General features: G+C 43.4%; 2 protein-coding genes across 4 annotated transcripts; one reads left to right on the top strand and one right to left on the bottom strand.

Moving 5' to 3' along the window:
* Nucleotides 1–93,724: 93,724 nt before the first annotated feature.
* Nucleotides 93,725–263,985, top strand: ST6GAL2 (ST6 beta-galactoside alpha-2,6-sialyltransferase 2). Of its 2 annotated transcripts, XM_073664806.1 has the most exons (8): nt 93,725–94,024; nt 138,770–138,916; nt 148,418–148,498; nt 197,471–198,383; nt 228,870–228,967; nt 234,916–235,017; nt 237,674–237,848; nt 261,431–263,985. In XM_073664806.1, the coding sequence occupies exons 4-8, from the start codon at nt 197,531–197,533 to the stop codon at nt 261,691–261,693; spliced, it is 1,491 nt and encodes a 496-aa protein (XP_073520907.1). In that variant the 5' UTR covers nt 93,725–94,024; nt 138,770–138,916; nt 148,418–148,498; nt 197,471–197,530; the 3' UTR covers nt 261,694–263,985. The 2 variants fall into 2 exon arrangements, with proteins under 2 accessions (XP_073520907.1, XP_073520906.1); XM_073664805.1 differs by lacking the exon at nt 138,770–138,916.
* Nucleotides 242,614–563,414, bottom strand: LOC141211277 (pinopsin-like). Of its 2 annotated transcripts, XM_073664808.1 has the most exons (6): nt 563,008–563,414; nt 425,120–425,181; nt 393,474–393,942; nt 290,244–290,569; nt 267,382–267,615; nt 242,614–248,577 (listed from the first exon to the last, which is right to left on the bottom strand). In XM_073664808.1, the coding sequence occupies exons 3-6, from the start codon at nt 393,838–393,840 to the stop codon at nt 248,332–248,334; spliced, it is 1,173 nt and encodes a 390-aa protein (XP_073520909.1). In that variant the 5' UTR covers nt 393,841–393,942; nt 425,120–425,181; nt 563,008–563,414; the 3' UTR covers nt 242,614–248,331. The 2 variants fall into 2 exon arrangements, with proteins under 2 accessions (XP_073520909.1, XP_073520910.1); XM_073664809.1 differs by lacking the exon at nt 425,120–425,181.
* Nucleotides 563,415–576,716: the final 13,302 nt, after the last annotated feature.

The raw sequence follows: 576,716 nt of genomic DNA, 5'->3' as shown, positions 1-576,716 counted from the left end.
TGATGGTAAGTAGAGTTTAATTTAGAACAATAAAGAATTGTGTGTTTATTTCACTTAAAGGACTTTATTCTGGGTGTTTGTGTTTTTTTTTTTAACTTTCACTATGGGGTTAGTAATGGGGGTGTCTTATAGACGCCTCTCCATTACTAACCTGGGCTTGATGTCAGCTGGCATTATAAGCTGACATCAACCCCAACCCTATTACCCCACTGCCACCGCTACAGGGCAGTGGGAAGAGCGAGGCTAAGTGCCAGAATTGGCGCATCCTATGGATGTGCCATTTCTGGGGCGGCTGACGGCTGGTGTTTGTAGCCTGGGAGGGGCCCAATATTCATGGCACCCTTCCTGGGCTATTAATATCAGCCCCCAGCTGTCTGCCTAGCCTTTGCTAGCTATTAAATTAGGGGGGACCCCACGTCATTTTTTTTGGGTCCCCCATTTTAATAGCTAGTAAAGGCTAGGTATTCAGCTGGGGGCTCATATTAGTAGCCTGGGAAGCTCCGTGGGTATTACCCCCTTCCCAGGCTTCAAACATCTGCCCCAGCCGTCTGCTTAACCTCCACTAGAGACTAAAATTAAGGGGAACCAGACGCCAATTTTTTTTTTAATAAATCCTTTATTTTAACACTAAATGACAAGTACAGTAATCAACACTGTCACTGTACTTCATATATATGTGACTGACATGTTTCTATCTATGTAATCTATGTATGATTCTCTATTCCTTCTATTCTAAATTGTCGGGTACAGATGCTGAATTGCCGGCGGCTTTTTTAAAGAGACGGTGCATGAAAACACTATTATATTTTTAAATAAATCCTTTACACTAAATGACAAGTACAGTAAGCAACACTGTCACTGTACTTCATATATATGTGACTGACATGTTTCTATCTATCTAATCTATGTGTGAAGCTCTATTCTGTCTGTTATAAATTGTCGGGTACCGCAGCTGAATTGCCGGCCGGCTTTTTTAAAGAGACAGTGCATGAAAACACAATTATTTTTTTAAATAAATCCTTTACACTAAATGACAAGTACAGTAAGCAACACTGTCACTGTACTTCATATATATGTGACTGACATGTTTCTATCTATCTAATCTATGTGTGATGCTTTATTCTTTCTGTTGTAAATTGTCGGGTACCGGTGTATGCCGCTGATGAATTGCCGGCTTTTCGCGTAATACATTCTACATTATTCTTAGTTGTTTTATTCATGTAGAATTAACCTACAAGTAAAGAAAGGGTTTATTTTCATTCCGATATTTGTGTCCCATTGACTTGCATTGGTTTCCGGTATCGGAATCGGCGATATCCGATACTTTTTGGGTATCGGTCCGATCCAATCCGATACGATATTTCCTGATATCGGAAGGTATCGCTCAACACTATCCTTAACATATTTCACAGGAAAGCACTTTCACTTTCGTTTTTGAACGTTTTATTGTGAGCCTGTAAAAGTGGCTTAATACCTCTGACCACGTTGTTGACAGCAGTGACCTGGGGGTCAGAAATGCTTCCTGGGGCGATCCCCATGCTGTCCCCATGTCATTTGAGCACTGTCACTATCGTTTTGGGCACTTGTTAGGCTTTTAAAAGACTGCCGGGGGAGCCGCCGCAAAAATGCTCGAGTCTCCCATAGACTAACATTGGGCTCGTTGCTCGGGTCGAGCACCCGAGTATCACGGCGAGCTCGGCCCGAGCTTCGAGCACCCGAGCATTTTAGTGCTCGCTCAACACTAATTATTACAGAAAATTCATTAAGAATTTTTCTATAATTGTTAAGCCACTGACCGATCTCAGGAAAGGTGCGAATACTGTCCAGTGGACTACTGAGGCCATTGAAGCTTTTGCGTATCTCAAGGAGAGGTTCAGTTCTGCCCCTATCCTTATGCAGCCTGATGAGACCAAGCCTTTTTTGGTCGAGGTTGATGCTTCTTCAGTGGGGGTCGGTGCGGTTTTGTCTCAGGAGAACAAGGATGGAGAACATCCCTGTGCTTTTTTTTTTTAAAAAAATTTCAGAAACCTAACTTAATTACGATGTTGGTGATCGGGAATTGCTGGCTATTAAACTCGCGTTTGAACATTGGCGGCATTTCTTGGAAGGTGCTAAATTTCCGGTTCAGGTTTTCACTGATCATAAAAATTTGATTTATCTGGATGCTGCAAAGCGCTTGAATGCCCATCAGGCTAGGTGGGCACTTTTTTTTTCTCGGTTTAATTTTTCTGTTACTTACATCCCTGGTACCAAGAATGTTAAAGCCGATGCTTTATCTCGCAGTTTTTCTCCCATGGTTGGTACCGAGGAGGAGGAGAGCAGGAAGGAGTTGTGGTAGCAGCATTGGACTCCATTTTGGAAGATGGGATTCTGAAAGCCCAGGAGGATGCCCCATCTAACACTCCCCATGGGAGGTTGTTTGTGCCTAGAACCTTTAGGAAAGATTTGTTTGTGGAATATCATGAGTCTCGGTTAGCAGGTCATCCAAGAATTTCTGAGACTAAGAGACATATAAGTCGCAGTTTTTGGTGGCCTGGGTGGCAGAAGGAAGTCATCAAGTGGGTGCGTCAATGTACGGTGTGTGCTAGGTCAAAGGCTTTGCATACCCCTGCTTCGGGGTTGCTTTGCCCTCTGGAGGTTCCTAGTGCACCTTGGACGCATCTGGCAATGGATTTTATTACTGACCTTCCTGTGTCCGAGGGTTTCACTGTCATCTGGGTGGTCGTGGACCGTTTTAGCAAGATCTGTTATTTGGTTCCTTTCATTAAACTACCCTGCGCTAAGACACTCGCTAAGGCGTTTGTTAAGGAAATTGTCAGACTACATGGCGTTCCCACCGACATTGTTTCGGATAGGGGACCTCAGTTTGTGGCTCGCTTTTGGCGTGCTTTTTGTGACAGGTTGGGAGTCCATTTGTCATTTTCATCTGGGTATCATCCTGAGTCTAATGGACAGACAGAAAGAAAGAATCAGGATGTTGAACAGTTTTTGCGTTGTTTTGTGGCAGACAATCAAGAGGGGTGGTCTGAGTTTCTGCCACTCGCTGAATTTGCTCTTAGCAACCATACATCCTCTTCTGCTGGGTGTTCACCTTTTTTTTGGGGGGAGACATCCGTCGTTTGGTTCGTTCTCCAAATTGGTGTCGGCTGTGCCGGAGGAGGAGAATTTTTCCGGTGATTTGGAGAGAGTTTGGACTGATGTACGTTGTAACCTTCAAGAGGCTAACAAAAAGTCCAAGATGTATTTTAAAAGGAAACGTAAAGACATTTTGTTTACGGTGGGTGACATGGTTTGGTTGTCTTCAAAGAATCTGTGGTTGAGGATTCCCTCTAAAAAATTGGGTCCGAAGTTTGTGGGGCCATTTAAGGTGCTTCAGGTGGTTAATCAGTCTGCTGTTAGGTTAGAGGTCCCCACCTCCTGGAAGATTAATCCTGTTTTTCATGTTTCCTTGTTGAAAAAGGCTGATGTATCCGATAGGGATGCTACTGTCAGAGTTCCTCCGATGGTGGAGGACGGCGAATATGAAATTTCTCGTATCCTGAATTCCAGAAGACATAGAGGGAGATTGCAGTATCTCGTCGCTTGGAAAGGTTTCGGTCCCGAGGATAACTCCTGGGTAGGGGCGGATGATGTCTCTGCTCCTAGACTTGTCAGAGCGTTCCACAGGAGGTTTCCTGATAGGCCTGGGCCTGGATGATCCGGAGGATCCACATAGAAGAGGGGGTACTGTTAGAACTCTCCTGTTAGTTTTTTTCTATTTTGTGGTCACGTGACCTGCTGCCTATTTAACCCAGCTCTGCCCTTTTGGCTTTGCTGGACTTCAGTGATATTTGACTCTCTATCTAGCCAGGTGCTTTTTTACCTATCTCTATAGTTTGCTTGGTCCTTGGACCTCTTAGTACTTTTTGTCTGTTTGTCTTTTTGCTCCGCTACAACATCTGCTAGGTTGTGTCCAATTTTGTCCCAGTCCTTAGTTCTTTTAGGGACCCCTCCCTTTATTCTATAGGTCTGCGTTCAGACTAGCTGAGGATGAAGGCGGGTCTGTTCATAAGGAACAGGTCGCCCGCTGCAACGTAGGGAATCAGCTCAGTCTTATTGTAGATCCCCTTTCTTTCCTTAGTTCTTGTAGCAGATTATAACACTTATGTGCGGAGGCTGACCAGAATACCAACGGGCATGTTGTAGCTGGGATTCAACTACTGCCCTCTGCTGCTCACAAAGCCTTGCCAACATATGTAACATTGAGTTCCAACGCATGGTGACATCGCACACAAGTCGATATTAGCTGGAAGTTGCAAACGCTGCTGCAGCACTGCCAGGGCGGTGGCAGCTGTAGCTGACTTGTGGAAATGGACACATTTCCTGTGCCTGAGCATGCTGGTGGTTGTTAGGCTGGTAGTTGTGCTGCCCCTGCTGATGTTGGCATGGCAGATGTTGCAAATGGACACTTTTGGGTTAACTGGACTGTCTTTAAAAAATCCCCAGACTCAGGAACACCTAACCCTTGGCCAGGCAACTTCCCCCGTCTTGGTGCTCAGGGGAGCAGTTGTCCTCCTTGTGTCTCTGGGCACCCTACTGCCTTTTCCTGCCTGTTGTGGTGCTGCGAATCCCTCTCCCTCTGTGCTGCTGTCCTCGCTCTGCATGTCACTTTCCCAGGTGACTTCATTGTCCACCACCTCGTCTTCCACTTCCACACCCTGGTCCTCCTCCTGACTTGCTGACTTAACAACATCACTTGTTGGCAATTGTGTCTAATCATCATCCACCTCTTGCTACAGTAATTGCAGTTTCCCACTGTTGCCTTCTTGTGACCGTGGCTGCTCAAATATTTGGGCATCGCTACCTGCGATCTCCTCATGTCCCGCTTGAAACAGTCAGGGCGAGAGGCCAGAATCTATAAATGAAAATGTGAACAGCTCTTCGGAGTGTCCAAGCGTGGGATCACTTGTCTCTGGGCACTTTGGATGGTGGGAGGAAGGAGGATCAGGGTGAGGATTATGTAGTCCAGAAACACGACTACTGAGACTGGACCGTGTAGAAGACTGGGTGGTGCTGGCAAACTGACTGGAAGCATTATCTGCTATCCAACCAACAACCTTTTCACACTGGTCTGGCTTCAAGAGTGGTATTCCACGCCCCCCCTAAAAAGTCAGACAGGTAGCTAGGTCGACATTATGTGTGTGTTTGTTGTGCTCCCGCAGCAAGCACAGTTTCACCTTACCCACGGCCTCGGCCCTTGCGCTCACCATCAGCATCACGTCCACTTCCCCGTCTCTTACCATGTGCTTTGCCCATTTTAAATTGCGTATGATATATCCTTGTTGAAAAACTTTACAGGATTAGTATAGCAGGAAAATCTGCGCACATAAGAAGGACTTGTTACACTGCTTGCGCTATATAGCGATGCTATTGCAACCAACCAAGTCTGGCTGTAACGCACAACTAGAGTAGTATAAATGGCGTATAATACTTTCCTGCTGAGAAAACTTTGCAGGATTTGTATCGCAGGAAATTTAGCATATGTCAGATGGACTTGTTTCACTGCTTGTGCTATATAACGATACTATTGCAACCAACCAAGTCTGGCTGTATGCTTTAAGCGCACAACTTGAGCAGTATAATAACATTTCCCTGCTCAGAACAATTTGCAGGATTAAGAGCAAAAAGAATATTAGTAGCAGTGAGAAGGGCTTCTGATATGAGTTGCAGAAGAAAGGACGTGAAATTAACCCTCTCTTGTCCTACACGATCCCTTTGACACAATCTCTCCCTAAGTGCTGCTAATAGCACTATTAATATTGAGCTGCTGTTGCAGTTGAAAGAAATAAGTGTTGTCTAATTGCTGCCTATACACAGCTAAAATTCTGTCCCTAGTTCAGCAGCACCTGTTCCTGCCTGTTTCCATTGGTACACTGTGCCGAGCATAGCGTCCCAGGTGTTATATAGACATGATGACGCCATGCGACCAGCCAATCCCAGTAATGCCACTATCAACATGGTACGGCATTACAGTGACTGGCAGGCAATCCCTGCATGGTTATTGGCTGTCTAACAAGAGCTAAACATGCAGGACGGGGACTCGAGCTTGCGCAAGAGCATTCAAAAATACTCACAGAGAAACGAGCATCTTGAGCACACTGCTGCTTGAGCGAGTCACGAGCATGCTCCCTCATCACTAGTGCTTAGCTCTAGGTGTAATCCTTCTTTGATTATGTTAATATTATAATTGGAAAGCATTACAGTTATGTTTATTGCATATTGTAGGGATTTTTTTTCTATTTTACTATTTTAAAGGGCAGAGATAAGTGGATATTGTGAAATTCAAATTCGTTGAATTTTACAAACGGATGTGATTCATGGCGAATAAATTTGCGCAAATCTCATTGCTGGAAAGCTTGCAATTGCACGGAAAATACATGTGGGAGAGAAAGAACCCAGCTGACCATAAGACCTTAAACTCCACAGAAGAGAGAGGACTCCGCTGACCATAAGCACTTACATTCTGCAGGAGAGAGAGAACCCAGCTAACAATAAGAGCTTACACTCTACAGAAAAGAAAGAGAATCCCGTTAACCATAAGAGTTTACACTCTACAGGAGAGAGAGAGAGAGGACCCCGCTGACCATACGAGATTACACTCTACAGGAGAGAGAGGACACCACTAACCATAATAACTTACACTTTACAGGACAGAGAGAGACAGAGGACCCCGCTGAGAATAAGAACTTACACTCTAGAGGAGAGAAAGAACCCTGCTGCCCATAAGAGCTTACACTATACAGGAGAGAGAGAATCATACTGACCATAAGAGCTTAAGTTCTACAGAAAAGAGAGAATCCCGCTGACCATAAGATCTTACAAAATACAAAAAAGAGACAGAACTCCACTGACCATAAGAACTTATATGCTACAGGAGAGAAAGAGAGAAGCGGATCTCGCTGAGCATAATAACTTACATTCTACAGGAGAGAAAGAACCCTGCTGAACATAAGAGCTTACACTATACAGAAAAGAGAGAGAGGACCCCACTGACCATAAGAACTTACACTCTACAGGAGAGAAAGAGAGAGAAAGAACTTTGCTAACCATAAGAGCTTACATTATACAGGAGAGGAAAAGAACCCTGCTAACCATAAGAGCTTACATTCTAAAGAGAAGAGAGAGAGGACCCCGCTGACAACAAGAAATGACACTCTTCAGGAGAGAGAGAGGATCCCACTGACCATAGTACTGCACTTAAATACTGCGAAGGAGAGAACCCTGCTGACTATAAGAGCTAAGAATCTACAGGAGAGAAAGGATCCCACTGACCATAAGAACTTACACTAGATAGGAGAGAGATAGGACCCCACTGACCATAACAGCTTACACTCTACAGGAGGGAGAGAGAGGACCACAGTGACCAGAAGAACTTAGCTTACAGGAGATGGAGAGAGGACGCGGCAGATCACAAGAGCTTACACTCTACAGAAGAGAGAAACTTACTTGATGACTCTGGAGATGGAAAACGACTCTACCGTACAATCTGTGCTCCACAGGGAACTGCTGATCTGTGATGGCCCAGGTACTGATACCACTGTACAAGTTACAGTATGATAATCTGTAAGATGTAATAGCTGCAGGGCATTATGGGGAAGCCGGCGTGGCAATACAAAATGACATTTGCTTGCTCTCTGATGCTTCAGCAGTGTGGGAAATAGTGCTGAGCAATTGTTGGAAGATAGTTGCTAACTACATGCCAAGCTACATACAGTAATTAATGGCTACTGAAGGATATAAACGCTTCATTTCTGACAAAAAGTATTCACCTCCCTTTTCTTAGTTTATTGTGTAACTGCATGTAATCAAAGTGGATATAATCAGACTTTATAACATTTATCAACAGAGATGATATGTACTTTACATATCTCAGCACAGAAGCACCAATGAGAGCTGTTACAGGAGTATGAGATGGAGAGAGGTTTGTAGGAGTCATGTGCTCCTCATCCAGACAGAGAGAGAAAAAATGCAGTGTCTGGCACAAAAAGCAGATGGAAAGGTTATGGGACAAGTCTATTAAGTGGAAGAAAGGGTTAACATCTGTTTCGCTAGGGGTCAATTGCACTTCTTGCGAATATATGCCTCTAAGTCCCTAAACTTAGTTAATGTATTCTGGCAGCTGCCAGGCTAAAAGTAAAAGCACTGTCTGGGTGACTACCTAAAGAAATGGCTGTTTTTGTGGAAAATAAGCTCCATTGTGTAAAACACAGAGAGACACAGGGCAGAGATAAGGGAGAACACTGAGCAGTAAAATGCAAGACTACAATGTGTTTAACAGCCTTTTAAAGTCTAGACTCTACAATATCTGTGGTCGATGTTGATGGATAACTCAGCGTTATTTTATAGTCTCGCTAACTGCATATAATAACTGGAGATCTGGCCGTGTACATTACATCTGCAGTAGTTTATTGTGTCTCATAGTGAATTATTGGCAACAAAGCCATACTTATGGCATAGCTAGAATTTCATCATTCAATACTGATTTTTCCAATAAATTGCATCTGATCGATAGGAAAGAAGATAGATATGAAGACACATTACCAATAGCTATTAAAAGGACCTTTCACCAAATTTTTCCCAATGAACTGGACACACAATGTAATAGTGGCTGCGGTCAGAAGAAAAAATTTCTTTCTTATTTCACCTCTCTGTTGTGGAGATACTAGCAATCAAAGTATTTGGCCCTCAATGAGTTAATCTTCGTTAAGTCCAAGTAGGTGTTATCAGACAGTTTTCACTGGAGGCGTGTTCTTCTTTCTCTATGTATGATGTTATCCAATCATAAGCAGGCGGTAACACTCAAAGGAAAGAAGAATACACCTCTGCTGTATTGACCATCCCATGAGAAATACACCTCTGCTGTATTGACCATCCCATGAGAAATACACCTCTGCTGTATTGAACGTCCCCCGAAGAATACACCTCTGCTGTATTGACCCTTCCCCCAAAGAATATACCTGTGCTGTATTGACCCTCCCCCCACACTGTCAGTCCAGAGATGTATCAGGAATAACAATTATGTCTGCTTTGCTCATATAACTTGTAATCGCTCTGCAGTGAGATCAGGCTATCATTACATCTCACACAGGAGTAATCTGCCTGTTCTGCGCTATTCCTGTGTGAGATATAATGACACCCTGCTCAGATATCATTGCAGGGCGAATATTAGTTGAGCACAGCAGACATAAGTATAATACTGACACTTTGAGCTCTCGTATTAAGACCACCAGTGTGTGTGTGGCAGTTCAGAAGAGCTAACAGTGCTGTGAAAGTGGGAGAGTTTGTAATGTGACACAGCTAAACTAAGCTGCACTGCCCCTCCTCCCACACTGACTCATGCAGGAGGTTAGATCAGTAGACCAGAGCTGTATCCTTACATCTCACAAACTTAGAACCTGCTCTAAGCTATGGTGGAGGCATGTACTTTCATTTGAGTGTTGCCGCCTGCTTCTTATTGATCGGCACCATACAGGAGGAAGAAGTAAACTCTCTGATAACACCCTCTTGGACTTAACGAAAATTAACTAATTAAAGGCCAAATAATATCTCAGCAATGGAGATGTGAATTAAAAAAAATAATAAAAAGATGTTTTATTCCGCTCTGCAGCCACTACTACATCATGTGTCTGTGGCGCCCCTGAGGGTTTAGTCGCCACAGGGGTACTGCACCTCAGATAGAGGTGTGGTATCTCCTCTTCCAGGTAAGGATGGAGCATCACTCAGGACCCCACTTCACACTCAACACTACACCACTCCTGTCCTGTAGGGGGCCTAAATGCACCAGGGTGCTGCCCCGGCCCGGGATAGAGGAGATGGGGGGGAACCAAAGATAGGGGGAACCAAGTAGTGGGTGAGGGTGGAAGAAACACTTACAGGAAGCACTTATAGAATCATATATAATATACGGCCATCTTTAGTTCAAGGTCTTTGATTGTGGGTCTTCTGTCAGGGTCCAGCAAGAGTCTGTAGCTGGCTGAAGATTCGCTGTCCTCGCTCTCTGGCCTTGAGACGAGGAGCGGGTCAGAGTTAACCAGTGTCTCTGCCCGGTCAGGGTCCTGTTCAAAGAAGGTCTCGGAGGGGAGCAGAGGAGATAGGCTCCACAGGCAAAAGGATCCCAGGGGGATACGGACGGAGCGAAGTCGCCACCTGTATTCTTCACTCTGGCCTAGCCAGAGGGACTCCTGGTGCAAAAGGGGTAACCGGCCCCCGATATCTGACTTTGTCACTTCACGTCTCAGTCAGAAAAGCCCGGAGGCTTAGTGGATCCCAGGGGGATACGGACGGAGCGGAGTCACCACCTGTATCTCTCAAACTGCGTTTACCCAGTGGGACCCGGCCTTACACCACGTTCATTCTACACACAGTCAGGAGAAGATTCTGTGGGAGAACTTACTATGGAGAGGAACACACCAGCGGGGTCTCGACAGGTGCTCCTGATCTACCTGAGAAGTGCTGAACCCCCTTCCTGGTGGCAACAGTACACCGTGAGTAGCAGAGAGAAGCTTTGCGGCTGAAAATTCATCTAAAGTGAGTAAAGACCCGGATGACTTCATTCACCACCTCCGCTTGTTTATTCCTGCGCGGCACTGCACCCACCATACCTCCACACAGTCCAGCCATACACTGCCCTGAGGCCTTCTCCACCTGTGGGGAGTAGTACCAACCGAGCTGCCAGAACACCAGCCTCACAGGACTGTTGCAGCGCTGGTGGCCTTCACCAGAAACCACAGGTGGCGTAGTCGAACAACCACTCATCCAAAAGCCCATTTTTCAGGTGACAGCCCTGGGCACGGAACGGGTCAAGGCCACGACTGCATCCCCGCAACACCTACACTGACCCGGATCCGAGTAACCCCACCGCTCAGGGAGGGCGAGTCATGTCCAGTTCAGCATGAAAAATTTGATGAACTGTCCTCCTTAACTCACTAGTAACTATTGCCTGTTGAGGATTCCTTTATTCCTTTACCTTACATCATTATATGGTGACTTTTGCCACATTCAAGACCCATCAGTTTTGATACGTTGAGAGGTAGCTGGAGTTCCAGAGCAAATGTGAGAAAATGTCTCATGGTGAATTTCTGATGACTGTATTTTATATATTTAATATTGCAGAAACATATTTTCCTCTACACAAGAAAATGGAAGATAAAATATGTATGTATTTAATGCCTTCCCGACATTCTCCGTACATGTACTGCTCTGCAGGAGCTGCGTTCCCGCAAAGCGCAGTATATACAATATATGGTGCAGTGATTGCGCGGGCTCACACAGAGTGCCGCCGCGATTACATGTGGGTATCAGCTCTATGTGAGAGCTGACACCCTGCAGCAAAGAGCACAATCGGTGCTATCTGTCAATAGTGACAGTGACATCGTGGGGCACTGCAGAGGGAGTGGGCTCCCTCTGTGATTCCATCAACACAAAGTGATGGATCGCGTTGCGTTGATGGTTTCCATGGTGACCCCCGATCCTAAGATGGCTGTGGGGTCATTTCAGGGTCCTGCAGGAAGGTGGCCACTCAGCGCCTGCTCAGTGAGCAGGAGGTGAGATGCCTCCTTTCTGCCAGTCAGACACTGCTCTGATGCATCAGACCTGCGTTCTTACAGTTTAAAAATGATGTTCCATCCTGGGACAAAGTAAAAAAGCAACAAAAACAGTTAATAAAAATGATAAAAAAAAATCAAAAATAAAGAAAAAAAAAAGAAAAAATATTAATCCAATAAATATATTTATCTGTGTAAAAAAAAAAAAAAAGTACACATATTTCGTATTGCTGCGTCCATAATGACCCAACCTACAAAACTGTTCCACTAGTTAACACCTTCAGTGAATACTGTAAAAAAAATAAATGAAAAACAAGGCAAAAACAATGCTTTATCATCATACCGCCGAACAAAAAGTAGAATAAAACGCGATCACAAAGTCGCCTGTAAATAAATATGGTACCACTGAAAACATCATCTTCTCCCACAAAAAACAAGGTACCACATAGCTCTGTCAGTGAAAAAATAAAAAAAGTTATAGGTTTCAGAATAAAGCGATGCCAAAAAAATTATTTTTTCTATAAGGCTATGTGCCCACGATGTAGAAATGCTCAGGATTTTTCGGCAGCCACCGACTACGTGGACACTTCCACACTCCGGACAATACCACGACACTTCAAGCGATGTCATGGCTGTGATAGTTGCAACCCTAGACTGCATACCTGGGGCCTCGCAGGCCCGCCCTGTTAATTGTTTTCTATTTTCTGCAAGATTACTTTAGTTCGAATTTTGAAACTCTAGGTATTCCTCAGGTATATAGTTGTTTGTCATTTCCAGTTGTTCATTTATTTTTATGTTACAGGCATTTTCGGTATAACAACTCTTTTTTGAAAATACCCATTTTTATGGTCATGCGTTCTAGGGTTAAAGATTAGAGGGATTGATTCACTTAAGTACGGAATTCGTGGAGGAAAACTTAGTCAGCTTTTAGCTCAACTAGAGTCACGATGGATTTGGAATTTAGGTACGGTACATCCAAATGGATTGAACGAGAACCTCAGTTTTGTCACTTTTCTCTGATCGATCTCTGCCTGCAACATACATCTATATTGTTTTTAAATTGTTTTTACTTTTGATTTTATTTTTCACAGTGTGTATCCATCTATATTTGTTGCTAAATCTTCTTGGGATGGATGTGGCCTAGTTACATCTCTTCTGATGCCCTTTATTTCCGACCATGGGTGGAGAGGAAAATTCACTTGATCCGGGAATGACAAGTGCCTTACTGTGCATCGATTGGTTTCCTGACCTGTTGATACTGTGATTTTTTTGTACCCATTGTATGAGAGCTTATCCATTGCAGTCTGCTCATGTGTCTCATGCAGCACGGGGGGTGTCTACGTCGGGTCATGTACAGACTCCTCCGGGGTTTTGTCGTGCCCGGCGTGGACACCTCCTGTCCATGAGATTTCGTCTATATTGGTGGGTGCGTGCCCGTTCCCCTATATGGACACTTACATTCCTGTGGGATGTAGTGCATGTCTATATATACATTTCGGACCCCAAAATTATTGCTTCACATGTATGGATAATTTAGGTGTGAGGACCGTAGTGGTCGTGATTTATGTCATTTTTATTATATGTGAGCTATTGTCTGTATACTGATATATTAACTATCTATATTTATATGAATGAAGACATTATAAAGTATGTACATGTTGTCTTTGGGTTGGTTAATGTATGAAACTTTTCTACTAATTATAACATATCTGATATATTGCGTTCTATATGATAATGTATTATTATCTAGATTTAGATGTATTGCTAAACTGACCTTCAGATAGCTTTGTATGAATTGTGGTAAAGGTGACATGCAACATTGGGGGTATTCCGTTTATGTGGTTATGTACTGCATTCTTTGAGCACTGGGATAGTGTTTGGGGCCGACTGGTCCTGTACGCGTGCGCTTCGCTTGCTGGCACAGCGCCCCGTGGTTTTTCGGCGTCTACCTGCAAGGACCTGTGGAGTCACATGGGCCCATGTGACTTCCGCGTGATCCGCCGCATGACGCCAACATCACGGGTCGACCCGGCAACCGCGACGCTACATGCGTCACTCATGGTCCCCCCATCTTCACCCATTGGCTGGGCTATTATTTAAAGAGACACACCTCCTGAGATGGTTTATGCCCCCTGAAGAAGGCAGCACCGAAACGCGCGTTGGGGTAAACACGTGGCCCTTCTGTGAGCTCCCACACCATATGGTCCTGTGTCCAGGTATGAATTAATTGTCCATACATACAGTATAGACCAAAAGTTTGGACACACCTTCTCATTTAAAGATTTTTCTGTATGTTCATGAGTATGAAAATTGTACATTCACACTGAAGGCATCAAAACTATGAATTAACACATGTAGAATTATATACTTAACAAAAAAGTGTGAAACAACTGAAAATATGTCTTATATTCTAGGTTCTTCAAAGTAGCCACCTTTTGCTTTGATGACTGCTTTGAACACTCTTGGTATTCTCTTGATGAGCTTCAAGAGGTAGTCACCGGAAATGGTTTTCACTTCACAGGTGTGCCCTGTCAGGTTTAATAAGTGGGATTTCTTGCCTTATAAATGGGGTTGGGACCATCAGTTGTGTTGTGCAGAAGTCTGGTGGATACACAGCTGATAGTCCTACTGAATAGACTGTTAGAATTTGTATTATGGCAAGAAAAAAGCAGCTAAGTAAAGAAAAATGAGTGGCCATCATTACTTTAAGAAATGAAGGTCAGTCAGTGCGAAAAATTGGGAAAACTTTGAAAGTGTCCCCAAGTGCAGCAAAAACCATCAAGCGCTACAAAGAAACTGGCTCACATGAGGACCGCCCCAGGAAAGGAAGACCAAGAGTCACATCTGCTTCTGAGGATGAGTTTATCCGAGTCACCAGCCTCAGAAATCACAGGTTAACAGCAGCTCAGATTAGAGACCAGGTCAATGCCACACAGAGTTCTATCAGCAGACACATCTCTTCAACAACTGTTAAGAGGAGACTTTGTGCAGCAGGCCTTCATGGTAAAATAGCTGCTAGGAAACCACTGCTAAGGACAGGCAACAAGCAGAAGAGACTTGTTTGGGCTAAAGAACACAAGGAATGGACATTAGACCAGTGGAAATCTGTGCTTTGATCTGATGAGTCCAAATTTGAGATCTTTGGTTCCAACCACCGTTTCTTTGTGCGACGCAGAAAAGGTGAACGGATGGACTCTACATGCCTGGTTCCCACCGTGAAGCATGGAGTAGTAGGTGTGATGGTGTGGGGGTGCTTTGCTGGTGACACTGTTGGGGATTTATTCAAAATTGAAGGCATACTGAACCAGCATGGCTGCCACAGCATCTTGCAGCGGCATGCTATTCCATCCGGTTTGCGTTTAGTTGGACCATCATTTATTTTTCAACAGGACAATGACCCCAAACACACCTTCAGGCTGTGTAAGGGCTATTTGACCAAGAAAGCGAGTGATGGGCTGCTACGCCAGATGACCTTGCCTCCACAGTCACCAGACCTGAACCCAATCGAGATGGTTTGGGGTGAGCTGGACCGCAGAGTGAAGGCAAAAGGGCCAACAAGTGCTAAGCATCTCTGGGAACTCCTTCAAGATTGTTGGAAGACCATTTCCGGTAACTTCCTCTTGAAGCTCATCAAGAGAATGCCAAGAGTGTGCAAAGCAGTCATCAAAGCAAAAGGTGGCTACTTTGAAGAACCTAGAATATAAGACATATTTTCAGTTGTTTCACACTTTTTTGTTAAGTATATAATTCCACATGTGTTAATTCATAGTTTTGATGCCTTCAGTGTGAATGTACAATTTTCATAGTCATGAAAATACAGAAAAATCTTTAAATGAGAAGGTATGTCCAAACGTTTGGTCTGTACTGTATATCTCTTGTGGATAGTTTGATGCTTACCTATCTGGTGACTATTCAATGAACTGTTTATCATAGACCAGTATTATTATTTTCCTGGACACCTTTTACTTCTTTATATGTATATTTATTTGGACTTTAGTATGGCTAGGTGGGTCACCTAATGACAGTGCACATGGCCACTGAGCTATTGTGATTCTCACAGAATGGACCCCGTCGGTCCTACATTACGATGGATTTTTTATAGTGTATGTATTTGCACCATTTTTGTCAAGCATGTGTATTGCATTTTGCATTTTATATTCATACAATAAAATTTGTTTTTTACATTGAGAAACATTCTTTTGGGTGATCTTGATCGCTTTGTTCTTCTATGAGTCTATATGGGTGGCAATTTACCCTTACTAGCATCCTCAGGTGTGAGTTATTTTGTCTTATTTAACATTTAATATGCACCAGTTGAGAATTATAAGTATATACAGTGATGCGTAATCCATGCGGTCTAATGCAAGTCAATGGTGGCGAAAACGCAGCACTTGCGCAAAATAATTGGTAGTGCTGCGTTTTTTTCCGCAATGATAATCCGCAGCGGAAATTTCCGCAGCATGTGCACAGCACATGTGGATTATCATTGGGGAACATGGCAGGCCTTCTACCATGCGTTTTTTAAGCGTTTCTGCAGCGTTTTTGCCACTGCGGAAAAGCTTAAAAAATGCATCGTGGGCACACAGCCTTATATAGATTTTATTGTGTAAAAGAGGCAAAACATAAAAAAACAATATAAATGTAGTATCGCTGTAAATGAACTGACCAGAAGAATAAAGCTGCCTTATCAATTTTACCACACGCAGAACGGCATAAAAAAATCCCAAAAAAAACAATTCCTGAATTGCTGGTTTTTGTTCATTCTGCCTCCCAAAAAATGGAATAGAAAGAGATGAAAAAATGTCACATGTCACATGGTACCAATAAAAACATCAACTTGTCCCCAAAAAAAATAAGCCATCACATGACTCTGTCAGCAGAAATATGGAAAAATTATAGCTCTCAAAATATGGCGATGCAAAAACTTGTTTTTACAATAAAAAGCGTCTTTTAGTGTGTGACAGCTTCCAATCATAAAAACCCGATATATATCTGGCATCGCTCTAATCGCTCCAACCCGAAGAATAAAGTCATCTAATAAATTTATACTGCACGAGGAACAGAGTAAAAAATAAATAAACCAATTCTTCACCTCCTGTTGATTGGTTCTTTCTGCCTTCCAAAAATCGCAGTAAGGCTCTGCTCACATTTATTCTGCGCTGAGTGCTTACATTGGGGTTTCCATGTAAATCTGTGAAATACGTGATTCAGACAGAACCCCTGGGGGAAGACTCCCTATAATGAGGCAGATGGAGACACTGTGGACGCCGTCTGGCCTATGATCCGGAGGTGTCCGTCTTTTTATTAGGCGTGCATAAAAGTGCCGTAAGCCACAGTTTTGTGCACTTCTGAAAAGGAGGACACTGCTGAGCAGAGGCCAGATGAAGTCCAGAGTAACTCTGCTGCCTCATTATAGTGAATGGATCCCTTTGGGATTTCATCTGAATCATGTCACTAAGAGATTTAGATGAAAACCCTGATATAAGTGCAATATGAGCACCAGTGTGTGTCTAAACTACATTTAGCGTCCACATGTTTGGCATTCCTGTAGCGATGAGAGCCTGCCTAATTTACGGGTGCATGTCTCCAGAAGAATGTACTGGTCACTACAACGTACAGGTAGCTACAGCGTACTGATCACTACAATGGCAGTTTGCAATCTTCACTTAGCAACATCCACTGCTGCTTGTTTCTGGAAAACATCCATGGAGTGAAAATTGTCACTACACAGATAAATTCACAAAGGAGTATAATTTCCAAAATGGGATCACTTGAGGGGGATTCTGCTCTTCTAGCATGTAGGGGCTCTGTATATGGAGTCTGCATACTATCCTAGGAAAATCTGCGCTCTGTCCCTCCCGAGTCTCGCCGTGTGGCTAAGCAGTACTGTACAGCCACATATGGAGTATTTCTACATTCAGGAGAAATTGTGGGACAAATTTTGGTGCCATTTCTACCCATTTCCCAGTGTGAAAATCTGGGGCCAAAACAACATTTTTGTGGTAAAAATGTAATTATTTTTTCTTTACTGCTCAATGGTATAAAATTCTGTGACATACCTGTGGTGTCAATATGATCACTGCACCCCTAGATGAATTCATTGAGAGGTGTAGTTTGTAAAATGGGGTCACTAATAGGGGATTCAGCTGATCAGGCACCTCAGGGGCTCTGCCAATGTGATATTGTACCCTCAAAGCATTCCAGCAAAATCTGAACTCCAATATGGCGGTTCTTCCCTTCTGAGCTTTGCACAAAAGTAGTTTTCGACCACATATGGGGTATCTGCGCACTCAGGAGATATTGCACAACAAATTTTGGGGTCCATTTTCTCCTATTACCCTTGTGAAAATGCAAAATTTTGCGCCAAAAAAACCATTCTTGCGGGAAAAATGTGTGTTTTCTATTTTCACGGCTCAGTATTATAAACTTCTGTGAAGCAAAGTGCTCACCACACATCTACATAAGTTCCCTTTAGTTTTCCAAAATGGTGTCACTTGTAGGGGGTTTCAGCTTTTTAGGCACATCAGCGGCCCTTCAAACGCGACATGACATCCTTTAATTATTCCAGCAAATTTTACGTTCAATAAGTCAAATGGCACTCATTACCTTCCAAGCCCTGCCATGCACCCAAAAAGTGGTTTTCCCCCACAAATTGGGTATCAGTGTGTTCAGGAGAAGTTGCACAACAAATTTTGGGTCCATAAAATTTTTGTGAAAAAAAAGTTACGTTTATTTTTTCCTTCCACATTCCATTAATTCCTGTGAAACATTTGAAGGGTTAATAAACTTCTTGAATGTGGTTTTGAGCTCCTTGAGGGGTGAAGTTTTTAGAATGGAGTCACTTTTGAGTATTTTCTGTCATGCAGACCCCTCAAAGTCACTTTAAATGTAATGTGATGCCTAAAAAAAATGGTTTTGTAAATTTTGTTTAAAAATTACAAATCGCTGGTCAACTTTTAACCCTTATAACTTCCTAACAAAAAAAATATGTTTCCAAAATTGTGCAGATGTAAAGTAGACATGTGGGAAATGTTATTTATGAACTGTTTTGTGCGACATGATTCTCTGATTTAAGGGCATAAAGATTAAAAGTTTGAAAATTGCTAAATTTTCACAATTTTCGCCAAATTCACGATTTTTTTACAAATAAACGTAAGTCATATCAAAGAAATTTTACCACTGTCATGAAGTACAATATGTCATGAAAAAAGAGTCTCATAATCACCAGTATCCGTTGAAGTGCTCCAGAGTTATTACCTCATAAAATGACACTGGTCAGAATTCAAAAAATTTGCCTGGTGAAAACAGGCTTCGAGGTGAAGTGGTTAAGCATGTACTGTTTTAAAAGATGGAAATCATTTTGTAAAATACATTTTTTATTTCAATATTATTATTTATTATCATAGCGCCATTTATTCCATGGCGCTTTACACTTGAAAAGGGGTACACATAATAAAAAACAAGTACAATCATCAGGAACAATACCAGTCACAGACTGGTACAGGAGGAGAGAGGACCCTGTCCGTGAGGGCGCACAAACAATCTACAAGGGATGGGTGAGGATACAATAGATCAGGGTAGAGCTGGTCATGCAGCAGTATGGTGGAGCAAGGGTTACTGCAGGTTGTAGGCTTGTCAGAAGAGGTAAGTCTTTAGGTTCCTTTTGAAGGTTTACATGGGAGGCGAGAGTCTGATATGTTGGGGTAGAGAATTCCAGAGTAGGGGGAATGGATGGGAGAAATCTATTATGTGATTGTGGGAAGTAGATATGTGCTACTACTAGATGTATTTTATGAAATAAAGGAAGAATAAAATTCATTTATGCCTTTAAAGGGAACCTGTCATGTCAAAAAACGCTATTAATCTAGAGAGATGGAGTTAATGTGCAGCTTAACCGGTTCCCGACCGCCCACTGTACATAAACGTCGGCGCTTGCTGGGCTCTGTGCAGCGCCGACGTTTAAAAACGGTGGGTGGTCCCGCAGCGCTCAGGACCCCCAGGGTCCTGCTAGCACTGCGGTACCGGTTCAGAGCGATAGCTCTGACATGTGGCATCATGGGGACCTGATTGGATCAGGTCCCCATGATGTTAACCTGTTCCTATCTTCTAGATGCCGCGATCCATAGCGATCGCGGCATTTAAAAGATAGTGACAGCCGGTGGTTGGCGATCGGGACCCCCCACATACCTTACCAGCGGCGGGGATCGAGGTGCTGTGACCTCTGACATCATCGAGACCTGATTGGCTCAGGTCTCGATGATGTCAGTATCACACCAGCCAATCAGAGAGATCACCAGGGAAGTTTGTTTTAGCAACAAACTTTCCCGGGCGATCTGCCTGATAAATACATTGTTTCTCCTCCGATCTCAGTGAGAGAGCAGAGGAGAAACACTGTGACAAGAGCTGTCAGCCTTGCCACTGTGAAAGTGAAAAATAAAAAAATAAAGTAAGGTTAGGGTTAGTCAGTCTGTCAGATCAGTCAGTCCTGTCAGATCAGTCAGTCCTGTCAGTCAGTCAGTCCTGTCAGATCAGTCAGTCCTGTCAGATCAGTCAGATCAGTCAGTCCAGTCAGTCAGTCCTGTCAGATCAGTCAGTCCTGTCAGTCAGTCAGTCCTGTCAGATCAGTCAGTCCGGTCAGTCCTGTCAGATCAGTCAGTCCTGTCAGATCAGTCAGTCCTGTCAGATCAGTCAGTCCGGTCAGTCCAGTCCGGTCAGTCCAGTCCGGTCAGTCCAGTCTGGTCCCGTCCTTTCAGTCCGGTCCGTTCAGTCCAGTCAAAAAATATAAAAGTAAAATGGCCCGTCAGACTTATACCGCAGAGGAGGTGTATGCCCTGTTATGTTCTGACACTGATGACAGTGCAATCTCAGATGGAGATATGGATTTTGAGGGCTTTAGTAGCGGCGACACTGAGAGCTCAGAAATGAGCAGTGATTCTGGTCCATCCTCAAGCCCAAGGACCAGTACAGCAATAGGGGCAAATAGCGCTACTGGAGAAACGTCTCCAAATCAGGGAACACTGCCCAGTACAAGCGCTGTCCCTGCTACCAGTGAATTGGCGCACGCCAGTGTACAAGGGGATTTGCCACATGATCTAGCATTTCCCAGATGGGAGGCTTCGGATTCGGCTGCTCCATTCAGCCCTGATTTCAACGCCATTCCTGGTATAAATGTGGAGGTGGAAGATTTTGGACCAATTCATTTTTTTAATTTGTTTTTTACAGACAGCTTGCTAGAGCATATTGTCGTGCAAACAAATTTATATGCATCCCAATTCATAAGCCTGAATCCCCGATGTTACTATGCTAGGGCAAATTTAAGGACACCAACTAATGTCCCGGAAATAAAAAATTTTTTAGGACTTACATTTGCCATGGGGCTTGTTAAAAAACCGAGCATTCGATCCTACTGGTCCAACCACCCTGTTCAAGCCACCCCTATGTTTTCAGTCGTTCTGCCTAGAACCCGTTATGAAATGCTCATGCGGTTTTGGCATTTTAACGACAATAGTCAATGCCTGCCAAGAAATGCCCCAGAACATGACAGGTTATATAAAATTAGACCCATCATTGAAAATTTGTCAGAAAAATTCTTAAGCCTCTACACCCCAACACTAAATATTTCTATAGATGAGTCCCTTGTAAAATTCAAAGGAAGACTGCACCTCAAGCAATTGATCCCATCTAAAAGGGCAAGGTTTGGAATAAAGATCTATAAAATGTGCGAAAGTTCAACCGGATACACATCCGCTTTTCGCATATATGAGGGGAAAGATAGCAAACTAAACCCACCAGGATGCTCTACTTATCTGGGGACATCTGGAAAAATTGTTTGGGAGCTCATAAGTCCATTTTTTCAAAAAGGCTACAATCTATATGTGGACAATTATTACACCAGCATACCCCTATTTAAAAGTCTGGTTGAACACAACATCGGGGCTTGTGGGACCATCCGTAAAAACCGTCAGGGGTTTCCACAACCATTGGTCAACCAAAAGTTTCAAAAGGGGCAGTCAGGGGCTGTACGCAACGGAGAGCTGCTTGCCCTGAAATATAGGGATAAGAGGGATATTTTTGTCCTCAGCTCGATCCACACAGATGCCACAAGGGCCACTGTAGAACTAGAATCCAATACTCCGAAGCAAAAACCTGTGTCAGTCATTGACTACAACAAACACATGGGGGGTGTGGACCTTGCAGACCAGGCTCTACAGCCATACCAGGTATCAAGAAAGTCCTATACCTGCTATAAAAAGTTGGTTATTTATTAGTTTCAGGTGGCCACATACAATTCTTTTGTGTTGTACAAAAAAGCAGGAAATTCAGATCCTTTTCTTGATTATCAAGAAAAGGTAATTGAAAATCTTGTCTTTCAAAGTGTTAGCCCCGCTCATCCATTAGAATCTGAGGATGTGAAAAGACTCACTGAGCGACATTTTATTGCACTTATTCCAGCAACGGAAACAAGAAGGAACCCCCAGAAAAGATGCCCACAATGCCCATCTTTGCCAGTCTTATGCGTCACTGACTGCTTTAAAATCTTCCACACAGAACCACGTTTTTAAACTGTAAAAATGTATCCCAATTTGTCATTCAAACATTTGGTTCATTTAGTGAATGACACATTCGAGTAGAGCTCACTCATTTCCAGGGGGGGGTTCTCCAGAATCTAAACCTTCCATTGCTTGCTTGTTTCTGGAAATCATCCATTGAGTTAAAATGGTCACTAAACCCATAGATGAATTCCCAGAGGGGTGTCATTTCCAAAATGGGGTCACTTCAGGGGGGATTCTTTAGTTCTGGTACTTAGCGCCTCTGAAAAGTGCCAGAACAGCAGAATCCCCCCTGAAGTGACCCCATTTTGGAAATGACACCTCTCTGGGAATTCATCTATGGGCTTAGTGACCATTTACCTATCTACTTATTTTCCCACCGCTAGATTAATTTATACAGAGGAGTAGATTGTAAAATTCGGTCACTTGTTGGGGGTTTCCTCTGTTTAGGCACCTCAGGGGCTCTCCAAATGCAACATGGCGTCCGCTATCGATTCCAGTCAAATTTCCATTCCAAAAGTCAAATAGCGCTCCTTACCTTCCAAGCCATGCCGTGCGCCCAAACAGTGGCTTTGCACCACATATGGGGTATCAGCGTGCTCAGGAGAAATTGCACAACACATTTTGTGGTCCATTTTTTCTGGCTGCCCTTGTGAAAATTAAAAATTTGAGGTTAAAGTAGCAGTTTTGTGAAAAAAAGTTAAATGTTCATTGTTTTCTTCCACATTCCAAAAATTCCTGTGAAGCACCTGAAGGGTTAATAAACTTCTTGAATGTGGTTTTGAGCACCTTGAGGGGTGCAGTTTTTAGAATGGTATCACTTTTGGGTATTTTCTGTCATAAAGGCCCCTCAAAGTCACTAATAAGATGTGGTCCCTAAAAAAATGTTTTTGTAAATTTTGTTGTAAAAATGAGAAATCGCTGGTCAACTTTTAACCCTTATAGCTTCCTAACAAAAGAAAATTTTGGTTCTAAATTGTGCTGATGTGAAGTAGACATGTGGGAAATGTTATTTATTAACTATTTTGTGTGACATATCTCTCTGATTTAAGGGCATGAAAATTCAAAGTTTGAAAATTGCAAAATTTTCAAAATTTTTGCCAAATTTCCTATTTTTTCACAAATAAACGCAAGTGATATCGAAGAAATTTTACCACTATCATGAAGTACAGTATGTCACGAAAAAACTCTCAGAATCAGGGGGATCCGTTGAAGCGTTCCAGAGTAATTACCTCATAAAGTGACAGTGGTCAGAATTGAAAAAATTGGCCCGTCACGAAGGCAAAAACAGGCTCTGGTGCGAAATGGTTAATAGCATTCTAAAGTGTGCGACCACACAGTACATAGTGAGTGGCAGCTGTACTGATGCACTGCAAAAATGGCTGTCAATCAGTGACAGGGTGCGATTGCAGCCCCCGCTCGCTATGTACTGAGCAGTGACTGAAGCAGTGCCGGCCGTGCAAGTTGGTGTCTGCCAGAAGGAATAACCAAGCAGCCTGTCTACAGCTGTACAATGCGATTAACCTAGCATTTGACATTATAGGTTCCCTTTAATTTTAAGAGAACATATGGTATGAATTTCAATGGGTCAGTTCTTTAGGTGAATGTGACTGTCTGAGTTAGGACATGTTCACATTAGCATTGGAGATTATGTCCCATATTTTATCATACTTGATAGAAAAAAATGATGCAGCCTGTGGAATAATTATTTTCTGGTAAAATAACAGTGATGGATCCCATCATAAGTAAATGGGGTTCCTTGGCTGCCGTTAGTGACTGTCTTGTAACAAATGTAAAATGATTATCAGACTTTGCAAATATGCCAGCAAACACCCAATTCGCAGGGTGATTGGATCGTTTATGCCAGAATGAAAATCATTGGCAGCATATCACCCCTTGTAAACAAGAGATGTGCTGCAGATGGCATTATGCTATATGAGAATATTCTGTTCTCATCAGTATAAACTGGCCAATAGATGAATGCCAGTGGACTTGTATGTTGACAATCAGCATTGCTCCCAACTGTCCTAGATTCAGCAGGACTATCCCGCCACTTCAGAGCTTAGTTCCAGCTTCTGATACCCCTATCCGACGTCTTAATTGCTCTGTCGCTCCTCCTCCTCGGGGGGGGGTTTGCTTCTCTCGGCTCAATGCATAAATTAAATTATAATATTCATTGCTTCTTCTCCTGTGATCAGTGTTCCCAGGACTCAAACTTGCATCTCAATGTTGGCAGGCAGCTGCTTTATCTATAAACCACAGCTCATATTGTGAAACATATCTTGACCTGTATTGCAGGCAGTGAACCCAGAAACAGATTATGTATGTGTGGCGCCCCTGCGGGTTCAGTCGCCACAGAGGTACTGCATCTCACCCAGAGGTGTGGTATCCCACTCTCAGGTAAGGATGGAGTACTGCCCGGGACCCACACATTTGCATCCATTACACTCCACTTCAGAGGGAAGGGCGAGATTGCTCCTAAAGGAGAGCACAGTCCCTGGTCCCTGCTGGAGGGTGGAACCATGTAGTGGGTGTGGGTGGAGGAAGTAGTTTAGGGGAGCACTTCAGAAGGAGTATAAAAAGGGAACCATCTTGTAGGAGTTAGGTCAGTCTGAGGAGAGAGTGAGAGAGAGAGTTGGGAGCAGGAGCTCTGGAGGAGAGGAGGAAGGAGCGGGCCTAGATTGAGAGGCCCAGGAGAACTGGCAAGAGAAGGAAGGGAGCGGAAGGAAGGCTCCAAGGGGAACAGAGGGGATCCCAGGGGCACGGGAAGTGCGGATGCCACCCGTGCGCCCGAATCTGCAGGAACGTGGAGGGATCAGGCCGCAAAGGGGAGCGGCCCCTAACTAGTGGAGAACTACAAGGTCCAGCTAGAAACCAGAGGCTTCTGTACTTTCAGGGTGCAGCTGCACACAACCGCAACTACATCGCTAAAAAGGTAGCCACATAGGATTCAGGGGACAGCAGGTTGCCTGCCAAAATCCGAGGTTACCGTTATGGGACACTGGTTGCGAGGCGCAGGGCAGGAGGGTGAGAGCCAGTGCAGGAAGACGACCGAGGAGGACACACAGAATGGGGTCCCGTTAAGTACTCCTGAAATACCTGAGGGATTGCTGAACTCCTTCCTTGGTGAACGCAGGACGATGTGGGAGGTTACCCTGGTACTGGTAGCCTGGAGTTCAACAACTGTGAGTAAACCTTGAAGACTACACCCCACTGTGTCCTGGAATTATTATCTGCACTACACTGCACAGCAACATCTACCTCATTAATCATCACTGCACCGCCCTGGAGCTTAGTGCTACCTGTGGAGAGCTGAACCAACTCTGCTGCATCACCATCAGCTCCAGAGGATCTGCACCGCAGCGGCGGCTCCATATAGCCGCATACCACAGGTGGCGTCACGAACATTAAACTATAAAAACTATAAACCCCTTTTATTGACCGCCCTGGGTCAAGGACCGGGTCACTGCCATTGTGATATCCCTTGGACCGATTGGTCCGCCACCGAGTACCCCACGGCCCAGGGGGCGCGTCATTTTTGGCGTCACAAACAGGATATGAACCGACCCATTGTAACTGGGTACTGTGCACCTAGAGACTGTGTTGTATACTGAATGTGGTGCTTGTAACTCGTCCCCTGGGCCGTGGGGCACCCGGAACCGGGCTTCAGTGCAATGATGGGGGTAGTTGTGGTAACCCGATCCCGTGGCTCAGGATGGTTAGACCAAATGCTGTGGCAGTCTATTTGTAGGGTTTTGAATGTCCGACTACGCCACCCATGGATTGCGGTCAGGGAGGACCGCCACTGCAAGGCAGACCGCTGAGGCTGATGTAGATATGCAGCACAGGGATAGGATAACTCCCCAAGGGAAGAGTGTAGCCTCAGGGCAGTGTAATAGGATGCTGGGGGTGATGGTGCAGGCGCAGCATAAATCACACAGAGTCTAATGATGCAGTCCAGGGTTTTTACTCACTGTTGTTATCCATGTCACTTCTGTCAGCAATGACTGACCAAGCCGTGCTGCGTCCACCAGGTGAGGGGCTCGGTCAACCCTCAGGCAATTCAGGAGTATGGCACAGGACCCCCTTCTATCCTTTCTCTGGCCTCTCGTGCCCCACCAGTGACCAAACTTCTGTCCAGCTGCCGCGGATCTTTGCGGGCAAACGTTGGCCCCCGTTTCCCGCTATCCTATATGGTGCCTTCCTAGCAGGTTTGGCGGGGGGGCGCACCAATAGATGATCACGACCTCCGGTCTTTGGCTGAGGGATAATTTACCTCCACCAACTTGGGAATCCGGTACCCTTCCATGACCTGACCCTTCACCCGATATAACGCGGGTTTGCAACGGTTGCTGTCCGTTCTGTTCTCTCTCAGGGTCCCTTCTGCCTTCTTGTTTCTGGAGCCTTTCTACTCCTCTGTCTCTCCTCTTTCCTTCCTTCTCCTTCTTCTCTTCTCTTCCCTGGCTCCGGCCTCCTCCCCAGGTCTGCCTCGTGGAGCTGAGCTCAGGCTGAGCCACAGCTCCCTGTCAGCCCTCTCTGGCTGAGCTACTTCTGTGAACTAACTGAACACCCTCCTAAGATGGCCCCCACCTTTTATCTGCTTCTGTGTCTGAGCCCAGGTGACCTGCACCCAATGAGCTCCTTCCTATGCTCCAGAAACCATCCCCTTCTGCTCCTACATCACAGGGTTCTTTCCCCCCTCCCCACTCCAGCCAGGGACATGGTCAGTTGTGCCTGCAATAAATGGGAGCACCGTCGAGCTGTCCCCCGGAAATGGGGTGAGTGTGTGTATGCAGCTACTAAGCCCTGGTCCATACTCCATCCTTACCTGGGAGTGGGATATCACACATCTGGTTGAGGTGCAATACCCCTGTAGCAACCGTACCCTCGGGGTGCTACATTCTCCCCTGGTAAACCACAGCACGTCCTCGGGCTGGAACAAAGCAAAAACATTTGATTTACAAGACATGCAAAAAATATTTTATTTTTTTTTATTTTTATTTTTTTTCAAAACCTTTCACATTAGAAAACAGCCGACATTATTCAACTTCCCTTTATGGGAAACACTTTCTCTTTACTAGACATTTTACTGTATTTTTAATATTACCCGAACTCTTTTGTCATATATATAAAACATTTTAGTAAATTCTCTTCTTCACTGGCCACTGTGCAACTTGCGACCAGGTGTCCATTTTTCTATTAAGTGCAAAACTTCAGCAAACTTTCAGACATGAGGGACTCTTTGTCCAGAGGTAGATGTTGCAGTATTTTTATAAAACCAATAGGGGGCGCTTTAAGAAGCGCAACTATTTACAAGGATTGGCCGCTCCCAGTCCTCGGCCGGTTGGGAAAGGGGAATGGCTGCTCTCAGTCCTCAGCCAGGTGTCTTGGGGGGGTAATTTTTGAACGGGCAACAGTCCCAACGGGGGCAACAAAAACAGTTCCTTGTGCACATTTGCTCATTAGTAACGGTATCCTCCTGATGCTCCTCCTTCCTCCTCGCACTGATCTTCAGACCCGTCCGGGTCCTCTTGGTACTCGGGTTCTGGTTCAGGGTGCTGTTCCTCTCTTATCCTCTGGACATGAAGGGCATACCATCCCTTTAGGCCTCGGTGTCGGGTGTAGGACACCAAGTCTCCTGGAAACAGATCCCGTTCCAGGTGGCCTTCTGGCAGGTGGCTCTCCACATCTCTCCGGGTAACGAACACATCTGTGTCCATGGTCGGGTCTCGGATGAAACCCCATCCCTGCTCCTGCTGGAACTTGACTATGGTCCCGATGATTCTGGGACCTTGTGCAGCCTGGGGGTCTCGCCGGACGCGCATCTTCTGCTCCGCGCTCCGGGCCTGCAGCTGTTCCTGCCTCTGTTGCCGTGTCCGCCTTTCTCGCTCAAACTGCGCCACCTGGCGGTGACAGAACTCTCGCCTGCGGGCTGCGGCCGCCCGCGTCTCCTGCGAGAACCCCATGAGGTCCTCACCTGTCGGGTCCCATTCATATTGGACCTCCTCGATCGGGAGCTGGGGAACTTCAACAGGCCGTGGGTCAGGTGGGAGTGGAAGCAGAGGAGCCCCAGCCTCCGCGGGCAGGCTTTTCCGCAGATTGGGGTGCACCCATCCCTCTGGTACTGGAACGGGCTCTCCATCCGGACCGGACAGTTGTGCATACAGGTCCGCGCCCAGGGGTGGTGGTTTCGAGACCGGGGGCGCACGCGATTGGGAGGCGCCTGGGGTGGTCAGGCCTTGCGACCTGGCCTGGAGCGGGCCGCTTCCTACCGCGCCCGGGGTCAGAGGGCACGACGGGGGGCGTGGCTCAGCGGCGGTCTTCTGGGCTTGCGGCCCAGGTGTTTGAGGCGGGAGCGTGGAAGCTGCAGCGGCTCCCGGGACTTCTGGCTCCGCGGCGGGATCCAGGGGTAAGGCTACGGTGTCAGGACCCAGGACAGGGGAGTCTGCCTTAATTGCCTCCTCTGCAGAGTCGTCCTCGGCCTCCGGTCTCCTCTCTCCGTCCTCGGGGGCAGGCACGCTGCCGGGTGCTGGCAGTGTCGCTTGCTGCCGGGTCGCGACCCGCCGGGCCATCTCCTCTTTCCACCTGGCGATGACGTCCCTCTGCGCTCGGACCATGCTCCGGTCCAGCTCCTCCAGCGCAGTCCGCAGGAACTCAGGGTCTTCTGCGGGTAGCTGAGCCATCAGCTCCGTGAGGCTGTACGGGGCCGCCTCGGCCAGCACCAAGCCGCTTGCCAGGGTGCTGGAGTTGATGCTCCTCTCCATCTCCGGGTGTGGTCTAGCGAAACTGATCCAAACCACACCCTGCCCCGCAGTTTTCTTCTCTTTCCGCCCCTGTTGGGGGTGGTCCTGGGGCAATCTGCTGACAATCACTCTCAGGGGCAGCCCCCCCACCTTGATGGACATCTCTACAGCCGCACTCATGGCTGTTGGGGGCGGGCTCCTTCTTTGGTGCCATTCTGGGACCTGGCCCACGATGGGAGGTGGCTTCCTGTTGTCTTTTGGCGCGCACATCATGGCATCCGTTCTTCTGGGGCGGGAGCCATTTTTAATACAGTGAAACAGTCTCTTTTCAGGCACGCAATACCCGTTTGTGGCGGGTTGGTCACAATCCTGCCGACTACACCAAAGCTGACTTGCCCCCTGGGCCGTGGGACACCCGGAACCGGGCTTCAGTGCAATGATGGGGGTAGTTGTGGCAACCCGATCCCGTGGCTCAGGGTGGTCAGACCAAATGCTGTGGCAGTCTATTTGTAGGGTTTTGAATGTCCGACTACGCCACCCGTGGATTGCGGTCAGGGAGGACCGCCGCTGCAAGGCAGACCGCTGAGGCTGATGTAGATATGCAGCACAGGGATAGGATAACTCCCTAAGGGAAGAGTGTAGCCTCAGGGCAGTGTAATAGGATGCTGGGGGTGATGGTGCAGGCGCAGCATAAATCACACAGAGTCTAATGATGCAGTCCAGGGTTTTTACTCACTGTTGTTATCCATGTCACTTCTGTCAGCAATGACTGACCAAGCCGTGCTGCGTCCACCAGGTGAGGGGCTCGGTCAACCCTCAGGCAATTCAGGAGTATGGCACAGGACCCCCTTCTATCCTTTCTCTGGCCTCTCATGCCCCACCAGTGACCAAACTTCTGTCCAGCTGCCGCGGATCTTTGCGGGCAAACGTTGGCCCCCGTTTCCCGCTATCCTATATGGTGCCTTCCTAGCAGGTTTGGCGGGGGGTCGCACCAATAGATGATCACGACCTCCGGTCTTTGGCTGAGGGATAATTTACCTCCACCAACTTGGGAATCCGGTACCCTTCCACGACCTGACCCTTCACCCGATATAACGCGGGTTTGCAACGGTTGCTGTCCGTTCTGCTCTCTCTCAGGGTCCCTTCGGCCTTCTTGTTTCTGGAGCCTTTCTACTCCTCTGTCTCTCCTCTTTCCTTCCTTCTCCTTCTTCTCTACTCCTCCCTGGCTCCGGCCTCCTCCCCAGGCCTGCCTTGTGGAGCTGAGCTCAGGCTGAGCCACAGCTCCCTGTCAGCCCTCTCTGGCTGAGCTACTTCTGTGAACTAACTGAACACCCTCCTAAGATGGCCCCCACCTTTTATCTGCTTCTGTGTCTGAGCCCAGGTGACCTGCACCCAATGAGCTCCTTCCTATGCTCCAGAAACCGTCCCCTTCTGCTCCTACATCACAGGGTTCTCTCCCCCCTCCCCACTCCAGCCAGGGACATGGTCAGTTGTGCCTGCAATAAATGGGAGCACCGTCGAGCTGACCCCCGGAAATGGGGTGAGTGTGTGTATGCAGCTACTGGGCCCTGGTCCATACTCCATCCTTACCTGGGAGTGGGATATCACACCTCTGGTTGAGGTGCAATACCCCTGTAGTAACCGAACCCTCGGGGCGCTACACCCGCCCCAAAAGAACTGGCGCCATTATGTGCGTTATCAAGGACGACAAGAAACCTCCCATCATGATATTTATTGATATTTTTTCTCTATTAAACCCATAAAAAATAAAGTAAAAATGTAACGCTTAGGCGTTGTTCCCATATAGCATGAATCCTGAATTTTTCAACTGCTTTCTGTTCTGCAGCTGCTCTCACCGCACAATGCAATAACAATCTTCTCTGATTATTGCATGTTTGTTGCGTTTCTTTTATGCATGTTCCCCATATTTAATGTGTTTTTGGTGCAGATGTGAATCCACATTTTAAATGCTTTTTTAATACTACAGAAAACCTTTGATTCTGTGTTTAAAAATGCAACGGCATTTTTTTTGATTCATGCATTTTTTTCAAAAGAAGTCTATAGAGAAAGAAAGCAGCAAAACCACAGATTTCAGCAGCGTCTTTAGACGCACCGAGGGCGGAGATTTCATAAAATCATATCCAATTTGCTTGAATATTTCGACGGTGTTCACATGTAAAATAAATGCTGCTTTTTCCCTGCTACTTTTTTTAAACAGAAATTCTGCTGTTTAACTGTTCGAGCAAAGTGGATGTGATTTCATGAAAACTGTGCCCACTGTGCATCTAAATGCGCTGCTGAACTATGCGGTTTTATTGCTTTTTTTTCTAGAGGCTTTTATGTGGAGTTTAAAAAAAACGCATGTAAAAAACTGCAGATACTTTTTTAAGTGCAGAATCAAAGCTTTTCTGTACTATAAAAGGCACATAAAAACGCGGCTTCACCTGTGCGCCAGAAACGCATCAAATAGGGGGGGGGGAGGCATAAAAATTGCAGCAGAAATGCTATAATCAGAGAAGATTGATATTCTGTAGTTTGGTGCTGACAGCTGCAGAAAACAAAAAACACAGTATTTATGCTATGTGTGAACACGTCCTTACAGACACCAAAAAGCCAGATGTCATATAGTGAAGCTACATACAGATGAGAAAGTTCTGGCTTCTACAACTGTGAATAAATGAACAAAAAATAAATCCAGAGGTCCTAATTAGAGATGAGCAGGATGCACAGATGAGGTCGCGCCGGCCCTGGCTAACCAAAGGCCGCGTCGAGGATGTCAGACAACATGGAAAGGAGTCTGCTGCTCACTGAGCAGCAGCTCACTGGGGTAGATGTGGGGGAGGGTGGTAGTCGGGAGCTGCAGGACAGTGAGGCTGTTAGTTGGGTGACAGAAGGGGGGGGTAGAGGGAAGAGTGCCAGGGAGGCTAGTCCTGATCTGGCACACCCCAATAAGTTTGCAAAGTTGGCAGATGAGGGGATTGACTGTACAGGGGTAGCACTGCTGCAGCAAGGCATGTCCCCTGAAAGCCGGAGGAGTGTCAGCTCCAGTAAAGAGGGAAATAGGAGAGTAGGGCAGGCTAGGCAGGTGCTGGTATTGGGGAACTCAATTATTAGGGGAACAGATAGGGCAATCAGTCACAAAGACAGGGATCGTCGAACAGTGTGCTGCCTACCTGGCGCTCGAGTCCGGCACATCGCTGATCGGGTTGACAGATTACTGGGAGGGGCTGGAGAGGACCCAGCGGTCATGGTGCACATTGGCACAAATGACAAAGTTAAAGGTAGGTGGAAGGTCCTCAAAGATGATTTCAGGGAATTAGGCTGCAAGCTGAAAGCAAGGACCTCCAAGGTGGTATTCTCTGAAATACTACCGGTACCACGTACCACGCCAGAGAGGCAACAGGAGATTAGGGAGATAAATAAGTGGCTCAAGAACTGGTGTAGGAAGGAGGGATTTGGGTTCCAGGAAAACTGGGCCGACTTCTCAGTTGGCTACAGACTCTACGCTAGGGACCGGCTGCACCTTAATGGGGAGGGTGCAGCTGTGCTGGGGGAGAAAATGGCTAGAAGGTTGAAGGAATGTTTAAACTAGGGATTGGGGGGGATGGTATTCATTTTATAGGTGGGGAAGATAGTGCAGATAGTGACCTGGGCACAAATAAAGAAATTGGGGATGGGGTTAGAACAGTCAATAAAGTAAGAAGGAATAGAGGTACAGAGAGATACATAAAATGCATGTACACTAATGCCAGAAGCCTCACCAACAAAATGGAGGAATTAGAATTAATTTTGCTGGAAAATAATTATGACATGGTAGGGATATCTGAGACGTGGCTGGACAAGAGCCATGACTGGGCAGTTAATTTACAGGGCTATAGTCTGTTCAGAAATGACCATACAAACAAGCGAGGGGGGGTGTTTATATGTAAAATCATCCTTAAAACCTGTCTTGCGGGAGGATATATGTGAATCTAATGAAAATGTAGAGTCCCTGTGGGTGGAGATAAGGGGAGGGGGAAAAAATAATAAATTACTGATAGGGGTTTGTTATAAGTCTCCAAAAATAATGGAAGTAGCGGAGAATATCCTCGTAAAGCAAATAGATGAAGCAGCGACTCAAGGAGAAGTCATTATTATGGGAGACTTCAACTACCCTGAAATACATTAGGGGACAGAAACATGTAGTTCAAGCAAAGGTAATAGGTTTTTGACAACTATGAGGGACAATTACCTTTCACAACTGGTTCAGGACCCAACAAGAAGGGGGGCACTGCTAGACCTAATATTAACCAATAGGCCAGACCGCATATCAAATATACGAGTTGGGGGTCACTTGGGTAATAGTGATCACAAAATAATACGTTTTCATGTAACCTTTAATAAGATGTGTAGTAGAGGGGTTACAAGGACACTAAACTTCAGGAAGGCTAATTTCCAACGGTTGAGAGATGATCTTAGTGCAATAAACTGGAACGATATCCTGAGACATAAACCTACACAAAGCAAATACGAGACATTTATTGACATCCTGAATAGTACCTGTGCACAATATATACCCTTTGGGAATAAACATGCTAGAAATAGGAGGAAACCACTATGGCTAAATAGAGCTATAAGGGGTGCAATAAGTGACAAAAAGAAAGCATTTAGAGAACTAAAGCAAGTAGGTAGTGATGAGGCATTAAATAAATATAGAAAATTAAATAAATTATGTAAAAAACAAATCAAGGCAGCAAAGATTGAGGCAGAGAGAATCATTGCCAGAGAAAGTAAAAATAACCCCAAAATATTCTTTAACTACATAAATAGTAAAAAACTAAAAAATTATAGTGTTGGCCCCCTTAAAAATAGTCTGGGTGAAATGGTGGATGAGGATGAGGAAAAAGCCAATATGCTAAATTATTTTTTTTCAACCGTATTTACACAAGAAAATCGCATGACAGAAAACATGATTAGTGATGACAAAAATTCTCCATTAAATGTAATTTGCTTAACCCAGCAGGAAGTACGGCGGCGTCTAAAAATCACTAAAGTTGACAAATCCCCAGGCCTGGATGGGATACACCCGCGAGTACTGCAGGAATTAAGTAACATCATAGATAGACCATTATTTTTAATCTTTAACCCCTTTACCCCCGAGGGTGGTTTGCACGTTAATGACCAGGCCAATTTTTACAATTCTGACCACTGTCACTTTATGAGATAATTACTCTGGAACGCTTCAACGGATCCCCATGATTCTGAGAAAGTTTTTTCGTGACATATTGTACTTCATGAATGTGGTAAAATTTCTTCGATATCACTTGCGTTTATTTGTGAAAAAAACGGAAATTTAGTGAAAATTTTGAAAATTTAGCAATTTTTAAAATTTGAATTTTTATGCCCTTAAATCAGAGAGATATGTCACACAAAAGAGTTAATAAATAACATTTCCCACATGTCTACTTTACATCAGCACAATTTTGGAACCCAAATTTTTTTTTGTTAGGAAGCTATAAGGGTTAAAAGTTGACCAGCGATTTCTCATTTTTCCAACAAAATTTACAAAACCATTTTTTTAGGGACCACATCACATTTGAAGTCACTTTGAGAGGTCTTTATGACAGAAAATACCCAAAAGTGACACCATTCTAAAAATTGCACCCCTCAAGGTGCTCAAAACCACATTCAAGAACTTTATTAACCCTTCAGGTGCTTCACAGGAATTTTTGGAATGTGGAAGAAAAAAATTAACATTTAACTTTTTTCACAAAAATGTTACTTTAGACCCAATTTTTTTTTATTTTCACAGGTGTAACAGGAAAAAATGGACCCTAAAATTTGTTGTGCAATTTCCCCTGGGCATGCAGATACCCCATATGTGGGGAAAAAACACTGTTTGGGCGCACGGCAGGGCTCGGAAGGGAAGGAGCGCCATTTGACTTTTTGATTGTAAAATTTGCTTGAATAATTAGCAGACGCCATGTTGCGTTTGGAGAGCCCCTGATGTGCCTAAACAGTGGAAACCCCCACAAGTGACCCCATTTTGGAAACTAGACCCCCCAAGGCACCTATCTAGATGCATAGTGAGAACTTGGAACCCCTAGGTGCTTCACAAATTGATTCATAAAAATGTGAAAGTATTTTTTTTTCCACTTTTTCATTTTTACGAATCAACTTGTGAAGCACCTGAGGGTTCCAAGTGCTCACTATGCATCTAGATAGGTACCTTGGTACCTATCTAGATGCTTCGCGGGCAAAAAAACCTCGCGGGGATTGGAAACTAGACCCCCCCAAGGCACCTATCTAGATGCATAGTGAGCACTTGGAACCCTCAGGTGCTTCACAAATTGATTCGTAAAAATGAAAAAGTGGAAAAAAAAAAACTTTTTCATTTTTCCGAATCAATTTGTGAAGCACCTAGGGGTTCCAAGTTCTCACTATGCATCTAGATGGGTGCCTTGGGGGGTCTAGCTTCCAAAATGGGGTCACTTGTGGGGGAGCTCCACTGTTTAGGCACATCAGGGGCTCTCCAAATGCAACATGGTGTCCGCTAACAATTTGAGCCGATTTTCCATTCAATTTGTTAGCGGACACCATGTTGCGTTTGGAGAGCCCCTGATGTGCCTAAACAGTGGAGCTCCCCCACAAGTGACCCCATTTTGGAAACTATACCCCTCAAGGATTTTATTTAGGGGTATAGTGAAGATTTTGAACCCAGAGGTACGAAACAGAATTTGATAACATTAGGTCATCATATCGAATAAGTTGTCATTACTCTTGAGCGCAAGTGCTCGCTACTTGAGTTTGCATCGGGTACTCGGGTATGCACCATGTATCACGGGTGCTCAAATGAAATGCTCGAGTCCCCGCCCGCATGTTTCACGGTTATTAGACACCCCAAAAAAACCATGCGGGGATCGCACATGCATAGCAGGCAATCCCCGCGAGGTTTTTTTGCCCGCGAAGCATATGGGGCGGAGACTTGAGCACCCGCGATACTCAGTGCATACCCGAGCACCCGTTGCAAACTCAAGTAGTGAGCACTTGCGTTCAACACTAGTTGCCATATCGTCATCTTTTTTTTTACTTTTGAAAAAAAAACAACCCCAACCCTAACATTAGCACAACCCCAACCCCAGCCCTAGCGTTTATTTTTTACGCCGTTCCTCGTGCGGTATAAGTGATGAGATTACTTTATTCTTCGGGTCAGTGCGATTACAGCGATACCAGAATCATATCGGGTTTTTATGATTGACAGCTGTCACACACTAAAAGACATATTTTGTAAAATCTAGTTTTTGCATCGCCATATTTTGGCCGACAGAGTCATGTGATGGCTTGTTTTTTGCGGGATGAGTTGACGTTTTTATTGGTGCCATTTTCAGGCATGTGACATTTTTTGATCGCTTTCTATTCCAGCTTTTGGGAGGCAGAATAAACAAAAACCAACAATTCAGGAATTGTTTTTTTTGTTTTTTTTAGTCTGCTCCGGGTGTGGTAAAATTGATAAGGTAGCTTTATTCTTCGGGTCAGTACGTTTACAGCGGTACCACATTTATATAGTTTTTTATGTTTTGGCGCTTTTACACAATAAAAGCTATTTTATAGAAAAAAATATTTTTTTGCATCGCTTTATTCTGAGTGCTGTAACTTTTTGATTTTTCGGATGATGTTGCTGTATGGTGACTTGTTTTTTGTGGGACGAGATGACGTTTTCAGCAGTACCATTTTTATTTATATTCGTCTTTTTGATCGCGTGTTATTCCATTTTTTGTTTGGCGGTATGATGATAAAGCATTGTTTTTTGCTTTGTTTTTAATTTATTTTTTTTTCCGTGTTCACTGAAGGGGTTAACTAGTGGAATAGTTTTATAGGCAAGGTCGTTACAGACGCGGCGATACCAAATATGTGCACTTTCATTGTTTCTTTTTGTTTTTTTTCATAATAATATTTATTGATGGGTACATTATATTTTTATTTTTAGTGGATTATTTTTTTAATTTGTTTTTTATATTTTTACAACTTTTTTTTTATTTTTATTTTCACTTTCTGGGAGTTTTTACACTTTTTTACTTTGTCCCACTGTGGGACTTTCACTTTTTTTATTCTGATCGCCTGCACAGCATAGGGATGGAGCACCATCCCTGTGCCATGCAGGCAGTCAGTGCTGGACAGGGAGAAGATAGTTTGGAGATGCACTGCGCATGTCCAAACAATCTTACTGCTGTCTGGTGACCCGGATGTTGTCATGACGACATCGGGTCGTCATGGCAACACCCGGGAAGCCGCGGCAGACAGCGCTGGAAGCCGGAAGAGGAGATGAGTATACTGATCACCTCCCCTTGCCTCCGCAATGCTGTGATCGACTTCGATCGCAGCATTGCGGGGGTTAATGTGCTGAGAGCGGTCCGGGACCGCTCTCTGCACATAGTACCGAGTGTCAGCTGTGACAATCAGCTGACACCCGGCGGCAATCGCGCCCGCACAGCCTGTGTGCGCGCGCGATCGCGATGACGTACTAATACGGGTCAGGCTCTTAAAGCCCAGGGCACAGATAAATGGCAAATGAGCTTTAATGGGGATAAATGTAAGGTAATGCACTTGGGCAGAGGAAATAAAATGTATAATTATATGCTTAATTGTAAAACACTGGGCAAAACTGTAACTGAAAAAGACCTGGGTGTATTGGTGGATGACAAGTTCACGTTTAGTGGCCAGTGTCAGGCAGCTGCTGCAAAGGCAAATAAAATAATGGGATGCATTAAAAGAGGCATAGATGCTCATGAGGAGAACATATTTTTACCTCTATACAAGTCATTAGAGCGACCACACTTAGAATACTGTGTACAGTTCTGGTCTCCGGTGTATAAGAAAGACATAGCTGAACTAGAGCGGGTGCAGAGAAGAGCGACCAAGGTTATTAGAGGACTGGGGGGTCTGCAATACCAAGACAGGTTATTACACTTGGGGTTATTTACTGTGGAAAAAAGAAGGCTTAGGGGTGATCTTATTACTATGTGCAAGTATATGAGAGGACAGTACAAAGACCTTTCTACTGATCTTTTTACTCTGAGACCTGAGACGGAGACAAGGGGGCATCTTCTACATCTGGAGGAAAGAAGGTTTAATCATAATCACAGACGGGGATTCTTTACTGTAAGAGCAGTGAGACTATGGAACTCTCTGCCGCATGATGTTGTAATGAGTGATTCACTGTTAAAATTTAAGAAGGGCATGGATGCCTTTCTTGAAAAGTATAATATTACAGGTTATAAATACTAGATTCCTTGATAGGGCATTGATCCAGGGAACTAGTCTGATTGTCGTATGGAGTCTGGAAGGAATTTTTTTTCCCCAATGTGGAGCTTAGTGTTTGCCACATGGGTTTTTTTTGCCTTCCTCTTGATCAACATGTTAGGCTATGGGTTGAACTAGATGGACTTAGTCTTCCTTCAACCTTAAAAACTATGTTACTATGTAGAAGGCAAGAGATTTGCGGCCTCCTGTCTAGCCACCAGGTAGCTGGACCGGAGTCCCGTGAATCGATCTGCTCATATATAGTCACAACAGTCCCAGATAAAGTGGACAGACCCAGATTTGGGACTGCGCCCTGTAGTCTTGGGCGTCTTCTGAATGTCCCGCACTGCCACCGCTCCTCTGACAACTCCTCCTGCCAGGGTAGAAAGAAATGGAAAATGGTCGTGGATTGGGGTGTGGCCAGGGGCGTGACCAAAATTGGCACAACGCAATACACGAGCTGCATAATTTGTCCCACTTTCTAATCTTAAAAAGTTGTGAGGTGTGCAATTAGTGCTCGTTAATAAGCAGTAACTGGTCAATCTGTTAACATTTAGGCAGATGAAAAGCATTTAAAATTGTTGAAATAATGCTTAGTATTGCATATATTGCATCAACTACTATTTACTAATGTTTAATAGTGTATGAGCTTCGTGTTATATTGCCAATAATACACTGAGGCTGTATGCGTTTTTTAAGCATTTCCGCAGTGGCAATTCCGCCTCAGAAACGCTTAAAAAAACGCATGGTAGAAGGTTTGCAATGTTCCCGAATGATAATCTGCATGTGTTGTGCACATGCTGCGGAAATTTCCGCTGCGGATTATCATTGCGGAAAAATTTGCAGCACTACCAATTATTTTGCGGAACCGCGGCGTTTTGCCGCCATTGACTTGCATTGAATCACTTAATATCCCCATGACTACATGCACACATGCGGATATTAAGCGATTCAATGTGCGGATGGTACCCGGGTCTGGAGAAGAGAAGACTCTCCTCCAGACCCGGGTACCATAGTACCTGTAAAAAAAAAGAATTTAAAATAAAAAAAACATTATACTTACCTTCTGATGGCGCCAGTTCTTGTATCCCGCACGTCTTGGCTCCCAGGCGGCTCGCGATGGAGTAAAAGGACCTTCCATTACGTCATTTAGTCATGTGACAGGTCACGCGACCGCTGACGTCGGCGGTCGCGTGACATGTCACATGACTAAATTACGTCATGGAAGGTCCTTTTACACCACCGCGAGACACTGGGGAGACCGGACGCATCGGAGAAGGAGACCGGTGGCCATCGGAAGGTGAGTATAATGTTTTTTTTATATTTTTTACCATTTTTATTCTTTTTTTTAACTACTATTGGTCACACTATATAAAATCCATGCCAGCTGCATGGATTTATATAGTGTGACCAAGTTGTCAAGCACTTTTCCAAGTGATGCTAAAATCGCTTGGAAAGCGCTTGACAACCCGCATGCGAAATTGCATGTGCAAAACGATTGAGAAACACTTGTCCTTGGCTGAAAAAACGCATGTAAAATCCGTATGCATTTTTTCTGCCAGGGAGATGCAGAAATGCTCAGGAAAAATCCAGAACATTTCTGCATCGTGGTCACATAGCCTTAAAATAAAAAAAAAAACAGGAAGTTCCTACTCACTGTGAGTGTAGCTGCAGCACAGTTTTACTTTCATTTTGCAAACTGACAGACAAGTTGCTAAGATTCTAAGCTACAAGAACTACCAGTTGTAAATTGTGTTAACTTTGTTCATCAATAAATATGTATTCACTGTTGAATGGCTGGACAGTACAGAGATTAATCCTCTGCCAACAATAATCCATGCAAACTAATTGTGATGGAGTCCATCAGGCTGCTGTCTATTTGATATGAAGAATAGAGCCACATTCATCGCTATTTCTAAGAGAATTGTGATAGAAGTGTCATCGAAGCAAACAGAAAATTACCTCACGAAATACCTATTTTATAGAATAGCAGTACACGACATGTACAGCTGGGTGTAGTTCGGTATTTGTGCTATATTCATCAACAGCAAGCACAGTGTTTGGAAATACACTAGGATTACACATTGGCATAATGCCAGTCTTAGTAATGTGACCAGTGATTACTGTGCAGCTGACTTGTGGCATATCATAGTGTTATACGCCGCTAGGTTCGGATAGGGCGAGACTGGTTTCATGAATTCTTTGCAATCCTGGGGGAACCGACAATAGGCTGCAGCTAGTGATGAGCGAGCACAAAAATACTCGGGTACTCGTTGCTCGGGTCGAGCAAATTGGAATACTCGGGTGCTCGACCCGAGCAACGAGCCCAATGTAAGTCTATGGGAAACTCGAGCATTTTTCAGGCGGCTCCCCCCGGCGGTCTGCAGAGGGCCTAAAAATTGCCCAAATCGATGGGAACAGTGCTGAAATGACATAGGAACAGCATGGGGAAGACCCCTGGATGCCTCTCTGACTCCCAGATCACTGCTGTCAGCAACGTGGTCAGCAACGGACTCACAATAAAACATACAAAAACTAAACCAAAATGGATTTTCCTGGGAAATATGTTAAGGAACATCCTTTCCAGGGTAATGACTTGTATATAAGGCAAAATAAATAACCAAAAACAAAAATACTCCACAACTTGGGCTATGTCCACACGTAGCGTTTTTGATACTTTTTTGCATTTTTGAATTGCTTTCAAGTTTCAACCAAGACAAATTCATTCACGAGGAAATGTCATTTTAACATTTAACAACCTTATCTGGCCATGTGGTGTGTGACACATCATCAGACACATGCATACAGTGCTGCAAAGACATGGGAACAGCATGGGGAAGACCTCTGGAAGCATCTCTGACTCCCAAGTCACTGCCTAAAAGTGTGCCCATCATAAGTGATCCTTGGCGCATGCAAAGATGCCTCCCGCCATGCACCTGTCATTGCAGACTTGCAACAATCACCGTCCACGTCCTCGTCCCACTGCAGCGTTCAGTTGTCCCTACCCCATTCCTTGGAATGCAAGCGCAAGTATGCAGCCAGCCACCCACCCACAGGCTGCAATACTATACTGCCAAATTTTTGACAGCTGCTTACACTTGAAATGTGGCCTTTAGGCTCGTGCAGGTGGAAGCTTTTCACAACCTCATGCCGGCGGCGGCCGGGTGTCCATACTCGGTCCCCAGCCGCCACTATATTTCCCGGTATCGCCTCCGCCTTACACAAGCACGGGTCCCACAACATTACCCGTGCCCTCCCCAGTGCACTTACTGGGAAGGACTGCCTAACCACAAACACGTGGACAGGTGAATGTGGCCAGGGATTCTTAGGACCTTTTTTTGCTAAGAGTTGTATTTAGATCGGTGAAAGGACTGGCATAGAGGGAAACCGTATCTACCCTGCGTGTAATTTCTCACAGGAAGTCCGGTAATTGAGCTTGTTGCAGAAGCAATGGCAGCCCGTTCAACATCAACTCGCACTTGTCGGTGGTGCTTTGACACACACATATCGTTCTTTGCGCATTTAATTTCTTGAATACTGAGTTGGACAATGGCCTGATCTGTAATGCGTTTTGAGAACTAACATGCATAAGCATGGCCAATCCACATTAAAAAAGCAGCCATAGAGTGTCCGTGAACCTTCCCCCACACTTTTCTTAGCCAGGGCTGCGTTTCGGCAGGGTTGGACGGCTCACCAGAGAACCGGAGACTCCTCTGGCGGGCCCTGGCTTCTCCTTCAGGAGAGTTCATAGTGCCGAGGTGAGGCCATGATGATGATAGAGGCCACCATCTGCTTAGTTTTCTGTTACTTGGAATGCAAGTGCAAGTATGCAGCCAGCCACCCACCCACAGGCCGCAACACTAAACTGCCAGATTTCTGGGCAGCTCTTTGCACTTGAAATATGGCCTTTTAAGCTCGTGGAGGCGGAAGCTTTTCACAACCTCATGCCGGCGGCGGCCGGGTGTCCATACTCGGTCCCCAGCCGCCACTATATTTCCCGGTATCGCCTCTGCCTTCCACAAGCACGGGTCCAACAGCATTACCCGTGCCTTAACCACAAACACGTGGACAGGTGAATGTGGCTAGGGACCGTACGGAGCTAGTCCACAACTTGTTTTGCTGAGAGTTATATTTAGCTCCGTGAAAGGACTGGCATAGAGGTAAACCGTATCTACCCTGCGTGTCATTTCTCCCAGGAAGTCCTCTAAAGCTGCTTGCACTTGAAATGTGGCCTGAACATTACTGCTGGTACTTTTCTGTGGGAATTTGCTTGCCTCCTACCAGCCTGGAATATTTCCAGCAAACTATGGTACGACGCCATGGTATTAACACTGACGCCAGTACCAGTAGCGAAGCCATCCCCAATTTCCTTCTCAGGAATTTTATTTGGTAGACTGAGTGGCTGCCCAAATACATTTTCTCACAAAGGAGCTGAAGATAGAGTGGCAGTAGGTGCAAGTTTCTCCAGCCTGTTAGATATTAGAGGGTGAACGGCAGCACATTGGATCAGTGGTTAGCACTGAAGCCTTGCAGTGCTGGGATCCTGGGTTCAAATCCCAGCAAGGACAACATCTGCAAGGACTTTGTATGTTCTCCCCGTGTTTGCGTGTGTTTCCTCCTCAGTAAAAAAGCAGCCATAGAGTGTCCAGGAACCTTCCCACACACTTTTCTTAGCCAGGACTACTTCTCGGCAGGGTTGGACGGTCCCACCAGAGAATCCTCTGGTGTGCCTTGGCTTCTACCTCAGGAGAGTTCATGATAGCGCTAACTTTGCAGCTGCTATGGGGCTCTTGAGCGGGTAAGAAAGGTTAGCCCTCAGAATCAAATCCTCTGGTGGGCACAATGTTTTTCAATCTGAAACAGCTTCTCAGTGGGAGTTGTATTTCACCACAGCCATATTCTTTAGCTCGGTGAAAGGACTGGCATAGAGGGAAACCGTATCTACCCGGTCTGTCATTTCTCCATCACCAGGTTCTGCCCATTGTCACACACGACCATGCTTGGCTGTATGTTCAGCGGTGAGAGCCACAGATCAAGCTGCTGTGTTACAGCTTTCAACAACTCTGCAGCGCTGGGTGGTTTATCAATTAAGCATTAAGCATGTTATCTTCAGCACAGCCTGTTGCTACTTGGCCAAGGCAGTGCTGCAGTGCTGTCAGCTTGTGACTGATGTGGTCATTTCGGAGATGGAGGAGGAGGTGCATGAGCTGAACAATGTGATTACATTGAGGTTAAATTGGTGACGCTGTTTTTTATACTAAAGACAGATCCTATTGTTTTGTTTTTTTTACTTTATTTTTAAGACAAATGCATTCACCGGGAAATGTCATTTTAACATTTTACAAAAAAAAAACACTAAGAATTTAAAGACACACAGAGCAGGGCCACAGTAACAAGGTGCGACATGTTCTCATTAGAAAGGAGAGTGTCTGCTATACAGTTATAGGATATGCAGTGAGTCCAACGACTGACCAATTTTAGGAAAAACACCACTAAGAATTTAAAGACACATAGAGCTGGGCCACAGTAACAAGGTACGACATGTTCCCATTAGAAAGGAGAGGGTCTGCTATACAGTTATAGGGTATGCAGTGAGTCCAACGGCTGACCAATTTTAGGAAAAACACCACTAAGAATTTAAAGACACATAGAGCAGGGCCACAGTAACAAGGTACGACATGTTCCCATTAGAAAGGAGAGGGTCTGCTATACAGTTATAGGGTATGCAGTGAATCCAACGGCTGACCAATTTTAGGAAAAACCCCACTAAGAATTTAGAGACACACAGAGCAGGGCCACAGTAACAAGGTGCGACATGTTCTCATTAGAAAGGAGAGTGTCTGCTATACAATTATAGGATATGCAGTGAGTCCAACGGCTGACCAATTTTAGGAAAAACACCACTAAGAATTTAAAGACACATAGAGCTGGGCCACAGTAACAAGGTACGACATGTTCCCATTAGAAAGGAGAGGGTCTGCTATACAGTTATAGGGTATGCAGTGAGTCCAACGGCTGACCAATTTTAGGAAAAACACCACTAAGAATTTAAAGACACATAGAGCAGGGCCACAGTAACAAGGTACGACATGTTCCCATTAGAAAGGAGAGGGTCTGCTATACAGTTATAGGGTATGCAGTGAGTCCAACGGCTGACCAATTTTAAGAAAAACCCCACTAAGAATTTAAAGACACACGGAGCAGGGCCACAGTAACAAGGTACGACATGTTCCCATTAGAAAGGAGAGTGTCTGGTATACAGTTATAGGGTATGCAGTAAGTCCAACGGCTGACCAATTTTAGGAAAAACACCACTAAGAATTTAAAGACACATAGAGCTGGGCCACAGTAACAAGGTACGACATGTTCCCATTAGAAAGGAGAGGGTTTGCTATACAGTTATAGGGTATGCAGTGAGTCCAACGGCTGACCAATTTTAGGAAAAACACCACTAAGAATTTAAAGACACATGGAGCAGGGTCACAGTAACAAGGTACGACATGTTCCCATTAGAAAGGAGAGGGTCTGCTATACAGTTATAGGGTATGCAGTGAGTCCAACGGCTGACCAATTTTAAGGAAAAACACCACTAAGAATTTAAAGACACATAGAGCAGGGCCACAGTAACAAGGTACGACATGTTCCCATTAGAAAGGAGAGTGTCTGGTATACAGTTATAGGGTATGCAGTGAGTCCAACGGCTGACGAATTTTAGGAAAAACACCACTAAGAATTTAAAGACACATAGAGCAGGGCCACAGTAACAAGGTACGACATGTTCCCATTAGAAAGGAGAGGGTCTGCTATACAGTTATAGGATATGCAGTGAGTCCAACGGCTGACCAATTTTAAGAAAAACCCCACTAAGAATTTAAAGACACACGGAGCAGGGCCACAGTAACAAGGTACGACATGTTCCCATTAGAAAGGAGAGTGTCTGGTATACAGTTATAGGGTATGCAGTAAGTCCAACGGCTGACCAATTTTAGGAAAAACACCACTAAGAATTTAAAGACACATAGAGCTGGGCCACAGTAACAAGGTACGACATGTTCCCATTAGAAAGGAGAGGGTTTGCTATACAGTTATAGGGTATGCAGTGAGTCCAACGGCTGACCAATTTTAGGAAAAACACCACTAAGAATTTAAAGACACATGGAGCAGGGCCACAGTAACAAGGTACGACATGTTCCCATTAGAAAGGAGAGGGTCTGCTATACAGTTATAGGGTATGCAGTGAGTCCAACGGCTGACCAATTTTAAGGAAAAACACCACTAAGAATTTAAAGACACATAGAGCAGGGCCACAGTAACAAGGTACGACATGTTCCCATTAGAAAGGAGAGGGTCTGCTATACAGTTATAGGGTATGCAGCGAGTCCAACGGCTGACCAATTTTAAGAAAAACCCCACTAAGAATTTAAAGACACACGGAGCAGGGCCACAGTAACAAGGTACGACATGTTCCCATTAGAAAGGAGAGTGTCTGGTATACAGTTATAGGGTATGCAGTAAGTCCAACGGCTGACCAATTTTAGGAAAAACACCACTAAGAATTTAAAGACACATAGAGCTGGGCCACAGTAACAAGGTACGACATGTTCCCATTAGAAAGGAGAGGGTTTGCTATACAGTTATAGGGTATGCAGTGAGTCCAACGGCTGACCAATTTTAGGAAAAACACCACTAAGAATTTAAAGACACATGGAGCAGGGCCACAGTAACAAGGTACGACATGTTCCCATTAGAAAGGAGAGGGTCTGCTATACAGTTATAGGGTATGCAGTGAGTCCAACGGCTGACCAATTTTAAGGAAAAACACCACTAAGAATTTAAAGACACATAGAGCAGGGCCACAGTAACAAGGTACGACATGTTCCCATTAGAAAGGAGAGGGTCTGCTATACAGTTATAGGGTATGCAGTGAGTCCAACGGCTGACCAATTTTAGGAAAAACACCACTAAGAATTTAAAGACACATAGAGCAGGGCCACAGTAACAAGGTACGACATGTTCCCATTAGAAAGGAGAGGGTCTGCTATACAGTTATAGGGTATGCAGTGAGTCCAACGGCTGACCAATTTTAGGAAAAACACCACTAAGAATTTAAAGACACATAGAGCAGGGCCACAGTAACAAGGTACGACATGTTCCCTTTAGAAAGGAGAGGGTCTGCTATACAGTTACAGGGTATGCAGTGAGTCCAGCGGCTGACCAATTTAAGGAAAAACACCACTAAGAATTTAAAGACACATGGAGCAGGGCCACAGTAACAAGGTACGACATGTTCCCATTAAAAAGGAGAGGGTCTGCTGTACAGTTATAGGGTATGCAGTGAGTCCAACGGCTGACCAATTTTAGGAAAAACCCCACTAAGAATTTAAAGACACACGGAGCAAGGCCACAGTAACAAGGTACGACATGTTCCGATTAGAAAGGAGAGGGTCTGCTATACAGTTATAGGGTATGCAGTGAGTCCAACGGCTGACCAATTTTAGGAAAAACCCCACTAAGAATTTAAAGACACACAGAGCAGGGCCACAGTAACGACAAATTCCCATTAGAAAGGAGAGAGTCTCCCATAGTGTTGGCCTATGCAGTGAATGCAAGGGTTGCCAAAAATTTGGAGGCACTTCAATGCCCCTTGGAAGAGACGTGGAGGAGGGCCTCATAAAAAAATGTTCCCATTAGAAAGGAGTGGGCCTACTATACTTGTAATGCCCATGCACTAAGTGTATGGGCTGACAAACATTTACCCCTGGGGGGTATACATGAACATACTGTATAAATAAATTTTTTTACGGGCATCATAAACACCCTTTAAAAAAATGTTGTGGGTGTTATATCACGGACCACGGTCACCCTGGTGATATGGTGGTGGAGGATGAGAAGAGGGAGGAGGACAAGAGCAAATAGACAAAATCAGGAATCGTATACCCATGTGTGGGTGTGAAAAGGAGCATGGGAATACACCTCCCAAGAAAAGACACTGGATTTGACTTTATGTTACGCTGCTATCATTCGGTGGTGTTGAGAAGTCTGGCCCAATCCAGCCCTTGTTCATTTTTATAAGAGTCAGTCTGTCAGCATTTTCAGTTGACAGGCGGATGTGCTTATCAGTTATAATTCCACCAGTGGCACTAAAAACCCGCTCTGATAAAACGCTGGCGGCAGGGCAGGCCAGGACCTCCAAGGCATAGAGAGCCAGTTCATTCCACGTATCCAGCTTGGATACCCAATAATTATAAGGCACAGAGGAATCACAGAGGACGTTGGTACGGTCGGCAAGGTACTCCCTCAGCATCCTCCCAAACTTTGTACTCCTTGTGAGAGTACCCCGCGCCTCAGGGCCTGTGCGATGGGAGGGTCTGAGAAAACACTCCCAGAACTTTGACAGTGTTCCCCTGCCTCTGCTGGATTGTAGTTGTGTCTCTCTTGCCTGTACTCCTTGGTTGTCCAACAAAGTGTGCCCTCTGCCGCCAGCGTTTTCAGATGGGAATTTTTTTAATAGTTCCGCAACAAGGGCCTTCTGGTACTGCCCCATTTTTGTAGACCTGTCCGCCTCAGGAATAAGAGATATAAAGTTCTCATTGTAGTGTGGGTCTAGAAGTGTCACCAACCAGTAATGACTTTCACCCAAAATTTTGAGAACGTGAGGGTCATGGGAAAGGCAGCGTAACATAAACTCAGCCATACGTGCCAGACTACTAACAGGCAAGACTTCCGTGTCCTCACCAAGAGGATGACTGACCATGCTCTCCTCCTCCTCCTCCTCTCTGTCGTCTGGCCATCCACGCTCAACAGATGGTATGACAGCTGTGCAGGTAGTACCGTCTATAGTGCTTGAGACTAGCTCCTGTCCTTCCTCCTCCTCCTCTTCCTCATTGTCACCCAATTCACGTTGGGATGAGATGAGGCTTGGCTGTGTGTAATCGCCCTGTATGGTTCCTTGCTCCATCTCATCGCGCTCCGCCTGCAATGCATCCTCTTTGATTGTGAGCAGAGAGCGTTTCAGAAGATAGAGAAGCGGGATGGTACACTAATTATGGCGTCATCGCCGCTCACCATCTTGGTGGAGTCCTCAAAGTTTTGGAGGATGGTACATATGTCTGACATCCATGTCCACTCTTGAGGTCTTATGTGTGGAGTCTGAACTGAATACCGACAGCCTTGTTGATGCTGGTACTCAGCAACTGCCCTCTTCTGCTCACAAATCCTTCCCAACATCTGCAGTTTAGAGTTCCAACACGCGGGGACATCACACACCAGTCTGTGAGCCGGAAGCTGCAAACGCTGCTGAAACACTGCAAGGGTGGCGGAAGCTGTAGCTGAGTTTCTAAAATGGGCACACAGGCGGCGTACTTTAACAAGCAGATCCGGCAGCTCCGGGTAGGATTTGAGAAACCGCTGAACCACAAGGTTAAGCACATGGGCCAGGCATGGTACGTGTGTGAGCTCGCCTCGCCTCAGAGCCGCCACCAAGTTCCGGCTGTTATGTTCTGCTACCAAAGCTAAGGAAAGAGAGGAGATCTGTCCCTACTATAGGACTCAGCTGAATCCCTACGATGTAACAGGGAACCTGATCCTGCGATCAGACCTGCTAAAGTCCTAATCTAGTCTGTACGGAGACCTATAGATGTGGGGAGGGAATCCCTACAAGTACTAAGGACTGGGAGGAATATGGGACACCTCCTAACAGAAATAGTAGCAGACAGACGAACAAACAAAATAGATAGAACATAGAGGTCCGTAGACCAAGCAAACTAACACAGCTAGATACAGAGCACAGGCTAGCTAGAAAGTAGATATACAATGAAGTCCAGCAAAGCCAGAAGGGCGGAGCAGGATTAAATAGGCCAACAAGGTCATGTGACCAGCAAAGGAAAAAAAACCTAACAGCAAGGTTCTAACAGTACCCCCCCTTCTAAGAGGATCCTCCGGATCCCCTAGGACCAGGCTTATCAGGAAATCTCCTGTGAAACGCTCTGATAAGTCTGGACGCGGAAACATCATCTGACCTCACCCAAGAGTTATCCTCGGGACCGAAACCTTTCCAGGCCACAAGATACTGCAAACTACCTCTATACCGTCTAGAGTCAAGGATGCGAGAAATTTCATATTCCCCGTCCTCCACCACCGGAGGAACAGAGGCAGAGGCGTCACCATCCGACACAACAGCTTTTTTTAACAGAGAGACATGAAAGACCGGATTAATTCTCCAGGAGGTAGGAACCTCCAACCTAACAGCAGATTGGTTGACAACCTGAAGCACCTTAAAGGGCCCTACAAACTTGGGACCCAATTTCTTAGAAGGAATCCTCAACCGCAGATTCCTAGAGGACAACCAAACCATGTCACCAACAGCGAACAAAACCTCCTGTCGTTTCCTATCAAAGTAGTCTTTAGATTTTCTGTTGGCCTCCTGAAGATTACCACGCACATCCGTCCAAACTCTTTCCAAATCACCGGAAAAATTCTCCTCCTCAGGCACGGCAGATCCCAACTTGGAGAACGACCCAAACGACGGATGTCTCCCAGAACAACAAAAAAAAGGCGAACAACCAGCAGAAGAAGATGTATGATTGTTCAGAGCAAATTCGGCAAGTGGCAGAAACTCAGACCACCCCTCTTGATTGTCTGCCACAAAACAACGCAAGAACTGCTCAACATCCTGGTTTTTCCTTTCTGTCTGGCCATTAGATTCAGGATGATATCCGGACGAAAACGACAAATGAATTCCCAACCTGTCACAAAAGGCACGCCAAAAACGAGCCACGAACTGAGGACCCCTATCAGAAACAATGTCAGTAGGAACGCCATGAAGTCTGACAATTTCCTTGACAAAGGCCTTAGCGAGAGTTTTAGCGCAGGGCAGTTTGACGAAGGGAACCAAGTGACACATCTTGCTAAAACGGTCCACGACCACCCAGATGACAGTAAAACCCTCAGAGGGGGGAAGGTCAGTTATAAAGTCCATAGCCAAATGTGTCCAAGGAGCACTGGGGACCTCCAAAGGACAAAGTAACCCCGCAGCAGGAGTATGTGAGGACTTAGATCTAGCACATATAGTACATTGGCGCACCCACTTAATGACTTCCTTCTGCCATCCAGGCCACCAAAAACTGCGACCCACCAGTCTCTTGGTCTCAGAGATTCCGGGATGACCTGCCAACCGAGATTCGTGACACTCAACAAACAAATCTCTCCTAAAGGTCCCAGGCACAAACAACCTCCCATGAGGAGTGTTAGATGGGGCATTCTCCTGAGCTTTAAGAATCTCATCTTCCAAAACGGAGTCTAAAGCAGCTATCACAACACCTTCTTGTAAAATGTTTTCCTCTTTCTCAGCACCGACTATGGGAGAAAAACTGCGAGACAAGGCATCCGCCTTAACATTCTTAGTACCAGGGATGTAAGTAACGGAGAAATTAAACCGCGAGAAAAACAGTGCCCACCTAGCCTGACGGGCATTCAGGCGCTTGGCAGCATCAAGATATATCAGATTTTTATGATCCGTAAGAACCTGAACGGGAAATTCCGCACCTTCCAAGAAGTGGCGCCAGTGTTCAAATGCGAGTTTAATAGCCAATAATTCCCGATTACCAATATCGTAATTCAATTCAGTCTCCGAAAATTTTTTTGAAAAAAAGGCACAGGGATGTAATCCATCCCCGTTATCCTGAGACAATACTGCGCCAACCCCCACAGAGGAAGCATCAACCTCAACCAAAAACGGCCTAGTAACATCAGGCTGCATAAGGATGGGAGCAGAGGTGAACCTCTCCTTGAGATACACAAAAGCTTCAATGGCCTCAGAAGACCACTGAACCGCATCAGCACCTTTCCTGGTGAGATCAGTCAGAGGTTTGACAATACTAGAAAAAATTTTTATGAATTTTCTATAGTAATTGGCGAAACCCAAAAACCTCTGTATCGATTTCAAACCAATAGGCCTAGGCCATTCCTGCACAGCCTGAACCTTAACCGGATCCATCTCAAAACCTTTGCTGGAGATAATGTAGCCCAAAAAACTAATTCTCTGTACAGCGAACTCACATTTCTCCAGCTTAGCAAAAAGCGAATTGTCCATTAATAACTGTAATACCTCACGCACGCTCCGCCAATGAGACTCCAGATCTGGCGAATAAATCAAAATGTCATCCAAATACACAACCACATTTTTACCGATCAAAGGTCTAAGGATGTCATTAATCAGATTCTGAAAAAATGCAGGAGCATTAGTAAGACCAAAAGGCATAACCAGATTCTCAAAATGACCCACAGGAGTGTTAAAAGCAGTCTTCCATTCATCACCCTCCTTCATGCGCAACAGATTGTATGCCCCCTTAAGGTCAATTTTAGAGAACCACTTGGCCCCCAATAACTGGTTAAACAGATCAGGAATCAATGGCAGTGGGTAAGGATTGCGTACCGTAATTTTGTTAATCTCACGAAAATCCAGACAAGGACGTAAACCGCCGTCCTTTTTTTTTACAAAAAAAAATCCAACCGCCACAGGAGACTTAGAGGGCCTAATGTGACCGGCAGCCAAACTTGTCTGTATGTATTCCTCCAAAGCCTTCCTCTCAGGAATAGTAAGGTTAAATAAACGACTTTTAGGAAGAATCGCTCCAGGGACAAATTCAATAGAACAATCATAGTCTCTATGGGGAGGCAAAACCTGCGATTCTTTCTCAGAAAAAACTCTCCAAAAATCCTGAATAGGAACAGGCAATTCTCCCCTATCCAAAGCTGCAATACGCCCGTTACAACACTTGTCATAACATTTATGGCTCCAGGATTTAATTTCACTGGTAGACCAATCCAGTACAGGATTGTGAAATTTTAACCAGGGCAAACCCAATATTACTGGAGAAGGCAAGTTATTCAACACTACCAAATCCAATTTCTCATGGTGAACACCATTAATAGTGAAAGGAAATTCACTGACCTTGAGAGTAATATTCTTCAAAGGGGAGCCATCCACAGAAACCACAGCAATGGGGGATGATAAAGGTTCAGGTTTTAAATTGAGTTTTTCCACGAATCCCCCATCAATTACATTCAGTGTAGACCCGCAATCAACAAACACCCGAAATTCCATTAATTTTTCCTGAGCAATCGTGGAAGCAGCTAAAAATATACCCTTGGAATTTAAACAGGCAATACGGGCGTGACTGACCATTTTTTTTTCTTTCTTCATACGAAGCTCACAGCCTTTAATCAAATGACCAGATTTTCCGCAATAGAAACACAAGCCTTCCGAAAAACGACGGTCTTTTTCTTGAGAGCGAGGTGCCACCGATCCAATCTCCATCGGTTCACCACTGTTAGTACACACATTATCATAACCAGAAACTGACATAGCAGAGGATTTGCTCTCATTAACCCTAGCACGCAGTCTTCTATCCACCCGTATAGCTAATTGCATAGCCTGTTGCAAATCCTCAGGTGTAGGATAAGCAATTAGCAGGTCTTTAACCCTTTCACTGAGCCCAGCAAGAAATAGACTTTTCAGAGCAGAATCGTTCCACCCTGTTTGAGTGGACCAACGACGAAAATGAGTACAATATTTTTCCACATTACCTGATCCTTGTTTTAAACGTCTCAACTCAGTCTCAGCTGATGCCACACGGTCAGGATCATCATATAATAATCCTAAAGCAGAAAAAAAACTATCCACTGATCTGAAGCATGTATCACTAGGTTGCAAAGAAAAGGCCCACTCCTGAGGCTCTTTGCGCAAAAGTGACATTATGAACCCTACGCGCTGGGATTCATCCCCAGAGGACTTGGGTCTCAAACGAAAATACAATAAGCAAGCATTTTTAAATGAAAAAAATTCTCGATGTTCACCAAAAAATAAATCCGGCAAACATACCTTAGGCTCCAAGAAATATGCTCCAGGACAGTTACTCACGTGCTGACGGAGCTCAGCCACTTCCAGAGAGAGTCCCTGCAGGTGTTTAGCCAAATCCTGAACCGACACCATGATGGAACAAAAAAAAAAAAAATCTTTCCTTAGAGAATTTGCAGGCTGGACTTACTGTTATGTTCTGCTACTAAAGCTAAGGAAAGAGAGGAGATCTGTCCCTACTATAGGACTCAGCTGAATCCCTACGATGTAACAGGGAACCTGATCCTGCGATCAGACCTGCTAAAGTCCTAATCTAGTCTGTACGGAGACCTATAGATGTGGGGAGGGAATCCCTACAAGTACTAAGGACTGGGAGGAATATGGGACACCTCCTAACAGAAATAGTAGCAGACAGACGAACAAACAAAATAGATAGAACATAGAGGTCCGTAGACCAAGCAAACTAACAGAGATAGATACAGAGCACAGGCTAGCTAGAAAGTAGATATACAATGAAGTCCAGCAAAGCCAGAAGGGCGGAGCAGGATTAAATAGGCCAACAAGGTCATGTGACCAGCAAAGGAAAAAAAACCTAACAGCAAGGTTCTAACACTGGCCATTGTCACACACGACCATGCCTGGCTGTAGGTTTGGCGGTGTAAGCCACAGATCTGCCTGCTCTTTCAGAGCTGTCCACAACTCTTCAGCATTGTGAGGTTTTTCACCTAAGCATATTAGTGTTAGAACTCTCCTGTTAGTTTTTTTTTAGTTTGCTGGTCACATGACCATTTTTGCCTATTTAATCCGGCTCCGCCCTCCTGGCCTTGCTGGACTTCATTGTATTTACTACTCTTGAGCTAGCTTGGTGCTCTGTTGCCGTTCTCTGTTAGTTTTGCTAGGTCTTCTGACCTCTATGCTTTTTGTTGTGTGTTTGTCTTTGACTGCTACTATTTCTGCTAGGAGGTGTCCAACTTATCCCAGTCCCTAGTTCTTGTAGGGATCCCTCCCTCACATCTATAGGTCTTCGTACAGACTAGCCGAGGACTTTAGCGGGTCTGATCGCAGGATCAGGTTCCCCGTTACATCGTAGGGATCTAGTTTAGTTCTATTGTAGGGACAGATCTCCTGTCTTTCCTTAGTCCCTGTAGCAGATCATAACAGTAAGTCCAGCCCTAAAAGAAAAAAAAAAATTTTCTCTAAGGAAAGACCTCCAGTTTTCCATCATGGTCTCGGTTCAAGATTTGGCTCAACGCCTGCAGGGACTCTCTCTGGAGGTGGCCAAGCTCCAACAACACGTGAGTAGCTGTTCTGGAGCACATTTTGTGGAACCTAAGGTACGTCTGCCTGATTTATTTTTTGGCGAACAACAAGATTTTTTTTCTTTTAAAAATGCTTGTTTATTGTATTTTCGTTTGAGACCCGGATCCTCTGGTGATGAATCACAGCGCATAGGGTTCATAATGTCACTTTTGCGCAAAGATCCTCAGGGATGGGCCTTCTCTCTCCAACCTAGTGATCCGTGCTTTAGATCAGTGGATAGTTTTTTTTCTGCTTTGGGTTTGTTGTACGATGATCCTGATCGTGTCTCATCTGCTGAGTCTGAATTGAGGCAGGGATCAGGTAATGTGGAAAAATATTGTTCTCACTTCCGTCGTTGGTCTGCCCAGGTGGGGTGGTACGATTCAGCTTTGAAAAGCTTGTTTCTTGCAGGGCTAGGTGAAAGGGTTAAGGATTTACTGATTGCTTATCCCACACCTGGAAACTTGCAGGAGGCAATGCAATTAGCTATACGGGTGGACAGGAGACTGCGTGCAAGGATTAATGAGAGCAAATCCTCTGCTATGTCAGCTCCGAGTCCTGAGAGGGTCTGTGCTGACAATGGAGAGCCGATGGAGATTGGGGCGATGGCACCCCGCTCTCAGGAAAAAGACCGCAGGCTTTCTGAAGGCTTGTGCTTCTATTGCGGAAATTCTGGTCATTTTATTAAGAACTGTGTGCTTCGTATGAAGAAAGAAAAAAAAATGGTCAGTCATGCACGTATTGCCTGTTTAAATTCTAAGGGAGTATTCCTATCTGCTACTACCGCTGCTCAGGATGATTTAATTGAATTTCGGGTATTTGTGGATTGTGGTTCTACTCTGAATGTGATTGATGGGGGATTCTTGGAAAAACTTAGATTAGAACCTAAAACTTTGTCATCCCCTATTGCTGTGGTTTCTGTTGATGGCTCTCCCTTGAAGAGTGTTACTCATAAGGTCTGTGAATTTCCCCTCACTATTAATGGTATTCATCAAGAGAATTTGGATTTGGTGGTATTGGATAATTTGCCTTCTCCAGTAATATTGGGGTTACCCTGGTTAAAATTGCACAATCCTGTACTGGATTGGTCTACCAATGAAATTAAGTCCTGGAGCCCTAAGTGTTATGACAAGTGTTGTAACGGACGTATTGCTGCGGTGGAAAAAGGGGAATTACCTGTACCTATTCAGGATTTTTGGAGAGTTTTTTCTGAGGAGGAGTCACAAATTTTGCCTCCCCATAGAGACTATGATTGTACCATTGAATTTGTCCCTGGAGCAACTCTTCCTAAAATTCGTTTATTTAATCTTACTATTCCTGAGAGAAAGGCTTTGGAGGAATACATACAGACAAGCTTGGCCGCCGGTCACATTAGGCCTTCCAAGTCTCCTGTGGCTGTTGGATTTTTTTTTGTAAAAAAAAAAGATGGCGGTTTACGTCCTTGTCTGGACTTTCGTGAGATTAATAAAATTACTGTACGTAATCCTTACCCACTGCCATTGATTCCTGATTTATTTAACCAGTTAGTGGGGGCCAAGTGGTTCTCTAAAATTGATCTCCGGGGGGCATACAATTTGTTGCGCATGAAGGAGGGTGATGAATGGAAGACTGCTTTTAACACTCCTGTGGGTCATTTTGAGAATCTGGTGATGCCTTTTGGTCTTACCAATGCTCCAGCATTTTTTCAGAATCTTATTAATGACATCCTTAGACCTTTAATCGGCAAAAATGTGGTTGTGTATTTGGATGACATTCTGATTTATTCGCCTGATCTGGAGTCTCATTGGCGAAGCGTACGTGAGGTATTACAGTTATTAATGGACAATTCGCTTTTTGCTAAGCTGGAGAAATGTGAGTTCGCTGTACAGAGAATTAGTTTTTTGGGCTACATTATCTCCAGTGAAGGTTTTGTGATGGACCCGGTTAAAGTTCAAGCTGTGCAGGAATGGCCTAGGCCTATTGGTTTGAAATCGATACAGAGGTTTTTGGGTTTCGCCAATTATTACAGAAAATTCCTAAAAAAATTTTCTATTATTGTCAAACCGCTGACCGATCTCACCAGGAAAGGTGCTGATGCGGTTCAGTGGACTTCTGAGGCCATTGAAGCTTTTGTGTTTCTAAAGGAGAGGTTCACCTCTGCTCCCATCCTTATGCAGCCTGATGTGACTAAGCCGTTTTTGGTTGAGGTTGATGCTTCTTCGGTGGGGGTCGGTGCGGTGTTGTCTCAGGAAAACAAGGATGGAGTACATCCCTGTGCCTTTTTTTCAAAAAAATTTTCTGAGACTGAACTTAATTACGATATTGGTAATCGGGAATTGCTGGCGATTAAACTCGCATTTGAACACTGGCGTCACCTCTTGGAAGGTGCTGAATTTCCCATTCAGGTTTTCACTGATCATAAAAATCTGATCTATCTTGATGCTGCCAAGCGCTTGAATGCCCGTCAGGCTAGGTGGGCACTTTTTTTCTCGCGGTTTAATTTTTCTGTTACTTACATCCCAGGTACCAAGAATGTTAAAGCGGATGCTTTGTCTCGCAGCTTTTCTCCCATGGTCGGTGTTGAGGAGGAAGAGGAGAGCATTTTACAAGAAGGTGTTGTGATTGCTGCTTTGGACTCCGTTTTGGAGGATGAGATTCTTAAAGCTCAGGAGAATGCCCCATCTAACACTCCCCATGGGAGGTTGTTTGTGCCTAGGACCTTTAGGAGAGATTTGTTTGTTGAGTGTCATGAGTCTCGGTTGGCAGGTCATCCAGGAATTTCTGAGACCAAGAGACTTGTGGGTCGCAGTTTTTGGTGGCCTGGATGGCAGAAGGAAGTCATTAAGTGGGTGCGCCAATGTACTGTGTGTGCTAGATCCAAGTCTTCGCATGCTCCTGCTGCGGGGTTGCTTTGCCCTCTGGAGGTTCCTAGTGCACCTTGGACACATCTGGCTATGGACTTTATTACTGACCTTCCCCCCTCTGAAGGTTTCACGGTCATCTGGGTGGTCGTGGACCGTTTTAGCAAGATGTGTCACTTGGTTCCCTTCATCAAACTGCCTTGCGCTAAGACACTCGCTAAGGCCTTTGTCAAGGAAATTGTCAGACTACATGGTGTTTCAACTGACATTATTTCTGATAGGGGACCTCAGTTCGTGGCTCGTTTTTGGCGTGCCTTTTGTGACAGGTTGGGAGTTCATTTGTCGTTTTCATCCGGATATCATCCTGAGTCTAATGGCCAGACAGAAAGGAAGAACCAGGATGTTGAGCAGTTCTTGCGTTGTTTTGTGGCAGACAATCAAGAGGGGTGGTCTGAGTTTCTGCCACTTGCTGAATTTGCTCTTAACAACCATACATCCTCTTCTGCTGGGTGTTCGCCTTTTTTTTGTTGTTCTGGGAGACATCCGTCTTTTGGGTCATTCTCCAAATTGGTTTCGGCTGTGCCTGAGGAGGAGAGTTTTTCCGGTGATTTGGAGAGAGTTTGGACGGATGTGCGTGGTAATCTTCAGGAGGCTAACAAAAAATCTAAGAGGTACTTTGATAGGAAACGGCAAGAGGTTTTGTTTGCTGTTGGTGACATGGTTTGGTTGTCCTCTAAGAATCTGCGATTGAGGATTCCTTCTAAAAAATTGGGTCCCAAGTTCGTAGGGCCCTTTAAGGTGCTTCAAATAGTTAACCAATCTGCTGTTAGGTTGGAGGTTCCTACGTCCTGGAAGATTAACCCGGTGTTTCATGTTTCTCTGTTGAAAAAAGCTGATGTGTCGGATGGTGACGCCTCTGCCACTGTTCCTCCGGTGGTGGAGGACGGGGAATATGAAATTTCCCGCATTCTAAATTCTAGACGGTATAGAGGGAGTTTGCAGTATCTCGTCGCTTGGAAGGGTTTCAGACCTGAGGATAACTCATGGGTGAGGGCGGATGATGTTTCTCCTTCCAGACTTGTCAGAGCTTTTCACAGGAGGTTTCCTGGTAAGCCTGGGCCTAGGGGATCCAGAGGATCCTCTTAGAAGAGGGGGTACTGTTAGAACTCTCCTGTTAGGTTTTTTTTTGTTTGCTGGTCACATGACCATTTTTGCCTATTTAATCCGGCTCCGCCCTCCTGGCCTTGCTGGACTTCATTGTATTTACTACTCTTGAGCTAGCTTGGTGCTCTGTTGCCGTTCTCTGTTAGTTTTGCTAGGTCTTCTGACCTCTATGCTTTTTGTTGTGTGTTTGTCTTTGACTGCTACTATTTCTGCTAGGAGGTGTCCAACTTATCCCAGTCCCTAGTTCTTGTAGGGATCCCTCCCTCACATCTATAGGTCTTCGTACAGACTAGCCGAGGACTTTAGCGGGTCTGATCGCAGGATCAGGTTCCCCGTTACATCGTAGGGATCTAGTTTAGTTCTATTGTAGGGACAGATCTCCTGTCTTTCCTTAGTCCCTGTAGCAGATCATAACAATTAGCTTTAGCACAGCCTGTTGCCGCTTGGCCGAAGCAGTGCTGCAGTGCTTCCATCTTGTGACTGATGTGGTCATTTCGGAGATGGAGGCTGAAGAGGAAGAGGAGGCTGAGGAGGATGAGGTGCAGGAGCTGTAGATTGTGGGGGCAACCCTGATTGACCTAGGGCCCGCAATCCTTGGCGTCGGGAGGACGTGTTCCGTCCCAAGGTCCAACTGGGTGCCGGCTTCCACTATGTTAACCCAGTGTGCCGTCAACGAGATGTACCGTCCCTGCCCACAAGCACTTGTCCACGTGTCCGTGGTTAGGTGGACTTTACCGGTAACTGCGTTGTTGAGAGCACGGCTAATGTTTTGGGACACGTGCTTGTGTAATGGAGGGACCGAGAGACGGCCACCGCCATCAGGTTGCGGAATGCTTCTGTCTCCACGAGCCTAAAAGGCAAATTTTCAAGCGCAAGCAGTGGGGAAATGTGAGAATTTAGTAGTGTGGCCTTTGGAGAGTTGGCTGCATATTTGCTCTTGCGTTCCAAGGACTGGGGTATTGACAACTGAACGCTGCACTGGGACAAGGACATGGACGTGCTTCCTGATGCTGCTACTTGAGAGTGTGCAACGACAGGTGCAGGGCAGGAGGCGTCTTCGCATGCACCATGGACAGGTGATTGGCTTGCATGCACAACAGTGGAAGAAGCAATGGTGCCACCCACAGACACTAATCCTGGACAATGGGGTTCGACCCACAAAGTCGGGTGCTTTGCTGCCATGTGCCTGATCATGCTGGTGGTGGTCAGGCTGGTCGTTTTGCCACCCCTGCTGAAGCTGGCCTGGCAGGTGGTGCAAATGGCCTTTTTGGGGTTATTGGCAGAGTCTTTAAAAAACAACCAGACTCGGGAAGACCTAACAGTTGTACTGGCAACTTCCTTCATGTTGGTGTTACTGGGGACGGTTGCCTGCCTTCTGTCTGCGGCCACCACACTGCTTCTTCCTGCCGGTTGGGGTACTCTGCCTCCCTCCCCCTGTGTGCTGCTGTCCTCGCTCTGCATGTCCTCCTGCCAGGTCGGGTCAGTTACTATATCATCCACCATCTCGTCTTCCACTTCTGCACCCTGGTCCTCCTCCTGACTTTCTGGCAATTGTGTCTCATCATAGTCCACCTCTTGTGACACTTTCCAACCGTCGCCTTCGTGTGACTGTGGCTGCTCAAATATTTGGGCATCGCTACACGCAATCTCCTCTTGCCCCGCTTCAAGTGGACCGGGCGAGAGGTCCTAATCTATAAATGGAAAAGTGAACAGCTCTTCAGAGTATCCAAGTGTGGGATCAGTTGTCTCTGGGTACTCGGCATGGTGGGAGGAAGGAGGATCAGGGTGAGGAATATGCGGTCCAGACTCACGGCTACTGAGACTTGACGGTGTGGAAGACAGGATGGTGGTGGTGGTGGCTAAGTGACTGGAAGTATTATCCAACCAACAACCTTTTGACACTGCTCTGGGTTCAATAGTGGTGTGCTGCGGTACCCTAGAAATTGGGACAGGAAGGTCAGGCGAGAAGATGTGGGTGTTTGTTGTGGCACAATTTCGGCTTGCCCACGGCCTTGTCCTCGGCTTCTGCATGCACCATTACCATCATGTCCAGTTCCCTGTCCCTTGCCACGTGCCTTGCCCATTTTAAATGGAGTACAGTATCTTCCAAGCTCACTACAAATGACTGAGTTTGGAGCGAACTTATATGTGATACGTGTGAAAGAGAAAACAGAGTTTTAAATACTTTGCCTGTAGGTAAGTAGTTTGAACAGCAAACTGCGGTGAATTGCTTCAATGACACACTAAAGGAAATTTTTAATAGAGGCCAGAAATGGCAGTATTTTCTGACAACATATATGTGATCCGTTTGACGGAGAAAACAGAGTTTTAAATACCTGACCTGTAGGTAAGTAGTTTGAACAGCAAACTGCGGTGAATTGCTTGAATGACACACTAAAGGAAATTTTTAATGGAGGCCAGAAATGGCAGTATTTTCTGACAACGTATATGTGATCCGTGTGACGGACAAAACAGAGTTTTAAATACCTGGCCTGTAGGTAAGTAGTTTGAACAGCAAACTGCGGTGAATTGCTTCAATGACACACTAAAGGAAATTTTTAATGGATGCCAGAAATGGCAGTATTTTCTCACAACGTATATCTGATCCGTTTGACGGAGAAAACAGAGTTTTAAATACATGGCCTGTAGGTAAGTAGTTTGAACAGCAAACTGCAGTGAATTGCTTCAATGACACACTAAAGGAAATTTTTAATGGAGGCCAGAAATGGCAGTATTTTCTGACAACATATATGTGATCTGTTTGACAGAGAAAACACAGTTTTAAATAGCTGGATTTCTAGCACTCTAATATGGAAAGGACCTGGCTGTATTCTGCAGTGCCAACAAGCAAATGGCACAGAAAAAATGGTGTTCTTTGGTTTGCTTTTTAAGCAAATAATGAGGATTAAGATCCAAAGAAAAGTGTTCGTGGCCCCTGAGACCTAGGCCTTTGTATAGAAATATCTAACAGCAGCAGAAGGCAGAATTGGAATGGAGCCTCTTGTGCTATATGCACTCCAGTCTGCTATATACACTGCCTGCCTATACACCCTGCCTGCCTGATATGTCTGCAAATGGATTAGTCCTCAGAAGGACTGTTTGTTAAGATGGATATGTGTAATGTACGGTTTTTCTCCCTACACTACCTAATATGCAAGCAAATCTGTCCCTGACGCAGCAGCACCTCTCCCAAAACAAGCAAATGGCGCAGAAAAATCGGTGTTCTCTGGATTGCTTTTTAATCAAATAATGAGGATAAAGATCCAAAGAAAAGTATTCCTGGCCCCTGAGACCTGGGCCTTTGTATAGAAATATCTAACAGCAGCAGAAGGCAGAATTGGAATGGAGCCTCTTGTGCTGTATGCACTGCAGTCTGCTATATACACAGCCTGCCTATACACCCTGCCTGCCTGATATCTCTGCAGATGGATTAGTCCTCAGAAGGACTGTTTGTTAAGATGGATATGTGTAATGTACGTTTTTTCTCCCTACACTACCTAATACATGATCAAATCTCTCCCTGACACAGCAGCTGCTCTCCCTACACTGTCTGATCCGGAGTGACTGTGACGAGCATGGTGGCGCCAGGTCTGATATAGACCTGATGACGCTGTGCGGCCAGCCAATCACTGTAATGCCCACAACCAACATGGCTACAGCATTACAGTGCATGGCAGGCAATCCTTGCATGTCCATTGGCTCTCTAAAGAGCGCCAAACATGCAGGGAGGGGACCCAAGTTCCTGCCCGAGCAACCTGGAAATACTCGGCTAGCGCCGAGCATCTCAAGCAGTGAGATGCTTGGGCAAGCACCAAGCAGTAGCGAGCATGCTCGCTCATCACTAGCTGCAGCTTCTCTCAGGCACACAATAGATTCAATTGCTGACCAGACACATCTGACAAGAGTCTTCTTGAACAGTTTAACAGTGGAATTTAATCTGAAGCACGGTCAGTGCAATTCAGGGATATTATAGCAACAATCTTCATTACAGTACAGTCTGAGTTTCTCTAGCAACCGGCTCCTGTGTCCCACAGTGCTTTTACCAGGAGTCCATCTAGCTGGCACTGAAAAAAGCACCTTTCACCGATTAGGCTGATGAGGCTATCTTTACTGACCGAGGAATCCTCCTCCCAGGAGTACATTGTTTGACCTCCATACTGGGCATTAAGTAACTGATGCCCCTGTCTCTCTTGCAGCTGTTGTAGACAGGAACACACTTGGGGATAGTACTGACGCAGCCATTTTACCTCATGCGCCATTCTGGGGTTTGATGAGATTTGGATTTGCTTTTGGGTCCTCCTCCGTGTCGCGTTTACCAGTCGCCCCGCACTGGTAACCTCCTGTCTTTTAAGCTAAGCGACCATGACCATTGGGATTCCTTGGCATAATGTCCTTCCTCACCGCATCTTAGACAGTGGACACACACCGTACTCTGATTTGTTGAACGGCACGCTTCACAAGCCGGATATCTTCTGTTTTGGAACCCACTCCTGGATCTGAAGGATACAAGTTCTGGCCTGGAACGAATCAACTTTTTCACCTCAATCAACTCGGCTCGCAGTTCTCCTATTACTTCCTCCCAGTCAGCGCTGGCGGTCCTCTCTTTTGTTGGTAATTTAAGGTTCCCTCTCGGAGGTGGCACTGGAGGGTCTCCATGATGATCTTTGGACTGGCCACCAGGGGTCACCAACTTCAGCTGACTCATTTTGCTGATTTTAGAAGCAGAGCCTTTCTTTAACTTCTGTTCGCACTCTGACTCCAAACTAGCAGCCTCATTCATTTTTTCAATTAGGACTTTGTCCAGAATGCCAGGATTTTCTAGGTACTGTTTCAGCTGCAACTTGATGTCTTTGCTGCTTAACCCCGTTCCCAATGATCTCAAGAACTTCTTCTGGACTAGTACAGCATCAAACTTCTCCTCAGCTTCTACATCTCTGGATGCAAACAACAGTCTGTCCTTCAGTTCAATTGCTCTGGACAAGAAACTTTGGGGTGATTCATTATTTTCCTGTGAGATGTTAATGAGTCTGTGGAACAATTCTGAAGTACTCTCTTCTTTATAGTGCCCTTTTAAAATCATCTTCAAATGTTGCAAGATCAATTGACTCTTCGGTTCTAGCATACTACAAAGGTTCCGTCCTGGATTGATTGTTTCACCACCCCCTCGACGATCTCATCTGGCTGGTAGCCATTCTGTAAGTCTGCATCGATTTGGTGCAACAAGTTCATATAAGACAGTTTCTTTTTCTGTTCACACTCTCCAATCTGTCCCAGGATCTTGAATTCTTTCCTTATGGTGATTTGTGGTGTTAGAGTGGACCGTCTTCCTGATTTATCTAACCCGAGCAGGGTAAAGGTCCTGTCTGAGTTTGTCACCCGTTCAGAGATTTTGGTCGATTCCTCCAGGGCTTTGAATTGTTCTTTCAATTCATGTAGTTCTGTCTGCGGAAGGAGATTCCCGCTTTTGGTAATTGTTGCCACCCCTCCATCCTCCAACTTCAACCTCGTTAGAAACTGTTAGCTCCTAGAGGAACGTCCCCATAACGTCTTCAGTTTCTTTCTCCCCTAGCTCATCCATTTTTGCATTAATGGCAGCTAACAGTTGCCTACGGTTGTGTGCTTTAGAAATCTGTTCTTCTGACATCTTTATATGTTCTGCTACTGTTCTCAATTCTTCACAGGTTAACTGAAGAAGCAGCTCACTAATTTTGTCCACTTGTATTTCCACATCTATTGCTGCTAGTGAGTTTTCTTTAGGGCTGGTCCCCTTTAACTGGTGTAGCAGAGTTGAATTGAGGTGCTGTGCTGCTGTGTTTTTCCAGACACTTTTCCTCTTCTCCCTCTGCACGCTAATTCCCGCTCAGGTTTACCCGTACGGGCCACGAATGTTACACGCACGCCGCTAGGTTCAGATAAGTCGAGACGGGTTTCATGAATTCGTTGGAATCCTGGGGGAACCGTTACTCAGCTCGACCATAGGCTGCAGCTTCTCCCAGGCACACGATAGATTCAATTGCTGACCAGACACATCTGACAAGAGTCTTTTTCAACAGTTTAACAGTGGAATTTAATCTGAAGCATGGCCAGTGAAATTCAGGGATATTATAGCAACAATCTTCATTACAGTACAGTCTGAGTTTCTTGAGCAACCGGCTCCAGTAACAATACAGTAGTTTCTTCACATAGCACAGTATTAAAGTCTCTTCAGTAGCATAATCTCTCAGCAGCACACTTCTATGCACACATAACCACAGACTTTTCCTTCACAATGACACCATAGTACATGACATTCTTTATCCTGCATTGAAAAAGAGGGGGGGGGGATTGATGAGGGAGATGATCCCTGTGACACAATTCCTTCCAGTCCTTATCTTCCTGCCCAATAATACTCTGCACTGTTAGTTCAGGGAGTTTATCTGACCTGTGTTCTGTTTCTCTCATGATCTGAATCCTGTTCAGTTGTCTTCTGTCAGAAGAACACACCACATTTCTCTTCGGCTTCAGCCAGACTACAACAACAAGTTCCCCACAATCCCCCTGGGGCTCTGCTAAAACACTCACTGTCTCCTGTGACTGTGTTATCCCGTCTAGTTGCTGGATGCTTCTGAAGCACACTTCCTGTGTCCTGTGCTTGTGTTATTTGTAACAGTTGCTGGATGCTTTGGAAGCAACAGCACTACTTCTGCATGTCACAATAGCTTTATGGCATAATATAGGGGATGAGATGCCCACCCTTTGTATAGGTATATTACACAGCGGCTGCATACTGGGGATCACACAGTGTATATTATATACTGTAGAGGATGAGATGCCCATCCTATGTAATAATTAACTGCAATAAATTACTTCCTATAACCATCAACAAGCTTTTACACCTCTCAACTGGAATTTTAGACCACTCTTTTATTGCAAACTGCTCCAGGTCTCTCATATTTGACTTCTCGTAAAAAAGCAATTTTAAGATTTCTCCACAGGTGTTCAATGGGATTTAGAGCCAGAGTCATTGATGGCCACTTCAGAACTCTCCAGCGCTTTGTTTCCATCCATTTCTGATGCTTCTTGAAGTATGTTTGGGGTCATTGTCCTGCTGAAAGACCCATGACCTAGGATACAAACCCAGCTTTTTCACACTGGGCACTACATTGTGACCCAAAATCCCTTGACAATCTTCAGGTTTCATGATGCCTTGCACACAGTCAAGGCACCCAGTGCCAGAGGCAGCAAAACAACACCAAGCATTGTTGAACCTCCACCATATTTGACTGTAGGTACTGTGTTCTTTTCTTTTGTAGGCCTTATTCCGTTTTCGGTAAACAGTAGAATAATGTGCTTTACCAAAAAGCTCTATCTTGCTCTCATCTGTCCACAAGACACTTTCCCAGAAGGATTTTGGCTTAATCAAGTACATTTTGGCAAACTGAAGTCTTGCTTTTTTATGTCTCTGTATCAGCAGTGAGGTCCTCCTGGGTCTCCTACCATAGCGTTTCAGTTCATTCAAATGTCGATGGTTAGTTTAATCTGACACTGATGCAACCCGAGCCTGCAAGACAGCTTGAATTTCTTTGGAACTTGATTGGGGTGGCTTATCCTCCATCCGGGCTATACAGCGTTGCAACCATTCATCAATTTTTGTGGGCCTTCCACATCCAGGGAGATTAGCTCCTGTGCCATGGGTTTTAAACTTCTTGATTATGTTGTGCATCATGGATAAAATAACATCAAGATAAGGGATGAGCGCAAACGTGCATGGTGATACTCGGATATCTCTTGAGTATCTGGTGCTCAGATGTGCTTGTTACTGGCAAGTATTGGGCGGTGCTCAATTTAAAAGTCGAATCTCTGCCTTGCATGTTTGGCACCTGTTACACAGCCAACAAGCATGTGGGGATTGCCTGCGAGTCACAGTAATGCCACAGCCATCTTGGTAGTGGCATTACTGTGATTGGCTCGCTGTATGACATCATCAGGGGATATAAAAGGAAAGGTGTCGCCAGGCTCAGCACACTGACGTCATTGCACAGCTCTGTGACAGTCCGTATTGGAGGGAGAGAGTGCTTGTCCGGGCATGTATGTGCACAGTCCTATAGTGTTAATACTGGAGCTGTTGCTGAACCATCATACTAAGAGCCATTGTCAGGGCTAATTCTTTGCTTTGCTGTTTGTGTCACATACATTCTGCATTTAGTCTAGGGAGGGAGAGAGAGTCGCAGGAGCAGGGAAAGTGGCAGAATACAGTCTGTAGGCAGGGATTAGGGCTGTGCAGACCATAGTCAAATACATAGCTGCAGATTTTTTTGGGGGGTGAAACAATTTAATATATTTTGATCCATTGAGTTTTACGTGCTTTGTGGTACTTTTGTGTGTTATACACTGCTCAAAAAAATAAAGGGAACACTCAAATAACACATCCTAGATCTGAATGAATGAAATATTCTGATTGAAAACTTTGTTCTGTACAAAGTTGAATGTGCTGACAACAAAATCACACAAAAATCATCAATGCAAATCAAATTTATTAACCAATGGAGGCCTGGATTTGGAGTCACCCCCAAAATTAAAGTGGAAAAACACACTACAGGCTGATCCAACTTTGATGTAATGTCCTTAAAACAAGTCAAAATGAGGCTCAGTATTGTGTGTGGCTTCCACGTGCCTGTATGACCTCCCTACAACGCATGGTCATGCTCCTGATGAGGTTGCGGATGGTCTCCTGTGGGATCTCCTCCCAGGCCTGGACTAAAGCATCCGCCAACTCCTGGACAGTCTGTGGTGCAACGTGATGCTGGTGGATGGAGCGAGACATGATGTCCCAGATGTGCTCAATCAGATTCAGGTCTGGTGAACGGGCAGGCCAGTCCATAGCTTCAATGCCTTCATCTTGCAGGAACTGCTGACACACTCCAGCCACATGAGGTCTGGCATTGTCAGCCGCACCTGCATATGGTCTCACAAGGGGTCTGAGCATCTCATCTCGGTACCTAATGGCAGTCAGGCTACCTCTGGTGAGCACATGGAGGGCTGTGCGGCCCTCCAAAGAAATGCCACCCCACACCATTACTGACCCACTGCCAAACCGGTCATGCTGAAGGATGTTTCAGGCAGCAGATCACTCTCCACGGCATCTCCAGACTCTGTCACGTCTGTCACATGTTCTCAGTGTGAACCTGCTTTCATCTGTGAAGAGCACAGGGTGCCAGTGGCGACTTTGCCAATCCTGGTGTTCTGTGGCAAATGCAAAGCGTCCTGCACGGTGTTGGGCTGTGAGCACAACCCCCATCTGTGGAAGTCGGGCCCTCATACCACCCTCATGGAGTCCGTTTCTAACCATTTGTGCAGACACATGCACATTTGTGGCCTGCTGGAGGTAATTTTGCAGGGCTCTGCCTGTGCTCCTCCTGTTCCTCCTTGCACAAAGGTGGAGGTAGCGGTCCTGCTGTAGGGTTGTTGCCCTCCTACGGCCCCCTCCACGTCTCCTGGTGTACGGGCCTGTCTCCTGGTAATGCCTCCAGCCTCTGGACACTATGCTGACAGACACAGAAAACCTTCTTCCCACAGGTCGCATTGATGTGCCATCCTGGATGAGCTGCACTACCTGAGCAACTTCTGTGGGTTGTAGAGTCTGTCTCATGCTACCACGAGTGTGAAAGCACAACCAACATTCAAAAGTGACCAAAACATCAGCCAGAAAGCATTGGTACTGAGATGTGGTCTGTGGTCCTCACCTGCAGAACCACTCCTTTATTGAGGGTGTCTTGATAATTGCCAATAATTTCCATCTATTGTCTATTCCATTTGCATAACAGCATGTGAAATTGATTGTCAATCAGTGTTGCTTCCTAAGTGGACAGTTTGATTTCACAGAAGTTTGATTTACTTGGAGTTATATTCTGTTGTTTAAGTGTTCCCTTTATTTTTTTGAGCAGTGTATAACACTCCAAAAAAGTGTCAACATTTTTTGCTGGATTTCATTTCTTACCCATACACTATTCCGTGGTTTGGGGTACATATCTTTGATCTACAAAACTGAAAAAAGCATAAAAAATTTGGCAGGCTTAAATTTGTCAGCCATATAGTATTACGTGGTCTGGGTTATCTTTCTGTGATATATAACACTCCAAAAAAGCGGTTAAAAATTTTGCTGGGTTAAATTTCTCACCCATACAGTATTATATGCTTTGTGTGTACATGTCTGTGACATATAACACTCCAAAAAAGCACTGAAACATTTTACTGGATTGAATTTGATTGTCAGCCATACACTTTTGCATTTTTTCTGTTACATTACGGTGGTATTAAACTCCCAAAAACCTCTTTGACTGCTGGAGGTGACCAATTTTTTAAAATTAAAAATAAACTTAGTTTCAAGAGACCTAGCAATTACAAAATGCGTAAGGCGTGTGGTAAAGGACAGAGAAGTGGAAGTGCTGATGATGGTGCACGCAGATGCCGAGGACGTGGGGCAGATGCGATTACGCCTGTGCTGGAGCACAAGAAACACCCCCATCCATGACATATAGGTTCCTGTCCCACTTTGTATGGAGCCACGGTACACCACTTCTGAAGCCAGAGCAGTGCGAACAGGCGGTCGGTTGGATAGCAGATAATGCCTCAAGCAGGCTTGGCACCACTCAGTCTTTCACAAGGTCCAGTCTCACCAGCCTACAGTCTGGATCACTTAATCATCACCCTGATCCTCCTTCCTCACACCATGTTTAGTCCTAGGAGACTAGTGATTCCACACTAGGACACTCTGAGGAGCTCTTTACAACATAATTTCTTGACTGTGACCTCTCAATCTGCATGCTCCAAGAGGGACAGGAGGACATGCTGTTTAGTGATGCACAAAACTTAGAGCAGCCATGACCACAAGAAGATGACGGTGGAGAAAGGCAAATTTTGGCTAAAGAGGAAGATGATGATAAGACACAGTTGCCGCTAAGTCTTGTTATTAAGTCACGAAGTCAGGATCAGGAGGACCAGGGTGCATGGGGGGAAGACGAGGTGGTGGATGACGAATTCACCGACCCAACCTGGGAAGCTGGCATGCAGAGCGAGGTCAGCATCACAGATGGGGCGAGATCCAGAGGGAGAAGGCAGGAAACTGTTCTGTAGAGCACCGACACTTGTGAATTTCTTCGTCAAAGAGTTAAGTATTCCTCAGTCTGGGGCTTTTTTAAAGAGAGTTCTGAGACTAACAAAATGGCCATTTGCAACCCCATGCCAAGAACAGCAGGGGCCTGACCACTAAAAGCCTAATCACTACTAGCATGATCAGGCACATGTCATCTAAGAACCCGACTCGGTGGGCCGAACGCCTGGGTCCACACTCTGTGCTAGCGCTGTGTCCCTTGTGTTAGGTGCTTCCCAATCCCCTGCCCATGACACTGGCGCAGGTGCCTCTCACCCTGTTCCTGTCATTGCACATACTGAGGCACCATAATCAAGCACTTAAAAACTCTTGTCCCAGCACTGCGTTCAGCAGTCCCTACCCCAGGTTTTGGAATGAAAATATAAGTTCGCAGCCACCCACTCACATGCCCAATCGCTAAACGGGCACATTTCCAGGCTGCTTGCCATGGAAATGTTGCCATTAAGGCTGGTTGACTTGGAAGATTTCCTTCGACTCATAGCGACAGCTGTCCCTTGTTATTCGGTCCTCAGCAGCCACTTCTTCTCTCGATGTGGTGTCCCCGCATTGTACTAGCACATGTCCAGGAACATCACTCATGCTCTTACCAACACACTTACTGGCATTGTCCATTTAACGACCGACATGTGGACTAGCGCTTATGGCCAGAGACGCTACATTTTCCTGACGGCACACTGGGTGAACATTGTGGAGGCTGTGGCCGAGTCACACCATGGCAAGGCGCATGTGCTCTCGACTCTGTGGATTGCTGGCCCTACTTTAATCACGGTTTTCTCCACCTCCTACACCCGTTCCTGCACCCCCTCCTGCTCTTCCTCATCCTACATCTCTGATGTTCTATCTCAGAGCATGTCGTCCACATCAGCCAGAAGCTGTAAGCTGTGCATCACTGCCTCAGCGAAGCGGTAATAGGCTCTCCTGAAGCTAATTTTTCTAAGAGACAAACCGCACACTGGGGAAAACTTACTTAAAGGAATAACAGACCAAACAGATCTGTAGTTTTTGCCGCTGAAACTCCAACCAGGCGTGGTCGTGTGTGATAATGGGCATAACCTGGTGGCAGAAGTGAAGCTTGGCAAGCTCACACAAGTACCATGCTTGGCACATGTGCTCAACTCGGTAGTTCATCGGTTTCTGAAAACATACTCAGATTTGCCAGAGTTTCTGGTCAAGGTAAGCCACGTGAGCGCCCATTTCCACAAGTCGGCTACAGCCGCCGCTCTGGAACTGCTGCAGCTGTGCATGCAAGTGCCAGCTCACCGACTGGTGTGCGATGTGCCCACGTGCTGTAAGTCCACACTGCATATGCTGGCAAGGCTTTGTGAGCAGCAGAGGTCAGTTGTTGAGTACCAGCTCCAACACGGAGGTCATCCTCGGCACATAACAACTGAAGAGTGAGTATGGATATCTGACATTTGTGCAGTTCTCCAACACTTTGATGACTTCACAAAGATGGTGAGCGGTGAGGACGCCATAATCAGAGCAACAATCCCACTTCTGTGCCTAAGCAACCCCTTAGTGACAGAGCCAATTTTGACCTTAATGACCAGGCAATATTTTTGAAATGTGACCAGTCTCACTTTATGTGATAATAACTCTGGAATACTTCAACGGATCCCAGTGATTCTGAGAATGTTTTTTCATGACATATTGTACTTCACGATAGTGGCAAAAAATGTTCAATATGAAAATTTTGGAAATTTTGCAATTTTCAAACTTTTAATTCTTATGCCCTTAAACCAGAGTGTTAAGTCACACAAAATAGTTAATAAATAACATTTCCCACATGTATACTTTACATCTGCATAATTTTTTAAACTTAATTTTTTTTGTTAGAAAGTTAGAAGGGTTAAAAGTTGATCAGCAATTTCTCATTTTTCCAACAAATTGACAAAACCATTTTTTTAGGGACCACATCACATTTGAAGTGACTTTGGGGGGGCTATAAGACAGAAAATACCTAAAAGTGACACCTTTCTAAAAACTGAACCCCTCCAAGTTCTCAAAACCACATTTAACAAGTTTATTAATCCTTCAGGTGCTTCAAAGGAACTAAAGCAATGTGGAAGGAAAAAATGAACATTTTACTTTTTTTCAGAAAAATTTTACTTTAGCCCCAATTTTTTTTATTATCACAAGGGTAACAGGATAAAATGAACACCAAAATATGTTGTGCAATTTCTCCTGAGTATGCCAATACCCCATATGTGGGGAAAACTATTGTTTGTGCACACGGCAGGGCTCGGAAGGAAAGGAGCACCATTTGACTTTTTAAACGCAAAAATGGATGGAATCGAGAGTGGACGCAATGTTTCATTTGGAGAGCCCCTGATGTGCCTAGATAGTGGAAAGCCCCCCACAAGTAACCTCATTTTGGAAACTAGATCCTTCAAGGAATGTATCTAGATGTGTGGTGAGAACCTTGAAGCCACAGGTGCAGGTGCTTCACAGAAGTTTATAGCGTAGAACAGTGAAAATAAATAAATTTTCCCCACAAAAATGATCTTTTAACACCAATTTTTTTCTCAAGATTAACAGGAGAAAATGGACCCCAAAATTTGTTGTCCAATTTCTCATTAGTACGCCGATACTCCATGTGCAGGGGAAAACTATTGTTTGGGCACATGGCAGGGCTCGGAAAGGAAGGAGTGACGTTTTCAAATGCAGACTTTGAAAGAATGGTATGCGGGCGTCATGTCGCGTTTGAAGAGCCCCTGATGTTCCTAAACAGTGGAAACACCCCACACGTGAACCCATTTTGGAAACTTCACCCCTCAAGGATTTATCCAAGGGTATAGTGAGCATTTTGAACCCAAAGGTACTACACATAATTTGATAACAATAGGTCATCATATGGAAAAAAAATCATATTTTTCATGAAAATGTTGTTTTAGCCCCAAATTTTTAATTTTCACAATAGATAATAGGTGAAAATGGACCTGATAATTTGTTATGCAATTTCTCCCGAACGCGATGATACCTCATATGTGGTCAAAAACTTCTGTTTGGGCACATGGCAGGGCAAGAAAATGAGAGAGCGCTATTTGTCTGGAATAAATTGTGAATGCCATGTCGCATTTGGAGAGCCTCTGACATGTGAAAGCAGCAGAAACCCCCACAAGTGACCCCATTTTGGAAACTAGACCACTCAAGGAATTCATCTAGGGGTGTACAGAGCATTTTTAACCTACAGGCGATTCACAAAACGTTATAACATTTAGATGTGAGAACAAAAAAAATTTTTTTTCCACTAAAATACTGTCTTAGCACCAAATTTATAATTTACACGAGGGGTGATGGGAGAAATTGGATCCTACAATTTTTATGCAATTTCTCCCGAATGTGGCAGTACCCTATATGTGATTGTACACTACTTTTTGAGCACATGGCAGGGTGCTCATGGGAAGGAGCGCTACTTGGCTTTTAGAATGCAGATTTTGCTTGAATAGTTACTGGGTTCCATTAGCTGAGCCCATGAGGTCCCAGAACAGCAGAAACCCCCCACGTGATCCCATTTTGGAAACTTCACTGCCTAAGGAATAGTGTTGAGCCACCCCCGTAGTGTTCGAGTTCGGTTCGTCGAACACCCGTATGTTCGCCGAACTGTTCGTTGAACTGTTCGTCGAACACCTTCGAACACCGTTAAAACCAATGGCAGGCAAACAAAAACACATAGAAACATATAGAAAACACCTTCAAAGGTGTCCAAAAGCTGACAAACTGCTCAGAAGACACAACTAACACATGGAAAAGTGACAAGTGCATATACTCATGCGAAAAGAAAAGAGGTGGAGGAGTAAAAGGAGGGGGAGACACAAACTAAAACCAAAAAAGTGTGAAACCGACACGGCCAGTCCGTTCCTGCCCGTGCGACCTCCGTGTCGCCGGCTTTGTGCCAGAGCTGCGGTGGACCCTGACGGCCAGCCCCCCTCTCCCAATACTGGTGCCTGTCCGCTGGTGGGTCGAGCGAGCCCCCCTGTGGTGGAGGCAGGTCTAAGCTTTTTAATTTAAATTGTCTCTCTAATTTGAATGAATACACTTTAAATCCTTTTACAAGGATCTATTGGAGGGCAAGTCTCATGCCAGCAGCCGCGTAATTCCAGCTCCAGTAGCGTCCACTAAAGGTGCTGCAGTTAAAAAGCTTTCATAAGGATCGAGCTCGGTGGTCCACCGCAAGGCGTCCTACCGCCAGTCCCAGACTATATGCCTTGGGGTGCCTCCTGAAGCTCTTCACTGAGTATCCCGGGGTCCCGAAGCATTTCCTTTGAAAAAATGAAGTGTCCAAACTACAGGTGGTGTAGCTTGCTTAACAGCTGGGATAATCCGCTGACTAGCAGACACTGCTACTAGGCACAAAGTATTTCCTGGGCTAGATGCAGTTAAATATTTCTAATTAGATACTCTCGTTGGATGCTAAGAAAGCATTCCATAGAGTCTCCTGGCACGCCATATATTATTCTCTTAAAAAGCTTGGGGTAGGGGACTAGGGGACCCTTTTATAGCCAAAATCACGGGCCTGTATCGCAATACGTCACCTAGGCTGAAGATAAATGGAACTGTAGCACCCCGAGGGCTCGGTTGCTACAGAGGTATTGCACCTCACCCAGAGGTGTGATATCTCACTCTCAGGTAAGGATGGAGAGTGGATCAGGACCCCGACACCTGCATGCACTACACCACATTGCCGTGGGGCAGGACGGCCAATATGCCCCTGAGATGGGCACGACAGTCCCTGTCCCTTGCTGGAGTGGGGGGAGGGAACACCGAGGAAGGGGAACTCTGTAGTGCAGGAGCAGGGAGGAAGCAGTTCCTGGGTGCATTGAGAAGGGAGTATAAAAGGTGGGCACCCTATTAGTTCAGTGCAGAGAAGTCTGAGCAGAAGTGACAGGGAGCAGGGGCTCTGCATGAGCTCTGCTCTGGAGGCGGGCCTAGTAACAGAGGCCCAGGCCTGGAAGAGGGAGAAGGAAGGAAGAGGAGCGGAGAAGGCTCCAGGAACGAGGAACGAAGGGATCCCAGGGGTGCGGACGGGCGAGTCGCCACCGCACGCCAGAATCCACTTGCGTGGAGGGGTCAGGCCAAAGGGGGAGACCGGTCCCCGAATCTAGTGGAGGCGGGAAACGACCCTCAGCTAGAAACCGGAGGCTGTGACATTTTATGTGGCGCAGCCCCTCGCTACATCCGCTAGGAAGGCACCACATAGGGTCAGGGAAACTGGCGCCAAGTTTACCAAGAGGAGGCCAGAGGCAGCCAGACAGAAGCATTGGTAAGAAAGGCCAGACAAAGGACACACAAAGGGGGTCCTGTGAAGCGCTCCAAAGTTATCTGGGAGTTGTCTGAGCCCCTCACCTGGTGAGCACAGTACGACGTGGGCAGCCGTTACCTGCAGAAGTGGTCTGGATAATAAGAACTGTGAGAAAAGGCCCTGGACTGCATCACTGACTCCGTGTCGTTACTGCTGCTGCCCTGCACCATCACCCCCATCCTCCGCATACACTGCCCTGAGGCTATACTCCTCCCGTGGGGAGTTATACTACGCTCTGCTGCACCCACAACACCAGCCTCAGCGGTCTGCCCTGCAGCGGCGGTTCACTCTGACCGCAATCCACGGGTGGCGTAGTCGGACATTTAAACATCAAAACCACATAAATAGTTCCGCCACTGGTTTGACCGCCCTGAGCCACGGAACCGGGTCGCCGCCACGGAGACTACAACCACTAGCATCCACCAAAAAGGGTCCGGCTCCGGTTGTCCCAAGGCCCAGGGGGCGCGTCAGAACATTTTCATCACCTTTCATAATCACCAATGGGACAAGGCAGGGATGTCCTCTGTCCCCTCTCTTATACATCCTAGTGACGGAGTACCTGCTCTCATCAATTCGCCATAACCCCAATATTAGGTGGATTGAGGTGGGAGGCACCGAGTACAAGTGCTCTGCATTTGCTGATGATGTCCTAGTATATATCACTCAATCACATATATCCATCCCTGCTGTTATGGCTGAAATAGATCACTTTGTTACATGGTCAAATTTTAAAATCAATGCAGCGAAGTCTGAGGCCCTCGATGTCTCCCTCCCCAAATCCATACATGATTCCATCCAGTCCAACTTTCCCTTTGCCTGGCCCTCACAGGGTATCAAATACTTAGGAATTCCTATTCATAGAGACCTCTCCCGTCTATGTTATCTTAATTTTGGGCCCTTTATTGAACAACTCCATACAGACCACGGTTGGCAAGTTAGAACTGTAAGATTCACTACGTGAACCACTGGTGTTTTGTGGAAAAGCACATGTACACTGTGTTCCAAATTATTATGCTAAAAGTGTTTAGGAGTGATAAGGGAAGAATTTGTTTGTTTGTCAGTTAAACTCATTGATGGTGATGTGTGTCAGGGCTCTTTATATCACTGTAAGCAATTGCAGACACCTGTGCTAATTAGTTTGGCAGGTGTGTCCAATGAAAGGCAAGACTACTTAAGAAGGCTGTCCCACATTATTAAGCAGCCTACATTTTCTGCCAAAATGGGAAAGAAAAAGGATGTGTCGGCTGCTGAGAAGCAACAAATTGTGGAGTGGTTAGGTCAAGGCATGACTACAATCAACATTGCCAAGACACTTCATCCTGATCATCACACAATCAAGAAGTATGTATCTGATTCACAGTACACACGTGTGCATGCTGATAAGGTAAAATTGAGGACTCTTTCCTACAGGCAATTACTTCAGGTTAAAAGAGCAGCGGCAAAAAAGCCTTGTCATAGCAGCAGACAAGTTTTTGAAGCTGCTGGTGCCTCCAACGTCCCCCGAACAACAAGATGCAGAGTCCTTCAGAGGTTTGCAGCTGTGCGTAAGTCATCCTGTCGACCTCCTCTATCCACTGCACACAAGCAGAAACGGCTCCAGTGGGCCAAACAATACATGAAGACTGACTTCAAAACTGTTTTGTTCACCGATGAGTGCCGTGCAACGCTCGATGATCCAGATGGATGGAGTGGAGGATGGCTGGTTGATGGACACCCCACGCAAACACGGCTACAGCGCCAACAAGGGGGAGGTGGAGTAATGTTTTGGGCTGGAATCATGGGGAGAGAGATTGTCGGCCCATTTAGGATCCCTGAAGGGGTAAAGATGAACTCCATAATGTATGTGGAGTTTCTCAAACAGCACTTCCTGTCATGGTTCAAGAAGAAGAACCGTGTATTCCACAGCAAGATCATTTTCATGCATGATAATGCACCGTCTCATGCTGCACATAACACATCTGCATCTCTGGCTGATATGGGCATAAAAGGGGACAAACTTATGGTGTGACCCCCATGCTCCCCTGACCTCAACCCCATTCAGAACCTCTGGAGCATCATCAAAAGGAGTGTCTATGATGGCGGGAGGCAGTTCACATCTAAGCAACAGCTCTGGGAGGGTATTCTGTCCTCATGCAAAACAATTGAAGCAGAAACCATCCAAAACCTGACAAATTCAATGGACGAGACAGTTCAGAAGCTCCTTTCGAACAAGGGGTCCTATGTGCAAATGTAACATCACCTAGAATAAAGTTTTGAGTTGAAAACTGTTTGATTTCAGTTTCTAATAACTAGCTAATGCTTATAATTTCAAAATTTTTTTGTTCTTTATTAAAATGAAAAGGTTGATCGAAGAGTGTGGGGGATCTAAGAGTGTGGCAACCCAGTAGTCAGGATTACTTCGAATTCTGACAATTTGAGGGTCATGTTGCAGGTAGTGCAGCAAGAAGGCACTCATGTGTCTTGCGCATCTAGGAGATCCAAAATTATTTTCCGGGCTAGATGCAGCTAAAAATTATTATTAAATTGAAAGCTGGTGGAGCTTAGTATTGATGGCCTAATAGAATCAGTACTGCACACTGCTACAAAGCCCAAATTATTTTCCAGCCAAGATACAGATAAACATGATTAGTAATTTTAAAGCTTAAAACGGTTGGTGAGGTGATTTTAACAAATCATCAAGCTTTTACTCTCCCAAGGATGACACAGGGGTAGAAAAGTAGTTTCGAATCCATGATTTGTTCATCTTTATGAGCGTGAGTCTGTCTACATTATCAGTGGAGAGCCGCGTGCGCTTATCTGTCAGCACACCACCAGCAGCGCTGAACACACGTTCAGACAGAACGCTGGCTGCGGGGCATGACAAGATCTCCAAGGCGTAAGTGGCGAGCTCCGGCCATTTATCCAGATTGGAAGCCCAAAAAGAGCAAGGGTCTAGTGACACAGTCATGGCTTCAATGTTTACTTGGAGATACTCCTGTACCATCGTCTCTAGGCGTTGACTATGTGTCAGACTTCTTGTCTCCTGTGGCCTTGCAAAGGATGGGCTAAAAAAGTGGTGAAATGATTCCGCAAAATTGATGTTACCAGCAGATACTGTGTTTCTGTTACAGTTTGAGTGCTGAACACTCGACGGTCCCACGGTTGGCAAGTTGGAACTGTGAGATTCACTACGTGCACCACTGGTGTTTTGTGGAAAAGCACATGTAAGATTCTGCAACAGTCTCTGCTGATACTCCTGCATGCGTGCATCCCTTTCTATGGCAGGAATAATTTCTGCAAATTTACTTTTGTACCGGGGATCTAACAGTGTGGCAACCCAGTAGTCAGGATTATTTCTAATTCTCACAATTCGTTGCAGGTAGTGCAGCAAGGAGGCACTCATGTGTCTTGCGCATCCAGGAGCACCAAGTCCCTGTTGTGTTGGTGGCGAGGTAACAATCATGCTTCCTTCCTCTGTCCCCCCCCCCCAACCTCGCACAACAGAAATGTGATCAAGGTCTCCCTCATCTGATGAGTCTTCCATCAGTTCGTCCTGCACTTCTTCCTGGGCTCCTGCACCTTCCTCACTAGTTTGGCTGCTACCATGCGCCCTGGTAAAACCATCTCCCCCACCCTCACATGCCTGCCGCCTTGGTGCTGCCGACCGTCTGGACCTTGCAGATGTTAGCCCTTCCGCATACAACTTGTCCTCCTCTACTTCCTCCACCTCCTCTTGTGCCACCACCTGACTCCGAATTCTGCTTAACATGTGCTCCAGCATGTAAATCACCGGAATAGTCATGCTGATAATGGCATCTAAACTAAACATCTTCGTCGCCATTTCAAAACTGTGCAGAAGGGTGCATAGGTCCCTGATCTGAGACCACTCTTCCAGCGTGATTTGCCCCACCTCTGGATCTCGTTGGCCCAGGCTATACGTCAGAACGTATTGCACCAGTGCTTGTCGGTGCTGCCACAGTCGCTGCAACATGTGCAGAGTTGAATTCCACCGGGTAGGCACATCGCATTTTAGCCGGTGAAGTGGCAGGCCCAACGACTTCTGTAGAGATGTAAGTCGCTGAGCTGCGGGATGCGAACGGCGGAAGTGAGCACACAGCGACCGTGCCCTCAGCAGAAGGCCATCTAGTCCGGGATAGTGGGCTAAAAATTGCTGGACAACCAGGTTCAACACGTGAGCCACACAAGGCACGTGTGTGACATTGCCCCGGCGAAGGGCCGCACCCAGGTTTGCAGCATTATCGCACACGGCCTTCCCTGGTTTCAGGTCCAGTGGAGACAACCATTCATGAAACTGGTTCTCCAGAGCTGACGACAACTCCTCAGCTGTGTGACTCACATTTCCCAGACATTTCAAAGTAAAAACCGCCTGATGACGTTGAGCCCTGCTGCCAGCATAGTAAGGAGGTGTGCAGGATCCCTTCTGCGCAGTTAGAAAGCTTGTGGCATGACCAGACAGGCTTTGGGTGCAGGTGGAGGATCGAGAGGAGGTTGAGGAGGCAGAAGCAGTGGAGGAACTTTGAGATAAAGAGGATTGACGCACAACACGTGGGGACGGCAAGACTTGGACAGCAGCCCCTTGTCCTGCTGTCACCATAGTTACCCAGTGCCCAGTCAGCGACATGTAACGCCCCTGTCCATGCCTACTCGTCCAAGTGTCTGTGGTGAAATGCACCCTGTCACACACAGAGTTTCTTAAAGAAGCGGTGATGTTGTGTGCGACATGCTGGTGGAGCGCAGGCACACCTTTCTTTGAGAAGTAGTGCCAACTGGGCATCTGGTACTGGGGCACTGCGACGGACATAAGGTCTCGAAAATCCTCTGTGTCCACCAGGCGGAAAGGCAGCATTTCTGTAGCCAAGAGCTTGCAGATGGTGAAATTCAACCTCTTAGCTTTCTCATGGCTAGGAGGAAATGGTCTTTTACTTGTCCACTTGTCCACAAACTGCCGGTCTGTGAGGAAGATGCAGGCGGACATGTTAGGTTGCCTTGATCCAAAGGTGGTGCTATCGATGTCGGACAACGCTGAACACCAGCTGGTGTTACCACCTCCAAAGAAAATGATGACCTGCCAATCACGCTGGCTGTTGCGGGTAAAGAGGTGGCAGGTCTGCGTCCCAAAACAGGTGTGACTGCTGTCCCCCCAGTCAAAGAGGATGAACAGGCCGCGGATGCACAAGATGTGGCAGACGGTGGGTGGCCCGGCCGGCTAGGCCGCATTGTAGTACAGTGTGCTTCCCACTGCAACTTATGCTTCATGTCCATGTGCCGGTTCATGCATGAAGTACTCAAACTATGTATTTTTTGGCCTCTACTTAGCTTTTGCTGACAAATGTTACAGATAACATGAGTTGGGTCATCTTTATCGATCTGAAAAAATGCCCAGGCTATGCAAGGCTTAGCACCCATGCGACCTGAAGAGCCACCACGACTTGTGGTCAGAGGCAGAGTTGTGTTTGAGGATGCAGTTGTTGACGTGCTTCCAGTACTACGTCTCTGTCCAGGAAGGCGCAACCTGACCTCGTCGTCACTAGCATCCTTCTCCACCTCCTCTGCTGACCTCATCTCTTGGCTGACTGTGGGTTGACAGTAAGTGGGATCTCCAACCTCATCATTATCACCCTGTGCGTTATCACAACCGTCGTCCTCAGAGCCAACCTGTTCCTGCCCTGACAAAAAACTAAAGTTGTCGCTGCAATCAGGTATTTGAGTCTCATCATCGTCTTCCTCATTGTCTCCACCAACAGGAGTTACAGTTTGGGAAAGAGGGTCTACATTATGGTCAGAACCTTCTGCGTCTGGTCCTGGATCCGACTCATAAAGATTCTGGGCATCAGTGCAGATCATTTCCTCATCTGGATTCACAGAATCTCTGTAGCCGACCTCTGATTCCCAGGCTATAGTATGAGTAAACAGCTCTGCAGACTCAACCATCTGTTCTACCCCATACTCAGACGGGCAGCTGGAGACTTGGGAGCTGTGAGGAAGCAAGTGCGATTGGGGTGACACCTCTGAGGACTGGAGTATTTGTGATGTTGAAGTTGAGGTGGAGGAGAGCCCCCTTAAAGGAGCACTTGATATCCGTTGAAGCACCTGCTGTTTTTGTGCCTCATCTGGAATTTGTAGCGATTGGCGTGGCCGTAAGAAAGGGATCTTATCACATTGTCCGCTAAAAGAAGTAGACATTTTAGTTTGGTTGGAAGATGGTCTTTCTTCTGCAGATGTTACTGTTGCTTTAACACCTACCCCACGGACACAACCTCTTTTCCCCTTCCCAACACGCCTATTCCCCTTTCCACCAGCAGCTGGCCTTTTTCCACTCATTTTGGTGGTTAACTAATTCACAACTCTGGAGTTGTTTGCACAAAAAAACAATGGATGGGAACCGAGCAGAGCTGAGTGGCCAAACTGTGGTATTAGGCCAAAAGAATTGGCTGGGTTAGATGCAGATAAAAATTATATTGAATTTGCAACCTGATGGAGGTCAGTATAGATGGACTAATAGAACAAGTCCCACACACTGCTAGAAGCCAAGATATTTTTTCAGAGCTAGATGCAGAAAAAAATTATATTGAATTTGCAACCTGATGGAGGTCAGTATAGATGGACTAATAGAACAAGTCCCACACACTGCTACAAGCTGAAATATTTTTTCAGAGCTAGATGCAGAAAAAAATTATATTGAATTTGCAACCTGATAGAGGTCAGTATAGATGGACTAATAGAACAAGTCCCACACACTGCTACAAGCTGAAATATTTTTTCAGAGCTACATGCAGAAAAAATTATATTGAAGTTGCAACCTGATGGAGGTTAGTATAGATGGACTAATAGAACAAGTCCCACACACTGCTAGAAGCCTAAATATTTTTTCAGAGCTAGATGCAGAAAACAATTATATTGAATTTGGAACCTGATGGAGGTCAGTATAGATGGACTAACAGAACAGTCCCACACACTGCTACAAGCTGAAATATTTTTTCAGAGCTCGATGCAGAAAAAAATTATATCGAATTTGCAACCTGGTGGAGGTTAGTATAGATGGACTAATAGAACAAGTCCCACACACTGCTACAAGCAGAAATATTTTTTCAGAGCTACATGCAGAAAAAAATTATATTGAATTTGCAACCTGATGGAGGTCAGCATAGATGGACTAATAGAACAAGTTCCACACACTGCTACAAGCTGAAATATTTTTTCAGAGCTAGATGCAGAAAAAAATGATATTGAATTTGCAACCTGATGGAGGTTAGTATAGATGGACTAATAGAACAAGTCCCACACACTGCTAGAAGCCGAAATATATTTTCAGAGCTAGATGCAGAAATAAATTATATTGAATTTGCAACCTGATGGAGGTCAGGATAGATGGACTAATAGAACAAGTCCCACACACTGCTACAAGATGTCATATTTTTCAGAGCTAGATGCAGAAAAAAATTATATTGAATTTGCAACCTGATGGAGGTTAGTATAGATGGACTAATAGAACAAGTCCCACATACTGCTAGAAGCCTAAATATTTTTTCAGAGCTAGATGCAGAAAAAAATTATATTGAATTTGCAACCTGATGGAGGTTAGTATAGATGGACTAATAGAACAAGTCCCACACACTGCTAGAAGCCTAAAAATTTTTTCAGAGCTCGATGCAGAAAAAAATTATATTGAATTTGCAACCTGGTGGAGGTTAGTATAGATGGACTAATAGAATGATGCTATGACCAAAAGGTTTTACTTCACTAGGTGCAGTAAAAAAATTGGTATTCTATACACAGGTGGTGTAGCGTGCAACACAGATAGGCTACTCCACTGACTAACACACTCTGCAATAGGCCAAAAAGGATTTGCTTTGCTAGATTTAGCCAAATGCTGTGAAAAAAACTTGCACAGCACTGGCACAGACCTGCCTGGCAAAAAGTGATAGGAACTGATGTAACCTAGCCCTGAAAAGGACTGCAATTACAATTAGTCTTTACTCCCAACCTATCTATTTAAGAGCACAGACCTGCCTGATAAAAGTCTTATGAAATGATGTAACCTAGTCCTTAAAAGGACTGCAATCACAACTATTCCCTACTCCCAAGCTATCTGTAGATTTGTGCGAAAATTGGCTTGAAATTAACAAAGTATAGCGCACACAGCAACAGCAGTGCCGTCTAACACGCAGCTGCAGCAGTGAGAAAATGGTGGCGACGGGGAAAATGACTGGGTCTTATAGGGCAAGGACATGTGACATACACTGCCAATGACACATGCCCTTGCTTGTGTGAAAAAAAGCACTTCGCTCCGTGTGTGCGCTGCTGATAGGCTGACAGATTGCACCTCTCCACTGTAAATGCGGGAAAGAGAAAAAAAAATGGAGATCTTCATTATTTCTGCAGAGATCCATCCCCTGCCCCTCCCCCCGCCCCGCTGTACACTCAAACTGCGTATTAACATTTATTTTCAGCATTACTGAGAAAAAATCCAGTTATGATTTTGGTGCACGAACAGTTATCGAACATAACCTCGAACAGCCGAATTTTTTTCAAATCGTTCGTGTTCGCCGAACGGCTCGAACACCGCCCAAAACAGCTCGAATTTGAGATTGGCAAACAGTTCGAGTCGAACACCGCTCATCTCTACTAAGGAATTCATCTAGAGGTGTAGTGAGTATTTTGAACCCTCACAGAATTTTATAACATTGAGACATGGAAATATGACATTTTAGTGGTAAAAATTTAAATATTGAATTTGCTGTAAAGCTTTCAGGTACATGTAGCACCCTGAGGATTCGGCTGCTACAGGGGTATTGCACCTCAACCCAGAGGTGTGATATTCCACTCCCGGGTAAGGATGGAGTGTGGAACTGAGCTCGGTAGGCTGCATGCACTACACACATCCCATTTCCGAGGAGCAGACCGACGGTACTCCCACTTAGAAATGTGCAGGTACGACCGAGTCTGTTCCTGGCTGGAGTGGGAGGGGGGTGGTACATCCCAAGTAGTGTAGGGGCAGATAGGGGGAGCAGCCTGGGTAAAGATAGGAGCTCATTGGGTGCTGGTCACCTGAGCTCACACATAGAGGGTGTATATAAGGTGGGCACCATCAAAGAACAGGGTCAGTCAGTCTTTGCAGGCAGGTCAGTCTGTCAGAGTAAGAAGCAGAGGAGCAGAGCAGCCCCAGAGAGAGAGAGGAGAAAGCAAGAGAGACCCAGAGGGGGAAAGAGAAGAGAGGACTCTGAGACCCCAAATCCAATCCACGGGTGAAGAGTCGGCATCAGGGTACCGGAACCCAAGCTGGTGGGGGCAAAAACACACCCCAGCCAGAGACCGGAGGCTGTGGGCAGCGTCTGCCACGGCCACCCACCACATCCACCCCGAAGGCATACCACGTGGAGGGTCAGGGAACCCAAGGCCAAGGGTCTCCCAACAGAAGGCCCGAGGGAGCTGGACCTGGGTGGATCACTAGTGGGGACGGCCAGAGAAAGGACAGAAGGAGAGCTCAGGGTCACGCTCCGGACTCGCTTGGGGGTTGGCTGGATCCAGGACCTGGTGGATGCAGCACGGCTCGGGAGGTCACTTGAAGCTGGAGTGACCGGAACATCAGCAGTGAGTAAATACCCTTAACTGCATAACCCGACTCTGTCTTCCTTTAACATCTATGCTGCACCACCACAACCCCCATCCTCTGCACCTGACCCCCTGAGGCTATACCCCACCCGTTGGGGGTTATACCATCAAAAGCTGCACCTACACCATCAGCCTCAGCGGACCCTGCTGCAGCGGCGGCCATAGTGACCGCAATACAACGGGTGGCGTAGTCGACATTAAGAACTTATTAACATCTGTAGGACTGCCACATACAACTGAGTTTGACACCCTGGGCACGGACCGGGTCACAGCCACTCGGAAGACTACAACTCCCATCTGATCCGGCTCCGGATATTCCCCCTAAAGAATATGGCCCAGGGGGCGCGTCATACACAAGGGTTAATAGATGAAACTGGACTCCATAATTTATTGTGCAATTTCTCCAAAATGTGGTGATGTCCCATATGTCCCATATATTGTACGCTGCTTGTGCTTCTGATGATACGCTTTACCATAAACTGTTAAGTGCTCTCTCCCCACTACAGTAGTGTCAAACATGTGGCCACTTACTGTGGTTTACTCACAGTGGAGCTCAGAAGGAGGGGGCTTTTGTATTTGGGAGCACAAAATTCACTGGAATTTATTTGAGGGGTTGAGAGCCAGGTCCAGAGTCTTTGTTCTACCAGTAACGTGGGAACCCTCTATAGTTTCAGTGACAGATGACAGACCTGAGTGGGGGCTTGTTTTGTGCGGGATAAATTAGGGGTTTTAATGGTAACATTTTGGGGTACATCTCAAAAATGAGATTCAAACGAAACTCCTGACGGAACCACCCACCATAATGAGGGATATGGAGACACTTCGTACTCTGTTTGGCATCTGCTCTGGTGGTGTCCGTCTTTTTAGGCATGCACAGATCTGTGGTTGCCCAAAAAAGACACCTAAATGATGGGACAGCGTCGGAACATACATCAGTCCAAAGTAACTCAATTGTCCTCATAAGTGAGTGGTTCCATCTGGGGTTTTATTTGAATTGCGGTTTTGGAGAATTTACACAGAAACCCTGATGCAAGCGCTCAGCGGAGAGCGCAGGATAAATGTGAGCCAAGCCTTGTTCTGATTTTTGGGAGGCAAAATGAACAAATATTTTTATTTTTGCGCAGTTCACCGTGCGGTATAAGTGATGAGGCAGATTTATTCTTCGGGTCGCTGTGATACCAGATTTATATGTTTTTTGGGGGTTTTGCTGCTATAACAAAGTAAAAATGTTTTTTTTTTAGAAAAAGTAGTTTTCTTCATCATCATATTCTGAGAGCTGTAACTTTTTTATTTTTTGGCGAACAGAGCTGTATGAGGGCTTATTTTTTGCGGGATGAGTTGCAGATGTTTTTTGGTACCATTTTGGGGCACATAATTTTTTTTATCGCTCCATCGTATTTTATTTTATTCGTTCACCGTATGGTAAAAGTGATAAGACTGATTTGTTCGTCAGGTCGGTATGATTACAGCGATAACAGATTTATATTGTTTTTTATGCTTTGCTATTTTTACAGATAGCAATATTTTACCAAAATTTATTTGTTTTTGCTTCGCCATATTCTGAGAGCTGTAACTTTTTTATTTTGATGCAAAATGAAACATATTACGACTTGTTTTTGTGAGACTGTTTGGCGTTTTCATTTTTACATTTTTCTTACATATGACTTTTAGATTGTTTTTATTCACTTTTTTGTGAGTCGGTATGATGAAAAAGCGACATTTTTGGCATTTTTTTTTTTCATTGCATTTGCCATACGGAATAAACAACATGCCAATTTTATAGAAAGGGTTATTCCAGACCCAGCAATACCAATGCCAATTTTTTTGTTTGTTTTATGACAAACTCTGTGTTTTGAGTGGCGAAATGGCTGTTCGTGATTTTTGTGCGCTTTATTTTGTGTTTTTTTTACTTTTTTACACATTTTATTTTACTTTTTTCACTTTTTTACACTTTTTCACTCAGGGAAATGTATAATTTTCACTTTGATTTCTGGTCTCATACACTGCAGTACCATAAGACTGTCAGTAAGTCACTGACTCAGCCTGTGAGACCCAGCTTATAGCTGGATCTCACAGGCCACCATACCCTGGGGTCATCACTTGACCTTAAGGTACCATGGTAACCTTCAGGACCCGTGATTTTTAAAAGATTAATCGGCCCAACCATCTGGGGCCGATACTGCAGGGTGTCAGCTGCCATGTACAGCTGACACAAGCAGGAATTGCTGCCTCCGGGTGACGCTATTCCTTTATTCCTGATCGCCGTTTTAAAACAGCGATCAGGAATAAGGCCCCTTAATCACTGCAGTTTTAATGCGTATCAGCGGTGGTTAAGGGGTTAAACAGTCACTGCTGACAATTAAGCATGAAGTTTTGCATGCAGACCAGGTGGAAAAGTAGGAATACATGAGACAGAGAGATACTACTCAGCCCAGCTCCATCTCATCTGCTCAGCGCAGATATATGTAACAATGATGAGGTGGAGGCTGAGGAAGAGGAGGAGGAACAGGATCTGGTGGCTAGCATGACAGAGGCTAGTACCCACACAACCTTCGTCCCATCTCTCCTACGTGGATGACGTGAGGAAAGGAATGAAGATGAAGAGAGGGATGAGCAGTTGGAGAGTTTTGAGTGTAGGGAGCTTGGCACATATGGCCGACTTTATGTACAGATGCCTTTCCCGTGACCCTCGAATTACATTTGTCTTGGACAAAAAAGAGTATTCTTGAGGGAAAAGTTTTAAAAGATGGTCAAGCAAAAACCTGGCCAACCAAACCAGCGTACTTCCTAATTCCTCTGTGACCTTCAGCTATTGGGTCTTAGAGCTGGAGACCTGGCATGAGCTGTCCCTCTATACCTTGGAGGTATTGAGCGGCTGTGGTGCTAGTGTCTTGTCTGAGCGGATTTTTAGTGCCACACGGGGGTCATAACAGACAGACGCTTTCGATTGTCAATAGGAAGTGCTGACAGGTTCACTCAGATAACAATGAACAAAATATGGCTTAGACCCGACTTTTCCACAACGACCAGATGATAGCAGCACATAAAATGTTTTAATGTTCTATATTTGAATGAGGCCCACCCAGTTGTTGCCTTCTAGAGTCTATGGATGACCCTACTTATAATTTTTTCCTGGCTTTGCACTGTGTGCAGAGCTTTTATGAGTGTAGGAGTACCACAACTACACTTTGTTCACAATATTTGAATGAGGCAGTTGGTACTTTCAAGGGTGTATGGATGACCCTGCTTGTAATTATTGGAAGGATTTGCATTTAGTGCATAGCCTTTATGAGTCTAGGAGTACCAATACATGAAAACTTGGACAGAATGTGTATGAGGCCCTCCTTTATGTCTAATACAGTATCTGAGTTCCTAATTTTTGGCAGTTCTTGCTTCCTTCACAAACCACACTGAAATTTCCTATTTTTTATTAAAAATAAATAAATTTTGGTTTACTTAAATTATAATTTTTTTTAAATCTTTTTTAAATTGTGCCTTATATACAAGTCATTATACAGGAAAAAATGTTTCTTAACATTTTTTTCCTGTAAAATTCAATTTCTCGTCGATTTATAATGTTTTATTGTTAGTCCTTAAAGTGGAATAAAAGTGTTACACCATTGTTCTCACCAGCGATCAGCAAGTCAGAGATGCTTCCAGGCAGGGCCGGCTCTAGGTGTTTGTGGGCCCTGGGCAAAAGAGTCTCAGTGGGCCCCTTTAACACATACATGATTCATGATGCACAGATACCGCAGAGAAATATATATATATATATATATATATATATATATATAGTGAAATACCAAAGATTTGACTTCTTACATTACATGAGGGATATCTATTGTAAATTCTACAATAGCTCAGAAACCAGCAAATCCTCGCAGCGCACAGTGCAGACCGGACAATATAGTCCTCCATACAGTATTATGGGCACCACTAAGTCTTCCATGCAGTATTATGGGCCCATATATTGCTCCATACAGAATAATGGACCCCATAAAATGCTCCATGCAGAATACTGGTCCCCATATAACGCTCCATGCAGAATACTGGCCCCCATATAATGCTCCATACAGAATACTGGCCCCCATATAACACTCCATACAGAAAACTGACCACCTTATAACACTAAATGCAGAATACTGGCCCCCATATAACGCTCCATACAAAATACTGGCCCCCATATAATGCTCCATGTAGGCTGTGCCCCCAAATATTGCTCCATGCAGTCTGTGCCCCAATATAATGCCCCATGCAGGCTGTGCCCCCACATAATGCCCCATGCAGGCTGTGCCCCCAGATAATGCCCCATGCCCCCATATAATGCCCCATGCAGGTGCCCCATGCCTCCTGGGCGCCCATATAATGCCCCATGCAGGTGCCCCTTGCCTCCATGCATAAAAAAATAAATAAAAAAAAAAAAACTCACCTCACCTGCTGCCACTGCTCTGCTCCGGGCTCCTCAGCCGCGCCGCTGTCTTCCCGCTCTGCGCTGTGACTGATCAGGAGAGGGCACACTGCAAAGGCATTATCGTGCCCTCTGACCTGAGACGTCACAGTGCAGCAGCTGCGGAAGACACCGGACCTGCTGCGGAGGCACAGGGAGAGGTAAGTATTGTGCCGGGGCCCTGAGCAAGCGGGGGTGCGGGGGTGGAGTGGGCGCTGGCACCGCTCTCCTCCGCTCACGGGGCCCCATAGTGCGCCGGGGTGCCTGACGGCGAGTGGGCCCCCCCACCTGCTCAGGGCTCCGGCACTTACCCGGGTGTGCCGGGTGCTGGCGCCGGGCCTGCTTCCAGGGGTCTTCCCCATGCTGTTCTCCTTCCATTCAGCACTTTTCCCATCCATTTGAATATTTTTTTAAATAATAGGGTCTGCCACAAAAATGCTTGGATTTACCATTGACTCCCATTATACTCGTTACTCGAAACGAGCACACAAGCATTAGGAATTGCTCGATTCGAATAATGAGCATCTGAGCATTTTAGTGTTCGCTCATCTCTAATCAAGATCTCTGGAGATGGACTTGCTTTTTTCTTGCCATAATACAAATTCTAACAGTCTATTCAGTAGGACTATCAGCTGTGTATCCACCCGACTTCTGCACAACACAACTGATGGTCCCTACCCCATTTATAAGGCAAGAAGTTCCACTTATTAAACCTGACAGGGCACACCTGTGAAGTAAAAACCATTTCCGGTGACTACCTCTTGAAGCTCATCAAGAGAATGCCAAGAATGTGCAAAGCAGTCATCAAAGCAAAAGGTGGCTACTTTGAAGAACCTAGAATATAAGACATATTTTCAGTTGTTTCACACTTTTTTGTTAAGTATATAATTCCACATGTGTTAATTCATAGTTTTGATGCCTTCAGTGTGAATGTACAATTTTCAAAGTCATGAAAATACAGAAAAATCTTTAAATGAGAAGGTGTGGCCAAACGTTTGGTCTGTACTGTATATCCCACAGCAGCTGTATACACGGCAGCACACAGTGTATATAGTCTAGGGGATGAGATATCCACCCTTTGTATACATATCAACAAAAAACAGGAGAACAAAAAATGAGTAATTAGGCAAAATAAGTAGAGTTTTATTAATAGATAAATTCAAGACATGAAAGTATACAAAATCCTTAGAATGGGGGAATAAAGTGCAAGGTGCCAGAGAAAAGGGAATGGGGGGGGGGAATTACTGGGAGGGCAAGAACAATCACAATAGTTTAAATATATGTATACATGACCAAGGGTAGATATGCATCAATAAAATCGACAGGAAAGAGTAACTGGGACAATAAAAGAGGCTCACCCCCATGAAACAGCAAAAGCCTCCTAGTCAATACTAGATAGAGAATGTACATACATCACAGATCCTGTTCAATGGCAGGGGATGAGGTCTCAGGTTAAATACAATTATGACTGCAAAAAACATGTCAGTAAATAGAGGGTGGACTGCAGTAATGTCCCAGAGGGATTCCCAGACTCATGAGCCATAACACTCACCCGTGAGGTCAGTAGAGAAGAGCCCACAGTTCCCAGACACCCCCAGGACGGCACATGTGGAGGAGAACGCGCCCCGACGCGCATTTCGCCGATCTTTCTCAAGAGGCGCATTATTACTGCGCCACCAGGACCTGTAATTATGTGACCCGGATCGTTCACGTGATCCAAGGGTCAGGGGAGCTGATTGGGGGATGTCGGCGCGTGTGCCCGGAGCCACGCCCCCCGTCGCGTGCACCCTAGCCATCAAGTCACCGGCGCGCAGAAGCGCGTCGGGGACATAAAGACAGCCGGGCATGAGCGCAGGTGGGCAAGGGACCTCCGCACACGCGCACTACTACCGTAGCTACAAGAATACCCCATAAGGAGAACAGAGTAGCAATGTTCACAACACGTCAGTGAAGGTGGGGAAAAGTATGTCTGGAAAATCTGACCATGGCTGTGCGATCCAATTGGATAGCAGGGACACACCACAGAAAGTGTGTCAATCACTCAGCCCCACCATCAGAAAGAAATACACACTTTCCATATATAAAATACATACAATAAATGCAAAGCAGAAAATGTATAATGTGAAAAAATATATAAATTAAATCTGTCACAAAGGTGACAAAACTGTCTCCAGGGGCAAATCTCGTCCATATTGAGTATCAGATGTCACTCATGAGAGTTGGTCCAAAGAGGTGGCGCACATTGCTTGTGTAGAATAGTAGTGACTAAATCTAAACTGTGAAAAAAGGAGAAAAGAAATCAGGAATTAAAACCAAAAAAATAATTTTAAAAACAAGCTTAAAACCATCAGTGCCAATTAGAGGGACAATACAGGAGGAGAAAGCTAAGGGAGAGCATCAAAACACAGGGAGAGCCATCATAAAAAGGCAGAGAACCCCAAGTATTCATTTAGGCCACTCGGGGCCAGGGTATCCAAAATGGTTATCCACCTGGCCTCTTTCTGCGCAAGACAGAGTTTAGAATTGCCCCCCCGGGAGCCCAAATGCACAACGTCAATACCACGCACCATAAGGCTGCGTGGATCGCAGTCATGGACTGCCTTAAAGTGTCGCGGCAGCGTTCTGAGCTCCCGGGGATCCGTCACAGACATGCTCCCATACTAGAATCCTCAACTCTCTAGTGGTAAGTCCCACGTAAATCTTTTGACAACCACATGTGGCGTAATACACCACATGGGTTGTACTACAGGAGATGTATTTAGAGATTCGAAAAAGTACGGGAGCCGTCAGATGACGTAAACGATGAACAGCATATCACACAGCAGCTGTATACAGGGGAGCACACAGTGTACAGTATATAGTGTAGGGGATGAGATGCCCACCCTCTGTATACATATATATCACACAGCAGCTGTATACAGGGCAGCACACAGTGTATATAGTGTAGGGGATGAGATGCCCACCCTCTGTATACATATATCACACAGCGGCTGTATACAGCTGTATACAGGGGAGCACACAGTGTAGATAGTGTAGGGGATGAGATGCCCACCCTCTGTATACATATATATCACACAGCAGCTATATACAGCGGTATACAGGGCAGCACACAGTGTATATAGTGTAGGGGATGAGATGCCCACCCTCTGTATACATATATATCACACAGCAGCTGTATACAGGGGAGCACACAGTATATATAGTGTAGGGGATGAGATGCCCACCCTCTGTATACATATATATCACACAGCAACTGTATACAGGGGAGCACACAGTGTATATAGTGTAGGAGATGAGATGCCCACCCTCTGTATACATATATATCACACAGCAGCTATATACAGCGGTATACAGGGCAGCACACAGTGTATATAGTGTAGGGGATGAGATGCCCACCCTCTGTATACATATATATCACACAGCGGCTGTATACAGCTGTATACAGGGGAGCACACAGTGTAGATAGTGTAGGGGATGAGATGCCCACCCTCTGTATACATATATATCACACAGCAGCTGTATACAGGGGAGCACACAGTGTATATAGTGTAGGGGATGAGATGCCCACCCTCTGTATACATATATATCACACAGCAGCTATATACAGCAGTATACAGGGCAGCACACAGTGTATATAGTGTAGGGGATGAGATGCCCACCCTCTGTATACATATATATCACACAGCGGCTGTATACAGCTGTATACAGGGGAGCACACAGTGTAGATAGTGTAGGGGATGAGATGCCCACCCTCTGTATACATATATATCACACAGCAGCTATATACAGCGGTATACAGGGCAGCACACAGTGTATATAGTGTAGGGGATGAGATGCCCACCCTCTGTATACATATATATCACACAGCAGCTGTATACAGGGGAGCACACAGTATATATAGTGTAGGGGATGAGATGCCCACCCTCTGTATACATATATATCACACAGCAGCTGTATACAGGGGAGCACACAGTGTATATAGTGTAGGGGATGAGATGCCCACCCTCTGTATACATATATATCACACAGCAGCTATATACAGCGGTATACAGGGCAGCACACAGTGTATATAGTGTAGGGGATGAGATGCCCACCCTCTGTATACATATATATCACACAGCGGCTGTATACAGCTGTATACAGGGGAGCACACAGTGTAGATAGTGTAGGGGATGAGATGCCCACCCTCTGTATACATATATATCACACAGCAGCTATATACAGCGGTATACAGGGCAGCACACAGTGTATATAGTGTAGGGGATGAGATGCCCACCCTCTGTATACATATATATCACACAGCAGCTGTATACAGGGGAGCACACAGTATATATAGTGTAGGGGATGAGATGCCCACCCTCTGTATACATATATATCACACAGCAGCTGTATACAGGGGAGCACACAGTGTATATAGTGTAGGGGATGAGATGCCCACCCTCTGTATACATATATATCACACAGCAGCTATATACAGCGGTATACAGGGCAGCACACAGTGTATATAGTGTAGGGGATGAGATGCCCACCCTCTGTATACATATATATCACACAGCGGCTGTATACAGCTGTATACAGGGGAGCACACAGTGTAGATAGTGTAGGGGATGAGATGCCCACCCTCTGTATACATATATATCACACAGCAGCTATATACAGCGGTATACAGGGCAGCACACAGTGTATATAGTGTAGGGGATGAGATGCCCACCCTCTGTATACATATATATCACACAGCAGCTGTATACAGGGGAGCACACAGTATATATAGTGTAGGGGATGAGATGCCCACCCTCTGTATACATATATATCACACAGCAGCTGTATACAGCTGTATACAGGGGAGCACACAGTGTATATAGTGAGCAGCATCTCCTCATAGCTCTACCCTACTGACATCTCCTGTGAAGACTGGGGAGTGGGGGCGGGGCTCTGGGAGGAGTGCGGCTCCTGCAGCCGGGGCTATGGCTTCACACACAGCGGGGACATAGCTGTTCCCCCATCTCCCTGCCATCTCCTCACAAGCAGCCGGGCTCCACATGTGCTCATACTGACTGAGGGCACGAACATCACCAGCCACCAACATGTCAGGGCCACCACAGCGGCAAGTGCGGTGCTCAGTCCCCAGCCGGGCGCAGCAGCCGGGGCTCCGTGTCACTCTGTGGAGCTGAAGTGGACCAGGAGATCCCAGTGCCTGCAGGTAAAGGGGCATGTGCTGGCTCTGTACCCACCATAGCCTTTGTTCTACCAGCCTGCGAGTCCACAGACAAAGAGTCCAATGCTCCATAGTCAGTGTATGTGCTCTGTACGCAATGTATAGCCTGTGTGGAGCCCACAGATACAATGTGCAGACACCCACCCAGAGACTCACACATAATGCACAGATATGCGCCCAAGTAAATGCACATACCACCATATATAGCATACATAGATATACATACACCTGGATATAAACCGGCAGCTCATAGATGTATACACATAAATGTATATTATATATACATGTATGAACCTGTGTACTGTACACCTCATCTCTGTACACATCTACAGACATATATAAACCTATGTACTATACGGCATTGCATGTACATAGGTTTATATATATATATTTATATACATACACACACACCTATGTACTAAACAGCATTGTGTGTACGCACATATATACGTACAGTATATACACCTATGTACTATGCCATCCATATATTTTCACATATATATAAACCTATATACTATGCCGCTCATGTTTGTACAATACGCACATATATACATATACACACATGTAAGCATATGTACTATGGATTTCATGTATGTATACACATTGATGTACACACATACACACATGCTCATATGTACACATGCACACACATCAGTAGTTAGGCAGCAATTTCTTGGATAATACATTGGGCTCATTGATAAAAATATCTCCACGATGACTTCCGAAAAAAATACAGAAATTTTGTTTGTGTTGTGAGATCTATGTATCTAAATGTCTCACAGTGTGTGCCATATACATCTCACATGAGAATACTTAGAATACATTCCTACTGAAAATACTTATTGTTTCCAACCTACATGATGGACAAGTGCAGGGAATATTGCGGAATGTTTTTTTTTTCGTATTTTACACATCTTCTAAAGTTTTTTTTAAGTGTCAGAGCAAAATTAAAAAATATATGTAGCATTATCTATTTATCTATCTATCTATCTATCTATCTATCTATCTATCTATCTATCATCTATCTATGCATCCACCCATACACTTCTTGTATGTGCTCTATTCTGGATGGTGACATGTCCAACCAGGGATCATACAGTCACTTTGTATAGATGTCTATGATGCCACCGTGATGCTCAGAGGGCTTATTGTGTATGTATGCACACATATTCACCCGTATATCCATTCACAGTATACAGATAGCAGTAGTGTGCTGTGAATTAGCAGTTTCATGAGATGTGTTACTGTGTGCAGCCAGGGCAGTGTGCACAGGACAAGACGGCTGGGATATTCAGGGATTCCTAGAAGGAGGGCTGCTGGTGAACACGCTGAACGCATGGAGCTTTCCTCTCTGCCGTGCTCTCTGTCTGTGCCATGATGCTGGTCATGGTGGTCACAACATCCTTTTATTTCTTCTTATGTTTTAGAGCCAAATGTAACACAGCTGAGTTTGTCTTTTTGATGGCTCATGATAATTTACGTTTTTCAGCTTGTATCGAAAACCGCTGATCATAGACTGGACATGCTTTCCAATAGACTCAATAGTTGTTTGAAACTAAGAAGTGCCATATTTATTACGATGGCACGTACTACATGATGTATGATCTACATGCTACATGATATGTCTGATGTCACTCAGCTTACTACACAAGAATGCCACAGATTTTGTTCCTCTAAAATGATGCAAATACAGTGCTGATCACCATTATTGTCACTCCTTTATTTTGATATTGAAATTTATTCTGATCATTGGACATTCTTTCCAATAGAGTCAATAGTTGTTTGAAACTAAGATGTACCATATTTATTACGATGCTGATCACCATTATTATCACCCCTTTATTTTTTCATAGACTGTACGATATCTTCAGAAATAAATGGAAATATACCAAAGTTACATCTTCAGGATTTTTTAATTATTGGTTCAAAGTAATACAACAATAAAACATTGTTTTTCAACTTCCATGTTGCAATTTCAAAGAAAAAACAGCATGTGCAGCACTTGGTTGCACACCCTTTGGCACGGCTGACAGACTCCAAACGTTCCTTGTAGCCATCTATAAGCTTCTTGCATTTCTCACCTGGAATTTTCTCCCACTTTTCCTTTGTAGTTTGTTCAAGCTATTGAATGTTTGCAGGGTTATTTTTCCCAATGTCAGATTTCAGCTCACCCCAAAGATTTTCAATGAGATTGAGGTCAGGACTCATTGCTGGACATTTTAAAACAGTCCATTTTTTTTATCAACCATTCCTGTGTACTTTTGGATATGTGCTTTGGGTCATTGTCTTGCTGGAGGACCCATGATCTTCAACTCAAACAAAGTTTTCTTACACTAGGTAGGACATTTTGCTCTAAAATCTCTTGATAATTTACTGATTTCATGATTCCTTTGATTCTGCCAATGCCTCCAGTACCAGACGCTGCAAAGCAACCCCACAGCATTATTGATTCTCCACCATGCTTAACTGTTGGTAAGATGTCCTTTTCCTTATACGCTTCATTGCGTAGTATATAAACAAACTGTTGCTTTGCATTGCCGAAAAGCTCTATTTTTGTTTCATCTGTCCACAGAACATTTTCCCAGAAGGATTGTGATTTGTCAAGGTACTCTTTGGCAAAGATCAGTTGTTTCTTTTTATGTCTTTTCTTCAGCAATGGTTTCTTCCTTGGCCTTCGCCCATAAAGCTCTGCTTGGTTTATTGTGTGGTGCATGATACTTGTTGAAACCATGACCCCAGACTGTTCCAGGTTGGCCTTCAGGTGTTTGGATGTTTGACGTGGTGTTTTTTCCACCATTCTCACCAACCTTCGAAGACATCTCTTGTCAATTTTCCTCTTTCCCCCACGTCCAGGGAGGTTCTTGACGGTTCCAAGCTTGGAAAACTTCTTAATAACATTTCACACTGTTGAAACTGGGATACCAAGGTCTTTGGAGGTGGCCTTATACCCTTTGGAAGTCTTAAGTTTGCTAATAATAGCAGTTCTGATGTCCTCAACAGCTCCTTTGTCTTCATTATTGTGACAAAGGAACAGGGCCTACCATGTGGCTTTTTAAAACACTGAAGTCATCATTCATTGGCTAATTCATGTCACATGGGCACCGACAATTAATCACAGGTGAATCTCTTTTGTGATTTACCACAGGTGAGTGAAAGGCTATGTGCCCACGATGCAGAAATGCTCAGGATATTTTCCTGAGCGTTTCTGCATCTCCCTGGCAGAAAAAAACGCATGCGGATTGTACATGCGTTTTCCTGCCAGGGACATGTGGAAATTAAGCGTTCTTCACTTGAATTTCCACATGCGGGTTGTCAAGCGCTTTCCAAGCGATTTTAGCATCACTTGGAAAGTGCTTAACAACTCGGTCACACTATATAAATACAAGCAAACAGCATGGATTTATATAGTGTGACCCGAGAGAATGTCAAAAAATAAAAAATAAACCTATACTTACCTTCCGATGGCCCCCGCAGTCTTGCTGCTCTCCTGTGCTGGCTGCCGGCAGATCGCGGTACGCTGTACTGAAGGACCTGCCGTCACATGACTGTGACGTCACCGCAGGTCCTTCAGTCCTGCGCGATCTGTAGGCAAGCACAGGGAAGGAGTCCGGGGGCCGTCGGAAGGTGAATATAATCTTCATTTTTTATTTTATTCTTTTTTTTACAGCTTTTAGGGTACCTGGGTCTGGAGGAGAGTCTCCTGTCCTCCACACCCAGGTACCATCCGCACATTAGAACGTGCCAATTACGCAAGTACAGATGCAGTCTTGCGGAATTGGCGCGTTCCAATGAAAGTCAATGGCGGCGAAAACGCAGCACTTCCGCAAAATAATTGGTAGTGCTGTGGTTTTTTCCGCAATGATAATCCGCAGCCGAAATTTCCGCAGCATGTGCACAGCACATGCGGATTATCATTGGGGAACATGGCAGGCCTTCTACCATGCGTTTTTTAAGCATTTCTGCAGCGTTTTTGTCGCTGCGGAAACGCTTAAAAAAACGCATCGAGGGCACACAGCCAAAATGTGTTTCCATACTAAATTAATGTAAAGGGTGCCAATACCAGTGACACAGCAAACTTTAGGTTTTTCTATTTTTCCCTCCGATTGTTTTTTGTTTTCAATTATTGTTTATCGTTTTCTCTTTTGTATTTAACACCAGTGCTCTATGCAAAGAAACTGTTTCACTTAATTTTTTTCATGAGATATTCCACATTATGTACTTAAACTTCATGGGTGCCAAAAACGATCAGCAGGACTGTATGTAGTAAATGTGCAGAAACCATTGCCCACTGTTTAGTTCCTTTCATGTTCAATCTTAATAATGTCAGACATCTTTCATATAAAGATGCACGTCATATTGAAAAGCTGATACCCCATTTTTCAGGTTAACTTTGATAGAGGAAAATGTCAAACAACAAACCCATGTCTGCTATATGACAAGTGATGAATGCTAATAAACATTTTCTTATAAAACTATAGAGTGTTGATTTCACCTCTTTGAAGTATACCTGCAGTTAAAAAAATGTTTAACATGTCATAGAGAAAAGTTAGAGAATCGGTGGAGGTCCGGGTGCTAAGGCCACTATTGATTGCCAAAACAAAGAGGCAGAAGGGTTCAGCTGGGCGTTGCTCTCCAGCGAGACTATAGACGGACTCCATAGACTTTCTATTCAGAGCTTGACTGAGTGATTCTGCTCCATTATTTTCACAATCGTTGGAGGTCTTTGCACCCGAACTCTCTTGGTCAAAACTTCTAACACTTCTAAAGTTTTCTAAAAAGGTATTTGTATACCAAATATTTGCTACTTCATCTGTGCGCGAAATGATATTGAGGTAGAGACCCTGATTCCAGCAATGTATCACTTACTGGGCTGCTTTATGCAGTTTTATTAAAATGACTGTTATATCTGCTGCAGATCTAGCAGTTCTCTGAATGCTGAGCTCTATATAACCCCACCCACATCACTGGTTGACAGCCTACTCTGTGCACAGGTAGAAAGCTTCCAATCAGTGGTGGGGTCAGAGTTATACAGAGCTCATGAATATGCCTGACTACCTGGCAGCTGGTTTACTAGTCCTCTAGTGATAATATCCTTCTTATAAAACAGCGATTTTATAAAAACTAAAGTAACACATCGCTGGAATCAGGGTCTCTGTCTCTACATTATGCTGCTCACAAATTAGATGGCAATAACCTGGTGACAGATTCTTTTAAAGTGTAATAATTAAAGTGTTGTATTAACATAAAAAGTGGAGAATACCGATATTTTTTTTTATTCTAGTTGACATTTCCAGGTGAGGTTGGAAAGTTTTTATTATGGTCAAACAAGTAGATAATAAAAAACCCATCTGCTTTAAAAGTTCCCCCTAAGATAAGCTAGCAGTGAGTGATTCCTCTACTGGAAACCTCATGATCAGACACTCGTGAAGCTTAATATGCTGCAGGGGAATTATGTATTGTACAGTGCCCAATAAAGCAAGTAGGACATTCCTGTGAAGAGGGGATCTACTTTGATTGACCTAAATGGCAAATTAAAAGATGCAGCGCTAAAACTGCTGCATAAGGCCCTGATTTTCTATATGCCACAACTTAGGATATTCCTAAATTAGACAATGAAATATGCACGGAAGGAGCCAAAAATGTGTAAACTCTAAGACCTTCACTTATCTCCAGAAAACTACACCAATATCCTTAGACCCATATCATAAGGCCCAAAAAAGCATATCAGGAACCAACACTTAAAGACATGAAGATTTTTTTTTTTTCAAAGGGCTAAAATGCATCTTTATTATAAACATATTAAAACATATAAGTAAATACAACATGTATTTATGTATGTAAATACGAAATACACAGGAAAGGTGGTATTCCTGAATAAAAAATATTGTAATCTACTGCACCGTTATGTCCATACAAGGTATCTCATATATCACAAGTGAAATGTAAAAAACAATATATAAAGTACAGGTAATACACCATGTAGTTTTAGATGCATATCTTGATCTTGTTCAATGAGCCCAAGTAATAGGTCAAATCATACCACAGAAAATAGATTATACAAGTGGTATGTTAATATAACCACCTGTAATGATAGGCTGATATGCTATTATGTCCATGTAATAATGAAAAACAAAGTCTTTAGTAGACCATTAAAATTATACCTTATAACAGTATTGAACCAAGGTATGACAGATGTACACATCAAAACAATACATGAATACACATAGAGGATAGAAATATAAAGGTAATGTTACCAATAGTGCAGAGAGCTAGGAACCCACCACACCCAACACGCGTTTCACTTAGGAAAGCTTCGTCCAGGGGCCAAACTTTAGATGTTTCGGTCTGTGCGATAGACCTTCATCAGTAAATGGATTGCTCAGGAAAGAATTGATCCTGAGGAACAGTGCAATGGCAAGCAAGCGGTATCCATCGCAGCAAAGAGGTAGAAGGCGGAGACTGAATGGAGCGTGTGCAGTGCATGTGCACGGCCCTCTCCATTCACTGCAATGGCAGTATGCGTGATCGGCTGTTTCCATAACTTTCACAGCAGTGAATGAAGAGAGCCACACATGCGATGATCATCTCACCAGACAGGTTGGGGATTAGGAGATTCTTGTTTTCCACTTAAGTGTGGGTCCGGAGGTGACATTCAAACACCTAAGGTGGGACTCACCTTTTAAAAGGGTTTTCCGGTCTGAAATGAAACTTGTGCAGTCTAAGTTCTTTAGATACAGTATATGTAAGGTTTTATAGTTTTACATGTAAACATTGAACTATATTATCCTTACAATATTATCCTTACTTATGTGGCAAGCTTTACCTTTGATGTGTATTGTTAAATCTATGGTAAACGCGGAGAGGGATTGTATGACCCATCCATCACTTTCTTGGCACGCATCTCTAACTACATATTAATCTGTAACCACTAGAATTTTGCTGCTGGAAATATTTAGTTATCCTTTCTAGCAGTCTAGCATTGAAAAGCTTAATATGCTACTTACAGCAATGCCTACACATGAGTAATATGATACTATCTACAACATGTGAAGGTTCTGCTGTTACTGTAAGATTAGAATTGGTTTTCAGACAATAATTTATTTTAGTTTAATTTAATAAATGATTCATAAGACTTTATTTCCTGTATATGTAATATAAAGACAAATTTACATGAGCACAATACAAATCTGTTGCCTGAATCTGAAAAACTTGTGCCTGTGGGTCCATATCAGGGACATGCCTGGGATCCCATGTATTGGGTCTGTGCATGTGGCAATGCCAGGAGAATTGGCCCTTATCAGTCTCTGAGCTACAGGAGCGACCAAAAGTTTTGCATTGTTTTAAAAAAGTGTGATTACTTCTGTCTGGTTCTTGTGATGCCATTTTCCTGTTGATGAATTGAAAGTGCATGAAGTTGTCATCATGCAAGACCTTAATTTTAACCAAAATGCTTTTGAATATAGGTATGGCCATTTAATTAAAGAAAACTGACTGCCAAAAGTTTTGCATACACTATTTATTGATCACAACATAGAGAGTAATTCATTGTTTACAATGCCATAACTTAGTATTTAGTAGCATAACTTCTTGCTTTACTTACTGCACCACACCGACGGGGCATTGAAGCCACTAAGGTATTCTAGACATCTTGAGGGATCTTGCTCCACTCCAATTGCAAATCTGCAAACAATTCATCTTTATTGCCATGGGTACGGGCCTCAACTCATTGCCTTTTTGATTAAATTGGATGTGTGCTTAGGATCATTGTCTTGCTGGAATTTCATTCACCTGCCTACTTTGCTTTTACCATATGGCAGCATTACACTCTTCAGTATATCCTTGTACATTGTAGCATTCATATTTCCATCAATTCTTTGCAGGGGGCCAATGTCAGATGCAGAAAAGCAGCCCCAAACCATGACATTGCCACCACCATGTTTCACTGTAGGTGTTTGGTACCTTACATCATTACGTTTTACAATTGGGCAGTATATATAGTGCTTGCCATCACTACCAAACAGATTGAACTTGGATTTATCCGACCACAACACCTTAGACCAATCTGTCTCTTTCCATTGGCTGTGTTCTTTGGCAAACTCAAGTCGGACCTTCTGGTTCTTTGCAGAGATGAAAGGTTCTTGACTGGAACTCATGCATTCAACCCTACTGCTCTTAGCCGTCGCACCACAGTTTGGTGACTCACTTTGACCCCATATACTTCGCTAATTTCGTGTGAAATCTGTACAGCACTTTTATGGACATCAGATACTGACTTTTTCTTAATAATGTGATCAACTCTGGAGGAAGTTTTCTGTGGTCGTCCACTTCTAGGTTTGTCAGCTGTTCCATAACCTTCTTTTTCTTTCTTTAATATATGTGACACTTGACTCTGAGAACAGTTGAATTCCATAGCTATATTAGTATTAAAAATAATAGCAGTGTGTTCAAAAACATGAGTTAAGCACAAAATCTTTATAGTAGTTTTTATTTCCATGCATTGGGAACATTGCACACTGTTTTCTAATTCAAAACATGAAGAGAAATGTATATAATTTTTAACTACTTTACAGAAAATAACAAAAAATAAACATTGGGCTGTTTTAAAAAATAGCAGTGTCTGCATTTGTCTTTACAAACTCACAATATGTACTCTTTTTTGGGGGGATTTAGCAAACCTGTGAATCACTAACCTAATATTGTATACCCACAGTTGTTTAGAATTGCTTCACATCTATGTTTGCTTATACTCAACCAACTTCTGTCACCTGTCAACTGTTATTCCAGCCCGGGATGCTTTGACTACATCCCACAATTTTTTGGAACTTGTTGGCTTTACCTCAGAAACGACATTTTTGATGTCACCCCACAAGTGTTCTATCGGACTAAGGTCCGGGGTTTTGGCTGGCCACTCCATAACCTCAATTTTGTTGGAGTGGAACCAAGATTTGCTCATTTACTGGTATGTTTAGGGTCTATGTCTTGTTGAAACACCCATTTCAAGGGCATATTCTCTTCAGCGTAAGGCAACATGACCTCTTCAAGTATTTTAATATATGCAAACTGATCCGTGGTCCCTGGTATGCGGTAAATAGCTCCGGCACCATATTAAGAGAAACATGCTCTGCGGCCCTTGGACCCAAATAGAAAAATTTTACTTTCATCAGTCCACAAAATGTTTCTCCATTTCTCTTTAGGCCAGTTGATGTGTTCTTTTGCAAATTGTTTCCGCTTCAGTGCATGATCCTTTTTTTAACAGTGGGACTTTGCGGGGACTTCTTGCTAAGAAATTAGCTTCCCTTCACAGAGGCGTCTCCTAACTGTCACAGAACTCACAGGTAACTTGAGACTGTCTTTTATCATCCTGGAGCTGATCATTGGCTGAGCCTTTGCCATTCTGGCTATTCTTCGATTCATTTGAATGGTAGTCTTTCGTTTTCTTTCACATCTCTGGTTTTGCTTTCCATTTTAAAGCATTGTGGATCATTTTAGCTGAATAGCCTATCATTGTCTACATTTCTTTATAAGTTTTACCCTCTCCAATCAACTTTTCAATCAAAGCACGCTGTTCTTCTGAACAATGTCTTGAACGACCCATATTTATCAGGCTTTCAAGGAGAAACGCATGCACAACATGTGCTGGCTTCATCCTTAAATATGCCTTAAATGCCTTGTGCTAGACTTACTATGTGTTTTATTGCATGGGTTATTGAAAAGGAGAAATGTCTTCATATAAAAGAGACGTGGCTTAAAATGCAATATTGTGAGTCAAAATTGTGTTAATCCAGTGTAGGGGTTCACTCTCTCTAGTAGGTATTAGGCCTTAGGTAGAGTTCACACAGGCAATTTAATTTTGGTCCAAATAAGTGCCGTTTTTTTTCTAGCCTTGCCCAGGCGCTAACTAAACAGAACAGACACTGGCTACTCGTACATGGTTGAGCTAGCCCCAGCTCGGTCAAACAAAACAACTATTGTCCATAGCAACCACTGATACTTGCAGTTCTCTACACATGGCTTGTGTATTTAATCATGACCACATACAGTGGGGAAAAAAAAGTATTTAGTCAGCCACCAATTGTGCAAGTTCTCCCACTTTAAAAGATGAGAGAGGCCTGTAATTGACATCATAGGTAGACCTCAACTATGACAGACAAAATGAGAAAACAAATCCTGAAAATCACGTTGTCTGATTTGGAAAGAATTTTTTTTCAAATGTTGGTAGAAAATTAGTATTTGGTCAATTACAAAAGTTCATCTTAATGCTTTGTTATATCTTTTCTTGGCAATGACAGAGGTCAAACATTTTCTGTAAGTCTTCACAAGGTTAACACACACTGTTGCTGGTAGGTTGGCCCATTCCTCCATGCAGATCTCCTCTAGAGCAGTGATGTGTTGGGTCTGTCGCTGGGCAACACGGACTTTCAACTCCCTCCAAAGGTTTTCTATAGGGCTTAGATTTGGAGACTGGCTAGGCCACTCCAGGACCTTGAAATGCTTCTTACGAAGCCACTCCTTCGTTGCTCTGGCGGTGTGCTTGGGATCATTGTCATGCTGAAAGACCCAGCCACTTTTCATCTTCAATGCCCTTGCTGATGGAAGGAGGTTTGCACTCAAAATCTCATGATACATGGCCTCATTCATTCTTTCATGTACATGGATCAGTTGTCCTGGTCCCCTGGCAGAGAAAAAGCCCCAAAGCATGATGTTGCCACCCCCATGCTTCACAGTAGGTATGGTGTTCTTTGGAAAAAAATCACCATTCTTTCTTATCTAAACACGACGAGTTGTATTTCTACCAAACAGTTCTACTTTGGTTTCACCTGACCATATGACATTCTCCCAATACTCTTCTGGAACATCCAAATGCTCTCTAGCAAACATCACTTCAGACGGGCCTGGACATGTAATGGCTAAAGAAGGGGGACACGTCTGGCACTTCAGGATCTGAGTCCCTGGCGGCGTAGTGTGTTACTGATGGTAGCCTGTGTAACGTTGGTCCTAGCTCTTTGCAGGTCATTCACTAGGTTCCCCCGTGTGGTTCTGGGATCTTTGCTCTCCGTTCTTGAGATCATTTTGACCACACGGGGTGAGATCTTTTGTGGAGCCCCAGATCTAGGGAAATTATCAGTGGTCTTGTATGTCTTCCATTTTCTAATTATTGCTCCCACAGTTGATTTCTTCACACCAAGCTGCTTGCTTATTGCAGATTCAGTCTTCCCAGCCTGGAGCAGGGCTACAATTTTGTTTCTGGTGTCCTTTGACAGCTCTTTGGTCTTCACCATAGTGGAGTTTGGAGTGTGACTGTTTGAGGTTGCGGACAGGTGTCTTTTATACTGCTAACAAGTTCAAATAGTTACCAGTACTACAAGTAATGAGTGGAGGACAGAGGAGCCTCTTAAAGAGAAGTTACAGGTCTGAGAGAGCCAGAAATCTTGCTTGTTTGTAATTGACCAAATACTTATTTTCCACTAAAATCTGAAAAAAAATTCTTTCCATATCAGACAATGTGATTTTCAGGATTTGTTTTCTCATTTTGTCTCTCATAGTTGAGGTCTACCTATGATGTCAATTAGAGGCCTCTCTCATCTTTTTAAGTGGGAGAACTTGCACAATTGGTGGCTGACTAAATACTTTTTTTCCCCACTGTATGTCAGTGCCTGGTGACCACTTTGCTCCCTCTATGTGAAGTCTGTCGGTGTTTGTAAATTCAAATGGATAATCTGCTCAACTTCCTACTTGTCTGAATTTAACGTTAGAGTTTCTTGTAGAAGTAATGTTGATATTGGTTGTATTATGGTAGTAAATATATGTATCCTTAATATGTCGCAATATTATTATACACCATAAGCATAGGGCATTTTATGCCTGTCATTACATCTTCTACTTGCTCTGATAGAAATACTCTCACTAATATATGTGAGACTTGTCTAGGCAGAACAAATGGTGTCACGTCCTTTATGTCACACATTGCATGTGTAGACCTGAAGGATTTTAGCTATAGCTTGTTAATTATATTGATGGCCATATATTTCTATTGTCTTGTCCTACAATATTTCACATAGACCCAAAAAAGAAAAAACTGAACACATTGGTCATAGAATACTATCAAGACAGTATATTACTTAAAAAAAAACAACTTTATTCATAGTCCATGGTTTATGGTGACACTGTAAACCAAAAGTGCACACACGAATTTAAAAACAAAATAAAATAAATCCATCATACATCAGTGTAAAATGTAAATAACAATAATCAATAAAAACCAGGCCACACCAGAATGCATAAACGTTGTGCTACTACTCAATTTAATACTGAGGACACATGGATGGCTAGGTGTATGTACATATACAGTACAGACCAAAAGTTTGGACACACCTTCTCATTTAAAGATTTTTCTGTATTTTCATGACTTTGAAAATTGTACATTCACACTGAAGACATCAAAACTATGAATTAACACATGTGGAATTATATACTTAACAAAAAAGTGTGAAACAACTGAAAATTTGTCTTATATTCTAGGTTCTTCAAAGTAGCCACCTTTGGCTTTGATGACTGCTTTGCACACTCTTGGCATTCTCTTGATGAGCTTCAAGAGGTAGTCACTGGAAATGATCGTCCAACAATCTTGAAGGAGTTCCCAGAGATGCTTAGCACTTGTTGACCCTTTTGCCTTCACTCTGCGGTCCAGCTCACCCCAAACCATCTCGATTGGGTTCAGGTCTGGTGACTGTGGAGGCCAGGTCATCTGGCGTAGAACCTAATCACTCTCATCTTTGGTCAAATAGCCCTTACACAGCCTGGAGGTGTGTTGGGGTCATTGTCCTGTTGAAAAATAAATGATGGTCCAACTAAACGCAAACCGGATGGAATAGCATGCCGCTGCAAGATGCTGTGGTAGCCATCCTGGTTCAGTATGTCTTCAATTTTGAATAAATCCCAAACAGTGTCACCAATGTGATAACATGATTTGCAGGAGTCGGTGTCATCGCTAGCTCTCTGTAAAACTCGCAGATGTACTCGACTTTTTGTCCTAAATGTCATTGCACCTCTGAAGTCGGTTGTATGCTTCTTAGCTTCAGAGGTGCATGTCTGTAAGCAAAGAAGAAGCTTGATTTTCGGTTCTTCCAAGGACATCAGCCATATTTTTCACTTCCAGACATGCGAAGTGCACCTCTGAAGCCAGGAAGCATACAAAGGGCTTCAGAGGCATTATGATGTATATGAAAGAAAGTTCTGCGCATGCGCAAGTTTTGCAGACAGCTGGCGATGACACCGGCTCTTGGAAATCATGTTATGTCGCCCAGGGGCGTGATAACATGCTGAGTGGGACAGCTAGTCTGGGGAAACAATGGCCCCATCCACTACTCAGAACATAATTTTACCTCTATACAAGTCATTAGTGCGACCACACTTAGAATACTGTGTACAGTTTTGGTCTCCAGTGTATAAGAAAGACATAGCTGAACTAGAGAGGGTGCAGAGAAGAGCGACCAAGGTTATTAGAGGACTGGGGGTCTGCAATACCAAAACAGGTTATTACACTTGGGGTTATTTACTGTGGAAAAAAGAAGGCTTAGGGGTGATCTTATTACTATGTACAAGTATATGAGGGGACAGTACAAAGACCTTTCTACTGATCTTTTTACTCTGAGGCCAGAGACGGGGACAAGGGGGCATCTTCTACGTCTGGAGGAAAGAAGGTTTAATCATAATCACAGACTGGGATTCTTTACTGTAAGAGAAGTGAGACTATGGAACTCTCTGCCGCATGATGTTGTAATGAGTGATTCACTTCTAACATTTAAGAAGGGCATGGATGCCTTTCTTGAAAAGCATAATATTACAGGTTATATATACTAGATTCCTTGATAGGGCGTTGATCCAGGGAACTAGTCTGATTGTCGTATGGAGTCGGGATGGAATTTTTTTCCCCAATGTGGAGCTTAGTGTTTGCCACATGGTTTTTTTTTTGCCTTCCTCTGGATCAACATGTTAGGCTATGGGTTGAACTAGATGGACTTAGTCTTCCTTCAACCTTAAAACTATGTTACTATTTACATATTGAAAATCGACTTTAGAAATACTTTTCCTAAAGATATGTTAATGTGTCAAACAGTATGAAGGGACTGTATTTATAAAGGAATATACAAATGCTGGTGATTTCGGGGGGCATAGGGGACCTGTTATGTTACCTTGAAAATCCCACTAACAATGCTGGTACTGTATTACGCTCCAGACTCACAGCTGCAAATCTGCAGCAGCAAATCCACAAAATGTGCTTGTGGCTTTAGGCTTTTGTGCGTTGTGATATTTCACTGAGTTACAACAGTTTGCTGGTTTATCTGCATCCTTATGGAAAACCACAGGTGACATACTGCATCTGTGCAGGGTGCTCTCAAGGCTCTTCATTCATTATTTTTTACTGCTGTTGAGATGTCAATGAAATTACAGTAGATTCCTATTGAACTTTATAACATTACGGTTAGCACAGCTCTTGGCAAGGTTAAGTTCATGTGACATTTATGGAAAGTCCTGTTAGTTCTATCTGCTAAAATTAATGTAAATGTCTCTGGAGACTCAGGAGATAACATAGTCCTCATAAGGAAAGCTGTTTGTCCGGATTTCCTGTCAATTGAGTAATCAGTGAGACACGATAGTTCGACCGGCTCCTTGCCTTACATGGCTGATAGTAGACCTACAACAAATGGAGATAAGATACACTAGTCTCCTGTTTGGACAAAATAGATATTTTTTTATTTTATTTTTACATGACGATTTTGCTTAGTAATACAACGATGATCCATTCCTGAACACAAACTGGAGGCTTGTAAGGTCATGATTTTTGATTGTGGTATTTTGAGTGACAAACAAAATGTGAGCGAAATTCTAAAACTTTAAGTTAATGAACAACCACTTTAAATCCAAAACTGATTCAAGGATAGATTCCTGTAGTTTTTGTGGCTGTTTTTGATGCAGTTTTGGCTACAAAAGGCATAAAAGTTACAGTGGCTTGCGAAAGTATTCACCCCCTAGGCATTTTTCATGTTTTGCTACCTCACAACCTTTTGCGGCAATTATAGCTGGTCTCTTTGGATAAGTATCTATGAGCTTTCCACATCTTGTCACTGGGATTTTTGCCCATTCCTAAAGGCAAAACAGCTCCAGCTCCTTCAAGTTAGATGGTTTTCTCAGGTGAACAGCAATCTTCAAGTCTGACAACAGATTCTCAAGTGGATTAAGGTCTGGGCTTTGAATAGGCCACGGCAAAACATTTACACGTTTCCCCTTAAACCACTCGAGTGTTGCTTTACCAGTATGCTTTGGGTCATTGTATTGTTGGAAGGTGAACCTCCATCCCAGTCTTAAATCACTGACAGACTGAAGCAGGTTTTGCTCAAGAATATCTCTGTATTTTGCACCAATCATCTTCTTCTCAACCTGATCCATTTTCCCTGTCTCTGCTGCCAAAATACATGCCCACAGCATGATGCTGCCACCACAATGTTTCACTGCATGGATGGTGTTCTTGGAGTGATAAGCTGTGTTTGTTTGGCGAAAAACATAAGGTTTCCTTGGTGGCCAAAAAGTTCAATTTTATTCTCATCTAACCACAACACCTTCTTCCATACATTTGGGAAGTCTCCCACATGTCTTTTGGCAAACTCAAAATAAGCCTTATAATTTTTGTGTGTAAGTAAAGGCTTTTTTATTCCCACTCTTTCATAAAGGCCTCCTATCAAGAATAACACAAGCCGGGAAGGTCACGCAGAACCACCCGCCGTGATCTTTGGGTTGAACGGCTCTCTGCTGCCCCCTATCGTCCGGACAATTACACGATTGGTCGACAATTGGAGAAGGCCGCAGGCTGTCACCACTAATAGGCTGGTTATGGAACAACTAACAGTGAGCATATGGTATATACACCTCCGATTCCAGCATGGAATATATGTATATACCTCTGATATACGGTCACTGCGAATTCCACGATAACCCAAGGAAGATCATTATCTGCCACCACCAGTCGTGTTTTAATCAGGCTGACTGGAGGTCTGGTAGGTAGAGTATACAGCTTCGAGGCGCAGTTTACATAACAAAAGGAACAGAACTATTAAATTTTATATTTAAACAAAAGTCAGTGTTTATAAAAAATATGCAATAGATTTTTACAAAAGGGACAAAACAATACAGTATATTAAGTTACATAAAATAAAAGGGATTAACAAAAGAACTTACTTTGCCGCTCTCAGAGACAATTCAGAGAAGGAAAGCGTTTCGCTTGGCGACATTAAGTGAACTGGATTCTTGCATATACGGTGTGTATCTCTATAGTAACCAAGATCATAATTCGGCTTGGTCTTTTATCAACCCCTGAGTTCCACCCACAAAACGAGCCTTACAGTTTTTGTGTATTAGTAAAGGCTTTTTTTCTGCCCACTCTTCCATAAAGGCCACCTCTGTGGAGTGTACGGCTTATTGTGGTCATATGGACAGATATTCCAGTCTCTACTTGGGAACTCTGTAGCTCCTTCAGGGTTACCTTTGGTCTCTGTGCTGCGTCCCTGATTAATGCCTTCCTTGCCCGGGCTGAGAGTTTTGGTGGGCGGCCCTCTCTTGGTGGGTTTGTTATGGTACCATGTCCTTTCCATTTGATGATAATGGATTTGATGGTGCTCCGGGGGATCATCAGAGATTGTGATATTTTTTTATAACCCAACCCTGACTTGGACTTCTCAACAACTTTGTCCTTGACTTGTTTGCAGATCTCCTCGGTCTTCATGGTGTTGTTTGGTTAGTGGTGCCTCTTTCTTAATGGTGTTGCAGCCTCTGTGGCCTTTCAGAAAAGGTGTTTATATACTGACAGACCATGTGACACTTAGATTGCACACAGGTGGACTTCCTTCCACTAAGTATGTGACTTATGAAGGTAATTGCTTGCACCAGAAATTTTTAGGGTGCAAAAGGGGTGAATACATAGGCACATGCCTATTTTTAGTTATTTGATCCAATAAATTTAATTTATGCCTATATTTTCCATATTCACCAACTTAGACTATTTAGTGATGATGCATCACACACAAATCAGATTACAAAAATATTTAAACACAGGTTGTAATGTAACAAAATAGGTAAAAAGCCAAAGGGGGTGAATACTTTTGCAAGCCACTGTATAAGTCATTCCTTTATACTTTTTCTTCTTTTTGGATCCACTCCTCCCTTGGCTAAAAGGGGTAAAAACTGACAATTTATAGTACTGATGTCCTCTTTTTCCGGGTCTCGGAAAATGGTGACACAAGCAAAGTTTTTTTTTTTCACAACTTTCCGAATTTTTTTCACCACTTAAATAAAAAAAAAAGTATACATATTGTTTGGTATCTGCGTACTCGTACTGACTTGGAGAATCATATTGCCAAGTCAGTTTTACCATATAGTGAACATGGTAGATGAAAAATCCAAAAAACAATTGTGGAATTGTACTTTTTTTTTTTGCAATTTCAACACACTTGGAATTTGTTCCCCGCTTTCCAGTGCATCACATGATAAAATTAATGATGTAATTCAAATTAAATCTCGTTCCGCAAAAAAACATATAGCTATGAGATTAATTGTAAAGTGCTGCGGAATATGTTGACGCTATATAAATAAAAATTATTATTATTATTATTATGGGAAAGAAAAAATAAAAAGTTATGATTCTTGGAAGAAGGGGAGGAGAAAACAAAAACAAAAAAATTGGAAAATCGCCCATGGATGAAGGGGTTAAAAGTCTTGGATAACCCTTTTAACAATAAAAAATATGCCATGGATAACCCTTTTAACAATAAAAAATATGCCATAAATGTTATCTCAAATGATAGGCTCCCTTTAACCCCTTAAGTACCAAAACTAATTTGGCCTTAATGTCCGCACATTTTTTTTTTGCTGTATAATAAATGTATTCAGTAATGACAGTAAGTACAACAGAGCACATTTGTGTGTGAAACCTTTGCCCACCCACAGTTGTTCCCCTAAACATATTTAAAAAAAGGCGAAAATCCTTCAGAGTCAAACCTACATCTAATTAGACAAAGTTCTTTCACACTAAACTTTTGTTTCTTAACTATACCATATAACCTATTGCAAGCCTGAAGAGTTTTTGTTGATCTTAGAGGTAAAGTATTTCTATATTCCTGTTATTACTTAAAGGGGTTATCTTTCACACACATCCCCTTTGCTCCTGTTACGATGCTGCCCCAGTCCCCATTCTGAGCCTATTACTCCCCCTTTAACAATTGTAACAATCTGTTCTTCAGCCTTACAGTGCAGATGTAAGCTTAGGCAATCTGGAAGCAGTTATTGTCCAAATACTGACTTGTGATCACACTTTATACATCTGTTGCTTCTACTTATGAAATAGGGATTACTGCTTTGTAGACACTTTTTCATGATTAGCGTCAGCAGTCACACATGGCATTCATTTTGATGGTGCCCTTGCATCTGTGAAGGCTAGAAATAGATGGTCAGTTGTGACGTGATATGCAAGGTAAATGTTTAAGTTCTGTAATGTGCTAGAAACAAACATTGTCAATTCTTAGAATCTGATCCTGGATCTTCGTTTGCTGTAAACTGGAAAGCAATCTGTTACTCCCCGATATATAGAGGATTATTACTATATTATTTACTAGGATTATTGACAACAAACCTCTGCCCCTTCGTCTCGGCTTTAACACTAATATTTCCAGCCCTGATGAAACTATAACAGAACATGCTTGTAATGTATTTGATACTCCATTAGCGTCCTATTTCTGGACGAGTGCTCCTTTAAATCGTTTTGAAAGTTATAGGAAGTGAAGCAACGTATGAGTAAAGGTGAAATCATTATAATGTGTCACTATCGACAGTGAAACCCAAGCGGGAGGCATCATTCATTTCATAGCTGCTGACTCTACTTTAGAACAGCAATAAAAACTTACAGCGCGTGTAAGTGGAAAATAGCAGCGCATTGTTTTATGAACTTTATTTGTAATGCATCCTTTTATTCCGTCTTTATAATAGTGACCATTCTCATAGTAGAGAATGAGTATCAAGAACACTGCAATGGCTTTTCTGTTTTTCTCCCAGATAAAATATTTTGCTTTCATTCCTAAATACATAATGATTCATTGCTTACTGTATTATATGCAGATGTTATATTATTACCAGTCCTATGTAACATACTATACTTTCGCTAGAGTGTAATTACTGTGGTTTTCGTACCTGCTTATTGTACTTAATGGAATGGTAGAATCAATAGAGCTTCCTCGGTATCATAGGACATGCCTGCGTTGTAGATCAAAGCGGGGAGGCATGCCATGGTGAGTCATAATGATTGTACATAGAGAAATAGAGTAAGTGTTTATACCATCCGCTTCCTCAAATTGAATCATTACCTCGAAATGTATCTGAGATGCTATGTAGCAAAGCAAACCCTATTTAAATATTACATAATGGATCTAGGAAATCTGTATATTCATAAAGAAATGTAGATATTTCTTATTTTCAAGCTGACAATCAATTCTGCTGTAAAGAAAAAGACATACAGTACTGTCACCTGGCTTTAGCACAGCAAATAACCATTGTGTATTTTTGAGGCGTTACCATTGAAAAGACTTGGGTACCTCTAACAGTGTCTTCAGTGTCACCTCATAGGTCACTTTCCAGGATGTTCATCCTGGAATTACTGCTGCTGGTGTCCCTCTGCCTCATAAAGGCTGTTTATTTTCAATTGTGGACTTTAAGCTGTAGAAGTCAGATCAAAAAAGGAATAATAGTATCTATATTATTTTATTCAAGTGTATAAGGAACTGCTGACACTGAATTAGTGAAGATGGAATCTATAATTATATTGTAAACTCAGAGCAATAATGCAAACCTATCAAGAATTGAATTCAAAAGCACTTAAATGAGAAAATGCATTTTTTATTAGATCAACAACATGATTAAAATTAAAAATATGGAATTTTAAAAGCAGAACCTTAATGGGCAAAGAGACACGGCAGAGAAGATGAGTACAGGCAATATAGTACAATATGTGATATACGGAGAGAGCAAAAAATTTACAGGAATGGTACATAAATGCACAATGATGTAATTGCAAAATGTGATATAAGTACATGCATATTCATAATGTATCAAATGGTATAGTAGGTGAGCAATTGTCAGTGTAATATATATCATACATTACTTTTATCGAGACTTATGGATCAGGCTATAAGGCGCAAAGTGCATAACTATAGTATTGATCCAGTGCTATCCAGTGCTATCAGAAGAAGATGCCTAGTGCCATATAAAATTAACATGGTTTTAAATAATATAGATCATTATTTAAAGAGTAAAAATGAACCCATACCAGAATATGCCTGTTTCGCTGCAATTGTATCAGCCACAACGCGCGTTTCGGCGCTGCCTTCTTCAGGGGTTGGCTGTAGAAGTCAGATCCTACAAAGTTAGAAGCAGCACATTTCTAGGTGCATTGGAAATGTTTGACTGTGTTCCTATTTAAATCAGTGGATATACATGAACTCAGTTACTTTCAGTGGGCAAAGTCACACAGTTCTGATAGCTGTGCTGGACATGTACTTAATTAAAAGAGGTGGACCAAAACTAACATATATTTTAAACCTATTTAATGTATTCTAATCTCTTTTGTAATATACTTTAATTAAAAATTCCGTATCGTTCTCTCACTACACTAACTGCTTTATTTTTTTACTTACTTCCTGTTGGATGATGCTTCATTTGAGAACCAACAGTGCATGGTGGGATACTCAAACAAACTGTCATCTGGGGGTAGAGACTGCAATCATTGCCGGAGCCTTAGCTCCCACCCTGAAACAAAGCGTCATCAGTAATGTCCATTTCAGGTGCTGAGCTAGTCCTTGCTCTACTGAGCATATGTCAGTTGTCAATTCCGACAGATGCTCAGTAGATTCTTGTCACTGTGCACTATTCTTCTCAGTACACAGTGACAATGCACTCCCTCACTGGCTGTAATGGGAAGTGACAAGCCGACAAGACAGCGCACTTGTAAGAAGATTACCCAGTATTCAAGAAAAGCAGAGACCAGTCTCGCCACCCCAAGTGACGTTACTTGCAGGAGTGGGTCTGGTCCCTGCTTTTCCTGCACGGCTGGTAATCTCCTTGCAATACACATTCAATTGTCAAATTAACATAACCATATGTGATCAAAGGCAGTTGTTACCGATGTTATATCCATATGGACAGACATCTGTCTGAGATGGTTTAGTGAATCCTGCATTGAGCAGGGGGTTGGACACAATGACCCTGGAGGTCCTTCCAACTCTAACATTCTATGATTCTATTATAGCCGAGTGGTACGCTGACCACTATCCCAATGCCTGTTTCGCATGTATAGCTTCCTCAGGGAACTACAAAGCTGCAGCAATGTCTATCTCTCTGACGCGCCCCTGGGCCTGCTGTGTCGTGCGGCATCGCGCGCACGGGGGCTTACCCGGAGCCGGATCAGATGGGGGTAGTAGTCTCGTGGCGGTGACCCGGTCCGTGCCCAGGGAGTCAAGCTGAGCGGCAGTCTTTAGCAGTAGATGTTAGAATGTTCGACTACGCCACCCGTTGAATGCGGCTATGAAGCCGCCGCTGCAGGGCAGACCGCTGAGGCCGGTGGTAAGGTTGTGCAGCGTAGCTGGTAGAACCCCCAACGGGAGGGGTATGACCTCAGGGCAGCAGATGTGGAAGATAGTGGTAGTGATGGTGCAGCAAGGAAGCTCAGAGACGTGTGGTGCAGTTTCAAGGCTTTTACTCACAGGTGTTGCTCCGGTCACTTCGGCCAGCAGTGACCACCCGAGCCGTGCTGCGTCCACCAGGTGCGCGACTCGGCCAACTCCCAGGCAGTTCCAGAGCGTGGTCCTGAGCTCCCCTCTCTTCCTTCCTACAGGCCGTCCTCACCAGGGACCCACCTATGTCCGGCTCCCTCGGGTCTTTTGGTGGCGAAACCTTTCCCGGCTTCCCTGACCCTATGCGTGGTCTGCCTTCCTGGTGGATATGGTGAGGGGTCGCGCCAAAGCTTGTCCACGACCTCCGGTTCCTGGCTAAGGATGATTAGCCTCTGCCAGTTTGGGATCCGGTACCCTTTTCTGCCAACCCTTCACCCGTTAACTTGTTCTCTTGTGGGATCTCAGGGTTCCCTCTATTCTTGCGTCTCTGGGCCTTTCTTGGTGTTCCTTTTCTCTTCCTCTCTCTCTGCGCTTCAGGCCTGGCCCTGGAGCTGGGCCCAGCCGGAGCCACAGCTCCCTGTCAGCCCTCTCTGGCTGAACTCTCTCTCAGCTTCTCCTCAGACTCAACTCCCTGTCTCAAGATGGTGCCCACCTCTTATACTCCCTCTGACACCCGAGCCCAGGTGACTAGCACCCAATGGGCTCCTACCAATGCCCAGAGTCCCTCCCCTGACTGCTCCTACACTACTGGGATGTTCCTCCCCCACTCCCACTCCAGCCAGGGACAGACGCTGTCGTACCTGCACATCTACCTAGTGGGAGTACCGTTGTTCTGTCCCCCGGAAATGGGATGAGTGTAGTGCATGCAGCTAACTGAGCTCAGTCCCACACTCCATCCTTACCCGGGAGTGGAATACCACACCTCTGGTTTGAGGTGCAATACCCCTGTAGCAGCCGAGTCCTCGGGGTGCTACATTCCCCCCCGGTAAACCACAGCACGTCCTCGGGCTGTAAAAGAATAAAATAAAACATACAAAATTTTTAAAGTACACACTAACATATAAAACATTATATAAAAAAACATTATCAGAAAATATAACGTTACAGATAACTTTTTAGATTACTATGTTAGCAGCATAAACTTTTGATATAAAACTTTTCCATATAAAGCATTCTTGTTCCTCCGGCCACGGTGCAACTTATGACCGGGTAAAGTGCAACAGTCACTAGAGAAAAACGGTTCTTTATAAAACCAGAAGGGGGCGCTTTAGGAAGCGCAACTATTTACAGGGTATGGCCGCTCTCAGTCCTCGGCCAGTGGGGATAGGGGAATGGCTGCTCACAGTCCTCAGCCTGGTAATGGATAGGGGCACACAGGAAACAGTCCCTTTAAACAGTTCCACACTAGTCCCAACGGGGACCATACTCTGATTAGCAGCATGTCAAGTACCCTTACGGGTAACTATTTACAGTACTTTATTTGGGCTACTTCCCTTCAGTAGCGGTGTCCTCTCCTTGTCTCCTCCTGAGGGTAGTCTTCAGACCCGTCCGGGTCCTCTTGATCTTCCTCCCACTGTAACTCCTCCTCAGTCAACCGGTGCACGTGAAGGGCGTATGGTCCTTTGGCACACTGGTGCCGGGTGAAGGTAACCTCATCACCCGGGTAGAGGTCACGTCCGCGGTGTCCCTCCGGCAGGTGAGATTCGACATCCCTGCGGGTGCCAAAGACGTCGCCGGGGGTTCTGTGATCCCGGATAAAGCCCCAGCCGTGCTCCATCTGAAACTTTATTACAGTCCCGGTGGCGCGGGGACCGTGGGCTGCACGACGATTTCGTCGGGTCCGGCTTTTCTGCTCCGCGCTTTGGACCTGCAGCCGCTCCTCGCGGACCCGCCTCTCTTGCCGTTCCCTCTGAAAGACCTCCAGCTGTTGACGACAGCACTCCTCACGTTGGGCTGCGGCCGCCCGGGTCTCTTGGGTGAACCCCATAAGGTTTTCACCGGTGGGGTCCCACGCAAATTGGGCCTCTTCCAACAGGAGCGGGACAATGTTGGCGGGCGCCGGAGCCGGGATCAGAGGCTCACACAGGGGCCATTCCTTCCGGAGTCGGGGGTTGGCGTACTCCGGTGGCCACACGAAGGGCTGCCCATCCGGGCAAGTGTGCTGCATGAATAGGTCTTCACCCAGGGGCAGCACTGTGGAGGTTGAGGGCGCGGTGGGGGCAGCAGCGCCCGGATTCACCAGGCCTTGCGACCAGGCCGGTGGCACTCTGAAGGTGAAGGGTACTGTGGAGACGGCGGCGCCCGGGGGTACTCGGCCTTGCGACCAGGACGGTGACGCTGTGGAGGTAGAGGGCGCTGTGGAGACTGCGGCGCCCGTGGGTACTCGGCCCTGCGACCAGGCCGGGGGCACTTCCTCTTTTGCCGCGCTCAGGGTCAAGGGGCGTGGCGTAACAGAGGGCACGACCGCGGCTCCTGCCGCTTGAGGCCTAGTTGGAAGCAGCGGCGGTGCGGCAACGGGCGCGGTAAGTGGAACTTCGGGCTCTGCGACGGGGAGCTGGGGCAGGCTTGCGGCTACGGGGCACGGGGTGATGACGTCCCCATTACCTGCTTCCATCTCTGCGGCTCCCTCCGCGGCGTCGTCTCCGGCCTCCGTTCCTCCTGCACCATCCTCAGGGGCAGACACGCTCCACGTTGCGGGTGGCATCCTCTGCTGGCGGGTTCCAGCCTGCTGGACCATCTCTCTTCTCCACTCGGCCAGCGCTTCTTGCTGTACCCGGGCCATCTTCCGGGCCAAGGCCTCCAGCGCGGTCTGTGCACGCTCCCGATTTCTGGGGAGCTGTGCCAGGATCTCCACCAGGCCTTCTGGGGTGGCAGCCTGCAACATGTTCCGGACCACAGGGTCGGTGCTGATCGACTCTCCCTCCATCTCCGGGTGCGATCTGTCCAGACTCCTCCAGGCCGCACCCATCTTCTCTGTTTTGTTCTGTATCCGCCCCCATTGAGGGTGGTCCCGTGGCAACTTAGTGATTGTCAGTTCCAGGGGCAGCCCTCTCACGCTGATGGACATTTCTATCATTGCAGTCTCTGCTGGTGGGGGCGGTTTCCGCTTTTGGCGCCATTCCTGGACCTGGCCCACGATGGGAGGTGGCCTCTTGCCACCCTCTGGCACGCCCACAATGGCGTCCGCTCTGCCAGGGCGGGAAACTGTCCAAGATGGCGGGAATCGTCTCCCTATGGCGGGAAACTCCGTGGATGGCGGGAAAAGGCTGCAGATGGCGGGCAAACGGCGGGAAACGACCTGAGATGGCGTCCGATGGCGGGAACCCTCTGGAGTTGGCGGGAGACTTCTTTTTGAGGTATATATGAACTTTTCTTCAGGCACGCAGTACCCGGTGGTTGCGGGCACGTAATCCTGCCGACTACGCCAAAGTCTACGCGCCCCTGGGCCTGCTGTGTCGTGCGGCATCGCGCGCACGGGGGCTTACCCGGAGCCGGATCAGATGGGGGTAGTAGTCTCGTGGCGGTGACCCGGTCCGTGCCCAGGGAGTCAAGCTGAGCGGCAGTCTTTAGCAGTAGATGTTAGAATGTTCGACTACGCCACCCGTTGAATGCGGCTATGAAGCCGCCGCTGCAGGGCAGACCGCTGAGGCCGGTGGTAAGGTTGTGCAGCGTAGCTGGTAGAACCCCCAACGGGAGGGGTATGACCTCAGGGCAGCAGATGTGGAAGATAGTGGTAGTGATGGTGCAGCAAGGAAGCTCAGAGACGTGTGGTGCAGTTTCAAGGCTTTTACTCACAGGTGTTGCTCCGGTCACTTCGGCCAGCAGTGACCACCCGAGCCGTGCTGCGTCCACCACGTGCGGGAGTCGGCCAACTCCCAGGCAGTTCCAGAGCGTGGTCCTGAGCTCCCCTCTCTTCCTTCCTACAGGCCGTCCTCACCAGGGACCCACCTATGTCCCGCTCCCTCGGGTCTTTTGGTGGCGAAACCTTTCCCGGCTTCCCTGACCCTATGCGTGGTCTGCCTTCTTGGTGGATATGGTGAGGGGTCGCGCCAAAGCTTGTCCACGACCTCCGGTTCCTGGCTAAGGATGATTAGCCTCTGCCAGTTTGGGATCCGGTACCCTTTTCTGCCAACCCTTCACCCGTTAACTTGTTCTCTTGTGGGATCTCAGGGTTCCCTCTATTCTTGCGTCTCTGGGCCTTTCTTGGTGTTCCTTTTCTCTTCCTCTCTCTCTGCGCTTCAGGCCTGGCCCTGGAGCTGGGCCCAGCCGGAGCCACAGCTCCCTGTCAGCCCTCTCTGGCTGAACTCTCCCTCAGCTTCTCCTCAGACTCAACTCCCTGTCTCAAGATGGTGCCCACCTCTTATACTCCCTCTGACACCCGAGCCCAGGTGACTAGCACCCAATGGGCTCCTACCAATGCCCAGAGTCCCTCCCCTGACTGCTCCTACACTACTGGGATGTTCTTCCCCCCCTCCCACTTCAGCCAGGGACAGACGCTGTCGTACCTGCACATCTACCTAGTGGGAGTACCGTTGTTCTGTCCCCCGGAAATGGGATGAGTGTAGTGCATGCAGCTAACTGAGCTCAGTCCCACACTCCATCCTTACCCGGGAGTGGAATACCACACCTCTGGTTTGAGGTGCAATACCCCTGTAGCAGCCGAGTCCTCGGGGTGCTACATCTCTACCTCTCCCTCTCTCTAACCCTGCTCCTCCCTCCTTTTTGCCCTCTGTACCAGAAATAATGTGATCTCTGAGTGATCTGGCAGTCCGGCTTGTTTTAAGATGGATTTTAGTGAATATTGAGATCAGGAGTCACAAGGAAGAAGTAGAGGCTCTGAAGTGGGGAAAAAAAGAAGATTTCGCTGACATTCACTTGTACTATGAAGTATGCAAAGTTTGAGGGTGTGAGGAATTTCTTTGATATATTTTACAATCCGATAATAGGAATCATTCCTGTGCTAAATCAGACTCCCATGCACAGTAATCACAATGTCCTGTTGTTCAGCACAAGTTCTTAACATGTCAGATTAATGCTTTTCCCGTCTTAGACCCACTCTGATCATGAAAATGACAGAAGCGGCAGCACTGATTTAGCATTGCGCCCCCTTTTATTTTTTCCATACAAAGTGGCAGTTCCAGCCACAACGCCACTCAGGGATCTGCAGCACACCTCCATTTACTTGAATGGGGCCACACTGCCATTTTCCAGCACTGGAGTTAGTTGGGGCACTGCTGTTTAAAGTAAAAATAATGAGAGCTCTTTAGTTCTACATTAATACTGCATCGCCTTCATTTTTAGTATCAGTGGGTTTGCCAAAGGTAGCCAATCTTAAAATAATGGATATCCTAACAATATATGTGATATTCACTTTGTAGTGGTAATATCCCTTTAACTTCAGTTCTGATGATTATCATTAATTGAATTTTCAATAAATTATCATAAATCAAAGTTTAATAGGGTCATGCGTACCACCTCATGGAAAATATAGTGGTTCACATTGAACAAGGCGGGCATCAGTGCAGTGCACAATGCAGTTCCATGCATCGTGTTATGGGCTTAAATGTGCACGGGGCATGGCGTACATTTTATTTTTATTTATTTTGCTCCCTTATATAGCGCCATTAATTCCACAGCACTTTACAGACATTATGGGCACTGTCCCCATTGGGGCTCACAATCTACATTCCCTATCTGTATGTCTTTGGAGTGTGGGAAGAAACCGGAGAACCTGGAGGAAACCCACACAAACACGAGGAGAACATACAAACTCCTTGCAGATGTTGTCCTTGGTGGGATTTGAACCCAGGACCCCAGCGCTGCAAGGCTGCCGTGTTAACCACTGAGCATGAGGCTTTAGTTTATGTACGTAGTATATTTTTTTGTAATTCACATCTTTTCAAGAATAATGACACTAAGAGTTGAAATCTCAGAACACTGACACGAGCATGTTTGGATCTCAGCTTAGAAAGGCTTAGTGCCATGAATTTCACAATAAGGATTTATGCATATGTAAGGTGCCCCAGCGAGGTAGTCGTGGGCGAGCTGTAGCCCCCTCTCGCTCTGGCACCCTACAGACAATTCGTGTCCTCCCTCTAAAGTGTGGCTGTGTATGTGGTGCTCTCCACTTACTTCAAACCATCCGATCGCGGCTGTCTCCAGGCATTTCTCTTCTGGGAACAAGGCAGCAATAAATTCAGAGGACACGAGGTTCTTAACCAGAACTTGGACTTTACTTGGGGAAGAGGAATATGTACAGTATTTACAGGCTGATATAATGGATAAGGCCCGACAGGTTATTATCTCTCTCACAGGCGCTGGCAACATCTTCAGCCCTGGTTCCCTCTTTGAGTGAAGCATCTCTGTGACTCTGTCTCTAGCCCCAGAGACTCTTCTGCAATACCAACAGTGATCTGGATCCGATCTCTCCCCCACGTCTTAGCCTGGAGTCCTATTTATCTTCCTCTGCTTCCTGCAGACGAGAAGTGCCCCGGGTCCTCAACACTTCCTTTGAGTTTCTCCGGCCGGCTAACAGGACTCTTGCTCTTACGTAGGGAGACTTTCACACTAGTGATCCCACTGTCTGCGGGTATGGAGCTTCTGTCTACCCTAGCAGCCACCATATATTCAAGCTGCCCGCACGGTTCACTGTCCTATCTCTTACTGAACGTCTCCTCCTGCTTCTGGAAACTAAACAGGGATTTTCTTACGGTGCCCACCCTCTGTGAGCTGTCATCACTCCGTATTAACCCATTACTGTCTGTAACACTGCTAGCAGACTCAACCTGACATCTGCACCCAGGACAGTGGCATCTTGTGGCTGTTTACAGGTACTGCAGCCCCCAAGGAATTATGCCAGGAACAAGCTCTATATCACTCAAGACTTGATCAGGGCACTAAGTTCCCCCTTTACTCAGCTGACTGGACCACTGAAGCTAACCCCTTAGCTTGGCCTACCTACAGTTCAGAGAGGTCTGACTACAGGAACACTTCTTTTAACTATCTCTGTGCCAAGGGAAGGCTACGCCCTTCCCCACTATTACACATATGAGCACTTTTCATGCTTTTCAGTCTTTGTCATGACTAATCTGTACTACGCACTTACTATTTCCAGTGATGCACTATGTTAGATGCCAATTCAGGCACCATTAGAGCAGTAAAAATGTAATATCTACAGTATGTCCATGTCATAATGTGTCTCACACCAAGAATCCCTATGACCATAAAATGAACAGGGCTGCAGGCCAAATACATTTCTATGAGTCACACAATTCCAAGGTGAATATTCTTAATAAGGTATAGTATAGAATGCATTATTCAGAAATTTGTAAAAAAATATATATTTACTGGGACCCATAGCATTTTTATTTTACTGTTACTCGAGTTACTTGAGGATGTGTTTTTTGCATGGTGAGCTGATGTTTTCAGTGAAAGCAATTTGTGGTACATGTGACATTTTTTATGGAAATGTGGTGACCGAAAAAACGCATTTCGAGCGTTTCATTTTGTTTCTCTTTTCAGCATTCATGGTTTAGGTTAATTCATTGTGTATTTTGGTAGATCGGGCTTTATGTGGCAATAACACATATGATTTTTTTTTATTTTTTTATATCTTTATTTTTGACAAAGGAAAAGAGAGTGATTCCTATCTTTATATTTGATACAATTTTTATATTTTTGAAAACCTCTTTTATATATATATATATAAATAAATATATATATATATATATATATATATATATATATATATATATATATATATACAGTATATATATATATTTTTTTTAGTCCCCCCTAGGGGACTTTAACCTTTGATTCTTTAACCACAGTATTGCAGCATATAGTGTAAATCATGGTCTCCAATGAAGCCCAGCCTGTGGCTGGGTTACACAAAAGTGCCAGGATGGCAGCCATGATGACCTTGAGCAGTCTCCCGGCTGCCATGGTAACCCATCTGCACCCCACGATCACATTCCATTTAAATGCCTTTGCCTTTTCTATATACTGTAATTAAATAGTATTGCATTATCTAAAGAAAATTTCATTCTTCTATGAAGCCTACCCATGGTTGGGGTTCACAGAGGTTGCAACGTGGAACTTCAACCAGCCCTGGGCTTCCATGACAATACATGCTATCGCATGGGCCAATGGGAGTCTGTGATCAAGTCATTTAAATGCAGCTCATGGTGATTGCCAGCGTCATTTAAATGGTTAAACAACAGCAATCGGAGCCAGCATGCTGCAGTTACAAGCAGATGCTGGCTTTTGAGCCCTCTCCATCCATGAAGTCCTGATGTAAAATATACTATTTCGTCCCATGTACTTTTTCTTTGCTGATTTTTCTGTAAATACATCTAAACTGATAATACATGAAATATTTGTGCAGTCTGTGGTATTGTTTTATTTTGCTTGGTGTCATTTTATAGTTGTATTAATTGTATTATTATGTCATTGCTTGGGTCACCGTGTGTGGTAAGGGCTCAGGAGCTGAGATCCCTCCACAAGCGCCTGATGCTAGCTATGTTATATAGCTGGCATGCGTCTCTAACACCAGGGGCCAAAGCTGAGCTCCGATCATTGCTGTTAACCATTTAGATGCCAGTGTCAATCTGCCATTTAAATGGAGTGGTGAGCCCCCGCCAATTTCAATGGCATCTTCAACCCCTACTCAACGTAATGACAGGGCACTGATGGGTTTACCCGCCTGCCAAAGGATCCTGTCGCTCTCATTTTGGTACCTCTGTGAAGCTCATCCACATATATATTTTAAAAAGTTTTTGAAATGTAAAAAAAATCTAACATTTCAAATTATCCCCACCCCACCCCTTCTCCCCAATGTAAAAATGAAGAAATTTAAAAAAAAAATAGCATATTTGGTATCCATACAAGTTGGGTCAATCAAAATATAAAATTAATTAGCCTATCTAATAAACGCCTTAAAAGAAAATAATCAAAAGCCAGAATTGTGATTTTTCGGGGACCACACCTCCATAAAAAATGCAATTATAACTGAAAAAATATCAGAATTACACCAAATTGGTGTCAATACATAAGTCATCTCAATTCATATAGTAGAACGTAGGGTTGGCACTATCTATCCAATTCATCAGCTGGAGTCCCAAATCACCAGGACTAAGTGGTTTTATACATCGATGGTGCTCAACATACAAAAATAGCCCAGCAATGCATTCCACAGAGAATAAATATATGGCACTCACTATATAGTGTCAAAATTATTTATATAAGCAGGTTGCTTATGACCGTTTCGTGTGCGACATGCTTCCTCAAGGCCTTGAGAAAAAGTGTTGTGTGTGAAACGACCATAAGAATCATGTTTTCAGGTCATTATTAACATACTTTGAATACTGTAAATACAAAACCCAAAAAGCAATGGAAGAATTGCTTTTTGTCACCACTTTTAATTTTTTTCTCCATTTTTCAGTTAATTGTATAGTAAGATGGACGGTATCCTTCAAAATTACAACTCATCCCACCAATAAACCCTCATACAGCTATGTTGACAGAAAAGTATATGAGTCATGGTTCTTGGTAGAAGGGGAGGGAAAAACGCAAATGTAAAAATGAAAATAACTGCGAATGCAAGGAGTTAAACTTCTGAGGATCTAGAAAGCTCTTTCTAAAATATCTTAGAAGTTCACAGAGAAGAATTTCCAATTACTAATGGTTTTGACTGCAGCTTTTTTTCTGATTTTCCTTCACTTACCATCGGGAGAATGTCAATTAATGTTTCACTAATGCAACTTGTGGGAATATTTTATTGAGCACAGTGGTATGTATCTATCAATACTGTCTAATTTTTAGACAGTGGAGACTTTTACTAGAAAGTCTTTATACTGTTTAGTCTACGTTTACATTTAGTCTTTTTGCCACAAATTTGTACCAAAATTTTGGTCTTGTTCTTAATGCACAGTGTTGCCTTTACGCCACATCCATTCTATTAAACCACACCTCTTTTGTGCAAAACCACTCCTTTTTATTGGAAAAGGTACAAAAAGCATCTGAACGCATAATAAATGTGGTAATAGACAGTTTTTTGTATCACCATTTTGACCCATAATAAATATCCCCAGAGTATCATGATGAGTGGTAGTTGTTTTCTCTTTTTGGGTACTCGTCAGACAATATTTTTCATTTATTTTTTTCTCTTTATTGGACAACATATAAAAATTATGGACAGCTGACATTTTTTACACACACATCTGAAAACCATAATGAAGAATAAAAATGATATATGGTAGGTTTGTGACTCAGATACTAATATGAACACAAAGAAATAATTTACGTGAAGTTTAAAAATGTTGATAATTAACAATAAAATAATCTGTGGAAACAGCTTCAAAAAATTCATGGACACTTCAATTTTTTTTTAAGACATTGGAAAAAAAGCACAATTGTAAACAACTGACTGGTTGGTAACCCTGGTACTAACATATTCTTCATAAGCAATAACTTCAAATTAATTAATAACTTAAAGACATAAGAATGTAATATATGAAAGTAGCTGTATATTTCTAGAAACAAAATTAATTAGGGACAAACCAGAGACATCTCTCTGTTACACCTTGAAAGCACTACAAGAAATAAATATTGAAGGGGTTGGTGCAGGGATTTCATATCTATTGGATAGGTCATCAATATAAGATTGAGACCTGGCACATCCACCGATCCACAGGTATCAGCTCTGATCTCAGCTGTATGTAAATGGTGTACTAAGAAGACATTCATTTGAATAGGAGCTGATCTGCAGTACCCAGGAATAGCCACTACATACTGTAAACAGGGCTGTAAACTGTTTAAGTCTTGCCACCACTGTAGCTCATAATATCTGAACGGTTTGGGTGCTGGGTATTTGACCCTCACTGATCTGATGTTGATGACCTTTTAATAGATCATCAATATATCAGTCCTGGAAAACAGATAAGAATAATAAAAAGAAAGAATTGGAGTGCTTGACTTACATGGGGTAACAGGTATCCAAGCAAAGAGCTGTTGCAGAAAAGTCACTTTATTACATCAAGAAAGAATATATAGAAGCGGAGACACATACACTTTACATACAAAGGGAAATATTAATAATTTTTAATAATTTTTATTTTTAACACATTGCAAGTTGAAAACATAATCAGTCACAATTTACACAGGTAAAATAGGTAATACATGTTTATAGTAATATATTGTAGTATAGCTGGCGCGCACATGGCAGTGACTGAAGGGTAATCTATCCATTGACAGGTAGACTATGTTTCGGATATATGTTTTTTATAAGTATATTATGTGAAGTAGTTATCAATTATGTACCTGTCATGGTGGTGATATCTAATGTGATTATATTTACCATGCTCTAGATACTTCCCCTTTGGAGTTTCAATGAAGTTTTTCTACTTTAACTACTGAGTGACTATTTCCACTGTGCGCGCTATTTTAAATACACTCTGTGTTTTCTGTGTATCTTTATCCACTTATTTTGTTATCATGTAATAAAATCTAGATATTCTGATACAATATTGTGCTGGATCATTCATTTTTTGAGCCTTGTGACTCTTCCCTGATGATAGTATAGCATATATAGTATAGTAGATATGTGGTTATTGCCTGTGACAAGTTAAGCAACTTTCAGATAAAGTGTAGCAAGTTTGAAGATTGCAGTAAAAAGCTGAAACAAAAGTCAGGACTTAAAGAAGCACTCCCACTAAGTTTTTTATACATTAAATGTGTGTGTACATGCATGTTATGTAGTGTAAGTGTGTAAACTTTCAGCCAACATTTTGTGAAAGCCCGGAGCCAATGCCTTTCAATGCGATGGACTCTGGGAAAATGGCTACCGGAGGCATCACATGTGGAGATTGAGATCTCGGCACCGAGACCTCGTCTCCCCATCCTAGGGCCCGCAGCATTTCCTACCTCCGCCAGCTTCCTGCAGTAGCGACCCTGCCACCTGGAGCCCCGCTCCACCGCTGCTGCCTCCCCCCAGATAAGCTACCGTAAAAGCAGATTATAAGACTACCACCATTTTATTAAAACACTTTTTTTCCTATTTTCCTCCCCAAAATTTGGGGTGCGTCTTAAAATTCAGTGCGTTTTATAATCCGCAAAATACGGTATGTAGCTTTGTGCTATTGAGTCATCAGTATACATGAACTGTTGGCTAACCTCGTCTTCTCACCCCTGGACAATATAGGGAGAAAATTGTTGAACTGTTCATTATTCTAAGCATACAGAGGTCTAAGTTGCCTGGGATGTCCCAAGGAAAAAAAAATAAACTTTTTATGATTAGGCACTCTTCAAATAGAGTGTATGTTATGTACTCTTTTCTATAAAGTAAAAAAAAAATATACCAATAAATTTCAGTATGACAGCTGAGAGAAATATACTCTTGGCACCTGTAGGGCAATTACAACCCTATCTGTCTCACATTTACAGTTCGCTAGAAGCTTTTACACCATATACAACAAATATGGGGCTCTAGTATGGTGTTAACAGATTGTTATATCTTAATGTATCCCTCCAATATAATCAATTAAGCTATTAATGCAATGTGCTACATTACACTGGTTATAAGATATTATTATGACAGCTAGGGAAATGGGAATAAGCTTTACCAGCAATGCAGTTCCTGATACTCCACATGATCTGGAACGTTGCACTGTCTGAAAAAGTCAATGGATCAGTGGCTTGGTGGGGTTCATGGCAGTTCCCCACCCTTTGTTGATCAGCCAATGATGACATATCCTTGTAATATACCATTATTTTTCTTTATAAACCCCTTTCACATAAATAGCATATTAGCCAAAAAGCTTTTTCTAAGTTTTCTTACAACTGTATTGGTCCTGTGTTATAAAATCCATAAATAATAATTTGCTTAAGAATTTAGTAAATCTAAATTCCCCGCACCTTTTAGTTATGCTTACTGTGGCATGCAGCACTAAACCAATAGTACTACATTATTTTTTGCTCAATGAAACCCCAGTACAACATGCATGCAACATGTACTCAACCTCTTCTTTTTACATGTCCAATCTGGAAAAATTCAAAATCATTCTTTTTTATTATTGGGAATGTCTTTTTGATTTATTTTTGTTGCAATGGTTTTTGCACCTTATGTTTAGGTCTTGTTTTGTTTTACTTGATATTATTATTTTTTTGTAATAAATTACCAGTATTTATATGGAGATATATTAATTTCACTTCAGCATTGTATATATCTCCTATGTATATTTAAATTTATTTGTTGTTTTGTCTGTATTATTCTGCTCTGTTCAGCCTTGCATTCCTTTGTTTGCCTGTGGCTTAAATGCAGGCGAGAGCTTACAGAGCGAGGACAGTCACGATTGGAAACATGATGGGGTTTATTTCAGGTGACCGGTTGGAGATGCACTGGTAATTGCTATTATAATAAAAATGCACAGCATGGTGTCTACATTGTACTAATTGTTACCAGTAGGTCAGCTTTTTGTAGCCAATGACTTTGTTAGCTGCCATATTTTTTTGTATTTGACAGTAGTAGGTTTCCTTGTATGAACAGTTGAAATTAAACATAGTTGATAAGGTTGGAAAAAGATACAGGTCCAACCTGTAATACTATTGTGATCATCCGTAGGAATGTAAAAATCCTATGAGGCAAATGTCAGTTGCCCCATGTTAGGGAAAAATTCCTTCCTGGCTCGAAATATATCTAAAAGTAAATCGTTGGATCAATGTCTAATCTCCAGAACTCTAGTATCTATCACCTGTAATATTATATTATTCAAAAAACGCATCCAAGTCCTTCTAACCCTTGTTTAGTGAATCAATCATCACAACATCATGTGACAGAGAATGCATAACTGTGATGATTGTGAAACCGTCTTTACTCTAGAAATAATGGGCGACCCATTGTCATTGTTGTAGGCCTAGGTGTCAAATGATCATTAAAAAGATTTGGGTGCTATTGTTAGAACCCTCCTGTTTGTTTTTTCCATCTTGTGTTTTGCGGTCACGTGACCATCTGCTTTTATATTCCAGCTCCGCCCTTTTGGCTGTGCTAGACTCCAGTGTTTGACTGTTTCTCTAGCCAGGTGCTTCTGTGCCTTTCTGTCAGTTCGTTTGGTCCTTCTGGGACCTCTAGTACTTTTTTGTCTGTTTGTCTTTTTGTGTTCTGCAACAACTTCTCTGTTTAGGAGGTGTCCCATTTTTGTCCCAGTCCTTAGTTCTTTTAGGGACCCATCCCCTTATGCTATAGGTCTTCATTCAGACTAGCCGAGGACTAAGGTGGGTCTGTTCGCGAGGAACAGGCAGCCCGCTACATCGTAGGGATTCAGCTTAGTTTTACTGTAGGGACAGTTTTCCCTTATCTTTCCTTAGTACATGTTGCAGATCATAACAGCTATCCATGCATATTTTTGAATATTACAATTATATGGTCCAGAAGACCTTGGTCACTCTCTTTTGCACCCACTCTAGTTCAGCCATGTCCTTTTTATAAACAGGTATCTAAACTATACTCCTGAATTCCAGGTGTGGCATGAATACTGATTTGTATGGGAGCAACACTATGTTATTGTCATGAGTATCTACTTTCACATTTACTGTTCATCAATATACTGTAGTCCTTTCTAAGTTGCAGTTTTTCCCAGTGTTTTACTATTTAGTGCAAAATACTACATTTAATTTTATAGTTTATAGTACATTACAATGTATCCTCATTAACCTTCAGTTTCTATTTTTCCGTCAAGCCTCTAGTTTCCACAATTTCCTGTTGTAATATTCATTCCGTGTTAATTGTTAGCTCCGTATCAATTTCAGATATTTAAAGTATACTTTATATGACTTCTAAAAGCTGAATATTACATATTTTAAAAGAAGAGAGTCCAATACTGACCCCTGTGGCACCCCACTGGTTACTGTGACCCACTCGGAGTATGTTCCATTAATAACCACCCTCTGTTTCCTATTGCAGAGCCAATTGTTAACCCATTTATACATATTTCCTCTTAATTCCATAATTCTCATTATATAAACCAGCATCTTAAATTTCACAGAATAAAAGCACTTTTAAAATACAGCTCATTGCCTTGCCATAAAGCCAAGTTTAGTTTGACTCATGGATTCACGGTTTTTGTAGTAATATTTAATATAATAAATATTTGCCCTAATAGATTAATTTATAACCTTATCAATTAGAAGAAGCTACATTACCTAGAGCAAATCTTCAGTTTATGCCACCACATCCTCGTCTGTACCTTTAATATTTAGTATAGCTATGCAGAGTATCAGTATTAACCGCTTCCCGACTGCCCACTGTAGATAAACGTCTGCGCTGCCTGGGCTCTGTGCAGCGCCGACGTTTAAAAACGGTGGGTGGTCTCGCAGCGCTCAGGACCCCCATGGTCCTGCAAGCACTGCGATTCCGGTGCAGAGCATTAGCTCTGACAGGGAACATCATCGGGACCTGATTGGATCAGGTCCCAGTGATGTTAACCCTTTGCTATGTTCTATATGCCGCGATCTATAGTGATCGCGGCATATAGAAGATGGTGGAGAAGGGGTCGTCTTACTTACCTCTCCGACGACCCCTGATAGCTTCCAGGACCTGGGGTTGCTATGGCAGCTGGAGGTCACATGACCGCCTCCAGATCTGCCATATATGGTGTCCTGCCCGGCTCAGCCTGCAGCTGAAGCCAGGCAGGAGACTGACTGTGAAACAGTCAGCGAAGATCTCATGTAATGTAATACATGTCTATTACATTACATGAGATCAGTGATCAGAAAAATAAAAATTAATGTCCCATACAGGGACTAAGTAAAAATGTAAAAAAAAGTAAAAAAAAAAGTTTGTAAACTGTTAAAAAAAAAATCACAAAATAAATAAAAATAAATAAATAAAATATTAAACCAATAAATCCGCATATTTTTACAAAACCCAAAAAAGTACACATATTTGATATCGCCGCGTCCGAAACAACTCGAGCTATAAAACTGTCACACTAATTAACTCCTTCTGTGCACACCGTAATAAAAATAAATAAAAAACGGAGCAAAAAAATATGCTTTTTCATCATATCGCCAAACAAAAAGTGGAAAAAAATGCGATCAAAAAACAAAATAGAAATAAAAATGGTACCGCTGAAAACGTCATCTTGTTCCGCAAAAAATAAGCCGCCAAACAGCTCCATCAGCCGAAAAATAAAAAACTTATAGCGCTCAGAATAAAGCAATGCAAAAAAAATATTTTTTTCTATAAAATTGTTTTATTGTGTAAAAGCACCAAAACATAAAAAAAAATACAGTAAATGTAGTATCGCTGTAAACGTACTGACCCGAAGAATAACGCTGCCTGATCACTTTTACCACACGCAGAACGGCATAAAAAAAACCTCAAAAAACAATTCCTGAATTGTTTGTTTTTGTTACTTTTACCTCCCAAAAAACGTAATAGAAAGCGATCAAAAATGTCACGTACCCAAAAATGGTACCAATAAAAATGTCAACTCGTCCCGCAAAAAACAAGTCGTCACATGACTCTGTCGGCCGAAATATGGAAAAATTATAGATCTCAAAATATGGTGATGCAAAAACTAGATTTTGCAAAAAAAGCGTCTTTTAGTGTGTGACAGCTGTCAGTCATAAAAACCCGATATAAATCTGGTATCTCTGTAATCGCACCGACCCGAAGAATAAAGTAATCTAATCAGTTATATCACACTAGGAACGGCGTAAAAAATAAATAAAACCAATTCTTCACCTGCTACTGAGTTGTTTATTATGTCTCCCAAAGATCGCAGTAAGGCTCTGCTCACATTTATCCTGCGCTCTGCGCTAAGCGCTTACACCAGAGTTTCCGTGTAAATCTCTGAAATATGTGATTCAGCCGGAACCCATGACGGAAGATTCCCTGTAATGAGGCAGATATAGGCCACTGTGGATGCCGTCTGGCCTGTGATCCCACGGTGTCATTTGTTTTAGGCGTGCATAAAAGTGCGGTTGGCCACAGTTTTGTGCACTTCTGAAAAAAAGGACACCGCTAAACAGAGGCCAGACGGAGTCCAGAGTAACTCTGCTGCCTCATTACAGTAAATGGATCCGGCAGGGGTTTCATCTGAATTACATCACTTGGAAATTTAGATGGAAACCCCGATGTAAGTGCTCAGCCTAGAGCGCCGGATAAATGTTACGTAAAATGTTCCCAATAAAAGCTTCAACTCAGTCCTCAAAAAAAGCTAGTCCCCACTCAGGTCCGTCATCTGTTAAAAATATAAAGGACTTCCAAGTTACTGGTAAGCAGAAAGGCTCTGGAAAAGCGAAATGGTCCTTGCCCCCCAAAAGAAATTCAGAAAATTTTGTGCTCCCAAATCCAAATGCCTATTCTACAATAATTTGTCTCCAATTGTCAAATAGCACTCCGTCCCCCCCAGATCTCGCCGTATGGCTGAGCGGTACGATACTGCCACATATGGGGTATTGCCACTTTTAGAAGAAATTGTGTGACACATTTCAGCACCTTTTTTTTACCCATTGCCCTGTGTGAAAATGTAAAATCTGAGGGTAAAACATTTTTTTGTGGTAAAAATATAATTATGCTTTTTTCACTGCCCAATGGTATAAATTTAAAAATTAAAAATACTCACTACTTCCCTAGATGAATTCCTTGAGAGGTGCAGTTTACAAAATGGGGTCACTTGTGGGGGTTCCTGCTGTTTCGGCATGTCAGCGACTCTTCAAATGTGACATGGTGTCTGCTGCCTATCCCAGCCAACATAGCGCTCCTTTCTCTTCCGAACCCTGCCGTACACCAAAGCAGTGGTTTTCCCCCACATATGGGGTATCGGCGTACTCAGGAGAAATTGCACAACAAATTTCATGGTGCAATTTATCCTGTTACCCTTATGATAATACAAAATTAGGGAATGAAAAACATTTTTTGTGGGAAAAATGTGAAAATTGTATTTTTACGGCTCAATATTATAAACTTCTGTGAAGCAGCTGGGGGTGCAAGGTGCTCACCACACATCTAGATAAGTTACCTAAGGGGTCTAGTTTCCAAAATGGTGTCACTTGTGGGGGGTTTCCACTGTTTAGGCACATCAGGGGCTCCCCAAATGCAACATGGCGTCCGCTAATTATTCAAACAAATTTTACATTCAAAAAGTCAAATGGCGCGCCTTCCCTTTCAAACGCTGCCGTGCGCCCAAACAGTGGTTTGCCTCCACATATGGGGTATCAGCGTGTTCAGGAGACATTGCACAACAAACTTCATGGTGCAATATTTCCTATTACCCTTATGATAATGCAAAATTAAGGGATGAAAAACATTTTTTGTGGGAAAAATGTGAAAATTGTATTTTTACAGCTCAATATTATAAACTTCTGTGAAGCACCTTGGGGTTCAAGGTGCTCACCACACATCTAGATAAGTTCCCTACGGGGTCTAGTTTCCAAAATGGTGTCACTTGTGGGGGGTTTCCACTGTTTAGGCACATCAGGGGCTCCCCAAATGCAACATGGTGTCCGCTAATTATTCAAACAAATTTTACATTCAAAAAGTCAAATGGCGCTCCTTCCCTTTCAAACCCTACCGTGCGCCCAAACAGTGGTTTGCCTCCACATATGGGGTATCAGCGTGTTCAGGAGACATTGCACAACAAACTTCATGGTGCAATTTTTCCTATTACCCTTATGATAATGCAAAATTAAGGGATGAAAAACATTTTTGTGGGAAAAATGTGAAAATTGTATTTTTACAGCTCAATATTATAAACTTCTGTGAAGCACCTGGGGGTTCAAGGTGCTCACCACACATCTAGATAAGTTCCCTAAGGGGTTTAGTTTCCAAAATGGTGTCAGTTGTGGGGGGTTTCCACTGTTTAGGCACATCAGGAGCTCTCCAAACGCAACATGACGTCTGCTAATTATTCAGACAAATTTTACATTCAAAAAGTCTAATGGCGCGCCTTCCCTTCCGAACCCTGCAGTGCGCCCAAACAGTGGTTTTCCCTCACATATGGGGTATCAGCACGCTCAAGAGAAATTGCACAAAAAAATTTGGGGTCCATTTTTTCCTGTTACCCCTGTGAAAATAAAAAAAATTGGGTCTAAAGTAACATTTTTGTGAAAAAAGTTAAATGTTAATTTTTTTCTTCCACATTCCAAAAATTCCTGTGAAGCACCTGAAGGGTTAATAAAGTTCTTGAATGTGGTTTTGAGCACCTTGGGGGGTGCATTTTTTAGAATGGTGTCACTTTTGGGTATTTTCTGTCATAAAGACCCCTCAAAGTGACTTCAAATGTGATGTGGTCCCTAAAAAAATGTTTTTGTAAATTTTGTTGGAAAAATGAGAAATCGCTGGTCAACTTTTAACCCTTATAGCTCCCTAACAAAAAAAAATTTTGGTTCCAAAATTGTGCTGATGTAAAGTAGACATGTGGGAAATGTTATTTCTGAACTATTTTGTGTGACATATCTCTCTGATTTAAGGGCATGAAAATTCAAAGTTTGAAAATTACAAAATTTTCAAAATTTTCGCCAAATTTCTGATTTTTTCACAAATAAACGCAAGTTATATCGAAGCAATTTTACCACTATCATGAAGTACAATATGTCATGAAAAAACAATCTCAGAATCAGGGGAATACGTTGAAGCGTTCCAGAGTAATTACTTCATAAAGTGACAGTGGTCAGAATTGAAAAAAGTGGCCCGGTCACGAAGGCAAAAACAGGCTCTGGTGCGAAGTGGTTAAAGGCTTAGTAAGAGAACCGCCCGGCTATTTTCAAGAGGTAATACCATACTGTACAGACCTCACAGGAGTAAAATTGCCTTGTCAATTGTATGCAGCTTTATGCAATCATAAAGATGTTCAGGATTATTTTTGCACAGGAATCCAAAGCTCTAGTTTTGTCACTACCCATATTATTATTCATTTTGCGGTAATGAAAGGTGTTATAACTGATGAAACAACTCAAATTCCCACCGTGGCATCTTCCAGCTGTTGCTGCAGTAGCAGTGGATCTTTTGGCTATCACACGTTGCTTATTCTTCACTTGCAGCTGTTGCTTGTCCTTGATTATGTACACACAACATCAGCGATGAGTGATTAAACAAGTCCCATGTGCTCGTCTCCATATATTTGTTGCATGTACAAATTGTCATTCTATAGGTACCATTTGTTGGTAATAATCACAGCAATGTTACCATCTCGTACACATGACAACCCATTAATCCATAAATGTGACATATTCACTAGTTATTGACGTTAATAACCGAGACATGGAAATTGATTCTAAATTTTAGTAATCTGTCACAGTGTAACAGAAAATACTACTCAATAAATATATCATTACATAGCATAAATATTTTCTTAGAAATATCTAATCTCTTATTGACACTGACTTGCCAAACTATTATTACAGATTGATTATTTGCATGACTGAATGATAGATTAAGCCCAGGTTTAGTTATGGCTACCAGACTCCAGAATCTGAGCTTTCACAATTGTTGATAACAAGAGGACAAATAATTGCGTATTAGGGGTAAATTCTATGAATTGACAGTAAACAACATCTAAAAGTCCAGGATTTTAAGAAGTCTCTTGAGATCAAGTATAATAATGAGCTTCTGCCTCATGGGGTTTATGCCTTCCTCTGGATCAACATATTAAGTTCCAGAGGTATTTGAAAGTTTTGGAACCCTTCAGAATATTCGAGATTTTGCCATGAATTTGACCTAAAACTAAATCAGATTTTCACACAAGTCCTAATAGGCCCAAACCATAATATAGCACCATCAGGTTTCACAGATATCATGATGTGCTGTAATGAAGATTTTTTTCTTTCTCCAAACATAAAACTTATCATTTGAATAAAAAACTACTAGTCTCATCTGTCCACATTACATTGTTTCAAAGGCCTTCTGGCTTGTCCAGGTGATTTTAGCAAACTGTAGATGGGCAGCAATGTTCTTTTTAGAGAGCAGTGGCCCACTGCTTGTCAACGCATTCATTGAAAACACCAGGTCTTATTTCACCTTTAAATTATCTGCTAATCCTTACTGCTCTGCCGCTCACTGATCTGATGTTGGATCAATTCCCTCATTTATAAATGACAAAGGGTATTATTTTTGACATTTACTTTATTTGGTTCTCTTTATCTACTTTTAGGACTTCTACTAACAGCTGTCGTAGTTTTAGGTCAAATTCTGACTGATTCACAAATCTTCAAGTATAATTGTATGAATTGAACTCAATGGACTTGTGTCTTCTTTCAACCTTAAAGCTATGAAACTATAGTATGATAGCCTTCTCAAAGTGTACTGACAGTTTGTCCAGAAAAGACAATTCTAGAATGCTCTAGTTATCTAGCTAACGCTTTAATAATAAGTGAGTGGCTCTAAAACATAATGCCTGCTCTCTTAAAGTTACCCTTCACCACGGACACAGTTTGCTAAATGTAGGGACAGCATACTTATTGCCCTCATTCTGATCCCTGTTGCTGATGAAATTGAATGTTGGTCCATTTCAGTCCACAGCAGGACTGTCATCAGTGCTGGTAGATAACATGGCAATTGATGGGTAGAGGAGGTGTGTTCCAGGCTCTCTATACAACTACAGCAGTTATTTTAGGCAAAGAGGAAGTGGGCCCAGAACTTAGAAACAGTGGCAGCAGGGATGCAAAGGCGTGAACCAGGTGCAGTGACTATACATTAGGCATATTTTTTTATCTAGGGTACCGGGTCGTTTTAAGGTAAATTTTAATAGCTTTTTTACTTGTGGTAGCTTGTTTCAGTTGTGACCGCTCATAGCATTACTTTTTGTCACCACTGGCTGTAGGACATTTTTACACTTGCTCTTTGGTATATTGGGAGTGTTTTTTTTCAAAAGTGACTTTTCTGTTTGCTGGTCTCCACCAATGCTGGTACTGGTATAACACTTTGGCAATAGCTGATATGTTCAGTATACTCAGTCTCCTATCTCATAAACCTTGAATATTTATCAAATTATAAAGAGCTTTGCAGTATGTTAGTGCTGTTTAAAAAATATGTAGCATTGAGATAGATATCATGTTGCATCCATTCAAATTTGAACATATCCATTGGTCCTGCCTGTACATCACACGATGACCAGATGCTATTACGTGGAGAGCAGTTTTTCATGCATTAGACATTACTCATGAAAATAGGCAAATAATATTCGGACAGGATGGATCCGCCAGAGGTAGAACTGCTCTTTGTAGCAGCAGCACACCCAGATTAGAGGGATTTTATAACCTGAGCTTGAGGCTGTATCACTAAGTCTGGATTCACTTGCGGTGTTTAATTACATTATTGGTGTTTAAGTGGTGTTTTTTCACCTGTTTATGTTGTCAAAAACACATGAAAGAACCATGTGTGCAGGAAGCCTGAGTAAGGTTCTTCACAGCTAGGTGAGAAATGGATAATGGTGTTGGCTGCCACCATAAACATTTCCTTAGACTGAAAACAGATACCAGTTTCTAGAAGACACTTTCAGAAGCACAGTCAAAAGGCAGCATTTAAGAAGATGACAAGCCCCAAAGCTCCATCACATGGGTTCATTTTTATTTCATTGCTTGGTTGGGCAGAAAAGTTTTGGATCTTTTTGATTGATGATCTTTCCCTCTTCCTCACCTGTTTGAAATTTAATTAAGAACTTGTAGGCCTTCCTGGTTTGTAGGCCTTCCTGGTGTGTGAGATTTATAGCGTCTGAGAGTGCATGGGGTCTGCTTTAGCTAAAATTGGTTTTGATCAAATCAAGAAATTCACAGGTTCTGTAGACTCTATCAAAATAGGATGAGAGGTGGCATTATTTTGAACAGATTATTCTAAAAAGACCATCTAGATCTGTTTCTTAATTGTTCTAAATCTGACTTAAAGAGAACCTGTCAGTACAATTTTTTTAATGAAAATAAAGCCATGGCTGTAATTGTGCTATAATATATATTAAAATGATACCTTTGGTGAAGAAATCTGTTTTTGTTCATTTTCTTTACTCACCATTTGAAGTTTTCTGCTAATTAGATTTCGATGCACAGGGACTGGACTGTACACTGGGTCATCTCCTCCGTCTGTGATTCCCCTATCTCCAGTCTTAAATGACAGGTCACTGCTGAGATTTCAAACACACAAGAGAAGAATTAGCTGGGTAGAACGGCAAAATGAGCAATTGTAAGTACACAGTGCCATATAATATGATGACTGCAGTATATTAAGAGGGTAAAAATTTTGATGGGAGTGCTTCTTTAAAGGGGTTGTCTGGTCCAAAATGATAAGTCTGCAGTCATACTGTATGTCAGAAACCGGCGAATCCCCGCAATGCACAGTGCTTGCACTGGGGGGATTCATAAGTCTGCAGTCACACAGAGTGACTGCGGACTTATTGATTTATACCAGACAACCCCATATGACTTTTCAATATTCAAAATAAAATATATTCAAGCGTTCAAAATGGCAAATACTCAAATTAATTCCTCTTAATAGGCAGCCAGAAAAGAGTAATGTTTTCATGATTACTATTTTGTTTTGGACAGATAAACTATATCTACTGCTATCTGATGCCAAATGGTTAGAAGCAAAAAGCAAATGAAAATCATGTATTCATCACTTTTGATCAGTAATGAATGCAGTCTATGAATTATTCTTTAAAAATATCTATTTTATGGAAGTAGAAGAAAGTCAGTTGTTTGGATACAACATAAAATAAAGTAGAATATGTACAGGCTACTGAATGAGCCAGTTTCAGACAGTTGTAATAAAGCATTATACAGACATATGCCAAGAACAGAATCTAATCCAGTCAAAGTAAAGGGAATTTTTAATAAGGTTTCGGTGCTTTGTTCTGAATGAATCTGATTCTGTCCTCAGCACAAAATGTATGGAACTATATTGTGGTTGTCAGTAGGCAGCGTTATAGAGAAAAATAATGAGGGTAACCAGTTTTATGTTCAGGATAGGACACTACTTTATAAAAGCACATTTATCTTTGTCTTTTCTATATTACATTTTTAATAGATAGGATCAAAATTAGCATTTGTTCTTCTTAGGCTTTTTACTGGTTATTTATTGAAAACTAGATAACTCACATGTTTTCTTGAGTAATCAAATCGCAATATACGTGGTCAGCTAAAAGCACCTCTGCACTGCAGATCGAAAACGTCGTCAAAAAAGAACAAGCAATAACATTTCTCACACTTTTGTTCTGTTCAAATAGCCTGTTCTGCAAAAGGATGCAGAATGCCGAGTTACAAGATGGGCAGTGTATTACTTGTGTGAAAGGGCTTATCTAGACAGCTCCTCTACAATCACCATCTTATCTTACACATTTCCAATGCCGATGAGATGTTAAACAAAGCATAAACATTTCTTCTTATTGTGGTAAAATTATTCTACAATTCAAAATTGAGTTTCTTTGTAAATTACTTTACTTGTGTTACTAATCATGAGCAACAGCCTCTATTATATAGTTCTTCAGTGCTGACATTTCCCCATATATTTAAACTATAACATATTATTTAATAATTAATGCATATCAGATAAGCTTTAGTGATATAATAAATGTTATGTTTTTAATCATAAGTATAAAAAGTGCTAATATATTTGTTTACAACACAGAAGTACAGAAATTACATCCATACATTTATGTAAGCACGGCGTGCTTCCTGTGGAAACATAGGGCCCAATTTATCAAGACCGGCATTGTTCAATTCACTTTGCTGAAAATCGAATTTCTCAGCAAAATCCTCTCGATTTGGTGAATTTGAATCTTGGCAGATTCGATCATCCCTATAAATAAGGTTTTATATGTAAAGCTGCATGTACTGGTCACCAGCCAGAACCTGTGTGTGTTCAGATGCTACTGAGTGCTTGGAGTATGTGGGAAACAAATGAAAGAAAGGACAAGATTGTAAGGAAAAGTGTAGTAAAGAAGAACTGAAAATAAGTTACATGTGTTTTTAGTACATGCTCAAAATTGTGGACACTGGGAATTAACCGAATTGTCTGGATAGGAAATTCTAGAGAGCTAGTGTAGCACAAAAAAAATCTTGGAGACGAGATTGGGAAGTTAGGATTATGGAGGATGTTAGTCTTACATCATTAGCAGAATGGAGATCATGTAGGGTGGTATACAGAGATGAAGGAGGAGTGTAGAGTGGGGCAGCACTGTAGTGAGCTTTGTGTGCAAGAGTAATCACTTTATATTGTATTCTATAGCAGATGGGCAACCATGTCAAGTAACTGAGAGGACGGAAACATCAGTGTAGTGGCTGCTCAGAAATATGAATTTGGCTGTTGCATTCAAGATAGATTTGAGAGATTAGTGAAAAGAAGAACAATTAGTAGTGAGTTGCAGTAGTCAAGATGGGAATTAATCAGACCGAATATTTGCAGTTTCTGTGGTAAGAAAATAGCTGATTTTAGGGATGTTTTTGAGGAGTGAGTTATTAGATATAGAGGGTAGCAAACATTTGAGTGGAATGTTGCCTTAGAGTTTTGGAAGTGCCACACATGAAAATGAAAATGTCTAGTTTAGGTAGGTTAGTAGAGGGAGTAAATACAAGAAGTTCAGTTTCAGAAAGATTCAGTTTCTTGAGGAACTTGTATTTGAAAGGGGAAGAAGATGCATGCATGCCATATAAGTCTCTTCATTCTGACATGCCCAGCTTGGCTTTTCACTCTTCATAATGAGAAACGTTGCCCTTAGATCCCAGTCTTAAGCCCCTCACCAGCCATATCAGATCTCATACTTTGCACTGATGAGGGGCAATACCCCAAAATACCGTGTCTGCAAATTGAGATTCTGGTTTGGCTTTTATCCTAAGTCATATGTGAAGGCTCATTAAAGGGTCGATATTGACTTGTAGGATTGCTACTTCCAGTAGGTGGCACTAAAGTTCAAGTCCCCTTCCTCTTTGAAGAGGCAATTTGCATGTTTAATTTCCCAGAGGAGCTTGCATGGCGTATAAGTCTCCTCACTCTGACATGCCAAGCCTGACTTGTCACTCTCCACAAGGAGAAACGATACCCCTTAGATCCCAAAAGGGAAGAAGATAAGAAGAAGAGCCAGCAAATAATAGGACTTTGAAAGAGCTGTCAGAGAAATAGGTTGAGAACCAATAGAAAGCAGTATCCTTACAGGGGCTGTTGGATTTTTTTACTTAAATGCATGTAATTGGGGCTAAAAAATATTTTTTGCAATTGGGTTTCATTAAACATGTTGTACCCATTTGCCTCCTATGACCTCTGTGTTACACTGTCCATTGATGGCTGCAGAATGATGTAACATAATGTGGCTGGCCACATTATCTTTATTTTATCAGATGTGTTGAGGACATGAGTTTATGGCACTTACTATTATAGAGGTATGCCGGATCCTCCAACTGCTCTTATTAGTGCAGCTTTCCTCACAGACTGCTCAGCTCTCCAGTCCATACAATGGCTGCTGGTGGAGGAGCAGTGACCAGACATGTCCATCAGTCTTGTCCAATTGAAAACCTCACATGAGAAAAAGGCTTTGCTGTTGGAGGAGACTGACGGACAGTTCTGGTTACCTGCTCCTCCACCAGCAGCCATTATATGGACTGGAGAGCTGTTTGCCATTGCTGACCATTCTTTATTTCGTAATCACCAAAGCGAAACATACATTTGCTATTCCATTCTGACATTTATTGCTGGACAGTCGTTTTTATTAACAAATTTATTTACAAATGTTAAATGCTGTTTTCATGAAACTCTGCTTCTTTTCTTACTGCGTGTGAGTAATAAACAGTCATCCACTTTAACATTTACTGGAGCCAGAGCATTTCTGCTTCACACTTTCTGACCTAAATAGTCAGGAGGGATTATATGGCAAGCATTTCTCTGTACTTTTAGAAATTTGTGCTTGAAGCTCAGTAGAGTCTGCTGGAGCCCTGGCTGAAAGGCTGTCTAAGTGAAGGGGGACACACAGACATAGATTTAAAAATCAATGAACCATGGGACTAGAATGCATACAAACCCACTCTCATTAATCTTGTCTCATGGAGCGCAGTATTTCAGTTCATTGTTAGAGATGGGGGTTGATGGTTTGATTGCTGATGTGTTAGATTTGGAACTAATGCAGACCAAGAACACTTTGATGCTGGACTCATTAATTCTTCTAGAAGGGATTTGTGTGGTTTTCTCTTAGAATGTCTGTCAATTAAAATCTGCAACCACAAAATTCCAGAAAATACCATTCTAGCTAAATTAAAGAAATGCATGAAGTCTTTCAGCATAATGAACCATCCATTGGCACCTTTGTTTATTCCTTACAAGGTAACTGTATCCATAAAATAATAAATTTTTTTAGGACTCTGATTTTGTCACTTGTGTACTTTTAGATGTTCATAACCAACACAACTTAACCCCCCCCCCCACACACACACACACACACACACACACTCCCAAGAGTTTTTGGATAAATGATGGTTCATCAGAGTCGTTCGGCTGACAGCTATCTCTCTTGACTCCTCTATACACAGGAGGGCTTGGCTTTTGTGATCTCTATGAGAGAGTCATTGCCAGACAGCTCTAGAAATGGTTTATTTAATCAAAATCAAAAAGATCAGTGGCCCAATAATGGTGTTGTTGAAGTGTTTGAAGATCTACACCAACATAAATTGCTCACCAACAATCTATGACCTCACCCTGTATTAGAAGAGTAACAGGAATACTTAAAATTCATGATGAGGTCCTAAGCCATAATGTATCATTTTTCACAACTTCCTCTAACAATGATTCAATGATCAGATGAGTTTCCTTGCCAAAACTCTAGTGAGTCAGACAATTTCAGGAAGCATCGATGCGAGTAGTCAGAGATTTTTTTTGGTAAAGTTTAATGATGGTATACAGAACTTATTCATTAAAAATGTTTTATAACTGCTTTTGTAAGAGAGCTATTGATAAACATTTTATTATTGCTGTGATCATGTGTGATTGGTGCTCTGCATTTCTTCTACAAAATACTGCCTTCTAATTGGAAGCAATCCACCAATATTTATAACACAAAAGCATCATCCTCTTCGGTGTTCCAAGTTTATGCAAATAATCCAAATTTCTTGAATCAATTGCTGATTGGACATTTCTTCACCATCAAACAAACTCACTTGATTTTAATATTAAAAGCTCAAACCCAGCTGCAGAAAAATAAGCAAGGAAAGTAGATAAAGATTCATAGGAAACTGAATGTTCAAAATCTGCCTTTCTCACGATACATTCTTATCATGATGACTGTCATCCCTGTTCTTAGTGTAAACTTGAAAACAAGACAAACAACAGCCAATACAATTACTCTAGAGGTTGTAATAACCTTTTTTACTATTTTGCTACATTTGGACAATTTATAGAGAAAAGACTGAAATATTTAACATACGACTGAATAGAAGTGGGCAAGAAAACTGAAAAACATATTTTTATTCTGAGTGAATTATTATTTTTTAATTATGTTAACACATCATGAAAAATTATTCATTTCATAAATAGTTTTGCTGCATGATATTATCGTACTTTACTGTACAAATCTCACTGAAAAAAGGATAAAACTTAACTTTTAATATATACAAATATAAACAACCCCACAATTGATATAAGCAGCTGCATAAAGAATGCACCTTCAGAGTCCTGCATTTTTGAATGTGGGGGATGCAAATCAGGGGAAGTGGGTAACAGATCATGATCATATGCTAGTGAGATCTGTACATAAGTAATGGTCACCAGTCTTAACCAATGAATGATAGGCGAGCGTGATACATGAAATATACAAGGAAGTCTGAACCTTAACAATAACATCAGTCCTCTACCATAAGCAATAGGGTTCGAGTTGTTAGTGTCACATCATATATGGTGAATGAAGAGATCTGTGTGTCCATTATTAGTAGTGACTGAACACCTATACTGCTGAGTCATGGAAGTGTCACTGTGTAATAATGTATTAGCTATAATAGGACATATAGAAATCTATGGAATATAGTATTGGCACATTGACGAAGAAACACGGAATACCAATACAGCAATGTACTAGAATACTAAATGAGTACCAGTATATAAAAAGGGCCGATTAGATGTAAACTCACCTTTAGGGCTGTCTGGATACATTAAGAGGACCAAATTTATTAGAGGATTATAGGAAACACAAGTATATATCATACAGGGTTATCCTCTGTATGCCTATATAACTATTGTTAGGATGAGAGTGAATAAGAGTCCCTAACAGTAGATACTGCACACACAGTCTCCATTTTTAAGAAATTCTTATTTTAAGTTTTATTATTACAGTCACAGAGTTAATAACTTTAATTAGAATCTCAAATTAACGACAGTTATAATGGATGTTTTCTGATGACGACAAAATGCTTAGAGACCTTATATTATCGAGAGACTATATATCATACTAACTTTGCACCATCCAGTGAGGTGTATGGTTTCTTTTTGCTCATTCTGTGAGCTAAATATCATAGGTAGGCTGAGGATAATGTTTATTGTGTACGTGTTAGCCATCTCCTCCTCGACCTATAGGATTTGAAGTACTTTAGTGCACTCATCATTGTACAGTACAGACCAAAAGTTTGGACACACCTTCTCATTTAAAGATTTTTCTGTATTTTCATGACTATGAAAATTGTACATTCACACTGAAGGCATCAAAACTATGAATTAACACATGTGGAATTATATACTTAACAAAAAAGTGTGAAACAACTGAAAATATGTCTTATATTCTAGGTTCTTCAAAGTAGCCACCTTTTGCTTTGATGACTGCTTTGCACACTCTTGGCATTCTCTTGATGAGCTTCAAGAGGTAGTCACCGGAAATGGTCTTCCAACAATCTTGAAGGAGTTCCCAGAGATGCTTAGCACTTGTTGGCCCTTTTGCCTTCACTCTGCGGTCCAGCTCACCCCAAACCATCTCGATTGGGTTCAGGTCTGGTGACTGTGGAGGCCAGGTCATCTGGCGTAGCACCCCATCACTCTCCTTCTTGGTCAAATAGCCCTTACACAGCCTGGAGGTGTGTTTGGGGTCATTGTCCTGTTGAAAAATAAATGATGGTCCAACTAAACGCAAACCGGATGGAATAGCATGCCGCTGCAAGATGCTGTGGTAGCCATCCTGGTTCAGTATGCCTTCAATTTTGAATAAATCCCCAACAGTGTCACCAGCAAAGCACCCCCACACCATCAAACCTCCTCCTCCATGCTTCACGGTGGGAACCAGGCATGTAGAGTACATCCGTTCACCTTTTCTGCATCGCACAAAGACATGGTGGTTGGAACCAAAGATCTCAAATTTGGACTCATCAGACCAAAGCTCAGATTTCCACTGGTCTAATGTTCATTCCTTGTGTTCTTTAGCCCAAACAAGTCTCTTCTGCTTGTTGCCCTTAGCAGTGGTTTCCTAGCTGCTATTTTACCATGAAGGCCTGCTGTACAAAGTCTCCTCTTAAGAGTTGTTGTAGAGATGTGTCTGCTGCTAGAACTCTGTGTGGCATTGACCTGGTCTCTAATCTGAGCTGCTGTTAACCTGAGATTTCTGAGGCTGGTGACTCGGATAAACTTATCCTCAGAAGCAGAGGTGACTCTTGGTCTTCCTTTCCTGGGGCGGTCCTCATGTGAGCCAGTTTCTTTGTAGCGCATGATGGTTTTTGCAACTGCACTTGGGAACACTTTCAAAGTTTGCCCAATTTTTCGGACTGACTGACCTTCATTTCTTAAAGTAATGATGGCCACTCGTTTTTCTTTACTTAGCTGCTTTTTACTTGCCATAATACAAATTCTAACAGTCTATTCAGTAGGACTATCAGCTGTGTATCCACCTGACTTCTGCACAACACAACTGATGGTCCCAACCCCATTTATAAGGCAAGAAATCCACTTATTAAACCTGACAGGGCACACCTGTGAAGTGAAAACCATTTCCGGTGACTACCTCTTGAAGCTCATCAAGAGAATGCCAAGAGTGTGCAAAGCAGTCATCAAAGCAAAAGGTGGCTACTTTGAAGAACCTAGAATATAAGACATCTTTTCAGTTGTTTCACACTTTTTTGTTAAGTATATAATTCCACAAGTGTTAATTCATAGTTTTGATGCCTTCAGTGTGAATGTACAATTTTCATAGTCATGAAAATACAGAAAAATCTTTAAATGAGAAGGTGTGTCCAAACTTTTGGTCTGTACTGTATATCAACTTTAGGTTTGTTTGTATTTATTTATATATTAAAAGTTAAGTTTTATCTGTTGTTCAGTGAGATTTCTAATGCCAGGGGATTTTTTTCAGTAATATCTGGATATTTAATATCAGTGATATTTATTATCAGTGTACTTTACTGTACATTTAAGTAACATATTTGTGACATACATACATATCAATCTCACATGTCATTTTAAAATCATGAGCACTGCTTCAAAGATATCCTTTTTAGCCACAAGGACAAGGATTATTTAATTATATTTGTTAAGGCTTTTGTATTTTTTAAATGGTAACTATACTTTCAAGTAATTTTTCAGTATAGCCTGATGTGAGAAATAACTATATGTGGTCAATAAATGACTTGTAACTAATAAATTAAAGCTTGACTCTGTAACGCTATAGCATGCAAACATGGAATACATGAAATGGATTTGCATTGCTGCTCTAGAAAATAGGTTAAAATGAAGATACTTAGCGCATAAATTGGCCAATTCATGCTTGCCCAACAGCCAACGACAAGGTTGTTTTCTACTGACGGCTTTTGAAGTTATTTCCTGGCTACTCAGCCTGTCTGCAGGGATTATCATTTTTTGGATGAATTGTTGTGGCTCTGAAAAGTAGGACTTCACTTCTATAGTGGACTATGGCAACACTAGCAGGGTAAAAGACTGCCCTATTTCATTGTTGTAAAAGTAGCATTATGTGAGAGTGTACTGTATATGTGGATTATATACAGTCCCAAACATATAATTTTTTGCTGTTTTTATCTAATTAAGCTAACTTAGATTAATTAATTACACATTCACATATTTTTTACTACTATTTTTCCATTCTATTCATACTTAATGGACCTTTATTGTATGCTGCCATAATGGCTTGTTTACTTCATTATTATGATGGTACGTACTTTTCTTTTGGCACTGATATAGAAGATCTTCACTCACCCCTATAAGCTATTCTGTAGCTTTCAGTCCAAATGTAAGATCATAAAACACATAAGGACACATTGATATGGTTTATTGTGCTATTTGGGATGGTTTTATGCAAGATCATTTCTGAAACATTTAAAAAGACAAGCTAACACTTAAGTTATAGCCTCTTCCAAGGGAAAATAAACCTACCCTTTTCCCATAAACACCAAGCCAATACGGACGTTTTTATGGAGTGGAACAAAATAAATACCTTGTTCGCACATAATTATCAGGACGCCACTACACAATACATAATAAAGTGTGTACACCAACAAAATGAGTCTCCTGTGAACACTACATAACTGCCGATTTGAGGTGCAAGGAGTTTTCAGTCTTCTTTTAATCTTTATTGCTAAAGTTAAAATGCATTTAGTTATGGGTCTATATAGAATATTGACATCCAAAAGAGTTTGGTAAACTAAACAATAAGCCATGCATACATTTCATCATGTGATATCTATATAAATATAGATAATAATATTTTATTTTCTCTCTTAGGAATACTTTATGAACGGAAGACAAAGGAAACTCCAAAGTTAAAGGAGGAGGAAGGGGATAAACTGATATAACGGAACACAAGTAAGCCATTTTCCTATGTTTGTTATTTTGTTAAAATAAAAATGACATGAACAGAGTGAAGAACATAACAGGGTTAGGACAGCTATTACTGTTAGAGCAAATTAAGTTGTATACATGACAGTGCCTTCTCTGCTGTTTAGGTATTTTTTGTTATCTTTTTATTTTACAAACTCACAGATTTACCGATAAACTTATTCTAAACCATATAAGAAATGTATATTTAGGTATGCTATTCTATGCTCTGCTTTTTCAAACATTAAAGGATGTCAAACAACTCCTTCCATTTCTTTGGCTAATTATATGGACATGGTAATTTAGGCTTTTACTCAGTTTGATGCTTTGGGTGATGTTTCATATGTACTAGTGTAGGTTTCATTTAACCTAGGAAATTAAAGCACTAGGAAAGAGGTTCAGCTTATCAAATGTCATTGAATTTTAGCACGCGGAATAAAAATCGAGCTCTTCTAATTTCTTTTTTAACATCCTTAGAAGATTTTTTTAAACTCAGAGGCAATTCAATCTTATCCTGAGTAATGGTCCAGACAGTATTCCCTTGGATTCATTGACATATGTTGATGTATTTTGTAACATCCCTGGCGGCGTGCTTGCATGGCTTACCATCTCCCACCATGCAAGACCGCAATCTTACCTTTCAGGCCAGGCTGCACAATTTTGCTCCAGTACCTGCTGTTTGTATGTCTCTTGTCTGTTGGCTTAGGGCATCGGCGCTGTTGCTTTCTGATTCTTAAAGCTACAGTGTGCGCAGTCCTAATGCGTCCCCAGCCTATTGCTGTGAGTCACTGGATACTTAAACCCCCTCCACCCAGTGGGAGGTGCCTGAGCAACACTTTCTTACAGTCTGTTCTGTGCAATTGTGAGCTGCCAGGTCCTGTCCTGACTCTAGTCTGTCCGCCACCCTGGGGGCTGAGTACCCAGGGCCTCTACCTGTACCTGTGACTTCTAGTCTGTTTCCGCCACCCTGGGGGCCGAGTACCCAGGGCCGCTACCTGCTACCTGTATCTCTGACTTCTAGTCTGTTTCCGCCACCCTGGGGGCTGAGTTCCCAGGCTCGTTCCTGTATCTTGTTCCCGGTTCAGTTCCTGTCTGAACAGTGTCCTAGCCGGTTACCTCTTTGTCTCTATGTCCGAACCTTCCCTTTTCCTGCAGCGTCTGAACCTGCACCTAACTCCAACTCGTTGTCTCTGTACTTCTGTTTGAGAGTTTTGTGTCCACTCGCTACTTCATTGTAAGTACCTTGTGTGTATCTGGTTCTGCTTGTCCCCTTTCTCTTCCTCCGTATCTACCTCCTGTGTTCTAACCATCTTCCTGTATTTTCCAGTCTGTTCCATGTGAACAGAGCCCTGTCCTGTCTGCCTGCACCTTCTGCTCTGTTCTGCTCTGCTTGTTCACCGCACCCGCGGTTCCGCTCTGCTTGTTCACCGCACCTGCGGTTCCGCTCTGCTTGTTCACCGCACCTGTGGTTCCGCTCCGCTCTGCTTGTTCACCGCTCCGGCGGTTTTGCTCCGCTCTGCTTATTCACCGCTCTGGCGGTTTTGCTCCGCTCTGCTTGTTCAACGCGCCTGCGGTTCTGCTCTGCTTGTTCACCGCGCCTGCGGTTTTGCTCCGCTCTGCTTGTTCACCGCACCGGCGGTTTTGCTCCGCTCTGCTTGTTCACCGCGACTGCGGTTTTGCTCCGCTCTGCTTGTTCACCGCACCGGCGGTTTTGCTCCGCTCTGCTTGTTCACCGCACCTGCGGTTTTGCTCCGCTCTGCTTGTTCGCCGCACCTGCGGTTTTGCTCCGCTCAGCTTGTTCAGCTCACCTGCGGTTTTGCTCCGCTCTGCTTGTTCACTGCACCTGCAGTTTTGCTCTGCTCTGCTTGTTCACTGCACCTGTGGTTTTGCTCCGCTCTACTTGTTCTCCGCACCTGCAGTTTTGCTCCACCATGCTTGCTCACCGCACCGCGGTTTTGCTCCACTCTGCTTGTCCACCACATCTGCAGTTTCGCCCTGCTCTGTTTGCTCACCGCTCCGGCGGTTCTGCTCTGCTTGTTCACCGCATCTGCGGTTTCGCTCTGCTCTGCTGTCCACCGCACCTGCAGCTCCGTTCCTGTGTCCCAGTCTGAACTGGTCCCTATCCTACCTGTGTTCATACCTGCCAGTACCCGCCTGTCTGCATACCAGCCGTGCCTGCCAGTGCCCACCTGTCTGCATGCCAGCCGAGCCTGCCAGTCCCCTCCTGTCTGCATACCAGCCGTGCCTGCCAATACCCACCTGTCTTCATACCAGCCGTGCCAGCCAGTACCCACTTGTCTGTATACCAGCCTAACCTGCCTGTTCCTGCATTCCCTGGTGTGGGTCAACAGCTGTGACCGGGGTCTGACCTGGAGTAGCACCTGGTCCCTCTACTCGGTTCCTCCCTGGTTCACGGAGTCGACTGAGCCGCCGTGTGACCTTGGTCGGACCGAGTTGATACTTAGTTACGCCCCTCCAGGCATTCCTCGGTTCATGGTACAGTGGGATCACTAATCACGCTCACGCCAGTCAGTCCGGGCGCGAGCGTAACATATATGAGCGTAAAAGGATTTAAATATTTTTTTACATCACTTTCCTGTAAAGGATTTTTCCAAGGCTTAATATTAAATTACCCAGACAAATACCTGCATTACACCAGTGTGATGAGAACGATGTATCACTCCTACGCTGTACAGTTACAACTGTTAGCTGTTATGTTTACAATGTCCTTGATCATGAGGAAGGTGAGAGATCAGCCTAAAAGTACATGGGGGAACTGGTTAATAATCTCCAGGCGGCTGGGACCACAGTCACCAAGAAAACCATTGGCAACACATTACGCCTTAAAGGTTTAAAATCCTGCAGTACCCTCAAGGTCCCCCTGCTCAAGAAGGCTCATGTGCAAGCCCGTCTGAAGTTTGCCAATGAACACCTGGATGATTCTGTGAGTTATTGGGAGAAGGTGCTGTGGTCAGAGGAAACAAAAATTGAGCTCTTTGGCATTAACTCAAGTCGCCATGTTTGGAGGAAGAAAAAAGATGAGTACAACCCTAAGAACATCGTCCCAACCGTGAAGCATGGTGGAGGAAACATTATGTTTTGGGGGTGCTTTTCTGCAAAGGGGACATAACGACTGCACCGTACTGAAGGGAAGATGGATGGGGTCATGTATCGCGAGATTTTGGCCAACAACCTCCTTCCCTCAGTAAGAGCATTGAAGATGGGTCGTGGCTGGGTCTTCCAGCAAGACAGTGACCCAAAACATACAGCCAATGCAACAAAAGAGTGGCTCAAAAAGAAGCACAGTAAGGTAATGGAGTGGCCTAGCCAGTCTCCAGACCTTAATCCCATAGAAAACTTATGGAGGAAGTTGAAGCTCTGAGTTTCCAAGCAACAGCCTCAAAATCTGAATGATTCAGAGATGATCTCCAAAGAGGAGTGGACCAAAATTATTCCTGACATGTGCGCAACCCTCATCATCAACTACAAAAAAAGTCTGACTGCTGTGCTTACCAACAAGGGATTTGCTACCAAGTATTAAGTGTTGTTTGCCAGAGGGATCAAATACTTATTTCTCACTGCAAAATGCAAAAAAAATTATCTACTTTATACAATGTGATTTTCTTGATATTTTTTTTGGATATTCTCTCTCTCAATGTTAAAATGTACCTACCCTTAAAATTATAGACTGTTCATGTCTTTGTCAGTGGGCAACCTTACAAAAACAGCAAGGGATCAAATACTTATTTCCCCCACTGTAGTAACTGAAAAAAGACAGATATGGTAACCACTGAGCCAGTCTAAGATTTTATTTAGTGGCTGCCTTACATTGTTAAAACTGTGATTAAAGCATGATGCTTAAGCTGTTCGTAACCACTAGGCTATGTTCACATGTCCAGTAATCATCCGTTAGAACGGAACCAGCAGCAATCCTCTACTGGCAAAAAAAAGTTGTGCAGAAACAACTTGTCAGTCTTAAAAAAGCTGATTTCAGCCGGATCCAGTTTTCAACATTGAACTGTAAGGAAACCGGATCCGTTAAATAGCCATCCGTTTTATTATATTTTAAACTGATCCAGTAAGCAAAAAACTGATCCTTTTCAAATGACAGAAAAACTGATGGCTTGACCTGTTTTCATTAGACTTCAATGTTAAAAAAATCAGCTTTTTAAGGCCTCCTTCACTTGTCCTTATAAAACAGGTGCATGTAAAACTGGTACTGGTGTCATCAGGCATTTCCATCAGTGTTTTCCATCAGTGTGTCATCTGTGTGTCTGTTCTTACCATCAGTGTGTTATCAGTGTTTTTCATGGATGGCTAAAGAAATAAGCAAATTACCAAGCTTCTCTTATACTTTGCAATGTTAAACATGGACAGCACATATACACTGATGCCATGTAAATATACAGTACAGACCAAAAGTTTGGACACACCTTCTCATTTAAAGATTTTTCTGTATTTCCATGACTATGAAAATTGTACATTCACACTGAAGGCATCAAAACTATGAATTAACACATGTGGAATTATATACTTAACAAAAAAGTGTGAAACAACTGAAAATATGGCTTATATGGTTCTTCAAAGTAGCCACCTTTTGCTTTGATGACTGCTTTGCACACTCTTGGCATTCTCTTATAATAAAAATAAAAATGACAAAATGTTTGAAAACAACCGTCATGTCTCATGTGACAGCGACACCTGACACCACAAGAAAATGTGTTTTTCTCCAGGACAAAATTCCTTCCATGCATCAGCCACTATCATTTCCTTTTGGTAATGAAAGAGGATTGCTGTACGTAACAGTAGTGGGAGAAGAACAGGGGATATTTATATACTTTTGTGTATACATATATACTGTGTATGTTCAATTCATTCCGCCATTCACTTTTTTTTGTTCTGCTTTTCTTACATCCTGTAATTTAGCTAAGCGTGTAGTCTATTTCAGCGTGTATAACATATATAATTTATAACCTTCCCTCAGAACTTGTCGAGGCTTTTCTCTAAATATGTTTGTTCTGTTACTTTTCTGACTTTCATGAATGAAAACAGTTCTAATTAATGGTTATATTGCAGCATGTGATTTTTATGTCGTTTTATTAAATTGTTACAGTTTTAGGGTACGTTTTTCAGATTTCTCCTGTGGATTCGCCACTGATTTAACCCTTTGCATTGCAAAGGGTACAATTCACAATAAAAGTCTGCAGTATTTCTAAAAAATAAAATGTCAGATTGTGTATTTGAAAACCTGCCTTTCCATACAGATTTTTTTTCTGCGGACGTCTAGTAATTCCACCACGTCTGACTAAGGCTTTACACTCTACAAGGTTGAAATTAATCTAAAAAAATAGGGCTTTGATGCTATTTTGAACGAGAGTAAACTTGTATTTTTTGGGTGGAATTCAGTACATTCTTTTGACAGTATGGATCTTATTTCTTCGTGTTTTTTTTTTCTTACGTTACTTCAATTTCGCAAATTTCTCTTAACTACTTGAATGACCTTCAATGAAAAATACAAGCTGCAAAATGTGTTTCGCAAAGACAAGCAGATAGGTGCACCATGCTGTTATTCAGCTGTTATCCACACAATTATCAAAATGGGATGGCTGTGTAGCACTTAAAGGGGTTATCCAGCCAGACAAATTTATTTTAAAAATAGTTCAGAATGGTTCAAAATAAAGAAACCAGACTCCTCTTACCGATCCAAACACTTCCTGTGATGTCCTCACACAAGACATATGACCTTAGTGATTGCTGAGGCTAGTGATTGACTGCAGCCGTCTCAAGTCTGTCTGATCCACAGGTATATCACATATCACAGATTTCATAAAAAAATAGATCCAATACTTTTTTTTAAATCAACACATGTGGAGAAAGGAAATTTCGGATTTAGAAAATGTAATACTTGTTTTTTTTTATCCAAAGTATTTTGTGCCATGAGTCTAATAATTTAGGAATTGTGTTCCATGGTAGAAATGTACATAACAGGTTGTATTGATATTAATAATACAGAAAGATTAGGTTATGGCATATGAGATCTGTTGTAAGAAGTTTGATAAAGGGGCTTTTGAGGCTTAAAGGGGACCTTTTGGTTATGAAAAACTTGAAGAGTGACATTCTAAGGCTATGTTCACACATGTTGTGTTTTTCAGAGTTTTTTGCTGCAGATTTTTATGCAAATTTTCAGCTGCGTTTTGCAGTACCAGCAAAGTCTATGAGAAACCAGAATTCTCTGTTCACACATCATGGTTTTTTTGTTGTTGCGTATTTTGTGCCTTGCATGGTTTTTGGAAAATAGAGCGTGTCATTTCTTTTAGCGTTTTTTCAGCTTTTTTTTTAGCGTTTTTCACCGATAGGACGTAATGGGTGGTGAAAAAAATGCTGAAAAAAACGCATAAAAAACGCAGCAAAATTTGTATCGTTTTTTCAGCGTTTTTGATGGTAAAGTAGAATGGGGTTCTTCTTTGTACAGAACTTTATGTAAATGCATAAATAGAGACAGAAGGACAGTGAAACAAACTCTGAAAAAACGCAGCAAAAACGCAGCAAAAAAACGCAGCAAAACCTGCATTTTTGCCGCAGCTAATTTCCTGCCAGAGATTAGGTTTTGCTGCAGATTTGTGACACTGGAAATCCCAACATGTGTGAACATAGCCTAAAACTTCCCTCAAACATGTCATTAACAAATTAGATGATTCCTCTCAGTTTTACACAAATGATTTAGACTGACCATACACATAACATGGCTGTCGGTTGAATAATGCTGCGGCTGATTGATCGTTCGACAGCCATCTATGCTGACACTTCCATACAAAGGGCCGATCATTTGGCCGAGTGCTTGTGTGTTTTTCTATGAGAAAGCTGCCAGATAACACGTCAGCCAGTGGTTTATCTCAGGGAGAACAAGGCAATTGGCAGTCTGAAATCACATGTGCATGATTGACATCTCCCCTCACCATCAGCGGGCCGGCGCTCCCATACACATTAGACTGTCATCCAAACCCATCAATATCGGCGGGATTAGTCTGATATGTATGGGGGCACTTACTAGCACTTTAACCAGAGTCCAAAATCTGATCAGATTCTTTTCTTTGGAAGATACCAATTGTGTTTGTAGTGGGGGAGTGATGGCTGATTCAGTACAGCATCTTAGTAGCTCAAGAGGAACCTTGTGCCCAGGATTTGGTCAGCTTTGCCATTGACTTGTGGTCTACAGGATATACTGGAAGAATTGATTTAGCAATTTTCTTCATACATTCTGCACAAGAGAATCACAAACATAGTGAATTAATTCACCAGTGCTTTCCAATAGGCAGCAAATGAGCAAAACGCAAATCGGGGGAAAATTTTCTTCAAATCCAAGCAGGAGCTGGAACTTTAGAACATACACAATATTAGTTGTCATACATGTAATAAAATGCCCCTGTGTATAATGCAGCCAGCTAATAGAGGAGGATACAGTTGCTTCTAAAAGGTTGTTTTGCGTAAGCAGCTTCTTGTTGAGTGGAGGATATTTTTGCTGCAAAGCTACTGTACACTATATGCACAGTCAGCCACAACTCACTGAGAAGGCAGTGACAGAATTTTCCTTGGTTGTTGCAGTTTTTTTGCCTCTTCCTTCTGCCTCTGATGCTCCATAATACACAGGAAGCATTTTTACTCCACATCTTATATAATTTCATCCAGAATAAAGTAATTAGTAGCCCAGATATCTCTTCACATGCTGCACACTCACAGTGTCCTCCTGGCGCAGTGATATCTCCCAGGTCAGAAGCAGGAGTTCTTACACAGTTGTGAAAATAGTGAGACTGTGGAGAGCCCCACTTCAGAGACTACAGTCTCCCTTTCATGAAGGGCCAGAGTTTTCATCACTAAATTTTAAAGCATTTTTTAATGTTTTATTAATTATATATATATTTCAGTAGGGTTTTATATTTTTGTGTCCTTTTACTTCATTAAAGTACCTCTCTCATCAAAGTTTTTATCCTTTTAATATATTGCAGTCATCATATTATATAGCACTGTGTACTTACAATTGCTCATTTTGCCTTTCTACCCAGATAATCCTTCTCTTTTCTCTGCTCTATGTAGAAGCATGTAGTCTCTTTTCCCTGCAGAAATTCATTCCCTTCATCAACTCTGGACCCAGCTGCACCCTTCTCTCCCCTGTCAGGGACTTTTGCAGTGATGACTCATGCAGGGAAATTGACTTCCTGTTTCTACATAGAGGTTAGGACTCAGCCAGTCAGTTTTTAATCAGGTGAGGTCATAGCCCTAATGGAAAAGAGAAGAATTAACTGGGTAGAAAGGCAAAATGAGCAATTGTAAGTACACAATGATATATAATATGATGACTACAATATATTAAGAGGATAAAAACTTTAATGGGAGGAGGAGTGCTTCTTTAAGTTTTCCAGGAGATGATTGGTCCTCTTCAAACATTTGACTTAGAATCACCCATCAATTACTGGCTGTGGTACAACACATGAAACTATGATCAGCAGAATAAAGAGGCTGTTTCTTCATATGGGGCTCTTCGTGTTACTTATGTTTTGTCCTATACAACTAAATGGGACTTGGCACCGCATTCTACATGTGAATCAGCCTGTGCCTGGCATTGCAATTGAAGTAATATGTATTCATCCTGTTGATACACTCTGGAGCTGGTCAGTCACCATTCAAATACTGATGTTCTCTCCTAATTATCCACCATCAATGAGTATACATGTGTTCTTAAAAGGGAGAGGAGAATAAGCAGCTGCCCAAACCTCTGGTGATGTGTTATACCCCCACTTTCTACTTGGCAATATTGAAAAATAATACTCTACAAAAATCTATTTAACAATGAGCGGTTTCAAGAACTCAGACATATTTGTGGCTGTGCATTTAAGCTTTTAGTAGCAGTAATCAGAAGGCTCAGCATAGTGTTCTGACAAAGCTTAATAACTGATGTGTTGCCCATTTATAAATAACTTTTACAAACAATCAATAGCTATTGAGGTTTACCTGACATTACAATTTCATGGCATCTTGTAGAAACTCCACTGTTTGTTTTTATTCAACCACTTTATGAATAATAAAAGAGGCAGCAAACATTCCACATGTCTCATACATTACGTTATCGGACAGCTTTGGCAGCTGCAGCGCTCCCTAATTGACCACAGTTTTGTAATTTTGCTGGCCATACTTTGATTCGAATACATTTCCAGAAACATTGGCAGCATTATAGCAGATGGCTGGAGATATGTCCTTTTATGAACTGCATTTATGCTTTTCTGTAAATTGGTATATGATTATTTTAAAACACCCCCCAATCCAGTCTTTTCAGATTTCTGCAGGGCATATATTAAAGATGGGCATTTTAGAAACAGCAATGTCTGACCTACTTTTTGTAGTAAAGCAAATGCAGTAAAAACATTTGGAATGTAAATTTGTTACATTTGTTTGCACAAATTATTTATCACCCTATACCTCTGAATATTGTCCTTTTTATCAGTCATCAGGTTTTCAGGTTGGAGAGTTGATTTGATGACATAGACCATATTGATATCTTAGATGGAAGTCACTTGTTCAGAACCACTTTTTTAGCAGAGGTGATACAAGGAGAACATCTTAACGGCCCTGGTAGCAGGGAAAAGTAACTGCGTAATTCCTAACTATGCAGAACTTGGTGAGGCCAAGATCACCAGAGCAGTGCCCACTCTACCTAATAGACTGAAACCCCCACTGTGACATCCATATGTTCTAATAAGGTATAACAGTATGGAATAAGGCTACACTTACTCTTGAGGCAATATTTTAAAGCAGAACTGTTACCAAATTTCACAATATAAACTGTTTACATTATTCAGTTGATGATCCCAGTGAACTTACTTTGAAAACCCAAGTCACAGTGACTGTATGATTCTGATATTAATACATTTCCAAAAAAATAAGAATTGTATTAGTCCAAAGAAAGAGGGAGACATTTCATGGGTCCAAGTGTATTCAGTCTCCGCCCAACCAGCATGACTGACAGCTACAGCTTGTACTGAGCAGTGTAAGATTTCAGCAGCACCAGTGAGGTGAGACACTGAGGAGCTGTCAGTTAGGCAAAGTTGGAGGAGATTGAGGTTAAGCTTTTAAAATGGATTATATAGCCATTCTGACATGGATTTTCAAATTACGGTATGTATACTTGTCTCATCAGGTCTAAGTGATCTGTTTAAAGAAGCCCTTTTTTGTGCAGTTTTTATTTACTACATCTGTGTATATGTAGTGTAGTGTGTATGTGTTAGTATACTCACCGATTGCCGCCGTCTTCTTCGGTTTCCATCACCGTTCTGCTCCTCTTCTTAGTGCTGTCACCACTCTGGTCTCACTGCGCTCTGCCTGACCTGGAAGTGGCTTTTACAGTGTAAGCCTATGAAGCGTCAGACCGAGGTTCCATAGGCTTTCATTGTAAATGAGACTTCCAACCTAGAGCATAGATTAAACCGGATAGGCAGATAAGGAGCGCTGGATGCCGGAGAAGATGTAGGTCGGTGAGTATATTAACAAATGCATACTACACCACATGGTATTGTGAAATCTAGTGACAGATCACTTGAAGATAATGGGACACATTTACTTGTGTTTTATGTGCCAGTCCTAACCAGTAGAGTGCAGGTTAAATGTGTGAAACTTATAAAGAGACACACGTGTGCTACAAATGGAAATCTACTCCAGTTATGAGCTGGCATAGATTTACACTATAATTTATGCAATTAATTTTTCCTGTGTAAATTATAGAGAATTTGTCTGGTTATAGATGTGCTCACACCTCCTACTAACCACCGTGATTTTTTTTAAAGAATAGTGAAGAGACTGCTGGAAATGGGCAAAAAGTCATAATTTTTTGCTCAAACCGAGCTTGCATAAAAATATCAGACTTTTTAATGCCACATTTATGGTAGACAACCTTTTATAAATGTATAATATATAATGTAAAAATCTATATATTTTTTAAATACGGTACCTAAATTGTCCTATTCTCGCCTTCTTGTCGACTTTCCACTACATGATCCATTTTTTAATTGTCTTGATTGATTTACTATATATAATTAAAAGGGTGAATATATTTTTACTCTACTTGTGCATTGCTGGTTCACATTTTTTGTACAACTTTGTTAGTTTACCAGCAAATACTGTGCAATCCTCTTCGAGAAGTTTTTTTTTTTTTATCCCACTAAGTTTTTAAGTTAAACTAATATCACAAATACGATATTTGATTTCCTAAACTGACATATACTAAAGGTAATAGTGACTCCGCTTTCCTCTGATCTTGGATAACACATCCCTTTGTTATCCTGAAGTACATTGCTCTATTCAGCTGTTCTCGATGACTGTGTACATCTCAGATTCCTGGCATATTAGTCATGACCCTGTAAGATCAGAATTACCAATACCACATAATATAAGAAAAGCTTAATAAATAATAGTGTAGCTGGACTATACAGGAACGAGCCACGTAGTCCATTGTATCAGTGGCTCGCTGGAACTCTGCCCAAGCGATTTCATATCTCTAACAAGAAATCCCACATAACACATACAAACTTTTTGGAATAAGTGTTTATCCCTCTTAAGTGTCATTGTCTAGCTTGGAAAACACATCATATCTTATTATTTTATGCACTTTATTATTTTTCTAAAGTAGTCATACATTGAGCCACACATCATCACTGGAAACCTCAATGTGCTTTGAAATCGCAGCAGTGTTGGCTCCTTTCCAGTTGTCTGTAAATTGAGTCTTTTCTATAAAAACCGAATGCTGACAGCAAAGTCAGAAATATTCCTTTGTAGAGCTCACCATTGACCTGTTCACCTTTATCATCCACTTCTCCAACCATACATTCCTACGTTCTGCTTTGATGTTCTAAGAATACGTGAGTTTTGTGTTCTCCATTATTCAGATTGTCTGGGGGAAATATCTACTTATACAAGCATTTGGTAACTCTTCTGGAGAGTTTACCTCTAGCACTAAATTCATTTCTTATGGCACTGATCGATAACACTACTGAACGTGTTGAGTTTCAGATTTTAAACAACCCTATGGCCAAACGTTAATCCTTTTTATAATTCACACTTCATAACTTTTTATGTAAGGATAGGAAATGGATATGAGTATTGAAGGAAAGTAGTCAATATCTACTGTCACGTGGTACTAAAGTGCTAACCATATTGTGGTACCAGCTGAATGTAGGTCAGATATTTCCCCAGGGCATGTAGGGGATGGAAATGACCCTCAGCACCTCTATGTATAAACTGCTGCAGGAGAAAATACAGCTTTAGCTCTTAACCTGTTGCTTAGCTATAGCGCATGGTAATGTAAAAAAAAAGTATGCTAATGTCCTCAGAGAGTTACATTTCACTCAGCTACAAGAACAGATTATAAAGAACCGAGATCCTTCCGCTATTCTTCTCAATCCGTTTGTGCCCGGTGCTACACGTTGGGCACATTGAGGTGAAGGGGCACTTTCACTACGTGCGGTATAACTAACTGGACTCGACAGTCTATGACATGCAGGTCAGTGAGATCCGCAGAGATGGCAGTGAAAGGGTTCATGCAAACAATCATCTGCTTTCTCCCTTTGTGTTTGTCATTGTGTTTGAAGGTGTAATTATGTGCTAGAAAAGGCTTTCTCTCCTTTCTGTCTGAATATGAATGACAATGAATTCCCCTTGGCCAGTTCAGACATCAGTAGGTCTCTCCAAATTCTGACAGCTTTGTTCAGATGTTCAAACGATACATTGGAATTATCTTAAAGGAAGGAGAATGCAGTGGACTGCCTGCTGTCAGATACAACAGCCCCCAAACCCGCTGCCTCCAAGAACCTTTCAGTGAAATGATCTGAGTGAATACAGCTCTTTGTGCTTATCATTTGTGTGCTGCTTACCACTCGCAGCCAGCATCTAGGTACCTGCGTGCCGCATTTATATCTTGTATCCCTCCCTAACGCTGAAGAAGGGGGTGACAAAAAAAATTGCAATAAATGTAGATATACTTTGTAGTTGGGCAGGGAAAAGTGCCACATTTAGGATTATAAAGAAAGTTTAGTCATGTTCACTCATCCATGAAATGTGGATTGTGCTCGGATCTGAGTACCCAACCTGACCACTGGTTCTTCTCATCTGGACTAACTACTTCATATATGCCTATGAGGCAGCTAGTTCAGGTCAGCAGACCTGGCTGTTGGTCCAGGTATTCAGATCCGTGCACAGTCAGTGTTTCACGGACATGTGAAATCTGCCTAAATGTAGCCATTAGTCAGTTGATCTGAGCAGATAGCAATCATTTTAGATACGCTCTCGTAATGGGAACTTTATTTTTGCCCCACATCTGATTACTGTATGGAGCCTGGTATAATGCCAGATTTACACAGCAGTATTACAACGTCATCCTATCTATAGTATTATGGCTGCCTCACATGATGACCTTCCACAGACTGTAATTTTGACCTCAAAAGGCCACAGAAAGGATGTGGTTTCTTAGAATATATATTGTGAGAGCAAGCTCTGTAAGGAGTAGCCACCAGCACGGTGGCTCGGTGGTTAGCACTGTTGATTTGGTGACCTGGGTTCAAATCCTACCAAGGGCAACATCTGCAAGGAGTTTGTATGTTCTCTCCATGTTTGTGTGGGTATGCTCTAGGTTCTCCGGTTTACCCCCACACTCTAAAAACATACTAATAGGGAATGTAGGTTGTGAGTCCCAACAGGGACAGTCTGTAAAGTGATGGTGTTATACAAGTAAATATAATCTCTAGTGGCTACAGAATTGTGGCTATCTGCTGCCAATATAGATTTCTTGTGAATTTTCAGTAAATATTGTAACAGTGTCTTACTTGCCAGAAGTCACAAGTTGCGTGGGTACACTTAACTATATTGCCACAGAATAATTTTTCATTGCCAATTTTGTGATATTCCTTGGTCAATTGGGAGCCGGATTAAACATACCAAATGATGTGTTGTCACGTACAACATAATGCATGTGCATAGGGTTAATGTAATGTATTAGATAATGAAATGCATTTAGGATTTTAACTTTTTTTTTTTAATTATATGTAGACTTTAAAATAGTGTTACATTTGGAGAAACCCATTACCGTTGGTTTATTTTCTTCAGCTTTACCTTTTATTTTTGTAAGAATTCCAGCTCAAATAGGTCAGTGATCAGATAAAAACGTCAAGCAAGAGTTGCATTGCCACCAAGCATTGCCTTTGTCCTACATTTAAGTGCTTCCTTTATCATATTTAGCGCCTTTATACCCTTCATAGTTCCTTATTTGTTCTTTCAACAATTGTTTGACCTTCTTTTCATCCATTCAACACTCTCCCTTTTGACATTTGACATTTCCTTTTGTATTTCAGCAACCAGCCATCCTATTCTTTATTTCCTGTTTAGGATCAGTGTCTTCTTCAGGATCAGTATCTACTCCTTTACTCCTTGTTCTTACAGCTTGCTGAACTTTGCTTTTTCTTTCCTGTAATACTTAGTTTATATTTTCTCAGCAATTCATTTATGATTCATACAGTCGCAAAAAAAAAAAAAAAAAAGAAATTAACTCTTTGGAATTTCCATGATTTTAGTATTGAATACTAGTGCTGCGTAATCGGATCTTTATCTAAGTCACACTAACTAAACTAACCTTGCACAGACAGTTGACATGTACATATCATATTAAGTACCAATTCCTAGTTCAGAGAGAAAAAGTAAGTGAACCCTAGAATTGAATAACCTTTAGATTATTTACCCTTTAGCTATAGTCACTTACACCAAATGTTTCCAGTAGCTGCAAATAAGATTTGCCCAACATTAAGGACCATTCCTTCATGCAAATGTGAATCAAGGGAATCTGTCAACAGTTTTTTCTCTCCTAATGTGAGAGCAGCATAATGTAGCGACAGAGACCCTGATTCCAGCAGTATGTCACTTACTAGGCTTCTTACTGTAGGTGTTCTAAAATCACTGTTTTATCAGCAGGAGATTATCACTAAAAACTACTTGGCCTGCATTTTCATTGTCAAAAAAGTGTTGTCATACGACCAATTTGTTGTCGGCTGGTTAGCAGCTAGTTTCCATCTATTCTTGCAACTAGTGTATTTCTTTCTCAGTTTGTCTGCGGGAGGTTGCACACTCTTCAAGCAATGCTAATATCAAATTCCTTTAGTTAAAGGTAAACTTAGACTGTGTGATAGCACTAGTTCGGTGTGATATATTGTTTAATACATCATCAACTGTGCATTGATTGCAAAAAGCTTTCATGTTCATTTTAAGCTAGGAAATAAGAACATTTATCTGAATATTTTATAGCCACTTTTAGACACCAACATTGTTGCAGCCACAAATGTTGCCTCCATAAATTTTAAGGCTATCGCTGTGATTGTTCTTTCCTGTCATTGACAGACAGTTCATGTCCTTGCACTTGGCATTAAAAGTGAAAAACAGACCTTGCTTGCTAAATTGCAAAGCAGAAGTATTACTCTGCCAGAAAGAGCCATAGTTAAGAAGAACAATTGCACACTTTGGCATGACCTGTTGCTTTAAAAAAAGCAGTCCAGCTATTTTTTTCCGTCTATGCACCCTCCATCTGATTGTCACACTCTGCATTTCTTATATACATGTGTACTGTATACTTACAACCATGACGTTCTGCTTCCCTTTATTCGCTTCAGCCTCCATCTAGATTCCCAGATTTCACCCTGCATTTCAGTTTTCTGTGTTCTGCTATCAAGCCCATGATGCATCAGTACAGAATAACATGAAGAGGTAGAGCCAGTACCATCTCTACCTGCTGTGGTGTGATTATCTTTCTCTCTATATTCTCCTTAAGAGATATTATGTGGCTATAGAGGCTAAACCGTGACCTTCTTCTTCATAACTATGCGACAGATGCTGTGCAGTTATCATCAATAACTGTGATAAGAGTTTCTGTTCCCCCTTGTGGAGCACTTCATGGTACAATCCATGCAATTTCATCATGCAGAGAATTATACAAGCCTAATTTAACCACTGTATTTTTTTTTACTATTAAACAAGACTTATTTCTGCTCCACTCACTCATCCACATTGAGAAGTGAATGGGGCCAATAAAAGTTACATTTATAGATACTTCCTGGGACATATGCATGGTCAGCTGATATCATTAGTCATGATGTCATCGAATCTGCTCACCACCAGATATGTAAGTAAGCAGTGCTGGAATAAGCCGTTAAAGGGAGCCTGTCAGGGTCCCAAATGCTGTAAAACTGCCACCCGTTGATTTTGCACAAATAGGCAAATTTATATAGTACAGGAATAATAATATTGCAGGAATAAGGTTGTATGACCTAATAGTGGCGGTTTAACAATGCTTGGAGACCCTGACAAGTTTCCTTTAAGACATATGGACCACCCCTTCCAATGAGAGAGTTACTGCAGAGATCAATTCTTAATCTGAAGGACCTGTCTCAGCTTTTCAAAACCAAAACATAATAATTTATGTAACAGATGGTAAAAAGAAGGAAATGGTACTTAAAAAAAAGTTGCTTTATTTAGTCATATGTGAAAGACTTCTGAAGTTTAATCATGAACAGCTTGCAACAATCTCTAATGAAGTAATGTTAATTGATAAACTGGTAGGGTAATAGCAAGCTACACATGATAGCAATTCTAAGGATCATTAATGATGTCTGCTTTAAAATGATTGTTGTTAGTAAAAAACTATTAAAAAGACAGGGGAGCTCAATGGCTATGATAGTTGTGAGGTCACAGGACAAGAGCTAGTCTTTATGAGACAACCATGTTGAACTCCTTCCTGCAGTGGCCAAAATGATGGCTTGTTTTATTTTTACAATGAGTTAAATTTTTAATGCCACTATTTAATTTCCCATGTAATTTAATGGAAATAAAAAAAAATCTTTTTGGGCGTTGAATGGAAAAAAAAACAGCAATTCTGTCATTGTACTTGGGTGTTCTTTTATTGCATCTAATATGTAGTAAAATTGTTTTCATGTAGTGTTCTTTTTCTGCAGCCAAAACCTTCACTTTTGTTAAAATAAAAACGCTGTGTTTTTGCTGCGTATTTTTGGTGCATATTACATGTATGGTTTGTCTTCAGTACAAGCTAATAAAGTTAGTTCTTAGTAACAAAAAAAACTGTAAAAAGACAGCACAAATGCTATGCTTTTTTACAGCGTTTTTGCAGTTGTTGTTACCTTTTAACTGCAAAAATGCTGAAAGAAGTGACATGTTGCACATTTTCAAAAACCCTGCAGTGCACAAATTCAGTCAGGAAAAAAAAGCTGCGTGTGCCTGAGATTTCTGAAATTGCATGGCTTTTGCTAGTACTGTAAAATGCAGCTTCTATTCTGCTGAAAAAAAAATGCAGCAAAAAATGCTGCAAAAACACCATGTGTGAACATAACCTTAAACCTAATTCTGACATTCAGTACAATTAGGGAGATACCAAATGTATACGGTGAAGGAAATAAGTATTTGATCCCTTGCTGTTTTTGTAAGTTTGCCCACTGACGAAGACATGAACAGTCTATAATTTTAAGAGTAGGTTAATTTTAACATTTAGAGATAGAATATCCCAAAAAAATCAAGAAAATCACATTGTATAAATTAGATAAATTTATTTGCATTTTGATCCCCTACAAACAATTATGAGTTCTGACTCCTACAGACCAGTTAGACGCTCCTAATCAACTCGTTATCTGCATTAAAGACAGCCTTCTTACATAGTCACCTGTATAAAAGACTCCTGTCCACAGACTCAATTAATCAGTCAGCCTCTAACCTCTACAACATGGGCAAGACCAAAGAGCTTTCTAAGGATATCAGGGACAAGATCATAGACCTGCACAAAGCTGGAATGGGCTACAAAACCATGAGTAAGACGCTGGGTGAGAAGGAGACAACTGTTGGTGCAATAGTAAGAAAATGGAAGAAATACAAAATGACTGTTAATCAACATCGATCTGGGGCACCATGCAAAATCTCACCTCGTGGGGTATCCTTGATCATGAGGAAGGTGAGAGATCAGCCAAAAGCTACATGGGGGGAACTTGTTAATGATCTCCAGGCAGCCGGGACCACAGTCACCAAGAAAACCATTGGTAACACATTATTCATTAAAGATTTAAAATCCTGCAGTGCCCGCAAGGTCCCCCTGCTCAAGAAGGCTCACGTGCAAGCCCGTCTGAAGTTTGCCAATGAACACCTGGATGATCCTGTGAGTTATTGTGAGATCCTGTGGGAGAAGGTGCTGTGGTCAGATGAGACAAAAATTGAGCTCTTTGGCATTAACTCAACTCGCTGTGTTTGGAGGAAGAGAAAAGCTGCCTATGACCCAAAGAACACCAACCCCACTGTCAAGCATGGAGGTGGAAACATTATGTTTTGGGGGTGTTTCTCTGCTAAGGCACAGGACTACTTCACTGCATCAATGGAAGAATGGATGGAGCCATGTACTGTAAAATCCTGAGTGACTACCTCCTTCCCTCCGCCAGAACATTAAAAATGGGTCGTGGCTGGGTCTTCCAGCAAGACAATGACCCAAAACATACAGCCAAGGCAACAAAGGAGTGGCTCAAAAAGAAACACATTAATGTCATGGAGTGGCCTAGCCAGTCTCCAGACCTTAATCCCATAGAAAACTTATGGAGGGAGTTGAAGCTCCGAGTTGCCAAGCGACATCCTCAAAATCTTAATGATTTAGAGATGATCTGCAAAGAGGAGTGGACCAAAATTCCTCCTGACATGTGTGCAAACCTCATAATCAACTACAAAAAACGTCTGACTGCTGTGCTTGCCAACAAGGGTTTTGCCACCAAGTATTAAGTGTTGTTTGCCAGAGGAATCAAATACTTATTTCTCACTGCAAAATGCAAAAAAAATGTATCTAATTTATACAATGTGATTTTCTTGATATTTTTTTGGATAGTCTCTCAATGTTAAAATTAACCTACCCTTAAAATTATAGACTGTTCATGTCTTTGTCAGTGGGCAAACTTACAAAAACAGCAAGGGATCAAATACTTATTTCCTTCACTGTATATTATTTTAATGTTTTATTATGTTTACAAAATAAGAAAAATGTGGTTTATGTGAACATATTCTGAGACTCATAACTTTGTTTTTTTTCTTCAGCAGTAGAGCTGATGGCTGTTTTTTTTTGTAGGCGAAGTGACTGAAAAGCAGCAAATCTGGCCTTTTATTTATATATGGCTTTTACAGTGTGGGATAAAAAAAATGTGATATTTTTAAAGTTCAGATGTTACAGACATGGTACATCTGGTATCTGTAAAAGGGACTCTGTCCTCATGTTGCAAAGGGGTTTGAAGAGGACACAGAGGGGAGATTTCTACCCCGTGACTAACTGGTTAAATGACCCAATTGTTATTGACCATGAAATCCAAGGGTATAATCTCCAGAGATCAGAGCAATCCCTGTTTTTGCACTTGGGGATCAGCTGTTTAACCCAGCTGACACCTATTGCATTTGGAACAGCCTCAGTGCTTAAGCTTACTCCATTCACTCCTTACTACATGTGGTTTATCTGTACATCACAGATTGCTATTGGTTTAATAAGCTGCAGGTTAAACCGGGGTTGTGGATAGGCTTTCCTGAATGCTGAGCTCTGTCTACCCTCACCCACACTACTGATAAATACTGTGCATAGGCAAAAAGATGCCCTTCATTGGTGTTGGCAAGAATATACCGAACTCATGAATATGGATGACTACCTGGCAGCACGTTTACTAGTTCTATAGTGATAATCTCCTGCTAATAAAACATTGATTTTATTGACATTACAGCAAGCAGCCCAGTAAGTACACATCGCTGGATTCAGGGTCTCTGTCTCTACATTATGCTGCTCTCAAATTGGGTGTCAAAAACCCGGTGACAGATTCCATCTAAGGGAGGAGAAGAAGTCCTAATGGAAAGAATTCATATTCAATGTGCTAATTCAGATGTCTATAAGAGGCTGGAGATTTATTGTTGAAGCCAGCTGGTTCTGTTATATGCAGTTGCACTGTAATCAGTAAGTTAATAAATAGGGAATCTCAATATTTTTTTCCAGAGTACTGAAGAAGACTGATAAAATATTGGTTGCATCGGTTAGGTGATAAAAATAAAACATCATCACATACAAATCCCATGATGCCCCATTGCTGTCATGGGACCTCTGCAGGTAATCACAGACCTTAGCATTCAAGTGACCACAAACTATGGGACGACGTGGCTTCCTTACCCAGCAGGGAACATTAAGGCTATGTTCGCACCGTCAGTATTTGGTCAGTATTTTACATCAGTGTGTGTAAGCCAAAACCAGGAGTCAGAGGAAAAATATAATAGAAACACGTCACCACTTCTGTATTTATCACCCACTCCTGGTTTTGGCTTACACACACTGATGTAAAATACTGACCAAATACTGAAGGTGGCCTAAAGTATCCTGAGCTGGAGCAATGTGAGTTACAGCTGGTAATTCTAGCTTCTGCCATTATTTTATCTCATGCGCTCATGGAATATCGGTGAATCAATAAGATACATTGTTACAAAGGTGTACATAGGCCTTAGTATATGTCCTCATATTTCAAACAATTCCGTTTTAATGTTTTGTGCAATGTAATGTTAAGGAAACATTTTTTGGATTAAGAACCTATCCATTCTTGATCCTTCTAAAAAATATGAGCATATGGAATCTATAAGCATGACAGCCGTAACCCTACAGCACATAATGGAAACATGTGGGGATGTGATAAATTACCAAAACACAGCACCAGGAATCTCATCTCTGTGTGATCAAAGAGGCACCTGGCCGGTCAGTGGAATGCTTCTGGAACACGTATTTTGGCATTTTCGTCTCACTTACATCACATTCACACCACATAAATCAGCTGAGATTTTATCAGAACTACAAGCTTCTGTCACCTGCTTTCTGGTAGGACATAAATGAAACCTCTTTATGGAGATAAAGGTAGCAAATTTACTTTTCAAGAAGCAGCAGCTTACACATTATCCAACTTCACAAAGCTGTATCTGAGCTACAGAGCGCCTTCTTATCTTATAGTCTATGGGAGTACATGACAATTATGATATTTGCCAGACTTTTAGGCTGTGTTCACATTTGCTTTTGCTATTTTCATATTTCTGTTAAAATATGTGAACAGAAATAATAAAAGTGCCTGATCCCGTCCCAGACACCAGTGCTCCCAGACAGATCCTATTGACTATAATTGCAGCCAACTGGTTTACATCATTGTGTCCAGTATTTTACTGTACAATATAGAGCTATAAACAAGATTTGCATAAGAAAAAAATTGTACATGTTGTTCTGGGTATAACACATGGAGACTACATCTAAAATAAACATTTTTATTTGTCTGCCAGAAATATTTATTTTAGCTGCTGTTCCTGCTGACCAGTGGGGGTAGCACTGATGGGAAATAAATTTCTCCATCTTCTCCATTCTGTCAGTCCGTGCAAATCGGACTGCACTCAGATGTCACCCGAGTGCAGTCCAATGTTTTACACGGACTCATTGACTTGCATGGCCTAGTACGATCTGATAATCGGTTACAACTCGGGCATGCTGCTATTGTGTTTCCTTGGACCGACGAAAAAATTGGACATGTGCATATACCCATAGACTAACATTGGTCTGAGTGCAATACATTGTTTTGTCGATGACTGCCTGAGCCGTTCCATTGTTCCATTTAGTCCCTTCCTGGGCAGCCAGTTTTCATTTTGGCACTTTCTTTTTTTCCCCTTTTCACCATAATTTTTTTTTTCAAAGCCATATAAGTTTTTTTTGTAGAACAAGTCTTAGTTTTGAATGACGCCATTCATTTTACTATACAATGTACTGGAAAAAGGAAAAATAAAATCCAAGTGCGGTGAAATGATGAAAGAAATTCAATTCTGCCATTGTTTCTATGGGTTTTATTTTTATGGCATTTATTGTGCAGTAAAAATGACTTGGCAACATGATTTTCCAGTCAGTACTATTTACAGTGTTACCAAACTTGCATAGCTGTTTTCATTTAAGTGATAGGAAAAAACAATTAAAAAAAAAATTGGTTTGGGTCGCCATTTTTAATGCCTGTAACTTTTTATTTTTCAATTGATGGAGCTGTATAAGGGCCTCTTTTTGACCATTTTGAAGTACAAACAATCTTTTTGGTCTCACTGTATTGCAATTTTTGGGCGGTGCGTCAACTGAAAAATGGCAATTCTGGCAATTGATTTGTTTTTTGCTTTATAGCAGTTACCATGTATGTTAAATAATTTTATATTTTAGTAGGTTGGACTTTTGTGGACAAAGAAACAAAATATGTTTATTTTTTAAAAATGTTAATGTATTTGTAAAATGGTAAAAGTTGAGTAATTCAGTTTATGTTTTTTTTATTTTTTAATATTTAAAAAAATATATTTTAAGTGTAACCATCATTTTAGTTTTTATTTTATAAATCAATAAGAACCATGAAAATAATAATCTTTGTAATATACCTTGTCAGAGAAATGTGCATTTTTGTCTCCACGAAGGCTGATCATTCATTATCAAAATTCTCAATTCACGGGTAAAATCTGTATTCAATGAAGACAGATTGTTACATTACTGAGATAGGAGATGGCAGTCGGTGCTGATAAGACTCATTATAGAGGTGGTGAGGGGGAGGAAGACCTAGAGACAGAGCTCCTCCCTCCTCCAGTCTACATAGAATCTTATCAGTAATAACTGCCATCTCCTATCCAAGCAATGAAACAATCTGTCTTCACCGAATACACATACAGGTGCATCTCACAAAATTAGAATATCATCAAAAAGTTAATTTATTTCAGTTTTTCAATACAAAAAGTGAAACTCATATATTATATAGAGTCATTACAAACAGAGTGATCTATTTCAAGTGTTTATTTCTGTTAATGTTTATGATTATGGCTTACAGCCAATAAAAACACAAAAGTCATTATCTCAGTATATTAAAATAATTAACAAAAAATACCTGCAAAGGCTTCCTAAGCTTTAAAAAAGGGCCCTTAGTCTGTTTCAGTAGGCTCCTCAATCATGGGGAACACTGCTGACTTGACAGATGTCCAGAAGGCAGTCATTGACACACTCCACAAGGTCCCAGAGTTCCAATTTTCATTTCATTTGGAAATCAAGGTCCCAGAGTCTGGAGGAAGAGTGGAGAGGCCACAATCCAAGCTGCTTGAGGTCTAGTGTGAAGTTTCCACAATCAGTGTTGGTTTGGGAGCCATGTCATCTGCTGGTGTAGGTCCACTGTGTTTTATCAAGACCAAAGTCAGCGCAGCCATCTACCAGGAAATTTTAGAGCATTTCATGCTTCCCTCTGCGGACAAGGTTTTTGGAGATGGAAATTTCATTCTCCAGCAGGACTTGGCACCTGTCCACACTGCCCAAAGTACCAATACCTGGTTTAAAAACAACAGTATCACTGTGCTTGATTGGCCAGCAAACTCGCCTGACCTTAACCCCATAGAGAATCTATGGAGTATTGGCAAGAGGAAGATGAGAGATACCAGACCCAACAATGCAGACGAGCTGAAGGCTGTTATCAAAGCAACCTGGGCTTCCATAACACCTCAGCAGTGCCACAGGCTGATCGCCTCCATGCCACGCCGCATTGATGCAGTAAATGATGCAAAAGGAGCCCGACCAAGTATTGAGTGCATTTACTGAACATACATTTCAGTAGGCCAACATTTTGGATTTTAAAAACCTTTTTCAAGCTGTTATTATAAAATATTCTAATTTACTGAGATAATGACTTTTTGTGTTTTCATTGGCTGTAAGCCATAATCATCAACATTAACAGAAATAAACACTTGAAATAGATCACTGTTTATAATGACTCTATATAATATGAGTTTCACTTTTTGTATTGAAGAACTGAAATAAATTAACTTTTTGATGATATTCTAATTTTGTGAGATTCACCTGTATTATCCGAGAATTGAGAATTTTGAGAATGAATGATTAATCCTGGCCGAGAAAAAGCAGTTTTCTCTGATAAGATATATTACAAAGTTGCTTATTTTTGTGTCTACTACTAATTTATAAAATTAAAATGATGGATACTCTTTATAAGGGTTGTGAACCTGTGATCTCCTGATCGCTTGTTCTATATACTGCAATATCATTGTATAGCAGCATATAGCATATATTACAGCCTCCTATATAGCTGAGCTTCTCAGGAGTAGCAATATGGCAGCCTTGGGTGCCTTTAACAGGGTGCCCAAGCAGCATCCTGCAAGTTAAATTTTGCTGTCGGAGATTGACAGCAACATTTTAGGAGTTAAAGAGCAGTGATCAGAGCAAGCTACATTTAGTGCCAGATATTGGCTGTATAGCACAGCTGGCATCTGCTACATATGGTGCAGGCAGAGGTCCTGAGCCAACGCCATACACCTGTTGGGAAAGGGTTAAACTGTGAACGTGGGAGTTTTGTGTCTGGAACGTATGTGTCCACCCTTACATTTTCTTGAATTTGTTTAGGGATTCCAATTTCTCACAAAATAATTTTAACACAAAAGCCTCAAATCACAACGGCTGGGCAGTCACACATGTACACATAGAGCATAAACATGAAAGCATCAGCAAAATAAGGTTTTTTTTTTTTAAGCTGGTGATATTGAGTTAATAAATGTATATTGGGCCGTCAGCAAAATAAGTGTGTGCCACCCCCCCAAAAAAAAAATCATAATTGTTTTTGCCTCTGACTATTTTTTTATTTTAGATTTTTTTTTAAGTCTGTACAATAGAGTCTGAACAGTATTGCGCTAATGTGGGTACACAGAGGCTTAATGGGAAAAGTTGCTGCTTTTTCTCAGATCCAGTAAGTAGGAAATTTATATTCTAGAAATATTGTCTTGGCTGTGGGACAATGTCTACGAATACTATATATAATTTTGCATAAATTCCCTCAACCTTGACATGTACATGGGAAGCATTATTTCCGGATATGAATTTTCAGAGAAATATGTGCTTTGCAGCTGCTTAACAGATGTTGCCCATATAAACCCCTTACCTATTTCCTGCTGAAGATAAAGATTACAGCGTTTATGGGTCTGCTAAATGCTATTTAATTACTGAAAGCAGATAAGCAAAGTCACTGGAAACCGGTGACAATATAGTCATGATTCCAAAATAGAATGTGTGACAAAAAGGGGAATTTAAAAAGATATTTTATTACTAGTAATTTCCTTTTAAATATATGATTAAAGTCCTGACATTCACACTTGACATTATGTCCAAGATTTATTATGAAGAGGTCCAGCTATTTTTATTTACCTCAGTTATGACGGATTAAATTCCAGAAGTCAATTGATTGTGTCTGTACCAGCTATAAAGAGAATATTATCAGAAGGTATCACACATAAAGGTTGGAGAGACTATATTGGTGCAGTTAAAGCAGGGCATTTTATGTAGTCTCAGATTGGATTTTCTTCAGATATAGTGATGCGAAATTTCCTGAGTTTTGATTAAAATCCCGATCTTACCAAATGAAAGGGTAGAAAATGTGTATATGTCTCCAGTTGTGCAGTTCTAGGCTATCAGGTAGGTTTTATACGGTTGAATATAAAATGCCATTCATGGCTGTGACATAAATATTCTAACCACAGAGCATGGAACAGTTCTTCACACGTACTGAAAACTCATTCCTCAAAAACTGTGCAAAGTCTCTTGAGGACCCATGAAAATGAATATAAATTTGTATCAAGACTTGCATTACGGAAGTTTATTCTATCTTTGGAAAATTATCCATTGACACACTACACAGAGAGAAGAAATAAGTGTCTCCAGCTATAGGCTGACATCAAGGTCTTGGTAGTATATACCTTATTTTTCGGACTATAAGACGCACTGGACCATAAGACGCACCTAGGTTTTAGAGAAGGAAAATAGAAAAAACAAATTTAAGCAAAAAATGTGGTCATGATGCCCTGTTAAGGGGGAGGGGGTCTGCTGCTGACACTGTTATAGGGGTAATGTCCCCCAATTCTGTTAATATCCGCCATCCTGGTATATATAGCCCCCTCCTTCCTGTTATACATGGCCCTCATCCCCATCCTGATATGCATGGATCCCCAATCCACCATCCTGTTATGCATGGCACCCCAATTCCCCATCCTGGTATGCATGGCCCCCCTCATCCCTCTTCCTGGTATGTATGGCACCCTTCATCCTGGTATGTATGCCCCCCTCACACCCATCCTGGTATGTATGGCACCTTCGTCCCTCTTCCTGGTATGTATGGCACCTTCATTCCTCTTCTTGGTATGTATGGCACTCTTCATCCCTGTATGTATGGCCCCCCTAATCCTGGTATGTATGGCACGCTTCATCCCTGTATGTATGGCCCCCCTCATCTTGGTATGTATGGCACCCTTCATCCCTGTATGTATGGCCCCCCTCATCCTTGTATGTATGACTCCCCTCATCCCTCTATGTATGGCCCCTCTCTTTCCTCTTCCTGGTATGTATGGCCCTCCTCATCCTGGTATGCTTGGCACCCCCTGATCCCCGTCGTGCTGCATAGAAAAAAAATAAGCAATTATACTCACCTCCTCTCTCCTCCAGCGCTGTGTCCCACTCTGTGCCGGAATAGTCACTGCTCCTAACGCCGGGACTGCGTGCGTCGGGAGCAGTGACCATTCATTCTTCCTAATGTGGCTCCTGCTACGCTCGGCGGTCAGTGTGCCCGCTATTAAAGTCCATGAATATTCACCACACCCATGGGCATGGGGAGCAGTGAATATTCATTTTCCTTAGTAGCGGGCATGGTGTAGTCTGCAGCAAGCGGCTGCTGCCTCTGGTGCCATGCTACTCCACTGCTGTCACTTCCCCCACATCACCCACAGCCACAGTATTTATTTATATCGGACTATAAGACGCACCCCCCACTTTCCTCCAAAATTTTGGAGTAAAAAAATGTGTCTTATAGTCCGAAAAATACGGTATCTGCAGAGGTACTGCTTATGCGGATTCCAGCACAAAGAGGCAAGCAATTTGAAAGCCAAAATATGTGTTTTTGGGGATAATCACTACTCACGTCAGCATTAACTGGTCAGCTTCAGGAGAGGGCTAGGTTTTATAATTGGAGACCATTTTACTTCTAGAGGAGTCACATGTTTACACATATATACTGAATTGTTAAAGGGGTTGTCCAGGACTTTTATATTGATGGCCTATCCTTAGGCCATCAATATCTGATCAATAGAGGTGCAACAGCCTGTACCCCTCACTGATCAGCTGTTCCTAGTGCCGGCAGTGGCGGGATGTATTTAACAGAATAGTGTTTAACAGGGAGAAATGCAAGATTCTACACCTGGGCAAGAAAAACAAAAATTACATCTACAGAATGGGAGGAATAGAACTAAGCAACAGCACGTGTGAAAAAAACTTGGGTATACTAATAGATCACAGACTTCACATGAGTCAACAGTGTGATGCAGTAGCAAAAAAGGCAAACACCATTCTGGAATGTATTAAGAGAAGTATAGAGTCTAGATCACGTGAAGTAATTATCCCCCTCTACTCCTCCTTGGTCAGACCTCATCTGGAATACTGTGTCCAGTTCTGGGCACCACATTTTAAAAAAGACAAAGAAAAACTGGAGCAAGTTCAGAGAAGAGCTATTAGGATGGTGAGCGGACTAGAAACTATGTTAAAGGATCTGGGAATGTTTAGCTCGCATAAAATAAAGATGAGACTTAATAGCTGTCTACAAATAACTGAAGGGATGTCACAGTATAGAGGGATTATCTTTATTCTCATTTGCACATGGAAACACGAGAAGCAATGTAATGAAACTGAAAGGGAGAAGATACAGATTAGATATTAAAAATAAATTTTTGACAGGGAGGGTGATCAATGAGTGGAACAGGCTGCCTCGCGAGGTGATGAGTTCTCCTTCAATGGAAGTCTTCAAACAGAGGCTGGACAGACATCTGTCTGAGATGGTTTAGTGAACCCTGCATTGAGCAGGGGGTTGGACACAATGACCCAGGAGGTCCCTTCCAGCTCTAACATTCTATGATTCTGTGTGCTGAACTGTAAGATACAGCTCCGTGAATTGCATAGTGGTCACGGCTGGGTACTGCAACTCCGACCCCTATGTATGAAGATTGCATGCTTGCAGTTACCTGACCACCTGCACCCAGCGCGCTGTAAGGATTCACAAGTCTGTAGTCATGTAGAGTGACTTCTGACTTGTAGCCTAAGGTCGGACAACCCTTTTCACTATTGACAACTAATTGAACAATTTATGTGAACTGTAAATGGGTTTGCATTGGCAGAATTACTCCTTTTTGACTATTTAATTTGCATGAGTCATGGTATGTTGAAATGCGTCAAATTCATAATCATATTTAGCAAAGTTAATGACTAATAATATTTAATTTTCTCAGGAAATCACTGACACCCAAAAATGTCAATGTGATTTAATGATCTTGATTGTGCGTCGGTGGGTATGGTTAGCAGCATTTGACCTAGCTCTTGGAAATGTTATGAACATAGGACAATGCAATCACTTACTATCATGATGTCATGTTTTGGCTCCTTGGGACTTTTCTCTAGCCAATGTTAATAGGAGGAGCTTCAGTTTAACCTACTGCTGGTGAACTATGGACACCCTGCATGCCACTCACCGCCATCCTCCAATCATATTTCTGCTTTAGAATTTGTAGTGGAATAAGAAAGATGAAACCTGATTGGTTGCCACTTAACTGTCTACTCTACTTTTATGTATGCGGCCATTTGTTTTTATATTATTTTACTCTACTTTTATGTATGCGGCTATTTGTTTTTATATTATTTTAGTGTCCTTCAACACACAGGCCATTTAGATGTCTATGATGCCATAAATGTTAAAGCAAAATGCATTACAGTCAATCTGTAGTGAACGGTGGCTGCCCTCATCTTCCAAGTAATAGCCACTTTTAAACACAACACTTCATTTAAATGTCAGAGGAAATCTTTTAGCTTTCTGCTAATCAAAACATCCATACAATATAATCCATTTTAGCATCCATCAGAAAAAAAATCTTTCAGGTGGCAGTTATGGGAAAAAGCTTTGTTTGACAGTATGTTGGCAGTCACACTCGCCCATCCTCTTAGGATTTGTCGACTGTCCAGAGCTAATTGAGATGTATAAATTTCACTCCTGGGCCTGGAGGTCACCAGTCTAGATCCAGGGATGTGCAGATCATACGTGACAGTTGACAGTTTAGTCTACTTACACTGTGCCAGCTCTTTTAATAAGGTTTTCAAGTCTATAATCATTGCCTGAGCATGCCTCTGTGTCTACTCCTCATCTTCACTTTCTTTGGATGGTGTTGATTTAGTAACCCTAGATGGCTGTGAAGTAAAACAAAACAGCTTGAAAGTTCCAGATGCTGAGCACTCGAGTAAAGCCACATAAAACAGTGTTAATATATATATTGTGTGTATTTAGTCTATATAGTGTAGTTATATGGTTATTCAGGTTATGACCATGAATCTATCTGGTTTAATAATTAGCAACATTGAAAGTGCTAACATACTATAATACACCAGTACAAACAATTAGAGCGGCATAAAAATTGACAATGACATTTACAGCACAATAGTATGGTCCTATCCCACCTTCCACCTAAAGTATGTAGCGGGATTTGGCTAATACTGGCATACAGTTGTGTAAAAACATGCACAGGATATTAAAGAGGTTGTCCAGGCTTGAGGCTAACATCGGCAGTAGTTTTATATGTCTACAGTCTTGTGAATCCTCACAGTATGCATGGTGTGCACTGTCAGGATTCTCCGGGAGAGGGTAGTCATGTAACTGTAAGTATTTGATTAGCACACTTCCGGATACTATCCAAAAAGACGTTTCTGGTCTAGCTCAGTTCATTTGTATTCAGCGAGGTCACGCACATCTATTCGGCACGTAATGCGGTCACACGCCTCCCCACTCCCAGAGTCGGCACCGGAGAATCTTTGCAGTGCGCACTGTGCGCATCATGAGGACTCACAAGTCGGCAGTCACATAGAGTGACTGCACATTTGAGTCCCAAGCCATTAATTAATTAATTTAATTAAATTAATTAAAACGATGTAATAGTATAGCCAAAACAGGATTTTGGACATCAGACTTGATGAAGTGTTGAGTAAGATGCGCCAAATTGATTAAGAATAATGTGATCCTTAATGAATTTGGCTCATCTTTCAACTTCCGTTCTCCACCGCCAGAAGTGTATTCTAGTCAGGAGCTGGAGTGGCATAAATTATGATGAACACTTTTCAGAACATTGGAGGAGCTTGCCGTGACTGCCCGTGAAGACTTTAAAACTCACAACATTTTTACACAACTTCATGCAGTTTTATGGTAGGAAAAAACTGCTTGATTAATCCAGGTCTTTGTGTGCTGCAGAAGATTCAAGATAAAGCTCAGATCTTCTTTTGACTTTATTTTGAGCTATGTTGGGTGTTCCGGACCACAATTTTCATTAGTAGGCCACGTTCACATGTTCAGTACTTGGTCTGTATTTTACATCAGTATTTATAAGCCAAAACCAGGAGTGTAACAATCAGAGGAAAAGCATAATAGAAAACTCGTGCACCATATCTGCATTGTCAACCACTCCTTGTTTTGGCTTACAAATACTGATGTAAAATACTGACCAAACACGGAACGTCTGAACGTGGCCTTAGGCCAAGTTCAGATGGCCATACTAAAACATGAGTCAGCACTAGTCTGGTCCGTAAATCAGCTCAAAGTAGTGCATGCCGTGATTTTAGCCTTGCAAGACCGTTGTTCCATGTGGAAAAACCGGCTATGTGACACATTGGCTATAAGGGATGAGTGTACTCTCTGTGCGGTCCATGGCACATACAGACAGCATACATCCATATTGTTATGTTCTGCTACCAAAGCTAAGGAAAGAGAGGAGATCTGTCCCTACTATGAGACTCAGCTGAATCCCTACGATGTAACAGGGAACCTGATCCTGCGATCAGACCTGCTAAAGTCCTAATCTAGTCTGTACGAAGACCTGTAGATGTGGGGAGGGAATCCCTACAAGTACTAAGGACTGGGAGGAATATGGGACACCTCCTAACAGAAATAGTAGCAGACAGACGAACAAACAAAATAGATAGAACATAGAGGTCCGTAGACCAAGCAAACTAACAGAGTTAGATACAGAGCACAGGCTAGCTAGAAAGTAGATATACAATGAAGTCCAGCAAAGCCAGAAGGGCGGAGCAGGATTAAATAGGCCAACAAGGTCATGTGACCAGCAAAGGAAAAAAAACCTAACAGCAAGGTTCTAACAGTACCCCCCCTTCTAAGAGGATCCTCCGGATCCCCTAGGACCAGGCTTATCAGGAAATCTCCTGTGAAACGCTCTGATAAGTCTGGACGCGGAAACATCATCTGACCTCACCCAAGAGTTATCCTCGGGTCCGAAACCTTTCCAGGCCACAAGATACTGCAAACTACCTCTGTACCGTCTAGAGTCAAGGATGCGAGAAATTTCATATTCCCCGTCCTCCACCACCGGAGGAACAGAGGCAGAGGCGTCACTATCCGACACAACAGCTTTTTTTAACAGAGAGACATGAAAGACCGGATTAATTCTCCAGGAGGTAGGAACCTCCAACCTAACAGCAGACTGGTTGACAACCTGAAGCACCTTAAAGGGCCCTACAAACTTGGGACCCAATTTCTTAGAAGGAATCCTCAACCGCAGATTCCTAGAGGACAACCAAACCATGTCACCAACAGCGAACAAAACCTCCTGTCGTTTCCTATCAAAGTAGTCTTTAGATTTTCTGTTGGCCTCCTGAAGATTACCACGCACATCCGTCCAAACTCTTTCCAAATCACCGGAAAAATTCTCCTCCTCAGGCACGGCAGATCCCAACTTGGAGAACGACCCAAACGACGGATGTCTCCCAGAACAACAAAAAAAAGGCGAACAACCAGCAGAAGAAGATGTATGATTGTTCAGAGCAAATTCGGCAAGTGGCAGAAACTCAGACCACCCCTCTTGATTGTCTGCCACAAAACAACGCAAGAACTGCTCAACATCCTGGTTTTTCCTTTCTGTCTGGCCATTAGATTCAGGATGATATCCGGACGAAAACGACAAATGAATTCCCAACCTGTCACAAAAGGCACGCCAAAAACGAGCCACGAACTGAGGACCCCTATCAGAAACAATGTCAGTAGGAACGCCATGAAGTCTGACAATTTCCTTGACAAAGGCCTTAGCGAGAGTTTTAGCGCAGGGCAGTTTGACGAAGGGAACCAAGTGACACATCTTGCTAAAACGGTCCACGACCACCCAGATGACAGTAAAACCCTCAGAGGGGGGAAGGTCAGTTATAAAGTCCATAGCCAAATGTGTCCAAGGAGCACTGGGGACCTCCAAAGGACAAAGCAACCCCGCAGCAGGAGTATGTGAGGACTTAGATCTAGCACATATAGTACATTGGCGCACCCACTTAATGACTTCCTTCTGCCATCCAGGCCACCAAAAACTGCGACCCACCAGTCTCTTGGTCTCAGAGATTCCGGGATGACCTGCCAACCGAGATTCGTGACACTCAACAAACAAATCTCTCCTAAAGGTCTCAGGCACAAACAACCTCCCATGAGGAGTGTTAGATGGGGCATTCTCCTGAGCTTTAAGAATCTCATCTTCCAAAACGGAGTCTAAAGCAGCTATCACAACACCTTCTTGTAAAATGTTTTCCTCTTTCTCAGCACCGACTATGGGAGAAAAACTGCGAGACAAGGCATCCGCCTTAACATTCTTAGTACCAGGGATGTAAGTAACGGAGAAATTAAACCGCGAGAAAAACAGTGCCCACCTAGCCTGACGGGCATTCAGGCGCTTGGCAGCATCAAGATATATCAGATTTTTATGATCCGTAAGAACCTGAACGGGAAATTCCGCACCTTCCAAGAAGTGGCGCCAGTGTTCAAATGCGAGTTTAATAGCCAATAATTCCCGATTACCAATATCGTAATTCAATTCAGTCTCCGAAAATTTTTTTGAAAAAAAGGCACAGGGATGTAATCCATCCCCGTTATCCTGAGACAATACTGCGCCAACCCCCACAGAGGAAGCATCAACCTCAACCAAAAACGGCCTAGTAACATCAGGCTGCATAAGGATGGGAGCAGAGGTGAACCTCTCCTTGAGATACACAAAAGCTTCAATGGCCTCAGAAGACCACTGAACTGCATCAGCACCTTTCCTGGTGAGATCAGTCAGAGGTTTGACAATACTAGAAAAATTTTTTATGAACTTTCTATAGTAATTGGCGAAACCCAAAAACCTCTGTATCGATTTCAAACCAATAGGCCTAGGCCATTCCTGCACAGCCTGAACCTTAACCGGATCCATCTCAAAACCTTTGCTGGAGATAATGTAGCCCAAAAAACTAATTCTCTGTACAGCGAACTCACATTTCTCCAGCTTAGCAAAAAGCGAATTGTCCATTAATAACTGTAATACCTCACGCACGCTCTGCCAATGAGACTCCAGATCTGGCGAATAAATCAAAATGTCATCCAAATACACAACCACATTTTTACCGATCAAAGGTCTAAGGATGTCATTAATCAGATTCTGAAAAAATGCAGGAGCATTAGTAAGACCAAAAGGCATAACCAGATTCTCAAAATGACCCACAGGAGTGTTAAAAGCAGTCTTCCATTCATCACCCTCCTTCATGCGCAACAGATTGTATGCCCCCTTAAGGTCAATTTTAGAGAACCACTTGGCCCCCAATAACTGGTTAAACAGATCAGGAATCAATGGCAGTGGGTAAGGATTGCGTACCGTAATTTTGTTAATCTCACGAAAATCCAGACAAGGACGTAAACTGCCGTCCTTTTTTTTTACAAAAAAAAATCCAACCGCCACAGGAGACTTAGAGGGCCTAATGTGACCGGCGGCCAAACTTGTCTGTATGTATTCCTCCAAAGCCTTCCTCTCAGGAATAGTAAGGTTAAATAAACGACTTTTAGGAAGAGTCGCTCCAGGGACAAATTCAATAGAACAATCATAGTCTCTATGGGGAGGCAAAACCTGCGATTCCTTCTCAGAAAAAACTCTCCAAAAATCCTGAATAGGAACAGGCAATTCTCCCCTATCCAAAGCTGCAATACGCCCGTTACAACACTTGTCATAACATTTATGGCTCCAGGATTTAATTTCACTGGTAGACCAATCCAGTACAGGATTGTGAAATTTTAACCAGGGCAAACCCAATATTACTGGAGAAGGCAAGTTATTCAACACTACCAAATCCAATTTCTCATGGTGAACACCATTAATAGTGAGAGGAAATTCACTGACCTTGAGAGTAATATTCTTCAAAGGGGAGCCATCCACAGAAACCACAGCAATGGGGGATGACAAAGGTTCAGGTTTTAAATTGAGTTTTTCCACGAATCCCCCATCAATTACATTCAGTGTAGACCCGCAATCAACAAACACCCGAAATTCCATTAATTTTTCCTGAGCAATCGTGGAAGCAGCTAAAAATATACCCTTGGAATTTAAACAGGCAATACGGGCGTGACTGACCATTTTTTTTTCTTTCTTCATACGAAGCTCACAGCCTTTAATCAAATGACCAGATTTTCCGCAATAGAAACACAAGCCCTGCGAAAAACGACGGTCTTTTTCTTGAGAGCGAGGTGCCACCGATCCAATCTCCATCGGTTCACCACTGTTAGTACACACATTATCATAACCAGAAACTGACATAGCAGAGGATTTGCTCTCATTAACCCTAGCACGCAGTCTTCTATCCACCCGTATAGCTAATTGCATAGCCTGTTGCAAATCTTCAGGTGTAGGATAAGCAATTAGCAGGTCTTTAACCCTTTCACTGAGCCCAGCAAGAAATAGACTTTTCAGAGCAGAATCGTTCCACCCTGTTTGAGTGGACCAACGACGAAAATGTGTACAATATTTTTCCACATTACCCAATCCTTGTTTTAGACGTCTCAACTCAGTCTCAGCTGATGCGACACGGTCAGGATCATCATATAATAGTCCCAAAGCAGAAAAAAAACTATCCACTGATCTGAAGCATGAATCACTAGGTTGCAAAGAAAAGGCCCACTCCTGAGGCTCTTTGCGCAAAAGTGACATTATGAACCCTACGCGCTGGGATTCATCCCCAGAGGACTTAGGTCTCAAACGAAAATACAATAAGCAAGCATTTTTAAATGAAAAAAATTCTCGGTGTTCACCAAAAAACAAATCCGGCAAACATACCTTAGGCTCCAAGAAATGTGCTCCAGGACAGTTACTCACGTGCTGACGGAGCTCGGCCACCTCCAGAGAGAGTCCCTGCAGGCGATGAGCCAAATCCTGAACCGACACCATGATGGAACAGAAAAAATCTTTCCTTAGAGAATTTGCTGGCTGGACTTACTGTTATGTTCTGCTACCAAAGCTAAGGAAAGAGAGGAGATCTGTCCCTACTATGAGACTCAGCTGAATCCCTACGATGTAACAGGGAACCTGATCCTGCGATCAGACCTGCTAAAGTCCTAATCTAGTCTGTACGAAGACCTATAGATGTGGGGAGGGAATCCCTACAAGTACTAAGGACTGGGAGGAATATGGGACACCTCCTAACAGAAATAGTAGCAGACAGACGAACAAACAAAATAGATAGAACATAGAGGTCCGTAGACCAAGCAAACTAACAGAGTTAGATACAGAGCACAGGCTAGCTAGAAAGTAGATATACAATGAAGTCCAGCAAAGCCAGAAGGGCGGAGCAGGATTAAATAGGCCAACAAGGTCATGTGACCAGCAAAGGAAAAAAAACCTAACAGCAAGGTTCTAACACATATAATACGCTCATCTGAATGAGCTCTTAAAGGGATTTTTCTCTGTTTCTAATGAAGAAAAATTATTAATGAATAATATTAAATTGTTAAGTCACATTATAATTTGTATAACGCTTTTGGCAGTAAAGGCAGTTTCATATGACTCCACTCCACAGTATTCCCTGCTTTCTACCCCAATGTCAAATTATAATACATTAGGCCTCTGATTAGTTTTTTTTTTCATATATACACACGTGGTCAAAATTGTTGGGTCTTGCAACAGGATAATGACCCAAAACACACAGCTAAAAAGCCAAGAATGGCTAAGAGGAAAACATTGGACTATTCTGAAGTGGCCTTGTATGAGTCTTGACCTAAATCCTATTGAGCATCTTTGGAAAGAGCTGAAACATGCTGTCTGGAAAAGGCAACCTTCAAACACGAGACAACTGGAGCAGTTTGCTCATGAGGAATGGGCCAAAATACCTGTCGAGAGGTGCAGAAGCCTCATTGACAGTTACAGGAATCGTTTGATTGCAGTGATTGCCTCAAAAGGTTGTTCAACAAAATATTAAGTTAAGGGTGCCATCATTTCTGTCCAGGCCTATTTCATGAGTTAATTTTTAAAAAATTCTGTGGAAGCGGGGTTGAAAAGCAATGTCTGACTTATTTTCATAGATTTTTAATTTATTATTACTTTTGTCAGATTCAAGTTATTTCTGTGACCATTGTGGGTTTTTCTTTCACTAAACGACGGGTAACAACAATTTTGACCACACATATATATATATATATATATATATATATATATATATTATGTTTCTGTGAGGCCCATAGAAGTGAATAGAGCGGCATCCAATCACACAGGAGATTTTGGGACCCCTATTCACTGAATCAGTGGGGATTTCAACAGTAAGATCTTAGCGATTATTCTTCTTATAACCTATCTTGTGGTGATAAATGCATTTAGCCAGAAAACACTTTTAATCATAATTTGTAAGTTTTTTTTTCCTCCGATAATTCTCCTTTAATATAATGAATGAAATTATTGAATTTTTATTTGCAGACCTATTTTTTCTTTTCTTCTACACCGCCTGCTGTCCGTATATCTACAATACTTTTTTTATGTGACCTTTACAATATGAAACTACCAGAGTTGTTTCCAACCTCATTTTGGTGTTAACATCGTGTAACAAATTAGAGGTAAAAAGCTTTTACTCCAGAAAGCATTTCTGCCCGATGTGAGCTTGGAGAAAAATAAAAGCACAATGGCATGGGTGGTAAGAGAAAGGGTCAAGTAACACTACAGCTGTTTGCCTGGAGTTCAGCAGCTGTAATATATTTTCATCATCAGGTTTTATATGGCGGGAAGCGATCCAATAAATGTAGAGAAATCAGCAGGTGGCAAGGGTTATCTAGGGGCTACACTAATAGACGAAAGAGCAAAGAAAAATAAATGGCTCTGTTCACGTACTGAACGGCTGGATTGTGTAAATATCCCAAAATAACACTTTTACTTATGAGATTCCACAATACAGTTGAATATGTGCCAAAATCTATCATCATCATTTTACTATAAACCTCCCCCTAGGACCACCAGCTCATTTGCACAACCATCAATGCCAGGGAGATAATAATAACAACCAAACACTGACTTATTCATCTTATCTTCTTGACATTATTGGTTTGTATGAACAAATGACACTTTAAAGTAGACTAGTCAAATATTAATGGCTTGTACTTCTGCATATTATGTTTATATTAACCAGTTTAGAGTATGCCTCCTGGGAACCCCATCCAATAAGTCATTCTTTTCTACTTCTACAAGACACGTAAAGCTTTATCCTTGTTAAGAGAATTATCTATTGCTTACATTAAGTTTTTATGTTAAACATAGTTTGAAAAAAAATATTGGCAATTTTAGTGATGGGGATTTTTTGTAATTTTCTCATTATTTAAATTTTACCATGAAATCTAAAAAATTAGTTTTCACACTAATTGAGGCTGTGACCCTTCTTGTAGAAATCACTTCTCAGTAATTATCTCATTATCATTATTTACAGGATTACAATGGAAGGTATCACCAATGTGGATTCACCATTCACAATATTCATTCTCAATAGGTGATGGTCACTGCTCACATCCTCCCTTTCCATACACAATGACCTCCGCACAGATCACTGGGCATGCCTAGGACACTCTCCTCTTGACTCTGGGGTTGCCAACTTTATTTTTTATTTTTTCTGGACAGCTTATTAAAAAACCACGGACAGACAATATGTTTTACAGACACATTGGAAAACCATAATAAATCATTATGATTACAAATGATATATATTTACAGCCCATACCGTGATTCTGATATGTAGACATCAGCCTGACTCACCGTAAACTGTAAAATGATGATAATTACAGTAAAAATAATCGGCATAAGCTTCTTCAACTTCAAAAAAATCACTGCCAATTTTTTTTTACGGACAGAAAAAAAAAGTGCCTTTTTAAAATCTACATTCTGAAAGTAAAAAATAGAATATGTATCAAAATCCGCTTTCAATTAGTAAAAACAATTTTAGTGATACTTTAGCCCCTTTCTGACGTGGAGCATAATAGTACGCCCCACATCAAAATCCCCTGTTTGATGCGGGCTCCGGCGCTGAGCCCGCACATTTCCAGGCACATGTTAGCTGATCTATACAGCTGACATGTGCCCACAACAGGTGGAATCGCAATCCACCCCCGGCTGTTAACCAGTTAAATGCCGCTGTCAATATCTGACAGAGGCACTTAACTCGCGCTTCCGGGAAGCGCGTCATTGGCCCTGCTCATCGGCGACCCCGTCACATGATCGCCCAGCGGTCGGTGCTCATAACAAGTGAGCAATTCTGCTACACACAGGCGATATGATCATCGCCTGTGTGTAGCAGAGGAGATCAGACAACGGCAGCTTCTAGTCTCCTATGTGGACTATTGAAGCATGCAGAAAGTGTAAAAAAAATGTTTTTAAAAATATTAAAAAAAATTAAAAAATATAAGTTTAAATGTCCCCCCTTTAACCCCATTGAAAATAAAACAATAAAAAAACAAACACACATACACATATTTGGTATCGATGCGTTCAGAATCGTCTGATCTATCAATATAAAAAAATAATTAATCTGATCAATAAATGACGTAACTAAAAATTCAAAACCCCAGAATTAGGTTTTTTGGTCACCACAACATTGAAATAAAATGCAATAACGGGCGAGCAAAACATCAGATCTACCCCAAAATGGTATCAATAAAAATGTCAGCCTGGCGCGCAAAAAATAACCAATCACCTGGCCCCAGATCCCGAAAAATGGAGGCGCTACGGGTCTCGGAAAATGTCGCCATTTTTTTTTTTTTAGCAAACTTTGGATTTTTTTTTTACCATTTAAATAAAAAAGAACCTATACATGTTTGGTATCTACGAACTCGTAATGACCTGGAGAATCATAATGGCAGGTCAGTTTTAACATTTAGTGAACGTGGTAAAAAAAACAACTAAAAACAACTGTGAGAATTGCACTTTTTTTGCAGTTTCACCGCACTTGGAATTTTTTTCCCATTTTCCAGTACACGATATAGTAAAACCATGGATGTCGATCAAAAGTACAACTTGTCCCGCAAAAAATAAGCTCTCATACGGCCATATTGACAAAAAATAAAAAAGTTATCGCTCTGGGATGAAGGGGAGCAAAAAAACAAAACCGCAAAAATGGAAAATGGTCATGAAGGGGTTATAGGATATCCCCAACTTCTTACATAGGTATGTTTAGTTAAAGTTTGCAAATTTTCCAATATACTTTATGGTTTTAAATTAGACATGTTTTATTGTTTACTTCTCATTGCAAAGAGGATTGGCTATCGGTGCTATCTGTGATTGGTGGCCAAACATGCTCAGTGCTTACATGCTCCTTCTGAGCTTGTAAGCAATGCACTAAGACTGGCTAGAAATGCTGGAGCATGTAGTTAGTTTCTAATCCCCACCAGCTCTCTGCAGCCCAACCGTGCTTCCTACGTTGTAGAGGCATGGCTGCACATACAGTGGGGAAAAAAAGTATTCAGTCAATCACTAATTGTGCAAGTTCTCCCACTTAAAAAGATGAGCGAGGCCTGTAATTTACATCATAGGTAGGCCTCAACTATGAGAGACAAAATGAGAAAACAAATCCTGAAAATCACATTGTCTGATTTGGAAAGAATTTTTTTTTTCAAATTTTGGTAGAAAATAAGTATTTGGTAAATTACAAAAGTTCATCTCAATACTTTGTTATATGTCCTTTGTTGGCAATGACAGAGGTCAAATGTTTTCTGTAAGTCTTCACAAGGTTGGCACACACTGTTGCTGGTCTGTTGGCTCATTCCTCCTTGCAGATCTCCTCTAGAGCAGTGATGTTTTGGGGCTGTAGCTGGGCAACACGGACTTTCAACTGCCTCTAAAGGTTTTCTATAGGGTTTAGATCTGGAGACTGGCTATGCCACTCCAGGACCTTGAAATTCTTCTTACGAAGCCACTCCTTTGTTGCCCTGGCGGTGTGCTTGGGATCATTGTCATGCTGATGTAGCACCCTGAGGATTCGGCTGCTACAGGAGTATTGCACCTCAACCCAGAGGTGTGATATTCCACTCCCGGGCAAGGATGGAGAGTGGAACTGAGCTCGGTAGGCTGCATGCACTACACACATCCCATTTCCGAGGAGCAGACCGACGGTACTCCCACTTAGAAATGTGCAGGTACGACCGAGTCTGTTCCTGGCTGGAGTGGGAGGGGGGTGGTACATCCCATGTAGTGTAGGGGCAGATAGGGGGAGCAGCCTGGGTAAAGACAGGAGCTCATTGGGTGCTGGTCACCTGAGCTCACACATAGAGGGTGTATATAAGGTGGGCACCAACTAAGATCAGGGTCAGATGCAGAGAACAGGTCAGATGCAGAGAGTCAGTCTGCTGCAGAGAACAAGTCAGGAGCAGAGGAGAGAAGAAAGACAAAGACCCAGAGTGAGAGAGGAGAAAAGAGAGAGACCCAGAGCACAGAAGAGAAGGACTCTGAGATCCCAACTAAAAGCACCGGGTGAAGAGTCGGCATCAGGGTACCGGAACCCAAGCTGGTGGGGGTAAAAACATTCCCCAGCCAGAGACCGGAGACCGTGGGCAGCGTTTGCCACGGTCACCCATCACATCCACCCCGAAGGCACACCACATGAAGGGTCAGGGAACCCAGGGCCAAGGGTGTCCCAACAGAAGGCCCGAGGGAGCTGGACCTAGGTGGATCACTGGTGGGGACGGCCAGAGAACGGGACAGAAAGAGAGCTCAGGGCCACGCTCCGGACTTGTTTGGGGGTTGGCTGGATCCAGGACCTGGTGGACGCAGCACGGCTCGGGTGGTCACTCGCAGCTGGAGTGACCAGTACAACATCTGCAGTAAGTAAACACCCTTAACTGCACAACCCGACTCTGTCTTCACTGCCGTCTGCACTACACCACCACAACCCCCATCCTCTGCACCTGTCCCCTCTGAGGCTATACCCCTCCCGTTGGGGGTTATCCCACCAAGCTGCGCATCCACCATCAGCCTCAGCGGAACCTGCTGCAGCGGCGGCCACAGTGACCGCATCACAACGGGTGGCGTAGTCGACACAAAAGAACTCTTAATAACATCTGTAGGACTGCCACATCACACTGAGCTTGACGCCCTGGGCACGGGCCGGGTCACAGCCGCTCGGAGACTACAACCCCCCCATCTGATCCGGTGCCGGGTATTCCCCTCAAAAAGGAATATGTCCCAGGGGGCGCGTCAACTTTGGCGTAGTCGGCAGGATTACGTGCCCGCAACACCCGGGTACTGCGTGCCTGAAGAAAAGTGCAAGTTTACCTCAGAAAGAAGTCTCCCGCCGGTTCCGGAGGGTCCACGCCATCGGACCCCATCACAGGTCGTTTCCCGCCGATTGTCCGCCATTTCCAGCTTGTTCCCGCCATCTGCAGAGTTTCCCGCCACTGGGCGACGCTTCCCGCCAAATCCGCAGATTTCCCGCCTTGGAAGAGCAGCGGACGCCATTATGGGCGTGCCAAAGGAGGGCAGGAGGCCACCTCCCATCGTGGGCCAGGACAGAAAATGGCGCCAAAAGTGGAAACCGCCCCCACCAACAGAGACTGTGATGCTGGAGGTGTCTGTCAGCGTGAAAGAACTGCCCCTGGAGCTGACAGTCACCGAGTTGCCCCGGGACCGCCCTCTAAGTGGGAGGAGACGAAAGAAAAGAACGAAGATGGGTGCCGCCTGGAGCAGTCTGGAGCGAGCGCACCCGGAGGCAAGAGGTCTAACGAAGAGTAACAGAGAAGCTCACCCGGAGATGTCCAGAGAGCAGAGCAGCACCGGCCCGCTGGCCAGGAGCCTGCTGGAAGAAGAGCAGAGCAGCACCGACCCGTTGGTCAGGAGCCTGCTGGACACCACGACCCCACTAGGCCTAGTGGAGGTCCTTGCACAGCTCCCCCGAGACCGGGAGTGTGCACAGACTGCCCTGGAGGGCCTCGCACGGAGGATGGCCCGGGTACAGCGCGAGATATTGGCAGAGTGGAGCCGGGAGATGGCCCAGCAAACCAAGACCCGGAGCACGCCAGCCGAGATGAGGAAGGAGACCGCCTCTGAGGATGGCGCGGGAGGACCCAAGGCCGGAGACGGCGCCGAGGAGGGAGCCGAACGCATGGAGGCAGGTAAAGGGGACGTCTATACCCCAAGCCGTGACACCGCTTACCTGCCCCAGCTCCCTGTCGCAGAGCCCGAAAGTCCCCCTGCTGTGCCCGAAAACGCCATGTCACCGACGCAGACTAGGCCCCAACCGGAAGCCGCCGCCGCGACCCCTGTGACGTCACACGCCTCAACCCCGAGCGTGACCAAGCAGGAAGTACCACCAGCCTGGTCGCAGGGCCTAGAATTCCCGGGCGTCGCATCACCAACAGCGCCCCCTACCTCCGCGGAGCCTCCGGCCTGGTCGCAAGGCCAGGTAGCCCAGGGCGCCGCCGTATTAACGGTGCCCTTCACCTTCCAGGTGCCCCAGGCCTGGCCGCAAGGCCTGGGCAACCCGGGCGCCACCACCACCGCGCCCGCACCCGTAAAACCAAGGGTGCCGCGTCTGGGAGAGGACTTGTTTGCCCAGCACACGTGGCCGGACGGGCAGCCTTTCATCTGGCCCCAGAAGTATTACGAACTGGAGCACCCGAGGAGGGTTGGGGCCATGTGTGCACCCCTGATTCCGGCTCCGAAGCCCATAATAAGGATCTCGCCCCCGCTAGCGGAAGCGCAGTTTGAGTGGGACCCCACCGGAGAAGATCTAATGGGGTTCACTCAGGAAACCAGGGCAGCTGCAGCAGAGCGCGCTGAGTGTTGCCGACAGCAGCTCGAAGAGTTCGCGAGGGAGCGGAGAGAGAGGCGGGTCCGGGAACAACAGGCCCAAATAAGGAGCGCCGAGCAAAAGAGCCGGACCAGGAGGGACCCCCGTGCAGCGCACAGTCCCCGTACCACCGGGACTGTAATAAAGTTCAACCAGCAGCATGGGTGGGGCTTCATTAGAGACAACAACACCCCCGGCGACGTCTTTGTCACGCGCAGAGACGTGGAGTCCCATCTGCCGGAGGGGCACAGAGGTCGTGACCTCTACATCGGAGACGAGGTCACCTTCACCCGGCACAAGTGTGCCAAAGGACCCTACGCCCTCCACGTACACCGCCTGACGGAGGAGGAGTTGCAGTGCGGGGAGGAGGAGCAAGAGGACCCGGACGGGTCTGAAGTTACAACCAGTTATAAGCAAAGAGCAGGAGGAAGACGCCGTTGAGTGCGGCAGAGAAGTGATGTAAATAGTTACCCGACCGGGTACCAAAGAAACTGTTGATACATATATATAGTCCCCGTTGGGACCAGCTGAGTGAACTGTTTACCCGTTAACCCCTTAATCCCGCAGGCTGAGGACTGTGAGCAGCCATTCCCTTCCCTTTACCTGGCCGAGGACTGAGAGCGGCCAACTTCCCCTGTATATAGTTGCGCTTCCTAAAGCGCCCCCTACCGGTTTTATAGGAAAACCAGTTTTTCTAAGAGACTGTCGCACTTTTCCCGGACACACGTTGCACAGTGTCCGGAGGAGGAACCTGAAACAAGAAACGACTACGAGAATGTTTATATGAAAAGTTTTATTTATATAATGTTTTATATGTTTTATTATGTTTATATGAAAAAAAAAAAAAATTTTTGTATGTTTTGGTGTTTTTGTCTTTACAGCCCGAGGACGTGCTGTGATTTACCAGGGGGGAATGTAGCACCCTGAGGATTCGGCTGCTACAGGAGTATTGCACCTCAACCCAGAGGTGTGATATTCCACTCCCGGGCAAGGATGGAGAGTGGAACTGAGCTCGGTAGGCTGCATGCACTACACACATCCCATTTCCGAGGAGCAGACCGACGGTACTCCCACTTAGAAATGTGCAGGTACGACCGAGTCTGTTCCTGGCTGGAGTGGGAGGGGGGTGGTACATCCCATGTAGTGTAGGGGCAGATAGGGGGAGCAGCCTGGGTAAAGACAGGAGCTCATTGGGTGCTGGTCACCTGAGCTCACACATAGAGGGTGTATATAAGGTGGGCACCAACTAAGATCAGGGTCAGATGCAGAGAACAGGTCAGATGCAGAGAGTCAGTCTGCTGCAGAGAACAAGTCAGGAGCAGAGGAGAGAAGAAAGACAAAGACCCAGAGTGAGAGAGGAGAAAAGAGAGAGACCCAGAGCACAGAAGAGAAGGACTCTGAGATCCCAACTAAAAGCACCGGGTGAAGAGTCGGCATCAGGGTACCGGAACCCAAGCTGGTGGGGGTAAAAACATTCCCCAGCCAGAGACCGGAGACCGTGGGCAGCGTTTGCCACGGTCACCCATCACATCCACCCCGAAGGCACACCACATGAAGGGTCAGGGAACCCAGGGCCAAGGGTGTCCCAACAGAAGGCCCGAGGGAGCTGGACCTAGGTGGATCACTGGTGGGGACGGCCAGAGAACGGGACAGAAAGAGAGCTCAGGGCCACGCTCCGGACTTGTTTGGGGGTTGGCTGGATCCAGGACCTGGTGGACGCAGCACGGCTCGGGTGGTCACTCGCAGCTGGAGTGACCAGTACAACATCTGCAGTAAGTAAACACCCTTAACTGCACAACCCGACTCTGTCTTCACTGCCGTCTGCACTACACCACCACAACCCCCATCCTCTGCACCTGTCCCCTCTGAGGCTATACCCCTCCCGTTGGGGGTTATCCCACCAAGCTGCGCATCCACCATCAGCCTCAGCGGAACCTGCTGCAGCGGCGGCCACAGTGACCGCATCACAACGGGTGGCGTAGTCGACACAAAAGAACTCTTAATAACATCTGTAGGACTGCCACATCACACTGAGCTTGACGCCCTGGGCACGGGCCGGGTCACAGCCGCTCGGAGACTACAACCCCCCCATCTGATCCGGTGCCGGGTATTCCCCTCAAAAAGGAATATGTCCCAGGGGGCGCGTCACTGACATACCCAGCCACGTTTTATCTTCAATGCCCTTGCCGATGGAAGGAGGTTTGCACTCAAGATCTCACGATACATGGCCCCATTCATTGTTTCATGTACACGGATCAGTCGTCCTGGTCCCTTGGCAGAGAAACAGCCCCAAAGCATGATGTTGCCACCCCCATGCTTCACAGTAGGTATGGTGTTCTTTGGATGCAACTCAGCATTCTTTCTCCTCCAAACACGACGAGTTGTGTTTCTACCAAACAGTTCTACTTTGGTTTCATCTGACTATATGACATTCTCCCAATACTCTTCTGGTTACTCCAAATGCTCTCTAGCAAATTTCAGACAGGCCCGGACATGTACAGTGGGTACGAAAAGTATTCAGACCCCTTTAAATTTTTCACTCTTTGTTTCATTGCAGCCATTTGATCAATTCTAAAAAGTTCATTTTTTTTCTCATTAAAGTAAACTCTGCACCACATCTTGACTGAAAAATAACAGAAATGTAGAAATGTTTGCAAATTTATTAAAAAAGAAAAACTGAAATATCACATGGTCATAAGTATTCAGACCCTTTGCTCAGTATTGAGTAGAAGCACCCTTTTGAGCTAGTACAGCCATGAGTCTTCTTGGGAATGATGCAAGAAGTTTTTCACACCTGGATTTGGGGATCCTCTGCCATTCTTCCTTGCAGATCCTCTCCAGTTCCGTCAGGTTGGATGGTGAACGTTGGTGGACAGCCATTTTCAGGTCTCTCCAGAGATTCTCAATTGGGTTTAGGTCAGGGCTCTGGCTGGGCCAGTCAAGAATGGTCACAGAGTTGTTCTGAAGCCACTCCTTTGTTATTTTAGCTGTGTGCTTAGGGTCATTGTCTTGTTGGAAGGTGAACCTTCGGCTAAGTCGGAGGTCTAGAGCTTCTGGAAGAGGTTTTTATCCAGGATATCTCTACTTGGCCGCATTCATGTTTCCTTCAATTGCAACAAGTCGTCCTGTCCCTGCAGCTGAAAAACACCCCCATAGCATGATGCTGCCACCACGTTTCACTGTTGGGATTGTATTGGGCAGGTGATGAGCATTGCTTGGTTTTCTAAACACATACTGCTTAGAATTATCACCAAAAAGTTGTATCTTCATCTCATCAGACCAGAGAATCTTATTTCTCATAGTCTGGGAGTCCTTCATGTGTTTTTGAGTAAACTCTATGCGAGCTTTCATATGTCTTGCACTGAGCAGAGGCTTCCGTCGGTCCACTCTGCCATAAAGGCCCGACTGGTGGAGGGCTGCATCTCTGGAGCTCAGCCACAGTGATCTTGGGGTTCTTCTTTACCTCTCTCACCAAGGCTCTTCTTCCACGATTACTCCGTTTGGCTGGATGGCCAGGTCTAGGAAGACTTCTGGTGGTCCCAAACTTCTTCCATTTAAGGATTATGGAGTCCACTGTGCTCTTAGGAACCTTGAGTAATGCAGAAATTCTTTTATAACCTTGGCCAGATCTGTACCTTGCCACAATCCTGTCTCTGAGCTCCTTGGCCAGTTCCTTTGAGCTCACGATTCTCATTTGGTCTGACATGCATTGTGAGCTGTGAGGTCTTATGTAGACAAGTGTGTACCTTTCCAAATCAAGTCCTATCAGTTTAATTAAACACAGCTGGACTCCAATGAAGGAGTAGAACCATCTCAAGGAGGATCACAAGGAAATGGACAGCATGTGACTTAAATATGAGTGTCTGAGCAAAGGGTCTGAATACTTCTGACCATGTGATATTTCAGTTTTTCTTTTTTAATAAATTTGCAAAAATTTCTACATTTCTGTTTTTTTTCAGTCAAGATGGGGTGCAGGGTGGGGTACTTTAATGAGAAAAAAATAACTTTTTAGAATTTACCAAATGGCTGCAATGAAACAAAGAGTGACAAATTTAAAGGGGTCTGAATACTTTCCGTACCCACTGTAATGGCTTAAGCAGGGGGACACGTCTGGCACTGCAGGATCTAAGTCCCTGGCGGCATAGTGTGTTACTGATGGTAGCCTGTGTAACATTGGTCCCAGCTCTCTGCAGGTCATTCACTAGGTCCCCCCATGTGGTTCTGGGATTTTTGCTTGCTGTTCTTGAGATCATTTTGACCCCACGGGGTGAGATCTTGTGTGGAGACCCTGATCGAGGGAGATTATCAGTGGTCAGGGCTACAATTTTGTTTCTGGTGTCCTTCGAGTTTGGAGTGTGACTGTTTGTGGTTGCGGACAGGTGTCTTTTATACTGATAACAAAGTCAAACAGGTGCCAGTACTACAGGTAATGAGTGGAGGACAGACGAGTCTCTTAAAGAAGAAGTTACAGGTCTGTGAGAGCCAGAAATCTTGCTTGTTTGTAATTGACCAAATACTTATTTTCCACCAAAATTTAAAAAAAAATTCTTTCCAAATCAGACAATGTGATTTTCAGGATTTGTTTTCTCATTTTGTCTCTCATAGTTGAGGTCTACCTATGATGTCAATTACAGGCCTCTCTCATCTTTTTAAGTGGGAGAACTTGCACAATTGGTGGCTGACTAAATACTTTTTTCCCCACTGTATAGCAGCATGGCATAGGCCAGCACAGCGCCAGTGCTGTTGGCCTGAACTTTCATTCAAGCTGATGCTTGAGAAATCACGAAAAACATTTAAGTACTTAGAAAATGAATGTTAAGAAGTAAAAGGCAGTGAATGGTTAAGCAGCATTCATAAATCCCATAATTAGTAGCTTCATAAATAAAGTATACATTTTCTTCCACATGACCTAGTTCAGAATTTTCAATATCACTTGCTATAAAATATATACATACTGTGCATCCTTTTTATTTTATATTCATAGTAAAGAGCTGTTCCTTTTCCAAGATTACTAATAGAAATGCAAAACAAGGAGATACAGTGATAGTGGATATTGCCTTATAAAACCATGTCATCAGATGTCATTCGACCACAGTCCGATGTTTCCTACACATTTATTGACTTTCATGGCTTAGTGTGATCTGAATATCAGATCGAACCAGGACATGCAGCAATTATTTTCCTTGGACAGTTTCTGTCCGAGTTAAAAATTGAACATGTGCACGGCCCCACAGCATAACTGGTCTAGGTGCGATTCTATGTTTTGTCTGATCGCACTAGGACTGAAAACACGCTCGTCTGTACTTGCCCTTAGGCTGAACAATCTCCTATCTGTCTCCATTAATAGAAATAAAAATCCTTATATAAATCAAATGTATCCATACAATCTAATGCTAATTAATAGATATAGAATTTCATAGAAGGAACGAATACAGAATCTTTTTTATGTTCATTTAGTGACTTGGCTACCTTCACTGTTTAGTAGGATATCTGAAAGCTTTACATTAATTAATATGGTTGTCTTCCTCTGAATCATGTCAAAGTCTGCTAGTCCCTTCTTGCACAGTACTTTAATGCACTGAACACCTGTCACACCAGTGATTATTGTATTATATCTTTCAAGGTGGCATTTATCTTTCTGCATCTATTCTGAATACATTGCTTTATTTTCACAGGTCACAGATTGGGTTTCAAGTTCAAGTGCACAGAACTGAGAAGCCAAAGTAGTCCAAGCCATGAAACCTAACCTAAAACAATGGAAACAACTCATGCTATTTGGAATCTGTGCTTGGGGCTTATTGTTTCTGGTGATCTTCATCTACTTTACAGACAGCAACTCAGTGGAACCAGTGCCAAGTACATTCTCTTACTTAGAGGATAAAAAACTCCTGCCTATACAAGGAAAGCAGAGGGCAATCATGGGGGCTCTTTTGGACCCTTCACTATCCTATGCCATTGATGATAACAGTCTTGTAAATGAAGACATTTTGAACTCATTTAAATCCGGCCCAGGTAGTCTTAAAACTATAGCCGATGTAGAAAATTACTTTGAAAGTGAAGATGAGTTTATCATGTCAAGGAAGAAGAAGAAAGCCCTTGTCCATAGAGACTACAACATGTCTCCAAGATATCATCAAAACTCACGTTCTAGGCACAGAAAAGTCCGAAGGAATGTACGGCGCACAAGACAGCATATGGCCGAGGAGTCGGATGAGTGGAATGGCTTTTCTTCAACCATGTCCAAATCATTTCTTCAAAAGCTGTGGAAAGGCAATGTTTCATCCAAAATGCTGACACCTCGCTTACAGAAAGCTAGGAGAGAGTATCTAAGAGCAAACAAACTTGGAGTGAGCTTCTCAGGAAAGCAGAACTCAAGAAAATTGAGTGCCGCGGAACTACTCTGCATTCTGAAAAAGAGAGCTCATGTAAGAACGTTGGATGGTAAAGAGCCCCCATTCTCAAACTTGGGATGGGAAAAATACTTTCCCCAAATACCACTAAACAAACTGTATCCACAAGGATTCTCTACTTGTGCTGTTGTTTCCTCTGCCGGAGCTATACTGAACTCTTCACTTGGAGCTGAAATTGGTAAGTTCTTGTGTTGTTGCTGATGAATACAATAATGTAAAGATAAATTTACTACTGAAAATAAAAACATACAGAGAGGCGCCCTTGTGTAGTGGTCTAATGGGGATTTTTTTGGGGGGAAGGGAGGTAGTGAAAACACTCACCTTTCGTGGTTGTGCACCTCTGCGTATAGTCAAACACCACACAATTCAGTGGCGTTCAGGCCTGACGGGTCCTGTGGGGGTGACGTCACGGCAGGTCCATTCACTCTCTGTGCTCCACCGCTGTGAGCTGCAGCTGCTGCTGCTCCCAGAGGGATACAATTGATGAACGTGGCAAATTTGTGGCTCCTAAGTGTGGCGCATGAATCCAGCAACCAGGCACAGTGATGCTTCTTTATTTGACAAATGTGGCACTCACAACATGTTTCAGCGGGTCACCGCCTGCCTCAGGTGATAGCCACAATATGGTGTAGACATTTCTTATGAGGATTATACCATTAAAAAGCAATTGAAACAATTAGTAACCATTAGATAACAGGTGACAAATTAACTATCAATTGTCCATGAGAAAATGGCTGAACATACATTCCTTATAATGGATGCTATACCACTTGGCTGATAATAGAGACAATAGCACATTTAAAAATTTGTATAATTTGGTTAAAAAGAGGTATAATTTACCTATTAATAATTGGATGTATTTATAACATAAAAAAATCCCTGTATACCACCTTAAAATTACTCTAAAAATCTTAAAATTACTTATTTTAGCTTTTTAGATTTTTAAATTTACTACTGAGACAGATTTGAAGTATAACATGGTGTATCTGGTTACTGACATAACTATTTTCTAATTTTCATAAACTACTCATCATATTTTTACACTATAGCAGTAAATGGCTGTATGCTTTCTGTAATTGCTAGGTTGTTAATAGTAACAAAATAACTAATCTTTCTGTAGTCTTATCCTGTTACACTACTTTTCATTTGATCTCTACAGGATAGACATGGAAGAGACTATAATAATAATAAGGCTATGTGCCCACGTTGCAGAAATTAAGCATATTTTTTACTCTTCTCCCTGGCGGGAAAATCGCATGCGGATTTTACATGCGGTTTTCAAGCCAGGTAGAAGCGTATGTGAGGCGTCTTTGCAGCGTCTTTGCATGCATTTCCGCATGCGGGTTATCAAGCACTTCTCCAAGTGATTCAAGCATCACTTGGAAAAGTGCTTGACAACTTGTTCACACTATATAAATCCATGCAACCGGCATGGATTTATATAGTGTGACCAAGTAATAGTTAAAAAAAAAGAATCAGAATGGTATAAAATAAAAAAATAAAGTTTATACTCACCTACCGATACATTCTGTGCCCCGTCCGGAGTCTTGAGCAGCTCACGCTGTTGTGTGCAGGACCTTCGGTGACGTCATTGAGTTATGTGATGGGTCACATGACTCAATGACGTGGCAGGTCCTTCACACACCTCGCGACGGCGGGAAAACACCGGGAAGACATCAGAAGATAAGTATAAACTTTATTTTATTCTTTTTTTTACAGGTTCTTTGGTACCCAGGTCTGGACGAGAGTCTCCTCTCCTCCAGACTTGGGTACCATCCGCATGCGGAAACGCAAAATTAATGAACATGCTGCGGATTTTTGACCGCAGCATACATGCTGCGGAAAAACCCGCACATGGGCATTGACATTGCGGAATGCCATTGGGGACCATGGGGTGCGGATATACATGCGTTTTACAAGCGTTTACGCTGCGGAAATTCCGCAGCATATACGCTTGTAATACGCAACGTGGGCACGCAGCCTAATAGTTTTTATTTTTATAGCGTCAACATATTCCGCAGCACTTTACAAATTTTAGGGGGGGCATATACAGACAATACAGAATAAGCATATCTCATATCGAAAGGAGTGAGGGCCCTGCTCGCAAGCTTACAGTCTATGAGGAAATGGGGGAGACACAAAAGGTAAAAAGTACATATATTGTATAATGCAGCCTTGATATACTAAATAGGATAAGTAATAATACATGGACTGGTCGCCAGCCAGTATGTGTACAGTCCTGACAGAGGCTATTAAGTGCATGGTTGGTATGAACCTGAATTTGAAGAAGATTTTAATATGGGGGAAAACTGGGACGGACAGAGTGTGTTTAGGCGATACGCCAGTCTAAAGAAATGTGTTTTTAGGATTCGCTTGAAACTGTGGGTATTGGGAATTAATCGAACTGTCCTGGGTAGTGCATTCCAAAGAATTGGCGCAGCACGCGAGAAATCTTGGAGACGGGAGTGGGAAGTTCGGATTATGGAGGATTTTAGTTTTAAGTCATTTGCATAACGGAGGGCACATGTAGGGTGGTAGACTGAGACAAGAGAGGAGATGTAAGGGGGTACTGAAGCATGGAGCGCTTTGTGGGTAAGCATGATAAGTTTAAACTCTATATTGGATGGGAAACCAATGCAATGACTGGCACAGGGAAGAGGCATCGGTGTAGCGGTTGGCGAGGAATATGATCCTGGCTGCTGCGTTAAGGACGGATTGGAGAGGGGAGAGTTTAGTAAGAGGGAGACCGATTAGTAGAGCGTTGCAATAGTCAAGACGAGAATGAATAAGAGCTACAGTAAGAGTTTTTGCCGAGTCAAAGGTGAGAAAAGTCCTGATTCTTGAGATGTTTTTGAGGTGTAGATGACATGAACGAGCAAGTGATTTGATGTGAGGAGTGAACGAAAGATCTGAATCAAAAATGACTCCAAGACAGCGGGCTTGTTGCTAGGGAGTAATGCTTGAGCCACAAACGGAAATGGCAATATTGGGCACAGGTAGGTTAGTGGAGGGAGGAAAGAAGAGTAGTTCAGTTTTTGACAGATTCAGTTTTAGGTAGAGGGAGGACATAATGTTAGACACAGCAGAAAGACAATCACTGGTCTTTTGTAGTAATGCAGGGGTGATGTCCGGAGCCGAGGTGTATAATTGGGTGTCATCAGCATAGAGATGGTACTGAAAAGCGAATCTACTGATTGTTTGTCCAATAGGAGCGGTGTATAAGGAGAAAAGAAGGGGGCCTAGGACTGAACCTTGAGGAACCCCGACAGTAAGGGGAAGTAGGGAGGAGGAGGAGCCGGCAAAAGACACAGAGAAGGAGCGGTCAGAGAGATAGGAGGTGAACCAAGTGAGAACAGTGTCCTTGAGGCCAATAGTGCGGAGCATAGTGAGGAGGAGCTGGTGATCCACAGTGTCGAATGCTGCAGAGAGATCCAGGAGAATCAGCAGGGAGTAGTGACCATTAGATTTAGCTGTTAGTAAATCATTAGAGACTTTAGTGAGGGCAGTTTCAGTAGAATGTAAAGAGCGAAAACCAGATTGTAAAGGGTCAAGAAGAGAGTTGTCTGAGAGATAGCGGGTGAGACGGGAGTGGACCAGGCGTTCCAGGAGTTTAGAGATAAAGGGAAGATTGGAAACAGGTCTGTAGTTGGCCGTGCAGTTCTGGTCAAGGGATGTTTTTTTAAGTAATGGTTGTATGCTGGCGTGTTTAAAAGAAGAGGGAAAGATACCAGATGAGAGAGAAAGGTTGAAAATTTTAGTTAGGTGAGTGGTGACAGCTGGAGCAAGGGACTGAAGGAGATGTGAGGGAATAGGGTCACTGGTGCAGGTGGTAGGGCGAGAAGATGCAAGGAGCCTGATCACTTCATCTTCCGTGACTGGTTCGAAGTCAGAAAGTGAGCAAGATACAATGTGGCGGGGGAGAGCATGCATAACATTTGGGGATTGGGAGAAAATTTCCTGTCGGATATGGTCAATTTTTTCTTTGACGTAATTGGCCAGATCGTCAGCGCTGAGGTCGGTGGTTGGGGCCTGTGTTGTTTGATTGAGGAGAGAATGAAACGTGTCAAAGAGTCGTTTAGGATTATTGGAAAGTGAGATGATGAGGTTGTTAAAGTAGGTTTGTTTGGAAAGATGAAGGGCAGAGTTATATGTTTTCAGCATAAATTTATAATAGAGGAAATCTTCGGGCAGATTTGATTTTCTCCACATCCGTTCAGCGCACCTGGAATACCTCTGGAGAAAACGTGTTTGAGGCGTGTGCCAGGGTTGTCGCCGTCTATGCTGAATTGTTCTTTGTGTAGAAGGTGCAGCTTCATCCAGGGCGCATAGCATTATTTTGTTATAATGCTTTAATGCAGAGTCGGGACATGAGAGGGAGGAGATTGGGGCCAATGATGATTGCAACCTTTTTATAAATTTCTGGGTGTTAACGGTGGGAGTGTCTTGAGTAGAGTCACAGTTCTTGACAGAGAATGAAAGAAGATTATGGTCAGAGAGTGGAAGGGGAGAGTTCGTAAAGTCATGTACTGAGCAAAGCCGGGAGAAGATCAGGTCCAATGTGTTCCCATCTTCATGTGTAGGAGAATTAGCAAGCTGTGAAAGGCCGAAGGAGGAGGCTAGTGATAAAAGATGCGTGGCAGATGGGGAAAGAGAATCGCCAATTGGGATGTTAAAATCTCCCATGATTATCGTGGGGATGTCGCAGGATAGAAAATTTGGAAACCAGGCAGCAAAGTGACTATGTCTCCGATTCATCAAAGCTTTTACTCCAGAAAACTTGCGTAAAAAGTTTGAAAAGTCTCAACATTTTTGCGCAACGCAAGGCTTTTGGTGTTTCTACGCCATGTTTGGCAGACAGCTGTGGGCTGATATTAATAGGCTAGGATATTGGCCCCCTCAAGTAGACTTAAGAACATAAGTTCTCAGCCACCCCAGAAATGGTGCTTAGCCTCTGCTTTTCTCACTTACCTGGTGCAGTGACAAGTAGGGTAACAGTATTGAGGTTGATGTCAGCTTTGTATTTTCAGTTGACATCATGCCCAGGGGTTAGTAATGGAGAGGCATCTATAAGACGCTCCCATTACTAACTCTATAGTCATATTGTAAAAAAGTCCCATCCGATCTGATCTTAGAAAAAAATCGCAGATGAGCATTGAATCATTGACTAACATTAGTCAGCGTGCAATCTGATTTTTTTATCGGATTGCACTCGTCCTTTTTTAACGCAGTTGAGTATATGCACTAATGGTTAAAATTGCAAAATACTTGTAAAAACAAACAACTTTGCAATTTACTTCCTATTAAAAATTGTCTCCATTCTCAATAATGGACCAATTTTTAATTCAAATGTTTAGTGCGTATTGTCTAAGTTACTAGCTATCTCAGTGTTGCTTGTCATATAGGCAAGGAGCAAGTGTTTGCAAGCTGTTTGATATACAGTTTGCAAGTGCTGTTCTGAAGATGGCTGGATCTGGCCATCTTCAGCGTCCCAGGGCTACAGTACTTCCATGCTGCAGACACAAAACTGTCTCTGCTAGAAGCATCAAAGAGCACATGGTTCAGACCAACATCACGATCTTGCCACTAATCTGAACTGTCGTTCTTCAGGAGCACACCGCCTCCAGCAAGCGGGAAGCAGAGGAGTGGTGCGCTCAAGAAGATGAGAAGACTTATTTAGGGCTTATTCACATGTCTGCATTTGGTCAGGATATTGCATCAGTGTTTGTATGCCAAAGCCAGGAGTGAAGCTTACAGAGAAAAACTATAACTGAAAGACTGACACCTGTTCTTTGTTTTGGAGACACATCTGGTTTTGGCATAAAAATACTGATCAAAAATACTGATGTGTGAATAGAGCCTCAAGCAAATAAAGAACACACAGGCATACTGTATATATGAAAATTGATGCATTCACATAGCTGATTTTTTTCCTGTGGATTATTTGCAGTGGATTTCCAGTATGAACAGCAGGTTGGTTCACATCTGGATTAGCCTCGATCGATTATTCCAAATTATTCAAAATTCATTAAAAAAAAACAACACTCTGTGAATGTTTACACATACATCACAGTGATGTGCGAAAGTTGTTCAGTGATTTTCAAAAACTGCAATAATGTGCGGCGGTTTCACCACAATTACTGCAAAAGCTGCAACGTGGTCACATTGTGTAAATATGGATAAATCCTAACTTTAGCTTCATATTTATGTGTTACATGATGCAGCAAACTTTATAATGACTTGTTTAGTGGGATTTTATGTTTCAAATGACGTGTTAAAGTTTGCAATATCATGGCATGTAACACGTTAGCTTTGTTTATCTGGAACTCTCAAAAGGGACACTTAAAATTCTGTAATTAGACATTATTAAACATATATGACAACATGAGTTTCCTAAGGCCAAATTCTTACATGAAACACGGACCATGTTGGAATCCCAGGTTTTGGCCCAACTCGCGTGTCTCCTGATCTGAGCCACATGCTTGATATATAAGGCAGTAAGCTCACGTCAGGAGACCCACCGGTCAGGCTGGGTATTGGAATACTTAGTGTGACTATTTTGTTGTCTTGTACAGTTTTTACACTTCTGATGATCATTAAATACCTAGTTCAGACATGAAAAGTATTGGCTTTCTGTAGCCAAGTCTCCTAATTACTTGTTCAGTTAGCTGCTCAATATAAACACACTCTGAAGGACTGCAAAAACTGTAAATATGAAATTAAATAGTATTTAATGCTTTGTTCTATTGAGGATAGGAAAACTTTCTAAAAATGAATAGCATTTTCTTGACCTATTTATTACAAAATGAGACATAGCCGCTATGGGGAAATTGCTTACACAGCTTTAGCAAGTCCCTATCATGAAATTAGCTTCTGCAAAAAATAGCTTTAGGGATTGCTCTCCATGGAAATGCTTTTCTGTGTGTTATATGTCAAATAAAATAGTATGCTTTCTTTATTCAGTTTTTTTTCTATTACCTCTTCTTGAGTGTCTTTATTTCCTATATTACAGAATGAGTATAAAAGGTTTTAAGATGCCAGTTTTGTCCTTTTGCGTCTGAGTGATTCATTCCAGCTCATTTTCTGTACTTTGAAAGCTGCCTGTAAAATGGGAAAATAAACCACATCATAAAAGAAATGCACATTGCAAAACACAGAATTCCAATTCACCATAGTATGATGACTCTTGGTAGCTCTCAGGACTATTATACAAGCCATTTTCACTGTTTATACATACATTTTAATTGGGCGATGTACTCGTGACCCCCATGGTTTCCATTTTTAGTGGAGAAATTCTATGTTTCACATAGAAAATCCTAAGAAATCCTGTTGCATATCATTGACTTATAATAGGATCCGTTAGGTTTCTACTATAGATTTTTTTTTTTACTGCAAGAATAGCTCTGCAGACTGTGTACAGTGGTGTGAAAAAGTGTTTGCCCCCTTCCTGATTTCTTATTCTTTTGCCTATTTGTTACACTTAAATGTTTCAGATCACAAAAAAATTAAATATTAGACAAGGATAACACAAGTAAACACAAAATGCAGTTTTTAAATGAAGGTCTTTATTATTAAGGGAAAAAGAAATCCAAACCTACAGGGCCCTGTGTGAAAAAGTGATTGCCCCCTAAACCTAATAACTAGTTGGGCCAACCTTAGCAACAACAACTGCAATCAAACATTTGCAATAACTTGCAATGAGTCTTTTACAATGCTCTGGAGGAATTTTGGCCCACTCATCTTTGCAAAATTGTTGTAATTCAGCCACATTGGAGGGTCTCCAAGCATGAACCAACTTTTTAAGGTCATGCCACGGCATCTCAATCAGATTAAGTTCAGGACTTAGACTAGACCATTTCAAAGTCTTAATTTAGTTTTTCTTAAGCCATTAAGAGGTGGACTTGCTGGTGCTGGTTGTGTTTTGGATCATTGTCCTGCTGCATAACCCAAGTGCGCTTCAGCTTGAGGTCATTAATAGATGGCCGGACATTCTCCTTTAGGATTTTTTGGCAGACTGCAGAATTCATGGTTACATTTACCACAGCAAGTCTTCCAGGTCCTGAAGCAGCAAAACAGCCAAAGACCATCACACTACCACCACCATATTTTACTGTTGTTATGATATTCCTTTTCTCAAATGCTGTGTTACTTCTATGCCAGATGTAATGTGTTACGCTCACGCCCGGACTGACTGGCGTGAGCGTGGTTAGTGGTCCCACTGGGCCACGAACCGAGGATTACCTGGAGGGGCATGACTAGGGGCATCGCCAGATCCGACCACGAACACACGGCAGCTTAATCGACTCCGTGGTCTGAGGAGGGACGTGGGAGGTGGCCCAAGTGCTGCTCCAGGTCAGACTCCAGTCACAGCTGTTGATCCACACTGGGGAATGCAGGAACGGGCAGGCACGGCTGGTATGCAGACAGGTGGGTACTGGCAGGCACGGCTGGTATGCAGACAAGCGGGTACTGGCAGGCACGGCTGGTATGCAAACAGGCAGATACTGGCAGGTAGGAACACAGGCTGGATAGGGACCAGTACAGAATGGGATACAGGAACAGAGTCGCAGGTGCGGTGGACAAGCAGAGCAGAACCGCAGGCACGGAGGACAAGCTGAGCAGAGCAGAGCGAAACCGCAGGTGTGGAGGACAAGCAGAGCAGAGTGAAACCGCAGGTGCGGTGGACAAGCAGAGCAGAGCGAAACCTCAAGTGCGGTGGACAAGCAGAGTAGAGCGAAACCGCAGGTGCGGTGGACAAGCAGAGCAGAGAAAAACCGCAGGTGCGGTGGACAAGCAGAGCAGAGCGAAACCGCAGGTGCGGTGGACAAGCAGAGCAGAGCGAAACCGCAGGTGCGGTGGACAAACAGAGCAGAGCGAAACCGCAGGTGTGGTGGACAAGCAGAGCAGAGCGAAACCGCAGGTGCGGTGGACAAGCAGAGCAGAGCGAAACCGCAGGTGCGGTGAACAAGCAGAGCAGAGCGAAACCGCTGGTGCGGTGGACAAGCAGAGCAAAGCGAAGCCGCAGGTGCGGTGGACAAGCAGAGCAAAGCGAAACCGCAGGTGCGGTGGACAAGCGAGTTGGAGTTAGGTGCAGGTTCAGACACTGCAGGAAAAGGGAAGGTTCGGACATGGAGACCAACAGGTAACGGGCTAGGACACAGTTCAGACAGGAACTGAGCCAGGAACAAGATACAGGAACGAGCCTGGGAACTCAGCCCCCAGGGTGGCGGAGACAGACTAGAAGTCACAGATACAGGTAACGGGCCTGGGTATACAGCCCCCAGGGTGACGGAAACAGACAAGATACAGGACAGGACCTGGTAACTCAGTTGCACAGAACACACTGAAAGAAAGCGTTGCTCAGGCACCTCCTACTGGGTGGAGGGGGTTTAAGTATCCTGTGACTCACAGCAAAAGGCTGGAGATGCAGTAGGAGTGCGCACACTGTAACTTTAAGAATCAGGCAGTAACTGCGCCGCCGCCCTAAGCAATCAGACAAGAAACATGCACACAGCAAGTACTGGAGCAAAGTGTGCAGCTTGGACTGAAAGGTAAGTTGGCGGTCTTGCATGGTGGGAGATGGTAAGCCATGCCAACACATCGCCAGGGATGTGACAGTACCCCCCCTTTACGCGGCCCCTCTTATTCAAGCCTGCAAGGATTTTCTGCAGAGAATTTGGAGGCCGATCCTTCTCTTCAAGAAGATTACCTCTTCTGTCCACTAGAGGGAACGAGACTGGTCTCACCATCTTGGTGACTAGGATGCTTCCTCCCATCGAGCTATCCTCAGCATCAGATGAAGTGGGCGAAGTACCAGGAACAGGACACAGGAAAGTCTCTCTCCATTTGTTATTATCGGGTAGCACCCCAAAGGATTCACGAGACAACTGGAAATCCTCCACCTTGTTGGAGGGATGCAGAGACTCGGGGGTTACCACCGCCTTGACGTACACTTTTGCCAAGCTTACTGGATGAAGTGGGTGAAGTACCAGGTACAGGGTGTAGGAAAGTCTCTCTCCATTTGTTATCAGGTCGAACCCCGGAGGATTCAGAAGACAACTGGAGGTCCTCCGCCTGGTTGGAGGGGTGCAGAGACTTGGAGGTAGCCACCGCCTTCATGGACTTATTGCCAGATTTATTAAAGATGGAGGATCTTTGCTTCGGGACCATCTTCAGTCTGGTTTCTGAGATGACACTTCTGCGAGGCGGGGCGGTACCTGAAGCCAGATCATTGATACAATCGTTGAGACTGTGTGGGGACATTGCCTCCGCTTCCCTTCCTTCGGAGACTTCAGCGCACAGCCAGTCAGCGACTAGCAGATGTGGTGAAGAAGAAGAAGACATTGCTGACTGTCCTGAAGATGTGGGGACTGGACACCCCTTGTACCTCAGCAGTCCCCCAGGAAACACCATGCAGGATCTCCAGACCAGAGCGGGCACTAGATCTCTCGGCTCTGGACGACCTGTGGGTAAACCAGACAGCACCTGGAATGTGAACTTCTTCATGTGTAATGCTCCAATCTGGAGCTTAATTTGTACAGACATATTTTGACTGTTTCTGAGTAGGGCTCATCCTTCCGCTGACAATGCCTAAACCAGATTCTGGAGTTGTCGGACGGGAATCAGACACCGACTCATCAAGGCTTTATGCCCGAAACTTCCAGTTAATCCGAGGCCTTCACTTGCCACGGAGACAGTCATGGTCATCTGTGGAGAGGAAACACTAATGCCAAGGGCAGCCTCTCCTACAGGCCTAATGTCTTGGGATTCTCCAACCTTCACTGGACAAAGACCGTCAGGGTGTCCCAAACAACCGCAGCGGGACCGCAATCAGATTTTGTGACTGAGTTCCGGCCTCTGCTTTGCCTGACGAACATGTTCAACCTTCATGGATTCTGTGCGGATAGCTGCCTCTACAGGCTGGGGAACAGGAGGTCTTTGGGAGTATAGAACCTGACATGACGGTTTACCTCTACGCCTTACACGTCTGGACTGCCTCTTGAGGTTGGGAAGAGAAGTATTCTGCGGAGCATTGTCATCCTGTGTGGATTCTGTGTGGGCAGCAGCCTCTTCAGGCTGGGGAACTGGTGGGCTACCTACACGCATCACCCATCGGGACTGCTCCAGGATATTGGGGAGGGAAGCTTTAGCAGAAGCTTCAGGGTTAGGGTCATTGAAGACCATTAGAAAGGCCACCAGGAAGGGCTGCAGGTCAGAGACGATAGGATCCCATGCTTCCCATAGGGAGGTGATCCAATTCAAGGCATCACCCTCTAGGTATGACATCAGAAATGCTACTTTATCCCGATCAGTGGGAAAATAGTGAGCATAGAATTTGAAATGCAGCATGCATTGCTCCACAAACGCACGGCTTTGTTTTGGATCCCCATAGTACCGTGGTGGATCCGCAGGAACAAGTGCTGATAGCTCCATTTGGGCTGGTGCGTAAATCGCCTGGACCTCAGCTTGAGAAAAAAATTTTCCTTGGTGCATTTATTCGCCAGACAAGGATTCAAATGTCTCCGAGAGTGAAGGGCCGTGGGGCTCAACGGGGACCATGACCTGAGCAAACTGTTATGCTCACGCCCGGACTGACTGGCATGAGCATGGTTAGTGGTCCCACTGGGCCACGAACCGAGGAGTGCCTGGAGGGGCGTGACTAGGGGCCTCGCCAGATCCGACCACGAACACACAGTGGCTTAATCGACTCCGTGGTCTGAGGAGGGACGTGGGAGGTGGCCCAGGTGCTACTCCAGGTCAGACCCCGGTAACAGCTATTGACCCACACCGGGGAATGCAAGAACGGGCAGGCACGGCTGGTATGAAGACAGGTGAGTACTGGCAGGCACGGCTGGTATGCAGACAGGCGGGTACTGGCAGGTAGGAACACAGGCTGGATAGGGACCAGTACAGAATGGGATACAGGAACAGAGCCGCAGTTGCGGTGGAAAAGCAAGGCAGAGCAAAACCGCAGGTGTGGAGGACAAGCAGAGTGAAACCGCAGGTGCGGTGGACATGCAGAGCAGAGCGAAACTGCAGGTGCGGTGGACAAGCAGAACAGAGCAAAACCGCAGGTGCGGTGGACAAGCAGAGCAGAGCGAAACCGCAGGTGCGGTGGACAAGCAGAGCAGAGCGAAACCGCAGGTGCGATGGACAAGCAGAGCAGAGCGAAACCACAGGTGCGGTGGACAAGCAGAGCAGAATGAAGCCGCAGGTGCGGTGGACAAGCAGAGCAGAGAGAAACCGCAGGTGCGGTGGACAAGCAGAGCAGAGCGAAACCGCAGCTTCGGTGGACAAGCAGAGCAAAGCGAAACCGCTGGTGCGGTGGACAAGCAGAGCAGAGCGAAACCGCAGGTGCGGTGGACAAGCGAGGCAGAACACAGCAGAGCGAAACCGCAGAGCAGAAGGTGCAGGCAGACAGGACAGGGCTCTATTCACTGGACCAGACTGGGAAACCCAGGAAAATAGCTAGAACACAGGAGGTAGATACGGAGGCAGGCAAACGGGACAAGCAGAACCAGATACACACAAGGTACTTGCAATTAAGTAGCGAGTGGACACAAAACTCACAAACAGAAGTACAGAGACAACGAGTTGGAGTTAGGTGCAGGTTCAGACACTGCAGGAAAAGGGAAGGTCCGGACATGGAGACAAACAGGTAACGGGCTAAGACACAGTTCAGACAGGAACTGAACCAGGAACAAGATACAGGAACGAACCTGGGAACTCAGCCCCCAGGGTGGCGGAGACAGACTAGAAGTCACAGATACAGGTAACGGGCCTGGGTATACAGCCCCCAGGGTGGCGGAAACAGACAAGATACAGGACAGGAACTGGCAACTCAGTTGCACAGAACACACTGAAAGAAAGCGTTGCTCAGGCACCTCCTACTGGGTGGAGGAGATTTAAGTATCCAGTGACTCACAGCAATAGGCGGGGGACGCAGTAGGAGTGCGCACACTGTAACTTTAAGAATCAGGCAGTAACCGCGCCACCGCCCTAAGCAATCAGACAAGAGACATGCACACAGCAAGTACTGGAGCAAAGTGTGCAGCCTGGACTGATAGGTAAGTTGGCGGTCTTGCATGGTGGGAGATGGTAAGCCATGCCAGCACTCCGCCAGGGATTTTACATAATGGGACATACACCTTTTAAAAAGTTAAACTTTTGTCTCATCAGTCTACAGAGTATTCTCCCAAAAGTCTTGGCGATCATCAAGATGTTTCCTGGCAAAACTGAGACAAGCCTTTATATTTTTGCTCAGCAGTGGTTTTCGTCTTGGAACTCTGCCATGCAAGTCATTTTTGCCTAGTCTCTTTCTTATGGTGAAGTCATGAACACTGACCTTAACTCAGACAAGCGGGGCCTGCAGTTTTTTGGATGTTGTTGTGGGCCTCTTGGATGAGTCGTCGCTGCGCTCTTGAGGTAATGTTGGTTGGCCGGCCACTCCTGGGAAGGTTTACCACTGTTCCTTGTTTTTGCCATTTGTGGCTCGCTGGAGTCCCAAAGTTTTATAACCTTTTCCAGACTGATAGATCTCAATTACTTTCTTTCTCATTTGTTCCTGAATTTCTTTGGATCGCACCATGATGTCTAGCTTTTGAGGATATTTTGGTCTACATCACTTGGTCAGGCAGGTCCTATTAAAGTGATTTATTGATTGGGAACGGGTGTGGCAGTAATCAGACCTGTGTGTGGCTAGGGAAATTGAACTCAGCTTTCCAAAGATGTGATAAACCACAGTTAATTTATGTTTTAGGAGGGGGGCAATCACTTTTTCACACAGGGACCTGTAGGTTTGGATTTCTTTTTCCCTCAATAATAAAAACCTTCATCTAAAAACTGCATTATGTGTTTACTTTTGTTATCTTTGTCTAATATTTAAATTTGTTTTGTGATCTGAAACATTTAAGTGTGACAAGCATACAAAAGAATATGAAATCAGGAAGAGGGCAAACACTTTTTCACACTACTGCATGCTATTCTTGATATCAAATACTGTAATCACCCAACTGATATCAGCACCAAAATTAACAGATCCTACATGTGGAACCTTTGTGATGAAATCTGTTATTTTTTTACTTCCTAGAAGTATTTGTGTTATTGTGTATTTGAGATTATAGGGGTTGTCCATGCTTGAGATAAAAGTCTTCAGTTACGTTGTGTAACTTTGTTCTCAATATATCTACAGCTGTTCTGTGAAGGCCTCAGAGGTTTGTTTGAGAACATTAGAGATCAAACTGCATCATGAAAACCGAGGAACACACTAGACAAGTCAGGGATAAAATTGTGGAGAAGAGTAAAGCAGGGATAGATTATAAAATAAATAACCTAAGCCTTGGACTTCTCGTGGAGCACTGTTCAATCCATCATCCAAAAATCGAAAAAGTATGGCACAACTGCAAATCTACCAAGACACAGCCGTCCACCTGAACTAACATTTAAGCAAGGAGAGCACTAATTAGAGAAGCAGCCAAGAGTCCCATGGTCATTCTGGAGAAACTGCAGAGACGCACAGCTCAGATGGGAGAATCTGTCCACAGCACTTCATACACTTGTAATAGTGGGGAAGGGCGTAGCCTTTCCTTGGTACTGAGATAGTTAAAGGGAGTGTTCCTGAAGTCAGACCTCTCTGAACTGTTGGTAGACCAAGCTAAGGGGTTAGCTTTACTGGTCCAGTCAGTAGAGTAAAGGGGGAACTTAGTGCCCGGATCAAGCCTTGAGTGATATAGAGCTTGTTCCTGGCATAATTCGTTGTGGGCTGCAGTACCTGTAAGCGGCCACAAGATGCCACTGTTCTGAGTGCAGATGTCAGGTTGAGTCTGCTAGCAGGGTTGCAGGCAGTGATGAGTTAATGCTGTGTGATGACAGCTCACAGGGGGTGGGCACATTGGCAAAAAGCCTCGGTTTTAGTGTCCAGAGGTCATTAAGAGACAGTACGGGGAATCGTGCGGGCAGCCTGACTATAGTGGCTGCTAGGGTAGACGGGAGCTCTACACCCTCAGACAGTGGGATCACTACTGTGCAAGTCTCCTCACGCAAGAGCAAGAGTCCTGTTAGCTGGTCGGAGAAACTCATCAGAGATAGTGAGGACCCGAGGCACTTCTAGTCTGCAGGAAGCAGAAGAAGATAAATAGGACTCCAGGCTAGGACGTGGGGGAGACATTTGATCCAGGTCACTGTTAATGTTACAGTAGAGTCTCGTGGACTAGAGATAGAGTCACAGAGATGCTTCACTTAAAGAGGGAACCAGGGCTGAAGATGTTGCCAGTGCCTGTGAGAGAGATGATAGCCTGTCGGGCCTTATCCATTATATCTGCCTGTAAATACTGTAAATATTCCTCTTCCTCAAGTAAAGTTCAAGTTCTGGTTAAGAACCTCGTGTCCTCTGAATTTATTGCTGCCCTGGTCCCAGAAGAGAAATGCCTGGAGACAGCCGCGATCGGATGGCTTGAAGTAAGTGAAGAGCATCACATACACAGCCACACTTCAGAGGGAGGACACGTATTGTCTGTAGGGTGCCATAGCGAGTGGGGACTACTGCTCGCCCACGACTACCTCGCTGGGGCACCTTACACACTCCACAAATCTGACCTTTATGGAAGAGTGGCAAGAAGAAAGACATTTTTGAAAGCAAGCCATAAGAAGTGCCGTTTGCAAAACCCATGTAGGGGACACGGCTAACATGTGGAAGAAGGTGCTCTGCTCATCTGCTTCCTTATTGTCGGTACAAGTGGCTGACTTTGCTACAATGTTTTACTGACTACATTTAATTTTGTAAAAACTTTTTACTTTCCATACTGGGCATATTCCATAGGACCCAGAGAAGACTGTGCTATTGTGCATCTTCAGCTGCACAGTTTTTGTATCATCAGGCACTTTTTAAATGTTCTGTCCAACCATTAGAGATATCTTTCTAGCACTGTATGACCCCTTGCCTGACAATTATAATTGAGACTTTTTTTAGAGAATGTCGCTAAAGCGTGCATCCTATAGTCTGAAACGTACTACATGTTTTCTTTTTATACAAGAGAGAAAGGTTGCAATGATCTGATATATCATATTACCTCTGGTATGAAAGTTAGAGGTGCACTGAAGAAAAGCATACAGGCGTATTTACTTGCTGCTCTTATACAGTTAGGTCCATATATATTTGGACAGAGACAACATTTTTCTAATTTTGGTTCTAGACATTACCACAATGAATTTAAAAAAAAAACAATTCAGATGCAGTTGAAGTTCAGACTTTCAGCTTTCATTTGAGGGTATCCACATTAAAATTGGATGAAGGGTTTAGGAGTTTCAGCTCCTTAACATGTGCCACCCTGTTTTTAAAGGGACCAAAAGTAATTGGACAGATTAAATAATTGTAAATAAAATGTTCATTTCTAGTACTTGGTTGAAAACCCTTTGTTGGCAATGACTGCCTGAAGTCTTGAACTCATGAACATCACCAGACGCTGTGTTTCCTCCTTTTTGATGCTCTGCCAGGCCTTCACTGCGGTGGTTTTCAGTTGCTGTTTGTTTGTGGGCCTTTCTGTCTGAAGTTTAGTCTTTAACAAGTGAAATGCATGCTCAATTGGGTTGAGATCAGGTGACTGACTTGGCCATTTAAGAATATTCCACTTCTTTGCTTTAATAAACTCCTGGGTTGCTTTGGCTTTATGTTTTGGGTCATTTCCATCTGTAGTATGAAACGACGACCAATCAGTTTGGCTGCATTTGGCTGGATCTGAGCACACAGTATGGCTCTGAATACATCAGAATTCATTTGGCTGCTTCTGTCCTGTGTCACATCATCAATAAACACTAGTGACCCAGTGCCACTGGCAGCCATGCATGCCCAAGCCATCACACTGCCTCCGCCGTGTTTTACAGATGATGTGGTATGCTTTGGATCATGAGCTGCACCACGCTTCACCATACTTTCCTCTTTCCATCATTCTTGTAGAGGTTGATCTTGGTTTCATCTGTCCAAAGAATGTTCTTCCAGAACTGTGCTGGTTTTTTTAGATGTTTTTTAGCAAAGTCCAGTCTAGGCTTTTTATTCTTGATACTTATGAGTGGCTTGCACCGTGCAGTGAACCCTCTGTATTTACTTTCATGCAGTCTTCTCTTTATGGTAGATTTGGATATTGATACGCCTACCTCCTGGAGAGTGTTGTTCACTTGGTTGGCTGTTGTGAAGGGGTTTCTCTTCACAATGGAGATTATTCTGCGATCATCCACCACTGGGCGCCCAGGTCTTTTTGCATTGATGAGTTCACCAGTGCTTTCTTTCTTTCTCAGGATGTACCAAACTGTAGATTTTGCCACTCCTAATATTGTAGCAATTTTTTGGATGGGTTTTTTCTGTTTTTGCAGCTTAAGGATGGCTTGTTTCACCAGCATGGAGAGCTCCTTTGACCGCATGTTTACTTCACAGCAAAACCTTCCAAATGCAAGCACCACACCTCAAATCAACTCCAGGCCTTTTATCTGCTTAATTGAGAATGACATAACAATTGTCCACACCTGTCCATGAAATAGCCTTGGAGTCAATTGTCCAATTACTTTTGGTCCCTTTAAAAACAGGGTGGCACATGTTAAGGAGCTGAAACTTCTAAACCCTTCATCCAATTTTAATGTGGATACCCTCAAATGAAAGCTGAAAGTCTGAACTTCAACTGCATCTGAATTGGTTTTTTTTTTAATTCATTGTGGTAATGTCTAGAACCAAAATTAGAAAAATGTTGTCTCTGTCCAAATATATATGGACCTATCTGTACATTGATTTATAGAGTCCTATAAAAGACAGTATGTTTAAAGTCCCCAAAATGTTATAAAACTATAAAAAATAACATGTCTCTATCAAAGTGATCTCATCCTTAATATTTCTGATACTCTGATCTCTATTGTTTTCTATGAATTATCCCATGGTTTATGTAGCATGAAAATACTGATGTACTACTTGAGATTGTACATTTTAGTAAGTCGGACAAGATCAATAGGTTTCACAGTAGCTGAAGACTTGCGGAAACTCCAGAAGTATGTAAAAATTATTTTATACAATGTATGTAAACTTTGTAATCCAACAATTGCCGTGCTGGAACCATTAGCAGGCTAGCCGAGTTTCACCAAGAAGCGCTCCCTCCCTTGAATGTATCCAGCATTCAGTATGCAGAGTGACAGCTGTGTTATGGGCCTGTCGTGAAAGCTTGGCAGCATCTACTTTTCTGTATTAGCACATCACTTAAAGACACTGTCATTTAGACTGAACAAAACCTCAGTCAGGGCAGTGATTTCTTTTTCTCTTTCAATTGTCTCATCATTTGTTTTTGGGAACACCTAAAATCCTTCACTAGGTGAGCAGCGTGTAATCATCCCATCACTGCTGCTTGCTAGATGCGCTCCTCTTTCCTTTCTATTTTTCTTCTGCTTGACACAAATGAGGCCCCTTTTTAAAAGTCAGTGATAGATTAGAAGTGCCATCATTAACAGACAAGTGCATGGGCTTCAAAGAACAAGTTAAGGCTCAGAGCTGCGGATACGCTGTGCAATTCTTCATGGATGCATTTGAATACTTGCACTTGTCTCTCTTCATTCAATGTAGAGCTATTAAACCAAGGCCGATAGACTCATTAATTCACGCATCAATATTTATCAACATAGACAGAAGAAAACACTGTTAACTGCCCATTACCTTACATCTCTATATACACGACAGTAGCAATTCATGCAGAAGACCATAAAGATGTTGCTGACTCCACACTTGTAATCTTTGCTAAGTACTGGGTTGGTTTATTTTCCAATATGACAAAATTACAAGTAGTAGGTATAAAATGTATTTGTAATCTCCAAGGTGATAGCAACTTCTTTACAATGGAACATGAAAGTCAAATTTCATTAACCCCAGTTAACAGTATTATTATACAAGGATGATGTACACAGTGATGTCACAGCCCAGAGATTCTAAATACAGTATCATTATACAAGGATAATGCACACAGTGATGTCATAGCCCAGAGATTCTAAATACAGTATCATTATACAAGGATAATGCACACAGTGATGTCATAGCCCAGAGATTCTAAATACAGTATAATTATACAAGGATAATGCACACAGTGATGTCACAGCCCAGAGATTCTAAATACAGTATCATTATACAAGAATAATGCACACAGTGATGTCATAGCCCAGAGATTCTAAATACAGTATCATTATACAAGGATAATGCACACAGTGATGTCACAACCCAGAGATTCTAAATACAGTATCATTATACAAGGATAATGCACACAGTGATGTCATAGCCCAGAGATTCTAAATACAGTATCATTATACAAGGATAATGCACACAGTGATGTCATAGCCCAGAGATTCTAAATACAGTATCATTATATAAGGATAATGCACACAGTGATGTCATAGCCTAGAGATTCTAAATACAGTATAATTATACAAGGATAATGCACACAGTGATGTCACAGGCCAGATATTCTAAATACAGTATCATTGTACCAGGATAATGTACACGGTGATGTCACAGCCCAGAGATTCTAAATACAGTATCATTATACAAGGATAATGCACACAGTGATGTCATAGCCCTGAGATTCTAAATACAGTACCATTGTACAAGGATAATGTACACAGTGATGTCATAGCCCAGAGATTCTAAATACAGTATCATTGTACAAGGATAATGTACACAGTGATGTCATAGCCCATAGATTCTAAATACAGTATCATTGTACAAGGATAATGTACATAGTGATGTCATAGCCCAGAGATTCTAAATACAGTATCATTATACAAAGATAATGTACACAGTGATGTCATAGCCCAGAGATTCTAAATACAGTATCATTATACAAGGATAATGTACACAGTGATGTCATAGCCCAGAGATTCTAAATACAGTATCATTATACAAGGATAATGTACACAGAGATGTCATAGCCCAGAGATTCTGCACATAGTATCATTGTTACACGCACGCCGCTAGGTTCAGATAGGGGCGAGACGGGTTTCATGAATTCGTTGGAATCCTGGAGGAACCGTTACCCAGGGCGTCCATAGGCTGCAGTTTCTCTCAAGCACCCGATAGATTCAATTGCTGACTAGACACATCTGACAAGAGTCTTCATAAACAGTTGAACAGTGGAGTTTAATCATGTACGGCCAGTACCATTTAACTCTTTGAACTAACAGGCTTCACCACAGTACAGTCTATTAAAGCAGGCACAGTAATGTCAGTCTCTTCAGTAGCATAATTCAGAATAGATTAGATCTCTTTGCAGCACACTTCTATGCATACACAACCACAGGTTTTTCCTTCACAAGGACTCAATAGTGCACAGCATTCTTTATCCTGCATGGAGATGGAGGGGGGAGGGTTTGATGAGGGAGATGATCCCTGTGTGAAAATGATTCCTTCCAGTCCTTATCTTTTGTGCCCGATAATACTCTGCACTGTTAGTTCAGGGAGTTTATTTGACCCATGTTTAGCTTCCCTCCTGACCTGAATTCTGTTCACTTGCCTTATGTGAGATACAGATCACACACCACCTTTCTCTTAGGCTCCAGCCAGACTAATAAACAAGTTTCCCACAATCCCCCTGGGGCTCTGCTAAACACTCTCTGTCTCCTGTGACTGTGTTAACCCCTCTAGTTGCTGGATGCTTCTGAAGCACAACACTGCCTGTCTCTTGTGACTGTGTTAACTCTTATAGTTGCTGGATGCTTTTGAAGCAACAGCACTACTTCTGCATGTCACATCATTATACAAGAATAATGCACACAGTGGTGTCACAGCCTAAAGATTCTAAACACAGTATCTTTTGTACAAGGATAATGCACACAGTGATGTCACAGCCCATAGATTCTAAACATAGTATCTTTTGTACAAGGATAATGAACACAGTGATGTCACAGCCCAGAGATTCTAAATTCAGTATCATTAAACAAGGATAATGCACACAGTGATGTCAAAGCACAGAAATTCCAAAGTCATCATCTTTATTCAAGGATAAGGTACATAGTGATTTTACAGCACAAAGATTTCACAGCAGAGATTCTAAACACATCATGTCACACCATGTCTACATACAGCATCATTCTACAAGAATAATGTACACAGTGATGTCATAGCACAGAAATTCCAAACACAGCATCATTATACAAAAATAATGCACACAGTTATGTCACAGAACAGAGATTCTAATCACAGCATCATTATACAAAAATAATACACACAGTGATGTCACAGAACAGAGATTCTAATCACAGCATCATTATACAAAAATAATACACACAGTGATGTCACAGAACAGAGATTCTAATCACAGTATCATTATACAAAAATAATACACAGTGATGTCACAGAACAGAGATTCTAATCACAGCATCATTATACAAAAATAATGCACACAGTAATGTCACAGAACAGAGATTCTAATCACAACATCATTATTCAAAAATAATGCACACAGTAATGTCACAACAGAGATTCTAATTACAGCATCATTACACAAAAATAATGCACAAAGTAATGTCACAGAACAGAGATTCTAATCACAGCATTGTAATATAAAAATAATGCACACACTAATGCCAGCACAGAGATTCTAATTAGTGTTGAGCGGATCTGTGTGACAGCATGGCAAATTAGGGATGTTCGTGGGCAGAGCCGATTTTTTGTCGCGAAGAAGCCGGAACCCCGAACACGAATTTGAAATGCCGAACAAATTCGCTCAACACTAATTCCAATCACAGCATCATTATGCAAAAATAATGCACAGAGTAATGTCACAGCACAGAGATTCTAAATACCATGCTACTACTCAAGGATAATGCTGATAGTGATATCACATCACAAAGATTCTGAACAGCGTCATTGTGCAAGGATAATGCACATAGTGATGTCACAGCACAGGGTTATAAAACTATAATAAGATAATCCATTAATGTCTAATAGATGCCGGTTCTGCTATTTGGTCCTGTATCTATGTCTAGAATTAAGCCCTGATGCATGCTCTCTTAGAATGTAGAGCTGACTATCCCGGTTTATTCCTACAGGTTCTCTGAGCGAGCAGCACAGTTATTACCCATATTTTTATTTGCCTTTATGTAAGACATTGGGGTATATAAAGGATGAAGTCTATCTCACTACACTCATAGAATATTACCTCTCCTGCCCAACATTGTACGCTGCAACATGAGGATGGACTTGGAAAGTCTTAAAAGGTGTATTAGTTAAAAATAAACATGACCACTGCAGGAATGGAGAAAACTGCAGGTACAGGATGCAATGAATGTCTCATCTGCTCAAAGCAAAACAAAGGAACAAATCCCCAAGATTCCTGTAATAAGCAGTGGCAGGAAAAGTGTTTGCACTGATTCCCATCGACGTGCTTGGATTTGATAATCTTTTGTATTTATCTCTTATTTGTGTTAGATGTGGCAGTGGGTTAGCAGACCTAATCCATCCATGCCTTGCCTGCGCTTGTTAGTAGTGTCAGGTTATCCGTGTCATCAATATTTTAGCTGAAGCTATATTGTTCAGAGGAAAATACCTAGATGTTAAATGGAAGTATGCAAGTAGCGGGATAAGCTGCAATTGTTTATTCTATAACACCTTCAAGGTAATTGTGCCAGAAAATGTGGACATACAGATTTGTACATGCGGCTAGAAGTAATAAACTGCAACAAGTATAGTCAGACTTTTTTTGGGATAAAACTGAAAAACTGTGTTTGATCCAAACTATTTCCATTAGGCTGGATTCCCTCGGACCATGCATTAAGCACAATCTCCTACACCAAACAGAACAGCATCATGTAAGCCTAAGTGGCTGTGAGTTCGGGTCAGCAGACCCATGGCTGGTCCATGCATCATGGTCCATACTCAGACCGTGACACATGGATGTCCAACGTCTTTCTGTTACCATTAGCAGAACATGGTATATATAATGTGGAGGTACAGTACAGACCAAAAGTTTGGACACACCTTCTCATTTAAAGATTTTTCTGTATTTTCATGACTATGAAAATTGTACATTCACACTGAAGGCATAAAAACTATGAATTAACACATGTGGAATTATATACTTAACAAAAAAGTGTGAAACAACTGAAAATATGTCTTATATTCTAGGTTCTTCAAAGTAGCCACCTCTTGCTTTGATGACTGCTTTGCGCACTCTTGGCATTCTCTTGATGAGCTTCAAGAGGTAGCCACCGGAAATGGTTTTCACTACACAGGTGTGCCCTGTCAGGTTTAATAAGTGGGATTTCTTGCCTTATAACTGGGGTTGGGACCATCAGTTGTGTTGTGCAGAAGTCTGGTGGATACACAGCTGATAGTCCTACTGAATAGACTGTTAGAATTTGTATTATGGCAAGAAAAAAGCAGCTAAGTAAAGAAAAACGAGTGGCCATCATTGCTTTAAGAAATGAAGGTCAGTCAGTGTGAAAAATTGGGAAAACTTTGAAAGTGTCCCCAAGTGCAGTTGCAAAAACCATCAAGCGCTACAAAGAAACTGGCTCACATGAGGACCGGCCCAGGAAAGGAAGACCAAGAGTCACCTCTGCTTCTGAGGATAAGTTTATCCGAGTCACCAGCCTCAGAAATCGCAGGTTAACAGCAGCTCAGATTAGAGACCAGGTCAATGCCACACAGAGTTCTAGCCGCAGACACATCTCTTCAACATCTGTTAAGAGGAGACTTTGTGTAGCAGGCCTTCATGGTAAAATAGCTGCTAGGAAACCACTGCTAAGGACAGGCAACAAGCAGAAGAGACTTGTTTGGGCTAAAGAACACAAGGAATAGACATTAGACCAGTGGAAATCTGTGCTTTGGTCTGATGAGTCCAAATTTGAGATATTTGGTTCCAAACACCGTGTCTTTGTGCGACGCAGAAAAGGTGAACGGATGGACTCTACATGCCTGGTTCCCACCGTGAAGCATGGGGGAGGAGGTGTGATGGTGTGGGGGTGCTTTGCTGGTGAGACTGTTGGGGATTTATTCAAAATTGAAGGCATACTGAACCAGCATGGCTACCACAGCATCTTGCAGCGGCATGCTATTCCATCCGGTTTGCGTTTAGTTGGACCATCATTTATTTTTCAACAGGACAATGACCCCAAACACACTTCCAGGCTGTGTAAGGGCTATTTGACCAAGAAGGAGAGTGATGGGGTGCTATGCCAGATTTCCTGGCCTCCACAGTCACCAGACCTGAACCCAATCGAGATGGTTTGGGGTGAGCTGGACCGCAGAGTGAAGGCAAAAGGGCCAACAAGTGCTAAGCATCTCTGGGAACTCCTTCAAGATTGTTGGAAGACCATTTCCAGTGACTACCTCTTGAAGCTCATCAAGAGAATGCCAAGAGTGGGCAAAGCAGTCATCAAAGCAAAAGGTGGCTACTTTGAAGAACCTAGAATATAAGACATATTTTCAGTTGTTCCACACTTTTTTGTTAAGTATATAATTCCACATGTGTTAATTCATAGTTTTGATGCCTTCAGTGTGAATGTACAATTTTCATAGTCATGAAAATACAGAAAAATCTTTAAATGAGAAGGTGTGTCCAAACTTTTGGTCTGTACTGTATATATACACCAAGTCTAAGTAATTTTCAATTAGTTACCAGTCGGTAAAAGGGAAACACGATAGTAGAGGCGTCATGACGTTCCACAGGAAATGACGCAGGTACAGTTGAAACCAGAAGTTTACGTACACTATATAAAAAGAGACATGCATGTTTTTCTCAATATCTGACGTGAAATCAGAATAAACCTTTCCCTTTTTAGGTCAATTAGGATTACCATCATTTTTAATATTTGCGAAATGCCAGAATAATGAGAGAGAGAGAATGTTTTAAGACATTTTTATTACTTACTGCAAAGTCAAGTTTACATTCACTAAGATTACTATGCCTTTAAACAATTCTGGACTGCCGATATGATGATATCATGTGTTTGGAAGCTTCTGATAGTTTTTTTGGCAACATCTCAGTTAATTAAAGACACAACTGTGGATGTACTTAAATGCACACTCAAAACACACTGCTTCTTTGTGTAGCATCATGGGAAAGTCTAAATAAATCAGCCAAGATATCAGGAAGAAAATTGTGGACTTGCACAATCTGGCTCATCCTTGGGTACAATTGCAAGATACGTGAAGGCGCCTAATTCATCTGTACAAACAATTATATGCAAGTACAAACAAGATGAGAATGTCCAGCCATCATACCGCTCAGGAAGGAGACAGGTTCTGTGTCCCAGAGGTGGACGTGCTTTGGTCCAACATGTGCATATCAACCCAAGGACAAAAGCAAAAGATCTTGTGAAGATGATGGCGGAAGCTGGTAAGATTGTGTCAATAACCACAGTGAAACGAGTACTGTATCATCATGAGTTTAAAGGCCACTATGTCAGGAAGAAGCCATTACTCCAAAAGAAACATAAAATAGCAAGATTAATGTTTGAAAATGCACACAGGAACAAAGACCTTAATTTTTGGAGACATGTCCTGTGGTCTGATGATACTAAAATTTAACTTTTTTGGCATAATGACCATCGTTAAGTTTGGAGGAAAAAGGGATAAGCTTGGAAGCCTAAGAGCACCATCCTAACTGTGAAACACAGGGATGGCAGCATCATGTTGTGGGGTTGTTCTGCTGCTGGAGGGACTGGTGCACTTCACAAAATAGATGGCATCATGAGAAAAGAAGATTATGGGGCAATACTGAAGCAACATCTCAAGATGTCATCCAGGAAGTTAAAGCTTTGATGGAAATGAGTCTTCCAAATGGACAAGGACCCGAAGCATACTCCCAAAATGGTAACAAAGTGGCTTAAGGATAACTAAGTCAGTGTTTTGGAGTTACATCATAAAGCCCTGATCTCAATCCTATTGAAAATTTATGGGCAAAGCTGAAAAGGCAAGTGCGAGCAAGGCGACCTACAAACCTGGATCAGTTACACCAGTTTTGTCAGGAGGAATGGGCCCAAATTCTGACCAACTATTGTGAGAAGCTTGTGGAAGGATATCCCAAACGTTTGACCCAAGTCATTCAGTTTAAGGGCTATGGTACCAAATACTAATGGAATGTATGTAAACTTTTGACTTTGCAGTAAGTAATAAAAATGCCTTAAAACATTCTCTCTCTCATTATTCTGGCATTTGGCAAATATTCACAATTATGGTAATCCTAATTGGCCTAAAACTAGAAAGGTTTATTCTGATTTCATGTCAGACATTGAGAAAAACATGCATATGTGTCTTTTTATATAGTGTATGTAAACTTTTGGTTTCAAGTGTAAGTGACGTATTATGGTCACATGGGATCATATGTATAGCAATTGGTAACGGCGAGGCTTGAATCTACAGCATGCTTGTTAAGATCAATATATATGCAACACAGATAGAAGGTATGCAGAAAATAGCGGGCTCATAGCAACAGAATAGTTATGTAAAACTAGAGGGAAATTCTTGCTTAGTTGTTTATCTATTTATTTATTAAAGGAGGAGCTTCCCAAACTAGGGAAACTAATTAAAAATAATAATAATGAACCCTAGCATGATGAAAAATAGTTGAATATATGTTTGTATCGATAATCAGACCCTACAATTTAGACGACAATATATATGGCATTAGACCAACACAATGTGTAAAACCATGGTGTAAAAATATATCAAATCTATGACTACCATAGAGTGTAGTTAATAGAAACCAGTTGGTGTTTATGAACAATTCCTTGTGTTTTTTCTCCTTCCCATAAAAATCAAGGTCCAGTAGTAGTTAAACTAGAAATATACACAAAAATAAGAGTACAAATATCAAATATCTTCCAAGACTGAGCCAGTGATGTAAAGTGAAGCCCTTCTCTTTATCCTTCCTCTCCATGGCTATGTTTGAGATATGTTGCTGTACACGACGCCGTAACTCTTACATAAACTGTATTCAGTCTTCTAGTAGAACTTCTGCAGTGACTGTAGGTGAGTTGGTCTTTTAGATTCTTGGATCTCATGGCCATCAACTTAGGAGTGGTGGAAATAAAAGGAGACAGTTTGGATTCGCTGAGGAGAATACCCCAGCTTTTTTTCAGGATATGATATCGCCCCATTGATTGTAAAATGCGGTTATTCGATTTATAGTCTGCAGTGGCTGTCGTGTTCGGGGTTCAAGGATCTTCCGGCTGTCATTATGATATGAATTTTGATACATCTGTGATACATCTTTGCGCAGATAGCCCCTGGCCAGGAATCTCTCTGAAAGATCTAATGCATGAGCATGAAAATCCGTAGTAGAGCTGCAATTTCTCCTCAGCCGCAAAACTTGTCCCTTGGGTATACAATTTCTCAGATGTGCAGGATGAAAACTTGTACTGTGTAACAAGTTGTTAGTGGCCTTGCAGAATAGGGACGCAGTTATGCACATATTAGACAAGGAAGACTTCAAGATCAGAAAATCCACAGTCCAAAGAAATAGGATGTCATCGATGTAACGAAACCATTTTAACACTTGGGTTTGAAAGACTGGCAAGTTGTATATACATGGGCCTCCTCTCAACAGCCCATATAGATATTTGCATAGGCCGGGGTACACTTTGCTCCCATGGCCATGCCAGATGCCTGCCTTTGTCATGATCAATGCTCATGTACAAGGACTCAACGACTCAAGATCCAAAGTGTCGAGCATAGCATTCGTGGACACACGGATATTTTCCAATTTTTGGATCAGGTCAGAAGAATCTTTCAAATATGAAGCTGGAGGCTGTTGAAGGGACTTGTGTACCTTGGGTAACATGTAAAACGTAGGCACTCTGGGTGAGGGGTGGTGAGAAAATCAAATTCCTTGTTTTCTTACGATTTCAAGTTGCAGTGCAGTAGTGAGGAGCTTATACATTCTTGCCTGTGTCTCCTTCATTTTGCTCTTACAGGTCAAGCAAATCTTGGAAAACCTGCCTCTTATCAGAAAGCGTATCAATCACTGATGGCTCTTGTTTTGTCTTGTGTTCCTCTTGTGCGTGGGAGACTAATCCCTGAAATGTCTGTTCCTTTTCTTGATGTAGGTGGTGCTTTCGTCTACCCCTCCTATTGCGCCTTCCTAGTTGCTTATTCCGGATGATAAAAAATCACTTATTGAGAGTTCACAGGTTGGAGGAGATGGATCCGATTTACCATGGTTAGGGCCTAATCTTCTCCTATTACCATTTCTTTTGCTCCATATAACATCTTTTTCAAACTGGTCTATGGTGGTTTTAAGACCTTTTTTGAAAGGCATGAAATATATAATATTATCTAAACTGTAGGATCTGATTATTGATACATACATATATTTAACATTTTTTCATCATGCTAGGGTTCCTTATTATTATTATTAGTATTATTTAGTTTCCCTAATTTGTGAGGCTCCTCCTTTAATAAATAAAAAGATAAATAACTAAGCAAGAATTCCCCTCTACGCGTTAGTTTTATATAACTATTCTGTTGCTGGTATGAACCGGCTATTTTATGCATACCTTCTATTTGTCTTGCATCTATATTTTGATTATTTTAACAAGCATGTTGTAGATTCAACCTTCGCTATTACCAACTGTGCTAGTGCATAGTGATCATTTTGTGCTACAACATAGTCGCCTATTATCTGGGATACTTGTGTACTGGCTTCCGATCCACATCATGACCAAGCGCGCATGCCTTGTAGTTACTCTGTGCTCCATTTTCATCATATTGCGTCATGACCGAGTTCCACCTTTTGATTGGTCCACACTATACATGTGATCCCACGTGACCATAATATGTCACTTACCTGCGCCATTTCCTGGAAAGCCATGACACCGCTACCATAGGGTTTCCCTTTTACCGGCTTGTAACTAATTGATAATTACTTAGGCTTGGTATATATATCGTCAACTATCATTCTACCATTCATACTATTGCCTTTGAGGAAGCTACACGAGGATGTAGCGATACGCGTGGGGTTCCTTTCCCTTTCTAACTCTACGAATGATACAGGTTCTGTACTAGCTCACACTGTATGATGGATCATTAAGTCCACATATTGGTTTCATTTTTGCTTATAGAGCTTATTATTTCCCTAGGCAGGATATTCACTTTCATCTTGATTATGGCTTAGGTTAATTAGGTTATGTATTTTTACTGACTACCATGTTTACTTCTTTGATATTAGTTTTTATGGCACCTGGGTATGTTGACACTCAATTCAATTTGATGACTTATTGTGATTATTTGCATGAGTATTCAATATGCACTTGCACTTTATTCTTATATAATGTGTACTATGCACTTTATATGTGGATGTTTTTCTGCACACTTCCTTAGGTTAGCCTGTATGACTTTCTAATTTTCTGTATCCCCTGGTATTTCATACTCTGCTGTATTGTTCTTTTTGACATCGTGAGCTTTTCCACCAATGAAGCTATTCATCTTTGCCTCATAATTTTATACCTGTTTCCTATTGTTAGTTAGGGTATACAGCAGCTTTGTTAAGAGTCGTGTGGTTTGGCCTTCGGGCTTTTTTTAGTTGTTTTTAATTTGTTTTTGTTGTCTGCATATATACTATGTGTTAATAAAAATACATTTTCTAATTTTGAGAGATCACCATTTTTGCATATCTTTTCTCTGCTTCCACTTGTGTCTTATATATGCTTTGGGTTGATCTCCTATTTTTGTATTGTGGTGCTCGCCTTTTTGTTGTTTGAGTCTTTGATGTTCTCCTGTTACATTCGTATTATGGCGCCCCTGGTGTTCTCCATTACGTTCTTATTATGGCGCCCCCTGATGTTCACCTGTTACATTTTATTATAGCGCCCCCTGGTGTTCTCCTGTTACATTCTTGTTATGGCACCCCCTGGTGTTCTCCCGTTACATTCTTATTATGGCACCCCTGGTGTCCTCCCATTACATTTGTTTTATTGCGCCCCCTGGTGTTCTCCTGTTACATTTTTATTATAGCGCCCCCTGGTGTTCTCCTGTTACATTTGTTTTATGGCGCCCCTTGGTGTTCTCTTACATTCTTATTCTGGTGCACCCTTGGTGTACTTCTCCTTTCACATTCTTATTATGGCGCCCCCTGTTGTTCTCCTGTTACATTTGTTTTATGGCGCCCCTTGGTGTTCTCTTACATTCTTATTCTGGCGCACCCTTGGTGTACTTCTCCTTTCACATTCTTATTATGGCGCCCCCTGTTGTTCTCCTGTTACATTCGTTTTATGGCGCCCCCTGGTGTTCTCCCGTTACATTCTTATTTTGACGCCCCCTGGTGTTCTCCTGTTACATTCTTATTTTGACGCCCCCTGGTGTTCTCCTGTTACATTCGTTTTATGACGCCCCCTGGTGTTCTACTGTTATATTCGTTTTATGGCGCCTCCTCATGTTTTTTTATTGCCTTTCAGAATGTCAACCTAACATGTTGATTGCTGGTGAGATTTTCTTGGTTGGTGTGCGAAAAAGCAAGAATCTGTCTGCTGCTTGTGCACAAGAGGATCACCGGCACATGCGTCACCGGCAATATAACATACGTTTATATGGCACAACTTTCGCATTGTTTTTTGCACACGTCTCATTGTGTAGTGATTTGTACTTTACCCCATTAATCTTTTGTCCCAGCTATATGCATAAAAGTATAATAATAACCCTTTTTACATTGCACAGATGCCCATGATGCCGTGTTGCGATTTAATTCTGCACCGACACACAAATATGAAAAAGACGTTGGAAACAAAACCACCGTGCGGATCATAAATTCTCAGGTAAGACATGGAGTACTGCAGTCTGACTGGTGCTTCACACTGACGCATCGTCTGCAGTAGCTCATATTCATGACACCCGGGGTTTGTTTTGTTTACTGCGGTTTAAAAGATTTACCAAGCAAATGCACTGGTGTAATCCATTCCTGAAAAGCACTATGAGCTGTTTTATCTTTAAGCTACAGTGACACCTAGTGGGGAAAAAGAGGAAACACACTATGGGTTATTGCTTGTTTTACTGTGTTTTTATAAATGTCAAGTCTGACATCTAGTACTGTTATTTATGCTTATTGTTTATGCATTTATAACAACTGCAAATATATTACATTTACTGACTGATTATAACTCTCTGGGAGCAGATTCTGTAGAACGGGTTTATTCACAAATGCATCTCAGCCATTCATAAGGATAATGCCTATATGGGAATCTATATGTGTATCATTTGTAAAAGGTTAGCATCCCCATGTGACCCCAGGATCCAGGGCTAGTGCTCAGGGAGCATGTGGCAAAACTGTTGTAGAAATGCCTGGCTATATCTGAATGGGATGGTTTCTGCAGCTTGTGCATGGATTTCTACAAACCCCATTCAGATCTACAGTGGTGGCCAAAAAGTATTGGCACCCCTGCAATTCTGTCAGATAATACTCAGTTTCTTCCTGAAAATGATTGCAATCACAAATTCTTTGGTATTATTATCTTCATTTAATTTGCTTGCAAGGAAAAAACACAAAAGAGAATGAAGCAAAAATCAAATCATTGATCATTTCACACAAAACTCCAAAAATGGGCCAGACAAAAGTATTGGCACCCTCAGCCTAATACTTGGTTGCACAACCTTTAGCCAAAATAACTGCGAACAACCACTTCCGGTAACCATCAATGAGTTTCTTACAATGCTCTGCTGGAATTGTAGACCATTCTTCTTTGGCAAACTGCTCCAGGTCCCTGATATTTGAAGGGTGCCTTCTCCAAACTGCCATTTTGAGATCTCTCCACAGGTGTTCTATGGGATTCAGGTCTGGACTCATTGCTGGCCACCTTAGAAGTCTCCAGTGCTTTCTCTCAAACCATTTTATAGTGCTTTTGGAAGTGTGTTTTGGGTCATTGTCCTGCTGGAAGACCCATGACCTCTGAGGGAGACCCAGCTTTCTCACACTGGGCCCTACATTATGCTGCAAAATTTGTTGGTAGTCTTCAGACTTCATAATGCCATGCACACTGTCAAGCAGTCCAGTGCCAGAGGCAGCAAAGCAACCCCAAAACATCAGGAAACCTCTGCCATGTTTGACTGTAGGGACCGTGTTCTTTTGTTTGAATGCCTCTTTTTTTTCCTGTACACTCTATGTTGATGCTTTTTCCCAAAAAGCTCTACTTTTCTCTCATCTGACCAGAGAACATTCTTCCAAAATGTTTTAGGCTTTCTCAGGTAAGTTTTGGCAAACTCCAGCCTGGCTTTTTTATGTCTCGGGGTAAGAAGTGGGGTCTTCCTGGGTATCCTACCATACAGTCCCTTTTCATTCAGACGCCGACGGATAGTACGGGTTGACATTGTTGTACCCTCAGACTGCAGGGCAGCTTGAACTTGTTTGGATGTTGGTCGAGGTTCTTTATCCACCATCCGCACAATCTTGCGTTGAAATCTCTAGTCAATTTTTCTTTTCCGTCCACATCTAGGGAGGTTAGCCACAGTGCCATGGGCTTTAAACTTCTTGATGACACTGCGCACGGAAGACACAGGAACATTCAGGTCTTTGGAGATGGACTTGTAGCCTTGAGATTGCTCATGCTTCCTCACAATTTGGTTTCTCAAGTCCTCAGACAGTTCTTTGGTCTTCTTTCTTTTCTCCATGCTCAATGTGGTACACACAAGGACACAGGACAGAGGTTGAGTCAACTTTAATCCATGTTAACTGGCTGCAAGTGTGATTTAGTTATTGCCAACACCTGTTAGGTGCCACAGGTAAGTTACAGGTGCTGTTAATTACACGAATTAGAGAAGCATCACATGATTTTTCCAACAGTGCCAATACTTTTGTCCACCCCCTTTTTTAGGTTTGGTGTGGAATTGTATCCAATTTGGCTTTAGGACAATTCTTTTTGTGTTTTTTCATTGAAGACAAATTAAATGAAGATAATAATACCAAAGAATTTGTGATTGCAATCATTTTCAGGAAGAAACTGAGTATTATCTGACAGAATTGCAGGGCTGCCAATACTTTTGGCCACCACTGTATGCAGTTATTTCTGCAGCATATTTTCTGTATGTGAACTTACCCTAACAGTACTCGGTGTTGGAGTGATGCTACTACAATCTAGAGCATGTATTGCATTCATACACATGTTCTTTATGTAGCGTAATCTACAGAAGTCCTTGGAACCACTATCATGGATTCCCTAATCTATTATTCTCTTCCAGCGTTACATACTAGTGAGGACAACATTGACCTACAGCTCTTAACATACATATGGATGAATTATAATGTAAGGATTTATAGAATCCCATGGTAAAGCAAGTTACAATCTTTTTAGTTTGATGTCCTCTATAATAGAGAGTATTTTATGGAATTATGAAGTACATTGATGGGTTAGTGCAAATCTCAAAAAAATTATAATTTGAGAGTCCTCAGTATTTTATCCCTTTTAATGGCTAACTGAAGAGATGGTAACAAATAGCAGCTTTCCAGACTACTCAGGTCTATTCATCAGGCTCAGTGTAAGGCTATGTGCATGCGTAGCGTTTTTGATGCCTTTTCATGGCAGTTTTTCCGCTGCGAAAACGCTTGTTAGTAGGTCTGCCAGCTATAGCAATGGTAATCCTGATGTGCACATGATGCGTAAATTTCCGCTCAGAATTACCATTTCAGTAAAAACCTCAGCATGACCATTGTGAGGGCGTTTCCGCTGCAAATTCGAGCCCATTGACTTGAATTGAACTGCAGCAAAACCGCAGGTATAATATTTATACCTGCGGATTTGTTGCATTTCAATTAAAAACAACGAGCATAGCCAGAACAATAAACAGAATTTAAAAAAAAATTCCAAAGTCAAATTAGAAAATAGCAAAAGGCAATGGTACTTACCAGCCAAGTTTCAAGAAAAATGCACACCAGGACGCAGCCGGCCTCCTTTTGTTAGAAGGAGGTAACACAGGTGCAGAATGCTGATAAACAATCACTCTCATCCCCTCCCACTGGAGGAGCGACTACCTAGCACTAAAACTGCACACAGATGAAACTTGCAGTAGGGTGCAATTCACACACTCGCGGCACCGTGCCTAGTCAGCATCCTATTACACGCCCCTACTATTCGATTAGGCGGGATGCCTGGCACCCTATCCGTGCATCGACGTGGTGCAAAAGCCCCAACTAACAAGGTCACCATTAATGGGTCTGGCTGCGCCCTAGCAGATAAAAAAAGTGCAAAAATATCATATGAGGTATTAGTTAATATTTTGGCCAAAATATGTAAGCTCGCAACCCACCGTCAAGGGTCCTCATGATTTTGCGAGTCCCTACTCTATCATTAAAAACAACCAGCATAGCCAGAACAATAAACAGAATTTTTTTAAAAATTCCAAAGTCAAATTAGAAAATAGCAAAAGGCAATGGTACTTACCAGCCAAGTTTCAAGAAAAATGCACACCAGGATGCAGCCGGCCCACTTTTGTTAGAAGGAGGTAACACAGGTGCAGAATGCTGATGGACAATCACTCTCACCCACTCTCACTGGAGGAGCGACTGCCTAGCACTAAAACTGCACACAGATGAAACTTGAAAAAACGGCGACCACTTTACTACACGGTTAGTAATAGGGGCGTCTATAAGACACCCTCCATTACTAACCTGGGCTTCACATCAGCCGCCAATACAAGGCTGACGTGAACCCCAACCCCACTCGCCACCGCTACAGGGCAGTGGGAAGAGCGGAGGCTAAGCGCTAGATTTGGCGCATCTTATGGATGCGCCATTTCTGGGACTGCAGAGGGGTGATATTAATAGCTGCGGAGGGGGCCTGGATCCATGGCCCCTCCCCTGGCTATTATGAGCCCGCAGCTGTCTGTTTAGCCTTTTCTGGTTAGATTTTATAAGGGGACCCCACGTCAATTTTTTTCTGGGGTCCCCCGGTAATCTAGCCAGTAAAGGCTAAACAAACTGCTGCGGGCTGATATTAATAGCCAGGGAACATTGTTGGCTAATGGCCCCATTCCCGGCTACTAATATCAGCCCCCAGCGGTCGGCTTTCCCTCTGCTGGTTATAAAAATGATGTGGGAGCCCACACCATTTTTTTTAGATTTTAGTCTCTGTGCCCATGATCCGGATGTAGCAGTGCTTTGGACGCATATTTTTTGCTGTGTTCAAAATGTTGCATTCTATTGAACGCAGGTAAATCCACACATGTTCACTGAACGATGCGTATTTACCCCATTCTGTACTTTCTAGTGGTCAATTTCTGTTGTAGAGACTAGCTACTCCGCAAGAGAATTTGACATACTGCGGTTCTGAAAGACGTGCCGCATGTCAGTGTCTACTTGTGATTCGCAGCCTCTGATGCACGCATAGTGGACATGGGATTTCTAGAGATCCCATCCACGATGCTGTAACATCTGGACGCTGCAGGTTTGATGCTGTATAAACACGCAGAGTCAAACCTGCAGCGGATCCTGATCGTGGCTATGTACCCAAACTCACCCACAGCATGTCAATTTCTGTAGCGGACACGCCAGTCTCCTCTGCAGATTTTGACTGATTGAAGTGTCATTGTATGCGGTGGATTCACATGGACCGACAACGAAAGTGTGGCATTAGAAAACCGCGTTTTGGACAGAGCAAAAATACGCTGCGTCCAAAGTGCTGCTGAGTGCTGATCGGGGGACGTAGCGGCTAACCAAACAGCTGTGAGCTGTGCCATTTTTGCAAATGGCACCTTCCTAGGCTAAAAAATAGCAGCGCACAGCTGCATCATAAATTATATGAATGGAAATGCTAATGAGATTGGGCGAATGGGATTAGCTGACACCTAGCTCTTTTGTTTAGTGATGACAAGGTGTCAATCAGACCCTTTCATGCCAAACCTAATTAAAGTAAAGTAAAGAGTTAAATAAACACACAGACACAGAGCAAACACTTTATTTGAAATACAACAGACACATTCTTTAATCATTTAAATTAACCAATATACTCACCCCAGTTCTGACGGTAATCCAAGGGTTTAAGCAATGTCCCACCAAATAACTTTATTTAGCTCCAAAAAGCATTCATTGATATACAAAAACTAGGGTTGAGCGAGTATGTTCTGTCTGAGTATGCTCTGTCCGAGTATGCTCGGGCCGAGCTCCGAGTATTTATAGCTGCTCGGTGATAAGGTTAAATCGCTCCCTCCCGTGTGCATGATTTGCGACTGTTTGACTGCTTTATTACATGTGAGGAATGTGTAAGAAATAGACATTCCTCACATGTAGTCAAACTGTCAAACAGTTGCAAATCATGGGGAGCGATTCAAACATATCACCGAGCAGCTATAAATACTCGGAGCTCGGCCCGAGCATACTCGGCGAAAGGGTTAATAGAACATACTCGCTCAACACTAACAAAAACGCTTAAAAAACGCACTTTTTTTCCGCAGCGTTTTTCCTGCCAAGGAGATGCAGAAACACTCTGGAAATCTCTGCTTCAAATCCTGATCGTGCGCACATAGCCTATCACAAAATTTGAAGAGTCACATATTCTACACAACGGGACAAAGGAATAGTGCAGTAATAAGACAAGTGACATGAAGCAGAACTATCAGTGTGGGAAGGGGAGAAACAGTTGTGGCTGCAAATATTGTAGCAGATTAGAAAATTTGTCAAACAGCAGGATTATATAGAAGTAATTTATGAAATCTCATTTTGCCTTCTAGTCTGTTAATGCTGCCTTTATTATAGTTTTTAAAGAATTTGTTTTGATTGCAGATTCTCACTAATCCAAGCCACCACTTTGCAGAGAGTTCTTTGTACAAAGATGTCACTTTAGTTGCATGGGATCCATCACCATATTATGCTGACCTGCATATGGTAAGATGATTTTTTCTTAGAAATCATCATAAGTGAAAAGTCATAGAACTTCATGTATTTAAAGGTAACTTTCAAAACTTCACTATAACAATTTAAAGTTATAATCTAGTATTACATTTCAACAGTAATAACTGCTGGCACTGCTAGCACACTCAATTCTTAATGATGTATTTCACCCTTTCAGACTTTCATTGTCAGACTCGTTGGTTCTCAACTTGTAAATATGCGTAATCAACTGTGTCCAACTGTGTACAGCAAGACAAAAGTAGAAAGCAGCACTCACCACTGGTCATGGCCGAGTGAATTGTGACTACATGTGAAACAGCTGTTTCCTCGTGTCTCCATGTTCCATCTTATCATCATGCATGTAGAATAAATAATATTGGACTTGTCAGTTATGAGTGCCACTTTCTTCTATCGTCTTGTTGGAGAGAGATAACCTGTATTACATTCATGTCCTTGATGTCCCATACTGTTTTTTATACTGTATTCCCACAAAATCAACTTTTTTTGCCATTGCTCAGCATATGCAAATTATCGTTGACTAATCCAATGGTCATTCCTTCTGCGGAAAAGTCTGTCCTTACTGGGCATGACTGACATTCTACACATTGCCCCTGTCATCTCTCAGGTGATCAAAGTCTTGTTCATGAACACACCTTCTGGGCATGCACAGTGCAGCCGGGAAACTTTCTTTAACTTTATTGGCATATCGCACATGCCCTATATCGCACATGCCCCAAATCCTACCCAGCCAGCAGACACAGATATTTTCATCTCCTGAGAGATGACATGGACAGTATAGATAATGTCACGGGGCATTAAGAATACAGAATATGAAGTACAAGATTTCTGCATATGTCGAGTGACAGCAATAAAAGTTGGTTTTGCGGACATATGAGTATGGCACAACAAAGACGTAATTATAATACAGGGTTATGACTCTAAATAGTTATGGAGTTGTTGTGGGAAGTTTGGGGACCTGACAGCTTCCCTCTAGGTGTCCAATTTGTTATAAGGCCGTTAGGGAGGATGCAGCAACTGACCCATTTTCTTTTTTTTATTTTATCTACCTTTCCCTTTTTTTCCCTGGTCAATGAAAACTTAAAAACTAATAAAAGTAAAGAACAAATGTATATATATTTTGTAAATTATTATTTATCAGCCATTTATGTGAAATTACTTCCAAAGATATTGAATGAACTTTACAACGTTCTATTTAGGATGGCCCGTGAACTTTGATCGGTGGTACATGATTTCTTACTGCAGCAATTCTCTGATTGAAAACCTAAATGAGACCTGTGTTTTACTTAGATGAGTTTGGAACTAAAAGCCGAGAAAAAGTGAAAAAAATTTTTTTTAAAGTAATAATTCTGAGAATAGATCTTCTGCAGAAGGACAGATACCCTGATAATTTTCTTTTACTTTATTTACTAGGCTACCAAGTGGTGAAGGATCTCTCTGTGTTTATAAGGGTCTATTCAGACTATGTTTGATGCATAGACTGATTATATATTTTAGTTTGAGAGCAAAAAGGATACTTTTTTTTTTACCATATACATTAGGTCTCTGTTCACATGTCCATTTATCCTTCATATTTATTGCTTCCATTTAAAACAGTTAAATGCAAAAGACATATGAAATTGGGGTCTGTTACATTCCTGTTTCAAACAGAAGCAGAGGGACCCCATTGATTTTTATGAGATCCATTTGGTCTCCGTATATTGTTTCATTTTAGAAGGTTACAAAAACAGAAACCCGACTGACCACATATAAATTGGGAAGGCCCCTCTGCTACCAACAGAAACAGGAATGGCGCGCATTCTAATTTTGTTTGTTTGTTTCTTTTGACAGACAAAAATAAAAGATAAATGGCCATGTGAACAGAGCCTAAAGCCCCCGTCTCACATAGCGAGATTGCTAGCGAGATCGCTGCTGTGTCACGGTTTTGGTGACGCAACAGCGACCTCACCAGCGATGTCGCTATGTGTGACACTTTGCAGCGATCAGGCCCCTGCTGTGAGGTCGCTGATCGCTGCAAAGTGTCCTGGACCATTTTTTGGTCGTTGCTCTCCCGCTGGTCAGCACACATCGCGGGAGCAGCGATCAGGCTGGTAACCATGATAAACATCGGGTTACTAGGGGCACACGCGCACCTAGTAACCCGCTGTTTATCATGGTTACCACTCTGCTACGGTGAGCGGGAGGTTACTGCTCACTTTAGCAGGCTCGTAACCATGATAAACATCGGGTTACTAAGTCTGCGTGTGCCCCTAGTAACCCGATGTATACCATGGTTACCAGCCTGCTCCTGCTTCAGCAGGCTGGCAACCAGGAGCAGTACATCGTGGAAAGATTCTTTCCACGATATCGCTGCTCCCCTGATCGTTGGTGAGCCTGCCTGTTTGACAGCTCACCAGCGACCACATAGCGACGCAGCAACGATCCCTGACAGGTCGTATCATTGTCGGGATCGTTGCAGCGTCGCTAAGTGTGACGGGGCCTTAACAGAGAAGAGTGGGATTTTGTTATCTGATGTTACTTCTGTTTGCAAACAGGTCAAATTATATGAAAATCCAACTTTGCAATGATATTTAAGCAGATTTTTTATTACCACAAGAGGCGTTTCATATTTTCGTCTGTTTTTTGTCCCCAGTGGTATCATAAACCAGACTACAATCTTTTCCCACCATATGAACAACATCGGAAGAAAAATCCAAACCAGCCCTTTTATATTCTTCACCCAAAGTTCACGTGGGAACTGTGGAAAATAATTCAAGAGAACAGCAATGAGAAGATCCAGCCCAATCCACCTTCTTCAGGATTCATCGGTAGGTTTTCTTAGCATATTGATTTCACCATACTAACACCATTACAAGTTATGGCGTATGGAGATGGGTTTCAGGGATTTATTCTGATACCGGTTATAACTGAAGTCAGCAAGAATTTTTTAACCTTCTGGATCTACAGTGAGGGCTAATAGGTTGAGCTGGATGGACATATTTCTTCTTACAGCCTTACAAACCATGTTACTATGATTAATTACTCCATCTTCTGTACTTGAGTAATGTCGTAGTGCAGCTTTTAACTGTAACTTCAACTACAATGCCTAATGGCCCCAATTGACAGAAAGGTAATTATACCAAACAGAATTAAGGTCTTCCACCACAAGTAAGTGCTGAATCTTTTTTGTAAGTAGGAAGAGTAAACTTTGTATGGGAATCCATTAACGCTAAGCAATGTTACTGTGCCCAAGGGTATATTAAGAATGCAATGAGTTCTGCACGACAAGGTATAGAGTTTCGTTTTACACGCTGAAAGGAAAAAGAACAACAAAGCAGTAAAAAGTATGACTGCTTGTTTCCTTTCCAAATGTAGTTGTACTCATAGATGGCTCCCTTTGCTCAGACGTCCATTTTTGTAGGCAGTATTTTTCTTTGCAAAGTAGCCTTACTGATGTGAAGCACTTACTGAAATCGTTATCATGAGATATACAGTACTCAGTTGTACGTGACTCCAGATTTATGTAAAGCTTTGAGAGTCTCTGCCAAATAAGGTGGAAGGATTCATTTGATGGTATAAGTGCCATGTGTGCGATCAAAGGCCTAAGCTGCAATTGTTAAAAAATAGGAGTAGACTTGCACTGTTTAGGCAAAAGGTAGAATACGCCACTTTTTGCAGGTAAGCCACGCATTTTATACATGCCTACATGTTTGTAAAGTTACAAGGTTCATTTTTCTGGAAACAATCATGGCCATTATGCAACTTTTGACTTACGCAGATGTACACAGGGCACTGTGGGAGGAATTCATCAAAACTTTTATGCCAGAAAACTAGCGTAAAACACTTTGAGAAGCTGCTACATATTTGTGCAACCTGGAGTTGTGCAAAAAATGGGTGACTATTAACGGGTTTATGTCAGTTTGAAGCAGTTCCGCCAAAATGTGAGGAAGCAGATTCGGGCATGGTTAAAGCGCCCCTGTCAGCAGGATTGTGCTCCGTAAACTACATACACTGTCAGGTGGTCGACATTGCACTGATTAAAATGATTCCTTGGTTGATGAAATCCGTCCTGTGGTTCTTGTGCAATCTTTACTTTCAGTTTGGAGATAATGATATGCTTGTGCTCTGGGGCGGCCTGTGGGGGGCGCTTTATCTGGTGCTCTGCTTATATATTCATCAGTATGCTCTTATGTCAGCTCACTGTGCCTTCACTGACCTGCCTCCTATTTTACATATTGCATCTTGTAGTGCTGGGCTAGGTTAAATAGGCAGGTCAGTGAAGGATCAGTGAGCTGTCATAAGAGTATACAGATGAATATGTAAGCAGAACACCAGATAGAGCGCCCCCCCCACAGGCCACCCCGAAGCACGGGCATATCATTATCTCCAAACTGAAAGTAAAGATTACACAACAACTGCAGCACAGATTTCATCAACCAAGGTATCATTTTAATCAGTGTAACGGTGCCCACCTGACAGTGTATGTAGATTACTGTAAGTGTAAACTTTCAGCAGGTATATGCAGCCCTAACCACTAGCAGCATGAAACAGTGAAATCACTTACATTTGTTAAAATATGTTTTGCCAGGTTCCAAGAATTAGGCTGTGAGCAGTTTTCCTCCGGCTTCTCCTTTCCCAGCTAAGATTTGTCGATTGGTCTCAAACTCTGCACAAACAGGGACACGTCTGCCTGCTCACGGCACATTTTTAAAATGATGTTTGCTCCGAAAAGCCTGAGCAGCACTTCTCATTAAGACATAATTGAGTGTAGCTGGTAGTCCGTCACTATTTCATGTTGCCCTAGCCACTCTGACAGGCTCCCTTTAAGCTCCGAATCCATTAGTTTGTATTCAGGTCAGATTTCAACAATCTTAGGTGCCTGGTAAAATGTACGCCATCGTAACCATTGAATGCGGAGAGCTGCAAATTGTCTACTTGTGGAGATGTGTACTTGTCTCTACTGAAGGTGTGATAACTAGAGTTACATCAGTTCCTCAAATTTAAGAAATGTTTGAAATGATAAAATCTGTAACAAGCTGCTAGACTGTGACTCTACCCGAGGCAGCTCGGAAGGGGAGAAGAGTGGAAGCCATACTGTAAACAGGAGAACAGTGCCTGTAAGCCTTACCCAACTACAGGTTACAGCGGTTAAATGTGATGACCCCAGTTAGTAAGTGTAGCATTCTAATAGATCCACCTGCTGAGGTGAATGTCCGAACTCCGATACATTACTCTGTTGTACCTGAATTTGTATGGATAGTAGTATAGAAATTCTAAGAATAAACAGTTCATATATAATCATATTCCTGGTAAAGAGAAAACAGAGAACAGTAATTTGCTACGTTTTTATTATTACAGTCAATTTTTTATTTGGTTATACTGGGTTCAAATCCCACCGAGGACAACATCTGCAAGGAGTTTGTATGTTCTCACCGTGTTTGCGTGGGTTTCCTCCGGGTTCTCCAGTTTCCTCCCCCACTCCAAAGACATACTGATAGGGAATGAAGATTGTGAGCCCCAATAGGGACAGTGATGATAATGTATGTAAAGCGCTGCGGAATATGTTGGCAGTATATAAAAACAAATATTGTTATTAAAGGTAAAAACCAACTATGCATGTGTCACTTATCATACCCGACATCCACACTGTACACATCCCTAACACAAGGTCTCACGCAACTGTCATTACTCCATATTGTGATCATCATTTTACAAATATTCTTACGAAAACTCTTTCTATGGCAAGTAATATAATACAGTAGTATTTATAAATGCATTAATTATTTTCTCTGGATTGAAAAGAGTGTATGCCTAGGTGAAGATTTACGTAGAATAATTAATAGTATTTTCATCCTGCACAACTTCATGCCGGCCTTTGTTACATAAGTCAAGGTAACATTTTTTTTTAATGTGCAGTTGTTACAGAAGAGCCACAGTAATCTGGAATGTTCCTTATTAGTGTATAATAGTAACTGAAGTTGCTGACAACCTGAGATCCACATTCAAGGGGCCACACTTGGATACATCTACACTACAAAATGGGATTTATCCCCACCAAACCCCCTCTGCACTTTATTTAGAGGTTATATAGTTTATACCAAGATGATCTTGCTCCATGTCCTAAGTGTATCTTATCACAAATAATCTAGTGTAAGTACACTAATGAGCACTAATGAATAGAAAAGAGGCTATATACGGTACTTTAAAGAGTGTCCTTCCAGTAATTTGCATAAAAATGGTAGCACTTGTAGTAGAATAAAATAGAGATTTATTTCAAGGATTTTACTCCAAGGTGAATAATTCAATTTTATTTTTTTTTGTACATTTTTGAATGTTGCCGCTTTTTTGCACATGCATTCATTTTATTCATTTTGTAGAAGAGTCCTTAAATGTGTATACAGTGTACACAAGAAGCTGCCAATCATAGGGTGTGGGCGGGTTATGCACAGATCAGCATTCTGACCACTGCTACATCTACAGCAGAGAAAGCACCAAGCAGACCAGTAAGTGACACATCCCTGGAATCAGGCTCTCTGTCCCTACATCATGCTGTAAAGAAATGCAAGAGCGCAATAGGTTCTTATCCAGGTTAAAAGTATGATGAATAAAGATAAAACCGCTCACCTTGTAAGGTTGTGTAAGACATATCACTTAAAGAGCCTAAAGACCAGATGCAGCAGCTTCCATAAAATATCAATAACGGTAACCAGATTGGAAGTGTTCCTGCGCTCTCTGGAATTATAACACGAGTTATAGTAGATAAAATTGCAGGTTTAATGTCGACGCATTTCAGAGTCTACCGACTCCTTCCTCAGGACAACCATACAAAAATAGGCTATTAATTTTGACGCATTTCGGAGTCCACCAACTCCTTCCTCAGAACAACAATACAAAAATAGGCTATTAATGTTGACGCATTTCGGAGTCCACCAACTCCTTCCTCAGAACAACAATACAAAAATAGGCTATTAATGTTGACGCATTTCGGAGTCCACCAACTCCTTCCTCAGAACAACAATACAAAAATAGGCTATTAATGTTGACGCATTTCGGAGTCCACCGACTCCTTCCGCAGGACAACCATACAAAAATAGACTATTTTTTTATGGTTGTCCTGAGTAAGGAGTTGATAGACTCTGAAACACGTCAACATTAAACCTGCAATTTTATCTACTATAACTCGTGCCATAATTGCAGAGAGCGCATTAACACTTCCAATCCGGTTACCGTTATACCTACATCATGCTGCACTCATATTACATAGCAAAAACCTGCTGACAGATTCCCTTTTAGCCTTTATGAAAGTATAAGAAAAGCATTTTTATCTTAAAACTACATATATTTATGATTGAAGTATAAGAATTACTCCAAATGTTCTGTCATGTTATTAAATCATTCATCAATTATTCTTCTATTAATACAAGCTAATGGGGAAAATCTCCTAAGTTCCCACAATGAGTTTTTGAAACCATGTATTTTTTCTGAGAAAAAAATGCTGCGTTTTACAGTTCCAGCAAAGTGGATTACATTTATAAAAATCTCATGTCACTGCGCTTTTTTATGCTGCTTAAACTGAGCTGTGGTGCATGTTTGAAATCCACAACATGTCATTTTATCCTGCACACGACTGTATCAATAACTTTTTTTCAAAGCTAAATAGCAGGAAGTATCAAAATCAAAGTAGCTTTATATAAAACATGACATGACAAAAACTGCAGTGTGAAATGAACATGTTACAAAATGCACTCAAAAACGCAATGAACAACATGCAAGTAACCTAACTTACATAATAGATGTAGAAATGCTGCAGAAAATCTGCAACATCAAAAACTCACCAAATATTCATCGTGGGAACATAGCCTTACACACTGGAAGTCTGATGCTGCTTATAATAAGAGCTTCTCTGCCTGTAAAAACACTTCCTACCCCTGTGCTCTGATTGTACAAAGGATCATAAGGCCTCATATTAAAGGGGTTGTCTGGCCTAAGGCTACAAATTTGCAGTCACTCTATGTGATTGCAGACTTGTGAATCCTCTTCGGCGCTGGGAGCAGTGGGCACGTGACTGTAAGTATTCCATTTGCACGTATGCGGTCACGCAGTTGGTAGGTTAGTGAGTGGCTGCCTCCATCAGTATTTTGCACATGTGCTGCCCCCGCCTTTATCATGGAGGCTTGCTGCATCCTGCAGTGCATTGGTAATCTGACCTGGTGTTGGTAAGACATTGTCTTTTACTGTGATGTTTTATGAAATTATGTCCAATGTTCACCATTTACAATGTAAATTACAAAGCCCTTTGGACCTCTAATAATTGATAACAAAAGCTTTCTATCAGAGTCATTGCAGCACACCTTCAGTTCTTGAGGTCCCCAAGTGATTTCCAACTTAGTTTAGATACACCATACCTATGTTGCAGCCACGTTGCAGTCCAATTGTCACATGTGTATCATTTCAAGCACATAGCCATTTAGTCTGCCTTTACAAACATTTGTGAAATAATGTGTCATTCTCAAGAGCAGTCTGAATTGGAGTGTGGTTCTGTAATAGGGTGGCATTGCTACAGCCACCTAAAGTTGTGGAGCTAGATCACTTAGTGTTGAGGCGCATAGTGGGCAAAAGTTACCAATGCTCTGCTGACTCAATTACTGCAAAATTCTTAATCTCTTTTAGCAGTAACATCAGCACAAAAACTGCACCAGGAGCTTCATAGCATGGGTTTCCATGGCTAGGCAACTGCATGCAAGCCTTACATTACCAAGCACAATGTCAATCACCAGATGGAGTGATATAAAGCATGCCCACACTGGACTATGAAGTGACAAATCACTGTTCTCTATCTGGTAGTCTGATGGACGATTCTCTGCTTGGTGACTGTCAGGAGAACATTACCTTACTGACTGCATTGTGTCAACTGTAAAATTTGGTGGAGGATGGGTGATGCTAGGGGGTAATATTTCAGGGATTGGCCTCGGCCCCTTTGTTCTAGTTAAGCTAAATCTTAATGCATCAGTGTAAAATGACATTTTGTACACTTCCAACTCGTGGAAACTGTTTGGAGAAGACCCTTTTCTTTTCCGGCATGACTATGCCCTAGTTGACAAAGCAGGGTTCATAAACGCATGGTTGGGTGAGTTTGCTGTAAAAGAACCCTTGAGCTATGACCTCAAACCCTTCCCTTCTAACACCTCTGTGATGAAGTAGAACAGAGATTTCAATCCAGTCCCCCTAGTCCAACATCAGTGTCTGACCTCACAAATGGGTGAATTGACAAAAATTCCTGCAGACACCAAAATCTTGTAGAAAGTCATCCCAGAAGAGTGGAAGCTGTTTCAGCTGCTTAGGGAAATCAATGGCTTATCAATGCATATGGATTTAAAATGTGAAGTGATAAAAAAAATTCTTTAGGTATGATATGAAAGTTTCCCACTACTTTTTTGAATGTAGTTTATATCTAAAGATTGTGCATATTAAGCAAAAGAAGAAAAATACACATTTCCACTACACAAAGGTTTCAAATTTTTTGCTTAGGTGTTCACATTCTGGCATTTTACAGTAAAGTCCATAAAAATTCACATATATAACACTGTTTAAATTACATCTATGGTGTACATGAGAATGTAACCGTTTTTAGATTTGCCATTGTGAATTGCATATCATATTCATGCCATTTACAATACTATTCATTCCACATTACACATCACAGTCAACAAGTAAAATGCTCCAATTTGTGCTGTAACATTCCGTAGAAGGACATGAAAAAATAATCGTACATGGCCTATTTGTCTACTGTGCATGAAATGAACCAAGCTGCCATATGTTACCTGCTGATAGAGCTCCCGCTATCCTCTCTGCACAATCTTCCTCTCTGCAGTATTTTAGAGCTATTTCCAGGCTATCTCCTGCAGATCAGCAGTGCAGTAAATGAGACGATGCTTGGCTCCTATGCCATCTGTTTACAGATTGCTCTTTTACCTTCTAGTTTGTTGTTCCCATACTTTTATATAGCCCATATTTAAAGGAGCTTAGAGTAAAATCATTTAGAAAAACATCAAATAATATGTAAAATATATAAAATCACATGCACCATTACAATTATTATGTGAATGCCCTTCGTCTGCATACAGAGATGGGTATCTCATGTTCTTTAGGCTTAGGACTAATCTACAGCTTGGTAACAGTAAGGGAACAAACAGCGGACATTAGTGGGAACAGGACAACTACAACTAACTAACAACTACAAATAACTCTCTGTTATCTATAAAATATTCACCATAAAAAATAGTCACTCAAACAGCAAAAAATGGTTGAGCAAAAAAGCAACTGCTTTAAAGTATTATGCTAAAATGTATTTACGGTAAATGAAACATACATAATCTTTATAGTAACGTGTGTGTGGTGATACACGGCTTCTGTTTAGAGCTTATTCACTCTACTCTATAGTGGCCGTATTTTCTGGTCCGTGTTATGGTTGGAGTTCGCAGCTTGACTGAGGGTCTCAGGAAGCCCACAGTTGAACAAGATAATCCAGGTGTAACTTTGATCATAAAATACCGCCATGTAAACAAGCCCTTAATGAGCCTTTCAAACCAAGAAAAATATCTACCTGGAGATAGAAGGCTCTCAGCTGTGTATTATGTCAATTATTTTAATATTTATGGTGGTCTTATGTAGTGGTACATACAGTATCTTGGGTGACAGCTACTAATGGCAGTTATTAGAAAGGCAATCCTAACAATACAGTTTTTTAATTCAGAGTCTATGGAAATATTTGCCAACCCACAGCAAATTTTCTGCCTTGTTGCCTAAATTGGTACAGGTAACCTGTGACAGAATTTTCTTGCAAATCATTGTTTGATGCCCGAGGACAAATTCAGATGTCCATTTTCTTCTCATATGTGAAAAAAACAGCTTTTCATTAGTGTTTTGGATGAGACTTTCATCCGTTTTTGGTCAGTGTGTCAGTTATTACTATGAATGTAAGGACGTCCGATTTTCACTTACGAGTGCTATCTATAGTACTCACAGATCGGACTCGAACCTGTCATAGTCTGTAGGGCCATTCACATTTCCTCATGAAAATCTTGGAGACATGTACGATTTTGAGCCGACCTGAGTAAATGGATCTCTGAAAACATCAGACCACACTCGGATAACATCTGAGTGCGACCCGGTTTTCACCGACTGTCAGAATGGAGACGGTGCAGAATTTTTTTTTTATTTCTCCACGTACAAGAAAATCGGATGACATTCGGACCACATTGTGATCAGAATCGATCAGAATCATCGGTCCGTTTTTTCATACATGGAAATATCGAAGGTGTGAGGCTTTACATTAGTTTTTTTTGTATACAACAAAAATACTGATGGAGGTTTCTCTTACCAGAGTCCAAGTTTCTCAGAGACCCATAGACTTGAACGTGCAGTTTTGATCCGTGGCTCAGATTAAGGCCACGGCCCCACTATCAGTATTTGGTCAGTATTCTGTCAGTATTTTTTCTCAGGAGTGGGAGCCAAAACCAGGCTCCGTGTCAGTATGTACAACACAGACGTATCACTAAGGCTTTATTCACGTGTCAGCTTTTTGGTAAGTCAGTGTTTCATCAGTATTTGTAAACCAAAATCAGGAACAGAAACTACAGACAAAATGTATAGATTAAAGATTCACTCCTGTTCTGTGTATTGGAGCGTTTTTTTTCTTTGGCTTACAAATACTGATGAAATACTGACGTGTGAGCACTGCATTATATTGTGGACCATATGAAAGTGGAGGAAAAAATACAGTTGACTTATTAGATACACACCAGCATCAACATCCAACACCATTAGAAAACAATCCACATTTAATCATAACAGAATGTTTTGGCTACTAAAACTTAGGTCATAAATATAGATGTTTTATTAGATTAAAGGGAGTCTGTCAGCACAAAATGACTGTTCAAACCAAGCACCTCTTAGGGGACATAGCCCTATTAAGAATCCTAAGTTTTTTGCCCACACCGGTTTCTGCAGTAACCAGAAATTGTTCTTTATTCAGATATGTTAGATATGTGACGCCGAGAAGTTCAGTGCACCTTCAGTCTTCATCCTTCTCTGGCTCCTGTAATCAAGGAAAAGGGGGTGAAGATCGATGCAAAACAAGTAGGTGGGAAGGTTCACTGATGCGCCTGGCCATGACAAGAGTGCACCAAGCACCTCATTATCATATTTGAATAAAGAATGATTTCTGGCAAATAGAGCAGCGGTTTTGACAATAAGGGTCTAATTTTTATTTGGGCTATGTGCCATACATGGTGCTGTGCCTGATTTGTACAGTCATTTTGTATTACAGACTTCCCTTTCATGGAACCTGTTATCAAAGTTGGGAAGTAGAGCTCATAAATAGGTTGGTAGTTGCCCCCATGTTGAAATTAACGTTATTACTGGGAGTGAAAAATTGAAGTCCTAAAACCGCCTTACATCACTCTCAATAGTCATCTGGGCGGTGCCACAGCAGGGACTTAGTCATGGTCTTCTTGCTGTTGGCTCACCTAGTCTTTCTTGGTTGATGTCCTATCAGGTGTGTGAAGTCAGCTCTAGCTCTGTTGAGCAAAATGTCAATTAAGAGGGAGTAGATGCTAACAACAGGGAGGCCATAACTATTCGATGATGCTGCAGCACCACCCAAATGACAATTAACAACGGCATGAACCATTTCTAATACTTCTAATATCTGTGATTACTAGAATGGAGAAGTTGGACATATGTGCAGTACTGTACATCTACAAAATAAGTCCTATTTATGAGTACGACTACATCATGGCTGTCTTTTAATGCCCAAACTTTGATGACAGGTCCCCTAACATTTGAGACAAAAACCCTTCTTAGAAAGGTCTTAAATCATTACCCAAGAACAACAGTGTTAATCATGCAACATCACATTTGCTTAGATGCTTTTTATGACATGAGAAATAAATCTATAGATTATACACACAAGTCTTTGTACCTAAACCTTACAAAGTACACCTGTCTTGCATAATAAAGTCTCATTGTCTTGATGATATGCAAATGTTTTCATGAAAGGACTTGATCAATGGGTATCAAACTCTTTCATCTGCCTCAGATTCTGTCAGTTATTTGTGTATATATCATACTCATGGTTTTATATACCAGCCTACATGCTATACATACCGTATAACTCATGGCAATATTATCCCTAATGGGTATTGACATGCTTTCAGTTCCCTCATAGCAAATCTTACATGACCTTCATTTCTTTGGTTCATATGAAATTGACTTCATTGATAAACATATTAAGAAATACTTAAAAGGAATTCACATAAAAGAATTGTCTTCATTTTGCTTTGAGATGCGTTGGTTGAAGTCACATGTTTCTTTCTCTTGACTTGATATGCATGGATTGTTCTCGGCGCTTCCGGGGATGATTGTTTCCTTAGGGGCAACACTGCTGTTGTGTCTTTGGTTGAGCTGAATAATAGTTAGGTTTGATTGGCATAAGGATTTCCCATCAATCGGCGATGACGGGTGACAGTTAAAGAGTAACAGGAAGCATTTGTAAAACTAGAAGGAGAAGAATAGAATAATGTTAACATACATAGCCACATTCAGATTAGGGGACATTGAGCCCACCAAGGGCTAGATTCCATGTACCCACCTTTCATGTATACAAACCAATGCATTTTCATTAAAAGGTTTTTTTGGACCAGGACTAATTTTCGTCAAGCACTGTATCTTACGGTATTGCCTGCTTGCGGGTTCTATCGGTCATCATGTGATTATGCAATTTGCATACTTGTGGCCACATGCGAGCTAGCTTCTCTTCCTGCATCTCTGAATGTTAAAGGGGTTGTCTGGTCTAAATTGATAAGTCTGCAGTCACTCTGTGGGACTGCAGACTTATGAATCCCCCCAGTCACGCACTGTGCACTGCAAGGATTTGACGGCTTCTGAACCGGGAACGGTTGTAATGTGTACGATATGCATACTTCCGGCCAGAGCACGTCCAGTGGGCGTTGCCTCGCTCCATACACTTGTATGGAGCGAGGCTACATCAACTAGATGGCTACCCTCTGGATGGCTATATAGTTAGATAGATCTAATGTGATAGTGGAAGTTTAGGGACATGAAATTAAAGTGAATCTGTCAGTAGGATCAATCCTCCAAAGCCATCTATATGGCATGCACATCATAGAAAGTTTAATAAAATTAACACTCGATATCTGCGATCCAATATTTCATTCCAGAATTATCCACATTTTTCTTAATATGAAAATTGTTACGCTCGCGCCCGGACTGACTGGCGTGAGCGTGGTTAGTGATCCCACTGGACCATGAACCGAGGAGTGCCTGGAGGGGCGTAACTAAGTATCAACCCGGTCCGACCAAGGTCGCACGGCGGCTCAGTCGACTCCGTGAACCAGGGAGGAACCGAGCAGAGGGACCAGGTGCTACTCCAGGTCAGACCCCGGTCACAGCTGTTGACCCACACTGGGGAATGCAGGAACAGGCAGGTTAGACTGGCATATAGACAGGTGGGTACTGGCAGGCACGGCTGGTATGCACACAGGCGGGTACTAGCAGGCACTCCTGGTAGGCAGACAGGTGAATACTGGCAGGCACGGCTGGTATGCAGACAGGCGGGTACTAGCAGGCACGGCTGGTATGCAGACAGGCGGGTACTAGCAGGCACGGCTGGTATGCAGACAGGCGGGTGCTGGCGGGCACGGCTGGTATGCAGACTGGCAGGTATGAACGCAGGCTGGATAGGGAGCAGTACAGACTGGGATACAGGAACAGGGCCGGGGGTGCGGTGGACTAGCAGAGCAGAACCGCAGGCGCGGAGGACAAGAGGGATAGAGCAGCGTGAAACTGCAGGTGCGGTGGACAAGCAGAGCAGAGCGAAACCGCAGACGCGGTGAACAAGCAGAGTAGAGTGAAACCGCAGATGCGGTGAACAAGCAGTGCAGAGCGAAACCGCAGATGCGGTGAACAAGCAGAGCAGAGTAAAACCGCAGATGCGGTGAACAAGCAGAGCGAAACCGCAGGTGCGGTGAACAAGCAGAGCGAAACCGCAGGTGCGGTGAACAAGCAGAGCAGAGCGAAACCGCAGGTGCGGTGAACAAGCAGAGCAGAGCAAAACCGCAGGTGTGGTGAACAAGCAGAGCAGAGCGAAACCGCAGGTGCGGTGAACAAGCAGAGCAGAACAGAGCAGAAGGTGTAGGCAGACAGGACAGGGCTCTGTTCACATGGAACAGACTGGAAAACACAGGAAGATAGTTAGAACACAGGAGGTAGATACGGAGGCAGGGAAACAGGACAAGCAGAACCAGATACACACAAAGTACTGACAATGAAGTAGCGAGTGAACACAAAACTCACAAACAGAAGTACAGAGACAACGAGTTGGAGTTAGGTGCAGGTTCAGACACTGCAGGAAAAGGGAAGGTTCGGACATAGAGACAAACAGGTAACGGGCTAGGACACAGTTCAGACAGGAACTGAACCAGGAACAAGTTACAGGAACTAGCCTGGGAACTCAGCCCCCAGGGTGGCGGAAACAGACTAGAAGTCACAGATACAGGCCCGGGTATACAGCCTCCAGGGTGGCGGAACAGACTAGAAGTCAAAGATACAGGTAACAGGTCTGGGTATACAGCCCCCAGGGTGGCGTAAACAGACTAGATACAGGACAGGACCTGGCAACTCAGTTGCAAGGAATACACTGAAGGAAAGTGTTGCTCAGGTACCCCCTACTGGGTGGAGGGGGTTTAAGTATCCAGTGACTCACAGCAATAGGCTGGGGAGGCATTAGGAGTGTGCACACAGTAACTATAAGAATCAGGCAGTAGCCGTGCCGCCGCCCTAAGCAATCAGACAAGAGGCACAGCAGGTACTGGAGCAAAGTGTGCAGCCTGGATTGATAGGTAAGATGGCGGTCTTGCATGGTGGGAGGTGGTAAGCCATGCCAGCACGCCGCCAGGGATGTTACAAAAATGAGCTGGTAAGATCTATGGGCCGGACATAGTTCTCCCTTGCTTATACTTATTTTACATGAAAGGCGGCGTCACCAGTGTGAGACATGTAATGACTAACAGTCTACTCTCTTACTCTACATATTTCACACTGGTAACTCCCCCTTTTAATTAAAATAAGCTCTGGAGGCAGATCCTCAGAGAGATCTGTGTCCGGCCCATAGATGTTAACAGCTAATTTACATATTACAAAAACCAAGAATTTCTCTTGAATAAGACATTGGATTGCAGATATCGACATAACATTTTATTCAACTTTCTATGATATACATGCCCATATAGAGGGCTTAGGAAGGTTGAACATATTGATAGATTCCCTTAAGTGTGGGGTTACTTTCAATTCATATTTTCCCAATTAGTAAACGGACAAATATAGAAAAAATCTAATATACACATTCACATATTCACATTTGCACCTGGGGCATAATCAGAAATCATGGGGCCCTATATCAAAAGTCCTAATTGCCTCCAAAAACCATCCTAAAAGGAAAAAAAAATGTTTTGCAGAGTAGGTGAGGGCATGGTGCATCGATACAGTCACAAAAGGTCATACCTCCCACATTTTATATAAGGGACACGTTGCGGAACGTATGCAGTAATTGTGCCCCTACTGAAGCTACGTAATGTTTTCACATACTACGATACCACTCTCATTGCTCCCTGTGAGTATGATGCCCTCAAAAATGTCCCTCCCACATACAGAATGATGCCGTCACAGTGAATTTTCCCACACAAGCATAGTTTGATGACCCCAGAGTCACCGGAGCAAAGATGGATGCCTCAACAACACAGTATGATGTCCCCATAGCCATCTCTACACAGTATATTGGCTCCCAGTCTGCTATACACAGTTTGAGGTCCCCACAGTCACTATACACAGCATGAGGCCACCACAACACCCTGTATACAGTATGATAGTCCTACAGCCCCTTATCTACAGTATGATGGCCCCCACAGCCCCTTATACACATGAGGTCCTTACAGCTCACTATACACATTATGGTGGCCCATAGCTCACGTATTCACAGTATGATGGACACACATCCTCTTATACACAATGTTCTGGCCCTCTATACACATTTTGAGGCCCTCAACAGCTCCCTATACACAGTATAATGATCTCTTAGCACCCTCTATAAACAGTGTGTACCCCTTTTGTACACAGTATGATGGCCCCCACAACTACCTATACAAAGTAATATAGCGGCACAGCTCAATATATACAGAATGAGGCCTCTGTACCCCCCTATACAAATTACGAGGCCCAGACAGCTGCCTATTCACAGTATGATGGCCTCTTAGCTCCTCTAAATACAGTATCTTGGACCCTGGCTCCCTATATTAATTATGGGGCACCCACAGCTCCCTAATTACAGTATGATGCCCTCTCAGCCCCCTATATAGCGTATAATGGCCTTCATATATATAGTATAGGGCACACAAAGCTCCATATAAGCTACATGAGGCCGTCACAGCTCCCCTGTATACGGTATGATAGGCCCCGCAGCTTCACTTTATGCAGTATGGCATCCCTACAGCTCCCCTACTTACAGCATGAGGCTCCCACAGCTCCCCTATAAACTATATGAGGACTCCACAGCCTCTATAAGTAATGCCTTACAAAATAATAAAAAAGCTACCCATCAAGCCGCGATCCCATGCTGTTCCGGTCTCTGTAGCATGTGGTCTGAGGCTCATCTGCTCCTAGTTACAGACACAATGGTTAAATGGCAGAGGAAGAAGTCATTATCTCTTTCTTCCACCATTGCAGATACCCTTGAAAAGCAAAATCTGGGTGGAGGAGCCCAATGCCATTCAGGACCATAGCAGATGTAAAGTGTTCTGCTATGGATGTCACTGAAGGAGAGGCTAGGGCCCACCAGAAGATCTTCTGTTCCTACGGTGGGCCAGTCCAACTCTCTATCTATCTATCTATCTATCTATCTATCTATCTATCTATCTATCTATCTATCTATCTATCTATCTATCTATCATTAATGCACATGACTAAATATATTGATGCACTGGTACTACAATCTTTAACATAACTTAGTCATATCATCCATACTGTCAGCATTATACTATTATATTGCAACTGACTTAGCATTACTAATGCTTTGAGCAGGTTGTTTCCTTCAATTTATGATTTTTCCTGGGAAAGCCATTGTCAGCCAACATTAACCATATAACTTTGTTATAATCGTTCATTAATTTTTCTAGTTTTCTTTTTTACAATGGAGAGAACAATTTATTTTTGATACATGGTAGCTGTCAACAAGCAGGATAGCTGTTGTTTATGGATCTTTATGTTCATAACAATATCACAAATACATCATGTCTTTGTCTGGTATGCATTTGGTAATCACGATATTCTGATATTCATATGTACATAAGTTAAACTTCCCTCAATGTTTGTATTAATTATCACATCTTAAATGAAAATGTAAGTGTTAATGAGATGGACTCTACTGTGTAGTCAAGAGACAATGACATTGAGCCAAAAAGGGAGTTGAAGGGGTTGTCGAGGAAGTTATTTGATTTTGAAAATGCTAGCGCTCGGTTATAAAAAGCCATATTTATCTTAAAAACTCCCAATTCTCATTTTACATCACTGTTGGATATCCTTTCAGGCTCCTTCCAGTCACAGGGATGTGTCACTGGTTACAGTAGTAAACCACTACAAATAGTGACTGGCTGCAGCAGTCATTTTCCCTGTTACTGGACATCATTATTTCAGTTGGAAGTGGTCCCTGACCTGATGGGTATTAGGGCAGTGGGAAAACTTCCACATCTAGGGATCTTATTTATGGGTTAAAGGGAACCTGTCATGTAAAATAAAGTTATTAGCCTGCAGATATAGGGTTAATCTGCAAGTGAATAGCGTTCTGACATTATCCAGCGCCCGAACTGAGAGCCCCACTGCAAGGAGGAAATGAACTTAATTCCACCAGGCAGGCTCACTCTTTCAGTCACAGAACTGGCGCCGGCATGGTTTCAGTCACTACTCTATGCATAGAGAGCGGTGGCTGTAACCATGCCCCTGGCATTGACTGACAGCCAGCGCTAATGCTGAGCCTCCTGTCAGTGGGCTCATGAAACACTGATGGTAGAAAGTGACACAGTGACCAATCACTGATGAAACTCAGATCCAAAACCATTCTGAATAACGATCCGTGTTTTTACGTACAAGAAAAATCACAAACATTTGAATGAGGCCTTAGGCTATGTGCCCACGTTGCGGAACTGACGCATATTTTTTACGCTTCTCCCTGGCGGGAAAATCGCATGCGGACTTTACATGCGGTTTTCCCGCCAGGTAGAAGCGTTTGAGAGGCGTATTTGCATGCATTTCCGCATGCGGGTTATCAAGCACTTCTCCAAGTGATTTAAGCATCACTTGGAAAAGTGCTTGACAACTTGTTCACACTATATAAATCCATGCAACCGGCATGGATTTATATAGTGTGACCAAGTAATAGTTAAAAAAAAAGAATCAGAATGGTAAAAAATAAAAAAATAAAGTTTATACTCACCTTCTGATGCATTCTCTGCCCCGTCCGGAGTCTTGAGCTGCTCACGCTGTTGTGTGCAGGACCTGCGGTAACGTCATTGAGTCATGTGATGGGTCACATGACTCAATGACGTGGCAGGTCCTTGACACAACAGCGCGACGGAGGGAAAACATCAGAAGATAAGTATAAACTTTATTTTATTCTTTTTTTTACAGGTTCTTTGGTACCCAGGTCTGGATGAGAGTCTCCTCTCCTCCAGACTTGGGTACCAACCGCACATTGATTCCGCATGCGGAAACGCAAAATTAATGAACATGCTGCGGATTTTTGACCGCAGCATATACGCTGCGGAAAAATCCGCAGCATGGGCATTGACATTGCGGAATGCCATTGGGGACCATGGGGTGCGGATATACATGCGTTTTACAAGCGTTTACGCTGCGGAAATTCCGCAGCATATACGCTTGTAATATGCAACGTGGGCACGCAGCCTTAAGGTGTTTATGAGCCAATTAGAGGCATAAAGTAAAGACACCTAATTTGTACTAAATTCCATCAAATGTAGCTAATCTGAATATTCTTACACTGCACATAATGAAAGCTACAAAGACATAATACAGTCATTAAGCTCTAAGATTCCACAATAGTTTTCTATTAAAGAGAATCTGTCAGCACAAAATGACTGGCAGGTATGCATCATGGCGTGGCCAAACATTTAAATACACCTTCACACCTGCTTGTTTTCCCTATATCTTCACATGCCGTCCTCCCCACCTTTTCTTCTTCTGATTGACAGCACTGGCTTCATAGAGCCAGAGAAAGGCAGATATAGATTGAAAACAAGCATGTGGAAACAAGCAATTAAATGGTTGGCTCCTCCATGATGCAACGAAAGCCTGTACTTGGTTTAAATAGTCATTCTATGCTGACAGAGTCCCTTTCAATTGTGTCCTTTATGCTAAGTTAACACACGTCTATTAAAAAATCGTTAGTAATAATGCCACCCCCACCAGAATGCCCCTTCAGTACTAATGCTCCCCCCAAGAGTACCTTCTGTGATGATAATGCCCACCACAGTATCCCTTTTTAGGTAATGCCCCACAGAGTGCCCATTTCAGTCATAATGCGTCTATAGTGCCCCTCAAGTCATAATACCCCCCAGAGTGCCCACTTCAGTAATAAGCACCCCAGAATTAACAGTCAAGTACCTATGCTCCCCCCAAGTGCCCCCAACAAAAATAATAAAGTAAAATTGATACTCACCTGATCTGAGGATCTTATCCACATCCAGTTCTCTTCTGCCCTACACTCCAGAGTGGGCCAGCAATGTCATTGTGCTGGCTGTGCCTGCAGTAGCCTGTAGCATTCATGACAGACAGGGAGAACGTTGTTTCCTGCTTTACCACAGAATCAAACTATATAAGCATCATACTGATGCCGATACAGTTCAAGGTGGCATTTCCTAGAGATCCAAGGTACTGAGCAAGAAGTCTCCTATTCCCCAGATCTAGTGCTATTGATGCCTCTTGTTACAAGGCATCTATAAATTGAAGCAACTTGCATATGCTATTGATTAAAAATATCCTGTTTTATTCACATAGGTAGACTGCAGACTAATGTCTGTCCATGGATCCAAGCAACAAACACACCATGGGCCCGATTCAGTATTGCATTTGACTATTTTTGTGCTTTGTTTAGTTGTGCTTGTTTTTAACCCCTTCACACCAAGCCTGTTTTCACCTTCCTGACTGGGCCAAATTTTACAATTTTGACCAGTGTCAATTTACAGTTAGGTGCATATATATTTGGACAGAGACAACATTTTTCTAATTTTGGCTCTAGACATTGCCACAATGAATTTTAAACAAAACAATTCAGATGCAGTTGAAGTTCAGACTTTCAGCTTTCATTTGAGGGTATCCACATTAAAATTGGATGAAGGGTTTAGGAGTTTCAGCTCCTTAACATGTGCCACCCTGTTTTTAAAGGGACCTAAAGTAATTGGACAATTGACTCCAAGGCTATTTCATGGACAGGTGTGGGCAATCCCTTCGTTATGTCATTCTCAATTAAGCAGATAAAAGGCCTGGAGTTGATTTGAGGTGTGGTGCTTGCATTTGGAAGGTTTTGCTGTGAAGTAAACATGCGGTCAAAGGAGCTATCCATGCAGGTGAAACAAGCCATCCTTAAGCTGCAAAAACAGAAAAAACCCATCCGAGAAATTGCTACAATATTAGGAGTGGCAAAATCTACAGTCTGGTACATCCTGAGAAAGAAAGAAAGCACTGGTGAACTCATCAATGCAAAAAGACCTGGGCGCCCACGGAAGACAATAGTAGTGGATGATTGCCGAATAATCTCCATGGTGAAGAGAAATCCCTTCACAACAGCCAACCAAGTGAACAACACTCTCTAGGAGGTAGGCGTATCAATATCCAAATTTACCATAAAGAGAAGACTGCATGAAAGTAAATACAGAGGGTTCACTGCACGGTGCAAGCCACTCATAAGCATCAAGAATAAAAAGGCTAGACTGGACTTTGCTAAAAAACATCTAAAAAAGCCAGCACAGTTCTGGAAGAACATTCTTTGGACAGATGAAACCAAGATCAACCTCTACCAGAATGATGGAAAGGGAAAAGTATGGCGAAGGCGTGGTACAGCTCATGATCCAAAGCATACCACATCATCTGTAAAACACGGCGGAGGCAGTGTGATGGCTTGGGCATGCATGGCTGCCAGTGGCACTGGGTCACTAGTGTTTATTGATGATGTGACACAGGACAGAAGCAGCCGAATGAATTCTGATGTATTCAGAGCCATACTGTGTGCTCAGATCCAGCCAAATGCAGCCAAACTGATTGGTCGTCGTTTCATACTACAGATGGACAATGACCCAAAACATAAAGCCAAAGCAACCCAGGAGTCTATTAAAGCAACGAAATGGAATATTCTTGAATGGCCAAGTCAGTCACCTGATCTCAACCCAATTAACCTTGCATTTCACTTGTTAAAGACTAAACTTCAGACAGAAAGGCCCACAAACAAACAGCGACTGAAAACCACCGCAGTGAAGGCCTGGCAGAGCATCAAAAAGGAGGAAACACAGCGTCTGGTGATGTCCATGAGTTCAAGACTTCAGGCAGTCATTGCCAACAAAGGGTTTTCAACCAAGTACTAGAAATGAACATTTTATTTACAATTATTTAATCTGTCCAATTACTTTTGGTCCCTTTAAAAACAGGGTGGCACATGTTAAGGAGCTGAAACTCCTAAACCCTTCATCCAATTTTAATGTGGATACCCTCAAATGAAAGCTGAAAGTCTGAACTTCAACTGCATCTGAATTGTTTTGTTTAAAATTCATTGTGGTAATGTCTAGAACCAAAATTAGAAAAATGTTGTCTCTGTCCAAATATATATGGACCTAACTGTATGTGGTAATAATTCTGGAACACTTCAACGAATCCCACTGATTCTGAGATTGTTTTTTTCACAACACTTTGTACTTTATGATAGTGGTAAATTTAAGCCAATATATTTTTGTATTTATTTGTGAAAATATCAGAATTTTGGTGAACATTTCGCAATTTTCAAACTTTTCATTTTTAAGCCCTTAAACCAGATAGTTTTATCACACAAAATAGTTAATAAATAACATTTACCAGATGTCTAATTTGCATCAGCATCATTTTTAAAACATTTTTTTTGTTTGGAAGTTTGAAGGGTGAAAAGTTGATCAGCAATTTCTCAATTTTCCAATAAAATTAACAAAACCAATTTTTCTAGGGACCACATCACATTTGAAGTGACTTTTAGGAGCCTATATGGCAGAAAATACCCCAAATGACACTGTTTTAAAAACTGCACCCCTCAAAGTGCTCAAAATTACATTCAATATGTTTATTAACTCTTCAAATGCTTCACAGGAAATAAAGCAACTTGTAAAGAAAAAATTAAAATTTTACTTTTTCCCTCAAAAATGTTGATTTTTGCCCAAAATTTTTCAGTTTCAGAAGAGTAACAGGACAAAATGGACAGTACAATTTGTTGTGCAATCTCTCCTGAGTACGCCGATATTCCATATGTAGTAGAAAACTACTGTTTGGGCACATGGCAGGGCTTAGAAGAGAAGGAGCGCCAACATCTGACATCTGGAGCTCAATTTTGGCTGGAATAGATTGCGGATGCCTTGTCACATTTGAAGAGCCCCTGGATTGCCATAACAGCAGAAACCCCCACAAGTGACCCAATTTTAAAAACTACACCTCTTGAGGAATTCATCTAGGGGTGTAATAAGCATTTTTAACCTTCAGGCGATTCACAGAATTGTATAACATTGGGCTGAGTAAATAAAAAATTACAATTTTTTCCACTAACATGTTGCTTTGGCCCCAAGTTTTTAATTTTCAAAAAGGATAATAGGAGAAAATGAACTGTACAATTTGTTACACAATTTTTCCTGGGTTTGTCAGTGCAAAGCTCAGAAGGGAAGAAGCGCCATGTTGGAGTTCAGATTTTGTTGGAATGGTTTGACGGTGCCATGTCACATTGGTGGAGCCCTTGAGGTGCCAGTACAGAAGAACCCCCATAAGTGACCCCATTTTACAAACTACAACCCACAAGGAATTAATTTAAAGGTGCAGTGAGCATTTTGACACCACATGTGCTTCACAGAATTTTATACCATTGGGTAGTGAAGAAAAAATAATTAAATTTTTACTACAAAAATTAGGTTTTAGCCCCAGATTTTACATTTTCACATGGGGAAATGGGTAAAAATGGCACCAAAATTTGTCAATTTTTGCTGAATGTGGAAATACCCCATATGTGTCTGTACAGTACTGCTTAGCCACACGGCAAGATTCTGGAGGGACAGAGCGCTATTTTCCTCCTGCAGCACATATTTTCCTAGAATAGTTTGCGGACTCCATCTACAGAGCCCTTAAGTACTAGAAGAGCACAATCCCCCCTCAAGAGACTCCATGTTGGAAATTACACCCCTCTGGGAATTTATCTACAGGGTATGTGATGATTTGAGTCAATGGGTGTTTTGCAGAATGAAGCAGCAGTGGATGTTGCTGAGGGAAAATTGCAAATCTGCCAGTGTAGTGCCCGTACATTGTAATGCCCAGTACATTGTAGTGTCCAGTAACATTGTAGTGCCCATACATTATACCCAGCTCAATAAAACATGCACCCCGTAAATTAAGCGGGTTCTGATTGCTACAGAAATGCCAAACATGTGGATGCTAAATGTGGTTTAGGCACACTGTGGGGCTCAGAAGGGAGGGGGGCATTGGGATTTTGGAGAGCAGAATTCACTGAATTTCTTTTGAGGGGAGCCATTTCACTTTTCCAGAGCCTTCATGCTACCAGTAACGTGGTCGGGGACTTGCTTTTTTTTGTGAATTGAGTTGAAGCTTTTATTGGGAACATTTTACATAACATTTTGGATCACATTTATCCTGCGCTCTATTCTGAGCACTTACATCGGGGTTTCCATCTAAATCTCTGAATGACGTGATTCAGATGAAACCCCCGAGGGATCCATTCACTATAATTAGGGAGCAGATTTACTCTGGATTTTGTCTGATCTCTGACCTTCTTTTCAGAAATGCCCAAAACTGTGGCTGACCGTACTTTTATGCACACTTAAAAAGACCGACACCGCAGGATCATAGGCCAGACGGCATCCACAGTGTTTCCATCTGCCATATTTGAGGGTTTGTTTTTTGCAGGACGAGGAGACGTTTTATAAGTACCATTGTTGGGCACATAACATTTTTTGATCACTTTCTATTCTGATTTTTGGGGAGGCAGAATAAACAAAAAACAGCAATTCAGGAATTGTTTTTTGAGATTTTTTTTAAATTTTACATTTTTAATTATAAGCCCTATAGCGTCCTGGCAGTGGTTTATAACCAAAGCTTTGATAATAGGTTGCTGTTTTGTAAAAATCATTTACTATTTTAAGTATTCCCATTTACTGTTATGTCAATTAAAGGTAATTTTGCTATTTAATCTGAGAGCATAAGGTAGGGGCAGAGAGTCTAAGTTGAGGGATGTGTCACTTTCTTAGCAGATTGCTGTAGTTTCAATACTGAGTCAGTGTTTTATCAGCAGGAGATTATCACTGCAGGACTAGGTGTTGCATGCAAGGATTTACAGATAATCTATGTAACCCCGCCCCACCACTGAGTAGCATTTTACTCACAATGTACAGTGTACACAGGAAGCTGCCAATCAGTGATGTGGGTTGGATTATACACAGATCAGCATTGAGAACTGCTACATCTACAGCAGAGAAAACAAGGATTCTATCAAAACTGCACCAATCAGTCCGTTAAGTGATAAATAGCAGAAATCTGGCTCTCTGCCCCTACATCATGCTGCTCTCAGATTAAATGGCAAAAACTGCTGACAGAGTCCCTTTAAATGTATTATAAAAATATGATCAATGGGAGTCTTACCACTGGGACCTAAGTGATCCCAAGAATAATGGTCACCATTCTCTATATACTTTTTTATTATTTTCTATTGAGGCAAATGAGAGAGACTTAGACCTTCATTCTTGGGATAGATGGAGACCCCAACAACCAATACCACTATGATTGTTTAATAAATTATTTAATAAATAATCATAAATAATGACCACACTCTGGTTCTGTAAAATATGCAAGAGGCTGACCAGAAGATTCTTTTTTTTCCAATTTGATAAACACATTTGCTTCAAACATTTATCTAGATCTTACACTTGTGTAATAGGCTGAATGAAACTTGATGGAAAATAAGATGAAAGTTCACATATTTCCTTCTCTATTAAACCGATGTTTCTGATATGCTTTTTTCTGTGCTTGTATTTGTTAGGTATTCTCATTATGATGTCCCTGTGTGAGAAAGTGGACGTATATGAATATATCCCTTCATACCGACAGACCGATCTGTGCCACTACCATGAGCAATATTATGACGCCGCATGTACATTGGGTGCATACCATCCGCTCCTCTATGAGAAAATGCTCATACAAAGGATTAACCAAGGGACAGAAGACAATCTTCTCCGAAAAGGAAAAGTCACTCTGCCAGGCTTCAGTACACTGCATTGTCCCATAAATGAACACATTACATAAGAATGCATTGATTGCCTTTGGAAATGATGTGCAATAATTTGCTACTGTTGTTAGATCAACAATACTTGAAAGAGATATTGCTTAGACCATTGAAGGGAATTGGTCTTTAAAGTTATTGGTTGGTGGGCTTAGGAATCTGTCTAGCCAATGAGTATTTATTACTACTTCTTCAGAGCAAGATGAACTCGGCTATGAACGGTGAAAGTGGTAATTGTGTGCTAGTTAGAAGGGGAAATCAATATTCTAATGTGGACCTGATGGAGCTGCTCCCCTCGATCCATAATGTGCCATATTGTTACTATGTAATTAAGGAACTGTAAGCTTTCATGTGGATTTATAAATACATCCACACATTTTCCCGAATGTGTGACCTTGATGTGCTAGAGCCGAGATATTGATTAAACCGTCTGCGTGGCTATTCAAAGCAGTAGATATATTTCATGTAACTAAAGAAGGTTGGATGGACACATGCTCATTACAAATGATGTACTGTATGGTTACCATTACGAAATCCATTCCAACATGTTGTCCCAGACAGGAATATTACATTAAGTGTTAATAAGGTATTTGTCTCTTGGGCCATCTATATAAATAGGGCATATAGGAGGCAGAAAATGCTTGTTTAGAAAGGTAGATGTGAGCCAGTAATTGGATGGAAGACTCTTGATACTGTTTATCATGGTTTTGGTAATCAGAAAATACCACTAAAATATGTAACCATAGTGTTTATAAAAAGATAGGCTCATGGAATGCCAATGAGATGTGTCCATACACAAAGAGACGACTTTTTAGTCCACTCCTCCTTCCGTTACATTGTTATTTTGCACATGAACCAATTAGAAATGTGATTTGTTTTTTTTCTCTTTGCTTATTTGTACACTGTTAGACATCCGTATTAGTGTTGAGCGAGCGTGCTCGTTTAATCCTTTAAATGAGCATGCTCGGGTGCTCGCCGAGTGTTTTCGGCGTGCTCGGCATCTACGGTTGAGCTGCCCCGGCTGCATGTATCGCGGCTGTTAGAAAGCAGTGACACATCCTGGGATTGCTTGTTTGTTAGGCAATCCCTGCATGTGTCGCAGCTGTCTAACAGCCGTGACAGATGCAGCTGCGGCGGCTCAAACATAGATTCTGAGCACACCGAAAATACTCGGCAAGCACCCGAGCATGCTCATTTAAAGGGTTAAACGAGCACACTCGCTCAACACTAATCTGTATTAAAGTGTCTGTCTTGTTCTGCTGCTAAAACTCATGCTCACGATTCTGAACTAACACTGTTAAATCAACTGTAGGTTGCCGGGAACTAGGGCCAAACGCATAGTAAATAGCAAGACTGTTGCTTTGCAAAGATCGCATGTTAGAGTATAGTGTGATAGATAGGAAGAAGTATAGTATGTGTAATGGGAGACTTCAGTATTTAGGAGACTCCTCTTTACTGTATTTATGTTCAAACGATTTAGAAGATTTAAAGGGTGAGGGGTAGTAATGACAAATATGATCTAGGGAATTGTTAAGAAGTAGTTCAGTGTAAGTTACTACTTGATCCAAGTGACCACATGGGCACAGCTTTATACAGAGGTATTAATATATGTGGCACTTATTTGGTGCTAAGATATTGTACAGTAGAATTAAATTCTAAGTATTACATCTGCCTAACCCGCAAAATGCGGCAGCAGTACACTGTGCACCCACAAAATGTATACTATTATTCGTCGCCAGTCCTCAGGTTGCACTTTACCTGGGATTTGCCAAGCACTAATATAGGTTAACTATGTGAATGGTTGTGAAGTGGGTGATTCCTTGCACTTATACTTTAAGTATCGGTCCACAAGTGAGCGATTCATTGAGCATATGACAAGTATCCATTATGGAAAGTTGACATGTAACATTAAGAACACCATGAGAAGACCATACATGCTCCACTGAAGCAGGATCACAGTCTAGATTTGGATTATTTTCTTGTACAGTAATCTTGCTGGTGAATTTGCTCAGTTGGAGATCTAGCTCTCCAGAGATTGTCGATACACGTGGGTGGCTGGTCGGGAATTGCTGTTTTTCTGTACTTCTTTTCACATGATGTAATGGATTATTACAAAATCCTCATCAAATAAATTTATTGTATTCTTTCAGCCTGAGTTGCAGGATCACTCATAAATTTTACCTGATCTTTTTGTATTCTTAGTGTTTTCAATTAGGAATCAGACTAATTTTTATAGCTTTGATGGTCTTTTAGTAAAGTTTTTTTTTTTTTACTCTCTGGCTTAACGTCCATCTGATAAAATGTAAAATGTTTTCAAGGAACATAATTTTTGAACAATGTTTGTACACATTTGAACACTTTTTCTATTTTGGTTTTGTACATTTTTATGTATGCACAATGTATAGAATATTTCTTGTAAATAAACAGTTTGATTCTTTTTTATTGAGCTCTGAGTTGGGTCAATTTATCGTTGCATGTCTGCCTAAAAATAATTCATATTTACTTTAAAAACATTGTCCTCCAAGATTAGCTGGTTATCACCTATCCGCAAGATATATGATAACTCGCTGATTGCTGCTGGTTCTCATGCTGAGACCTCCACCGACCCGGAGAACAAGATCTCAAGTTCTCCGAAGTGCTCCATTTTAATGGAATGGTGATTGGATATGTGTTCCACCACTACATTCATTGCCTGCAGGAGTGCCCAAGAAACAGGATGTCAATGGACCATGGAGGATTTGCTGGTAGGAACCTCAACTACAAGGCAACCCTTCAAAGTTTTTCTCTGCCAAGTGTTATTTTTTCATTGTTGACTGGCAGTATCTCTGTGCAGAAGAAAGACCAGACCAAAGGAACTTTGACACTTTGTTCTCAAGATAGTAGCAATTTTAGTGATATGCTATAAAATGATATGACGGGAATATTGTTTTCATCAATCCTTCATTTTCTCTAGTGTTTACCTGAACACTAGAGCATAAAAAACAAATTCAATATGCAATATATTGTTGTGACCATTTGAGGCTTATAAATGGAAAACAATTTAATACAATCTGTATATTAAGCACAGTACATGAATCAGAATTTTAGGAGCAATTGGAACCAGATCATATTGTACAGTGTAAAATATAAAGCCAAAACAAAATGGGTTTTTATGGAACATTCACTGGGAGAATGCAGCATTCTTCGACAGAGGATTTAAACTTGAAGGAGAAGAACTCGAAGAAGGGATGATTTAAATTTGAAGATAAATCAGGACACTTCTGGGTTTCAGTAACACCCTGTAGACTCTTGGCAGCTCATTTGCACATGGCATGTGAGTTATTAAAACCTTTTTTCTTTTTATTTCTTGCAGTATGATCTGTTACATACTGCATGGACAGATAATAACAGCCTACTGGTAATATATTATGGATTTGTACTACTTGCCATGGAAAGAAAAGGATGCCTGGGTTGGACAATATACAGAAGACATACATTGGGACGTAGGAACCTGCTTGTATTTAGGATATGCTGTAAAAAAAAATAAACTCCTCAAAAATGAAATTGCAACATCAAGAAGGAAAAAAACTTAAAATTATGGAAGTCACGGGATAGATAGACATGTTAATAATATGCAAATGTTCAAAAAATGGAAACAACATTTTAAAAACATCAATATATTTAGTATCAAGTATGAACATCTCATACCTATACTCATACTATACATGAGGTTATTAATGGTTGTCTGATATATGTTCTGCACGCTGAATGCACTTGTGGCCACAAATCAAGATTTGCTTCTGATGGCTCACTTTGCAATTACCAACCAATGATGTCCCAGATGTGCTTAATGGGAGACAAGTCTGGAGATGCTACAGACGATGGCAACACAATTAGGCCATGCAGGCTGCGCACAGTAGCAGAAGCAACATGCGGCCTCATGTTGTCATGTTGAACTTTTTTTCCTGTCAAAAGGTGTTCTGAAAAGCAGTTCCTGGGAGACTTTGGTGAAATGGCAGTACCACTGGTTCCACGACCAAATCAATGTAACATCAAGCCAAAAGTGTATCTGGAATGAAGACTAGAAGGGTCAGGCTATTGTACATTATGCCATGTCACATCATATTCCCAGGAGTAGGACTGGTGTGATGTTTCCTTGGAAGACCTCTTCATGGCGTTGTCAATGTGGTCTCGTTTAATTTGAAAAATGATACATACTTATCCATTCTGTACTGCAAATGAAATTAGACATCACATACTAAGGCTAAAGTATCAAAAAATGTCTACACAAATCATCAATGGTATTTGCACGACATTGAATATCATGAAAAGGCATTCAGAAGGGAACGTTTACGTAAAAGTGTCCAACATGCTAATATCAGGCCGCATGTTGCTGGTGCTACTGTGAGCAGCCAGCGTGGCCTAAATGTGCTACCATGGCCTGCTGCGTCTCTGCACTTGTCTCCCATTGAGCATATCTGTGATAGCACTGGTCGGCAATTGCAAAGGAAGCTGCCAGCAATGGATCTTGATGATTTGCGTGCCCAAGTGAAGTCAGCATGGCAGAACATTCAGACAACCATTAATAACCTCATTGATAGCATGCCAAGGTGTGTAAGTGCTTGGTGATTGGCATATCAGTGCTTGGCGCCTATACTCAATACAAAATAAATTGATATGTTTTCAAAATTTTGTTTACAATTTTAAATCATATGCATATCATTAACATGTCCATCGATCATGTGATTTTCATAATTCCACAACTTTTCTTTGTGGTATTGCAATCAGCTATAAATTGTTCCGATACAACAATAATACTAATAATTCAGCAATCAAATCACCTTCTTAACTACATAGTGAAAAAAATTAAAATTAAGAAAAAAAAGTTTATAAAATAAAAAGTAAAAAAATAAAAATATAAAAGTAAAAAATGCTTAAATACAAAAATATTCTTACACCAATTTCTGCCTCCATTAAAAACTTTGAGCCTTTTTTTAGTGGTGTAAATCAAGGTGAGTAAATTGTAGAAATTCACGTTTTTTTTTACTCTCAAGCATCTAAGGCTGCGGTCCACATTGCGAATCACAACAGTTTGCATTTTAGAAAATCGTTGGAGTAGCAAAAAATCACAGCATGGCCGCAAGGGATGAACACAGCCTAATAAAACAGTAAGAAACTGGCTCGGGTTCAGTCACTTCTCTGGGTATAGTGAGTGGTAGCTGTAACTGTGCCCCAGCTCTGACTGACAGCAGCTCGGCATTAGTGACTGATCCCACATAGGCGCCACTCCAATGACTAAACCGGAACGCTGCCGGTAGGAATAAAGTTGATTTCCTCCCGCCAACGGGGTCTAAGTGCCGACACCAGGCAGATTCACAACGCTATCAACCTACAGATTAACTCCATATCTGCAGGTGTTTTTTCAGATGACAGGTTGCCTTTAAAAGGGGGAAATCCATGATGAAAATCTGCAGCATTTCTGCATCATAATGAGCATCGTGCTGATTTAAAAATTTAAAACTATATCCACATGTAATGTATTGTAATTTGTTGGAGAGTTCAGAATCTTTACTACAAACCTGCAGCAAATACACCGCATTTGAACATGGCCTTATAATGCGACTTTACTTATGGTTCCTTCCCAGTTTATTATACTATGGCTAAATAATTCTGGGAGAAAACTTACAATTCAAAATAAAGAACATTGAAACATACATGAGGTGACATCTTACCTGCTTGTTCATAAATATGTAGATCAGTGGATTACATACAGTACTGCTTTTGGCCAAAATTGAAGGTATTACACTTGCAACCGGAGTGACAATTCCAGGCCTTCCAAATGTTGCAAGCAAAGAAACCACTCCATAAGGCAGCCAGCAAATAAGGTAGCAGATGACAGTGGTGATCACCATGAACAAGACATGGTACTCTCTCTTTCTAGCTGTACTTTTTCTTACTTTTCCAACCTAGTTAAACATAAAATATCATTAATAATGTACCTTACCTTTGTTGCATGTTAATGTCCATGTTTCTTTTAAAGAGCATTTTCCTCAAATATCAAAAAAACCTACAGTAAATATAAGCCCTCAAATTGTCTTTGCTTCTCCAGTCAAGGAGAAAGGGAATCTGTCAGCAGGTTTTTGTTATGTTATCTGAGTGCAGCACAATGTAGGGTCAAAGAGCCAGATTCCAAGGATGTGTCACTTACTGGGCTGCTGGGCGCAGTTGTTTCATAATCCTTGTTATAGGTGAAGCAGTGACCAGAAAACTGATCTGTTCATATCTCCGCTCACATCCCTGATTGGCAGCTTCTTGTGTACACTGTGCATTGATTGCTAGCTGTCAATCAGTGGTGGGGGCGGGGTTACACAGATTAGCTGGTCTGGCATGCATGTGAGACCTAGTTCTGTAGTTATAATTAATTATAACTGATAAAATTGCATTGAAACTGCAGCACAAAGCCTAGTAAGTGACACATCCCTGTAATCAGGCTCTCTTGCCCTATATTATGATGCTCTCAGATTAAATAGCAAAAACCTGATGACAGATTCCCTTTAAAGGCTATCAAGACATCCCCTATCCATTAACTATATTATGGCACATGCAAAGGAGGAAAGCTGTTGCTAATTTATTAAAGACTATCCTGCATTTTGAAAAAAAAGGTTGCAACATTAGGTTCCTATGACAGTAACCGCAATCTACTGGGGTATCCAGATGTTGGACCACCAGTGACCAGTTCTTTGTCAAAATCTGACGAACCAGTCAGAAACTCAAAAATAAAACATGAGTACTTAAAGGCATTACCTGCGATCTTCCTACTTAGTTGTGTGATATATTAATTCCTTTGTTACATAGAAAAAGATCCAACCAGGAGGCACTCATTATAGGACTCCCGCTCCCACAAATTTGCTTAAAGGGGTTGTCCGGTCAATAGTGATAAGTCTGTAGTCACTCTCCCCCCAGCACATACACTGTGCGCTGCAGGGATTCGCCAGTTTGAGACGCGGTAGCGGAGGGTATGTATGCGTTATACATATCCCCGGCCAATGGGCGTGGCCTCGCTCTCCATACACTTGTATTGAGCGAGGCTGCACCTTCTGACTGTCCATGTCACTAGATGGGGTGTGGCCTCGCTCCATACAAGTGAATGGAGAGAGGCAGCACTGAATGGCCGGGGGTATGTATAACGTATACATAGCCTCCAGTCACGGGTCTCATACCGGTGAATCCCCACAGCGCACAGTGCCTGTGCTCGTGGGATTCATAAGTCTGCAGTCGCACAGAATGACTGCAGACTTATCATTTTTGTCCGGACAGCCCCTTTAAGCTGGTCCACAGGACACAGGTGCCATATCCTGCCGGTCCGTGTATTGGGCATTCTCCGCATATTTAGCGGCAGTGTATCAGCCATGATAAATGTGGCACTTGACTCGAGCACGCCAGCTCCTCTATCCAAACCCGAGCACGTTCGGATAACTCCATATCCGAGCATGCTCACTCATCGCTACTGACTACACTTAAGCTACAGTGTCTACAGAAGTCTAAGGTAGCCTGACACACATCTCTGTCTCCTCAGTGGTTCAGCCTGCTGCTTTCTCCCTCCCGTGGTTCTGCCTTCTCTGGCTGCTGTGAATAAGTCCAAGTAAACCATATGGTGAAAAGTATTTGGACACACCTTTTAACCCCTTCACCACCTTGCGATTTTCCGTTTTTGCGCTTCCGTTTTTCCTCCCCTTTTTCTCAGAGCCACAACTTCTTTATATTTTCTGTCTATATAGCCATATGAGGGCTTGTTTCTTGAGGGACAAGTTGTACTTTTGAATGAAACCATTGATTCAACCACATAGTGTACTGGAAAGCGGGAGAAAAATTCCAAGTGAAATTGCAAACAAAGTGCAATTCCTCAATTGTTTTTTGTTTTTTTCGTTTACCGTGTTCACTAAATGCTAAAAATGTATTTTTAGTGAACAAGTTATGAAGAACAAAGGTTGATATTACAGAATAAGGTCACAGAAACCACAATAACAATGAATACCTAGAAATAATCAATAACCAACAATAATTAATAAAGGCTGAAATGTCCATAGAAATATAAGAGGTTAGATCAGCATCAAGTTATATAATCAATAAAATAAGTTTTATTTTGGGAGAGAACCAGAAAATAGGGGAAAACATGTCTTTATGGAGCCAGACCTCCAACATAGATTTGATTCTCTTAAACCCAAGTGATTCAAAAGTTCAGTAGTTCTGCAGTTCTGTCCCAACAGGACTTTGTAGGAATTTTCTTGCAAAAGTATGCATCTGGAGTAGTGATGAGCAAACGTGCTCGTCTAAACCTTTAAACGAGAACGCTCGGGTGCTTGCCGAGTATTTGCACCTGAGCGTGCTCATTTAAAGGGTTAAACGAGCACGTTCGCTCATTTCTAATCTGGAGAAATCGTGCGAGTTAGATAGAATGAACTTTACATCCATGTCAGATAAGAAAATGTTCAATCCTATTTGAAGTTGTAGGTGAAATTAAGTTATTCTAAATGTTTTAAATCCCCCTGGAACCAGGGAGAGGAAAATGCAATGTACTTTATGTGAGATAAATAGGCAGAATAAATAACCTGAATAGGATATTAATGTTATTTTCTATACATCAAACCTTTATGATAAGACCAGACTAGACATTATGGAGCTAATGCTTTAGTTAAGATGCAGAAAATTCTAAGCTAACTGAGTAGTGGAATAATAAATATGAGGAGCAGGAGTTTACTAAAGAGGATCAGAGTTGCCAGTAGTTAAAACAAGAGAAAGAGCTAGTGACAGTACATCTTGCAGAACTGAGTAACCTAAGTGGCAGAAGATTGTAGAACAGGGGTGGAGAACTTTAGGCCGCGGGCAGTTTACGGCCCTCGATGACCTTTTATCCAGGGCAGATTCCTGGGGATCACAGTGCTTGGGCCGGCAGCTGTATTGCCAGTGTCAGAACATACTTTGCGGGCGGAGTTAGTGCGCAATTTGTACGGCCCCCGGAGGATGGTATAAATATCCAAATGGCCCTTGGCAGAAAAAAGATTCCCCACCCCTGCTGTAGAGGGTAGAATAAAACAAAAAGAGAAAACGATAACTGAAGTGGAAGATGGTGGAGAGGCACTAGGAAAGGTATCAGAGGCACAAAGTTTGCAGAATGAATGTGACTAATTAGATACCGGCCTGGTGAGGAAGTCTATGGAATAAAGTCTTGGCCTTGTCTCATGGGAATATCAGACAAAGTGACTGCTGTAGCCTGATTGTAGGTGCTAACATGGAGAGACATGAGGCAAAACTACAGCACTGGTCGAAAGTTTAGGAATGCCTGTTCATTCAATGGTTTTCCTTGCACTTATTAGAATGTGCTTATTGTAAAGCCAGAACAAAGGCAGCAAAACCACACAAGAACACATATAGAAACATGGAGCAAAGAAACATGTATGAAATAAACCAAAATATGTGTTAAACTTTGGATTCTTCGAAGTATCTCCTTTTTTACTTTGTTGACTGCTTTACACACCATTGTTATTCACTCAAGCAGCTTTATCAAGTAGACACCTGGAATGGCTTCTAATTAACACATATGCCTCATCAAATAGTGGCATACCGCCAATGGCAGCAGGCCACGCAGCCACCGTGGTACCCGTGAGCTGGGTGGCTCAGTGCCAGCGCCGGCACAGGGTTTCCTACACCCGTCATCGCAAGTTCAACTGTATTGGCATCCTGGATGCCGATACAGTTAAAGGCAATGATGAAAGAAAGAGGGTCAGCTGACGCTATCCCCCACCCCATCATTCTTCCTCTGTGTCTGGTGTCTCAGCGCATCAGATGCGATGACACCACTACATGGTGACTGCAGCGATGAGATGTGCGGTACTTCAGAATGCTCGCTGCAGAGACTGGAGCAGCAGGGGAATGAGGAGGAGAGGTGAGTATTGTATTTTTTTAAAATGAGTGAGAACATTGTGGTGGCCAGAATACTGTATGGAGAACTATGGGGAGTGCATTATGCTATATGGAGGACTATGGTGTGTGTATTATGCTATGTGGAGGACTAAGGGATGCATTATGCTATATGGAGGACTATGGGATGCATTATATTATATGCAGACCTATGGGATGCATAATACTATATGAAGGTCTATGGGGGATACGTTATATTATATGGAGGACTATGGGGAGTGCATTACAATATATGGAGGACTATGGGAAGTGCATTACACTATATGGAGGGCTATGGGAGTGCATAATACTATATGGAGGACTATGAATGGAATTATACTATGGTAGTGCATTATACTATATGGAGGACTGTGGGGAGGGCATTATACTATATTGGGGACTATGGGGTGCATTAGGATATATGGAGGACTATGGGGGTGCATTATACTATATAGAGCACTATGGGGTACATTATACTATATGGATGACTATGGAGTGCATTATACTATATAGGGGTCTATGGGGAGTACATTATACTATATAGAGGACTATGGGGAATGCATTAAACTATATGTAGGACTATGGGGTGCATTATACAACATGGAGGACTATGGGGCACATTACACTATATGGAGGACTATGGGGAGTGCATTATAACATATGGAGGACTTTGCGGAATGCATTATAGTATATGGAGGACTATGGGAAGTGCATTATACTATATGGAAGACAAATGGTGAGTGCAGTATACTATGTGGAGGGCTATGGTGAGCGCATTATGCTATGGAGGACTATGGGGGTGCGGTATACTATATGGATGACTAGGGGTAGTGCATTATACTATATGAAGGACTATGGGCTGCATTTTCCCATGGAGGGTGCATTATACTATATGGAGGACTATGGGGTATACAGTATACTATATAGAGGACTATTGGGAGTGCAGTATACTATATAGAGGGCTATGGGGTGCATTATACTATATCAAAGGCTATGTGAAAGCTATTACAATATTTGGAGGGCTATGTGGGAGCCATTATACTGTATGCAAGCAATTATACAGTGTGAAGGTTTGTGTGGGGTCCATCATACTGTTTGGAAAGCTGTGTGAGGGCCACTATACAGTATGGAGAGGTGTGGGACCATTATACTGTATGCATGCCCATTTTACTGCATAGAGGGCTGTGTGGGGGTTACAGTTGGGGGATCATACTGTGTTGGTGTCACCATATTTTTACAGGGGAGTTGAGGGGTTTTATACTTTGAGGAATCTAAAGTTTAACAAAATTCTGGTTTGCTTCACACGTGTTTCTTTACTCATTGTTTCCACATGTGATACTTTGTGGTTTTGCTGCCTTAAGTCTGAATTTAAAATACGCATGTTCCAATAAGAAAAAGGAAACCCATTGCATGAACAGGTGTGTTCAAACTTTGACTGGTACTGTATATGGTGTACTGCCATGTATGAAGCTGAAACCTTTGTTGATGACAGATGTTGGAATTACAAAGCATTGTGTCTGCCTTCCAATATGGCTGTTAACATTTGAAAGTTACAGTAAAAAGAAAGCTGTCTTTTAAACATTATGGCCTCTCCTGCCAGTGGCATAACGATCTAGGTCACAGAGGGTGCAACCGCGACTGGGTCCGTGCTTTAGGGGGGCCCGCTGGCACCAGCTCCATTTTTCAGCTTATTGTATGCCCAAGGACGTACATTCAGCTGAAGTGCATTGTGGTGCAGAGACCCTCCAGCTCCCTATACTGCAATAAACGCCGCCGGTCAATCAGAGGATGGCACCTGACGTCACAGGCATGGCAGTAATGTCATGCGCTGCTCATGGCTGGCACACCAAAGTCAGCTGCAAGCTATAGAAGAGGAAGCCGCACGTTGTGGGAGCGGAGGAAATAAGAAGAATAGTTTATTTTTTTATATATTTAAAAAGAGCTGCAGAACAGACATTATACCATGAGGGGGCCCAGGATGGGAAACATTATATCAGGATAGCAGTCATTATACCAGAAAGGGGCCCAGGTTAACCGACATTATACCAGGAAGGGGCACAGGGTGGAGGACATTGTTACAGGATGGGGGACATTATACCAAAAAGTAGCCCATGATGGGGGACATTATACTAGGATTAGGGACATTGTTACAGGAAGGGGCCAAGATGTAGGACATTATTACAGTAAGGGGCCCAGCAAGGTGACATTATACTGGGAAGAGGCCCAGGGTGGGCAACATTATTACTGAAAGGGGCTTAGGAAAGGGGACATTATACCAGGAAGGAGTCCATGTTGGAGTACATTATATCAGGAAGGGGCCCAGGATGGAGGACATTATAACAAGAATAGGCCCAGGACAGTGGACATTATAACAGGAAGGGGCGTAAAATGAGGGACATTATACCAGGAAGGGGTACAGAATGGGGGACATTATTACAAAAAAAGGCAGGCCAGGATGAGGAACATTATTACAAAAAGGGGCCATAACTGGGGGCATTATTACAAGAAAGGGCCAGGATGGGGGGCAATACTACAGGAAGGTACCAGGATGGGGACATTGTCACATGGAGGGTAAACACGTATGTCTTTGTAGGATCTAGAACACTACAAGGTCCTATTTATCTGACCAACATGCAGGTGGGGGCCCAGGTCCAAATTTTGCACAGGGACTCATAGGACTATAGCTATGCCACTGTCTCCTGCTTCTACATATGTAATCTTTACTAAGCACCACACCAGATCATCACCACCAGTAAACATAAAGGGAGAGTATAGACAGGTGCCCTTCATTTCCATCTGGAATTTTATAGTCAGTTCTCAGCCACTGAAAACTTTACAATTGCAAACTACGCCTTTTCATCCAACATCAATTTCTGACTTCATAAATGCTTTTCTAGATGAATAGGAACAATTTCCCAAAGACACACTGCAAAAATCACATAGAGGGCCTTTCTAGAGGAGTGGAAGCTGTTTTAGCTGAAAAGGTGGTGAACAACTCCTTATTAACACAAATGGATTTAGAATTACAAGTCATAAAAGCACCTGTAGGTATCGCTATTCTCTTTTCTGTATAATGTACGTCACAGGCTCAGAATGAAGTCAGCGTAGCCGATATCTAATACAGTAAAAGGTGAATAATTAAAAAATACAGATTATTTAATCCGTAGTGTGAAAAAGGTGACTAGGTAATTTCCGCATATATGGATGAGAACGTAAATCAGTTTTGTTTTTTTCTCCATTAAATCCACAAAAAGTTACCATGTGTTTGGCAAACTGGTTCTTGAAAAAAATTACAGCTCATTTCGCAAAAAAAAAACCTTAAAAACTAACACTTACCTAAAAATAAAAAGTTCTGGCTGTTACAAGTATGAATGAATTAATGAACAAAAAAATGGTCTAGTCGTCTAAACAAGCGTATCACAAAAATATTACTGTGTATATGCATGTATCGTACAGTATATACAAATCCTATATATGATTCTCTGCATGTGTGTACTATGTATATGCCTAATGTGCAAATGCTTGTGTATTATGTATTAGCATGTGCATATTTTATTATATTGCTCCTAATGTGAATATACATGTAAATGTGAGTGTGTTTACAAGGGTGGGGTGTGACAGACGGGGAAGGTAAAGACATAAGTCCTGCACAATGTCCCTTCATTGTCATTGCCCATCTCTGAAAACAAAGTTCTCATGAATGTTTTCAGGATAGGGCATTGATATGATGCCCACCATACAACTGACAGGCTATGAAATTGCAAACGAGAACAGACCGCATTCTCAATGTTATACACTAGATGGCGCAGCCTGATTGTAGATGAAAGGAAAAATAGCAGAATAAAGAATAGGAACTGGATTCTTATAAATTATTTTGTTATTAATTTTGTTGATTCCCATAAGATATTTTGAACTATTCAGAGATGTACAGTTATTACATATATCTCCTTACATCTCCTGTTTGGCCCCTGGAATGAAGAATCCACCCAAAAGATGTTCTACTTGATATTCACTATTAATTAAACTTTGATCACTGAAACCTTTTTAAATCCTTAAAATAACTTTTTATTCATGCCTAATATGATGCATTTATTAGAAATCATTTAGGAAAAACATCAAATAAAATCACAGTAATTATTTGTGCCTGTATATCTTACATTTAGGCTCCGGAAGTCAGAGATTTGTGGAATATTGTTTTCAAACTTACAACGCAAGATTTTCTATTGAGTAAATGATTGATCTGGTCTATGTAAGTAATTGATGTATTTTACAGGATTCTGAGAAAATTATTCTGCTGGTTATATCAGTGTCACAATAAGCTAGTACTAGTGCCACAAGGTGGCAGTATAGCAATAGCAAATGCTGACATCAGCTTGTATTAGTGCCACCTACTGTAATGCTTTAAAAAATAGAAGTGTTAATAGTTTATTTTCATCAATTAACAAACTGAAAAGTGAATAAACAAAAGATAAATCTAAATCAAATCATTATCTGGTGTGACCACCCTTTGTCTTCAAAACAGCATCATTACTTCTAGGTACACCTGCACACAGTTTTTGAAGGAAAGGAAGTTTGAGCCAAACATCTTTGAGAACTAAGCACCTTCTCTGGATGTAGGCTTTCGCAAATCATTCATGTAATCCCAGTACAGACTCGATGATGTTGAGATCAGGGCTCTGTGAGGCCATATCATCACTTCTCGGACTCCTTGTTCTTCTTTACATTGAAGATAGTTCTTAACCCCTTCATCACCTTGGGTTTTCCGCTTTTTTTGTTTTCGTTTTTTGCTCCCCTTCTTCCAAGAGCCACAACTTTTTTATTTTTCCGTCAATATGGCATTGTGAGGGCTTGTTTTTTGTGGGACGAGTTGTACTTTTGAACGACACAATTTATTCTACCATATAGCGTCGTGGAAAATGGGAAAAAAATTCCAAGTGCGGTGAAATTGCAAAAAAAGTGCAATTGTTTTTTTTTTACCATGTTCGCTAAATGCTAAAACTGACGTGCCATTATGCTTCTCCAAGTTATTACGAGTTTGTAGATACCAAACATGTATAGGTTCTTTTTCATATATGTGGTGAAAAAAAAAACCAAAGCTTGTAAAAAAAAAATGGCGCCATTTTCCGAGACCCATAGCGTCTCCATTTTTCAGGATCTGGGGCTGGGTGAGGACTTATTATTTGAGCGCCAAGCTGACGTTTTTATTGATGCCATTTTGGGATAGATACGTTGTTTTGATTGCCCGTTATTGCATTTTATTGCAATGTTGTGGCAACCAAAAAAAACGGAAATCTGGCATTTAGATTTTTTTTCTAGTTACGCTGCTTACCGATCAGATTAATTCTTTTTATATATTAATAGATCGGGTGATTCTGAACTCGTCAATACCAAATATGTGTATTTTTTTATTGTTTTATTTTGAATGGAGCAAAAGGAGGATGATTTGAAATTTAATATTTTTAATTTTCTTATATTTGTAAAAACTTTTTTTTTTACTGTTCACATGTTTCAATAGTCTCCATGGGAGATGTGAAGCTGCGATCATCCAATTGCTTGTGTTACACATAGCAGGGCTGAACAAAAATGCTCATCTGCTATGAGCATTGACCGCTGGGTGGCTCTCACATCTGTTCAGCATTGGCAACCACAGGGGTCTCCTGCAGACCCCGGATTGTCATACCAACCCATCGGCAGCCCACGATCATGTGACGGGCACACTGATGGGCGAAGCAAATGATGCGCTTTCAGGACGATCATGTTAAATGCCACTGTCAGAGATTGACAGTGGCATTTAACATGTTAACAGCCGTGGGTGGATCGTGATTCCACCCATGACTCTTAGGGGCACATGTCAACTGATGAAATCAGCTGTCATGTGGCTTAAAAGGTGCGGGCTCTGGCGACCTATGACATACCTATATGTCATAGGTCATAAAGGGGTTAATGACATGATGGCTATATTTGAAGAAAATCAGACACCTCCATGATACAGGTGCTTATCACTAAATTAGCATATCATCAAAAAGTTTATTTATTTCAGTTCTTCAATGCAACAAGTGAAACTCATATATTATATAAAGTCATTACAAACAGAGTGATCTATTTCAAGTGTTTATTTCTGTTAATGTTGATGATTATGGCTTACAGCCAATGAAAACACAAAAGTCATTACCTCAGAAAATTAGAATAATTAATAAAAAACACCTGCAAAGGCTTCCGAAGTATTTAAAAAGGTCCCTTAGTCTGTTTCAGTAGGCTCTACAATCATGGGGAAGACTGCTGCCTTGACAGATGTCCAGAAGACAGTAATTAACACACTCCACAACGAGGGTAAGCCATAAAAGGTCATTGCTAAAGAAGCTGGCTGTTCACAGAGTGCTGTATCCAAGCATATTAATGGAAAGTTGAGTGGAAGGAAAAAGTGTGGTAGAAAAACGTCCACAAGCAACCAGGATAACCGCAGCCTTGAAAGGATTGTTAAGAAAAGGTCATTCAAAAATTTGGGGGAGATTCACAAGGAGTGGACTGCTGCTGGAGTCATTGCTTCAAGAGCCACCACACACGTATCCAGGTATCCAGGAATCCAGGACATGGGCTACAAGTGTCGCATTCCTTGTGTCAAGCCACTCATGACCAATAGATAGCGCCAGAAGCGTCTTACCTGGGCCAAGGAAAAAAAGACCTGGACTGTTGCTCAGTGGTCCAAGGTGTTGTTTTCAGATGAAAGTAAATTTTGCATTTCATTTGGAAATCAAGGTCCCAGAGTCTGGAGGAAGAGTGGAGAGGCACAGAATTTAAGCTGCTTGAGGTCTATTGTGAAGTTTCCACAATCAGTGATGGTTTGGAGAGCCATGTCATCTGCTGGTATAGGTCCACTGTGTTTTATCAAGACCAAAGTCAGCGCAGCCATCTACCAGGAAATTTTGGAGCCCTTCATGCTTCCCTCTGCCGACAAGCTTTTTGGAGATGGAAATTTCATTCTCCAGCAGGACTTGGCACCTCTCCACACTGCCCAAAGTACTAATACCTGATTTAAAAACAACAGTATCACTGTGCTTGATTGGCCAGCAAACTCGCCTGACCTTAACCTCATAAAGAATCTATGGGGTATTGTCAAGAGGAAGATGAGAGACACCAGACCCAACAATGCAGACGAGCTGAAGGCTGCTATCAAAGCAACCTGGGCTTCCATAACACCTCAGCAGTGCCACAGGCTGATCACCTCCATGCCACGCCACATTGATGCAGTAATTGATGCAAAAGGAGCCCCGACCAAGTATTGAGTGCATTTACTGAACATACATTTCAGTAGGCCAACATTTTGGATTTTAAAAACATTTTTCAAGCTGTTGTTATAAAATATTCTAATTTACTGAGATAATGACTTTTGTGTTTTCATTGGCTGTAAGCCATAATCAACAACATTAACAGAAATAAACACTTGAAATAAATCACTCTGTTTGTAATGACTCTATATAATATATGAGTTTCACTTTTTGTATTGAAGAACTGAAATAAATTAACTTTTTGATGATATTCTAATTTTGTGAGAAGCTCCTGTACCTGTATTTCTCAACATTGATGACACCAAGAATGAGCAATGCTGAGGACCGTAGACGCAGTATTCAACTAAGGAAATTTAGTGCAACAGATGAGACATATTGAGGCCGATTCCTCATTTACGTTGTCACTAGTGTTGAGCATTCCGATACTGAAATATCAGGTATCGACCGATATTCGCGGTATCGGAGTTCCGATACTGAGTTCTGATACTTTTAGAATATCGAATACCGGAATCGGAAGTTCCCATAATGCCTGGACTCTGTAGTGTCTCTGAAGGATGACAAGCTGGATGGCAGTGCTCAGCTTACTGTACTTGTCATTTAGTGTTAAAGGATTTATTAAAAAAATAATAGTGTTTTCATGCACCGTCTCTTTAAAAAAACCGGCAATTCATCAGCACACTGTAATACTGAGTATGTAAATATGAAATATGAATAGCATAACTGCTGTAAAAAATAAAAATAAATGAAAAATGTTTTGAAAATTTTTTAGCGCATGTAAATATGAAGTATGAAATATGAATAGCATTGCTGCTGTAGAAATAAATGAGAAATCTTAGCGCATAAATTGGCCAATACATGTGTACCTGACAGCCGCGGTAAGGCGTTTCTCGATGTCAGGACCTAACAATGTGAATACCTCTCTAAGAGACCTCTTTGTTACTAGATTTAGCATTGACTGAGCACTCCACCCTCATTAGAGAGGTATTCACATTGTTAGGTCCTGACATCGAGAAACGCCTTACCGCAGCTCTCAGGTACACATGAATTGGCCTATTTATGCGCTAAGATTTCTCATTTATTTCTACAGCAGCAATGCTATTCATATTTCATACTTCATATTTACATGCGCTAAAAAATTTTTAAAAAATGTTTCATTTATTTTTATTTTTTACAGCAGTTATGCTATTCATATTTCATATTTACATACTCAGTATTACAGTGTGCTACGTTATTTATTCATTGTATATGGAGGTAGCTCCTCTTAGTAGGCACCTGTTCACACCTATTTCTTGAAGTGGAAGTGCCGTCATTTTCTTTGTTACTAGATTTAGCATTGACAGAGCACTCCACCCCCACCCCCATGCCGCAGGTGGTTTTAAATGCATCAGGATCTGACTTTCCCACACATAAGCAGACGGAGGTCTCTTAGAGAGGTATTCACATTGTTAGGTCCTGACATCGAGAAACGCCTTACCGCGGCTGTCAGGTACACATGAATTGGCCAATTTATGCGCTAAGATTTCTCATTTATTTCTACAGCAGCAATGCTATTCATATTTCATACTTCATATTTACATGTGCTAAAAAAATTTCAAAAAATTTTTCATTTATTTTTATTTTTTACAGCAGTTATGCTATTCATATTTCATATTTACATACTCAGTATTACAGTGTGCTACGTTATTTATTCATGGCAATTCATCAGCGGCATACACCGGTACCCGACAATTTAGAATAGAAAGAATAGAGCATCACACATAGATTAGATAGATAGAAACATGTCAGTCACATATATAATAAGTACAGTGACAGTGTTGATTACTGTATTTGTCATTTAGTGTTAAAGTAAAGGATTTATTAAAAAAGAAATTGGCGTGGGGTTCCCCGTAATTTTAGTCTCTAGCAGAGGTTAAGCAGACGGCTGGGGCAGATGTTTGAAGCCTGGGAAGGGGGTAATACCCACGGAGCTTCCCAGGCTACTAATATCAGCCCCCAGCTGAATACCTAGCCTTTACTAGCTATTAAAATGGGGGACCCCAAAAAAAACCACATGGGGTCCCCCCTATTTTAATAGCTAGCAAAGGCTAGGCCGACAGCTGGGGGCTGATATTAATAGCCCAGGAAAGGTGCCATGAATATTGGCCCCCTCCCTGGCTAGAAACACCAGCCGTCAGCCGCCCCAGAAATGGCGCATCCATAGGATTCTGGCACTTAGCCTCGCTCTTCCCACTGCCCTGTAGCGGTGGCAGTGGGGTAATAGGGCTGGGGTTGATATCAGCTTATAATGCCACCTGACATCAAGCCCAGGTTAGTAATGGAGAGGTGTCTATAAGACACCCCCATTACTAACCCCATAGTCAAAGTTAAAAAAAAACATAAACACCCAGAATAAAGTGCTTTAATTGAAATAAACACACAATTCTTTAATGTTCGAAATTAAACCATACTTACCATCACGCCCATTCCAGCTGAAGCCAACGATCTCCTGCAATAAAAGTAAAATAATAAAGCAACCTCATCCTTAACTTTTCATGGTTCCCAGGACAGCTCCAGCTCTGCTACATTCACATGACAGGCTGGATCGCAGCCGAAAGCTGCCATCCAGCTTGCCATGCCGCAGACACTGGGAAGCACAGGCTTGCTTGCGCTCCTCAGTGTCTGGCTGTGACGGCATCCAGATGAGCCGAGGTCATGTCCAATGAACTCAGCTCACCTCATGCACGTCACTGACAGCGTGGTAAAATTCTCCTGCGCTTGCAGTGAGCGTGAGAGAATTCTCCTGCTGAAGCGCTGAGCGCAGGAGAATTTTCCCACGCTGTCAGTGACGTGCATGAGGTGAGCTCATGTCCAATGAACTCAGCTCACCTCATGCACGTCACTGACAGCGTGGGAGAATTCTCCTGCACTCAGCGCTTGAGCAGGAGAATTCTCCCACACTGGGATGGCATTGAGATGACAGGCTGGATCGCAGCTGAACGCTGCCATCCAGCTTGTCATCCTTCAGAGACACTGTAGAGCGCAAGCATGCCTGCGCTTCTCAGTGCCTGCGGCATGGCAAGCTGGAGCCGTCATGGGAACCATGGGAAGGTAAGGATGATGTTGATTTATTATTTTACTTTTATTGCAGAAGACATTGGCTTCAGCTGGAATGGGCGTGATGGTAAGTATGGTTTAATTTAGAACAATAAAGAATTGTGTGTTTATTTCAATTAAAGGACTTTATTCTGGGTGTTTGTGGGTTTTTTTAACTTTGACTATGGGGTTAGTAATGGGGGTGTCTTGTCTTATAGACGCCTCTCCATTACTAACCTGGGCTGGCATTATAAGCTGACATCAACCCCAGCCCTATTACCCCACTGCCACCGCTACAGGGCAGTGGGAAGAGCGAGGCTAAGTGCCAGAATTGGCGCATCCTATGGATGCGCCATTTCTGGGGCAGCTGACGGCTGGTGTTTCTAGCCAGGGAGGGGGACAATATTCATGGCACCCTTCCTGGGCTATTAATATCAGCCCCCAGCTGTCTACCTAGCCTTTGCTATTAAAATAGGGGTGACTCCACTTCATTTTTTTTTGGGTCCCCCATTTTAATAGCTAGTAAAGGCTAGGTATTCAGCTGGGGGCTGATATTAGTAGCCTTGGAAGCTCCGAGGGTATTACCCCCTTCCCAGGCTTCAAACATCTGCCCCAGCCGTCTGCTTAACCTCCGCTAGAGACTAAAATTACGGGGAACCCCACGCCAATTTTTTTTTAATAAATCCATTATTTTAACACTAAATGAAAAGTACAGTAATCAACACTATCACTGTGCTTCGTATATATGTGACTGACATGTTTCTATGTATCTAATCTATGTGTGATGCTCTATTCTTTCTATTCTAAATTGTCGGGTACCGACGCTGAATTGCCGGCGGGCTTTTTTAAAGAGACGGTGCATGAAAACACTATTATTTTTTTTAATAAATCCTTTAACACTAGATGACAAGTACAGTAAACAACACTGTCACTATACTTCTTATATATGTGACTGACATGTTTCTATCTATCTAATCGATGTGTGATGCTCTATTTTTTCTGTTCTAAATTGTCGGGTACCGGTGTATGCCGCTGCTGAATTGCTGGCTTTTCATGTAATACATTCTACATTATTCTTAGTTGTTTTCCTTCATGTAGAATTAACCTACAAGGAAAGAGAGGGTTTATTTTCATTCCGATATTTGTGTTCCATTGACTTGCATTGGTTTCCGGTATCGGAATCGGCGATATCCGATATTTTTTGGGTATCGGTCCGATCCAATCCGATCCGATATTTCTGATATCGGAAGGTATCGCTCAACACTAGTTGTCACTTTTTTTTTTTTGGTTATTTTGGTATTCACTGATGTTTTTTGCGCCAAATTCATCAAAATGGGGACCTCAGTTCATGAATTTTGCTCAAAGTCTAAAAAGGTATTGTTTTCTGTATATAACCGTGCAAAAAGTTGCTGGTTTCACAAAATGTTGCAAAAATTGCTCAAAAATCGGTAACGTACCTAATCACTTCAGGAATTACCTAATCACCTTAGAAAGGACTGAAGTACATTTGTGACAAGTCATGCAAATTTTTGAAAAGTCACAAATAATAAATCAAGCGAAAACATATGTAAACCCAAAACCCCACTCACAATGGCAAACTAAAAAAAACAGACAAGCAAACATATATAAAATATACTTCAACTTCAAAAAAACAAAAACATGTGCAAATGGAAAGATGAAATTGATCAAATAAAATATGGAGCAAAAACAACTCAGTAAAAAACGTGTGCAAAAGCAATAATGAATGGGGTCCATGATTATCACTTCTCTTCGAAATGGAAGATGTCCACCACTACCATCAGCTCAGAACTGGCAGCAACCAGTGGGACCCAAACATGCTTATCTACTGTTCAGAGAAATCTGGCCAGAACGGAATTGTGGCCAAAAATCATATTTTATAATTAGAAAGAAGGCCAAGCAATTCAGCTTTTCATGAAAACATAGGTTATTTGGACTGTTGAGTCAAAATCGAAAATATTTGACTATAACAGAAGTAGGTTTGTTCACCGAATGGTTAGAGAGTGGAACAGTGAAACGTGGTGAAGGCTCCTTTCAAGTTTGCAGCTGCATTTCAGCAAATGGAGTTAGGAATATGATCAAGATGAAGGTGTACTCAATGCTGAGAAATTCAGGCAGATACTTACCCATCATGCAATATCATCAGGGAGGTACCTGATTGGCTCCAAATTTATTCTGCAGCAGGACAACGACCCAAAAGATGCAGACAATGTCATTAAGAACTACCTTCAGTTCAAAGATGAACAAGTAGTCCTGGAAGTGATGATATGGCCAACACAGAAACCTGATTTCAGCATCATCGAGTCTGCCTAGGATTCCATGAAGATACAGAATGATTTTCACAAGCCTACATCCACAGAAGATATGTGGTTAGTTCTCCAAGTGAAACAATCACTTGCTGAGTGAGATATTCTGTATCGAATACATGCACTTATACGCCTTGGCACGCTATCAGTGAAGTTAATAACGGTTGTCTGAGGACTGTCCTGTCACTGTAAATGCACTTCGGCACGTAAATCATCGAGATTCCCTGCTGACAGCTCCTCTTGAAATTGCCTACCAACGAATTCTCAGATGTGCTCAACGGGAGACAAGTCTGGAGATGCTGCAGGCCATGGTGGCAAATTTAGACCACTCTGGCTGCTCTCAGTAGCAGCCGAGCAATATGTGGCCTGACATTGTCAAGTTAAATGATTTTTCCTGTCAAATACCATATACATCCACTACCAAAAAAATTAGCACAATCAGGTGCTCTATTTCAGGGATTGGCTCCACTAGGATCGGTGCTTATAGGGGACATTAACCCCTTAAATGTCACTTGCCTTAAATACATAATTTTTTTACCTAGTGTAAATGCCACAGTTCTCTTGAATCTGGCATTATTTTCGGTTCATGCCCCTTTACATTCCACTTTTCAATTGGAGTTTTTCTGAGAACCACGCCCAGTTGGATAAAAAGACAGCATTTAAATACATTGACAAGAGGGCCATATCTTGGGAACAGAAAGGGCCAGGAACAAAAAAAACTGTTGCCGATTCAGGAGAACAGTGGCTTTTTACAGCACTGTATGACAGCACGTGAGGAATCTCAGCACTATGGAGCACCATCATGGTCTCTGTATAAAGAAGAATAAAGAGACATTCATATAAATCGCACCTTACAGCCACATACACATACTGTATAATGTCAGTAGAGTAAATATGATTATTCATTTTGTTTGCTTATAGCTGCCTCTTTGTTTTATAAAACATATCTGGAATGTAATATCTAAGAGTTAAGAAATCAGTTATTTTAAGGTGAATAGTACCAATGTTCTAATGATGTGACTGTCTGCGAGTACACCCCATTACTGGTGTTCCATAAATACTACATGCTGAGTAGCTAGAAGAGCTTCCTTGTGCCTGGTGTCAGGTGCTACATCACATCAGTTGTACACACTAGTTCTGGGTGTGTCCGTTATTTCACGGTCTTACAATTTATTGAACCCTGAGACACTAGACACTTTTGAACGGGTTCCACTAGAGCTGATTTATTTCATATTTTAGGAGAGTTGGACTTTCTCATGAATAATTATTTATGCTCTATGGCTAAGTGTAAATCACAAAATGGAAATGCATCTTAAACAGGAATAGGAGTTCCTGCTGGTATAGAATCATCACATACTGTATAAATGTAGCCTGCTGGGCATAACGGCCATGTGCTAGTGTTATGATCCTGATTTGTATTAATATATCGACACTTGCTGTGACTGAGATGAAAATCAGCTATATCAGTCAGATAAAAGTATTTGCAAAGTCATAATTTGCAAGAATAAATGTCTTATGAGTCAAATATTCTGCAGTTCACTTTTTTTATACTTAAAGGGAATCTGTCAGTAAGATTTCACACCCTGAAACTATTTATATGTGCATGTAGCTCTTTAAAGACTAGTTCAGCAATATGGCCAGCGTGTTCCTCTATTACTGAGAAATCAGCGTTTCAATTGTGTAGGAAAGCAGGAGATAAGGTCCTTGTTAGAAGTTATGTGTCACAGAGGTGGCTAGCCTTGGTGATATAAGATGAAGGCTCCAGCCATAGTAGGTTTCTGAAAGGGTTTTTATTGAGACCGGATTATGGGTCCGAGCTTTAGGAGCGACCAGAAGAGCTTAGGTGGGTATGGTCATTCCCATACCTCCAGTCCAAGCTTTGCAGGTATTATTTAATGCAGCTGAGCTCTCTCAGAGTTCTCTGTGTGTTGGAAGAGAAAAAGACCTGTTAGTGCTGGTCAGTTTCTGACAGAATCTCAGAAAGCTAGACGTTCATCTGAACGGGTGAGCCCGTACTGCTGTATGAACTGTTTTCTTTCTTTTGTTTACCATAGTGCCAGAAAAAGGCTGTTTTGTTTTGAGTCATCTGGAAGTTAATGACAGTAATAAATCTTGCCTTGTTGGACCAGAGCCATTGCCTGTGTGTGTACGCTACCGGCTGCCAAAGAGCATGAATTCTTACAGTTGATTTATCTAAGGGGTAGGTAACATTTTTCCTTCCGGAGAGCGACATGTTAAGCATGTTACGGTGAGGAGACTTTTAAAGCCACAATGTTCCTCTGGGAAATATGCAAATTGTCTCTTCAGAGAGGAAGAGGACCAGAACTCTAGTGCCACCTACAGGAAGTAGCAATCCTAAAAGTCAATAGTGACCCTTTAACGAGCCTTATCACATGACTTAGGATATAAGCCAGAACCATTGAGTTTCTGGTTCTGGCTTATATCCTAAGTCATGTGATAATGTTCGTTAAAGGGTCACTATTAACTTTTAGGATTACTAGTTCCTGTAGGGGGCACTACAGTTCTGGTCCTCTTCCTTTCTGAAGAGACAATTTACAGTTGATTTACAAATGCGGTTGGAGAGCCATTTGTAGATCTGAAGTGTCTGTCACTCCACCGATATTCTCTGCCCTACTCCACCTTCTCATGCCTAACAGCTCCTTTGCCTGAAGTCACACAGCATAGAGGCTGTCATTCAAGCAGGGGGAGGCAGGGCTGTATGGGGAATAGAGCTGGAGTGACAGAGGCGTCAGATCTACATCCTCATTTGCATATCAATGCAAATGCTAATTTCTCAGAAACAGAAGAATGGACTGGAAATGTAAAGGTATTGACAGGCTTGTCTTTGAAAGAGCTACATGCACATATAATTAGTGTGTAAGATTAAATCCTGTTGCCAAACTCCCTTTAATTGTAAAACTGATAATTTATCTATGTATACAAAACGTATTTATTTATTATGCTTTGCTTATATAGTGTGATCATATTCTGCAGCTCCCCAAAATAAATACTTGGTTTTGTCAGGTTCTTTACTAATGGACCATAAGTACATCAATTTTTCATCAACAATAAGATATCATATTGGTACAATAATATTTCAATTAGTAGCGATCAGTAGTCTCTGCTTTTTCCATTTTCTAGCTGGAAAGTTATGTGACCACTGCAGCTAATCTCTACAGGCAATGGTAGCCAGCCTGTCAATGCTATTACCACGTGGTTTACTGCAAAGGTCAGGTGTCTGTTTGGCCAGAAAAGTATGTTCTGAGTTGTGCTTGATTACATGTGGCCCCTCTGGCAGGAAGACAAAGCACAAAAAATGTGTAAGTCTATGGTGTTACAATGTACACACGTGGTCAAAATTGTTGGTACCCATCATTTAATGAAAGAAAAACCCACAATGGTCACAGAAATAACTTGAATCTGGCAAAAGTAATAATAAATTAAAAATCTATGAAAATGAACAAATGAAAGTCAGACATTGCTTTTCATAGTAACATAGTAACATAGTTTTTAAGGTTGAAGGAAGACTAAGTCCATCTAGTTCAACCCATAGCCTAACTTGTTGATCCAGAGGAAGGCAAAAAAAAAACATGTGGCAAACACTAAGCTCCACATTGGGGAAAAAAATTCCTTCCCGACTCCATACGACAATCAGACTAGTTACCTGGATCAATGCCCTATCAAGGAATCTAGTATTTATAACCTGTAATATTATACTTTTCAAGAAAGGCATCCATGCCCTTCTTAAATTTTAACAGTGAATCACTCATTACAACTTCATGTGGCAGAGAGTTCCATAGTCTCACTGCTCTTACAGTAAAGAATCCCCGTCTGTGATTATGATGAAACCTTCTTTCCTCCAGACGTAGAAGATGCCCCCTTGTCCCCGTCTCAGGCCTCAGAGTAAAAAGATCAGTAGACAGGTCTTTGTACTGTCCCCTCATATACTTGTACATAGTAATAAGATCACCCCTAAGCCTTCTTTTTTCCACAGTAAATAACCCCAAGTGTAATAACCTGTCTTGGTATTGCAGACCCCCCAGTCCTCTAATAACCTCGGTCGCTCTTCTCTGCACCCACTCTAGTTCAGCTATGTCTGTCTTTCTGCTTCCACAGAATTAAAAAAAAAATTAAACTCATGAAATAGGCCTGGACAGAAATGATGAAATGATGGTACTCTTAACTTAATATTTTGTTGAACAACCTTTTGAGGCAATCACTGCAATCAAACGATTCCTGTAACTGTCAATGAGACTTCTGCACCTCTCGACAGGTATTTTGGCCCACTCCTCATGAGCAAACTGCTCCAGTTGTCTCGTGTTTGAAGGTTGCCTTTTCTAGACAGCATGTTTCAGCTCTTTCCAAAGATGCTCAATAGGATTTAGGTCAGGGCTCATACAAGGCCACTTAAGAATAGTCCAATGTTTTCCTCTTAGCCATTCTTGGGTGTTTTTAGCTGTGTGTTTTGGGTCATTATCCTGTTGCAAGACCCATGACCTGTGACTGAGACCAAGCTTTCTGACACTGGGCAGCAAATTTCTCTCTATAATCCCTTGATAGTCTTGAGATTTCATTGTACCCTGCACAGATTTAAGACATCCTGTGCTAGATGCAGCAAATAAGCCCCAGAACATAACAGAGCCTCCTCCATGTTTCACAGAAGGGGCAGTGTTCTTTTCTTGATATGCTTAATTTTTCCATCTATGAACATAGAACTGATGTGCCTTGCCAAAAACTTCCATTTTAGTTTGCCAAATTCCAGTCTGGCTTTTTTATGATTTTTTTTCAACAATGGTGTTCTCCTTGGTCGTCTCCCATGAGGTCCACTTTGGATCAAACAACAACGGATGGTGCGATCTGACACTGATGTTCCTTGAGCTTGAAGTTCACCTTTAATGTCTTTAGAAGTTATCCTGGGCTCTTTTGTTACCATTCGTATTATCCGTCTCTTTGATTTGTCATCAATTTTCCTCCTGCGGCCACGTCCAGGGAGGTTGGCTATAGTCCCATGGATCTTAAATTTCTCAATAATATGTGCAACTGTAGTCACAGGAACATCAAGCTGCTTGGAGATGGTCTTATAAACTTTACCTTTAACATGCTTGTCTATAATTTTCTTACTAATCTCCCGAGACAACTCTTTCCTTTGCTTTCTCTGGTCCATGTTGAGTGTGGTACACACCATGTCACCAAACAGCACAGTGAGTATCTGTAGCCCTATATACAGGCCCACTGACTGATTACAAGATTGTAGACACCTGTGATGCTAATTAGTGGACACAACTTGATTTAACATGTCCCTTTTGACACATTATTTTCAGGGGTACTATCATTTCTGTCCAGGCCTATTTCATGAGTTTAATTTTTTTTTAAATTCTGTGGAAGCAGGGTTGAAAAGCAATGTCTGACTTTCATTTGTTCATTTTCATAGATTTTTAATTTATTATTACTTTTGTCAGATTCAAGTTATTTATGTGACCATTGTGGATTTTTCTTTCATTAAACGAGGGGTACCAACGATTTTGACCATGTGTGTAAGTCTATGGGGTTGCATCTAATGGATGCCTACATACAGTGGGTCAAAAAAGTATTTAGTCAGCCACTAATTGTGCAAGTTCTCCCACTTAAAAAAATGAGAGAGGCCTGTAATTGACATCATAGGTAGACCTCAACTATGAGAGACAAAATGAGAAAACAAATCCTGAAAATCACATTGTCTGATTTGGAAAGAAAGTTTTTTCAAATTTTGGAGGAAAATAAGTATTCGGTCAATTACAAACAAGTACGATTTCTGGCTCTCACAGACCTGTAACTTCTCTTTAAGAGGCTCCTCTGTCCTCCACTCATTACCTGCAGTACTGGCACCTGTTTGAACTTTTTATCAGTATAAAAGACACCCAAAACAAACCCAACTGGAATATAACAAACACTTGAAGGCCATAGCATGATTCTTACCTGTTTTACAGCATAAAGTAACCTTCCATAACAATACACCATAACAAGAACTGGTAACACCAAGCAAAAGATAAAAAGACAGATGATGTAAGAAATGGATTCCGTAGTTTCAGAAGTCCAGCGCACTGAACAGCTGGTGCCGGCCCCTTCCTTCCCATAGCTGCTCCATCCAAGTAGAGGTGGCACCGTCCATATCAGCGAGTAAATCCAGGAGCTAGCTACAGCAAGCAGGGCTTTTGTAAATTTTGGACCTCCTTTGTTGTATAAAGTCAGAGTGGTGTAACGTTCGTATGACAGTATGGCCAGAGAGATGAGAGACACAATACCTGCAAATAGTACAACATTTATTAGACATCATGTAACTACAAGCAAATAATATTCTTTAATAGAAACAGATTACATTCCAGTCTATGGCTATTGCCTAGTATTATTTATTGGGTGTAAGAAGCTCTCTGGGAGCAACAATACAGTATCATACCCCATCAGATAGTACACCCACATATTGTAACAAACGCTCAGCTGTGTAAGTAAGGGTTTGTTCAAATGTCGCGTTTTTGCTGTGTTTTTCCACTTTTTTTCACCCCACATGGTTTTGCCGTGAAAAATGCAAGATTTTACTGTTTCAGCAAAGTGATTGAGATTTCTAAAATGTCATACTGCTTATATTTCCTTGCAAATATGAAGCAGTTTCACACCTGCAGAATGTCAATTCTTTCAACGTTTCTGCAACATTTTTCATCCACTCTAATGAATGAGAAAAAAAAGGCATGCAAAAACGCAGCATTTTTCCCGCCAAGAGTTACGTTTTTGATGCAGACACGTCTTCAGAAAAAAATTAACGTGTGCTCATACCCAGGACTAAATTTTTTTCTTCACTGGCAACAAACACAATTAGAAAATGGTAAGGAATTGATACAACTGTTAGAAAGACGCTTGGCTCTGCGTTACACAATGATAAAGCGTTATTTACCAGGGTTGAATTCACATTTTCTAAACTGGACAGGAAAATGGTCACATGATTGTAATGATTGTAACTGGTAGTTATTTGCAGAAAAGCATTTTTGCTCACTAAGCAATGGGCAATTTATCATACTCCACTGGCTAATGGAAACACGTGCTTCTTTGCTGCCGTCTCCTTTCTATAATCTTTGTTTTGATTGCCCACATCTTTTGTATGCCAACATTGGATGTCCTATCAAGAGGTTCTCACCAACCATTGAAATAAGGGATTTAGAAACCTAAACTGCACCCCTTATCTCCCTTCTACCCGTAGTGGGGACATAGTATTCATCAATACTGTGCGTCTGCTCCATTTTCTAAAACTGTTTTTCACCAGGATTGATCGAAATAAAAACCACAGTAGCAGCATTTCTCATGTGAATTACTAGTTGCAATAATGTTACATATTTACCAGCTGAATATGGCAATGCTGTATTATTATAGACAAAAAAACCTCTTTTTACATTAGCAGTAAAGGGGTTGTCCACTACTCGGCAACCCCTTCCCAGTTTCTCTCTATAAAATAACAGTTATACTCACCTCCGACGTTGGCACCTTTCCAGCGATGACGCCTCTGGGTCTGCCAGGGCTCATTTGACCTTGTTATGTCACGTGAGACCTACAGCCAATCAGTGGCCACTTTACTCTCACTTCCGGTACCTGACATTCAGAGGAAGTCAGAGAGCAGCAGCAGCTCTTGCTTCGGGTGTCACTGAAAGTAAAGTGACCGCTTTTTGACTGCAGGTCTCGCGGGACATAATAAAGTCACGCAAACCCCAGAAGAGCCAGTGTAGTCATTGCTAGAATGGCGCTGGCATCAGAGGTGAGTATAGACTGTTGTTATTTTATAAGGGGGGGATATAGCAATTGTGAAGGTGTTGTCTGAGTGGTGGACAAATCCATCAAGTCTTCCAATTGTAGTGGATCATTTATTGGAAAACCTCATGGATCCTATTGACCTTAAAAGGAATCTGTCCTAAGCCATTTAAATGGGCATGCAGGTCATAGAAAGGTGATTAAACTGATACCTTGATATCTGAGTGTGAGACATGTAACGACTGACAGCCTGATCACACTGCAGAGCTGTGTGAGATTACTTAGTGACTGGAGTTGAGCAGACATAAGTGGGGATACTAACACTGTTTCAGCATTATCTCACAGCAGTCAGACTGGGGGGGGGGGGACTATGCTGCATGTGGCCCACACATAGGCTATTCACAGTCACTGCATTTGGGGTATTATTTCCACTTGTCATTTACTTTCTGGTAAATATTTCAACCTATCAGACCTCGTCAAAACCTGGTCATAGGTTTACTTGATCGAGATATGGCGGACATCTGGAAGTATTGCTTGAACTTGCTGCAGAGAAAATGACTCCAAGCTTGCAGCAGAAGGTTCATTTGTAACCAATCCTCATTCTCCATGATTCCTCTGATCACAGATGCCAAGAAGTTCAAGAGTACTGCACCAGGACAGTAACCCATCACCTTGACAATGACTCAGACTCAGCATCCTTGGCATACCAACTATTTTATAGCACTCAAAGAAAGTAATGTTACTTAAAAAGTCTTTCGTTTGAATGATGCAACACCATTAAGCTCTGAAGTAGTGACTTCCACTTTAAGTCTGTCTTGGTACTTATGACACATATCCAGTTAAAAACTATTGCATAGGGGAGAGCCACTGGCTCCCTGCTCTGCACTAACTATACAAGTCGCCTATAAAAGTGTCACTACTTTTCCCAGCCTGTGCTGGGAGAAGGGAATGGTCACTTGGCCATGAGGCATGGTTGTTTTTTTAAATACTGTTTGACAAGGACCACTGTGGGAGCACTATTATTAACATAATCTATATTATATTAATCTATAGGGCCACAAAGGGATACAATATTAATGTATACAATTAAAGGGGGACAATATTAATGTACAGGTCAAGAAAGGGGGACTATTTTTGTCTATAGGGGGACAAAGGGGTACAATAATAATGCATGGTCCCACAAAGGGGGTCGGTATTAATGCAAGTAGCCAGACTGGGACATGCTATTAATATGGGGGCACAATTGAGGATGTTATTAATGTATGGGGCCACAAAGGAGGGCAATGTATAATTTATAGGGCAACAAAAGGAAGAACATAATGTATTGGGCCCCAAACAGGGGGGCATTATTAATATATTAACTTATTAATGAATGAGGCACAATGGTTGACTTGACATTATCAATGTATGTGGGTAGAATGTAGAAACATTATTAATGTATAGGTCCTCAATGGGGGAAACATTATTAATGCTTCGAGCCCAGAATGTTACTAATTCATGTGGTCTCAATGGGAAGCATTATTACTGTATGATAGCACAAAGAGGAATTTGACTATTTTACGGAGGGCAACAAAGGTTTACACAAGCATTATTTCTGTATGAGAAACAAAGAGGGGGAAATTTATACTGTGTGTGGTGGCAAAATTGAGAACGTCGCTACTGTAATGTACTTTATTTTTGGGATACTGTTCTTGTGGATAGAACAAAAAATAGGTACTGTTACTCAATAGGGCACCAAGGCAGTACAATAGGACTATGGTGTTTGTGTAGAAGTGGGTGAACAAGTGAGGAGGGTGCTCTAAATGTGATCAGTCATAGATGTACAGTACAGACCAAAAGTTTGGACACACCTTCTCATATAAAGATTTTTCTATATTTTCATGACTATGAAAATTGTACATTTACACTGAAGGCATCAAAACTATTAATTAACACATGTGGAATTATATACTTAACAAAAAAGTGTGAAACAACTGAAAATATGTCTTATATTCTAGGTTCTTCAAAGTAGCCACCTTTTGCTTTGATGACTGCCTTGCACATTCTTGGCATTCTCTTGATGAGCTTCAAGAGGTAGTCACCGGTAATGGTCTTCCAACAATCTTGGAGGAGTTCCCAGTGATGCTTAGCACTTGTTGGCCCTTTTGCCTTCACTCTGCGGTCCAGCTCACCCCAAACCATCTCGATTGGGTTCAGGTCTGGTGACTGTGGAGGCAAGGTCATCTGGCGTAGCACCCCATCACTCTCCATCTTGGTCAAATATCCCTTACACAGCCTGGAGGTGTGTTTGGGGTCATTGTCCTGTTGAAAAATAAAAGATGGTCCAACTAAACACAAACCGGATGGAATAGCATGCCGCTGCAAGATGCTGTGGTGGCCATGCTGGTTCAGTATGCCTTCAATTTTGAATAAATCCCCAACAGTGTCACCAGCAAAGCACCCCCACACCTTCACACCTCCTTCTCCATGCTTCATGGTGGGAACCAGGCATGTAGAGTCCATCCGTTCACCTTTTAATGCGTCGCACAAAGACACGGTGGTTGGAACCAAAGATCTCAAATTTGGACTCATCAGACCAAAACACAGATTTCCACTGGTCTAATGTCCATTCCTTGTGTTCTTTAGCCCAAACTTGTCTCTTCTGCTTGTTGCCTGTCCTTAGCAGTGGTTTCCTAGCGGCTATTTTACCATGAAGGCCTGCTGCGCAAAGTCTCCTCTTAACAGTTGTTGTAGAGATGTGTCTGCTGCTAGAACTCTGTTTGGCATTGACCTGGTCTCTAATCTGAGCTGCTGTTAACCTGCAATTTCTGAGGCTGGTGACTCGGATAAACTTATCCTCAGAAGCATAGGTGACTCTTGGTCTTCCTTTCCTGGGGCGGTCCTCATGTGAGACAGTTTCTTTGCAGCGCTTGATGGTTTTTGCAACTGCACTTGGGGACACTTTCAAAGTTTGCCCAATTTTTCGGACTGACTGACCTTCATTTCTTAAAGTAATGATGGCCACTCGTTTTTCTTTACTTAGCTGCTTTTTTTTTGCCATAATACAAATTCTAACAGTCTATTCAGTAGGACTATCAGCTGTGTATCCACCCGACTTCTGCACAACACAACTGATGGTCCCAACCCCATTTATAAGGCAAGAAATCCCACTTATTAAACCTGACAGGGCACACCTGTGAAGTGAAAACCATTTCCGGTGACTACCTCTTGAAGCTCATCAAGAGAATGCCAAGAGTGTGCAAAGCAGTCATCATAGCAAAGGGTGGCTACTGTGAAGAACCTAGAATATAAGACATATTTTCAGTTGTTTCACACCTTTTTGTTAAGTATATAATTCCACGTGTGCTAATTCACAGTTTTGATGCCTTCAGTGTGAATGTACAATTTTCAAAGTCATGAAAATACAGAAAAATCTTTAAATGAGAAGGTGTGTCCAAACTTTTGGTCTGTGCTGTATGTGTGTTACAATTTGCAGAGTTGAGTCATGGAGTCACGCCTGGAAGAAATCATAGCAATCTGCATCGGATGGAGAAGAAAGGAGAAATGAATTACTTCACCTTGAGATGTTGCTGATGAGTCGCTGGATTTATCTGTACTGTACACAAATATACGGTCTACAGGGCACAGTGTATAACTGGTATCTACCACTATATGTTCACTGTACGGGGTAATATTGATTTTAGTACAGGGGTTTTATCAATGATCAGTATAGTGGTTATATTCAGTCACAACTCTATGTGCAGATAATATGTGATAATGGTGTAGCGGCATAATTTTGCCCTTGTATTGGAAATATTGCTTTTAGTATAGTAGATTTTGCATAGTAAGACTTTTATTTAGAAATTTTAGGCTAGGTTCACACTAATATGTGGTCACCGCTGAGCACTATATCAGTGTTTCTGCAGAAATTCCCGTAAAACCGGATTCCCACGAGAACCCCAACAGAGCACTGATGGAGCCATTCACTTCAATGGAGTCATTTTGGACACTGTCTGGCCTCCATCTTGGCAATATCCATCTTCTCAACAATAATGTGATCTGCCATTTTTTTGTGTGTTTTTGAACATGTCTGAAAAAGACGAATACTGCAAGGACAGAGGTTGGACATCAGTGTCTGACCCCAAAAATGCTCCTCCGGATGAATGGACACAAATTTCAAGAGACACTTCAAAATTTTGTATGAATCCTTCCCAGAGTAGTAAAAGCTGTTATAGCTGCAAAGGGAGGACCAACTCCTTATTACTGCCTATGGGTTTATTATGGGATGCCATAAGAGCTCCTATAGCTGTAATCTGAAGGTGTCCCAATGGTTTTGTCTATATAGTGTGCGTCGATTTATGTATTTATCTGTTTACATCTTCTTGTACTGTGCTCTTTATTTTCTCTGGAGTGGCACAGGTTTAGATATTTTGTACTTCTGCCCACTCTCTATACTAAGAACTGAAGGTCGAGGTAAAATTTTCTTTCAAAAGACATACATTGCACATTTCATTGTATAAAGAAGCTGTGGGGGAGTGTTATCCTCATCTTGTTTTGTGCTAACCATGTTTCTCCTTTGTTGCAGTTACTAATTGTTCACATTCTACAAGTAGATCCTGAATCTGTCTGCGTACACAGCTTTATTTATTGCCATATATTTTAACCATAACTATCCCCTCCTGAACATTGGAATAGTTCCTGTAAAGCATAACATTTATTTTGGCAAATAATCATGCCTATTTCTGTTCCTGTAATTCCTTAAGGCAGATTGTTTTCCACGACATCTGACAAATAATTTACTTGGCTAATATACGATGCTTACATTGTAGCTACTCAGAAGCAAAAAACGTTTACAGCCCTAGGCAGGGTCGTATGCAAAATTCTAGCCAGGAGATTTTCAGCAAGTATTTAGCAATACAGCTACACATTTAGTGTATTAGTTAATGTCAAGTAGAGGTTTCCTTAGGCTTTATCTTACAAAGTCCTTGTGAAGAATGCTAAGAGACTAAGATGAAGTGAAATGAAAAATAATCCTAGCAATTTACCATATAATCCTTGACTTCATTCATGCTGTTTTAGTGCGATAATTGAAATTGCAATGAAAAAAAACTATTTCTATGGAAGCATTGCATTTGTCTACTCACTTTTCTCCCTCTCCTTTGATTAAAGCATGTAAAAAGTAGTTTTGAGGAAGGGGGGCAGGGTTTGGTGCAGCAGGAACCACACATTTGTGCCCTATTAAGGACATTGCAGCAAGACTAAGCCCTGATCACTTTTTTTAGTCCAACTGCTTCTGATGTTGCTGCCAGTTTTCTACATTAGTGTTCATCATATACATCATACATGTCAAACTTAGCCCGCAGAGTGGTTATATTTGGCCCACAACACCAGAACTGCTACACTTATGTGGGGGGTCATTATTCTGCATGGAGGACTATGTGGGGCCCATTATTCTGTATGGAGGACTATGTGGGGCTCATTATTCTGTATGGAGGACTATGTGGTGCCCATTATTCATATATGGAGGACTATGTGGGGCCCATTATTCTGTATAGAGGACTATGTGGGCCCATTATATTGTATGGAGGACTATGTGGGGCCCATTATTCTGTATGGAGGACTATGTGGGGTCCATTCTTCTGTATGGAGGACTATGTGGGGCCATTATACTGTATAGAGGACTATGTGGGCCCATTATATTGTATGGAGGACTATGTGGGGCCCATTATTCTGTATGGAGGACTATGTGGGGTCCGTTCTTCTGTATAGAGGACTATGTGGGGCCCATTATTCTGTATGGAGGAGTATGTGGGACCCATTATTCTGTATGGAGGACTAGTGGGGCCCCTTATTCTATATGGAGGTGTATGTGGGGCCCATTATTCTGTATGGAGGACTATGTGGTGCCCATTATTCTGTATGGAGGATTATGTGGGGCCCATTATACTGTATGGAGGACTATGTGGCGCCTATTATTCTGTATGGCGGCCTATGTGATGCCCATTATTCTGTATGGAGGACTATGTGAGGCCCATTATTCTGTATGGAGGACTACGGGGGCCCATTATTCTGTATGGATGACTATGTGAGGCCCATTATTTTGTATGGAGGACTATGTGGGGCTCGTTATTCTGTATGGAAGATTTTGTGAGGCCCATTATTCTGTATAGAGGACTATGTGGGGCCCATTATTCTGCATGGAGGACTATGTGGGGCCCATTATTCTGTATGGAGGACTTTGTGAGGCCCATTATTCTGTATAGAGGACTATGTGGGGCCCATTATTCTGTATGGAGGACTATGTGGGGCCCATTATTCTGTATAGAGGACTATGTGGGCCCATTATATTGTATGGAGGTCTATGTGGGGCCCATTATTCTGTATGGAGGACTATGTGGGGTCCATTCTTCTGTATGGAGGACTATGTGGGGCCCATTATTCTGTATAGAGGACTATGTGGGCCCATTATATTGTATGGAGGACTATGTGGGGCCCATTATTCTGTATGGAGGACTATGTGGGGTCCATTCTTCTGTATGGAGGACTATGTGGTGCCCATTTTCTGTATGGAGGAGTATGTGGGACCCATTATTCTGTATGGAGGACTAGTGGGGCCCCTTATTCTATATGGAGGAGTAAGTGGGGCCCATTATTCTGTATGGAGGACTATGTGGTGCCCATTATTCTGTATGGAGGATTATGTGGGGCCCATTATACTGTATGGAGGACTATGTGGCGCCTATTATTCTGTATGGCGGCCTATGTGATGCCCATTATTCTGTATGGAGGACTATGTGAGGCCCATTATTCTGTATGGAGGACTACGGGGGCCCATTATTCTGTATGGATGACTATGTGAGGCCCATTATTTTGTATGGAGGACTATGTGGGGCTCATTATTCTGTATGGAAGACTTTGTGAGGCCCATTATACTGTTTGGAGGACTATGTGGAACCCATTATTTTGTATGGAGGACTATGTGGGGCCTATTACACAGTATACTTGTTGGTCCGCAACTTTGTCCATGTTTTTCATTTTGGCCCTCTGTGTATTTAAGTTTGACATCTCTGCTCTAAACTTATTGATGAAACACATGTACTTTTTTGTAAAGGGGTTAACTGTGGCCCCTTTTTCACAATTAACTTTTTTACAAACCACAATTGTGAGTTAAAAGAGGTAGTAAAGTATACCTGTCATTTCTGGTGACATTTCAGAATAAGCTGTTACAAGTGTCTATATGAGGAATCACAATATTTCTGCCCATTAATGTGTTCATTTTTACCAGTTTCCCCTCTACATGCTATAATTTCTTGTTGTCTCTGAGCTAGTGAGTGAAAACTAACTGTTAAGATGTCTCCCAAACACCATACACAAAGATGTTAAGGATTGCTTTACTGTGTCCATGTAGGATATGTTCAGAAGCAGCATGGGTGACGTAATGGAGTAGAACTGAGCAGTGGAGCTGTGAATCCAACACTGGAGGTGAAATAAAATACATGCAGCAGCACCCTCTGTGTATGCATGTGCCTCTCTCTTACTCTGCTCTCCTCCTTCACCTTAGACTTCAAAAGACAATTATAATATGATCCCTCAGTGATCTGGCAATGTGTATTGTCTTGAGCAAAACAAATTGAAACAGTTTTTTTAGAGTAAAAGATGAATTCACAAGACTGAGGGGAGTAGAATTAGCATATTTCTCTGATAATATATACTAGAAAGTTGCCAATATATACTTGTACTATTGGTTGATGCAAAGTTTGTAGAAATGTTGGTGACCTTTTAAGAGCGTGCAATAGCATTATATAGATTCACTAATTTAAGGAGGTTTGTCTGATGATATTACAAACCCATTTTCCAATCCACAAATGGCCTGGGGGAACTATAAGCATTGAATTCTCCAGGCAAGTGATAAGAAGCGTTGATTATTATAGTAGGACTTATCTGCCTGAGACGTCTAAAATCAGCAACAAACAGAAAAGCTTTTAGGGCTCTGAGCTACCCTAGGGTGATTTGTAAAAAACAAAGAAAGATATCCCTATTATTGTGTACAGTGTCTAGTATTTTGTTCAAAGTGTTAAGACGTTATTGTTGAGTAAGTTGGTTCATTTGTTTCATAATTTTATGCTTTCAAAATTGTGGCATGAGTGCTACCTATTTATAAAATTACTAATGGCATTTTATTAAAGACCATGCAGCTTTAGATGTCTGAGGAAGATTAGATTTTACAAGATATTCCCAGACTGAGATTAAAAGCAAAGAGAATGGAGCAGTTTTAATGTAAATGTAATCTTTTGATTTTATTTCATTATGTGTCTACCCTTGTGCATTCTATCTACAAAGACACTAATGGGCTAACGTCTGTATGATCATTTATCTACTGCGTCTCCTGAGATATCAACATTGTTCCTACATTCAAAAGGAAGAATATAGTATATTGTAGGAGCTTTCAGAAAAGTGATTACAAACTTTACAAAGGAGGCCACCGACTGCTTGGTGCCCCTGTGCAAGAAATGGGTCTGCTCTAGGGTTGAGCGAGTATGTTCTGTCCGAGTATGCTCGGGCCGAGCTCCGAGTATTTACAGCTGCTCGGTGATAAGGTTAAATCGCTCCCGTGTGCATGATTTGCAACTGTCTGACAGCTTTATTACATGTGAGGAATGTGTAAGAAATAGACATTCCTCCCATGTAATAAAACTGTCAAACAGTTGGAAATCATGCACACAGGAGCGATTTAACCTTATTACTCGGAGTTCGGCCCGAGCATACTTGGCAAAAGGGTTAATAGAACATACTGGCTCAACACTAGTCTGCTCCCTTCTCCCTTTTATGGCAACAAATAAAGATACAAAAATAAACTACACAGAGTTAATTCATACTTTATATGTATCTAGATGTCAGTCATACAGCTTTTAACATATCCTACAAACATTACGTGCACATGCCACTCACTCACCAAACACATGCCAAATAAAAGACCGCCACACACTAGACACATGCCACAAAGACGCCAGTCACACACTTGACATATGACACATACATGATGGTCACAAAACTAGACACATGCCATATACACATCAATCATACTACACGTGTCACATAAAAGTGTCACATGTGTCACATACAAGCCAGTCACAGGCAAGACACATAGCACATACTTACAAGTCACATGTAAAAAAAAACTGGACATGCCAGTCACACACTAGAACCATGGCACATGCATGCCAGTCACTTACTGAACATCTGCCATATACATGCTGATCACAAACTAGACACATGCCACACTACATATGTAAATTACCAAGGTGTCAGCAACCCTTTTTTTTACAATTCATTATAGTTCCAGACCCCTGAGGAAGCCTGTATAGGTGAAGCTTGTTGGAGTGGCTATATGTGTGTTTTTTCATCCGCTTTAGTGATACCTATGTGCTAAAATTTATATATATCCAGTTACTGTAAGTTAGATTCATGGACTGCAGCCATGATCTAGATAGGATACTATAGACCTAGTATTGTGTTGAGTATTACTAGTAGAGATGAGCGTTGTTCTACTCGAACTGTTCGCCAATCTCAAATTCGAGCTGTTTTGGGCGGTGTTCGAGCCGGTCGGCGAACACGAACAATTTGAGAAAAATTCGGCTGTTCGAGGTTATGTTCGATAACTGTTCGTGCACCAAAATCATAACTGGATTTTTTCTCAGTAATGATGAAAATTAATGTTAATACGCAGTTTGAGTGTACAGCGGGGCGGGGGGAGGGGCAGGGGATGGATCTCTGCAGGAACAATGAAGATCTCCATTTTTTTTTCTCTTTCCCGCATTTGCAGTGGGGAGGTGCAATCTGTCAGCCTATCAGCAGCGCACACACGGAGCGAAGTGCTTTTTTTCACACAAGCAAGGGCATGTGTGATTGGCAGTGTATGTCACATGTCCTTGCCCTATAAGACCAAGCCATTTTCCCCGTCGCCACCATTTTCTCACTGCTGCAGCTGCGTGTTAGACGGCACCGCTGTTGCTGTGTGCGCTATACCTTGTTAATTTCAAGCCAATTTTCGCACAAATATACAGATAGCTTGGGAGTAGGGAATAGTTGTGATTGCAGTCCTTTTAAGGACTAGGTTACAGCATTTCCTACGACTTTTATCAGGCAGGTCTGTGCTCTTAAATAGATAGATTGTGGGAGTAAAGACTAATTGTAATTGGAGTCCTTTTCAGGACTAGGTTACATCAGTTCCTATCAGTTTTTGCCAGGCAGGTCTGTGCCAGTGCTGTGCAAGTTTTTTTCACAGCATTTGGCTGAATCTAGCAAAGCTAATCCTTTTTGGCCTATTGCAGAGTGTGTTAGTCAGTGGAGTAGCCTATCTGTGTTGCAAGATATACCACCTGTGTATAGAATACCAATTTTTTTACTGCACCTAGTGAAGTAAAATCTTTTGGGCATAGCATCATTCTATTAGTCCATCTATACTGACCTCCATCAGGTTGCAAACTGAATATAATTTTTTTCTGCATCTAGCTCTGAAAAAATATTTGGGCTTCTAGCGGTGTGTGGGACTTGTTCTATTAGTCCATCTATACTGACCTCCATCAGGTTGCAAATTAAAAATAATTTTTTTCTGCATCTAGCTCTGAAAAAATATTTGGGCTTCTAGCAGTGTGTGGGACTTGGTCTATTAGTCCATCTATACTGACCTCCATCAGGTTGCAAATTAAAAATAATTTTTTTCTGCATCTAGCTCTGAAAAAATATTTGGGCTTCTAGCAGTGTGTGGGACTTGGTCTATTAGTCCATCTATACTGACCTCCATCAGGTTGCAAATTAAAAATAATTTTTTTCTGCATCTAGCTCTGAAAAAATATTTGGGCTTCTAGCAGTGTGTGTGACTTGGTCTATTAGTCCATCTATACTGACCTCCATCAGGTTGCAAATTAAAAATAATTTTTTTCTTCATTTATCTCTGAAAAAATATTTGGGCTTCTAGCAGCGTGTGGGACTTGTTCTATTAGTCCATCTATACTGACCTCCATCAGGTTGCAAATTAAAAATAATTTTTTTCTGCATGTAGCTCTGAAAAAATATTTGGGCTTCTAGCAGTGTGTGGGACTTGGTCTATTAGTCCATCTATACTGACCTCCATCAGGTTGCAAATTAAAAATAATTTTTTTCTGCATCTAGCTCTGAAAAAATATTTGGGCTTCTAGCAGTGTGTGGGACTTGGTCTATTAGTCCATCTATACTGACCTCCATCAGGTTGCAAATTGAATAAAAAAAATTTCTGCATCTAGCTCTGAAAAAATATTTGGGCTTCTAGCAGTGTGTGGGACTTGGTCTATTAGTCCATCTATACTGACCTCCATCAGGTTGCAAATTGAATAAAAAAATTTTCTGCATCTAGCTCTGAAAAAATATTTGGGCTTCTAGCGGTGTGTGGGACTTGGTCTATTAGTCCATCTATACTGACCTCCATCAGGTTGCAAATTAAAAATAATTTTTTTCTGCATCTAGCTCTGAAAAAATATTTGGGCTTCTAGCAGTGTGTGGGACTTGGTCTATTAGTCCATCTATACTGACCTCCATCAGGTTGCAAATTAAAAATAATTTTTTTCTGCATCTAGCTCTGAAAAAATATTTGGGCTTCTAGCAGTGTGTGGGACTTGGTCTATTAGTCCATCTATACTGACCTCCATCAGGTTGCAAATTAAAAATAATTTTTTTCTTCATTTATCTCTGAAAAAATATTTGGGCTTCTAGCAGCGTGTGGGACTTGTTCTATTAGTCCATCTATACTGACCTCCATCAGGTTGCAAATTAAAAATAATTTTTTTCTGCATCTAGCTCTGAAAAAATATTTGGGCTTCTAGCGGTGTGTGGGACTTGGTCTATTAGTCCATCTATACTGACCTCCATCAGGTTGCAAATTAAAAATAATTTTTTTCTGCATCTAGCTCTGAAAAAATATTTGGGCTTCTAGCGGTGTGTGGGACTTGGTCTATTAGTCCATCTATACTGACCTCCATCAGGTTGCAAATTAAAAATAATTTTTTTCTGCATCTAGCTCTGAAAAAATATTTGGGCTTCTAGCAGTGTGTGTGACTTGGTCTATTAGTCCATCTATACTGACCTCCATCAGGTTGCAAATTAAAAATAATTTTTTTCTTCATTTATCTCTGAAAAAATATTTGGGCTTCTAGCAGCGTGTGGGACTTGTTCTATTAGTCCATCTATACTGACCTCCATCAGGTTGCAAATTAAAAATAATTTTTTTCTGCATGTAGCTCTGAAAAAATATTTGGGCTTCTAGCAGTGTGTGGGACTTGGTCTATTAGTCCATCTATACTGACCTCCATCAGGTTGCAAATTAAAAATAATTTTTTTCTGCATCTAGCTCTGAAAAAATATTTGGGCTTCTAGCAGTGTGTGGGACTTGGTCTATTAGTCCATCTATACTGACCTCCATCAGGTTGCAAATTGAATAAAAAAATTTTCTGCATCTAGCTCTGAAAAAATATTTGGGCTTCTAGCAGTGTGTGGGACTTGGTCTATTAGTCCATCTATACTGACCTCCATCAGGTTGCAAATTGAATAAAAAAATTTTCTGCATCTAGCTCTGAAAAAATATTTGGGCTTCTAGCGGTGTGTGGGACTTGGTCTATTAGTCCATCTATACTGACCTCCATCAGGTTGCAAATTAAAAATAATTTTTTTCTGCATCTAGCTCTGAAAAAATATTTGGGCTTCTAGCAGTGTGTGGGACTTGGTCTATTAGTCCATCTATACTGACCTCCATCAGGTTGCAAATTAAAAATAATTTTTTTCTGCATCTAGCTCTGAAAAAATATTTGGGCTTCTAGCAGTGTGTGGGACTTGGTCTATTAGTCCATCTATACAGACCTCCATCAGGTTGCAAATTAAAAATAATTTTTTTCTTCATTTATCTCTGAAAAAATATTTGGGCTTCTAGCAGCATGTGGGACTTGTTCTATTAGTCCATCTATACTGACCTCCATCAGGTTGCAAATTAAAAATAATTTTTTTCTGCATCTAGCTCTGAAAAAATATTTGGGCTTCTAGCGGTGTGTGGGACTTGGTCTATTAGTCCATCTATACTGACCTCCATCAGGTTGCAAATTAAAAATAATTTTTTTCTGCATCTAGCTCTGAAAAAATATTTGGGCTTCTAGCGGTGTGTGGGACTTGGTCTATTAGTCCATCTATACTGACCTCCATCAGGTTGCAAATTAAAAATAATTTTTTTCTGCATCTAGCTCTGAAAAAATATTTGGGCTTCTAGCAGTGTGTGGGACTTGGTCTATTAGTCCATCTATACTGACCTCCATCAGGTTGCAAATTAAAAATAATTTTTTTCTTCATTTATCTCTGAAAAAATATTTGGGCTTCTAGCAGCGTGTGGGACTTGTTCTATTAGTCCATCTATACTGACCTCCATCAGGTTGCAAATTAAAAATAATTTTTTTCTGCATCTAGCCCAGCCAATAGTTTTGGCCTAATACCACAGTTTGGCCACTCAGCTCTGCTCGGTTACCATCCATTGTTTTTTTGTGCAAACAACTCCAGAGTTGTGAATTAGTTAACCACCAAAATGAGTGGAAAAAGGCCTGCTGCTGGTGGAAAGGGGAATAGGCGTGTTGGGAAGGGGAAAAAAGGTTGTGTCCGTGGGGTAGGTGCAGAAGAAAGACCATCTTCCAGCCAAACTAAAATGTCTACTTCTTTTAGCGGACAATGTGATAAGATCCCTTTCTTACGGCCACGCCAATCGCTACAAATTCCAGATGAGGCACAAAAACAGCAGGTGCTTCAACGGATATCAAGTGCTCCTTTAAGTGGGCTCTCCTCCACATCAACTTCAACATCACAAATACTCCAGTCCTCAAAGGTGTCACCCAAATCGCACTTGCTTCCTCACAGCTCCCAAATCTCCAGCTGCCCGTCTGAGTATGAGGTAGAACAGATGGTTGAGTCTGCAGAGCTGTTTACTCATACTATAGCCTGGGAATCAGAGGTCGACTCCAGCGCTTCTGTGAATCCAGACGAGGAAATGATCTGCACTGATGCCCAGAATCTTTATGAGTCGGATCCAGGACCAGACGCAGAAGGTTCTGACCATAATGTAGACCCTCATTCCCAAACTGTAACTCCTGTTGGTGGAGACAATGAGGAAGACGATGATAAGACTCAAATACCTGATTGGAGCGACAACTTTAGTTTTTTGTCAGGGCAGGAACAGGTTGGCTCTGAGGACGACGGGTGTGATAACGCACAGGGTGATGATGATGAGGTCGGAGATCCCACTTACTGTCAACCCACAGTCACCAAGAGATGAGGTCAGCAGAGGAGGTGTAGGAAGATGCTAGTGACGACGAGGTCAGGTTGCGCCTTCCTGGACAGAGACGTAGTACTGGAAGCACGTCAACAACTGCATCCTCAAACACAACTCTGCCTCTCACCACAAGTCGTGGTGGCTCTTCAGGTCGCATGGGTGCTAAGCCTTGCATAGCCTGGGCATTTTTTCAGATCGATAAAGATGACCCAACTCGTGTTATCTGTAACATTTGTCAGCAAAAGCTAAGTAGAGGCCAAAAAATACATAGTTTGAGTACTTCATGCATGAACCGGCACATGGACATGAAGCATAAGTTGCAGTGGGAAGCTCAGTGTGCTACAATGCGGCCTAGCCGGCCGGGCCAATCACCGTCTGCCATATCTTGTGCATCCGCGGCCTCTTCATCCTCTGTGACTGGGGGGACAGCAGTCACACCTGTTTTGGGGCGCAGACCTGCCACCTCTTTACCCGCAACAGCCAGCGTGATTGGCAGGTCATCATTTTCTTTGGAGGTGGTAACACCAGCTGGTGTTGAGCGCTGTCCGACATCGATAGCACCACCTTTGGATCAAGGCAACCTAACATGTCCGCCTGCATCTTCCTCACAGACCGGCAGTTTGCCGGGGACACCCTTATCAACCCCGTCTAAGCACAATAGCCAGCCCTCGGTCCCTCAGATGTGGACAAGTAAAAGACCATTTCCTCCTAGCCATGAGAAAGCTAAGAGGTTGAATTTCACCATCTGCAAGCTCTTGGCTACAGAAATGCTGCCTTTCCGCCTGGTGGACACAGAGGATTTTCGAGACCTTATGTCCGTCGCAGTGCCCCAGTACCAGATGCCCAGTCGGCACTACTTCTCAAAGAAAGGTGTGCCTGCGCTCCACCAGCATGTCGCACACAACATCACCGCTTCTTTGAGAAACTCTGTGTGTGACAGGGTGCATTTCACCACAGACACTTGGACGAGTAGGCATGGACAGGGGCGTTACATGTCGCTGACTGGGCACTGGGTAACTATGGTGACAGCAGGACAAGGGGCTGCTGTCCAAGTCTTGCCGTCCCCACGAGTTGTGCGTCAATCCTCTTTATGTCAAAGTTCCTCCACTGCTTCTGCCTCCTCAACCTCCTCTCGGTCTTCCACCTGCACCCAAAGCCTGTCTGGTCATGCCACAAGCTTTCTAACTGCGCAGAAGAGATCCTGCACACCTCCTTACTATGCTGGCAGTAGGGCTCAACGTCATCAGGCGGTTTTTACATTGAAATATCTGGGAAATGTGAGTCACACAGCTGAGGAGTTGTGGTCAGCTCTGGAGAACCAATTTCATGAATGGTTGTCTCCACTGGACCTGAAACCAGGGAAGGCCGTGTGCGACAATGCTGCAAACCTGGGTGCGGCCCTTCGTCGGGGCAATGTCACACACGTGCCTTGTATGGCTCACGTGTTGAACCTGGTTGTCCAGCAATTTTTAGCCCACTATCCCAGACTAGATGGCCTTCTGCAGAGGGCACGGTCGCTGTGTGCTCACTTCCGCCGTTCGCATCCCGCAGCTCAGCGACTTACATCTCTACAGAAGTTGTTGGGCCTGCCACTTCACCGGCTAAAATGCGATGTGCCTACCCGGTGGAATTCAACTCTGCACATGTTGCAGCGACTGTGGCAGCACCGACAAGCCCTGGTGCAATACGTTCTGACGTATAGCCTGGGCCAACGAGATTCAGAGGTGGGGCAAATCACGCTGGAGGAGTGGTCTCAGATCAGGAACCTATGCACCCTTCTGCACAGTTTTGAAATGGCGACGAAGATGTTTAGTGCTGACGATGCCATTATCAGCATGACTATTCCGGTGATTTACATGCTGGAGCACATGTTAAACAGAATTCGGAGTCAGGTGGTGGCACAAGAGGAGGTGGAGGAAGTAGAGGAGGAGGAGTTGTATGCGGAAGGGCTAACATCTGCAAGGTCCAGACGGTCGGCAGCACCAAGGCGGCAGGCATGTGAGGGTGGGGGAGATGGTTTTACCAGGGCGCATGGTAGCAGCCAAACTAGTGAGGAAGGTGCAGGAGCCCAGGAAGAAGTGGAGGACGAACTGATGGAAGACTCATCAGATGAGGGAGACCTTGATCACATTTCTGTTGTGCGAGGTTGGGGGGAGAGGACAGAGGAAGGAAGCATGATTGTTACCTCGCCACCAACACAACAGGGACTTGGTGCTCCTGGATGCGCAACACACATGAGTGCCTTCTTGCTGCACTACCTGCAACATGACCCTCGAATTGTGAGAATTAGAAATAATCCTGACTACTGGGTTGCCACACTGTTAGATCCCCGGTACAAAAGTAAATTTGCAGAAATTATTCCTGCCATAGAAAGGGATGCACGCATGCAGGAGTATCAGCAGAGACTGTTGCAGAATCTTACATGTGCTTTTCCACAAAATACCAGTGGTGCACGTAGTGAATCTCACAGTTCCAACTTGCCAACCGTGGGACCGTCAAGTGTTCAGCACTCAAACCGTAACAGAACCACAGTATCTGCTGGTAACATCAATTTTGCGGAATCATTTCACCACTTTTTTAGCCCATCCTTTGCAAGGCCACAGGAGACAAGAAGTCTGACACATAGTCAACGCCTAGAGACGATGGTACAGGAGTATCTCCAAGTAAACATTGAAGCCACGACTGTGTCACTGGACCCTTGCTCTTTTTGGGCTTCCAATCTGGATAAATGGCCGGAGCTAGCCACTTACGCCTTGGAGATCTTGTCATGCCCCGCAGCCAGCGTTCTGTCTGAACGTGTGTTCAGCGCTGCTGGTGGTGTGCTGACAGATAAGCGCACGCGGCTCTCCACTGATAATGTAGACAGACTCACGTTCATAAAGATGAACAAATCATGGATCCGAAACGACTTTTCTACCCCTGTGTCATCCTGGGGAGAGTAAAAGCTTGATGATTGGTTAAAATCACCCTACCAACCGTTTTAAGCTTTCAAATTACTAATCATGTTTATCTGTATCTTGACTGGAAAATAATTTGGGCTTTGTAGCAGTGTGCAGCACTGATCCTATTAGGCCATCTATAATAAGCTTCACCAGATTTAAAATTAAAAATAATTTTTAGCTGCATCTAGCCCGGAAAATAATTTTGGGGCTCCGAGATGCGCAAGACACATAAGTGCCTTCTTGCTGCACTACCTGCAGCATGACCCTCATATTGTCAGAATTCGAAGTAATCATGACTACTGGGTTGCCACACTCTTAGATCCCCCAAACTTTTCGATCAACCTTTTCATTTTAATAAAGACCAAAAAAATGGTCATTTTTGAAATTATAAGCATTAGCAGGTTGTTAGAAACTGAAATCAAACAGTTTTCAACTCAAAACTTTATTCTAGGTGATGTTACATTTTCACATAGGACCCCTTGTTCGAAAGGAGCTTCTGAACTCTCTCGTCCATTGAATTTGTCAGGTTTTGGATGGTTTCTGCTTCAATTGTTTTGCATGAGGACAGAATACCCTCCCAGAGCTGTTGCTTAGATGTGAACTGCCTCCCGCCATCATAGACACTCCTTTTAATGATGCTCCAAAGGTTCTGAATGGGGTAGAGGTCAGGGGAGCATGGGGGTCACACCATAAGTTTGTCCCCTTTTATGCCCATATCAGCCAGAGATGCAGATGTTTTATGTGCAGCATGAGATGATGCATTATCATGCAGAAAAATGATCTTGCTGTGAAATACACGGTTCTTCTTCTTGAACCATGGCAGGAAGTGCTGTTTGAGAAAATCCACATACATTATGGAGTTCATCTTTAGCGCCTTCAGGGATCCTAAAGGGGCCGACAATCTCTCTCCCCATGATTCCAGCCCAAAACATTACTCCACCTCCTCCTTGTTGGCGCTGTAGCCGTGTTTGCGTGGGGTGTCCATCAACCAGCCATCCTCCACTCCATTCATCTGGACCATCGAGCGCTGCACGGCACTCATCCGTGAACAAAACAGTTTTGAAATCAGTCTTCATGTAATGTTTGGCCCACTGGAGCCGTTTCTGCTTGTGTGAAGTGGATAGAGGAGGTCGACAGGATGGCATATGCACAGCTGCAAACCTCTGAAGGACCCTGCATCTTGTTGTTCGGGGGACGTTGGAGGCACAAGCAGCTTCAAAAACTTGTCTGCTGCTATGACAAGGCTTTTTTGCCGCTGCTGTTTCAACCTGACGTAATTGCCTGTAGGAAAGAGTCCTCAATTTGCCCTTATCAGCACGCACACGTGTGTACTGTGAATCAGCTACATACTTCTTGATTGCCAAGACACTTCATCCTGATCATCGCACAATGTTGATTGTAGTCATGCCTTGACCTAAACACTCCACAATTTGTTGCTTCTCAGCAGCCGACACATCCTTTTTCTTTCCCATTTTGGCAGAAAATGTAGGCTGCTTAATAATGTGAGAGAGCCTTCTTAAGTAGTCTTGCCTTTCATTGGACACACCTGCCAAACTAATTAGCACAGGTGTCTGCAATTGCTTACAGTGATATAAAGAGCCCTGACACACATCACCATCAATGAGTTTAACTGACAAACAAACAAATTCTTCCCTTATCACTCCTAAACACTTTTTGCATAATAATTTGGAACGCGGTGTACATGTGCTTTTCCACAAAACACCAGTGGTTCACGTAGTGAATCTTACAGTTCTAACTTGCCAACCGTGGTCTGTATGGAATTGTTCAATAAAGGGCCCAAAATTAAGATAACATAGATGGGAGAGGTCTCTATGAATAGGAATTCCTAAGTATTTGATACCCTGTGAGGGCCAGGCAAAGGGAAAGTTGGACTGGATGGAATCCTATATGGATTTAGGGAGGGAGACATCGAGGGCCTCAGACTTCGCTGCATTGATTTTAGAATTTTACCATGTAACAAAGTGATCTATTTCAGCCATAACAGCAGGGATGGATATATGTGATTGAGTGATATATACTAGGACATCATCAGCAAATAGAGAGCACTTGTACTCGGTGCCTCCCACCTCAATCCACCTAATATTGGGGTTATGGCGAATTGATGAGAGCAGGTGCTCCGTCACTAGGATGTATAAGAGAGGGGACAGAGGACATCCCTGCCTTGTCCCATTGGTGATTGTGAAAGGTGATGAAAATGTTCTGACGCACCCCCTGGGCCTTGGGACACCCGGAGCCGGACACTTTTTGGTGGATGCTGGTGGTTGTAGTCTTCGTGGCGGCGATCCGGTTCCGTGGCTCAGGGCGGTCAAACCAGTGGCGGAACTATTTATGTGGTTTTGATGTTTAAATGTCCGACTACGCCACCCGTGGATTGCGGTCAGAGTGAACCGCCGCTACAGGGCAGACCGCTAAGGCTGGTGTTGTGGGTGCAGCAGAGCGTAGCATAACTCCCCACGGGAGGAGTATAGCCTCAGGGCAGTGTATGCGGAGGATGGGGGTGATGGTGCAGGGCAGCAGCAGTAACGACACGGAGTCAGTGATGCAGTTCAGGGCCTTTACTCACAGTTCTTATTATCCAGACCACGTCTGCAGGTAACGGCTGCCCACGTCGTACTGTGCTCACCAGGTGAGGGGCTCAGACAACTCCCAGATAACTTTGGAGCGCTTCACAGGACCCCCTTTGTGTGTCCTTTGTCTGGCCTTTCTTACCAACACTTCTGTCCGGCTGCCTCGGGCCTCCTCTTGGTAAACTTGGCGCCAGTTTCCCTGACCCTATGTGGTGCCTTCCTAGCGGGTGGAGCAAGGGGCTGCGCCACATAAAATGTCAGAGCCTCCGGTTTCTAGCTGAGGGTCGTTTCCTGCCTCCACTAGTTCGGGGATCGGTCTCCCCCTTTGGCCTGACCCCTCCACGCAGGTGGATTCGGGCGTGCGGTGGCGACTCGCCCGTCCGCACCCCTGGGATCCCTTCATTCCTCGTTCCTGGAGCCTTCTCCGCTCCTCTTCCTTCCTTCTCCCTCTTGCAGGCCTGGGCCTCTGTTACTAGGCCCGCCTCCGGAGCAGAGCTCATGCAGAGCCCCTGCTCCCTGCCACTTCTGCTCAGACTTCTCTGCACTGAACTAAGATGGTGCCCACCTTTTATACTCCCTTCTCAATGCACCCAGGAACTGCTTCCTCCCTGCTCCTGCACTGCAGGGTTCCCCTTCCTCAGTGTTCCCTCCCCCCACTCCAGCCAGGGACAGGGACTGTCGTGCCCATCTCAGGGGCATATTGGTCGCCCTGCCCCACGGCAATGTGGTGTGATGCATGCAGGTGTCGGGTCCTGATCCACACTCCATCCTTATCTGAGAGTGAGATATCACACCTCTGGGTGAGGTGCAATACGTCTGTAGCAACCGAGCCCTCGGTGCTACAGTTCCATTTATCTTCAGCCTAGGTGACGTATTGTGATACAGGGCCGTGATTTTGGCTATAAAAGGGTCCCCTAGACCCCTACCCCAAGCTTTTTAAGAGAATCATATATGGCGTGCCAGGAGACTCTATGGAATGCTTTCTCAGCATCCAACGAGAGTATCTACTTACAAATTTTTAACTGCATCTAGCCCAGGAAATACTTTGTGCCTAGTAGCAGTGTCTGCTAGTCAGCGGATTATCCCGGCTGTTAAGCAAGCTACACCACCTGTAGTTTGGACACTTAATTTTTTCAAAGGAAATGCTTCGGGACCACGGGATACTTAGTGAAGAGCATCAGGAGGCACCCCAAGGCATAGGGGCTGGGACTGGCACTAGGATGCCTTGCGGTGGACAGCCGAGCTCGATCCTTATAAAAGCTTTTTAACTGCAGCAGCTTTAGTGGACGCTACTGGAGCTGGAATTACGCGGCTGCTGGCATGAGACTTGCCCTCCAATAGATCCTTGTAAATGGATTTAAAGTGTATTCATTCAAATTAGAGGGACAATTTAAATTAAAAAGCTTAGAGCTGCCTCCACCACAGGGGGGCTCTCTCGACCCACCAGCGGACAGGCACCAGTATTGGGAGAGGGGGGCTGGCCGTCAGGGTTCACCGCGGCTCTGGCACAAACCCGGCGACACGGAGGTGGCACGGGCAGGAGCGGACTGGCCGTCTCGGCTTCTCACTTTTTGGATTTTAGAAGGGCATGACATGCCTATATCTGTGTCTCCCCCTCCTTTTACTCCTCCACCTCTTTTCTTTTCGCATGACTATATGTACTTGTCACTTTTCCATGTGTTAGTTGTGTCTTCTGAGCAGTTTGTCAGCTTTTGGACACCTTTGAAGGTGTTTTCTATGTGTTTCTATGTGTTTTTGTTTGCCTGCCATTGGTTTTAACGGTGTTCGAAGGTGTTCGACGAACAGTTCGACGAACAGTTCGGCGAACACACGGGTGTTCGACGAACCGAACCGAACTCGAACACTACGGGGGTGGCTCAACACTAATTACTAGCTGATTCGAGAAGGCGTCCAATGTTAGGAATCCTGTTAAACATTGGAATAATACAGGTTCACTTTAGTCATTTTAAATATAGACCACATTTTAATTAAAATTAATAAAAGTCATGTTTTATTGCATCCCTTAAATAGGGTTTATTTACCCTTTGGGTAATTTGTTGATAGAACACTACATATGTGTCACATACATACCAGTCTCACACTAGACATATGGCACATACTATACTGTACATGCCAGTCACACACTGGACACCTGCCACATACATGCCATACAGGTACATAGAGATACATTGTACATACAGTAGCAGTGTATTTCAATGTATCTGTATTCTACAGGTGAAGAAAAAGTCAGATTTTTTTTGTTCCTATAAAACTACTAAAAATATTGAAAAACAAGTACAAAAAATGTCATTTTCTTTTTTTCTGAGTCTCCCCAGAACTTGAACCCACAACCTCCATCATTGAAGGCAGGAGCTAAAGCTATTGAGCCACAGGCTCCAGTGATATCACAGGCAGATTATACTAATACATAGAGATATATTGTTCATAAAAGTGTATTTCTATGTCTCTGTATTCTAAAGGGAAAATAAAAGAAAGATTTTTTTCTTTCAATAAAATTACTTAAAAATAATGAAATACAATTACAATCATTTCATTTTCAATGTGCTTTTTTAAAAAAAATATCCCAAATCAGCAAATAACATGAACATATTTGGTGTCCCTGTAATTGTAACTACGTGTATAACATAGTGATCAGATTATTTACAAGTATCGGTAAATGGCTTAAAGAAATAGCAAGACTGATTTTTTTTCTCTATTAAACCTGTAAAAAAAGGAAAAGTTATAAAAATGTAATGCTGAGGCCATGTTCACACGTGACATAAATGCCGCATTTTTTCTGCAGGTGTCCGCACCTCATGGTACAATAACAATTTTCTCTGGTTATTGCATGCTTTCTGCGTTTCTTTTATGCATTTGCCCCCATATATGATGCGTTTTGGGTGCAGATGTGAATCCGTGTTTTTAATGCTTTTTTAATAGTACAGAAAAGCTTTGATTCTGTACTTAAAAAATGCACCAAAACCGCACATTTCAGCAGCGTCTTTAGATGCACAGATGGCGCAGTTTTCATGAAATCTCATCCACTTTGCTTGGACATTTAAGCCATGTTCACATGTAGCGTAAATGCTGCTTATTTTCTGCTGCTTTTTTTGCACAGAAATTCTGCTGTGTTTAACTGTCCAAGCAATGTGGATGTGATTTCATGAAAACTGCGCCCCTTATGCGTCTAAAGAAGAGGTTGAACTGTGCGGTTTTGGTGTTTTTTTTTCTCTTGTCTTCTATGTGGAGCCTAAAACATTGCATGTAAAAAACTGCAGTTACTATTTTAAGTGCAGAATCAAAGCTTTTCTGTACTATAAAAAACACATTAAAATGTGGCTTCACATCTGCACCAAAAATGCATCAAATAAGGGGGAAAAGGCACAAAAAATGCAATAACCAGAAAAGATTGTTATTACAAAGTTTGGGGCGGACACTTGAGGAAAACACTGGAAGGTAAGAGGTTCGCAGGCCTCCCGTCCAGCCACCAGGTACTGACCTGGACCAGAGTCCCATGAATCGATCCCCTCATCTCTAGTCCAAACTGTCCCGAATACAGTAGGACAGTGCCAGATTTGGGTCTACGCCCTGCAGTCTCAGGCATCTTCTGAATGACCCTCACTACCACCGCCCCTCTGACGTTTCCTCCTGCCAGGGTAGAAAGAAATGGTGAATGGGCGTGGATTAGGGTGTGTGTCCATAATTTGCATAATTGCATAATGTGTCCCTCTTTCTGTTCTTCAAAAGTTGGGAGCTAAGTCTTTGAGTGGATAGCCGGTCAGATAGGCTCAACACATGCACAAAACACTGCTTGTTTATCTGTGCATGGCAGCGATTATAAACATCTGAATTACATAATGGTCTTTTAATGCTGTCTCCATCTCTTTTCAATTTTTTATCTATGTATCATACTGGGTGGGATTTGTGTAAGTCTTGGTACTAGGTGATGACAGAATAGGCAGGAGGAGCATGACCACAACATTCTCATACATAAGTTCACTCTGGTTTTACAACTATGGTGCAAGACGTATAAACACATCTTCAAACTTCGCCTCAGACAAAATGTCTTCCACCATACCACTGGAAAAAAAGTAGTTTGAAAAAAAACATTTAAGGATATAAATTTACTTTGTAAATAATTACAGTTTATTTATTTCATCTAAAGGCTTTTCATTACAGCGTTATTCCCATTTCCTGTATTTATTGTCTATGCAGCTGCTTTCCTTAAAAAATGGAAGGTTCTTTTTTCGGTCAACATTATATTAAAAACATTTATGCTTGTTTTTGTGGTCTTCAGTCAAGCAGAGCTGCGATAAATCCACAGTGCCGCTGACTTCTTCTGGTGTGCTCTCATGCTGTATGCCACTGTATATAGCTGCTGCCTAGGTGTCATACCTGCCTCAGAGTCATACCTGCCTATGAGTCATACCTGCCTCAAAGTTATACCTGCCTAGGAATCATACCTGCCTAGGAGTCATACCTGCCTGGGAGTCATACCGTACAATTGAGTTTTCAAGAGGTAGAAAGGCAGGGACTTATTGAGCATGCACCCTGCATGTGCACTTTCAGCAGCCGGGCAAAAATAGAGAACAGCCCAGGAGACAACATTGATGTCATTATCCATTAGAGGCAGTAAATATACACAATGGGGATCACCTGGTGCATAATCCTCAAATTCATTTTTTAAATATAAATGTGTATCTTAAATTTATTTACACTCTCCTCAACATTGAAATTGCCACACCAAGAAGGAGAAGTTATGGAATTATGGAAATCACAGGATAGGTAGATACTTGAATGCTATGCCACTTATGAAAAAATGGAAATACATTTTTCAAAACATCTTGATTTACCCAGTATCAAGTGTGAGCACCACGTGCACAAATACAGTGGGGAAAAAAGTATTTAGTCAGCCACCAATTGTGCAAGTTCTGCCACTTAAAAAGATGAGGCCTGTAATTGACATCATAGGTAGACCTCAACTATGAGAGACAAAATGAGAAAACAAATCCTATAAATCACAGTCTGATTTTGAAATTTTTTTTTTTTCAAATTTTGGTGGAAAATAAGCATTTGGTCAATTACAAAAGTTCATCTCAATACTTTGTTATATATCCTTTGTTGGCAATGACAGAGGTCAAACGTTTTCTGTAAGTCTTCACAAGGTTGACACACACTGTTGCTGGTATGTTGGCCCATTCCTCCATGCAGATCTCCTCTAGAGCAGTGATGTTTTGGGGCTGTCGCTGGGCAACACGGACTTTCAACTGCCTCCAAAGCTTTTCTAAAGGGTTTAGATCTGGAGACTGGCTAGGCCACTCCAGAACCTTGAAATGCTTCTTATGAAGCCACTGCTTCGTTGCGCTGGCGGTGTGCTTGGGATCATTGTCATGCTGAAAGACCCAGCCACGTTTCATCTTCAATGCCCTCGCTGATGGAAGAAGGTTTGCACTCAAAATCTCACGATACATGGCCCCATTCATTCTTTCATGTACACGAATCAGTCATCCTTGTCCCTTGGCAGAGAAACAGCCCCAAAGAATGGTTTTGCCACCCCCATGCTTCACAGTAGGTAAGATGTTCTTTGGATGCAACTCAGCATTCTTTCTCCTCCAAACACGACGAGTTGTGTTTCTACCAAACAGTTCTACTTTGGTTTCAACTGACCATATGACATTCTCCCAATACTCTTCTGGATCATCCAAATACGCTCTAGCAAACTTCAGACGGGCCCGGACATGTAATGGCTTAAGCAAGGGGACACGTCTGGCACTGCAGGATTTGAGTCCCTGGCGGCGTAGTGTGTTACTGATGGTAGCCTTTGTAATGTTGGTCCCAGCTCTCTGCAGGTCATTCACTAAGTCCCCCCGTGTGGTTCTGGGATTTTCGCTCACCGTTCTTGAGAACGGTGGTGAGATCTTGTGTGGAGCCCCAGATCGAGGGAGATTATCAGTGGTCTTGTATGTCTTCCATTTTCTAATTATTGCTCCCACAGTTGATTTCTTCACACCAAGCTGCTTGCTTATTGCAGATTCAGTCATCCAAGCCTGGTGCAGGGCTACAATTTTGTTTCTGGTGTCCTTCGACAGCTCTTTGGTCTTCACTATGGTGGAGTTTGGAGTGTGACTGTTTGAGGTCGCGGACAGGTGTCTTTTATACTGACAACAAGTTCAAACAGATGCCAGTACTACTGGTAATGAGTAGAGGATAGAGGAGCCTCTTAAAGAAGAAGTTACAGGTCTGTGAGAGCCAGAAATCTTGCTTGTTTGTAGGTGACCAAATACTTATTTTCCACCAAATCAGACAATGTGATTTTCAGGATTTGTTTTCTCATTTTGTCTCTCATAGTTGAGGTCTACCTATGATGTAAATTACAGGCCTCTCTCATCTTTTTAAGTGGGAGAACTTGCACAATTGGTGGCTGACTAAATACTTTCAATGAGGTTATTAATGGCTAAACAATGTTTCTGCCAAGCAACAATGTACTTGGGCAGCAAATCATTAAGATCCACCGCTGGCAGCTTGCCTATCAATTCTATCAAATCTGTGAATTCCATAATTCCACAAATTTTTACTTCTTTGTGGGTGTCGCAATTTCAATGTTGAGGAGTTTATATTCTTCAAAATAAAAACTGCCATAGCTGAGATAGGTTTTTAATGGTTCTACAACTACTTACAAATACATCTTTAGCCACTAAAAGGTCATTAAAATTATTAATAATTACATTTGCATTAATACATTTTTTTCATTTTGTACTAAGAAAATTACACAAACAAAATGCCAAAAGAAAAGATAATAAAAACACCCCATTAATAACTTATAAGGGCAGCGTGGTCACAAAAAAGGTCAAGCATAAGCATAATACAATATACAAAGCTCACAATGAATTCATAAATAAATAAGTGAATATAGAATCACAGGAACTGGACAGCAGATAAAGAACTATAATCACATTATAAATTTCTGGCTGTATCACACGCATGAAATTAACTAATCACCAGAAAAATCCGTATAACAAATATATTACAAATCTTGTTATAAATGAATATCAGAACACAAGATATAAATATGCAAAAAATGCTAAATATATATTATTGAAATTAAGGCTAGTTTGCTTGACATCTTTCAAAAATCAGCTACGTCTGCAAAAAAAAAGGATGATTGACTGCCACATGTCTGGTACATTGGGAGCAATTTGCAAATGCACATAGATCAGTGGTAAATGAGATCCAGCTATTGCCGAAGGTCCGACATTCGTGTCCATTATCCAGAGCCTGGTTGTGGGATTCAGAGTTACCGTAACCTCCATACTAGCTTTTGACATCTTTAGTTAAGTCCCTGCATCTGCACGGTGTATATACTATATTCCCATCAATGAAGTAATCATGAGATATGATACCATCAAATGCCATAATGAGGGACCAAGTGACACACACTTCCCAGTACCCCTATTAAAGGGAATATGTCAGTATAATTAACCCCCTAAGCCATCTGTATGAGCATGTAGGTCACAGAAAGCTGAATAAAATGATACCTTGATATCTTGTGATCTGATGTCTTATTCCTGAGAAATCCACGTTTTTCTTATATGTAAATGACCTCTTCCAGGCTACAGGGAGGATGTTGCCTTTATGATAACCCCGCTTCCAGAGCGTATTTTAAATAAAAGGGGGCGTTACCAGTGTGAGACATATCGCTAACACAGAACAGGAGAACTGAAATGTATCTTCTAGCAAACACATTTGCTGCAACTCTCACAGCTCTGCCGTATTGTACTTGCTGCCTGTGAGCTGGAAGCTGATGCTGATGTGTCAGGTATAATCACACACAGCTCTGCAGTGAGATCAGGAGAGCAGAGAGCGGCCATTACACATCACACTGGTAGTTCCTCCTTCATAAAATAAGCTCTGGAGGCAGAGTTATCTTTCAGGCAACGTCCTCCCCGGAGCCTCGAAGAGGTAATTTACATAAAGTGCTAAAAGATGATTTCTCAACACGGCATCTGATATGAGACATGCAGGGATGACATTTTCAGTAGTTTATAACCTGTGCACCCATATTAATAGTTTAGATAGATCAAATGTGGTGACAGATTCCCTTTAATGGTTCTATACCTTTAAAGAATAGTTGTGGGAAATGCAAGTGATTGCTGTTCAGTCATATTCAATCCATCATCCAATGATCAAATATTTTCTATATGTGAATATCATATAACAACTTTTTTTTTATTTAATACCTTGTTTGTTGTTACTTGTTTATTAGCTTTAGCTTTTACTGACAGAACCTGGGGCACTAAAGGAAGTCAGACACACTTTTGTATCATACAAGGTCAGTGCTTTCATTAAGAAGAAATGAAGACCATAAAAGCAAACAAGAAACAAAAGGTTGTCATGACATGGGATTCTTGAAGCTGTCTTCAGAATAGGAAGACGCAATAGGAAGGAAAATACTTCATAATTCATTGATACTGCTGACTTGAGTTATTAACTTTCGTTGAAGACACAATATTTCACATGTTTCAAAAAATTGAAATACATATGGTGGAATGATATAAGATATCTGGGAAATCAGAAACAATAAAAGTGTGAAAATAGGAATAAGAAGTCATATTTCACCTGAAAATTATGTTATCCCACTAACTTATCATATGAGTTCAGAATGAGACAGCTAAGGCATCAGAGGATTTCACTGCCAAAAACACGCTTTAGCCATTGAAATCGAGATAACGTAGATCAGGGTTCCCCAATCTGTGGCTTGCGTGCCCTTGCTGTGTGGCTCACAGCTGTCTGCTTTAATTGTGCATTAGTGTCAGACAGCAATGAGCTGGAAGAAGAGCAGCAGCCATGAAGAGGTTAAGGCTGCCTCCGCCTCCTTGCTGGTGACATCATCCCCCTCAGCGTGCAGCTGGCTCCACCTCCTGATTTACGCTGTGCACTCGCAGCGGAGCGGAGCCCCCAGCCCCATTAAATTGAAGGTGTATGTCCATGTTCTGTAAAGTTTGAAAAGCACATAATATAACAAAGTCTTCAGGTTCTTGCCACACCAGTGTCGGCTTCTGCTGTTCCTGAAGTCCTGGTGCAGTGACTAGAGCAACAACGTCACATCAGCTCGAGACTTCACATCTCTAGCCAATCACTGAGCTCAGTGCTCCTGCTCAGTATGACAGCATGCCATGCTGAACTTGTTGACTGGCTAGAGCAGTGACACGTGCTGTTGACGTGACATCACCAATCTAGTCCCAATACCAGGACAGCAACAGCGTCGGAAGCCAGCACTGGACCCTGGTGAGGCAAATAACTGATCAGTTTATGTTATGTACTTTACACAATTTGAGGACCACATTACTGAAAGTGAACAATCCCTTTACAAATAGGAGAATTAAGAATTTGTGATCTGACATGTATACTATTATCTGTACATCACTTCTGTGTGCAAAATTATATAATTATATGTTCATCAGATTGAAAGCTGTTCCAGAAAATGAAGTATTTCTCCCAGAAAATTATTACAATTACACAAGTTTTGTTATACATTATGTTATGCCTTTTTTTCAGTTTTTTTGTGTTGTTCCAATACACACAAAGGAAATAAACACGTGTGTAACAAAACATGTGTAAATTCAATAATTTTCTGGGAGAAATACTTCATTTTCTGAAACAATTTCAAGGGTGCTAACACTTTCGGCCATGACTGTATGCTCCATACCTCTCAACCATCCATGATCCAGCAGGACTGTCCTGAAATTATGGATCTGTCTCGCTAGAAGTAAGGGCTATGTCCAGACTTTAGCTGCATCTGCCTTCTCAGGAAACAGATACTGCTGAATATAACAGAGGCGCAGTGATCCATCAGATCCATCCACCATTCAGCCTATGCAGAGACTGGAGATCCTGCCAGGACTCTGTGGTGCTTTTAGCTCAATATGCTGAGTATGAATGTTTTATTGTTGTTTGTTGTCACATAACATTCTCACATGACCTAAAGGTCCTGGCAGGTTATTCAGTCTCTGCATAGACTGAATAGTGGCCAAAAGATCCAATAGGTAGGCAGTGGAAATGAGGAGCAGGACACATGCAAGGTATGTGTATGTGTTGATGTAGCAGAGCTGTGTGGTGTACACTATGGGGACATCATACTGTGTGGGGGGCACTGTGAGGGCAATGAAAGGGGTACTATACTATGTGGGAATACTATTATGGAATAATATTATGGAATGTGAGAACAGGTCGTAATTTGTAGTATACAGGAAGAAAAATATTTTCCACCACCAGGAGCAAAACAGTAACAATGCAGTGACATGACAAGAATCTGCATAACTAATCATGCAAAATAGTTGCACGTCAAATTTTTGTATGTGATGGCCAAGATGATTGTCTATAAAATGATGGTAGTCTCATGTTCGAAGCAGTAGTGGATGGTGAGATATGGAGCCTGAAAGTCAAAAGTTCAAAACATTGTTACCCTTTTGCTGGCCCGCGATTGCTTCAGATCCTCTTCTTGGCGAATAACTGCAGCATAGGCCCGAAGCAGTAAGATGCAGGCACTGTAGCCATCTTACTCAGTGAGCGCTCATAAGCCTTAGTGTCACGGTTCCAACCCTCAGTGTGTCTGGGATGCAGTTACTGACAGCTCAGCAATCCAATCTGGCACAGGGGCATTCTGAAGCTGTCAGTACTTTGATTGACAGCTCGGCCATCCAATCTGGTACAGGGGCATGCTGAAGCTGTCAGTGTGTTGATTGACAGCTCGGCTGTTCAATCTGGGACTGGGAGGCGCTGGCTATTTCCAGGTGTTCATTATTCCAGGTTACTGCCAGGCTACTTAACTGGGCTGTTTCTCCCAGACCTCTTCCAAACGTACATTCAGCTTAGGTGAGGATTGCTTCCCTGTGCCTAGTGTTCTGTGTATTGATCTTCTGTTGCCTGACCTTGGACCTTGTTCTAACCATCCGTCTGTTTAACCCCTTCTGCTCTGATCCTCTCTCCTCCTGGTATTCTGACCTACGGAACGTTGTCTCTTCCCTCTGTTTATGTCGTACCCTCCTGGCTTTGACTTTGGACTCCTTGACTATCCTGTCTTACGGCTTGGCCGTGAAAAGTGACTCAGCATCACACTTAGCTTCTTACTAGTATGACTTATTTCCAGCATGGCCTGCCGCTACCTGACTGGGTCTTCCTCCCACACAGTGGGGCATGTTTATCAATGCTTTCTAATTCTTAGACAGTGTAAACTTAGACTATACAGTGTTAAAAGGCCCATGATTTATAACAGTGTCTAATTCAGTTTGATACATTTGTGTAATTTTAATACTGTCTAATCTAAGTTTTACACCACCTATTAGTTAGTTTACTTTGTGCTAGGAAGTTTCACAAATTTTGGTACATTTTTTGGTGCAGCTAAACCACACCACTTTCTATCAACCCACATTCTTTTCAGCAAGGCCACATCCACTTGTCTTGGTAGGTACAGAAAATGTGATAAACCCATAAAATATATTTGATGAATTCTACTACATTTTTTGGTAAAAATTAGGCCAGAATTCTGGCACATTTAGCTTGCTAAATCTGTCAAATGTCTTCCTAAAAGCCTGAAGTACTGGAGTGAGTGAGACCTTTGCTCCTTTGTCCCTCACTAATTTATAAAGATTCCCTATGGCCTACATCTGCTGCCCTGCCCAAGTGTTAGCAGATGAGACTTTTTGTCCTCACATAGACTCTGTTTATTATTAAGTCATTATCAGCACTTTTATTTTTAAAGTATTCATGCTGCACACAAGTTTCTAGTTCCGAATTTACAATACTGTTTAAGTTAAATAGGGCAGATAGAACTTACTACAGAGAAAAATGTTAGCTGATTATTTACTGATAAGCTTCATTGTTCTTGGTGCTTATTGAACCTCATGTTCTAGAGACTCCAAACAATGCTTGCTGAGTAGTGTTGAGCGATACCTTCCGATATCAGGAAATATCGTATCAGATTGGATCGAACCGATACTCAAAAAGTATCGGATATCGCCGATTCCGATACCGGAAACCAATGCAAGTCAATGGGACAGAAATATCGGAATGAAAATAAACCCTTTCTTTCCTTGTAGGTTAATTCTACATGAAGTAAAACAACTAAGAATAATGTAGAATGTATTATGCGAAAAGCCGGCAATTCATCAGCGCATACACCGGTACCCGACAATTTACAACAGAAAGAATAGAGCTTCACACATAGATTAGATAGCTAGAAACATGTCAGTCACATATATATGAAGTACAGTGACAGTGTTGCTTACTGTACTTGTCATTTAGTGTAAAGGATTTATTTAAAAAAATAATAGTGTTTTCATGCACCGTCTCTTTAAAAAAGCCGGCCGGCAATTCAGCATCTGTACCCGACAATTTAGAATAGAAGGAATAGAGAATCATACATAGATTAGATAGATAGAAACATGTCAGTCACATATATATGAAGTACAGTGACAGTGTTGCTTACTGTACTTGTCATTTAGTGTTAAAATAAATGATTTATTTAAAAAAAAATTGGCGTGGGGTTCCCCTTAATTTTAGTCTCTAGCGGAGGTTAAGCAGACAGCTGGGGCAGATGTTTGAAGCCTGGGAAGGGGGTAATACCCACGGAGCTTCCCAGGCTGCTAATATCAGCCCCCAGCGGAATACTTAGCCTTTACTAGCTATTAAAATGGGGGACCCCCCCAAAAAAATGACGTGGGGTTCCCCCTAATTTAATAGCTAGCAAAGGCTAGGCAGACAGCTGGAGGCTGATATTAATTGCCCAGGAAGGGTGCCATGAATATTGGCCCCCTTCCAGGCTAGAAACACCAGCCGTCAGCCGCCCCAGAAATGGCGCATCCACAGGATGCGCCAATTCTGGCACTTAGCCTCGCTCTTCCCACTGCCCTGTAGCGGTGGCAGTGGGGTAATAGGGTTGGGGTTGATGTCAGCTTATAATACCAGCTGACATCAAGCCCAGGTTAGTAATGGAGAGGCGTCTATAAGACACCCCCATTACTAACCCCATAGTCAAAGTTAAAAAAAAAAACACAAACACCCAGAATAAAGTCCTTTAATTGAAATAAAGACACAATTCTTTATTGTTCTAAATTAAACCATACTTACCGTCACGCCCATTCCAGCTGAAGCCAATGATCTCCTGCAATAAAAGAAAAATAATAAAGCAACCTCATCCTTACCTTTCCATGGTTCCCACGACAGCTTCAGCTCTGCTACATCGAGATGACAGGCTGGACCGCAGGAGAAAGCTGCCATCCAGCCTGTCATCCCGCAGACACTGAGAAGCGCAGGCATGCTTGCGCTCCTCAGTGTCTCTCTGTGACGGCATCCAGATGAGCCGACAATGAACTCGGCTCACCTCATGCACGTCACTGACAGCGTGGGAGAATTCTCCTGCACTCAGCGCTTCAGCGTGAGAATTTTCCCACGCTGTCAGTGACGTGCATAAGGTGAGGTCATGTCCAATGAACTCAGCTCACCTCATGCACGTCACTGACAGCGTGGGAGAATTCTCACGCTGAAGAGCTGAGTGCAGGAGAATTTTCCCACGCTGTCAGTGACGTGCATGAGGTGAGCCGAGTTCATTGGACATGACTAGTGTTGAGCCACCCCCGTAGTGTTCGAGTTCGGTTCGGTTCGTCGAACACCCGTGTGTTCGCCGAACTGTTCGTCGAACTGTTCGTCGAACACCTTCGAACACCATTAAAACCAATGGCAGGCAAACAAAAACACATAGAAACACATAGAAAACACCTTCAAAGGTGTCCAAAAGCTGACAAACTGCTCAGAAGACACAACTAACACATGGAAAAGTGACAAGTACATATAGTCATGCGAAAAGAAAAGAGGTGGAGGAGTAAAAGGAGGGGGAGACACAGATATAGGCATGTCATGCCCTTCTAAAATCCAAAAAGTGAGAAGCCGACACGTTCAGTCCGCTCCTGCCCGTGGCACCTCCGTGTCGCCGGGTTTGTGCCAGAGCCGCGGTGAACCCTGACGGCCAGCCCCCCTCTCCCAATACTGGTGCCTGTCCGCTGGTGGGTCGAGCGAGCCCCCCTGTGGTGGAGGCAGCTCTAAGCTTTTTAATTTAAATTGTCTCTCTAATTTGAATAAATACACTTTAAATCCATTTACAAGGATCTATTGGAGGGCAAGTCTCATGCCAGCAGCCGCGTAATTCCAGCTCCAGTAGCGCCCACTAAAGCTGCTGCAGTTAAAAAGCTTTTATAAGGATCGAGCTCGGCTGTCCACCGCAAGGCATCCTACTGCCAGTCCGAGCCCCTATGCCTTGGGGTGCCTCCTGATGCTCTTCACTGAGTATCCCATGGTCCCGAAGCATTTCCTTTGAAAAAATGAAGTGTCCAAACTACAGGTGGTGTAGCTTGCTTAACAGCCGGGATAATCCGCTGACTAGCAGACCCTGCTACTAGGCACAAAGTATTTCCTGGGCTAGATGCAGTTAAAAATTTGTAATTAGATACTCTCGTTGGATGCTGAGAAAGCATTCCATAGAGTCTCCTGGCACGCCATATATGATTCTCTTAAAAAGCTTGGGGTAGGGGTCTAGGGGACCCTTTTATAGCCAAAATCACGGCCCTGTATCGCAATACGTCACCTAGGCTGAAGATAAATGGAACTGTAGCACCCTGAGGGCTCGGTTGCTACAGAGGTATTGCACCTCACCCAGAGGTGTGATATCTCACTCTCAGGTAAGGATGTAGTGTGGATCAGGACCCGACACCTGCATGCATTACACCACATTGCCGTGGGGCAGGGCGACCAATATGCCCCTGAGATGGGCACGACAGTCCCTGTCCCTGGCTGGAGTGGGGGGAGGGAACACTGAGGAAGGGGAACCCTGTAGTGCAGGAGCAGGGAGGAAGCAGTTCCTGGGTGCATTGAGAAGGGAGTATAAAAGGTGGGCACCATCTTAGTTCAGTGCAGAGAAGTCTGAGCAGAAGTGGCAGGGAGCAGGGGCTCTGCATGAGCTCTGCTCCGGAGGCGGGCCTAGTAACAGAGGCCCAGGCCTGGAAGAGGGAGAAGGAAGGAAGAGGAGCGGAGAAGGCTCCAGGAACGAGGAACGAAGGGATCTCAGGGGTGCGGACGGGCGAGTCGCCACCGCACGCCCGAATCCACCTGCGTGCAGGGGTCAGGCCAAAGGTGGAGACCGGTCCCCGAAACTAGTGGAGGCAGGAAACGACCCTCAGCTAGAAACAGGAGGCTGTGACATTTTATGTGGTGCAGCCCCTCGCTACACCCGCTAGGAAGGCACCACATAGGGTCAGGGAAACTGGCGCCAAGTTTACCAAGAGGAGGCCCGAGGCAGCCGAACAGAAGGGTTGGTAAGAAAGGCCAGACAAAGGACACACAAAGGGGGTCCTGTGAAGCACTCCAAAGTTATCTGGGAGTTGTCTGAGCCCCTCACCTGGTGAGCACAGTACGACGTGGGCAGCCGTTACCTGCAGACGTGGTCTGGATAATAAGAACTGTGAGTAAAGGCCCTGGACTGCATCACTGACTCCGTGTCGTTACTGCTGCTGCCCTGCACCATCACCCCCATCCTCCGCATACACTGCCCTGAGGCTATACTCCTCCCGTGGGGAGTTATGCTACGCTCTGCTGCACCCACAACACCAGCCTCAGCGGTCTGCCCTGGAGCGGCGGTTCACTCTGACCGCAATCCACGGGTGGCGTAGTCGGACATTTAAACATCAAAACCACATAAATATTTCCGCCACTGGTTTGACCGCCCTGAGCCACGGAACCGGGTTGCCACCACGGAGACTACAACCACCAGCATCCACCAAAAAGGGTCCGGCTCCGGGTGTCCCAAGGCCCAGGGGGCGCGTCAGAACATTTTCATCACCTTTCACAATCACCAATGGGACAAGGCAGGGATGTTCTCTGTCCCCTCTCTTATACATCCTAGTGACGGAGCACCTGCTCTCATCAATTCGCCATAACCCCAATATTAGGTGGATTGAGGTGGGAGGCACCGAGTACAAGTGCTCTCTATTTGCTGATGATGTCCTAGTATATATCACTCAATCACATATATCCATCCATGCTGTTATGGCTGAAATAGATCACTTTGTTACATGGTCAAATTTTAAAATCAATGCAGCGAAGTCTGAGGCCCTCGATGTCTCCCTCCCCAAATCCATATAGGATTCCATCCAGTCCAACTTTCCCTTTGCCTGGCCCTCACAGGGTATCAAATACTTAGGAATTCCTATTCATAGAGACCTCTCCCATCTATGTTATCTTAATTTTGGGCCCTTTATTGAACAACTCCATACAGACCACGGTTGGCAAGTTAGAACTGTAAGATTCACTACGTGAACCACTGGTGTTTTGTGGAAAAGCACATGTACACTGTGTTCCAAATTATTATGCAAAAAGTGTTTAGGAGTGATAAGGGAAGAATTTGTTTGTTTGTCAGTTAAACTCATTGATGGTGATGTGTGTCAGGGCTCTTTATATCACTGTAAGCAATTGCAGACACCTGTGCTAATTAGTTTGGCAGGTGTGTCCAATGAAAGGCAAGACTACTTAAGAAGGCTGTCTCACATTATTAAGCAGCCTACATTTTCTGCCAAAATGGGAAAGAAACAGGATGTGTCGGCTGCTGAGAAGCAACAAATTGTGGAGTGTTTAGGTCAAGGCATGACTACAATCAACATTGTGCGATGATCAGGATGAAGTGTCTTGGCAATCAAGAAGTATGTAGCTGATTCACAGTACACACGTGTGCGTGCTGATAAGGGCAAATTGAGGACTCTTTCCTACAGGCAATTACGTCAGGTTGAAACAGCAGCGGCAAAAAAGCCTTGTCATAGCAGCAGACAAGTTTTTGAAGCTGCTGGTGCCTCCAACGTCCCCCGAACAACAAGATGCAGGGTCCTTCAGAGGTTTGCAGCTGTGCATACGCCATCCTGTCGACCTCCTCTATCCACTTCACACAAGCAGAAACGGCTCCAGTGGGCCAAACATTACATGAAGACTGATTTCAAAACTGTTTTGTTCACGGATGAGTGCCGTGCAGCGCTCGATGGTCCAGATGGATGGAGTGGAGGATGGCTGGTTGATGGACACCCCACGCAAACACGGCTACAGCGCCAACAAGGAGGAGGTAGAGTAATGTTTTGGGCTGGAATCATGGGGAGAGAGATTGTCGGCCCCTTTAGGATCCCTGAAGGCGCTAAAGATGAACTCCATAATGTATGTGGATTTTCTCAAACAGCACTTCCTGTCATGGTTCAAGAAGAAGAACCGTGTATTTCACAGCAAGATCATTTTTCTGCATGATAATGCACCATCTCATGCTGCACATAAAACATCTGCATCTCTGGCTGATATGGTCATAAAAGGGGACAAACTTATGGTGTGACCCCCATGCTCCCCTGACCTCTACCCCATTCAGAACCTTTGGAGCATCATTAAAAGGAGTGTCTATGATGGCGGGAGGCAGTTCACATCTAAGCAACAGCTCAGGGAGGGTATTCTGTCCTCATGCAAAACAATTGAAGCAGAAACCATCCAAAACCTGATAAATTCAATGGACGAGAGAGTTCAGAAGCTCCTTTCGAACAAGGGGTCCTATGTGAAAATGTAACATCACCTAGAATAAAGTTTTGAGTTGAAAACTGTTTGATTTCAGTTTCTAACAACCTGCTAATGCTTATAATTTCAAAAATGACCATTTTTTTGGTCTTTATTAAAATGAAAAGGTTGATCGAAAAGTTTGGGGGATCTAAGAGTGTGGCAACCCAGTAGTCATGATTACTTCGAATTCTGACAATATGAGGGTCATGCTGCAGGTAGTGCAGCAAGAAGGCACTTATGTGTCTTGCGCATCTCGGAGCCCCAAAATTATTTTCCGGGCTAGATGCAGCTAAAAATTATTATTAATTTTAAATCTGGTGAACCTTTAGTATAGATGGCCTAATAGGATCAGTGCTGCACACTGCTACAAAGCCCAAATTATTTTCCAGTCAAGATACAGATAAACATGATTAGTAATTTTAAATCTGGTGGAGCTTATTATAGATGGCCTAATAGAATCAGTGCTGCACACTGCTACAAAGCCCAAATTATTTTCCAGCCAAGATACAGATAAACATGATTAGTAATTTGAAAGCTTAAAACGGTTGGTAGGGTGATTTTAACCAATCATCAAGCTTTTACTCTCCCCAGGATGACACAGGGGTAGAAAAGTCGTTTCGGATCCATGATTTGTTCATCTTTATGAACGTGAGTCTGTCTACATTATCAGTGGAGAGCCGCGTGCGCTTATCTGTCAGCACACCACCAGCAGCGCTGAACACACGTTCAGACAGAACGCTGGCTGCGGGGCATGACAAGATCTCCAAGGCGTAAGTGGCTAGCTCCGGCCATTTATCCAGATTGGAAGCCCAAAAAGAGCAAGGGTCCAGTGACACAGTCGTGGCTTCAATGTTTACTTGGAGATACTCCTGTACCATCGTCTCTAGGCGTTGACTATGTGTCAGACTTCTTGTCTCCTGTGGCCTTGCAAAGGATGGGCTAAAAAAGTGGTGAAATGATTCCACAAAATTGATGTTACCAGCAGATACTGTGGTTCTGTTACGGTTTGAGTGCTGAACACTTGACGGTCCCACGGTTGGCAAGTTGGAACTGTGAGATTCACTACGTGCACCACTGGTATTTTGTGGAAAAGCACATGTAAGATTCTGCAACAGTCTCTGCTGATACTCCTGCATGCGTGCATCCCTTTCTATGGCAGGAATAATTTCTACAAATTTACTTTTGTACCGGGGATCTAACAGTGTGGCAACCCAGTAGTAAGGATTATTTCTAATTCTCACAATTCGAGGGTCATGTTGCAGGTAGTGCAGCAAGAAGGCACTCATGTGTGTTGCGCATCCAGGAGCACCAAGTCCCTGTTGTGTTGGTGGCGAGGTAACAATCATGCTTCCTTCCTCTGTCCTCTCCCCCCAACCTCGCACAACAGAAATGTGATCAAGGTCTCCCTCATCTGATGAGTCTTCCATCAGTTCGTCCTCCACTTCTTCCTGGGCTCCTGCACCTTCCTCACTAGTTTGGCTGCTACCATGCGCCCTGGTAAAACCATCTCCCCCACCCTCACATGCCTGCCGCCTTGGTGCTGCCGACCGTCTGGACCTTGCAGATGTTAGCCCTTCCGCATACAACTCCTCCTCCTCTACTTCCTCCACCTCCTCTTGTGCCACCACCTGACTCCGAATTCTGTTTAACATGTGCTCCAGCATGTAAATCACCGGAATAGTCATGCTGATAATGGCATCGTCAGCACTAAACATCTTCGTCGCCATTTCAAAACTGTGCAGAAGGGTGCATAGGTCCCTGATCTGAGACCACTCCTCCAGCGTGATTTGCCCCATCTCTGGATCTCATTGGCCCAGGCTATACGTCAGAACGTATTGCACCAGGGCTTGTCGGTGCTGCCACAGTCGCTGCAACATGTGCAGAGTTGAATTCCACCGGGTAGGCACATCGCATTTTAGCTGGTGAAGTGGCAGGCCCAACGACTTCTGTAGAGATGTAAGTCGCTGAGCTGCGGGATGCGAACGGCGAAAGTGAGCACACAGCGACCGTGCCCTCTGCAGAAGGCCATCTAGTCTGGGATAGTGGGCTAAAAATTGCTGGACAACCAGGTTCAACACGTGAGCCATACAAGGCACGTGTGTGACATTGCCCCGGCGAAGGGCCGCACCCAGGTTTGCAGCATTGTCGCACACGGCCTTCCCTGGTTTCAGGTCCAGTGGAGACAACCATTCATGAAATTAGTTCTCCAGAGCTGACCACAACTCCTCAGCTGTGTGACTCACATTTCCCAGACATTTCAATGTAAAAACCGCCTGATGACGTTGAGCCCTACTGCCAGCATAGTAAGGAGGTGTGCAGGATCCCTTCTGCGCAGTTAGAAAGCTTGTTGCATGACCAGACAGGCTTTGGGTGCAGGTGGAAGACCGAGAGGAGGTTGAGGAGGCAGAAGCAGTGGAGGAACTTTGACATAAAGAGGATTGACGCACAACTCGTGGGGACGGCAAGACTTGGACAGCAGCCCCTTGTCCTGCTGTCACCATAGTTACCCAGTGCCCAGTCAGCGACATGTAACGCCCCTGTCCATGCCTACTCGTCCAAGTGTCTGTGGTGAAATGCACCCTGTCACACACAGAGTTTCTCAAAGAAGCGGTGATGTTGTGTGCGACATGCTGGTGGAGCGCAGGCACACCTTTCTTTGAGAAGTAGTGCCGACTGGGCATCTGGTACTGGGGCACTGCGACGGACATAAGGTCTCGAAAATCCTCTGTGTCCACCAGGCGGAAAGGCAGCATTTCTGTAGCCAAGAACTTGCAGATGGTGAAATTCAACCTTTTAGCTTTCTCATGGCTAGGAGGAAATGGTCTTTTACTTGTCCACATCTGAGGGACCGATGGCTGGCTATTGTGCTTAGACGGGGTTGATAAGGGTGTCCCCGGCAAACTGCCGGTCTGTGAGGAAGATGCAGGCGGACATGTTAGGTTGCCTTGATCCAAAGGTGGTGCTATCGATGTCGGACAGCGCTCAGCACCAGCTGGTGTTACCACCTCCAAAGAAAATGATGACCTGCCAATCACGCTGGCTGTTGCGGGTAAAGAGGTGGCAGGTCTGCGCCCCAAAACAGGTGTGACTGCTGTCCCCCCAGTCACAGAGGATGAAGAGGCCGCGGATGCACAAGATATGGCAGACGGTGGTTGGCCCGGCCGGCTAGGCCGCATTGTAGCACACTGAGCTTCCCACTGCAACTTATGCTTCATGTCCATGTGCCGGTTCATGCATGAAGTACTCAAACTATGTATTTTTTGGCCTCTACTTAGCTTTTGCTGACAAATGTTACAGATAATACGAGTTGGGTCATCTTTATCGATCTGAAAAAATGCCCAGGCTATGCAAGGCTTAGCACCCATGCGACCTGAAGAGCCACCACGACTTGTGGTGAGAGGCAGAGTTGTGTTTGAGGATGCAGTTGTTGACGTGCTTCCAGTACTACGTCTCTGTCCAGGAAGGCGCAACCTGACCTCGTCGTCACTAGCATCTTCCTCCACCTCCTCTGCTGACCTCATCTCTTGGCTGACTGTGGGTTGACAGTAAGTGGGATCTCCAACCTCATCATCATCACCCTGTGCGTTATCACACCCGTCGTCCTCAGAGCCAACCTGTTCCTGCCCTGACAAAAAACTAAAGTTGTCGCTCCAATCAGGTATTTGAGTCTTATCATCGTCTTCCTCATTGTCTCCACCAACAGGAGTTACAGTTTGGGAATGAGGGTCTACATTATGGTCAGAACCTTCTGCGTCTGGTCCTGGATCCGACTCATAAAGATTCTGGGCATCAGTGCAGATCATTTCCTCGTCTGGATTCACAGAAGCGCTGGAGTCGACCTCTGATTCCCAGGCTATAGTATGAGTAAACAGCTCTGCAGACTCAACCATCTGTTCTACCTCATACTCAGACGGGCAGCTGGAGATTTGGGAGCTGTGAGGAAGCAAGTGCGATTGGGGTGACACCTTTGAGGACTGGAGTATTTGTGATGTTGAAGTTGATGTGGAGGAGAGCCCACTTAAAGGAGCACTTGATATCCGTTGAAGCACCTGCTGTTTTTGTGCCTCATCTGGAATTTGTAGCGATTGGCGTGGCCATAAGAAAGGGATCTTATCAAATTGTCCGCTAAAAGAAGTAGACATTTTAGTTTGGCTGGAAGATGGTCTTTCTTCTGCAGATGTTACTGTTGCTTTAACACCTACCCCATGGACACAACCTTTTTTCCCCTTCCCAACACGCCTATTCCCCTTTCCACCAGCAGCAGGCCTTTTTCCACTCATTTTGGTGGTTAACTAATTTACAACTCTGGAGTTGTTTGCACAAAAAAACAATGGATGGGAACCGATCAGAGCTGAGTGGCCAAACTGTGGTATTAGGCCAAAACTATTGGCTGGGTTAGATGCAGAAAAAAATTATATTCAATTTGCAACCTGATGGAGGTCAGTATAGATGGACTAATAGAGAAAGTCCCACACACTGCTAGAAGGCCAAATATTTTTTCAGAGCTAGATGCAGATAAAAATTATTTTTAATTTGCAACCTGATGGAGGTCTGTATAGATGGATTAATAGAACAAGTCCCACACACAGCTAGAAGCCCAATATTTTTTCAGAGGTAGATGCAGAAAAAAAATATATTCAGTTTGCAACCTGATGGAGGTCAGTATAGATGGACTAATACAACAAGTCCCACACACAGCTAGAAGCCCAATATTTTTTCAGAGCTAGATGCAGAAAAAAATATATTCAGTTTGCAACCTGATGGAGGTCTGTATAGATGGATTAATAGAACAAGTCCCACACACAGCTAGAAGCCCAATATTTTTTCAGAGGTAGATGCAGAAAAAAATATATTCAGTTTGCAACCTGATGGAGGTCAGTATAGATGGACTAATACAACAAGTCCCACACACAGCTAGAAGCCCAATATTTTTTCAGAGGTAGATGCAGAAAAAAATATATTCAGTTTACAACCTGATGGAGGTCTGTATAGATGGATTAATAGAACAAGTCCCACACACAGCTAGAAGCCCAATATTTTTTCAGAGGTAGATGCAGAAAAAAATATATTCAGTTTGCAACCTGATGAAGGTCAGTATAGATGGACTAATACAACAAGTCCCACACACAGCTAGAAGCCCAATATTTTTTCAGAGGTAGATGCAGAAAAAAATATATTCAGTTTGCAACCTGATGGAGGTCTGTATAGATGGATTAATAGAACAAGTCCCACACACAGCTAGAAGCCCAATATTTTTTCAGAGGTAGATGCAGAAAAAAATATATTCAGTTTGCAACCTGATGGAGGTCAGTATAGATGGACTAATACAACAAGTCCCACACACAGCTAGAAGCCCAATATTTTTTCTGAGGTAGATGCAGAAAAAAATATATTCAGTTTGCAACCTGATGGAGGTCTGTATAGATGGATTAATAGAACAAGTCCCACACACAGCTAGAAGCCCAATATTTTTTCAGAGGTAGATGAAGAAAAAAATATATGCAGTTTGCAACCTGATGGAGGTCAGTATAGATGGACTAATACAACAAGTCCCACACACAGCTAGAAGCCCAATATTTTTTCAGAGCTAGATGCATAAAAAAATTATATTCAATTTGCAACCTGATGGAGGTCAGTATAGATGGACTAATACAACAAGTCCCACACACAGCTAGAAGCCCAATATTTTTTCAGAGGTAGATGCAGAAAAAAATATATTCAGTTTGCAACCTGATGGAGGTCTGTATAGATGGATTAATAGAACAAGTCCCACACACAGCTAGAAGCCCAATATTTTTTCAGAGGTAGATGAAGAAAAAAATATATGCAGTTTGCAACCTGATGGAGGTCAGTATAGATGGCCTAATACAACAAGTCCCACACACAGCTAGAAGCCCAATATTTTTTCAGAGCTAGATGCAGAAAAAAATTATATTCAATTTGCAACCTGATGGAGGTCAGTATAGATGGACTAATAGAATGATGCTATGCCCAAAAGATTTTACTTCACTAGGTGCAGTAAAAATATTGGTATTCTATACACAGGTGGTATATCTTGCAACACAGATAGGCTACTCCACTGACTAACACACTCTGCAATAGGCCAAAAAGGATTAGCTTTGCTAGATTCAGCCAAATGCTGTGAAAAAAACTTGCACAGCACTGGCACAGACCTGCCTGGCAAAAACTGATAGGAACTGATGTAACCTAGTCCTGAAAAGGACTCCAATTACAATTAGTCTTTACTCCCACAATCTATCTATTTAAGAGCACAGACCTGCCTGATAAAAGTCGTAGGAAATGCTGTAACCTAGTCCTTAAAAGGACTGCAATCACAACTATTCCCTACTCCCAAGCTATCTGTAGATTTGTGCGAAAATTGGCTTGAAATTAACAAGGTATAGCGCACACAGCAACAGCGGTGCCGTCTAAGACGCAGCTGCAGCAGTGAGAAAATGGTGGCGACGGGGAAAATGGCTTGGTCTTATAGGGCAAGGACATGTGACATACACTGCCAATGACACATGCCCTTGCTTGTGTGAAAAAAAGCACTTCGCTCCGTGTGTGCGCTGCTGATAGGCTGACAGATTGCACCTCCCCACTGTAAATGCGGGAAAGAGAAAAAAAAAATGGAGATCTTCATTGTTCCTGCAGAGATCCATCCCCTGCCCCTCCCCCCACCCCGCTGTACACTCAAACTGCGTATTAACATTAATTTTCAACATTACTGAGAAAAAATCCAGTTATGATTTTGGTGCACGAACAGTTATCGAACATAATCTCGAACAGCCGAATTTTTCTCAAATTGTTCGTGTTCGCCGAACGGCTCAAACACCGCCCAAAACAGCTCAAATTTGAGATTGGCGAACAGTTCGAGTAGAACAACGCTCATCTCTAGACATGACCTCACCTCATGCACGTCACTGACAGCGTGGGAAAATTCTCCTGCACTCAGCGCTTCAGCGTGAGAATTTTCCCATGCTGTCAGTGACGTGCATGAGGTGAGCTGAGTTCATTGGACATGAACTCGGCTCATCTGGATGACGTCACAGAAAGACACTGAGGAGCGCAAGCCTGCCTGCGCTTCTCAGTGTCTGCGGGATGACAGGCTGGATGGCAGCGTTCTGCTGCGGTCCAGCCTGTCATCTCGATGTAGCAGAGCAGAAGCTGTCGTGGGATCCATGGGAAGGTAAGGATGAGGTTGGTTTATTATTTTTCTTTTATTGCAGGAGATCGTTGGCTTCAGCTGGAATGGGAGTGATGGTAAGTATGGTTTAATTTAGAACAATAAAGAATTGTGTGTTTATTTCAATTAAAGGACTTTATTCTGGGTGTTGTGTTTTTTTTAAATACTTTACTAGAAATTCATGGTGGTCATGTCTAATATTGGCGTGACCCCATGAATTTCGGGCTTAGGGCCAGCTGATAATGCCAAGCTGGCCTTAACCCCTTTATTACCCAGTGAGCCACCGCACCAGGGCCCTGGATGAGTTGGGTACAGCGCCAGAAGATGGCGCTTCTATGAACGCGCCATTTTCCGGGGCGGCTGCGGACTGCAATTTGCAGCGGGTGGGGCCCAGAAAGCTTGGGCCTCCCTGCGCTGCGGATTCCAGCCCCCAGCTGCCTATTTGTACCTGGCTGGACACAAAAATAGGGCGAAGCTCCACGTATTTTTTTTTTTAATTATTTCATGAAATTCATGAAATAATTAAGAAAAAAAGGGCTTCCCTATATTGTTGTGTCCGGCCAGGTACAAATAGACAGCTGGTGGTTGGGGGCAGTCCGTTCCTGCCTGCTGTACCTGGCTGGACACAAATATAGTGCGAAGCCCAACGTCAATTTTTTTTTAATTATTTCATGAATTTCCTGAAATAATTAAAAAAAAATTGACATGGGGCTTCGCACTATATTTGTGTCCAGCCAGGTACAGCAGGCAGGAACGGGCTGCCCCCAACTACCAGCTGCCTATTTGTACCTGGCCGGACACAACAATATCGGGAAGCCCTTTTTTAAAAAAAATATTTCATGAAATAATTAAAAAGATAAATAAATGGGGCTTCTCCCTATTTTTGTGTCCAGCCAGGTACAACTAGGCAGCTGGGGGATGGAATCTGCAGCGCAGGGAGGCCCAAGCCTTCTGGACCTCCCCCCCACTGCAAATTGCAGTCCGCAGCACCCCAGAAAATGGCGCGTTCATAGAAGCTGGATGCTGTACCTGGCTGGCATACAAAAATATGGCAAAGCCCACGTCAAAATTTTTGGGAAAAATTAATTAAAAAATAAATAATAATTTAGGGACTGCATCTTTATTAACTCCTCAAATGTCATTTAGTGTTAAAATAAAGGATTTATTTAAAAAAAAAATTGGCGTGGGATGCCCCATAATTTTAGTCTCTAGCGGAGGTTAAGCAGACGGCTGGGGCAGATGTTTGAAGCCTGGGAAGGGGGTAATACCCACGGAGCTTCCCAGACTACTAATATCAGCCCCCAGCTGAATACCAAGCCTTTACTAGCTATTAAAATGGGGGACCCCCCCAAAAAATGATGTGGGGTCCCCCCTATTTTAACAGCTAGCAAAGGCTAGGCAGACAGCTGGGGGCTGATATTAATAGCCCAGGAAGGGTGCCATGAATATTGGCCCCCTCCCAGGCTAGAAACACCAGCCGTCAGCCGCCCCAGAAATGGCGCATCCATAGGATGCGCCAATTCTGGCACTTAGCCTCGCTCTTCCACGCTGCCCTGGTGCGGTGGCAGGGGGTAATGGGGCTGGGGTTCATGTCAGCGCCAGCTGCCATGAAGCCCAGGTTAGTAATGATGGGCGTCTATAAGACACCCCCATTACTAACCTACAAAGTGTTAAAAAGAAAACACACACTACACCCAGAAAAAAATAATTTATTTGAAATAAAACACACAATTTTATTTAATTCTTAGTTTACTAAAAAAAAATAGTTACTGTCCACGTTCCTGCGCTGATCTCCCATGCACAGCTGTCACATCTGGAGATGGTGACAGCTGTGCATGGCTGCTGTAAGCTCACACTGCCGGGAACACGTCCGCTCCCGGCAGCGGGAGCCACTGACTGAGGTCACCGGAGTGCATTCAGTCAGCGCAGCTCCGGAGACCTCCTTTACTGCACTGCTGTACCGTGGGAATTTCTCACGATACAGCAGGGCCGTAAAGGAGCTGACCGGAGTAGCGCTGCCTGAACTCCGGCGAACCCGCTTATGCAATGACGGGGCTGCTTTACGGCCCCATCATTCTAGCGGCGGCAGCGGTTCAGAGCGGTCACATTCTATGTGGCTGCTCTGAACTGGAGATCATCGTGGGACACTCGTGGACTACTACGGAGGGGTAAGGATAAGGTTGTGGTTTATTATTTTATATTTTATTACAGGAGATCGATGGCTTCGGGGAATTAGGTGTCTAGGTGAGTATAGGTGTAGTTTTTTATTTTTTACTTTATTTTAGGTGGCGATCGGCGGGGACAGGTAATGTATGAACTAATTTATTGTAGGTAACCACTGGCCACCAATGACATGTATTTAAAATTTATTGGGGACACAGTAGGGCAATTTAAATAGCAGGATCAGGCTGATGGGAACTACTGCTCCCATCGAGCTGATCCTGCTGGCACGAGTGGACGGGGGACAGACATAGGCCGATGGGAGTAGTAGTGTCACATCGGCCTATGTCTGCCTGCACGCACACACCCCCAGACATCGCACAGACACCGCACACACCCGCAGACATCGCACAGACACCGCACACACTCGCAGACATCGCACAGACACCGCACACACCCGCAGACACCGCACACACCCACAGACACCGCACAGACACCCCACACACCGCGCACACCCGCACAGACACCCACACACACCAATCATGACCGGTCTGGGAGGTGAGGCTGACCTGTGCGGCCGTGGGAAAGTTCATGTGAGTTCATGCAATGCAGTCAAGCATGAACTCACATGAACCCTCTGAGGGCACCACGGCGACTTCAAATGAACAGCTGATCGGCATCACCTGATACCTCAGCTGTTCATTTGAAATAACCGGCGGGAAAGCGCAGCACAGAACGGGAAAGCCGGCGGTGAAGTCTTTTCACTGCCGGCTTCCCCGCCCGGGTTCTTCGCTCCCCGCTCCCTGGTGCTGCGCTCCCCGCCCGGTCCTAACTTACGATCGGGATGGGAGGTGGCGAGGGGAGCGGAGGATCGGGGTGGGAGGCTGCGGGGAAGCAGTATGGGACTGTGTGATTGTTTAAAAGCCGGCGGCTTTTTACCGCGCGCCGGCTTTTAAACAATCAGGAGAATTCTCCCACGCTGGGATGGCATTCTGATGACAGGCTGGATCTCAGCTGAGCGCTGCCATCCAGCTTGTCATCCTTCAGAGACACTGCAGAGCGCAGACATTATGGGAACTTCCGATTCCGGTATTCGATATTGTAAAAGTATCGGAATTAAGTATCGGAATTCCGATACCGCGAATATCGGCCGATACCCGATATTTCAGTATCGGAATGCTCAACACTATTGCTGAGGGATCTGAGGACTGCATTTCAAGAGAAGCTGTCTTCAGGGATTTATACCCCAAACTAATGTATATGTGATAAATGTATGTACAGTGCTCAGCATAAATGAGTGTACTCCAACAGATTTGTCAGAAAACCTTTAGTTTCCTTTCAGAATCAACATTTTCTATGGGATACCATAGTACAAAATACTTCAACAAATGTGGGCCATTGAATGCAAATAAGATTTGTTATTTTGCACATGTAAAAAGAGTAATTTTCCTAACAAATTAATTCAAGATCATATTGCAAAAATGAGTACACCCCAATGAAAGTCTTAGGAGTGAAGCTAAAGTTTAGAATTTCTTTACACAGGAAAGGTGAAGTCAGAAAAGCTTCACTTATCAGTCAGAATATTGTAGCAAAAGTGATTTAGCACAAAAATGTATCAAAAATGGAAATGCAGTAATCTGACAGAGATGTCCAGGCTGACAACCTAAGTCAACAGCTAGATAGGAGCATCTTCTGATGAGAAAAATTGAATAAAATCGACATGAAAGTTCACTGCAGTTATCTAAAGTATAAAGCCAAACTGGGAAGAGTGTTTCATGTGACATAATATGGAGTACACTGAAGAGGAATTGCATGCACGGGTGTCGTCCACAAAGGAAGCCTCTCCTAAAGCTCATGCACAAAAAAGCCTGCCTAAAATTTGCCAGGGCTCATACTGAAAAATATGAAGAATACTGTTAAAAGTTTTTGGAATTGATGACTTCAAAACTAAATGGCGTCACAAAGATGATGAGTACAAAGAAAAATGCATGATACCTACAGTGAAACATGGTGGCAGTGTCCTTATGTGGAGTTGCATGAGTGCTGCTGGCATTGGGGAGCTATATTTCATTGACGGTATCATGAATTCACAGATGTACTGCTCTATATTGAAAGAGAAGATGCCCTTGGTATACATGTACGTTTCCAATATGACTATGATCCAAAACACTCATCTAAGGCCATTGCTATATTTCTAAAGAAGAACGAGATGAAAGTGATTCAGTGGCCAAGCATGTCTCCTGATCTGAACCCAACTGAACACCTATGGGGAATTCTGAAGAGACAAGTTGAGCATCACTCTGCATCCAGAATCCAGGCAGTAAAAAGGTCATTCATGAAGAATGGAAATGATAATAAAGATAAATGTTACAATATGTCTCCGACTTGTTCATTCCATTCCTAGAAGACTTTGTGCCGTCCTTAACAATATTGGAGGTTATACAAAATACAAGATGTAGTAGTTTGTGATGTGGAGTATATTCCATTCTGCATCAACTAATTTGAGTAAAACTAAATATTTTATAATGAAAGTTATATTATTAACTTTACTTTCATGTTATGGGTTAAATTATGCTCTATTAAACTCAGTCTTGTCAAAATTTTGCAAATTGTTCTTGTGTTCAGTGAGATATTGATTAAAATCTTAATTTTCAATCAGTGGTGTACTTATTTATGCTGGGCACTGCATTTGGCACTGCATTTGGCAATATGGTAAATATGTGAATAAACTGACAAATATCCATTATTATTGTTGATGATGTGGGTGAAAAAAAGATTCTACTGCAGTTTAGGTAGCTATCATAAGCCGGGAACAAAAAAGGAGAGATGAATGGACTATTTTAAACCTGGTGACAAATAACAATATTCACATTAAGGCTATGTGCCCACGATGCAGAAATGCTCCGGATTTTTTCCTGAGCGTTTCTGCATCTCCCTGGCAGAAAAAACACATGCGGATTGTACATGCGGATTGTACATGCGGATTGTACATGCAGATTGTACATGTGGATTGTACATGCGGATTTTACATGCGTTTTTCCTGCCAGGGACATGCGGATGTGAAGCGTTCTTCACATCCATTTCCGCATGCGGGTTGACAAGCGCTTTCCAAGCGATTTTAGCATCACTTGGAAAGTGCTTGACAACTAGGTCACACTATATAAATCCATGCAACCGGCATGGATTTATATAGTGTGACCTTAAAGAATGTTTAAAAATAAAAAAATAAATCTATACTTACCTTCTGATGGCCCACGGTGTCTTGCTTCGCTCCGTCCTGGCTGCCGGCAGCTCGCGGTACACTACACTGAAGGACCTGCCGTCACATGACTATGACGTCAGCGCAGGTCCTTCAGTCCACCGCAATCTGCCGGCATGGGAGGACGAGCGCAGCGGGGGCCATCAGAAGGTAAATATAATATTTATTTTTTATTTTATTATTTTTTTACAGTTTCTATGGTACCCGGGTCCGGAGGAGAGTCTCCTGTCCTCCACACCCGGGTACCATCCGCACATTGGAATGCATGGAATGCGCATCTACAGATGCAGTGATGTGGAATCCAAGCGTTCCAATGAAAGTCAATGGCGGCGAAAACGCAGCGCTTCTGCAAAATAATTGGTAGTGCTGAGTTTTTTTCCGCAGCGGAAATTTCCACAGCATGTGCGCAGCACATGGGGATTGTCATTGGGGAACATGGCAGGCCTTCTACCATGCGTTTTTTAAGCGTTTCTGCAGCGTTTTTGCCGCTGCGGAAACGCTTAAAAAACGCATCGTGGGCACACAGCCTTATAGAATAATCTATGTAGCAACAATTTACAAGAATAGGATTGTTTCCTACTGGTTTGTTACATAAAGTATACAACTAAGGAAGAACAATAATCAATAGTAGGAAAAGTCATGTTATTAGCCAATCATTTCTTTTTCAATATCTGCTCTATAAAACATATACTTACATACTGATCAATATAATGAAACATAATAGACAGAAAGGACTCGGACAAGAGCATAATTAGAACTGTCTGTTCTTTTTCCTCTCATAGTTATAATTGCAGTAAATGTGAATTTCTTAATTTAGAAAAGAACAAGTGTGGCAAAGAAAATCTTGTACTATCATTAGTGAAGGAAAACCATTAGTAAAATTCATTCAGTATCTATGGTATGGATGGATGGTATGGATCATTTCTTCCAATACTCGAATCTTGGAAAAGACCATCAATATTGGAACTAAATAAAAAGGTGCATATTTCTGGAAATATAAGGGGGATTTAGAAATAAACAAAAAACTGAATACTCAGGGGAGCAGCAGGAACGTAATAGGAGCAAAAACTGGCCACTTTTGACCTGGTGATTGGTCAAGTCGTATTTAATGAAGGCAGCTAAAATAATTGCCATATCCAGCAGAATAATTTGCTGGGTCACCATGGGAAATGAGATCTTTTCAGAGCATCAGACCACTTTAGGGCCAGCATATTACAGTTATATTTTTGCATACACAATATTATGGTTATATATTTGCATACACAATATTACGGTTATTTTTTTTGCATACACAATATTACGGTTATTTTTTTTGCATACACAATATTGCGGTTATATTTTTGCATACACAATATTGCGGTTATATTTTTGCATACTCAATATTACGGTTATATTTTTGCATACACAATATTACTGTTATATTTTTGCATACACAATATTGCTTTTATATTTTTGCATAGCAAAAAGTCTCAGCTTGATGGCCTACTGACCTGAACTGACAGCATCATCTGTCATGCTCTCAATTCTAGTGATCACACTATCTTTTAATTATGTAAATTCTAGCAATATAAATATACTAATGAATTGCGGTTTATGCCAATCTTTTACATTTGCAGAGGAAGTTACCTGGTATCATATTACAGCACATTTTCAACAATCTGTATAAAAAGAAGTTTTGTTTTGTGTCATTTTATGATAATAAATGAATAAAACCGATGATTGTATGCTGTGAGTTTAGCCAGCGGACAGGTATGATTACCTAATATGGCTGACAGGAAACTCTGTGAAAGTCTGGTCTAGAAATGGCTATTCTTACAAGAGCAAGTTTGCACACAATTAATGCAAATATGGATTAGAAAGCAAAGACAAGTTTTAATTTTTGTGAGGAGGTGCGGAATCTATAGCACCCACACAATTTCTAGAGCAGGGGTCTTTAGCCTCTGATGAGTAGCTCATGGATGTCTACTAGCTCTGTGCATTAGTGCCAGGTCTAACAGGCAGTCATGAAAAGCAGGACCCTAGTTATCGACTTTTGCGAGCAGCTGCTCTGTCCCTGTAAGAGAAAAAAAGCTTTCTTTATGCTCCAGAAAACGTGCAGCATGTCACATGCGTCCGCTAGAACAGGGTTCCCCAACTCCAGTCCTCAAGGCCCACCAACAGGTCATGTTTTCAGGATTTCCTTAGTATTGCACAGGTGATGGAATTATTGCCTGTGCAGGTGATGGAATTATCACCTGTGTAATACTAAGGAAATCCTGAAAACATGACCTGTTGGTGGGCCTTGAGGACTGGAGTTGGGGAACCCTGCGCTAGAAGACCCACCTACTGAGCCACTGCCGGCCACCGAAAAACAGATTTGGATGTGTATATATAGTACATTGGCCGTGGGTGATGCAGAGTTAAATATGGTAAGCTAGAAATAGGATCATTCTGCTAGTTGGAGGGAGCCACCTGATTGGACAATACTGTATTTAGGCAAGGTGGGAAACCCTGGATGTAAGTGTTTTGCCAGGAAGGAAGAGGGGGGCGCTAGGTGTTGGTGTGATTAGTGAGGGGGCTTTAACTGTTATTGTACAGGGAATGAGGGTCACAGGATGTCACTAATGTGAGGGGATCTTGATGTCTACTCTGGTGAGCACTGGATGAAAATCATCTTATGGCTTCTCCTATGGTTATATAGCTTCTGCTTCTATAATTTCTTTGTGTAAAATGTGGCCCAAGATCTTCTCTGAACTGAATGTGGATCTCAAGGTAAGAAAGATTTGGGATCGCTGTTATGGAAAAATGGATCTATAACAAGAATTATTAACAGACTTCAGTTATGTCACAGTTAAACCCTCAACTCTCTGTCTCATCCTATCTAATTTAATATAGCTCATATGTAAGTCAGAATTGGACAGACATGCCAGTATTCATCTCAGAATTGTACTCAGCGAGTTATACCATGATGATTTCCATGGGGATAACATCAACTAATTAAGTTTGAAGCAGGGAAAAAAAATTCAATTGTATATCGGCCATTAGGGCCACTTAAGCGGTTATTAATTTTGTAAATTAAAATATTTTATTGCTGACCTCGGAAACTTAAGAATACTTTAAATGAAAAGCTGTCGTTTGCTTTACACAGGACTGAATCATTATGTTGTAAAATTCAGTGCAAGATTTTCCATAATGAATGTCATGTATGAATTTTATGTAACAGGTATATTTTTTAAATATATGTGGAATATTAATATTAATACATTTATATAACCCTAAATAAGTAAAACAGATCGCACTCAATGTATTATTCCCTATAACTGCTCTAGTCCTATTTCAGGGCTTTTTGGACAGTCTTCTCTGTTAGAGATTTGCCAACATATACAAGTAGAACTGAATTCTAGTCAAATTTTACCAAATTCTTCATTCGCCAAAATGCTGATTTTTTTGTAATTTGCTTCCGCATGGATTTGGCAAAACGAGGTCAGCTATTTTTCTTAACTGTAAAGGGCCATCAAGAAGTTAAAAAATTAAAACAAACCCTTATACTTACCTCCCTGATTACCTTTCCAGCCTCTCTGCTCCTCACCGTCACCCGACCAGTCCTTAGCCGAGTGCTAAAATGAAGTAGGCCGGGACTAGTGGCTCTGATGAGGCCCGGGAAGGTTCTGTGCATGCATGAGTAAGGTCATGCGGCATGTCATGACATAGTGACCTTTTGCGCGCTTTCAAATAGAGGCTTGTATCTTTATAGACTAGTTGCTTTAAATATTAGTGGCTTTCTCGTAAAGCAATATCAGCATTGGACATATGAACATCATAGGGAGGGTGTTCTCACTCAGGATCTCCTCTCTGAGGAAGAACAGAGAGTTGTTTTATTTGAGCAACACTCATTCTAGCAGACTCATGTGTTACATGGGCAGCCTTTCATCTGACTAGCCTCCATGTAATACTGTACTATTTGTTCCCTGCAGTGACTGCTTAAAGGAAGCTAGCTGGCCACATCTTCCCCTGGAAAATTCAGCTATTTGCCAGATGAGTTTGGTGGGGGATCCAGGTTAATCAACTGGTTGCCCAAGGAGTTGCATTTTTGAAAAGTTTTCTCTGATTGGAGAACCCCATTAAGGCAAGCTTTATATGAATACTGTACAGTGCTCTTTGCTGAGCGCCATGTCAGGGTTTTCATTGGAATCCTCAAATAGCAGTATTCTAATTGAAACCCTGACAGAGCCATTAGCTAGGTCTCCATTTTTTTTATTTTAACAACATCCATACCTAAAAAAAAATAAAGCTTTCTGCATCAGACAACCACTTTAAAGGCGATCAAGTACCATAGACAGCTGTCGGCCAACACCCTTATGATCACCATACACAGAATGGCTGAACATGCCTTTGAACTGGATGAATTGAATAAGCAGCTGCTGACATCTGCTATAAGGGAAAAGGTTAGGTAACCCCATATGCATTAGACTTAAATTATTTTTTTTATTATTGTTTATGTACTGAAATATCATGAGCATTAACAAAAGTCCTAATTTGAAGAATAATAATGGCAAAGCCATTATATATTCTGCTTGTCTGAGTTTAACCAAATGTTTAATTCCGATGAAAAATAGAGTTCTTTTAGCCAACAAAACATCTGCTGTTTTCCTGAGTGTTTCCTGTGGAATGTATTTTCAGCATCCCTGTGGTATTATTTTCAGATTTTACCAATATAAAACTTTTGTCATTTATTTATAAACCAATGAAGGGTCATGTGCTGTTTCTTATTGTTGCCTCATTATTTCTACTAATAAACACACAATAATGCTTAGACGAATTCTACAGATCTAGAATACTGTATGGAATGTGTACTTTTAGCAACGACTAGGGGAAGGAAAAATGCAAACGGAAAAAAAGAAAATTGGCTGCGGAGGCGAGGGTTTAATCACGTTCTGGCATTATTTTCAATTTTGTATCCTTTTTCCCTACCAATCTTTTATTTTGTTGTTTTTGTGTCTATATAAATCAAACCAGTTTGGCTAAACACATTTGAGGTCATATATTCTGTTTTAAAAAATAAATTATCCTACATTTTTTTTATTTTTTTATTTTGCATAAAAAAAATTTTGGGGCGCCACTGTGTTTTTTAAAAATCGGTGGAGCTTACCAAAGGGGGAATGACCTATCACAGAGTAACATTATTAGATAATAATGTAGGCCATAAAACTGGTGTACATTGTAGCTGAAATCTATGCCAACTCAGGACTGGCATAGAAATAATTTTCTGGTAGCTAAAAGATGCACCAAATGTATTAAAAGATATAAGCTCCTAAAAAAATTGTCACATCTTTCTCCAGCGGTTGATTGTGTACAAAACACCAGTCTTGATAAATTATCCATTTTATTTCAAGAGATATTTTACATGTTTCAGAAGTGCCAATAATGGTCACCACAACTGTATTGCTATAAAAGGATAAGGTGCAATTTGAGGGCATCTTGATGGAAGGAAATTCTCTAAATAAACTGTAGAAAAATTAGCGCAGGGAGAGGTATATAACATTTTATTGTAGTTTAAGAGATAAATTAGATTACAAAAGTTCCTCACCTGTTTTTTTGGGAAAGAACCTAGTTTTAAAGCTCTTACTTAAGATTGGGATGCAATATTATGTAAGTCCCATCCATTACTTGCAAAACAGATAATGAGAATGTTTTCTCTTGTAATGCTGTGACTGTTTGATCTCATACAATTAGACTTAATCTGCTTTCTTGGAGAGATTAGATGGGCCAGATAATATTTCCTTTATAAGTCTATGATGTCTAATCCTATGAAACATTTCCCATAATACATTGCAGTACAGCAGCAGTGGAATTTGTCTACAGTCCAGTATCTTACGTAACATATAGGTGCATCTCACTAAATTAGAATATCATCAAAAAGTTCATTTATTTTGGTTCTTTAATACAATAATGAAACTCATATATTATATAGAGTAATTACAAACAGAGTGATCTATTTCAAGTGTTTATTTCTGTTAATGTTGATGATTATGGCTTACAGTCAATGACAACACAAAAGTCATTATCTCAGTAAATTAGAATACTTTATAACAACAGCTTGAAAAATTATTTTAAAATCCGAAATGTTGGCCTACTGAAATGTATGTTCAGTAAATGCACTCAATACTTGGTCGGGCTCCTTTTGCATCAATTACTGCATCAATGTGGCGTGGCATGAAGGCGATCAGCCTGTGGCACTGCTGAGGTGTTATGGAAGTCCAGGTTGCTTTGATAGCAGCCTTCAGCTCGTCTGTATTGTTGGGTTTGGTGTCTCTCATCTTCCTCTTGACAATACCCCATAGATTCTCTATGGGGTAAAGGTCAGGCGAGTTTGCTGGCCAATCAAGCACAGTGATACTGTTGTTTTTAAACCAGGTATTGGTACTTTTGGCAGTGTGGACAGGTGCCAAGTCCTCCTGGAGAATGAAATTTCCATCTCCAAAAAGCTTGTCATCAGTGGGAAGCATGAAGTGCTCTAAAATTTCCTGGTAGATGGCTGCGCTGACTTTTGATAAAACACAGTGGACCTACACCAGCAGATGACATGGCTCCCCAAACCATCACTGATTGTGGAAACTTCACACTAGACCTCAAGCAGCTTGGATTGTGTGCCTCTCCACTCTTCCTCCAGACTCTGGGACCTTGATATCCAAATGAAAATTGGAGCTCTGGGACCTTGTGGAGTGTGTCAATGACTGACTTCTGGACATCTGTCAAGTCAGCAGTCTTCCCCATGATTGTGGTGCTTACTGAAACAGACTAAGGGACATTTTTAAACACTTAGGAAGCCTTTGCAGGTGTTTTTTTGTTAATTATTCTAATTTACTGTGATAATGACTTTTGTGTTTTCATTGGCTGTAAGCCATAATCATCCACATTAACAGAAATAAACACTTGAAATAGATCACTCTTTTTGTAATGACTCTATATAATATATGAGTTTCACTTTTTGTATTGAAAAATTGAAATAAATCAACTTTTTGATGATATTCTAATTTAGTGAGACGCACCTGTATACAGTACAGACCAAAAGTTTGGACACACCTTCTCATTTAAAGATTTTTCTGTATTTTAATGACTATGAAAATTGTACATTCACACTGAAGGCATCAAAACTATGAATTAACACGTGGAATTATATACTTAACAAAAAAGTGTGAAACAACTGAAAATATGTTTTATATTCTAGGTTCTTCAAAGTAGCCACCTTTTGCTTTGATGACTGCTTTGCACACTCTTGGCATTCTCTTGATGAGCTTCAAGAGGTAGTCACCGGAAATGGTTTTCACTTCACAGGTGTGCCCTGTCAGGTTTAATAAGTGGGATTTCTTGCCTTATAAATGGGGTTGGGACCATCAGTTGTGTTGTGTAGAAGTCTGGTGGATACACAGCTGATAGTCCTACTTAATAGACTGTTAGAATTTGTATTATGGCAAGAAAAAAGCAGCTAAGTAAAGAAAAACGAGTGACCATCATTACTTTAAGAAATGAAGGTCAGTCAGTCCGAAAAATTGGGCAAACTTTGAAAGTGTCCCCAAGTGCAGTTGCAAAAACCATCAAGCGCTACAAAGAAACTGGCTCACATGAGGACCGCCCCAGGAAAGGAAGACCAAGAGTCACCTCTGCTTCTGAGGATAAGTTTATCCGAGTCACCAGCCTCAGAAATCGCTGGTTAAGAGCAGCTCAGATTAGAGACCAGGTCAATGCCACACAGAGTTCTAGCAGCAGAAACATCTCTTCAACAACTTTTAAGAGGAGACTTTGTGCAGCAAGCCTTCATCGTAAAATAGCTGCTAGGAAACCACTGCTAAAGACAGGCAACAAGCAGAAGAGACTTGTTTGGGCTAAAGAACACAAGGAATGAACATTAGACCAGTGGAAATCTGTGCTTTGGTCTGATCAGTCCAAATTTGAGATCTTTGGCTCCAACCACAGTGTCTTTGTGCGACGCAGAAAAGATGAACGGATGGACTCTACATGCCTGGTTCCCACCGTGAAGCATGGAGGAGGAGGTGTGATGGTGTGGGGGTGCTTTGCTGGTGACACTGTTGGGGATTTATTCAAAATTGAAGTCATACTGAACCAGCATGGCTACCACAGCATCTTGCAGCGGCATGCTATTCCATCCGGTTTGTGTTTAGTTGGACCATCTTTATTTTTCAACAGGACAATGACCCCAAACACACCTCCAGGCTGTGTAAGGGCTATTTGACCAAGAAGGAGAGTGATGAGGTGTTACGCCAGATGACCTGGCCTCCACAGTCACCAGACCTGAACCCAATCGAGATGGTTTGGGGTGAGCTGGACCGCAGAGTGAAGGCAAAAGGGCCAACAAGTGCTAAGCATCTCTGCGAACTCCTTCAAGATTGTTGGAAGACCATTTCCGGTGACTACCTCTTGAAGCTCATCAAGAGAATGCCAAGAGTGTGCAAAGCCATCATCAAAGCAAAAGGTGGCTACTTTGAAGAACCTAGAATATAAGACATGTTTTCAGTTGTTTCACACTTTTTTGTTAAGTATATAATTCCACATGTGTTAATTCATAGTTTTGATGCCTTCAGTGTGAATGTACAATTTTCATAGTCATGAAAATACAGAAAAATCTTTAAATGAGAACGTGTGTCCAAACTTTTGGTCTGTACTGAATAGGTACAGTTTGTGCAGCCCTAGGCACTCACCCATCTGTGTGCCCCTGTTGTTCCTGGCTTCTCAATAATGAATTTGTCTACAGTGTCAAGTATCCAGGGCATCAATTGTATTAGGAATTTTAGACCCCTTTAATAAATTCTCCTCCTGTCAAATCTATCCATTTTTTACTCACTTTCCTCTCTTTGGTCATCACATGATTTTTCTCACCTGTGAACAGCGGACCTCATGTAACATATGGGTTCTGCAGCGCATATAAAGGTGATATACCAATCTATATATTATTTCATTACAGAGGTCTCTGGGAGAAGAACCAATGGACTTATAGTAGCTTCTATTGAGAACAATGTGGAGATACCCCTATCCACACTTGTCGAGTGCAACCAGATACAATCCAATAGGGAAGAGATCGCATCACCAGAGGCTGCTTTTCATCACCCTCATCAAAGGATTATAGCCAACAAGATATCAGCCCTTGACAACAGCGCAGATATACTGATTTTGCTTGTCAGAGACATTCTCCGACTGCACAAGCTACATAAGCAAATCAACAGACCACATGATGCGTCATTTGCCCAACGCTTTGATCTAGACTGAGTTATCATAGGCATTGTTTACATAGATAAGATGAAGAGGCCTAGCAAGATTTCCTCATGCAAAACCCTTATCTTGCACCGCTCCCTCTCGGCTTTCTGCTTAATGAAGGGTGGGAAATGGACAGTGGGCTTCTAAAGATCGGCAATTTGTTTGCTCTTCTTTACTGAAAACTGTGCACTCTCTAATGCTGCAATAGAGGCAGCTTTGCCTCTGTAGCATCGGAGTGCAGAAGTACTGAACCTGGCCAGATTCAGCAATTTAGCTAGTTTCAATGCAGTTGTATAGGGTTTCACTCCTTGTTTAGCAAGCCAGTTACCTCTGATAAAACAAGGTGACTTGCAATCAAGGCAAAGAGCATAAAACAATAAAATAAAATGTAAAAAAATCCTTTGTTTCTTGACAATGAAGATTTCTTTATGAGAACTTTCCAATTTTAACCACTTAGGAAGATTAAATAACCTTTTTAAAAAGATGACAACACCCCTTTAGGAAAATAAATCCACAAAATATAGTACATTTCTGATTCATTAATTCAGCCTACACATTTTTGTCTTTACTATACTATGTAGAAATGCACGCGTTTTAATTACTAGGATGAATGAAATAGTTTGCTAGACTGGTAAAGCGGAAATATATCTAAATAGTTATAGAGCCATTGAATGACTCTTTTCTGTAGTTTTATTCTTTTACATTGCATTTTTATATCTAATTAGCATATTATGAAGATCAAACAATATGAATTATAAAAGTTTCAATTATGTCAAGTCTATAAAGAAAATAAATTAATTTCTGTATACAGTATGTACCGTATTTTTCGGACTATAAGACGCACCGGACCATAAGACGCACCTAGGTTTTAGAGGAGGAAAATAAAAAAATGAAAATTTAAGCAAAAACTGTGGTCATGATGCACTTTTAAGGGGGAGGGGATCTTCTGCTGACACTGGTATAGGGTAATGTCCCCCAATTCTGACAATATCCCCCATCCTGGTATATATGCCGTCCCCCTTTATTTTATATGTGGTCCCCATCCCCATCCTGGTATGCCTGGCATCCCTCCATCTTGGTATGCATGGCACCCCTCATCCTTATCCTGGTATGCATGGCACCCCTCATACCTATCCTGATATGAATGGCACCCATCATCCCTGTCCTGGTATGCATGGCACCCCTCATCCCTGTCCTGGTATGCATGGCACCCCTCATCCCTGTCCTGGTATGCATGGTACCCCTCATCCCTGTCCTGGTATGCATGGTACCCCTAATCCCTGTTCTGGTATGCATGGCACCCCTCATCCCTGTCCTGGTATGCAGGCACCCATCATCCCTATCCTGGTATGCATGGCACCCCTCATCCCTGTCCTGGTATGCATGGCACCCCTCATCCCTGTCCTGGCATGCAGGCACCCCTCATCCCTATCCAGGTATGCATGGCACCCATCATCCCTATCCTGTTATGCATGGCACCCCTCATCCCTATCCTGGTATGCATGGCACCCCTCATCCCTGTCCTGGTATGCATGGCACCCCTAATCCCTGTCCTGGTATGCATGGCACTCATCATCCCTATCCTGGTATGCATGGCACCCCTCATCCCTGTCCTGGTATGCATGGCACCCCTCATCCCTGTCCTGGTATGCATGGCACCCCTCATCCCTGTCCTGGTATGCTTGGCACCCCTAATCCCTGTCCTGGTATGCATGGCACCCCTAATCCCTGTCCTAGTATGCATGGTTCCCCTAATCCCCATCAGGCTGCACATTAAAAAAAAAAAAACACTCATACTCACCTCTCTTCTCTCTTCCAGCGTTGCGTCTGCCTGCACTGATCTCTCCATGTGAGCCGCGCATGACGTCACTGCCATGTGCGGCTCACATGGAGAGATCAGCTGTCGGAAGTAACTGCTCCCCACGCCGGGTCTGTGTGCGCGGGGAGCAGTGACTTCACTCTCCTTCATAGCCGGCACACAGCGGAGCCGCGCTGCGGCTGCTGCTGCTGCCGGTTATCTCCTGTGCCCGCTCATTAAAGGGCATGAATATTAACCCTCTCCCCACGCCCATGGGCGTGGAGAGAGGTTGAATATTCATGCCCTTTAACAGCGGGCACAGGAGATAGTCGTCAGCAGCCGCAGCGCGGCTACACTGTATACTGCTATTAAGGAGCATGAATATTCAGTGCTCCCCATGCCCCATGGGCATGGGGAGCAGTGAATATTCATTTTCTTTAGCAGCGGGGACAGTGTAGGCTGCAGTAGGCGGCTGCTGCCTCCTGTGCCCCGCTCCTCCACCGATACCACTCCCCCCACACCACACATAAATATACACCCCCCCCCCCCCAACATTCGGACCATACGACGCACACCCCATTTTCCTCCAAAATTTTGGAGGAAAAAAGTGCGTCTTATGGTCCGAAAAATACGGTATGTGCCTTGAGTAATGTGGCATCTGTGCCATAGAACCGTCAGGCAGATGGTCTGGGAGATTCTTTGAGTATTTCGATATTCCCTATATTTCCACATTATATACTGATGCCAAAGCATAGACATCCAAAGAGTTTTAAGCCAATTGTTTTTTTTTTGTTTTTTTTAATTTGTATACTGTTATGTTATCAGCTTTCACCACTAAATGTATCAAGGAATCTAATACCCTCAGTAATCACAGTTTATGTTCACGCTATGTGGTCACATTAAATGGCTAATTAGGTCACACCAGCCCAAATATTTTTCCACAACAGATTTTTTTCAGTGAAATGCACAGCTTACTAATATTACATATTTACTTCTATAGTACTTCTGTATTAAGAACCTTTGGAACTGACTGATGATCTACTGATTAAAGATAGGTAGGTTGATTGATAGGTATATAAGTAGATGCATAGAAGATAGATACAGAGACTTGCGAAAGTATTCACCTTCCTTGCCATTTTTCGTGTTTTGCTCCCTGACAACCTTGACTTTTACTGTTTTTTTGAGGGTTTGCATCAGTTCATGTAAAGAACATGCCTACAACTGTGAACATTTGATTTTCTTTTTATTGTGACGGAAACAACAGATAGGACAAAATAACTGAAAACTTCAGTGTGTATAACTATTCACCCCCTAAAGTCAGTACTTTGGTAAATTTGGAGGAAAGTACGGAGTATTATAGACTCAGATAAAATAATTATTTATTAGAAATATATTAAAATACACATATTGATTAATACAACACAGACAGAACAGACAATAAATTTATAAAGTCATGTGCAGCCCTAGGCATCACCATTTAACATGTCTAATGGAGTCCCACCAAACCTGTAGTAGACAGTTAAGGTACAGAATATATTGCCAGAGTGGAGGGCAGAGCCATAGATAGCAATTTCCCACACTTAGGATGGTAAAACATCATGACTCGGCCTCTATCTCTCACACAATAAGCAAGAAAAAGTCAATAGGTAAATGCATTTACATAGTATCAATCAAGTGATATATTCAAAACCTACCCAGGTAGCAGGACAGCATAAAGTAAGGGAGGCTGACACACAAGATCCCCCTAAGAGACCCCTTGTATTAATCAGTATGTGTATTTTAATATATTTCTAATAAATATTTATTTTAACTGAGTCTATAATACTCTGTATTTTCCTCCAAATTTACCATTGTTACATATGGAATTTGACTGGGTTGCACAGTCGATACTTTTTTGGCTGAGCACCTAAGTATATACACTGTTCCAAAAAATAAAAGGAACACTTAAACAACACAAAGTAACTCCAAATCAATAACACTTCTGTGAAATCAACCTGTCCAATTATGAAGCAACACTGATTGTGAATCAATTTCTCCTGCTGTTGTGCAAATGGAAAAGACAACTGGTAGAAATGATAGGCAATTGGCAAGATAAAGGAGTGGTTCTGCAGGTGGTGACCACAGACCATTTCTCTGTTCTCATACTTTTTGGCTGTTGTTTTGGTCACTTTTTCATTTTGCATTTCTCTCACCCCTAGAGGTACAGTAGCATGAGGCGGTGTCTACAGTACAACCCACAGAAGTTGCTCAGGTAGTGCATTTCATCCAGGATGTCACATCAATGCGAGCTGTGGCAAGAAGGGTAGCTGTGTCTGTCAGTACAGTGTCCAGAGCATGGAGCTGATACCAGGAGATGTGGAGGGAGCCATAGGAGGGCAACAACCCAGCAGCAGGACCGTTACCTCCTCCTTTGTGCAAGGAGGAACAACAGGAGCACTGCCAGAGCCCTGCAAAATGACCTCCAGCAGGCCACAAATGTGCATGTGTCTGCACAAATGGTTAGAAACCAACTCCATGAGGGTGGTATGATGGCCCAACTTCCACAGATGGGGGTTGTGCTCACAGCCCAACACCGTGCAGGACGCTCGGCATTTGCCACAGAACACCAGGATTGGCAAAGTCGCCACTGGTGCCCTGTGCGCTTCACAGAAGAAAGCAGGTTCACACTGAGCACATGTGACAGATGTGACAGAGTCTGGAGATGCCATGGAGAGCGATCTGCTGCCTGTAACATCCTTCAGCATGACCGGTTTGGCAGTGGGTCAATAATGGTGTGGGGTGGCATTTCTTTGGAGGGCCGCACAGCCCTCCATGTGCTCGCCAAAGGTAGCCTGACTGCAATTAGGTTCCGAGATGAGATCCTCAGACCTCTTGTGAGACCATATGCTGGTGCGGTTGGCCCTGGGTTCCTCCTAATGCAGAACAATGCCAGACCTCATGTGGCTGGAGTGTGTCAGCAGTTCCTGCAAGATGTTTCCCAGACCTGAATCTGATTGAGCACATCTGGAACATCATGTCTCGCTCCATCCACCAATGTCACGTTGCACCACAGACTGTCCAGGAGTTGGCGGATGCTTTAGTCCAGGTCTGGGAGGAGATCCCACAGGAGACCATCCCAACCTCATCAGGATCATGCCCAGGCGTTGTAGGGAGGTCATACAGGCACGTGGAGGCCATACACAATACTGAACCTCATTTTGACTTGTTTTAAGGACATTACATTAAAGTTGGATCAGCCTGTAGTGTGTTTTTCCACTTTAATTTTGGGGGTGAGTCCAAATCCAGGTCTCCATTGTTTAATAAATTTGATTTCCATTGATGATTTTTTTGTGATTTTGTTGTCAGCACATTCAACTTTGTACAGAACAAAGTATTCAATGAGAATATTTCATTCATTCAGATCTATGATGTGTTATTTGAGTGTTCCCTTTATTTTTTTGAGCAGTGTATATAATGCCTTATCTGGGGTTGTTTGTGAAAGTCAGTACTTTGTAGAGCCTCCTTTTGCAGTAATTACAGCTGCAAGTGGCTTTGGCTAAGTCACTATGAGCTTTCCACATCTTGCCACTGGGATGTTTGCCCTTTCCTCAAGGCAAAACTGCTCCAGCTCCTTCAAGTTAGAAGGTTTCCTCTGGTGAACAGGGACCTTGTCTTAAAGGTGTGAGTCATCTGTGCTTTCTAGTCAAGCAGGAAATTAGACCAAAAGATTAGGACTGTATCATTACATCTCACTGAGAAAGCTAAGCTATTGTGGTGAGGGTGTTCTTTTTCTGTTGTGTTGATGCCTGCTTATGATGGGTCAGTATCATACAGGAATACGAAGTGCAAGCCCTCAGTGAAAACTGTCTAACACCCACGTGGACTTTTTAAAATTTAGCTCATTAGGTGCCAAATTCTTTAGTTGCTAATATCTCTGCAATGGAGAGGCAAAAATTAAAACAAAATAAAACATTTTATTATGCTCTGCAGCCACTATTACTTCATTTGTCCAGTTCAACATGAAAAATTTTGTGAAAACTCCTCTTTAATGTCTGTAATACTAACTAGCTACTGGCTACTAACAATAAAAAATAGTTGGACGAATGCTCCATTCGGAGAGGAGGCTTAGATAAACAGTTTTATAGAAGGCAACAACAAATAATCTAAGTTGTTAAAATACAATCAGTGAGAAATACAATTGTCAACATAATTTTCAACATAAGAAAATGAAATTCATGAAGATTCTTGACTTAGTACATCTAATCCTATCGCAAGTGAAATTGTTTCTGAGATGCTTTGTGTCCTTTAAATCAGATTATGCCTTGTATATAATATTTCCCTTTAGAGAAGATTAACATTTTTAAAGAGGATATAAATATAGTACTCAAAATGCTTTTATGATTCATTCTGCTGAATTATAAATTATGGAAAACCTGTACCATTAGACCACTATAACTGTTGTTCTTGCTTTCCTTGAGTGTTAAAATGACTTATCATTTCAGTCATGATCAAATAGTACAATCAATGGTACAAGCAAATAGAAGAAACTTTGTATTATATTTTAAAGAAATAAAATGTCTCCTTCTCTACAACTCACAATTCTCAATTCACTGGTAAAATGTTCATCTTTTTAAAGGTGCAAAAAAGTATGGTCGACTGAGCTTAGTACACACCTAAAAAGATAGAACACCACCAGGAAAGAGGTCAGACAGAGTCCAAAATGAGTCCATCTGGATCATTATAGTGAATGCCATCAGCTGTGAACTGCAGTAACCATACTGATGTCACCGCCCGTCACAGCAGCTGGGTTCACATGCTACTCTCAGTATGTGTCGAAGGCCGAAGTGAACGGTAGCGTTACTGATGTCACTACTCATTACAGCCTCAGGATGTAGCTGAGTCGGGGATTGTTGTGGGACATGCATATTATGGATTATTTTATTATGGGTAAAATAGGGTAATTCTCGGGAATGTCTTTTACAATTAAAGGACTTTTATGTGTGTGTTTATTTCTTTTGACTAGAGGGTTAGTAATAGGGGTGTCTGATGGTGTCTGTGGTCATAAATCAGCTCTGTGGAGCTCAGAAAAAGGCAGATAAAATAGTTAAAAATTCTTGTCTTTGTTGACTCATTATACAGCCAGCAATAGGCAGTGCAACGCAGACATTATAGAAGGCAAATAGTGACATGTTTTTAATGTAAAAATAATTTTTAGCTCAAAATACATGCATTTAAATAAAAAAATAATAATAATTGTACTGAAAGGTGGACAAACCTTTTAACATTGACCAGGTGCTGCACCAAAAAAATTCTACAGAAATGAAGGGGGCTACTGTAGAGAGAGGAGGAGGCAAAGAGTCTTTACTTTTAATAAATGTTTAGCTGTCTCACATCAGTGTTGAATTCACAGAAAACAAAGCTTCTGTATATTGCACTTTATACTTCTGCTGTCTCTGTGTTTTATAGAAAGAGATATGAGAGCAGGATTCTGTATTCTCTCTGTGTGCAATGTATGGGAAACATGATAGTGGCTAATTCTAACAGCATAAGAAGGTGTGATGAGACCATAAACATACAGGTTTGTGTGTGTTGTTCATAGCGGGGCTAGGGGTCTGGAGCATTGAGCTCTGAATCTATAGCCTCTACTCTACAAGGTTGTTGTTGGAAGTTTAATGAGGGCCAATATTTGGGGAGTTCATGTCGCTATACACATAAATGCTGGTTGTGTGGTTGTGACGCGTCCCCTGGGCTGTGGGGTACTCGGTAGCCGGGCCGGTCGGTGCTGGGGGTGTCACAGTGGCAGTGACCCGGTCCGTGACCCAGGGCGGTCAATAAAAGGGGAAAAGTAAAAAGGGAATGAAGTTTATAAAGAGACAATGTTCGTGACGCCACCTGTGGTATGCGGCTATGTGGAGCCGCCGCTGCGGTGCAGATCCTCTGGAGCTGATGGTGATGCAGCAGAGTTGGTTCAGCTCTCCACAGGCCGAGCTTAGCCCCAGTGCAGTGTATAGTGATGCTATGAGATAGATGTTGCTGGTGCGGTGTAGTGCAGGTGATGGCGCAGATAATGACCAGTCCACAACTTAATGTCGGTTTCCTCTTCTTTACTTGCAGTTGTTAAGCCGGCAGGGATACGGGTACTAGCTGGTAGTAGAGGTCCGGGCGGCCTGGAAGCAAGTTGGGGATCCACCTCGCCAGGTGAAGTTGTAGGCCCTCCCTCTGCGCTAATCTCTTTGGCCCTGCTGCTGGTAGCTATGCTGCGGCGCTCGTCCCTGAGTAAAACGTCTGTTCCTCACCCGTATGGCAGGCAGCTCGGGCCTTCCTTATGTGTCGCCCCCACATGGCGGTGCTGCTGTGTCGCCGGGCGTCTGATGGGGCCAGGAGATCTGCAGTCTCCTGCCCTCCGGTTTCTGCTGCTGGGCCTTCAGTGCCCCACAACCTCGGACCGGTCCGGTTCTTTTGTGCTTCTCTCCTCTGGGGTGAGCTAGTACACAGTCCCTTCCCCAGGTCTTTCCTTGTCACTCTCCTGTCTTCAACTCCAATCACTAACACTAACTAACCCCTCCTCCAGATTCCAGTTTGAAGGGGAGGAGCTCCCCTTTCTGGTCTGGACCCAGGAAAGTGTTGTATGCTGGTAAACCTGATTAGGGGACCCCTCCTTGCTTCCAGGCATGGCATCACCCCCTGTGAGGGAGGCAATGCCACTGTGGCAACTGGACCCCTGGGGTGCCACATTCCCCCCTAGTTAAATTCAATACTCCCGGACAGAGGACACCTTTTGAATTGAACAATTAACAACAATAACAATTCACATTACAAATAGTTTACAAAGTCTCTAAAAGGTAAAATCACAAAAACCCAACAAAAATTGAAAGCAGTCATTGCGGCGCTTAGTCTTTACGCCACAATCCGGGAATTGTCTTTTTCCGGGTACCTGAAGTTTGGTTGGTGGGAACCGCCTCAACCCACTTTGTGTATCGTCCCTGGGCGTGGCTTCAGGGCACTCTGTTGGTGGGCCTGGTTTTCGGCCACATCTGCGGTTTATTTTCAAGTCCAACAATCAACTTTATTCAACATTGCCCTGACCACACCTAGTCCTGTGGTCCATTTGTCCATAAATTTAATAACTATATATACTCAGGATTACTTAATGGTTACAACTATATAACATACATTTTTATTCTATTACACTTTAGTCCCTAAAATGGGCAGGGAGCTGACCTATGGTACTACGGGTTGATTTACGCAGTACATTTGTTGCCAATGACCTACCCGGATCTCTAGTGTCTACTGCTGGTGTGGTGGGCTCAGTGTGGACTACACTACGGTTAGTCTGAGGTAACACCGGTAGGTTTGGTAGTCTTCTAAGACTTCTTTGACTCACCATGGGTATGACAGATTCACCGCTAGCAGAGGGTAGATTCACCTGATCCGCTGCTGATGAAGCATCTGTTTCTGGGGCTGACTGGTCTCTCAGCTGCTCCACTTTTTCTGTGTGCTGGGGGCTGTTTTGGTCTTCCTCTTTGTGTTTCAATTGATCAGGGCATATCTTCAGGTGGTCTCTTGAGACTGCCACTGAAGTCTCTCCTCCATCTTTACTAATGAGACATACCTTGGTGTTGTCGAAATTTGAAGGTAAGACGGTGTATGGCTCAACCTCCCACTGATCATCTAATTTGTGAACTCGTCTTTTCCTTTTGAGTACCTGTTCTCCAGGTGACAAGGGAACTGCAGGTGCGTGCTGATTATAAGTTCTCTCCTGCCTCTGTCTCGCCTGGGACAAACTTCTCTCTACACATTCTTGCACCTTGCGGTATTGTTGCTGCCGTTCGGTATCCCAGTCTGCATCTGGTGATGTCGTGTTAAAACTCCCATGTCTAAGTCAATGGGTAACTTGCCAGGTCTTGCCCTCATCAGGTAGGCGGGTGTACAGTTGGTGGAGTTCACCGGGATGTGGTTATATAGGTCCACCAAATCTGGTCGCTTCTCTGGCCACAGGCTATGTTCTTCAAGGGGCAAGATCTTCAACAGGTCTATTACCACATGGTTCATTTTCTCGCACAACGCGTTAGTCTGGGGATGATACTGCATCGTCCTGATTTTCTTGCAGCCATACAAGTTACAGAATTCTTGAAACATTTCTGCTTCAAAGGCTGGGCCTTGGTCGGTCAGCACTCGGTCAGGGTAACCGTGCGGGCGACAAAAGTGTTGTTGAAACGCTTTGGCTGCCGTCTGAGCCATCTGATCTTTCACTGGCACTACAACCAAGAACCGGGAGTAGTGCTCTACTATGGTGAGAGCGTAGACATAGCCTGACCGGCTTGGAGCTAGCTTCACGTGGTCCAAGGCTACCAGTTCAAGTGGTTGTTTGGTGATTATGGGCTGCAGGGGAGCCCTCTGGCTATCACGGTCTTTCCATCTCAGGTTGCATGTACCACATTCTCGACACCATCTCTCGATTGCTTTCCTCATGCCAGCCCAGTAGAATCGCTCAAGTAGCAGGGCTTACAACTTCTTCCACCCGAAGTGTCCTGCTCCATCGTGGTACGCTTCTAAGACCATTGGCGCATCCCGCCTCGGGACTACCACCTGCCAGACCAGTTTGTGTGTCTGGGAGTTGATGCTTCTCCAACACAGCTTTCCCTCATAGATGAACAGCTTGCCCTTCTTCTTCCACAACTGTTGGGTCTCCAGTGGAGCATCTGGATCAGGCTGCGAATCAGCTTGTGTCAGCAACTCCTTGACTAGGTGGACAGCCGGCTCGCTATCCTGCGTTTCTGCCCATCCATGGTGGGGCAATGGGTTAAACGTGGCCTCTCTGTTGATGGAGCACTTGTTCCGCACACAGTGGGAACACTGGGTCACCCCGTGACGATGGAAAGCGGGTAGCTATATCTCCTCCTGCTCTTCCGGGTCTTCTCCCCCATCTGGCTAGTTGGGCATCCTGGACAGCGCATCAGCATTAGTGTTTTTTTGCCCCGCCCGATACTTGATGGTAAACTCGTAGTTAGACAGTCGAGCCATCCATCGTTGTTCTAGGGCACCAAGCTTCGCAGTATCCAGGTGTGTCAGCGGGTTGTTATCCTTGAAGACTGTAAATCTGGAGGAGGCGAGGTAGTGTTTGAAGCGCTCTGTTACAGCCCAGACTATGGCTAAAAACTCCAACTTAAAGGAACTATAGTTGTCGGGGTTCCTTTCCGTGGGACGGAGCTTCCTGCGGGCATAGGCAATCACTCTCTCTCTGCCCTGCTGTACCTGGGACATCACCGCTCCCAATCCCACGTTGCTGGCATCCATATGGAGTATAAAGGGTTGGCCATAGTTGGGGTAGGCCAGGACTTTGTCTCCCGAAAGAGCCACTTTCAGTCGAGTGAAGGATTCTTCTTCTGTTTTACTCCACTTGAACGGAGGATTTGGGTTCTTGACCTTCTTGAACTGGCCCACTAGGAGGTCCTGCATGGGTGCCTCTATCTTGGTGAAACCCTTGATGAATCTCCTGTAGTATCCTACGAGCTCGAGGAACTTCTGCACTTCTTTGATAGTGGAGGGTCTTGGCCAGTCCTTGATCACGGTGACTTTTTCAGGGTCTGGTGCTACACCTTCGGCGCTTACCACATGACCTAGGTACTGCACCTTGGGCTTCAACAGGTGGTACTTGGACGGTTTTACCTTCAGGCCATAACCAGATAGGGCTTCGAACACCTCTGCCAAGTGCTCCAGGTGGTCTTCATATGTCTTTGAGTAGACAATTACTTGGTCTAGGTACAGCAGAATGGTTTCGAAGTTTTTGTGTCCTAGGCAACACTTCATTAACCGCTGGAAAGTTCCCGGGGCGTTGCAGAGCCCGAATGGCATGCAGTTGAATTCGCAGAGACCCATTGGTGTCATAAACGCGGTCTTCTCCCTGTCCGCCTCTGCCACGGGAACCTGCCAATACCCACTGGTGACATCCAAAGTGGAGAAATAGTTAGCGGATCTCAGTGCTGCTAATGATTCCTCAATTCTGGGTAATGGGTAGGCATCCTTATGGGTAATGCAGTTAATCTGCCTGTAATCAACACACATCCTCATTGTACCATCTTTCTTTCTAACAAGAACTAATGGAGCTGCCCAGGGGCTACAACTATCTCTGATCACCCAAGCCTCCTTCATCCCCCGTAACATTACTTTGGCACATTGATAGTGAGCTGGGGGTACAGGCCGGTACCTGTTTTAATGGGCTGATAATCTCCTGTGTGGATATGATGTTGGACCCCTTTTACCTGCCCAAAGTCTAGTGGGTGTTTGCTAAAGACTCGCTCATATTCTTGGACCACCCGGTACACTCCATGCTTTTGATGCAAAGGGGTAGAGTCAGTGCCTACTTGTAGCTTCTGACTAGAGATGAGCGGTGTTCGACTAGAACTGTTCGCCAATCTCAAATTCGAGCTGTTTTGGGCGGTGTTCGAGTTGTTCGACGAACCCGAACGATTTGCAAAAAATTCGGCTGTTCGAGGTTATGTTCGATAACTGTTCGTGCACCAAAAGCGTGCCCTGCATGTCTGGCGCTATTTAGAGCACCAATCATGCAGGGATTGTCTGCCACTCACTGTAATGCCACAGCCATGGTGGTTGTGGCATTACAGTGATTGCCCAAATCGATGGGAACAGTGCCAACAGTGAAACATGAAAAGCCGGCAATTCAGCAGCGGCATACACCTGTACCCGACAATTTAGAACCGAAAGAATAGAGCTTCACACATAGATTAGATAGATATAAACATGTCAGCCACATATATACGAAGTACAGTGAAAGTGCTGCTTACTGTACTTGTCATTTAGCGTAAAGGATTTATCAAAAAAAATAATAGTGTTTTCATGCACCGTCTCTTTAAAAAAGCCGGCCGGCAATTCAGCAGCGTTACCCGACAATTTAGAATAGAAGGAATAGAGAATCACACATAGATTAGATAGATAGAAACATGTCAGTCACATATATATGAAGTACAGTGACAGTGTTGATTACTGTACTTGTCATTTAGTGTAAAGGATTTATCAAAAAAAATAATAGTGTTTTCATGCACCGTCTCTTTAAAAAAGCCGGCCGGCAATTCAGCATCTGTACCCAACAATTTAGAATAGAAGGAATAGAGAATCACACATAGATTAGATAGATAGAAACATGTCAGTCACATATATATGAAGTACAGTGACAGTGTTGCTTACTGTACTTGTCATTTAGTGTAAAGGATTTATTAAAAAAAATAATAGTGTTTTCATGCACCGTCTCTTTAAGAAAGCCGGCCGGCAATTCAGCATCTGTACCCGACAATTTATAACAGACAGAATAGAGCTTCACACATAGATTAGATAGATAGAAACATGTCAGTCACATATATATGAAGTACAGTGATAGTGTTGGTTACTGTACTTGTCATTTAGTATTAAAATAAAGGATTTATTTAAAAAAAATTGGCGTGGGGTTCCACTTAATTTTAGGCTCTAGCGGAGGTTAAGCAGACGGCTGGGGCAGATGTTTGAAGCCTGGGAAGGGGGTAATACCCACGGAGCTTCCCAGGCTACTAATATCAGCCCCCAGCTGAATACATAGCCTTTACTAGCTATTAAAATGGGGGACCCCCCCAAAAAAATGATGTGGGGTCCCCCCTAATTTAATAGCTAGCAAAGGCTAGGCAGACAGCTGGGGGCTGATATTAATAGCCCAGGAAGGGAGCCATGAATATTGGCCCCCTCCCAGGCTAGAAACACCAGCCGTCAGCCGCCCCAGAAATGGCGCATTCATAGGATGCGCCAATTCTGGCACTTAGCCTCGCTCTTCCATGCTGCCCTGGTGCGGTGGCAGGGGGTAATAGGGCTGGGGTTGATGTCAGCTTATAATGCCAGCTGACATCAAGCCCAGGTTAGTAATGGAGAGGCGTCTATAAGACACCCCCATTACTAACCCCATAGTCAAAGTTAAAAAAAACACAAACACCCAGAATAAAGTCCTTTAATTGAAATAAAGACACAATTCTTTATTGTTCTAAATTAAACCATACTTACCGTCACGCCCATTCCAGCTGAAGCCAACGATCTCCTGTAATAAAAATAAAATAATAAAGCAACCTCATCCTTACTTTTCCATGGTTCCCAGGACAGCTTCAGCTCTGCTACATCGAGATGACAGGCTGGACCGCAGCAGAACGGTGTGAGGCTCTATTCCTTCTTGTCTAAATTGTCGGGTACCGGTGTATGCCGCTGCTGAATTGCCGGCCGGCTTTTTTAAAGAAAGCGTCTTCTGAGCAGTTTGTCAGCTTTTGGACACCTTTGAAGGTGTTTTCTATGTGTTTCTATGTGTTTTTGTTTGCCTGCCATTGGTTTTAACGGTGTTCGACGGTGTTCTAAGGTGTTCGACGAACAGTTCGACGAACAGTTCCTCGAACATCCAGGTGTTCGACGAACCGAACCGAACCCGAACACTACGGGGGTGGCTCAACACTACTTCTGACACCAATCCTCCATCTGCCCCTTGGAGCCATTATCCTCCGCCTGTTTAGATGGAGGCAAGGGTTCCACTGCCTTTATTGAGTGGTTGCTGATAGTGAACAGCTTAGCAAGGGTAGCATACCGTGGTAAATGGACCTCTTTCTCCCCACAATTCAGAATGCATATCGGTATTCTCCCCTTGCGGATAACGACTACCCCCCTGGCCATCAAGATGGTGGGCCTGCTATCAGAGTACACAGGTTCTACCAGGGCCTAATAATCTTAACCCCTGAGACCTATTGCTGCCCGACACCATATTATCATTTCACTTATAGTGGGCATTGCAATGGGGAATGGATCACTCATTCTGACACTGCCGACTTCTCCTCCAGACAGCTCTACCTGTTGTCTCTGCATCAGGACTCTGATCTCCTTCTGCAGAACTCGCTGCTGACTGGAACTGGCAGTCTCTGCGACCTGTTGCAACAAAACAATAATTTCTCCAAGACAATTTTCTATCACATTGGTGCCTAAGGTTATCATAGGATGACTTTCTCGGTGATCAATATCAGCAATAATCATTCCTTGTGATGGCTATTCTACTCGGCCAACTTTTATAGTCACCTCTTTATACCCCACCTGAGGCAAGGGCTGACCATTGCTGGCAAAGATGTTAATATGTTCATCTGGACTGCGGGTAATGTCTGAATCAGTCCAGTATCGTTTGAAAAGGATATATGGCATCGTTGTCACCTGGGAACCAGAGTCCAGCAATGCGTTCATCGGGATGCCATCAAGCACGACAGGTAGGACCGGTCGTCCTCCCACGTACTTGTCTCCCCAGCTTTGTGGGCCTGGTCGTCTTACTCCTGGGGGTTGGCCCTCTGCCCCAGGGGTTGCTCATTTAAATTACAGAATCTTGCGAAGTGCCCCGCCTTTTGACAGCGGCGGCAGATGGGTTGTCCGTCCTGGTCGTAGCGATCGCTGTTCCTCCCTCTGGTCGGTGGAATTCTTCTCTGTCGTCGCCACGGGACATCATCTGGACTGGAAGCCTTCTCGATTCTTTCCTTTGGAGACACTTGCATGGCCTGCACGGTTTTTGTTAGTGTAGCCACACTTTTGGTCAGCTCTTGGACCTGAAGGCGTAGGTCTGCAGACGGGTCATTATCTAGGGTCTGCGCGTCAGCCTCCACAGGTGCTGGGGAAAAGGACGCCACCTCCTGGTGGTATGTGATAGCTGGGCGCCGGAGGGGTGCAGTGCCACTTGGGGTTGATTCTCGCAGCACCCGGATGGCTCGGTCTTTAAATTGCGCAAAGTCCAGATCAGGGTTTTGCATAGCCATAATGCGCAGCTGTGTCCGGTGAGCGTTAGACAGGAGCCCCTCAATAAACTGCTCAGTCAGCAATCTTTCCTCGTCTCGCACACTGTCAGGGTTCACCTGTTTAATGGCCCACAGCGCCTCCTGCAGGTTTAGAGCATAGTCCCGTACACTGTCCTGCACCCTTTGTTTGCACCCGTAAAACTTCATTGTAATCTCTGCTGCTGTGTGGGTGTCAAAGGTATCCTTCAATCGGGCCAGTATTTCCTTAACAGTGCTTTTGTCCCTGCCCGGCCAGAACTTCACATCCCTCTGGGTGGCACCGATTAGCTGGCCTATAAGGATGCTGACTTTCTGCTCCTCAGACAGAGGGTACATTTTAAACAAACTGCGCAGTCTCTCCCCAAAGTCACTCAGGGTGTGCGACTCCCCTGAGTACTGGGGCAACCACGCCGCCCCTGGTTCATATGGCATTGATAACGGTTTTACTGTGGCGGTGGTCGCGCCCGCGGCTGAATCCTCTCCCAGGTTGGGCATCTTCCTCCCCCCTAGTGAACCTCAGCCAGGTCCTTGGTTTCTGCTGACGTACCAGTATGCTGCTCTGCCGGTGAGAGGGATCGCTTACCCGACGGTTCCGGATCGGGCCTCCTGCTTCCCCTCGGCTGACGGCAATATACCGGGCTTCGTTTATCCTGTTCGTGACTCCAAGTTGACGCGCCCCCTGGGCCCTGGGGTACTCGGTAGCTGGGCCATTCGATGCTGGGGGATGTCACAGTGGCAGTGATCTGACCTGTGACCCAGGGCGGTCAATAAAAGGGGAAAAGTAAAAGGGGAATGAAGTTTTTATAGAGATAATGTTTGTGACGCCACCTGTGGTATGTGGCTATATGGGGCCGCCGCTGCAGTGCATATCCTCTGGAGCTGATGGTGACACAGTTGAGTTGGTTCAGCTCTCCACAGGCAGTATATAGTGATGCTATGAGGTAGATGTTGCTGGTGCGGTGTAGTGCAGGTGATGACGCAGATAATGACCAGTCCACAACTTAATGGCAGTTTCCTCTCATCTTTACTTGTGGTTGTTAAGCAGGCCGGGGCACGGGTACAAGCTGGTAGTAGAGGTCCGGGCGGCCTGGAAGCAAGTTGGGGATCCACCTCGACAGGTGAAGTTGTAGGCCTTCCCTCTGTGCTAATCTCTTTGACCCTGCTGCTGGTAGCTATGCTGCGGCCCTCCTCCCTGAGTAAAACATCTGTTCCTCACCCGTATGGCAGGTAGCTCGGACCTTCCTTATGTGTCACTCCCACGTGGCCGTGCTGGGCCCTATGGCGCTGCTGTGTCGCTGGGCATCTGATGTGGCCAGGAGACCTACAGTCTCCTGCCCTCCAGATTCTGCTGCTGGGCCTTCAGTGCCCCACAACCTCAGACTCCGGTGTCCGGTTCTTCTGCGCTTCTCTCCTCTGGGGTGAGCTAGTACACAGTTCCCTTCCCCAGGTCTTTCCTTGTCGCTGTCCTGTCTTCAACTCCTCTCACTAACTCTAACTAACCCCGCTTCCAGATTCCAGTTTGAAGGGGAGGAGCTCCCCTTTCTGGTCTGGAGCCAGGAAAGTGTTGTATGCTGGTATACCTGATTAAGGGACTCCTCCTTGCTTCCAGGCATGGCATCACCACCTGTGAGGGAGGCAATGCCACTGTGGCAACCAGACCCCTGGGGTGCCACAGTTGTGTGAAAGATTTCATAGCTACTCCACTTGTTTCATGCAAGAAAAGGCTCATTTCAATAAACCTTTGTGAAAAAGGGAACACGACAGGGATGGTGAACAAGATGCTTACATATGTAAATACACTGACCAGCAAAAGGATAACAATATTTTGAGCTTTTAACTTTCAGGCTCTATATCCCACCATCCACGACTACTTCGAATGTGAGACTACCATCATTTTATAGACATTCATCTTGGCTATCTCAAACATAAATGTGACTTGCAACTATTTTTCATAACAGTTTTTATGCTGATTCTTGTCATGTCACCACATTGTTACTGTTTTGCTCCTAAAAATTTTAATTTAAATTTTTATTACTTTTTTAGCATTTTTTAAATCCACCTTTGGCTTTTAACCCTGCCTGAATCCTTCTGTGCATGCTCTCGATCAGATTTAAGCATGTCTCAACCGAAATCTGAACCCAGGTTTCTTCTACACGTTCCCAAAGTTGGTGCATACTGGTCGACTCACTTAGGTATGTATACAGCTTTTTCTTCAACTCCACCCACAAGTGTTCAATTGGGTTGAGGTCTGGGGACTATTGGGGCAAATCCTGCACCTTTACTTCATTGTCATTGAACCATTTCTTCATCAATTTTGGCGTATGCTTCAGGTTGTTGTCCTGCTGGAACACTATGTCGTCCTTTTCATACCCATAGTACTCGAGTGTATGAAGTAACTCATCTTGTAAGATACTCACATGTAGCTCAGCATTGAGACCACCATCTATCCTGATCAAGTACCCAACGTCTTTGGCTGTGAAACAACCCCATATCATCAGGCTTCCTCTACCGAACTTGACAATTCCTTCAATTTCTCAATCTGTTAGACACTTTTTCCCTTGTTTCTTCCAGACTTGTGATGAGAGAGCGTGCTTGCCACTGCTCAATACTCAATTGAGCATCAAGTTGCTCTGGTACGCTTGTTATTCAATCAAGTATTGGAGGTGCTCGAGCGTCATGCTAGAGTCCCCTCCCTGCATGTTTCCCGGCCGTTGGGGTGTGTTCCCATGATCAGTGTTTGTTCAGGCTTTCACAAAGCTGAATTTCCACATGAATCCCATACCTCAGCTCACTTGCATTTTTCCTTGCGTGTTTGTATGCTTTTTTGCCGCATGTGTTTTTGTCGCCTTTTTGACACGTGTTTTTGGTAGTGTAAAGATCTGAGGTTGTGGGTTGTAAGTAATCACCTAGGCAGCTTAACAATGCAACAATATTTTATTAATCACCTCCATGGTAATGCAGCAATTCCAAGTAACTGGCCAAAATACAGTTCTCTTAGTCCTTAAGTTCTCAACCTGTAATCAGTAGTTCCACTGGCTTTGTATCAGGTGATACCCACTGTCTCCCAACTTTTGGTTGGCCCACAGATTCCGTATCTCCAGCCAGTATAGTCTGTAGCCACAGTCCATGATCCTCCAGACGACAGATAAAACGATGACAGCACAGATATCCAGTAGCAGCAGTTCTTCAATAAAGTTTAAATCCAAATGACATATCCACAACAGAAGCACGTTTATCCACTTTAGTTGATAACAGATCTTCAACACTCCGTAAGTCATCCATCCAACAGCTCCAGGTCCACAGCCACAGATCCTAACCCTCCACCATCCTTCCACCAACTCCTAGACTAAAACATGTCTCTCCTCTACTTCTCTGCGGTCAGCCCCCTCCCAGCTTAGAAGGGCTGACACCCTTCCCCTTAAACATTTACTGGTCGCTAAAACAATGAAGAATATTCTAGAAGCCTTCATCTGAGACTGCCTGTAAGACCCCCTGTGGTGATGGCTCCACTGTGTCTCAATCTACACTCACATAATGAGATTATTGGCTGTTGAAACAATGGACTCCTGAGATAAAGATGAGATTAGTGGAATGCTGGACATTTTACAAGTGAATCTTACATACTAACAAGTAAGCAGAACTATATAAAACATAACAAGTAAATCACTAATAACACACAATAATAATATTGACGAAAATGGTGGTCCGTGCTGGAAAAGTATCATAGTTTTTAGTAAGTGGGCAGCTCCTCATAGGTAGGTTATTAGAAATGCAAAGATATAGATAGATATGGGGTAGATAGATAGTGTGAGACAGTGAGGGGAATCATATGCGAGGGCCATTTTGTATCCCCCTGAATGTGCTTAGAAGCATACTGAGCCACTAGAGTACATTGTAATCACAGCCACAGCTGTGGTTACCATGCAAAATAAAAGTAAGGCTATGTGCCCACGATGCAGAAATGCTCAGGATTTTTTCCTGAGCGTTTCTGCATCTCCCCTGGCAGAAAAAAACGCATGCGGATTGTACATGCGGATTGTACATGCGTTTTCCTGCCAGGGACATGCGGAAGTGAAGCGTTCTTCACTTACATTTCCGCATGCGGGTTGACAAGCGCTTTCCAAGCGATTTTAGCATCACTTGGAAAGTGCTTGTCAACTTGGTCACACTATATAAATCCATGCAAACAGCATGGATTTATATACTGTGACCCGAGAGAATGTAAAAAAAAAAAAAAAAAAAAATATACTTACCCTCCGATGGCCCGCGCTGTCTTGCTTCGCTCGATCCCGGCTGCCGGCAGCGGTACACTGAAGGACCTGCCGACGTCAGCGTCACGTGACCCGTCACATGACTCTGACGTCAGCGCAGGTCCTTCATTCCATCGCGAAGTGCCGGGAAGCAAGGAGGAGCGCAGCGTGAGCCGCCAGAAGGTAAGTATACATTTATTTTTTATTTTATTCTTTTTTTACAGCTTTTTTTAATGCTACCTGGGTCTGGAGGAGAGTCTCCTCTCCTCTACACCCGGGTACCATCCGCACATTAGAACGCGCCAATTACGCAAGTACAGATGCAGTCTTGCGGAATTGGCGCGTTCTACTGCAAGTCAATGGCGGCGAAAACGCAGCACTTCCGCAAAATAATTGGTAGTGCTGCGTTTTTTTCTGCAATGATAATCCGCAGCGGAAATTTCCGCAGCATGTGCACAGCACATGCGGATTATCATTGTGGAACATGGCAGGCCTTCTACCATGCATTTTTTAAGTGTTTCTGCAGCGTTTTTGCCGCTGCGGAAACGCTTAAAAAACGCATCGTGGGCACACAGCCTAAGTGTGGACTTGTTCAAGTTATTTGACCAAGTCGGTTTAGGAAAACCTGTATTGGGCTTTTACTTTTGGAGAGATCTGTAGGATGGTAGTGGGACGGACCTCTCCCTCTAGTCCAGGTCTTACAAATGGCTCATGGCCACGGTTTTCATTTAAACCTACAGTTAAGGTTTGGGTGCAGGGCCAGTGTCAGCACCCGGTGCACCCGGGCAGAGGAGAGCGGTGTCAGCGCCCACCCTTCTCCCCCGCTTGTTCAGGGCCCCAGCAGACGGATACTTACCTCTCCCCGTGTCTCCGCAGATCCGCTGTCTTCCTGCTGTGTGCTCCCTGTGACGTCTCAGGTCAGAGGGTGTGGTGATGTTGTGGCGCCCCTGAGGGTTCGACCGCCACAGGAATGCTGCACTTCTTTAATGGAGTGTAGTGTTCCTCCTCCGAGGTAAGGCCAGTGTGATAGTTGTGACCTAACCTTTTGCATCCAACACCACACTTCTCCACCAGAGGGGGCTAGTATGCACTAGGTGCTGCTCCCCTGGTTACAGGGAGACTGGGGAACACAAAGTGGTAGGAACCAGTTAGTAGGTGAGGGTGGAGGACTTACTAGTAAGTTACACTTTAGATTACATATTTAATAGAATGCCATCTTTGATCTTGGTCTTTTGGTCCTAGTTAGTCGGTTCTAGTGGTCGTACTGTGCTGTCAAAATACTGTGTGTAATGTGACCTCCCTCCGGGAGTGCAGATCCTGTGTGGGCCTGCGCCGGTAAGGGACACAGCCCTCGTACCCTGGCCTTGGGACGAGAGGTAGGTTGCAGACAAGGAATGTCTCAACCCGACCAAGGACCAGGATCAAGAAGGCCCAGGGAGCTTTAGAGTGTGGCTCCCCAGCAAATGGGTCCCGGGGAGGATGCAGATGGAGCGGAGTACGCCACCTGTCCTCGCCTACCTGATCTATTCAGAGGAATTCTGGCTGCAAGAGGGGTACCGGCCCCCGACACCCGACCTGGTACTCTATGTCCTGGACGGGAAAGCCCGGTTAGGCCCTGAGGATCCCACCGGGCATCGGATGGAGAGGAATTGCCACCTGTGCCCTAGTCCTGAGAGGAGCTCAGAGGGAGACCTGGCCTATCCACACACGCACAGACGGGAAAGGGTGAAGTCTGTAGTGCAGTAACACTCTGGTGTTGGGTCGCTACCGAACATTGGACTTTCTCGGAGGTAGTCAGACCCCCGTCCCTGGTGGCCGCAGGACTCCGCAGGGAGTCGCCTTCCCGCTGTCATCTCTAAGTGAGTAAAGCCTTGGAAGTTCACCCCTATGGCCTCCGGACTGTTCATTACGTGCCATACCATGCGACGCGGTGCCCGTACTCCCGGCACTACTACCCTCCATCATAATGTTTGCCTGCCCTGAGGCCTTGCTCCGCCTGTGGGGAGCAGTGAGAACTTTAGCCGCCATGACACCGGGCCTCAGCGGACTGCAGCGGCGCTGGTGACCCTTCACCAGGCACCACAGGTGGCGTAGTCATTAAAATAAGCCACTCAACCCGGACGAGCCCACAACATCTTCCTTTACATGTGATGGCCCTGAGCACGGGTCGGGTCCGGGCCACGGCTACATCCCATCTCTTCGTCACAGGGCCCGACACTGAGTCCCCCAACACCCAGGGTAAACTCAAAACTAAAAGGGCTCTTTCGAGACTTGAGGCGTCACAACGTCTTTCCACTGCGCCCTCCCCTGAGCCATCACAGGAAGTGCAGAGCTGGACGACGCCGGCGACACTGGAGTCCGGACCCGAGCAGCGGCAGCAGGTGAGGAGGAGTGAGGTGAGTATTTGTTTTTTTTTTTTAATGTATTGAGGCATGTGGCATTATAAGGGGGGTGACATCCTGCATGGGGCATTATAAGGGGGGAACAGTCTGCGTGCGTGGGGCATTATGTGGAGGGAGCAGCCTGCATGAGGCATTATGTGGGAGGAACAGCCAGCATGGAGCATTATGTGGGGACACAGACTGCTTGGAGCATTATATGGGGGCCAGTATTCTGTATGGAGCGTTATATGGGGGCCAGTATCCTGTATGGAGCATTATATGGGGGCCAGTATCCTATATGGACCGTTATATGGGGGCCAGTATCCTGTATGGAGCATTATTTGGGGGCCAGTATCCTGTATGGAGCATTTTATGGGGCCCAGTATTCTGTATAGAGCGATTCACCGGTTTCTGAGCTATTGCAGAATTTACAATAGATATCAGTCATGTAATGTAAGAAGTGAAATCTTCGGCACTGTACTATATATATATTTCTCTGCGGTATCTGTGCATCATGAATCGTGGTATGTGTTAAAGGGGCCCACTGAGTTTGAATTGACTTACAAATGAGGCTGAAGTGCTATTTGTAAATCTGAAGCCTCTGTCACTCCATCTCTATCCCTTGCCCAGCATCGCCTTCTTCTGCTTGACAGCCTCTCTATGCTGCATGACTTCAGGTAAAGGAGTGATCAGTCAAGCAGGAATTGGCGCACCGCTGGGCAGGGAATAGAGCTGGAGTGGCAAAGCTTAATTTGCGTATCAATTTAAATGCTGATTTCTCAGTAACTGAGGAGCAGACTGGCCATATAAAGTATTGCTAGACTTGTCTTTGAAAGCTACATGTACATATAAATAGTTTGGGGGATGAAATCCAGCAGACAAATTCCCTTTAAAACAAAAGCATAATAGGCTATAAATTATGCTGCTTGTCTCTCCCAATCACACAATGTAAATGAAGAATGCATTATATTATCTTTCCAAGCAGATGATGGCTGTATTATTCAGCCATCATCTGCCTTCTAAAGGTGCAGATGGAGAAAAGTTCTGCCCACTGCGATTATCCTGTTAAAGGTCACTGTCAAACTTTGACAGCAGCATTTACAGTTCAATGGCCCGTGGTTGCGCTGTTCTAAACACCCACTGGCCTCACTGCAATATGATAGCAGTGTGCTTATGGGTTGCCATGATAGTCGAGGGTCTGCTGAAGATCCCCGTGCCTGTCATGACAGTACTTCACTGAAGTCGAGCCTGTGGCTGGGCTTCCTATGAAACTGTCATTTTTACTATATACAGCAATATACAGTACAAGCAATTATCTAATCGCAGGTTCAAGTCCTCTAAAGGGACTAATAAACAATATTAGAAAAATAAAAAAAATGTTTTTTAAATATGAAAAAAATACCATTATGTTCTATTGCTGTCTCTAGAAAAATCTGATCTATCAAAATATAAATTTAATTAACCCAAGCTGTAAACGTTATAAAGAGGAAAAAAATCAAAATGTCAGAATTGTTTTTTTTTGGGCTGCCATAATATTATAAAAGAATACAATAAGAAACAATTAAAAATGGAATCAATAAAGATGTCAGCTTTGCATGCAAAACATTAGCTCTCACATAGCCCCATTAACCAAAAAATGAAAAAGCTACAGGGTTCAGAAAAAGGCTGTACAAGCAAAATTTATTTATAGTTGTCAAGAATTTAAATTTTTTATTCACTACTTAAATAACAAATAAAACTATTCATATTTTGTATCTTCATAATTGTACTGCCCTTGAGAATCCCAGAGGTGAGATTTTTTTCACTGCATAATGAATTACTATATATACTCGAGTATAAGACAACTTTTTCAGCCCATTTTTTAGGCTGAAAATGCCCCACTCGGCTTATACTCGGGTATATACTCGAGTATATACAGAGTCCGGTGGTGGATAGTATGGGGGGGGGGTTGTGGCTGCGGAGGAGCAGGGAACACGCAATAGCCGGCTGCTGCAGCTACCACGTGTGCCCGCTGCTAAAGGGAAATGAATATTCATCCTTCTCCACGCCCATGGGAGTGGAGAGGGGTGAATATTAATTTCTTTATTAGCGTGTGCACAGTGTCAGCAGCGATCCTCTGTGCCCGCTAGGCATATCAGGATTGGGGATGAGGTGTGCAATGCATACCAGGATTGGGGATGAGGGGTGCCATGCATATCAGGATTGGGGATGAGTGGTGCCATGCATACCAGGATTGGGGATGAGGGGGCCATGCATGCCAGGATTGGGGATGAGGGGGCCACGTATACCAAGATTGGTGGTGAGTGGGCAATACTTACCAGGATGGGGAAATTTACCAGTAGCTGCTGCATTTCCCACCCTAGGCTTATACTCGAGTCAATATGTTTTCCCAGGTTTTTTGTGGTAAAATTAGGTGCCTCAGCTTATATTTGGGTTGGCTTATACTCGAGTATATATGGTACATAAAAACAAAATCCAAAAATCTAATTTGAAATGACTTTTTTTTCTCAATTTTGCCAAACTTGGATTTTTTCCCTAGTTTTCAGTACATCGCACTGTTATTTCAGTAACTTTTAAGAATAAGCTGTCAGGTTTGTGAGCACATGAGAAAGAACACTATTTTTGGCCATTATTGGACTTGTAGCCAGCATTTTTCACCAAACTCTCTCTCTAATTTTCGGTACCTTCCGAGATGGAAAGTGAGGATTAGCTGTTATGATGTCTCCAATAAACAGTAACTACAGAAAGATACATTTCTGCTCTTCTTTCTATACAGCACACAGACAGGAGCAGCATTATACCTCAGCTTTGAGCTGTGTGGCAAAATATATTTACTAGAAGCTGAAGTTCAATTTGCATGGTCTCTCACGGTACTGAGTGCTCCTCATTCCTGTTCCCCCTTCCCCTCTTCATAAAGTTTATTACGCTGTGTAACTAGACAACTCACTGTGTTGGCGATTAAGTTTACTTTGACCAGGACAATATTGAACTGTTTTTTTTTTCCACAGTGAATGATCAGTTCAGGAGGCAGGGGGGAAGAGACATTTCTCATAAGTGGCGAAAGAAGCATGTTTCTCTAATAAGATATATTACAAAATTATATTTTCCTGTATTATTGATTTATGCACAGTATATTGAAACAACTATGACCATTTAATGCAGTCTTTCTAAATAATAATTGCCAAATAAATGTATCTAATATATATAATCGTCTTATCCCATCTGTCTGTCTGTCCTTCTGTCCAGGAAATCCCACGTCTCTGATTGGTCCGGCCGCAGCCGATCAGCGACGCGGGATTTCAGAAAAAGATGGCGGCCGTTAGCGGCTCATCTGCCACACGGAGGTCAGCGGCGATGCAGACGGGAGATGACCGGCGCTAGCCAGTCATCTCCCGGCTGCTCGCAGCATAAGTACCCCGACCGGCGGCGCCGCTGACCTCCATACGGCTACCGTCGGGAGATCAGAGGCTAGGGCCGCTGATCTCCCGACGGCAAGTGTGAAGGGTGGACCGGGGAGCCGCCGGTCAGGATACTTCTGCTGCGAGCAGCCGGTCATCTCCCGGCTGCTCGCAGCGGAAGTACCCGCACAGACAGCACCGCTCCACGGTCCTCACTAATACGATTCGCTGATTGGTCGCGGCCACGACCAATCAGCGATATTGGCGCCAAATTTAAACACGCTCTCCGGTCCTCACTAACACGGTTCGCTGATTGGTCGCGGCCGCCGGCCACGACCAATCAGCGATATTGGCGCCAAATTTAAACACCGCTCTGCTGAATGCGCCCGGTCGGCCGCATACATATTCTAGAATACCCGATGCGTTAGAATCGGGCCACCATCTAGTAATAATATATTTGGTAAATGTGACAATAAAAAGTTTCCTGATTATGTTATACATCACTCTATGCATATACAGTGGGTAAGGAAAGTATTCAGACCCCTTTAAATTTTTCACTCTTTGTTTTATTGCAGCCATTTGGTAAATTCTAAAAAGTTCATTTTTTTCTCATTAATGTACACTCTGCAACCCATTTTGACCGAAAAAAAACAGAAATGTAGAAATTTTTGCAAATTTATTAAAAAAGAAAAACTGAAATATCACATGGTCATAAGTATTCAGACCCTTTGCTCAGTCACTCATATTTAAGCCACATGCTGTCCATTTCCTTGTGATCCTCCTTGAGATGGTTCTACTCCTTCATTGGAGTCCAGCTGTGTTTAATTAAACTGACAGCACTAGATATAGAAAGGTACACACCTGTCAATATAAGACCTCACAGCTCACAGTGCATGTCAGACCAAATGAGAATCATGAGCTCAAAGGAACTGCACATGGAGCTCAGAGATAGAATTGTGACAAGGCACAGATCTGGCCATGGTTACAAAAGAATTTCTGCATTACTCAAGGTTCCTAAGAGCACAGTGGCCTCCATAATCCTTAAATGGAAGAAGTTTGGGACCACCAGAAGTCTTCCTAGACCTGGCCGTCCAGCCAAACTGAGCAATCGTGGGAGAAGAGCCGTGGTGAGAGAGGTGAAGAAGAACCCCAAGATCACTGTGGCTGAGCTCAAGAGATGCAATAGGGAGATGGGAGAAAGTTCCAGAAAGTCAACTATCACTGCAGCCCTCCACCAGTTGGGCCTTTATGGCAGAGTGTCCCGACGGAAGCCTCTCCTCAGTGCAAGACACAAGAAAGCCCGCATAGAGTTTGCTCAAAAACATATGAAGGACTCCCAGACTATGAGAAATAAGATTCTCTGGTCTGATGAGATGAAGATAGAACTTTTTTGTGATAATTCTAAGCAGTATGTGTGGAGAAAACCAGGCACTGCTCATCACCTGCCCAATACAATCCCAACAGTGAAACGTGGTGGCAGCATCATTCTATGGGGGTGTTTTTCAGCTGCAGGGACAGGACGACTGGTTGCAATTGAAGGAAACATGAATGCGGCCAAGTACAGAGATATCCTGGATGAAAACCTCTTCCAGAGTGCTCTGGACCTCAGACTTGGCCGAAGGTTCAGCTTCCAACAAGACAATGACCCTAAGCACACAGCTAAAATAACAAAGGAGTGGCTTCAGAGAAACTCTGTGACCATTCTTGACTGGCCCAGCCAGAGCCCTGACCTAAACCCAATTGAGCATCTCTGGAGAGACCTGAAAATGGCTGTCCACCAACGTTCACCATCCAACCTGACGGAACTGGAGAGGATCTGCAAGGAAGAATGGCAGAGGATCCCCAAATCCAGGTGTGAAAAACTTCTTGCATCATTCCCAAGAAAACTCATGGCTGTACTAGCTCAAAAGGGTGCTTCTACTCAATACTGAGCAAAGGGTCTGAATACTTATGATCATGTGATATTTCAGTTTTTCTTTTTTAATAAATTTGCAAAAATTCCTACATTTCTGTTTTTTTTCAGTCAAGATGGGGTGCAGAGTGTACTTTATTGAGAAAAATATTGAACTTTTTAGAATTTACCAAATAGCTACAATGAAACAAAGAATGGTTTATATATGCAGAGAGTGATGTACTTATTGTGTTTTGATATTAGATTACTAAGAGTTAATGATTTAGCCCTGCTTTCCATATATGGCAATAAGGTCACATGGTATGAGATATGCCAAGGTTCTGAGCTTACTTCAGTGTGTGCTCAGGGAGAAGGAGAGAGGAGGAGACATGGTGTGGTGTCTGGTCTTACCTGCGATAAGCTGGGGAACAGGTATGGAAACTCCGATCTCTGGTGTGTGAGAGCCCACAGTCTCAGCTGCAATCAGCTGTGTGATAAGGACTGTGCAGATAAGCAGAAGCTAGGACTCAGGAATCACTGCACCTTATGTATCTGCATTACCATACTGGAAAGTAACTGCTTGCTGCATTGAAATATAAACTCTGCTGAATCATCTGTCTGGATTTACCAGTGTTTGTTTTCAAGAAGTAAAGTTTACCAATAGCCTATCCGTCTATCTGTTTTTCTATCGGGTGCACAACATATCATCACACCAGGAAACAGAAGTTAATACAGTGCACCCTGGCGTCACAAACTACATTTTCTTTTACTTTTGTTCCTGCCTTAGTGAAGTAGTAATATCCGCACACCACATGTGTGTGACCTATGGCAGAGTAGTGCATCAATGGCATTACACAAACAGGAGAGATTTAGAGATTTAAACCTATCAAAAGGTTTGACATGTTCACTATGCGAGAGTGATGAGAGCATCTGTTGATCAAAGATGCAACCAATGAAAAAGATCGTTCATCTTTAGGTGAAAATTCCTACAAACACTATAAGTACCCAGTATGAAAGGAACAAACACGAAAAAAAAAAAAGAAGTAAAAAGCTAGGATAGTGTGAGTGATACTGTGAGAGACTGTACAATGATTTAAGTCAAGAAATATAATGAAAAAAATCCCTGGGCAATTAAAGAAGGTGAGACTAGAATCAGTAGGGCAATTTATACTTTCATTCTCTCACACTTCTGTAAATATCTAACGGCAAAAAATGGCATGTGCTATTTCAAAAAGTTCCTAAAGTAGGCTGACTTTCATTGCTCTAATTTGTGAGGATTGGAGCTGATTCAATTAAATTAATTGCTTATCTGATCAAAGACACATGTCTGTGAAGGTAGAAGAGCGGTAAGAGAAGGCAATCAGGCTCATCAGACGCCTTAAAGGGAATGTGTCATATGTTTAATTGTGGTTTCCTTAGGTAGATTTCAGTTTACAGATGGCAAATGATATTTTTTTCAACATAGCAGTTTAGTTTTTATTTATAAAAAACTAACCTGGAGTGACCTTACTTTCTTCCTTTACTCCCTGTATAGTCAGTACAGCAGAGTTATGTGCCATTTTATGACAGCTGAAGTAAAGAGTCAATTGACAGAAACTGTCAAAGACTATAAAAGAAGGTGATAAAGTCCAGGCTACAAGCTGGTGGATGTACACACAGAACTGAAGCTGCATGCATAGTATATAGTGATGTTACCCTGCCTCAGCTAGGCTTGTCATGAATTCATCTATTCCCATCATGTACCTGTGTAATGCAGGTGCCGGAATGCAACGCACAGAGACACAAGGCGAGAACAGTCAGAGATGATTGTAAACAGTTTTATACAACAGGTATTCTGAAACAAGGGATTAGCAACAAGGGTAATGAACAGTGGTTTGAAATATCAGCAAAATACGAAATTTCTCAAAGTAAGGCGCAGTTTCTTAGAGTAAGGCGCAGTCTCTTAAAGTAAGGTGATGCCCTCAATCATGGGAGACACCACGCAAGTTCTTTAACTGTGCATTTGGCCCTAGCGGGGGTCACCGGTTATTCTCGCTAGGCCGTGAGTCTCTTCCGGATAAATTTAATTAGATCATGTTGTGCTACTTTAGCCCCAACCGTTCCCCTCCCAACCTGAGTACATAAACCCAATTGTCCCCGGTACCGTGGGTGAACAGTGGAAGTGACGGCCCTGCTCACGTATGCAGCTCCTCTGCTTCCGCTGGCGTGACTTTCCTGGGGCAACCGTCTCTCAACTCCTCTCTGCTTGGCCGTGGGAGGCAGTCTCTCGAGCCTTGGATAGGGGGGTCCAGGCCTCGTCTGTCGGCGGGCGACGTCGGGTTCCGTGAACTCACTCAGCACCGCGATCAGGTTCCTAGTCCCCTCAGCAGGCACAGCACTCGGGTCACAACTGTAAGGGATCCGGAGCTCTTTTACCGGTGCCTGGCTGGAGCACCTCTCAGGCCTCTGGATTTGGCCTGTCACGCGGGGTTTCTCAGGACGCAGGGAGCACGTCTGCTCCTTTCTGCTGCTTGGCGCCAAAGACCCCTCAGGTTTGGCGCGCTGGCCTCTTATCTCCTGGAACTCCTTCCTGGAAGTCACCTGATCGGGTCCAGAATCTGAACCTGCTCTCCCTGCAACCTCCCTTGCATATTTTGGTTCCGCTTGACTGTATCTGGCCAGTAGATGGCAGTCTCGCTCCATCCTTGAAACGTCATGTTGAAGTCCTTTTACAAGCTTTCTTGCCTGTTCTACATTCCTCCCTCCTTTTTGCTCGCCAGTCCTCGGGCGAGTGGACTTCTCGCAGAATTGATGTCTCCTTCCAGGCAGTGCAAGCTCAGACAGGAGTTGGGCACACTACTGCGTTTTCTGTTGGATTCGAGACCAGATAAACTCTTCCTGAGCATACCGGTTAGGAGCAATTCCGGCATTAGCCCGCTCAGTTCTGCGGGGCTCTTCTTGCGGAGGAGACTCCGGGAGATCCGAGGAATCAACTACTGGGGATTGCAAATCATTTCCCGACTCATTCTGAGTGGAACCAACGGTTCTGATGGGCCCAATCGCATTGTGGCCCATCCTTCTTCATCTCCCAAGGTTCCTGTATGTGGCACTTCCGCCAACACGTCTGAGGGCCCAACTCCGTTACAGACTTCTGCTTCAGAGGAGCAAGGTCGCAACCTCGTAGACGGGGGTTGTCTGGGTGAACCTTCTTCACCACCCGATATGGTATTGCCTCCCAACGATGGTCCAGCTTACTCCCAAATCGTTTAGCCCTCACCAGCACTCGGTCTCCTGGCTGAAGCTATCCACCTGTGGTCAGGGGCCTAACTGCATGCTCTACTTCCTGAAACTTCTGAGCAACCAATCTTCTCACGGTATGGAGTCGACGCTGGTGTTCTCGAATCCAGGTACTTGGGCTTCTGCCCAGGCTGGGGTCTTCTGAGTCTAGCTCCAGTTCGGTGATTTCTCGGCCACTTCTTCCAAACAGCAACATGTAGGGGGTGTAGCCGGTGGTTGCATGAACTTGATTATTATACATCCACACCAGCTCGGACTCAAATTCGGGCCACTTCATCTTTTTGTCCACTTCCAGTGTTCGCAACATTTGCAGCAGGGCTCGGTTAAAGCTCTCGCATGCACCGTTCCCTTGAGGGTGGTAGGGCGTTGTCCGGGAACGGTCGATCTCATAGATGCGGTATAGCTTATCCATCACTCGTCCTTGGAAGCAGGCTCCCTGGTCAGAATGTATTCGCTTCGGGCACCCATAAATCCGGATGAAATCTTGACAGATGGCCTTGGCCGCGGCTTCTGCCGTCTGGTCTTTAGTGGGCGTCACTACTGCGAACTTGGTGAAGTGATTAGTCATGACTAAACAGTGTCCATAACCGTTGTATGAAGTTCCTACCATCAGGTAGTCAATCATCAAGACTTCCAAGGGGGCAGAAGTTCGGATGGTCTTAATGGGAGCTCTTTGCTCCGGGGGTTTGTTCAACTCACACTGGCGACATGTTCGGCAGACCCCCTCGACTTCTTTCCGCAGTTGAGGCCAATACACCAGCCGTTGCAACCACCAGAAGGTCTTTTCTACTCCGAAGTGAGCACCTCTTCTATGAGCTTCTTGGGCTAGCTGTGTTACTAGCACTCCTGGAACTACCACTTGCCAGGTAACATCAAACTCTCGAGGCAGCTGGATTCTTCGGCATAGCAAGCCGTCCTTCAGGAGGAGCCTCTCCCACTGGCCTAGGATTTGTAGGGTAGTTGGAAGTGAAGCGGCTCTGGTTTCCTGGTCGGGTCTCTGATTAAGGGCGACCCATTCTCTCAACTTTGCTAGCTCCGGGTCGGATTGCTGCAGATGTATCCATTCATCTTTTGAACGGCCCAGAATCTGAGTGGGCCTCTGCTCCTCTCTGGTCTCTTTGGCGTCGACCACAGCAGCACCGAACTGGCTGAAATCCGGGATCTCGTCGCCTTCGAGCTCCTCATCTATGTCCTTCTTTGGCTCCGCCTGAGTGACCCGGGACAGGGTATCTGCATGTGTGTTCAGGGCCTTGGACCGATAGGCGATTTTATACTGGAATTTGGACATCCTTGTGACCCACCGTTGTTCTAACGCGCCCAGTTTGACAGTGGGTTCCCAGCAGGAAGGAGCGACTTCAGGAAAGTGACTTTGGAAGTACGTCTCAGGCATAGTGGTCACTTGAGACCCGGTGTCCATCAAACAGCGGATCCGCTGTCCATTGAATTCAGCCCAGATAATGGGCCTCTCGGAGACAATGTCTTCAGAGCTCCCTCTTCTACTCTCTGAAGCTCGAGACCCCATGGTATGCTCCACAACCGTGGGGCATTTTAGTTTAAAGGCTGTCCCCTCCTCCTCCTTTCTCGGTTGGGACAGTCTTTGAAGATATGCCCCCTACCTCCGCAGGTCCAGCACTCCGGTCCTCGTTCTGCCGATAGGTCGGGTACATGTCGTGCTGGGGCCGGATAGGAACGTCTTTCTCGTTCTGGTCTCCGTCCGCATTGAGCAGTACGGTCCATCGGCAAGGGGGCAGTAGGAGTCTTCCTAATAGCATTCAGCTCACCCCGAATGTCTCGAATTTCCTGACGTATTTCCCGTACCCAATCAGGCTCTTGGTTGGTGAATCCAGGAGCAATTGCCTCATGACTTCTAACTGTGGCTTTGAGAACAGGAACTTCTCTCTCCAGGACTCTAGCTTCAGCCCCTACCTCCAGGATGCCCATATCAGGGCTCAATCGCAGCCGCTCCTTCAGGATCAGCCTCAGGGAAGGGTCTTTCAAGCCAGCAATCAGTTGGTCACGCAACACCTCATCCAATGGTCCCAGTCCTCGGTTCCCATCTCGAGTTTTCTTAGTGATATGGGCCGTCACTTCCTGTAATGCATTAACATACTGATTTACTGTCTCATTTTCCCCTTGGACCCGCTGAAACAACCGTAAGCGCAAGTGTCCCAAATCTGTAGTGTCACCGTGCATGTCCTCTAGAATTTTTAGCACTTTATCCACGGTGTCACGGTCCCCAGGTGGGCGGTACATCACAGTCAGTCGGGCCTCTCCATCAAGGGTTAGGAGGGCCAGCTCCACCTGGGCTAGAGGGTCAAGGGGATACATACGTAGCATACTTCTCAGTCTTTCTGCCCAGTCCCACAGTGACATGCTATCCCCTGTAAACTTGGGAAGATGGCTGAGCATAGCCCCCAGGGGTATATGGCTACGGCCGGACCCAGCCACAGACTGATCCGCCATCTCTGCGTCTGAATGTTGCATCCTGCCGACTACGCCAAATGTAATGCAGGTGCCGGAATGCAACGCACAGAGACACAAGGCGAGAACAGTCAGAGATGATTGTAAACAGTTTTATACAACAGGTATTCTGAAACAAGGGATTAGCAACAAGGTTAATGAACAGTGGTTTGAAATATCAGCAAAATACGAAATTTCTCAAAGTAAGGCGCAGTCTCTTAGAGTATGGCGCAGTCTCTTAAAGTAAGGTGATGCCCTCAGTCATGGGAGACACCACGCAAGTTCTTTAAATGTGCATTTGGCCCTAGTGGGGGTCACCGGTTATTCCCGCTAGGCCGTGAGTCTCTTCCGGATAAATTCAATTAGATCACGTTGTGCTACTTTAGCCCCAACCGTTCCCTTCCCAACCTGAGTACATAAACCCAATTGTCCCCGGTACCGTGGGTGAACAGTGGAAGTGACGGCCCTGCTCACGTATGCAGCTCCTCTGCTTCCGCTGGCGTGACTTTCCTGGGGCAACCGTCTCTCAACTCCTCTCTGCTTGGCCGTGGGAGGCAGTCTCTCGAGCCTTGGATAGGTGGGTCCAGGCCTCGTCTGTCGGCGGGCGACGTCGGGTTCCGCGAACTCACTCGGCACCGCAATCAGGTTCCTAGTCCCCTCAGTAGGCACAGCACTCGGGTCACAACTGTGAAGGATCCGGAGCTCTTTTACCGGTGCCCGGCTGGAGCACCTCTCAGGCCTCTGGATTTGGCCTGTCACGCGGGGTTTCTCAGGACGCAGGGAGCACGTCTGCTCCTTTCTGCTGCTTGGCGCCAAAGACCCCTCAGGTTTGGCGCGCTGGCCTCTTATCTCCTGGAACTCCTTCCTGAAAGTCACCTGATCGGGTCCAGCGTCTGAACCTGCTCTCCCTGCAACCTCCCTTGCATATTTTGGTTCCGCTTGACTGTATCTGGCCAGTAGATGGCAGTCTCGCTCCATCCTTGAAACGTCATGTTGAAGTCCTTTTACAAGCTTTCTTGCCTGCTCTACACCTGTATGTACAGCTATGCGTGAGATACAGCTAATGAGGTCTGGGAGGATTCTGTACATGCATGCATAAGACCAAGGTGCATGTCATGACGTCATAATGTTGTAACCTTCCACTCGCTTATTCAGAACCCACCAATCCCATGTGCAGACCCCTCCATCATAGCCAGAAGTCCAGGCATAGTGTGAGAGTCCCAGGGATTTCAGGTCAAGCGGTCGCGATTAGAAGATGTGGCGAGGACCTGACAGATGACGGTGAGGAGTGGAGGGGCCAGAGAGTGAGAGGTAAGGTGAGTATGCAGATTTTTTCTTTATTTTTTACATATTATGTTTAGTATGCTCTGAGGTCTGTAGAGACGCCAAAGCATAATAAGGAACATTAAATTTGCGGAGAATAACTTACCGTATTTTTCGTTTTATAAGACGCACATGATTATAAGACCCACCTAGGTTTTAGAGGAGAAAAATAAGAAAAAAAATATCTGTCGATGACACACTGTTATGAGTGACCTGTGGATGACACACTGTTATGAGGGACCTATGGATGAGACACTGTTATGAGGGACCTGTGGATGACCCAATGTTATGGGGGATCTGTGGATGACACACTGTTATGAGGGACCTGTGGATGACACACTGTTATGGGGGATCTGTGGATGATGCACTGTTATGTGGGATCTGTGGATGACACACTGTTATGAGGGATCTGTGGATGATGCACTGTTATGTGGGATCTGTGGATGACACACTGTTATGAAGGATCTGTGGATGACACATTCTTATGGGGATCTGTGGATGATGCACTTTTATGGGGGATCTGTGGATGATGCACTGTTATGTGGGATCTGTGGATGACACACTGTTATGAGGGATCTGTGGATGATGCAGTGTTATGAGGGATCTGTGGATGATGTACTGTTACGGGGGATCTGTTCATGACGCACTGTAATGTGGCATCTCTGGATGACACACTGTTATGAAGGATTTGTGGATGACACACTGTTATGAAGGATCTGTGGATGACATTCTTATGGGGATCTGTGGATCATGCACTGTTATGGGGGATCTGTGGATCATGCACTGTTATGGGGGATCTCTGGATGACACACTGTTATGAGGGATCTGTGGATGACACATTATTATGGGGATCTGTGGATGATGCACTGTTATGGGGGATCTGTGTATTACTCACTGTTATGAGGGATGTGTGGATGATGCACTATTATGGGTGATCAGTGGATGACACACTATGTGGGATCTGTGGATGACACACTGTTATGAGGGATCTGTGGATGACACACTGTTATGAGGGATCTGTGGATGATGCACTATTTTGGGGGATCTGTGGATGATGCACTGTTATGGGGATCTGTGGATGATTCACTGTTATGAGGGCTCTGTGGATGACACTCTGTTATGGGGGATCTGTGCATGACACATTGTTATGGGGATCTGTGGATGACACAATGTTATGGGGGATCTGTGGATGACACTGTTGTGGAGGATACAGTGCTTGGGCAGTGTTTACGGTATATTAAATGTGACTACAGCCCCCATCATCCTTCAGAATACATCTACCGTATGTACTGCACGGTCTGGATGAATTCTTAAGGATGACTTGGGTTATTGTTATATTTAAATACAGTAAAGATTTTGCCCAATTACCGTACAGTACAGTCCCTGTTTGACTATCACCCCCTCATCCTTAGGAATACACCCACCTACTGTATATATGAGTGTATTCTTGAGGATGCTGAGGGTGGTAGTCACATTACGCGTCACCCCCTGCATCCACCGCACGCTCTGCCTCTCCCCATTCATTGGTAAAGCGCACGGTTAACCCCACCCACAACCCAGCAGCCACCGCGGGGACCCCAGCACTGAGTCACGTCTCACTTGTCGTGACGTCAGCGCGGGGTCACGTGATGCCTGTGAGCGGCCACCGATAGCGCCGCTCACAGGCAGAACCTGCAACAGACGGTTTTTACAAATATAGTTATGGACCCCGGGGGGATACATTGGGGGCATAATAAAAAGTTGTGGCCAACTTCTTTAAATAAGACTACAATCCCCATCATCCTTCAGAATACATCCATTGGTACTATATAAAATTCTGAAGGATGATGGGGGTTGTAGTTATATTGCACCTCCCCTTCAGTGTCTCTGCTCACCTAGTTTAGAAGCCGTAGATCTTTATTAAGGCCGACAAGACCTTTTATACAAGGGATCACTGATTGGTGGAGGCAGCTCAGCAGCAGTTCCCTCAACCAATCAGAATCCAGCCCTGCAGAGGGGAGGAGAATCGCTCTCCCCTGCCTTAAAGATGGTTTCCAGCTGCAGTAAATGGAGGATCAATAGTGGCCCTGTGACTGCCTGTCGTCTGCCGCCATGATCCACAGCGCGCCACTCAGGCCGCCATTATGGACCTCCCGCCGCCACGATCCACAGCACGCCTCTCCCGCTGTCACGATTCACCTCTTGCAACCATGATTCACCTCCCACCACTCCCACCACTATGATTGATCTCCTGCCACTTGACATGACCGCCTGCCATGCAGCCTGTCCACTGCAAGCTTCCCCTGGGCCGCGATGAGTGATAGTACATCTATTTCATGTATTTGCTTGGTAAGACGCACAGAGTTTTTCCCCTTACTTTGAGGAGATAAAAAGTTTGTCTTACAAAGCGAAAAAGACAGTATATGCAAATCCAATATCCTGGGAATATTCACGTGAAGAGGTGAAGTTGAATTTTTCCTGATCCACTGATCTCCAATAAAAAATAACAATTAGTGATGAGCGAGCACTAAAATGCTCGGGTGCTCGTTACTTGTATCGAACACAACATACTGCTCGAGTGCCGTCTCAAGTAACAAGTATAATGGAAGTCAATGGGAAACTCGAGCATTTTTCCGGCAGACCCTTCCAGGCGGTCTGGGAACAATGTTGTCAGAGCATTACGCCACTTTTACGGACTGAAAATAAAACATACAAAACCGAACATAAAATGGATTTTATACGAAAAAACGTTAAGAAACATTATTTCCTGTATAATGACTTGTATATCAGTCAAAATTAAAAAGAAAAAAAAAATAGCCCTCCTCCTCCACCTCTTAGGCTAAGCATTCACTCCATCTTTACTAAAGCATACACACATATACATTAATTCTTATCTATCTAATAGGATGACAACAGCTGTCCAGACCCCCATCCTACCACAACAACCACTCCGGAGTAATCCCTGGAGAATGAAATCATCCTCAGTGACAAAGTGAGGGGCTACGCGCCCCCTGTGGTCTCAGGGTATTGACTCTTCTAAGACTGCTTCTCAAACTGTTGGGGTGCAGCTGTTTTCAAACATGATGTTCTCTATCTAACTCTCAAAAAGCTGAAAGGGTCTTCAGTAGAGATGAGTAGTCGAGCAGGGCTATCAGATGGTCGCCTCTGTAGCTGTGGTGTCATCCTTTCTATGGTTAATAATTTTTATAGGGTATCAGAGGCAGTGGGGTGGCTAGAAGGAGAAGACAGACAAGTGTTCCCCAGAGCACCCACACACGGCAAGTTCCCAGGCCAAGGGTTAGCTTGCTTTTTTTTGCTTCCCACCCCAACAAGGGTATACATTTCATGGTTTATTATTTTTCGTGTCCTCCTCCTATAATCCAAGACTATACCTCTCCAGCACCTATCCCTACACTAAATGAAGATAACATCGGTAGTAATAGGGAATAGAATACAATACATGTAACCCCGATAAGGACCGTTGGTTTTAGGTTGCAGCACGAAGGACTGTAAGGTAATAATAATCCCTGAATAGATACCTCAATGACACTCTCCCTTTTCCATAAACTTTGCCTACACTAATTGCAGCTCAGAACAGTATTACCGTATGTCAGAATAGAATCAATTAAAATTTGCCCTGAAAGGACTTCATGCTGTGACGTACCAGCACAAAGGACTGTAAGGCCATAATCCCTGAATAGGTACTTCTAATACACTTTCTCTTCTCCATAAAATGTTCCTACACTAATTGCAGCTCAGAACAGCATTATTTGAGAATAGAATGAATTAAAATTTGAACTGAAAGGACTTTATGCTGTGATGTACCAGCACAGAGGACTGTAAGGCCATAATCCCTGAATAGGTACTTCTAATACACTCTCTCTTCTCCATAAAATGTTCCTACACTAATTGCAGCTCAGAACTGTATTATTTGAGAAAAGAAGCTATTTGGATTAGCCCTGAAAAAGACTGTTGTTTTAAGGTTGCAACAGCAGGTACTGTAACGCAATGAACCCTGCTTAAATGCCTGTAATATTCTAGCCCTATTCCAGCAGCTAAGCCTGCGCTATTTACAGCTAACAGCGGTATTGTGAATTAGCCCTGAAAAGGGCTGTTTGTTTAATCTTGCACCAGCAGGTACTGGAATGCAGAAACACTGTCCCTTCTCCAATAGTATCTCTCCCTACGTTATCTCTAGATGCACTGCACCCAACATGGCGACACCAGGTCTTATATAGACTCGACGCGATGCGGCCAGCCAATCACAGTAATGCCAGTAGCAAAGATGGCTATGGCATAACCGTGATCGTCAGGCAATCCACCCATGTTTATTGGCTGAAAAACAGTCGCAAAAAGTGCTGGGAGGGGAATTGAGCATGGCGACGAGTACCTGGATACTAGTATGAGTAACGAGTATCTCGAATACAGTAATGCTTGAACGAATAACAAGCAGTACTGAGCTCATCACTAATAATAAATAATCTAATAATTAACGTAATATGTAAACCAATGTTTCCCAACTCCAGTCCTCAAGAGCCACCAACAGCACGTTTTCAGGATTTCCTTAATATTGCGCAGGTGATAATTCCATTACCTGGGCAAGGAAATCCTGAAAATATGATCTATTAGTGACTCTTGAGGACTGGAGTTGGGGAACACTGATGTACCGTATTTTTCGGACCATAAGACACACTTTTTTCCTCCAAAATTTTGGAGGAAAATGGGGGGTGCGTCTTATGGTCCAAATGTTGGGGGGGGGGGTGTATATTTATGTGTGGTGTGGGGGGAGCGGTATCGGTGGAGGAGCGGGGAACAGGAGGCAGCAGCCGCCTACAGCAGCCTACACTGTTCCCGCTGCTAAAGAAAATGAATATTCACTGCTCCCCATGCCCATGGGGCGTGGGGAGCACTGAATATTCATGCTCCTTAATAGCGGTATACAGTGTAGCCACGCTGCGGCTGCTGCTGCTGACGGCTATCTCCTGTGCCCGCTGTTAAAGGGCATGAATATTCAACCTCTCTCCACGCCCATGAGCGTGGGGAGAGGGTGAATATTCATGCCCTTTAATGAACGGGCACAGGAGATAGCAGGCAGCAGCCGCAGCGCGGCTCCGCTGTGTGCCTGCTATGAAGGAGAGTGAAGTCACTGCTCCCCGCGCACACAGACCCGGCGTGGGGAGCAGTGACTTCCGGCAGCTGATCTCTCCTTGTGAGCCACACATGGCAGTGACGTCATGCGCGGCTCACATGGAGAGATCAGTGCAGGCAGTCCGGACACAGCGCTGGAGGAGAGAAGAAAGGTGAGTAGGAGTGTTTATTTTTTTTTTAATGTGCAGCCTGATGGGGATTAGGGGGACCATGCATACTAGGACAGGGATTAGGGGTGCCATGCATACCAGGACAGGGATTAGGGGTGCCATGCATACCAGGACAGGGATTAGGGGGACCATGCATACTAGGACAGGGATTAGGGGTGCCATGCATACCAGGACAGGGATTAGGGGTGCCATGCATACCAGGATATGGATGATGGGTGCCATGTGTGGCACCCAGGGGATGGGGACTACTCGGCGCCCGGGCCTTAATGCCTGGTCCTGGTGGGACGTCGCGGTGGTCGGCTCCCGGGCCCGTACCCTGGGGTCTCTCTTAAAAAAAAAGGGGAAAATAAAATGTCAAAGTTCGTGACGCCACCTGTGGTGTCTGGTGAGGATCACCAGTGCTACGGCAGTCCACTGAGGCCAGTGTTACGGCAGCTTTGATGGTGTAGCTCCCCACAGGTGGAGCTAGGCCTCAGGGCAGTGATGTTTGACGAGGTGCACGATATGGCGGTGACCCAGCCGGGTCCAAGGAAGAACAGGGGACACACACACACGGTTTTCTTCTGTACCTTTTACTGGTGGGAATGCAGGTACCGTCCGGAGCACTGTAGGGTGAGGGGTGCACTGCAGGACTCGCCCCAGTGAGCAGGTGTAGGGCCTCCTGCTTCTTCGCCGCTTAGTGTTAGTCTCTGGCCTGCCTGGAGCTAGGCCTAACTTAGTCTCTGTTCTGCACCGGCTGATCCTGTGGTAGGGCCTTCTGTTGGAGTACACACTCCCTGGTATATGGGGCCTCGGTAACTCCTGACCCTGGTATAACAGTCAGCGTTTGGTATTCCTGGGACCTGTAGTTCGCCAGGGGTTCTGGTTGTCTTCTGCTGGGTATAAAGAATCCCTGCAGACTCGGACACAGTGTCCGGGATATGGTTTCTGGGGTGAGCTGGTAAAGCTCCTCTGCCCCCAATGCTACTCACTCCTCTAGCCTTCGGCCTACTAGGGCCCTCACTAGGCTATACACACCATCCTATTTATAGCCTTATCAGGCTCCCTCTGGTGGTCTGAGGTGGAAGGTGGAGCTGTGTGTATGCTCTGAGGGCCTCTTGTGGAGAAAACCTGAAATGCACCCCTCCAGGATCTGTGGCTCCATGCGCAGCAGGGTGTCACACATGCATACCAGGATAGGGATGAGGGGTGCCTGCATACCAGGACAGGGATGAGGGGTGCCATGCATACCAGGACAGGGATGAGGGATGCCATGCATACCAGGACAGGGATTAGGGGTGCCATGCATACAAGGACAGGGATTAGGAGTGCCATGCATACCAGGACAGGGATGAGGGGTGCCATGCATACCAGGACAGGGATGAGGGGTGCCATGCATACCAGGACAGTGATGATGGGTGCCATGCATACCAGGATAAGGATGAGGGGTGCCATGCATACCAGGATGGAGGGATGCCAGGCATACCAGGATGGGGATGGGGACCACATATAAAAGAAAGGGGGGCGGCATATATACCAGGATGGGGGATATTGTCAGAATTGGGGGACATTACCCCTATACCAGTGTCAGCAGAAGACCCCCTCCCCCTTAAAAGTGCATCATGACCACATTTTTTGCTTAAATTTTTATTTTTTTATTTTCCTCCTCTAAAACCTAGGTGCGTCTTATGGTCCGGTGCGTCTTATAGTCTGAAAAACACGGTAAAAAAATAACAAAAATACTTTTATTCACTTTACTGCTCACCTCTCTGGCCCCTATGCTCCTCACCATCCCCCCATCCATTTCACACCATTCTTTTTAAAACTACCATGAGCACTGAATTCCCAGCCTCTTCATGCTAGGCCAGGATTTCAGATTCTGATGAGGTATGGGACATTTTAAAGGATCACACAATTTTTTTGCTCTAAAAAGACACGAAAAATGAAAAGACAAATAAAGATCATCCTTAATTTTGGGCAAATTTTACTAAGCAGCGTGCACCATTTTGAAGAATTTGGCACAAAAACAGGACGAGGAATATCACAGACAAAAAAGGGAAAGTCATTTAAAAAAAAACCCTCAACTGCTGAATCGGCAGTATAATAGAAAAGAAGATACTGCCTAAACCTAGGCCAAAAAACATGTGGGGTCAATGGGTTCCAGTGTATATGACAAATGTAATGTGAAGAGAGTCTCATCTGACTCTCAGATAATATATCCACAATTTACTTACCAAAACAGGAATTGACAAAGCCATACCATTGACAGCCATATTCTCCACCGATCCATTGACCTTGAATACTGGAGGTAAAGCTCAATGTTGTGCCAGATATGCAGACTAGCATATCACTGATGCTTATATTTAATAACATCATATTAACCGGAGTTCTTAGGGTTTTGAACTTGCAGAAAAGAACTAACACTATGAAATTATTAAGGAAACCAAAGACAAGGATAAATCCAAGAAAAACAGCTACCACTGTGTGTCCTGTCCTAGACATCACAGGAGCTTGGGATTGTGACTCATCGTTATCAAAATACGACAAAGAGGTTTCATAACTGATATTCGATGTCCAGTTTGTGTTTATGTCAGACATCATTGCAGATATGATTAATAGCGGTCTGAGCCTCCATAAGCTAGGATGGTTAGGAATGTTTCTTCTGTTCACCTATAGTTTAATTAATTCTTGATAATCCGTCACCTAAAAAAAGGGGAAATAAATGCAACAATTAGTAAAGTTACTTTGAAATCAAACTATTTATTTTCGGATTACTGTATATTCTGGTGAAATTTCAGTACACAAATTTAAGATGATGTATTCTTCTATGAGTGAAATTAGAAAAAAACAAATTTTCATATTTCATAAATAATTACAGAGAGCTTACAAATTGTAGATGAAGATAGCGGTGTGTTAAGTTATATATTGTAAAGTATAACAACATAGGAGGTTTAGGCTTTGTTCCTACATTGAGTATTTGGTGAGTTTTTTGATGTTGAAGATTTTCTGCAGCATTTCTGCACCTTTTATGTAAATCAGATCACTTGTCTTTTTTCATTGTGCTTTTATTGTTTTTTGAAACTATGGTTTTTGATTATATTTTATATGTGATATTTTAAATAAACGTATTTGGTATTAATAAAAAACGCTTTGGAATCCCAAAGCTCTTCATTCCCACAGTGCAGCCCGACTAAACGTGCCAGCTTCTATTTTTGCCATATTTTAAATAAAGCTGCTCTATTTTTGATACTTCTTGGTATTTGGCTTTATTGATACAGTCATGTTTGGGTCACATACATTTTTAGTTTTCTGCACTGAAAAGTACTAAAAATGCATATTTTTTGCGTCTAATGCAATTCTACGGGGAAATTACACACATACACCTCAGCGTACACGCAAGATAAATTGACACATAGATTTAAAAAATGCACCGTAGTTTATTATGCTTACAGCAGACAAAGGGTTGATCAGCAAATAAGTCAATAGCTGATGGCAGCATTGATGAACATGCAAGTTTGTTTGTAAAAGTGACACACTCTAATTCAGCAACATTTGTAATGTGAACAAGTTCTGAAATTAGTTTGTTATGCTTACAACAGACAAAGAGTTATAGATGTAACCAAGTTTACCTTAAAGGGAACATTTAAGGCAATCCATGCTGGCCAAACCATGGGCAGCATGAACCACAGCCTAGTTGCACAATTGCAGTCATGTAATATTAATAATATACGTTGAAGCTCCAGAAGATCTATGCCTGTTGAAGAGACCCTAGTAGTCTCGAAAGCTTGCAATTTGTTACCATCTTTTCAGTTAGCCATTAAAAGGTATCAACCACTGGGGACTCTCAAATCTTAATTTTTTTTCCTCTATAAATTTCTATGCACACCCTGAAAAAAAACACAGTAGCATTTTTAAGTGCAGAATCAAAGCTTTTCTGTACTATAAAAAAAATGTAAACAATAATGATGCATGCCGCAGTTTCTTCTTACAGCTTTGGTGCCAGCAGACTCCACAGACCTAGTTTTGATGGCTTTTCCTAAGAATTAGCCATCAGTTTTTAAAGGCTTTCAGAACATAGTGCTCCGGAATAAAATGTGTCTCCCAGTACTCTTTCAGTAAATGGGCCATGCATGCCTACCAAAATAATAAATAAATATATCAGTTAACATAACAAGTCAATTTTCCAAGTAATACTTCTAAATTATAGAGCAAAACTGGTCACTTTTAACCTGGTGACTGGTCCTCTTTAATGTCAGCCAACTGAGCTGCCCTATAATAAAATTTAACAAGTCCAGGACAAAGAATCCTCTTTTTTAAGAATGCAAAAGCATCATGTTTCTGTTTTTTCCACTCTCCACTCTTTCCACTTTTTCCACTCTTTATGTAGTACATCAATTCTTTCAAAACCGTATTGCAATAATTTACACATATATGCAAAGACACAAAATAATCTTTTTTCAATTTCTTAAACATATGAAGCTCCATATGTACAATTTGTTAAGTTATAGTAGTTATTATAGAGACTCCAGTTCAAAACCTTAACCATGGCATACAAAGCCATTCACAACCTGTCTCCTCCATACATCTGTGACCTAGTCTCTTAGTACTTACCTGCACACAACCTCCGATCCTCACAAGATCTCCATTTTTACTCCCCTCTTATCTCCTCCTCCCACAATCGTATACAAGATTTCTCCTGTGCATCCCCCCTACTCTAGGACTCTCTACCCCAACATATCAGACTCTCGCCTACCATGGAAACCTTCAAAAGGAACCTGAAGACCCACCTCTTCCAACAAGCCTACAACCTGCATTAACCATCGCTCCACCATACCGCTCCACGACCAGCCCTACCCTTACCCACTGTATCCTCACCCATCCCTTGTATATTGTGAACCCTCGCGGGCAGGGTCCTTTCTCCTCCTGTACCAGTCACTGTCAAGTTTTGTTCAAGATTATTGTACTTGTTTTTGCTATGTATACCTCTTTTCACATGTAAAGCGTCATGGAATAAATGGCACTATAATAATAAATAATAGTAATAATTAGTTATTTTTACCGCAATGTATAAAATAAAATTTAAAAAATCCTAACCGTAAATCCAAATTTAATTTCTAAAAGCATCTGCAAACTATTCTTCACATTACCAAACTCTATTTCAGATTTTCTATTTGCAGTCTTGATACTAACTTAAAATGTTCCAAAGCTTTAATTAAATAAGGAAGATACATCAAAGGTTTGGATTGGTAAAGCTCACCATCTGCAAACATACATGGAGCGTTTCCTTTCTCCGAATAATAATTACTGAGATATTACCATCTGTTTGATTTCCGTGTTCACATGCTCCATAACCAAATCATATATCAAATATATCACTATTCCTTTTAATATTATTGATGGCCTCCAGCTCAAGCAGTCTGCACACACCAAACAAACCAAACTCTTACTCATATTGGTCTCTGGCTCTGCTGTACAAATAGGAAGATTTATATTTAGTTATGAAATTCATCTGTCATTTGTAACAGACAGACTTACAGAACTTAGAACACGCAAAAAAGTTCCTATTACCTCTTTAAGCATTCCTTCCACTCCTAATTTGTATTATACAGTGGCTTGCGAAAGTATTCACCCCCTTGGCATTTTTTGTGTTTTGCTGCCTCACAACCTGGAATTTCACAGGTTTTTTTGAGGGTTTGCATTAGTTCATGTAAAGAACATGCCTACAACTGTGAACATGGTTTTCTTTTTATTGTGAAGCAAACGACAAATAGGTCAAAATAACTGAAACTTCAGTGTGCATAACTATTCAATCCCCTAAAGTCAGTACTTTGTAGAGCCTTACTTACTTTCACTAAACATGTGACTTATGAAGGGAATTGTTTGCATCAGAAATTTTTAGGGGCTTCATAGCAAAAAGGGTGAATACATATGCACATGCCAATTTTTTAGTTATGTGACCCCATAAATTTAATTTATGCCTATATTTTTCTCACTTCACCAACTTAGACTGTTTATTGTTGATGCATCACAAGCAAATCGGATTACAAAAATATTTAAACCAAGGGGGTGAATACTTTGCAAGGCACTGTATGCATTGTGCACGGATCTTGCCAAGCAGCAGTTGAAAGGAACTTCTAAAGAAACATAATCTGGGCATTGAAACAGCACTGTAGTAAAGTGTTTGATAGAGAAGGAAGCAAAATAAGGTAAAGAAACATATTGCAAAAACTCTTAAAGAAATCCTGTTGACTGGTGTTACTCATAAAAGTCTATGGAGGAGATGGTGGGGAGGGAAGATCTAGAGAGATAGATAGAGGCAGACACAGATCTTCTTCTGCAAGATCACCTGAAATGCCAGTTTTGCTTTAACTCCTTGCCACCACAGCCAATTTTTGGATCTACGTTTTAATTTTTTTCTTCTAATTTTTGATTTTCCTGTTGATGTAGCCAAAATAGAGCTTATTTTTTTTTTTTTAAAGTTGTATTTTTAAATTGCTCCAGTGTTTTGATCATGTAAAGTACTGGAAAGGTAAAAAATTTCAAGTGGTGAAAAAACACATTTCTGCCATTGTTTTTTGGATTTTGTTTTTACAATATTAATTGTATAGTAAACATGGCCTAGAAACATGTTTCCCCGGGTCAGTATGATTACACCAATACCAAATTTACAGTTATATGAACAAGTTTGGGCACCCCTATTAATCTTAAGCTTAATGTTTTATAAAAATTGGAGTTTTTGCAACAGCTATTTCAGTTTGATATATGTAATAACTGTTGGACACAGTAATGTTTCTGCCTTGAAATGAGGTTTATTGTACTAACAGAAAATGTGCAATCTGCATTCAAACAAAATTTGACAGGTACATAAGTATGGGCACCCTTATCATTTTCTTGTTTTAAATACTCCTACCTACTTTTTACTGACTTACTAAAGCACTTTTTTTGGTTTTGTAACCTCATTGAGCTTTGAACTTCATAGCCAGGTGTATGCAATCATGAGAAAAGCTACTTAATGTGACCACTTGCAAGTCGTTCTCCTGTTTGAATCTCCTGTGAAGAGTGGCATCATGGGCTCCTCAAAACAACTGTCAAATGATATGAAAACAAAGATTATTCAACATAGTTGTTCAGGGGAAGGATACAAAAAGCTGTCTCAGAGATTTAACCTGTCAGTTTCCACTGTGAGGAAGATAGTAAGGAAATGGAAGAACACAGGGACAGTTCTTGTTAAGGCCAGAAGTGGCAGGCCAAGAAAAACATCAGAAAGGCAGAGAAGAAGAATGGTGAGATCAGTCAAGGACAATCCTCAGACCACCTCCAGAGAGCTGCAGCATCAACTTGCTGCAGATGGTGTCACTGTGCATCGGTCAACTATACAACGCACTTTGCACAAGGAGAAGCTGTATGGGAGAGTGATGTGAAAGAAGCCGTTTCTGCAAGCACGCCACAAACAGAGTTGGCTGAGGTATGCAAAAGCACATTTGGAGAAGCCAATTTCTTTTTGGAAGAAGGTCCTGTGGACTGATGAAACCAAGATTGAGTTGCTTGGTCATACAAAAAGGCGTTATGCATGGCGGCAAAAAAACACAGCTTTCCAAGAAAAACACTTGCTACCCACAGTAAAATTTGGTGGAGGTTCCATCATGCTTTGGGGCTGTGTGGCCAAAGCCGGCACCGGGAATCTTGTTAAAGTTGAGGGACGCATGGATTCCACTCAGTATCAGCAGATTCTTGACAATAATGTTCAAGAATCAGTGACAAAGTTGAAGTTATGCAGGGGATGAATCTTTCAGCAAGACAATGATCCAAAACACCGCTCCAAATCTACTCAGGCATTCATGCAGAGGAACAATTACAATGTTCTGGAATGGCCATCCCAGTCCCCAGACCTGAATATCATTGAACATCTGTGGGATCACTTGAAGAGGGCTGTCCATGCTCGGTGACCATCAAACTTAACTGAAATGGAATTGTTTTGTAAAGAGGAATGGTCAAAAATACCTTCATCGAGGATCCAGGAAATCATTAAAAGCTACAGGAAGCGACTAGAGGCTGTTATTTTTGCAAAAGGAGGATCTACTAAATATTAATGTCACTTTTCTGGTGAGGTGCCCATACTTATGCACCTGTCAAATTTTGTTTGAATGCAGATTGCACATTTTCTGTTAGTACAATAAACCTCTTTTCAAGGCAGAAACATTACTGTGTCCAACAGTTATTACATATATCAAACTGAAATAGCTGTTGCAAAAACACCAATTTTTATAAAACATTAAGCTTAAGATTAATAGGGGTGCCCAAACTTTTTCATATAACTGTACATAGATTTACTTTTATTTAGGTAACTGAAAAAAATTCTCAAGTATTTAAAAAAAAATTGGTTTGTTCACCATTTTCTAAAACCTGTACCCTTTTCTTTAAATTTTTCCTTCAATAGAGATGTGTGAGGTTTAGCTTTCTTTCATAGCAAGTTAATACGGTTACTGATATCAATTTTGGGGTAAAGGCAATGTTTCAATATGCTTTCATTGAATTTTTTAGGGAGTTGTGGTCACCGAAAAAACACAATTGTGTAGTTTTAATTTTTTTTATCTGTATGGCCTTTACCGATCAGATAAATTAATATATTTTTATAGATGTTTGTAAAAAAATTTGGTTTGAGTCGTCATGTTCCAAGGCGTAACATTTTTATTTTTCCCTGCAGTGGAGATGTGTGAGTCGTTTTGTTTTTTTACATGGTGAGCTGATGGTTTTATTGATACCATTTTAAATATGAAGTTTTAATCACTTATTACTGAATTTATAGGTGTGGACTGGAGACCAAAAAACGCAATTCTGTTGTTTCTAATTTATATTCTTTCAAAAAAACATTTACCTATCTGGCTAATTAATTTTACATCTTGAACAGAATTTTATGGAATCAGCAATACCAAATATGTTTAGTTTTTTCTCTTTCATTATTTATAATGGCGAAAAAGGTAGGGAGATTCAGATTTGAATGTTTTTTAATTTTATTTTTAAAAACTTTAAAAAAAAATAAAACAAAAAGGTATTTTTTAATATCCTTTGGGGGAATTGAACCTGCGATCGATTGCTCATACAATATACTGCAATATAATTGTATTACAGTGCATAGTAAAAATCATGACCCACATGTACCAGTAGCATGATAGCAGCAAGGGGTCCTTCAGCAGACCCTCAGTTGTCATGATAACTCATTGGTGCATCGCAATCGTGTCAAGTGGAGGCAATAGAAGCAGGTTCAAGCATGCACTGGCAACCATTGCATTTAAATGCTGCTGTCAGAGATTGTCAGCGACAACTAAATGGCCAGCCCAGCTGCTGCCATAACAAATGATGACTATGTAATATAGAGAGCTTTGAAAAAGTATTCATAACCTGTGAACATTTCCATATTTTTTCACGTTACACCCAAATATTAAGTGTGTTTTGTTAAAATCTTATGTGATATACTAACACAAAGTATTGGTGAAGTGTAAATGAAATTATACATGGTTTTCTAAATATTTAAAAAATCTAAATCTGAATATTGTGATGTGCATATGTATTCATCTCCCTGAGTCAATACTTTGTAGGACCACCTTTCACTAAAATTACTGCTGCAGGTCTTTTGGGGTATGTCTCTACCAGCTTTGCACATCTAGAGGCTGAAATTTTTGCCCATTCTTCTTTGCAAACTAGCTCTAGCTCAGTGAGATTGGATGGAGGAATCTGTGTACAGCCATTTTCAAATCTTGACACAGATTCTCAATGGAATTTAGGTCTGGACTTTGACTGAGCCATTCAAGCACATGAATATGCTTTGATCTAAACCATTCCATTGTAGCTCTGGCAGTACAGTATGTTTAGGGTTGTTGTTCTGCTGAAAGGTGAACCTATGCCCCAGTCTCAAGTCTTTTGCAGCCACTTGCAGTTTTTCCTCCAGGATTGCCCTGTATTTAGCTTTATCCATCTTCTCATCAACTCTGACCAGCTTCCCTATCGCTGCTGAAGAAAAGCATCCCCACTACATGAAGTTGGTACCACTATTATGTTTGATGGTGGGGTTGGTGTTTTCAGGATGATGTGCAGTGTTAGTTTTCCGACACACATAGTGTTTTGCATTTATCACAAAAAGTTCTACTTTGGTCTCATCTGACCAGAGCACCTTCTTCCACATGCTAACTGTGTCTCCTACATGGCTGTTTACAAATTTCAAATGGGACTTCTTGTGGCTTGCTTTCAAAAATAGCTTTCTTATGTCCACTCTTCCAGAAAGGTCATATTTGAGGACTATACTACTAACAGTTGTCCTGTGGACAGATTTTCCCACCTGAGCTGTGGATCTCTGAAGCTCCTCTAGCGTGACCATGGGCCTCTTGTCTTTTTCTGTAATCAGTGCTCTCCTTACTTAGGATGTCAGTTTAGGTGGATATCCATGTCTTGGCATGTTTACAGTTATGTCATACTCTGTCGATTTTTTGATAATGGATTGAATAGTGCTCGGCAGGATTTTCAGAGCTTGGGCTATTTTTTTTTTAAATAACCTAACCCTGTTTTACTCTTCTCCACAACTTTATCCCTGACCTGTCTGGTGTGTTCCTTGGTTTTCATGATGCACTTGATCCCTAATGATCTCAATCAAACCTTTAAGGTCTTCACAGAACAGCAGTAGTTATACTGAGAATAAATTCCACACAATTGGACTCAGTTTACTAATTTTGTGACTTCTGGAGGCAATTGGTCAATCAGGATTTTATTTGGGAGTATCGGACTAAAAGGTCACCATAGCCTAAGCCAGTTCTACAAATGGTGACCCAAGCTCTGATGTACATGTGCATCATTTTGTGCTAAGTCTTTGAATGAGAAAGTGCTAATTACTCAAATGTTCTTTCTACACATAATAGATTGTATTGAATGTTTAGGAATAAACTCCATTTCATACAAAATTAGCATTTTTGTTTTAGCAAATCATCAATTATGCATAATTTTAACTTAATATTTGATCACAAACATATTACTGTGCAATACATCTCCACATACGGTATATGCCATGCTGAGAGGAAAACGCCTCATAGAATTTCAGAACTCTGTAAAATGATTTATATGCCTAAGAAGATATTGGAAGACAGGAAGAATGTTAATGAATTCAGGCCTTGCTTTATTTGTGGGGCTAAAACATGAGCGAGAACTGGTAAACAATTCATGTTATTTAAATTGCCTGCATACAAAATGCTAGGTAGATTTCAGAGTAGGAAAGCAATCTCCTTGTACTGCTTTTCTTTCCCAGTGTGCTATTGATCGATACAAGCAGGAATGCAGCTCAAGACAGATAGGAAAAACTACCAGTCTATGATCCTAATTTATTAAGATTTATGCTGCACGTCACTTTCACATTCTAAATGTAATCTAACCTTGCGGAATAGATGTCAGAGGATACATTTAGAGATTTCTAAGTCAGATAGAGACTAAATGTAAAGGTGCCTTGTACTATGCGAATAAAACTTCATAATTGGCCAATAAAACAGTCTGATCTCATTGTGTTTCAACTTATCACCATTTTCAAGATGTCTGCTTGTTGTCGGTAAATGGAGACTTTCTTGTTTACATCTATAAATATGGAATCCCCTTGTCCTACCAACACAGATGCGTTACAGTACGGCTATCTTCACATGACCGTAGTGCGAATGGTTTATGTATTGTCCGCAGTAAAAACTGACTGCACTCGGATCAATGTTATTCAATTGTTCAGATCACTGTCTTTCTTTAGACCCATGAGGAAGTAGTGTATCCTCTCGAAACGTGGCATCCCGTGAGATCATGTAGACTCGCCATACCAGCTGTAGACTGATGTTACCACTTTCTGACTTTTTCAATAAAGTATGAGGACTTTGTCCAGTGAAGACTGCGATATGTAAGCAATCTATTCATATAAGTCTGCAGAGATTTGCCTTTTACACCCTGCATTTTTTTCTAATCTATTAATCAGGCTTTATATTAGCCTGAAGCTGGTTGTTGGCGTCTTTACTATTACTTTCCACGTAGTTTTGAACTACTGTTTGATTACATATAAAAACCAATGATATATGGAAGATAATACAAAGGCAAAAATGTCTGTTTTACTGAATGAAAATCAGATAATTTTTTACACGTTTGTATGAATTTAGCCTAACAGTGCTGCTGAATTAATACTGGGTGGCTAATTGGGGTCTGTGGATGCAGATACCTTTGAAATTGTGACCATGTTTGGCATCACTTCAACCTTGACTCACGGGTCCTATAGTGGCCACTTGGTCTACTGCTATGGGCAAATTGATATTATATTACAAATATAGATTTTTTTTATCCAGTTTACTAACAGAATATGATAATAGAAAAAAACTTTCTCATTTGGCTTTTTGTTCCATCATGGCCCATTGAAGTTCTTGTAGGACATTAATAGAATCATCTAAAATGTATAGTTTAAATGTAATTATTATAGCACAGGATGCAATAAAATTGTGATTTGAATATCCTTTATTACAACTCTGTGTTGCCATGGAAATTTTATCAAGTATTATTTTACTAATGTGACTTTTTCAATCAGATGGATTTTTTTTTTTATAAAAGGCATTTCTCTAATGGTATAATTACCTTTTACATGACAATTGTGCCGGTTTATTTTTACCTTCTGAACTACCATTTTTACTATAAGCAATTTGTATTTAAAAGACAGCTAGCATTCATAAAATGAAAGATCATAGCAGCCACCAAACACAAAGGCTAAATGTGACTAGAGGCACACTGAACTATTCAGTGATATTATCTCCTCAGTGAAGTTGTTTGGAACAGAATTCAGTCTTATTATAATGAAATAATTACAGTGACAAGATGACAGATATAAAATATTAGCATAGCCGGAAAACCTTTGGCTGAAACATAAGGAGCTGTACCTTTAGTTCTCTGAAGCGTTTTTTTTTTCTATTAAAAACAAAACAAAAAAACTACATTAAAATGAACGTGTCAATTGGATTTTTATAGATCCAAAACATAGACTAATAAGAGGTATCTATAAGTGAAGTAATAAAGTTCAGGATCCGGATACAAACTTCAGCATTCATATGCAGTAATACAAGTGATAAAGATAAATATAAGTGAATGGTAAGAATATTCAAAGAGAATCTGTCATCAGGATGTTATACCCCAAACTAAGGACATGTACAGTTGAAACCAGAAGTTTACATACACTATATAAAAAGACACATATGCATGTGTTTCTCAGTATCTGACATGAAATCAGAATAAAGCTTTCCCCTTTTAGGTCAATTAGGATTACCATAATTTTTTATATTTGCCAAATGCCAGAATAATGAGAGAGAGAGAATGTTTTAAGGCATTTTTATTACTTACTGCAAAGTCAAAAGTTTACATACATTTCAATAGTATTTGGTACCATTGCCCTTAAACTGAATAAATTGGGTCAAACGTTTGGGATATCCTTCCACAAGCTTCTCACAATAGTTAGTCGGAATTTGGACCCATTCCTCCTGACAAAACTGGTGCAACTGATGCAGGTTTGTAGGTCGTCTTGCTCACACCTGCCTTTTCAGCTTTGCCCATAAATTTTCAATAGGATTGAGATCAGGGCTTTGTGATGGCAACTCCAAAACTTTGACTTTGTTATCCTTAAGCCACTCTATTACCATTTAGGTAATATGCTTTGGGTCATTGTCCATTTGGAAGACCCATTTCCACCCAAGCTTTAAGTTCCTGACTGATATATTGAGATGTTGGTTCAGAATTGCCACGTAATCTTTTCTCATGATGCCATCTATTTTGTGAAGTGCACCAGTTCCTCCTGCTGCAAAACAACTCCACAACATGTTGCAATCACCCCCATGTTTCACAGTTGGGATGGTGTTCTTAGGCTTCCAAGCTTCTCCTTTTTTCCTCCAAATGTAACTGACGTGCCCCCTGGGCCATGTTTGGGGAATACCCGGAGCTGGATCTGTTGGGGGTGGTAGTCCTCGTGGCGGTGACCCGGTCCGTGCCCAGGGTGTCAAACTAAGTGGCGATGTTTTTAGTGGCAGATGTGATATTGTTCGACTACGCCACCCGTTGAATGCGGTTACGAAACCGCCGCTGCAGGGCAGACCGCTGAGGCCGGTGGTACAGTTGTGCAGCGTGGGTAGTATAACCCCCAACGGGAGGGGTATGGCCTCAGGGCAGCGGATGTGGATGATGGGGATGGTAGAATTGCACGCAGGCACCAGGAACCACTCAGAGACGGTGCGGTGTAGTTCAGGGTCTTTACTGGTGACAAAGATAGACCCTCCCGGGAGTACTGGCTAGCGGTCGGGGTCTGGTCAGTCCGTGAGCAGACAGGATCTCCCCTGGCCAGGCGGAGTTGTAGGCCTCCCCAACTAACTGTACTCTTCTTGGCTACCTTGCTAGAAGCGGGTAAAAGTAGCCCACGTCCCTGAGTGTACCGTGTGGTGCTCACCCGTATGGCCGGTGACTCGGGGCCTTCTGGTAGCCTCCGCTCCAGGACGGCGGTGCTGGTCCCTTGCGTGTGACCGTGCCTTCGGGTTCTTGGCCAGAGGACCTGAAATCCCCTGCCGGTCGGTTTCTGCTGCTGGGTATGGAACAGTCCCCACAGCCTCGGACTCCGTGTCCGGTGAGATCTCTCCAGTCCGGACGAGCTCTACAGCTTCCAGTCCCGGACTCCTTTTATCACTGCTCCCACAGAGCTCCTGTTCTTATTTTCCCTGTAACTGATCCACACCAGACCAGACTGTGTCTCTGTCTCTGTCTGTGTTCTCCTCTAACCCCACCTCAGCCCCAGTTTATATAGGGGAAGTTCTTCCCCTCCCAGGACTGGGCAGGAGGTGTGGCATGCTTAGGATTCCTGACCAGGAGACCTCCCACCTGCTCACAGACGTAATATTGCTATTACTGTGGTAACCAGAACCCTGGGGTGCCACATTCCCCCCTAGTAAAATTTAGTACTCCGGGACTAAACATATATTTGAAAACATAACAGGGTATAAACAGAAACAATACAATAAGGAAAACACGTTAAGGTGGTCACGGCGTGTCCGCAACCGGGTGCAATTTTTGAAGCAAAAGGGTGTCCATTTCACCAAAGAACAGGGAGCCGTAACCAGGTAGGGGTCTGTCCTGCCCCGAGTCTTTAACAGTCTTTAGTCCATTCCTGGGTTACGCTCCAAACATATATACAATAGAGTTCTAGTAAATCCACAAAAGATACTTATAAAATAACTGGAAAAACATAATTATTTACAAGCAACAGTAAACAGGTAAATATTAATAAAACAGTCTAAACACTTTAGATCCTCCAACGTACAGGCAACTGGCCTCTAGTGGTTCTAGTAGACCTACGGAGCTCACTAACTGGTCCTGCACTACAGGGTGTAGGAGCTGTTAAAGGTAAGCTGGGCAGCTGTCTACGGACTCTTTGGCTCACTAGGGGCACGGCAGGCTCACTATAAGCAGAGGGTCGATTCTCCTGGTCTGCTTGTGTGGGGTCTTCTGCCTCCTGGACCGGCTGCTCTTCCAGCTCTACCTGTTTTTCCGTAGGCACTTGGGATGCTGGCTGGAGGAAGGTGAGGACGGGTACCACAACAGCGCCATTTACTTGTGTCCAAGACCGAGGGAAGTCTCCGAGTACAGTACTGACCATCTCTTCCCTTTCCTCTGCGGGTCGAGGGTTTTCTTGATCTTCTTCAGGGTTTCGTAGCTGCTCGGGACACTTCTTCAGGTGATCTCGGGAGACAATGGCTGTGGTTTCTCCTCCATCCTTACTGATTGTGCAGACTTTCGGGTTTTCATGGCTTGAGGGCAGTACGGTGTACGGGTCCTTCTCCCACTGGTCGTCCAACTTGTGGAGCCGTCTTTTCCTCTTCAAGACCTGCTCTCCAGGTACCAGGGGAACAGCGGGAGCATACTGATTGTAAGTCTTCTCCTGTCTTTCTCTTGCTTGACGGAGACTTCGCTCAACGCTCTCCTGTACTTTCCGGTACTGCTGCTGCCTCTCTGTGTCCCAATCTGCTTCTGGTGAAGTGTCCTCGGGTGTCAGAACTCCCATATCCAGATCAACAGGCAGCTTACCAGGTCTTGCTCTCATTAGGTAAGCCGGGGTACAGTTGGTAGAACCTACAGGGATGTGGTTGTATAGGTCCACCAGATCAGGCAGTTTCTCAGGCCACAGACTGCGTTCTTCCAGGGGCAATGTTTTCAGAAGATCTATCACCACCTGGTTCATCTTCTCGCAGAGTCCATTGGTTTGCGGATGATAGGGTGTTGTTCTTATCTTCCGGCAGCCATACAGAGTGCAGAACTCCTGGAAGACTTCCGCTTCAAAGGCAGGTCCTTGGTCCGTCAGCACCTGCTCTGGGTATCCGTGTGGACGACAGAAGTGCTGCTGGAAGGCTCTAGCTGCTGTTTGAGCCGTTAGGTCCTTGATGGGGACTACAACCAAGAACCGGGAATAGTGATCCACGATGGTCAACGCATAGACGTAGCCACTTCTGCTGGGGGTCAGTTTTACATGGTCCAAGGCTACCAGTTCTAACGGCTGCCTGGTGACGATGGACTGCAGGGGAGTCTTCTGGCTGGCACGTTCCTTCCTTCTTAGGTTGCGTGGGCCACAGTCTCTGCACCACCTCTCGATGGTTCCTCTCATGCCTACCCAGTGGAACCGCCCGCGCAGCAGGAACTCCAGCTTCTTCCATCCGAAGTGCCCAGCTCCGTCGTGGTATGCCTCCAGTACCATTGCCGCGTCTCTTCTTGGCACCACTACTTGCCAGACCAGTTCATGCGTCCGGGAGTTAACCATTCTGCGGCACAACTTCCCCTCGTAAAGGAACAGTCGACTCTTCTCAGCCCACAGTTGCTTGGTCTCCTCCGGAGCGTCTGGGTCAAGGCGGGCATCTGGCTGAGTCAGCATCTCCTTCACCCGTCGGACGGCGGGGTCACTGTCCTGCGTTTCCGCCCAGTTGTAATGAGGTAAGGGATTGAACGTAGTGGATTGCTTACCCCTTACACGGTGGGAATACTGGGTAGTCCCATGACGGTGAAACGCGGGGAGTTCAACTTCTCCCAACTCCTCTGGATCTTCCCCTACGTCCGGTAGGTTTGGCATTCTGGACAAGGCATCCGCGTTGGTATTGGAGCGTCCTGCCCGGTATTTGATCGTGAACTCATAGTTGGACAGGCGGGCCATCCATCTCTGCTCCAGGGCACCGAGTCTTGCAGTGTCCAGGTGTGTCAACGGGTTGTTATCCGTGTACACGGTGAACCAGGAAGAGGCGAGGTAGTGCTTAAAGCGTTCGGTGACTGCCCACACCACTGCCAGGAACTGTAGCTTGAATGAGCTGTAATTCTCAGGGTTTCTTTCGGTGGGTCGCAGTTTTCGGCTGGCGTAAGCAATTACCCGTTCTCTCCCCTGCTGGATCTGGGACAGTACGGCTCCCAGCCCGATGTTACTTGCGTCGGTGTAGAGGATAAAGGGCTGGCTGTAATCAGGGTACACCAGGATTTCATCCCCCGTGAGGGCCATCTTCAGCTGGCGGAAGGACTCTTCTTCCAACTTCTCCCATCTGAAGGGCGGCTTCTGGTTCTTGGCCTTCCTGGACTGGCCTATCAGGAGGTCCTGCATAGGAGCTGCCTTTTTGGTGAAGCCGGGAATGAATCTTCGGTAGTAGCCTACCAACCCGAGGAACTGCCGCACTTCCTTTATGCTGGAGGGTCTTGGCCATTCCTTAATCGCGGTGATCTTATCAGGGTCTGGGGCCACTCCGTCAGCACTCACCACGTGTCCCAGGTACTGCACTTTTGGTTTTAGCAGGTGACACTTCGACGGTTTCACCTTCAGACCGTAGTTTGCCAGGGCTTCAAACACTTCCACCAGGTGTTTCAGGTGGTCCTCGTAGGTTTTGGAATAAACTATAACATCGTCCAGGTACAGCAGGACCGTCTCAAAGTTCCGGTGTCCCAGACAGCATTCCATCAATCGTTGGAAGGTTCCTGGTGCGTTGCAGAGTCCGAACGGCATGCAGGTAAACTCGCTAAGTCCCATCGGGGTGGTGAATGCGGTCTTCTCCCGGTCCGCCTCTGCTACAGGAACCTGCCAGTACCCGCTAGTGAGATCCAAAGTGGAGAAGAAGTTAGCAGATTTTAAAGCAGCCAAAGACTCCTCTATCCTTGGTAAGGGGTACGCATCTTTGTGTGTGATACGGTTGATTTTCCGGTAGTCTACACACATTCTCATGGTGTTGTCTTTCTTTTTAACCAAGACTAGTGGAGCTGCCCAGGGGCTACAGCTATCCCTGATTACCCCAGCCTCCTTCATGTCTCTAAGCATCCCCTTGGCGTGTTGGTAGTGTGCAGGGGGTACGGGTCGGTATCTCTCCTTTATGGGAGGATGGTCTCCCGTGGGGATGTGGTGTTCTACCCCCTTTACTCGCCCGAAGTCTAGCGGGTGTTTACTAAACACTCTCTCGTACTCTCGAACCACCCGATAGACTCCCTGTTTCTGGTGTGAGGGAGTGGAGTCAGTACCCAAATGCAGTTGCTGACACCAGTCCTTCATTTGTTGCTTAGAGCCGTTATCTTCCTCTGGATGAGATGGAGGCAAGGGTTCCACGGACTGTACAGAATTTTGGTTGATGGTATACAATTTGGCTAGCGTAGCATACCGGGGCAGGTACACTTCCCTCTTCCCGATATTTATTATGCGAACGGGCACCCTCCCATGGCGTACATCAACCACCCCCCGTGCTGTCAAAATGGTGGGCCTACTGTCTGAGTAGACGGGTTCTACCATTGCTTGGTAGTCTCTACCTCTGAGACCAATAGCTGCCCGGCACCAAATCATCATCTCACTTTTTGGGGGTATGGCAATAGGGAACGGGTCACACATTCTCACGCTACCTATCTCACCACCGGAGAGTTCCACTTGTTGCCGTCGCATCAGTGCCCGGATCTCTTTTTGGAGCACTCGCTGCTGGCCGGAGCTGGCGTTCTTGGCAACCTGCTGTAAAATGAGAATCACCTCTGCAAGACAATTTTCAATCACATTAGTTCCTAGAGTTATCTTTGGGTGACTCTCGCGCTTGTCAATGTCTACAATGATCAGTCCCTGTGCTGCCAGTTCGACTTTACCGATTTTAATGGTCATCTCTTTAAATCCGATCTGTGGCACGGGCTGACCATTGCTGGCGATGATACTCAAGTCGTCGTCTGGGTAGTGGGTTATATCCGAGTCATTCCAGTACTGCTTGAAGAGCACGTACGGGATGGTGGTGACCTGTGACCCGGTGTCAAGTAGGGCACTCATAGGAATGCCATCCAGTACTACAGGCAAGACTGGACGTCCTCCCACGTATTTGTCACGCCAGTTCGATGGGCCTGGTGTTCTTATTCCTAGGGGTTGGCCCTCTACCCCAGGTTGTGCCAGTTTAAAAGGACAGTACCTTGCCATATGTCCGGGTTGATTGCAGCGGCGGCAGATGGGTTGTCCGTCCTCATTGTATCGGTCGCTGGGTCTTCCTCTGGCCGGTGGGGTCCTCCTTGGTCGGCGCCACGGGATATCCTCCGGTCCGGATGCCAGCTGGATCTTCCCTGGAGTAGAAACCTGTAAAGACTGCACAGTTCGGGTTAGCGCGGCAACGCTTTTAGTTAGCTCTTGGACCTGATGGTGCAGGTCTGTAGCCGGGTCATTGTTTAAAGCCTGCGCATCAGCTCCCACAGGCCCTGCCGACAAGGGCGCCGTCTCCTGGTGGTAAATGGTAGCAGGGCGTTTGTGGGTCACAGCGCCACCTGGTGCCGGTTCTCGGAGCACCCGGATGGCTCTCTCCTTGAACTGTGCAAAGTCCAGATGAGGGTCCTGTAAGGCCATTGCTCGCAACTGGGTTCGGTGGGCATTGCACAGTAGACCCTCAATAAATTGTTCAGTCAACAGCTTATCTTCATTTCCCACGCTGTCAGGGTCTGCCTGCTTAATGGCTCTCAGGGCCTCTTGTAGGTTTAGTGCATAGTCCCTTATATTCTCATGTGCTCGCTGCTTGCACCCGTAGAATCTAAGCTTGATCTCGGCTGAGGTACGGGTATCAAAGGTGTCCTTCAGCCGGGCTAGTATCTCTGCGACAGTCCTCCTCCTCCCAAGTGGCCAGGACTTTACCTCCCTTTGGGCTGCCCCTTTTAATTGAGCCACCAGGATGCTCACTTTTTGCTCTTCTGTGAGGGGGTACACCTGGAAGAGGCTATCCAGCCTTTCTCTGAAGTCATTTAGGGTATGTGACTCCCCTGAGTACTGGGGTAGCCAGGCTGCCCCCGGGATGTAGGGCATGGTGAAAGGCATGACCGCAGCAGCGGTGGTGCTGGCGGTGGCTGTGGCAGTGAAGCTCTCCTCCGTATCCGACATCCTCCTCCCCCCTAGTGGACCGTGGCCTACCTTGCAATGATCCTCTTCCGTAGGCCACGGCTCCGCAGTGGATCGTCAGGGTTGAGGACCTTCCGTTGCGCTCCTGTGACGTCGGCGTCTGTTGGGTTCCTTCCAGGACCTTACGCAACGTCCGGACGTGAGGCGGGGCTTCAGTTCTCGCGCGCTTTCGGAGTCCACACCCCTCTTCTTCCCGCGCGGCGTCCTCGAGATGGCGTCCAACGGCGGGAAAACTCCACGGATGGCGGGAAGAAGGCAAAAGATGGCGTCGGATGGCGGGAAAACTCCACGGATGGCGGGAAGAAGGGAAAAGATGGCGTCGGATGGCGGGAATCTTCACCACAGGTAAGTGTAACAGTCTTTTTCAGGCACGGAGTACCCGGTGGTTGCGGGCACGAAATCCTGCCGACTACGCCAAAAGTTGACGCGCCCCCTGGGCCATGTTTGGGGAATACCCGGAGCCGGATCTGTTGGGGGTGGTAGTCCTCGTGGCGGTGACCCGGTCCGTGCCCAGGGTGTCAAACTAAGTGGCGATGTTTTTAGTGGCAGATGTGATATTGTTCGACTACGCCACCCGTTGAATGCGGTTACGAAACCGCCGCTGCAGGGCAGACCGCTGAGGCCGGTGGTACAGTTGTGCAGCGTGGGTAGTATAACCCCCAACGGGAGGGGTATGGCCTCAGGGCAGCGGACGTGGATGATGGGGATGGTAGAATTGCACGCAGGCACCAGGAACCACTCAGAGACGGTGCGGTGTAGTTCAGGGTCTTTACTGGTGACAAATATAGACCCTCCCGGGAGTACTGGCTAGCGGTCGGGGTCTGGTCAGTCCGTGAGCAGACAGGATCTCCCCTGGCCAGGCGGAGTTGTAGGCCTCCCCAACTAACTGTACTCTTCTTGGCTACCTTGCTGGAAGCGGGTAAAAGTAGCCCACATCCCTGAGTGTACCGTGTGGTGCTCACCCGTATGGCCGGTGACTCGGGGCCTTCTGGTAGCCTCCGCTCCAGGACGGCGGTGCTGGTCCCTTGCGTGTGACCGTGCCTTCGGGTTTCTTGGCCAGAGGACCTGAAATCCCCTGCCGGTCGGTTTCTGCTGCTGGGTATGGAACAGTCCCCACAGCCTCGGACTCCGTGTCCGGTGAGATCTCTCCAGTCCGGACGAGCTCTACAGCTTCCAGTCCCGGACTCCTTTTATCACTGCTCCCACAGAGCTCCTGTTCTTATTTTCCCTGTAACTGATCCACACCAGACCAGACTGTGTCTCTGTCTCTGTCTGTGTTCTCCTCTAACCCCACCTCAGCCCCAGTTTATATAGGGGAAGTTCTTCCCCTCCCAGGACTGGGCAGGAGGTGTGACATGCTTAGGATTCCTGACCAGGAGACCTCCCACCTGCTCACAGACGTAATATTGCTATTACTGTGGTAACCAGAACCCTGGGGTGCCACATAACGATGGTCATTATGCTCAAAAAGTTCAATTTTAGTTTCATCAGATCACAGGACATGTCTCCAAAAATTAAGGTCTTTGTTCCTGTTTGCATTTGCAAACATTAATCTGGCTTTTTTATGTTTCTTTTGGAGTAATGGCTTCTTCCTGGCAGAGTGGCTTTCAGCCCATGTTGATACAGTACTCATTTCACTGTCGTTTCACAATCTTACCAGCTTCCGCCATCATCTTCACAAGGTCTTTTGCTTTTGTCCTTGGGTTGATATGCACATGTTGGACCAAAGCACATTCATCTCTGGGACACAGAACTCGTCTCCTTCCTGAGCGGTATGATGGCCTGGACATTCCCATCTTGTTTGTACTTGCGTATAATTGTTTGTACTGATGAACAAGGCACCTTCAGGAATCTTGAAATTGTACCGAAGGATGAGCCAGACTTGTGCACGTCCACAATTCTCTCCTGATATCTTGGTTGATTTCTTTAGACTTTCCCATGATGCTACACAACGAAACAGTGTGTTTCAGGTGCGCATTAAAATACATCCACAGGTGTGACTCCAATTAACTCAGATGTTGCAAAAACAAAACTATCAGAAGCTTCCAAACACATGACATCATCATATGGGCAGTCAAGAATTGTTTAAAGGCATAGTAATATTAGTGTAGGTAAACTTTTGACTTTGCAGTAAGTAATAAAAATGCCTTAAAACATTCTCTCTCATTATTCTGGCATTTGGCAAATATTTAAAATTATGATGATTCTAAATGACCTAAAAGGGAAAAGGTTTATTCTGATTTCATGTCAGATACTGAGAAAAACATGCATATCGGTCTTTTTATACAGTGTATGTAAACTTCTGGTTTCAACTGTATGTAACAGAGTTTTAATGCTAAGTAAATCCTTCCCGTGCTTGTAGAAATCCGTTTTGCTAATGAGTATGCTAATAAGTTGTAAGTAGTGATGAGCGAGAGTGCTCGTCACTACTCATGACTCAACAGAGCATCAGTGTGCTCGAGATCTTTGTTACTCGGCGAGTATTTTTTGAATGTTTGGGCAGGAGCTCGAGTCCCTGCCCCGCATGTTTGGCGCTTTTTAGGCAGCCAATAAACATGCGAGGATTGCCTGCCAGTCACTGTAATGTTGTAGCAGTGTTGGTAGTGGCGTTACTGTGATTGGTGGGCCGCATAGCGTCATCGGACCTATATAAGACCCGACACCCTATGTTTGTCACAGTCTACCCCGAAAACAGGCATAGTAGAGAAAGCTGCTGCTGAACAAGGGAGAGAATTGTAGCTGAGTTTAGGCAGGGATTCCACACCACTTTTATTTCATTTATCTGCAGCAACAGCCCTTGTAAGGGCTCAGTCTAATCAATATTAATACTGCTGTTAGGGAGATTTTGTGGAGGAATAGTGTAGGACAGGATAGGGGTCATTGCTCGCTCTTTCTGCTGTTGGACCTCATATCTATAGCCCTTCTCAAGGCTAGTAATAATCTTTTTGCTCTTAATCCTGCTAGTTGTTGCGACAAGAAATATAATACACCATTTATACTGGTCCATTTCTGCATTAAAAGCATACAGCCAGACCTGGTTGATTTGAATAGCATTGCTATATAATGCAAGCAGTGAAAACACTCAATCTGAGGTGTGCCAAGTACAAATACTGAAAAGTGTTCTCAGCCTCAAAATCTTTTATGCCAAACATACTGCTCCATTTCTGCGTTAGAAGCAGACTTGCTTGGTTGCAACAGCATTGTTATATTTTGTAAAGAGTGAAAATAGTCCATCTGAGGTGTGTTAAATTTTCTGTGCTACAAATACCGAAAAGTTTTCTCAGCATCAAAAAGTTCTATGCTATTTACACTGTGGCAGTTGTGCATGCAAAACTTAAGTCCAAACTTGTTTGGTAACCAGCAGCATCACCTTTATTGCGTACCAAGTTGTTCTGAGATAGGCAAATTTTACTTCGCTAAAAATATTGCACGTCAATTTTTTTAAATTATTTATTGAAATTCATGAAATAAGTTAAAAAAAATTGACGTGGGGCTTCGCCCTATTTTTGTGTCCAGCCAGGTACAGCATCCAGCAACTGTCTGCCCCCAACCACCAGCTGCCTATTTGTACCTGGCCAGACACAACAATATAGGGAAGCCCTTTTTTTTATTATTTCATGAATTTCATGAAATAATTAAAAAAAAATTGACTTGGGGCTTCGCCCTATTTTTGTGTCCAGCCAGGTACAGCAGGCAGGAACGGGCTGCCCCCAACCACCAGCTTCCTATTTGTACCTGGCCGGACACAACAATGTAGGGAAGCCCTTTTTTTTTTATTATTTCATGAATTTCATGAAATAATTTAAAAAAAAAATACGTGGGGCTTCGCCCTATTTTTGTGTCCAGCCAGGTACAGCTAGGCAGCTGGGGGCTGGAATCCGCAGCGCAGGGAGGCCCAAGCTTTCTGCCCCCCGCTGCAAATTGCAGTACGCAGCCACCCCAGAAAATGGCGCGTTCATAGAAGCGCCATCTTCTGGCGCTGTACCCAACTCATCCAGGGCCCTGGTGTGGTGGCTCACTGGGTAATAAAGGGGTTAGGGCCAGCTTGGTATTATCAGCTGGCCCTAAGCCCGAAATTCCAGGGGTTTACTCCAATATTAGACATGACCGCCATGAATTTCTAGTAAAGTATTTAAAAAAAACAAAACACCCAGAATAAAGTCCTTTAATTGAAATAAACACACAATTTTTTAATGTTCTAAATTAAACCATACTTTCCATCATGCCCATTCCAGCTGAAGCCAATATCTTCTGCAATAAAAGTAAAATAATAAAGCAACCTCATCCTTACCTTTCCATGGTTCCCAGGACAGCTTCAGCTCTGCTACATTCACATGACAGGCTGGATCGCAGCCGAAAGCAGCCATCCAGCTTGCCATGCCGCAGACACTGAGAAGCGCAGGCATGCTTGCGCTCCTCAGTGTCTGGCTGTGACGGCATCCAGATGAGCCGAGTTCATGTCCAATGAACTCAGGTCACCTCATGCACGTCACTGACAGAGTGGGAGAATTCTTCTGCGCTCAGCGCTTGAGCAGGAGAATTCTCCCACGCTGGGATGGCATTGAGATGACAGGCTGGATCGCAGCTGAGCGCTGCCATCCAGCTTTTCATCCTTCAGAGACACTGCAGAGCGCAAGCATGCCTCCATAAATAGCAGTACTAGTACACTGCTATGTTTAGTACAAGTGATCAGACAATTGCTGCTTCAAGTCCTCTAAGGGGACTATTAAATAAAGTAAAAAGTGGAAACATTTTTTTAGAAATGTAAAAAAAAATACAAAAGTTCAAATCACCCCCCTTTTTCACCCATTAAAAATAAAAAAAATACACATATTTAATATCACTGCATTCGTAAAAGTCTGATCTATAAAAATATAAAGTAAATTAATCTGATCAAAAAAGGGCGTAATGAAAATAAAATCAAAATGCCAGAATTCCGTTTTTTTGACCGCTGCAACATTACACTAAGAGGCGATCAAAACATTGGATCTACCCAAAATAGTATTAGTAAAAACATCGCGCACGGAGTGCAAAAAATAAGTCCCCACACAGCCCCATACCCCGAAAATTGAAAACGCTATACGTCTCGGAAAATGGCGACAAAAGCTAGAACAAAATTGACAAATTTCAGAATTTTTTCACCACTTAAATTTAAAAAAAAATACGTGTTTGGTATCTGTGTACTCGTACTGACATGGAGAATTATATTGCCAGCTCACTTTTACCATATAGTGAACATGGTATATATATAAAAAAAAAGTAATAATTGTGTAATTGCACGTTTTTGCTATTTCAATGCACTTGAATTTTGTTTCCCGCTTTCCGGTGCATCACATGATAAAATGAATGGTGTCATTCAAAAGTACATCTTGTTCCACAAAAAAAAGCCCTTATACGGCTATGTGAATTGAAAAATAAAAAAGTTATGGATCTTGGAAGAAGGGTAGGATAAAACGAAAATGAGAAAACAGATATCGCCCTGTCTCCCACACTTTCCTCTCTGATGAGGCCTGGGAGGATTCTGTACAATCTAGCAAAAGGTCACACAATTTCAGTGCACAATTTCAACATGAGCGGGGGGGATCAGAGGATGCGACAAGGACTGGAAGAATGACGGTGAAGAATGAAAGGGCCGTAGAAGTGAGCGGTAAGGTGAGTATAAGCATTTTTATAATTTCTTTAACCTTTTGATTGACCTTTTTAGTTCCGAAAAATAGCAGCCAGCGACTGCCATTTTGCTGGATCTGCGCAGAAACTAATGACTGAAAATCATAATTTTTGCCAATGCGGATTTTCATAAATTTCGAGTAGATTTCAATTCCACTCCAATTTTCGCTCATATAATGGTAGTCTCTAACAGGTTTACCTGGAAACAGACATGTATCTTGACATTGAAGTGTCATTGAATTGAATTTGATGTCTTGTAGTTTTCCCTGATCTTGACCAAAATGTATCTGCTCACTCAGATAACCTTCTTACACTTTTTAACTATATACTGTAATACTGTAACACAGAACAAATGGTGTCTAACATCCAAACCAATGTTCCCTTGAGACAACTTTAACAATAAAGCTTTCTTTCACTACATGTCCTTTGAAATTATGTTGGCGGTCTTATAAATTACATGAAATGCAATTCAAAAATTTTGAATTTTGTTCATAGTGAATGCTTTATCCTTATTTGTTAATATGCTTTCTGAAGCCAAGCAACAGTTAAGATGTAGAAATTTAAGCCAAGACATGTAAAATGTCAGTCACAATTTCTATATTTGCAGTGAGATTAGAGACTTGTACATTTGTTATTTTGCCAAACACCCTGAAAACACTGTGTGTCACCCTGGCCTGGATGCCACATATATAATAAAGCTGTGTCTGAGAGCAAGGGGGAGGTTCTCTAGTCAGGGGAACATTAGCATGCAATACCTCCTGTGTCAGGCCAGTAGGGGGAGCAGGCTGCCCCTATAAAATCTGGAACTGGGGGCAGGGTTAGTAAGAACAGGACAACCTGTCTCTGGACTGAGAGGTGTCCCAGAGCAGAGAGGGACAGTTGTGTTGCACTCTAAGAGGACGTGAGGCAGTAGGAAAGCCACAAGCCAGGGACAAAGGCGAAGTGAGCCTGTCCTGGCAGACAAAGAACCAAATTTACCAGACTTTGGTGTCTGAGGCTGTGAGGATTCCATGTCCTACAGCAGATAACCAGTTCGCAGGGGACTGTATGTTCCTTGCCCTAAGAAGCCCGGAGGTTCCGCCACAGCAGAAGAAACCAGCAGAGCCATACCAGGCCGGGAGTAGGAAGGGACCCACGTTGCAAACCATACGGGCGAGAGGACACGGTGAGCTCGGGACCGTGGGCTGTTACCCTACAAGGAGGAGATAGCCAGAAGGAGCGCAGAGAGCACGGTAGGCCTACACCCTCACCCTGACCAGGGCCAATTTCCCATTTGCTCTCAGACATCCAGGTCCCCTCCTAGCCAGGACTGTTTGTGGGTCAGTTCACCTGTTCTAGTAAAGACCCTGGACTGCAACCTGTTGTCTGTGTGCTCCTTGCTCCTCCAGCACTAACGGTACTGGGACGCCCTACACCATCACCCCCATCTTCCATTATACTGCCCTGGGGCCGCACTCTTCCCGTGGGGAGTCACACCACCCCAGCTGCATACATCATCAGCCCCAGTGGTCTACCTGGCAGCGGCGGTTCGCACTGACCGCAATCCACGGGTGGCGTAGTCAGACATACCAACAGCGCATCACAGACTACCACCAGTCTGACCACCCTGAGCCACAGAACCGGGTAGCCACTACTACCCCCATCGTTCGCCTATTGCCCGGATCCGAGTGCCCCACGGCCCAGGGGGCGAGTCAACTGCATCACAGCATGCTACACTGAACAGATGGACAGATCAGGGATGTGGCCATTTATCACATTTGGGACTAGATGATGAGGGAGAAGAACAACATTTTACCATGCTCAAAGTGAGGCCATAAAGAATAACAGGAAAAATGTTTTTATATACAGTTAGGTCCAGAAATATTTGGACAGTGACAGAATCTTTGTGATTTGGCCTCTGCATGCCACTATTTTTGATTTAAAATGAAACAACTGTGATGCAATTAAAGAGTAGAATTGCAGGTTTAATAAAAGGCTGTAGACAAGCAGCTGGCAGAATCCTGGATAGGAGGCGCTGAGAGGATTAAATAGACGAATATTTGGGTCCAGGTTTGTTAAGAATGACTAGATGAGATGGACTAGTCATTCCCACCTTCCAATCCAGGAGATGCAGCTGATTTAAAAGGGCAGCTGAGTTGTTCATTCCTTGTCTGGGAGTAAAGGTGCAAAGACTTCTGGTATTTGGGTCTGTGTATGCAAGGTGGAGGACCTGTGTATGTTGCTTAGACTCATCAAGAGGACTTTGAATATTGAGCAGCTGAACCAATCTGTTTCTCAAACTGCTGTATGGACTTTTAGTTTTGTTATTACTTTCTGCTGGAAGTTTATGAAGTTAATAAACCTTCCTGTTTGGACAAGAAACTGTGTGCCTGTTTGAATGCTGCCTAGGGCCTACCTGAGCAAATCCCTACAAAAATATCCTGTGAAACATTTAGGAATTGCAACCATTTTCTTTAAAGCCTCCTCATTTCAGGGGCTCAAAAGTAATTGGACAAATTAACTTTACCGTAATTAAAATGTTAATTTTTAGTACTTTGCAATGAATTTGGATGCAATGACTGCCTTAAGTCTGGAAGCCATGAACTTCACCAAACGCTGAGTTTCCTCCTTTGTGATGCTTTGCCAGGCCTTTACTGCAGCTGACTTCAGTTATTGCTTGCTTTGGGGCCTTTCTGCATTAATATTTGTCTTAAGCATGTGAAATGGGGTTGAGATTTGTTGATTGACTTGACCATTGCAGAAAATTCCACTTTTTTGCCTTAAAAAACACTTGGGTTGCTTTTGCAGTATGTTTTGGGTGTGAAGCGCCATTTAATTAACCTTGCTGCATTTGGTTAAATCTGAGCAGAAAGTATAGACCTGTGCACTTAACAATTCATCGGATGCTTCTGTCTTCAGTCACATCATCAACTCATAGACTTAGATACTGAAACACTTATTTCCTGGAGAGTGTTCTTCACTTAGGACCAATGAAGAAAAAAGGATTTTCCAGCACTTCCATCCATAAAATGTATCTTTTTATTAGAAATTAACTTAAAACAGGAGGTTCCATCATGAGGAAAAAACCTTAGGCGTTTCTGGCACTGGCGTACACGATGCCCTTAGTCATAGAAATATGCACAGAATCTTAGGAATTCTGTTTTAAACTATGAACAACCAATGGCAATGCTTATCACAAATACAATTAAATATGCATGTATACTGCTGCCCCGGCCGCCCTTATCACAAGTGACATAAAATAGTAATTCCTTGACCTGAAAAAAAGCAACATGTCAAATTACATCTCTATTCACACTGCAAGCCAAAAACTGCATGTGATAATTTTCAAAACTGATCTCATATGAAGTTGAAAACTCATATTAGGAACTTGAAAAAGAAAAAAGCTTGATCTGAACTGCGCTTCAAAGCAAATATCTGAGGAAAGAAAAAACAAAAAACCTAGTTTAAACTAGGTTTACTGGGTTATTCACAATGCAAGCAAAAACCCCAATTAACAAAAACTACATAGATAGCAGGTTTAAAATATAAGACAATGTATATAAAATAATCATTCAGAAAAATATATGTATAGTGGTGCATGCATGAACAATAAGAATTGCAAAAATAGCTTTTTAGATATAAATCATGCAAAAAATTAAAACGAAAAGAAACCATGTGATGATTTTCAAAATGGAACTCATATGAAGTTGAAAGTAATAATAATAATAATTTTGATTTATATAGCGCCAACATAATCCGCAGCACTTTACAAGTAAACGGGCACATGTACAGACAATAAATTCAATACAAAGTAAAACAGTTTAAATAGTTACATTAGGAGTGAGGTCCCTGCTCGCAAGCTTACATTCTACAAGGAAATGGGGGGACACAATAGGCGAAAAGTGCTTCATATTTCAGGTCTAGCAATTATAATAAATAGGGATTTCCTTTCATATAAGGCTGCATTATCCGGTCATCAGCTAGCAGTTATTGTGTGCATGGAGGGTGTGGAGACAAATGTATAGTAGGATGCAGATTCTGAATAATATTTAGAAGGAGGGGACAGGGGAAAGTTAGTTTACTGAGTAGCTGAGGTGGTAGGCTTGTTTAATGTTTTTTATACATTTTTAAAGCGCGTTTGAAGACATGGGGGCTAGGTATCAGTCGGATTGTCGTGGGAAGTGCATTCCAGAGAACTGGCGCTGCACGAGAGAAATCTTGGAGACGGAGGTGCAAGGTTCAGATTATGGGGGATGTTAGTCTTAGGTCATTTGTAGAATGGAGCGCATGTGTAGAACGATAGACAGATATGAGAGAGGAGATATAAGGCGGTGCAGAACTATGGAGAGCTTTGTGGGTGAGAGTAATGAGTTTATATTAGAGTCTGTAGCGAATGGGTAAACAGTGTAATGACTGGCACAAGATGGAGGCATCGGTGAAGTGGCTGGACAGAAATACAACCCTGGCGGCCGCATTCAAGACTGATTGGAGAGGAGAAAGTTTGGTGAGAGGGAGACCGATCAAAAGAGAGTTGCAGTAGTCCAGACAAGAGTGAATAAGAATGACAGTAAGAGTTTTGGCAGTTTCAAAGGTGAGAAAATGTCGAATTCTGGAGATGTTTTTAAGATGCAGGTGACAAGAGCAGGTGAGTGATCCGATATAGGGAGTTAAGGAAAGTTTAGTTTTGAATATGACCCCAAGGCAGCTGGCATGCTTCTTGGGAGTTATGGTTGAACCCTCCAAGGTAATTTAAATGTTAGGTAGAATTAGGTTAGTAGAGGGGAGAAACACTAGGAATAAAACTAGGAAGAAGTTCAGTTTTGGAGAGATTCAATTTAAGATAGAGGGAGGACATGATGTTAGAGACAGCAGACAGACAATCCTTGGTATTTTGTATTAGGGTAGGGGTGATTTCAGGAGAGGAAGTATATAATTGGGTGTCATCAGCACAGAGATGGTACTGGAACCCAAATCTGCTGATTGTTTGTCCAATAGGGGCAGTGTATAGAGAGAAGAGGAGGGGGCCTGGGACTGAGCCCTGCGTAAACCCGATAGTAAGGGGAAGAGGAGAGAAAGAGGAGCCGACAAAAGATACAGTGAAGGAGCGGTCAGAGAGATAGGAGGAGAACCAGGAGAGAACAGTGTCCTTGAGGCCTATAGAACAGAGCATAGTGAGGAGGAGCTGGTGATCCACAGTGTCAAATGCGGCAGAGAGATCCAGGAGAATGAGGAGGGAGCAGTGACCTTTGGATTTAGCTGTTATTAGATCATTAGAGACTTTAGTGAGGGCAGTTTCAGTGGAGTGTAAAGAGCGGAAACCAGATTGTAGAGGGTTGAGGAGAGAGTTATCTGAGCGATAGTGGATTAGACAGGAGTTGACCAAGCGTTCCAGAAGTTTAGAGATGAATGGCAGATTAGAGACAGGTCTGTAGTTAGCAGTGCAGTTCTGGTCCAGGAATGGCTTTTTTAGTAAAGGGGTTATGATGGCATGTTTAAATGAGGAAGGAAAGATACCTGAAGAAATAGAGAGGTTAAATATTTTAGTCAGGTGAGTGGTGACCACCGGTGAGAGGGACTGCAGGAGATGTGAGGTAATGGGGTCACTGCTGCAGGTTGTAGGCCAAGAAGAAGCGAGGAGCTGGGTAACTTCTTCTGTGGCAGGCTCAAAGAAGGCAAGTGAGCTTGAAGTGCGGCAGGGAAGGGGATCCAGGCACTGGGGAGATTGGGCTGAGATGTCCTGATGGATGTGGTTGATCTTTTCTAGGAAATAAGTGAGGCAGATCCTCACTGCTGAGGTTGGTGATGGGGGCCTGTGCTTTAGGTGTCAGGAGGGAGTTTAAGGTTTCAAAAAGTCGTTTTGGATTGTTGGACAGTGAAGTGATGAGGGTGGTGAAGTAGGATTGTATGGCCCGATGAAAAGGCAGAGTTATAGGTTTTGAGCATGAATTTATAGTGGATGAATTCTTCTGTTAAAAGTGATTTTCTCCACTGACGCTCAGCACACCTTGAGCAACGCTGAAGAAAGCGTATTTGAATCGTGTGCCAGGGCGGCCGTTGTCTGTGTCGGGTCTTTCTGCATATAGCAGGTGCTACTTCATCTAGGGCACTCTTCAGTGTATTATTGTAGTGTGACAATGCTAAGTCTGGACAGGAGACAGAGAAGATGGGAGCTAAAGAAGTGTGTAGATTGTCCATAAGCTGCTTGGTATTAACGGTACGTGTATTCCGATAAGTGTGGTAAGTGGGAGTGTCCCGGGTGAGGAGACAGTTCTTGACAGAGAAGGAAAGAAGATTGTGGTCTGAGAGCGGGAGAGTTAGTAAAATCATGCAGCGAGCGGAGACGGGAGAAGACCAGGTCCAGAGTATTCCCGTCTTCATGCGTAGGAGAGTTGGTGAATTGTGAGAGGCCGAATGAGGAGGTAAGAGAAAGTAGATGAAAGGCAGATTGGGAGAGGGGATCATCGATGGGGATGTTAAAGTCTCCCATGATGAGGGTGGGGATGTCACAGTATAGAAAGTGAGGAAGCCAGGTGGCAAAGTGATCCAGGAACTGATGGGAGGAGCCTAGAAGGCAATACATAACCGCCACTCGCAGGGAGAAGGGTTTGAAGAGTCTGATGGTGTGGACTTCAAAGGAACGGAATGTAAGTGAGGGAAACGGGGGAATGACCTGCAAAGCACATTGTGATGAAAGGAGCAAACCAACACCTTCACCCTTTCTGTTCATGCTCTGGCGGTATGTGAAAATTTCAGCCCACCAAATGAGACAGCAGCAGTAGCAGTGGTGTCTGACTGCTGGATCCAGGTTTCTGTAATAGCCAGAAGGTTCAGGGAATTAGAGAGGAAAAAATTGTGAATGTAAGTTAGTTTGTTACACACAGACCTTATGTTCCAGAGAGTACAATGGAAAGTGATAGGAGAGGGCAAGCACTAAATGTTAATAAGATTAGCAGGGTTTCTATATGCAGCTGGAGGAGAGTAGTGTATGCTGGTGGAGGGAGACCCAAGGTTGGGGGAGAAGGAGAAAAAAGAGAAAGAGCAGGTGGTGCAATGATTTGTATGAATGTTTTGAGTGCTGTATGGAGATAGTGGATGGTTTGGAGTGGGTGAGAAATGTCAGTAGAGCCTCAGAGTTCTACATGGGAGAGGGGAGAAGGGAGGGGTGGTTATTTAGAGAGTGCACAGAATGTGTTAAAGGGCGGGAGAGTTGTGAGAAGGCAGAAGTTAAAACATATAAGAAGCAGAGTAATATGACCGATACATAGTGCAGTACAACTGACCAAGAAGCATGTTTGTTTGAATATCTTATGCACCTTACCTATCTCCTGCCCAACTGCCATGTATAACTGCTTATTAAAAAACACTTTAAACTATTGCGCGCGTGACTAGCACGCGTGCTACCCCTAGCCAGGGCTGAAGATATATGAAATGAAATATCTGCTGGAGACTCCAGCAACAATTTGCCACATTGAATAATTATCCAATTAGTTCAAAGCCAGAGCTAGCATTGCTATGCAGGATAAACAAACCAGTGTAGAACAGATAGGCCATAAAACAGTGAAGGAGATAGCTTTGAACACTTTAAAACAAAAAAACACAGGAGTTTTTTTCAATACCATGTAAAAAATCTTGCTTGAAAATATGGGTATGTTCACCCTTATCAGATAGCACACACACAGAAGCATGAGCAAATACCATGTAAAAAATCTTACTAGAAAATATGGGTCTGTTCACGCTTATCAGATAGCACACACACGCAAGGATGAGTAAATACCATGTAAAAAATCTTACTAGAAAATATGGGTCTGTTCACGCTTATCAGATAGCACACACACGGAAGGATAAGTAAATACCTGTGTAAAGAAGAGAGGAGAGAAGAGTATCAGCTTCACGACGTGTATAACTGCTTATTAAAAAGCACTTTAAACTATTGCACTTAAAATCTATTGCACGTGTGACTAGCACGTGTGCTACGCTTAGCTAGGACTGAAGATATATAATGAAAGTACATATACTGAAGTATATACAAAGTACATGTACTGAAAGTACATATTAGAAACCTGAAGAAGAAAAAAGCTTGATCCAAACTATATTAAAAAATATGAGATCAATATTGAAAAGGAAATTGTATGAGGAAATTAATTTCACAGTACTCCTGCTCTGAAAATGGCAATTGATGGGGGTCATGTGAATAGACCGTTTAACCCCCACCAATTGTAGCGTTTTACAATTGGAGGGTGCAGATGAACAGATCTGTTCACATGCTCATCTACCATATGCTAATTATAAAAAAAAAACATCATACAGAGATATTTATGCTCAGGACCCTAGAAAATAATTTGGCAAACTCAAGCAATTAATCTCCTTCTAATGTCCGTCTGGCCGTAGCTTCCTCTAGAAATACCTCCAACGTGAAAGGAGTTCTCTGATAAGATACTTATATTTGGAAATCATTATTGGAGAGTCCTATTCAGGCTATTTTATGAACATGCCTGTGCCTATCTTTCTGCCACTGGACAATACCACGACCTAGGAAAATCACATGTAAAAGCAGTAATCTTTTGATTGCTCAGCTCAGCAGCTCATGTCTAGATCGGCAGAGCCTCTGAGCTCAGTGATAGGCCGAAGTGCTGTTGTCGTGATGTCGCCACTGCATCCTATGCTCAATCACCAGAGCTGCACTGGTAGACACAGTGCTGGACTGCCGGTGAGTAAGTAAAGTGCATTTTGTTTTCTTACAACAATCTAAGCCAGCAGGCAAGTTTTCTGAAAGGGGACAACTCATTTAATTATATACATGTACTGTAAAATGGTGTGCCATTGGCAAAAGGGCGCAGATGTGAGTAGTGACAATCTAACAGCACTGTAGCAATACTAAATAAATACAATCACGAGTGGCATATTTCATGAACCATGGCGTGCCAAAATACTATAAGTGTTCTGCATAGCTATATAATAATAATTCAATTGTCAATCCACATACATACTTAGTTATTGGGATTTAGCAATGTTTGTAGGCAAACTCTTAACTACAGCTGAGACAGACCATGACCTTTCTGCCTGATTTAATATCATTCTTAACACTGAACTATTTGGTTTGATTTTATACTGATATATTTTGTGACTTTCTGATCCAGGATCTGATATTGGTACTTATGAAAAGACTGAAAAGTTTGTTAGTTACCGCACTTGAATTATGCAGAAACACAAAATTCTAGCTTTAATGAGACATACTGAAATGACGAGCCACATTCTTTGCGGAATGAGATGACGTTTTCAGGGTGGGGCTTGGCAGTGACGTCATGCACCGCCCGCGATGGGCACTCTGACATCAGCTGTCGGCCCCTGATAGGCTGGTGGCTCTCTACTCCACAATAAATTTTTACAGAATGTGTGTCCAAAGATATACAACTGAAAAAAGCACTGGTATTGGTGGGCCCTCAGACTCCCTTGACTGGGAAAGAGTCCTCTCAGAATGTAGCCTTACGGGCCGCATGTGACCCTTGGGCTGCATATTTGAAGCCCCGTTCTATAATACTGCAGATAAACAGTAGCTTATAGCCTTATGTAAACATGCAGCCACATGCAATGTATGCAGCTTAATACATTTAATACATTGTAATTCTCAAACCTAGTATACATATTGTCAAAAATTCCAAATATTGGTGCCTTTAAATAGTGGAAAATAGAAGAAATATAACATAGAAGACAAAGACATGTAAGTACAAAATATAAAAGAAAAAAAGGCTGCACTCACCATAAGTGTTTTGGCTGCTTTATGAAATACAAAATAGTAGCTCACATCATATGGGCGGACATTGGTATATTTAGCAAGTCTATAGCTTACTATTGATACTAAAGATATGTACAGGATAATAAAATCTTTTGAAATTCAAAATTGCCAGGTTGAACAAATTTTTCTCAAAAAACGTAATTTGCAGCAAATCGATTTGCACCGAATCGCAATACTGCAAAGCTTTTGATTGCCTGAAAAATACTTTTTTAACACACTGAGGTCTACTAGGACCATATGGGACCTCTTTCGAGCTCTTTAATGCAAATACAGCTGGCTATAGGCAAACAGATTGTAACTGGTAGTAACCAACTACATATTTTTTAGGCTACTTGTAAATTAGGTTAAAATTATTTGTTTTTGGCAGTAGATGCCTGCCTTGCTGGTATTTATACAAAGGTACTACAAAAGGAAGAAGCTATGGCTTTTTTCCAAGGGGTGGTCGGAAACTATCCTTGTTTTGAGTTTACCAAGAGCTTTTTTCTTTGATAAATTAAGAAGCATCAGCTTTTTTACAATCCATCCAAAATGTATCCCTTTATTTAAAGAGCAGAAACAGGTGTGCTGTTTTGAAAGTGAAAAGGCAGTGGCGTGAAAATATTATCCCTTGTTGGAATGACTATACAACTACAATGGATTTTTATAAAATTTGTACAAAAATTATGTATTTTAGGGAATAAAAACAGGTGAGCTGTTTTCAAAGTGAGGAAGCAATGACTTATCAACAAGCCATGATAAAACTATCATATTTGTGGAGCCATTTTAAGTTTGCGTAACCTGAAAATAGTACACTTCCCGGCAGCAGTAGAGCAAAGCTATACACCAGCCTGGACAATAGCAACAATTATGCAAAATGGTAACCTTTTTTTAATGTTTTATTTTTTTTAATGCTACATTGTTAGGTAGGTACATGTAGGTTCAAATCCAGAAAGGAACGTGCAGCAACATCATACGGTATTGTCATAGCCAAATTAGACTAGTAAAACAGGTATTCCAAAATTTAAATGTTGACTTTTTTTTTTTTTATAGATTAGAGATTTCCTGTGGGGGAAAAAGGAAACTACTGTATATCTTTACTAAAGAAAGTAAAATATGAGAATATTTTTTACAATAGCCAGAAACTGTTAATATGCAAAAAAAATGCAAACTAGCCTCAAATGTCCTCCCAAAAATGTATTTCCCGCATTTATATGCAGTTTTCTTGGTGGTGTATGAGATAGAAGACTGACTAAAAGATGAAAACAGCCTGGTGCACTTATAACCTGTAAGAAACTGTAATTTATTATTATTCAATTCTAAATTGTAAAATTGGTTCCTTGAATCAAATGAGATTATTTAATCTATGGAAAGTGGATGACCCTAGAGCTGTGTGTCTTTCCCTTGCATTTACCTCCAAACCTTGGTGATGTTTCCAACTGTTCATCAGTACATAGGAATGTTTTCTCACTTGGTCACCAGGGATATAGGTTTTCAAGAGAAAACATTTTTAATGTACCTCTACCAGTGTGTTATTCTGCTCTAAATCGTCTAGGCTTTTAGTGACTGTGTCTACCATCAATTCAGAGGAACCTCCAGTGTATAACCCAATGGAGATCTACAAAACACATTATTGCTGTGCCATCTCTAAACTAACAATTGGAGAGACATCAAAAATAATTTATTTGACTGAAGTTGATATGTTGTAAGTACCAACCAAGCTACATTGTTCATGTATAATTACATGTGTAAAACTACATCTAACAGAGAATTTCTGTCCACTTTTACTGCATTCCGTAAATTGTGATGATAATAATAATTATAAAAATAAGTCACTGCTGTGGGGCTGATGTGGCTACTTAGTACATATGTCTCTTATTATATGCTGGAGTCATGCATTGTAAAGTATCATTATTAGAGATGAGCAAATTGATTTGATGCAAATCAACTTTTTGTCAAATTTCCTGAAATTACCAGGTCCCAGAAAATATAAACAATTTGAGTCTTCATTCATGCAAATGAACAAAAAAATGCCTGGCACCATTTTACACAATGCCGAAGATTGCATCAGTCAGTTAAGGCTTTCTTAACCTCAGACACAGCTGCACCACGGGCTTCCCTACAATGCCTTGCATCACATCACACGTTATTGTCAATTAGGAGAGAGCCACTATAAAAGCTGAAGAAAGGAAAGGACCTGCAATTTTAGGGTGTCACAGGCTATAGAGAAGACCTCAAAGTCCAAAGCTCAATATTAGAGATAGGGTGAGGAAGGGCTAAAACAGTGGACAACTACCGCAAACAGAGAGAGGTGTACAACTGCAGCACTTTAAATAGAATATGCAAGTTTTAAGTCTGTGTATAAAATATAGATTCCATTGATAAGAGGAGAGAGATAAGAGAGGTGCAAATAACAGCAGACTCAGTGTGATTGATCAGTGATATACTCAAGGAGGGTTTGGAACTTGTCCTGATGCCTGTGAATTAAACATTTTTTAATCATCCTTCAAAAACTTGAAAGGAGAATGCCAGTTTAAGGCCCTCAGCACCATTTTTTCTGCAGAAGAAAAAAAAATTAATTAGTGCTATTGAGTTTTTTAATTTATATGTGCAATTCTTTTTATGAAGGTGGTGAATAATTATTATTTTTAAGTGAAAAGAAAATTCCAAACAATATAAACATTAAAATGTGACTGTGTATATGTGACAAAAATTGTGTATATTTTTTGCACACTTTTTTACTAGTTAAAAAGATCCACCTGCGCCTGTTAACAAGTTAAATGCCGCTGTCAATCTCTGACAGCGATATTGAACACGCGACGGGCGGAAGAGCGTCACAAGACCTGCTAATCAGCGCCCATGTCACATGATCATGTGGTGCCGATGGGTTGTCTTGACAACAGTGAGGCTGCAGAAGACTGCGTGCCCGTCATTGTAAATCTCCTATGAACACTGGAGCATGGCTTGCGTTTTCTGCTACACCTAGCAATGCTATGTGTAAGCCAGGCAATCGGATGATTGCAGCTTCAAGTCTCTTAAAGGGACTATTGAAGCCAGTAAAAAGTCCCCCAAATTTTTTTTTACAATATTAAAAAAATTAAAAAAAACACCAAAGTTCAAATCACCCCCCTTTTGCCCCATTAAATATATATAGATAAAAAAAAACACATTTGGTATTGCCACATTCAGAATTGTCCCATCTATCAAAATATAAAGTATATCAATCCAAACGGTAAACAGCGTAACGAGAGAAAAAGTCAAGATACCGGAACTACGATTTTTTGGGCCGCCGCAACATTGCAATAATATGCAATAACAGGTGATGAAAACATTGTATCTACTCCAAAATGAAGTAAAATTGTCAGCTCTGGGTACAAAAATAAGCCCTCACTCAGCCCCAGATCTTAAAAAATGGAAATGCTATGGGTCTCGGAAAATGGCAGGTTTTTATTTTTCTAACATTTTTGGATTTTTTTTACCACTTAAATAAAAAAGAAGTAGAACCTATACATCTTTGGCATCTGCATACTCACTCGTACTGACATGGAGAATCATATTGGCAACTCAGTTTTAGCATTTAGTTAACAGGGTAAAATATCAAAACAAAAACCAGTTGTGGAATTGCACTTTTTTTGTAATTTCACCACACTTGGAATTTGTTTACCGTTTTCAAGTACACTACATGGTAAAATCAATGGTATCATTCAAAAGTAAAACTTGTCTCTCAAGAACAACCTGTCATAGGGTTATATTGACATAAAAATTAAAAAGTTATGGCTCTGGGAAAAAGAGGAGCAAAAAACGAAAGATGAAAAAGGGAAAATCGCAAGGTGGTGAAGGGGTTAAATTAAGATCTGGTGGAAAGAAGGGTGGTTATCAAAAACGCATCAAAATTGTGCATTTTTACTGCTGCGGTTTTCCTGCCAAGGGATGCAAAACTAGTGGAGACATTTTCTACATCCAAATACCCAACGTGTGCACATACCCTCAAATGTACAGTGATGGCACCTGCCTTCTAGCAGAGCAGCCCAAAACAGCTACTAGGGTACCAGCTCAAGGAGCATTGGCCTCTCTGCCCCCCGGCCAAGCCCGCCCCCCCCTGCCCCCCCCGCCTGCTAAACTGTATTATGCTTAGTGCCAGACCTAAGTGAGTGAAGCATGACATAAGGATTCCTAATGCTAATGTGTTTTACAAACCACCTCAGGCCCTGTGCTATTCATAACACAATTACATAAATGCACCAGAATTCGATCTCAATATGTGCCAAAAAACTGTCGTACATGACTTAAATTACATTTGTTATGAGTAGTGTTGAGCGATACCTTCCGATATCAGGAAATATCGTATCGGATTGGATCGGACCGATACTCAAAAAGTATCGGATATCGCCGATTCCGATACCGGAAACCAATGCAAGTCAATGGGACACTAATATCGGAATGAAAATAAACCCTTTCTTTCCTTGTAGGTTAATTCTACATGAAGGAAAACAACTAAGAATAATGTAGAATGTATTATGCGAAAAGCCGGCAATTCAGCAGCGGCATACACCGGTACCCGACAATTTACAACAGAAAGAATAGAGCTTCACACATAGATTAGATAGATAGAAACATGTCAGTCACATATATAAGAAGTACAGTGACAGTGTTGGTTACTGTACTTGTCATTTAGTGTAAAGGATTTATTTAAAAAAGTAATAGTGTTTTCATGCACCGTCTCTTTAAAAAAGCCGGCCGGCAATTCAGCAGCGGTACCCGACAATTTATAACAGAAAGAATAGAGCTTCACACATAGATTAGATAGATAGAAACATGTCAGTCACATATATATGAAGTACAGTGACAGTGTTGGTTACTGTACTTGTCATTTAGTGTAAAGGATTTATTTAAAAAAATAATAGTGTTTTCATGCACCGTCTCTTTAAAAAAGCCGGCCGGCAATTCAGCATCTGTACCCGACAATTTAGAATAGAAAGAATAGAGCATCACACATAGATTAGATAGATAGAAACATGTCAGTCACATATATATGAAGTACAGTGATAGTGTTGATTACTGTACTTGTCATTTAGTGTTAAAATAAAGGATTCATTTTAAAAAAAATTGGCGTGGGGTTCCCCTTAATTTTAGTCTCTAGTGGAGTTTAAGCAGACAGCTGGGGCAGAAGTTTGAAGCCTGGGAAGGGGGTAATACCCACGGAGCTTCCCAGGCTACTAATATCAGCCCCCAACTGAATACATAGCCTTTACTAGCTATTAAAATGGGGGACCCCCCCCAAAAAATGACGTGGGGTCCCCCCTAATTTAATAGCTAGCAAAGGCTAGGCAGACAGCTGGGGGCTGATATTAATAGCCCAGGAAGGGAGCCATGAATATTGGCCCCCTCCCAGGCTAGAAACACCAGCCGTCAGCCGCCCCAGAAATGGCGCATCGATAGGATGCGCCAATTCTGGCACTTAGCCTCGCTCTTCCCACTGCCCTGTAGCGGTGGCAGTGGGGTAATAGGGCTGGGGTTGATGTCAGCTTATAATGCCAACTGACATCAAGCCCAGGTTAGTAATGGAGAGGCGTCTATAAGACACCCCCATTACTAACCCCATAGTCAATGTTAAAAAAAAAAACACAAACACCCAGAATAAAGTCCTTTAATTGAAATAAACACACAATTCTTTATTGTTCTAAATTAAACCATACTTACCGTCACGCCCATTCCAGCTGAAGCCAGTGATCTCCTGCAATAAAAGAAAAATAATAAAGCAACATCATCCTTACCTTTCCATGGTTCCCACGACGGCTCCAGCTCTGCTACATCGAGATGACAGGCTGGACCGCAGCAGAACGCTGCCATTCAGCTTGCCATGCCGCAGACACTGAGAAGCGCAGGCATACTTGCGCTCCTCAGTGTCTATCTGTGACGGCATAAAGATGAGCCGACAATGAACTCAGCTCACCTCATGCACGTCACTGACAGCGTGGGAGAATTCTCACGCTGAAGCGCTGAGTGCAGGAGAATTTTCCCACGCTGTCAGTGACGTGCATGAGGTGAGCCGAGTTCATTGGACATGACCTCACCTCATGCATGTCACTGACAGTGTGGGAGAATTCTCACGCTGAAGCGCTGAGTGCAGGAGAATTTTCCCACGCTGTCAGTGACGTGCATGAGGTGAGCTGAGTTCATTGGACATGAACTCAGCTCATCTGGATGCCATCACAGAGAGACACTGAGGAGCGCAAGCATGCCTGCGCTTCTCAGTGTCTGCGGGATGACAGGCTGGATGGCAGCTGCGGTCCAGCCTGTCATCTCGATGTAGCAGAGCTGAAGCTGTCGTGGGATCCATGGGAAGGTAAGGATGAGGTTGGTTTATTATTTTTCTTTTATTGCAGGAGATCGTTGGCTTCAGCTGGAATGGGCGTGATCGTAAGTATGGTTTAATTTAGAACAATAAAGAATTGTGTCTTTATTTCAATTAAAGGACTTTATTCTGGGTGTTGTGTTTTTTTTAAATACTTTACTAGAAATTCATGGTGGCCATGTCTAATATTGGCGTGACCCCATGAATTTCGGGCTTAGGGCCAGCTGATAATGCCAAGCTGGCCTTAACCCCTTTATTACCCAGTGAGCCACCGCACCAGGGCCCTGGATGAGTTGGGTACAGTGCCAGAAGATGGCGCTTCTATGAACGCGCCATTTTCCGGGGCGGCTGCGGACTGCAATTTGCAGTGGGGGGGGGGCCCAGAAAGCTTGGGTCTCCCTGCGCTGCAGATTCCAGCCCCCAGCTGCCTAGTTGTACCTGGCTGGACACAAAAATAGGGCGAAGCTCCACGTCAATTTTTTTAAAATTATTTCATGAAATAATTTTTTAAAAAAAGGGCTTCCCTATATTGTTGTGTCCGGCCAGGTACAAATAGGCAGCTGGTGGTTGGGGGCAGCCCGTTCCTGCCTGCTGTACCTGGCTGGACACAAATATAGGGCGAAGCCCCACATCAATTTTTTTTTAATTATTTCATGAATTTCCTGGAATAATTAAAAAAAAATTGACGTGGGGCTTCGCACTATATTTGTGTCCAGCCAGGTACAGCAGGCAGGAACGGGCTGCCCCCAACCACCAGCTGCCTATTTGTACCTGGCCGGACACAACAATATAGGGAAGCCCTTTTTTTCTTTATTATTTCATGAATTTCATGAAATAATTTAAAAAAAAAATACGTGGGGCTTCTCCCTATTTTTGTGTCCAGCCAAGTACAACTAGGCAGCTGGGGGATGGAATCTGCAGCGCAGGGAGGCCCAAGCTTTCTGGGCCCCCCCCCCGCTGCAAATTGCAGTCCGCAGCCACCCCGGAAAATGGCGCGTTCATAGAAGCTGGATGCTGTACCTGGCGGGCATACAAAAATATGGCAAAGCCTACGGCAACATTTTTGGGAAAAATTAATTTAAAAATAAATAATAATTTAGGGACTGCATCTTTATTAACTCCTCAAATGTCATTTAGTGTTAAAATAAAGGATTTATTTAAAAAAAAATTGGCGTGGGATCCCCCATAATTTTAGTCTCTAGCGGAGGTTAAGCAGACGGCTGGGGCAGATGTTTGAATCCTGGGAAGGGGGTAATACCCACGGAGCTTCCAGACTACTAATATCAGCCCCCAGCTGAATACCTAGCCTTTACTAGCTATTAAAATGGGGGACCCCCCCAAAAAAATGACGTGGGGTACCCCCTATTTTAATAGCTAGCAAAGGCTAGGCAGACAGCTGGGGGCTGATATTAATAGCCCAGGAAGGGTGCCATGAATATTGGCCCCCTCCCAGGCTAGAAACACCAGCCGTCAGCCGCCCCAGAAATGGCGCATCCATAGGATGTGCCAATTCTGGCACTTAGCCTCGCTCTTCCACGCTGCCCTGGTGCGGTGGCAGGGGGTAATAGGGCTGGGGTTCATGTCAGCGCCAGCTGCCATGAAGCCCAGGTTAGTAATGATGGGCGTCTATAAGACACCCCCATTACTAACCTACAAAGTGTTAAAAAGAAAAAACACACTACACCCAGAAAAAAATAATCTATTTGAAATAAAACACACCATTTTATTTAATTCTTAGTTTACTAAAATAGTTACCTGTCCATGTTCCTGCGCTGATCTCCCATGCACAGCTGTCACATCTGGAGATGTGACAGCTGTCATTGCTGCTGTAAGCTCACACTGCCGGGAACACGTCCGCTCCCGGCAGCGGGAGCCCCTGACTGAGGTCACCGGAGTGCATTCAGTCAGCGCAGCTCCGGAGACCTCCTTTACGGCACTGCTGTACCGTGGGAATTTCTCACGATACAGCAGGGCCATAAAGGAGCTAACCGGAGCAGCGCTGCCTGAACTCTGGCGAACCCGCTTATGCAATGACGGGGCTGCTTTACGGCCCCGTCATTCTAGCGGCGGCGGCTGTTCAGAGCGGTCACATTCTATGTGGCTGCTCTGAACTGGAGATCTTCGTGGTACACTCGTGGACTACTACGGAGGGGTTAGGATAAGGTTGTGGTTTATTATTTTATACTTTATTACAGGAGATCGATGGCTTCGGGGAATTAGGTGTCTAGGTGAGTATAGGTGTAGTTTTTTATTTTTTACTTTATTTTAGGTGGCGATCGGCGTGGACAGGTAATGTATAAACTAATTTATTGTAGATAACCACTGGCCACCAATGACATGTATTTAAAATTTATTGGGGACACAGTAGGGCAATTTAAATAGCAGGATCAGGCTGATGGGAACTACTGCTCCCATCGAGCTGATCCTGCTGGCACGAGTGGACGGGGGACAGACATAGGCCGATGGGAGTAGTAGTGTCACATCGGCCTATGTCTGCCTGCACGCACACACCCCCAGACATCGCACAGACACCGCACACACCCGCAGACATCGCACAGACACCGCACACACTCGCAGACATCGCACAGACACCCCGCACACACTCACAGACACCCGCACACACCAATCATGACGGGCTGATCGTCTGGGAGGTGAGGCTGACCTGTGCGGCCGTGGGAAAGTTCATGTGAGTTCATGCAATGCAGTCAAGCATGAACTCACATGAACCCTCTGAGGGCACCACGGCGACTTCAAATGAACAGCTGATCGGCATCACCTGATACCTCAGCTGTTCATTTGAAATAACCGGCAGGAAAGCGCAGCACAGAACGGGAAAGCCGGCGGTGAAGTCTTTTCACTGTCGGCTTCCCCGCCCGGGTCCTTCGCTCCCCGCTCCTTGGTGCTGCGCTCCCCGCCAGGTCCTAACTTACGATCGGGATGGGAGGTGGCGAGGGTAGCGGAGGACCGGGGTGGGAGGCTGCGGGGAAGCAGTATGGGGCTGTGTGATTGTTTAAAAGCCGGCGGCTTTTTACCGCCCGCCGGCTTTTAAACAATCAGGAGAATTCTCTCACGCTGGGATGGCATTCTGATGACAGGCTGGATCTCAGCTGAGCGCTGCCATCCAGCTTGTCATCCTTCAGAGACACTGCAGAGCGCAGGCATTATGGGAACTTCCGATTCCGGTATTCGATATAGTAAAAGTATTGGAATTAAGTATCGGAATTCCGATACCGCGAATATCGGCCGATACCCGATATTTCAGTATCGGAATGCTCAACACTAGTTATGAGTTTTAAACACTTTTTGCAGGTCACTCGACAAGTTGCAAGTGGCATGACTTTAAAGTAAAGGAGCATGTCCAAAAACTGATACGGTTTAGAATGCAACAACGTGTGTAAAATATTGTCGTAAACTAAGTCAACCAATGGGTGACATAATGTCAGAAAAAAAAATCAAATTGAGTCCAATAGTGGGATGAATCACCCAGATATATAAACAGAGGTAAAGATACAAACTATATCACAGTTGGAATCCTGGTATACCACAATGATTAATCTAGCAGTTCTAACAAAAGTTTTTTTTAGATTTGAGACAAATAAAAAATATATATTTTTAACAGATTAGAATTTGAGTATTCCATATGTATATACACTGCTCAAAAAAATAAAGGGAACACTTAAACAACAGAATATAACTCCAAGTAAATCAAACTTCTGTGAAATCAAACTGTCCACTTAGGAAGCAACACTGATTGACAATCAATTTCACATGCTGTTGTGCAAATGGAATAGACAATAGATGGAAATTATTGGCAATTATCAAGACACACTCAATAAAGGAGTGTTTCTGCAAGTGGGGACCACAGACCATATCTCAGTACCAATGCTTTCTGGCTGATGTTTTGGTCACTTTTGAATGTTGGTTGTGCTTTCACACTCGTGGTAGCATGAGACGGACTCTACAACCCACAGAAGTTGCTCAGGTAGTGCAGCTCATCCAGGATGGCACATCAATGCGAGCTGTGGCAAGAAGGTCTGCTGTGTCTGTCAGAGTAGTGTCCAGAGGCTGGAGGCGCTACCTGGAGACAGGCCAGTACACCAGGAGATGTGGAGGGGCCCGTAGGAGGGCAACAATCCAGCAGCAGGACCACTACCTCCACGTTTGTGCAAGGAGGAACAGGAGTAGCACTGTCAGAGCCCTGCAAAATGACCTAAAGCAGGCCACAAATGTGCATGTGTCTGCACAAACGGTTAGAAACCGACTCCATGAGGGTGGTATGAGGGCCCGACGTCCACAGATGGGGGTTGTGCTCACAGCCCAACACCGTGCAGTACGCTTGGCATTTGCCCCAGAACACCAGGTTTGGCAAAGTCGCCACTGGCCCCTTGTGCTCTTCACAAATGAAAGCAGGTTCACACTGAGCACATGTGACAGACGTGACAGAGTCAGGAGACGCCATGGAGAGTGATCTGCTGCCTGCAACATCCTTCAGCATGAAGTGCTCTGCGCTGTGACTGCTCAGGAGAGAGCGCGGTGTAAAGACGTCACCACGCCCTCTGACCTGAGATGTCACAGTGCAGCAGACACGGAGGATGCAGGAGCTGCTGCGGAGGCATGGGGAGGGGTAAGTATTGTGCCGGGTGCCGGGGCCCTGAGCAAGTGGGCGCTGACACCGCTCTCCTCCGCTCACGGGTCCTATAGCGCGCGGGGTGCCCGACGGTGAGGGGCCACCCCGCCTGCTCAGGGCCCCGGCATTTGCCCGGGTGCGCCGGGTGCTGACACCGGCCCTGAGTACAGACCAAAAGTTTGGACACACCTCATTTAAAGATTTTTCTGGATTTTCTTGACTTTGAAAATTGTACATTCACACTGAAGGCATCAAAACTATGAATTAGCACATGTGGAATTATATACTTAACAAAAAAGTGTGAAACAACTGAAAATATGTCTTATATTCTAGGTTCTTCAAAGTAGCCACCTTTTGCTTTGATGACTGCTTTGCACACTCTTGGCATTCTCTTGATGAGCTTCAAGAGGTAGTCACCGGAAATGGTCTTCCAACAATCTTGAAGGAGTTCCCAGAGATGCTTAGCACATGTTGGCCCTTTTGCCTTCACTCTGCGGTCCAGCTCACCCCAAACCATCTCGATTGGGTTCAGGTCTGGTGACTGTGGAGGCCAGGTCATCTGGCGTAGCACCCCATCACTCTCCTTCTTGGTCAAATAGCCCTTACACAGCCTGGAGGTGTGTTTGGGGTCATTGTCCTGTTGAAAAATAAATGATGGTCCAACTAAACGCAAACCGGATGGAATAGCATGCCGCTGCAAGATGCTGTGGTAGCCATGCTGGTTCAGTATGCCTTCAATTTTAAATAAATCCCCAACAGTGTCACCAGCAAAGAACCCCCACACCATCACACCTCCTCCTCCATGCTTCACGGTGGGAACCAGGCATGTAGAGTCCATCCGTTCACCTCTTCTGTGTCACTCAAAGACACGGTGGTTGGAACCAAAGATCTCAAATTTGGACTCATCAGACCAAAGCACAGATTTCCACTGGTCTAATGTCCATTCCTTGTGTTCTTTAGCCCAAACAAGTCTCTTCTGCTTATTGCCTGTCTGTAGCAGTGGTTTCCTAGCAGCTATTTTACAATGAAGGCCTGCTGCACAAAGTCTCCTCTTAACAGTTGTTGAAGAGATATGTCTGCTGCTAGAACTCTGTGTGGCATAGACCTGGTCTCTAATCTGAGCTGTTGTTAACCTGCGATTTCTGAGGCTGGTGACTCGGATAAACTTATCCTCAGAAGCAGAGGTGACTCTTGGTCTTCCTTTCCTGGGGCGGTCCTTATGTGTGTCAGTTTCTTTGTAGTGCTTGATGGTTTTTGCAACTGCACTTGGGGACACTTTCAAAGTTTTCCCAATTTTTCGGACTGACTGACCTTTATTTCTTAAAGTAATGATGGCCACTTGTTTTTCTTAACTTAGCTGCTTTTTTCTTGCCATAATACAAATTCTAACAGTCTATTCAGTAGGACTATCAACTGTGTATCCACCAGACTTCTGCACAACTCAACTGATGGTCCCAACCCCATTTATAAGGCAAGAAATCCCACTTATTAAACCTGACAGGGCACACCTGTGAAGTGAAAACCATTTCCGGTGACTACCTCTTGAAGCTCATCAAGAGAATGCCAAGAGTGTGCAAGGCAGTCATCAAAGCAAAAGGTGGCTACTTTGAAGAGCCTAGAATAGAAGACATATTTTTAGTTGTTTCACACTTTTTTGTTAAGTATATAATTCCACATGTGTTAATTCATAGTTTTGATGCCTTCAGTGTGAATGTACAATTTTCAAAGTCATGAAAATACAGAAAAATCTTTAAATGAGAAGGTGTGTCCAAACTATATATATGCATATATATACACACAGTTGAAACCAGAAGTTTACATACACTATATAAAAAGACCATATGCATGTTTTTCTCAATATCTGACATGAAATCAGAATAAACCTTTCCTATTTTAGGTCAATTAGGATTACCACAATTTTTAGTATTTGCCAAATGCCATAATAATGAGATAGAATGTTTTAAGGCATTTTTATTACTTGCTGCAAAGTCAAAAATTTACATACATTTCATTAGTATTTGCTACCTTTGCCCTTAAACTGAATGACTTGGGTCAAACGTTTGGGATATCCTTCCACAAGCTTCTCCCAATAGTTGGTCGGAATTTGGGCCCATTCCTCCTGGCAAAGCTGGTGTAACTGATGCAGGTTTGTAGGTCGCCTTGCTCGCACCTGCCTTTTCAGCTTTGCCCATAAATTTTCAATAGGACTGAAATCAGGGTTTTGTGATAGCCACTCCAAAACATTGACTTTGTTATTGTTAAGCCATTTTCTTACCATTTTGGCAGTATGCTTCGGGTCGTGGTCCATTTGGAAGAGCCATTTCTGCCCAAGCTTTAACTTCCTGGCTGATGTCTTGAGGTGTTGCTTCAGTATTACCACATAATATTCTTTTCTCATGATGCCATCTACTTTGTGAAGTGCAGCAGTCCTTCCTGCAGCAAAAGAACCCCACAACATGGTGGTGTGTTTCACAGTTGGGATGGTGTTCGTAGGTTTCAAAGTTTCTCCCTCTTTCCTCCAAACGTAATGATGGTTATTATGCCCAAAAAGTTACATATTAGTTTCATGAGACCACAGGACATGTCTCCAAAGATTAAGGTCTTTATTTCTGTGTGTATTTACAAACATTAATCTCGCTTTTTTATGTTTTTTTGGAGTAATGGCATCTTCCTGGCAGAGTGGACTTTCAGCCCATGTTGATACAGTACTCATTTCATTGTGGATATTGACACAATCTTACCAGCTTCCACCATCATCTTCACAAGGTCTTTTGCTTTTGTCCTTGGGTTGACATGCACATACACTACCGTTCAAAAGTTTGGGGTCATTTAGAAATGTCATTATTTTTGAAAGAAAAGCACATTTTTTTTCAATGAAGCTAACATTAAATGAATCAGAAATACACTCTATACATTGTTAATGTGGTAAATGACTATTCTAGCTGCAAAAGTCTTGTTTTTATTGCAATATCTACATAGGTGAATAGAGGCCCATTTCCAACAACCACCACTCCAGTGTTTTAATGGTACATTGTGTTTGCTAACTGTGTAAGAAGGCTAATGGATGTTTAGAAAACCCTAGAAAACCCTTGCACAAGTATGTTAGCCCAGCTGAAAATGGTTTGGCTGATTTGAGAAGCTATAAAGTTGACCTTCCATTGAGCTAGTTGAGAATCTGGAGCATTACATTTGTTTGTTCTATGAAACTCTCAAAATGGCCAGAAAAAGATAACTTTCATGTGAAACTCGACAGTCTATTCTCGTTCTTAGAAATGAAGGCTATTCCATGAGAGAAATTGCCAAGAATCTGAAGATTTCCTACAACGGTGTGTACTACTCCCTTCAGAGGAGAGAACAAACAGGCTCTAACCAGAGTAGAAAGAGAAGTGGTAGGCCCCGCTGCACAACTGAGCAACAAGAAAAGTACATTAGAGTCTCTAGTTTGAGAAATCGACGCCTCAAAGCTCCTCAACTGGCAGCTTCATTAAATAGTACACGCAAAACGCCAGTGTCAACGTCTACTGCGAAGAGGAGACTCCGGGATGCTGGCCTTCAGGGCAAAGTGGCAAAGAAAAAGCCATATTTGAGACTCGCTAATAAAAGGAAAAGATTAATATGGGCAAAAGAACACAGACATTGGACAGAAGAAGATTGTAAAAAAGTTTTATGGACAGACGAATCAAAGTTTGAGGTGTTTGGATCACACAGAAGAATATTTGTGAGATGCAAAACAACTGAAAAGATGCTGGAAGAGTGCCTGACGCCATCTATCAAGCATGGTGAAGGTAATGTGATGGTCTGGAGTTCCTTTGGTGCTGGTAAAGTGGGAGATTTGGACAAGGTAAATGGGATTTTGAATAAGGAAGGTTATCACTCCATTTTGCAACGCCATGCCATGCCCTGTGGACACCGCTTAATTGGAGCCAATTTCATCCTACAACAGGACAATGACCCAAAGCACACCTGCAAATTATGCATGAACTATTTAGGGAAGCTGGTATTCTATCTGTAATGGAGTGGCCAGCGCAGTCCCCACATCTCAACCCCATTGAGCTGTTGTGGGAGCAGCTTGACCGTATGGTACGCAAAAACTGCCCATCAAGCCAATCCAACTTGTGGGAGGGGCTTCAGGAAGCATGGAGTGAAATTTCTCAAGATTACCTCAGCAAATTAACAGCTAAAATGCCAAAGGTCTGCAATGCTGTAATTGCGGCAATGGGAGCATTCTGTGACAAAAGCAAAGTTTGAAGGAGAAAATTATTCTTTCAAATAAAAATCATTATTTCTAACCTTGTCAATGTCTGGACTATATTTTCTATTCATTTTGCAACTCATTTGATAAATAAAAGTATGATTTTTCATGGAAAACACAAAATTGTCTGGGTGACCGCAAACTTTTGAACGGTAGTGTATCTGACCAAAGCACGTTCATCTGTGGGACACAGAACCCGTCTCCTTCCTGAGCGGTATGATGGCTGGACATTCCCATCTTGTTTGTACATGCCTATAATTGTTTGTACAGATGAATGATGCACCTTCAGGTATCTTGAAATTGTACCCAACGATGAGCCAGACTTGTGCAAGTCTACAATTCTCTTCCTGATATCTTGGCTGTTTTCTTTAGACTTTCCCATGATGTTACACAAAGAAGCAGTGTGTTTCAGGTGTGCAATAAAATACATCCACAGGTGTGACTCAATTAACTCAGATGTTGCCAAAAAACTATCAGACGCTTCCAAACACATGATATGCCCATCATATGGACAGTCCAGAATTGTTTAAAGGCATAGTAATCTTAGTGTATATAAACTTTTTACTTTGCAGTAAGTATTAAAAATGCCTTAAAACATTCTCTCTCTCTAATTATTCTGGCATTTGGCAAATATTAAAAATTATGGTAATCCTAATTGACCTAAAACGGGAAAGGTTTATTCTGATTTCATGTCAGATATTGAGAAAAACATGCATATGTCTCTTTTTATATAGTGTATGTAAACTTCTGGTTTCAACTGTACATATATATATATCTGTGTGTGTATATGTACTGTATATATATATATATATATATATATATTTATATATATATATATACACACATACATATCTATATATATACACACACAGTATATATTTATATATATCGCGATGCTTGTGTATTTGTATGTACAGTGTATCAGAAAAATGAGTACACCCCTCACATTTTTGTAAATATTTTATATCTTTTCAAGGGACAACACTGATGATATGACACTTTGATACAATGTCAAGCAGTCAGTGTACAGCATGTAAATTTGGTGTGTCCTCTACATAACTCAACAAACAGCCAATAATGTTTAAACTGCTGGCAATAAAAGTAAGTACACCCCTAATTGAAAATGGCCAAGTTGTGCTCAATTAGCCATTTTCCTTCGGTGTCAAGTGACTCATTAGTGTTATAAGGTCTAAGGTGTGAATAAATGGGGAGCAGGTGTGTTAAAGTTGGTGTTATACCTCTCACACACTCTCATACACTCTCATATTGGTCACTGGAAATTTAACATGCCACCTCATGGCAAAGAACTCTCTGAGGAGCTAAAAAAAGAATTGTTGCTCTACATAAAGATGGCCTATGCTATAAGAAGATTGCTGACACCCTGACACTGAGCTGTGGCACTGTGGCCAAGACCATACAGCAGTTTAACAAGACAGGTTCCACTCAGAAGAAGCCTCGCCATGGTCGATCAAAGAAGTTGAGTGCACGTGCTCAGGGTCATATTCAGAGGTTGCCTTTTTAAAAATAGATGTATTGTGGCATCGGCATCTCTGCCTCCTGCCGGGCAGAGACGCCGTTCCCCTCAACGCCACGGCCCTGGTCCGGCGTCTTCCGGCTCCCGTCTTGCAGCTACTGTGGCGCGCACTGCACGCAGCTTCCCGGGCACTGTGCTTAGGGCGCGCACGCTCCCTCCCTCTTAAAGGGGCCACGCGCGCTGTCCTAAAAAATCCCCGGTCAATGGCCGGAGGACTTCCCCTCTTTAAAGCACCTCCTCCAATATGGAGGTGCCTTTGCAATGGTTGTTGTTCCATGTGCTAACACTTGCTTCAGCCCTCAAGTCCCTCTGCCTGTCAGTCCTGCCCACCAGGGTGAAGAGTCAGTCTGTCAGTGGTCAGACCATATGCCACACACTGCATCAAATTGGTCTGCATGGCTGTCATCCTAGAAGGAAGCCTCTTCTAAAATTGATGCACAATAAAGCCTGCAAACACTTTGTGAAGACAAGCAGACTAAGGACATGGCTAACTGGAATCAAGTGCTGTGGTCTGATGAGACCAAGATAAAAGTATTGGTTCAGATGGTGTCAAGCACATGTGGTGGCAACCAGGTGAGGAATGCCTAGATAAGTGTGTCTTGCTTACAGTCAAGCATGGTGGTGGGAGTGTCAAGGTTTGGGGCTGCATGAGTGCTGCTGGCTGTGCGGAGCTACAGTTCATTGAGGGAACCATGAATGCCAACATGAACCATGACATACTGAAGCAAAGCATGCTCCCCTCCCTTCAGAAACTGGGCCACAGGGCAGTATTCCAACATGATAAGGACCCCAAACACACCTCCAAGACGTCCACTGCCTTGCTAAAGAAACTAAGGGTACAGTTGCGGAACTGGCCAAGCATGTCTCCAGACCTAAACCCTATTGAGCATCTGTGGGGCATTCTCAAACAGAACGTGGAGGAACACAAGGTCTCTAACATCCATCAGCTCTGTAATGTCATGGAGGAGTGGAAGAGGATTCCAATGGCAACCTGTGAAGTTCTAGTGAACTCCATGCCCAAGAGAGTTAAGGCAGTGCTTGAAAAGCAGTGTACTCACTTTTGTTGCCAGCTAGACATTAATGGCTGTCTGTTAGAGTTATTTAGGGGGCACACCAAATTTACACTTATACAAACTGTACACTGACTACTTTGCATTGAATCAAAGTGTCATATTTTCAGTGTTGTGCCATGGAAAGATATAATAAAATATTTACAAAAATGTGAGGCGTGTGAGAGGTGTACTCACTTTTGTGGTATACTGTTTGTATATACTTTTTGACAAGAAGATCTGATCCACCTTTACACAAGTGGTTCCTTCTTTCAGATAGACACAATACATCATTCAGCACATGTTAGGATTAATGACCTGGCAGAGTATCTGAGAAATGCATTAAAATTATTCAGTCAGTCAAAAGGAACATTTGATCTCAGGCGACTGCTGTTTTTCAAGACACCTCAGCAGGTATAAGCACAGGGTATGGTAATCCTGTGGTTCAGCTCAGTAATCTTGCAGGTAGACATATTTTGTATAACATTCTGTTCAAATTTGATAAATGTATCAAAGGATCTAATGATAAAAGAGTGACTTCATGGTGATATCCGACATTTTTACATTTTACAAAGCAAAATTCCAATGTAGATGGCAAAAAAAGGGGTTGTCTGAAATAAGAAATAAAAGGTCTGCTATATTATTTCCAAAAATCGGACCTCTTCTATTCATGGACAAGGTCTGGAATTGCAGCTCTACTTCTGGGAAATAGTGTTGTAGAATTCCTGTGCACCACTCCGATTGCTCCTTGCTCACCTTGGGACAACTCTCCACCAAATAGCCAATTAATCCAAACAGACTAGTCCAATGACCCGGAGTTATGCCTCAAAAAGATTCTTTATCACGTCACATATAAAATACAAAATGACATCTAATTCAGGGAAAGTTCATGGATAGGAGAGACACTGTTTCTGGCTTCGACCATGAGCCACCCTTTTAGGCCCCTTCACACGGCCATATAAAACCGGTACCAGAAAAAACAGTAACAATGTCATCAATGTTTTAGATCAATGTGGCATCAGTGTTTTTCCAGTATGGCAAAAGAAAAAGAAATTGCAAAGCTTCTCCTATACTTTGCAATATTAAACATGTACAGCACATGGACAGCGCACAGAGGCCATTCGTGTGCTATACATGTTTTTCATAGACACACAGAATTGTATCGGCCCTTGCCATCCATGCTGCTGGTAAAAAAACGGACAGGTCTCCATGTGGTTTTCATGAATACATGGTCTGTGTAAAAATACGGGCATGTGAGCAGCCCGATAGGTTACAATGGGTACGTGTAGTATCCACGAAGAAAACGGACGCCACACGTACTGGAAACACTGACGCGTGAAGGAAGCCTTGGTTACATTTTTCTAATATACTTTTGAATAGTTGCTTTGAATTGCTCCTATAATGATGAGAAGCTAAATTAAACAGAAATACTTTAAGTCCCTTCCATGAAACAAGTGTATTTCGGCTCTGGCAGCTGTGCAAACGTGTAGAACAACAGATTCCAGCAACCATAATGAAAAATACATAATTTAAAACTTAATTTAGTGATTAGCTCTTTAAAATAGAAAAAAGGGGTTAAAATTTAAACATTCGGCTGACGCTTTTCAAGCCATTAGGCTCTTAGTCATAGCAGTGTAACTATGTCAGTAAACCTCTTAGATAGGTATGTGGATGTATGACGTACATAGAGTTACTGCTATCTTTATGTACGTCTTACATCTGACTAGCCCAGGGGGATGGGAACGACTCGGTACCCGGGCCTTTGCCTGGCCTTTGGGGATGTCGCGGTGGTCGGTTCCCGGGCCCGTACCCTGGGGTCAGCTTTAAAAATGGGATTGTTTGTTAATTTTATGAAAGTTCGTGACGCCACCTGTGGTTTCTGGTGAGAATCACCAGCGCTGCGGCAGTCCACTGAGGCTGGTGATAAGGCAGCTCGATGTTATAGCTCCCCACAGGTGGAGCTAGGCCTCAGGGCAGTGTACGAGGGAGGAATGCAGGACGGAGGGGACCCAGCCGGGCCAGAGCAAGAACAGGGACAGACACGATAGTCACTTCAGTACCTTTTACTGATGGAATTTCAGGTACAACCCGGAGGACTGTAGGGTGAAGGGTGCATATCAGGATCCTACCCAATGAGTGGGTGTAGGGCCTCCTGTTTCTTGCCTCTGTGTCATAAGTTTATGACCTGCCTGGAGCTAGGCCTAACTTTGTCTCTGTCCTGCACCGGCTGACGTTTTGGTAGGGCCTTCTCTTGGAGTGCACGCTCCCAGCTTACGGAGCCTATGTGTCTCCTGGCTCTGTTACATATCAGCTCTCTGGTGAACCTGGGACCTGTAGTTCTCCAGGGATTCCGGTTTTGCCTTATTGGGTCATAGAGATCCCTGTAAGCTCGGACCCGGTGTCCGGTATATTCTTCGGGGTGAGCTGGTTAAGCTCCTCTGCCCCCTATGTACTAACTCTCCACTCGCCTTCGGCCACACTCGGGCCCTCACTAGGCTACTCACACTAACGGCAGCTTGCCGCGCTTCACCGATCTTATGGCGTCGGCACACCTTAAGCTCACTATTCTGAGCTACAACTGAGTCTGAACTATGCTCCACTGCAGGCTGACCTTGCTCAGGCTTCTCTACTGCAGGAACTCTCTCAACAGACTTGGCTCTCTGTCGACTCCAGACTGAACTGCCTAGCTCCACCTTCCCTATTTATATCCCTAACGGGCTCCCTCTGCTGGTCTGAGGTGGAAGGTGGAGATGTGTGAATGTTTATGGGGGCCTCTTGTGGAGGATTCCATCAATACACTCTTCTAGGATCTGTGGTACCAAGCGCAGCTGGGCGCCACACATCCACATTCCTATATAAGAGGTTTACTGACATAGTTACACTGCTATGGTTAAAAACCTCAGGGCTCATCCTTTTTTTCTATTTTAAAGAGCTAATCAATAAATTAAGTTTTAAATAATATATTTTTCATTACGGGTGCTGGAACCTGTTTTGTACACCTTTGTTCTTACCTGGGAATTGGCCCATGTTCTCTGTCCATGCACCGCGCCCAGCAAGATTGCCTAATTATCTGGATCTGGTGAAGTGATGTGAATTTTGGTTCTGTTCCGGTTCTGACAGCAGTGCGCCAGCAGGAATTTTTAAACCAGCTTTATTATTTGAGTATTTTTCTGGTTCCCAATAGTATCTTTTTTCTTCTAGAACTGCTTATTTAACTTTTCCCAGACACATAAGGAATTGGTCAGTATTTTCATTCCTTTCACAGTCCGTATCAGCTTCAATTTTAAAGCAAATTGAAATAGCCTACAGTCTACACTTAATTACATTGGCAACGCTCTGTGCGCCACTGAATCTTTGTATTTGTAGAAGCAGAGTCATGAGACCGTACGGATGTACACAGAGTTCTCCTGTCCCACAGTTGCTCCATCAGTAAACATTTTTGTGGGATGCCATGTCATGCTGTAGGCGAAATTCTACCCTAGAAGCAATGCCTCTACATACATATATAATACAGAAGGTGAAGGAGCATATCACAATTTCTTTTGTCAGATGTGAATAGATTGGAAAACACTTCCATATGCCACTTTACGAAATTTTAAACATGCTGTGCATTTATATAAGTGCTGTTTTATGGCTCCATACCTAATAAGTGATTAAATCATTAATCACGACTCACTATTCTTTCTCACAGATTATTATGGCAGTAAATTACTCGAAGGGAGGTTTTGTATAGACATGATATAATTAAAACCCAATGAAAATTCTACTTTTTAAAATTCTTTTCAATACAAAAATGTGCGTGCAAATTTTACGAGGCAAATAGTATTCCAGAGCTCACTATAAGGCCATGTTACCACGTTCAGTATGTGATCTACATTTTACCTCAATATTTGTAAGACAAAACCAGGAGTGAGTGATAATTACAGAAATGGTGACGTGTTTCTATTATACTTTTCCTCTGATTGTTCAACTCCTGATTTTGGCTTACAAATACTAATATAAAATACTGATGCTCAACAAGTGAGCATGGCCTTATACTTACCCCTGATTTAGGCTACACAATCAGCATAACCTCACACAGTCCATACACTCAAAAACAACAATGCTGCCACCAACTCTCGAATTGGAGTGATAAGAAATAAAGTAGGTAACGTGGACAGGCTGCAATATTTATACTAAATAGCAAAAACTTATTCTACAGAAGCAAACAGGGACCTAACTAGGGGGGCACAAAATTCATTATTATTATTATTTATTATTATAGCACCATTAATTCCATGGCGTTTTACATGTGAGAAAGGGATGCACAGGAGAAATCTTGTATGCGATTGTGGGAAGAGGAGATAAGAGGGGAGTAGAGAAGGAGATCTTGTGAGGATCGGAGGTTGCATGCGGGTGTGTACTGGGAGACTAGGTAACAGATATATGGAAGAGACAGGTTGTGAATGGTTTTGCATGCCATGGTTAGGGTTTTGAACTCTGGGTAATGGGGAGCCAGAGGAGAGATTGACAGAGAAGAGAGGCCGGGGGAATAGAGGGGGACAGGTGGATTAGTCGGGCAGTGGAGTTTAAGATAGATTGGAGGGAGGCCACAGAGCAGGAGGTTGTAGTAGTCGAGGCGGGAGATGATGAGGGAATGCACTAGTGTTTTTGCAGATCATGGTTGAGGAATGGGCGGATCCGGGAGATATTTTAAAGTTGGAGTCGGCAGGAAGTGGAAAGGGCTTGGATATGTGGTTTGAAGGAGAGGTCAGAGTCCAGTGTTACCCCAAGACTGCGAGCTTGTGGGACTGGGGAGAGTTTGCAGCCATTGACGTTGATAGATAGGTCAGTTGGGGGGGTTGAGTGAGATGGCGGAAAGATGATGAATTCAGTTTTATCCATGTTAAGCTTTAGAAATCTAGCAGGGAAGAAGGATGAGATAGCGGACAGACATAGTGGGATTTTGGTTAGTAGGGAGGAGATATCGGGTCCAGAAAGGTAGATCTGTGTGTCATCAGCATAGAGGTGATACTGAAAGCTGTGACACTCTATGAGCTGTCCCAGGCCTAAGGTGTAAATGGAGAAGAGCAGGGGTCCTAGAACTGAACCTTGGGGAACACCGACAGATAGGGGGCGAGATAAGGAGGTGGTGTGTGAGTGGGAGACACTGAATGTCCAGTCTGTTAGGTATGAGGAGATCCAGGATAGGGCCAAGTCTGTGATGCCAAGAGATGAGAAAGTCTGTAGTAAGAGGGAATGGTCCTCTGTGTCGAAGGCAGATGACAGGTCCAGGAGGAGGAGGACAGGGAAGTGGCGCTTGGATTTGAAAGTTAGTAGGTCATTAGTGACTTTAGTCAGTGCAGTTTCAGTAGAATGGTGTGCACGGAAATCAGATTGTAGGCGGTCGAAGAGGGAGCAGGAGGAGAGGTGGGCGGACAGTTCAGAATGGAGGTGTTGTTCCAGTAGTTTTGAGGCATAGGGGAGAAGTGATATGGGGCGATAGCTAGTCAGAGAGGAAGGTTCAAGGGAGGGCTTTTTGAGGATGGGTGTGATTGAGGCATGTTTGAAGCATGAGGGAAAGAGGCAAGCTGTTAGTGACAGGTTGAAAAAGGGGGTTAGGGTTGGGATGAAGATAGTGGTAAGGTTTGGGATGAGGTGGGCCAAAAAGCTTCAAGTTATACCACTGGAATCAAAACTATTAAAGTTTTAGGCATTTTTATACAGGTGCACTGCTTAACAGATCTTAACTCCGTCACAGCATGAGCTATACGTGTGCAGCGCAGCACAAAGTGCATTCCTGCAGACCGCCAAACATGTACAGCATCACCATGGCCTACCACTCACCGGACACTGGGTAAAAGTTTAAGCCTCTGTCTGGCCAGCATGCACTTATTTAACTGTCTAGAAAAGTGCAGCATATTGCGCATTCCTATACAGGGGGACGCTGCAAAGAAATGTATACCATGAAGTTTATTGAGGTACTTAACAGGGAGAAATGCAAGATTCTACATCTGGGCAAGAAAATCATACATGACATCTACAAAATGGGAGGAATAGAACTAGGCAATAGCACGTGTGAAAAAGACTTGGGTATACTAATAGATCACAGACTGCACATGAGTCAACAATGTGATGCAGCAGCAAAAAGGGAAACACAGTTCTGGGATGTATTAAGAAAAGCATATGGTCTAGATCTTGTGAAGTACTTATCTCCCTCTACTCCTCCTTGGTCAGCTTCATCTGGAATACTGTGTCCAGTTCTGGGCACCACATTTTAAAAAAGACATAAAAAACTGGAGCACGTTCAGAGAAGAGCTACCAGGATAGTGAGCGGACTGCAAACTAGGTCCTATGAGGAACGGTTAAAGGATCTGGGAATGTTTAGCTTGCAAAAAAGAAGGCTAAGAGGAGACATAATAGCTGTCTCTACAAATATCTGAAGTAATTTCACAGCTTAGAGGCATCATCCTTATTCTCATTTGCACATGGAAACACACGAAGCAATGGAACTGAAAGGGAGAAGATACAGATTAGATATTAGAAAAAAACTTTTTGACAGTGATGGTGAACAATGAGTGGAACAGGCTGCCACGAGAGGTGGTGGTGAGTTCTCCTTCAATGGAAGTCTTCAAACAGAGGCTGGACAGACATCTATCTGAGATGGCTTAGTGAATCCTGCATTGAGCGGGGGGTTGGACACGATGACCCTGGAGGTCCCTTTCAACTTTAACATTCTATGATTCTATGATTAAGTATACTTCTCTTTACAATGGATCCCTATGGTGGATGGATGCTTTTGGATCCATCCTAACAGTGCCCACTCATGGGTTTATACCTCCCAAGTGGATTTCTGCTGTTGGAAGCTTAGTGGCTCTGCAAATAATGCCCACAATATACTCCAGAAAACTCTGCTCCCTAGAAGACAAATGGCACTTTGTCTCTTCTGAGCCCTGCCATATGCCCAAACAGACGTGTATGGCCACTTATAAGGTACTACCGTACCTGGGAGAAATAGTGTAATAATTTATGGGGTATGTTTTTCTTTTATATAACCATTTTAATGATGAAACATTTTGATCTAAATCTAATTATTGTAACAAATGTCATTTTTACACATCCTAATGGTAAAAAAATTGGCAATACACTTATGGGATAAAAATATTTATTACACCCACAGATAAACTCCCTAATGGGTGTAGTTTCCAAAATGGGGTCAGTTGTGAGTGGTTACTCCTGTTCTGGCACCTCAGGGGTCTGCAAGGGTAGCCCATAAACTATTACCGTCAAATTTATGGTCCAAAAGGCAAATAACGATTCTTCCTTTTTTGACCTGCTATGTGTACAAATAGTAGTTTATGACTAGTGTTGAGCCACCCCCGTAGTGTTCGAGTTCGGTTCGGTTCGTCGAACACCCATATGTTCGACGAACTGTTCGTCGAACTGTTCGACAAACACCTTTAAAACCAATGGTAGGCAAACAAAAACACATAGTAACACATAGAAAACACATAGAAAACAATTCAAAGGTGTCCAAAAGCTGACAAACTGCTCAGAAGACACAACTAACACATGGAAAAGTGACAAGTACATATAGTCATGCGAAAAGAAAAGAGGTGAAGGAGTAAAAGGAGGGGGAGGCACAGATATAGGCATGTCATGCCCTTCTAAAACCAAAAAAGTGTGAAGCCGACACGGCCAGTCCGTTCCTGCCCCTGCGACCTCCGTGTCGCCGTGTTTGTGCCAGAGCTGCGATGGACCCTGACGGCCAGCCCCCCTCTCCCAATACTGGTGCCTGTCCGCTGGTGGGTCGAGCGAGCCCCCCTGCGATGGAGGCAGGTCTAAGCTTTTTCATTTAAATTGTCTCTCTAATTTGAATGAGTACACTTTAAATCCTTTTACAAGGATCTATTGGAGGGCAAGTCTGATGCCAGCAGCTGCGGGAATTCCAGCTCCAGTAGCGTCCACTAAAGCTGCTGCAGTTAAAAAGCTTTTATAAGGATCGAGCTTGGCGGTCCACCGCAAGGCGTCCTACCGCCAGTCCCAGCCCCTGTGCCTTGGGGTGTCTCCTGATGCTCTTCACTGAGTATCCCGGGGGCCCAAACAATTTCCTTTGAAAAAATTAAGTGTCCAAACTACAGGTGGTGTAGCTTGCTTAACAGCTGGGATAATCCGCTGACTAGCAGACTCTGCTCCTAGGCACAAAGTATTTCCTGGGCTAGATGCAGTTAAAAATTTGTAATTAGATACTCTCGTTGGATGCTGAGAAAGCATTCCATAGAGTCTTCTGGCACGCCATATATTATTCTCTTTAAAAGCTTGGGGTAGGAGTCTAGGGGACCCTTTTATAGCCAAAATCACTATATCGCAATACGTCACCTAGGCTGAAGATAAATGGAACTGTAGCACCCCGAGGTAAGGATGGAGTGTGGATCAGGACCACGACACCTGCATGCATTACACCACATTGCCGTGGGGCAGGGCGACCAATATGCCCCTGAGATGGGCACGACAGTCCCTGTCCCTGGCTGGAGTGGGGGGAGGGAACACCGAGGAAGGGGAACCCTGTAGTGCAGGAGCAGGGAGGAAGCAGTTCCTGGGTGCATTGAGAAGGGAGTATAAAAGGTGGGCACCATCTTAGTTCAGTGCAGAGAAGTCTGAGCAGAAGTGACAGGGAGCAGGGGCTCTGCATGAGCTCTGCTCCGGAGGCGGGCCTAGTAACAGAGGCCCAGGCCTGGAAGAGGGAGAAGGAAGGAAGAGGAGTGGAGAAGGCTCCAGGAGCGAGGAACGAAGGGATCCCAGGGGTGCGGACGGGCGAGTCGCCACCGCACGCCCGAATCCACCTGCGTGGAGGGGTCAGGCCAAAGGGGGAGACCGGCCCCCGAAACTAGTGGAGGCGGGAAACGACCCTCAGCTAGAAACCGGAGGCTGTGACATTTTATGTGGCGCAGCCCCTTGCTACACCCGCTAGGAAGGCACCACATAGGGTCAGGGAAACTGGCGCCAACTTTACCAAGAGGAGGCCCGAGGCAGCCGGACAGAAGCGTGGTCACTGGTGGGGTAAGAAAGGCCAGAGAAAGGACACACAAAGGGGTCCTGTGAAGCGCTCCAAAGTTATCTGGGAGTTGGCCGAGCCCCTCACCTGGTGAGCACAGTACGATGTGGGCAGCCGTTACCTGCAGAAGTGGTCTGGATAATAAGAACTGTGAGTAAAGGCCCTGGACTGCATCACTGACTCCGTGTCGTTACTGCTGCTGCCCTGCACCATCACCCCCATCCTCCGCATACACTGCCCTGAGGCTATACTCCTCCCGTGGGGAGTTATACTATGCTCTGCTGCACCCACAACACCTGCCTCAGCGGTCTGCCCTGCAGCGACGGTTCACTCTGACCACAATCCACGGGTGGCGTTGTCGGACATTTAAACATCAAAACCACATATATAGTTCCGCCACTGGTTTGACCGCCCTGAGCCACGGAACCGGGTCGCTGCCACGGAGACTACAACCCCCAGCATCCATCAAAAAGGGTCCGGCTCCGGGTGTCCCAAGGCCCAGGGGGCGCGTCAGAACATTTTCATCACTTTTCATAATGACCAATGGGACAAGGCAGGGATGTCCTCTGTCCCCTCTCTTATACATCCTAGTGACGGAGCACCTGCTCTCATTAATTCGCCATAACCCCAATATTAGGTGGATTGAGGTGGGAGGCACCGAGTACAAGTGCTCTGCATTTGCTGATGATGTCCTAGTATATATCACTCAATCACATATATCCATCCCTGCTGTTATGGCTGAAATAGATCACTTTGTTACATGGTCAAATTTTAAAATCAATGCAGTGAAGTCTGAGGCCCTCGATGTCTCCTTCCCCAAATCTATGCAGGATTCCATCCAGTCCAACTTTCCCTTTGCCTGGCCCTCACAGGGTATCAAATACTTAGGAATTCGTATTCATAGAGACCTCTCCCATCTATGTTATCTTAATTTTGGGCCTTTTATTGAACAACTCCATACAGACCACGGTTGGCAAGTTAGAACTGTAAGATTCACTACGTGAACCACTGGTGTTTTGTGGAAAAGCACATGTACACTGAGTTCCAAATTATTATGCAAAAAGTGTTTAGGAGTGATAAGGTAAGAATTTTTTTGTTTGTCAGTTAAACTCATTGATGGTGATGTGTGCCAGGGCTCTTTATATCACTGTAAGCAATTGCAGACACCTGTGCTAATTAGTTTGGCAGGTGTATCCAATGAAAGGCAAGACTACTTAAGAAGGCTGTCCCACATTATTAAGCAGACTACATTTTCTGCCAAAATGGGAAAGAAAAAGGATGTGTCGGCTGCTGAGAAGCAACAAATTGTGGAGTGTTTAGGTCAAGGCATGACTGCAATCAACATTGCCAAGACACTTCATCCTGATCATCGCACAATCAAGAAGTATGTAGCTGATTCACAGTACACATGTGTGCGTGCTGATAAGGGAAAATTGAGGACTCTTTCCTACAGGCAATTACATCAGGTTAAAAGAGCAGCGGCAAAAAAGCCTTGTCATAGCAGCAGACAAGTTTTTGAAGCTGCTGGTGCCTCCAACGCCCCCCAAACAACAAGATGCAGGGTCCTTCAGAGGTTTGCAGCTGTGCGTAAGCCATCCTGTCGACCTCCTCTATCCACTGTACACAAGCAGAAACGGCTCCAGTGGGTCAAACAATACATGAAGACTGACTTCAAAACTGTTTTGTTCACCGATGAGTGCAGTGCAACGCTGGATGGTCCAGATGGATGGAGTGGAGGATGGCTGGTTGATGGACACCCCATGCAAACACGGCTACGGCGCCAACAAGGAGGAGGTGGAGTAATGTTTTGGGCTGGAATCATAGGGAGAGAGATTGTCGGCCCCTTTAGGATCCCTGAAGGGGTAAAGATGAACTCCATAATGTATGTGGAGTTTCTCAAACAGCACTTCCTGCCATGGTTCAAGAAGAAGAACCATGTGTTCTGCAGCAAGATCATTTTCATGCATGATAAAGCACCGTCTCATGCTGCACATAACACATCTGCATCTCTGGCTGATATGGGCATAAAAGGGGACAAACTTATGGTGTGACCCCAATGCTCCCCTGACCTCAACCCCATTGAGAACCTCTGGAGCATCATCAAAAGGAGTGTCTATGATGGCAGGAGGCAGTTCACATCTAAGCAACAGCTCTGGGAGGGTATTCTGTCCTCATGGAAAACAATTGAAGCAGAAACCATCCAAAACCTGACAAATTCAATGGACGACAGAGTTCAGAAGCTCCTTTCGAACAAGGGGTCCTATGTGCAAATGTAACATCACCTAGAATAAAGTTTTGAGTTGAAAACTGTTTGATTTCAGTTTCTAATAACCTGCTAATGCTTATAATTTCAAAAATGACAATTTTTTTGTTCTTTATTAAAATGAAAAGGTTGATCGAAGAGTGTGGGGGATCTAACAGTGTGGCAACCCAGCAGTCAGGATTATTTTGAATTCTGACAATCTGAGGGTCATGTTGCAGGTAGTGCAGCAAGAAGGCACTCATGTGTCTTGCGCATCTAGGAGCCCCAAAATTATTTTCCGGGCTAGATGCAGCTAAAAATTATTATTAATTTGAAAGCTGGTGGAGCTTAGTATAGATGGCCTAATAGAATCAGTACTGCAAACTGCTACAATGCCCAAATTATTTTCCAGTCAAGATACAGATAAACATGATTAGTAATTTGAAAAAAACGGGTGGCGAGGTGATTTTAACAAATCATCAAGCTTTTACTTTCCCCAGGATGACACAGGGGTAGAAAAGTTTTTTCGGATCCATGATTTGTTCATCTTTATGAACGTGAGTCTGTCTACATTATCAGTGGAGAGCCGCGTGCGCTTTTCTGTCAGCACACCACCAGCAGCGCTGAACACACGTTCAGACAGAACAATGGCTGCGGGGCATGACAAGATCTCCAAGGCGTAAGTGGTGAGCTCCGGCCATTTATCCAGATTGGAAGCCCAAAAAGAGCAAGGGTCCAGTGACACAGTCATGGCTTCAATGTTTACTTGGAGATACTCCTGTACCATCGTCTCTAGGCGTTGACTATGTGTCAGACTTCTTGTCTCCTGTGGCCTTGCAAAGGATGGGCTAAAAAAGTGGTGAAATGATTCCGCAAAATTGATGTTACCAGCAAATACTGTGTTTCTGTTACGGTTTGAGTGCTGAACACTCGACGGTCCTACGGTTGGCAAGTTGGAACTGTGAGATTCACTACGTGCACCACTGGTGTTTTGTGGAAAAGCACATGTAAGATTCTGCAACAGTCTCTGCTGATACTCCTGCATGCGTGCATCCCTTTCTATGGCAGGAATAATTTCTGCAAATTTACTTTTGTACCGGGGATCTAACAGTGTGGCAACCCAGTAGTCAGGATTATTTCTAATTCTCACAATTCGAGGGTCATGTTGCAGGTAGTGCAGCAAGAAGGCACTCATGTGTCTTGCGCATCCAGGAGCACCAATCATGCTTCCTTCCTCTGTCGTCTCCCCCCAACCTCGCACAACAGAAATGTGATCAATGTCTGATGAGTCTTCCATCAGTTCGTTCTCCACTTCTTCCTGGGCTCCTACACCTTCCTCACTAGTTTGGCTGCTACCATGCGCCCTGGTAAAACCATCTCCCCCACCCTCACATGCCTGCCGCCTTGGTGCTGCCGACCTTCTGGACCTTGCAGACGTTAGCCCTTCCGCATACAACTCCTCCTCCTCTACTTCCTCCACCTCCTCTTGTGCCACCACCTGACTCCAAATTCTGTTTAACATGTGCTCCAGCATGTAAATCACCGGAATAGTCATGCTGATAATGGCATCGTCAGCACTAAACATCTTCGTCGCCATTTCAAAACTGTGCAGAACGGTGCATAGGTCCCTGATCTGAGACCACTCCTCCAGCGTGATTTGCCCCACCTTTGGATCTCGTTGGCCCAGGCTATACGTCAGAACGTATTGCACCAGGGCTTGTCGGTGCTGCCACAGTCGCTGAAACATGTGCAGAGTTGAATTCCACCGGGTAGGCACATCGCATTTTAGCCGGTGAAGTGGCAGGCCCAACAACTTCTGTAGAGATGTAAGTCACTGAGCTGCGGGATGCGAACGGCGGAAGTGAGCACACAGCGACGGTGCCCTCTGCAGAAGGCCATCTAGTCCGGGATAGTGGGCTAAAAATTGCTGGACAACCAGGTTCAACACGTGAGCCATACAAGGCACGTGTGTGACATTGCCCCGGCGAAGGGCCGCATCCAGGTTTGCAGCATTGTCGCACACGGCCTTCCCTGGTTTCAGGTCCAGTGGAGACAACCATTCATGAAACTGGTTCTCCAGAGCTGACCACAACTCCTCAGCTGTGTGACTCACATTTCCCAGACATTTCAAAGTAAAAACCACCTGATGACGTTGAGCCCTGCTGCCAGCATAGTAAGGAGGTGTGCAGGATCCCTTCTGCGCAGTTAGAAAGCTTGTGTTATGACCAGACAGGCTTTGGGTGCAGGTGGAGGACCGAGAGGAGGTTGAGGAGGCAGAAGCAGAGGAGGAACTTTGAGATAAAGAGGATTGACGCACAACTCGTGGGGACGGCAAGACTTGGACAGCAGCCCCTTGTCCTGCTGTCACCATAGTTACCCAGTGCCCAGTCAGCGACATGTAACGCCCCTGTCCATGCCTACTTGTCCAAGTGTCTGTGGTGAAATGCACCCTGTCACACACAGAGTTTCTCAAAGAAGCGGTGATGTTGTGTGCGACATGCTGGTGGAGCGCAGGCACACCTTTCTTTGAGAAGTAGTGCCTACTGGGCATCTGGTACTGGGGCACTGTGTCGGACATACAGTTATATGAAAAAGTTTGGGCACCCCTATTAATCTTAAGCTTAATGTTTTAGAAAAATTGGTGTTTTTGCAACAGCTATTTCAGTTTGATATATGTAATAAGTGTTGGACACAGTAATGTTTCTGCCTTGAAATGAGGTTTATTGTACTAACAGAAAATGTGCAATCTGCATTCAAACAAAATTTGACAGGTGCATGCATCTTCCTCACAGACCGGCAGTTTGCCGGGGACACCCTTCTCAACCCCGTCTAAGCACAACAGCCAGCCCTCGGTCCCTCAGATGTGGACAAGTAAAAGACCATTTCCTCCTAGCCATGAGAAAGTTAAGAGGTTGAATTTCACCATCTGCAAGCTCTTGGCTACAGAAATGCTGCCTTTCCGCCTGGTGGACACAGAGGATGTTCGAGACCTTACAGTTATATGAAAAAGTTTGGGCACCCCTATTAATCTTAAGCTTAATGTTAATGCAGGCGGACATGTTAGGTTACCTTGATCCAAAGGTGGTGCTATCGATGTCGGACAGCGCTGAACACCAGCTGCTGTTTCCACCTCCAAAGAAAATGATGACCTGCCAATCACGCAGGCTGTTGCAGGTAAAGAGGTGGCAGGTCTGCATCCAAAAACAGGTGTGACTGCTGTCCCCCCAGTCACAGAGCATGAAGAGGCCGCGGATGCACAAGATGTGGCAGACGGTGGTTGGCCCCGCCGGCTAGGCCGCATTTTAGCACAGTGAGCTTCCCACTGCAACTTATGCATGTGCCAGTTCATGCATGAAGTGCTCAAACTATGGATTTTTTGGCCTCTACTTAGCTTTTGCTGACAAATGTTACAGATAACACGAGTTGGGTCATCTTTATCGATCTGAAAAAATGCCCAGGCTATGCAAGGCTTAGCACCCATGCGATCTGAAGAGCCACCACGACTTGTGGTCAGAGGCAGAGTTTTGTTTGAGGATGCAGTTGTTGACGTGCTTCCGGTACTACGTCTCTGTCCAGGAAGGCACAACCTGACCTCGTCGTCACTAGCATCCTCCTCCACCTCCTCTGCTGACCTCATCGACTGGCTGACTGTGGGTTGACAGTAAGTGGGATCTCCAACCTCGTCATCATCACCCTGTGTGTTATCACACCCGTCGTCCTCAAAGCCAACCTGTTCCTGCCCTGACAAAAAACTAAAGTTGTCGCTCCAATCAGTTATTTGAGTCTCATCATCGTCTTCCTCATTGTCTCCACCAACAGGAGTTACAGTTTGGGAACTTGGGTCGACATTATGGTCAGAACCTTCTGCGTCTGGTCCTGGATCCAACTCATAAAGATTCTGGGCATCAGTGCAGATCATTTCCTCGTCTGGATTCACAGAAGCGCTGGAGCCGACCTCTGATTCCCAGGCTATAGTATGAGTAAACAGCTCTGCAGACTCAACCATCTGTTCTACCCCATACTCAGATGGGCAGCTGGAGACTTGGGAGCTGTGAGGAAGCAAGTGCGATTGGGGTGACACCTCTGAGGACTGGCGTATTTGTGATGTTGAAGTTGAGGTGGAGGAGAGCCTACTTAAAGGAGCACTTGATATCCGTTGAAGCACCTGCTGTTTTTGTGCCTCATCTGGAATTTGTAGCGATTGGCGTGGCCATAAGAAAGGGATCTTATCACATTGTCCGCTAAAAGAAGTAGACATCTTAGTTTGGCTGGAAGATGGTCTTTCTTCTGCAGATGTTACTGTTGCTTTAACACCTACCCCACGGACACAACCTTTTTTTCCCTTCCCAACATGCCTATTCCCCTTTCCACCAGCAGCAGGCTTTTTTCCACTCATTTTGGTGGTTAACTAATTGACAACTCTGGAGTTGTTTGCACAAAAAACAATGGATGGGAACCGAGCCGAGCTGAGTGGCCAAACTGTGGTATTAGCCCAAAAATATTGGCTCGGTTAGATGCAGATAAACATTATATTGAATTTGCAACCTGGTGGAGGTTAGTATAGATGGACTAATAGAACAAGTCCCACACACTGCAACAAGCCGAAATATTTTTTCAGAGCTAGATGCAGAAAAAAATTATATTGAATTTTCAACCTGGTGGAGGTTAGTATAGATGGACTAATAGAACAAGTCCCACATACTGCTACAAGCCAAAATATTTTTTCAGAGCTAGATGCAGAAAAAATTATATTGAATTTGCAACCTGGTGGAGGTTAGTATAGATGGACTAATAGAACAAGTCCCACACACTGCTACAAGCCGAAATATTTTTTCAGAGCTAGATGCAGAAAAAACTTATATTGAATTTGCAACCTGGTGGAGGTTAGTATAGATGGACTAATAGAACAAGTCCCACACACTGCTATAAGCCGAAATATTTTTTCAGAGCTAGATGCAGAAAAAAAATATATTGAATTTGCAACCTGGTTGAGGTTAGTATAGATGGACTAATAGAACAAGTCCCACACACTGCTACAAGCCGAAATATTTTTTCAGAGCTAGATGCAGATAAAAATTATATTGAATTTGCAACCTGGTGGAGGTTAGTATAGCTGGACTAATAGAACAAGTCCCACACACTGCTACAAGCCGAAATATTTTTTCAGAGCTAGATGCTGAAAAAAATTATATTGAATTTGCAACCTGTTGGAGGTTAGTATAGATGGACTAATAGAACAAGTCCCACACACTGCTGCAAGCCAAAATATTTTTTCAGAGCTAGATGCAGAAAAAAATTATATTGAATTTGCAACCTGGTGGAGGTTAGTATAGATGGACTAATAGAACAAGTCCCACACACTGCAACAAGCCGAAATATTTTTTCAGAGCTAGATGCAGAAAAAAATTATATTGAATGTGCAACCTGGTGGAGGTTAGTATAGATGGACTAATAGAACAAGTCCCACACACTGCTACAAGCCGAAATATTTTTTCAGAGCTAGATGCAGAAAAAAATTATATTGAATGTGCAACCTGGTGGAGGTTAGTATAGATGGACTAATAGAACAAGTCCCACACACTGCTACAAGCCGAAATATTTTTTCAGAGCTAGATGCAGAAAAAAAATATATTGAATTTTCAACCTGGTGGAGGTTAGTATAGATGGACTAATAGAACAAGTCCCACACGCTGCTACAAGCCGAAATATTTTTTCAGAGCTAGATGCAGAAAAAAATTATATTGAATTTGCAACCTGGTGGAGGTTAGTATAGATGGACTAATAGAACAAGTCCCACACACTGCTACAAGCCAAAATATTTTTCCAGAGCTAGATGCAGATAAAAATTATATTGAATTTGCAACCTGGTGGAGGTTAGTATAAATGGACTAATAGAACAAGTCCCACACACTGCTACAAGCCAAAATATTTTTTCAGAGCTAGATGCAGAAAAAAAATATATTGAATTTGCAACCTGGTGGAGGTTAGTATAGATGGACTAACAGAACAAGTCCCACATACTGCTACAAGCCAAAATATTTTTTCAGAGCTAGATGCAGATAAAAGTTATATTGAATTTGCAACCTGGTGGAGGTTAGTATAGATGGACTAATAGAATGATGCTATGCCCAAAAGGTTTTACTTCACTAGGTGCAGTAAAAAAATTGGTATTCTATACACAGGTGTTGTAGCTTGCAACACAGATAGGCTACTCCACTGACTAACACACACTACAAGAGGCCAAAAAGGATTTGCTTTGCTAGATTTAGCCAAATGCTGTGAAAAAAACTTACACAGCACTGGCACAGACTTGGCTGGCAAAAAGTGATAGGAACTGATGTAACCTAGCCCTCGAAAGGACTGCAATTACAATTAGTCTTTACTCCCAACCTATCTATTTAAGAGCACAGACCTGCCTGATAAAAGTGATAGGAACTGATGTAACCTAGCCCTGAAAAGGACTGCAATTACAATTAGTCTTTAATCCCAACCTATCTATTTAAGAGCACAGACCTGCCTGATAAAAGTCGTAGGAAATGATGTAACCTAGTCCTTAAAAGGACTGCAATCACAACTCTTCCCTACTCCCAAGCTATCTGTAGATTTGTGTGAAAATTGGCTTGAAATTAACAAAGTATAGCGCACACAGCAACAGCGGTGCCATCTAACACGCAGCTGCAGCAGTGAGAAAATGGTGGCGATGGGGAAAATGGCTGGGTCTTATAGGGCAAGGACATGTGACATACACTGCCAATGACACATGCCCTTGCTTGTGTGAAAAAAAGCAGTTCTCTCCGTGTGTGCGCTGCTGATAGGCTGACAGATTGCACCTCCCCACTGTAAATGCGGGAAAGAGAAAAAAAAATGGAGATCTTCATTATTTCTGCAGAGATCCATCCCCTGCCCCCCAGCCCCGCTGTACACTCAAACTGCGTATTAACATTAATTTACAGCATTACTGAGAAAAAATGCAGTTATGATTTTGGTGCACGAACAGTTATCGAATATAACCTCTAACAGCCGAATTTTTTTCAAATCGTTCGTGTTTGCCGAATGGCTCGAACACCGCCCAAAACAGCTCGAATTTGAGATTGGCGAACAGTTCGATTCGAACACCGCTCATCTCTATTTATGACCACATATTAGGTATTGTTGAATGTGAAAGAAATTGCTTTATAAATTTTGGGGTCTACTTCCTACTATAATTCCTTGTGAAAATGAATAATTTGGGGCTAAAACAACATTTTCATGTACAAAATGTAATTTTTTTTCATGTCCCAATGTTATAAAATTCCATGAAGCACCTATGGGTTCAATGTGCTCACGACAGCCCTACATGAATTCATTGACCAGTATGGTTTCCAAAATGGGATCATTGTGGGAGGGTTACTGGTCTTTTGGAAGTACAAATGCTCTCCAAATTCAGTCTGGTGCCCGGAAACCATATGAGCAAAGTCTGCTTTATAAAACGGCACTCCTTTCTTTTGGAGTTCTACTGTATGCCCTCACATTAGTTTTCCCATACATAAAGCACATTGGCATACTCAAGAGGAATTGCCCAACAACGTGGATGGTCCATTTCCTCCTGATACGCTCATGAAAATCTTACAAGGGTAACAGTTACTCAGTTCTCAAATACTATAGAACATATTCCCTAACCGATATAAATGAAGTTACACTGAAAAACATCCTTTCAAAATTAATATTATATCCTTTCAGATAAATAATAAACATGACCTTATGGCACCAATGTTAATACACTGCTCAAAAAAATAAAGAGAGCACTCAGCCAACAGAATATAACTCCAAGTAAATCAAACTTCTGTGAAATCAAACTGTCCACTTAGGAAGCAACACTGATTGACAATCAATTTCACATGCTGTTGTGTAAATGGAGTAAACAATAGATGGAAATTATTGGCAATTATCAAGACCCACTCAATAAAGGAGTGTTTCTGCAGGTGGGGACCACAGACCACATCTCAGTGCCAATGCTTTCTGGCTGATGTTTTGGTCACTTTTGAATGTTGGTTGTGCTTTCACACTCGTGGTAGCATGAGACGGACTCTACAACCCACAGAAGTTGCTCAGGTAGTGCAGCTCATTCAGGATGGCACAGCAATGCGAGATGTGGCAAGAAGGTTTGCTGTGTCTGTCAGCGCAGTGTCCAGAGGCTGCCAGGAGACAGGCCAGTACACCAGGAGATGTGGAGGGGGCCATAGGAGGGCAACAACCCAGCAGCAGGACCGCTACCTCCGCCTTTGTGCAAGGAGGAAGAAGAGGAGCACTGCCAGAGCCCTGCAAAATGACCTCCAGCAGGCCACAAATGTGCATGTGTCTGCACAAACGGTTAGAAACCGATTCCATGAGGGTGGCATGAGGGCCCGATGTCCAAAGATGGGGGTTGTGCTCACAGTCCAACACTGTGCGAGACGCTTTGCATTTGTGACAGAACACCAGGATTGGCAAAGTCGCCACTGGCGCCCTGTGCTCTTCACAGATGAAAGCAGGCTCACACTGAGCACATGTGACAGACGTTACAGAGTCTGGAGAAGCCATGGAGAGCGATCTGCTGCCTGCAACATCCTTCAGCATGACCGGTATGGCAGTGGGTGAGTAATGGTGTGGGGTGGCATTTCTTTGGAGGGCCGCACAGCCCTTCATGTGCTCGCCAGAGGTAGCCTTGACGCGCCCCCTGGGCCGTGGGGTACTCGGTACCAGGCCGGTCGTTGCTACAGGAGATGTCACAGTGGCAGTGACCCAGTCCGTGACCCAGGGCGGTCAGTAAAAAGGGGAATATTTACAGGGGATTTATAGTTTATATATACAGTTCGTGATGCCCCCTGTGGTATGCGGCTATATGGAGCCGCCGCTGCGGTGCAGAACCTCTGGAGCCGATGTTAATGCAGCAGAGTTGGTTCAGCTCTCCACAGGTAGAGCTTAGCTGCAGGGCTGTGCTGAGATGTTATGAATGTTGCAGTGTAATGCAGGGGGAGATGGCGCAGCAATAACTTCACAGAAATAGTGGGGTGCAGTCTTCAGAGTTTACTCACAGTTGTAAAGTTCCTCAGGTTGCACTGTACAGCTTACAGCCTCCACCCGGCGCGCAGCCTCTGCTCTGGTTTCCCGGGGAAACCCCATGAGGTCCCCCCCAGGGTTGTCCCACAGGGTTGTCCCACAGGAACTGGTCCTCTTCCCTCCTGGAGATGGCTAAGGGCTCAGGAGCGGGTAACAGCAGGAGGTTACGGTCTTCCACATCCGCGGACCAGTCCCAGACCGCACGTCCATACACCCATTCGGGTGTGGGGGCTGATGGCTCTTGAAGGGGGCCTAGGAGCAGGTCTTCCTCATTAGCGCCCGGGTAGAAGGCTCCGGGACCAGGAGCGGAGCGGGCGCATGCGCACCCGGGTACGGAGGTTCTGGCAGGGAACCCAGGAGCAGATCACAGCTTCCAGCGCCCGGGACAGGGAGTTCCACCAGGGGGGCCAGGATCAGGTTAGCTCTTTCAGCGCCTGGGACAGAGAGTCTTCTCTTACCTGCTCCCGCGGCCGCTCCTGTGCTGCACACTGCCTCCTGGTTCTGGTCAGGCTCCGCCGGGGCTGGGGCACTGCTCGTCACTTGCAGCTCTGACTGCTGCCGGGTCACCAACTTCTCCATCAGCTCCGCTCTCCAGGCAGCAATCGCAGCTAGCTGGGCCTCTTTCATCCTCCTGCCCAGTTCCTGCATTTCATCCCGGATGAAGCTGGTGTCCCCCAGGGACAACTTTGCTAGCATCCCATCCACGGTGAGGGGTTCTGCCGCGGACTGCAGACCACAAGAATTAGCTTCAGGGTGACCTCTCTCCATCTTGCCTGCCGGGTGTGGTCTGTCTAGACTGCTGGAGACCACACCCCGTCTCCCAGTTTTCTTCTTTTTTGCTCTCCCCTTTCTGGGGCGGTCGCATGGCTGCTTGCTATCGGCCACACCTGGGGGCAGCTCCCCCATCTTGATGGACACTTCCACATACATGGTTACTGCTGCTTGGGGCGTGCTCCGCTTTTGGCACCATTCTGGGACCCGGCCCACGATGGGAGGTTCTATGCTGTCCTTGATAACGCACATAATGGTGCCCGTTCTTCTGGGGCTGGAGCCACATTCAGTATAGAACACAGTCTCTAGGCGCACAATACCTGGTGATAACAGGTGGGTTCCTATCCTGTTCGTGACGCCAAAGATGACGCGCCCCCTGGGCCGTGGGGTACTAAGTGCCAGGCCGGTCGATGCTAGGGGAGATGTCACAGTGGCGGTAACCCGGTCCGTGACCCAGGGCGGTCAGTAAAAAGGGGAATATTTACTGGGGATTTATAGTTTTTATATACAGTTTGTGACGCCCCCTGTGGTATGTGGCTATATGGAGCCGCCGCTGCAGTGCAGAACCTCTGGTGCCGATGTTAATGCAGCAGAGTTGGTTCAGTTCTCCACAGGTAGAGCTTAGCTCCAGGGCTGTGCTGAGATGTTATGAATGTTGCGGTGTAATGCAGGGGGTGATGGCGCAGCAATAACTTCACAGAGACAGTGGGGTGCAGTCTTCAGAGTTTACTCACAGTTGTAAAGTTCCTCAGGTTGCACTGTACAGCTTACGGCCTCCCACGTCGCGCTGCATTCACCAGGCAGGGGTTCAGCAAACTCCCAGGAGTTTCAAGAGTGCCTGACAGGACCCCGTTCTGTGTGTTCTTTCTGGCCGTCTCCCTACACCTCACACCTAGTGTCCCAATCCAGTGGCTGCGGACCTTGTCGGGCGACGTCTTCTCTGTCCCCTGGGTCCTCTATGGCTACCTTCTTGGTGAGACTGATGTAGACTGCAGCTGCAGTACTTGAAATACTACAGCCTCCGGTTTCCTAGTTGAGACTTGAAGCGCTCTGCTAGTTTAGTGACCGGTCCCCTCTGTGCGACCTGACCCCTCCACCGCCTGGCAGATTCGGGCGTACAGGTGGCCTCCAGCACTGCCCGTACCCCTGGGGTCCCTTCTATGTTCCTGGAGCCTTTCTCCTGATCCTCTCTCTCTTCAGTCTGTCCTGGGCCTCTCCTCAGGCCCTCCTCCTGAGCAGAGCTCCTACAGAGCTCCTGCTCCCAACTCTTCTCACTGTAGACTGACTGACTCCCTGCACACCCAAGATGGTTCCCTCTTTTATGCCACTTCTAAAAGTGCTCCCCTGATCTACGTCCTCCACCCACACCCACTACATGGTTCCCCCTACTTTGGTTCCCCCCACTCCAACCAGGGTCAGGGCTCAGCAGGAAGCGCGACACATCTTGCCCCTCCAGCTGGTCTGGAGTAGTGTAGTGTTGGATGCAGGTGTTAGGGTCCCGGGCAGCACTCTATCCTTACCTGAGAATGAGATACCACACCTCTGGGTGAGATGCAGTACCTCTGTGGTGACTGAACCCGCAGGGGCGCCACAGCCTAACTGTCATTAGGTACCGAGATGAGATTCTCAGACCCCTTGTTAGACCATATGCTGGTGCGGTTGGCCCTGGGTTCCTCCTAATGCAGGACAATGCCAGACCTCATGTGGCTGGAGTGTGTCAGCTGTTCCTGCAAGATGAAGGCATTGAAGCTATGGACTGGCCCGCCCATTCCCCAGACCTAAATCCGATTGAGCACATCTGGGACATCATGTCTCGCTCCATCCACCAACGTCACGTTGCACCACAGACTGTCCATGAGTTGGCAGATGGTTTAGTCCAGATCTGGGAGGAGATCCCACAGGAGACCATCCGCAACCTCATCAGGAGCATGCCCAGGCGTTGTAGGGAGGTCATACAGGCACGTGGAGGCCACACACAATACTGAGCCTCATTTTGACTTGTTTTAAGGATATTTTATCAAAGTTGGATCAGCCTGTAGTGTGTTTTTCCCCTTTATTTTGGGGGAGACTCCAAATATAGGCCTCGATTGGTTAATAAATTGATTTCCATTGATGATTTTTGTGTGATTTTGTTGTCAGCACATTCAACTTTGTACAGAACAAAGTATTCAATGAGAATATTTCATTCATTCAGATCTAGAATGTGTTATTTAAGTATTCCCTTTATTTTTTTGAGCAGTGTATATTTAGAGGTATGAAGAAAACTATTAAGTATTTTGTGCCAAGGCTATGGGGCTAACACCATGAATCTTAAGACACAAAAAGAACTATCGCTGTGGCTTTGCAGCCCTGGGGTCATGGGTTCAAATCCCACCAAGGACAATATCTGCAAGAAGTTTGTATGTTCTCCCCGTGTTTGCGTGAGTTTCCTCCCATACTCCAAATAAATATTGCTAGAGAATATAAATTGTGAACCCCAATGGGGACAGTTATGGTAAAGTCTGTAAAACTCTGCGGAATAAATATCATAAGATATATTCTTTTTTGCATGAGCATTGAAAGACAAAAAAGTAAAGGGAGCCAGTGCTCTAGCCTTACATGTCTTTGTACAATGATTAAAAATATACCTCGTTTGTAGTAATTCAATTCATCATTGCAGATAAATCACGCTTTGACTCCATATGTTAAGTAGACTGCATGCACTTGTAGAGTCTTGTCTCTCCTCAGTACTCCCCACTGACACTGTTGTTCTCTCTGATTGACATCTCCTTTCACCAGAGGGATAACACATAGGAGAAGAAAGATGTTAATCAGGGGGAGAAGGGTCGATGCCAGGCAAGGAGCAGAAACACGCCCTCAATGCATTCACATTCAATTAGCATATGCAATTAAAGCATGTTTTCTCTCCAATAGTACATCTGAGCTACATGTAAAAGGTATATTTTACATTTTTGTACAATGACCTATACATCCATAGCCCAGGTTCCATTACAAAACTCCTGCTGGCAGGTTCCCTTCAGAGACCTTTTCTTCCAGCTGCGAAACGCTTACCTTAAAAAGTAACAAGAAGAAAATGTACCTCTTAAAACATATCCCCTGTTATTTGCTGTCCTTAAACTGAGGTAATTATGTCTAAAAAATCTCACAATGTAAGCACTGTAATGCATTACAATTTGGCTTAGTCTGAGCTGAAATCATCAGAGACTTCGTAAAGTACTGTCACATAAAGGAGTGTTTTAGTCAAGTTTTATTTGTTGTTATTCTTTTTGAACAGATTTTAAAAATGGCTTTATACTTTTCAGCGCCATTATCTCTGAATACTGAGCGAATGAGTCAATAAGATTTTTATTCATCTGCTTTTGGAGATATGATAGGTGTGAAGAGTGGCCTAGAACAAGTTCATGTTAATGTTTTCCTGAGCCTAATGACTTGTTTACACACTGCGTTTTTCCCATACATATTCGCAGTGGAAATATGCAGCGTTTTACAGTACGAGCAGAGTGAGAGAGAATTCTGAAATCTCATGAATATGTTGTTTGTTTTTTCTTTGTGGATATGAACCTTCAAAACGTTTTTAGCAGAATTGCACTATGTCAATTTTAGAGTTTTAGCAGCGTTTTTCACCTATCCAAATGAGCGGGGAAAAATACAAGTAAAAATGCATCAAACATACACAATAATACAGCGTTTTTCCTACCAACAATCAAATACTCAATGTGTGTACACACCCTTAGGCCACATGAACACTCTGAGTATTTGGACCGATTTTTATCTCAGTTTTTGCAAGCAAAAACCAGGAGTGGAGCAATCAGAGGAAAGGTATAATAGAAACACGTCACCACTTCTGTATTTATCACTTCTGTATTTATTTAACTTCTGGTTAAAATACTGACCAAATACTGAGAGTGGGACGGTTGCCTTAGTGTCAGTTGAAATTTAAAAGTTCTCAACAATTTGTAAAATTCACTTAGACATGAGTACTCAAGGCCATGCTCATTCTGTTGCAGTAGTTTAGACATATTGAGCATTTTGTCTACTATGTGGCAATCTGTTTTTGGGAATGTACCTTATTTTTCGGACTATAAGAGGCACCAGACCATAAGACGCACCTAGGTTTTAAAGGAGGAAAATAGAAAAAAAATTAAACAAAAAACGTGGTCATGATGCACTGTTATGGGGGAGGGAGTCTGCTGCTGACATTGGTACAGGGGTAATGTCCCCCAATTCTGTTAATATCCTCTATCCTAGTATATATGGCCCTTCTTTCCTGTTATACATGGCCCTCATCCCCATCCTGGTATGTATGGCACCCCTCATCCCCTTCCTGGTATGCATGGAACCCCCTGATCCCCATCCCGTTATACATGGTACCCCTTATCCTGGTATGCATGGCACCCCTCATCCCCATCCTGGTATTCATGGCACCCCTCATCCCCTTCCTGGTATACATAGCACCCCCTGATACCCATCCTAGTATGCATGGCACCCCTCATCCTGGTATGCATAGCACCCTTCATACTGGTTGCATGGCCCCCCTCATCCTGGTATGCATGTATCCTTCATCTCTCATCCCTCTTCCTGGTATGTATGGCACCCCTTGTCCCTCTTCCTGGTATGCATGGCCACCCTCATCCCTCTTTCTGGTATGTATGGTCATCCTCATCCTTCTTCCAGGTATGTATGGTCCCCCTCATTCTTCTTCCTGGTATGTATGGTCCCCCTCATCCTTCTTCCTAGTATGTATGGTTCCCCTCATCCTTCTTCCTGGTATGTATGGTCCCCCTCATCCTTCTTCCTGGTATGCTTGGCACCCCCCATCCCATGCTGCACACAAAAAAATAAACAATTGTTCTACTCACCTTTTTCCCTGTGTTCAAGTGCTGTGTTCTCTTCTGCAGTCAGCACTGATCTCAGCGTGAGCCCTCACACTGTATGATGCTGTGCCGGCAGAGTCACTGCTCCCCAAGCCCGGACTGTGTGCGTGGGGAGCACTGAATATTCATATTCTTTAGTAGCGGGCACAGTGTAGGCTGCAGCAGATGGCTCCTGCCTTCTGTGCTCTCTCCACCGCCACTGCCGCTCCCCCACACCACCCACAGCCACCATATATACACCATATACATTTGGACTATAAGACGCACCCCCCACTTTCCTCCAAAAAAGTGCGTCTTATAGTCCGAAAAATACGGTAAGTTTTTTGTTTTTTTTAATCAAGGCCTGTTAAATAATTTATTAAATCAAATAGAAGCTGTTTAGCTTTATCGTTATTTGTATTATTTAGCTTAGGCCAGAATTTAAATTCTTTGATAATTGTACCGGTGTCATCAGTGTTTTGGATCAGTGTTTCAATATTGTACGGTTCGTGTGTCCGTTTTTACCATCAGTCATCACTGTCATCAGTGTTTTTCATGAATGGATAAAATAAATGTGTCATCAGTGTTTTTCACTAATGGATAAATAAATTACAAAATGGCACATGGATGCTATCCATGTGCTGTAGGCTGTTTCACAGACCCACAGACTTCTATTGGCCCTTTTAATTCATGATCCCGAATAAAAATGGACATATCTCCGTGAGATTTGCGCGGACACATGGTCCGTAAAAAACATGGACATGTGAATAACCCCATAAATTATAATGGGTACATGAAAAAAATGGATGCAACATGTATATGCAACATTAATGTCTGAATGAGGCCTTATCCTGTTGGCACAGCCTCCTGGACTTTGAATTAGTAAGCAAACTCACCTCCCAAAAAGTTCTGTTTTATGAAGTATCATTTCATCTTTGTTCCATAAATGGAATAGAAATAACCTGATGTACATGTTGTTTATAATTAATAAAAATTAAAGTGACTGCCCAGGAATAAATGTAAAAACCCCTTGCCATTCCGACCTTTTAAATCTCCCTCTGCTCGGGCATTGATGATCCACTTGTCACACATGGGCTTTTCTGAACATCATAAGAGCAATGATGTGCCACACTGTGCCATACTTCTGAAAGACTGCTGGTAACATATTCATATTGTGTTTACAGCCCTACATGTCTACTTTAATAGCACAGAAATCTAACATTAACGCTAGTAAAAAGCTGTGGATTAATTGCTAAACTCATGTTTTGTTCTCTGTAAGGCTGCGTGCCCACGTAGCGTTTTTAAAGCGTATATGCTGCGGAATTTCTGCAGCGTATACGCTTGTGAAATGTTAGGTACTCCGCTCCCCATGGTCCCCAAGGGGATTCCGCAAGTTCTATGCACATGCTGCGCTCAAAAATCCGCAGCATGTCCATTAATTTTGCGTTTCCGCAAGCGGAATTGCCTTTGTGCAATGCATTAAAAAACGCAAGGCAATTCCGCATGTGGAAAACGCACGATAAACGCACGTAAAACGCACAATAAACGCGTGCGGAATTCCGCATGCGTTTTTCTGGGAGAGGACTTACAGAAATGAAGCAGAAATTTTCTGCTTCATTTCTGCAACGTGGGCACATAGCCTTACTGTTATCAGTTTAAACAAAAAATCCAATTAGATTATAGAAATTGAATATTCTGTACAATGGAGCAACAAACCCGAGAACAACATCACATTAATATTATTGATTTTATATAAGGAGCAAATCACTTGAATATTACACCTGCCAACCACCAGCATTGAACTATCGCTACCAGCCTGTTTAGACAGACAGCACTTTAGATGTGCAAAGAACGATCAGTAATAGATCGTATTGTGCAGCGGCGGACATATCATTTGTGCAACCTGTGCGGCCGTCCAGAGGCCCAAGAGGTAAGGGGGTCCATTTATACCTCCAAAGCAGGTGGCATCCCTCTTGGGCTGCAAAGGACCCATATATTGTTCTTGCACAGGAACCTTTTTCTGTCTGTGGTTTTGTGCATATAGAATGATGATCTTTGGGGCTAACTAAAGATTGTTTCACCCTGATGAATGAGAGTGCTGATTCACAAGTCATACAGTATAAATGGACCTTATAATAATCTTTATTTTTATATAGCACTAACATATTCCGCAGCACTTTACAGACATTATGGGCACTGTCCCCACTGGGGCTCACAATCTACATTCCAATATCAGTATGTCTTTGGAGTGTGGTAGGAAACTGGAGAACCCGAGGAAACACAAAGAGAACATACAAACTCCTTGCAGATGTTGTCCTTGGTGGGATTTGAACCCAGGACACCAGCGCTGCAAGGTTTCAGTGCTAACCACTGAGCCACTGTGCTGCCCTGCCCTACCTTATCTTAACACATATTTTTTTTGCTTTTTGTGCTTATTTCTTTAGAGAAAGTAATTGAAATGTGTTTGTAACCCACAAAGCCATTTTTCAACGAAGTGGGGCTCTGTTGAACCTAAATTTGAGTGATAATATGCCAATGGAGATTCACAATAGCGACCTTTCCCAGAGGTGTTCGGCCTGACAAGAGTTGTTCAGCTTGCCGAAGGTAATGTGGAAATCCAACCATTTACAAAAAAAATGCAGGCATTTCTAGCTTCAGGTAAAATTAAGGCTCGAAACTAACAAACAGAAATCATGCTCACATTTGAAAATAGGACCAATTGGATGATTCCCATTTAGAAAAAACATTCTATAGATAGAGGAGTCCAGTGATGTATAGCATGAAATAAAGTCATATCACAGTAAGAGAGACTATTATACCATATATCAAAATGGTAGTATTGTGAGTAGTCGACAGCCTGAGAATTTAACCCCTTCCCAACCCTGGGATTTTCCGTTTTTGCATTTTCGTTTTTTGCTCCCCTTGTTCCCAGAGCCATAGTGTTTTTATTTTTTGGTCAATATGGCTGTGTGAGGGCTTATTTTTTTGCGGGACGAGTTGTACTTTTCAACACCATTACTAGTTTTACCATATCACTTACGGGAAAACAGGAAAAAAATTCCAAGTGCGGTGAAATTGCAAAAAAAGTGCAATACCACAGATGTTTTTTTTAAATTCTTTTTACTACGTTCACTGAATGCTAAAACTGACCTGCCATTATTATTCTCCAGGTCATTACGTGTTCGTAGACACCAAACATGTAGAGGTTCTTTTTTATTTAAGTGGTGAAAAAAAATTCCAAAGTTTGCTAAAAAAAAAAAAAAAAATGGCGCCATTTTCCACGGCCCATAGCGTCTCTATTTTTTTGGGATCTGGGGCCAGGTGAGGGCTTATTTTTTGAGTGCCGAGCAGACGTTTTTATTGATACCATTTTGGGGTAGATCTGATGTTTTGATCGCCCGTTATTGCATTTTACTGCAATGTTGAGGCGACCAAAAAACTTAATTCTGGCATTTAGAATTTGTTTCTTGCTACGCCGTTTACCGATCGGATTAATTCTTTTTTTATATTGATAGATTGGGCGATTATGAACGCGGCGATACCAAATATGTGTATGTGTGTTTTTTAATTATTTTATTTCGAATGGGGCGAAAGGGGGGTGATTTAAACTTTTATATTTTTTTCATTTTTTAAATATTTTTAAAAACATTTTTTTTCATTTTTTTTTCAATTTTTGCTTGCTTCTATAGTCTCCATAGGAGACTAGAAGCAGCACTTGTCTGATCGCCTCTGCTACATAGAGGTGATCAGCAGATCACCTCTATGTAGCAGAATTGCTCCTGTGCTATGAGCGCCAACCACTTGGTGGCGCTCATAGCGATCAGCTCATGACAACCACTGGAGTCTGCTGCAGAACCAGGGTTGTCATGCCCACGCATGGGTGACCTGCGATCACGTGACGGGGTCACCGATGGGGGGGGGCAATGGCGCGCATTTGGCGCAGCACTGTTAAATGCCGCTGTCAAGAGATTGACGGCGGCATTTAACATGTTAACAGCCACGGGTGGATCGCGATTCCACCCGCGGCTGTTGCGGGCACATGTTAGCTGTAAGAATCATCTGACATGTGCCCGGTTCAGTGCGGGCTCAGCGCCGGAGCCCTCACTGAACCGGGGGTTACAGCTAGTGTTGAGCCACCCCCGTAGTGTTCGAGTTCGGTTCGGTTCGTCGAACACCCGTGTGTTCGCCGAACTGTTCGTCGAACTGTTCGTCGAACACCTTCGAACACCGTTAAAACCAATGGCAGGCAAACAAAAACACATAGAAACACATAGAAAACACCTTCAAAGGTGTCCAAAAGCTGACAAACTGCTCAGAAGACACAACTAACACATGGAAAGTGACAAGTACATATACTCATGCGAAAATAAAAGAGGTGGAGGAGTAAAAGGAGGGGGAGACACAGATATAGGCATGTCATGCCCTTCTAAAATCCAAAAAGTGAGAAGCCGACACGGCCAGTCCGCTCCTGCCCGTGCCACCTCCGTGTCGCCGGGTTTGTGCCAGAGCCGCGGTGAACCCTGACGGCCAGCCCCCCTCTCCCAATACTGGTGCCTGTCCGCTGGTGGGTCGAGCGAGCCCCCCTGTGGTGAAGGCAGCTCTAAGCTTTTTAATTTAAATTGTCTCTCTAATTTGAATGAATACACTTTAAATCCATTTACAAGGATCTATTGGAGGGCAAGTCTCATGCCAGCAGCCGCGGTAATTCCAGCTCCAGTAGCGTCCACTAAAGCTGCTGCAGTTAAAAAGCTTTTATAAGGATCGAGCTCGGCTGTCCACCGCAAGGCATCCTACTGCCAGTCCCAGCCCCTATGCCTTGGGGTGCCTCCTGATGCTCTTCACTAAGTATCCCATGGTCCCGAAGCATTTCCTTTGAAAAAATTAAGTGTCTAAACTACAGGTGGTGTAGCTTGCTTAACAGCCGGGATAATCCGCTGACTAGCAGACACTGCTACTAGGCACAAAGTATTTCCTGGGCTAGATGCAGTTAAAAATTTGTAATTAGATACTCTCGTTGGATGCTGAGAAAGCATTCCATAGAGTCTCCTGGCACGCCATATATGATTCTCTTAAAAAGCTTGGGGTAGGGGTCTAGGGGACCCTTTTATAGCCAAAATCACGGCCCTGTATCGCAATACATCACCTAGGCTGAAGATAAATGGAACTGTAGCACCCTGAGGGCTCGGTTGCTACAGACGTATTGCACCTCACCCAGAGGTGTGATATCTCACTCTCAGGTAAGGATGGAGTGTGGATCAGGACCCGACACCTGCATGCATTACACCACATTGCCGTGGGGCAGGGCGACCAATATGCCCCTGAGATGGGCACGACAGTCCCTGTCCCTGGCTGGAGTGGGGGGAGGGAACACTGAGGAAGGGGAACCCTGTAGTGCAGGAGCAGGGAGGAAGCAGTTCCTGGGTGCATTGAGAAGGGAGTATAAAAGGTGGGCACCATCTTAGTTCAGTGCAGAGAAGTCTGAGCAGAAGTGGCAGGGAGCAGGGGCTCTGCATGAGCTCTGCTCCGGAGGCGGGCCTAGTAACAGAGGCCCAGGCCTGGAAGAGGGAGAAGGAAGGAAGAGGAGCGGAGAAGGCTCCAGGAACGAGGAATGAAGGGATCCCAGGGGTGCGGACGGGCGAGTCGCCACCGCACGCCCGAATCCACCTGCGTGGAGGGGTCAGGCCAAAGGGGGAGACCGGTCCCCGAACTAGTGGAGGCAGGAAACGACCCTCAGCTAGAAACCGGAGGCTCTGACATTTTATGTGGCGCAGCCCCTCGCTACACCCGCTAGGAAGGCACCACATAAGGTCAGGGAAACTGGCGCCAAGTTTACCAAGAGGAGGCCCGAGGCAGCCGGACAGAAGTGTTGGTAAGAAAGGCCAGACAAAGGACACACAAAGGGGGTCCTGTGAAGTGCTCCAAAGTTATCTGGGAGTTGTCTGAGCCCCTCACCTGGTGAGCACAGTACGACGTGGGCAGCCGTTACCTGCAGACGTGGTCTGGATAATAAGAACTGTGAGTAAAGGCCCTGGACTGCATCACTGACTCCGTGTCGTTACTGCTGCTGCCCTGCACCATCACCCCCATCCTCCGCATACACTGCCCTGAGGCTATACTCCTCCCGTGGGGAGTTATGCTACGCTCTGCTGCACCCACAACACCAGCCTCAGCGGTCTGCCCTGCAGCGGCGGTTCACTCTGACCGCAATCCACGGGTGGCGTAGTCGGACATTTAAACATCAAAACCACATAAATAGTTCCGCCACTGGTTTGACCGCCCTGAGCCACGGAACCGGGTCGCCGCCACGAAGGCTACAACCACCAGCATCCACCAAAAAGGGTCCGGCTCCGGGTGTCCCAAGGCCCAGGGGGTGTGTCAGAACATTTTCATCACCTTTCACAATCACCAATGGGACAAGGCAGGGATGTCCTCTGTCCCCTCTCTTATACATCCTAGTGACGGAGCACCTGCTCTCATCAATTCGCCATAACCCCAATATTAGGTGGATTGAGGTGGGAGGCACCGAGTACAAGTGCTCTCTATTTGCTGATGATGTCCTAGTATATATCACTCAATCACATATATCCATCCCTGCTGTTATGGCTGAAATAGATCACTTTGTTACATGGTAAAATTTTTAAATCAATGCAGCGAAGTCTGAGGCCCTCGATGTCTCCCTCCCCAAATCCATATAGGATTCCATCCAGTCCAACTTTCCCTTTGCCTGGCCCTCACAGGGTATCAAATACTTAGGAATTCCTATTCATAGAGACCTCTCCCATCTATGTTATCTTAATTTTGGGCCCTTTATTGAACAATTCCATACAGACCACGGTTGGCAAGTTAGAACTGTAAGATTCACTACGTGAACCACTGGTGTTTTGTGGAAAAGCACATGTACACTGCGTTCCAAATTATTATGCAAAAAGTGTTTAGGAGTGATAAGGGAAGAATTTGTTTGTTTGTCAGTTAAACTCATTGATGGTGATGTGTGTCAGGGCTCTTTATATCACTGTAAGCAATTGCAGACACCTGTGCTAATTAGTTTGGCAGGTGTGTCCAATGAAAGGCAAGACTACTTAAGAAGGCTCTCTCACATTATTAAGCAGCCTACATTTTCTGCCAAAATGGGAAAGAAAAAGGATGTGTCGGCTGCTGAGAAGCAACAAATTGTGGAGTGTTTAGGTCAAGGCATGACTACAATCAACATTGTGCGATGATCAGGATGAAGTGTCTTGGCAATCAAGAAGTATGTAGCTGATTCACAGTACACACGTGTGCTTGCTGATAAGGGCAAATTGAGGACTCTTTCCTACAGGCAATTACGTCAGGTTGAAAGAGCAGCGGCAAAAAAGCCTTGTCATAGCAGCAGACAAGTTTTTGAAGCTGCTTGTGCCTCCAACGTCCCCCGAACAACAAGATGCAGGGTCCTTCAGAGGTTTGCAGCTGTGCATACGCCATCCTGTCGACCTCCTCTATCCACTTCACACAAGCAGAAACGGCTCCAGTGGGCCAAACATTACATGAAGACTGATTTCAAAACTGTTTTGTTCACGGATGAGTGCCGTGCAGCGCTCGATGGTCCAGATGGATGGAGTGGAGGATGGCTGGTTGATGGACACCCCACGCAAACACGGCTACAGCGCCAACAAGGAGGAGGTGGAGTAATGTTTTGGGCTGGAATCATGGGGAGAGAGATTGTCGGCCCCTTTAGGATCCCTGAAGGCGCTAAAGATGAACTCCATAATGTATGTGGATTTTCTCAAACAGCACTTCCTGCCATGGTTCAAGAAGAAGAACCGTGTATTTCACAGCAAGATCATTTTTCTGCATGATAATGCACCATCTCATGCTGCACATAAAACATCTGCATCTCTGGCTGATATGGGCATAAAAGGGGACAAACTTATGGTGTGACCCCCATGCTCCCCTGACCTCTACCCCATTCAGAACCTTTGGAGCATCATTAAAAGGAGTGTCTATGATGGCGGGAGGCAGTTCACATCTAAGCAACAGCTCTGGGAGGGTATTCTGTCCTCATGCAAAACAATTGAAGCAGAAACCATCCAAAACCTGACAAATTCAATGGACGAGAGAGTTCAGAAGCTCCTTTCGAACAAGGGGTCCTATGTGAAAATGTAACATCACCTAGAATAAAGTTTTGAGTTGAAAACTGTTTGATTTCAGTTTCTAACAACCTGCTAATGCTTATAATTTCAAAAATGACCATTTTTTTGGTCTTTATTAAAATGAAAAGGTTGATCGAAAAGTTTGGGGGATCTAAGAGTGTGGCAACCCAGTAGTCATGATTACTTTGAATTCTGATAATATGAGGGTCATGCTGCAGGTAGTGCAGCAAGAAGGCACTTATGTGTCTTGCGCATCTCGGAGCCCCAAAATTATTTTCCGGGCTAGATGCAGCTAAAAATTATTTTTAATTTTAAATCTGGTGGAGCTTATTATAGATGGCCTAATAGGATCAGTGCTGCACACTGCTACAAAGCCCAAATTATTTTCCAGTCAAGATACAGATAAACATGATTAGTAATTTGAAAGCTTAAAACGGTTGGTAGGGTGATTTTAACCAATCATCAAGCTTTTACTCTCCCCAGGATGACACAGGGGTAGAAAAGTCGTTTCGGATCCATGATTTGTTCATCTTTATGAACGTGAGTCTGTCTACATTATCAGTGGAGAGCCGCGTGCGCTTATCTGTCAGCACACCACCAGCAGCGCTGAACACACGTTCAGACAGAACGCTGGCTGCGGGGCATGACAAGATCTCCAAGGCGTAAGTGGCTAGCTCTGGCCATTTATCCAGATTGGAAGCCCAAAAAGAGCAAGGGTCCAGTGACACAGTCGTGGCTTCAATGTTTACTTGGAGATACTCCTGTACCATCGTCTCTAGGCGTTGACTATGTGTCAGACTTCTTGTCTCCTGTGGCCTTGCAAAGGATGGGCTAAAAAAGTGGTGAAATGATTCCGCAAAATTGATGTTACCAGCAGATACTGTGGTTCTGTTACGGTTTGAGTGCTGAACACTTGACGGTCCCACGGTTGGCAAGTTGGAACTGTAAGATTCACTACGTGCACCACTGGTGTTTTGTGGAAAAGCACATGTAAGATTCTGCAACAGTCTCTGCTGATACTCCTGCATGCGTGCATCCCTTTCTATGGCAGGAATAATTTCGGCAAATTTACTTTTGTACCGGGGATCTAACAGTGTGGCAACCCAGTAGTCAGGATTATTTCTAATTCTCACAATTCGAGGGTCATGTTGCAGGTAGTGCAGCAAGAAGGCACTCATGTGTGTTGCGCATCCAGGAGCACCAAGTCCCTGTTGTGTTGGTGGCGAGGTAACAATCATGCTTCCTTCCTCTGTCCTCTCCCCCCAACCTCGCACAACAGAAATGTGATCAAGGTCTTCCTCATCTGATGAGTCTTCCATCAGTTCGTCCTCCACTTCTTCCTGGGCTCCTGCACCTTCCTCACTAGTTTGGCTGCTACCATGCGCCCTGGTAAAACCATCTCCCCCACCCTCACATGCCTGCCGCCTTGGTGCTGCCGACCGTCTGGACCTTGCAGATGTTAGCCCTTCCGCATACAACTCCTCCTCCTCTACTTCCTCCACCTCCTCTTGTGCCACCACCTGACTCCGAATTCTGTTTAACATGTGCTCCAGCATGTAAATCACCGGAATAGTCATGCTGATAATGGCATCATGAGCACTAAACATCTTCGTCGCCATTTCAAAACTGTGCAGAAGGGTGCATAGGTCCCTGATCTGAGACCACTCCTCCAGCGTGATTTGCCCCACCTCTGGATCTCGTTGGCCCAGGCTATACATCAGAACGTATTGCACCAGGGCTTGTCGGTGCTGCCACAGTCGCTGCAACATGTGCAGAGTTGAATTCCACCGGGTAGGCACATCGCATTTTAGCCGGTGAAGTGGCAGGCCCAACGACTTCTGTAGAGATGTAAGTCACTGAGCTGCGGGATGTGAACGGCGGAAGTGAGCACACAGCGACCGTGCCCTCTGCAGAAGGCCATCTAGTCTGGGATAGTGGGCTAAAAATTGCTGGACAACCATGTTCAACACGTGAGCCATACAAGGCACGTGTGTGACATTGCCCCGGCGAAGGGCCGCACCCAGGTTTGCAGCATTGTCGCACACGGCCTTCCCTGGTTTCAGGTCCAGTGGAGACAGCCATTCATGAAATTGGTTCTCCAGAGCTGACCACAACTCCTCAGCTGTGTGACTCACATTTCCCAGACATTTCAAAGTAAAAACCGCCTGATGACGTTGAGCCCTACTGCCAGCATAGTAAGGAGGTGTGCAGGATCCCTTCTGCGCAGTTAGAAAGCTTGTGGCATGACCAGACAGGCTTTGGGTGCAGGTGGAAGACCGAGAGAAGGTTGAGGAGGCAGAAGCAGTGGAGGAACTTTGACATAAAGAGGATTGACGCACAACTCGTGGGGACGGCAAGACTTGGACAGCAGCCCCTTGTCCTGCTGTCACCATAGTTACCCAGTGCCCAGTCAGCGACATGTAACGCCCCTGTCCATGCCTACTCGTCCAAGTGTCTGTGGTGAAATGCACCCTGTCACACACAGAGTTTCTCAAAGAAGCGGTGATGTTGTGTGCGACATGCTGGTGGAGCGCAGGCACACCTTTCTTTGAGAAGTAGTGCCAACTGGGCATTTGGTACTGGGGCACTGCGACGGACATAAGGTCTCGAAAATCCTCTGTGTCCACCAGGCGGAAAGGCAGCATTTCTGTAGCCAAGAGCTTGCAGATGGTGAAATTCAACCTCTTAGCTTTCTCATGGCTAGGAGGAAATGGTCTTTTACTTGTCCACATCTGAGGGACCGAGGGCTGGCTATTGTGCTTAGACGGGGTTGATAAGGGTGTCCCCGGCAAACTGCCGGTCTGTGAGGAAGATGCAGGTGGACATGTTAGGTTGCCTTGATCCAAAGGTGGTGCTATCGATGTCGGACAGCGCTCAACACCAGCTGGTGTTACCACCTCCAAAGAAAATGATGACCTGCCAATCACGCTGGCTGTTGCGGGTAAAGAGGTGGCAGGTCTGCGCCCCAAAACAGGTGTGACTGCTGTCCCCCCAGTCACAGAGGTTGAAGAGGCCGCGGATGCACAAGATATGGCAGACGGTGGTTGGCCCGGCCGGCTAGGCCGCATTGTAGCACACTGAGCTTCCCACTGCAACTTATGCTTCATGTCCATGTGCCGGTTCATGCATGAAGTACTCAAACTATGTATTTTTTGGCCTCTACTTAGCTTTTGCTGACAAATGTTACAGATAACACGAGTTGGGTCATCTTTATCGATCTGAAAAAATGCCCAGGCTATGCAAGGCTTAGCACCCATGCGACCTGAAGAGCCACCACGACTTGTGGTGAGAGGCAGAGTTGTGTTTGAGGATGCAGTTGTTGACGTGCTTCCAGTACTACGTCTCTGTCCAGGAAGGCGCAACCTGACCTCGTTGTCACTAGCATCTTCCTCCACCTCCTCTGCTGACCTCATCTTTTGGCTGACTGTGGGTTGACAGTAAGTGGGATCTCCAACCTCATCATCATCACCCTGTGTGTTATCACACCCGTCGTCCTCAGAGCCAACCTGTTCCTGCCCTGACAAAAAACTAAAGTTGTCGCTCCAATCAGGTATTTGAGTCTTATCATCGTCTTCCTCATTGTCTCCACCAACAGGAGTTACAGTTTGGGAATGAGGGTCTACATTATGGTCAGAACCTTCTGCGTCTGGTCCTGGATCCGACTCATAAAGATTCTGGGCATCAGTGCAGATCATTTCCTCGTCTGGATTCACAGAAGCGCTGGAGTCGACCTCTGATTCCCAGGCTATAGTATGAGTAAACAGCTCTGCAGACTCAACCATCTGTTCTACCTCATACTCAGACGGGCAGCTGGAGATTTGGGAGCTGTGAGGAAGCAAGTGCGATTTGGTTGACACCTTTGAGGACTGGAGTATTTGTGATGTTGAAGTTGATGTGGAGGAGAGCCCACTTAAAGGACCACTTGATATCCGTTGAAGCACCTGCTGTTTTTGTGCCTCATCTGGAATTTGTAGCGATTGGCGTGGCCGTAAGAAAGGGATCTTATCACATTGTCCGCTAAAAGAAGTAGACATTTTAGTTTGGCTGGAAGATGGTCTTTCTTCTGCAGATGTTACTGTTGCTTTAACACCTACCCCACGGACACAACCTTTTTTCCCCTTCCCAACACGCCTATTCCCCTTTCCACCAGCAGCAGGCCTTTTTCCACTCATTTTGGTGGTTAACTAATTCACAACTCTGGAGTTGTTTGCACAAAAAAACAATGGATGGTAACCGAGCAGAGCTGAGTGGCCAAACTGTGGTATTAGGCCAAAACTATTGGCTGGGTTAGATGCAGAAAAAAATTATATTCAATTTGCAACCTGATGGAGGTCAGTATAGATGGACTAATACAACAAGTCCCACACACAGCTAGAAGCCCAATATTTTTTCATAGGTAGATGCAGAAAAAAATATATTCAGTTTGCAACCTGATGGAGGTCAGTATAGATGGACTAATACAACAAGTCCCACACACAGCTAGAAGCCCAAATATTTTTTCAGAGGTACTGTAGATGCAGATAAAAATTATTTTTAATTTGCAACCTGATGGAGGTCAGTATAGATGGACTAATAGAGAAAGTCCGACACACTACTAGAAGGCCAAATATTTTTTCAGAGCTAGATGCAGAAAAAAATTATATTCAGTTTGCAACCTGATGGAGGTCAGTATAGATGGATTAATAGAACAAGACCCACACACAGCTAGAAGCCCAATATTTTTTTCAGAGGTAGATGCAGAAAAAAATATATTCAGTTTGCAACCTGATGGAGGTCAGTATAGATGGACTAACAGAGAAAGTCCCACACACTACTAGAAGGCCAAATATTTTTTCAGAGCTAGATGCAGAAAAAAATTATATTCAGTTTGCAACCTGATGGAGGTCTGTATAGATGGATTAATAGAACAAGACCCACACACAGCTAGAAGCCCAATATTTTTTCAGAGGTAGATACAGAAAAAAATATATTCAGTTTGCAACCTGATGGAGGTCAGTATAGATGGACTAATACAACAAGTCCCACACACAGCTAGAAGCCCAATATTTTTTCAGAGGTAGATGCAGAAAAAAATATATTCAGTTTGCAACCTGATGGAGGTCAGTATAGATGGACTAATACAACAAGTCCCACACACAGCTAGAAGCCCAATATTTTTTCAGAGGTAGATGCAGAAAAAAATTATATTCAGTTTGCAACCTGATGGAGGTCTGTATAGATGGATTAATAGAACAAGACCCACACACAGCTAGAAGCCCAATATTTTTTCAGAGGTAGATGCAGAAAAAAATATATTCAGTTTGCAACCTGATGGAGGTCAGTATAGATGGACTAATACAACAAGTCCCACACACAGCTAGAAGCCCAAATATTTTTTCAGAGGTACTGTAGATGCAGATAAAAATTATTTTTAATTTGCAACCTGATGGAGGTCAGTATAGATGGACTAACAGAGAAAGTCCCACACACTGCTAGAAGGCCAAATATTTTTTCAGAGCTAGATGCATACAAAAAATTATTTTGAATTTGCAACCTGATGGAGGTCAGTATAGGTGGACTAATAGAACAAGTCCCACACACTGCTAGAAGGCCAAATATTTTTTCAGAGCTAGATGCAGAAAAAAATTATATTCAGTTTGCAACCTGATGGAGGTCTGTATAGATGGATTAATAGAACAAGACCCACACACAGCTAGAAGCCCAATATTTTTTCAGAGGTAGATGCAGAAAAAAATATATTCAGTTTGCAACCTGATGGAGGTCAGTATAGATGGACTAATACAACAAGTCCCACACACAGCTAGAAGCCCAATATTTTTTCAGAGGTAGATGCAGAAAAAAATATATTCAGTTTGCAACCTGATGGAGGTCAGTATAGATGGACTAATACAACAAGTCCCACACACAGCTAGAAGCCCAAATATTTTTTCAGAGGTACTGTAGATGCAGATAAAAATTATTTTTAATTTGCAACCTGATGGAGGTCAGTATAGATGGACTAATAGATAAAGTCCGACACACTACTAGAAGGCCAAATATTTTTTCAGAGCTAGATGCAGAAAAAAATTATATTCAGTTTGCAACCTGATGGAGGTCAGTATAGATGGATTAATAGAACAAGACCCACACACAGCAGGAAGCCCAATATTTTTTCAGAGGTAGATGCAGAAAAAAATATATTCAGTTTGCAACCTGATGGAGGTCAGTATAGATGGACTAACAGAGAAAGTCCCACACACTACTAGAAGGCCAAATATTTTTTCAGAGCTAGATGCAGAAAAAAATTATATTCAGTTTGCAACCTGATGGAGGTCTGTATAGATGGATTAATAGAACAAGACCCACACACAGCTAGAAGCCCAATATTTTTTCAGAGGTAGATGCAGAAAAAAATATATTCAGTTTGCAACCTGATGGAGGTCAGTATAGATGGACTAATACAACAAGTCCCACACACAGCTAGAAGCCCAATATTTTTTCAGAGGGAGATGCAGAAAAAAATATATTCAGTTTGCAACCTGATGGAGGTCAGTATAGGTGGACTAATAGAACAAGTCCCACACACTGCTAGAAGGCCAAATATTTTTTCAGAGCTAGATGCAGAAAAAAATTAGATTCAGTTTGCAACCTGATGGAGGTCAGTATAGATGGACTAATAGAATGATGCTATGCCCAAAAGATTTTACTTCACTAGGTGCAGTAAAAAAATTGGTATTCTATACACAGGTGGTATATCTTGCAACACAGATAGGCTACTCCACTGACTAACACACTCTGCAATAGGCCAAAAAGGATTAGCTTTGCTAGATTCAGCCAAATGCTGTGAAAAAAACTTGCACAGCACTGGCACAGACCTGCCTGGCAAAAACTGATAGGAACTGATGTAACCTAGTCCTGAAAAGGACTCCAATTACAATTAGTCTTTACTCCCACAACCTATCTATTTAAGAGCACAGACCTGCCTGATAAAAGTCGTAGGAAATGCTGTAACCTAGTCCTTAAAAGGACTGCAATCACAACTATTCCCTACTCCCAAGCTATCTGTATATTTGTGCGAAAATTGGCTTGAAATTAACAAGGTATAGCGCACACAGCAACAGCGGTGCCGTCTAACACGCAGCTGCAGCAGTGAGAAAATGGTGGCGACGGGGAAAATGGCTTGGTCTTATAGGGCAAGGACATGTGACATACACTGCCAATGACACATGCCCTTGCTTGTGTGAAAAAAAGCACTTCGCTCCGTGTGTGCGCTGCTGATAGGCTGACAGATTGCACCTCCCCACTGTAAATGCGGGAAAGAGAAAAAAAAATGGAGATCTTCATTGTTCCTGCAGAGATCCATCCCCTGCCCCTCCCCCCACCCCGCTGTACACTCAAACTGCGTATTAACATTAATTTTCAACATTACTGAGAAAAAATCCAGTTATGATTTTGGTGCACGAACAGTTATCGAACATAACCTCGAACAGCCGAATTTTTCTCAAATTGTTCGTGTTCGCCGACCGGCTCGAACACCGCCCAAAACAGCTCGAATTTGAGATTGGCGAACAGTTCGAGTAGAACAACGCTCATCTCTAGTTACAGCCTGTTGCGTACTAATACGGCACAGGCTGTAAAGGGAGAATCTGACATAGGATCACTGATATTAAGGTATTAGTTTATTCAGCTCCCTATGACTTACATGCCCATATAGATGGCTTAGGAGGGTTGATCCTACTGACAGATTCCTGTTAAGAAGCCTAAGAAATATGAGTTTAGCCCTGTATTAGAAATAGGGAATCTAATGTCAGGGAGTGACCTATTGTTGAAATTAAGTTTATATATTCCATGTTTTCCTTAACAGGAACCTAATAGCTGATACATACTTTCATGGGCTGCATGAATCAGACATTGGCTGCACAATTTCAGACATGTATGTTTGACTCTAAAATAATGCAGCATTTCAGAAAAAATATACTTTCAAAGCCGCCAGGGACTAAGCTGCACAGAAAACTAGTCGGAAAGGTGTGTCCATGGCGGCTTCTCCCAGTTCGCTCCTCTTGACTAACAGGTCTATCTCTGCCTGTATAGGGAGGGACTTGTCAGTCATTGGCAAAAGGCATTGAGAAGTCACTGGATACCTGCTTTTCCGACTAGTCTCCTGTGCGGGTCGGTGCCCAGTGGCTTTTAAAGTGTGTTTTTCTCTGGAACGCAGCTGCATTATAGAGTTAAACACACATGACTGAAATGATACAGTCAGTGTCTGATACATGCTGACTGTGGATCGGACAGCATGAATAAGCTATCAAGTCCCAGTTAAAGTTTCAAAGGCAAATTTCAAGTTGCAATATTTATTTTTTGCATGCCTTATATTGTAAGTAATACCTACTGTTTGACATTTGATTTTTACTGTTTTAATTGAAACAGTTGTAATTATAAGGTACTGTTGTCTTTCAGGAGAACTGTAATGTGTTTTCTGTGCAACGATGTCCGACTGATGATTTAATAGGTTAATCTGAACATTACTAACAGTTTGCTGTAAGAACAATCAACTTTGCAATTCACCTCTTATTAAAAAAAGAATTTTAATTTTACTGCTTAATGCACCTTGTATAGGTTACCAATCTAGCAGTGGTGGACAAGCATTTGCATTACTTTCAAGCACTTTTTAATACAGCTTGTAAGTGCTGATCTAAAGCTGGTCGAATTGCTGGACCCAGGAATGCACCTCCCAGCCAGCTTTTATTAGGCTATGTGCCCACGTTGCATTTATGAAGCAGAAAATTTCTGCTGCATAAATGCAAGTCCTCTCCCGGAAAAACGCATGCGGAATTCCGCACGCGTTTATCGCGCTTTTTTCGCGCGTTTATCACGCGTTTTTCACATGCGGAATTGCCTTGCGTTTTTTATGCATTGAACAAAGGCAATTCTGCTTGCGGAAACGCAAAATTAAATGACATGCTGCGGATTTTTGAACGCAGCATAAACGCTGCGGAAAAATCCGCAGCATGTGCATAGAACTTGCGGAATCCCATTGGGGACCATGGGGTGCGTGTTACCAAGCGTTTTTCAAGCGTTTACGCTGCGGAAATTCCGCATCAAAAACGCTTGAAAAATGCTACGTGGGCACACAGCCTCCCTCATAGTTTGGGATCGCTGTGCTCTGATGGTTTTGGTCCAATCTATTAAACTTAGGAGCTCATATCTGCCCAGAAAACAGAAAGCCAGGAGGCAGTGCACTCCCGGAGATAAAACTTGAGAATAACTCTTTAATGGTTCTTGATTTGCCTTACCCCAAATCAGGACATAACAAAGAGGGATGGTGCGATAAATGGGACACAGTGAGGGATATATTGAATATTGATATTTTGTGGATAGCAGTGGTATTGAATGTGGATATATTACTTATATTTGACATATTTGACAAACAAAAGCTGTGCTAAAACTATCCCTTTAAGCTTGTCATAGGAGTAATAACTACAATAAGTAATTCACTGACAGTAATTAGTCTTCTTTTCCCCTATTAAATACTCTCTATATGCAGAATCTAAAGTGATGACACATCTTTTGAATAAGAAACTTACATGCCGTTGTAACAGGCAAAAGAGTTGCAGGACTCAGTTCCAGTAGTTACATCCATAGTCTGTGGCCACCAAAGCAGAACACTTGAACCTCCTATTACCTGTGGTATCCCCAGCGCCTCCGCGTCATCATTCTTCGTGCTGCAACATAATGACAGCGCAGGTACTATTAATCGGAACAGCGATGTCGCAGGTAGTAGGAGGTTTTCAGTGTTTTGATCCTGTGAATCTTTTTACTTGACTCTACTAGCGGATGCAATGTAAGTTGAAATACTGATATTTAAAGCCCCTCATGGGATTTTTTATGCCAGTTTTCATAGTTTAACCTTATTTATTTGCTGTGATACCTAAGTTCTAGTTCCTGACATGTAATTTCTCTTTGAATCCCTGTGTCGTGCACAGACCCTACGTTCCACACAATAGGCATAACGCAGTGCCTCAGTTTGGCCCATAGAGTACCTTGAATTCCTTCTTTATACTTTATAATGAATATACTGTATACAGTCAGGCTAAACACACAAGTCCCACACCTCTGTACATCCTTTACTGAATTATTTGTTAGTTATTGTTATAAAAAAGATGAAATTTAACAAAACTTTGACTTACAGTCCTGTATCTCATTTGTACTGGTTGATATTCTGAACCAGTGAAGATGCCTCTGCTAAAAGTCATAGATGATGAGACTAAACTAGAACTAAAAGATCCCAAATGTCTATATAGTGATCAGTACACTGGTCTTTAACGTTTTACAAACAGGTATCTTGAGCAGAACAACTTGAAATGATGATAACTACAAGCACTGTAGGTGCCCCGAAATCACAGACAGAGAATTGTATTAGAAAAATACACAAAAAGAAACTGCAATTATAGGTGGGTTGTCCAGAGTACAGTCATGGCCAAAAGTATTGAGAATGAGACAAATAGTAATTTTTCCAAAGTTTACTGCTTAATTTTTTGTAATGGCAATTTGCATATACTCCTGAATGTCAAAGAGCGATCAGCTTAACAGCAATTACTGTACTTGCAAAGTCAATATTTGCCCAGAAAATGAACTTTAACCCCCAAACACATTTCAACATCATTGCAGTCCTGCCTTAAAAGGAGCAGCTAACATCGTTTTAGTGATTGATCCATTAACACAGGTGTGGGTGTTGATGAGGACAGGGCTGGCGATCAATCAGTCATGATTAAGTAAGAATGACATCACTGGACACTTTAAAAGGAGGCTGGTTCTTGGTATCATTGTTTCTCTTCAGTTAACCATGGTTATCTCTAAAGAAACACGTGCAGCCATCATTGCACTGCACAAAAATGGCCTAACAGGGAAGAGTATCGCAGCTACAAAGATTGCACCTCAGTCAACAATCTTTCGCATCATCAAGAACTTCAAGGAGAGAGCTTCCATTGTTGTCAAAAAGGCTCCAGGGCGCCCAAGAAAGACCAGCAAGCGCCAGGACCGTATCTTAAAACTGTTTCAGCTGCGGGATCGGACTACCAGCAGTGCCGAGCTTGCTCAGGAATGGCAGCAGGCTGGTGTGAGTGCTTCTGCACGCACTGTGAGGCGGAGACTCTTTGAGCAAGGGCTGGTTTCAAGGAGGGCAGCAAAGAAGCCACTTCTCTCCAGAAAAAACATCAGGGACCGACTGATATTCTGCAAAAGGTACAGGGAGTGGACTGCTGAGGACTGGGGCAAAGTCATTTTCTCTGATGAATCCCCTTTTCGATTGTTTGGGACATCTGGAAAACAGCTTATTCGGAGAAGAAGAGGTGAGCGCTACCACCAGTCTTGTCTCATGCCAACTGTAAAGCATCCTGAAACCATTCATGTGTGGGGTTGCTTCTCAGCCAAGGGAATCGGCTCACTCACAGTCTTGCCTAAAAACACAGCCATGAATAAAGAATGGTACCAGAATGTCCTCCAAGAGCAACTTCTCCCAACCGTCCAAGAGCAGTTTGGCGCCCAACAATGCCTTTTCCAGCATGATGGAGCACCTTGCCATAAAGCAAAGGTGATAACTAAATGGCTCATCATACAAAACATAGAGATTTTGGGTCCATGGCCTGGAAACTCCCCAGATCTTAATCCCATTGAGAACTTGTGGTCAATCATCAAGAGATGGGTGGACAAACAAAAACCAACAAATTCTGGCAAAATGCAAGCATTGATTATGCAAGAATGGACTGGTATCAGTCAGGATTTGGTCCAAAAGTTGATTGAAAGCATGCCAGGGAGAATTACAGAGGTCTTGAAGAAGAAGGGGCAACACTGCAAATATTGACTTGCTGCATTAACTCATTCTAACTGTCAATATAACCTATTGGTACTCATAATATGATTGCAATTATATTTCTGTATGTGATATAAACATCAGACAAACACTAATAAAAACCAGAGGCCAGCAGATCATGTGAAAATATAATTTTGGTGTCATTCTCAAAGCTTTTGGCCATGACTGTAGACCATGCTAAATTACATTTCAAGGGACAAAGCAGTCTAAAGAGGACCTGTCACCAGGTCAAAAGTGGCCGGTTTTTACTTATATTTTATTTCTGCTGCTCCCCTGTGTTCAGTTTTTTGCTTTTTAATAATCCCCCAAACTATAACAGAGATATGGACCTTTTTATTCAGTCCGCACAATATGGTGATTTTTATGGTCTTTATCAAGGGAGTGTTGCTCACTGCGTAATTATTCAGAAGAATCAAAGACAGATTTGGATTAAAAAAAAAGCAGGAATGATATAAGAGTTAAAATTGGCCACTTTTGACCTGATCTCTTTAAAGGGGCAGTTCCATCATTTAACCCTTTCACAAATTTTGATGTATGGGTATGTCAAATGTCGTGTCCCTGCCTTTGATGCGGGTTCCGACACGGAGTATCTTTCCCAGCACATGAAAGCTGATCTGTGGCCGCCGTTCATAGGAGGTTGTGAATTCTATTACACATAGCAGTGCTGAAGCCATTTGTAGCACAGGCGATCAGATGATCGCAGCTTTAGTTCTCCTAAGGAGACTATTGAAGCCAGTAAAAAGGAAAAAAAAAGTTTTAAAATATAAAAAAATAAAAAAACACAAATGTTCAAATCATCTCCCTTTTGTCCCACTGAAAATAAAACAATTAAAAAAATATATATTTGGTATCGCTGCATTCAGAAATGTCCGATCTATCAAAATATAAAGTAAATTAATCAGATTGGTAAATGGCGTAACAAGAAAAAAAATTGAAACGCCAAAATGCAATAACAGGCGATTGAAACATCATATCTACTCCAAAACGGTATCAATAAATCTGTCAGCTCAGGGCGCAAAAAATAAACCCTCACCAAGCCCCAGACTCTGAAAAATGGAGACGCTGAAGGTCTCGGAAAATGATGATATAAGCAAATTTTTTTTCGTACAAATTTCTGATTTTTTTTTTTATCACTTAAATAAAAAAGAACCTATACATGTTTAGCATCTGCGTACTTGTAATGACCTGGGGAATCATATTGCTAGGTCAATTTTAGCGTTTAGTGAATATGATAACTAAAAAAAACCAAAAAACTATTGTGAAATTCCACTTTTTTGCAATTTCACCGCATTTGGAATTTGTTTCCCGTTTACCAGTATGCTATATGGGAAAATCAATGGACTCATTGAAAAGTACAACTCGTCCCGTAAAAAAACAAGCCCATGACTATATTGACAGAAAAATAAAAAAGTTATGGTTCTGAGAAAAAGGGGAGCAAAAAAACAAAAGTGCAAAAACAGAAAATGGTAAGGTCATGAAATGGTTTATGTTATGACATATTAATGTGCCTAGACATGCTGTATGTCTAGGAAAAAAGGTTTAATCATAATCCAAGATGGCAATTCTTTACTGTAAGAGCAGTGAAACTATGGAACTCTCTGCCACATGATGTTGTAATGGTTGATTCACTGCAAAATTTCAAGAAGGCCCTGAATGCCTTTCTTGAATTACAGGTTATGGGCACTAGATCATAAGATGGGACGTTGATCCAGGCAACTAGTCTGATTGCCGTATATAGAGTCAGGAAAGAATTTTCCCCCTAATATGGGGCTATTGGTGTCTGCCCCATTGGGTTTTTGCCTTCCTCTGGATGAATATGTTAGGCTATAGTTTGAAAGAGGTACAGTACTTACAGTGCAGACCAAAAGTTTGGACACACCTCATTTAAAGATTTTTCTGTATTTTCATGACTTTGAAAATTGTACATTCACACTGAAGGCATCAAAACTATAAATTAACACATGGGGAATTATATAATTAGCAAAAAAGTGTGAAACAACTGAAAATATGTCTTATATTCTAGGTTCTTCAAAGTAGCCACCTTTTGCTTTGATGACTGCTTTGCACACTCTTGGCATTCTCTTGATGAGCTTCAAGAGGTAGTCACCGGAAATGGTTTTCACTTCACAGGTGTGCCCTGTCAGGTTTAATAAGTGGGATTTCTTGCCTTATAAATGGGGTTGGGACCATCAGTTGTGTTGTGCAGAAGTCAGGTGGATACACAGCTGATAGTCCTACTGAATAGACTGTTAGAATTTGTATTATGGCAATAAAAAAGCAGCTAAGTAAAGAAAAACGAGTGGCCATCATTACTTTAAGAAATGAAGGTCAGTCAGTGCGAAAAATTGGACAAAGTTTGAATGTGTCCCCAAGTGCTGTTGCAAAAACCATCAAGCGCTACAAAGAAACTGGCTCACATGAGGACCGCCCCAGGAAAGGAAGACCAATAGTCACCTCTGCTTCTGAGGATAAGTTTATCCGAGTCACCAGCCTCAGAATTCACAGGTTAACAGCAGCTCAGATTAGAGACCAGGTCAATGCCATCAGAGTTCTATCAGCAGACACATCTCTACAACAACTGTTAAGAGGAGACTTTGTGCAGCAGGCCTTCATGGTAAAATAGCTGCTAGGAAACCACTGCTAAGGACAGGCAACAAACAGAAGAGACTTGTTTGGGCTAAAGAACACAAGGAATGGACATTAGACCAGTGGAAATCTGTGCTTTGGTCTGATGAGTCCAAATTTGGATCTTTGGTTCCAACCACCTTGTCTTTGCGCGACGCAGAAAAGGTGAACTGATGGACTCTACATGCCTGGTTCCCACCGGGAAGCATGTAGGAGGAGGTGTGATGGTGTGGGTGTGCTTTGCTGGTGACACTGTTGGGCATTTATTCAAAATTGAAGGCATACTGAACCAGCATAGCTACCACAACATCTTGCAGTGGCATGCTATTCCATCTGGTTTGCGTTTAGTTGGACCATCATTTATTTTTCAACAGGACAATGACCCCAAACACACATCCAGGCTGTGTAAGGGCTATTTGACCAAGAAGGAGAGTGATGGGGTGCTACGCCAGATGACCTGGCCTCCACAGTCACCAGACCTGAACCCAATCGAGATGGTTTGGGGTGAGCTGGACCGCAGAGTGAAGGCAAAAGGGCCAACAAGTGCTAAGCATCTCTGGGAACTCCTTCAAGATTGTTGGAAGACCATTTCCGGTGACTACCTCTTGAAGCTCATCAAGAGAATGCCAAGAGTGTGCAAAGCAGTCATCAAAGCAAAAGGTGGCTACTTTGAAGAACCTAGAATATAAGACATATTTTCAGTTGTTTCACACTTTTTTGTTAAGTATATAATTCCACATGTGCTAATTCATAGTTTTGATACCTTCAGTGTGAATTTACAATTTTCAAAGTCATGAAAATACAGAAAAATCTTTAAATGAGAAGGTGTGTCCAAACTTTTGGAATGTACTGTATATCTACCTTCAACCTAAAAAAATATTAAACTATGGTGGACCTCTAGGACTGCACTCATCCATAGAACAATGCATGAAGATACTGTACATTCAGCATTTTTTCTACACAGTAGTTTTCCTGTGAATTAGTTAAAGCGGTATTCTGATATACAAAAATCGACTTCTAATATGTGGTACAAAGTAAAAATCTTCAATATATAGTATTAAATATCATGATTATAACTCATTTCTAGGGTCACAAAGTGCAGCTCAACCTAAAGGGGTTTTCAGTGTATATAATTTTATGCGCTGCCTCGAGAAAAAATAGTAAACTCAGCAGTTGCGCACCATCCTCTCTTTCATCAACACCTTTCCACCGCTGCTTCCAATCTTTGTTAATAGGATGCATTAGTGATGTAACGACTACCGGACAGCTACAGGCAATTAGTGATCTTGTGCCAACTGCCTCAGCATCACCTAGTGATTGACTGTAGTAACTTCAAGCATCTATAGAGCTGGCAGGAAGCTGATGAATCTGATCTACAGATTTAGTGTAAGTGGATAGGTGCAATTTAACCCTTTCACCCCGAAGCCTGTTTTCACCTTCATTAGAAGGCCAATTTTTTTTAATTCTGACTAGTATAACCTTATGAGGTAATAATGTAGCGCCCCGAGTAGTGTTGAGCATTCCGATACTGAAATATCGGGTATCGGCCGATATTCGCGGTATCGGAATTCCGATACTTAATTCCGATACTTTTACAATATCGAATACCGGAATCGGAATACCCATAATGCCTGCGCTCTGCAGTTTCTTTGAAGGATGACAAGCTGGGTGGCAGCGCTCAGCTGCGATCCAGCCTGTCATCAGAATGCCATCCCAGCGTGGGAGAATTCTCCTGATTGTTTAAAAGCCGGCGCGCGGTAAAAAGCCGCCGGCTTTTAAACAATCACACAACCCCATACTGCTTCCCCGCAGCCTCCCACCCCGATCCTCCGCTCCCCCCGCCACCTCCCATCCCGATCGTAAGTTAGGACCGGGCGGGGAGCGCAGCACCAAGGAGCGGGGAGCAAAGGACCCGGGCCAGGAAGCCGGCAGTGAAAAGACTTCACCGCCGGCTTTCCCGTTCTGTGCTGCGCTTTCCCGCCGGTTATTTCAAATGAACAGCTGAGGTATCAGGTGATGCCGATCAGCTGTTCATTTGAAGTCGCCGCGGTGCCCTCAGAGGGTTCATGTGAGTTCATGCTTGACTGCATTGCATGAAATCACATGAACTTTCCCACGGTCGCACAGGTCAGCCTCACCTCCCAGACCCGTCATGATTGGTGTGTGTGGGTGTCTGTGCGATGTGTGCGGGTGTGCGCGGTGTCTGTGCGATGTCTGCGGGTGTGTGCGGTGTCTGTGCGATGTGTGCGGTGCCTGTGCGATGTGCGCGGGTGTGCACGGTGTCTGTGTGATGTGTGCGGGTGTGTGCGTGCAGGCAGACATAGGCCGATGTGACACTACTACTCCCATCGGCCTATGTCTGTCCCCCGTCCACTCGTGCCAGCAGGATCAGCTCGATGGGAGCAGCAGTTCCCATCAGCCTGATCCTGCTATTTAAATTGCCCTACTGTGTCCCCAATAAATTTTAAATACATGTCATTGGTGGCCAGTGGTTACCTACAATAAATTAGTTCATACATTACCTGTCCCCGCCGATCGCCACCTAAAATAAAGTAAAAAATAAAAAACTACACCTATACTCACCTAGACACCTAATTCCCCGAAGCCATCGATCTCCTGTAATAAAATCTAAAATAATAAACCACAACCTTATCCTTACCCCTCCGTAGTAGTCCACGAGTGTCCCACGAAGATCTCCAGTTCAGAGCGGCCACATAGAATGTGACCGCTCTGAACCGCTGCCGCCGCTAGAATGACGGGGCCGTAAAGCAGCCCCGTCATTGCATAAGCGGGTTCGCCGGAGTTCAGGCAGCGCTGCTCCGGTCAGCTCCTTTACGGCCCTGCTGTATCGTGAGAAATTCCCACGGTACAGCAGTGCCGTAAAGGAGGTCTCCGGAGCTGCGCTGACTGAATGGACTCCGGTGACCTCAGTCAGTGGCTCCCGCTGCCGGGAGCGGACGTGTTCCCGGCAGTGTGAACTTACAGCAGCCATGCACAGCTGTCACCATCTCCAGATGTGACAGCTGTGCATGGGAGATCAGCGCAGGAACGTGGACAGGTAACTATTTTTTTTTAGTAAACTAAGAATTAAATAAAATGGTGTGTTTTATTTCAAATAAATTATTTTTTTCTGGGTGTAGTGTGTTTTTTCTTTTTAACACTTTGTAGGTTAGTAATCGGGGTGTCTTATAGACGCCCATCATTACTAACCTGGGCTTCATGGCAGCTGGCGCTGACATGAACCCCAGCCCTATTACCCCCTGCCACCGCACCAGGGCAGCGTGGAAGAGCGAGGCTAAGTGCCAGAATTGGCGCATCCTATGGATGTGCCATTTCTGGGGCGGCTGACGGCTGGTGTTTCTAGCCTGGGAGGGGGCCAATATTCATGGCACCCTTCCTGGGCTATTAATATCAGCCCCCAGCTGTCTGCCTAGCCTTTGCTAGCTATTAAAATAGGGGGGACCCCACGTCATTTTTTTGGGGGGTCCCCCATTTTAATAGCTAGTAAAGGCTAGGTATTCAGCTGGGGGCTGATATTAGTAGTCTGGGAAGCTCCGTGGGTATTACCCCCTTCCCAGGCTTCAAACATCTGCCCCAGCCGTCTGCTTAACCTCCGCTAGAGACTAAAATTATGGGGGATCCCACGCCAATTTTTTTTTTAAATAAATCCTTTATTTTAACACTAAATGACATTTGGGGAGTTAATAAAGATGCAGTCCCTAAATTATTATTTATTTTTAATTAATTTTTCCCAAAAATTTTGACGTGGGCTTTGCTATATTTTTGTATGCCAGCCAGGTACAGCATCCAGCTTCTATGAACGCGCCACTTTCCGGGGTGGCTGCGGACTGCAATTTGCAGCGAGTGGGGCCCAGACAGCTTGGGCCTCCCTGTGCTGCAGATTCCATCCCCCAGCTGCCTAGTTGTACCTGGCTGGACACAAAAATAGGGCGAAGCTCCACGTATTTTTTTTTTTAATTATTTCATGAAATTCATGAAATAATAAAGAAAAAAAGGGCTTCCCTATATTGTTGTGTCCGGCCAGGTACAAATAGGCAGCTGGTGGTTGGGGGCAGCCCGTTCCTGCCTGCTGTACCTGGCTGGACACAAATATAGTGCAAAGCCCCACGTCAATTTTTTTTTAATTATTTCAGGAAATTCATGAAATAATTTAAAAAAAATTGATGTGGGGCTTCGTCCTATATTTGTGTCCAGCCAGGTACAGCAGGCAGGAACGGGCTGCCCCCAACCACCAGCTGCCTATTTGTACCTGGCCGGACACAACAATATAGGGAAGCCCTTTTTTTAAAAAATTATTTCATGAAATAATTTAAAAAAAATTGACGTGGCGCTTCGCACTATATTTGTGTCCAGCCAGGTACAGCAGGCAGGAATGGGCTGCCCCCAACCACCAGCTGCCTATTTGTACCTGGCCGGACACAACAATATAGGGAAGCCCTTTTTTTAAAAAATTATTTCATGAAATAATTTAAAAAAAATTGACGTGGCGCTTCGCACTATATTTGTGTCCAGCCAGGTACAGCAGGCAGGAATGGGCTGCCCCCAACCACCAGCTGCCTATTTGTACCTGGCCGGACACAACAATATAGGGAAGCCCTTTTTTTCTTAATTATTTCATGAATTTCATGAAATAATTTAAAAAAAAAATACGTGGGGCTTCGCCCTATTTTTGTGTCCAGCCAGGTACAACTAGGCAGCTGGGGGCTGGAATCTGCAGCGCAGGGAGGCCCAAGCTTTCTGGGCCCCACTTGCTGCAAATTGCAGTCCGCAGCCGCCCCGGAAAATGTCGCGTTCATAGAAGCGCAATCTTCTGGTGCTGTACCCAACTCATCCAGGGCCCTGGTGCGGTGGCTCACTGGGTAATAAAGGGGTTAAGGCCAGCTTGGCATTATCAGCTGGCCCTAAGCCCGAAATTCATGGGGTCACGCCAATATTAGACATGACCACCATGAATTTCTAGTAAAGTATTTAAAAAAAACACAACGCCCAGAATAAAGTCCTTTAATTGAAATAAAGACACAATTCTTTATTGTTCTAAATTAAACTATACTTACCATCACGCCCATTCCAGCTGAAGCCAACGATCTCCTGCAATAAAAGAAAAATAATAAACCAACCTCATCCTTACCTTCCCATGGATCCCACAACAGCTTCAGCTCTGCTACATCGAGATGACAGGCTGGACCGCAGCAGAATGCTGCCATCCAGCCTGTCATCCCGCAGACACTGAGAAGCGCAGGCATGCTTGCGCTCCTCAGTGTCTCTCTGTGACGGCATAAAGATGAGCCGAGTTCATGTCCAATGAACTCAGCTCACCTCATGCACGTCACTGACAGCGTGGGAAAATTCTCCTGCACTCAGAACTTCAGCGTGAGAATTCTCCCACGCTGTCAGTGACGTGCATGAGGTGAGGTCAACATACAATGAACTCGGCTCACCTCATGCACATCACTGACAGCGTGGGAAAATTCTCCTGCACTCAGCGCTTCAGCATGAGAATTCTCCCACGCTGTCAGTGACGTGCATGAGGTGAGCCGAGTTCATTGTCGGCTCATCTGGATGCCGTCACAGAGAGACACTGAGGAGCGCAAGCATGCCTGCGCTTCTCAGTGTCTGCGGGATGACAGGCTGGATGGCAGCGTTCTGCTGCAGTCCAGCCTGTCATCTCGATGTAGCAGAGCTGGAGTCGTCGTGGGAACCATGGAAAGGTAAGGATGAGGTTGCTTTATTATTTTTCTTTTATTGCAGGAGATCGTTGGCTTCATCTGGAATGGGCGTGACGGTAAGTATGGTTTAATTTAGAACAATAAAGAATTGTGTGTTTATTTCAATTAAAGGACTTTATTCTGGGTGTTTGTGGGTTTTTTTTAACTTTCACTATGGGGTTAGTAATGGGGGTGTCTTATAGACGCCTCTCCATTACTAACCTGGGCTTGATGTCAGCTGGCATTATAAGCTGACATCACCCCCAGCCCTATTACCCCACTGCCACAGGGCAGTGGGAAGAGCGAGGCTAAGTGCCAGAATTGGCGCACCCTATGGATGCGCCATTTCTGGGGCGGCTGACGGCTGGTGTTTCTAGCCTGGGAGGGGGCCAATATTCATGGCTCCCTTCCTGGGCTATTAATATCAGCCCCCAGCTGTCTGCCTAGCCTTTGCTAGCTATTAAAATAGGGGGGACCCCACGTCATTTTTTGGAGGGGGTCCCCCATTTTAATAGCTAGTAAAGGCTAGGTATTCAGCTGGGGGCTGATATTAGTAGCCTGGGAAGCTCCGTGGGTATTACCCCCTTCCCAGGCTTCAAACATCTGCCCCAGCTGTCTGCTTAACCTCCGCTAGAGACTAAAATTAAGGGGAACCCCACACCAATTTTTTTTTAAATAAATCCTTTATTTTAACACTAAATGACAAGTACAGTAATCAACACTGTCACTGTACTTCATATATATGTGACTGACATGTTTCTATCTATCTAATCTATGTGTGATTCTCTATTCCTTCTATTCTAAATTGTCGGGTACAGGTGCTGAATTGCCGGCCGGCTTTTTTAAAGAGACGGTGCACGAAAACACTATTATTTTTTTAAATAAATCCTTTACACTAAATGACAAGTACAGTAAGCAACACTGTCACTGTACTTCATATATATGTGACTGACATGTTTCTATCTATCTAATCTATGTGTGATTCTCTATTCTTTCTGTTGTAAATTTTCGGGTACCGGTGTATGCCGCTGATGAATTGCCGGCTTTTCGCATACATTCTACATTATTCTTAGTTGTTTTACTTCATGTAGAATTAACCTACAAGGAAAGAAAGGGTTTATTTTCATTCCGATATTAGTGTCCCATTGACTTGCATTGGTTTCCGGTATCGGAATCGGCGATATCCGATACTTTTTGAGTATCGGTCCGATCCAATCCGATACGATATTTCCTGATATCGGAAGGTATCGCTCAACACTAGCCCCGAGTTTTCGGTCGCTACAGAGGTGTGATATCTCACTTCCAGGTAAGGGTGGAGTGCGGCGGTTCTCAGTGACCGCAATCCACGGGTGGCGTAGTCGGACATTTCAACATTAAAAACCAAGTAAACAGATCCGCCACTGGTTTGACCACCCTGAGCCACGGGACTGGGTCGCCGCCACGGAGACTACAACCCTCAGCATTACACAGAGACCCGGCTCCGGGTATTCCCCTCACACACGGCCCAGGGGGCGCATCAATAACTCTGGAACACTTCATCGAATTCCACTGATTTTAAGATTGTTTTTCTTAACATATTGTACTTTATGATAGTGGTAAAATTTATTTGATATGATTTGCATTTATTTGTGAAAAAATCGGAAATTTGGAGAAAATTTTTTAAATTTTGCAATTTTCAAATTTCAATTTTTATGTCCTTAAACCGGAAAGCTATGTCACACAAAATAGTTAATAAATAACATTTCCCACATGTCTACTTTACATCAGCACAATGTTTGAAACAACATTTTTTTTTTGTTAGGAAGTTAGATTTACAAAACCATTTATTTTAAGGACCATATCACATTTGAAGTGACTTTGAGGGATCTATATGACAGAAAATACCCAAAAGTAACACCATTCTAAAAAAAAGCAGCCCTCAAGGTGGTCAAAACCACATTCAAGAAGTTTATTAACCCGTCAGGTGCTTCATAGGAATTAATGGAGCGTGGAAGGAAAAAATTAACATTTAACTTTTTTTTCACAAAAAATTAACTTTACACCCATTTTTTTAAATTTTCACAAAGGTAAAAGGTGAAAATGGACCCGAAAATTTGTTGTGCAATTTCTCCTGAGTACGGTGATACTCAATATGTAGAGGAAAACTACTGTTTAGGAGCACAGCAGGGTTTGGAAGAGAAGGGTCGCCATGTAACTTTTGGAAAGCAAAATTTGCTGAAATCATTAGCAATGTTTGGAGTTTGGAGAGCCCCTGATGTGCCTAGACAGTGGAAATCCCCCACAAGTGACCCCATTTTGGAAACTAGATGTCACGCTAGCGTATAACAATGGGAAAAGGGGAGGGAGCCCTACAACTAGGAAAAGGGAGAGTGTAGACCCCTAAACAGATTTAAGGACAAAATCTGACTCGCCTATAGACCCTAAAGAGGTTCTGCACCTATTGCAGAGCATAAAACCTGGCCCTAGCTAACCTTAAGGCTATTTATCTAGATGTGTGGTGAGTACTTTGAATCTCCAGGTGCTTCACAGAAGTTTATAACGTTGAGTTGTGAAAATTAAAAATCAAATTTTTCCCACAAAAAAATTCTATTAGCCCCAATTTTTTTATTTTCACAAAGGTAACAGGAGGGAATGCACCATACAATTTGTTGTGCAATTTCTCCTGAGTACACCGATACCCAATATGTGGAGGAAAACTACTGTTTTGCACATGGCAGAGCTCAGAAGGGAAGTAGTGACGATTTGGAATGCAGATTTTGATGGAATGGTCTGCGGGTATCATGTTACATTTGGAGAGCTCCTGATGTGCCTAAATTGTGAAAACCCCCCACAAGTGACCCCGTTTTTGAAAATGGACCACTCAAGGAATTTATCTAGATGTATGGTGAGCATCTTAAACCCACACTGAATTTTACAACGTTGATCTGTGAAAATGAAAAAACAAATATTTTTCCCACAAAAATGTTGCTTTAGCCCCAATTTTTTTATTTTGACAAGGGTAACAAGAGAAAATGGACCCCAAATATTGTTTTTCAAGTTCTTCTGAGTACGCAGATATCCCATATATGGTCGAAAACTGCATTTGAGGCACAGTGCAAATCTTAGAAAGGAAGAAGCGCCATATTAGGGTTCAGATTTTGCTGGACTGGTTTGAGGATGCCATGTCACATTGGTAGAGCCCCTGAGGTGCATGAACAGCAGAACCACCCATAAGTGACCAAATTTTACAAACTACACCTCTCAATTAATTCATCTAGGGGTGCAGTGATAATATTGACACCTTAGGTGGGTCACAGAATTTTATATCATTGGGCAGTGAAGAAAAAAAATAATTACATTTTTACCACCAAAATTTTGTTTTAGCCACAGATTTTACATTTTCACACTGGGAAATGGGTAAAAATGGCACCAAAATTTGTCACACAATTTCTGCTGAATGTACAAATACCCCATATGTGGTTGTACAGTACTGCTTGGCCACACGGCAAGACTCAGGAGGGACAGGGCGCTACTTGCTTCCTGGAGTGCAGATTTTTCTAGAATAGTTTGCAGACTCCATATACAGAGTCCTTAAGTGCAAGAAGAGCAGAATCCTCCCTCAAGTGACCCCATTTTAGAAATTATTCCCCTTTGGTTATTTATCTACAGGTATAGTGACGATTTTGACTCAATGGGTGTTTTCCAGAAACAAGCACTAGCGGATGTTGCTGAATGAAAGCTGCAAACTGCCATTGTAGTGACCAGTACGTTGTAGTGACCAGTATGTTGTAGTGACCAGTACGTTGTAGTGACCAGTACATTGTGACCAGCTCATGTTTCTGGAGACTCACACCTGTAAATTAGGCAGGCTCTCATCGCTACAGAAATGCCAAACATGTGGAAGTTAAATGTGGTTTAGACATACTGGGGCTCAGAAGTGAGGGGGAATTTGGATTTGGGAGTGAATCATTTGTTGAATTTCTTTTAGAGGGAGCCATAGCGCTTTTCCAGAACCTTTGTAGTACCAGTAACATGGAAGCTCCTATATTTCCGATAACAGATGACAGACCTCACTGGGGCTTTTTTGTGGATTGAGATAGAGTTGAAGGTTTTATTGGGAACATTTTATATAACATTTTGGATCATATTTATCCTGTGCTCTACGCTGAGTACTTACTTTGGGGTTTCCATCTAAATCTCTGAGTGACGTGATAGATGAATCTATTCACTATGAATGGATCCATTCTCTATAGTGAGGCAGCAAAGTTACTCTGGACTCCATCTGGTCTCTGTTCAGTGGTGTCCTTCTTTTCAAAAGTGCACAAAACTGTGGCGGACTGCTTTTTTATGCACTCCTAAAAAGATGGACACCGCTGGATCACAGGTCAGACGGCATCCACAGTGTCTCCATCTGCCTCATTATAGGGAATGTTCTATCGGGGGTTTCGTCTGAATCACGCATTTCAGAAATTTACACAGAAACCCCGGTGTATGCGCTCAGCGTAGAGCACAGGATAAATATGAGCTGAACCTTACTGCAATCTTTAGGAGGCAGAATGAACAAATCAACAGCAGGTGAAGAATTGGTTTTATTTTTTATTTTTCGCTGTTCCTTGTGTGGTATAAGTGATTAGACGAGTTTATTTTTCGGGTCAGTGTGATTACAGCGATACCAGATTTATATTTGGTTTTTATGTTTGGCTGCTGTCACACACTAAAAGACACTTTTTATTGCCAAAACAAGTTTTTGCATCCTCATAGTTAGCCAGCTATAATTTTTCCATATTTCGGCATGTCATGTGATCATTTCTTTTCTGCGGGACGAGTTGACGTTTTTACTGGTACCATTTTCAAGCACATAACATTTTTTGATCGCTTTCTATTCTGATTTTTGGGAGGCAGAATGAACAAACATCAGAAATTCAGGAACTTTTGGGGGGGGATTTTTTCTGTCTTTCCGCGTGTGGTAATATTTATAAGGCAGTTTTATTCTTTGAGTCAGTACGATTACAGCAATACCACATTTATATATTTTTTATGTTTTGTTGCTTTTCCACAATACAAACTATTTTATAGAAAAAAATAATTATTTTTGCATTACTTTATTCTGAGAGCTATACCTTTTTTATTTTTCCACTGACAGAGATGTGTCATGGCTTATTTTTTGCGAGAGAAGATGACGTTTTCAGCTGTACCATTTTTATTTACAGAGGAGTGTCGCTCATACAGGAAGGAGGTAAGTCAACACCTGCTCTGAGCATAAACTGATAGGCCACCATCTCTGGCTGACCCCACGGCCATTTTTGTGCTCGGGGTCACCATGGAGACCATCAGTACAACGCGATCGCATCTCAGTGTGCCAATGGGAGCTGACACTCCCTCTGCAATGCCCCTCGATGACTCTGTCACTATTGACAGCGGCATCAGTGGTGTTAAATGCCCGCGATTGGTGCTAGTACTGATCGTGGATGTTACTGCAGGGTATCAGCTCTTATATAAGGCTGATACCCGCACTCAATCATGGCAGCGCTCAGTGTGAGCCCGTGCGATCGAGAAGTATATGTACAGCGGTTTGTGGGAACGCAGCTCCTGCAGCGCCGTATTGACATGAAATTCTCACCAGACGTCGGTAACAAACCAATCCAATCCACACAGGAAAAAAAATCAAACCATAAATGTCCATAAATTAAGTTATGTGTAATAATGAGAAATGACACAGGGAAGTATTGAATACGTTTACTGAAATTTATTTAATACTTTGTGCATTAAGTAATTTAATACATTAATTTATTTAATACTTTGTTGGTGATGACAGCTTCAAGACGCCTTCTGCATGGAGAAGCTAGTTACGGTCATTGCATACATTCAATTTATGGACATCTATGGTTTGATTTCTTTGCCTGTGTGGATTGAATGGGTTGTTACCGACATCCAGTGAGAATTTCATGTCAATAGCACCTTTAGAAATATATTTACTTAGAAAATTGGTGATTCAATACTTATTTCACCCGCTGTAAATATCATTATAACAGATAGAACTCTATCTTTCAGTTATAAAGCTCTATATCCTCTACATAGAAATAGACTTAAATTATAATGGACAATGGCAGCCAATTACTGCATACAGTACTATTCTCGTACATTGAACACGAAAATTGCACATTCTGCAGTAAGCATCCAAGTTCACCTGAGTGATAGGAGATTTTTATAATTTAACTGTACATCTGGCAGGGGATTTGGAGCTCTGTATCATAGAGATGAAGCTTCTACCGCTAGAATGCTAATCTAAGATATTATTCAGCTCAGAGTGTTGGATCTATAAATAACATTGTAGTATATTATTGTAGTACTCACTTTAACTTCTCTAAAAACAAATTCACTTTAAATCCTTTAAATCCAATACACAAGATGAAGGTTTTAGATATATACTTGGGCTGTTATGGGTGATCATTTCCTGAAGAAAGCCATTAAATGTGACGTCTTTTCTTACTGATTTATAGATTATAAATGAATAGAATTCAGGTTATAACAATAGAATATAATTGTTTCATTACTACACCCTAAACTGTTAGCATATCATCAATATGGATGATATGCTTCCCATCGATTGCTCTGTAATGCTTTAATATGTTTAACAGTTCATTTCACTTAAAGGGAACCTGTCACCAGTTTTTGAGTCTCTGAACAAACACCACCTTTATTTACTCCTGTATTGCTTGCCACAAGCGTGTTTATTATCTCCTGACTCCCCCTGTAAACCCCCAAAAATACTATTTCAATTGCTCCAGCGCTGTATGTAAATGAGGATGGTCCGGTCTGATGGGCGTCTTCACTGCAGTGTTTGTGCCTCCTCTTTACTCCTAGTTGTCCTCCGGCTTTGATTGATGTGGATGACGCTGCCTGCGTCATCCAAAGAGCGAAAGGAAAACTCAAGCCAAAGAAGGACACAGTCATTCATTTTATATTTAGTGACTTTTTAATTCTTCCAGGCAATGGTACTATATGTAGTATCTGCAACAAAAGCAGCACTATGTCTATTATAGTATTGGTTATTCACACTTTTGTCAATTTTTAGAGTGACTGCAGTATGTAAAAGCAAAAATAATGATTTCTTTATTGTATTCAGACTTTTATAAGAAAACTTTAAAATAATGGACTAATAAATATGAATACTTCATTGAGTTGATCATGCATGCAGGAATGTGAAAATTTCTATGCAAGTAAATACTGTATTTTTTCGGACTATAGGACAACACCAGCAGAAAATAGGATAAACATATTTTGAATTAGCTAAAACATCCCTGGAAAGAAGTGAATAGGAATAGTTATAATGCAGTAGTGTTGAAAAACGAATAGATCTATTGGCAGTGTTTCTCTACAGCAAGGGTAAGGCACCCTTTTTTCTGCCGGGGGCCATTTGGATATTTATACAATCCTTTGGGGGCTGTACAAAATTATCAAATTGAAAATTACGATGCTATATTTGGTCAAACATTTAATTGATTCCCCCTTAATGTGATGGCTGGAGCAACTTCTCTTTTGTGCCATTGTGATGTTAGGTGCTATGGATGATGTTGCTACTTGTAACTGCTTTTCCAGATTTGTGTCGGTCTGGAGCGCAGGTGACTCTTTGTGATGATAAGTTTTGTAAAATACTCGCAACAGTAAGTTTTACCGAACACAGATGTACATTACACTGCAGGTCTCCTCAGTGTGGGAAATCCATCACTGCTCATGTTACATTTATAGAACTCAAACAGCCGGAGATCTGCAGTATATACATCACATAGGATACCAAGACTGCTTTATATTCATCACATAGGAGACACAGAGATTGCTGTATATTCATCACATAGGAGGCACCGAGACTGGTGGATATTCATCACATAGGAAACACCGAGACCGCCACATACATCACATAGGAGACACCGACACTGCAGTATATATCACATAGGATACACCAAGACTGCTGTATATACATCACGTATGAGACACAGAGACTGTCGTATACATCACATAAGAGACACCGAGACTGCCATATACATCACGTAGGAGACTGCTGTATATATATCACAGGAGACAAAGGGCTGTGGTATAGACATCATAGGAGGCATGGGGCTGAGGAATATAAATCACAAGAGACATGGGGCTGCGGCATGTAAATCACAGGAGACATGGGGCCATGGTATATACATCACAGGGGACATGGGGCTGCAGTATAGATGTCCCTGGAGATATGTGGCTGTGGCATAGACATCACAGGAGACATAGGGCTGCGATATAGGCATCACAGAAGATATAAGGCTGCATTATAGACATCATGGGAGACGCTGGTGCTGCAGTATAGACACACATGAGACATAGGGCAGCAATGTCTCATTGTTTGAGCATTTAATCAATTTACATAGTTGGTATCCCCCTGCTCTTGTAAATTAACAACTAGCTGGCTTAGTACAATATGCAATTAGCATAGTAGAAAACATCATTGTTCCACCCTGAGTCACTGTCCTTCTTGACCACCCAAAGAAACACATGAATTCAAAAATCAACACAAACACAATAATGTATTTCTCTTGGCCTAACAAATCTAGATGTCTGGTTAATTAAGATTAGAAGCTGTGTCATCACAATGCAGTAATTGTTTTTGTGGAGGAGAGAATAACAGATCTCCTAATGGAAGCAAACTGACAGCTTTATAGGGATCCAGTGTATATGACTGTACACTATTTAAAAGAGTCTGTAGCACAAAATAACTGTTCAACCCAATCACAGGTGCTCGTACAACCTTAGTGTGGCCAAGCAGTTCTATGCACTGGCGGGTAGTACAGCAAAGTTTTGGCTCAAGGAAAATATCTATAGTTACAGCTCTCCTCTCACAGTGCTGTCAGCATTCATGTATCCTTTTTCCCTCTTCAGCTAAGAAAAATGAAAGAATAAAAACTATGCTTTATTCAGTTCTTCAGCCACTATTCTGATGTAGCCAAGTTTAACATGCTCAAACTTGTAAAATGTCTTTTTAACTGTTTAGAACAGTTGAGAATGTTTCACAAACATCTAATTATTTTAGGGTACAAGGTAAAAATACTAATGGAAAGTTGGAAATAAAAATACAAGATCACACCCCACCTCCCTGCACAAATACCATTGTACATGCCACAGAGCATGCCCATATGTCAAGTGTTTTCTCAGTTTTCTTGTGTTCATATAGCTGCTGGAAAGCAGCTCTTTGGATTTTTTGCTTAGGACTGTTAAGCTTAACACTGCTATTCATCCTTCTCAAATATTTTCTAGGCTTGTACAAATGCTATGAATTTTATGTGTTTTTAATAAGCATTTTCAGCCATTTTTTATTTAGATATGCTTTCTTTTATATAAGTTTTCCTATCCTATAAAAAAGTGCATAGGAATACAGGTATCATACCTAAAATATGCTTCATTACAAAAACAAATAGAGAGCTAAGGACCCAAAAATGCAGAACAGAGTAAAAAAAAACAAAAAAAAAAACAGCAAAACACGCTGGGGCATAAACAGTATATCAAACTATATGTAATTCTGGTGTAATTCTGGTGATATTTGAGCAAAAAAAAAAACTGTCTTTCAAGTCTTGTATCATATTTATTATATGTTTTCCATATATTTTATGGCTTGTTGAACAAGGGGGCATCGCTTCACTGAAAATGATAGTGGCTTATCATGATATCGGCATGGATAAACATGCAAAAACCATGCACTAAAAAATATGCCAAAATTGTGGAATACATTTCTGATAAAATTAGCCAGTGTAACCTTACACTAGACTAAAATTATCAAATTTATTAAAGATTATGGACCATTTTGTTAAATTGGGCACATTTTAAGACTTGCACTAAGTTTGCACTGTCTAAGAATTAGACAATATAGATAAATCTGCACCACTGCTTGTAGACAATTTAATGTTCCTGCATTGACTTACAGCAAATATTAGCCCACAGTATTTTTTTTTACTGAAAAATGTTACTAAAATTACCGGATCTTTCCCAAAACATGCTTTATGTGAAACCACTGTAAAGAAAATAGAATGCAAATATGTCATTATTAGTGATGGGCGAGCACTAAAATACTCGGGTCGAGCAAATTGGAATGCTCGGGTGCTCAACCCGAGCAACGAGCCCAATGTAACTCTATGAGAAACTCAAGCATTTTTGAGGCGGCTTTCCCTGGCGGTCTGCAGAGGGCCTAAAAATTTCCCAAATCGATGGGAACAGTGCTCAAATGACATAGGACCAACATGGGGAAGACCCCTGGAAGCATTTCTGACTCCCAGGTCACTTCTGTCTGTAAAGGACATATTAATATTCATGCTATCCAAGTGTAAAGGACATATTGATACTCATGCTAGAGCAACTCCATTTTGTCTGCTTGCTTCAAAATCATGTTATTATCACTCCTTGCATAACATACATTCTTTCCTTCTTTACATGGAACTTTCTCACACTAACTTTTTATCACAAGAACATTTTATCAGACATCCTGCTCCTGTTATCTAACTAGTCTAGGCCAGGATTGACCTTGTAAATTTCCAGCGTGCTTCGAACTAACGATGATAATATGACCATATATGTGTTTCCGTAATAATTGTACTAACATTGGTTCAAGCCTGTAGTACGGCTGTAGATGATTGGACATTAATAAACTCAAAACAATATAAAATGCTAAGCAAAATAAACGGGATCAGAGATTCTTTGAATCCTCCCATACAGAGCATTGCCTCTGTTTGGTTTTCTGTGGATTGCGCAATCAACATAATAATTTGACACTCACTTGGTCAACCGTGAAGGGTTATTGCCCTCCCTTAACAGCTGGTGCCGTGACTCGGATCCCTAACCAGGGATGCCCCACCACCTCTGGACATCCACAAAGAGAGACTTGCTTTCAGCCTCCCCCACTGGAATTGGGACTGATCATCCCCCACAAAAAGCCACGGTAAGTGCACCAGTTCTTTACTAGTGTTACTGACCGTTTGGCGTGGTTTCCACGTGGTGTGTGGTTGTTTGCAGTATCTCCGGACGTCTTGGTTGGATATAGTCAAAGGTGAGACTATAAAGGGTGTAGTCCCATTAGGGATCTAATATTATTTACTTTTAAAGCAGTATCACCTCGGATTGACAAGTGAATATTGTGTGAATCTTCCCTTCTTTAACTTCTGACAAAGATCCTTAGGAGACTGAACATTGTTAGTTTCAGTCGCGGCAGGTGATCGAAGATTGGGTAGGGCACGCAAGTAGATATACATATATCGAGTGTCCGGAGGGTCGCAAAAGTGCTCCCTCCTCCTTTCATCAGCCGTGTGTACGACTTCCCAGACGGGAGGGGTGAATTAAAAAAAAAAAGTCAGTGGAACAGCTGGGAAGTCCGGCCGGACTCGTGCTGTGCACAAAATTAAGGATCTTTGTTGGTTGAGAGGTGGCAGTAGTGATTAATCAATGTTTCCTTGGAGCAGAAAGAATTTGTCTCCCCTGTAGGAGAGAGAAAGAGGAGGTGAGAAAGAGAGAGACAGGAGGTGAGAGAGAGAGACAGGAGGTGAGAGAGAGACAGGAGGTGAGAGAGAGACAGGAGGTGAGAAAGAGAGAGAGAGAGAGACAGGAGGTGAGAGAAAGAGAGAGACAGGAGGTGAGAGAGAGAGACAGGACGTGAGAGAGAGAGAGAGAGACAGCAGGTGAGAGAGAGAGACAGGAGGTGAGAGAGAGAGAGAGACAGGAGGTGAAAGAGAGAGAGGTAGGAGGGAGAGGATGTGATGAATATCATGATCGGTCGAGAATAGAAAAGATCATTTAAGAATGCACCAAAAGTGTTTAAGGTGTTAAATTTTCCTATGGGAGGGAGACCTCAGCCTGCCATCTGCCGTCTCGCTCGCAGAGGAGGAGACGAAGCCTGTTTGTTTTAATTATTTTTATGTAAAGAAAGGAGAATTATCTAGCACTGTAACAGCAGTGTCTGACTGTTTTGTGCTACAAAATGCAGCTGATGTGAAAAAAATTCTGCGCTGGGTTTATTGAAAGAAGGAAAAAGATATGTACAGAAACTTAAACAATTAACTAAAACATGCAAGCTACCAGATAAGGGCCGGTTAATTATGAAGAAAAAAAAGGGCAAGTTAGAAGATAAAGGATTGTTACAAATAGCTTTGGCTTGGTACGGAACAGCAGAGAATTTAGAAAATGCAGACAATAAAGGAAAGACGCTATGTTATGTGTATTACAAAGATACTGCTCTCCGATAATGGCGACGTAATGAATTGTTGGGAATGTTCTAATTGTGGCCAGCAGAATCCATTGTCAGTAGATTATTGTGTTGCATGTCACGTGCCCCGTCCAGGAGCACCACCCCTTGCTACTACTCAAGCCACTCATAGTGCCCCATCCTCATCTGTTATACCTATGTCCGCCCAAAGTTCCAACCCTTCCTGCAGCAGCCATGTTGCTACACCCATTGCATCACCTCCGGCCTCTGACCAGATGTCCCTTTGGTGGCGGCCATCTTGGCGCACCCCTCCTGTAGTGTGCTTCCTTCTGGTGGCGGCCATCTTGGCACACCCGGAATACAGGCAGCAATACACACTACACCCAGAATGTGTATGAGGAAGATCATCATGATCAGTGTGTGACAGAGCATTAGACGCCAATACGTATGAGAGTGGGGTTAACTTCTGTCAAGCCCATAAAATGTGGGCTCAGGATAAGTTGGCTGATCAATCCACTAGCCTCAACAGCACATATTTATGTCCACTTTGACATTAGGGCTAAAATATGGTGATGTAAACTAATTCTCTAGATGGTCATATATCCTTAAATTTCTAATAGATGCACATACACGTTGTCTGGTTTACAGTAATTGATTTAGCAAACGTTTTTTTTTTAGCATTCCACTACACAAAGACTGTCAGTTTCTGTTTGCATTTACATATCAGGGCAGGCAATTGGCTTGGACGGTGATGCCGCAGGGTGCGCAGAATAGCCCTAATCAGTTTGCAAAGAACATGTCTAGCTGTCTGCTGCCGTGTCAGCTGGACAACTCTGAGGTAGTACTTTTACAATACGTGGATGATCTTCTTTTGTGTGCCCCCACGGAGCAAATGTCCATCAGGGCCAGTGTTAGCCTCCTCAAGCATCTAGCAAAACTGAATTGTCGAGTCTCAGCCTCGAAACTTCAGTTTTGCCTTGGTCAAGTGGTCTTCTTAGGCCACTGCCTTACTCAGGGTGCCAGATATCTCACAGAAGAAAGGAAGACGGCCATCTACCTGCTACCATTCCCAAAAGATCCCATAGAGCTGCAACGGTTCCTCGGACTATGTACATATTGCAGACAATTGATCCCAGACGCCTCACGTCTGATGCAGCCCTTATATGATGCATTAAAAGAAGACACTCTGGCTGATGTAAACAACAAGGACCACCAAGAACAGCTGTAACAAGCCTTTGAGCAACTAAAGTCAAGGATAATGACAGCCCCTGCCCTTGGAAACCCGGACTATGCTCAACCTTTCCATTTGTATGTCTCTGAGACGGGAGGGCATGCAGCCGGAGTACTCACGCAGAGACACTGTACAAAGCAGCGCCCAGTCGGTTATTACTCAGCGCATCTGGACCTGGTAGCCAGGGCCTCCCCCAGCTGTCTACGAGCGGTTCATGCCACACAGCAACCTAAACATCTGTCTACACAGAGACACCTATGGCTGCAGTGCTCGTTGATTTTGCCAGAAAATGTGAAGTTACACCGGTGCACCACCATCAACCTGGCCACCCTGCTACCAGCACCTGAAGGAGAGGGGAAAGAGGCTCCACCGCATGATTGTCTGGAACAAATTACTGCGTAGTCAACTCCACTTGTTCTAGTGGGGGAAGTACCCTTGGATGATCCAGAACTTACGTTATATACGGATGGATCCAGATATGTTGACACCTCTGGCAGGTTTCATACTGGATATGCTGTCACAACTGAAGATACATTGGTAGAGGCTGCAAACTTACCACCACCAAGAAGCTGGTCTCTGAAGTTGTTCACCGGTATGGAGTCCCAGAAGTTATTGAAAGTGATCAAGGACCAGCCTTTTCCTCATGCGTATATGAAGAAATACTTACCATGATCGGATCAACAGTGACGTTACATACTCCTTACCATCCACAGTCAAGTGGCAAGGTGGAGAGATTGAATGGCACACTGAAAAGGCAATTAACTAAAATGATGCAGGAGACTATGGCCCAGTGGCCTGAGCTCCTTCCCATTGCAGTGTATCACATACGCACCACCCCCATAGGGAAACACAAACTGTCACCCTATGGGTCACAACCAGCTATAGCTAGATTTACCCCACAACAATTATCAGAAGAAACAGATTATGTTGTGCAATATGTGATTCAGCTTGCTAAAGCCTTAACTAACACCCATGCGTTAGTATCATCTTCTATTTCAGATCCACCTGATGCAGAAGGTTGTCATACCCTCAGGCCTGGAGATTATGTGTATGTGAAGAAGCATGTTCGGAAACACGGACTAGAAACTTTGTATGACGGACCATACCAAGTGCCCCTGACAACCCCAACAGCAGTAAAACATGAATTTTCTGAATATAAGTCTAGTGATCCAACATGTGGCAATCCGGATGTTGGATATTGTAGCCCCTGGGAAGAATGTCTTCATGGTGTATGTTATCAAATAACACAGATTTTATCGATTTGGTACATAAATTAGTATTACAGCACTCTGTTTTATGGGATCTGCCATCAGCCACATATTGGGTCTGTGGGAATAATGCGTATAGATGGCTCCCAGTCGGAGTAGGGGGGACTTGTACGTTGGCCCGGCTAACTCCAGCCACTTATCTTATTCCCCATAGTAAAGTAGATTTGAGAGCCATCCCTCTTCATACTATCTATAAATGTGCTAAGGACAACACCCCACGCCCATCAGGAAGACTTCATTTAGTACAAATGAGTATACCCAATAAGATAGCCAGTACTGTCTTCCTCTACCCTATGGTCACACAAATGTGGGACAAATCAGTTGAAGTCACTGATTCCTTAGATGACCAGATTTGGAGTGTATTGGAAGTAATTAATACTACTGTTGCAGTGCAGAATCAACTTATTATAGTGGCTAATCAAAATACTTTAGTGCTGGACTATTTGACAGCAGCTCAAGGAGGGATGTGTCAGGTTATAGGCCCAGCCTTTTGTCACTATATTGATCCCGACTCTACCATATGGTTAAAGACTAAAATGGAAGACATTAGGAAACTCAGGGAAGAGTATAACAAACATAACGAATTGGCCAAAGACAATTGGTGGTCTGATACGTTTTCCTTTTTAAATCCTGCTAATTAGTTTAAAGGGATTGGTGGATGGATTGCTGGAATATTACAAGGAGTGTTGCATATTGCTGCTTGCTTCTTGTTAATATATGTTTTACTAAAACTAGTCTTTTATTGTATCCCATTTTGCATGAGGAAAACCTGGCAGTCATCAGAGAGCAAGGAGGACACTGTCAACCAACATCCAGTGCTACTGTACACGGACCTCCCAGATGTAACCAGCATTGAGGACCTGGATGACAAGGGAATGATGACCTTTACCCGCATGCCCCAACCAACCTCACGTCTGAAGATCTGAGCTTTATGATTATGTCAACAAACAAGGGGGAAGGATGGACATGCCGCGACAGCCTCAATTGGTAACAATTAATTGGGTGAAGACCAATGTCCCTCAGGCTCAAAACATGACCCTGAGAAAGCACCTCTATTGTTGATAATAACATAATTTTTAGGGGGGAATGTAAAGGACATATTAATATTCATGCTATCCAAGTGTAAAGGACATATTGATACTCATGCTAGAGCAACTCCATTTTGCCTGCTTGCTTCAAAATCATGTTATTATCACTCCTTGCATAACATACATTCTTTCCTTTTTTACATGGAACTTTCTCACACTAACTTTTTATCACAAGAACATTTTGTCAGACATCCTGCTCCTGTTATCTAATTAGTCTAGGCCAGGATTGACCTTGTAAATTTCCAGCGTGCTTCGAACTAACGATGATAATATGGCCATATATGTGTTTCCGTAATAATTGTACTAACATTGGTTCAAGCCTGTAGTACAGCTGTAGATGATTGGACATTAATAAACTCAAAACAATATAAAATGCTAAGCAAAATAAACGGGATCAGAGATTCTTTGAATCCTCCTATACAGAGCATTGCCTCCATTTGGTTTTCTGTGGATTGCGCAATCAACATAATAATTTGACACTCACTTGGTCAACCGTGAAGGGTTATTGCCCTCCCTCAACATGTCAACAACGTTGTCAGAGGTATTACACCACTTTTACGGACTCACAATAAAACATACAAAAATGACACCAAAATGGATTTTCCTGGGAAATATGTTAAGGAACATCCTTTCCAGGGTAATGACTTGTATAGAAGGCAAAATAAAGAGCAAAAAACAAAAATACTCCTCCACACCTTGGATGCGTTTTTGCACTTTTGCATTGCTTTCAACCATGACAAATGCGTTCACAGGGAAATGTCATTTTAACAATTTACAACCTTATCTGGCCATGTGGTGTGTGAGACATGATCAGACACATCCTGTTTAATTTATGAAGGAGGGACTCTGAAAGTCACAAAGCCTATTTTTATAGGGCCAACAGGCGACCTTTACTATTCTTCAAGGGCCAGCAGTAAGCCCTTGCTATTGTTAGAGAGCCATCAGCCGGATATGCTTTGTTCCTATTACTAAAGAGTGGGTCTCCTATACTGTTATTGCGTATGCAGTGAGTGGCCGGTCTGCCCAAAATTTGGACGCACCCCAATACCCCTTTAAAAATTTGGACACACTCCAATACCCCATTGAAGAGACTTAGAGGAGGGTCTCCTGAAAAAAAATGTTCCCATTATTAGGAAGTGGGTCTCCCATACTGTTTGCCTATGCAGTGAATGCAAGGGCTGCCAAAAATTTGGACCTACTTGTGACTGATGTGGACATTTCGGAGATGGAGGCTGAAGAGGAGGAGGAGGCTGAGGAGGATGAGGTGCAGGAGTTGTAGACTATGGGGGCAACCCTGACTGACCTAGAGCCCGCAATCCTCACCGTCGGGAGGATGTGTTCCGTCCCAAGGTCCGACTGGGTCCCGGCTTCCACTATGTTAACCCAGTGTGCCATCAGCGAGATGTACTGTCCTGCCCACAAGCACTTGTCCATGTGTCCGTGGTTAGATGGACTTTCCCTGTAATTGCATTGTTGATGGCACGTCTAATGTTATGGGACACGTGCTTGTGTAATGCGGGGACGACACACCGGGAGAAATAGTGGCGGCTGGGGACCGAGTACAGAGGGACGGCCGTCGCCATCAGGTTGTGGAAAGCTTCCGTCTCCACGAGCCTAAAAGGCAACATTTCGAGCGGAAGCAGTCGCAAAATGTGGAAATTTAGTAGTGTGGCCTGTGGGGCATTGGCTGCGTATTTGCGCTTGCGCTCCAAGGACTGGGATATGGACAACTAAACACTGCGCTGGGACAAGGATGTGCTTGCTGATGGTGCTAGGTGAGAGTGTGCAACGACAGGTGCAGGGCAGGAGGCATCTTCGCATGCACTATGGACAGGGGATTACCTTGCATGCACAACAGCGGAAGAAGCAGTGGTGTCACCCGCAGACACTGTTCCTGGACCCTGGGGTTCGACCCACAAAGTCGGGTGCTTTGCTGCCATGTGCCTGATCATGCTGGTGGTGGTCAGGCTGGTAGTTTTGCTATCCCTGCTGATGCAGGCCTGGCAGGTGGTGCAAATGGCCTTTATGGTGTTATCAGCAGAGTCTTTAAAAAAAAAACAGACTCGGGAAGACCTAACAGTTGTACTGGCAACTTCCGTTGTGTTGGTGTTACGGGAAACGGTTGTCCGCCTTCTGTCTGCAGCCACCACACTGCTTCTTCCTGCCTGTTGGGGTGCTATGCCTCCCTCCCCCTGTGTGCTGCTGTCCTCGCTCTGCATGTCCTCCTACCAGGTTGTGTCACTTACTATATCATCCACCACCTCATCTTCCACTTCCACACCCTGGTCCTCCTGACTTTCTGGCAATTGTGTCTCATCATCGTCCACCTCTTGTGACACTTTCCCACCGTCGCCTTCGTATGACCGTGGCTGCTCAAATATTTGGGCATTGCTGCATGCGATCTCCTCTTGCTCAGCTTCAAGTGGACCAGGTGAGAGGCCCGAATCTGTAAATGGAAAAGTGAACAGCTCTTCGGAGTGTCCAAGTGTGGGATCAGTTGTCTCTGGACACTAGGCATGGTGGGAGGAAGGAGGATCAAGGTGAGGAATATGCGGTCCAGACTCATGGCTACTGAGACTTGACCATGTGGAAGACAGGGTGGTGGTGGTGGCTAAGTGACTGCAAGCATTATCTGCTATCCATCCAATAACCTTTTCACACTGCTCTGTGTTCAATAGTGGTGTTCTGCGGTCCCCTATTAATTGAGACAGGAAGGTTGAGTGAGAAGATGTGGGTATTTGTGTAACGGGTCTGGGAGGCGGAACCTCTGAGCTACTATACAAGGGGGCGGTCCTTGTAAGGGAGCGGGTGGCGACCAGGGAAGACGGGCAGGAAGTCACAGCAGGTGACCGGGACAGTCTCTGAGTGAACGGGCTGGAGGTCACGGCAAGTGACCGGGGCAGTCTCTGGATGAACGGGCAGATGGTCACGGCAAGTGACCGGGGCAGTCTCTGAATGAACGGGCAGATGGTCACGGCAAGTGACCGGGGCAGTCTCTGAATGAACGGGCAGATGGTCACGGCAAGTGACCGGGGCAGTCTCTGGATGAACGGGCAGATGGTCACGGCAAGTGACCGGGGCAGTCTCTGGGTAAAGGGCTGGTACGACCTGTGGCGGCTGATGATAGACGTGAGCTCCCAGGTGAGCAGGCGAGAGTCTCTGGATGAACGGGTGGTCACAGCATGTGACGGCGGAGCCTCCAGGAAGACCAACAGACAGGCGGCAGATGAGCGCTCCCAGGTGAGCGGGCAGAAGTCTCTGGACAGGCGGGTGGTCACAGCACGTGACGGCAGAGCCTCCAGGTAGGCTAGCAGACAGGCAGCAGATGAGCGCTCCCAGGTGAGCGGGCAGGAGTCACTGGACAGGCAGGTGGTCACAGCACGTGACGGCGGAGCCTCCAGGTAGGCTAGCAGGCAGGTAGCAGAAGTGTGCTCCCAGGTGAGCAGGCAAGCTGGTCCATAGACAGACTGACAGGAGTTGGAAGGCAGACCGTCGGACCTCAGACTAGCAGGCAGGTAGCAGATAAACAGGCAGGAATAAGACAGCAAGCTGGCAGGAATCTGGCAGGTATCTGGCAGGTAACTGGTAACGGGACCTGAGGGCTGAAGCAGAGTAGTGAACAGTGCAAAAATATTGCTCGGGCACCTCCATTTTGGAGGAGGTGCCTTATATATGGTGAAGTCCTCCGGCCATTGGCCGGGGACTCCTTAGGACGGCGCACGCGGCCCCTTTAAGAGGGAGGGAGAGCGCGCCCTAAGCACAGTGGCCGGGAAGGAGCGCGCGCTGCCAGCAGAGCGGGAGGAGGACGCCGGGCACGGAGCAGAGAGGTGAGGGGAACAGCGTCCCTGCCTAGCAGAGGGCAGGGACGCCGGCGCTACAGTACCCCCCCTTTAGGCCCCCCCTTTTTTAGGCCAGACAGAAATTTAGCTAGGATAAGAGGGGCATGGATGTTCTCCCGGGGCTCCCACGTTCTCTCCTCAGGACCAAACCCCTTCCAATCTACTAGAAAAAAGGTCTTTCCTCTTACCCTTTTGGTGGCAAGAATGTTCTCTACCTCAAACTCGTCCTCAGCAGAAACCGGAGCAGGAGGCGTACCTGTAGACTTGGAAAAAGAGTTAAGTACCACAGGTTTGAGGAGAGATACATGGAAGGAGTTAGGGATCCGTAAGTTGGCCGGGAGTTTCAATTTATAGGCCACCGGGTTGATCTGACTGATGACCTCCAGAGGACCGATGAACCGAGGCCCTAACTTGTAAGAAGGTATCTTGAGTCGGACATATTTAGATGAGAGCCAGACTTTATCTCCAGGACGAAATTGTGGAGGATCCAGGCGTTTTTTGTCAGCGTGTCTTTTCATCCGTTCGGACGACTGAAGGAGTGCGGATCGGGTACTCTCCCAAATGGAGGAAAATTTGCTAACGAGAGATTCCGCAGCCGGGTTGTCCACAGAGGTGGAGACAGGAAAAGGAATCCGAGGATGCTGACTACAAAAAACGGGGATTTGGAGGAGGATTCGCCCTCGTGATTGTTATAAGAGAACTCGGCCCATGGTAGGAGATCCACCCAGTCTGAATGATGGGCATTAACGAAGTGCCGGAGGTAACTGGTCAGGTTCTGATTGATCCGCTCCACTTGACCATTGGACTGTGGGTGGTAAGCGGAAGAGAAGTCCAGGGTGACGTCTAGCAGTTTACAAGTGGCTCTCCAGAAACGTGAGGTGAACTGTACCCCACGATCCGACACGATGTGGAGGGGCAGGCCATGAAGACGGAAGATGTGGCGGATAAAGTCTTTAGCCAGCTCGGGTGCAGACGGGAGGGCTGGCAGGGGAATAAAGTGAGCCATCTTGGAAAAGCGATCAGCGACCACCCAAATGACCGTACAATCGGCGGAGACGGGGAGATCAGTTATGAAGTCCATAGCAATATGCTGCCAGGGGGCAGCAGGCACAGGAAGCGGAAGGAGGCGACCGGCTGGCAGGTGTCTCGGGACTTTGTTGCGGGCGCAGGACACACAGGCAGAAACAAAGTCTATTACGTCCTTGTGCAGGGTAGGCCACCAGTAGTGCCGGGCAAAAAGCTGGAGGGTCTTTTTCTGACCGGCGTGGCCAGCTAGTTTAGACGAATGGCCCCAGTGTAGGATCTTCTTCCGATCAGGTACTGAAACAAACGTCTTACCGGGAGGGAGACGATTTAGACTCACGGGAGCCACCTGCATTACTCTGGCGGGATCGATGATATGTTTAGGTTCTTCCTCGAGATCGGACACCAGAAAGGATCGGGACAAGGCGTCTGCTTTGACGTTTTTGTCAGCCGGGCGAAAATGAAGAACAAAATCAAAGCGAGCAAAAAACAAGGACCACCGGGCTTGGCGCGGGTTAAGTCTCTGGGCATGCTGGAGGTAAGCCAAGTTCTTGTGGTCAGTGTAGATTATTACCGGGTGAAGAGCCCCCTTGAGTAGGTAACGCCACTCCTCCAACGCCAGCTTGATGGCCAATAACTCTCGGTCTCCTATGGAATAGTTGCGCTCAGAAGAGGAGAAGAGTTTGGAGAAGAAGCCACAAGTTACCATTCTCCCGGAAGATGATTTTTGAGTAAGTACCGCTCCGGCTCCAGAGGAGGAGGCGTCAACTTCCAGGAAGAACTGCTTGTTGCCGTCCGGGCGATGCAGCACCGGGGCGGAAGAGAAGGCCTGTTTTAGGGAAAGAAAGGCCTCCTCTGCTTCGGGCGGCCACTCTTTGGGATTAGTACCCTTACGGGTGAGCGCGGAAATTGGGGCAGTCCGGGAAGAGAAGTGTGGTATGAAGAGGCGGTAGTAGTTAGCGAAGCCCAGGAATCGCTGAATGGCCTTCAACCCCTCCGGTCGAGGCCATTTCTCGATGGCAGACAGTTTCTCTGGATCCATTCGTAGGCCGGTCTGAGAAATAATGTAGCCCAAAAACGGAAGCGAGGTCTGCTCAAAGAGGCACTTCTCGTATTTAGCGAAGAGGTGATTCTGCCTGAGCCTGAGCAGGACCTGACGAACGTCCCTCCGGTGAGTCTGGAGATCCGGAGAGAAGACCAAGATGTCGTCCAGGTACACCACTACGCAGGAGTAGAGAAGGTCCCGGAAGATGTCATTGACCAACTCTTGAAAGACGGCAGGAGCGTTACAGAGACCAAAGGGCATTACCAGATATTCATAGTGGCCGTCCCGGGTGTTGAATGCCGTCTTCCATTCATCCCCCTGACGGATACGAACCAGGTTGTACGCCCCACGGAGGTCCAGTTTGGTGAAGATCCTAGCCCCCCTCAGACGATCAAATAACTCCGGAATGAGCGGAAGGGGGTACTTATTCTTCACCGTGATCTGGTTAAGGCCTCTATAGTCTATACAGGGACGGAGAGAGCCGTCCTTCTTTTTGACGAAAAAGAAGCCTGCTCCCGCCGGGGAGGTAGATTTCTGGATGAATCCCCTGGCCAGATTCTCCTCAATATATTCGGACATCGACCGGGTCTCAGCAGCGGATAATGGATAAATACGCCCACGGGGAGGAGTAGTACCAGGTAACAGGTCGATAGGGCAGTCGTATGGTCTATGAGGGGGTAGTGTCTCTGCTTCCTTTTTATTAAAGACATCAGCATAAGACCAATAAGGAATCGGAAGTCCAGGTAGATTAGCTGGGGTAGGAGAAGGACGGACGGGATGGACGGGAACCAGACAGGTCTTATGGCAGTCCTGTCCCCAGCGAAGGACTTCTCCGGTCTGCACGGGTGCATGTCTCTGGAGCCAAGGTAGGCCTAGCAAGAGGGCGTGGGAGAGTCCAGGCAGAACATGAAAGGAGATACTCTCAGAATGCAGCATTCCCACCTGCAGAGTAATGGATTCGGTGATGAGTTGGATGGGGCGTGGTAAGAGGCCCCCATCCACGGCAGCAACAGACAAGGGTACAGCCAGAGGTTTGGTGGGGATGCGGTATTTCTCTACCAGGGACTGTGAAATAAGATTCCCGGCTGCTCCAGAGTCAAGTTGGGCTAGTTCGAAATAACGGTTCTCCCCGCAGACGATTGAGACTGACAACAGCAGAGATGGAGAGGATTTATTCTTGTCTAGGTCGACCTCTCTGAGCGAACCTAGACACAGGCGTTTCCCGACCTCTCCGGGCAGGTACGGATCCGGTGCTCCTTACTGCCACAGTAGAAGCAGCTCCCCTCGGCACGGCGTAAGTCCTGACGGGTTTTGACCATCTTGGTCTGGTCGACCTGCATAGGCTCAGGAGAGTGTACCTGGGTAGAGACGGAGGGAGTGACGGGTTTCTGAAAAGTAGGAGCTAGATGTGGTAACCTCCTCTCACGGGTGACCTCTTTGGCACGCTCCTGGAACCGTAGGTCAATCCGGGTGGCAAGAGTTATTAGGTCATCGAGAGTGGTAGGGATGTCCCGACCGGCAAGTTCATCTTTAATACGGCCGGACAGACCCTCCCAGAAGACGGATACCAGAGCGTCGTTATCCCAGGCCAGCTCCAAGGCAAGGGTACGGAACCGTATGGCATATTGGCCCACGGTGAGACCTCCCTGACGGAGGCGTAGCAGTGATGATGCGGATGAGGTCTTCCGTCCGGGTTCGTCGAAGACTTTCCGGAAAGCCGTGAGAAAAGCAGGCAAGTTGGACACCAGGGGGTCTCCTCTCTCCCATAGAGGATTTAGCCAGGCCAGGGCCTCCCCGGTGAGATGGGACATGATGAATGCAATTTTGGCTCGGTCGGAGGTAAACTGGTGGGACAATAGTTCAAAGTGCAGGGTGCACTGATTTATGAAGCCCCGAGCCTGGGCGGAGTCGCCTCCGAAGCGAGGAGGTGCAGAAAGTCGGGGTCCGGGGTAGGATACCATGGTATTAGTGGGCAGCGGAGCTGCCGGATTGCGAGACATGGCACTGGCGGAGGTTGCTGGTGGAGCAGTCAGAGTGTCCAGGCGAGTATTGACATTCCGCAGGTGACCCAGGATGGACTCCTGTTGGGACCTTTGACGGGACAGTTCATGACACAGGTCCGAGAGCGAGGGAGCTTGGGTGCCACCGGGTTCCATGGCCCGAGCAAACTGTAACGGGTCTGGGAGGCGGAACCTCTGAGCTACTATACAAGGGGGCGGTCCTTGTAAGGGAGCGGGTGGCGACCAGGGAAGACGGGCAGGAAGTCACAGCAGGTGACCGGGACAGTCTCTGAGTGAACGGGCTGGAGGTCACGGCAAGTGACCGGGGCAGTCTCTGGATGAACGGGCAGATGGTCACGGCAAGTGACCGGGGCAGTCTCTGAATGAACGGGCAGATGGTCACGGCAAGTGACCGGGGCAGTCTCTGAATGAACGGGCAGATGGTCACGGCAAGCGACCGGGGCAGTCTCTGGATGAACGGGCAGATGGTCACGGCAAGTGACCGGGGCAGTCTCTGGGTAAAGGGTTGGTACGACCTGTGGCGGCTGATGATAGACGTGAGCTCCCAGGTGAGCAGGCGAGAGTCTCTGGATGAACGGGTGGTCACAGCATGTGACGGCGGAGCCTCCAGGAAGACCAACAGACAGGCGGCAGATGAGCGCTCCCAGGTGAGCGGGCAGAAGTCTCTGGACAGGCGGGTGGTCACAGCACGTGACGGCAGAGCCTCCAGGTAGGCTAGCAGACAGGCAGCAGATGAGCGCTCCCAGGTGAGCGGGCAGGAGTCACTGGACAGGCAGGTGGTCACAGCACGTGACGGCGGAGCCTCCAGGTAGGCTAGCAGGCAGGTAGCAGAAGTGTGCTCCCAGGTGAGCAGGCAAGCTGGTCCATAGACAGACTGACAGGAGTTGGAAGGCAGACCGTCGGACCTCAGACTAGCAGGCAGGTAGCAGATAAACAGGCAGGAATAAGACAGCAAGCTGGCAGGAATCTGGCAGGTATCTGGCAGGTAACTGGTAACGGGACCTGAGGGCTGAAGCAGAGTAGTGAACAGTGCAACAACATTGCTCGGGCACCTCCATTTTGGAGGAGGTGCCTTATATATGGTGAAGTCCTCCGGCCATTGGCCGGGGACTCCTTAGGACGGCGCGCGCGGCCCCTTTAAGAGGGAGGGAGAGCGCGCGCGCCCTAAGCACAGTGGCCGGGAAGGAGCGCGCGCTGCCAGCAGAGCGGGAGGAGGACGCCGGGCACGGAGCAGAGAGGTGAGGGGAACAGCGTCCCTGCCTAGCAGAGGGCAGGGACGCCGGCGCTACAGTTTGTTGTGGCACAATTTCAGCTTGCCCACATCCTCGGCCTCTGTATGCACCATCACATCCAGTTCCCTGTCCCTTTCCACGTGCCTTGCCCATTTTAAATGGAGGACAATATCTTCCACGCTCACTACAAATGGCTGAATTTGGAGCGAACTTATATGTGATCCGTGTGACGGACAAACCACAGTTTTAAATAGCTGGACTGTAGGTAACTATTTTTAACAGCAAACTGGTGTCAATAACTTCACTGACACACTGAAACAAAATTTTAATGGAGGCCAGAAATGGCAGAATTTTGAGCGAACTTATGTGTGATCCGTGTGATGGACAAAACAGTTTTAAATAGCTGGCCTGTAGGTAACTATTTTTCACAGCGACCTCGTGTCAATAACTTTGCTGACACACTGAAACAAAATTTTAATGGAGGCCAGAAATGGCAGAATTTTGAGCGAACCAATATGTGATCCGTGTGACGGACAAATCACAGTTTTAAATAGCTGGTCTGTAGGTAACTATTTTTTACAGATGGATAAGTAGAGAATCTTGTAGAATACCTGCACTAACTAATAAACAACTGAATCTCTCCCTAGCTCAGCAGCACCTCTCCCTACACTGTCTGATTGTAGAGTCGACTGTGACGAGCACGGCGGCGCCAGGTCTGATATGGACCTGATAACGCTGTGCGGCCAGCCAATCACTGTAATACCACAACCAACATGGCTGCGGCATTACAGTGTGTGGCAGACAATCCCTGCATGTTGATTGGTGCTCTAAAGAGCGCCAAACATGCAGGGAGGGGACCCGAGCTCCCGCCGAGCATCTCGAGCAGTGAGATGCTCGGGCGAGCACCGAGCAGTAGCGAGCATGCTCACTCATCACTAGTCATTATAGTAAAACAAATTTCCATATAAAGTGCAGTACAGACCAAAAGAGAATGCCAAGAAAATGCCAAGAGTGTGCAAAGCAGTCATCAAAGCAAAAGGTGGCTACTTTGAAGAACCTAGGATATAAGACATATTTTCAGTTGTTTCACACTTTTTTGTTAAGTATATAATTCCACATGTGTTAATTCATAGTTTTGATGCCTTCAGTGTGAATCTACAATTTTCATAGTCATGAAAATACAGAAAAATCTTTAAATGAGAAGGTTTGTCCAAACTTTGGTCCAGCAAGGGTTAATGTTAGTCTCTTGCTGGCAGCTTTTTTAGGCCAACTGATGTTGGTTGGAACCACTCCCACCTTCCTTTAAGTAGCTCATGACCCATCAGCTGACTGTCGGTTATAGAGTTCATTCTATTGCAGACCAGTTGGAGGTGTGGAGCAGCTGTTGGAGTTCTTTACCCTGGTGACATTATTGGAGCTTTTGCTGCAGATTTGGAGCTTTGCTGCTGTTTATAAGTTTGCTGCCAGTCCCTTGTTTATCTTCTTACACTGTGTTACATTACCAGTAGTGATAAGGCTAGCATCCTTGTAGGCCAGCTCACTGGTGAGGGTAAATTGAGGTGACAGTCAGGGATTAGGCATGTGACGGCAGCAGGGGGAAGGACCCGCATAGGGTGTTAGGGGAGCTTTGGGACATTACACAGGTTGGTGTCAGGAGGTGTCCCATCCCTCACTCCCTACCGTTAGGGCTTTTCTCCCCCCTATATCATCCCACTGTATCTGTGTGTTTCGCCATCCGACGGACATCTCCTTGTCCATCCGTGACATGATAATTGTTAGACTGACGTGGGTCCAATGGCGGAGATCCAAATCGATTGACAGAACAGGGAAACTTATGTCTTTATTCTCCCATGTTTCTCCTGTGGCCACAAGGCCATGGCAGTGCACCATATGTATTACCGATTTTAGACACTTTTGTGTCTGACCTGACAATGAAAATTTTCTTAGCTAGCATGGCTTAAAATGCTAAATTGTACCAAAACACTGGTGCAAAAAACTGGTCTAAAGCATGTCTACTAGGATGTGGTGTAAAGTTAGGGTAAAATGTCTAAAGATGTCGCAAATTTATGATCAAGCATGATCCACCTTAATAAATTTGGTGCATCTAGTCTACTTCTAAGCTAATTTAAACCCCTTCCCAACATAAAACTCAATAGTGCCATACCATGCAGATGTTGGCTGTGTTGCTTTTACTAACCTGGGCTTGATGTCAGCTGGCATTATAAGGTGACATCAACCCCAACCCTATTACCCCACTGCCACCGCTACAGGGCAGTGGGAAGAGCGAGGCTAAGTGCCAGAATTGGCGCATCCTATGGATGCGCCATTTCTGGGGCGGCTGACGGCTGGTGTTTCTAGCCTGGGAGGGGGCCAATATTCATGGCACCCTTCCTGGGCTATTAATATCAGCCCCCAGCTGTCTGCCTAGCCTTTGCTAGCTATTAAAATAGGGGGGGACCCCACGTCATTTTTTTTGGGGGTCCCCCATTTTAATAGCTAGTAAAGGCTAGGTATTCAGCTGGGGGCTGATAATAGTAGCCTGGGAAGCTCCGTGGATATTACCCCCTTCCCAGGCTTCAAACATCTGCCCCAGCCGTCTGTTTAACCTCCGCTAGAGACTATAATTACGGGGAACCCCACGCCAATTTTTTTTTTTAATAAATCCTTTATTTTAACACTAAATGACAAGTACAGTAATCAACACTATCACTGTACTTCTTATATATGTGACTGACAAGTTTCTATCTATCTAATCTATGTGTGATGCTCTATTCTTTCTGTTATAAATTGTCGGGTACCGATGCTGTATTGCCGGCCGGCTTTTTTAAAGAGACGGTGCATGAAAACACTAATATTTTTTTTAATAAATCCTTTAACACTAAATGACAAATACAGTAACCAACACTGTCACTGTACTTCTTATACACTGTGTTCCAAATTATTATGCAAATAATATTTTCTCAGATTTTCCCAAATTACCTATATGAATTGCAGTCATTGTAATTTTCCAGTCAAATAACTATTAGAGTACAATTGAAAGGTTTTTGTACAAACTGCCTATGATAACAGTATATTTTTAAAAAAATAAAAAACTCAAACTGCACTCAAAATGCATGTTCCAAATTATTATGCACAGCAGAGTTTTCAACCTTTTCATTTTAATAAAGAACAAAAAAATTGTCATTTTTGAAATTATAAGCATTAGCAGGTTATTACAAACTGAAATCAAACAGTTTTCAACTCAAAACTTTATTCTAGGTGATGTTACATTTGCACATAGGACCGCTTGTTCGAAAGGAACTTCTGAACTCTCTCGTCCATTGAATTTGTCAGGTTTTGGATGGTTTCTGCTTCAATTGTTTTGCATGAGGACAGAATACCCTCCCAGAGCTGTTGCTTATATGTGAACTGCCTCCCGCCATCATAGACACTCCTTTTGATGATGCTCCAGAGGTTCTCAATGGGGTTGAGGTCAGGGGAGCATGGATGCCACACCATAAGTTTGTCCCCTTTTATGCCCATAGCAGCCAGAGATGCAGATGTGTTATGTGCAGCATGAGACGGGGCATTATCATGCATGAAAATGATCTTGCTGCGGAATGCACGGTTCTTCTTCTTGAACCATGGAAGGAAGTGCTGTTTCAGAAACTCAACATACATTATGGAGTTCATCTTTACCCCTTCAGGGATCCTAAAAGGGCCGACAATCTCTCTCCCCATGATTCCAGCCCAAAACATTACTCCACCTCCTCCTTGTTAGCGCCGTAGCCGTGTTTGCATGGGATGTCCATCAACCAGCCATCCTCCACTCCATCCATCTGGACCATCGAGATTACTTCATGCATGATAATGCCCCATCTCATGCTGCACATAACACATCTGCATCTCTGGCTGCTATGGGCATAAAAGGGGACAAACTTATGGTGTGCCATCCAAAACCTGACAAATTCAATGGACGAGAGAGTTCAGAAGCTCCTTTCGAACAAGCGGTCCTATGTGCAAATGTAACATCACCTAGAATAAAGTTTTGAGTTGAAAACTGTTTGATTTCAGTTTGTAATAACCTGCTAACGCTTATAATTTCAAAAATTACCATTTTTTTGTTCTTTAGTAATATGAAAAGGTTGAAAACTCTGCTGTGCATAATAATTTGGAACATGCATTTTGAGTGCAGTTTGAGTTTTTATTTTTTAAAAAATATACTGTTATCATAGGCAGTTTGTACAAAAACCTTTCAATTGTACTGTAATAGTTATTTGACTGGAAAATTACAATGACTGCAATTCATATAGGTAATTTGGGAAAATTTGAGAAAATATTATTTGCATAATAATTTGGAACACAGTGTATGTGTGACTGACATGTTTCTATCTATCTAATCTATGTGTGATACTCTATTCTTTCGGTTCTAAATTGTCGGGTACCGGTGTATGCCGCTGCTGAATTGCCGGCTTTTCATGTTTCACTGTGAGCACTGTTCCCATCGATTTGGGCAACCACTGTAATGCCACAACCACCATGGCTGTGGCATTACAGTGAGTGGCAGACAATCCCTGCATGATTGGTGCTCTAAATAGCGCCAGACATGCAGGACACGCTTTTGGTGCACGAACAGTTATCGAACATAACCTCGAACAGCCGAATTTTTTGCAAATCGTTCGCGTTCGTCGAACAACTCGAACACCGCCCAAAACAGCTCGAATTTGAGATTGGGAAACAGTTCTAGTCGAACACCGCTCATCTCTAGTTATGCGTTACACCTTTCTTCTGTCCTCTCTTCTACAGTCTACAGCAGGGACACACAATCTTTTTTAGTCTGAGGGCCGCATTGACATCTTTTTCTGCTTTTGGGGGCCTTAATAAAACTTAAGCTGCTTTGTGTCATACTAATATGGCATTGGTACTCAAGTGGTGGCAAAATAATGAAATTCTCATATATATTCACTTGTAAAATTGCTCATTATTCCCTAGCTGCTGCTGTTCAGGTTCTATTCTATTAAGTGGCACGCACATCACTCATATAACAGACACATAAAGCGCACATATTGGGTCACTCATTGCTGATGGAGGTGTTGGTGCATATCACAAGCACCACTCCACCTAACTACTTTCCCCTGTTGAACCCCTAGAGCAGGGATATCAAACTCAAATACACAGAGGGTCAAAACTAAAAACTTGGACAAAGTAGTGGGCCAACCTTGGTATTTATTTAAAAAAAATGGAATATTTAGTGGGGTCACAATAGAGCATATCTCACAACTTTTCAGCCCTTTCAAAGTAATTTTCTTCCTTTTGAAGCCCCTAGATTGCCCTTTCATTGCCCCTATGAAGTATGATGCCAACAAAAGTGCTCCCCAAATGCAGTATGATACCCCCACAGTGAATTCCTCCACATATATATGATGACCCTACTGTACTCCCCCCTCAACTCCTCTGGCAATGTATGGTGACACCAACTGTGATCCCCATACAGCCCTCCACACAGAATAATGGGCCCCACAAAGACCTCCATTCAGAATGATGACCCCACATAGTCCTCCATACAGAATAATGGCTCCACATAGTCCTTCATACAGAATAATGGGTCCCACATAGTCCTCCATACAGTATAATGGGCCCCACATAGTCCTCCATACAGTATAATGGGCCTCACATAGTCCTCCATACAGTATAATGGGCCCCACATAGTCCTCCATACAGAATAATGGGCCCCACATAGTCCTCCATACAGTATAATGGCCCAACATAGTCCTCCATACAGACTAATGGCCCCACATAGTCCTCCAAATGGCATCACGGACCAAATATAATCACCCTAAGAGCAAAATTTGGCCCACAGGCAAGAGTTTGACACGTGTGCCCTATAGTGAAGAGGTGTGAAAAAAGGCTATTAGACATAATTTCACACAAAACTCCAAAATTGTTGGCACATTCAACTTAGTATTTGGGTGCACACCCTTTGGAATAAACTATTGCAATCAATCGCTTCCTATAACCATCAACAAGCTTCTTACACCTCTCAGCTGGAATTTTGGACCACTCTTCTTTAGCAAAGTGCTCTCATAATCAAAGGGTGCCTTCTCCCAACAGAAATGTTGAAATTAGTGATGAGCGAGCATGCTCGCAACTACTCGGTACTCGCCCGAGCATCTCACTGTTCGAGATGCTCGGCACTCTGCGAGTACTTCCTGGATGCTCGGACGAGAGCTTGAGTCCCTGCCCCACATGTTTGGTGCTGTTTAGACAGCGAATAAACATGCTAGGATTGCCTACCAGTCACTGAAATGCCGCAGCTATGTTGGTTGTGGCATTACAGTGATTAGCTGGACGCATAGCGTCATCGGGTCTATATAAGACCTGGACCCTATGCTTGTCACAGTCTACTCTTCAGACAGGCAGAGTAGGGAGAGGTGCTGCTGAGCTAGGGAGATAATTGGCGGTTTATTTAGTTAGGTATTTCAAAGCAATATACATCTCAAATAACAGTCCCTCTAAGGACTAATCCAGGAGTTAGGCAGGCATAGTTTGTGGAGAGTGTATAGAGCAGAATAGGGTCCATTGCACATTCTGTCTGCTGCTGTTACTGATATCCATAGCTCTAAATATCAGGGCTAATATTCTTTTCGCTCTTAACCCTCCTCTTCTCCATTTACACCTCTGGCTTGGGACAGCTCATTGAGTCTCACGGCTTTCAGAATCACCTCTATGCTGATGACACACAGATCTATAGATCTATAGTACCTCTCTGGACCCGACATCTCCTCCCTACTAACCAAAATCCCACAATGTCTGTCCACTATTTCATCCTTCTTCTCTGCTAGATTTCTAAAACTTAACATGGACAAAACAGAATTCATCATCTTTCCACCATCTCATTCATCCCCCCACCCAACCTATCTATCAACATCAATGGCTGTTCACTCTCCCCAGTCCTGCAAGCTCGCTGCCTTTGCGTAACCCTGGACTCTGATCTCTCCTTCAAACCACATATCCAAGCCCTTTCCACGTCCTGCCGACTCCAACTCAAAAATATCTCCCGGATCCATACATTCCTCAACCATGAATCTGCAAAAACACTATTGCACGCCCTCATCATCACCCGCCTCAACTACTGCAACCTCCTGCTCTGTAGCATCCCTTCCAACACTCTTGCACCCTACCAATCTATCCTAAAATCTGCTGCCTGACTAATCCACCTGTCCCTCCGCTATTCCCTTGCTTCCCCTCTCTGTCAATCCCTTTACTGGCTCCCCATTGCCCAGAGACTTCAGTTCAAAACCCTAACCATGGCATGCAAAGCCATCCACAACCTGTCTCCTCCACATATCTGTGACCTAGTCTCCCGGTACATACCTACAAGCAACCTCTGATCCTCACAAGACCTCCTTCTCTACTCCCTTCTTATCTCCTCTTCCCACAATCGTATACAAGATTTCTCCCGTATATCCCCCCTACTCTGGAATTCTCTACCCCAACATATCAGGCTCTACCGTGGAAACCTTTAAAGGGAACCTGAAGACCCACCTCTTCCGACTAGCTTACAACCTGCAGTAACCCTTGCTCCACCATACCGCTGCACGACCAGCTCTGCCCTCACCTACTGTATCCTCACCCATTCCTTGTAGACTGTGAGCCCTCGTGGGCAGGGTCCTCATTCCTCCTGTACCAGTCGCCGTCACGTTTTGTTTAAAATTATTGTAATTGTTCTTGTATGTATACCCCTTTTTCACATGTAAAGTTCCATGAAATAAATGGCGCTATAATAATAAATAATAATAATTTTTACTGCTCCATTTGCTTGTTAGCAACACACAGCCAGATTTGTTTGATTTTAATAGTATTGCTGTATTGTGGAAGCAGAGAAACTTGTCTATCATCTCAGGTGATCCGATATTACTGTGGCAATAATCCTGACATTTTTGTGAGCGTGCCAAATATTATACTCCATTTAAAGTCTGACAGATGTGTGTTGTTGAAACCTATTCACACTTGGTCACTGTCTAATACTATGCTATAAGGCCACTGCCTAAAACCGTGGTCATCAGACGTGATCCGATATTAGTGCGGTAATAACCCTGACATTTTTGGGAGCGTGCCAAATATTATACTCCATTTAAAATGGACAAGGTGCATGGCAAGCAAGTGGACGTGATGAAGATGGTACATGCAGAGGCCAAGGCCGTGGGCAAGCTAAAATTGTGCCTGCTGAAGGAGCACAACAAACACCCACATCTTGTCACACTACCTTCCTGTCCCACTTTGTAGGGGGCCACGGAACATCACTATTGAAGCCAGAGCAGTGTGAAAAGGTTGTTGGCTGGATAGCAGATAATGCTTCCAGTCAGTTTGCCACCATCACCCTATCTTCTACACGGTCCAGTCTCAGTAGCGGTGAGTCTGGACCACATATTCCTCACTCTGATCCTCCTTCCTCCCACCATGCCAAGTGCCCGGAGACAAGTTATCCCACACTTGGACACTCTGAAGAGCTGTTCACTTTTCCATTTATAGATTCGGCCTCTCGCCCAGCCCGCTTCAAGCGGGGCAAGAGGAGACCGCATGTAGCGATGACCAAATATTTGAGCAGCCACGGTCATACGAAGGCAACGGTGGAAAAGTGCAATAACTTCGCAAGAGGTGGATGATGATGATGAGACACAATTGCCAGCAAGTCAGGAGGAGGCCCAGGGTGCGTACTTGGAAGACGAGGTAGTGGACGATGATGTCACTGACCCAACCTGGCATGGTGACATGCATAGCGAGGACAGCAGCACAGAGGGGGAGGGAGGCATAGCACCACAAGCAATGGGGTGGCCAAAGACTCAAAGTGGGCAACTGTTCCCTAGAACACCAACATAAGGGAAGTTGCTAGTCCAATTATTAGGTCTTCCCGAGTCTGGCTCTTTTTAAAGACTATCAAGTTAACCCCAAAAAGGCCATTTGCAACATCTGCCATGCCAACATCAGCAGGGGCAGCAAAATAGCAGCCTGATCATCACCAGCATGCTCAGGCACATGACAGCAAAACACCCCACTAGTTGGGTCAAACGCCAGGATCCAGAAACATTGTCTGTGGGTGACACCACTGCATGTTCCTCTGTTGTGCATGCATGCCATTCCTGTGTCCATGGCACAGGCATAGATGCCTCCCGCCCCGCACCTGTCATTGCATACTTGGTTCGATTGTAAATTGTTAATTGAATTGCCTTATTATTATCTTGTTTTTCTTGTTATTAAACATTTGTATTATTTTCCCAAACTTGAGTTATTGATTATATAGGAAAGGTTCAGGACAGGAAATAGAAAGGGAAATCACCACCTACATTTGGCACCCCAGTGGATCGTGGAAAAACAACATTCTACGCAGAACCTAGAAGTTCCCAACTGTTTCAACCAAGTGCCTGAGAAAATCCGGTTCCTAGACCAGGCAAGAAAACCTCTTCTTCAAGGAGACAGACTCAAGGAGAATATCTTATCGGTGGACAAGTGACACGCGGGTTCGTGGAAACTGAAACGCCTAAGATATTAACTGGAAGTTCTGTGATATTCTTCATCAGTGAGCGGACGCGCTTATCTGGTAAGCATACATTCCTTTAATTAGATTTTATACATTCATTATATTTTATGTTGATCAATATCTTTCTGCTAGGTTCAGGCCTGTTTGTCTATTTGTTTAGTGGATTGTTTATTTGTTTGTTGAATTGTTGCCGGTAAAGTTAGGGTAGCACCCTGTTCATTGAAGTTCTCATAAGATCTAAAGGGTAAAACCAGACATCTCTGAGAAGAAAGTGAGGTAGAGGTTAAAAGTCTAAATCTCATGTTAAGGGGAAGTAGCCTTATGCTTCAATAGGAGATCACTCTTGGCCTGGATCTTGGATCTGTAGTTGATGAAGGGCATGAGACACTGTCGGTCAGATATAGGTAAAGTCACAAGACTGTGGCAGTAATTGCCTAAGGGAAAAGATTATATTCAATCTTGAGTCCCTGTTTTAGTGAAGTGATATTCACTGGTTTCTGTATTGTGTTTATTTAATTTGTAATTTTTGTTTGGAAAGCAGATTTGTTTATTTTTGTTGTCTTCTGTGAAAATAGTTGGACGTAATTAACATGGAAGTAGTCAGTAAATTTATTGAAAAATATGCCTCTGCTCAGTTCAGTACTTGTGCAGATGATGCATTGACACATCAGTTTAATGACCTTATGAAACAATGTGAAGGGCAGAATGATAACAAAAGTAAATTGTCGAAAAAGAAAGCAAAGAAAGAGAAGTTAGCAAATGTTTTGTGTATGTTGTTGAAGATGAAAGGAATTGCAGAGCAAAAGGAATTGCACTGGTATTCAGAGAAAGCTCAATTAAGAGGTGAAGTGGACAAAATTGAACAGGAAGTCAGTCTGGCTATTGCTAGTGCTGAAGATCATAATTGTGAGTGTGAAGATCTAAGGGATGAGGTAGACAATATGAATTACCAAAATTGTGAATTAGAAGATAAGCTGGAGGAGTATAAGGAGAGATGTAAACTTAGGGAACAGCGTATTGCTTTGCTAGAAGGAAAGGAAGCAGAGTATAATGACGATATGGCAATACTTAGGAACCAGTTGCATGATGCTAATGTAAAATTGGAGCTAAAAGAACATTGTATTATGTCCTTGAAATCACAAGAATGTACTAGAGGGAATAACCATTGTTATTGTAATCAAATGTGCAAGTCTGCTGATCAGAAGGAAAGAGATTGGAAAAGAGGGGAGGAGCAGCCTGTGTGCACGGCTGATAACCCTGAGGATAACCCAGATCATAGTTCCTCTCTCTTTACTCCTGAGTCAGGAGGAAGCAGACAAAGGAGAGACAATTTGCTTAGTAACAGCAACAATTTAGTCCAATCCACAACATTATCCATACAGGATAAGACAAATCTATGCCAGATATTAGGAAAATTTAATACAAGTGCCTCAGCCATTAGTCTTTCCAATAAGTTAGAGGCAGTAGTGACTCAATACAGTCTGGGTAATAGAGCTGCATGTGCCTTACTTCGGGTATGGCTCCCATCTCAACTTTGTGAAAAACTGCAGCCCCCTGTAGGAGCTCACAGAGGATTATCTGCAGATCTTGAATGTAATTGGGGAAATGCTAGTGACAGAGTACAGGAATTAAAGAGAGTTATGGGGGGACGAGATATGAGAGGTACTAATGCCTTAGAAAATGCAAAATTAAATAGAGGAGATGATCCAATTATTTTTTGCAGTGAATACTTGACATTATATCGCTCTACCTATAACTGCCCTGACATGTCTCCTGATGATAGCAGTTTTCTATATTCAATGGCTAACAAATGCACTTTTGTTGATTATCCAACAAAGGTTGCCTTGAGGAATGCAAATTCCTATCAAGCCTTTGTAAATATATTAAAGGATTGGATTCAGGATACAAGTCATGACAACAAGCCCCAAAAGAGGATATCAGAGGTAGTCAAAAATGAAGGCAAAGTAAGGTTTGTTGGAAAATGTTATAAATGTGGTTACACAGGTCACACTATGAAAGAATGTGTAACGGGTCTGGGAGGCGGAACCTCTGAGCTACTATACAAGGGGGCGGTCCTTGTAAGGGAGCGGGTGGCGACCAGGGAAGACGGGCAAGAAGTCACAGCAGGTGACCGGGACAGTCTCTGAGTGAACGGGCTGGAGGTCACGGCAAGTGACCAGGGCAGTCTCTGGATGAAGGGTACGACCTGTGGCGGCTGATGATAGATGTGAGCTCCCAGGTGAGCAGGCGAGAGTCTCTGGATGAACGGGTGGTCACAGCATGTGACGGCGGAGCCTCCAGGAAGACCAACAGACAGGCGGCAGATGAGCGCTCCCAGGTGAGCGGGCAGAAGTCTCTGGACAGGTGGGTGGTCACAGCACGTGACGGCAGAGCATCCAGGTAGGCTAGCAGACAGGCAGCAGATGAGCGCTCCCAGGTGAGCGGGCAGGAGTCACTGGACAGGCAGGTGGTCACAGCACGTGACGGCGGAGCCTCCAGGTAGGCTAGCAGGCAGGTAGCAGATGTGTGCTCCCAGGTGAGCAGGCAAGCTGGTCCATAGACAGACTGACAGGAGTTGGAAGGCAGACCGTCGGACCTCAGGCAAGCAGGCAGGTGGCTGAAGTGCGCTCCCAGGTGAGCGGACAGCCTGGTCCTTAGACAGACTGACAGGAGTAGTAAGGCAGACCGTCGGACCTCAGACTAGCAGGCAGGTAGCAGATAATCAGGCAGGAATAAGACAGCAAGCTGGCAGGAATCTGGCAGGTATCTGGCAGGTAACTGGCAACAGGACCTGAGGGCTGAAGCAGAGTAGTGAACAGTGCAACAACATTGCTCGGGCACCTTCATTTTGGAGGAGGTGCCTTATATATGGTGAAGTCCTCCGGCCATTGGCCGGGGACTCCTTAGGACGGCGCGCGCGGCCCCTTTAAGAGGGAGGGAGAGCGCGCGCGCGCGCCCTAAGCACAGTGGCCGGGAAGGAGCGCGCGCTGCCAGCAGAGCGGGAGGAGGACGCCGGGCACGGAGCAGAGAGGTGAGGGGAACAGCGTCCCTGCCTAGCAGAGGGCAGGGACGCCGGCGCTACAGAATGTAGAAGTAGTAGAAGAGTTATCAATAATAGACCTTTTAATAATAGGAAGCAAAGACAAGAACCAAATAATGCAAGGGATGGAGAGCATAGTCTTCCTGAAGTTACATTATATGGCCCACTTCTGGATGAACTGAGGAAGATTGGGAAGGCAATGGCAGAAAAGCCAGAGGAATTAAAGACCCCACCTCCAACAAATCCTTATGTAAAACAATAGGGATGTCAGGCCCCAGTGTTGTCCCTAGTGAGTCAGCTTAGCAGGGACAAGGGCGGGAGACCCCGTATTCAGGGTACAGTAGGGGGCCATCGTACAAACATTTTACTGGATACAGGGGCTGCTGTCAGTTTGACTAATCTGGATTTGATTAAAGACCCTGGTGGTAAACACATTTTTCTGAGAGGGTTTGGAGGACAGTTAGTATCTTCAGAACAATCTTTACCAGTGACAATAAACCTGGGAGATCTATGTGTTGAGCATGGCTTATATCTTTCACCAACACATGAAGGTACCATTATTGGGTCAGATGTTATGAAGGAATATGGACTTATTCTTGATTTATGCAACTGGATGTTGTGGAGAGGATCACGGTATAAAGGCTGTTTAAAAATGGTTACTGACAATTATGGTATTGATTCCATCCAAGGTGCTCAATCTTTAGATCCAGCCATGATATTGAGAACAGATGATGAAATATTGGCTGACATCTTGTGGCAACATAACAGTGTGTGGGCAAATTCAAAAACCCAATGTGGCAAAGTGTCCAACATGGTAGTAATGGTAGAGGGTCCTGATCCCCCACCCCAAAGGCAGTATAAAATACCACCAGAGTCAGTCCCCTACATTAAGAGAATACTGGATGATTTGCTGATTCAAAATGTCATCAGGGAATGCCAATCCACCAATAATGCGCCGCTATGGCCAGTTAAGAAACCAAATGGTTGGCGTCCGACATTGGACTACAGAGCTTTAAACAAGTGTACCCCTCCTGTCACTAATGTGGTTGCCAAAATGCCTGACATGATGACAGCACTCAAACCCTCCTCCACAGTATATTCATCAATAGACATCTCAAATGGATATTTCTCCATTCCCTTACACCCTGACTGTCAATACAAATTTGCTTTCACATTTCAAGGGAAACAATTAACATTCTGTCGGTTGCCACAAGGATTCAGGTCCAGTTCTACCTACTTTCATAAGTGTATGGTTGAAATTTTGTCATCTTTTTCAGAACCTGATTGCATTGTACAATATGTAGATGACGTTCTGCTCCAAACTGACACAAAAGATCAGCACTACACATTGTTGAATGAGCTGTTAACACTCCTTGAGAAGGCAGGTCTCAAACTTAATCCTAACAAGGCCCAGCTGATGAGAGAGTCTGTGTCATTTTTGGGAGTGATAGTTTCAAAAGGGGGGAGAATTCCTGACCCCAACAAATGTGAAACTATTAGGAAGTTGCCTAGGCCAAACACAAAAACAGGAATGAGACAGTTCTTGGGACTTGTCGGATTTTCCAGAGATTTCATAGAGGGATTTGCTGAGAAAGCAAAACCCCTCTATGAACTCCTAAAAGGTGATAAGGGAGAAGCTGATCCACTTGAATGGATGGAAGAGCATGAAGGAGCTTTTGTAAGGTTGAAAATCAGCCTCACTCAAGCACCTGCTCTGAGCAATCCAAACCCAGATCTACCTTTTGCATTACAGGTTCATGCCTCTGTGATAGCAATTACGGCTGTATTGCTGCAGGAGAGGCAAGGAAAATGGGTTCCTGTTGGATACCTATCAAGGTTGTTAAGTCCTGTTGAAATAGGATTTGATGATTGTGTTAGGAATCTGTTGGCAGTGCATTGGGCAATACTATCCACAGAGTACATAGTAGGATTTTCTAAAATCATGCTCCAAACACCCCACACTCCTATCAAAATGCTCTTGGAGCGAACACTCAGTGGTGTATCTTCTCAAAGGGTAGCAAGATGGTTGGTAGATTTAACACCTAGGAACATCACAGTGACTAACAATACTAACTACATCCTGCCACAGTTGATGCAATACAAAGGGGAAAAACATGACTGCGGGGAGTTACACATGACCAAGACACAGGAAGTGTTTAGGTTAGTGACAGGAAAAGAAGATCTAAAAATTTGGGTCGATGGATCAAGGTATTGGGAAGAGGGACAATTTTACACAGGTTATGCCCTGTGGTGTCCTCAAACAAATGAACAAATTCTCATTAAATGCCCAAGGAAATTCTCAGCTCAAAGAGCTGAACTGGAAGCTGTGAGGGAAGCAATTTTGCATTTCAGTGCAGGGCCTATCACAATTTTCTCTGATAGTGCATATGTCACAAGATCACTTACTGAATACATGCCTTTATGGCACACAAGAGGATTCAGTGATGCATCAGGTAAGACACTAGTACATGGTTCAGTTTTGAAAAACATTTGGGAAAGGACTAGTGCAGAACCACGAAGAGTGGCAATAATAAAGGTGAAGGCACATCAAAAGGGCAGTGACGAAATTACAGTTGGTAATAACAAGGTAGATGAATTAGCCAAAGAGGCAGCAATGATAGGAGAAAAGTGGACTTCCTATGATGTAGAGGGAAAGCAAGCCTGGGAAGAACAAGATTTTGAGGACAAGGACAAAGATGAGGTTGAATTAGAGTGTTTACCTGTTGTTAAAACACCTACACCTTGTTTGGCGGCAGAGCAGGAAAAAGACCCAGTTTTAAATCAAATCAAATGCAAAATTAAGGAAAAATCATCAGATAAGCCCCAAAAATATATCCTGCAAGATGAGCTATTGCTTAGAGAGACTTCAGAAGGCCCTAAATTTGTAGCGCCATCTCAGTACCAAAAGGATATTGCTAAAGAAAACCATAGATTGACAGGACACATGGGGGTTGACAACACTTTAAAGTTTATTCAAACCAAATACTGGTGGGAGAACATGAAAACTACTATTACAGAAACTATCCAAGAATGTTTAATCTGTGCCCAAATGAACCCTAGGCCAAGGGGACAAAAACCTGTGCTTTCCAGGGTGCCTTTGGCTGAGGGGCCATGGGAGAGATTACAAATTGACTTTGTTGGTCCCTTGCCAAGTGCTCCAGGAGGTTATCGGTACCTGCTAGTGATAGTTGATGTTTTTTCCAAATGGGTGGAAGCTTTGCCCATAAGGAAGGACACTGCTACCGCAGCAGCAACTGCATTATGGAGGGAAGTTTTCTCAAGATGGGGATTCCCAAAAGTCATTGAGTCAGACAGAGGTACACATTTCACTGGCAAAATCATGACTAATATGTGTGAAATGTTGAATGTAGAACAGAAGTTTCATGTCTCATATCATCCACAATCATCTGGGATGGTAGAAAGAATGAATCGGACTTTAAAAGAGAGATTAAAGAAAATGGTGTTGCAATCAGGAAATAGTTGGCTATGTCACCTGCCTGCAATTCTACTGGCAATACGGGGCACAGATGCAAAGAGCACAGCAATCACCCCATATCAATTAATGACTGGTAGAGTAATGAACCTTTGCCATCCTGCAGATCCCAAACTTAGTACTCCCATGAGAGAAAGTGCAGAGAAGGAAAAATTCCTGATTCAGTTACAGGAACAAGTGCAAAAATATTTAAATTTTGCAGCTGCCAATATGGCTCCAAAGGCAAAGGAAGAAGCAGGCAAGCCACCAATAAAATTACAACTAGGTGACAGGGTGATGGTAAAGAATTTTGTACCCAAATCTTCATGGGATGCAAATTGGACAGGACCTTATGTGGTAACTGTGACGCTGAGTGAACAGGTGGTAAAAGTTAAACAAGTAGAGAAGAAAAGCGTCAAATGCATGAAGAGAAGGGATATAGAAAAGTGGGTTCATGCAGATCAGTGTAAACGGATATAACTGATAAGAATTTGATGCCGCTCTTGTTCTTGTTTTCCAGGATCCTAAATGAAGCGTGAATTAAAAGATGGAAATTTCTGGATTCTGGATATTGGAATTGCAGCAATTTTGTTGTCAATTGGGATCATCAATGCTATGGAATCAACTCACATTGAACACTCTGGAGATATCGATCAGGGTATATTACCTAACGAGGAATATGGGAACGTATTATTTACACACCCAGACATAAACATTGATGCAGATTCTAACTATAAAAATAATGGTGTTAAAAGTAGGACAGTGAGACTGATACCAGAGGGTAAAAGGGTAACTGGGAGATATTATCAGGGTCCCAGCAATCAGTATAGTGTTGTCTTTTCATTTGGGAGAGTCAATCACAGTTCTAGTACCCAGAGGTTAACATATATGGAAGGTGTACAAAATATAGATCCAAGATCACTGCAACCATTTATGATGGCTACAATATATGTAAATGAAACTGGGTACTGGTTGGGGGAAGAGTCTAAGTTACCCAACAAGAATGAACAAAAGGGGATAGATTATGGGTCCTTTAGTGACAACTTAAAGGAAGGAGAATATTTGTTTGTATGTGGAATATATTGGCATAATAATATACACCCAATGTTCAGGCCAAAAAGGGTCACCTTAACATATCGTGAGGCGTGCATTGGAGATTCCACAGAGGTTGAGATGTTAGTTCAGCAAGGGCAAAATTATATAATTGGTTCACTATCTAAACCATGGTAGCAGAGGATGGTATAGATCCTATAGAGAAATGGTTGGTTATTGGGCATGTGGAACATCAGAAGTAGAAATAGGTGAGATGCACATTATTGATGCTGCTCCAGATCAAATCAAACCATGCGTGTCCAATGAATCTGACAGCAATCAACGGACAATGTACTTAGAAGAAGGCCACCCTTTACAGGTCAACCTAGATTCTACTCAAACCATTGCTAGTGACGTTCAATATGCATTTGTTACTTGGCGAGTTAATATCTCTCTATGGTTGATAAAGACCTACTATCCAATTTGTGCAGGATATACACTAAATCATGTACATGCACTATATCGGTGGTTTACCACTAAGAATGCAGAAAATCGGATAAAACACCAGCATAAACTATTTAATTCGAGGTATGACAGAGGGCGAAGGGATACTTTCAGCGCACTGTTGAGAGGATTAGGAACAGGTATGGGTGTAATTAACGAAGCTGACATCAGTAGTTTAAGGACAAAACTTGTAGATATAGCGACCAATAGCAAGAAAGGTTTTGAAGTACAAAGAAAAATCAATGATATAATTAACAATTTACAACAAGATCATGTAAACACTTATATCGGGGTAGCGAAAGATTTTATCCAACACTTTAAAGAATTAATGGAAGATACACTGACTAGGGGTAGAAATATGTCTTGGGCTCTAGTCTGTACACAAGGACAAATGGAATTATCAACTAACATTAAGTTAGCGGTACAGTCCATTTATGATGGACAGTGGCCATTTGAATGGTTGTCTCAAGCAATTACTGTGTTACCTGAACTCATGAGCTTTACACATTCTAAATGGTGGGTGAACACGTGGGTTGGGTGCAGCAACTATGACTTTGAGAAATGCTATGCTTCTTCATTTATTCCATATACTAAGTCACCTTTAGAGCTCATGCATAGAGTTAGTTCAATTGGTATTTTAACTGGAGATTCTACATTATTACACCCGAGATTAGAACATCCTCAGGTGATTAGGAAAAATGGAAGGTGGAAACAGGTTGACATTTCACTTTGTATACAAAGGAATCATAATATTTTATGTACGCCAGGACAGTTTAGGTTGGTTGAAGACAAATGCTGGAGTAATTCATCCACGTGTATTCTAGATGGGGAATCAATATCAAAAGACAAAGCACCAATCTTCTATCTAGGGCATCAAAGAATTTGTTTCTTCCTCCTAAATACTACCAATGTATCTATAACAACACAACATTGTTCTGTAATGACATCTGTAACCAGGGGAGCATGGTGCACTCTTAGTGGGGTTACAGAAATCAAGACACCCAACTGGGTTTACGCAATTCCTACTATTGCTAATCTGTCAGTGGATCTGAAATATCACACTCCAGTTAATTTGCAAGCCTTAAGCCTAGGAATGGGAAAAGAACTTGGAGAATGGTTGGTAAAATTTAATAAGGATGAATATTTATTGATGAAGCTTAATCAAGACAAGGCAAATGCCACAATTCTATTACATCATGACCAAAATGAACTAAAGGAAGTTACCCATCTATTAGAAAATAATGCCAAGGGTTATTGGTGGGAGGTAATATTTGGTCATTCAAATGCGGCAAATGGCATACTGAATTATTTAATCCACCCAATTGTCATATTACTTGTTGTTTCTGTAATTTTATCGCTTTTTCAAATATACATGTGCTGTGTAACCCGTTACCTATATAAAAAGGTACAGAGTTTAACTATAAAAGAACAAGCCAGTGTCAAAATTGCATCATGTGACACAAACGTACAAATTCCCATTGAATTAGAAGAAATTGTAATATGTGAGAACTGCGGCAGAAGAGGGCACAGTAAGAAAGATTGTTCGATTCCAAAGCGAAACCTGTAGGAAAAGCCTAGTAAACATGGATATTCTATCACAAATTATGTTATTGTTTGTTGGTTGATCTAAATGATTTTTTTGTGTGATGTGACGATCATATGTACAATTTGATGTGTATTTTTTTTATATGCCTCCTTCAATGTCCTATTAGAAATCAAGCTATTACAAAGTTAATTTTTTTTTGGAGTAAATGTTGGCAATGAGTGAATGTGTTAAAAACTCCTTGCCCTAAGAAGAAGAATCAACTATGGTGGCGAAGAGGATTCCGGATTTGTGGCTCCTTAAAAGTTATGTGTCATTCAGACACAAAGGGGGGCATGTTGGAGGCCAACAGGTACAATATATATATATCATAGGAATGACTGAACTCAAGAGATACTAGGTACAAGGTTGTGGACCTGCTGGGCGAGAAGGCCGGTGTTCTTTGTGTGATGTCCTTTGTTTTAGTGATGAAGTAAAGGTTGCATCTACATATGGAATGAGTATAGGCCCTCCAGCCTCCTGGATGATACAGGTACACACACCTTCTGTGGTGAACGTGAATACAGATCCTGTTTGTCACCTAGTGGAATCTACATATGTGCACTGCCCCTGTGGATTTGGATTGTATACCATTGCTCCTGAGATAGACATCCTGTCTCCAGCCTATGGATATGTATATTGGTGCACAATGCTTTTGATGAACATCTTGGAGCCAGCCCAAATGGAGTTGAACCTACACAAGGACTTTCTTCCAGAAGTACAAGAGTGCCATCTGCAGGAAGGTGTTGACCAATGCAGCCAATGACAATGCTCATACTACCCTGAAGATGATTGGATATTTGCCACAGAAGATACCGGAGAAGAAGGGCGGAGTTGTGGGTTGTATGTGGGTGTGGATGTGAAATTTTTAGTATAAATGAAGTAGAGTCAAGACTATCTCTCTCTCTCTCTCTGCCATGAAGGATCATTGCTAAGTATACTTATAATTGTATTTGTATTTTCTCTAATTAGAGGACATTGAAGAAAGGTTCTATTGTGAAATTGTTGATTGAATTGCCTTATTATTATCTTATTTTTCTTATTATTAAACATCTGTATTATTTTCCCAAACTTGAGTTATTGATTATATAGGAAAGGTTCAGGACAGGAAATAGAAAGGGAAATCACCACCTACACCGCCTTACACAAGCATGTGTCCCAGAACATTAGCTGTGCCCACAAAAATGCAGTTCCTGGGAAGGTCCACCTAACCACAGACACTTGGACAAGTGCTTGTGGCCAGAAACAGTACATCTCACTGATGGCACACTGGGTCAGACCAAGGAACGGAACACATCCTTCCGACACTGAGGATTGTGGGCCCTGGGTCAATCAGGGTTGCCCCCACTTTCTACAGCTCCTGCACCTCCTCCTCCTCCTATTCAGCCTCCATCTCCAAAATGACCTCATCAGTCGGAAGCTGGACGCACTGCAACACTGCCTTGGCCAAGCGGCAACAGGCTGTGCTGAAGCTAATGTGCTTAGGTGACAAACCGCACACCGCTGCAGAGTTGTTGACAGCTGTAACAGAGCAGGCAGATCTGTGGCTGTCATTGCTGAACCTACAGCCAGGCATGGTCGTGTGTGACAATGGCCGGAACCTGGTGGCGGCTCTGAGGCTTGGCATCCTCACACATGAACCATGCTTGGCCCAAGTGTTCAACCTAGTGGTTTAGCAGTTTCTCACAACCTACCCGGGACTGCCTGAGCTGCTTGTGAAAGCGCACTGCGTGTGTACCGATTTCAGAAAGTCAACTACAGCTTCCGCAGCCCTCGCTGTGCTTCAGCAGCGTTGGCAGCTTCCAGCTCACCGAGTGGTGTGCGACTTCACCACGCATTGGAACTCAATGTTGCAGATGTTGTGAAGGATTTGTGAACAGCAGAGCGCAGTTGTTGAGTACCAGCTTCATCATGCCCATCGATATTCAGGTCAGCCTCCACACATAAGAGCTGATGAGTGGGCATGGATGTCGGACATCTGTGACATCCTCCAAAACTTTGAGGACTCCACCAAGATGGTGAGGGGCGATGGTGCCATAATTAGCATCACCATCCCGCTTCTCTGTCTACTGAAACACTCACTGCTCACAATTAAATAGCACAATGATATGGTGCAAGGAACTATATTGAATGATGCCACACAGCCCAGCCACATCTCATCTCAATGCAGATTGGGTGGTAATGAGGAGAAGGAGGAACAGGAGCTGGTTTCCTGCGCTATAGACGGTATTACCCACACCACATTCATACCGTTTGAGCAGCGTGAATAGCCTGAGGAGAGGAAGAATGAGGAGGAGGACCAAGAGGAGGATGAGGAGGAGGAGAGCATGGACAGTCATCTTCTTGGTCAGGACAGGGAAGTCTTGGCTGCTGACAGACTGGCACACATGGCTGACTTTATGTTCCGATGCATTTACCATGACCCTCGCGTTGTACGCATTTTGGGCAACACTAATTACTGGAACACTGTCAAAGGTCTGGGGCAGTTTTCTCAGACCCTTCTAGCACCCGCGCCCTGATGCGCGGGGTACTCTGACAAGGAGGTAAAAGTTTTGGAAGATGCAGAAGGAGTACCTTGCCGACTAAACCAACGTCCTCCATGATTCCTCTGTGCCTTATAACTATTGGGTATCCAAGCTGTACACGTAGCATAAACTGGTTCTCTACGCCTTGGAGGTCCTGCCCTGCTGCTAGCATTGTGTCAGAGCAGGTTTTTAGTGCCGCCAAGGGCATTATAACTGATAGGCGCGCATCCGCCTGTCAAATGAAAATGCTGACAGGCTGACTGTTCTCAAAATGAACATGGGCTGGATTGGGCCAGACTTCTCAACACCACTGGATGATAGCAGAGAAACATAAAGTCAAATCTAGTGTTTTTGTTGGGGGGGGGGTCTATTCATATGCACCTCTTCACACCCAGACATGGGTATACGCTTCAGGATTTCATCTATTTTGTGTTGTCCTCCTCCTTCTCCTTCTCCTCATCCTCTACCACCATATCACCAGGGTGACCGTGATGCAACACCCATATAATATTTTTTAAAGGTGTTTATGATGCCCGTAGGAAATATTTTTAGATGCCTACCTCTAACACTCTGTATGTTCATGTATACCCCCCAGGGGTAAATGTTTTTTCAGCCCATGCACTTAGTGCATGGGCATTACCAGTATAGGAGACCCACTCGTTAATAATGGGAACAATTTTTTTAAAGAGGACCTCCTCTATGTCTCTTCAAAGGGGCATTGGAGTGCGTCCAAATTTTTGGCAACCCTTGTCATCAATGCATGGGCATTACCACTATAGAAGACCCACTTATTAATTATGGAAAAAAAATTTTTAATGAGACCTCCCTCTACGTCTCTTCAAAGGGGTATTGGAGTGCATCCTAATTTTTGGCAGCCCTTGCAGTCACTGCATACACAATAACAGTATAGGAGACCCACTTCTTTAGAATGAGAACAACAAAGCATAGCCGGCTGATGGCCCTCTAACAATAGTGAGACGACTGCTGGCTCTCTAACAATAGTAAGGGCCGCCTGATGACCTTGTAAAAATAGGCTTTGTGACTTTCACAGTCCCTCCTTCATAAATGAAGCAGGATGTGTCTGATCATGTCTCACACCACATGGCTAGGTAAGGTAGTAAATTTAAAAATTTACATTCGCTGGTAAATGTATTTTTCACCATTGAAAGCATTGCAAAAGTGAAAAAATGCATCAAAAATGCTGCGTGTGAACATAGCCCAAGGTGTGGAGGAGCATTTTTGTTTTTGGTTATTTAATTTGCCTTATATACAAGTCATTACCCTGGAAAGAATGTCTCAACATTTTTTCCAGGAAAATCTATTTTGGCTTCATTTTTGTATGTTTTATTAGGAGTCCGTAAAAGTGGCGTAATACTCTGACAACATTGTTCAAAGAAGTGACCTGGGAGTCAGAGATGCTTCCAGGGGTCTTCCCCGTGCTGTTCCTATATCATTTGAGCACTGTTTTCATCGATTTGGCCAATTTATAGGCCCCCTCCAGACCTCCAGGGGGGCGACCGGCGGAAAAATGCTTGAGTTACCCTTTGACTTACATTGGGCTTGTTGCTCGGGTTGAGCACCTGAGCATCACGATTTGCTCGACCCGAGCATCGAGCACCCGAGCATTTTAGTGCTCGCTCATCACTTGTTAAGCTCTCTCCACAGATGCTCAATGGGATTTAGATCCAGACTCATTGCTGACCACTTCAGAACTTTTAAGCACTTTGTTTCCATCCATTTCTGGGTGCTTCTTGAAGTATGTTTAGGGTCATTGTCCTGCTGGAAGACCCATGACCTAGGGCGCAAATCCAGTTTTCTGACACTGGCCACTACATTGAGACCCAAAATCCTTTAGTAATCTTCAGATTTCATGACGCCTTGCACACAGTCAAGGCATCCAATGCCAGGGTCAGCAAAACAACCCAAAAACATCTTTGAACCTCCATCATATTTGACTGTAGGTACTGTGTTCTTTTCTTTGTAGGTCTCATTCCATTTTCGGAAAACAGTAGAATGGTGTGCTTTATCAAAATGCTCCATCTTGGTCTCATCTGTCCACAAGACGCTTTCCCAGAAGGATTTTGGCTTACTCACATACATTTTTGGCAAACTGCATTGTCGTTTTTTTATGTCTCTTTGTCAGTGGTCCTCCTGGGTCTTCTGCCATACAGTTTCATTTCATTCAAATGTTGATGGATAGTTTGTGCTGAGATTGATGGACCCTGAGCCTACAGGACAGCTTGAATTTCTTTGGAACTTGATTGATTGGGGCTGCTTATCCATCATCAAAGACTATCTTGCATTGCAACCTTTCATCAATTTTTCTCTGCTATCCACATCCAAAGAAATTATCTACAGTGCCATGGGTTGTAAACTCCTTGATTATGTTGCTCACCATGGACTAAGAACATCAAAATCTCTATAGATGGAATTGTAACTTTGAGATTGTTGATATTTTTCAACAATCTTGGTTCTCAAATCCTCAGACCATTCTCTTCTCCTGTTCTCCATGCTTAGTGTGGCACACACAGACACATAATGCAAAGATTGAGTCAACTTCTTTCCTTTTTATCTGGTTTCAGGTGTGATTTTCATATTGCCCACACCTGTTACTGCCACATGTGAGTTTGAAAGAGCATCATATGCTTGAAACAAAGTTGTTTACCCACAATTTTGGAAAGGTGCCAACAATTTTGTCCTGCCCATTTTGGGGGTTTTGTGTGAAATTATTTCTAATTTTCCTTTTTTTTCGTGTTTTTCCAATACACACAAAGGAAATAAACATGTGTATAACAAAACATGTGTATTTGCAATAATTTTCTGGAAGAAATACAAGGGTGACAACACTTTTGGCCATGACTGTAGCAGCTAGTTACCTCCCACTACCTAAGATATAACTAACAATCAGAGCAGAGTTAGAGCCTGCAAAGAGGAAACTGGTAAACCTTTGGAATACAAGTAATTTCATAGATGCCGATACAGTTGAAAGCAATGTTGGGAGGAGTGTCAGATGACACTCCCTCTCCCATCATTCTGTCACTGCCTCCTACGCAGCGAGCATGATGACGTCACTTCATCGGCCCACGCTGTGCCGGCAGTGGAGCTGCTGAGACGCTCTGCAGAGCATGGAGCAGTGGGGGAAAGAGGAGAGGTAAGTATTGTATTTATTTGTTTTTTTGTTTTTTATACATGGTGGCCTGCATGGACTGTGGGGGCTGCATTATACTGTATGGGGGGGCCACATTATACTGTATGGGGGGCTGCATTATACTCTGAGGGGTGGCTGCATTATACTGTATGTGGGCTGCATTATACTCTGAGGGGTTGCTGCATTATACTGTATGGGGGGGCTGTATTATACTGTATGGGGGGCTGCATTACACTGTATGGGGGCAGCATTATACTGTGAGGGGTGGCTGCATTATACTGTATGGGGGGCTGCATTATACACTGAGGGGCATTATATTGTATGGGGTGGCTGCATTATACTGTATGGGGTGTATTGTACTAAACAAGCAAAATGATGCCTATCCATCAAGTGTGTTTATGCCGGAACAAAAATCATTGCTCTCAGCAGCACATTGCCTGGTGAAAACGTTAGATATGCTGCCTGCTGATAACATGATACTGTATGGGAACAGATTGATCTATTAGTGATCGTTCTGCCCCCATCATTCTTCCTCAGCCAGTATAAAGAAGTCAGGAAACAAGCGTCGAATGACTTCAATATTGTCGATCACGCTCGTTTAGCAGCCGCCTGAACTCAGCTCATGTAAATACAACCAAAATGTTTCTGTGTGATGGTGCAATATGTTCGCATTTGGGGCCCCACTTTAAACTGTTGCCCAGGGCCCCACTCTGTCTAAAACCAGCCCTGCCTAATGGTCAGACACTGTGGTATTCGTCGTGTACAAACACATGATAGCTTATTCTGAAAAGTCAATTCAAAAGACAGGTACACTTTAAATCCATTCCGTATGTAACCATATATGCGTTTCTACCTGCAATTAACATACTATTTACTCAAATTATTAAATTTTCTAAAATGTCAAACAACAAATTACAGATGAAACTGAACTTTTGGAATTGATCTTTACCAACCTCCTGGTGCGATGTATGCTAGTCTCAATGATTTTTTATTAGAATGCACATTAATTGCCTGAATTCTAGAATGAAATTCTCATCTTCAGAGAATTACATATTTTATGGATTAGGTAAGTGTGTTTAGCAATTATAATGGAATTAATTTAAGACTAGTGATGAGTGAGCACTAAAATGCTCGGGTGCTCATTGTTCGAGTCAAGCAAATTGGAATGCTCGAGTGCTCGGTTCGAGTAACAAGTCCAATGTAAGCTCCCCCCGGCAGTCTGCAGAGGGCGTAAAAATTGCCCAAATCGATCGATGGAAACAGTGCTCAAATGACATGGGAGCAGCATGGGGAAGACCCCTGGAAGCATTTCTGACTCTCAGGTCACAGCTGTCAACAACGTTGTCAGAGGTATTACGCCACTTTTACAGACAATAAAACATACAAGAAACAAAACCAAAATGGATTTTCCTGGGCAATATGTTAACCATTTCCAGGGTAATGACTTGTATATAAGGCAAAATAAATATACAAAAACAAAAATGCTCCTCCACACCTTGGGCTATGTTCACACACATTGTTTTTGATGCGTTTTTGCACTTTTGCATTGCTTTCAACCAAGATAAATGCATTCAATGGGAAATATTAATTTAACATTTTACACCCTTATCTGGCCATGTGGTGTGTGACACATCATCAGACACATGCATACAGTGCTGAAAAGACATGGGAACAGCATGGGGAAGACCTCTGGAAGCATCTCTGACTCCCAGGTCACTGCCTAAAAGTGTGCCCATCACAAGTGATCCTTGGCAACAATCACCGTCTACGTCCTTGTCCCAGCGCAGCGTTCAGTTGTCCCTACCCCATTCCTTGAAATGCAAGCGCAAGTATGCTGCCAGCCGCTTGAACAAGGCAGTGCTGAAATGCTTCCAGCTTGTGACTGATGTGGTCATTTCGGAGATGGAGGCCAAATTGGAGGAGGAGGTGCAGGAGCTGAACAATGTGATTACATTGAGGTTACATTGGCGAGTCTGGTTTTTATACTAAAGAAAGATCCTACTGTGTGTGTGGCGCCCCTGAGGGTTCAGTCGCCACAGGGGTACTGCATCTTTGCCCGAGGTGTGGTATCTCTTCTTCCAGGTAAGGATGGAGCATTTCTCAGGACCCTACTTCACCACTCAACACTACACCACTCCTGTCCTGTAGGGGGCCTAAATGTACCAGTGTGCTGCCCCGGCCCAGGATATAGGAGATGGGGGGAACCAAAGATAGGGGGAACCATGTAGTGGGTGAGGGTGGAGGACACACTTTTAGGTAACATTTACTAATTCATATTTAATCTACAGCCATCTTAGATTCAAGGTCTTTGATTGTGATCTTCATCAGTGATTGTGGTCTCCGTCTCTGATTGTGGTTACCCACCAGAGTTCAGTAATAGGCCTCATCTGACTGAAGATACACGGTCCTCGTACTCTGGCCTTGAGGCGAAGAGTGGGTCAGAGTTAGCCACTGCCTCTACCCGGTCAAGGTCCTGACCTAAGAAGGCCTGGAGGGGAGCACAGGAGACAAGCTCCACAGGCAAAAGGATCCCAGGGGGATACGGATGGAGCGGCATACGCCACCTGTATTTCTTACTCTGGCCTAGTCAGAGGGACTCCTGCTGCAAGAGGGGAGACCGGCAGCCGATACGTGACTTTGCTACTTCACGTCTCAGTCAGAAAAGCCCGGAGGATTAGAGGATCCCAGGAGGGATACGGACGGAGCGGCATACGCCACCTGTACCTCTCTACCTGCGTTTATCCAGAGGGACCCGGCCTTACACCTAGTTGTAACCACACATACAGTCAGGAGAAGACTTAGTGGGAGAACTCACCAAGGAGAGGAACACACACCAGAGGGGTCTCGACAGGTGCTCCTGATCTACCTGGAAAGTGCTGGATCCCCTTCCTGATGGCCGCAGTACGCCGCGAGGAGCAGAGGGAAGCTTTGCGGCTAAAGTTCATCTTAATGTGAGTAAAAACCCTGGATGACTTCACACTCCGCTTCAGCCTGTTATTTCCTGCGCGGCACGGCACCCACCATTCCTTCCTCACACTGTCCTGAGGCCTGCTCCGCCTGCGGGGAGCCGTCCCATCTAAGCTGCCTGTAACACCGGCCTCAGTGGACTGAAGCAGCGCTGGTGTCCATCACCGGAAGTGGCGTAGTCGGAAAATTACCACTCAACCCTGAAAGCCCATTAAATCTTTTATGTGATCGCCCTGGGCACGGACCAGGTCTGGGCCACGACTGCAACCCCGAGACACCGACACTGACTCGGCTCCGAGTAACCCCATTTCCCAGGGAGGGCTGTGAGTGTCACGTGTTTTTTTATTTTTTTATTTTTATTTTTTACGTTATTTTTTAAGAAAAATGCATTCACTGGGAAATGTCATTTTAACATTTTACAACCTTATCTGGCCATGTGGTGTGTGACACATCATCAGATACATCCTGCTTGATTTATGATGGAGGGACTCTGAAAGTCACAAAGCCTATTTTTATAAGGTCATCAGGCGGCCATTACTATTTTTAAAGGGCCAGCAGTCGGCCCTCGCTATTGTTAGAGAGCCATCAGCCGGCTATGCTTTGCTGTTCCCATTATTAACGAGTGGGTCTCCTATACTGTTATTGCGTATGCAGTGACTGCAAGGGCTGCCAAAAATTTGGACGCAACCCAATACCCCTTTGAAGAGACATAGAGGAGGGTCTCAGTAAAAAAAATGTTCCCATTATAAAGGAGTGGGTCTCCTATAGTGGTAATGCCCATGCTGTGACTGCAAGGGCTGCCAAAATTTGGGAAAAACCCCACTAACAATTTAAAGACACATAGAGCTGGGCCACAGTAACGACATGTTCCCATTAGAAAGGAGAGGGTCTGCTATACAGTTATAGGGTATGAAGTGAGTACAACGGCTGACCAAATTTAGGAAAATCCCCACTAACAATTTAAAGACACATAGAGCAGGGCCACAGTAACGACATATTCCCATTAGTAAGGAGCGGGTCTCTCATACTATTTGCCTATGCAGTGACTGCAATGGCTGTCAAAAATTTTGAGACACTTCAATGCCCCTTGCAAGAGACGTAGAGGTCAGGGGGCCTCCTGCAAAAAATGCTCCCATTATTAGGAAGTGTGTCTCCCATACTGTTTACCTATGCAGTGAAGCAACGGCTGCCAAAAATTTGGAGGAACTCCAATGCCCCTTGCAAGAGACGTAGATATGTTGATATAGTACATATGGTGGTGATATGGTGGTGGAGAATGAGGTAGCGGAGAAGGAGGAGGACAAAAGCAAATAGACAAAATAAGGAAGCGTATACCCATGTCTGGGTGTGAAGACAGAGGTGCATGGGAATAGAGTTATACCTCTCCCAAAAAAGACATTGTATTTGAGTTCATGTTACGCTGCTATCATTCGATGGTGTTGAGAAGTCTGGCCCAATCCAGCCCTTGTTCATTTTGAGAACAGTCAGCCTGTCAGCATTTTCAGTTGACAGGCGGATGCGCCTATTGGTTATAATTCCATTGGCAGCACTAAAATCCCACTCTGACAAAACGCTAGTGGCAGGGCAGGCCAGGACCTCAAAGGCGTAGAGAGCCAGTTCATGCCACGTGTCCAGCTTGGATACCCAACAATTATAAGGCACAGAGGAATCACCGAGGACATTGGTACGGTCAGCAAGGTACTCCCTCACCATCTTCCGAAACTTTGCACTCCTTGTGAGAGAACCCCGCACATCAAGGCCTGTGCTCTGGGAGGGTCTGAGAAATCTGTCACAGAACTTTGACAGTGTTCCCCTGCCTCTGCTGGAATGCATTTGTGGCTCCTTCACCTGTACTCCTTGATTGTCCAACGAACTGTGACCTCTGCCGCCAGCGTTTTCAGATAGGAATTTTTTTAATAATTACACAACAAGGGCCTTCTCGTACTGCACCATTTTATTAGGCCTGTCCTGCAAAGGAATAAGAGACATAAAGTTCTCCCTGTAGCGTGGGTCTAGAAGCGTCACCAACCAGTAATGACTGTCACCTAAAATTTGGACAACGCGAGGGTCACAAGAAAGGCAGCATAACATAAACTCAGCCATGCGTGCCAGACTGCAAAGAGGCAAGACTTCAGTGTCCTCACTAAGAGGACGACTGACCATGCTCTCCTCCTCCTCCTTTCGGTCCTCTGGCCATCCACGCTGAACAGACGGTATGAGAGTTGTGCAGGTAGTATCATCTATAGCGCATGAAACTAGCTCCTGTTCTTCCTCCTCCTCTTCCTCATTGTCACCCAATCCACTTTGGGATGAGATGAGGCTGAGCTGTGTGTAATTATACGGTATGGTTCCTTGCTCCATCTCATCGTGCTCCGCCTGCAATGCATCCTCTTTAATTGAGATCAGAGAACGTTTCAGAAGACAGAGAATCGGGATGGTGACGCTAATTATGGCGTCATCGCCGCTCACCATCTTGGTGGAGTCCTCAAAGTTTTGGAGGATGGTACAGATGTCTGACATCCATGTCCACTCCTGAGGTCTTATGTGTGGTGTCTGACCTGAATACCGATGGCCTTGTTGATGCTGGTAGTCAACAACCGCCCTCTTCTGCTCACAAATCCTTCCCAACATCTGCAATGTAGGGTTCCAATGCGTGTTGGCATCATATACTGTACCAGTGGGTGAGCTGGAAGCTGCAAATGTTAGAACTCTCCTGTTAGGTTTTTTCTATCTTGCTGGTCACATGACCTTTTTTGCCTATTTAATCCTGCTCCGCCCTCCTGGCCTTGCTGGACTTCATTGTAATTTCTACTCTTAAGCTAGCCTGGTGTTTAGTTACCTTTCTCAGTCAGTTTAGCTAGGTCTTCGGACCTTTATGTTCTATGTTGTGTGTTTGTCTTTTACTGCTACAATCTCTGCTAGGAGGTGTCCAACTTTATCCCAGTCCCTAGTTCTTGTAGGGATCCCTCCCTTGCATCTATAGGTCTTCGTACAGACCAGCCGAGGACTTTAGCGGGTCTGATCGCAGGATCAGGTTCCCCGTTACATCGTAGGGATCTAGCTTAGTTCTATTGTAGGGACAGATCTCCTTTCTTTCCTTAGTGCTTGTAGCAGATCATAACAGCAAATGCTGCTGAAGCACGGCAAGGGCGGCGGAAGCTGTAGCTGACTTTCTAAAATAGGCACACAGGCGGCGTACTTTGACAAGCAGATCCAGCAGATACAGGTAGGTTTTGAGAAAAAGCTGAACCACGAGGTTAAGCACATGGGCCAGGCATGGTACGTGTGTGAGCTTGCCTCACCTCAGAGCCGCCACCAGGTTCCGGCCATTGTCCCACATGACCATGCCTGGCTGTAGGGTCAGCGACATCAGCCGCACATCTGCCTGCTCTTTCAGAGCTGTTCAGCGGTGTCAGCCACAGATTTGCGTGCTGTTTCAGAGCTGTCCACAACTCTTCAGCACTGTGCGATTTGTCACCTAAGCGTATTAGCTTCAACACAGCCTGTTGCCACTTGGCCGAGCCAGTGCTGCAGTGCTTCCAGCTTCAACTGATGTGGTCATTTCAGAGATGGAGGAGGAGGATGAGGTGCAGGAGCTGTAGAATGTGGGGGCAACCCTGATTGACCTAGGGCCCGCAATCCTTGGCATCAGGAGGACGTGTTCCATCCCAAAGTCTGGGTCCCGGCTTCCACTATGTTTAAACAGTGTGCCGTCAGCGAGATGTACTGTCCCTGCCCACAAGCACTTGCCCACGTGTCCGTGGTTAGGTGGACTTTCCCAGTAACTGCATTGTTGAGGACACGGCTAATGTTGTGGGACACATGCTTGTGTAATGTGGGGACGGCACACCAGGAGAAATAGTGTTGGCTGGGGACCGAGCACCGAAGGACGGCTGCCGCCATCAGGTTTCGGAAAGCTTCCATCTCCACGAGCCTAAAAGGCAACATTTCGAGCGCAAGCATTCGCAAAATGTGGGAATTTAGTAGTTTGGCCTGTGGGGCGTTAGCTGCGTATTTGCGCTTGCATTCCAAGGACTGGGGTAGGGACAACTGAACGCTGCGCTGGGACAAGGACGTGCTTGCTGATGGTGCTAGTTGAGAGTATTTAACGACAGGTGCAGGGCGTGAGGCATCTTGGCATCCGCAATGGACAGGGGATTGGCGTGCACGCACAACAGCGGAACAAGCAGTGGTGTCACCCGCAGACACTGTTACTGGACCCTGGGGTTTGGCCCACTTAGTCGGGTGCTTTGCTGCCATGTGCCTGATCATGCTGGTAGTGGTCAGGCTGCTAGTTTTGCTACCTCTGCTGATGCTGGCCTGGCAGGTAGTGCAAATGGCCTTTTTGGGGTTATTGGCAGAGTCTTTAAAAAACAACCAGACTCGGGAAGACCTAACTTCCGTCGTGTTGATGTTACGGGGAACGATTGCCCGCCTTCTGTCTGCGGCCACCACACTGCTTGTTCTTGCCTGTTGTGGTGCTACGCCTCCCTCCCCCTGTGTGCTGCTGTCCTCACTCTGCATGTCACCTTGCCAGGTTGGGTCAGTGACTTCATCGTCCACCACCTCATCTTCCACTTCCGCACCCTGGTCCTCCTCCTGAATTTCTGGCAATTGTGTCTCATCATCATCCACCTTTTGTGACAGTTTCCCACCGTCGCCTTCATGTGACTGTTGCTGCTCAAATATTTGGGCATCTCTACATGCGATCTCCTCTTACCCAGCTTCAAGTGGACCGGGCGAGAGGACCAAATCTATAAATGGAAAAGTGAACAGCTCTTCGGAGTGTCCAAGTGTGGGATCATTTGTCTCTGGGCACTCGGCATGGTGGGAGGAAGGAGGATCAGGGTGAGGAATATGCAGTCCAGACTCACAGCTACTGAGACTTGACCGTGTGGAAGACAGGGTGGTGGTGGCTAAGTGACTGCAAGCATTATCTGCTATCCAACCAATAACCTTTTGAAACTGCTCTGTGTTTAATAGTGGTGTTCTGCGGTCTCCTATTAATTGGGACAGGAAGGTTGAGCAACAAGATGTGGGTGTTTGTGGTGGCACAATTTCAGCTTGCCCACAACCTCGGCCTCGTCCTCTGCATGCACCATCACCATCACGTCCACTTCCCCGTCCCTTGCCACGTGCCTTGTCCATTTTAAATAGAGGACAATATTTTCCACCTTCACTACAAATGGCTGGATTTGAACCGCTGTGATATGTGATACCTGTGACGGAAAACCACAGTTTTAAATAGCAGGCCTGTAGGTTACTATTTTTCACAGCAACCTCGTGTTAATAACTTCACTGACACACTCAGCAAAATTTAAATGGAGGCCAGAAATGGCTGAATTTGGAGCGCACTTATATGTGATACGTGTGACGGAAAACCACAGTTTTAAATAGCTGGCCTGTAGGTTACTATTTTTCACAGCGACCTCGTGTCAATAACTTCACTGACACACTGCAACAAAATTTAAATGGAGGCCAATAATGGCTAAATTTGGAGCTCACTTATATGTGATACGTGTGACGGAAAACCACAGTTTTAAATAGCTGGCCTGTAGGTTACTATTTTTCACAGTGACCTCGTGTCAATAACTTCACTAACACACTGCAACAAAATTTAAATGGAGGCCAATATTTTCCACGTTCACTACAAATTTCTGGACTTTTATCGCTGTAATATGGAAAAGATCTGGCTGTATTTTGCAGCGCCAACAAGCAAATGGAGCAGAAAAATAGTGTACTCTGGATTGCTTTTTAAGCAAATAACCAGGATTAAGATTAAAAAAAAATTTCCCTGGCCCCTGATATTTGGGGCTATGTCTACAAATTTCTGTAAGAACAGCAGCAGCAGGAACATTCAATGGACCCTCTTGCACTATGTGCATTGCAGTCTGCCACATACACTGCCTGCCTGCCTAGCACTTATTATATGCAGCTGGATTAGTCCTCAGAAGGACTGTTAGTTCAGATGGATATAGATATATGTTGTGAAATACCTATACTAACAGGACGTTCAATGGACCCTCTTGTGCTCTATCATGCACTGCAGTCTGCAACATACACTGCCTGCCTGCCTAGCATGGATTATATGCAGCTGGATTAGTCCTCAGAAGGACTGTTAGTTGAGATGGATATATATATATATATATATAAACAAGCAAATCTCTCCCTGACGCAGCAGCAGCTCTCCCTACTCTGCCTGAATCCAGGGTAGACTGTGACGAGCATGGCGGCGCCTTGTCTTATATACACCTGATGATGCTGTGCGGCCAGCCAATCACGGTAATGCCCACAACCAACATGGCTACGACATTACAGTGTGTGGCAGGCAATCCCTGCATCTTCATTGGATTTCTAAAGAGTGCCAAACATACAGGGAGGAGACCCGAGTTCCCGCCCGAGCAACCCGAAAATACTCGTCGTGCGCCGAGCATCTCGAGCAGTGAGATGCTCGGGCGACTACAGAGCAGTGGCGAGCATGTTCGCTCATCACTAATTAAGACCCATGGTCATTTATTTAACATACAAAGAAAAATAAATTTAATGGAGAGAGAAAATTTTACTGTAAGAACACTTATAGTATTATAACCAAAAAATCAAGAGACCCCCAACGATCCTGAGAACGGGGCTCTGGAACCCCTAAGAATGGTGCTTTGCAGCAACATCCCAAAAGAAGTTAAGGATAGCATGTGCGGCATTTGCTCCATTCATTGTCTATGGGACTGCTGAGTACAATGCTTGGATACTTCCATCAGTCCCATAGACAATGAATGGAGCGGAGACCGTGTATGTGCACCTCCACCCCATTCAGTATGGGGCTGCAGAGCTACGATCTTAGGAAAACAGAGCACAGTTGTTGTAATTGCTGGGGGTCCCAGCGTTTTCACACCCAGTTATAAATTATCCTCTACCCCATGGATAAGGAATAACTTGATTTCTTGGAAATAAGCCTTTAAATGCTCTTATAGGCGTGTGCTATCTGATTTTTAATTGGACAGCACACTGACCCATGTTATTCAATAGTGCTGTTCAGATTAATTATTTCTCGGTCCGAGTGTCCATCAGAGAAAAATTGCAGCATGCACCACTTTAATCCAAGTCTCGGATGAGACTCACACATTCAAGTTTATGGGTGCATGAGAAAAAATCTGATCCCATAAGGACCATCAAAATGGCATTAGATTTGTACTGATAGATTTAAATCATAAAACTAGGAAACTGTATGTAATCATGTGCACATTTTAATGTAGTGGTATGATAACGGATCACACACGGATGTCACACAGACATATGGCACATGGATAAAAATCTGATGAAAATTAGAAAAAAATCATCTGAGTTTTCTGGATGAAAGTTGGACAAATTTTCATACGCTCATCTGCAGGCACACTAAGGGGAATCTGTCAGCAGGTTTTTGCTATATAATCTGAGAGCAGCATAATATAGGGAAGAGAAACTTCATTCCAAGGATGTGTCCCTTACTGGGCTGTTGAGTGTAGTCTTGATATAATCCTTGTTTGTCTGATGTTGACATAGCGAAGCTAAGATTTCAGCTTTATATATAACCCACCCACACCCCTGACTGACAGCTTTCTATGTACACTGTACATTGTCAGCAAGCTAATCAGTGGGGGTAGAGTGGTTACACAAATTAGCCTGACTGGTGTGCACATGAGCTGTAGTCCTGTGGTGATAATCTCCTGCTGATAAAATATTGATTGTATTGAAACTACAGCACACAGCCTAATAAGTGACACATCCCTGTTATAAGGCTACTGTGCACTACATTATGCTGCTCTCAGAATAAATAGCAAAAACCTGCTGACAGATTCCCTTTAATGTACTGTCTAATATAGCACAAATCCTACAAAAGGGGAGACCAGACCTATTATTAAGCTAAAACATACAAAGCTTTATAAAATGATACTCATAAAAAGAACACATATAGCACAAGGACAAGGGATGGAATCAGTGCTTCACACAAACAGCACAAGGCAGCAATGAACCACTGATGTCTAAAACATTGCTAATATGTGGAGAAGTGGAAAGGGCAAGAATCCACACAACTTCTTAAAAAGTATCCATACAGCTGAAGGGGTAAAGTAGTAACTATAAAGTCTGCTAAGAAATTGATGATGTACAAGGCAGAAAGCTTTACACAGGGATCTAATAAGTAATAGCCTTTAAATTGTGTAATAGATGGAATAATGGAAAGGTTTGTCAATCCACAAATGTGGTCAATTTGCAATCAACACTATAAATATAGCAACTAAATGAGAAACACTCGGAATGGTGACAACTCAAACAAATACAATAAGGGTCGGTTCACGCTGAGTGTTTTACAGGTTCTGATAAATAACTTCAAATACTCTTTGAATAAGCTTCCTATTCTTTTATATCGTGCCTATGGTGCTATCTCTTTCATGTGAAAATAGAAGTAACATGTCAACTCTTGAGACATTTCTGCCTGAAAAAAAACACTCCAAATATGACTTCTGAATTAAACGCAGGGAAAAAATGACATTGAAAATGCACCAAAAATACTTTTTTCATGTGTTTTCTTTAATTTTTGTTTACTTGGATATTTTAGCCTTAAAAAAATTCTCTTAAAAGAAAAGGGTGATTTATTAAGATTAGTGCAGCACACACCAGTTATAATAAAGAGCTAGATGAACCTGATTCATTAAGTGGCGTGCGATGCATAAAAAAACCGGCGCATCTCGTTTCCAAAAACGTGCGCCAGACGAGAGCTTATGTACATTTGCGTCATTTGAGTCAGTTAGTGGCGTAACTTATGATAGATTCGACAGGCGGTCACCGACTATCCTGCCCATGTGTAGCCCACATCACACCCATATTGGCGTAGCTAGACAAGACTGTCATGTCAACATCACAAGTCGCAATGTTTTAGCGCATCTGCCGAGTTGTGCAAAAATCTTGTTACTGTTTAAGGTGTTTACTCCAGATTTCGGCATTCCTGCACCTATTAGCTACATTTGGTTACTTGTGTTTTTTCTATTGTGCTTTTGAGTGCGTCCTTTTTTTTACAAGTTTTTATCGCACTTTTGGCACTGCAATTTTGTCTCTTTTTGGTGTTTCATGTTTTAAATGAAACTGCTTTGTATTTGTATTCCTGATATTTGGCTTTGACAAAATTGTATTAATACAGTCATGTGTGGATTACAAGCTTTTTTTAATGCAGCGGAAACACATTAAGGCTAAGTGCCCATGATGCAGAAATGCTGCTGATTTTTTCTGCATCTCCCTGGCAGGAAAAACGTATGCGGATTTTACATGCGTTTTTCCCGCCAGGTAGAAGCGTTTGTCAAGCGTTTTTGCATGCATTTCTGCATGCGGGTTATCAAGCGCTTTTCCAAGCAATTTTAGCATCACTTAGAAAAATGCTTGACAACTTGGTCACACTATCTAAATCCATGCAACCGGCATGGATTTTATATAGTGTGACCAAGTTAGTTAAAAAAGAATAAAAATGGTAAAAAATAATAAAAAAAATTATACTCACCTTCTAATGGTCCCCGGTCTCCTTCTCCGGTCTCCCCGGCGGCTCGCGATGGTCTAAAAGGACCTTCCATGACGTCGTTTAGTCATGTGACAGGTCACGCGACCGCCGACGTCATCGGAAGGTGAGTATAATGTTTATTTTTTATTTTAAATTCTTTTTTTTAACCGGTACTACGGTACCTGGGTCTGGCTGTATGAGAGTCTTCTCTTCTCCAGACCCGGGTACCATCCGCACATTGAACCGTGTGATATCCGCATGTGCACATGTAGTCATGCGGATATTAAGCGATTCAAACCAAGTCAATGGCGGCAATTACGCTGCGTGTCCGCAAAATTAATGCACATGCTGCGTATTTTTCCACAATGATAATGACCATGGGGCACGTATTACCAAGCGTTTTTTAAGCGTTTTCGCTGCGGAAATTCCGCCGCAAAAACGCGTGAAAAACACATAGTGGGCATGCAGCCTAAAAATGCATATACATTTTTTAACTGTGGATTTTTTGCATTTAATGGCAATATATGAGGAAAATCCACTTTTAAAACTCACCATACTCGCAAGATAAATGAACATGTTGCGAATTTCAAAAACGCACTGCAGGTCACTTTTTGCAGCGTATAAAAAAAAACCTTGAGATTTCTATAATTCCCATCTACTTATGCACTGTCAAAAACTCACCAAAACTCATCATGGGAATACAACCTAACGGAGCATTTTAGGATTTCTATAGGGACATTTTCTATTTCTGTATTCATCCAATTTCATATTGAGGCATACAGAGATTGATACCGTATCAGACATCTCATTACATAAATATTCTCAGGCTACAGATATTTCCAACCTACCTTGCTGCACAGAACACCATGTAATGGCACAATGAGTCTTTGGTGCTTTGTGGCACATTGTGAAGCTGCAGGACGGATGGTGTGTACCATTGTATAAAGAGTATACATATACAATTGATATTCTAGTGTGTGCATAATTGTATTGCTATCTTTAATCAATCATTCATGCTGAAAGAGCAAATACCGTATATGAGGTTATTGACAGAAAGTACTGAAAATACCTTCTATATAATCACTAAACTTGTATAAACCTACAGAAACAATCACATACAATATCTGTAAATGACATAACTAGCTCTCTGTAAGATGGTTTTTACATGCTGCAGATATTGTATTCGGTAGTGCTTTTATGTTCGTATTTTGCCTCATATACAGAAACAATTGGCCGATGAGATTAACATGTGAAGGCATTTCTTAGGCTAAGACCCCTGAACCAGAGCTTCCTAATTCATATCACAGCTGCACAAAAAATATAGTTCTAATACTAATGGATGTGAAAGAGAAATGACAAAATGTTATAATCTCGATGAAATATAAAAAAAATTCTTCACGTTCTATACTTTGAATATAGTAAAGGGCACAATTCAAGTTGGAAAACTAGAATTCAATGTTTATCAATAATACCTTCAATTAATTAAAATAAATGATAATGAAATATTACATTGTAGCTGGTAGCAGTTACTTACAGACAAGACATGTGTTATGGAGAGAGAATATCTAGAAGAAATCAAGCTCCCCGACTCCAATAAAACAGGTCTATCCAGGCAGAAATGGAAAGGCAAAGAACAGGTTGTATTCCAGAGCAGTGAGGGAGTAAACTTGTAGACTCTTCCTAATAACAAGCTTTAGATATCAACCATCTGGATAAATTGTGCTGAAGAAGAGGCTGCAGTCACCTATGTATTGTCTGTGCTCTAATCTTGGGGAAAGTGTGTGCAGGCTGGACTTCCCTCTGCTATATTTCAAGCCAAAATTGGCAGCATCATCTGCAATGTCTCTCTAAGGTGATTGGCGGTTGTTGTGTCCCACAGTAGAGCACACATCTGCGCCTGGCTAGATCCTTCAGCTGTGTGAGCTCTGTGCTTACATTTCCAGTACTGGCTGCTAATAGTAATGAAGCAAGTTAAAAGGATCAGGAGGGTCTGATCTGCTACTTTGATTCATCCTTTTCCATTTGCTGTAGTACTCCATTAGTTGTTTCAGGGCTAATGTATTAATGCAATATACATTAGTGTTTTATGCCTACATGCAACTCATTTTGAGGGTGTCTGTACAATCATGTAAAATTATTTGACTTTATGTGACTGCAAACTTTTGAATCCTCACATCTTGTTCACTGTGTCCGAGAGCAGGTGAGTGCGTGACCTCAAGTATGCGATTTGCATTAATGCAGTCACATGCCAACTAGACTTGCGTGGCCTCATTCAATGCAAGTGTATTGATCGAGGCCAGACACGTATTGTTAGAATGTGGCCAGAAGTATGAAAATCGCATACTTGTATTCACATGACCCCCTGCTTCCGGAGATGGCACCGGAGAATCCACACAGCACATAGTGCAAGCGATGCGAGGACTCACAAGTCTCCAATCACAAAGTGACTGAGACTTGTCGCCTAAGGTCAGACAATCTCTTTAAATAAATTGTTTACTTTGTGGTTCCAATAACAAGTAGTTTTTAGTGTTGAGCGAGCATGCTCGACACTGCTCGGTACTCGCCCGAGCATCTCACTACTCGGGATGTTCGGCGAGCACCGAGCATTTCCGGGTTACTCGGGCGGGAGCTCGGGTCTCCGCCCTGCACGTTTGGCGCTCTTTACGGAGCCAATGAACATGCAGGGATTGCCAGCCAGTCACTGTAATGCTGCAGCCATGTTGATTGTGGGCAATACAGTGATTGGCTGGCCGCACAGCGTCACCTCGAGTATTTAAAACCGGGCGCCGCCATCTTGGACACAGTCGCTCCGGATCAGACAGTGTAGGGAAAGTGCTGCTGAGTTAGGGAGAAATATATAGTGCGAAATAGGTAGTGTAGGGTCTCTAAAGCCTGCCAAATCAAACAAACAGTCCTTCTCAGGACTAATATCCATCACAGATATCAGGCAGGCAGGCAGGCAGGCTGTATAGGAGACGCAGTGGTTATACCAGCAAACGCTGCATTACAGTCCTGGTGCTCCTGTTGGTCAAATTGCTAGACTTATCCCCCGGTCTCAGGGGCCAGGAAAATTCCTTTTTTTTCCATCTAAATCCTGTATTTTTTTTTTTTCCTCAGTCAGACTGTAAAAAAAAAAAAAACTGTAATAGTGTCTCCCTGACTGGTCAGACACCAATATATCTGTTTAAAAGAGTCTGGTGTAGGCCAGAGAAATAGAACTGTGGTTTTCCTCTTCCACGGTTCTAATCTCCTTTTTATTACCCTTTTTCCATTGATAGTGCGAGTGTAAGCTATTTTACTTCATTTACAATGGGCAAGGCGCGTGGCAAGGGACGTGGAACTGGACGTTCTGGTGATGGTGCGTGTAGAGGACAAGCCCGTGGCCAAGGTGAAAATGTGCCACAACCAACAGCCACATCTTCTCGCTCCCACTTCTTGACCGAATTACTAGGGGAGCACACTACAACACGAGTATTGCGAACTGATCAGTGTAAACAGGTTATTAATTGGATAGCAGATAATACTTCCAGTTACCTGGGCATCACCACCTCCGGTCTGTCTTCCACATGGTCAAGTTTTAGTAGCCGTAAGTCTCGACAGCATACTTCTCCTCACCCTGATGCTCCTTCCTCCCACCATGCCGAGTGTCGTCAGACAGCAACTGATCCCACACTTGGACACTCTGAAGAGCTGTTCACTGGTCCATTTCCATATTTGGGCCCCTCGCCTGCTCCGCTTGAAGTGGTGGAAGAGGAGATCCCATGTAGCGATGCCCAAATATTTGAACAGCCACGGCCACAGGAAGTCGACGCTGGCGTCGACGCTGGCAATTCATCACAAGAGGTGGACGATGACGAGACACAATTGCCAGGAAGTGAGGAGGAGGATCGTGGTGCGCAAGTGGAAGAGGAGGAGGTGGTGGATGATCTAGTAACTGACCCAACATGGCAGGAGGACATGCAGAGCGAGGCCAGCAGCACACAGGGGGAGGGAGGCAGAGTACCCCAACAGGCAGGAAGAAGCAGTGTGGTGGCCGCACACAGAAGGCAGGCAACAGTTCCCCGTAACACCAACACGAGGGACGTTGCCAGTACAACCGGTAGGTCTTCCAGAGTCTGGAATTTTTTTAAAGACTCTGTTGATAACCCCAAAAAGGCCATTTGTTCCACCTGCCATGCCAGCATCAGCAGGGGTGACAAAACTACCAGCCTGACCACCACCAGCATGATCAGGCACATGTCAGCAAAGCACGCAACTTTGTAGGGCGAACCCCAGGGTCCACGACCAGTGTCAGTGGGTTTCACCACTGCTTCTTCCACTGTTGTGCGTGTAATAGAACCCCCTGTTGTGCGTGCAAGGCAATCCCCTGTCCATACTGCATGCAAAGATGCCCCCTCCTCTCAGTCTTCACTTGTTATGGCAGTTTCTCAAGAAACAGCATCAACGTCCACGTCCATCTCCCACTGCAGCATTCAATTGTCCTTATCCCAGACCTTTGAACGAAAGCGCAAATTCGCAGCCAACGCCCCACAGGCCACAGTCCTAAATTCGCACATTTCACGACTGCTTGTGTTGTAAATGCTGCCTTTTAGGCTGGTGGAGACGGAATCCTTCCGCAACCTTATGGCAGTGGCCGTCCCTCGATACTCGGTCCCCAGCCGACACTATTTTGCCTGATATGCCATCCCCGCACTACACAAGCACGTTTCCCAAAACATCTGCCGTGCCATCAACAAAGCAGTTACTGGGAGAGTCCACCTGACAACGGACACATGGACAAGTGCTTGTGGCCAGGGACGGTACATCTCCCTGAAGGCACACTGGGTAAACATAGTGGAAACCGAGAACCAGTCGGACCTTGAGACGGAACACATCCTCCCCACACCGACGATTGCGGGCCCTATGTCAGTCAGAGTTGCCCCCACAGTGTACAGCTCCTGTGCATCATCCTCCTCCTCCTCATGTTCAGCCTCCATCTCAGATATCACCACATCAGTTACAAGCTGGAAGCACTGCAGTACTGCCTCAGCCAAGGCACTGGCTGTGCTGAAACTCATAAGCTTAGGTGATAAACCTCACACTGCTTGTGAGTTGTGGACAGCTGTGAAAGAGAAGGCAGATCTGTGGATGAGACCGCTGAACCTACATCCAGGCATGGTTGTGTGTGACAATGGCCGTAACCTGGTGGCGGCTCTGAGGCGAGGCGAGATCACACACGTACCATGCCTGGCTCATGTGCTTAACCTCGTGGTTCAGCAGTTTCTTAAATCGTACCCCGAGTTGCCAGTCAAAGTACTCCGCCTGTCAGCTCATCTTCGGAAGTCGGCTACAGCTTCCGCCGCCCTTGCTATGTTGCAGCAGCGTTTGCAGCTTCCGGCACACCGACTAGTGTGTGATGTCCCGACACATTGGAACTCTACCCTCCACATGTTGCAAAGGATTTGTGAGCAGAAGAGAGCAGTTGTGGAGTACCAGCTGCAACAAGGCCATCAATATTCAGGTCAGACTCCACACATAAGGAGTGGACCTGGATGTCTGACATATGTACCATCCTGACAAACTTTGAGGAGGCCACCAAGATGGTGAGTGGCGATGACGCCATCATTAGCGTCAGCATCCCACTTGTCTGTCTTTTGCAACGCTCTCTGCAGAGAATTAAAGAGGAGGCATTGCAGCCAGAGTATGATGAGATGGATCAAGAAGCCGTAGCGGGCAATTACACACAGCCCAGCCTCATCTCTTTCCAACGTGTACTGGGGGACAATGAGGGAGAGGAGGAGGAGGAGGAGGAAGAACAGGAGCTGGTATCATGCGCTGTAGACGGTAGTACCTGTACAACTGTCATACAGTCGGTTCAGCGTGGGTGGCCTGAGGACAGGGGGGAGGAGGAGGAGGAGGAGAGCATGGTCAGTCATCATCTTGGTGAGGACACGGAAGTCTTGCCCGTTACCAGTCTGGCACGCATGGCTGACTTTATATTACACTGCCTTAACCGTGACCCTCGCGTTGTCAAAATGTTGGGTGACAGTCACTGGTTGGTGACACTTTTAGACCCCTGCTACAAGGAGATCTTTCACTCTCTTATTCCTGAGGTGGAGAGGTCTACAAAAATGGGGCAGTACTAGAAGGCCCTTGCTGCAGAGCTGTTAAAAAAATTCCCATCTGAACATGCTAGCGGCAGAGGTCACAGTTCGTTGACCAACCAAGGCGTGCAGGCGAGAGAGACGCAACTCCAATCCAACAGAGGCAGGGGAACACTGTCAACATTCTGGGACAGTTTTCTGAGACCCACCAAGCTTACAGGCCCTGAGGCGTGGGGTACTCTCACAAGGAGTGGAAAGTTTCAAAAGATGGTGAGGGAGTACCTTGCCGACCGTACAAGCATCCTCCGTGATTCCTCTGTGCCTTTTAATTATTGGGTATCCAAGCTGGACACTTGGAATGAACTCGCTTTTTAATATGCTGTACTGCATGGCTCTTGAAAGGGGCATGAAAACTGTCTTGCTAAGCAACTGCGACCTCTACCACTTTTCCAAGGGGCATTTTTATTGTCTTTTTATTCCACTGCGACCTCCACCATTCTTCCAAGGGGCATTAAAATCGTCTTGTTAAGATACTGCGACCTCCACGTCTCTTCCAAGGGGCATTAAAACCATCTAGTTAAGCTACTGCGACCTCCACATCTCTTCCAAGGGGCATTAAAACCGTCTACTTAAGCTACTGCAACCTCCACATCTCTTCCAAGGGGCATTAAAACCGTCTACTTAAGCTACTGCAACCTCCACGTCTCTTCCAAGGGGCATTAAAACCGTCTTGTTAAGCTACTGCAACCTCCACGTCTCTTCCAAGGGGCATTAAAACCGTCTTGTTAAGCTACTGCGACCTCCACCACTTTTCCAAGAGGCATTGATATTGTCTTTTTATTCCACTGCGACCTCCACCATTCTTCAACGTTCATTGCATTTCCTCCTAATTTTAGTCAGCTTTTGCTTTTCAATGCATAGGCGAACACTAAGGGAGACCCACTCCCCAATGATGGGTAGAAGGTTTTTAGTATGCTGTCATCCACGTCTGTTTCAAGGGGCATTGCAATTCCTCATAATTTTTGGAAAGCCTTCCATTCACTACTTAGGCCAACAGTGCACAGGAGACCCAGTTGCTTTAAATGGAAAAATGGTTTAGTTAAGGCCCTCTGACATCCATGTCACTTCCAAGGGGCATTGGAGTGCCTCGAAATTTTTAATAGGCATTGCACTCACTGCATGTCCTATAACTGTGTAGCCGAACCGCTGCTTTTGGTACAGAAACATATCCTACAAGACATGTGTGGTTGACTGGCCTGATATTGATGTGAATGGTCCCTGTTCCTCCTGCTCTTTCTCCTTTGCCACCACCACATACATCATTCATCACCTGAAGCTTTGTTTTAACGGGAGTCATAGAACTGGGATAGTAGCAGGAAAACATCCAGCAATCCTCGGAGGAGGTAGGATATGCGCCAAAACGCTGACCATCTCAGGCCTAGCCGCTACTACATACATACGCTTGCATTCCAAGAAAACAAAGCAGATGCTAATTTCTATCATCATCATCATGCTCCTCACCTTGGCACTCTCAACTCCCCTGATGGAGAAGCCAGGGCCCACCGGAGGAGTCTGGTTCTCTGGGCTCGTCCAATGCTGCCCTAAAGCAGGCCAAGTTAAGAAAAGTGTGGGGGAAGTTCCCAGTAGAAATAGGGGCAGCTGGGGACCGTGTGTGGACACCCGGCCGCGGGGCAGCTGGGGACCGAGTATGGACACCCGGCCACCCCCTGGCGGCTGGGGACCGAGCGTGGACACCCGGCCGCCGGGTGGCTGGGGACTGAGTATGGATACCTCGCTGCCGAAGCAGCCATGGGGTAGTGGCCAGCTTCGGCCTCCTCCAAACTAAAAGGCCCCATTTCAAGTGCAAGCTAGCAGTATGGTATTGCAGCCTGGGGGTGGGTGGGTGGCAGGTTGCGCACTTACGCTTGCATTCCAAGAAAACAAAGCAGATGCTAACTTCTATCATCATCATCATGCTCCTCACCTTGGCACGCTCAACTCCCCTGATGGAGAATCCAGGGCCCACCGGAGGAGTCTGGTTCTCTGGTGGGCTCGTCCAATGCTGCCCTAAAGCAGGCCAGGCTAAGAAAAGTGTGGGGGAAGTTCCCAGGAGAAACAGGGGCGGTGGGGGACCATTTATGGACACCCGGCTGCCTCCAGGCGGCTGGGGACCGAGCGTGGACACCCGGCTGCCGGGCGGCTGGGGACTGAGTATGGATACCTCGCTGCCGAAGCAGCCATGAGGTAGTGGCCAGCTTCAGCCTCCTCCAAACTAAAAGGCCCCATTTCAAGTGCAAGCTAGCAGTATGGTATTGCAGCCTGGGGGTGGGTGGGTGGCAGGCTGCATACTTGCGCTTGCATTGTAAGGAATGGGGGAGGTACAATTGAACACTGCCCTGGGACAAGGACTTGCACGGGGATAGTTGCAAGTCTGCATCTTCTTCCTTAACATATTTCACAGGAAAACCGTTTCAGTTTCGTTTTTGAACGTTTTATTGTGAGCCTGTAAAAGTGGCTTAATACCTCTGACCATGTTGTTGACAGCAGTGACCTGGGGGTCAGAAATGCTCCTGGGGTGATGTCCATGCTGTCCCCATGTCTTTTGAGCACTGTCACTATCGTTTTGGGCACTTTTTAGGCTTTCTACAGACTGCCGGTGGTGCCGCCGCAAAAATGCTCTGGTCTCCCATAGACTAGACGAGCTCACCGTGATACTCGGGTGCTCGACCCGAGCTTCGAGCACCCGAGCATTTTAGTGCTCGCTCAACACTAGTAGTTTTACATCATATCAATGTGTGATCTTTATTATACAGTTTATTATTGTTACTGAAGGCACATTGTATACTGCCCCCCTAAGGCTGTTTACATCTGACAAACTAAGTTCTGGTATATTTCTATTCATCCAGTATTTTCTACTTTAGTGTGCACAATATGTTTGAGGGATGTTTTTTCCCATGATTTCTCAAAAATGAAGAACAAACATATACATCTTGTTGTGTTTTCTTAAAAAAATGTGTAAGCAATGAATGATGTGAACATTGTTTTACAGTAAATAGTAAAGAATACCTCCATGGCATAGTCAAGTCATGTTATGTGGAGAGTGTGCATATGCCAAGTGACATGTCAAATGATGAGATTTATGTGATAGGTCATTGATAAACACATACAGTAGTGTTCAAAATAATAGCAGTGTACTCAAAAACATGAGTTAAGCGCAAAATTTTTATACTAGTTTTTATTTCCATGCATTGTGAAGATTGTACACTGTTTTCTAATTCAAAGCAGGAAGAGAAATGTGTAGAATTTTAACTACTTTACAGAAAATAACAAAAAATGAACATTCGGCTGTTCTAAAAAATAGCAGTATCTGCATTTGTCTTTACAAACTCACAATACAGGGTGATCCAAAAGTAGGTGGACAGAAAGTGTAATAAGGTTATGAAGGTTATGGAACAGTCACAGGAGATAAGTATCTCGAAATTCTAATGAATCAAGTTGTTCCCCAGTTACAGCAACAGCCTAATTCAAATGACCTTTATTTCCAACAAGATGAGGCCCCTCCACATTATACAAGAGTAGTCCGCGAGTATCTTGATGAAGCATTTCCTAATAAATGGATTGGCCGAAGAGGCCCACTTGATTGGCACGTTCACCAGACTTGACCCCAATGGATTTTTTTCTTTTGGGGAGTACTCAAGGACAAAGTTTATAGTCGAAAACCAAAAAGTGTCAGTGATTTGAAAAATTACATAAGAGATTCATTTCAAAAAATTAATACCCAAAGAGACTTGTGCAAAAAAGTTTGTCGAAGCGTAAGAGATAGACTTCAAAGCTGTGCAAATTGTAATGGAAAACCATTTGAGCACCTGCGTTGATAAAATTTAAGGGCTTTTGTATTATTGTTCAGAATAAAACTTAATTGTCAATGTTATGCTTGTGTTAGTAAATATAATTTTATATATAAATCAAAGTAAATGTTATTATTTTCTGTCCACCTACTTTTGGACCACCCTGTATATATTCTTTCATTGAGGATTTAGCATTCCTGTGAATCACTAACCTAATTTTTAGTTGTTTACCCACAGTTTTTTAGAACTGCTTAACATCTAGAGTTAAACAACTTTTGGCACCTGTCAACTGTTATTCTAGCCCAGGATGCTTTGACTACATCCCACAGTTTTTTTACATTTGTTAGCTTTGCCTCAGAAACGACATTTTTGATGTCAGACCTCAAGTGTTCTATCGGACTAAGGTCCAGGGTTTGGGCTCACCACTTTATAACCTCAATTTTGTTGGACTGGAACCATGATTTTGCTCGTCTATTGGTGTGTTTAGGGTCGTCGTCTTGTTGAAACATCCATTTCAAGAGCATATCCTCTTCAGCATAAGGCAACATGACTTCAAGTATTTTAATATATGCAAACTGGTCCATGATCCCTGGCATGCGGTAAATAGGACTGGCACCATAGTAAGAGAAACATGCCCATATCATGATGCTTGCGCCACCATGCTTCACTGTCTTCAGAGTGTACTGTGGCTTGAATGCATTGTTTGGGGGTCGTCTGATGAACTGTCTGCGGCCCTTGGACACAAAAAGAACAATTTTACTTTCATCAGTCAATAAAATGTTTCTCCATTTCTCTTTAGGCCAATTGATGTGTTGCTTTGCAAATTGTATCCGCTTCAGTACATGTCTTTTTTTTAACATTGGGAGTTTGCGGGGACTTCTTTCTAAGAGATTAGCTTCACACAGGCGTCTTCTAACTCACAGGTAATTTGAGACTGTCTTTGATCATCCTGGAGCTGATCATTGGCTGATCCTTTGCTATTCTGGCTATTCTTCGATCCATTTGAATGGTAGTCTTCCATTTTCTTCCACGTCTCTCTGGTTTTGCTTTCCATTTTAAAGTATTGGAGAACATTTTAGGTGAACAACCTAACATTGTCTGCATTTCTTTATAAGTTTTACCCTCTTCTATCAACTTTTTAATCAAAGTATGCTGTTCTTCTGAACAATGTCTCGAATGACCCATATTTCTCAGGTTTTCAAGGAGAAATGCATGTACAACATGTGCTAGCTTCACATTAAAAAGAAAAGTTTCTGGCGAGTCCCAAATTGAATAAAATCCTCAGTTTATTTAAAATAATTTAAAAGATCATACAAGTTGGGAGTACATCTCAATGCGTTTCTGGCAAAAAAAGCACTTATTCACTGAGATACAGATTCCTGATGATACATGGTATAAAAGCAAATAGTAACCAACCGTTGATCAATGCACACATATGTTAACAATCAATCACATATGAGAATAATTTGCATAATCACAAGACTAAATCACAAAGAACCACTCAAATCGCTAGAATTCAATATAAATAAAGAGTATCTTTCCTATAGTTCATACCGTAAGGGTATTTTGTATCAAGTTAAATCAAGTTTGTTTGAGTCCTTATCTTGAAATAATATAGGGACCTATCTGTTTATAATATTTTTTACTTCCTGAAATTGGTCACTAAATGGGGTACTAAAAATTAGTTTATTTTCCATATTATTAGGGTTAGTTGTTATTAGTTTTTTGCTGTTGTTGCTGTTAATACTAGTGTTGAGCCACCCCTGTAATGTTCGGGTTCGGTTCAGTTCGTCGAACACCGGGATGTTCATGGAACTGTTCGTCGAACACCTTAGAACACTGTCGAACACCGTCGAACACCGTTAAAACCAATGGCAGGCAAATAAAAACACATAGAAAACACCTTCAAAGGTGTCCAAAAGCTGACAAACTGCTCAGAAGACACTCTCTTTAAAAAAGCCGACCGGCAATTCAGCTTTTGTACCCAACAATTTAGAACAGAAAGAATAGAGCATCACACATAGATTAGATAGATAGAAACATGTCAGTCACATATATAAGAAGTACAGTGACAGTGTTGGTTACTGTACTTGTCATTTAGTGTTAAAGGATTTATTAAAAAAAATAATAGTGTTTCCATGCACCGTCTCTTTAAAAAAGCCGGCCGGCAATTCAGCATCAGTACCCGACAATTTAGAACAGAAAGAAGAGAGCATCACACATAGATTAGATAGATAGAAACATGTCAGTCACATATATAATAAGTACAGTGATAGTGTTGATTACTGTACTTGTCATTTAGTGTTAAAATAAAGGATTTATTAAAAAAAAAATTGGCGTGGGGTTCCCCGCAATTTTAGTCTCTAGCGGAGGTTAAGCAGATGGCTGGGGCAGACGTTTGAAGCCTGGGAAGGGGTAATACCCACGGAGATTCCTAGGCTACTAATATCAGCCCCCAGCTGAATACCTAGCCTTTACTAGCTATTAAAATGGGGGACCCCCAAAAAAATGACGTGGGGTCCCCCCTATTTTAATAGCTAGCAAAGGCTAGGCAGACAGCTGGGGGCAAGCATGCCTGCGCTTCTCAGTGTCTGCGGCATGGCAAGCTGGATGGCAGCTTTCGGCTGCGATCCAGCCTGTCATCTCGATGTAGCAGAGCTGGAGCTGTCCTGGGAACCATGGAAAGGTAAGGATGAGGTTGGTTTATTATTTTATTTTTATTGCAGGCGATCGTTGGCTTCAGCTGGAATGGGCGTGATGGTAAGTATGGTTTAATTAAGAACATTAAAGAATTGTGTGTTTATTTCAATTAAAGGATATAAGACACCCCCATTACTAACCTGGGCTTGATGTCAGCTGGCATTATAAGTTGACATCAACCCCAGCCCTATTACCCCACTGCCACCGCTACAGGGCAGTGGAAAGAGCAAGGCTAAGTGCTAGAATTGGCGCATCCTATGGATGCGCCATTTCTGGGGCGGCTGACGGCTGGTGTTTCTAGCCTGGGAGGGGGCCAATATTCATGGCACCCTTCCTGGGCTATTAATATCAGCCCCCAGCTGTCTGCCTAGCTTTTGCTAGCTATTAAAATAGGGGGGACCCCACGTAATTTTTTTTTGGGGTCCCCCATTTTAATAGCTAGTAAAGGCTAGGTATTCAGCTGGGGGCTGATATTAGTAGCCTGGGAAGCTCCGTGGGTATTACCCCCTTCCCAGGCTTCAAACATCTGCCCCAGCTGTCTGCTTAACCTCCGCTAGAGACTAAAATTGCGGGGAACCCCACGCCAATTTTTTTTTAATCAATCCTTTATTTTAACACTAAATGACAAGTACAGTAATCAACACTATCACTGTACTTCTTATATATGTGACTGACATGTTTCTATCTATCTAATCTATGTGTGATGCTCTATTCTTTCTGTTCTAAATTGTCTGGTACCGGTGTATGCCACTGCTGAATTGCCGGCTTTTCATGTTTCACTGTGAGCACTGTTCCCATCGATTTGGGCAACCACTGTAATGCCACAACCACCATGGCTGTGGCATTACAGTGAGTTGCAGACAATCCCTGCATGATGTGAAAAAATCCAGTTACGCTTTTGGTGCACGAACAGTTATCAAGCATAACGTCGAACAGCTGATTTTTTTGCAAATCGTTCGCGTTCGTCGAATGACTCGAACACCGCCCAAAACAGCTCGAATTTGAGATTGGCAAACAGTTCTAGTCGAACACCGCTCATCTCTAGTTAATACCCTCATCTCCATTATTTAAATGAGTATTTCTTATACTTTTTTAATTGCTGAATCAATTTGTTTTTTCTTATGCTAGCTTCACCCTTAAATAAGGGCCACCTGATTTGTACCTGTTTCTTCACAGAATGATTGACATCACTAATTGAACTCCACACTGCTATTATTTTGAACACACCCTCTTTCAATTAATTATTCAAATACACAGACTCAAAAACATGAAGATCGTGAATGCTGAGTCTCTTGGTTTTCTTAGAATCTACTGCACCAACTGGTAAATTATTTGACATGTCGTAATATAATATATACCAAAATCAGTGATTAATATGGTTAGTCATATTGGACTGCTATTATTTTGAACACTACTGTAGGTGCTCTATTGTACATTTAGTAAACAATTATAGGGATTGAAGAAAGCGGTTTGCATATTAAAGTTCTTTCTCTTATACACCATGCCATTAGAAATGGGCGAATCTTTCGAAAGTCGGATTCACCAGCTTCATTGAATTTGCGACAAAGTTTGATTTGTGGCGATAAATTTGAATGAATTACATAAAGAAAAAGCCTGTAATTGTCTGGAAAATACATGTAGAATACTGAGAATTCCCCTTGGAGTCAATTGAACATGATTTGAGCTCTGTAATATAAACATAGCCCTTTAATGTCCAAATGACTTCAACCTATTTAACTAGTGTAAAACGGATGGTAAACAGAGGTCAACAGCAAATTTAACAGCACTCTGCAGTATCAAACTTTTTAAGCTACCTAAATTGAATAAATAGTCTAAAAAATAATATTTTTGTGGGACAGATGCATGCATTGCTGTTGTTTATAGAAAAGTGGTGCAAGCTGGAGAAGCCATGGCATTTTCACACAGTTTGGTGCAACAATTTTGCCTGGTTGGAGAATATAAGGCCACGTTCACAACGTTACACATTTGGTCAGTTTTTTTAAATCAGTATTTGTAAGAAAACCAGGACTGAGTGAAAAATGCAGAAGTGGTGCATGTGTTTCTATTATACTTTTCCTCTGATTGTTCCACTTCTGATTTTGGGTTACAAATACTGATGTAAAAAACTCACCAAATACTCAACATGTGCATATACGTTAAAGAGCTTTGAACTTTGCAAAATGAAAAAGCAATAGCATTTTCATAAGCTATCCAAAAATTTCCCTTTAATTAGAGATATTAAAAAGGTGTACTATACCCTTTGGAATGTGAAGAAGTAATAACCTCTCAATTACAAGTGAAAAAAATATCCTCTTGGGGAGTCTACAACTACAATAGTTTGCTAATCACAAAATAATTAGGCAATTTTAAGGCTTTTTTGAAGCCATCCAAAAATTATCCCCTTTGTTTTGAAGAAAAACACAGTTGCACTTTTTTTTAATGTGACGTAGTTATGGCTTGTTATCACCAAGCCTTTTCAAAAATTAACACTATTTTAAGAGCTCTTTATTGAAGATACAAAAACATGAGAGAACATTTCCCAATATTAGTAGTATGGTCTAACACTATAAAAAACACAGCGGGCAGCAAGGACGTGTGTAGCTAGCATGGCT

Source organism: Phyllobates terribilis, unplaced genomic scaffold (genome assembly GCF_046119375.1).
Source record: "Phyllobates terribilis strain yellow unplaced genomic scaffold, ASM4611937v1 Scaffold_2__4_contigs__length_985480577, whole genome shotgun sequence".
Lineage (NCBI taxonomy): Eukaryota > Metazoa > Chordata > Amphibia > Anura > Dendrobatidae > Phyllobates > Phyllobates terribilis.
The sequence above is the reverse complement of the archived record's forward strand: the minus strand, read 5'-3'. Positions and strand labels throughout refer to the sequence as shown.

Excerpts from the sequence above, each read along its gene's own strand:
- ST6GAL2 (XM_073664805.1), top strand. The coding sequence starts at position 197,531 with ATGAAACCTAACCTAAAACAATGGAAACAACTCATGCTATTTGGAATC. Across the intron at positions 198,384-228,869 it reads TTCACTTGGAGCTGAAATTG|ATGCCCATGATGCCGTGTTG; the intron begins GTAAGTTCTTGT and ends TACATTGCACAG. Across the intron at positions 228,968-234,915 it reads TGCGGATCATAAATTCTCAG|ATTCTCACTAATCCAAGCCA; the intron begins GTAAGACATGGA and ends TTTTGATTGCAG.
- LOC141211277 (XM_073664808.1), bottom strand. The coding sequence starts at position 393,840 with ATGATGTCTGACATAAACACAAACTGGACATCGAATATCAGTTATGAA. Across the intron at positions 290,570-393,473 it reads CTTTGTCAATTCCTGTTTTG|GTATTGTGTCTCTCATCTCT; the intron begins GTAAGTAAATTG and ends TACTATTTGCAG. Across the intron at positions 248,578-267,381 it reads ACATATTTATGAACAAGCAG|TTTTACAAATGCTTCCTGTT; the intron begins GTAAGATGTCAC and ends TTCTCCTTCTAG.